The sequence below is a fragment of the Anolis sagrei genome, chromosome 4, assembly GCF_037176765.1.
Source record: "Anolis sagrei isolate rAnoSag1 chromosome 4, rAnoSag1.mat, whole genome shotgun sequence".
Lineage (NCBI taxonomy): Eukaryota > Metazoa > Chordata > Lepidosauria > Squamata > Dactyloidae > Anolis > Anolis sagrei.
Genome location: NC_090024.1, coordinates 178,648,239 through 179,176,915, shown reverse-complemented (window position 1 = coordinate 179,176,915; position 528,677 = coordinate 178,648,239). Strand labels below are relative to the sequence as shown.

Here is a 528,677-nt window from a genome sequence, read left to right as displayed (position 1 = left end):
TCACATACAGGGAGAAAAAAGGGATATACAATACATAAATAAATAAATATAGAATTAAAATAGAAAACAAGACCATAACATACTGCCCCCAGTTGCCCTTGCACTGGAAATGTCTTTAACAAGCACACCTATTGAGCTCAACTTTTCGCACAGTTGGTAACAGAAAGAAATTCTGTGGAGAGGAGAGGGTTATTGGATAAAACTGGTTAAGCAAGAATGGCTGTGTGTGGGCCTGTTTTTTTAAAGCAGTGTCAGAGTGCTGAGTGCTATACAATTGGAGCACTCTCATTCCACTTCAGTGGATTTGTTATTGGGGGGGGGGGGGGCTTTCAGAGTTCTCAGCCTGAGCGCTTTAGTGCTCCACCAAGCTACAAATGAATGAGCTCCAGGAAGGCTCTCCTGTGCATATTGGAATTACCATGGATATCATGTTCTCTTGCATACTATGTTTTCCGTGGTAAGGATGTCCCAGGCCTTAGGATGCATGGGAGAGTTTTGATTCCACTTGCAGGTTGTACTACAACCCTAGTCAATACACTTCGCCAACAGAAACCCTCCTTCCCTAAACTGTGAGATTTTAGAAGAGGTGGGACTCCAGTTTACACCTGTGTTCCTCCGATTCACCAAATTTCAAGCCTTGAGTGCCCCAGGCCTCAAATCAGAAAGGACTGTGTGAGCCAACCCGATTTTGTTGCCTATATGATGGCCCACTCAAGAACCATACTAAACCAACCAGATTATCTTGGCTCTCGATCAGTAGTTCCCAACCTTTCGTCCTCTGGATGTTTTGGCCTTTAGCTCCCACAAGTCCTAACAGTTGGTAAGTTGGCTGGGATCTCTGGGAGCTGATTTCCAAAACAATTGGAGGACCAAAGGTTGGAAACCACTGCTCTAAATAAATCAACTGCACTAGGATAACCATTTTTCCTGACTCTTCCATACCACTCATTTTCTTCTGCCTGAAACAGACACCTCTCTGACTAATGCAAGCTCTGCTCCCTCCACACCACTGAATGGAGAATAACACCTGGACAATGTTCCCTTTTTTGGTTATTTCACATAAATAACTTCAGAGGAAACAATTTGGCTTAGACACAGTACTTTGGGATATACATGCAAAGCTATGCAAAGACAATATATTTCAAGTATTACAGACTATGATGTGTATGGTGCAATCCGTCTAATATAAAAACTCCAGGGATTGGCAGATAGTGGAAATGGGTGAGTGGGTAAAAGAAATGGATGCATACAGTTTGAGTTTGCTTATTGACAATGAAGTGATGGCAGTGTCCAGGTTAATGAAGATGAATCTACACCACCTTTATAGGGGACTGCATTTACTATCTGATTTCAGGCACTGTCTTTCTGGGAAAGTGTGATTTCTGGGGAGAGAAGGAAGGGGCAGAACCAAGCACTCAGATTATCTGACATGGTTGCTGAACATTCGTTTAATTTTTACCTTTTGGGAAACAGCGACCTGACACAAATCAGTAGGATGGGAGAGAGCAATGTCTGTGATCTAAGAGCAATTTTTAAAAGGCCAACCAATTGCTGTAAGGCAGGTTTCTTAAGTCAATTTCAACATTTCTCAGTGCTTTTCCAGTAGGTATTTTCCCTTGGGAGAAACCTAAAATAAGTGGAAAACTAATAATCTTAGAAAGCACATTCACATAGGACTTACTATATAGCCAGATTCTATAGTAATGCATATAGAATTTGTAGCAACATATATTTAAGGAATGGTTTTATGTCTGTCGAAAGCTTTTTACTGATACTTGAAAAATGTGTTAAAATTGTTGTAAAATTGCTGCCATATCTTAAAGTTCTTAGAAACTGCAAAGCGCCATTAACTGAAGCATAACCCTTTTCCACCCTATTCCCCCTCTTGCCCCAAATGTTATAAAGATCCACAAATATATTACATCTCAGGTTAAAGAAAAAGGTAAAGTGAAATCAGGGCACACGAGTTGTCAAAATTTGTCTAGCTATATAGGTACAACAAAACCAGAAAAGAACAATACTATAATTTACCATTGTTTTGGATTGGCATTTCATGGTTAGCATTCTGTAATAAACAGGTGCTCATATCAATGTTACCCCATCAACATTATTTTAATATGAGAATGGTTTGGATCATGACTGTGACTCCCAGCATCCCTCACTATTGGCTATGCTAGCTGGTGTTGCTGGGAATTGTAGTCCACCCTCCATAGGGCTACATGATACCCATGTCTGTTCTGGAGGCCTGTTAGTACACTTCTTTCAAGAACTATCTGCAGCTTTGGTTTGATGCTCTATATATAGGAATAGTAGCATTTTTTTTCATGTCAGAAGCGACTTGAGAAACTGCAAGTTGCTTCTGGTGTGGGATAATTGGCCATCTGCAAGGACGTTGCCTGGATGTTTTGATGTTTTATCATCCTTATGGGAGGCTTCTCTCATGTCCCTGTAATGGGGGAGTAGCAAAATAATCTACTGAAACCACCGTTCCCTTTCTTAATGCCTTATCCTTGCACTAGAGGGCAGCATTGTCATACATGAAAAAGGGCTAATGTCAAAGTTTAATTCTTTGGTGTATAGGCTGAATTTTGGAGATTTTAGTTCACTCAGGCACCACTAATATATTACTATTGTTATTTTAATTATTTCAAACCCACCCACCCTGCACAAGATTGGGACCCAAAGTGGCTCACAAATCTTTTAGAAAACTCAATTAAAACATACAAAAACTGAATATTGAAATAAGACAAGTTACAATATTTAAATACATTTCTTAAAATTTATTAGAAGCAGCTCAGCTAAAATAGTACAGCACCCTCTTACCTGTTCTTTAACACTTTCTCTTTTAAAAGCTTGTCTGAATAAAAAGATTTTAGCCTGCCAGAGCCCAGAAGCCACCACCAAGAAGGCCCTCTCTTGCTTCCACACCGCCAATTTGTACAATAGAGATGGAGCTGTGAGAAGGGCTTCCTCTGATCATCTCAGAATCTGGGCCAGCACATACAGAGAAATATGTTCTACCAGATAGAGCCATATAAACCCACTCTTTGACCTGTGCCCAGAAACAGACTGATAGCCAGTGATCCCTGTAGCCAGCCCCAGTAAACAAGTTGTCTACAACTCTTTGGACTGGCTGATGCTTCCAAGCACTCTGCAAAGGAAGCCCAAGTAGAGTGCATTTCAATAATCCATTTGGCTTCAACCTGCATTAGCTGTTAGTAAGGGCAGCTGCCCACAGAAGATATGACAGTAATACAGTTATCAGTATCAGCCTGACTAAGAGCAGACTCATGATTACACCACCTGTTTATTATTATTATTATTATTATTATTATTATTATTATTATTATCCCCCCCCCCCCCCCCCTTGTCCTGAGCTTGCAGGTCTGTCACCTATAGTTCCTCCATTGTAGTCTGGATCGTTTCACATTCATCTCACAGATTCACATATGTACACATCTTGTTTTCCTCTCACTATCTGCCTCTTTAACTTTGAGACCCAAGTGAATGCGTACATGTACCAGATAACAGCAGTGAAGAATTTTCCCAGCATTTGGCAGCATGCAGCTTGTTTGTCTATCTGTGTCTGTAGATACTCAGCCAATTGCTAGCAGTGGGTCTAATTTGCCTTGCCATATCTGGATTGGGAGCTGCCTTGGGAGAAAAGCAGGTAGGAACTGGAGAGGAATTTGTTTTATTTATGTACTTTAATTTTTATCCCACCTTTCTCCTGATATAGGGACTCCAGCTGACTAAGAGCCAATATGACATAATACAATTAAAACAATGCAAATGCATTGGAATATGAATATACAAATAAAATATAATTTGTGTCATGGAATCAAAAATAAAAGCGCACTTAAAACTACACTTTGAAACTACTCAATCCCCCAAAACCCCACTCACCCCAGCACCAGCTCTAAATGTTTGATGGCAAAGGTACATTTTAAAATGCCTGAAAAAGGAAAGTGGGGATGGGGCCAATGCTGGTCTCCCTAGGGAGGATGCTCCACAGTCTGGGATCCGGCATTAAAGGTCCTCTCGTGTTCCCACCAAATGTGCTTGAGAGAGTAGCCCTCTCCATGATCATAAGAGTTCTAACCACCTCATACAGAGAAATAACGCAGTCCTTTAAATAACCTGAACCCAAGCCCTACAGGGTTTCATAGGTCAAAACCCATACTTTGTTGTTGTGTGCCTCCAAAATGCTGGGATAATTTTTGCTATAAATCAGTCAGTTTTCCTATTATGTAGAACATGTGTTTTTTTTATCTTTTTCAGTAGTATGGACCATTTGTTTACAACAGCACAGCAACAGAGATAGAAGACAAGGTGGAAAGTGGACTGCATAGAGATGAACTCAAGCTTGCCCCTGTTCCGTTCCTTATGTTCCCCTATCCTGCATTTGCATGGCCCTTTTCCTCCTAAGCAAACCCACAACATGCTTTCCCATTTCTGCCTATTTCTTTCTTTCCCATTTCTGCCTTTTTCTAGTTCTGCCTCTCATATTGGAACATACATTTACAGATATTGTATGTTCCATTGTCACAGTGACTCCCTCATATAATTGGCAGGATTGATAGGACTTGCAGTCTTCCATCAGCTGGAATGATGAAAGTTGCCCACTCTTGCTCTAGTAGACACAAACCAAAGCCACTGTGAGCCGTACTCTGGAACTTGTCATAGTCTCAAAGATCAAAAAGTCATTACAAATGAAAGAAACAATCAAATCAATAATTCAGATTAAAAGCCATAACTCTCCCGTCGCAGCAACTTTCCAAGTCATCATTTGGAATATATCAAGTGAGCAAATTATTCAAGCAAAACAGCCTGCCATTCCCAAAGCACCCAGAAAGAGTTCCCCCTTCCTATCTCCCCCTTATTTACTACATTAAAAAATAATAATAAAACATCCAAGCTGAATGTTCTGAAGAATCGTGCAAGTATTGGTTTCTCATGCTGTGTTATGAAGGACTTTTGCCTTCAGGCACAGACTAATAAACAGACAATAACACATGGGGCAAAATCCCATGCCACAGCTTATTTTCATAACTTTCATTTACTTTTCCTATAAATGTTTCATTTCTAAACCCTAGGAAGAGATGAGTACGAGCTGGCGGGCAGACAAGCTGGGGTCTTACGAAAGTATTGCTGGTTTATTTCTAATCAAAAATAGCAAAGTATGTCATTGCTTGTAAATTTGAGAGGGGCTGCATGAAGAAAGGAGAATGTGGGCAAATCACAACTTTAATTTCTTGGAAACTATGTCCCTCCTCACCAGAAAAAAACAAAACAAAACATTGGAGTCAGTGGGTCGGTATGCCATATTTCACCAATTCCCTCCCCACACTATCTTATTCTCTTTGAAAATTGGATGGGGGTAGATCATGCAATTTCATATCTTTTAAAAAAAATCTTCAAAAGCTTAGAGAAGAAAACTTAGGTTGGATACATACACAGAAAAGCCTCAAAGGGTTCTAAGTGGAGATAAAGAAGGAAAGACTATTGAGATGAAGCTTCTGCTTTCTGTTGCTCTCGTTTCTAAACTGAGATCCTGTCAACTGGCTTTTCTTTTCAAGATGGTCTGCAACATCCCTTTAGCCATGATGGCTTCCCCAAAGGGGCAGCTCCTTATCTCCCATATACTTATGCACACTCCAGATGAGAAAACAACCAGGGGGTCATAAGTTTATGCAAACTGCTATTAACTGTAACAAAGAAAAGCTGGAGCTTCTATGACAGAGGTATCAATGGGTAGAGTACATGCTTTTGGCGTCTTCAAGTAGGTTTGGGAAAGACCTCTCTCTCTCTTGTGCCCCAGACAGCAACTACTACACAAGGTACATAATAGCTATGGAGACCAAGTACCAGATGAAGTAGAGTCACTTCCTCTATTCCTTTTCACAGTAAAGCCCAGCTGATAAACTGCAAATGCCTAGTCATCACAGTACCAGACTAGAGAAACCTGAACTGATCCAGAAGTGGGGGACATGTATCTATGCTTTCATAATGGCAGCAAGGAGGCAATCATAATGATGGAGTGGCTTCCCTCCTTTATCCCAAAGAAGCCAAACAATATGATAGGGATGTGGTTAAACTCTTCCTATGATCATGACATTCCCCTTGTAAGTGACTGTGTCAAGCATGTTTGTGTGCATATGTCAGACCCCCTTTAATATCAATTTTGAATGCATTACATATTCATTGACAAGCTGGCACACGTTTATACTTTTCTGTACCTGTTCCTCTATTTTCTATAACTTCCACAAATTCCTTCCAGTTTCTCACTATAATTTGTGCCAGTGAAGCATTAAGATAATCCTTCCTGCTGTTGCATTCCTGAGTATTCAATAACATTCAAGGAACAATTTCAAGAATTTTATTATCCCTAGATTTATATTTCCTAAAGATGAGATACTTTAACATGACCAGTGTCTGATGAAAGTTATACAGATACTATAGCCTACCAAAAACATGAATGGGTCAGAGCAAATCAAGCCTGAGCATCTACTGGAAACCAAATGACTAAAATCTGGTCATATTCTGAAATGACATGACTCATTAGAAAACAAAAAAATAGAAAAAGAATGTGGTGACTTAACCGAACCAAAGGCTCATCATCTGAAAACGTTAGCTCTGAACATCCCAAGAGTGCATTGTCTTCTGGTTATATATATATATATAGGGGGGGGGCAGGAAGTCTTTATTAGAGAAAGCCTGCCTAAAAAAGACAACCTTAGAGAGGAATTTAAAACTTTAGACAGCTTCTGCTTCTCAATGTTTTTCAATTGGAGAGTGTTTCAAAGGAGGTGTGGATAGATCTAAACATAATTTAAGAAGAGCAGATGAGAGTAGGAGCTGAACACCAAGTTGTCTCTCAGTCTTACATGGAAGATTTGCAAGAGCGGTGGATGTGATGCAGATGTGAGTGGCAATTCCAGGAAAATACACTTCAGAAAGTTGGGTCTTGAGAGGAGGGAGAGTGGAGAAATCCTATTATAAGGAAAGATTTGCCCTTGGCCTCTACTAAGGCCTTAAATCTCCAGACTTAAATTTTGCAATACAGAAAACATTTGGTAGCCAAGACAGAGTTCAAAACTTCAAGCCCACAAAAATGGATTTTACACAGCAAGATTTAGGTAGCTGCACCTTCTTTTCATAGCTTTACTACCACTTATCATCTGTGTAGTTTACTAGTTTTTAAATAAAGCATTGCAAAGAACATGATTTGGAAGGTGTTGCCTCTTAGTGCACTCAATTCAGTTTAATTCCTACAGAGAATTTGTAGATAACTGAGTTATCTATGAGTTACTTGGAGGGTCAGCTAATGAAGGCACAGTGGATTTATATTCTTAATGCAATGCAACAGTACAAACCAAGTTATTCTAATGGTGTGAGAAGTACCTTGTATTTATATCTTAGTACCTTGACAAGAAGTTCTATGCCAGTTATTCATTTGATTATTCACAATTTGATTAAAAATGTTCTCTCTAGGACTCTCTAGGTCCTCCACTACAAATCTATGGTCAACAGCCTGAGTAGGACCACAAGAGGAAGCAAGGGGTTTAATCCTCTGTCAACAAATGTATATGTCAGTTTGGATGGTCTTGCTGATAGTATTCACCTCAGACAAGGCTGTGCAATATATAGCCCTCCAGCTATTGCCAGACTGCTGCTCATGTAATCCCTCATTGCTGGCCATGCTGAGCGCATGCCAGGGCTGATGATGGGAGTCATAGTTCAACAGCAGCTAAGGGATCGCATGTTCCCTATTCCCGATCAAGGCATTTATCCACCCTGTTATGCACCCTGGAAGCATGGAGGGTACCTTTTTAAAGGGAATGTTATTTGCAAGGCTCCTTCAATGTTCTATGTTTTTTTCTCATCCTGACATTCAGACACTTTATTTTCCATGGCATTCTGGACACTCTGTTCCCCTTCCTGGCTGTAGCTTTTCCTTGAAGCATTAGCCAAATGCCCAGGAGTGAAGCAGCCACATGCCATGGACATTAACTCTGAGCTGTGATGGAAGCTTTGCTGATCACATGTGGCAGCTTTTGGGAGCCTTTTCAAGCTTCTGTCACTCTTGGTTTCCAAAAGGCAGGGCTGGGTGCAGCAGCCACTCTCTGGGCCTGGGAACACAGAGGCATAATTACCAGTTGGGTAATGAGGACGGATGGAAGAAACCTCAGCTGGAGGCCTCTTTCCATCACCACCTCAATGACTGTGCTGTTGGGATACCAAATGATAAAATAGCAATATTCCATTCTGAAGACATCTGTAGTCAGGGAAAGACCCTGTCTATATTAAGAGACACTCTGATCTATCTTATCATGTACACTCCAGAGTCAAGGAAATCCATAATACCGTGTGAGATCAGCTCCATATCATACCATATACAATGAGTACATATGCTACAGGAGGAGCCGTGGTGGCGCAATGGGTTAAATCCTTGTGCTGGCTGAACTGCTGACCTGGAGGTTGGTTGTTTGGATCTGCAAGATGGGGTGTCAGCTCCAGCTCCTCAAGCGGGGACATGAGAGAAGCTTCTCACAGGGTGGTAAAACATCAGAGTATCCCCCGAGGAATGTCACTGCAGACAGCCAATTCTCTCACAACGACTTGCAGTTTCTCCAGTCTCTTCTGACATGAAAAAAAATTAAAAATGTTTTCAAAATTATATTTCCCAGACTCTCAGCATGGCCAGGAAATTTAGTCCAGCAAGGTTCGGGGAGTTATTCCAACAATACCTTCCCCAAGGCCTGTAAAAAGAAAGCAGATCAGCTGCTTGTGATGCTTATTTCATTTAATCCATGTCCACATTGCAAAATTACAGTACTTCGATACCACTTTAACCACTGTGGCAAGCTATTAAGAATTCTCAGCTAGATACTTTATATCATAGAATCATAGATCTAAGTATGCTACTAATCTCAAAATGACAAGTTTTTGTAGGATGTGGCCACAATAGTAAAAGTGATATCAAAGCAGCAAAGATCTTATATTGTTTGGGTCCAGGTTGTTTGAAGGAATATATATCCCTGTATGAGCCCATTAGAGCTCTAAGATCATCTGGAGGGACCCTTCTCTCCATCTTCTAGCTTCTCCGGCTCATTTGATGGGAACAAGGGGGAGGGCCTCTTTGGTAGCTGATCCCAGACCCTGAAAGCCCCAGGATGACCATCTCCTGGGTTTCCCTTTGGTGGCAAGTCAAAATAGTTTTGTGCCACGAGGAATTTACAAACTGACATGGTCAGGATGTTAATGCTGCTGCTGCTGTTGTTTATCTATTATTTGCCTCTCCTCTCAGCTTGAGATGGGGCACAACACAGTTACAACACGTCACCATAAATTCATACAATAAAATGCATATATTAAAACACATTACTATAAAACACAAATATGAACTACATGCGTGATGTTTTGAAGTTTTTGTCCATATAGAGTTTTTAATGTATTTAAAATATTTAAAGTTTAATTTCTACATTGTTCATTTTTAATATTTTATGTTTATATGTTTATTATGACTTTTGTACTGTTTTTAACTTGTTTTAAGTATATGTTAGCTGTCTCCAGTCCCACTATGGAGAGAAAGGCAGGATATAAATGATTAGCAACAACAGCCCAGCCTGTCTGTTATGATTCGTAGTCCCATGGTGACAGCATGAACCCCATACTTTTTTTAAAGGCAAGGAATCCTCACAGAGATTTTGCCAGTTCCTTCCTCTGAAATATAACCTACAGCATCTCTTATGCATTGGCAGTCTCCCATCCAAACACTGACCTGACTGCTTAGTTCCAGGATTACTGGATCTAGGAGCCCCAGGTGGCGCAATGGGTTAAACCCTTGTGCCGGCAGGTCTGCTGACTGAAAGGTTGGCAGTTTGAATCTGAGGAGCAGGGTGATCTCCTGTCTGTCAGCTCCAGCTTCCCATGTGGGGACATGAAAGAAGCCTCCCACAGGGCAATGTCCTTGCAAAAGGCCAATTCTCTCACATCAGAAGTGATTTACAGTTTCTCAAGTCGCTCCTGACACGGAATAAAATCCCTCTGGATCTGATGTCTTTAGAGTATAGAACTGGTGTAATATATGGTGAAAAGGTGAGAGGTCAATTTGTACATAGGAAGCAAGCTATTGGACCATATAGCTTGCCTGCCACAAGAGAGAACAACCTTTTTGGTCCTGTGTGATTTTCCTTTGGGTATCAAGGGCTGCATTTTGTGCTGTGCTAAAGAACAGTCTGAACAAAACAGAAACCTGTCTTAGAAAAGCTTGCCATTAACATAGTCCTAATGGCAAAATTCCTCCTCTCAAATATTGAGATACTAATTCTGAGAATTTTTACCAACCACAATCAAGAGTCACAATTGGATCCTATTTGAAACCTGGTTGCTCCTTAGTAGATCCAAAGGGATAAGCATTGCCTAAAACACTATTTTAGGGGAGAGCACTGCATCTCCTTAAATAAAAATGATTGGAAACTTTGATCTACTTGTGACCTCCATCCATGTTTCTTGAGCTATGTTTTTTCTTAAACCATAACAACATTATGATGGGGGAGAAAGTGCTAAAATTCTCGACAAAATGGGAGAGGGGGAGCCATATAAATAAGGGATTATCTCATCATTTTGACATACAGAAGTGAAGTCATTTGGAAAGCCTGAGACACTAGATGGCATACTATTCCATGTCATCTACAAAACCAATAAACTGACATTTCAAGCTCAAAGTCTAATAAAAAACAACAACAGCCATCCCATATAACAGGCAACAGTGAAATGTGCAGAAGTGATCATTGTTTATATTTAAAAAGTCTAAAGTAGCTATTTTAAACCTGTTGTGTTTATTTTAATTAACTGATTTCGTTTTACTTTTAAACAGTAAAGTTTTACTTTGAACCAAGATGTGCATCTTGAAGCAGGTCCCTGCGAATCAGAGGTGAATAGAAAATAAAGTGAAAACTACTGGTAAATACATCCAATGATTTGCACTGCATCGGCAAGCGTTAACTCTCAGTGGCTTACCAACAGCAAAACAAAGAAATAACACTTTTTGTGTCTAAATTAATTTTTTGATATCAAGGAAGTTGGAGAAAAGTGTAGTTGATTTGAGTTGCTTTGAATTTTCCGGGAAGCATTCTCTCCTGACAGTTCACCCACATCTATGGCAGGCATCCTCAGAGGTTGAGGGGTCTGTTGGAAACTAGACAAGTGAGGTTTATATATCTGTGGGATGTCCAGGGTGAGAGAAAGAACTCTTGTCTGATTGAGGTAAGTATGAAGGTTGCAAATGGCCACCTCAACTAGCATATAATGCAAAGTCTGACGAAACTATCAATATATCGTTATATTTATCGGTTTCAGGGGAAACCAATCAATATAACCATCATCCAAGTTTATGCTCCAATTGCAGAGGCAGAAGAAGAAGAAATGGAAAGATACCATGTTGGCGTCCAAGAGGAAACTGTTTACACATCAAAACAGGACTACTTGTTAATCATAGGAGAGTGAGGTGCAAAATTAGGAAACAGCAGAATCCAAGATTTTAGGAAAATTTGGGCTAGGGTCAAGAGATGAAGCACCAGAATAGTTGGCTTAATTTTATAAGGCCAACGGTTTATTCACCCGTGTTGGGACAACCTTCCATCTGGAAATCGACATCCTCATTGTGAAAGAACATGCAGTTCAAGAAAAGGTCTCTGTAATCACCTATGGACCCACTGCCAAGACCCTACACTTGGAAGGTAATCACACTTGGCCACGAGGGATCGCCTATGATGATAACCTTGATACTGAGACAGACCATTTACTCTAACTAGCCTGTTATTGCCTACTTGTTTCATTATTTAAAAGAGCTTTACCATTTCAATCCAATACCTTGACAGTAGTTTTCACATAACTTAAAATGAGCAGTCCCGCAAATATTTATGTCAATCTCCTGATTTGTATGCAGTGGGAATGGCATCATTCATGTCAAGGAGGCATGTACCAGCAGGCTAAGGGGAACCTCTGAATGAAAGGAATGCCCATACAATCCAATAAGGATGAAGTATACTCATTAGCCACAGAACAGTGACTGATTATTTGCTTCAATCATTCCTGGAGAATTCCGGTATGTGGAATAATGAAATGGAGTATCTTGGGACAGATCCGGACAGGTCTTTATCCCAGGACAATCCACGTTTTAAAAACACTGATCTTCCTGGGGCCTGTTCACACACCCCTCCCAAAAAATGCACACTTTCTGGAGTGGGTGAGAACATCTGGAGGCCTACCCCCCTCCCCTGAAGCAACCAGACCCCTTTGAAAAGTAAAGAAAACTTACCCGGCCTCCATTACACTCTTGAAGCAGCTGTCCCAGTGCATAGAAATGACATGCCAGGAGAGTGGGGATGGGGGGGGGGAAGCGATTTTCCTCCCCCCCCCTCTCCTGGCGCGTCATTTCTACTCATTCAGAGAGCTGCTCCAAGGCAAGTTTTCTTTACTTTTCAAAAGGCTTTGGGGGAGGGGGGTATTCCCACAGTTTTCCAGACTAAATTAGTCTGCAGTTGAGACACTGGAAATAGTGGGTTTACCCCACACCTTCTAAGAAGGCGTGGAATAAATCCACTACCTAATTAATTTGCTACAAACCAAGGTTTTCCTGGTTTGTAGGGAATTAATCGGGACTGTCCAGAATGTTGTCTTCTTTATTACAGGAGTTACTGCAATAAAGGTACTGTCTGGATGGACCCTTGGAAGAAACCACAAACAGATGGTTGGCATGCTGAAAAGAAGTACTCTATGTTTGATTATTTAATTACAGGTCCCATTTGTGCTAAGTCTTAGCAAACTCTAAAATTTCACATATGAAAACTGGGACATCTGGGGTAAAATAATATTATAATGTGATAAAGATGGCTGAAGTTATTAATGAGGAAAAACAAACAAGTTAGAAGAGTCTGCAGCAGTATGCTTTTCAATTGCTCTACAGGGAAAGGTAAGAGTCTGCCCCCTTCTGTCCATTTTCTTCTGCTGAGTTAAATCAATGTGAATTGCTTTTGCACTTTGAAAAGTTTGTAGCAACTGAAATACCAGTAAGCCTAGGGTGAAGGGGAAAGGTGGGGCATTTTAAAAGCAGCTGGAAAAGTAGGATGGCAGAGGATTTATCAGGACTGTTTATGGGTGCGTACCAGTTGCCTTGGGGATCCTAGCAACCAGTATGTGACTTGGATAAAACAGCTCCTGCTGGTGTTAAACTTAACATGCTGTCCAGCAGGTTTCCTTTTGTAAACAAACCCAAGGACACTCTACAGCCAGCATCTCATTCTCTCCATCTGCACCTTCTGGCCTGGTAACCTGGAGGATCCAAAGTGCACAGACTCTTGGAGCTGGGAGCCTGACACCAAAGACTCTTTTCTAGCCATGAGTCTGTTTGTTGTGAATCCAAGCGCTAGGATGTGAAGCTCAACCAAACACCGCAAGGGTCCAAAATACGGATATGTGGAATAGCAACAGTGGACAGCCTGGTCCTCTCTTCCAGCATCACTCAAAGACTGGGCTTCTGTTTCTTGCCGCTTAAGCGGTTTATATTAGACCCTGAGGAAGTTGGTCGGGGTGGGTTGGTGGAGTGGGGAGAATAACATTTTTCCTGCAAAAGACGAGGGCTGCATTAAACATCAATGTCCTTGTACTTCTTTCACTGGGATCCAAATGTCGCTTTCATGAACCTGGCAAGTTTTATTTCATTTTTTGAAAAAAGTTTAGACATCCTTCAATAATTTCAGTCCTTTGAAACTCACTAAATCTTGTCAGGAGGCCATTGCGTTTTCTTTTTATTTCCTGGAGTCCCTCCACCTCTCCTTTGGCCGCCTTGCCAAGCCCTCAAGCTCTTGCATTTTTCACAGCAGGGCCAAAGCCTGGAGACACTTTCAAGGCAATTCCTCCTCCACTCCTGGCAGAGGGATATTCGTTTGGAAGTTTTCATTAATTAGGCCCTGATGCCCTTTCACCCCCCACTCCCCAAAGCCCTTTGTGCCTCTCTAGTGCTGCCACTGCTGCTGCTGCTGCTGCTGAAAACGGTGCAAAGTCAGCACATTCCTCACAGCGCTTGTTTCACAAGGGCTTCAGGCAGAAGCCCCCCCCCCCCCCCCCGCCTTCCAAAATCCACAGCATCTGGACATTCCTCAAGGACCTCGAGGGCTGAAACACCTTTCAAAAAGTAATCCACTGTGTGTACATTTAGGAAATACAGAACTCTTAAAAACAGTCTGCTCTCCCTAGTCTTCCCTCCAACCTAGTGCTGAGTCGCACGTATCAACTCTCCAAGATTGCTTTTGACATAGATGTATTTCCTTTTGGAAGAGAATGGGCTTCAGTTGTGGCTCTTTGACTTTTAATTTTTTTTAAAAAAAACATTAAAACTTATCAAAACAAACAACTTTAAAAACACAAGGTATAAAAAATAAACAACTGAATAGGAGTATATTGTCTATATCAGGGGTTCTCAAAACTTTAAAGCCACAAAATCCTTCATGAAAGAAAAGACTCAAGAAAATTTTGGACACAGGGGCCACACTGCATTTTAAAATTTGACAGTTTGTAAGTTGGAACAGGCATATTTTAAGTGTAACTCCAGCCAAAGATATTGATATAGATAGGTTAGCTTTGGATAGCATAGGGAAAGGCTAACACCCCTGTACTGTTCAGAAGATTTCACCTCACTTTCTGTCCCTGTGATGATTGGATTTTGGAAAATTTGGCTTGTTGTGGAAACAGGGATTGGTGGCAAGGCTTCAGTGGAGACACTTTTTCCCCATGATAACTCTTTCGGCAGTAAATTTCCCTTCCAAGGGGTATATTTCTCTTTCTTTCTGTTGTCTGAGCCCTGTTCTTAACTATGAATCTGTGTCAGTTGGATGTCTGTAACTTGGAGGCTACTCATACATGGATTTCAGACCATGGGGAAAGAAGGATCCTCACCACCCAGTATCCTAAATTTATATATTTAAGTGAATGCAGACAGAAAAACATGTGATGCAGTGTAGGACAACTATATTGTTGTCCTTCAGTTTCTTGGCTGTTGGGCTATGCTGTGGGGAAAATGCATTGAAGGTGCTGTCAGGTAGATATTTCTTACGGGATATATTGTGATATAATGTGGAACTCATTTCTTAAGGAATGAAGAGTCATTATATGGGAAGAAGGAAATCTGGGAGAAATCAAGGTATCAGCTACAGGTGAAAAACACATTCCAGATTCCAGGTCTAATCCCTGGAGAACTACAGACAACAATGGACTGGATGTCAGTAAACAAATTGAAGCTTATTACTACTGTTATAATAATCATGGTGATGCTAGAAAATACTGGATTTTTAAGTCATATATTCATTCAGTTATATCCCCTCCTTTGTAATTTTTTAAAAACATGTTCCTGCTTGCCTTTATTAGTTCTTGATGTCCCCGCATGGGGAGCTGGAGCTGACAGAGGGAGCTCATCTGCACTCTCGCCGGATTTGAACCTATGATCTGTCGGTCTTCAGTCCTGCCAGCACAACTGCACCACTGGGACATGAGAAGCCTCCCACAAGGATGGTAAAACATCAAAACATCCAGGCGTCCCCTGGGCAACATCCTTGCAGACAGCCAAGTCTCTCACATCAGAAGCGACTTCCAGTTTCTCAATAATAATAATAATAATAATAATACTTTATTTATACCCCGCTACCATCTCCCCAAGGGACTCGGTGCGCCTTACATGAGGCTGAGCCCACAATACAACAGTACAAGCAATACAAGCAGTAACAAATACAATACAAAGCAATTAAAATAAATCTCATACACAAATAGCAAGTCACTCCTGACATGAAAAACAAAATTAGTTCTTGATGCCTCTTGTGTTCTTCAAAAATTCCAAGTTCTGACTATTTTCATCTCACCGTTTGTACATCTTTTAAGTCTCTTTGAAGATGCCCTAAGGATTAAAGAATATGAACTCACTCACTCAAGGAAAATGCACAGATGTGTTATAGCAGCCTGTGTTATTTGCACAAGTTATGTTTACCCACAACTGTATAGTTTCGCTGTCCGGTGGAAAAAATTCCTGTGGTTGCCCTTGGACAAATAGTTTGAGAAAGAAATTCTCATTCCCAGTGGTAAAATCAAATAGCAACATTAAAACAAATGCCAACTATATTCAGTTCACTAAACCGAGGCAGCTGAAGCTCATGAATTTAATGCACATCAAAGACAACAGTTGACTGTATCAGTCTCAGTCCTTTTATATGCTCTGTTTGTATCTTCCAGGCCTCTTTGCAATTGTGGTTCAGGCTTTCCCCTGGAATAGCAGAATGGACTGTTTTTGTCAAAGTGAAGCAAATGCCATTAGACTGCTCAGGAAACTGTGCGCGAATCCATTGGGATTGCTTTAGTTTAGCAAAGCGAAGAGGTGTAAGATTTCAATCTATGTTGGGCTGGGTTTGTGTTTCTTTTTCCACAGCTCTGTGTCAGCTCCCTGGCCCTGCCAGAATCCAGATACAAACACATGCATATCCTGCTCTCCGTTTTCAGGTACATTTACTTGGAACCGAACTGCTACGGAGCTGTTTTCCTATTTCCAGAGGGCTGTTCAGCAGAAGGATAAGTTGTTCCGTGCGGGAACATACCGGGACATGTATAAAACCCGTCCGCACCTTTGGTCAAGCAAATTCTTGCTCTCTTGATACCTGTACCCTTACCACAAAAACAATGGCTGGAGTCCACGATCCTTTTACTGCCGATGTGGCCTGAAATACTAGACCTGTTGAATCTAGTGAAACAACTCCTGAGGAAAAAGCTTAAAAAAGCAAGCTGTGTTTACACTGTTCTTTCACCTAGGCGGGTTCAGAGAACAGAAGGCAAAAGGAAAATGTTTTGAGAAGATTATTTCCCTTACAATACCCCAAGACTTTGAAAACCACTGCCATTGGATCAACTGTTTCATGGCTTCTGAGAGCCGCAGAAAAGTCTTGGTTTGTGTTAGAAATGCTAGATATCATGTTGTCCTTGAAATGTAGATGTCTCCCTTTGAGACCCTGCTCTGTGGTCTCAGGTATGTGAAAGGAGTGCCAGATTGGCAACCAAGTGGTGGGCACGTGTGTGGGATTTGGGTACAGGTGGCCTGGCCAAATCACTTACTACGTCAACAGAGGAAAATGTTTCCAGATCCTATCTCTCTTCTTCTACTGACCTGTGGTTGAGGGACTCCTTCTGTTTGGAACCAACTACTTTTTCAACCAGAGTTTATTTTATATACTGCTTGACTAAGCTGTAGGGATATTTGATTTTATAGAGTATGACCCTTGTATCCACAGGAGATCAGTTCCAAGACACACATACATGGATACTAGGCCTGTGCGGTTTCGTTCGTTAATTTGTTATTTCGTTATTAATTCGTTATTTTTACCACATCCGACGCGATTTCAAAACACATTTTCAAACCCGGAAGGGTTTAAAAATATCGAAACAGCAGCCCCATATATTTTACGAGCTTCAGCTCGTGTTGTTAATGGGATGGAGGCTGCTGAGTGCTGCTGGTGCCTGGGAGCCAATCCGGTGCTCCCAAGCACCCCAGCAGTGCACCGCCCCTGCCTGTTGGGCGCCCGGCCCGCACGCGCTCACCCTTACAACCGGCCTCCGAGCGCCATCCAATCGGCTCCGGCTCCTGCGCCCTCCTCCTCCTCCTGGCACTTCCTGCAACACAGCTGGGAGGAGGAGGAGGAGGAGGAGGAGGGCGCAGGAGCCGGAGCCGATTGGATGGCGCGCGGAGGCCGGTTGTAAGGGTGAGCGCGCGCGCGCCATCCAATCGGCTCCGGCTCCTGCGCCCTCCTCCTCCTCCTCCTGGCACTTCCTGCAACACAGCTGGGAGGAGGAGGAGGAGGAGGAGGAGGAGGGCGCAGGAGCCGGAGCCGATTGGATGGCGCGCGCGCGCTCACCCTTACAACCGGCCTCCGCGCGCCATCCAATCGGCTCCGGCTCCTGCGCCCTCCTCCTCCTCCTCCTCCTCCTGGCACTTCCTGCAACACAGCTGGGAGGAGGAGGAGGAGGAGGAGGAGGGCGCAGGAGCCGGAGCCGATTGGATGGCGCGCGGAGGCCGGTTGTGTGAGTTTTCAGGGCTGTATGAGTGTATGACCATGTTCCAGAAGCATTCTCTCCTGACATTTTGCCCACATTTATGGCAGGCATCCTCAGAGGTCTGTTGGAAACTAGGCAAATGGAGTTTATCTATGGAATGTCCAGGGTGGGAGAAATGAAAGCCATTCAATGCTAATCAAGGTGACCATTACTGCAACATTCACACTTACAAAATGTTTTGTAAATATTTACGAAATTTCGTAAATAACAAAACATTTTTTTGGAAAGTTTTGTAAATATTTTAAATATCGAAACAAAAAAACACCCCAATTACAAATCGATTTTAGAAACAAATTTTTTCTTGATCAAACAGGCCTAATGGATACCTGGGTAATAGCAAACCCCATGTTTTGACTGTGAAACGTACCACAGAATAGCACTGAAGGAGCGAGAAGCCCACCAACAATTGGGGGGGGGGGGGTTAGAGTGTGGATAAGTGAAACTGTGGATATTGAATCTGTGGATGAAGGGGTTGTGCTGTATTGTGTATTGTTCAGCAGGTATATTCAAATTTATAGCAGAAACAAAGGAAATTCCTCTGGGCAAAAGGGGCAAAAGGGCAAAAGGGACAATTTATATCATGATATGGGAAGTACCTATGCAGTAAGCTGTTACTTATTACAAGTTTAGGTTATTTACACATAATTTATTTGGATGATAATATCCTATGCATTTTGCTGGCAGGAAGCAGCCAGGCTTTGAAGCTGCAAGGACATTCAATCATAATCAAGACGGCCAATTGCAACATTCACACTTGCCTCCAGCAGACAAGAGTTATTTTTCCCACCCTGGACATTCCACAGATCTATAAACCCCACTTGCTTCGTTTCTAACAGACCTCACAACCTCAGAAGATGCCTGCCATAGGTGTGGGAGAAATGTCAGGAAAGAATGCTTCTGGAACATGGCCAGACAGCCTGGAAAACTCTCAGCAACCCAATAATTCCGACTGTGAAAGCTTTGACAACATATTTTGCTTTTGTTTATAAGTAATCTGGGGACTTTCAGATGAAATTCTCATCAAATAAGACCTGAAATAGTTGTATAAGTCCTAAGAATGACCCCTGGTTGTGCGTGATTTATAGCCTGCCAGGGCTCAGTAATTGTTTGCTGGACTTTTGAATAATTTTTTGTTATTATTGGTTGTTCTTCACTCTTACAATAATTATTTGATCCTACAGCTGGAATTTGTTTACTTGCATTACGTCTTGGTCTTTATGTTGCACATTTGTACAATGTTTTATATTGTCATTTCTTGCCTTGCCACATATGAACAGTAACCTTTGGCAGTATTGCAAGTTATTTTCCATTTTGTGCATTCTAATATTCTATTCTATTTAACTCTTTCTGTATTTTAAACTCCCCTTTGTTCATAATTGTTGTAAGTATCATATATTTTCTTCATTTCTCTATTTCTCTATTTATGTTTGCTATAAATATCCTATTTATTGTTGTACTCAAATTAACCCATCAAGCTGTGCTCTCCTCATTCTCATTGTTTTGCTGTGAAATTTTCTCTGCCAGCTTGAGGCTCTCGGTTCAGGGCAGTAAACGTATAGAAAAGGACATTTTAAACATCACCCTGTTCTGTTGATCGGGAGTAGGCCCTGGCCTGATTACTTCCAAAAGAGCAAATAAGTCTTCCTTGCACTCTTCTTTGCACTCATGAATTTAGAGTTTCATGGTGTTAGTGTTGTAGGATCAGCCAGAGGCTGGTGGATTAACTGATGATTTAGAGAGGATTGTGAGCTTTCCTGTGGCACAAAGTGATGGGCCTTCAAGTCTGGGAAATTCAAGTCTAGAAAATGATGGTCCTCCCTGTGAGAAAACTGGCTTGGAAAGTCAGAGCCGCAAAGGCATTCAGGGGAGTCAGAAGCTGCAACAGTAGATAAGGAATTGAGTGAAGAGCTGAGTGATAAGGAGGGCTCCTGGGAGAAAACACCTGTAGTTATCGAGATCAACAAAAGGCTTCATTTACAGATCAGAGCGGAAAATAGATTGTATTGTTCAGAGAGATTACATGGGAAAGTTGTGGAGAAAATTCATGGGAAACGGAATGATTTAATGGGTGTCTATTAAACAACAAGTTGTTTACCTTAAGATCAGTTCAGGCAACATAGTGTTAGAGTGAGAAGTTAAGTCTGAGTTCTCTGGTTCTTGGTTCAAGTCACATCTTGGTTTTGGATTTAAATATCCTGGTAGTTTTCTATGCTCCTGTATCCCTGTTCAAGTTTTTATTAGTTATACCTTCTTGCTTGTGGATTTATGTTGTATCTGTGATTTCTGCCTGTTCCTGGACTTGGTCACCTTTGGAGCTTTACGAGACATTTGGATTACTGTTTGGTTATCACCAGGGGCTAAACCTTTTTGGATTACATATCTTCTTTTCTTATTCCTTATTTTTATATACCTTTTATGTGTTTTTACAATAAATGGCTTATATTCCTGGACTCTTGTGTGGTGTGGTGGTCATAGGTGTTTCAAGGCCTGGAATGCAACAGTTAGATCTAAAACAATCAGTATAGATAAACAAGTCTTAACACTATGCTCTTGTTCAGAAGAATCCCCGTACCACCGTTTCTCCATTGAGAACAATGCTGTGTAATGTGAAAGCAGTGAAAAGTTGGGATGCATTATTTTACAGACCAAATAGCTAGAGAGAGTGGAAGCCCTCCTAAACCTTTCAAGTGTATCCCTATGACATTCAGAAGTTATGACATGAAAACAGGTGCAGGTAACAATAAAAATATGTTAAAATGAAATTTATTAACAGGATAGAATAAAATAAATCAAACAATAAAATTAAATAATTCTCCAGTTTTCTTTATAGTTCACCTTTTAAAAATATAGCCACATGAACATTATCTTAATATACAGATTTTATATGGTGTTTGCAAAATATATAGTCATTTGACATAATATAATCATTTCTAGCAAGTAGTTCTTCCTTAGGTTGCTGTGAATTTTCCGGACTGTATGGCCATGTTCCAGAAGCATTCTCTCCTGAAAATTTGCCCACATCTATGGCAGGCATCCTCAGAGGTTGTGAGGTCTGTTGGAAACTAGTCACGTGAGGTTTATATATTTGTGTGGAATGTCCAGAGTGGGAGAATGAACTCTTGTCTGTTTGAGGCAAGTGTGAATATTGCAGTTGTCTCCCTTGATTAGCATTGAATGGCCTTGCAGCTTCAAAGTCTGGCTGCTTCTTGCCTGGGGGACTCCTTTGTTGGGAGGTGTTAGCTGGCCCTTCCTTATATATTGTTCTTTTCAATGTTTTTGCCTGCTAATGTGAAAAACAAATCAAAGAACTGTTTCACAAAATTCCAACAAAATGCAAAAATCCACTGCAGTTCTGGGAAGTACAAGTTTGGTGCATTTACAGCAAAATATGAATCAAAGTAATTTCCCATTCCCTACTGCTGTTGTTGTTGTTGTTGTTATTATTATTATTATTATTATTATTGTCTGTATCAGTATCAGTATCGTTATTGTTATTGTTATGACTATCATTGTGTTTTTTAGATTTTAATTTTATCTCATGAGCAAAATGCAAACAAGGCCATCAGGCAGCTAGGACTTCACTCCTTCCAATAGACACTGCTTTCAATAAACTCTAGGCCCGTTTGAATCTGCTGATCAGGTAAGCTTTTGATCAGGCAAACAATTATTAAATTGATCAGAGACTGCTACCTAGCTCAGCACTATTTATTTTTGTAAATATGTTGTCATACGGCAAGGGCTCAGAGCCTTTCTACAGCCAGGGGATGAATTCCAGATTTGGGAAGCGAGAGGAGGTGGGGTTGTGTTCACATTCCAACTTGCAACTACTGTGGACTTGTTCCCACCAAGCAGCACACAATACATGCCTCGGTCCCGCCTGCCTCCTGATGAGTAAGCCCCAGGGGACAGCTCTCCTGCCTGAAAAGCACGCGTCAGGTCCAGGGTTCCTGCCTGCAAACCACAACTCATTTCTACAAAGTTTAATATAATTAAATCAACTGTTATTGCCAATTCAAGTGGAGATTCCACCTGAAAAATGCTCTGAGAATCAAGGTATTAAAAAGTTACTTTTTAGACTACATTGCTGCCACTATAACTACCCTTAGCAGTAGTATTCTAGGAAGTGCAATCTACAAAGTAAGATTTCTGACCTCTGTTAATAGTTACCCATTTCCCATGGAAAGACATCACCTGTACTTAGCTGTTTGCCCAAACGAAAAATATATTGGTCTTTCCTCTTGCAGACATTTGGGAGTGGCCTTTCAGTTTCCTCTGAAATATAGCTTCCAGTGCAGTATTTCTCAGCCTGGGGGTCGAGACTCCTGTGTGGGTCGCGAGGGGGGTTTCAGTGGGATCACCAAAGACCATCAAAAAACACATATTTCTGATGGTCTTAGGAACCCCTTTGGCAGAGAAGGCTGAAGATCTCTCCTCCTGTTCTTCTCTTCCTTTTTTGATGTTGGTGAACTACAACTCCCATAATTCAAAAACAGCCCCCCCCTCGACCCCCCCCTTCAACCCCACCATTGTGAGCTGGGTTCAGAGTGCTCTTTGATTGTAGGTTAACTATAAATCCCAGCACCTACAACTTCTATATATCAAGGTCTATTTCCCCCAAACTCCCCCAGAGTTCACATCTGGACATGTTGAGTATTTGTGCCAAGTTTGGTCCAGATCCATCACTGTGAGTACAGTGCTCTCTGAATGTAGGGGAACTACAGCTCCAAAATTCAAGGTCAGTGCCCACCAATCCCTTCCAGTATTTTCTCTCAGTCATGGGAGTTCTGTGTGCCAAGTTTGGTTCAATTGCATCATTGGTAGAGTTCAGAATGCTCTTTGATTGTAGGTAAACTATAAATCCCAGCAACCACAACTCCCAAATGACAAAATCATTCCCCACTCCCAACCCCACCAGTATTCAAATGTGGGCGTATTGGGTATTTGTGCCAGATTCTATCCAGTGAATGAAAATACATCCTGCATATCAGATATTTACATTACAATTGATATCAGTAGCAAAATTACAGCTATGAAGTAGCAATGAAAATAATTTTATGGCTGGGGATCACCACAACATGAGGAACTTTATTAAGCGGTTGCAACATTAGGAAGGTTGAGAACCACTGCTCCAGCGCCTGGTAGTTGTTGGTGGTCACACATCCAAGTCTGAACCAAGGCTGACCCTACTTAGCTCCCATGGTCAAACAGGATCTGGTGCCTTCAGGATTCCAAAATCATTAAGTTGGAAGGGATTGTTATTTCATATGTTACAACTGTCCCAATTTGGCAGGGAGATTTCCAATTAATTCTATGTTGTCCCACTTTTTCATCTGATTTTGAAATATCCACATTTTTGTCTCTTCCTTCCCCCCTTGTCCTCAGCTTGCTTCAGTTGCTGAATTCAAAGTACCAATGTCTTTTGCACTTGGGCATAAAGAATGGAGCACAATCCTGTCCTTTAAATTCAAGCAAAAGCTAACAGCTACAGGCTCTCCTCACTTACGTTATGGGCTCTTCCTCCTTCATGACATTTACCTTCTTGACCACATTCTGATTTTGCTCAGCCATATGTGTCCTTGTTTTCATTTGTGATGCACTGTAGGGTATGACACTCTGTTCTTGCAACTGCACCTTAAACTAAAAAATGGCTCTCAACCTTTGGTCCTCCAGATGTTCAAGACTTCAGTTCCCAAAATTCTTGATAGTTAGAAAAGCTAGCCATGGATTCTGATAGTTGACATTCAAACACCTGGGGACCCACAGGTTGGAACCATTGCCTTAAAACAGTGATTCCCAACCTGTGGGTCCCCAGGTGTTTTGGCCTACAACTCCCAGAAATCCCAGCCAATTTACCAGCTGGGTTGTTGTAGGTTTTTTGGGCTATATGGGCATGTTCTAGAACAGGGGTCCTCAAACTAAGGCCTGGGGGCTGGATACAGCCCTCCAAAGTCATTCACCCGGCCCTTGCTCAGGGTCAACCTGTCTGAAATTACTTGAAAGCACACAACAACAATCCTATCTCGTCAGTCAAAAGCAGGCTCACGCTTCCCATTGAAATACTAATATGTTTATATTTGTTAAAATTGTGCTTCATTTTAATTATTGTGTTGTTTTTAAGTGTTTTTGGCACTACAAGTAAGATAAGCGAAGTGTACATAGGAATTCATTCATGTTTTTTCAAATTATAATCTGGCCCTCCAATAGTTTGAGGGACTGTGACATGGCCCTCTGTTTAAAAAGTTTGAGGACCCTTGTTCTAGAAGCATTCTCTCCTGGTGTTTCGCCTGTATCTATGGCAAGCATCCTCAGAGGTTGTGACCTCACAACCCCTGAGGATGCTTGCCATAGATGCAGGCGAAACACCAAGAGAGAATGCTTCTAGAAAATGGCCATATTGCCCAAAAAACCCACAACAACCCAGTGATTCCAGCCATGAAAGCCTTCGACAGTTCGTAGTTTACCAGCTGTTAGGATTTCTGAGAACTGTCCAAAACATCTGGGGACCCACAGACTGAGGGCCACTGCCTTAAAGGGAATCCCTTGTCTTGCCACAGTAGTTCTTTTACTTTATAAATTATTACACATTCTCAAATATATTACAATGTATTAATATAATTAGAAATCCAAATGATCAAGAAATACCACATATTGGATGCATTGGCTCCAGTAGCCTTCCCACTGTTCAAGAAACAAAGATCTGGCTACTGGAGAGCCCTTTTCCTTCTTCCCCTGAACACCTCTATCTGGCCCATAGTATAGATTGCAACCATACAAAGTAAATATTATGAGCGGAATGCAGTTCTGTGGGGAGAGGAGTGTGCATTGCTACAGTTAGGCTGGGCCTGGAGTTGCCTTGACTTGAGTGGGTCTTGCCACTCTGAACACAGCGAGCCCCTTGGCCTTCCAGCATCCCCCAAATGCCTCTGACATAGGCTTGATAGAGAGGCTTACACCTGAACCATGTCGGTCTTGCAGGGCTGCCTTGGCAGGGAAGACTGGGAACTGGGCGCTGCTCCACGGCCAACTGGAACACAAACTGCTTATATTGCCATTTTGCCTGGGGCAAAGGCCTGTGTTTTAACTAAACGGCAAATAGGGTTTTGGCAGGAGGCGGCGCTGCCAATTAATTCCAGATGTCCCCAGTGACGTGGGGAGATGTGTGTGTGCTTTTCTTCTCTCGTTGCCTTTGCTCAGCAGCTGTGGCCTGACATTGCTTCCACTCCAAAGCCAACATCCGCCTGGAGGAGCTTTTTGGTATCTCATTCCTCGCCTTGGTTATTTGCGGCACAGACGTCCCATAGTCCTGCAGTTCCTCTTCGCCTTCCTCCCTCTTCTTTCTCCGCCTTCCACATCACTTTCTGCCAATCCTTCGCTCCTGGCGTTACTGCAGGTCTCATTTCCTGCTTGCTTGAGTGAGAGTCAACACTATTCAGGACGTGAACTGGAGGCTGTGCGGAGCTTTTACTGGCCCACCCTGAGGAGGCTCCATGTCCGCACCCATTGCGTGTCGGGCAGCTTTATGTATACAGGTGCAATGCCTTCCCAGTTTGCTGAGTACCTGCCAAGAGCACTGGGGAAAGGGCACCAACAATTCGCCTTCTGTTCAGGAGAGAAGAAAGAGTGGCTGCAAACCAAAGATCAGTTGATGGGATTAGACCGAGCTGGAAAGGCAGCGGCTTCCTTTGGCTCTCATTGATCAAGCTGAAGGCCTCACCACATTACAGAAAAATAAATCCACTTAAAATCCGGTTTCTGCCTCCTGCAGAATTTTGGGGTTTGTAGTTTTGGAAGGATCTATTAACAGCTTTACTAAACTACAAACCACAGAATTCTGCAGGAGGCAGAAACCGGATTTTAAGTGGATTTTTTCTCTAGTGTGATGAATCAATAAGAGAAGGAATTGGCACTTTTTAAGGGAGGAGGATTTCTGTAGTGTGTGTGTGGAGTTTATCCATATCTGGTGGGCACTCTACTCAAGTCCTATGAAATTTTCTTTTAAAAAAATGCTGTCATGGCATTACTGCAACCAGTTTTGAACAAACCAATGAGTAATCTAGATTCTAAAATCCAGAGAACATATCAGCTGAAGGGCAAAGAGGAGAAAGAAGAACAGAAACCTCAGGAGCTGTTTCTAAGTTTTTTGTGCCAATGTGTTCTCCAAACTGCATGCAAGGAAGAGAGAGAATTGGCTGAGAATGTAAGCAATAGCAAAAATTGAGATGATATCCCACGGGTCCCCAAATTTGAAGAAGAAATCAGATTGTAGGATTAAGTGCTGGTGATATTTTATTAGAAAAACTGGTTGTATCATGTAGAATTAGTTATTCAAAAATTGACAGATGTAGACCAGTGGTTCTTAACCTGTGGGCCGCAGACCACCAGTGTGCCGCGAGGATGAAAATCTGGCACATGAGCCTCCTTCCTCTATATTTTATTTTATTTTATTTTAGCTCATTTTGTGCCTCCTGCCACTCCTTCCCTGTTACTGACCATGGCATATGTTCTGTATCAGAGCTGATGTGGTCTATTCAATGCAATTTTCTGAACCGGCACTCCAAACTGAATCTAAAGTTGACCAAAACCTGATTCATAACTCTTTTGGTACTAATGTTGCAGAGTGTTTTCTGATCAAAGTAGTCCCTGGTCAAGTGGCCCCAGTCAAGTGGTCCCTGATTATAGTGGTCCCTGGTCAAAGTGGTCCCTGGTCAAAGTGGTCCCTGGTCAAGTGGTCCCCGGTCAAGTGGTCCCTGGTCAAAGTGGTCCCTGGTCAAAGTGGTCCCTGGTCAAGTGGTCCCTGGTCAAAGTGGTCCCTGATCAAAAGGGCCCTAGTCAAAGTAGTCCATGATTAAAGTGGTCCCTGGTCAAGTGGGCCCTGGTCAAAGTGGGCTCCAGTCAAAGTGGGCCAGGGTCAAAATGGGCCCCGGTCAAAGTGGCCCCTGGTCAAGTGGTCGCTGGTCAAAGTGTTCCCTGGTCTAAAAAGATTGGAAACCACTGATATAGACAAAAGTGTGCATCCAGTTTCATATCTAATATGATAAACATTTTGAGAAATTGTGGCATCACAAACAGCTTTTGGATTGCTACTTTTTAAAAGTGGTGAGAGCTGTTCAGGAGTGGAATATGCACCCTTTGGAGGTTTTTGAAACAGAGGCTGGATGGCCATTTGTCAGGGGTGCTTTGATTCTGTGCTCTGGCATGGAAGGGGGTTGGGCTGGATGGCTCTTGTGGATAGTTTTTGGTTTCTTCTACACCCCATGCTGCAGCTATTTCTAATATACTAATATGACCACCCCATATTCTCTGCACACACCTTCAGTCCTTTAGTCACTTCTGTGCCTGGTTTCATTGAACAGAGTAAGGAACCAGCATCTTAGTTTAGATTTTACAAGGTGAGGACTGTCCTGCAAATATGTTGTGTTTGTCATTGCTCTCATCCATAGCTTCATGCCTCAGTACAAGCGGCACACACAGACAGGCCAGAATCTGTGAATGACTGGATCTGACACCTCTGCGGCCCACCCACACTCCTCCCAATTGGCAAAGGACTCTTGGCTGTGCGATCCAGCCTTCTGGCTGCTGTGATGTTTGCAGCATCTTAGCAGAGCCAAGGAGGACTTGTCTTTCCTAAAAAGATAGGGCATGGATGAGGGATAAAGGCAAATATTCAGAAAAAATGCAACATTCACTTTTCCTCTCCTTTTCTGTCACTGAATCCCTGTATCTCCAATTTGCTAACCATATTGATGCAAAGTGCAGAGGTTTTGTGTTATACCAGAATCTTCACTAGAAAAAGCGGAGCAAAGAGAGAGGTTCACAACATTCTTCTTGTCAATTGCTAAAGCTTTTCAGTCATATTGCTCCTCCCTCATTTGTCTTCAGAATCAAAAAATGGGGAATCAGACATCCCCTGTTGTCCATTCTGTTTTGGTATTAAGTCTGGTTGAGTTCCTGCTATACTTGTCTTTTCTCCATCAACAACTTGGAACATGCTGAACAAACTGCGCTCTGGCACCATGAGATGCAGAGTCAATCTTAAGAAATGGGGCTATAAAGTGGAGCCCATGACATGCAAGTGTGGAGAAGACGAAGCACAGACCACTTACTACAATGCAGTCTGAGCCCTGACACATGCACAATGGAGGATCTCCTTACAGTGACACCAGAGGCATGCCAAATGACCAGCTTCTGTTCAAAGGAAATTTAGCATAATTCCAAGTTTTTAACTTTGTGGTTTTTTATACATTATAACTGTATTCTCAGTTGCTTCTGACATGATAAATAAATAAATAAAGTAGGATATAACATTAATTAATTAACTAGTTGGTGAAAAGATTAGCTGCCAAATGTTCTAGCTGAGTAGCTGTGCACCATAACCAGTGATATACCAGAAAATGTGCCAGTTCCTACTCTTAAGGTCCCTTTTGCATCACCCACCTGTACCACTTTAAGTGCCATGGCTGAATCTTATGGAGTCCTGGGCCCTGTAATTTGTGAAGTCTCAAGCGTTCTCAGGATGTGAATTCTAATGGCTCTTCCCTCATCTGCAAGGCCCAGGAGTCTGTAGAATAGAAACATGACGGCTAAAGTGGAATTATAGTGCTACTGCTGTAGATGTGAAAGTGGCAGTGCAGGTAGTACATCCAGCCCTGCAAAGTACCACGGTTTTTTATTCCCAGGGCCAATGCCAGTTTCCCATGTCTCCCACAACTTCCCTCCGTTTGCTTGCAATCCTCACTGTAGTTGAGGATGTAGTTTCCCCATTATTATTTTTGTTTGTCAGGAGTGACTTGAGAAGTCGCTTCTGGCGTGAGAGAATTGGCCGTCTGCAAGGACGTTGCCCAGGGGACGCCCGGATGTTTGATGTTTCACCATCCTTGTGAAAGGTTTCTCTCATGTCGCTGCAAAAGGAGCTGGAGCTGATAGAGGGAGCTCATCCATGCTCTCCCTGGATTCGAACCTGCGACCTGTCGGTCTTCAGTCCTGCCAGCACAGGGGTTTAACCCACTGTGCCACCGGGGCTCTGCATTGTGACTCTATGTGTGTATTTGTGCTTACACACTTGGATGGATGGGCCACTGTGAATCAGCTCAGCTTTCTCCATTTTTTGATTCTGTATGCTTAAAGTGGGGGAATTGTATTGTCAAAGGCACAATCTCTGAGGATGCCTGCCATAGATGCAGGTGAAACATCAGGAGAGAATGCTTCTAGAACATGGGCATATAGCCCCAAAAACCTACAACAACCCAGTGGGGGAATGGCCATGAGGACTGTCTGGGCTGGGTTGCAGCTCTCCAAAATGAACTACCACGCTGTTAGCACAAAGGAGTTTGCCTTTCTTTTCTTCACATTCAAGTTCCATATCACAGAAAGTGATGGGATTTTTTTTGTCATCATTGCCTTTAATAAATAAAAGCCAGTTTTCTTTCTGGCGATGGATAAAAAGGTGACAGGCAGTCTCCCTGGATGCTGTTACAGCTTCCCCAAAATAGCTGCGGCTCTCAGCTAAACGAATCCTGCTAGACGACTCAGGGAAAGTGTGTCAGCTGTGGCTGAATCTGGTGCTCAGGAAAAGTGGCTCTCCCGTCTCCTGGGCCATGGGTTGCTCCCTGGCTTGGCTATTTTTGAAGCAGGGAAGGCTCCTGTCTGCGAAGGGGATACATAGGCCCTGAACTCTGCATATGTTGCTCTTGCTTTTATTTGACCATAAGCACAGCAAACCAAGCCATGCTTTGTTTCAAAGGGCCCATGCTTTGTTTCACTGATCTTTCTTTGTTCATGTTGCCATAGCCACCTTTTAGATTTTCTGTAGGATGTGAAGAGTTATACATGGTTAATTTAGCACAATGGTGTGTGTTTGACTGGGTCAGATATTTCTGATGCATTCAAAGAAATGATCTCCATCATCCCTTGGTATAATTCCAGCCAGTGCTGATGATAGTAGGGGATTTAGGGAGTCTGCGCTCCCCCAAAAGTCATTTTACTTCACTCTGAGCTGGACTATCTTCAGCTCTGGCATTGGCAACCGGCATAAAACCACCTGTCTCCAATTGGGATTTATCAAGTCCTCTAACATGATCTAACCCACAGGCTGTGAGAGCAGCTGGAGTTTATTTCTAGTGCACAAATAGTATGATTGAGATGGTTTTCAATAAATATAAATATGGGCCATGGTTTTGTATCATCTCACCTTAAAGACTTTACTTGTGTAGCTATGTAGTTTTTCCCAGCCCAGTCCCTCCTCCATCCTCACTTACTGGACAGCAGTTGGTACAAGCAACAATGGTCTGTTCCCAAGTTGACTGGAAGGCAGCTGATTGACATTTTCACTCTCTCCCGTGAGCAATTGAAGCAGGATCTCTGTTGCAATTGCCCCTCACACCAGAAATAGCTCATGGTGGATGGAAGCTTTAATCAGATGCTTCTTAGCCAACAAATCCTTTTGGCTGCTGTTCAATAATGAGGACTGGGTTTTTTAAAAACATATTTCCTAAACTAGAAGAAAGCCCCTTGTGGCGCAGCAGGTTGAACCACTGAGCTGCTGAGCTTGCTGACCGAAAGGTTGGCGGTTCGAATCCAGGGAGTGGGGTGAGCTCCTACTGCCAACCAAGCAGAAAACATGCAAATGTGAGTAGATCAATAGGTGCCGCTCTGGCGGGAAGGTAACGACACTCTATGCAGTCATGCCAGCCACATGACCTTGGAGGTGTCTATGGACAACACCAGCTCTTCAGCTTAGAATGGAGATGAGCACCACCCCACAGAGTTGGACACAACTAGACTTAATGTCAAGGGGAAACTACCTTTACCTGAACTAGTGAATATGGGGGGAATTTGAATATGAACCAGTCACAGATGTATAATTCTAGGTTACATATTGTTAATTCCAACCATTAAGAATATAGTGAAAATATGAAAGGATTGCAGAATTGAGTATGTATGAGGCTATCTTTGGCAAAAGTATGATAGCTGGGACCCTATGCTATGCTACTTGTGCAACGCGGGTCAGAATTAATGAAGGAAAGACGTGCGCAATGCAGGTCAGAATTAATGAAGGGAAGGGGGGACAGAAAGGGGGGGACAACAAACAGCCAAGCATAGTGTTTAAGGTGAGTGAAGTAATGTTAGAGTTATTTATTGTTAAATGATAAACAACTTCTTACAAAGACAATAAATGGGATATAAATGTTTCCTCTACCCCTTTCTGGCGAACAATGTTCCCACAACTCTGATACAGCTGCGTCTCACTCACTGCATTGTCTCGTGCATGTGTTTCCCTCATTAATTCAGACTCGCACTGCACAACCAGCATAGGGTCCCAGGTATCATACTTTTGCCCTATCTTCTATAAGTCACCTTCTTCTTCCTTTGTCTTTGATTTCTTAAAATTGTTTCCTCGGTTCTTTGTCTGCTTTGCTGCTTTACCTCTCACACTATTGACTGAGCTGTTTTGACAGGGGAAGTAGGAACTGGAAATTAGAAGTGTCCCAGGTTCAATTCTAAGAGTCCTTCCTAGCATTTAAGATTTGATGAAGTTCTTCTCCAGATTCTATCTTCAGGGGATGGAAATTAATCATGCAAAGCCATGCATGCTCACTGTGAAGTTCAGTAGGACTTGCTATCAAGTATGTGTTGCACTGGAGAACAGCACCCCACAGTTAAATATTGCTAGACTTCATAATTCTGAGGTCAGCAACTTGTGACCCTCCAAATGTTTGTCAGATTGACATCCCCATCACCCCCCAGATTTGGGTATGCCAGTGAAGACAGATGGACTTTGCTGCATAACATATTTGCATTTCCCTGGTATAAGCCATCAAATAAGGCCTAGGGAGGGCTGTTTCTGAGACTCTAAGCAGGGAGGGGAGGGCAGGTGTGATGAACGGATGGCAGCATGGTGTGTATGTGTGGGTGAGGGAGAGCATGTGAGGCTGGAGGGAGGCTTGTGTCAGTGATTCGCTTCAAGACGTGGGGGTTCTCTGTGGGAAGTTTGGCCCAATTCTTTCGTTGGTGGGGTTCATAATGCTCTTTGAGTGTAGGTGAACTATAAATCCCAGCAACTACAGCGCCCAAATGTCAAGATCTATTTTCCCCAAATGAAAATACATCATGCATATCAGATATTTACATTATGATTCGTAACAGTAGCAAAATTACAGTTATGAAGTAGCAATGAAAATAATGTTATAGTTGGGGATCACCACAACATGAGGAACTGTATTAAGGGGTCACAGCATTAGGAAGGTTGAGAAACACTGTTCTAGGATATGACTTCTGTCATTGCTTCCCATTTGACTCATTTCTTAGGAAGGAGCAATGACTATAGGCTCTCCCGCATGTGAACTGCAAAGGTCTATCACTTCTGGAACCATACACAAATCTACTTGTGCAGCTATAATCATGATTTTGTTGATGTTGCTGGCCTTCAAGTCATTTCCAATTGAGGATGATCTTAAGGCAAACCTATCATGGAGTTTTCTGGGGCTGACACTGTGTGACTCACCTAATGTCACACCGTGGGTTTCCATGGCTGAATGGAAATTCAAACCCTGGTATCCAGAATTATAGTCCAACACTCAAATCATTATTCCATGGTGGCTCATAGCTTCTGACATTTGTGCTTTTGAAGTTTATGAGTCCTAAAAGGAGATGTCAGAGCAATATGTCACCTAGAAACTCTTTTATTTCCTTGGAAGTTGCATGTGGAAAAGTTGGTGGCATGAGAAGTTTTTCATGTGGCCTTAAGTGTGTTTCTCGCCAATTATTTATTGATGAATAATGGAACTTCTGAAGTGGCATCTTAGTCTTATGTAATACCATCAGCAGAGTGCTGGCTACAGGGTTGCTGGCACACCACACGCAATGGATCTGCTCATTCTTCATCCTTTACTTCCTTTTTCTGACTGTCAGTGTGGTTCCCATGTGAAATGAGCAAAACACAGTTTTCGTAGCTGGTTTCACAGAAGTAAAAGAGCTGCACTCCCTGCCCCCATTTGTTATAGAATCAAAGGCATTATTAATACAGGCGTTTTTCATAAGGTACGTGTGTGATCAGAATACTCACGCTCACAAGATGTTTGTGACATTGGCCTGCTGTTTAGTAATTTATTACTTTATGATCATATTACAAATGATGAACTGAGTCCAGGAGAAACTGGCCTGCACATGTTCCATCTTTAGGTCAAGTTTCCTTTTTAAAACAAAGATTGACATGCCCCTTGAAATACAAGTTCAATACATTAATATCATAAATAACAACTGAAACTATTAATCAATTCTATAGGACCAATAGGAGCAACGCTTTTGTGTTATCCTGAATGATTTTTCGGTGAGAAACAGTCAGTGTTTAATGGCCTCCTTGTGATTAATAAAAGGACAGACATGAACTGCGTTGTGGCCAGACCTTATCACAGGTCAAAAGAGTTTTTGTGATGGAATGAAAATAACACGTAGTTCACGTATTTACCAATCCACAAACTGTCTTGCTAGAGAAAAGATATGCCATGCAGATGATCAGTTAAGAATAAGATGTTTACTCTTTGTTATACAGAGCAACATATATACAGTCATGTGAACATTGACTCACACAACACCTTTTGTAAGAGATTCAAATGGACCTTGGCTGCTAGAAGGCTCTCCTTCTAGCAGCCAAGAAGCAAAAAATACTGTCTTGGCAAGCTCCTGCATAGAAAACGTAAACATGTAACAGTTGCCAAAATTCCCAGGCTCAGCTAGCTTCTGGGTGTGGCTCAACCAATCAGATTCATGTTTTGCATTTTTCAGTTAACACACTCACCAACTGATTTTTACATGCTCCAACAGTTTCCCTTATTCCATGGAATTTAGCAATTGCTAGAATGTGTTGGTTCTATTTCCAAAGATTGACATGCCCCTTGAAATACAAGTTCAATACATTATTAATATTAATGTTAATTCCAGTCTATTTGCTCTGTGATTTTTAAAATAACACTGGATTTCTTGAGAAGTCTCTGTAGTATTATTATTTCTGGGGAAAATGTTAAATTTGATAATAAAAGAGTTTTATCCAAACAAAAGAGTTTTATTTTTATTGAAGCTTAAATCCCTAAAGAGTTAATTCCAGTCTATTTGCTCCCTCTTGTTAAACTTTAATTGGTTGTGATAATATTGAATATCTTCAAGTCTAGGAAATATCTCCAAAGGCATTTGTATTGACCATGCAGCAAAACACAACAAACTCCAAACTCCATGCAAGTGCAATACTGTTATTGACCAAAATGATAAATACATTATTGTTGGTATTACATGTCATTATTGTTTTTTCGTGTCTCAAGTGATTTGAGAAATTGCAAGTTGCTTCTGGTGTGATAGAATTGGCCGTCTGCAAGGACGTTGCCCAAGGGACATCCAGATGTTTTGATGTTTTACCATCCTTGTTGGAGGCTTCTCTTATGTCCCTGCATGGGGAGCTGCAGCTGACAGAGGGAGCTCATCTGCATTCTCCCTGGATTCGAACCTTTGACCTGTTGGTCTTCAGTCCTGCCAGCATAAGAGTTTAACCCATTGTGCCACCGGGAGCTCCTATGTCACTAAATAAGTGCAATGATATAGCATTGGAAAAGGGGTACAGAATTAGTGCCCCCAGATTATGTTTCACTCCAAATACCCCCTCTGTGAAGTTGTCTAGATGTACATCTTCTCTGTCAAATTGCTGATTTGGAACTACTCATTAGGCTTTAAGGAGGAAAGTGTTTCAAATTTTATTGTTGGAGCTCACAGCAGTCTGTTGAATGATTTTTTTTTTGTCCTTTAAGTCTGACTTCAGGTTGAGTTTGACTTTCTATGCCTGCTCTATAATGCACGAAGCCCTTCAAGCCTGCATATGTTTCAAGCTGCTTGGACTTTGTGAAATGCCAAGGCCTTAGAGATTCCAAGAAGTCGAGTGGAAAACACACCAGGCCTTTGCTCTTTCTGTGGGAGGACATCAGAAGCAGGAGTCATTTTAGAGCGCGACAGCATGGAAATTTCCAAACATAGCCCTCCCTCCCCGTTCCCATTTCCCCTGCAGTGCTTTCATAACTCAGCTGTCAAAGCCCAGAACATTATTAGCCAATTAGTGACTGACACATTTCCTGTAATGCTACCTCATTAGTCAGTCCCTGGAACTGGTACAAACGACCCAGCTAAAATTGTACCAAATTCCTAGGTATTTGAGGGCAGGGGAACACTGGAAAGTATGGGACAGCCAAGGGGTTTTTCCCCTTCCTGGGTGACACCAAAATATTTCAGATCTTCTGTTTAGTACTGAGGGGGAGTTATCCTTTTGGAGACTGCTGATGATATTTTAATGCCTGGTTTATGCTCCCGGAAAGCCAGATTTATAAATGCCAAGGGCCAACAAAATGGAGACATTATTTGGGTCAAGACGGTTCAGTCTTTTTTCATGTTCCCTCTATAGAGGTTTATAAGCCAGTCTACAAGAAAGCTGCAGATTTGACACCACGTTGCTCTCATACAGGTAACCTAATTCCTCTCCTGTTGTGCATCCAAATAAAGTAGGGGAAATTGAGAGCATCTTCAGCTTCGTGCAAGGTTAAAAACGATCACCTCTAAAAAGGGAAATGAATGAATCAGTGAATGGATATATTTATATACTTCCAGTTTCCAAGAATAAATTATTTTCGTCTCTATTAAATACAAGATTCTGTGCATTGTGTTGATGATTTTTATGTAAAAGATGTAAAAATACCGAACTGGGCCACCCAGTGTCAAGCTATTAGTCGTAAGTGTCCATATTCTTACTTTTCCACCTAGGAATGAGTGCCAAGCATTGTTTTTGTTCCTAATAATAATAATAATCATCATCATCATCATCATCATCTTTATTTATATTCCGCTCTATTTCCCTGGAGGGACTAGATCCCTGGCGGATTTCAAACCTAAAAGGCAAACATTCAATGCCTGAATACAACAATATATTTATACTAAGAAAATTTAGCAACCCAACATATAAACATGAATTATGACTTAACAACTAAAATTAGATAAAGAACACAGCCTGATATAACAGACATAAGACAAAGCATCAATCATCGAACAGAAGCAACAATTTCTCAGTTCCTTGGGGCAAATAGATTGATCATTGATCAAGATATCTACTGAACTGGTGGGGCAAGCAGGGCACGGATACGGATGGTAGCTATTAATCAGATGTGTAATAGTAGTATTACCAACTATTTCTCCTTGTTGTAAGCCAATGCGCAAAGGTACATCATCAGCTGTTTCTTGAAAGCGGGGAGGAAGGGGGCCATCTTTAACTCCTTAAGCAGGGAGTTCCAGAGGTGGGGGGCAGCCACAGAGAAGGCCCTTTCTCTCATTCCCACCAGCCATGCTTGGGATGGGGATGGAACTGAGAAGAGGGCCTCCTCTCATGACTGCAATGTCTGAATTGGCCTGTAGTGGGAGATGCGGTTTGTCAAATAGTCTGGACCCTAGACTTGCAAAGAGAAAATAGGCGCAAACTAAAAAAATCCTTGAGATGAAAAGTAAGGCTCTTCATGCTGATTTTAGTCTCTGGGGCATATTTTATTTACTTACAACTTATGTTGAGTTTACAGACAGTTTCCTAGGTCTCTCAGTTAAGCCCCTTCTTATGTTCCACTCCTGCTTGGCCTCAAGTATAACCGAATCCAGACATCCAACAGCAGTAGGAAGAGACAAACCTTTCTGAATTTGGTACTGGGCTTGAGATGCAATTATTATTATTATTATTATTATTATTATTATTATTATTATTAACACAAGATGAGTCCACAGCAGACAAGATCACTCTGCTGGCTGTTGTATTGGGTTACACGTCGTTGTCGGACACTTCCCAAGTGTCTAGGACTGTGTGATGTATCAATGAATAATGCTGGCAGATGGTAATTTTGTCAGCGCCGATTGTGTTTAAGTGCAGGCCAAGGTCTTTAGGTACTGCACCCAGTGTGCCAATCACCACTGGGACTGCCTTTACTGGCTTGTGCCAGAGTCTTAGCAGTTCAATCTTTATTATTATTATTATTATTAATAATAATAATAATAATAATAATAATAATCTTTATTTATATTCTGCCTTATCTCCCCAGAGGGACTCAGGGTCCATTCCAAACATAAAAGTTAAACATTCAATGCCCGAATACAACAATACATACATTTATTTCAATTTATATCCTGACTTTGTATGTCGTTGTAAAAATATTAAGTAATTTTCAGCATAAGCTGTACACCCCTTGTATCTGTGTGGGATATGTATTTGAATTTACCAAAGAAACAAGAAACTGAGGATAACTGCAAACCCTATTGAAATGAATAAATTCCACTGGAAGGAATCCTCTCCATGAATTTGCTAGGTCCTCCAACACTACTGCATGGTAACCTGCAGTGAAAGCATAACATACTTTGGCAGGAAATTACCTTCTGTTACTTAATATATATGTTAAGTGAGAGCTGAGAAGCATAATTTAAGTGGACCTTTGTTATCATAGACCCAGTGGCTCATTTTGTACTATTTATTTCCGTGTAGACATGGAGTGGGTACTGACAAAGGAAAAGCATAGCAACTGGGCAATTTCAAAGTTGGATGCTGGGCATTCATCAAGGGTTTGGGGCAATGGCACCAGGAACTGTACATGATTTTAAAAAGTTAAAGGTTTCCCCTCAACATTAAGTCTAGGTGAGTCTGACTCTGGGGGGTGATGCTCATCTCCATTTCTAAGCCGAAGAGCCAGGGTTGTCCATTCACATCTCCAAGGTCATGTGTCAAGCATGACTGCATGGAACGCTGCTACCTTCCTGCTGAAGTGGTACCTATTGATCTACTCACACTTGCATGCTTTCGGACTGCTAGACTGGCAAAAGGTGGAGCTAACACCTTGTCCCACGGATTCGAACCGCTGACCTTCTAGTCAGCAACTTCTGTAGCTTAGTGGTTTAACCGGCTGTGCCACCATGGCCCCTGTGCATGATACCTGACTTGAATTTGTGTTTTCTGTTCCAAGTTTACACTGCACCATAAGAGATTTTACAGGTCTCTTCTCTAATCATTCAGCTTTCGCTTTTTAGAAGCGAGATACAATGAAAAGAGAGCAGAGCATATTTTATAATATTTTCTCATTTAATAAGAAAATAAGAAGGAAATAATAAGAAGGAAAGCTGCACTCTTGCTTTACGTGTGCTGCGAGTATAAACCAGGCATGGGCAAACTTCTAGGTGTTTTGGACCTCTAGGTGTTTTGGACTTCAACTAGGCTGTTAGGAATTGTGGGAGTTGGAGTTCAAACACCCGAGGGCCAAAGTTTGCACATGCCTGGTATAAACCAATTAGATGAAAGGCCTTAATGGCAGCTGACACTGCCCTGACTGTGGAGCGAGAAAATAAGAGTGAGGTATAAATACTCTAAGTCAGTGGTTCCCAAGAATGAAAATATGGTGTGTGACCTCACAATTACTTCACCGTTGCCTCAAAACCATGTAGCAATGAGAGTGACTTATCTCTCAAACTAAACCCTCTTATAGTGCTGAGCAGGCCAGTAGCCAGGATTTCATTTCGGGGGGGGGGGGGGCTGAAATTTTTTGGGGGGGGGCTGAGTTTCGGGGGGGGGGGGTGAGTCTGAGTGAAAGAGGGTCTAGCCTAGCAAACCTTTTGTATCATTACCCCAATACCCCCCTGCATATGGGATATATTGAGTATGGTGATCAGATCATGATATGAATAAACATAACAGTTTAAATAATGCACCAGTAAGGCCTTTTCGCGAACCACCATGAGAATTTCGGGGGGGGGGGGGCTGAAGCCCCTTGAGCCCCCCCCCCCCCCCCCCCGGCTACATGCCTGGCGCTGAGGCAATGCGGATGTCGGGAGGGAAGAGGCTGACTATTCACAAAAGATTACTAGTACCACATCAGCTCTAGATTATTAAATATGGTTTTCTGTAGGTGAACAGATGGAGACTACTGGGTGGCATATGTTCTGTATCAGAAACTAGAGCTGATATGGTCTTGTTTCTGATACAGCACCCCAAATAACCAAACCTAATCTAAAGTTGACTAAAAACTGATTCGTAACTGTTTTGGTACTAAAGTTCTAGAATGGTCCCTGGTCAAAGTGGTCCCTGGTCAAAAAAAGCTAGGAACCACTGAACTAGGTAAAAGGAAATCAGTAAATAAATGGACCGCGGGAAGTCACCCTTTTTCAGCTTTAGAGGAAAGCCAGAGCAAACCCCTTCTTGGCAAATTATGTGGAGAAAACCCTATCATAGGTTTGCTTTAAGGTTGCCATGAATCAGATATGACATGAAAGTACACAAGAAACCATTGATTGTTAATGGAAGCAGGTTTGCACATTACAAAAATCCAGATTTCAACAAACCCAAACACAGTTTTTTCAGGGTAGAACAATTTCAGCTATGACTTTATTTTAACTATCACTTGTAGCTCCCATCTCATTTAATTTTTATCTGTTGCTATAAGAAGCTTGTGTGTCCCTTGATATGTGGCGCTGCCTTTATTTGTGAATTATAAATATCACACTCTGGCTTGCCTTTTATGCTCTCCATCTTCTCCCTAAACTCCTATGTGTGACAACAGAAATTATCATTGTCATTGGTAGATGGTACAGAGCCACTGGAGTCATTCTGTACAAAATGAGTACTTTTGACACAGGATCAGCAAACAAGATCATATGCTTTGTAGTGTGATGGAATAGTCTAATGACTTCATTCTTAATTTCTAAATTATTCCCAATGTTTAAGTTAACAAGGTTTAGCCCAGGCATGGGCAAACTTTGGCCCTCCAGGTGTTTTGGACTTCAACTCCCACAATTCCTAACGAGAATTGAAGTCCAAAACACCTGGAGGGCCAGTTTGCCCACGCCTGGTTTAGACTCATTAATATTTTGGCAAAAGGAACAGTGATTTTTTAAGGTTTTCCATTGAATTGGAATTCTTATTAATAAACCGGGAGAACTTTGCATATAACAGGAACTCTAGAACCATAGAGTTGGCAGTCTAACTCCCTGCCAAGAAGCAGGAAAATTGCATTCAAAGCACCCCTGACAGATGGCCATACAGCCTCTGTTTTAAAGCGTCCAAGGAAGGAACTTCCACACAGTTCAGAGAGTTCCACTGCTGAACAGCTCTCACAGTTCTTCCTCATGTTCAGCTGTAATCCCCTTTCCTATAGTTTGAAGCCATTGTTCTATGTCCTGGTCTCCAGGGCAGCAGAAAACAAGCTTTCTACCTCCTCCCTATGACTTCCCCTCATGTATTTATCCATGGCCTTCATCATGTCTCCTTTCAGCCTTCTCTTCTGCAGGCTAAACATGCCCAGCTCTTTAAGCCGCTCCTCATAGGGCTTGTTCTCCAGACCCTTGATCATTTCTGTCGCCCTCCTCTGGATACATTCCAACTTGTCAACATCTCCCTTCAGTTGTGGTTCCCAGAATTGGACACAGTATTTCAGACTTTTTTTGAAGAAACCATAAGCAGACTGTGTATGGTTTCTTTAAAATGTAAGAATTTATTTCGAAATGAACACAACAAATGAAAATTCCACCAATTATCGTTAATGACAACGGATTACTTTGTTTGAATTAAGGATTTATGAAGCCAATTACATTTTAAAGACTAATGTCTCCAGCTTTAGCGAGTTGGTGATGCAGCCTGCTGCGTTTCTTCTATGCGTCTCTTTCATGACGCAGAAGGGAAGACAGTGGTCTCTACTTCTCACACAGTCATATGCTCCTCTTCTTATATTATGATAATTCCTTTATTATAAGTAAATTGGCAAACAGTCAACACTCCAATTTTGCGAGGTTTGTATTCATAATTTTGATTGTTCTCACTTGCTCTGCACAGGACCTAAAACAAGTTCTCCTGAGGTACTTCCAGTCTTCTAGTGAGATTGTATGGTCAACTTGCTAAAGCACTGTTATTACTAAAAAAATTGCTTAAGCAGAGCTGTGACTGCCTTTTCTTTCAGAGGTCAAGACCAGGGCAGGATGGGAATTGAAACCCTGGTCTCCTAGGGTGCATCTATACTGTGGAATTAATGCAGTTTGATCCCACTTGAGCTGTTTTTTATTTATTTACTTACTTACCATATTTTCTACCCCGCCCCTCTCACCCCTTAGGGGACTCAGAGTGGCTCAAATATATAGGCAGTGGTTCGATGCCACATGAATACACATCAAGTAAAATAAACATATACATTAAAACAATATTTGGGCTATTTGAGGTGCTGATTCAAAAACTGCATTGGATAGACCACATCAGCTCTAGTTTCTGATACCGAACATATGCCATCCAGTAGGCACCATCTGCTTGAACCCCATGGCCCACGGAAAACCATATTTAATAAGCCTTGGCACTATAAGAATTTGCGAGACCAATCACTCTTGTTGCAACAGTGTAGTAACAGCGAGTCCGCGGACTATACTTTAGTTCTTGCAGACCCCTGGTGGTCCACGAACCACAAGTTGAGAACCACCGATCAATATTGTTGAATTCATGCAGTTTGAGCTGTTGTGGCCCTATGCTACGGAATCCTAGGAAATGTAGTTTGGGCGAGGCCCCAGCACTGTTTGTTCGAGAAGGCTCTTCTATATAAAACTACAATCACCATTGCTCCATAATCAAAAAACAGGGTCAAACCATCTAAGTTGTAATGTAGAGGCACCCTTTTTTGTGCCAGGAAGCCTAGGTTGTTTGACTGTGCCTTTAATTAAACAGTTTCCTAGATAATTTTGGCTCCAGCTTTGACCCAAGAACTAGGCCTTGCACTTTACTACTGTCCCCTGTCCATATAGTGTTCTACTGTTTAATGACATTCTACTCCTAATTTTGTCACCTGACTTTTGCACTTTATCCATCAGCCCTGTCCTTGCAACGGATTGCACCAGCCCGCCCATCCGAGCCCAGTAAATGTTTACTATATCAGGCTACTAGTTGTTGCTAGATGGTTGTTTTTATACTGTGTTATGATGGTGTTTTGCTTTATATTGTTTTATGGATTTTATTGTGTTATTTTAAACTATGTTGATTGGGCATGTCCCTATGTAAGCCGCCCTGAGTCCCTTTGGGGTGGGATACAAAAATAAAGTTGTTGTTATTTTACTAACACAAAAACACAGTATGTCACAGCAAACGAGATATGGATGCTGGATTTCATATTACAAAATCACAAACTGAATACTTCGCAAGCATCTAGCACTGTGTTTATGCATGTTGTTGTTATTGGACATTACTCATTTGAGCCATGGGGTTCATCTACACCAGTGGTTCTCAACCTGGGGTCCCCAGGTGTTTTTGGCCCACAACTGCCAGAAATCCCAGCCAGTTTACCAGCTGTTAGGATTTCTGGGAGTTGAAGGCTAAAAACATCTGGGGACCCCAGGTTGAGAACCACTGATCTACACTGTAGAATGAATGCAATTTAACACCATTTTCACTGCCATATGCCTATACTATGGAATTACAGCAGACTCTCAGTTAACCAGCATATTGGATAAATGTAGCTTCTGTTTGCTTGAGAGTTACTATGATCCTGCTATTAAAAACAACAATAACCTTTATTTATATCCTGCCACATCTCCCCATGGGAACTCAGGGTGGCTTACAGCATGAAAAGGCAAATATTCAATGACATAAGGTAAAGGTTTCCCCTGGCATTTAGTTGAGTTGTGTATTACTCTGGGGTGTGGCACTCATCTCCATGTCTAGGCCAAAGACCCAGCATTGTCTGTAGACACCTCCAAGGTCATGTGACCAGCATGACTTTCCCACAGAAGCAGTACCTATTGATCTACTCACATGTGCATGTTTTCGAGCTGTTAAATTGACAGAAATTGGGGCTAACGATGGGAGCTCACGTGGTCAGCAAGTTCAGCAGCTCAGCGGTTTAACCCATTGTGTCCAATGCTATACAATACAATAAATTAAGCTATACAAATAAATGCTGTGGATGCACTCCTCTAGAGTCGAAGTGCGGGAAGGAGAAAAGGGTCTCTTCTTGCCTCTGCTCTTCATTTTCCAAGGCAGTCCTTATGGCAGGCATGAGCAAACTTGGGCCTTCTGGATGTTTTGGACTCCAACTCCCACCATTCCTAACAGCCTCAGGCCCTTTCCTTTGCCCCCTCAGCCGCTTAATTGCATTAGATAGACCACATCAGCTCTAGTTTGCTATCCAGTAGTTGCCATTTGCTAGCCCACAGAAAACCTGGCCTGCCTTATGAGCTGCCCATCTTCTCCTTCTTCTTCCCTTCCTCTGGTCCTCCTCCTCAGCCCTGCGTGGCTCGAGCTGTTACCATGGCTTCCTGCTCGGCCGCCTCCCCGCCTCTTGCTAGCGATTGGCTCCCGTCTTCGCCTATCACCGCCGGCCTTCTGCTTCGGCCAATCGGAAGCGGGGAGAGCCTTGTTCACACGGAAACCAGTCCAGCCCTTGCTGTTCAAAGAGACGCCCGCTTTCCAAGGGGGGGAGGGGGGAGGAGGAGTGGGGCTGGAGATGGGCAGGAGAAGCGGGTTGGTCGCCGGAGGCGGCGCGTGCCGGGGAATGCCGGGTTGCTAAGCAGTTTGCAACAGGCTCTGCTTTTCTTTCCTCTCCCCTTGAAAGAAAAAAAGGGCCTGGTTTTGTGCTGTGTCAGCTCTTTCTCCTTCCCTTCCTCCCAATTGGAGAGAGAGATTGAGGAAAGGAGGGAGCCCACAATCCTTTATTTTCTCCCCACCCCCTTCTCACCCCATTTAGAGTCTGGATTCTTGCTGGGATGGGGGAACTCTGTAAATATAAACTCTTGGGAAGGATTGCCATGCAAAAGAGAAATCCTAGGGTGCTTTCTGCAGCCTGCAGCTTGGAAAAGTCTTCTCTCTTTTGCAACAAATTCACAGACCCCACCCCCCTCTGAGGATGCCTGCCAATAGATGCAGGCGAAACGTCAGGAGAGAATGCTTCTGGAACATGGCCATACAGCCCGGAAAACACAACAACAAACCAGTGATTCCAGCCAAGAAATCCTTCGACAATACACTTCACAAGTTGCATCTGTTTGGCGAATGGGCTTATTAACGAAAGACCCTCCTCATAAATGCACAGCAGAGTAACTGAGCAGCAACAGCAGCGTGACCCAGCACCAGTAGCCCAAAGTGACAAAAGGAACAAGAACACACAGACCAATGGGTTGTTGTAGGTTTTTTCTGGCTATATGGCTATGTTCTGGAGGCATTCTCTCCTGACGTTTCGCCTGCATCACAAATTCACAGACCTCACAACCTCTGAGGATGCCTGCCATAGATGCAGGCGAAATGTCAGGAGAGAATGCTTCTGGAACATGGCCATACAGCCTGAAAAAACCTACAACAATCCAGTGATTCCAGCCATGAAAGCCTTTGACAATACACACAGACCAATGTTATCTCTTCCATAGGAGGCTTTTCTTTGTAGTAAAATAATATAGTTGCACTATTTACAATAATAAGGTTTCCATAACACAAACAAATACACAGCTTTACATAGGGCAGCCTTCACACTGCAGTTTTCTCACACAAGGCTTTTCTCACACTGAGGTGTACTTCACACTCCTCAGGAGGACTCTAGTTTTGGCCCACTATCTCTTAACAGGCTTTGGCCTACTCATTCTCCTCAGGACAACACTAGCTTTGGCCCACTGACTCTAACAGGCTTCGGCCTACTCAGTCTCCTCAGGATGACACTAGCTTTGGCCCACTGACTCTAACAGGCTTCAGCCTACTCGCTGTCCTGAGGACGACACTAGCTTTGGCCCACTAACTCTAACAGGCTTCGGCCTACTCACTCTCCTCAGGACAACACTAGCTTTGGCCCACTAACTCTAACAGGCTTCAGCCTACTCACTCTCCTCAGGACAACACTAGCTTTGGCCCACTGACTCTAACAGGCTTTGGCCTACTCACTCTCCTCAGAATGACACAAGCTTTGGCCAACTAACTCTTAACGGGCTTCGACATACTCACTCTTCTCAGGACGACAATAGGTTTGGCCCACTGACTCTTAAAAGGCTTCAGCCTACTCACTTTTCTTAGGACGAAACTAGCTTTTGCCCACTGACTCTTAACAGGCTTCAGCCTACTCACTCTCCTACAGGACAACACTAGCTTTGGCCCACTAACTCTAACAGGCTTCAGCCTACTCACTCTCCTCAGGACAACACTAGCTTTGGCCCACTGACTCTAACAGGCTTTGGCCTACTCATTCTCCTCAGGACAACACTAGCTTTGGCCCACTGACTCTAATAGGCTTCGGCCTACTCACTCTCCACAGGACGACACTAGCTTTGGCCCACTGACTCTAACAGGCTTCGGCCTACTCATTCTCTTCAGGACAACACTAGCTTTGGCCCACTGACTCTAATAGGCTTCGGCCTACTCACTCTCCACAGGATGACACTAGCTTTGGCCCACTGACTTTTTATAATACACTTTATTTATATCCCACTCTATCTCAGAGAGGATTACGACATACACAGATAGGGAAACATTCAGTGCCTTTAATACAGTGGAATAACAATGACAACAAATACACAGAACAAAGGTTAAGGCTTCCCCTTTCATCTCCGGCATTCTGGAGGCAGTGCTCAACTCTGGCCATGGGGAGGTGCTCTTGTTCCATTTCCAAGATGAGGAGCCTTTTGTCCATAGGTACTTCCTGACTGTGTTGCCGGCATGGCTGTATGAGCACCTTTATTACTTTCCTGCTAAAATGGTTGTCAGAAAAATTAAAAATTAATGGAGTATTTATTACAAAAGTGTTAGTCAAACACTGAAAGAGTTAGTAGGCTGAAGCCTATTAGAGTCAGTTGGCAAAGCTAATGTCATCCTGAGGAGTGTGAGGTACACCTCTGTGTGAGAGAAGCCTTGTGTGAGAAAACTCCAGTATGAAGGCTGCTGTGTGTAAAGCTACTTTGTATTTGTTTATTAGTGTTATGGAAACTTCATTCTTGTAAATAGTACAACCATATTATTTTACTATAAAGAAACCCTATGGAAGTGATAGCATTGTCTCTGTGTTTTTTGTTCTTTTTATCACTTTGGGCTACTGGTGCTGGGTTACTGTGCTACTGATAAGTTACTCTGCTACACATTTATGAGTCAAAGTGGTGTCAAACTGCACTAATTCTACACTGTAGATGCACCGTTAATGAATTCTGGTCTATGCTATTTGACTGTGATTTTTGCAAAATATGTGCCTACATATATGTGCGTGCCCCTCATAGTTAGGCAATTCTGTCAGGTGGAAAGAGTCAGCTGTAAATGAGAGAGACAGGCTCTCAGGATGTGTGGGTTTACTCTGCAAATTACTCCAATTATTGGCCAATTTAAAGAAGACAACCTTTAAAAAAACATCCTGAGATTCAGTCTTGTTTTTGCATCTGATGCATTGGCTGTTTCCAGTTCTCGCTTCATCTGCCCAGCGCCTAGCTTGATGATACTTTCTATCCCACAAATCCATAACTACTTACATTACAACTGAATTGTTTCTTTATCTACTTTGTTTTGTTAACATTTCACCTCATGGAAACATTATGGCTTTCCTTATTTACTATTCAGAAGCGGGATTCTTTGGAGTTCATATCAGGTCAGGAGCAAAAAAAGAAACATCTGCCTAATAAACGAGGTCGTATCCCTCGCAAAGGCGGGCACAGACCATTGCTCTTAATTACGTTATAATCTAATCTTCCCCAGCCAATGGATGCTGCTTGCTTTTGATGTGCCATCTAGTCCAGATCATGCCTCTTTTTTCCCTTTTTAGGTCTGTGCTTGGCTCATTCTAGCTGGGAGGAAAGCAAGATTAATGAAATTGAAGAGGTCAGTTTAGGTTTTCTTTCGGTTCTCCAAACAAATTGTCTCAATCGAATAGGATGCTTCTTCCCTCTCTGTTGGCATGTTCCCAAGTGATGCCAAGAAACGCCTTTTAATATGGGCTGTGCCACTGACATAGCAAAAGGTGATTTTAAAATCAAATATTTGACCTCATCAGTATGCCTTTTTCATGTGATGTACAAACTGGATTTAGGGAAATATATATCAAGTTTTGGGATTTTGTGAGTCCTTTCTCTGACAGTGGCGTCTGTGAACATATTTAGTTGCTAGAAGACCTAATGTGTCTCAACGTGGCAATTTGTTTTTCTGATTTCACTTTACACTCTTAAAATTAATCTCTAAGTGTATGTGTTCATTGGATGAAAACTATTAAGTGGATTGTTTATTAAATCCCACTTCAAATTGTTTTCATGTTATTGTTCCAACACTAAGGGCCTGTGATGCTAAACATTCTTACTAGAGAATGAGCACTGAATTAAGTGGAACTAACTTCTCAATAAGCAAGCACACAGGATCCCACTGTTAGCGACTTGAACAATAAGTGTGGAAATGTGGCCTTTTGACAATTGAGTTCATCAACCATCTTCCTTCACCATTGGCTGTTCTGTTTAGTTACAAATAATGTTTCTTATTTCTTATTATTTGTTCCCAGCTTGAAAAAGGAGGTTCTCAGCAGTTATAAAACCCAACCAGGAAGTGAGAATCAGTAGAAAGTTTCTCCCAGATTTCAAATGTCCTGAAGTGTCAAACCAGAATGATTTTGCACCAAAAATGGGGATTTGCACAGAAACCTGTTATCTGCACAGAAAAGCATTTCCGCATGTATTTTCTGCACATAATAGTTTCTCAACCCGACTTTGATATATTCGAATATGGGAGGATGCTGTGCTGGAATGTTCATTGTCTCCCACAATGGTGAGAAAACTAATATAATTGTTCATTCTTACATGCAAGGATGAAATAGTTGAGAGTTTATACCTCTAATTCTGTCTATGGCTGATGGTTATTACTCCAGTCTAGTTTGCACTGTTATTGTCTCTTCCCAAATCTTTAACCCTGACATGGTGTTTATCTATTCAAGTCACTTGTTGACTATGGCAAACACATTAATTTTGTAAGATTTTTCCTCGGCAAGGAATGCTCAGATGTGTTTTTCCCTCTGAAATATAGCTTACAGCACCTGATATTTGTTGGCAGTCCCCCATCCAATTAGCAACCACAGCTAGTCCTCCTTAGCTTCTGAGATCAGATGAGATCTGGTGCCTTTAGTGTAGTTAGGCATAAATCTGACATTATGTAGAGACTAATAACTTTGGTAAATGGAAGACAATGAAATTATTGTTGGCTGGAATTCTTAAATGTTCAGTTGGTTGGAATAAAGCATAGGAAGGGACGTGAAAGCACAACCCAATGCTTGCGGTAATGCTGGCAAATAAGCCATGCATGTAACTTTAACTCAAGATTTGGACAGTCTAGTTCTTTTTTCAACATGTTATGTCATTCCCATCCAAAAGGTATTCCCATTCCATTTTTTCAGAGCATAATAAGATATTTTTTGTGGTGATTCCTAGCAAAAGGATTTGTATATCAGGTAAGTTCAGGAAATGGCTCATCAAAAGTAGCAACTGGTGTTTGGCGTCAGGAAATCAGTACAGGAGCACAAAGAGAATTAGCTTAAGACTTCTTTCCATGGAAAGTAGTTTGTCCATGCAGGTCATTAGAGCTGCGTGCAAACACAATAAAGAAAAGCCACCCGGGCAATATCTAAGTCCTGTTTATCAGTAGGACACTTAATCCAGTAAGAGAAATTCAGCTCACTTGGGTGGGGTACCATTCCTGTGGAAAAACAAGGTCTGCTAGGAGGGTGAGGAAAGTCTGCGTGAGGATCTGAATTCAATTTTAGAGACATTCTCTAGAGATACATGCCTGTGGTGGGATAGGCTAAAGACAAGAGGAAGCATATTTTAGCTTTTAAAGCTCTTATTGCCAGTAACTAAACCTTAGGAGAGATTTCTAAGAGTCTAACAAACCTGATCAGGAGGGCTTTGAACAGTTATGTGGGGGAGGAAGGCAGTATTTTTGAGGGCAGGAACTCATCAAGTGCTGGAGGTCATAGCTGGAATGTTGCAGAGAGACCTGGATGAATATTAATTGCAAGAGCCCAACAGCGGGAAGGGGAAAACCTTAAATAAACAACCAGGGGATTTAATTCATGGACTTAGACAGACAAAACCCATAGGATACTCACCAATGACCCCTCTTCACCCTAGAGAGAAATGACTAGCGGGGTGGCATGTGATTTTTACTAATGTCTTGAATGATGGAAGAGAGGGCATACTTATCAAATTTGCAGGTGACACCAAATTAGGACAGGATCAGAATTCAAAATGGCCTTAACAGTTTGAAGACCTGGGCCAAAACTAACACAATGGATTTCAATGGGGAAATGTAAGTTATTACACTGGGGGTGGGATAGAAGCAGAGATATAAGATGGATGGCATGGCTTGACAACAGTACATGCAAAATGGAGATAGGGGTCTTGGTAGACCAAGTTGAACATGAGTCAACTAGCTTCTTATAAGAGATACAAACACTCACTTATAATAATGCAATGTATGGGGAAACAGTATACCTCATGAAAATATTTCATTTATATATTTAAAAATACATGATTTATTTTCTCCTGATGTTTCACCCACATCTATGGCAGGCATCCTCAGAGGTTGTGAGGTCTGTTGGAAACTAGGTAAGTGGGGTTTCCAACAGACCTCACAACCTATGAGTATGCCTGCCATAAATGTGGGTGAACCGTCAGGCGATAATGCTTCTGGAACATGGCCATACAGCTTGGAAAACTCACAGCAACCTAGTGATTCTGGCCATGAAAGCTTTCAACAACACGTGATTTATTGCTTATTTCACATAGACTCAAAGGCTTCTCATTATGTTCTCGTGGCACACCTATACACTACAATTGGAAAGTTTGGAAAGCTCTATGTTTTTAGACCCTTGCGGCTGCCAAGTCAGTGAAGACTAAGTTGGATGATCTGATTTGGCAGAAATCAGTTTTCTGTAGGAGCAAAATTGACCAAGAAAGAGTAAATTATTTCACAAAGCAATTCACCCTGATAAATTTACTTTTATTTTGATACAGACCAACAGCAGTGGATTTGGACTGGATGTTGGGACGCCACACCATAATGTCTATGCATTTATTTATACGCATGGTGCTACACAGACACTAAGGACAGTTTTGACCAGTTATAGAGCTGCAGCTGATTTATCTAGACCAGTTTCTGAGGTGGAGAGGGGAGGCATGTGGGTTGATGCCAGCCAGCCAGCCATAAATGGTGACCTTAGAAGAAGTTGCTGGCATATCTTCCACGGAAGCTCCCACAAGGAAGATGTCGAGGCAGAAAGGCTCGTTTTGTGTATGCTGGGCCACTCTTTCTCATGTACTGTTTACCCAACAGACTTCAAGTTTGACAATTTCTCATTAAGCTGATTTCGACTCAGTATCACTGGAGCAAGCTCTTAATTACTTGCACTTTCATCTGTGCCCACTGACGGAATGGAGATGCCAGGAGGGGCCTTCATTTGCATATATTGATTAGAGCTAACCAAAGCTCTATTGTGTCTGCCCATCATGTTTAGGAAATGTTAATTCACTGTCTGCAGCGGCTGCTGCCCAGATTCTAATAAAGGAATGGCAGGAGTGCCTTCAATATGAGGGGTTCTTGCTAGCAGACAGGGTGGAGGACTCCTTTTCCTCTGAGATAGAATCGGTGAGGATCCTTTTGCCAAACTCATGCTGGTTCTGCAGTATCCTGCTCTTTACCTAATGCCAAAAGCCGAAAATAGTTTTCCTTTCACTTTTTCAGCAGGAAGGCTATTTCCTCTCATTATGAGTATAGCGTTTATCTTGCAATTAGGAATGCTGGAGGAATTTCTTCCATCTGGAGTCCAAAGCGAACTTGCCTGATCTTCATCTCCTGGATTATTATGTGTGGATTGGAATGTAGTTCTCTGGAATCTGCCCTTGGAACACATTTTATGAGGTTTTTTTGAAGGCTGCCTTGAAAAGAAAAAGAAAGAAAGCAAGCTTCTAAAACAAGCTGTAATCTCTCTGTGTGGTTAGAAAATCCAGCATCTCAGCACCCTCCCCCTCATAGTCTTAGGAGGGATATTGTCACATGGCATCATTCCCAGAGGTACTTGCAGTCCCATTCTGAATGCACATGGCAGGAGCTGGTGTTTCAAGTCATGCGGAGCATCGCATTTTTTCAAAAGATAAAAAGCAGCTCTCAGACTACTGCATGGATGGTTTAAAATAAGAATTTCATGCAGATTTAACATCAAACATTAAGCCAGAAATGGAATGGAATTGATCTAATAATTAACACTGTAAAGGGGGACATATATTGACTTCTGATGCATCTGTCCACCTCTGCTTGCTGTGTTAGAAGGATGCAAGAAGACCTGTGTAGATCCATTAGAAAGAAGCAGCTGGGTGCTTGGGGAGGAGGGATAACGTGTTATTCCAAACTCACAAGCATCTGTCTAGGTTAGAGGCTGTCACTTCCTACAGCTGTTGTCTGAGATTGAGGCATATGGGATTGCTAAGTGCAAAGGAAGCAAATCAAGATTTGAAATGTAGCACCGGAGGCAAGTTCTGCAGATACCATGCAGTGCCAAAATGATAACTAAATGGATCCTAGAGCATGTCTTAATTCTGCCTATAAGTCAAAATGACCTCAAATGAGGCTATTGTGCTTTGGACATATTGTAAGACGACATGTTACAGTAGAAACGGAGGTAATAATTGGTAAAGTGAGAGGTAGCAGGAAAAGAGGAACACATTATAAGTTGATAGTCTCAGGGCACATCCACACTTATCACTTAAGTCAGTTTCAAAGTGGTTGCACTGTGCAGATGATTCCATAGGACACCTTGGAACCACTTTGAGGCCCGGATGGTAATGACACAAACTTCAGAGCACTGATATCCATTAAGTGCTTTCTTTTGTGTGCTTTTATAAACATTTGTTATCTAGCCAGTGCAGTTTGACACAAGCTTGGAACTACATTAAATGATTGCGTAGATAAGACCTTGGTCAAAGAAGCCATAACCTTGAGTTCAGTGGAGGACCTTCTAATAGTAACACCAGAGGCACTCCAAGTGGCCAGCTACTGGTCAAAAGACATTTAATATAATGCCGAGTTTTAAAATTTTGTGTTTTTTTTTAATGCATTGCAAATGTATCCTTGGTTCATTCCTGATACGATAAATAAATAAATAAATAAATAAATAAATAAATACCTTGAGTTAGTGGGATTTGAGCACAGCTGTTGACAGCAGAGTGACTTGGAGGTCTCTCTTTCATATGTGGTCATGAATCCAAGCTTTCTGCTAGAGAGCTTTAATGTTGGGATTCAGAGAGCGCAACAGAGAATTATAAGTATCCCACCAAAGAGCAAATCACAGGCTCCCATAGTTTGCACCCATGGCAGTTAAATTGATATCAAACTGGTATAAATGCCATGGTGTAAGTAACACCACCACTGGAAATGTGGGCAAGAGGCAATCCATGATCTGTTTTGTGATCAGTCTTTTATCTAGCAGATTGCACACCCCCACCAATACCAGCTCTGAAAACTTGTCAAAGCCAATTCGCCTGCTAGCTTTGGCTTCTTCAACAGGATTGCTCTAATGTTCCATCACATCTGTGCAGTTTCACTACCCAGAATTTGGAGTGGGACCTTCAAGGACCATTTCAGGACTGGGAATGAAAGAGGCCAGAGTTTCATGGAGTGTACATGCTTTGCATGAAGATTCCAGCATTGAACCTCCGCATCTTCAGTTAAAATGATAGCAAACTGTGGGAAAGACCTCTGCCTGGGACTGTGGTGAGACCAGCTGTCAATCAAAGGAGGGAATACTGTGCAAGAAGGACAAATTATTTGACCTGATATATGGCAGCATTGTGTGTATTCATATGGAACAAAATACTCCCCTAGCTCTGTTTGGCTAGATTCCTCTCCACCACACGCTTCTATAAAGCCTGATTCTCTATCCCCTGCTGTTACAGGTGACCCAGAAATAAACTTTTAGCTGCTCAGCATTCCGTGGCTGTGGGGAGCGCGTGTGTGGCAACAGAAACAGAAACAGGGAAAGCTGGCCTAAAACAACAAGGGGAATGGGGCTGCGAAGGTGTTTGTGGCTCAGACCAGATCAAAGTTCAGGATGAGGTTTCTGTGTATTCAGGCACAGGAAGGCCAGGGGTTATGATGATGAAGCAAATCTGTCAGGTATTCATAAAGGGGACCCTGGGTTAGAATATTCAAGCAGCTCATTTATGTATTGCGCACAGTTCAAATTTTGTAGATATTCTTCCAGCAGGTTTAATGCCAGGAGCTAAATCATTGGCAGCTGGATACTTACTTTAGTGTTTCTTCCTTTGGGCAGATGTTAAAGAAATCCAATAAAGTGTCACTTGAAAAGGATGGCCAGATTAGATGGTCACCCCAAATATAAGCTATCTCAGCCATCATTTTGCTACAAACATTGGGCACTGCTTCACAAGCAAATAAGTCAATCCAGAGAACTGTGCTGCCAAGAGGAGGGGGGGGGGGGAGTAAAAGGTGAGTTAAGGATAAAACCGGAGACAATTTCACTTTTAGTTGTGGCATCTTTGCCATGTGATGCCTTTTCTAATCTTGAGAAGGTCAATAGAGGAATGATGGTCAAGTGGTGAAGGACTGGATGTTGCTGTTTTGTTTTCAGTCTCAAGGGAAATAATCTCAAAATGAATAAATAATAGGATTTTGCTAAAGTCAGCACAAGGATTTAGTTGAGACATTTTAACCATGAAGTTGTGATCCTTTTACTGATTTTAAGAGTGAGAAGGCTGGAGAAAAGCATCCAAAAGGAAAAAAGAAAGAAAGAAAGAAAAAAGAAAAGAAAAATCTACAAAGTTCTGTAGCTGTGTAGGTCCCTTCCTAATGCTGAATTCTACATTTGTACATTGAGACAAAATAAGGTGTGGGTAGAAAACATAGACTACTGATGATCGTGGATGAGAAAAAAGGAGCAATTACTCATAGTCTCCCAGAGTTGTCTAAAAGTTTGTGGCCATGGTCTTCATGTCTCTAATCATATAATGGGCTGCATTGACTTGACAAAAGTACATGAACAGGGAATTAAAAGGTTACATGTTTTCTGGCTGGAGCTCCAAATAAGACAATGGGTTCAATATTACATACAGACTCCCATGGATTTCTATGGGAAATGTAAGCATATGTAGTTGGCCTTCTGCATTCATGGATTCGGCATCCATGGATTCAATCTTCCACAACTTGAAAATATTTTTAAAATCCAAATGCAACCTTTGATTCTACCATTATATGTAAGGGATATCATCTTATTCCATCATTGAATATAACTAGTCTTCAGTACCCATTGTGATGTCAATCTAAAGCAGGAAGGAATATCACATGGTTTACGAGCCATGCAAGTCCCCTAGGGCCTATCTCAGAGAGATCTTGGATACTTCTTGTTGAAGGAAAAACAGCCCAGAATGAGAACCAGCACTTCTGGAAGTCTTTAGGAGGGATTGCCTAGGGCATGTCTTGTTTGCCTCATCCCTCCAACTCAAAGACTATTTTTTAAAAAGAGAATATGAAATGGACTTCTGGTTGCAACTGATTTCATGGGAATGTGTGTGATGTGGCAGGGCCTTGGAGCAGAAAATTGACCACTGAACTCCTGGAGTTTGCTTAACTCTCATTTTTAATATGGTAATTATAAACAGATATTGTCCAGTGTAGATATTACACGCTGTTGATTATTTCTCAGTTTGATGATGGTAGACTTTAACAAACTTTAATTAGGAGTCACTTGAGGACTTCCATTTGTGAGATATGCTCTTGGGTTTGATAGTTTTATCAGTACAGAATTTTTGCCAATATATTTCACTATTTCTTATATAATGCCACACAAATGTTTTGTTCTACAATATCAGAAAAAATATAGTGTTTGTCATTATGACTGCCAATCTATTATAGATGTGAGCTGATTAATCATCTTCTAATTGTTAATTACATTTAAGTAGAATTGTGTATAGTAAAAGCATCAATATTGATTAGATTCCTCACTGAGAAGTTTCAAGGGCAGCCATAATTTTCTGTAAGTGTAGCAAACAAAAACCACCACTTGTTAAATAGAAAGAATTTAACCTCTTTTTTTATCCAGTCAGGAAGCTTTGAGTACACAGCGTTTCTTTGAAAGAAGGGACAGAATTAAAATGGGCTAAAAGTAGAATTAATTTTTCATTACTAACATGTCTTTCTGATCTTGGTCAAAGATCATCTTGCCTTCATGAAACACAATGCTACCACTGTGCTGTGCCAGATTCACTTTGTCATCTGAGCCACTTTCTTCCTTTAGAGATACCTCTTTAAAGATTATTCCTACTGACAACAGGAGCTGGTGTGATGAATAAAACTTGAAGAACAGCAGGCTGATGAATGCAACCTTAACATGGCAAGGAGCAAAGTTGCTTAGCTTGCTATGACAGTGTAGGAGGATGTGGATGTGTACCTTTGACACCGGAAATCCCTCTGTAGACATACACCCCCCTCTTTTGAAACTTTGCAACTATGGAACTGCTCTTCAAGATGTTGGCAGAGGGACATGTTGCTTCCTTGTTCAAAGTGTGTGCATAGGTTGAGGACAGAGCTTGGAAAAGTAAGGGGTTGACTAGAAACAGTGTTTCCCAAACTCTGCTCTTCCAGGTGTTTTGGACTTTAGTCCCCAGAATCCCTGATCATTAGCCAAGGCAGCTGACTTTTTGGGAGTTGAAGACCAAACCTTCTGGAGGACTAAGTTTGGGAATCACTGGAGAGGATTCTGAGGGCTTTGACCTAACCTATGGTTTTTCCCATCTGTGGATGGGGAAGAAGGAAAGCCATTGGTAGTTTTCTGAGCATGACAAGACTATAGAAAGTTCCTCCATTCTTAGATCAACATGATGCTATAATATAAATTCTCACTTCCTATAATCAGAGTATAATTCCACACAAGAGATCTTGGCAATGAAGTTGCAACACAGAGCTGAAGCCTTGGGTTCAATAATCATGTTGTGACCAATATTCTGCATACCTCTGAAGGCTGCACCATTCCAATGCTTTTTTTTTTTTTTTTTTGCTGGGGGTGGGAAGACTAGGTTTTTCTCTGGCTCTTTGGTGTGAGCAATTTATTAGAAAAATGGCCAGGATTCATTTGGGGATTTGCATGTGCATAAACACCATAATTACAGTGCCACACAGTGAACCCCTCTCTAGTCCCTTAATCCCTATTTACAGGGAAGCAGCTAGTGCAATTGATGGAAATCTGTTCCTGTTGATCAGGAAGCATCTGACTGATGTTCTCATCAGCAGGACCCCTGTCACAGTTACCTTTCATGCTGCACCATCAGCCAGATGTTTCCTCACCCCGCTTCCAATTGATCACAGCAGTTGCTTCCTAGTATACTGAGATTGGGAGTGGGGGGTGAGGGAGGGGATTTCACATCCCCCTAAACTAGGAGCTGCATAGGGATTGTGAATATGAAGCAGTCACAAGTATGGGTTGCACATTCATAACTGCCCAACAGGATTCTTGCCAACGACAGTATTACGAACTGTACTGCTTAGTTTTATGAACTCACTGGTTGTTAAAAATCATGTTAAAGGTGGTTATATTTCAAAAGAAGAAAATGGGATTTTGCCAACTCTACTGAGCCCCGTGTATTATTCCCTTTATTTATATCTCATCTTTTACCCAGAACCAAAACTTAAGGCAGCTTACAAATTACAGCAGATGCAATGTGGATGAAAATATTATAATTAAAATATGATTGAACTATCAATAATGTTAAAACAACATGAGCATATACAAAAAGAATGAAAAGCAGTTAAGATGGTACAGTACTCCACTAAACTCTTTTCTTGTAAACCAAACAATTCTTGAAAGTATGTTGGAATTTAAAAAAACCTCTTTGCTTTTAAATAGGACAGCAAAGGGAAGGGACATTTGAGCTTCCTTAAGAAGTGAGTTCTAGGTGGCATAGATAGGAAGCCAATCTCCCACATTTTCAACAGAGTACCTCCAAGTCTCATCACAACAAAACTGACCTGGATACCCTTAAACCTTTTTATGGTATTAGAAATGAGTGTGGGATATAGATAATCTAACCTCATCCAATATATAATCCCTCTCTGGAACTGGGAGGCCAGCCCACTCTTAGTCTTTCTGAAAAATCAGCAAAGGCAAGGGTTTAAATTACATGCAGTGGCACTCACCTCTTCAAAGTTCCTGTCCACAGCTATATCCTCATGTTGGGCAAATGTAAGTATCCATTAACAGTGGAAAAGTGGGAGTTGACATTAAATCCACTGGGGCTACATCTACTGTAGTATCTCTTATCTTGACCGAGGCTGTGTAAAGCTTCTGGCCACTCAAAATAGCTCTTTTGCAGATTCCATGGTGTTAGGATTGTTTTTTGCCTTCCTCCCTTTTTTGCCCACATTATCATAGAATAGGATTTAGCCTGTTAAGAGTCAGTCGGGTTTTCTGGTACTGTTACTTTATTAATTACCATCTAATTTTATAGATCACTGGCAATTCAAAACTAGGGGTTTGGGTTTGGTTCCACTTTGTGTCTGCTGCCCTGACTAGTTCATTTCCCAAGCCAGAGATCAAGAAGGGCTTCAACAGAATCACCTGGTGACAAGACAGGAAACTCGCCAGCCATCTAGATCCATCAGCCTCTTGGGGAAGATGACCTTACCCAAGCACCCAATAAATCCAAGTTCCATCAGGTAGAACTTCAGAACGTTTCTCTACTCCCCGATCACCGTCCTCCTCTGCATAGAGGTCTAAAGTGTGTCTTGCAGATAACCATTTGGGACAGTTGGATGGTTATCATGACAGACATGAAATCATGAGCCATAGGATTATATCAGTATGAATGTGGAAGTCCCCTGGTACAATAAGCCAAATGGATACCAACATCATACCTAAGACCATACTAATTAGGTCAAAATGGGAAGCTGTTAAGAAATGGGATGGGCAGTTCACCAACAAATGCCTTATTCTATGCTGGGCATCCCATTTCAAATATGGACACTTGAACTGAGCAGACAATCTGAACCCTATATCTCTGTTCTCCTTCCATCTTGGTGGGTGGTGCAGAAAGAACCATGATGGGGAAACTTGAGTGATTCTCACCCACCCTACAGCCAAGCATGCTGGTCTGGCTTTATCCTGTTGGGAGAAACAAGCAAAATCGTCCTAGATGGCTATTATTTTCCTATTCATTGACTTGGCATTCAATAACAGCATTTTCAATTTGGGAGACCAGATGCCAAGGATAAACTGGGAGGCAGTTTGGATGCACCCCATGTATACTTCTCTATGATTTTGATGGTGGGGATTTGTATAAAGGAACAAATATACTTTAGGCCAAAATTATCCATATTGCTCAAGATTCTTGGTTGGAAGAAATATTGCAAAGTGGAACTATGAAACATCTCCCCCTCTCATCCTCTCGCCAAGTAACCCAAGTAATGGCTGGTGGGTAAGCCACAGTTTAAGGGATCATGATAAAGACTTGAAGCCACAAAGGCTTAAACATAGCTGGGGGTAAAGGAAGAGGAACTGTGTTAGCAGTCAGAACAATTGACAAGGTTGAAATCTATCCCCCTATATTACTGTTTTGTCTACGGTGAGAGCTGTTCAGCAGTGGAACTCTCTGCCCTGGAGTGTGGTGTAGGCTCAGGCTTTTGAGGCTTTTAAATAGAGGCTGGATGGCCCACAAGGTCTATTCCAACTCTATGGTGCTAAGTTAGCATTGAATTGGGATTTGGCACTTTAGCTAATGGACAAAACCACCACCCTGGCAACCAGATTTTTAAGATGTGTGGCCATCCAAAGTTACCAAAGTTTAAATAAACTGAAAATAAGCAACAAAAATAAGGGAAAAAATAAGCATCAAGTTTCCAAACAGACTTCATACCAGCTAGGCTGTATTTCTGAATTTATTAGAAACAGCGGTCAGTACATCCTTCTAAAACATTACATTTAAATGTGCTTTATTGCAATCTTTTATTGCATTTTTATTCTAAAGCAAAGTAGGCCAGAATGCTTAGTGTCTGGGATTCCAAAGCTCAACCATCTATTTAAAAAATAGAAACATACAGTAAGATCATAGCACATTTGGTGACAAGTACAATGTTGCATTACTCATCTAGAAACTACAATATGACTAACATACAACTGTTTTCTTCATGAAGCAGTTTCTCTTTAAAAGTTAAACTACATGAAGTTGACTATACCATAAAATGACAGAAGAACAGGTTTTACATACCAACAAGACTACCAAAGTTACATGCTGGAATTCATATTAAAAAGAACAAAAACAAAAACAATCCCGATTGCTTCATGAGAAGCAAATCTTTGACAAATAGCATCCCTTAAAAGGAAAACCAAAATGGATTTCAAGAATGCAATGTTCATGTGCGGGATGTACAAAGGAGCGCACAGTCCTGGCATGTCTCAATACAAGAGGACGTTTACCCACTCATTCTTACAGAGATACAAACATTATACTCGCCTTACACAGTGATTAATGCTACGGCTCTCCTTTGCACATTCATTGTAGATGGGGCTTCCACCAATTTGAAAATGTGCAACAGTTACTGTATCTCAAAAGAAATGGAGCTTCTATAAAATGTTAACAACTTTGCTTTGAATAAATTTTCATGTTTTATTTGGATCAAATAAGTAAAACACTAAAAAAAAGAAATAAAAAGTACATCAAGAAAATTAGTGATAGACTCCATGTTGGGAGGGGGGCAACCAAAGAATGATCCCAGCTTTCCATCATGGGGTGAGTAAAGTAAGTGCAAATAGTGAAATGGGACTTTCAGAGGGCTAGAGCCACGTATGGCTAATGCATATAAGGACATGTGTATGTGAATTTAGTTTCCATATATCTATATACATACAGTACATATACACACACACAGCGAGAAAGGGAGCAGGGGGAAGCGATTGGTTGCAGACCAGTACAATCCCATGGTGCTGTAAACTGGCAAAACTTATAAAGTTATCAATAGACCAAGTCAAACGTCTTTGCAATCAGTCACTCAAAGACCAAACACTCTGCACTTTAAAAGATTTACTTGAACAGCTGGCTGGCATCTTTAAGGGTGCAACCAACAGACTTATGATGAAGAGGGAGAGGAGCATGTTGACTCCTGAAAAATATCTCGAAATAGTAGTTTGTGTAGCAAATGTCTGCACCCTACCTAGGAGAATAAAAAAGGTGGCCCGAGATGTAGACTGGAGAAAGTGCAATCTTCTCATGGATATAGGCAAGATATCAAGCAGTATGAAAAAACAGAATGGACTTCAAAGAACAAGACTTATCACTACATGTTATACTTATTGTATTAGTGAGTTGCTGAGTCCTACCAAACACAAAAGATGTGTCTGTCTCAATCACTGCATAGAGCTCTTCAAGCTAAGATCTAAGTCAGTAGGACATCTGTATTTGGGATGTGATAAGATCAAAGCATGTTGTGAATCGTAGAAAAAAATCTGCATTAAAATCTACAGAGCCAGCCCCATATGCCAGTGCTTAAAACTTTGTATCTTTTAGAAGTCACAGACTAATCTCAATCCTCATGCACCCTTTGGAACGAAACAGATCTGTGGTATTCCCAAGAATTCCCTCCCTGGAGAAGTTTTCTGCCAGCAGAACATCAGATCTGCAGAACTTTCACTATTTTTTATAGTCAAGTCTAAAAACATATTCTGATAGGGAAAGTTTTTCTCTCAGGACCAAATTAGATAAACTGGATTCTCCATGATCAGATCTCCCCTGTAGTGTTTTTAGTTCAAAGCATTTGCATGGTCCCTAAATTATACAAGAGAAAGGGTGGTTGGAGAGGAGTTGCTGGAACATCTATCCTAGTTTCATCCCATTCTTAATCACACCACTGAATCAGTATTTACTGCAGTAGGAAGCAAGAGACAACACACAACTGTGCATCTGTTCTCCTCTACGAGGTAAATAGCATGTGCAGCAGGGGTCAAGAGTATAATGCAAGAAAAAAGCATTTCCTCTCACAAAACTGATTCCTAAATCTAACTGAAACCTTTTTACTGCTTTGAACTGAAAACATTACATAGAGAAGAACTTACTTTGATCTTTCAGCAGTCCTGTATCCTTTGGATTTTAGTACACTTGTCAAACCATTTTTTCCTATTTTCTTTTTTTAAAAAACGACTGTAATTTCCCTTTCTCGTACAATTTGGGCCCAAAATTTTGCTTTGTGATAAAGTCAAGAGGGGGATTGTCTGAGATTTAGGGTTTACGTGATATGCGGTGACCAGGTATGTGTCTAGAGAACTGAATCCATTGATAGATGTTATTAATGTACCACCACCCGGCATTCCTCCCTGTGGCTTGTGACTACATGGACACCAACTATTTAATGGAATGAAAATATATTAAATGGCTTTTCCCTTTAGTTGTTGCATCACATGAAAGGGCTCTACTGCATTCACTGTAGGTTTTTGGAGCTCCTTCAGTTAAGACACCATAATATGGAGGGATGGAATTGACCCCCCTCCCTTTTCCAAACTATTAAGGTGTTCCTGCTGTTGCTTTTAGAGTTTCCTCTCGATTTTGACTTCAGTGTGGGATATTTGGGGGGGGGGGCAACATGGGCAGAGAGAGGAATGTGTAGAAGCCATGCCCAGTTTGACAGCCACAATGGCTGTAGCTACAAGTAAGTGAAACTAGCACAAACATATTAGGACAGCAAATAAATAGCATAGCAGCAGGTGGATGCCATGGACAGACATAGCTTCTATCAACTGGATAATTAGTGGATTTTCCAACACTGGTTCTGACTTTGGTGAAATAGGGCTGCTATTGAGATAAGAAATTAATTTCCTCACTTTTGAGGCTGGGAAGTGAGGAGAGTAAGAATGAATAAAGGGGGTAAGAATGACAAAAGAAGAACTAGTCCTTAAAAATGTAACTTTACCTATCAACATATCACATGGTGGTATTTTAAAAGAGTTCATTTTTGGAATAGGGAGGTGGGAGGTGAGTTTTAGAAAAGAAACATATCTGAAAATGTGGTTAAATCCTGGAGGTTTCAAGATACTAAAGCCAAAGGTCTGACTGCTTCCAGCTGCAAATACTTTAAAGGACAAGTCAACATTAAATGTAAATCTTTACTTCGGGAATATTTAAAAAAATTCTCAAACCACAAAGCAGATCTTTTGGGGTTCATGTTAACAAATTTAAAAAGTGAATAAAAACAAAAAATGAACATACACTGAAATGCTTGCCCAGTTCTGCCCTTTTTGTCTCAATTTTTTCTGTATTCGTCTGCGCGCACCACAGAATATTCACTACCACTTTAGATTTGTATTCCCTGTTTTAGTATGAATCAAAAATGCTACCACCACACATACACATACACCCACATGCACTCACTCACATATTGTTCAAGTACCAAAAAGAGGATTTTCTACATTAGCAAATGTGATCGTAAAACAGGAAAATTGCTACGTGAACAGAAATAGCATTAAGTCAGTGTAAATGTTGTCAAGGCTTTCCACAGCAAGCAAACAACAGCATAATTAGATCCAAACCACCCAAGCCCTTAAATATAGCATGACATGTGACCACATTTCAATTGTTTTTAGAAAAAGATGTCTAAGAAACCTAGTAAGTCTAAATCTTTGCTTCTACAGACTTAGTCTGCCTGTGCTGAGACAGACAAAAAATTAGCTCCTATCCCAGTTCCTGAGCTTCCACAGCTTGGTGTTAGACTGTTATATATAAAATAATTTGGTGTGGTTTTCATTTATTCTTAAACTTACTGAAACACCAACAGTTGTTAAGTGAAAAGTGCTGGGTTTGAGGGATTGTGCATGCCAATTTATGGAAAGATAGGGCTGAAAATGGATTTGGAAGATGGGCTGTGGGGTAAACAAACTATTTGGAGCCCTCACTGCTTTTTGTTTGAGGCCAGGACCCTAAGGTCTACACAATCAGCGCTCTGTCTGTGGAAAGGTTTTAAAAACGTTTGCATCCTGCTCACAGCAGCTCCAACTGCTTGGCAGGTTATTTCCGAGACTCAGGGGGTTTAACTTGTGGTTTCTGATGCAGTGCAAGGAACCAATAATTGGGGGGGGGGGGGGGGGCTGAGCAATAAAGTCTCACATACATAACCAGGAACTGGTTATGTAAGTAATATGGAATTTTTGATTTGCAGGCTAGAAATAAACCCGTGGATGCTGGATTCATTCATATTCCAATAAATAAATTGTTTAAGGTACTGCTTTGTGCAAAATGGGAATAGAGAAAACAATACTGTATGCCTCCTGCATCTATTCTTCCAGGAACATTTCATCAAGTGTGTGTGTGTTTGTTCTTATGGAACAAACTGGCAAAGAAACTAGGCAGCAAAAGGACTGGCAGTTCAATCACTTTTCATTCTTAGCAGATATATTGTGCATCACAACAAGGAAAACAACTGCAAAAGGAGAAGCAGTGTTCCACTTGGAGAAAGAAAAAGTACTGAATAACTTGCAGTTCTTGAAAATACACTTAAGATAACCTGACTATTAGAAGACACTCTTACTCCACACAACCACTTATCAAGTAACACTGGTGGGGATATTCACCTAGATGAGCCACATAGATAAATATGTTCCACAGCTCTCGTATTAAAAATAAAATACAACCATTTGCCACCAAAACAAGCCTAACTCAGTTGGCTTTGAGAATATAGTGAGCTTTCTTGTACTTTGGCCCTACATATTCATCCATTTAATTTCTGCAGTTTTCTCTTGTGCATTTGTTTTAGCTTCAAATATAGTTATTGATACTAGCAAGACAATAACAATAAAAGGTGATTTGAACAATGAAAACTATGATGCAGTCACTTGAGATCAGCTAAAAGTGAAAAGGGGAAGAAAGCTGAATGAGGACGGTAGTAAAAAAAACTTGCCAGTATTTCAGTTGCCTTCAAAATGATTTTTCACTTGCCAAGTATGTCCATCTAACACAAGAGGCAAGCAGGAGCATGTGAACACCAGATGGATAACACCAACAGCTGTTACCTTTTTACCTAAACCAAGTGGAAAGAGAAGCGAACCAAAAGGAAGCTGTATATAAATTTAATTTGTGTGCTGTATTGATCTAAGTATGTCAGCATAAGCTCATTTTTTAAAAAAGTACAGGAAGGAAGCTTTTGAAAGAAAAGTGTACACAAAGTTAGCTGGGAAATGTAAATGAAAGGTATAAAGAAAGCATTTATTTATTAATTTATTAATATTTAAAACAAAAAAGGAAATGAGAGGACAAGATCCTATTTGAAGCTGGCAAAACATAAAGTTCACATTGTGTACTTACACCAAGGTTCCCAGATGTCAAAGGCAAAAGGGGAGGCCAGTGCCGAAGGAGGTGGGCAAAGGAATCCAGCTGATGGTGGCAGGAGGGAGCTGGAGGGTCAAGCTGTGCCTTGGCACTCTCTGACAACAATTGCTCAATCTGTCAAAATTGTTGTGTGCGGAGGTACTGGATACATCCTTACATACCATCAGAAAAAAAGTTCCTTTGGCACATGTCCTGGCTACACCAGTATAAGTTACGTTAAGAATTCTGTTCAAATTGTTTATATGGACAAAAAAGACTGATGTTATCTGAAGCAGCGGGAATTGTGTCATGATGCCTAATGCTACCAATGAGTATTTCATTGGCTATATGTTAAGCTGAACAACTTACAATTGTTCCTGCAGAAAAGGCCATTAAATTTTAGGCTAAATTGTGTGAAAGGAAATCTAGGTAATGTGCAGATATCAGATTAAAATGTGCAAGTTGGTCCGGTCCCTGGAAGGTCTTCCTGCTGTAAAATCCAGAGCAATACTTAAATAACAAAGATATTGCTGGTGGATGGGGAGGGAGTGGGGGATCTAGTTATGGGGAGAGGGGGCTGTAGAAAGCGGCAGCACATGCCATCATTTAGTATCTTTTCCCAAAAGAGGTTTTGGGGTCGTGTGATATCCACCATTCCAATTCAAAAGGCGCTTCTGCAGTAAGCTGCTCATCTTAAGTGGTGGAAGATTAGTGCAAAACAGAAGTGTTTTGGGGACATGTCCAGCACACTAGTTTGGCCCCTCCAACTGCTGATTAGTGCTCAAGATTCATCATTTTTCCTGTTCAGCAATTCCATATTTTGCTTAATACTTCTATGTTCCTCTATAGTGCATTCTGCTTTGTGTAAACATTAGTCTAACAGTCTCGGGGTTCAAGGTGGCACTGAAGGTACGGTTAACCAGAAATGATCCATGTCCCAACTCCCTGGCATGCACTTCAAATATTACACCAGAGAAAACAAAAAAAGGAAAGATTTCATGCTGAATTTGCTTAATTTCCTCCCTTTTGTGTAAGGAAGTTTTCTAGCTCAAGTATCGTCTTTAGTAATGACAACAAAGATTCAACAAGGGTAGTGACAAAAAAAGTCAAAATAGTATTGTACCAGCTCTACCTCTCACAGTCTAATGGATCCAGTTCTCACTCTGCTATAATTTCATTATTGGATGTTACATATAGTCCAGATGAATCTGACATGGCTAATGAAGACCAAGCAAAGCTGTTTACATACTGATAAATTCTACCACTTTATATCTCAACTAGTCTCACAGAACTCAAATGCCCAAATATTCTGCCTCATTGTAAACCAACAATGAATTCTAAGGGTAAGTAGACAACCAGTGCATTGGAATTAATGATTTAGCATGCAATCCAAATATGTTACAAGTATAGTTTTGAAGTCAGTTTCAATAAAGTGGACTGCACTTAATTTCTGCGGTTGTAGGGCTTTTGTTTGTTTTTTGGTTTAGCAAGCCGCTGAGAAGTAATCCATTGCACTTTTAGTTTTTTTAAAGAACAAAACAAAATGTTTTCAAACAGAATATTAATTGTTCAGCATAAGCATGTCAAGAGCCAGCTTCATTCTGGTTTACATTCCAAAGCTTAATATGTTTTTAAAAACAAAATCTGACATCCTGGGAAGAAAGAAAATGTAGTTTCAAAGTAACATGGGGAAAGTGGTGCAGTTACAACAGGTCAGAGTTTTGAAAACTACACAAGAAAGTTTTAGCTTTTACATTTTTTTATCTTCAAGTTTTGGCAAGTGTGCGATTGCAAATGCAATTTATTTCTGGTAAGTGCTCAATCCAGCAATGAGAGAAGTTTTGGTGGGTTCAGTTTGGTTTCTTTTATTTGAAGACCTGTAGTGCTGTCGAAACCAAACTTTGTTATTGTTGATAAAATATAAAGCAACATTTCTTTGAGGATATTCCTTTTAAATATGAACCTGAAACTCTCCCCATAATTCCTTTGGTCTCCTCTCATCAAATACCATGCTACATCAAGATGAGCCCTCATTTTTAAAAGTTTGTCTGACTTGCAGCAAGGCTGCTAAAATTAACAGGAAAAGTTTCTGCTGCACAGAACTTTCCCCCATTTCCTGGCGCATAATAAGACTGAACAACAATTACCAAGACCTCAGAAAAACAAAATCCAAGTAGAAGTTCCGCTGATGGCACCTGGCAAAAATACTTCTCTCCACAGTTTTGCTTCTTGTTGTTTTGTATGCATTTTGAGAGTTTCCTTGTTCCTTAAAGGGAGAACAAGAGACAGTGTTTCCTTATATAAAAACACCTCCGATCTTCAGGTAGCACCAGGGCACCTACCCCAAAGCTGTTATCTTGTTGCTGCTAGGTCTCCAATTCACATTCATCAAATCACTTCTTGTGCAAAACAAGCAGTCTAAGGAGAAAGAATGCCCTCTGGGTTCTAGTAAAAACGGTAGAAAAGAAATCCAAGATAACCAACACTTCACCTATATTTCACCCTCCTGAAATTTATCTGCAGAGGGAGGACATCTGTGCGTAGACAGGATACGCCAGCCGGACATTGAGGGAGTCGTTGTGTTGGACAAGGGAGGTATGCTGGTAATGGAGGACTAATTCTTTGAGGGTACTATAAAGGTTGTAGGGCTCTGCAAATCCATAACCTCTAGGAGTGCTGTAAATCACACAGTGTTTAACTTCGCCATCAGCTCTGTAAAGGAAAAATAAAGGGAGTCAACTTAAGAGGGTTATAGTCAAGGAAATACTGAATTATCACAATGAACAAAAAACAAACAAACACTGTAAGCAGTCATGCACAGGTAATGATTTCTAGATTTGAAATAGCTTACTGTCTTATTAATGGCCTTCCATCATACAGTCAAGTCTATATTTTAGGAAGCCTTTGGGTATTAATAGAGTTTGCACTCTTCCGAAAGTTTTTATATAGTATCTTTTGTTCTTTGTTCTGTTATTTTGTCTTATGATATTTTCACAATCTCTACTGATTAGCCAGTCTGAAGAAAGGCATAGTATAAACTTTTGGATTTTTTTACAGATGAATAAATCCCGCTCTAAATTTTAAGAAATAATTTCAAACCCTATTAAATTTATTTTTGCAGGAAGGATGCACCACCATATTCTTATTCTGACACAAGAAGTGCCACTTGTTACATAATTTTAATATATAGGCGCATTTCTGGATGATGGGACTATAGTGGAGGAAAGTCTTGCTGATCTACTCATCTTAAAAACAAATTTCCCTGTGCCTGATAAAGTAGTAAACCAAGAATCACTACTTACACCACAGAACAAGCATAACAGCCTTTCTTGCTACTTTCTCGAATTAAAAATGCCCCATCAGGTTTTCCACAAAGCAAATCTTCTGCTTGAATACGATTGAGATCACCTACAAACCAGGTCTTTTCATCATAATGTGGCAGGTTTTCGTCCTCTTCATTCGTAAAGTATGTACTAGAAGAGACACCAAATTGAATTTCAGTATTTCTCTGAGCATTAAAATATAGAATTTCTGAATGAATTCAAAAGCAAAGAAACATTATCACTCCTAACATCCATTAGAAGACAAAGCCCTAGAGCAAGGGTGACAAAAGTGTGTCTTGCATCCATCCCTCAGGACTATTTGTTGGCTCTACAAGCCAATCTTTGGCCCAAAATATCTTCTGCGAGTATGGGGAATTTTGCAAAGTTTTTGAAGTCCCTGGGCCATTTTAGTCATAGGGGAGGCCTGAAAAAAAGGCATGTCCAGGACATACAACAGCCTGGGGTAAGGAGTACTGAAAAATCCCCCCCCCCCCCCCCCCGAGGGCATATAGAGATTAAAATTTTCTGTGAGGAATGCACTCCTCTAACACATCTTGGGGAGTCAATGTGACTCCCTAACCCTGTCAGTACCTTACCACAATCATAAGATTCAGGAACACAAGGTAAGTGTACACATGAAAATACTTCAATGATCTTAGACCCCTTCATGCATTAAGAACAGCAATACATTAATAACAACAACAACAACAACAACAACAACAACAACAACAACAACAACAACAACACTATACCACCAAATCATTCAAATGCACCCAGTTCCCATCAGTGTCCAGCTGTCACTATTTATATGTCACTGATGGCATTTTTTTTAAAGCAATAGGTGCCAATTATTTTTTCTGAATGACTCCTTTGGTAGTTTACATAGCCATGAAAAATACATGTTAATTTAATGTAAGTTATGTTATGGTTGGTTGGTCTGTTTGAAACCAATCCATGATAATTAGCTTAAGGAAAAAGTACATGTCTATAAGGCAGCTACATTAATGTACTACAAAGATTATACTCTTGTTGTGCATTTTTATACAGTTTGATAATTAATTCTATGAAGTGATACAAAATTCAGACCACTGTTGCAAAAACACTTACTCATCAATGTTTTCATTTTTGATTCCCAGCCATTCATTTATTCGTTTCTGCCTCACTCCTTTATGATTAAGCCAACTGATAATGAGATACAAGGCACATTATTAATACAATCTAAAAGGGTCATTTACAAGAAGACAATCAAAGATTCCCCAAACACCTTGAACTATAATCCTGTTTTTACATCCTGAAAAATATATATCTAACATTACAAAAAAGCATACCCAGTTGTGCATTGTTACACACTGCTTGCTAGCTTCAAAAAATCGACTATGGCTCTACCAGGGTCTCTACATAAGGTTACATTCCATTTTTAATATATACCCCACCCAAATGTGACAATAGTCCATTTGATCAATGATACCTGAGCTATGGAGAATATTAAGGCCAAAAGATATGGCTTAGTTCTCTGTTCTGGCTTGATTTGTTCAACACTGTGAATTTTTTACAGTTTGCCCTTCATTTCTTTCAAAATGAAATAAAATATTTACTTGGAACTAGAATGGGGCAATACTGAGCACACTGTGCAATTATTGTGCTGAATAGGCTAACCAGATGTTAAAATTCTTCCATATCAAGAAGTCCTGTTTACTTACACAAGGTACTGATCTCTGATTTTGCGTAGCTGGATAAGATCAGGTTTGATACTGTTCATTTTCTTGTCAATTTCCCGGTTGTCCAGGGCTTGCTTCTTCAAATCCTGTTCCAGTCGTAGCTTACTGTCATGAATCTCCCCCAGGCGTGATTTTAATTTTTCATAATTCATCATAATCCTGTAAAGCAATGTATGATGTTTTAAAAGTCACGTATACTATGCACCTAAATAAAATTACAAGCCCTCATTTTAAAATATACATGGAGTTCATCTATAGCTACTTAGCACATAACTATTATGATAGCCATTGTGCAGAACAGAGTCCACTAAAAGAAGACAATCCAAGATTCCCCAAACACCTTGAACTATAATCCTGTTTTTACATCCTGAAAAATATATATCTAACATTACAAAAAAGCATACCCAGTTGTGCATTGTTACACACTGCTTGCTAGCTTCAAAAAATCGACTATGGCTCTACCAGGGTCTCTACATAAGGTTACATTCCATTTTTAATATATACCCCACCCAAATGTGACAATAGTCCATTTGATCAATGATACCTGAGCTATGGAGAATATTAAGGCCAAAAGACATGGCTTAGTTCTCTGTTTTGGCTTGATTTGTTCAACACTGTGAATATACTATGCACCTACTATTTGCCCACAGCATTTTCTATAAAAGTATTATAGAACTCTATTGCATTCTCAATTAAAATTTAAAACATCAAACCAAAAACAAAGAATTATGACTTTGGAAAAATAAATATCAGGTTTGGCAAAGGAGAATCCAGAAAGTACAACCTTAAGACTAGTGCAGACTGCCACTCTGTTCCACTGTATTATATTTAAATGGGAAGAAACCAAAACTTTCCTACCTATCTATAACAATTCTAGCTGGAGTTAACTATATTTCAGCAAATTGGAGGGATAAGAATAAAAAAGCTGAATATTTCCCAGGCTAACTGTGCTTTCATCTTCAGAGGTATATAATAAGTAGTCATGGCAAATACTAGGCAAACTACTTGTGGAACACTCCTCGGTTTTATTAATAAAAGCCCACAGTATTAACATCTTGCTCTTTATTATTACACCTTTTAATCTTTCAGGTCTGGCTGCATCAAACTGTTTTTTTTCTAGTTTTTTTTGTACAGGCCCTGCTGGTTTAATATTAGTGTAGACTTGTTTGTTTGTTTTTTATTGGTAGTATTCCTTACCAATATTTTTTAAAACACATCAAGAGTTCCTTTTGTCTTTTACACAGTCATTACAATAAACAGCCAACATTGTTAAGCTATTTAAAAGTAGTATTTATTTGAAAATTTAAAGAGCATGTTTCTTGCTGGACCAGTTCAAAGTTCATCTATATAGCTAGGTATAAGTAGAGTTAACTAACAGAACGGATCCCAGCGGTTCTAAATTGTAGGCAGGTACAGTCAAATTGACAATAAAATAATACCAAATTGAAGCATGGTAAAGAGTGGACTATAGCATAAACAATGAAGAGAACCAGTGGTGTAGTGGTTTCAGTGTTGGACTAGGCTCGGCCATAGAAACCCAGCCTCAAAAGAAGGCAGAATTAAACCTCCTCTAAGCAACTCCTACCAAGAAAATCTTGGGATAGATTTGCCTTTAGGTCATCATAAGCTGGAAATGACTTGAAAACATACAATGGCAGGGCTAAAAAAATGGTTAACGTTGATTCTGAAATAAAATTTTGGAAATAGAATGCTATAACAAATTCTCCACTATTCTTATAAAAACAAGATACACAAAACAAAGCCAACAGAGACAGTATCACCCAAGATTCTTATTAGATAAGGGTGGCCAACGGCATTAGAGCATCTGGCCATCTACTATTTGTCCACAGCATTTTCTATAAAAGTATTTCAACCATATCTCATTTAGTTATCATGTTTAGTTGCCCTGCCCAATATCATTCCCAACTCTATCCAAATTCTATTAACCCTTTTCAGATGAGGTTTGTCTGAATTTCTGAAGGGTCAGAACCATGTCTTTCTAATGATTTCATATTATTGCCTTCACAGAAGCAATATTTCTTTAGCTAATAAAGACTTCTTAAATATTAAAACAATCAAAGAAAATCTATCTAGATTCAAAAGATCACCGGGACGTATTTGCATATTTTCCTGTCAAGTTCCTCCAGTGTGTGGCTGCTACTGCTATGCTACTTGTATTTTCAAATTGAATATTATTTATCAAACTAGTTAAAAATATATATTTTAACACTCTGTCTCATTCAAACTTCAGGAAACTTAACAACCAATTCTAATAACTGAAAAGAGACATGCAATGTCATGCTGGGCCAGGGAATGTCAGCAGATACAGTGATTTGGCAGACCTACCTTTCAATTTCTTTTTCATTCCCTTCTCTTCGAAAACGTTCAATGTACTCCTTGCTATATTGCTCTTGGGTGTGACATTGTTCTTCAAATATTTTAATTGTTTCATTAAATGCTTCTATTGCTGTTCGCTTCATTTGAATTTCCTGCACAGAAGAAACAGTTTTAAAGTTCATCATTAACCATTGACAGTATTTTCTTCTGCATTCTATATATATATTGTTATCTATATAAACAAAGAATATTCATTTTGAGTTCTTAATATTTAAAATATGATTCAATAATGAAAAGTGTTGATTCCAAAACTGAGAAAATTAAATTAATCGACAAAGAGTCATTATCTGGCATTTCAACTTCCCTTTTCACCTCACAAACGGTGAGATTTTGTGCAAAATTAGGTCCCTGCAGCAATATAAGTTACAAGGGAGATACTATTTAACTCTTGTAATAACATTTCTGGTTATCTTCATACTGATGCTATTCTTTGTGCTTCAAACAGCATACATGGCTCTGGTTCTGTTCAGACTGAACACTAAATTGCATCAAGGAATTTTAATACAGTTAACACCTAGTCAAAGCAACTTTCTCCAAGTCAAAGAAACAAAAGGATTATTTTCTACTCAGTCCTCTACTGGTCTACCATTCAGGGGAGTCCTGATGCTTTCTTCTGAGACATCACAAAACAGGCTTCTTGCTGGAGTGACATCTAGTACTATACACACAATTCTCTTCAGCCAGACCTTGGTCAGTGCAGCAACACATCCCAAAACCTGCAATGACCTTTGATATAGTGCAGGAACAGTGAGCAGAAAGAGTATTCCTAAACCCTTCCTCTAGCTGCTTTAATTATGCAAACACTCTCACGTATAATTTTTGCCCTATCCTCTCTTGACATTGTTTTTCTAGTATGGTAGATGGGTACTTGCTTGCTTTCCAATTATGTGCTGGGTAAAGCTGTCTAATTAGTTTGGGCCAAAGACATTTATGAGTCAACTTGCAACATACCTGTGATGTTCTGGTGTATTCTTCATATAATCTGTCATATTCTTTGCTTTTCTCTTGATATTGAGTGTGGTACTCCTGAAGCTTTTTCCCTACAGCATCAATATTATCTTCTTTTACCAACTGATCCTGCAGATGTCAAGGAAGAAAAAAATACACTGTTCTGTATGAGAGCTTCAAGCACTGATTGGTCTGCGGAAGATAGATATTATTAAACTTTATTAAGCTTTCTATCCACAACATTTATGTGCTTCCACTGGGGCCATATTTGCACCAACACATTTTCTCTAGCATTATACCAATTACTTGAGAAATATGTAGGAATATTAGACATTAAGTTAGTTCTTGGACCTTTGTGTGCACCAGTATTTGAAGCTAGTTACACAGCATTACCCTCTTGACATCAATTGCTTAATCTGAAAGATATATTTTAGAAAGAACATGACAGCCTTTGAATACTCTTAATTTTCTCCAAGAAATACACATACTGAGAGAGTTCTGAAGATACTGAAATGAAGTAAGAACAATTAATATAGCAAGAGTCAGAATTTGTGGGAAGCGAGAAGTAGTAAGATAACGATCAACGCCAAGGCATGTCTACCTAGTGTAAATAGAGATTTTAAAACAAGATGTAGAGGATGAAACCCAAGCTGGATTCAAGACAATTCCTGAACACACCTGATGCTACAAGTGTCTAGTATTATGATAATTTTACAGTAGTTTTACATTATTTTTAATACTGAAGCATAAACTTGCTTATTTTATATGGCCAGTGAATGATCATAACAAAGTTAAATTTAAAAGAACATATCTAAATTAGGGATATCATGTCTGTTTTATCTGGAAATCTTTGTTTGAGATTAGTGCTCCCATTCAAACTCTTGTCTCTATAAAAATAGTTTATGAAACCACTGTAAACAACTGCATATTCTGTGGAAACGTTACCTGCTGGTATCTAGATATAGGGTACATCAGCTTCACATCAAGTTTAGGATTATATTGGGCAAGAGACTCATGGTGATAGTGGTTAATTAGCTCCACAACAGAATTAAACGTCAATGGATCAGAAAAACCATATTTTCCATCTCGATGGTAAATTTTTATTAATTTATTGTTGCCACCTTTCCTATAAAAGAGATAATTTTAAAAAGTTATATCACAATCTGTTACATACGATATGTCAATACACAAAGTCAAACCAACTCTTGCACACATTTTCACTCTTGTATGCCATCTAATATTATAAAATGAGAATTGGAATATTCCCATTAGAATATTTTCCACATGCTGCATTCACAAGCTTCACTGTTTTTTAAGAAGTAGAATTTCCTCAAAGGTGCATGGAACTGCATGACCTTTTTCTAGTACTGAGGAATTTTATAAAGGCATCATTTGACCTTTTAATCTGTTCATGTGATCCTGCTACTTTGGTATTACTCACAGGTATACTACAGAACCTCTTGCCAAAGATCTAGTTGGTCTCTGATATGCCTCTAAATTAGGTAGCATGTTTTGTTGTCAAAAGCATAGCACTTCTGGGTTTATTCCCTCAAAATGTGTAAGAACCAGAAGACATTTAAATGTTTTCTCTTTCCAGGTTTTATGGCTTTGCACCATACATTTTCAAAAACAGTACTTCCAGAACAAACTAAACAATGCAATAGGATTTTCTACAACTTTCAAATGTGTGGCTCAAAACACAGATAAGAACCAAACATATTAACTGGCTGCTAAGACCATATTTTATCCCAGCGCAATAATTCCATATTCCTGTGGTCTTCACAACAGAAAGCCAACAGCATCAACTCACATTTAATTGAATGTAGTTGATGCTAATTCTTTTTGAGGAAAAGAAAGCACTGCTTTTGTAATTCATTACAGCAAGTCCAAAACTAATCATGCCTGACCCCAGAAGGTCATGAACAGGATTTCAACAAGAACAAAAGTTCCAGGACGAAGAAAGATGCAGCTATCATTCACATTCAATGAGCTATAATATCTACACCAGATTATCATTCGGTGCCAATTACAATTTTCTAATTATTTACCTTAGTGTCAACGTATAGTCTCCTTGTTTCTTTGTTGATGCATCTCGAACCAGGAAAGTTCCATCTGGCATGTCTCGTAGTTTGTCATTCACTTCTTCCCTGGAAGAATGAAAGGCAGATAAAAACATATTACTAACGTTACTTTACCTTGCTCTTAGGAACACTATTAATTGCAAAAGTGTACCAAACGTTCCGCTCTGTTTTGCTTCTTAAATGATCATGCATATGCTCTTTAAACTGTTACTTTCTAGACGTGTTTGCATAAAAAATAGAACTTACCAACTTTTAGGGTTGGCTTAGGTAAGTTTGCATTTTAAATAAATCCCAAGCAGCTTCACTTAGAAATCTGTTTCTAATGTCTGATGCTAGTGTCTGGGCAGTGACATTAACACTATGATCAGCAGAAACTATGGGGCTGCTTCAAACCAGCCTAATTTCCTACAGTTTTTTAAAAAATTGTCAAAAAAGGAGGCCAATTCAAGTCATTTACACCAAGCTTTCAGTTTTGTGTAATTCCATGTATTTCCCATACAAGAATTGGTTCTTATAGACATTTAACGTGCACCATTTTACAACTAACTAGACTAGCACTGCATGGAGCACAATTTTCATCCTCTGGACTAAAAGCTTTTTATGTTTAGAGACAGAAAAGCAATTATGAAATCAAGGATTTCTGTCTGACTCTTCTGTATGTGTGCAAGGACAAAATGTAGAAGCACTTCTTTGAACACAGAGAATGCTCATGGAGCAATTTTGACAGTTTATGTGTAAAAAAGCCTTTCCCCATGAGATACAAACAAAGTAAGAATGTTGCCTTGTTGATAGAATGAAAACACTTATAACTGGTACAATCGACATAATTGTCGACACCTGTACACCTAGTATGGTTGTAAAAAACCACACAGTAATAGATGTACAACGATGGGGCAAGGGGGGGAGGATTATGCTGTTTTGGTCTTCGATTCACAGAGTCCAAAACCTTTAATTCCCTCACACTCCTATGCTAGTCTCAGAGTTGGTATAGTTAATCTTCTACCTGCCTTTGCTAGCCGAAGATAAACAAACACATAGAACTATCCAGATGCAAACGGGATGCAAAGAGGTCATATGTCCCCTCTCCATTGGCCTTTCTAGCTGGCAGGGCACAGGATGCAGTAGCAGCTCCGGCACATATCCTATCCTTGCTACCTCTACAGAGTTGCTCTGAACATAACCTTTTGTATCAAAATTATAATGGTTGACCTCATGTATTTTTGTCTCTGATGTTCTTTTTTTCATGAAAAGGTAGAATATCAGACTGATTTAATTTATTTAGGTAATTCAATTTATGTCGAGCCCTTCATTAGAATCTCCAGAAAGACAATTGATAGAAGGGCAGGACTCCGTGCCTGAAAATACTATCCAATTCAGATTTCACTTGGGTTATTTCACAAGCTAAGTATAACTTCAATTCAATTTGTGTTTTTTAAACAAAATAAGGAGAAAACTGATTTATTTCTTTAAAAGATATTTCTCAATCCTAGTCTCACTGTGAGGACTCCCATAAATGTTGTTATTGTTGTTTATGTTCAAACATGTTATTTAACTTCAAACTCATTTTCTTCACAACGCTGCCCAAATTAGCACACATTTGTAATACATACATATGTAGGGAAGCCAAAAATTCAGCCAATTCAGCACATTTTTTTTACCTTGAGATGTCTCCCCAGTACCATTCTGCATCCTGTAGTGATAAGATGCAATTCTCTTTTAGTCCATTTGTATTAACTGGAGTTATTGGTTTGGAGGGCTTTGGAGGAAGAGCTGAAAAAGAAATTTGGCTGATTTAATTTTCTGACTTTATACAGCAACTTTAAATATTTGGTATTAACTTAAGTTAAAGCAAACTATAGCATTAAAGATCTGTCAGAACTGAAGAAAAACACATTTAGGCTCAAAGCTGATTTTTGATTACTCATAAAAACTATTTCAGTGAGACATTAATTTATATACATGCTATAAAAATAGTTCCACTATCCTGCATATATTTCTGAGCACATACACCTCTCAAATTTAACTGGGATTTTGGACTGGTTCAGACAGGCACCTGGTTCAGATACAAACTCAGCCCTGAGTGTACAAGAGCTTTCAGGTAGCTTTAGTAGTTTTAAACTCCCAACTGTTTCTACCACGAGCTATAAAGCTCTGTTACTATCTTTTCAACACTTTCAAGAAGGGCCAGGCTCCTTCAGAGAAGGAACAACTCCCTGAATGTGAATTCCTAGGTGAGTTAATGGCGATAACGTTGCCATTGACTCGGGTTGACTGGTTACAACCACCAGTTGCTCTCACTGCTGCTATAAACCATCAGTATAGGTAGATGCACAGACTCTCAAGTGAGCTAGTTCATAAGAGCCGCCGCAAACTAGCCTCCTGCGGGAGCAAACTGTGCCAGCACGTCCCTGACGTCATGAGACTGCGCCTCTCTCTCCGCCCCTTTCTCTGCCTCTTTCTCCGTGCCAGAGTGGTTTTTCCTTTGCTAGGGCAGCATTGCCAGCGTACTCTCGTTGTTGGCAGAAGGTAGTTGTTTTAAAAATCATGTAACCATCACAGAGATCTGAGCCATGTTATGCAGGATTATGGGATTATGAGTTTGATGCTGGTTAGTTATCTGGGCCCACAGCAACTATGCAAAGTGAGGAAATATTTTGGTAAGCCTGAATAACAGATGACAAAGAAAGTAAAGTTGGAGAGAACAGCATGCAAGTTCTTGCTTTTCCTTTACTGCTCTTGTTAAGAAATGGGACTACAAAGTGGGCTCCACAACATGTGAGTATGGAAAAGAGCAAACCACAGACCACTTACTAAAATGCAGTCTGAGCCCTGCCACATGCACAATTGACGACCTTCTTACAGCCACACCAGAAGTACTCGAAGTGGCCAGCTTCTGGAGTTTAGTACAATACCAAGCTTTTAACTTTGTTTGCGGTTTTTGTATGCATTATAACTGTATTCTCAATTTGCTTCTGACACAATAAATAAAAAGCAGAACAATGCATCTCAAGATCTCTCGAGGACAAAATCACCCAAATTACCACATGTCAAGTAGAGCAGCTGATCACACAATGTGATACATGAAGCAACCTGTGCATGGAAATGGATTGGAGGCAGGGAGCAACAAAAAATCTTATCACCTTGTCAGTAAAATTTCCTGATCTCTAGTTTAAACAAAATATTTAACCTGAATAAATCAACTGCTTAAAGATCTTTCTGCATTTTTCACCTAAAATGCCTACCACACCAAGGCTGTAAACACCATACACAAATTTCAATTTCAAATGCTTCTTTTGAACACTCTAAACATAAAGATTCACTGTTTTCATAAGCAAGCGACCCTTGCTGAATAAAGCCATTTTAAAAATCTAAAACTTTGTCCTAATAATTCAGACACTGGGTTGCTGACTAAACATCATTGAGTTGGTAATACTCATTCTATTCTATAAAATATTCAAGTAGGTATACAGAAGTATGGAGAGCAATGCCAATGCACCGCGAAATTATAACTAGACAGATACAAATAAACCAGGAATTATATTCCTTTCCCCAAATATCCGTTTTCAGTTCTGGAGGAACAGCACCCATGAGACATCTGAAGGCCAAGCCTGCCAATCATGGTACTACCTTAAACCATAACATAATCTTTGAACCCAACAAAGTGACCGAAAGGGGCTGCTGGAAAGCACTACGCCAAGTTGCTTATCAACACTTTTGAAATGAACTGAGCTATTTGGAAATCAAATCCTGATTCTCTGTCTCCCCCCCCCCCCCACAGTACCTTATTTCTATCTCATCCAATCAAATGAGGCTGACAGATTCTAATATAAAAGGGTAGGTGGCAGGTGATCCAAGTTCCACCCTTTGATCCCAGGATAGGCTATGTCCATATTTTATTCTTAAAATGCCTAATTTATTTTCTATTGTGGCAAAAGTGTACAGGAAGAACATTATAATGAATTTCCAATTTAATCTATCTCTGTAACCACAAACGAAAAAGCCTGCTAGCTGATTTCTCAAAACATCAGTAAAGAGGCACCATGATTCATAGTTTTGCTCCAGACTGCTTCTATAGTTTTCTTAGAAAAAGGAGCATTCACTGAGAATTTACTTTACACTGAGAGATACTGTATATCCACAAAATAAAAATATTTAAGAAAAAGGCACTTCACATGTGATCACATGGTTATAATTATGTATGATTAATCTGCTAAACATGTCTCTTCCAATATTTGGACATTGTTGCAGGTTGTTGTATTTGGACAGGTTGTTGCAGATATGCATTCTCTGATGTTTTGTTTGCTCTGGTAAATAACTTTTACTATACTGGAAGGTAGATGAAGGAGTGTGCACTAGCTCTTATATTTGGAAACTTTCTTTCACACCACCTGTTCTGCTTTGATATAATTATCCTTTAATAATGAAGCACTGAGGAATGTTAGGGATTGTTGTGTGGTTCAACCTTGTCCCTCGTGTTTTTAAATGGGAGCTACATAAAACTATTGGAAATATTAGCTAGAGGTTAACACAGCATGATGTGCCCGAATAAATGCACAAACCAAATCCAGATAAGACATAAACAAAGCAAAGGATCTGAATTATCTAGCACTTGCTACAGTTCACCTGTAGAGTATGGGGTTGTTCTTCCCTTGAAGCACCAGACATATAGTTGATGGGTACCCATCTACATTAGCTGCAGCCATCAATGATGACTTTGTCTTTGTCATATATGTTTTCATGGCTTCAAGGCTGGACCTATGGCCACATGTTCTACATGATCCTGCCCTAGACAGTTCAGAAACTGGGGATAAAATATAGCACGCTGCACCAGAGTAAGTAAAAAACACATCAATTTTGTTTCTATGCACATTCAACTCTGGGCCCATTTATTTTACAGAAAACCATTCAGTAAGAAACTTTTAGTTTCTACTCAGTAGGTTCACCAACAGCTAGACAAAGAGACATAGAGAGGGAAGACTTTCCACTAGTTACACTGTCACTTCGGTGCCCCCATTAAAAGCCACTTTTTTTCCCTTTCAGAAAGACAATTGCATTATTCTTTTCATTTCAGCAGGCTAAGTTTTTAATAACTATGACACACTTTGCTGAACAACAAAACTCCTGTCTTCTCATTGATCTGCATAATATGTGAAAAAATCTGAGGAGAAAACTGAAATGTTGCTGGGCATTTTCAGAGTGTTAGGGTTACAAACTGCTGCAAGCAAAATTGTGAAAACCAACCTACTCTTCTATATGAGGGGCAGGATGCATGGATTCTTTGAAATATCACATGATGTTGCCCCTCGGGCTTTGCAACTCTTCATCTCAGCTGGATGCACAAGCAATACAGATGGCAACCTCAAACTCTCTGCTTTGATAAACAGGACACATAGCAATTTCAGTCTACATATGCACACACATCCCAGGTGTACAAGACGATTAAAGATCTAAAGCAGCAATATTAATAAAAGGCCCCAGAATAAATGGGCTTTGCAAAGAAATCTATAGCTCAGAAAAAAATTCCTTGGGACAGAAATTCCTCAAACCTGGGGGTAGTGAGAATATTCTGCTTCTAGTAACAATTCAATATCCCTAGTCAGCAGCTGGATAAGGACTCTCAGTGAAGATCTAAAATCACAAGTAGGCTCCTACAAGACTAGGCTCTCTCTTCTCACATCATAAAGGGATTGAAGCCTAGGAATTTTTACTTTGTTCTGGTTTTACTTGGATTTTAATATTCATTCTTTTGGCTTTCTTGTTCTGATATTATGTTGTTCTGTTGCTATGGCTAGCTTTAATTTTTTATGAACTGATTTGGAAATGCTTAGTATTTGAAGACTGGAATATACATTTATATATGTATAAATATGAAACAGCACATTAATTAGGCCCAGAACACCACCGGCAGCCCTTGCAAATTAAGGAGGAATTTGTTTAATACATTTGATATCACCACAAACAAGTAAGCTATGGTGATGTACATTAGTTTTTACAGAGAACACTGTAGTAGTTAACCCTTGAGGTTGCGAAGACTTGGATAACAGTTGCAAACCTTTGGATCTTTCCAATGAGATGCAGTTGTCTAAGAAATGTGACTAATGGACATATTCTTGCCACGTGCTTTTAAAAAGAACAGTACAGATTCAGGTTAGCACCATGACTTTGTATCTATTTCCATATCAATGTAAGTATACTATCAATATCAAGTACACTGCGTAATCCTAAAACATCAGGCCTCCCAGTAAATATCACTTCATCTTATGTGGGTTCAGTTTCTGCTTGCTAATCTACACCAACTTGATTGTAGCTTCTAAAACTGATTTGGAAGATTTACTTTTGAAAAACGGACCCCAAAGCAATATCAACAGTTTACTGATGACACCCATAGCTCCTTACAATCTGTCATAGCACTTCTATACATTTCATTAAACAACACAGATAATTTTGATCCTGTGGAATCCTCCACCTATCAGAGGGTAAAGCTAGCACCTCTTAAGATCCAGGTGTCTTTGGTTTATTATGTTCCTATTTTTGACAAAGATATTTCAAGCTGCAGAAATTCTGATTTTAGAGTACACAAAAGTTTAGACCTATAGTATAGGGCTCCCTTGGTAGCCCAGTGGGTTAAACTCTGCAGTTGCTGAACTTGCTGACCAAAAGGTCAGTAGTTCGAAACTGGAGAGTGAGGTGAGCTCCTGATGTTAGTCCCAGCTCCTGCCGACCTAGCAGTTTGAAAGCATGCAGATGTGAGTAGATCAACAGGTACTGCTTCTGCGGAAAGATAACGGTGCTTCATGCAGCCATGCTGGCCACATGACCTATGAGGTGTCTATGGACAACACCGGCTCTTTGGCTTAGAAATGGAGATGAGACCCCCCCCCCCCCAGAGTTGATACAACTAGACTTAATGTCAGGGGAAACCTTTACCTTTTTATAGGGGGTCAAGTTTTTTTTTAAAAAAATGTTTGGTATGTGCACACCTGTCTAAATATCCCATCCCTAACAGTGTAATGGAAGTGCATGGTTTCAAATCCAGCTCCCTATTCATACTTTTATATTGTTCACCATAACAGACTGAAGATGAAAATAAATCATGCAGACATCTAACAGTGGTATATTTGTTAAGTTTGCACTACCCAGACTTTGAGTTAAATTGCCTGTCCTGCTTTTAACTGAAAACCTTTTTGACTCTAACTCAGTGGTTCTTAACTTATAGGTCCCCAGATATTTTGACTCCCAGAAATCCTAACAGCTGGTAAACTGGTTGGAATTTATGGGAATTGTAGGCCAAAACACCTGGGGACCCACAGGGTGAGGACCACTGTCTTAACTGAAAATACAGGTAGAAGATGGATTTTCTAGTGACTTTCCTCTAAGCATTGGAGAGAGGACTAGTTCAAGCAGAAGACTTGAAGCTGAAGGTACTTTCTACCCTGCTTAAAATCCCTTTCTAAAAAGCTCCGCTTAACTGTCACAGAGAAAACAAAAACAATAGAGAATTCTGGTGGACTTTTCAGAAGAGAGATTTTATTCTTTCTGGTGGTATCTCACCTAATATTGAGGTTCTAGTTGAGGGAAGGAAGGAGACTAAAATTTGAGAACCATTGGATAACTCACTGAAAATCTAGGTTTCTTTTAATATGTTTCTCTAGTTGTTTCTACTAAAAGGATATTGGAGAGAGTGGGAATATTGCAAGGGGAAAGGTACTACTTTAGGATAAAAAAATCCTAATTTAAGGAAAATATCCTGATGGAAAAAATGGACAAAATACAAAATTTATATAAAAGCAATAGCAGCAACCCCCCCCCCCCGCAACAACCCCCATTCTTTGCTATACTGAAAGAGCTCCCTTAAAGTCTATCATACTATTAATGGAAAGATAGAATAGTCACATGAAAAGGCCTCAAAACCAGGCACTAGGTTCTTAAGTTTACAAGACGCATGTACCCTTTGATATGATTTGTACAACTAATGTAACCTGACAGGTCTATGGTCAATTAGTATCTGTCTGAAGCAAAGTGCAGATGCTAAAATAATTTAGATTCTTCATCCCATAAAGCACTACAGCTGATATATTTAATTTGCTGAACTAACAAGTCTCTTTGGTCTCTTACTTACAGTGATAATGCAGATACTACCAACATTGGAGTACTATGTCAGCAAAGCAGCAAGTTACCGAATTGTACAAGTGATGATATTAAAACAGGGCTGATGGAACAGCAACATAAATATACAAAGGATAATTGCTGGCACAGGCACTAGAAAATAACCTCTCAAATGTAATTTTACAGCCACCAAATATAATATGGCCCAACATATTACAGTGGCAAGAGGACAAAGAAAGCAGTAATTGCTGATTTTTTGTATATGATAGGGTACTATGCAAAATGTGGATGTCCCCCAATTTTATGTGAAACAAGGACTGAAATAAAAAAAAATTCAGAGAAATTAAGTGACGGTAAATTAATAGGCAACTTTCATCCTTCAATTCTTTTCTGACCATGAAATAATAGCTTCTATGCCGGCTTTAACAAAATATGGTCCTTAGCATGTCCCTGCAGAGTTAACTTTAAAAACAGAGCATTAGCTATTTCCAACGAGATCTTCATTACCAGAAAAACTACCCACCCTTTTATTAACTGGAATTGTACTGATGCCAAAATCAATCCTAAAAAAGCCTGAAATCTCAATGTTATTTCTTCACTGAAGCACACGTAGTTTGTAATAGCAAAAACCCAAAGCCATGCTTAGTTCTTTCCATCCAAGATTAATAAATGTGTGATTCAATAGGACGTTTCCTCTTCTGTATCTGAGCATAAGCATGATTGGATCCAGATTTTAATAGCTAGCTGGCATGCACTGCTAAGGTAGACAATTTCTAACAAAGTCAAAGGCAAACATCATCTCTCACACTGGAATGATTTCTTGAAAGCCTGTTTATTAGTAACTCTACTCCCACTCCTAAAACAGAATCTCCAACCAACCTGCTGCATTGAGAGTTCAGCTGACTCTGATTGGGATTTGGGAAACTGAACTCTGAAAGGAAACAGCATTTCAGCCAATGGCAGCCCAGTAGCTGAGATCATACGTTGGTGACGTCAGTACATAGACTGTATCTGTGGAGTTTCTAGCAGGTAGTTTTAGTACAACTGCTCAGCTTTTGAAAATCATTTCCCTTTTCTGCATGCATACATTTGGCTTTCAAATTCCAGACCTTTCTTGTAAAAACATTTGCATTTTAGTCCTATATGTGTATACTCAGACATAAGATCTTCTGAGTTAAACAGGCTTTATTGTCAGAAAATGTTTATAGACATGCAGCTTTATACAAAAACTAACAAGGCAATATAAGGAAACACATTTATTTCTCATTCTCAACAAGATAGTGAAAACTATCTTTTGGGCAAGTTTTTGAGTTTCCACATCTTCAATTTGTAAGGTATAAAACAGATATTTAAGGCAGAGTTATAGTTTATGCAGCCTGGTAAAGCTCTGATAGAATTTTACTAACCACATGTAATTTCATACTTAAGTTTAGCAAGTCATAAGGTATCAAGTGTAGATTCTTTTTAATAACACTGACCTCTAGTATAGTCATGCATACATATATAGTAGTGCTTATTTTTGAGTTTCGATTCCCCCCTTCTTGTTGTTCATTCATTCAGTCGTCTCCGACTCTTCATGACCTCATGGACCAGCCCACGCCAGAGCTCCCTGTCGGCCGTCACGGTCAAGGTCAGTCCAGTCACTTCAAGGATGCCATCCATCCATCTTGCCCTTGGTCGGCCCCTCTTCCTTTTACCTTCCACTTTCCCCAGCATAATTGTCTTCTCTAGGATTTCCTGTCTCCTCATGATGTGGCCAAAGTACTTCAACTTTGTCTCTAGTATCCTTCCCTCCAATGAGCAGTCGGGCTTTATTTCCTGGAGGATGGACTGGTTGAATCTTCTCGCAGTCCAAGGCACTCTCAGAATTTTCCTCCAACACCACAGTTCAAAAGCATCTATCTTCCTTCGCTCAGCCTTCCCTAAGGTCCAGCTCTCACATCCGTAGGTTACGACAGGGAATACCATGGCTTTGACTATGCAGATCTTTGTTGCCAGTGTGATGTCTCTACTCTTTACTATTTTATCGAGATTGGACATTGCTCTCCTCCCAAGAAGTAAGCGTCTTCTGATTTCCTGGCCACAGTCTGCATCTGCAGTAATCTTTGCACCTAGAAATACAAAGTCTGTCACGGCCTCCACATTTTCTCCCTCTATTTCCCAGTTGTCAATCATTTTTGTTGCCATAATCTTGGTTTTTTTGATGTTTAGCTGCAACCCAGCTTTTGCGCTTTCTTCTTTCACCTTGATTAGAAGGCTCCTCAGCTCCTCCTCGCTTTCGGCCAGAGTGGTGTCATCTGCATATCTGAGGTTGTTAATGTTTCTTCCAGCAATTTTCACCCCAGCTTGGCATTCATCAAGCCCCGCACATCGCATGATGTGTTCTGCATACAAGTTAAAAAGATTCCCCCCTAACTAAGTAGAAAACAGCAGTGTTATAGCTTATATGTCTGTATCAGTTATCAGTGTTATGTCTGTTTTTTCAGATGTGCAATGTAAAATCAAATTATATATATGACCTGTGTAGACAGCATATCTGCCAGTGGTTTTGAGTATGCTATAGGAAATAGCCAGAACTAAACAGTTAAATTATTAATCAGGTATCACTTAATTTAATATTTGCATTTCAAAGACAGAGATCCTTTAAAGTTATTACAGCATTCTCCAACAAACTGAGCATCTCTTATGTGGCCATCTGAGCCCACATGGGTGGCTAAGACCTTTGCCTTATCATGGTTTAATGTACACAAACTTTGTTTCATACACAAAATTATTAAAATATTGCATACAGTTATAGACTATGTATAAGTTGTACATAAAAGTTCTGATCAAACAAAAGAAGTTCTGATCATAACCTATTATACACACAGAGAGAGGATTCAGCAGTTTTGAGGTAATCAAAAGTGGTCACAAGCACACATGCCACCTAAATTCCCATCGAGCTATATAACAGACAATTATCTAAAAAGCATCAGGCTGTCATAGGGAAGGACTAACAGAAAGGCCAAAAGTGGTACTAATTCTGCCCAAAGTCTGCCCCTTTTAATTGTATATTCTATCTATAATTTTCAAGTGTCACAAAATTCCGAGTGCTGCACTGTGCAGGCGCAGAGATACCAAATGTACGATTCACAGTGACTACGACAGGAAAATAAAAGATAAGCACTGAAATGTGACTATCAAGTTGTATGGTTTACATTACCAGAGAACCGAAAGAAGTCATTACCATGTGATATTTGTTCTAATTAAGTAAAGGATACAATTCTAAAAGCATTGCAATGCTTTGGAAAATGTCCTCCAACAACCGTATTTATTCATAGGAACAGAACCAAAGTCTTTCAAATTATTCTATTCATAGTTGTCCCACTTATCTGATTTAATATTTTCTATAAGGATAACCATTTTAGTCCATTACTAGCTTCTGATGGAATGCCAAAGACAAACAAATTGAGTGTTGCATAGGCCTTTGTGTATTTAATGAAACTGACTGCAGTCCAGAAAAACATAGTATAACAAATTTGTCTTTGAAATACTTCAAGACTCATTGTTGAATTAATCAGCTTTACTTGTTTTATGTGATTATCCACATTCAGTTAGCATCTCTAATTCATTTCAGGTGAGTAGCTTTGATTTAGGGGTGGGTAGGTATGTATTCCTTTTCTAAAAGGAAGTAGTCACATCAGTGGGACACAGATAAACAAGTCTCCCCTGCTGGATTAGGGCAGATGTATTTGGGGAGAGGGAAACACTTGCAAAAAAATCCTAATACTATATGTTTAGAAATAAGCTCTATTTTCAATAAATATCACTTTCAGGTAAATATGTATAGGTTTTGGCATCAAATCAGACTTGTCAGTATTCCAAATCACTAGATTAAGCTGCCATTCATTGTCATGGCTTCTTCCCTCAATAAAGAAAACTGTCAGAACACCAGGACCCTCTATTCTTTATGCCGTTAGGTATAATTCAGCAAGTGATTTCTGAACTTGGTCAGTAAATGTCTGTGGAGGAATGTTTAAACCTCTAGAAGCCAGAGATTTAATAGACACATGATGGAAGAATAAAGGAACCTTGTATTAGTATTAAGCTAAAAAACGAAGAGATCGAGTGCTTGTACTTGTGGACAGAATCTAGCAATTATCAGATCTCACTTTCCAACAGGGAGGCATAACTTGGTTGAGAACATAGCTAGGTTTTATCCTCCTACTCTTCTGAAACAAAGCCATTTTCTTCTTTCCATTGCTCTTTGTAACTGAAAGTGTATTCGAAGGAGATGATTCAGCTCAATCCTTATAGGTCAAGACCACTGCTCTATTCTTCTGCAGGAAGTACCCTCAGGAAACAAATCTGATAAGAACCGTAGCAAGCAAAATGAAGAATGCTGATTTTACATTTGTTACTGCTGTATACTCTGTGGTAGAAAATGACCTCAAGACCCATTAGGCTAAACATTTTTTAGAACATCCATGACAATCAGAATATACTTTAGGTATCAATTAAAATCTACCCTCCATTGCTACTTAACAATCTTGTAATTTGTTTTTATGTAAAGTAGAAAGTCCTTGGAGAATGAGATAGAAGAGATGCCAGAGTACCTAGAATAATACTAATTAGTCTCTACTGTCTGTTTGTCTCCAAGGAAAGAAGTAATTTGGATGCTAGATAGAGATCTGTGTCTTTAGTTTAAACTAGATTCCACAAGCTTTTTAAAAACAAACTTCATGGCATGTTAGAAATATTTATAAACTGCACCCTTCAGAGTGTGGTGGACTATTTAGTTGGGTAAAATGGTATGCAGAATAATTCACATCATTATCTCTGAACATCAATGCTGTATTCAAACAGAGATCCTTCCACAACAGCAGTCAATTTAAAAATAGTACATTAGGAGCTACAATACAAAATCTATATATTGTGTAGTTTGGTCTGTAGAATACCAAATCTATATATTGTGTAGTTTGGCCTGTAGCATAAGTGGAAGCCCTACTGTTGATTTTACAGTCTCCCATTATTTATAACCTTCCCAATAGAACCAAACCCAGGAGTAGGCGGTTCTTCTCATTTGTGATATAAGACAAATGCACAGACTAATTATTAATTATCTTTTTGGCAATAACAAGACCAATCCCTACCCACACATGGGTATGAATTGGCTTTTTAAAAAGTAACTAAATTATCCTAGTGTTCTATCCTGGGTGTCCATAATCTCAAATATAATAATGGTACAAGCAACTAAAATAAACAGTAAAACAATGACGTTAACACACTACTATAGTGAGTGAATATCTGAACCTTGTCCATAGCATGGTAAGAAAACAGTTGATAAAGTATCAGTGCTGGGTACCCTAAATAAGGAAAGGGTGGGGTGAGAAAGCTCACCATGTGGTGGAAAGGACTGATCCAGATCCTGTTGGCAAGACCATCTTTATACACTCTCGCATTTTGCAAACATAAAATCTAGTCAATACCAAAAATGTACAAAAATGAACAGGCATTTTATTAGAAAATAATGGATGAGTCTGAAACACACTAAACCCATCATGTGTGTTTAGTGCCCTACACCAACTTTTCAAATGTGCATACTGAACTTTGGGGTTCACCATAATGAAACCTACCAGAAGGATGAATTCCATATTAAATTTGGTACTCTAAAGTCATTTTTGATTCATGTCGACCCTAAGGTGAACCTATCATGGGGGTTGTTTGTAAGAGTTTTTCAGAGGGAGTTTGCTCTTGCTTTCCTGTTGAGAGTGTGAGACTTCAGGAAGGTCACCCAATAGGTTTCCATGAGTGGAGATTCAAATTTTTATCTCTCAGAGTCCTACTCCAGCATTCCCTAAACTACATCATACTGGATCCCAATAAATGTGATACAGGCTCTGAACTGTTGTTTTAGTCCAAAAAACTAAGGTGGCTACTTCGGGGGGAGGGGGCATTCTACTGTAGCTGTCTTAAGGAACTGAGCAATCTGCAATTCTGTATTTTACAGTTACACCAGATTTGGGTGCACTGAAAGGGGTCTTATCAAAAGAACATTTTCAAGAATTTTGTTAACTTAAGAGTTATCCAGAGGCTCCTGTTTCAATCATTTCTCAAAATCACCAACAACCCATCACCTTCTTTTTCTACATATATTATTCCTTCTACTTGTTTGATTTTCTGGAAACACATATACAAAGCCCAATTCCCAAAGAGTCAGTATAGTATGGCAGTGCTATCAGAGTTTCATCTCCTAGCCTTCAATGGCTGAGCAAAGTATTGTCGCACTATTTCCAGCCAGTCTCCTTTCTTTCTGCAGTACCTGGCCACCAGAAGTAGAGTGTCACAGACTGCAAAGAGTGCTAGATATTAATAGACTGCAAAGAGTGCTGTGCATACTGTGTCTTCTGTCCGCTTTGCTGCCCCCTCCCAACTGGCATAGGCAGAGAACAACAGCACTGCAGCAGTTTTTCTCAATGTGCTGAGAGTGGCACAGTACTATTATGACTTCATCTTCTTGATTTAAAGGGTTAATGGAGTAAAGGCAACAGTTACTAGCCTGTGCTATGCAGGCAAATTGATACTTTCCAGTAACGTGCTGCTAGAAAATATAGCCTCTATCCTCTTGTACCTAACATTTTAACATATAGTGTGCTTTTACATTGGCATTTGTGTAGTGATCCTAAGTTTCTCAGTAGAATGCTAGTACAAAATCATACCTACAGTATTTCTTCTAGCAGAATATTTCTCAAGCAGAAGGTGACAGAGAAACACTACTGTGCACATCATACCTGAAGGACTCCTGCTTTCTAATGGTGACAGTGATCAATTACTTGATACCAGAAATTTCCAGTTAACACAGTTTATGTCCAAGCACAATTTATATGAACAGTAAAGGATTTTTCTGCTTTGTAAATTTATGCTCTTCAACCAGAGGAAAAAATTGGACAAACTAATATATTTTTTATTTATACTTCCCAAACAATTCTATGTTATTCCGAACTATGTTATCTCCAGAATGTATTTTACTCTCCCATATTAAAGAAATTATCTTTTCTTCTAACACACAACATATATCAGCCAACCTTGGCTCTCATTAGGTGAAATCCCAGTCTCCGGCAGGGTGAGAAGGGTGGAATATAAATGTTTTAAATAAACAAACAAACAAATAATCTGGTCAGTTCAAGACAATGTGAATATTTTGCATTAATAAAAATGCTATGCATGTAATAAAATATCTCAAAAATACTTGAATCTCAAGTAAGATCTTTCACAAAAGAATGAGCCAGTGACATATGAAGCCACCTTAGTATGGACTTCTTCTGGGGTCCTCTGTTTTCTATAAAGCATGAGCCCATTTTAAAAGTTTAACCCTCAGGAGTTCTATAGCAATAAATGATACAACTGTATGTGCACCCATGCATACGTGCATAAAAACAAAGAAGCATTTCACTGCATCATCTGAATAGACTAACTTCATTCCACAGATACCCTACAGCTACAGTAGGATTCTCATTTTAACACTTTGTGGGACAAGATGTAAAATGTGATTGTAATATATTGCTGTTTAACTAATTACAGAGGTATATATGAGACCAAAGCCCTTCCTGTATACCTTAAATTAGTGGTTCCCAATCTTTTTTTGACTAGGGGCCACTTGACCAGGAACCACTTTGACCATGGACCACTCTCAAACATTAGTATCAAAAGATTACAAATCAGTTTTTGATCAACTTTAGATTTGGTTTGGTTATTTGGGTTGCTGATTCTGAAAATTCCATTGGATAGACCACATCAGCTCCAGTTTCTGATACAGAACATATGCCACCCAGTAGTTGCCATCTGCTCCCCCACAGAAAACCATATTTTGATGTGATAGTAGTAATCCTTTGTGGGAAGTCAGCTTCTCCCCTCCCAACATCTTCATTGCCTCAACACTATAAGAGAGTTTCATGAGACCAGTCGCTCTTGTTGCCGCATGGTTTTAAGGCAACGGTGTAGTAATGGTGAGGACATGAACCATATTTTTGTTCTTATGGCCCACTGGTGGTCCATGGACCACAGGCTGGGAACCACTGTCCTAAAGGCACCAGATCCTGTCTGACCCTGGAAGCTAAGCAAGACCACCCCCAATTGGTACTTGGATGGGAGACTGCCAACAAAAACTAGGTACTGTAAGCTATGTTTTAGGGGGAAAAAACTGGCAGAACCACCTCTGGTTATTTCTTGGCAAAGAAAACCCTAAGAAAATTCATGGCTAGGTAGACTAGGCAATTCGAATATATGCACAGAAATATTAGGTGAAGTGGGTTGTGATGTCTGACCATAAGGAAAAGTTTCACTAAGCTCCATACTTTCCTTTAATTTCAACTGCAACAGAAGGGATATAGTAAAATATGCAATTAGAATCTACAATACCTTCTCAAATGTCAACATACAAAAATGACCTGATATGGGGCTGATCAGAGGGTGCCTTCAAAAATCTGCATCGACTTGTGTTTGTATTTCCTTCAGAACTCTTTAGTTGCATTCTTCAATATTTAGTTAATTAATTTTAAGGAATACATTCATTATTAATTTCCATATTTTTCTAGTACCTAACTAGATTAATGCCAAGGTCAGGATCACCCATAAAGATTATAAGGCACACTTCACCTGATTTCAGATTAATCAGATATTCTCTAAATCAGTGCTACTTGGCGCCCCTATTAAAGCAGCTCTACTGGCTGCCGATAAGTTTCCAGTCCCAATTCAAGGTGCAGGTTTTGACTTACAAAGCCCTAAAGAGTTTAGGCCCTGCCTATCTTTGTGATTACATCTCCCCCTATGAACTGGTGCAGGCTCTAAGATCTGCCGGGGAGGTCCTCCTCTCGCTTCTACCTCTGTCACAGGCAAGGTTGGTGGGGACGAGGGAGAGGGCCTTCTCGGTGGTAGTCTGCTGACTTTGGAACACCCTCCTCAGGGATATTAGGCAAGCCCCCTCAATGTCCTCCTTTTGTAGGAAACTTTAAACCTGGATGTTCCAGCAAGCTTTTGAGAACGACTAGTCCTTAGGCCCAGTCCCTAGGTTCCCATATAGTACTCTGTTCTGCACTTCATCCACTTTTCCGGCCCTATGACATGCGGTTTGCACAATCTTTCACCCAGTATTTTTTATAGTTGTTCATGTCTTTTTTTAGTATTCTTGGCCATTGGTATTGCTGAACCTTGCCTGATAGAGCTCTGATGAAATCGTTTTTGTATTTTTATTTTAATGTGTTTTATCAGGGGTTTTTTTGTATTTTATTATGTAAATTTTCTGCTTTTTTGTTTATTATGTTACAGTTAGGTTGTTCTATATTGTCTAATGTGTTTTGTTTTGATGTAAATTGTTTCTATGGTTTTCTTTCTGGCATTGAATTGTTGCCATATTTGTTGGAAACTGCCCCGAGTCCCTTTGGGGAGATAGGGTGGTTTATAAATAAAGTTTTATTACTTTATTATTATTATTATTATTATTATTGCTCAAAATGATGGTCTGTGGACTGCTGGTGGTCTACAAAATATCAGTTGCCTGTCCACAGAAAATTATCAGGAAACAATGCAAATAAATTGCATAGCAAAAATATGCTGCCTAATCTAACACATTAGAGTAACAGCGCGCCATGCAGTCATGCTGGCCACCTGTCCTTGGAAGTGTCTACGGACAACGCCGGCTCTTCGGCTTAGAAATGGAGATGAGCACCACACCCCAGAGTCGGACACGACTGGACTTCATGTCAGGGGAAAACCTTTACTTTTAAGCTAACACATTAGAGAAAAAATATGGTCTACAACATGATAGCTACTATTAAAATAAAAATCACTGCTTTAAATGATTAATTGACACTCTATAGGCAGCATGTAACAACATAGGACTATTCTATATGGCCACTGATAATCATTATAAAGTAGGGATAAGGAATGCATGGACTTTCCTATGTGGCTCAGCAATAGCTCGCTTCCCAATGCTGACTGATGCAAGCTTTAAGCTAGTGTCCAACATTATTTGGAACGCCTCAGATTCTCCATCCACTGGAAAGCATCAGCATTCATACAGAAAAGCTTGCAGCTTGAAATATTTACCTATGCATACACAACAGGAAGAAATTAGAGATGCCCCCCAAAGTAGCCCTGCATCAGGCAAAATGACAAAAGTATCTCACACACATTCTGGACCCAAAACTACAACTTCTAAATAATTACTCCCTTTATGTACAGTGTGGTTATAAACACATACAACCCTAAAAACACAAACAATTGATAATCCTCATACTATGGTTTGAGAGAAAAAAAACAGATAACAAGAATCTAATAAAATGAGCTGTGCTAAAAGTACTTCTTGATTTAAAGGGAAAAGAGTAGAACAATTCAAACAGATTCAAATCTAGAGAAATACAAAACCTGTAATCACACAAATATACATTTCAGAGTCACAGCCAATCTGACCTGGAATTCTTTCTTTATCCCAAATACAATGGTTAGGCTCCTCTAAATGAACGGACTATCTAGAGAACATCTGAGATAATTTCCTAATCTTTTACTATGAGCTACCTATTCCATTGCCCCCATATCCGTCCTCTAGCCTCTGATAGCATAGAGTAGATTCCCCTCCACCTAAAAAGTCTTAACACAGAAAGCAGCCTTCACTTTTTGGTGCCTTTAGGTCTGCCAGATAAGACAAATTAGTGCATGAGGGCTACCTGTGTGCGCACACTCTTTAAATTCTTCTTTTTCTGCCCTTGTGGTAGTTTCAGCACTGCTTCCTTAAGCATCCATGTGTACATCTTCACATTTAGTACTTTGAAGAGCACCTTGCTAGTAAGAGGAAAACTGACCAGTGGAAGAGTGTAGGAAAAACTGTGAAGATACTGGGTTAACCTTCAAAAACCTTACAGTGTGGGTTTGTGCATGCATACCGTTTCTTTTAAATTAGTATGGTCTAAAACAAAATTATAATGCCCTAACATTTTGCTGAAAAAAATGTTTTCCCCCCAGCTGACTGGAAAACTTGCTGCATTTGCCAACTTTGAGGGTTATAGCCATAAAACAAATAACTTGTTGAGGATTGTATTCTGACATCTAAGGAAATCCTATCAGCTAGATACCTTGTTACTATTTGTATTGCTTCTGAGATCAGAGGCCAAAACGGTGAAGATCACTGAGCCTAAAGCCTGCTGCATAGAACCTCTTCTTGTGCGTCCCTGGGGATATCTGTCTCAAAGATACACTGAGGCTACATAAAGTATAGGATAACTGAGGGCACATCTACACTAACCACTTAAGTCAGTTTCAAACTAGCACTGAAGAAAGTGGTTTCGCTGTGAAGATGATTACAAAGCAAATCCTAGACAAATTTGAGGCCTGGGTGATGATTACATAAACCACAGAGAATGACGTGCATTAAGGGCTTTCTTTCACATGCTTTTCTGAATGTTTGTTGTCCAGTTACTACAGTCTGAAGCCACCTTTCAAACAGCATTAAATGATCAGTGTTGATAGGGCCAAAGTTAGATATTATTGTGGCAAAATCTGGAAAAGCAGCAGGGCTGTATCAATCTACTAAGAATCCAGTCCGAATTCTGAAGGGAACTGCACTATCACTAAGCAGTTCTCATATTCAGAACTCCCCGACTTCTCCCACATGAGACGAATACCAGGCAGCAATTACTTTTGATTCTGATTTTGTTTCTATTCTAGTACAACACACTTAAGTGTGACTTAAAGTAGAACTTTTCCTTAAACTGGTATACAGAAAGTAACAAAACTACACACAACCTTTCAGAAGAGACAATTCAACACTTATCTTTCATATCCCTGCATTCAGCCATTTTGTCAAATGTGGCTTCCTAATTGACAGCTAATTTTCACATATTGAATAAGGTTTTTTCCACACAAGTGTTTTTGATGTCAGAAAACTATTACATAGCAGATTATAGTTTGTTTACAATCTATGGTTGTCTTGAGCCCAAGTTCAAGGAAATACATTTCGTAATTCACTAGACAGTCAAAAGGCAACTGCTGCAAAGTCAACACTCTTTGTAGGATCCATTTCAATGTCTAGTTCAACATAATATAATTGACCAAAACGAAGCTAGCAACTGAAGTTAAAAGGCCGAGACTAAGGTTTATAGCGCATATTGTTTTAGTGCAGAAGCATATTTTAAATAGTTTATCATTAACTATCATTTCCAGAATTTGAACCCCCTACATTCAATTTTGGAATGTGGAATTAAGTGAACTTGTTTGACTTAGTAACTTTGGCCAGGGTGGCATAAAAAGTGTATATTGCAATACAACCTTAGTAGGCCAGAATGCTTTACTGAGAGATATCTAAATCTGAAGCATAATCAAATTTCAAAAGGAAAACATACGCTTATAAAAACCAATATAAATAGAGATGGTGCCCACTTAACAAGCCTTCTGTCATTACACTTAAGTTTCTGTAAATTAAGTCATATTCTCAATTTGAAAAAAGAAAAATCTGTTTCAAGTAATAATTGCAAAAATGCAAACATAAAAAGAAGTTTCTTTCTATCTGTATGCAAACCCAAAGCCTATGCTATCATTTTAAAAAAAATAAATACAATTAGTTTCTACTTCATCTTTACAGATCATTTCCATCAAAAAATTATTACTACAAGACAGCTGCTTAAAAGCTTACACTAAAGCTCACATTTAAATTCACTACAAAGGCTAAATAACTAAGTCAAGACAGCCCGTTACATAATGTTTTGAATTGGAATGTTAGAACACCACTGTCTTGGATAGAACTGCTGCAAATTGTGTCTGTTCATTAAAGTGTTTTCAATGTTATTGTTGATTACAGCTTGCCAAATATTGCAAAGTTTGGATAAAAATTATACAAAACTGACTTTGATATTTATACCTTCTGATATATAGTTTCTTATATACATTGATTAGGTTCCTAACTACACATTTTTTATACTTTGCAGTTGTGCTTCACTGCCACTGGCGATGATGCAATCAACTAATGTGCAGAACCACAAACCACAATAATGGCTCCAACGCATTATGCCAATAATCCCTTATTAAATGCTACCAAAATAAGACGAGATGTTCGTGATAATTTTGGTAGCTCCAATCTCACACATAAAGGGTCAATATGTGTTGGAAAGGGAAAATACTGAAGGTGAGTGCCAAGGTCCTTCCACACAGCCCTATATCCCAGAATATCAAGGCATAAAATCCCACAATATCAGCTTTGAACTGGGTTATCTGAGTTCACACTCAGATAATGTGGGATTTTCTTCCTTGATATTCTGGGATATAGGGCTGTGTGGAAGGGTCTTCAGACTACAGCTCTATATATAGGTTCCAGGTTCAATCCCTACACTTCAAGGTTCATCTAGGAAAGCTTGAAGCCCAGAGTTAGGATGACCAATGCTCAGACTCTGTATAAGGCAGTTTTCTACTGATATAGTAGTATAGAGCACAGGCTTCTTAATTTGCAATTTTGCAGCTAGATATTGTATTTGACCTTATACAGTATTATGGACACTGATCTAACATGAATAAACACAGGGTTATCAGTAAAGATGGCTCTATATTACTTCCAGAATTAGAGGCAGTGTGTCTCTGAACACCAGGTACTAGCAAACATGATAAGAAGAATAGTGCACTCCTATCATGCTTGTGGACTTCCCATAGACATCTGGTTGATCTCTTTGTGGACAAGATGGTTTACTCTTAGGATTTAAGACCTTATTGGTAAGCTACCCAAACACAACATTCAATAACTGTCATACTGAGCCCTATTGGGATAAAAATTGTATTCCAGTTCTCTTCTTTAGATTTACTGCAAGACTAATTATATATTTTCATAACTGAAATAATATTGCATAGAGGTATAACTTTGAATCACACTGAACTTTTCCATTTCTTCAGAGTCAAGATTTACCATCACTATTTTAAGAACCATGCACTTCAGTAGGGAATAACTGTATTTTTCCCTCTTTTAAAGCACTGATGTTCCAACATACCGGTATTACAATAACAAAACGCTAGGACCTTACACCTTGCCTTAGAACACTACAGTTTGCAGCACCTCAGTGGTCAACCTCAAACCATTTATTTTAGCAACCCACTGAGAATAGGTCTACTGTATCAAAATCAGCTGTATTAAATTAACTCATTGGGATACATGGGTAATCACGATATGCCATAATGTAAAGTGGGACACTCTTGCTTATAATGAAAGCATCAAAACAACTGCGACAAGGCCTGTATCAACTGAATGCTGCATCCATAGACAAAACAGTTCTGTAATAAAATGCAGTTTTAAAATTTGCTGGAAATAAAATCAAGCTTACTCATGTACAATAACTAGATTTCCTTAATTTGATTATTTAAAAATTTAATGTGTCAACTTGATTTTAATATAAACACTCATTCTTAGAAATACGTACAATGGTTACATTTGAATGTGTCTTTCCTCTACATCCTGCAATTTACATCTGGTCAGATAAAAGATTTAGAAGTAAGGATTTCCAAGTCTTACTTCATATTGAATGAACCTGCCAATACTAATTTACTTAGGAAAGTGTATTCAAAAACTGAGGGAACATTTGGGAAGCCATCTTCTCTGACCGTGTTCACCTTTTAAGTTATATGTCAACTTACGGCAACCCCATGAATTCATGGGGTTTTCTTAGGCAAATAATAGTCAGAGATTTTAATAGCTTCCTACTCTGAAATATAACCTATTCATTGGCGGTCTCTCATTCAAGTACTAACTCGGCCTGATCCTGCTTATTTCTAAGATCAGACAGGATCTGGTACCTTTAGGCTACTGAAGTTGTCCACTTTCTCTAAAGGTTTTCAAATACAGAATATAGTGTTTCTGGCTGGTTTGAATTGTCTGCAAGATCTTGACAAACTCCTCTGGTGTTGTACACTTTTCTGAGAGAATTATAGAATGAAACAAATGATGGAAAATTTTGGAAACTTGTAAATACTCCATGATCTATCTGGATCTGTTTTATTTTTAAAATATACACAAATAAAAATGGCTGTCATTACATTCGCTAACAGATCCAGATAGATTTAAAGGACCAATATCTAAGCACTAATAACCGCGTATTCTTTTGAGGAACCCGAGGATCACTATGCAAGAATGAAATCCGCTGAAAATGTCAGAAAAATTCCTAAAAAAGGAAAATACAGAAATTTATATCCACAAGATATGAAAGATACTCAAAGGATCAATCAATGGGAAACAAATGACAAAAGGAAATTATGACTTTGGAGGGACGATGAGCTTACAACTCAGGGAGACCTGGAAGCACTTCACCCCCTTCCTGCCCCTGCCCCCCTTTTTTCCTCTTTCCTCTCCCCTTCTTGTTTCTTAGTACCCACAATGTTCCTTTTCCTACTGTCCTTAACCATATTGTTCCCACACTTTTTATGTAAACAATATACTATCAGTCTACATTGCATTTTTTTCTTTTGTTTCTTTATCCTGCTCCCACTCTGCTGGAGCAATTTTGATTCTCAATAAAAACAATTATAAAAAAAGAAAATGTCAGCTTGGTCCATTTTTTTTTTACAATGGGCTAAGTTTCCATCCCTCATGGTTGTAGAGAAACAAAACCCCAAATGTATGACAAAACATAAACATTAATGTGTGTGCATTTCTTTCTTCTTACTACTACTATCAGCTTGTAACAGAGTTTATAATTAATATAATTTTGCTTAAAACGAATAGGCCTTTTTATGTCACCTTCGATTGGGCAGTAGCCCAACAGTTAACAAAATATTATCAACCCTTGAAAATATTTAATTTTTGTGCACACCTATATAAAGCAGAACCATGCAGGGCTGCTGTATTTGAATAATTCATTTCAAGTACAGAATTTTGTCATTTTTCTTGGATGCTTGAAACATAACCCTGATCATATTTCACCCCACTTCCAATTAAGACTGAAAATTCAAGAGCAAATCTTACATTTGCTTTTTGTTAGAGTGCTAAGATATATTTATTATATTGTTTATTTATACCTCACTTTTTTCTTCACAAAGGAGACTCAAAGCAGCTTACATTAAAAGCATTTCCATACAATATTTGCAATTTATATTAAGCTATGTATCAACTTATTAAAATGAACTACTCTTATTCAAAAAGTGAACATTTAAACGTTGAAGAGTTTAATCAATAAGGAAGTAAAAATCTCAATAGTTATACAAAATCATTGTGCTTAAATTTGGAATAGTTGGTTACCATATTTTACCACAAATTACCTGTAACACTCAAAAGATTCACTGATGGTCACGGTATATAGGAGACACCAAGAACTAGTTACAACATAAAATATTATAACAGTACTACTCAAAATCTATCAGTCTACAGTCTGAGAAGTTGGATTACTGTATTTTGCCACAAATTATCTGTAATGTTCAAGATGATAAACAAAAAAAAAATCTTGACAGATAGGAGACTGAAAAATGGGTCATACATACTTTAGAAAATTACAGGAATTTTACAAATCCTAAAGATTTCAATGGTCCTTAGATGCTGCTTTCTAGCCTAACAGGCAGTACAATTATAGTTTTGAAGTATACAGAAAACAATGTTAAAAGACGCATGCTAGAAAAGACATAGGACTGAACTTTAGGGAAATGCTGAAGCTGCAGCTTAATAAACTTTGACAGAATGTCTTAAAATGCTGGTTTCAATATGCATTCATTTTCTTAGCAAGTTACTGAAAGCTTTTTAAAGGAAGTTTAGGAGAAGCATTGTGTTGTTAATGTCTAAGAATTCACGGTATTGCATCTAGATGAGCAGGATGATCTCCAAGCTTAATTTTATCGTTTTGATTCAAACGGAACAGCTTAAAAACATTAGGTTATAAAGGATCACATCTCTGAAAGGCTGCAGAACTCTGAAATATTGTAATACTTTCTCTCTCTTTCTCTCTCTCTCTCTCTCTCTCTATATATATATATGGAGAAATTATTTCTTTATATTTTGGGAGAAATTATGTCTTTGTATTTTGGGAGGAAAAACTCAACATAATTAACACAATTTTCAAATGAAATTTCACATACACACAGTTTCTCTTCTGCATACTAAAATGATGTCATCAAGAAGGCTCACGAGCATGAGGCAATCTCACACTCTCACAACCATAATTCTGAATGGATCCAGCTTCCACCAGTGATTCAACTGATCTCTGGCTTGGCTATCATCTTAGTCCTCCTGAGACACAAAAGAAGTACTATGCCAGACCAAAGTGAGGACAATACCTCTCAACCACTGGAAATAATGTCGATATTATTCTTTAGATTGTGTTTTTGATATACGTATGTATGGCATCAAATTGCTGCCTGTTGTAAGGCTGCCTTGAAGTCCCCTCCGGGGTGAGAAAGGCAGGATATAAATATGGCAAATAAATAAATAATAAATAGATTAGACTTGTAAGTCTCTGGGATCCTTGGTTTGCAATCCTTCGCAGTTCTCACTTGGTTGTAAACCCAACTGAAGTCAGTGATATTTCCAAGTAGAGCAGCATAGGATTGTGATGCAAGAGTTTTGTCCCACAAACCCAGTGCAGAACCCAAAGCTTTAAAAATAAGATTTTGTTAAAAAGTACACTATGCTTTGTTAAAAAACAAAAACACTGATTGTATATGAGGTTGGGAACGTAGATACACGCAATAAACTTTGAACAGCAGAAGGAAAAGAAACAAAAGGTTTGCTTGGAACTGAAAGGGTGCGTTGCTTCTACAGCTGCAATCTGAAAAATCGAAGCATTTGATTTGCTCAACAAACTGAAGAACTGGGGTGAGAAAAAAAAATCTAAAAGTTTACACGTTTGTTTTAAAGTACAGTTTTCAGCTTCTTTGGCAGCTAAAATGAAGCTGTTCTACTGGAAAAGAAACAATCAATGTCTGCTACAGATGCATGGAGCTACAAAACCATTATGATCTAAGATCGGCCCCTTCTCTGTTAGGAAGGTTAAGACTGGTTATTCGAGCAGGCATTCCAAAAGGCAGTGTAACAAATATTGGAACATGAAAGGACTGGATGATGAGATTGGATCTTGATTTTAACTAAGAGATGTAGTATTGACTTTGTAATGTTTGTATATGGATGCTATGGTTTTTAATTGTTTTAATCTGTTTTATGATGTTCAAGCATTGAATTTTGCTACTTGAGTCGCCTGAGGGCTGAGAAAAGCAGTATATAAATGAAGTAACTAAATAAAATAAATAAATAAACCAAGCATGGGCAAACTTGGGCCTTCCAGGTGTTTGGGACTGCAACTCCCACCATTCCTAACAGCCTCAGGCCCCTTCCTTTTCCCCCTCAGCCGCTTAAGCGGCTGAGGGGGAAAAGGAAAGGGCCTGAGGCTGTTAGGAATCGTGGGAGTTGAAATCCCAAACACCTGGAAGGCCCAAGTTTGCCCATGCCTGACCTAAGCACAATGAAGGTCCTGTGGGTGTCCTGCCTTACTTACCTGGAGGGTCCATTTCGATATAGAATATCAATTCGGTGGAATATGGCATCATCACCTCCCTCCAATCCGTGTCATCACGATCCATATCCCACACCGTATTGTACATTGTGGCCAAGAGGAGGTGGGCAATCTCTGGGCTCCCTCTTTGGTCAGCTTCCTTCTTCTTTACACAAAAACACGACAAATACGACACACACCACCAAGTCAAGCGTTCTTAGAGCGTACCAAAAATATAATAATCAAAACACAAAAGGAGGTGTGTTTGGGGGGTGGGTGTGAAACTTTTCCTTCAATGGTTCAGGAAAACCACTCCCCCCTTTCTCTCAGGAAGCTTCTGAATCCTTTCTTCGGATCGAGGGAAAGGAATAACTTTTTCTTCCAGTCCAAACGAAGCCAAAGGAGATGGAGGAAGAGAAGAATAATAAAAAATATTCCTTCTCAAAGTGGAGAAGAAGGAAATCAAGGAGTTTGGAGGTTTCTGTGTCCTGCTTTGTTCCCAGAAAGTTTGTCAAGGGAGGTCTGAGGGAAAGGAAGCCTGTGGAGAGGAGAAGGGGTTGTTTCCTCTCCTTCTGAAGAAGAATAAAACAATAATACTACTAAGAATAGTCCTTCTTTTGCCCCAAGAGAGGGCTGAGGGGGAAAGGTCTGGCTTTCGGGCCACTCAGGGCGCAGCGCGGCTCCTCCTCCGCCGGCCCAGCGGCTCTGTGACTGCCTTCCTGCTCCCTTCCTCGGCGGCTGCTCTTACTCGGCGGCTCCCAGCCCCGCTCGCCTTCATTTTAAAGAGGCTCTGAGGGCCCCAACCGTCACCAACCGCCTCTTTGCCGGGGAAGAGGCTCCGCCCACTACGGAGGCGGGGAAGGCCCAGCCTGCGAGAGAAGCTCCGCCCCCTTTTGGGTTAACCCTTTCGCGCCCGGGAAGGATTTCCCCCCCAACCTGAAGCGCTGGGAGTGGGATTTTTTTATATATATTTTTTTTATTTCGTCTCAGGAGCGACTTGAGAAACTGCAAGTGAGAGAATTGGCCGTCTGCAGGGAATGTTTTGATGTTTACCATCCTTCTCTCGCAAAAAAAAAAGCCAATGGGATGTTGGCCTGCATCAATAGGAGCATAGTGCCTAGATCCAGGGAAGTAATGCTACCCCTCTATTCCGCCTTGGTTAGACCATACCTGGAATATTGTGTCCAATTCTGGGCACCACAATTCAAGAGAGAATGTGTCCAGAGGAGGGCGACTAAAATGATCAAGGATCTGGAGAACAAGCCCTATGAGGAGCGGCTTGAGGAGCTGGGCATGTTTAGCCTGAAGAAGAGAAGGCTGAGAGGAGATATGATAGCCATGTATAAATATGTGAGAGGAAGTCACAGGGAGGAGGGAGCAAGCTTGTTTTCTGCTTCCTTGGAGACTAGGACGCGGGACAATGGTTTCAAACTACAAGAAAGGAGATTCCATCTGAACATGAGGAAGAACTTCCTGACTGTGAGAGCCGTTCAGCAGTGGAACTCTCTAACCCAGAGTGTGGTGGAGGTTCCTTCTTTGGAGGTTTTTAAACAGAGGCTTAGATGGCATCTGTCAGAGGTGCTTTGAATGCAATATTCCTGCTTCTTGGCAGGGGGTTGGACTGGATGGCCCATGAGGTCTCTTCCAACTCTATGATTCTCATATCCCTGCATAGGGAGTTGGAGCTGACAGAGGGAGCTCATCCGCACTCTCCCCGGATTCGAACCTCTGACCTATCGGTCATCAGTCCAACCGGCACATTGCGCCACGGGGGGCTCTGGGAGTGGGATAAGCTGATGCTTAACTTTCCCTCTCGGACCACTTTTCATACATAATGACCTGCGGTAGGGACAGGTTGCAAGAAGAGGGGGGAATCTCTCCAGCTGGCGGATGCCCAGGTTGCTCCCTGCACCAGAGGGACATCTGGCAATCTCTTTGCCCTTTGCATCCCACAGAAGATGATGCCCAGAAAGAAAGTATGGACTTGCTGGCTGGCATGCCTCAGTCTTGACGCTTAGGAGAGTAAGTGGCTGGCTCTTTTTTTAAAACAACCTGCTTCCCTACGTCTTGTTTTGCTTTGCGGGGGGGGGGGGGGGGGTTGCATGTGCTGGGACTGTGGATGTTTGTGATGGATGCTGTGCGGGAGAAAGGTAGATGCATTGCTCTTCCATGTATAAATATGTGAGGGGAAGTCATTGGGAGGAGGGAGCAAGCTTGTTTTTTGCTGCCCTGGAGACTGGGACGCGGAGCAATGGTTTCAAACTACAAGAAAGGAGATTACATCTGAACTTCCCATCGGTGAGAGCTGTTCAGCAGTGGAAGTATCTGCCCCGGAGTGTGGTGGAAGCTTTTAAACAGAGGCTGGATGGCTGTCTGTCAGGGATGCTTTGAATGCGATTTTCCTGCTTCTTGGCAGGGGGTTGGACTGGATGGCCCATGAGGTCTCTTCCAACTCTATGATTCTAGGATCTGAATGAACACTCTTTTCTGAATGTGCACGAGGGGCATTGTGCATCGATCGAGCACAGTATGTGTAATTAATAATGAAGGCTTTTTCAAATACTCCAAATATTCATGATCCAAGCTGTAGCTAGCAGAACCATCAACTCCAAAGCATCCCCACTAACTCGTTGCAGGATCATTCCAAATTTAAAGAGCCCAACCATATATTTCAGGTAGTTTATGGATAGCAGAACTGTGGTTAAAAAGGTAAAGGTTTCCCGTTGACATTAAGACTAGTTGTGTCTGACTCTGGGGGTGATGCTCATCTCAATTTCTAAGCCAAAGAGCCGGCTTTGTACGTAGACACCTCCAAGGTCATGTGGCCAGAATGACTGCCTGGAGCACCATTACCTTCCTGCCGAAGTGGTACCTATTGATCTACTCACATTTGCACGTTTTATAACTGCTAGGTTGGCAGAAGCTGGGGCTAACAGCAGGAGCTAACCCTGCTCCCCAGATTTGAACTGCCAACCTTTCAGTCAGCAAGTTCAGCAGTTCAGCCCACCTGGAGCTTCCCAGTACTGTGGTTACTGGATGTGAAATGTCGACAGGGTACCAGAGTCAAAAGTATCCAAACTAAATTTGTTCCTGTTCTTTAGTGCTGTGCATCAGTGGAGATGCACAGCAAATCCCACTGCATGAATATGAGTTGGACTGATGTTTGGAAAGGCGGGAAATAAACAATAAAACTCCTTTAGGATAAACTGGATCTTATGCCTTACCTGTATAATATGGGAATGACAAGGGTGGTGGCATTGTGGCAAACTGTGGCCCCCACATGATAAGATCACGGTCTGCCCATGACTAATTATGGTTTCAGGGATACTTTGGTTACACTCAATTATAGTAATTTACCCCAGAGTTATCCTGTTAAAGTCAATGGCCTGAATCCTATTGTTAGACTCAACTACGGTAAACCCACTTAAGGAGAAGGATTTATATAAGCGTTGACTCACCGTGCAACCCATTGATTCAACGGGTCTGCTCCAGTTGGGACTATGAATAGGATTCAGGCCAACATGGAGTTTACAGCAAATATGGAGATTACAGCAATAGTAACTTGTGGGAAACAGTTATTTTCTGTGCATGTAATGTGGTGTATGGCTGAGCTTCGATGATTGATTTGAAGTCTGTGTCAATGAAGCTCCACCAGAACCATGTTGACTTAGGAATAAAATCTATTTACCTTTTAATATATGGCTAAAGGATTCCAGCAACCATATGGCTGTGGACATTGCAGATTATATGAGATAGTGTTTGTGTTTCTGTGTGCTGTGTATTATCAAAGGCAGTTTGTATAGTCTGTCAGCGAGGCATTTTAGGGTTTAAAGCTGACTTCTTAAAGTGTAAATAACATACCAACTTCTCATATATTTTGTGTGTGTGTGTATGATGCAACCTATTAGAATAGGACTTGGCTTTATAGGTGAAATCTGGGGAAAAAAAACAAGCTGATGGTTCCCTTTTAGTCCATCACTGATGTTAAAGTGGCCGGCTGCAGAGTCTCCTTGCAGCCACGTCCAAAATAATACAAAATCTAGCATATTCATCTTAAATGACTGCTCACAGAGATAAGATTATTCTACAGAAAGTACAAATATCTACCAAATGATGTTCAAGAAAGTCTTGTAGAAGCTATCAGTTTCCATATATTGTATTATGAATGTACATTTGGAACCAGAATGCCACAACTATACCATATTTTAAGGAGCATACATTACTCATGTGCGTGGTCATTCACAGTGATATTTTTGGCTAATACCCAAGCAATGCAGGTATACAGAAGATATATAAAAAAACTGGCACATGCTTGGTCATATCTAATAAATCAACACCTGTCTATTTATGCTAGATGTTCATGTGATTGTGCTGTGTCTTCACAGCTTCTATACGAGGTTTTTCACAGGCAATGTCACTGCCTCATCCAAGGCATTTTAAGGGGGGGTATAGATGTCATCGGTTCTCCATGACTTTATTTTCCTCCTGGAAAGAAAAAAAGTCTCCTAAGAGAATAGCTGCATGTTGTGTGTGGAGTCCTAGCAATTGGTGCCGTATCTCTAGATGCATCCAAAATCTTAGGCTTATCTTCTGTTGTCTCTGTGTAATATTACTACTGTATTATTAGAGCCTCTCTGTTTTCTAATGACAAATGGAGGATTAACATAGTCCAATCTGTATTTGTATGGAGGTTGTGCTTAAACCTTCCTGTGGCCTCTTGGAGGGAACCTGGCTTTATTTCGCAGGTTTGAAAATGAAGAAATAAATGTCTTGCTGTGGGTTTTCCGAACTGTATGGCCATGTTCCAGAAGCAGTCTCTCCTGACGTTTCACCCACATCTATGGCAGGCATCCTCAGAGGTTGAGGGGTCTGTTGGAAACTAGGCAAGTGAGGTTTATATATCTGTGGAATGTCCAGAGTAGGAGAAAGAACTCTTGTCTGTTGGAGGCAAGTGTGAATGTTGCAAACGGCAACCCCAACTAGCATTTAATGGCCTTTCGGCTTCAAAACCTGGCTGCTTCCTGCCTGGGGGAATACTTTTTAAGGACATGTTAGGTAAAGGTAAAGGTTTTCCCCTGACATTAAGTGCAGTCATGTCTGACTCTGGGGGTTGGTGGTTATCTCCATTTCTAAGTCATAGAGCCAATCATGTGATTGTGCTGTGTCTTCACAGCTTCTATACGAGGTTTTTCACAGGCAATGTCACTGCCTCATCCAAGGCATTTTAAGGGGGGGTATAGATGTCATCGGTTCTCCATGACTTTATTTTCCTCCTGGAAAGAAAAAAAGTCTCCTAAGAGAATAGCTGCATGTTGTGTGTGGAGTCCTAGCAATTGGTGCCGTATCTCTAGATGCATCCAAAATCTTAGGCTTATCTTCTGTTGTCTCTGTGTAATATTACTACTGTATTATTAGAGCCTCTCTGTTTTCTAATGACAAATGGAGGATTAACATAGTCCAATCTGTATTTGTATGGAGGTTGTGCTTAAACCTTCCTGTGGCCTCTTGGAGGGAACCTGGCTTTATTTCGCAGGTTTGAAAATGAAGAAATAAATGTCTTGCTGTGGGTTTTCCGAACTGTATGGCCATGTTCCAGAAGCAGTCTCTCCTGACGTTTCACCCACATCTATGGCAGGCATCCTCAGAGGTTGAGGGGTCTGTTGGAAACTAGGCAAGTGAGGTTTATATATCTGTGGAATGTCCAGAGTAGGAGAAAGAACTCTTGTCTGTTGGAGGCAAGTGTGAATGTTGCAAACGGCAACCCCAACTAGCATTTAATGGCCTTTCGGCTTCAAAACCTGGCTGCTTCCTGCCTGGGGGAATACTTTTTAAGGACATGTTAGGTAAAGGTAAAGGTTTTCCCCTGACATTAAGTGCAGTCATGTCTGACTCTGGGGGTTGGTGGTTATCTCCATTTCTAAGCCATAGAGCCAGCGTTTTCCATAGACCCCTCCAAGGTCATTTGGCAGGCATGACTGCATGGAGCGCCATTAACTTTCGCCTATTGATCTACTCACATTTGCATGTTTTGCAACTGCTAGGTTGGCAGAAGTTGGGGCTAACAGCGAGAGCTCATGTTTGCTGGCCCTGATTGTTTCCTGCCTGGAATTCCCATTTTATAGGAGTTGCCCAGTTTCCAACAGACCTCACAACCTCTGAGGATGCCTGCCATAGATGTGGGCGAAACTTCAGAGGAGAATACAGCCTGGAAAACTCACAACAATCCAGTGATTCCAGCCATGAAAGCCTTGGACAACAAAGACATAAGTGAAGATGATAACTCCTTCCTGGGACCAGCATTTTCCCTATCCTTCAGTGTTATAACCTATTTGGGACACTGTGGATACTGGGTTTTCAGAACGTGCTGTTCATCTGCAAGCCTGAGATACTAAAAAATCTGCAATTGTCCATCTGAATGGCTGAGATAGTGAAACCTTTCCTTTATGACGGTTCAGTGCACACAAACTTGGCTTGATGCACACAATTATTGTAAAATATTGTACAAAAGTGCCTTCAGGCTATAACAGGCCAGGGCAAACTTGGGCCTTCCCTCCAGGGGTTTTGGACTCCAACTCCCACCATTCCTCACAGCCTCAGGCCCTTTCCTTTTCCCCCTCAGCCGCTTAAGCTGAGGGGGGAAAGGAAGGGGCCTGAGGCTGTGAGGAATGGTGGGAGTTGGAGTCCAAAACCCCTGGAGGGAAGGCCCAAATTTGAGAGAAGTCCTACGTTTCCCCAGGCCTGCACTAAAGCCACGGTTTTGGGATGTGCTCCTGAACTTTTGAGGGCTGTGCGGGAAGAGTTTCCAGAGTTTTTATGCTGAAGGCTGTATAAACAGAGTTTTTGCTGTCCTTTTCCTCCTCTCCCTTATTCATGCAAAGCTTCCTCCTTTTCCCTCTCCTTCTTCTGGGGGAAAGAGGTTGCCTCTTCCTTCCACCTCTGGCTCGCGGCCAGCATGGACGCCAGTTCGGCGCGAGGGACGGGAGGGGAGGGGGACCAAAAGAGCGAGCGAGTGAGCGAGCGAAGGAGCGCGGATTAGTTAGCCCAGTTTGTGAGAGCCGCTTTGCTTGTCTTTTGTCTGGGAAGAAGCATCGGGCTTCTGGATTGGCTGAGAGACCCGCGGCCGGCTGGGCCAATCACAAAGCTGGAAAGCCGGTCGGGCGGGTGGGGATTGGTTGGAGGCCTCAGTTACTAAGCGGGACGAAGGAAGGGGGGGATTTGACGAGAGGGAGGGAGAAATGAAGGAGCTTGGGTCCCCACGTCTGTTCTTCCCCATCAGTTCTTCCTCAATGGTGTTTCAACGTGACTCAAAAGTCACACAAGCAAGCCTGTGTGAAACGGCAGACATGAAATCTAGAGACCTGTCGGGTCTCGTGTAGATCCAAGATCTCCCTGCCTCACATAATGTGGCTACTACAGGCTGGCACAGTTTTCAAAACCCACGATTTCAAGCTCTAATCTTGAGGGTATGTAATGGGAGTAGTAGTTTGCTGAGGCAAGAGCATTCTGAAAGAGAAAGCCATAATAATAACAATAATAATAATTTTTGGTCGTGTCAGGAGCGACCAGAGAAACTGCAAGTCGCTTCTGGTGTGAGAGAATTGGCCATCTGCAAGGACGTTGCCCAGGGGACGCCCGGATGATTTGATGTTTTATCATCCTTGTGGGAGGCTTCTCTCATGTCCCCATATGAGGAGCTGGAGCTGATAGAGGAAACTCACCCGCCTCTCCCCAGATTCGAACCTGCGACCTGTCGGTCTTCAGTCCTGCTGGCACAGGGGTTTAACCCACTGCGCCACCGGGGGCTCCATAATAATAATAATAATAATTATTATTATTATTTATACCCCGCCACCATCTCCCCAAGGGACTTGGAGCGGCTTACATGAGGCCAAGCTCAACAACACATCACAACAGAAAAGCAATAACAACAATACAAAGCAATACAAAATAGTATATAAGCTAAAGGTAAATGTTTCCCCTCGACATTAAGTCTAGTTGTGTCCAACTCTGAGGGTTGGTGCTCATCTCCATTTCTAAGCCGAAGAGCCGGCGTTGTCCATAGACACCTTCAAAGTAATGTGGACGGCATGACTGCATGGAGCGCCGTTACCTTCCCGCCTATTGATCTACTCAGATTTGCATTTTTTCAAATTGCTAGGTTGGCAGAAGCTGGGGCTGATAGCGGAAGCTCACACTGCTCGGATTCAAACCTGCTACCTTTCAGTCAACAAGTTTAGCAGCTCAGTGGCTTAACTCACTGCTTCACCAGGGCTCCTAGAGAAAGCTATAAAACTTTGTAAAGCTACAACTCACAGGATGTCATAGTATTGAGTGATTAAAAAGGTATCAAACTGTATTAATTCTGCAGTGTGTTTAGATGATCCCTCGTAGCCCAAGGATGATGGTCCTCCAAGTCTGGTTCCTTGGCGGTGGCTTTGTAGGTGGCTGTAGAGTGCTATTCTTGATCCGCATGTTCTCCCACAGTGAGAACATCAGTTTCCAGGTGCAAGGCCGTCCCAGTCAGGGTTGGCTTGACACACCTTCCTCTTGGCACGTTTGTCCCTTTCGCCCTCCATTCGTGCCTCTTCGAATTCTGCAGCACTGCTGGTTACAGCTGACCTCCAGTTAGAGCGCTCAAGGGTCAGGGCTTCCCAGATCCTGGCGTCTATGCCACAGTTTTTAAGGTTGGCTTTAAGCCCATCTTTAAATCTCTTTTTCTGTCTACCAATGTTACATTTCCCATTCTTGAATTGGGAGTATATTAACTACTTTCGGAGACGGTGATCTGGCATTCGGACAATGTGGCCAGTCCAACGGAGTTAATGGCAAAGGAGCATCGCTTCGATGCTGATGGTCTTTGCTTCTTCCAGCTCACTGACATTTGTCCGCCTGTCTTCCCAAGAGACTTGCAGGATTTTTTGGAGGCAATGTTGATGGAATCGTTCCAGGAGTTGCGTATGACGTCTGTAGACAGTCCATGTTTTGCAAGCGTATAACAGGGTTGGGAGGACAATAGCTTTATAAACAAGCACTTTGGTCTCCCTACGGATGTCCCGATCCTCAAACACTCTCTGTTTCATTTGGGAAAGTGCTGCACTCGTAGAGCTCAGGCAGTGTTGTATTTCGGTGTCAGTGTTGACCAGGCATGGCTAAACTTGGGCCCTCCGGATGTTTTGGACTTCAACGTCCACCATTTCCTAACATCCTCAGGCCCTCCCCCCCCCCCCCCCATGCCTGGTGTAGCTGCTATATGCCTGGAAAGAATGTTGTAGTTAAGAGATCAAGAGATTGTGAAATACAGGTCGAGTGTCTCCTTATCTGAAATGCTTGGAAACAAAAGTGTTCCATGTTTTGGATTTTTTCCTCCCAGGATTTTGCAATACTTGCGTACACATCATGAGATATTTCTTGAAATGGCACTCAAGCCAAATTATGACATTCATTATGTTCCATGTATACTTTATACACATAGCTTGAAGGTACACCACCTTTTTAATAATTCTGTGCAGCAAGCAAAGTGTGTGTGCACTGACTGATCAGAAAGCAAAGGTGTCACTGTTCTAGCCACTCATATTGACAATTTGGAGTATTTCAGATTTTCTGGAAAAGCAATAAAAGCAATAAAAATAGTGAGGGAATAAAAGTGATGACATTATTTGAAAAATGGTTAACAATTCTTAAGAGAAAGGGAACCCTAAATACCTGCTATGAAGGTTTAGAAGATAATCTGAATTGTGGGATAGTTCATGGTTGTGTGTTTTATGCTTCTTCCAAGACTCTTGTTGGTTTACAGCGACCCCATTACTTTTTTGGGGGTTTTTCAGGGGTAGTTTTGTCAGATCCTCCCTCTGAAATATAGCCGACAGCACTGGTATTTATTGGTGGTCTAACGGTGACGCAAAGGGTTAAACCCTTATGCCGGCAGGACTGAAGACTGACAAGTTGGAGGTTTGATTCTGGGGAAAGCACGGATGAGTTTCCTCTGTCAGCTCCAGCTCATCATGCGGGGATATGAGAGAAGCCTCCCACAAGGATGGTGAAACATCAAAACATCCGTGTGTGTCCTGGGCAACGTCCTTGCAGACGGCCAATTCCCTCACACAAGAAGTGACTTGCAGTTTCTCAAGTCGTTCGTCACACACACACACACAAATTCAAGGCTGACCCTCCTTAGCTTCCAAGATCAGATGGGATCTGATACCTTAATCTACTCAGAGGTAAATCTGATTGAATTTTGTCAAAGTAGAACTTGAGATTTTGTTAAAGAAGAAAATATTTCCAGGGAAGCATTCTTGGGACAATTTGTAGCTTGACGCAGCATTTTATCTCTTCTACAACCCTTGCTACAACCCACCCAAAAAAAACAAAAAACTAGTATAATGTAGAAGTTACGCAGCAATCAAATAAGATAGTAGTACTGCTATGGTATTTCAGCTGCATGTTTGACACTACTCTTTTCCAGTACATTAGATGAACCGAAAGAAAGCTCAGTCTCGGGGAGAAAAAAAGAAATTATTTAAGCAAAGAAAATGAGTTTTCTATAATTTTTAAAAAATACAGCATGGATTGTAGGCAGATATTACTGGACATTTACTGATGCTGAAAGCGGAGGGGAGTAGGCATCTTATTGATGTTAGGATTATCAATCTTCAGATACAAGTTCAAAAGATTCATGCAAACCTCGTATAGGGATGGTTCTATCCTATTGCATTGAATGACATACAAAATATACTTCTTTTTCTTTTTCTTTTTTTTAAAGCACATATTCTCTTCTCCAATGAATGCTTTTTTTTACTGCAAAAAAATAAACATTCATGATGTAACCCTTCCTCTATGATGTCTGTGCACATCTTGAGACGGAGCTTAATTAAGAGATGTTGTAAAACGTAGCATCAGAAGCAGCTCCGAGAGAGACAGATTTGCTTCTTTAAACAAGGGTAGTTTATTGCTCCAAAACCATATAATTTTGCCCACCAGAGCTTTTGTTCGAAATAGACATGCAGATAATACAAAATCCATGCTAGTCAACCAGCCTCATTGCTAACCAGGTTGACGTGAGGTTTCGGCGAATGCTGCGAGTGGATAAAAACTGTGTCAGATAATTAGAAGTCCACCGTCACTTTACAGAAGTATGGCAACAGAGAATTTGAAGTTTACTGCTGCTGCTTGAATAATCTCGATAGCAAGTAATTGAAAGAAATCTGCTGCTACAGTAACCAGACTCCTTCAGGGAGAGGGAGCTGCATAAAAGCACAGAGCTTTCATTCAAGTAATTCGCTCTAGATAAATTAATTTTATATCCCTATTCACTCTCTGATTAATCCGTGATAGGCAGATAGGCTTCCTTCTTTTTTATACTTTAAATAAAAACTCTTAGAAACTACTTCAGTATGTTTCTATTCATCATCATCTGACAGAAACAGTGACTCCCCGAAGATGTTCAGGAGAGCATTGATCAGATACCTTCTTTAAAACATGAACATTGACTATAGGGCACGTATGGGTAAAACTGTCAAGTTGCATCCTTAATGCCTCTGTATCATATGCTTTATTGTGCTGGAATAGCTCATTATATTCATCCCTCATAGACATTCAAATAAATTTTAAGCTATCTGAGTCTGTTGTCACAGAGTTACGATGGATAAATGCAGGTAAAAATATGGATTTTTTTTTTGCCTTATTCTGATTTGGATACTGGATACAGGGAAGTAAGTCAATGTGCATTTTTTCTCATTACTTAATCTGGAATGAAAATGTAGCCTGGGCATTTTTTCTCCAACCCTTTCATTTCGGCGTGCACATATACTACCGTACTTTTACTTGGTATACGGCATCTATTTCAGGCTTGTCAAATCATCGGCAACCTAGTTGCATAACACATTCCTCAAGTCAGTCTAGAATTGTTTGTTTGTTAAAATTGTGTATTAATATCTTACCAGGGCATCCAAAATAACGTACAATAAAATGTATTAAACCACAATTGAAAAACAGATTAAAAGCTATGTTAAAATCAAAGCACAGAAGCTTTGATGTGTGTGTGTGTGTGTGTGGGGGGGGGGGGTCAATTATTATGGATTTAGGATTATTGTAAAAGCTTTTTTGTTTTTTAAATTATAGTTGTAACCACCATTAATGCTATTTTGGTGGAATGACAGCTTTATATATGTTTTAATTATGAAGATAAACTTCAGATTCTTCCCTTGAATTCTCCATACTTTCATGAATCTTTTGCTCAAACATTTTGTTCTTATCCCCTTTTTAAAGTTAGGTTCCATATCATTATTGTTTACATGTTATCAATCAGTACAGTAGATTGATGCAGTCAAGGAAGCTACAACCCGAGTTTTCAAAACCCGATAATCAGGATTCTTGAAAGTCTTTCATTCATTAGGTGGCTGGCCATAAGTCAAATCCAACTTGAAAGCAATGAACAACAACAAGAAATGGACTAGATTTTGCTATTAAAACCATCTTTTCTTTTAAAAATATAATTAGATATAGAAACAGTGATATTTTCCAACTGGAGGGCAGAATGATCCCAAATATTGTTCTTGATAGTGAGTCATTGGAGACCTTCTGTTGAAATCCTGTTGCAGTGTTTTCCCTGTACTAGCCCTGAATATCTCCATTACATTTAAACCAGGTCACCTTTGCTGTGCTCATAATTATTTTCTCCCTTCTTAAAGCAGTTAAGGGCTATGTTGCCTATACTACTAACAACAGCTGCAGGATTTATTCCCATGTTAGAAAGTAGAGGGTTTACTTCATTGTTTGTTGTAGGAGTTGGAAACGTTTGTCATTCCAGACGTCTTGGATCTCAACTCTCAGAAGCCCAAGCTAGCATGGCCAAGTGATTATAGTATTGTAAATTAAATTATAGAATTATAGATCAAACATTTGGAAGGTCAAAATTTTCCCTGCCTTCAAAGAATCCCAAGAGATAAGATAAAGGATCCTTTGAAATTATGAATATAACTCATTATATAGAAAGGGCATGAGTGCCCTCATGCTAAAAATCTTCAGTTGTGAGAACAGATAAGAAAGTTTTATATATAGGGTGGACTAAAATGTCACAAAAGGGTTTCAATATTTAATAACTCCTTTATTTTTTATTTACAATACCATATATATACAGGATATAAAATTGATTTGCATTACATTTCAATGCCCCCCCCCCAAGTCATTAAAACACCAGATACCTTTGTGACTTTTGGCCCATCCTGTACATACTAATTGCAATTAAAGGGAGAAAAGTATGATTCAGGGGCTTTCTTGTAATTTAAATATTGCCAATTTTGACAATATGCATGTATCCCGTATACATGTATCCTGGCTAACTTTATGTAATGTTTAACTATCTTGCTTTAACAGAGAATATTTTTGAGGTTATTACACAAAGTCCAAACATCATCTTAACTGGTTTTCTTTGTTGCGTGTCACCTCAGGAGTCCTGGTGGACTAAGAGCAATAAAGAAATACTTGTAATAAACAAGTAAAATAAATGCCTTGTTTCATCTTATCCCAAACAGTGCCTTGCTGTCGATCTTTGGCCTTTTATAATAAAGATAACAATATGATGATGATCCTAAAAGACTTGAAACCCACACAACTCTGCCTGTTCCCTAATGTAACAAAGGTTCTTGTTGTCTGGTGCTATCAACTCTTTTTCATTTCCTTGCATCTGACAATTTGTACTTTGAGGCAGGATTAAATATTAAAGACCTGAGTGTTTTCATGTGTTTTGGAAAAAGCCAGGAGAACTTCCAGCAGAATATGCTGAACATAGGAAAGCCATTTGATCCAATCTGCTGGGTTTCTTCTTGGCAGTGCGCTAAAAACTTGCTAAGTAGCGACCTGATTTAAGCTCAAGCAGGCCCCTAGATAGAGTTTGTGTGCATGAGGTGAATTAACTCTCCCCCGGAGCAAAGCTTTGAAAGCTACATTTAAGAAGAATAACTATGATAACCTACTGAAGGCATCCATAACTGAGCAGTGGTAGAATGATGCTCTGGGATCCAGAGCACCATTCCACTATTGTGTAGTTATGGACAGCTTTAGTAACTGGTGAAGAACAGGAGGGCTCTTATTCCAAACCCAGATTATGTAATAGGTTATCGAGGGAAGGTATGCGCTGCATAATGGGGAGGGCACAGAAGGTCAGGAATCATTTCTAGATCAAGCTCTTTTAAAGCAGTGGTTCTCCACCTTCCGACTGCCGTGATGCCTAAATATCATGTTGTGGTGACCCCCAACCATAACATTATTTTTATTGCTACTTCATAACTGTAATTTTGCTACTGTTATGAATTGTAATGTAAATGTCTGACATGCAGGATGTATTTTCATTCACTGGAGCAAATTTGGCACAAGTACTCAATACGCCCAAATTTGAATACTGGTGGGGTTGGGGTGGGGGGTTGATTTTGTCATTTGGGAGTTGTAGTTGCTGGATTTATAATTAACTCCACCAATTATGGAATTGAACCAAACTTGGCATACAGAGCTCCCACAACCAACATACAATACTGGAAGGGTTTGGTGGGCATTGACTTTGAGTTTTGGAGCTGTATTTCACCTACATCCAGAGAGCACTGTGGACTCAAACAATGATGGATCTGGACCAAACTTGGCATGGATATTCAATATGGCCATATGTGAACACTGGTAGAATTGAGGAAAACAGGCCTTGACATTTGGGAGTTGTAGTTGCTGGGATTTATAGTTCACCTAAATCAAAGAGCATTCTGAACCCCATCAACAATAAAATTAGGCCAAACTTCCCACCACACAGAATCCCCATGACCAACAGAAAAAACTGTTGTTTTCTGATGATCTTTGGCGACTCCTCTGACAACGCCTCATGACCCTCCCCCCCAGGGGTCCCAACTCCCAGGTTGAGAAACACCGCTTTAAAGGAAATCATGTCCTGGTCTGCAATCAGGTTTGGAAAGTGGGTAGGCAATTTGGGTAATTGAGGACAAACTGAAAAAGCACCCCTTCATCCGTTACCACATCTGTGAATACGCCTTACATCTTGCTTATTGAGCCCATAAGTAATACATTTTGTTCAATTCATCCAGTATTTTGACTACTTTAAAAAAAGAGATGGAAGGTACAATTAATGCCTGTAATCAAGCACTCTACACAAAAATCTGCTGAGCTTCTCTGTGCCTACATATGTGTGTGTACATAATTTGCAGCTTCTTAACATGCAATCCTTCCATACATAGAGTGAGGCCCTACAACCTTTTCCTCTCCCCATTCCACCCACTGCCTATCAAACTTCCTGCTGTCTGAAAAACTCGGCACAAGCTGCCTCACATTCACTCTTATGCTGCAGTAAAAATGTATATATATATATATATATAGATGTAACAAAACTCTGACCCAAGCAACCAAACCGTTTTACACATCAGAAGGTAAAGCAAAACTCCCTCAGGATCTGACCAACTGATCTGATCTCAGATAACTTTCCTTCCTGTGTACAAATATGGCTAGCTGACCCCGAATGAGAAAAGTAAACCTGTCTATAAAACATCCTCAGTGGAAAAAAAAATTCAAAGCAGTATAGCTCTTTTCAATTACATTTTTTTTTTGCAGTGGAGGTACTAAAATTGGTTTGCAGAGGAAGGTACTAGAAATTATTATGGAGGATAAGGTGGACAGAAGTAGAGTGAATGTTGGAGGCAATAACTTATGCCTTCAAGTCTGAACTATTTAGAAAAGGCACAAAAGCTCAGAAGGGGGCCCATTCAAGGTCTGCATTTCCAGGTGCACCTCCCCAATGGTGCTGTCACTGGCAAGAAATTATTACTTGGGCAATAGTTCCTCACATTTGTCACAACTTTTCAAGAGAAAGATTCAGAGGGATCCTATTTTACATCCTTCATTTCCGCTTGCAGATTGAAATATAGATGGTATTGCAACTTATTCATTCAGATCTGAGCTTCACGTGGAATGTTACCATGTTCTGTTAGCCATCCAGCACAGACAGAACTGCATTTACACAATGAAGATACTTGTATCTTTTGTGATTGCTGATAGTATAATAACATTGGAAACTAAACCAAATGAAAGCTATTCTTAGTCAAAACAGATGCTAATTCTGCAAACTTACACATGTCTACTCAAAAACAAACATGTGCTTAGAAGGGGATGTATTCCCAGGTGAGTGAATGTAGGAATGAGTATAAATGCTTTAAAGCCGGTTCAGTTAATATAGTAGAAGGGAAGGAAACTAGAATGAGTGCTTGATGACTCATATTCCTCCCCCCCCCCATGTTAGTTTTCCTTCTCTTTATTCGTTCAGTCGCTTCCGACTCTTTGTGACCTCATGGACCAGCCCACACCAGAGCTCCCTGTTGGCCGTCACCACCCCCAGCTCCTTCAGAGTCAAGCCAGTCACTTCAAGGATACCATCCATCCATATTGCCATTGGTCGGCCCCTCTTTCTTTTTCCTTCCATTTTTCCCAAGCACCTTGTCTTTTCTAAGCTTTCCTGTATTCCCATTTTTTTTTGTTGTGTCAGGAGCAACTTGAGAAATTGAAAGTCACTTCTGGTGTGAGAGAATTGGTCATCTGCAAGGACGTTGCCCAGGGGACGCCTGGATGTTTTTGATGTGTTACCATTCTTTTGGGAGGCTTCTCTCATGTCCTCACAAGAGGAGCTGGAGCTGACAGAGGGAGCTCATCCACGCTCTCCCCGGATTCGAACCTGTGACCTGTTGGTCTTTAGTCCTGCCGGCATAGGGGTTTAACCCACTGCGCCACCAGGGGCTCTGTCTTCTCATGATGTGGCCAAAGTACTTCATCTTTGCCTCTAATATCTTTCCCTAATATAATATAAGGTCCTATGGAACTGTCAAATTGGATAGGAAGAACACGATCTGGTCTAAATTAGACTTCATTCATTTGAATTAGAATGGGAAAAGTGTGCCCTGCACTACTTACACTAGCTATATGTTTGCCCTTGGGTGCAGTAGAGGAAGGTGACATGTCACCGGCATCCAAAGAAGGTTCATTTACTAGTTCAGTCAGATTCTCTATGTAGAATGGTTAGATGTGTGTAATTGAAAACAAAACAAAAACAAACCTATTGTCTAAGCAAGTTTATGAAAGCGGCCACTTGTTTGTGGAACCTTATCATGAGATATTTTTAAAAAGGTACCTATTCTGGAACAGGATGGATTTTCACAGTAACAGATTTGCTCTGTTTTTAAAATCCAGGGTCATAGTTGTAGTCCTTGGAAGAGAGGGCTCGCAGGCCCAGAAGTTACTAAGTATAGCTCTTCCCTTGCCATGCCCACAGTTCGCTCCATCCACACCTCGTCTCATGTTCCCAATTGTAGCCAATTAGGTTGTCTCTCATCCCTGATTGTACTTGCAAAGTCCCTGACTCTCAGCATGTGTCTCTGATTAACTCATTTAACAGGGAAGAGATCTTTGCTCAGCTATTTTTCTCTTTTCTGCCCAGCAAAATGACCAGGATAGGCAGAAACGGCTGCAGAAGTGGAAACGAGTATGGTGAGAGCAAAATTTGGCACAAAGAGCAGAAAAGGTTCACTTCACTTTTGTCCTCTATTTCTATAACCGGACATACTTTGTCTCTGTAAGATAGTTGTTCCCAACCCCCTTTCCTTCACCGAGATATGCCCCCCTATTTGGTTTGAATCGCTTTAGGATATCTATCTCAATATATATATGGCTTACTTGTCCTAATGTATCTCCCTCTATGATCCACCTCGGAGTTTATGATAATCAGGGGAGGCCCTGTTCTTGATCCTGCCACCCTGCAAGCACGGTTGGCGGGGACGAGAGACAGGGCCTTCTTGGTGGTAGCCCCCCGTTTATGGAACACACTCCCCAGTGAAATCAGGGTGACTCCTCTCCTTTAGAAAAAAGCTCAAATCATGGCTTTGGAGCCAAGCATTCGGGCAGCTGACCCAGCAGTAACTGCAACGACTCATGAAAACTGACAATAGTTAGACCTCGGACTGGAACTCTGGACTCTGATTTGGATTTGGGCTTTGTTGTGTTTTAATGTTTTAATGCTTTAATATTTTAATGTATATTTATAATTTGGTTGTTTATCTAATGTTAATTTGTTTTGTATTGTGATTGTTTGTTGTTGTTGTTGGCATCTAATGGTTGCCAGTTGTAAGCCACCCCGAGTTCCCCCTCATGGGGTTGAGAAGGACAGGATATAAATGTTTGAAATAAATAAATATTGCTGTTCTAGAAATTGCATTCCGTAAAGTTAATTTTAAACTTTTAACATCTTTAAGATTCTTTTCTCAAAGACACCTTTTAATACATACAGGGAACTATAGTTTTTATTATATATTGCTTTAATTACATTGACCACAGAAAGAAAGTCCTTCCTGTGAGCCGCATTTGAGGGTGGGCTGTTTCTCTTTGCACTTCATTTACGGATGACAACCCAGTTTCAGGGCCCAGGGTTTGAAAACCCCCACTCATAATTCAAATAGGATGATATACATGCTTGTGTATAATGCTGCATTGGGATATCATGATTTTGAAGTTATTTGTGGGATGGACCGCGCTCATTTCGGTCAAGGCAGAATGTGGCTCAAGGCAGTATTCATTATGTAACTATGGCCTCCATAAAAAAAACAAAAACCCCATATTCCGTCCAAATGAAGAAGATTTTCTAGGATCCTAAGGGAGGTTGTCAGACTGAAGTTTTCTGCCTGGGTCAGGAACGCTGTTGAGGCAGCTTCATTCCCCCCAGAGGTGTGGGAACAGGGGAGTACTCTTTGAATCCCCTTGACAGATCTGTAATCTTGTCATCATCTTTGCCAGTGAGAAAGGCACGTGACTACAAACCAAGGCGTATGGGGTGGGGAGGATGCGTGTGAAGCAGAGGAAAGGAAGGAGAGGCCTGGAAGGCATGAAAAATTTAAAAAGGCCACATTATTTCTTAATAAGTTGAACTAAACACTCAGAGGCAGACACCACAAACAAATCTTTGTTGGGGGTATCATTTTCCTCCCGATAGCGCGCAGGCAATTTGTGCCTCCGAAATGACCCATTTTACCATAATGCACGGTTGCTTGGCTACATACATTCGCTCTCCTTGTACATTTTCTCAGATGGAAACATGGCTATGTTTGCTTGCAAGATGCTAACCCCCCCCCCCCCCCCCCGCTTCCCTTTCCTAAGGGATACAGACAGGACAAGAGCAACCTCTTAACATCAGGTGAAAATTGCAGCTGCTGTATGAAGTTTTATTTCTTTTATTTAGAGGAGAAAACACGGAAACCTGACCCCATCTTAACTGGTAAACCCCTGGTGGGAAATGAGAAAGGAGAGCGAACACAGCTAAAACTTAGTAATGGGTAGTGTTTGTTGAAGCTTATACCTGGAACATATAGCACAATAGAGGAGTGATTCTGAGCAAGAACAGAATGGTTTGTTTTTAATCAGTGATGCACTACATCAGGCATGAGCAAAGTTCGGCCGTCCAGGTGTTTTGGACTTCAACTCCCACAATTCCTAACAGCTGGTAGGCTGTTAGGAATTGTGGGAGTTGAAGTCCAAAACACCTGGAGGGCCAACGTTTGCCCGTGCCAGCACTACATCCATCTCCAGTCATATGGGGGAATGGAAAGAGCATCAGTTTGCTAGATTGCTTCACAGACAGGTTTAAGATCTAACATCTTTCATTTTAAAATTTAAATCCTTGTATCTGTGGAACCGAGCTACACAATTTCACTTATCCACGGTTTCACTTATTCACTTAGGACCACTTATACATATTATATCCCCTTCTCAGTGCCTCTGTTGTTCGTCCCATTAGAATAATAGGGGAAACTATTATCCACAGTTTCATATATCCATGCAAAATCTGGAAACACATTCCCCACCAATATGGGGACTGTACTGTACTTTAAACAAGCAATATTGCAGGTTTATGTTTAGTTGTCATTAAAATAAAAAAGAGACGTTTTTGCCTCCAAAATGGCTCATTAAAGCAAAAAACAATCAAACAAAACAAACCACATCCCACTGCATACTTTGTTTTTTGCTTTTTTTCAGGGGCAAATGGAATAGGTAGGACACATTATTGTGAAATGCAGGTATAATAAAAATATGATTCATTCAACTAAGTTTAACAGGTTTTCATATACAGTTAAAAAGTCCTATCACTGTTGCTAAAAATGTTTTGTTTCTAATCATTGTCCCATTCTGGCTGGATACTGCTATCAAGTGATAATATCTCTGAATCCTTTATAAATTGGATGTTGGTGCCTCCTTCTCCTCTCAGATCATTTCAGCAGACCAAAGTTTATTTGGGAACATGATATTCTTGACAAATCTTTCACTCTTACAAAGTCAAAATCAGGGCTAAAGTGCTGATCTACGGAACCTGTTTTACTTGTGGAAAACTTAATCAGAGTTAGAGTGAGATGTGGAGACCAAGGATTTCTTTGATCACACCCTTTGCATATAAATCTAGGAGATGCAGGCTCAAGTTCTAGATCAGTGGTTCTCAACCTGTGGGTCCTCAGATGTTTTGGCTTCAACTCCCAGAAATCCTAACAGCTGTTAAACTGGCTGGGATTTCTGGGAGTTGTAGGCCAAAACACCTGGGGACCCACAGGCTGAGAACCACTGTTCTAGATGAATTTTTAAAGTCCCAGATTCATTTGAAAAGTTCAGACAAGTGGCAACCTCCCATCTAACCTTTAGACATCTCCATGTTAACTCTTACAGATGAGCCTTTCAAACATTTGCCATCTGTGGAGAAATCAACTTTTCTCCCTAATGCGTTTACCTATCTAAGGTAAGTGGCACACTGTTAGCAGTGCAGATGTGTCTACTTGACTGAGGGAGGAACTCTACCCCTAGCAACTCCTGGCATTTCAAAAAAGAAGAGCTGTCTCGTGCCTTCAGGTCTATAGTTTTAGAGGATTATAGAACCACAAAAAGTTAGCTTTGGCTTTACCCTGCACAAAGAAATCGTAAGCTGTTTATTGTTGCGGTGGGTGGGCGTGTGGGGAGGGAGCAAGGTAAATACTGGAATGCTGATTAATGGGCCAACATACCAGTTGAAGGTTTAATAATAATAATAATCTCTAGGCCAAGAAGCTGCCATAAAATAAAAACCCGAATTGTTCCTATGCAAATCATAGCAACTGGGTTAACACATCACTTTCCTTCTCCCCCTTCCTTGCAAGTGTAATATCACTACAAAAGCTGCCAGCTCCTGAAGAAGAAATCTTTATTACTCATACCTCTAGTCAAACAAAAATTTAAACAACTAAAATGTTGGCTTTGTAATAATTTGAAGGCAAGCAATTGGTTCCTAAAATACTTCAATAGTTAAATTAATTAGCCCAAAAGACTGGAAAATGAAAGAAAACAATCCAAACATAAAATAGAGCTCACAAATTCTAAAGTGATATTAAAACACCAAAAATAGATATATTCATGCAGTTCTACATTTTTATATCAGTTGTAATGACTATAGCCAGATTTGGAGATAGGTGGAGCTCCCAGTCATGCATACATACCTGTGTACAGGAGATGTAACAGAATAATTTTGGATACTGCATTTAGAGTTGGATGCTACTGATCAGAGTTCATGAAGTCTAAATGCATCACAAAACTGCATAATTGGTTGTGCCAAATTTGTTCCCAGTCCAAAGCAAGAAGTTGTATCTTGGACAAGTTTTGGCTTTACAAAATTATTGTACAATTTTAGAGGACTGTTAAGACATTCTGGACACCCTATTTTAGCATTTTTTTTGGCAGGAAAATGTTGACTTCATCTTAGATTGATTGTGAATTGCTGAACATCATGTAGTGCAGTGGTTCTCAACCTGGGGTTCCCAGATGTTTTGGCCTACAACTCCCAGAAATCCCAGCCAGTTTACCAGTTGTTAGGATTTCTGGGAGTTGAAGGCCAAAAACATCTGGGGACCCCAGGTTGAGAACCACTGATCTAGTGGGTTTCCATAACTGAACAGGGATCTGAACCCTGGTCTTCCAAGATCCCAACGGAACCTGCAATCTGCCATGCCATATGAAGGCCGAAACCTGGAATTGAAGTGTATTTTTCTAGCAAGACAGTTGTTGCTCTGGGGCTTACCCTTCAGTAGACAAGCAGGTTTGCAGTGTGTCTTAAGCACTTGGCACAGAAACATCCTCAGTAGTTACATACTAGAACACAAAATTCTGGCTTTCAAAACTACAATAACAATATTCATACTGAAGGCAATAGAACCACCAATAAATATTGGTCATTAAGACTAGCAGAACTTCCATTCACTGGGTGTTTTTGAGGTTTAGGTGATAGACACTACCATTTTGTTTTGCTTATGAAACTCCCTAATAAGGAAGAATGGACGTTGACTGTCAAAGATTGCTATGCTTGATGGATCATAATAAAGGGTCCACACAATACACATGCCCTTGTTTAAAGATAAGGTTCCAGAGAAGTTAAAATAGGTTTCACTGAGTATTATTAGCAGCAACATAGGAGACATAAAAGGCAGAGCTGTGAAACATGGAAGCTATGGTACTTGTGAAAAATCAGTTCCACCAGTCAGATAAATCATAGGAGAAGATTGATTCTTTCACTGGTGAACAGTGGTTCATTATTTACCTGTGATTCTAAATATTTCTGAAAGTTAAAATGTGTATTACCATGACATAATCAAACATTCTTTAATATATTCCCAATTGGTACTGAATCTATTGAAAATGAGATAATCTGAGGACTGGTTTTAGACTTCATGCATTCATTAGCCACATGGCATGTATGTGTCATATTTGGCAATGTAATAGTAGACATTGCCAAATATGACACTTCTTTATACCTATAGAGAAATGGATTCCATCCTTTAAAATGTTATTGTTCCATCCAGGAATTATTTGGCCTACATAAATGCATCTGTAGTTCTTCTATCACTTTTGTTTCTGGAGTATAGTATTGGTTAATGCTTTTGACACTGGTGTAACAGCCAGCAGTTACCGTGAAAAATGGGTGGCAAAATCTGGCCTTAAGAGACCTCAGCCTGTCTTGGGCAGAGAATCAGCTTCATTATTTTTACAAGGTGTGACTCCACATCTCTGCAGTGTTATATAAAATCAAACAATGTCAGCCAGGAAGTGCTATGTTTCCATTTGTGGTTTGTTGAAATGAGGAAGTAAAGGGACATAGGCAAACTGGTCTAAATGCCAGGAAAAGCAAGGGAGGGAAGGGACAGCCACCATGAGCAACAGTGATGGGATTGTTTCATAGCATATGAGGAAAAAAAAGCTTTACATTAATTTGGGTGTGGAAAGACAAGGGCTACGAAACAGGCTGGAGCACATCTCGTGGGAGAGTCATTTTTACTGGATATGGAAAGAAAGAAAAGATGAAGAAAAGAACTATTGCATTAGTAGTGTGAGAATGAATCAATGGTTTTCAAGAGTTCACCAACAAGCTACAAGAGCAGCAACAGCAAAAGTTGAGTCTTGCACTACCTTCAGATCCATTACTTAGGCTGGATAAGCGACCTTCAGAATCCCTGGCAGATTCTCCCTAAATGTTACATAGAAATTCAGAATGGCAGATTCATTCCAGTCTGAAGTTACTTGTAACTTGGCTTTATAAATAGATGTTCAACCTTTATTGTCTCTGGTTGCTTCTGGATACAATTTAATCAGCTACCAAGTTTGCAAAATTTGTGTTTTTTAAAATCTGTTTGTTTGTTTTGTTCTGTTAGAAATGTAATACAATGTTCTGGTTGCGGATGACACGATAAATAAATAAATAAACCTTTATTGTATTATAATTACATTTCAGTTTATTGATATAGTTATCAATGAACTGAAATGATCAAGTTAAGTAGCAGCAGCTCTCTATTCTTCTTTGGTCAGACCTCATCAGGAATACTGTGTCCAGTTTTGGGCACCACAATTCACAATAGTTATTGACAAGTTGGAACGTGTCCAGAAAAGAGTGACCAAGATGATCAGAGGTCTGTATACGAAACCGTATATCCCACAAGCAAGGCTGTACTCTGTATTGTGTCCCATGAATGCTCAATATTTCTTCTTCATCTGGTATTCTTGTACAAAGTTATGCATCACATTAAACTAGTAGAAGCATTTCCTGTTATTTACTACAGTTTGAATGACATTTTCTTCTTTTCCCCATGTGTGGAAAATAATTTGCACCAGTGTTTTTTGACTTCATTTAGACAGCTTGCTAGCTTTCTTCACTTGGTACAGTTCACAGACCTAGAAATCAGGAACTTTACCATCATGTTCCAGATCTCACCACTTTTAATGCTTAATATTGAGCATTTGAGTATAAATAGAAACTGTCTTAGTATGAAACTCTGGGAATAGACTGTGGATATGTATGAAAACTTCACTGTGTTATCCCATAATAGTAAAAAAAAAAGGAAGGAAGGAAGGAGGCAAGTCTGTTGGTATAAATACAATTTGAAGGGTGCAAAGAGAACCTATAAGAATCTCTTATGAGTGCACAAAGACCTACAGACTCTGTTTTTTTGCCAGCCTCTGGTGAAAGATGGTAAGCAGCCAACCTCCACACCAGCTCCTGAACAAATTATGTTTGGAAATACAGAGGTATTCTATCCCACAGCCTTCAATATGTGGTGGCTATACTATGTTTAAAGGCCATCTACAAGCACATACAATTCTACAGTATTGACAGTCAAAGAAGGAAGAGTGAGAACCCCCCACTGTTAAGCTGGATAAGTTGTTAAGCTCTACAAACAGAGGTGAGGAATCATGGCCTTCCGAATGACCCATAACTCCCATTAGTCCCAGCAAGACACACAGTCCATGGTGATGAATGGCTGGAATTGCAGTGCAATATTTTAAAGCAGCATTTCTCAACCTGGGGGTCGGGACCCCAGTGGGGGTCGCGAGGGGGGTGTCAGAGGGGTCAACAATGATCATCAGAAAACAGAGTATTTATGTTGGTCATGGAGGTTCTGTGTGAGAAGTTTGGCCCAGTTCTATCATTGGTAGGGTTCCGAATGCTCTTTGATTGTAGGTTAACTATAAATCCCAGCAACTACAGCTCCCAAATGTCAAGATCTATTTTCCCCAAACTCCACCAGTGTTCACATTTGGGAATATTGAGTATTCATGTCAAGTTTGGTCCAGATACCTTATTGTTTGACTCCACAGTGCTCCCTGGATGTAGGTGAACTACAACTCCAAAACTCAAGGTCAATGCCCACCAAACCCTTCCAATATTTTCTGTTGGTCATGGGAGTTTTGTGTGCCAAGTTTGGTTTCATTCCATCATTGGTGGAGTTCAGAATGCTCTTTGATTGTAGGTGAACTATAAATCTCAGCAACTACAGCTCCCAAATGACAAAATCAATCCCCACTCCTAACGCCACTACTATTCAAATGTGGGCATATCAGGTATTTGTGCCAAATTTGTTCCAGTGAATGAAAATATATCTTGCATATCAGGTATTTACATTACGATTAATAACAGTAGGAAAATTAAAGTTATGAAGTAGCAACAAAAATAATTTTATGGTTGGGGGTTACGTAGCAACATGAAGAACTGTATTAAGGGGTTGGGGCATTAGGAAGATTGAGAACCACTGTTTTAAAGGGACTGTCCAAGGTTCTGAACGTTATGCTCACTATTTTCAACATCTTACGCAGCACCTTTTACATTCAGACTAAATCACAGAATGGATTCACCATCCCACTGATAAGGGATCTACCAACTGCTACTGCTAAACCAGGAGGAAGAGCTGTTTTCCACCTTGTCTCAAAAAGTTTAAAATATTTCATCCAAAAGCAACAGTCTGAAGATGTATTTTTGGTAGTCTTCATCATTGTTTTTAAAAAAGCTACAAATCATGCCAATACAAATGGGTTGTCACCTGGAAGCCTCACCTACCTCAATGGGAGAAGGAACATACTAATGCAATAAATAAACTGTTCAAAAGGCTTTAAAAGTTAGGGCTTGGACTTTGGCATTTCCTTGATTTGCAGAGTCAGGGCTGTAATCACCAGGTCAAAACCTTCACAACAGCTTCGCAAAAGTGCCAATAAAATATGTGTGGCAGGGAAAAAATATACATTCATTAACTGGATTAATGTTTGGCAACTCTTGACTTAATCCAGCTAATGAGTGTGTTAATGTCAGTGCTAGCACCAGAGTTAATTCCTTTGGAGCAGCTCAGATCAAAGTTATCCTCTTTGTTCCATACAGGGATCAAGCAGAGGAAAGGGACAGGCGGGTTTTTTCCTTGAAGCAAATGCCCCCAAAGCCAGGTGAGCAGATCTTGACTAGGTCTTATAATGAGCTTCCTGGGAGACCTTGGAAAAGTTGCTCTGCTTCTTTGACCTTCCTTTGTAAAGAAAAGAGGCTGCTGCTTTCCTGTCATGGCTAGCAACAGGTTAGTTTAAGTAGAAATCTGAGGGGCAGTCAGCAAGATCTGAAAGTCCATTCAGTGTATAAAATGCCTTTATCAGATCCAAGGGTGGTGGTGTTATTTTAAAAAGGCAAAACAGGGGATTCCATGTATGGATAGTCACAATTCACATGCAAATATTTTCTAATGGTATATGTGACTGCGATGTCAGGGGACAACTAGGGTGGCAAAGCTAGAAGTTTTCTAGTTGCCATGGGCTTTACCCACTTTGCCATCACTGGTGTGTGAAAAGCCTTGGATGAGCAAAAAATGACTTGAAAGATTAGAAAATGACTAATTTTTCGATATGCTTTTAAGTGGTGGCACAGACCAAGGGTGAGGTTTCATAGCTGTTCTGTGGAAACAGATAGATGGATTGTTTTGGTTTTTTTTTAAGTTGTCTACATTTTATCAACCCTATTATAAATCTATTAGCAACCCTAATATAAATCTAATTGGCAATTTTGGTCAGATGGGGTTTGCCTTCCTCTGAGGCTGAAAAAGCATGATTTGTCCATGGTAACCCAGTTGTTTCCACGGCTGAGTGAGGATCTGAATCCTGGATCCAGAGTCATAGTCAAAACCTTATACCACTACATGACACTGATATCAAGTGACATACAATTAAAACACTTTAAAAAATCTAAAAAAATGCATAACAATCAAAATAATTTAAACAGGTGGAGGCTCCTTCTTTGGAGGCTTTTAAGCAGAAGCTGGGTGGCCATCTGTTAGGGATGCTTTGAATAGGATTTTCCTGCTTCTTGGCAGGGGGTTTATTTATTTATTTATTTGGGGTTCTTTTACCCCGCCCTTCTCACCCCATCACTGGATGCCCCAAGAGGTCTCTTCAGAGGCAGCCCTAGGTAATTTTCAACGGTAAGCAAACAGTATTTCGCCCCCCCCCAACCAATCACTGATATATATTTTCCTTTCGTCATGGGAGTTCAGAATGCTCTTTGATTGTAGGTGAACTCTACATCCCAGTAACTACAACTCGCATATGTCAAGGTCTATTTCCCCCCAAGAGCGTCCCTGGGCAACATCAACTATACTGGAAATGCTTACTTTGCGTAATGGGTTGAGCCGCCTCTGGGTCTCTTCCAACTCTATGATTCTATGATTCTAGGTAGAAAGCATATTAAAGAATCTGACAATTTAAAAGCAAGGTGGTTTAAAACTAGTTCAGGCAAGTTTAAGCAATTTAAAACTAGTTACAAAGAATTTCCAAAGACTTTTATAAAATACCATCCTTTAACTTTGTGTTGGAATAACATCAATGTAGGTGCCAATCCGGCCTCCAAGTGGAGGATATTCCAAAACTAGGGTGTCACAAGAAAGAAGTTCAATCATTGGTGAGGAACATAGAATGGTCCCTCCAGCAAATGTCAGTTCTCAGTCAGACTTCACTTCTTCTCTTTCATCATTCTTTTTAAAAACTATGTTGTTAAACACATTTCATTCTTGCACAAATTATCATTGGAGAGCAAAAATACAGCCTAACCCTCAAAGGATGAATTATTGTGATAATTGTGGATGAACTGACAACCCTTCCCAGACTCTTCTACCTGAAATTGCTGTGGTCTGAGTCATTCTACGTAAAAAGAAGGCAAACTTTAGTCTGAGCATTGTGAAGCAACTATATCAAAGCACACGTGGGACAGAATACTACCCCCACACAGCACACCGCTTTGGAGTACAACCCTTAATTATACAAATGGACTCTTAAGCCATTTCTCAAACCATATAATGCTTCTTATGATTTTATCTCTTAAGATCATGGATTCATGAAAAGTCACCAGGGATACTGTAGATGTTTGAAATGACTATAATTATTTAGGGCTACAACATGCCGGGAATGTGTTCTATGGAAACCTGTCCTGTGATACTATCATGCTAGTGTGGTGCAAATTGTAGAGTAGGATTTTCCCACACCTAGTATGGTGATGGCCTCCAGTTGATTTGAACTTCTGCTTACAGAAGCCTGATACAAGGGCAATTGAAAGTGTATGAGCATTTTATTTCTTGCACATTTGGAGGGCCAAAGATGCCTCAACTCTACTCCTGCAGTGCCAGGATTCAGTTGACCTAAAGATGAGACACTCAGAGCTGAAAGGGGCAGTACACGAAGCTATCTTTTACTGAGTTCTAATCACTGGTTGATGTATCCCAATAGCAATATTAACTGGCAGCAGCTCTTCATCACTACATAGTTATAGTGCAATGGCCCACAATTAACTGCCATGTCAACATCTTATGGCAGTGTTTCTCAACCTGGGGATCAGGATCCCTGGGTGGGTCGTGAGGGGTGCCAAAGACCACCAGAAAACACAGTATTTTCTGTTGTTCGTGGGGGTTCTGTGTGGGAAGTTTGGCCCAATTCTATTATTGGTAGGGTTCCGAATGCTCTTTGATTGTAGGTTAACTATAAATCCCAGAAACTACAACTCCCAAATGTCAAGGTCTATTTTCCCCAAACTCTACCAGGGTTCACATTTGGGCATATTGTGTATTCATGCCAAGTTTGGTCCAGATACATCATTGTTTGAGTCCACAGTGCTCTCTGGATGTAGGTGAACTACAACTTCAAAAGTAAAGGTCAATGGGAGTTCTGCATGCCAAGTTTGGTTCAATGCCATCGTTGGTTGAGTTCAGAATCCTCTTTGATTGTAGGTGAACTATAAATCCCAGCAACTACGACTCCCAAATGACAAAATCAATGCCCCACCCCCACCTGTATTAAAATGTGGGTTTATCGGGTATTTGTGTCAAATTTGGTCCAGTGAATTAAAATATATCATGCATATCAGATATTTACATTACAATTCATCACAGTAGCAAAATTACACTTCTGAAGTAGCAACAAAAATAATGTTATGGTTGGGGGTCACCACAACATGAGGAACTGTATTACAGGATTGCAGTATTAGGAAGGTTGAGAAACACTGTCTTATAGGATCCTGGGATTTGCAGTTTTGGGAGAGATATCCTCAAGAATGGCCTGAGTACCCCAAGACACCAGATTTTGTGTGATCTTGGAAATCAAGCAATGTCAGCTCTACTTAGTATAGTTGGATGAGAAACTGTGAATTATTATCAGGTTCTGTATGCTGGAAGAAACAGGCAAAACCTCTGAGTTTTTATTGCCTAAGCAAACCCTATGAAATTGCTAAATTGTCACAAATTGAGAGGTTACTTGTTCATACATTTAGAATTCTAAACCAGAAAACTCCAGTTTAGGATTCCACAGAATGCAGCCATGGCACTTAAAATAAAACTATAGTGCTATAGTTTTATAGTGCGAAAGGGCCCAGAGTTTGCAGGCAGGAAGTTTTTCTCAGTCCAAAATGACAAGCAACAAACATATAAACCTCCAAACAAAGCATGTGCTCTATCCATAAGAGTAGGTCTCCTACTGTAGGCACTGGTATCTATAGTGGAATGTGGAGGACAAGAAAATGATGTGTAGGACCAGGAAAGCATTTTAAGATCTGGCTGCTGCTGTTGTGGCTGACTGGTTAGGGAACTGTCCTGTATTTCTCACAGTATGGGTTTTGGGCCCTAGAACTCCCACTCTTTTACACCCAATTTTTGGGGATGGCTAGGCATGCAAAATATGAGCTTCACCATGTTTCCCATTTCCCCTGATGGAGCTGAACCATGCACTCCTGCTCCCCAGTTCCACAACCCTATAGTGAGTGGCAAGAATGTGCTGTTTCAACATCTGTCCGTGGATCCTTCCTTTGGCTGTTTGCTCCCACAAGAAGCACTTTGAGACAGAGGACTCCCCTTTAAAAATAGGATATATCACAATGCTCTTTGAAAGCAAATCCTGCGGGTGTGAGAGTGAGGCCAGAGTAGGCAGATTGCTGCACTATCAATTATTTTCCAACAGCACTTAAATGTTGCATCATACAGTTGACAAGTTTCATTTAACTTAATTTGAAATAGATTCAGAACAAACTAATTTGGGTGTCATTTGACTTGGGTGCAAAAATGAGCTGGATGTAAGAAATCAGTTTCAAGAAAGGCCTCTTTACCCAAACATACTTTGAGGAGGAAGTGTCAGCAGGAAGGTCTCGCGGACATGAGAGAAAATATGCCTTGAGAAATAAGTCCTGAGTGTTCCCATTGTCACTGGGTAGCAGCTTTCAGAGTGCACTAAGATCTACTCTTTTTAATTGACTCCCAGTAGCAATATGAGGTTGCCTTCCACCAGCCACGCCACAAGTTTGAATCTCGGAAAGGAAGTTCAGTAGCAAGAAGATCCAGCACTGGTTTAAGCTCATGATTAACTGGACCCATTCCTTAGAGGAGACCAGACCTGATTTCTTACGTGTTTGTTGGAGGGATGAAAAGTCTGGAATTGCTTTTTTATTCTCTCCCTAAAAATACTCAGTGCCATATCTAGCAATTAGAATCCTGGTGTTTCCTGCTGTGGCAGCTTTATGCTTTCATTTTGAGAGATGAAAATAAACATTGAACTTCCAAGTTCTCTCTTCACCGAAAGAAAAAAGCACAGGGGCAGGAGAGAATTAGAAATACAAAATGTAGGGGATTTTGTTTCATATACTTTCAAAGCATTATGGGCATACAAAGGAAAAACAGTAAATGGAATTAAATTTTTTGTAGAAATTGTAATTGCAGACTTCATAGTGAAGGATAATACACATATAACCTACTTGACTCATACAAAACATATAGATGCCATTTTAGAAAGTAATTTCCCATTTTTGTTTGTCAGCATATAATGCAATGCACAACAAATGCCATAAAGCAATGGCTGTAACTTATTTTTAACCATTCTCCCTGAAGATGAAATAGTGTTTCTAGCCTGTCTTCCTACTGCTATCCACAGTATTATTGATCTGCTATCTTTAAATCTTAATGGCATTTCCATGTCCTTTCTGTCTGGCTTCCATTTCCCTCTAACATGTTAACTCCAGCAGCTCTGGGATTTTTTGTTTGCTTGTTTAGACAATATTGTTGCCTTTTAATCTAAGCATCTCTGAAATCATATTTGGTCCATATATTTACCCAATTGTAAGCTCATAAAATGTGTGGACAGAGGTACCTCCATTATCATATCAATTTGTGCACTTTTAACCTCCAGTTATTCATTCTTATTCTTTTTGGACCAGTTACAGGGCCTTCTCATTGCATAACATGTCATTCTTGTGAAAATGCTCCCAAGCTTCTCGCTTAGTCATTCTGGCCTAAAGCAGATACTGTACTTATTAATCTACATTTAATTCAAAGAAAGCCATACCAGACAGGATTCATTCAAGATGAACCTTCTGCAGTGGTCTCAAGGCTTGCAGAGTTATTTGCGTGGCCAAGGCACTCTATTGTGAAATTACTCAATTTCCACTTCCTACCATTTTGACTCAAAATTGCAACATCACATCAGAGTAGTAACGTGTTTTGCAATCAGAATAAATCAAATAATTAACTGCAATTGTAGGAAATGTTGAAAAATTTTGAAGAATACTTTCCAGTTCCTCAGACAGAAACTAGAAAGTATCACTCAGTTTCCAATATGAAATACTGTATATATTCATATTTGTCCATTGATAGGTTATTTAGGTGATCTCTCAGAGATTCCTCATATTTGCAACCAGCTTCCAAGGTGTTCTTTCCCAATCATTTCACCTATCCAATCTTACATGAGCTTAGAAAAGTGGACTTCAGAGGTACCACAAAAGAGAGAGTGAATTGTTACCTCAACCACTGAATTCAGCTCCAATTCTTATTTCACAGGGGGAAGCTCCTGATTACATCCAGGAGTGCAGCTTGTCCTGCCTTGGGGAGTGTCAAGGTGCAGTTAGTATGGATCAGCATCAGAAGCAAGGTCTGGAACAGAGCTTAGAAACGAACTAGCTATTTGCAAATATAGTAACTAGCTGCTTGGAATTAATTTCTTCTCCTGATATGAAAAATGTGACTATATTTACAACTTTAACTTAAAAAGGCGTATTTTCACTCCTTTTGTAGTACAAATGTAGGGGTGTAGTCTTACTAAGTCAGTGGTTCCTAACCTTTTTTTGACCAGGGACCACTTGACCAGGGACCACTCTCAAACAGTATCAAAAGGGCTGTGAATCAGTTTTTGGTCAACTTTAGATTTGGTTATTTGAAGTACTTAAAATTGCATTAGATAGACCACAACAGCTCTAGTTTGCTATCCAGTAGTTGCCATTTGCTAGCCCACAGAAAACCATATTTAATAAGCCTCAGCACTATAAGAGGGTTTTATGAGACCAGTCGCTCTTGTTGCAATGGTGTAGTAACGGTGAGACCGTGGACCACAGGCATGTAGCCGGGGGGGGGGGGGGGGCTTGAGGGGCTTGAGGGGCTTCAGCCCCCCCCCCCCAAATTCTCATGGTGGTTCGCGAAAAGGCCTTACTGGTGCATTATTTAAACTGTTATGTTTATTCATATCATGATCTGATCACCATACTCAATATATCCCATATGCATGGGGGTATTGGGGTAATGATACAAAAGGTTTGCTAGACTAGACCCTCTTTCACTCAGACTCAACCCCCCCCCCCCGAAACTCAGCCCCCCCGAAACCCCCCTGAAAAAAATTCAGCCCCCCCCCCCCAAACGAAATACTGGCTACAGGCCTGGCGGACCATATTTTAGTTCTTGCGGACCACTGGTGGTCCATGGACCACAGGTTGGGAACCACTGTACTAAGTGGTAGAAAAGGATGTCATGTGGATCAAATGCTAGATTGTGTTTTTTGTATTTGGTTGTAGGTGCTGAGATTATTGTGAGTAGCCAGGAGGAGAGGGCTATGTACCACAGGTCAGCAAGTTAGCATTCAGGCGTTGTTGTTGTTGTTTTAAAAAACAATAAACAACTAAGCAGATGTATCATTTTTAGTTAGTACTTTTCAGAAAAAGGGAACTAAGTACCACTTTTAATCAAAGGTCAGCTTTTTCAGAGGTAAAGTAGAATGCAGTAGGAAAAGAAGAAGACTGTATTACTCAATCAAGGAAAACATCTCCCTGAATCTGCAAGAGCTGAGTAGGGGGTTGATAGGGAGATATGGAGGTGTCTCATTCATGGGTCACCATAAGATGAACAGCAGTTTTTAGCCACACTGGCAGGTCATTATTAATAAGTAGGGATGCCAAGTAAAAACAAGAGGGCTCCTGTAGCTTTCATGTTTGTGTAGAAAGGGAAATTTCTGTAGATGTTCCTTGTTACCGGGTTGTGTGACAGGCTACGCCTTTGAAGGTATAAGAGCTGTTGCCAGCTTTCAGTCTGCCAACCACACTCAAAGTAAGGTGAAACTTGAGAGGAGCAAGATGCTCCCCATGAGTAGAGAATTCCTCAGGATATGCAAGCTTAAAATCATCCTGGTGTAGACAGCTGTAGGTAGGTATCCAGTTATGTTTTGTAGTTGACTGGGCCTGTAATTTGGTGCCTGCATTTCCAAATTCTGGGTGGCCACTTGATTTCTACCTCTGAATCAAAGCTAAGCTGTAGACTTCTTGAGGAGTTGATGTAACTAGGATCTCCTTGGTTCATTGATTGATATGGTTTGGTCTTGCTTACAATGAAGCCATGGAGGAAACAATAGATGTTAAGACCTTGGCAGCTGAGGAACAAGTCTCAGGCATATAACTCTGCAAATCAATTTATGTTTACTCAGAAGTAAGGCCCACTGAGTTTAATGGGAACTTACTGCTAGGTAAGTGTAAATAAGATTGCTGTCTAACTGAGCAATAGGCCTTGCTTGGTAGCTGTTTGGCTAGCAACTACAGTGATAAGAGGACGGAGAACATTCTTATCTGATGTTCATTGGCTGGCGAAACCACGGCAATTATATGAAATGATGTGGATGTTGAGAACAATGAGGGTGGGGAAAGACTGTGTTCAAAAAAGATGCACTGGGATTGGGTGTGCCAGCCAGATTTTTTTTCATGTCAGGAGCGACTTGAGAAGCTGCAAGTTGCTTTTGGTGTGAGAGAATTGGCTGTCTGCAAGGATGTTGCCCAGAGAATGCCTGGATATTTTGATGTTTTACCATTCTTGTGGGAGGCTTCTTTCATGTCCTCGAACGGGGAGCTGGAGCTGACAGAGGGAGCTCATTTGTGCTCTCCCTGATTAGAACCTCTGACCTGTTGGTCTTCAGTCCTGCCGGCACAAAAGCCCAGGGGCTCCAATTTTGCCAACCAAATAAAGTACCCAGATGGGCAAAATTGGAAAGGACTGTGAAAAAGTTTATCAAAAATCATTGTAAATGGCAAAGGACAAGAGCTAGATGTTCCTATAATAAAATAAGATGATAATTGGGAAGAATGGAATCACCATCTCTGAGTGATATATAGCTTAAGTGACCCATCATAATAGACCCCACCCGTGAAAAAGCCATGCAGTGGACAGAAAGCCACGTTTTCTTTTATGCTTATTTGCTTTCCTTCTTCTCTCCTGAATCATCACTGAAATGAAAGATTTGGTGATTATGGACTTGGATTCAGTTAAGCTTATACTGTGTATTTGAAATTTTGGCTGAAGGTAGGATTCAGGAAAGACTTTCTAAAATATTATTTTGACAGTTGGAAAGCTTTTTGGACTCAGTCTTAGGCTTCGAACTAAACTCAACCCAGATCTACTGAGTTCAATCCAACAATTACTGTCTATTCAAAGCTTTCTTAATAGTTTTCAGCATTTTTAATCTTTTAAGTATAATTTTCTATTTTTGACTTTTTAAAGTATTCTTTACCTTTTTTAAAGCATTGTCATTTTAACCTTTCTTGCAGTTTTTTTAAAGACGATTTGTTTTTGTCCCTTATCTCTTATACATTTAATAATTTAAATGATAAATATAATCTCTTAAGTGCCTTAGAGAACTGTAGCTTTATCTTAGCTTTTGAAATTTAAGTAACAGGCAGGAGATAAGTAGAAACTATAATATTTTGCATATTTTAGCTTCAACAGTTTAAAATCAAATACGCTGGAGGATGGAGTTAAGTGGGTGTCATTTCGTGTAGCTGTCTAGACTTGTAGTCCAACCAGCTGTTTTACTTTTTCTATTTTTGTAGTGTCAGCTTAATCAACTCTGTGACTTTTTAAAAATACAGTATGTCACATATTTATGTCACAGTTCTTTTCACTGCCACAAGTATAACTGTAGAAGCTTTTCAAACTTTGTTCTTATTGCCAACTATAGATTTCCACAGTTTTCCTCTCCAAAATGGACAAGATCACCATGCTGACTGTTATATTTTGCATTTCCTACAGCAGGGAATCCTGTTATTTTCATCTGTGAAGTTTGAAAGTACAGTGGAGTCTCTCTTATCCAACATAAACGGGCCAGCAGAATATTGGATAAGCAAAAATATTGGATAATAAAAAGGAATTAAGGAAAAGCCTATAAATGTCAAACTGCATTATAATTTTACAAATTAATCACCAAAACATCATGCTTTACAACAAATCAAGGGAAAAAGTAACGTTATGTAGTAATTACCGTATTTACGAATTTAGCACCAAAACAGAGAAGGGTTCTTTCTTTCCCCAACATTATTACATAGGTAAATATACACTCCACTTCTCTTACTTGTGGATCTGGCTGGGAGGCAGATTACGTAGGATAATACAAAACGTTGGATAAGTGGAGGTTTGAGAAGCAATACTCTACTGCAGATGGAACTAGTGAAAAAGACTGGTAATGCTCTTATGGCAAGTGGAGAAATAAGTTACACCTATCTAGTGCTCTCATGTACCAATCCTTGTTGTTATTGTTTGCCTTCAAATCAACTTATGGTAACTCTATTCAGGCCGTAGCCAGAAATGGGGGGGGGGGGGTTGGACCCCAACCCCCCCCCCCCCCAGCTACAGGCCTGGTGCTTGCAGTTCTGGAGGGACTCTTAATTTTTTTGCATCTCATAGACTTAGCATGGGGTTCTTCAAGAGTCTGAAGCTGAGTCTGGGTCAGGATTCATCCCAGGGACTCAAGAGGATCAGGTCAACAATGACAGGGGCAACGGTCTTTCTCTGACGCTGGCTTTGCCCAGAGCAAACCCCTTCGTGCCAGGCAGGCCAAGAGGAGCTGGACAAGGAGCCGGGCCCTGTAACCAGTGAAAATTCATGAGTAAACTACGTTATTTTTTACCTGAAAAATTTTAGGGGGGGGGGTGTTGAACCCCCCCCCCCCCCGTGGCTACAGGCCTGACTCTATCCTAGAGTTTCGTGGACAAGAAATACTCATAGGAGCTATCCCACTGCCTTCATCTGAGACTGAAAGACTGTGACTTGGCTAAGTGGCAATTTCCAGCACTCAAAACAATACCCCACACTGGCATCAATTCTTAGTTCTTTTTTAATCAATTGACTATTACGTTAGACTATTGTGAGCATGGCAATCTTGTTCTGCTTCCTTTTTATAGTGAAATTTTGCTCTCATATGGAGGACTTGCATCATAAAGTTTTAGTTGTTGCTTACATTTATACCCTGCTTTCTCTCAGTGACGGTGAGGCAGCATCAATGATTCCCCTGTACAAATATTGATAATAACCTTGCAAGAGATGAGTTAAAGCTGAGGGAGCCCAATGGCTAAGTGTGGACTTTACCCTGTATATCTCTATTAACAACCGCACCATTGAGCAACATAAGCCTTCTCTTCAATTACTTTTCTCTTTAGTAACTTTCCCGATGATCATGCAAACCTTTTGTTTCTGATTTTTTTTCAGCCTTCCCAGATTAAAGGCTAAATAAATTGCCTCCAATCTGCCATGTTACCTTTCTATCTTGCACTGGAAGTGCAGCACATGAGAGAAATACGGAAAGATAATGGGAGCAAAAAATCATCTCATAAAAATGAATTAAGTCCTACACTTGCAACATTATTGGGACCAACATTAATGAAAAGTGGATAACAGCAGCTCAGTAGGTTTTCTGTTTCTCACATCACCTGCCCCCCCCCCCCCCCAATTCCATGTAAACCCTTATTAAACTTGGGACCTTTGTCTGTGATTTTGAAGGACAAGGGATGGAGGAAAGAAAGCTTCACAAGTCCTGTGCTCTAGCAGAGCTGGCGTCACTAAAAATCTTCAGACAACATTCTCCTTTTATCTGTGGCACATGCAAAGAGAAAGGAAGCTTGCCAGGTCCAATACATCAAATGCAGACAGCTGTAGAGAGGAGAATTGTTAAAAGGGACTGGTTTGTGCAGCTATTTATGTAGGTACTACTCTCACTGTGAATGTGTTCCACAGGCTGGCTGGTAGGAAAAGTGAACTTGCCCTGCCATGCCAGAGGAGCAGCTTTTGAACATTGCTGAGTCTTCAAAACAAATCCATGACTTGGCTTCTACTGAAGCAGCAGAAAGAGGCACACAGCAAAAAATGTGCTGGTCATGATCAGCAGTTCCCAGTGGCTCCTCCAGAGCAAAGTATGAGTTTGAGAAATAGAAGCCAGAGGTAAAGTCAAAGAAAAATCAAGTGGAGGGTCTCCTTTTGCAAAGTTACCAAGGGGCAATTCCTGATTGGCCAAGTGAACACTTCCACTTGACTGGCCTATCCTAGATTTGCTCTCTAGAGTCTACCTTGTCCAAAGCATGGATATACAGTAGAGTCTCGCTTATCCAACCTTCGCTCATCCAATGTTCTGTATTATCCAACACAGTCTGCTTCCCGCCGGAATAATGTCCAGGGTGGGAGAAAGAAAGAACCCTTGTATGTTTTGGTGCTAAATTCGTAAATACAGTAATTACTACATAACATTACTGTGTATTGAACTGCTTTTTCAACAAATAGATAGATATGATTTTGAATTTGCAAAATCATAACGTAATTTGACTTTTAATAGGTTTTTCCTTAATCCCTTCTTATTATTCAACATTTTTGCTTATCCAATGTTCTGCCGGCCTGTTTATGTTGAATTAACGAGACTCTACTGTACATCACAGAAGGGGGGGGGGGGCAAACTAAGGATAAGGGGAAGGGGGGGGATCGTATAATAATTATAAAGAAATCAAACATGCATAAGTAGATAAAAGGTGTGTGATAGAGTTATATGTTGTATAAGTTGTAATGGAAATTTAAAAATAATGATGATAAATATGCTTACAGATGTTTTTGATTTTTTTCTTTTACTCTTAGATTGAATATAATATGACATACTCTTTTGTCTAAGAAATTGTAAAAAGAGGGAAGAATGTATGCTTATACATTTTGCTTGACAATTTTATAAATAAAATGTAAAAACTGAAAAAAAGAAAAATTCTTATGATACAAAAAAGTTTTTTAAAAACAAAAAAAACAAACTTTAATGAAATCAACGCAGTTTAAAATATTGCTTAAAATTAACCAACAATGAGATGAAAACTAATGTGCAGCATTTATGGAAAGGGTGTGTAGGCACATATTTGACACTTTCTGGGCTGTGACTGCTCTCTCCCCCAAATCCCAGTTATCCCAGTTGTCTGCACAGTTCATTATGCTAAACAGCAAAATACTTACAAATAAACTGAGCAGTGGTTTAATAACAATATGAGAGAATTAACATTTGTGTGCATGCTGAACATCATGTGAATTATGCTTCCTGGTTCATTGTTCCATCCTCCTGAAACTTTTATTATTTCAAATATAAGGTACACATTTTTAATCAGAGCAGACTTTGAATTATCTTACATTATTATGGCTCAAGTGGACGGAAGAGATCAATTTATCTGCAGAGATGAGATGGAGGAAGTCAGAGAGAAGGTTCTGAAGCACCTAGTTATTGTAAGATTAAGATGATTTTAAGATTATATATAATAAGGATGGATTGTCATGAATTCTGCAATTCTTTACTAATCACATGAGGCCTGAGGCCATTACAGGGATGTTATGACCAATTTTTGGTTCTGCGCTGCTATGGAGTTTTTGAACATCTAGAGGAATATACATGCTATGAAGACAAATAAACATAAGACTTGGAGGAGCACCGCAAGGCAAGAGAAAACTGAAGAAGCCACAGCAGCCCTGAAGAAAGATGGAAAACTACTGCCCTTGGTTATCACTTTTATCTAAAATAGATAATAGTAACCCGTGTGCACTTAAAAGAACTGATTAAAAACACCAGGTTGTATCTATTGGTGGCTTAGTCTTAGTAGTTTAGCAAAAAAAATTGCATTGGTTTTCAATGCTCTATACACACATCAGTTTCCCTCAAGGCTACACCTGAAAATTGGGGGAACATCCAGAAGAGAAGATGTGGTGCTCAGGGCTGTAATAAATAAAGAGAATAAGAGAAAACGAGGTGCCTTTTCTGGGATGAATGTTGTTGTTGTTCATTCGTTCAGTCGTTTCCAACCCTTCGTGACCTCATGGACCAGCCCACGCCAGAGCTCACTGTCGGCTGTCATCACCAGCAGCTCTTTCAAGGTCAAGCCAATCACTTCAAGGGTGCCATCCATCCATCTTGTCCATGGTCGGCCCCTCTTCCTTTTTCCTTCCATTTTCCCCAGCATAATTGTCTTCCCTAAGCTTTCCTTTCTTCTCATGATGTGGCCAAAGTACTTCACCTTTGCCTCTACTATCCTTCCCTCCAATGAGCAGGAGGGCTTTATTTCCTGGAGTATGGACTGGTTGGATCTTCTCGCAGTTCCAGGCACTCTCAGAACTTTCCTCCAGAACCACAGTTCAAAAGCAGCTATCTTCCTTCGCTCAGCCTTCCCTATGGTCCAGCTCTCACATCCGTAGGTGACTAAGGGGAATACCATTGCTTTGACTATGCCAGTGTGATGTCTCTACTCTTCACTATTTTATCAAGATTGGACATTGCTCTCTTCCCAAGAAGTAAACGTCTCCTGATTTCTTGGCTGCAGTCTGCGTCTGCAGTCATATTTGCACCTAGAAATACAAAGTCTGTTACTGCCTCCACGTTTTCTCTATTTCCCAGTTGTCATTCATTTTTGTTGCCATAATCTTGGTTCTTTTGACTGATTAAAAACACCAGGTTATAGCTGCAGCCCAGCTTTTACGCCTTCTTCTTTCACCTTCATTAGAAGGCTCCTCAGCTCCTCCTCACTTTTGGCCATCAAAGTGGTGTCATCTGCATATTTAAGGTTGTTAATGTTTCTTCCAGCAATTTTTACCCCAGCCTTGCATTTGTCAAGCCCTGCACATTGCATGATGTGTTCTGCATACAAGTTGAATAGGTTTGGTGAGAGTATACTGGGGTGAATAGACTATTATTATAAGCAAATATATACATAGGTAGGGAGATTGATTGTTGTGTACATTCCTGTCATTTTCTGATTTATGGTGACGTTGACGAGACTTTGCCTTCCCTCTCCTCCAAAGCTGAGAGAGTGTGACTTGTCCAAGGTCACTCAATGGGCTTCTATGGCTGAGCAGGTAGAAGAGGACACCTTTGACACTTCACAATGAGAATAATGCCAATGACGAAGCATGTCAGTTTCAGGTTTTAGTCTGAACTTTAAACGTGCTGCTCAGGGTGCTGAAACCCATTCCTCTGAATGTTTCTGAGCTTTGCGTGGCTACCTTAAATTTCAACCGATTCACTATGGACCTCCTCATATGACCCTTTTGAGCCATGTCATTTTGCTAGCAGTCGCCGGCAAAAGGGAAGTTGAGTGCAACCTTCCTCCTTCCCCGATCCTTCCTGGGGACAGGACAGGGCGTGTTGGCTCCTTGTCTCCATCAGATGGGAGAAAGGGATACAGGCATTGCCCCACTGCCCTTTCTCCCATCATACGGGGAAAAGGGGAGGAAAGTACACTACCCAAAACACACTTTCTTCACTATTGTGGTGGAGGCAGTGCCTTTTAGCGCTTCCCCTCCACTGTGGGACGAATGTGGGTGCGGCCTGCCGTGAGTCATGTGATAGCACACGGCAGGCCCTGTCCAAACCGTGATTAAAAGCTGCAAAACAGGGCTAAAATGTGAAGAGGTCCAAAGAGCAGATACATAATTATACACATGATGATGGAAGTCACTTCTGTCTTTCTTTGCTCAGTCTTCCCTATGGTCCAGCTCTCACATCTGTAGGTGGGTTTCCATGGCCGAGCCATTGAGGATTTGGAGCAAACATCTAGAATCCCATAATTTGGCAGAATGGCTCCCAAAGTAGCCAAATTAGCTTTGAAACATTTTGAAGTAAAAGAACACACATGGTAATACACTTTCCTTTCTTGCTTGGTAGCAGTCTATTATATCTGGGGTCTACTTTCCTATTGGGAGAAGATCCTCTTTGGAGTTGAAAAGCCATGATACCCATGCAACATAGGTTGCTATTAGATTTGTATAGCTGCTATCATGTGATAATTGCAGAAATAACTTAAGAGGACCCAGAGTTGGCATGGGCTACCTCAAGGAAGATTTTAACCTTCATTTCCGAAACTGGAAAAGTTACTGTTGTTGTCTTATGGTTTCCAGAATCTTTCAGCAGTCAAGCCAGTTAGCTGAGAGCAAATCTTTATTACACTGTTAATTGCAGTCACTCATATCACAGAATTGCAGCCTGTCAACATATATTGCTGGAATCAGGGATATGTTTGCAAATCAGCGTAGGGCTAACAGTTCTTGAATTACAAAGAACAAGGAATGGCAGGCTTCAGGGAGATTTCACAGAGAGCACACGCAGACAAAGGAAGCATGGCCCAATTGTTTCGGTGGGATATGGCTAGTTTTCCGCCTACAGTACTTCAAACAAGCCTCACAAATTTACAGTAAATTGCAGCTGTGCCCTGTATTTCTCTCCTGCCAACATAAAAATACTTGCTCTGTCTTAACAATGGTCAAGTGAGTCATGTTGGCTTTGTTCCTAAACAGCACAGGGGTTCAAGTTAAGAGATGGGTCATTTAGACTCAGCCACAATGCCTCTTGCTAAATCGCTTTGCCCTCCTTCAGGTGCCTTGGTGGGGAGAACACAATCTCTTTACATATACACATACTACTACAAAACTGTTTTTTATAACAGTCTAACAGCACTTGATAGAAATAGTCATATGCAAAACCTATTTAGGAATGAATATCACACATGGGGAAAGGGGAAAATGCCCATATATCCTATTCCCACAGTTGCTCCACTTTTTTTCTGTGGCAATGTAGAAAGTCTGTGCCGCTAAGTTGCAATGAGAACCCTTGCTAGTGGCTGATACTGACTGACATTTCACTTTTCCAATTAAATGGGAAAATTTATATGTTGTGTACCGCAGAAGTGACAGGTACCTGCATATATTTGAATGCTTGAGTTTCTTTGTCATGAAATATGCAAGTCTGAATCAGGAAATGATTTTGCATTTATGTCCTTTCTATGTACATGTCGACATTTCCCATTGACAGCACTAGCATGACTTATAAACTTGGTACTTTTTACACCCCCAAAATTAATAGGACAGTTTCCAATTTAGAACAGTAAACTATGGGTGGGGAACCTGTGACTCTCCATTAATTTTTGGACTGCAACACCTCTTTATGACAAAATGTCTCTAGAAATTAGAAAAACGCTTTGATTTGACTGATTGCATGCAGCTTTTCACAGTGTTTTAAAATACTGATTACAACTGTTATTTATTTCTTAATAGCATATAAAGAAGATGCTGCTGATTGAAGTCAACAAATACAAAGGAAAAAAAAAACCCTCCTGAGAGTCCATGAGTTATGGATACTCAAATGGCCTCTTTTCTGACTGTTAAAGAGGGGAATTTCCTCAACTAGCCTCTCAATGAAGACTGATTCACCTATTTGTCTTCTGTGACCTCTTCCTTGGACATTTGCTGTTATGTAGGTCTGGAGAACAAGCCCTATGAAGAGAGGCTTAAAGAGCTGGGCATGTTTAGCCTTCAAAAGAGATGAAGACCATGGATAAATTTGTGAAGGGAAGTCATAGGGAGGAGGGAGCAAGCTTGTTTTCTGTTGCCCTGGATGCAAAAGAATGGCTTCAAACTCCAGGAAAGATGATTCCACCTGAACATTAGGAAGAACTTCCTGACCGTGAGAGAGCTGTTCAGCAGTGGAACTCTCTGCCTTGGAATGTGGCGGAGGCTCCTTCTTTGGAGGCTTTTAAGTAGAGGCTGGATGGCCATATGTCGGGGGTGCTTTGAATGCGATTTTCCTGCTTCTTGGCAGGGGGTTGGACTGGATGGCCCTCAAGGTCTGTTCCAACTCGACGATTCTATAATTAAATGTACCAGTTTCTGAGGAACTTGAGTGGGAAACACCTGTGGTCCTTGTGTCCTGCTTGTGGATGTCCCATAGGCATCAGAATGCTAGACTAGAGAGGCTTTTGACCTGATCCACCACAGCTCATATACTTTGTGTTCTTATATATTTAACTACATTTTGTGTATCTGTATCCAGTTCTACTGCTGTGGTTTCAGATTGCCTCCAAACATGCTCAACATTCTTGATACTTCCAGTCCTTTTTTATTGAACTGTTGTTTTAAATAGGTTTTCCCATCTGAAATGAAATACTGCCATTGTGGGGCTCTCTTGGCACTTTTCCACTCACATATATGTTGAATTTGATAGCTCCTCAATTAGTCTCTCTGTGAAGATTAACGACACTTACGTCATGCACTGGATGCTAGGCACTGCCCAGAATTAAATCAGGTTTGTCTCCTCTCTGGCCAACTCCATGACAAACCCTTCTAAGGGATAATCTTTCATTATATCTCAAATTTTCATCTCCTACAATCTGAGAGGACATTTACTCAATGTAAGGGTAGTAGAAGTCACTCGTTATTATATTTTCTCCTTTGGCTGCCTCCCTGATTTGTGGCATTGCTTGACTTTAAAAAAGAGTTTGGATGAATTTCTCGGGAAGCCCAAGTCCTTGTGTAGTCATTCTGAGAACAAAAAACATTGCAGAACGTTATCGCACATATCATTTGGAAAGTAATTGAGTCGGATCCCGGAATGAATTAGAAGCTGCTTGTATGAGTAAAATTATTAATAATGAAACTCTACACTCGGCAAGGTAGAACAGAATAATATCAACTTGAATGCAACATCAAACTAGGCCCTGCCTAATGTCTTTTGTGCTTGAAAATACAGTTGATATATGGTATGAAGTCTCTTTGCTCAGAGTAGAAGGGGAAAAAAACATTTTACAAATGGGTATCTCAGTACTTGCCATCAATTTCTGAACATATCAACACTGCCAAATATCATCAATGGTTTTTCAATGAGGCATGTTCATGGGCAAAGATGCATTTGGAGTTTCTTGCAGGGTAGTGTAACTCTGAGAATTATATAAATTTATTTATTTATTTATCTTGTCAAGAGTGAACAAGTTGTATTGTATTAAAAACAAAACAAAACAAAACCACAACGTTTGCAAACTTGGTGTCATACTAAATGTCCTTTGACCAGTAGCTGGCCACTTGGAGTGCCTCTGGTGTTGCTATAAGAAGGTCCTCCATTGTGCACGTGGCGGAGCCCAGACTGCATTGTAATAGGTGGTCTGTGGTTTGCTCTTCTCCACATTCGATTGTTGTGGATTCCACTTTGTAGCCCCATTTCTTAAGGTTGGCTCTGCACCTCGTGGTACCAGAGCACAGTCTGTTCAGTGCCTCCCAAGTTGCCCAGTTTTCTGTATGCCCAGAAGGGAGTCTCTCATTTGGTATCAGCCATTGATTGAGGTTCTGGTTATATAAATAACCAATCCTCATATCACAATATTAGATCTTTGAAAGCTAACTCTATTTACACTTTTTCCACAACTGTTTTTTTTTTTTTTTAGGTAAACTAAATAATGCTGCAAGACACTAAGAATCCCTGATGGCCATAAAAACCTCCCACTTTGACCTAAAACCTTGCCAAGGGCAGTGGTTGGGCCAGCTGACAGTCTCATGGTGCACTTAGAAGGGTAGGAAAGAAGCTTTTTCTGGCAACGAAAGATTGCTTCTTGGTTGTCACAAGGATGTCTTTCTAATCCTGTTCCTTTTTTTTTGCAGGGGATACCATGGCAACACATGGTATTTCCAATTGCAGAACGACTAATATAGTCCAATGGAAGTCACATGCATATGAAAGGTGAGCAGCTGATCTCATCCTGGCTGATCTGACTTGAGTCAAGGAGCATGTGTCATAGCATTTTTTAGGAGAGTGGGCTGAATGTATCCATTTGGTACATCCAGTCTGTATAAGTCACATGGTATATAACCTGCCATCTTTTAAATAGGAGAGAAATGATGTAAAATGTCATGATTACACGGGGATTGGTCATGCACGTATGCTTCTGGCTTCATATATTTTATTGCGTATTGTCCGGGTGACGTATTCCAAAACAGCTAGAAAGAAAAATAAGATCTTATGTAATGTTTGCATTTTATATATGTTTCACAATTTTTAAAAGTGATCCTATCAGTGGATATATATATTTTTTAGATCAGAGAAGGTCATTCAAGGAAACTGGGCACATTCTGTGTATTCATGTGCATATAATGTATGCAGTCTGGCATGGAAGGATATGACCAAAGGAATTGAAGGTTTAGCTCAATTTAAGTAATTCTGTAGCCTCCATAACTCCAGAAGGATCTTTACAAATGCATGACCAATGTCTATATAAGGTTCACTAGTCAGAAGGAAGCTTGACATAAGAATTCAATTCTTATTTTGTCCTTTCTCCTCCAGTTTGTACCACGATGATGATCTCCATCTTGAGAAAACACAACTTTGGGGTCTGACAGCAACCATTGTATAATGCCCAATTAATAATGTTTTTAGCTAGTGAGATAAATCATAATATATCACATTTCAGGACACTTTGTATGTATGTGTGAACATATTTTCCTGCAAAACTACATGCCCCTCTTCCCCAAAATGCAATATTTTTTGGTAAATACTATAAGACCCTTGTATCTATGGGGATACATTCCAGGCCAGACAGCAGTTATGTCAAACTGTGGGCATGGCCAAACATCACTGAATTTTCCCATTTCCATTTCCAGCACATCAAAGTTGCATTGGAGGACCTAGAAAAATCCTAGAGAGACAATTTTATCCCAGGCATCATTAAGAGAAATCATGGATATGGGTTCTGTAGTTATGGGGATCTTACTGTATACATAAAATACTGATATTGTTACTGAGAGTGAAATATGATGGCCTTTTTGCTCTCATACAAGGATTAAAAGGGTGGTTGCCATTTGTCTTTGAGGAAGACACCCTTCCTTGTCAAGGTCAAAAAAATTACAAATATTCTTTACATCTTTGCATCTTTCTGGCTAAAGGTTAAATTAAAATAAAATAAAACCTTCAAATAGGAAGGTTGAGGAAACAGAGTAAAGCCATTATTAGCAAGAAAAAATTAGAACAGTTGTCCTAATTATTCTTAATAGTAGTATTAACGTAGTATTTATACCCTGCTTTTTCTCTGACAAAGGAGACTAAAGTAGCTAACATTAAAAAACCATAACAATGTGTGAATTAATACCTACCACATATAAACATTAAAATAGAATTAAACATAGAAATATTAAACCTACATAAAAGGTAAAGGTAAAGGTTTCCCCTGATATTAAGTCTAGTTATGTCCAACTCTGGGGGTGGTGCTCATCTCCATTTCTAAGCCGAAGAGCTGGCGTTGTCCGTAGACACCTCCAAGGTCATGTGGTCAGCATGACTGCATGGTGAGCTGTTACCTTCCTGCAGAAGCGGTACCTATTGTTCTACTCACATTTGCATGTTTTCGAACTGCTAGATTGGCAGAAGCTGGGGCTTACAGTCAGAGCTCACCCTGCTCCCAGGATCTGAACTGCCATAGTCCAAATAAAACAATTAAACAGAAATATGTGTTAAAATATCTGGGAGAATAAAAGGGTCTCCAAATTGATTTGCTGTGTCTGCTTCTAGTGATGGCCTTCCACAACTGAAGCAACACCACCAGTTTCCTTCTCTATGAGCTATTTTTTGTACTTTGCTAGATAGGATCATTCTGAAAAGGATCTCTGGAAAAAGCGACAGAAATACAGAAAATGGAGGTCCTTCAGGTGGCTTGGCTTCAAATTATTTAATGCCTTAAAGGTTAAAAGCAGCCCATGGAATCAGGCTTATAAATCAATTTTTTCATGTCAGGAGCGACTTGAGAAACTGCAAGTTGCTTCTGACCATCTGCAAAGCCATTGCTCAGGAGACGCCCGGATGTTTTACCATCCTGTTGTAGGCTTCTCTCATGTCCCCGCATGAGAAGCTGGAGCTGACAGACAGGTGCTCACCCCGCTCCCCAGATTCGAACCGCTAACCTTTCGGTCAGCAGTCCTGTCAGCACAAGGGTTTAACCTATTGCGTCACCAGGGGTTCCTATAAATCAATGGGGAAACAACAGCAGATGAAAAAGTACTGGTGTGATATGGTCACAATAACCAGCTAGTAACCTTGCTATCCTGTTTTGGATCAGCTCAAGATTTTCCAAAGGCAGGCTCACATATAACAGATGGCAGCAATTCCAGTGGTAGATTACCAGATAGCCGTAGCAAGACTGTCTCTGTCCAGAGAGGGTCGCACATGGTATTCCAGCTTTAGTTGATAAAGGCTGCTTTGAGCCACTGAAGACACCTGAGCCTCCGGTGACAATGATGGATTGGAGGTACCCCCAAACTTCAGATGTCATTCTTTAGCAGGAGTGACCTACTGCTGGCAAGAGACACCAGCTGTTAACATTACTTGTATCTTCTCTAAATTGCCTCACTTTATATTGAGGCCATTCCCATGTCCTTGCCATGTGTCAGAACATCCATGAGTTCCTGTATCAGAAAAAAGGCAGGATAAAAATAATCAATCAATCTTCTATCTCATCTAGATTAGATGAAACAGGGGAAGAACTGGGATCCATCAGGCTGTTGTTGGCATCTCAACCCACATTTTTGAATAGCCCCTACCAGCAGTTGTATATACATGCTGATTAGATTTAGGGCAAAACAGTGCCTATTGAACTTAAACATATTCTTCCAAAGGGGAAAGCAGTAACCTGGCACTTCCTTCTAGAACCAGCAAGTCCATACATTAGCTACTTGTTAGCCACAGAACTAGATTCAAGCTTTCGTTGTTACACACCTTTGGACCAGGATCCTTCGCAGATGGCACTTCATTATACATTCCCAGTTGATCCTGAGAGATCTTCACAAAAGGCCTTATTAAACTTTCATGGAATGCCGGCATGTCACATTTAAAAGTGGGTCTCCTTGGTAGATTCCCCATCTTGTCTAAGACGAAAAGATTGTATCCTGGGTTGGGCACAAAGGGCTGGTTTTGGGGCAGATGCTGCTGCCATATTCACCCTAGATCACCCCTTTTCTGCCTCTAGATGCAGGCATTCAACATTTTAAAAGGCTGCTGTTACATAATAAATATCTTCCAATTTCTTCTAAAACCAGAAATTGACATCCGGACTTTTTTATTTTTGTTTCTGTTTACACTTTGATGTGTTTTTGGCTGCCCATGCAGCTCCTGGAGAGTCCGGGTGGCAGAACAACAGCCCTGGGCTTATCAAAGTTGCTTATCCCTACTGTATTACGGTTTGCTTAACACCTACTGAAAACATGCCAGTTGTTGATAATTGCTCGCAACTTCTGTGGTTTCAATTATTTATTATGATTTTAAAATTCTTTCCTACTTTTTCTGTTGCATTAGAGATGTATTTTAATGTAAACCACTTAGGGTTTTTATTATATCAAGTGGGAAATAAATAAAAGAAGTCCACTGTGACACGGACCACGAGAAGATCCATGCAGTCCATACTTCAGGAATTAAGGCCCGACTGCTCATTGGAGGGAATGATATTAGAGACAAAGTTGAAGTACTTTGGCCACATAATGAGAAGACAGGAAAGCTTAGAGAAGACAATGATGCTGGGGAAAATGTAAGGAAAAAGGAAGAGGGGCTGACCAAGGGTAAGATGGATGGATGATATCCTTGGAGTGACTGGCTTGACTCTGAAGAAGCTGGGGGTGGTGATGGCCAACAGGGAGCTCTGGCATGAGCTGCTCCATGAGGTCATGAAGAGTCGGAAGCAACTGAACGAATAAACAACAACACTGTGACATAGTACCTGCGGCTCCCATCCCAAATAATCTATTCAGAAGTCTACCACGGTTGATGGTATGGAAAGCTGCTATGAAGTCCATTTGAAACACCAAGCTCACCTCACCTCCATAGCACCTGCAGGAATTATCAAAACAGAGGAAAGGCAGTCCTAAAGCTGAAATGGAACTACAAAATCAGTTTCATCCAAGAGTGAGCAAAGTTGGGTAGCAATCTCCAATGAAACACTTGTCCAGGTAATTGGGGAGGTGGGCTAGCAAACATCTTAGATTTCACATCTCCTAGGACCACATTAAGTTTCTTTTCTCCCTAGAAGCAGTATTTTCCTGCTTTTTCCGAGAGACTGGAACCACTCACTCACTCAAGGATAAATTTACAACCTCTTAGCCAGATATCCCCTCCCTATTATAGTAATATAAAACAGGTAGAAATGGAGCCATTAGTGGTCAGCCAAATCTGTCCAAATGACAGTGCCAATTCTATCAGAAAGATTGTGTGATGTGATTTTAGGCATTAAATCACCATAGGAGGTCCATGGGATGAGTTGACTGAATATATCCTTATGTGGCCCACCCGGAAAACAAAAAAAAATACACCATCCTGGACCAGATCTGGACCTAGGATGATTTGCTTTTTATCAGTTGCCCTGGTCTGACCACCAAACATCTGAACTGCAGATGAGAAGAGCTGAAAGGCATTTGTAGAAGGAACAAGCAACATACCCACATAAATTATGCTGGGAAAGCTGCTTTATGGGACTACAGTTTCCACAATCTGCTAGGTAAAATGGCTACTATCCATGTTGTTTAGAGAATTCTATAGTTCCCCCCAAAGCGTCCTCTCAAAAGAGCTCCATTTGTGGCTCTTCTGTGTTACACCATTTCTTATTTTTAAGAGAACATTTGTTCCGTTCTTGCTCGACTCCGAAAACGTTAAAGCTGGAACATGAGAAGATTCCTGAAAATTCTACAAGGAAAGTTTACTTTGGCTGCCACAATCAATACTTTGGCCCCATCTGGAAAACTTCCCATTTATTTTCATTTTAGCATATCATATCATAGAATAAATAAATAGGACTAGAGATACAAAATAGTTGATTACAAATGAATGCACATACAACAAATCATTACCCCTTCCAGTTTAGAATACAGACAAGAAGAGCTATCTTGTGTACAAATACTCAAAAGTAAATTTCAGTTTCTAAGAAAGGGAAGAAGCAGCTTTTCTCTTCAAAAGTGAAATGTCACTGTGTTGAACTTGATTTGCAGTTTTCACAATAGATGTACGTTGAATCCCATTAGAACAGTGGTTCTCAACTTGTGGGTCCCCAGATGTTTTAGCCTTCAACTTCCAGAAATCCTAACAGCTGGACAACCGGCTGGGATTTCTGGGAGTTGTAGACCAAAACACCTGGGGACCCAGAGGTTGAGAACCACTGAACTAGAGTAACATGTCCTCTTCTGAGCTGCCGCTTAGAATTGCTTCCGTGGTCAACTGCACTGAGTCCAATCACGTAGGATATTTACAAGTGTTGTATATCACCATAAAGGCTATGTGAGGAAAAGTTGCTTAAGTTACTAATTGTTACAAAACTATATTTCAAATGCATCCTTGATTAACATCACACACAGAGCTAAATTACTGCTCCTTGTGTGCCCTATTCTGCTAGAACCAGTGTTTATGATTTTCTTTTCTTAATTCTGGATTAGCATTTTCAAATCACTCTATTCAGCATTACACTGGAAAGCACACACTGACAGTGTGTTGCCACTGTAATGGGTCTTACAAGCAGGACAGATAAACACTTGTATTGTAGATTAATAGCTAATAGATAGGGACAGAGACAACAAAGTGATCAAATGGCAAATGCTCAGGAGGATGTAACCATGGTTACTACCTTGATGGGAACAAAATTTGGCTCTATTTTATTACAATTCCCACAATCTTTTATCCAGCATAAACTCTGGAGACCAAGGTTTGAATCCCAACTTAGCCTTGGAAATCCACTGGATGAACCTTGGGTTTTTTTTTCTTTTTGTGTCAGGAATGACTTGAAAAACTGCAAGTCGCTTCTGGTGTGAGAGAATTTGCCATTTGCAAGTATGTTGCCCAGGGGATGCCTGGATATTTTGATGTTTTACCATCCTTGTGGGAAGCTTTTCTCATGCCCCGCATGGGGAACTGGAGCTGACAGAGGGAGCTCATCCATTCTCTCTCCGGATTCAAACCTCTGACCTGTTGGTCTTCTGCCATACTGGCACAAGGGTTTAACCCATTGTGCCACCGGGGCTCCTAGGTAAATCCCACAGGAAGACGATGACAAATGCCCTCTGAAAAAATCTTGCCTAAACCCCACACATAAAGCCTTAGGGTTGTCATAAATTGGAAACCACTTGAAGGCACAAAACAACAATGCACAAGTAATTTGGAAAGCTCTGGATGGGAAACTGCCTGGAGTTATGTGTAACAAACTCTAAGCTTCTTGGAGATGATGTAATAAATTGTAATATCTATAGCTATCTATAGTTATAACTATCTGCATCAGGACCCTGGGTTTTTAAGGTGAGGAGGCTGCTCCAGATTGACAGAAAGGTCATTATGGATTTTGTGTACTTGAATGTATGTTTTTACAAACAGTAAAAACAAAAATATACTGAATAATAATATTACCAACAATATGACTGAAATGAAGAAAATGACAAAATAGCAAATACGACATCAACTTATTTACAAGTTAAAATTAATACATAGATTTTCATGGAAAAGAGAAAGGTTTAAAATCTTATTGAATACAAAGATGGCTTTGAACTAAGACACTTTTGGTTAGGGGGGCTCAACTACATGGGAGCTTTGGTAGTACTTGGTATTTGATTATTTGGGCTGGGGGTATCATGCCTCCATATTCCACACAATCACATTATGAAATAACCCATGAATGCAAAATTGTTATATGTGAAGATCTTCCAGTGCTTCTAGTATATTTTTTGCAATACATGGAATACATCAAGCACTTGATTTTTCAAACAAAGAAGTCCTGGCACTCGCAGGACGAGAGGAAAATCCATAACAATCTGCCTGTTCAGTTACCCACCTACACAATGGAAAGGTCTTTTAAACCCTTCTCTGTTCCCAAAGCTAAAACTGAACTCAGAACAACGCAGAGATGGAGATCTCAGACTGAATGGCAGCAATAGCCGGTCAAACCCACTGGTGCTGGCAGCTGATTCGGAGACACATTGTTTGGCCGAGATCATTTGCATTGAGCCGAGTTTCCGTTCATTGTTTCAGGAGGAGGAATACAATGAGGTGTGTGACAGCAGAGGATCAGCTGAGTTACATATTAGCTGCATTCAGTGCGCTTAACTGATGTTTAGCTTAAAGACCATGTGAGGTTCTTCTCATGCTCTTCTGATTAATGAAATGAGGTCTTGGAACGCCTGCCTGGATAATTTAGCCTCCGCTGCTCATGGAGAGCTCATAAAAGAAAGGACTACGAATGCCCAGATTTATGTTTTCCTAACTGGTTTATTCTTCTTATATAACCCTAACTATTGTTATTCTTTTTTCTTAGCAAAAGGTATATACAAAAGTTCTTTTATTGTGACATTGTTATTTGTAAGCTACACAAAGATTAATACTTTTTCACAGAAAAGTAGGATGGAAAAATCCAAGTCAGTCTGTCTGTATGCCAAATGATTAATTGATCATTTGCTTTCCTAAAACCATACATTTATAGTATTCAAAACAACAACAACAACAAAAAGCAAGAGGCATCCTGCTTACAGTACCCTATTGAACAATTGGGAGTATTTGTATTTCTAGGTGCGAAGATTACTGCAGACGCAGACTGTAGCCAGGAAAGCAGAAGATGTTTACTTCTTGGGAGGAGAGCAATGACCAATCTTGATAAAATAGTGAAGAGTAGAGACATCACATTGGCAACGAAGATCCACATAGTTAAATTAATGGTATTTCTGTAGCAACCTACGGATGTGAGAGCTGGACCATAGGGAAGGCTGAACGAAGGAAGAGCGATGCTTTTGAACTGTGGTGGTGGAGGAAAGTTCTGAGAGTGCCTTGGACCGTGAGATGATCCAACCAGTCCATACTCCAGGAAATAATGACCGGCTGCTCAATGAAGGTAAGGATATTAGAGGCAAAGATTAAGTACTCTGGCCACATAATGAGAAGACAGGGAAGAGTTCAGGCAGCATAGGTTGCAAACTATATGACAAGTTGGGTTGTTGTGAGTTTTCTGGACTGTATGGCCATGTTCCAGAAGCATTCTCTCCTGACATTTAGCCTGCATCTATGGCAGGCATCCTCAGAGGTTGTGAGGACTGTTAGAAACTAGGAAACTAAGATATATAAACCCCATTTTCCTAGTTTCCAACAGACATCACAACCTCTGAGGATGCCTGCCATAGATGCAAGCAAGACACAAGGAGATAATGCTTCTGGAACATGGCCATACAGTCCAGAAAACTCATAGCAACCCAGTGATTCCAGCCATGAAAGCCTTCGAGAATATGAGATGTGCCTTCGGGCTATTATCCTCACCATCCACTTAATAAAAGTGCTTTAAAATAGTGTGAATGTACCTTTTGTTTCTTCATTTGATGCCATGTTCCAAATTATCTTTATGGGAAGTATGTAGGACATAGATCAAAACATTAGCTTCAGGCAAAGGGCCCTTCCACGCTGCCCTATATTCCAGAATATCAAGGCAGGAAATCCCACATTATCTGAGTGTGGACTCAGAAAACCCAGTCCTAAGCAAATATTATAGGATTTTCTGCCTTGGTATTCTGGGATGTAGAGCTGTGTGGAAGGGCCCTTACAGAGTAGGAGGAGGAACTATGAGGAGAGAGATTTTGGGACATTTTTTATTGTAGCTGGGAAAAGTGGGATATCCGACAGGACCATCTCTGCCAAACCAAGATAGTATGCCCTATGCCACCAGCAAAACAAACCAAATTTTTATTTTAAAAATAAAGTCCATGGGAAGCACACATGCTGCTTTAAAGTCAAAGCATGTGAGGGGGTGTGTGAGGAGGAAAAGCAAGCAGGACATGCAGCAGCAGCAAAACCACTTTCTTTCCCGCCTGAAGCACCACAGGATCAGATCTGTGGTGAGAATTGGGGTTACAAAGGGGCAGTCTACAGCCGTCTATGGCAGGGCGGGTTGCAAGGGGGGGGGGGGTTTCAGAGGGGTCGCCAAAGACCATCAGTTTGGTCCAGATCCATCATTGTTTGAGTCCACAGTGCTCTCTGGATGTAGGCGAACTACAACTGCAAAACTCAAGGCCAAAACTCCCCAAATCCTTCCAGTATTTCCTGTTGCTCATGGATGTATGTGTGCAAAGTTTGGCTCAATTCCTTTGTTGGTGGATGTTGGAATGCTCTTTGATTGTGGGTGAAAGATAAATCCCAGCACCTACAACTACCAAATGACAAAATCAATCCTTCCCAACCCCACCAGTATTCAAATTTGGGGGTATCGGGTGTTTGTGTCCAGTGAATGAAAATACATCCTGCATATCATGTTCCAGGACCACCTGCAATAAGTGAAAATCCACAAAATACGGATGCCATATTAATTTTAATATTTTTACATTATTTTATATATTATTTTCTTGCCCGTGCTTCCTTACCCGCCTCCTGGCCCATCCCAAGGGCACCTGCCTGCCTCCCTGGCCTCCGCAGAACCTCCGGAATCATGCAGGCAGCAGCAGGCCAAGGAGACAGGCCTTCCCCACCACACCTTAGGCTGCCACACTTCTGGGGTCTTTGGAAGCCAGGGAAGCAGGCCTTCCCCACCGCACTTCCGAGGTCTCTGTCCTCCCTGGCCTCCACTGGATGTAAATATTTAATATATGTTATTATTTATTAATATTTTCTAAAACCTGCGAAATAGTGAGTCTGCTAAAAGCGAACTATGAGGTAGCAAGGGAACACTGTATTTACATTACAATTCATAACAGTAGCAAAATTACAGTTATGAAGTAGCAAAAAAAATTGTCACCACAACATGAGGAAGTGTATTAAGGGGTCACGGCATTAGGAAGGTTGAGAAACACTGGTCTACAGGTCCAAATGACTTTTAGTATAAATTCGGTTGTGAACCAGAGCAGTTAAAGTAGGGTCCAACTGCATCAATAGTACAGTGTAGATCAGGCATTGGCAAACTTGGGCTCTCCAGATGTTTTGGACTTCAATTCCCACCATTCCTAACAGCCTCAGGCCCCTTCCTTTTCCCCCTCAGCCACTTTAGTGGAAAAGGAAAAGGAAAGGAAGTGGCCTGAGGCTGTTAGGAATGATGGGAATTGAAGTCCAAAACACCTGTAGAGAGGGCCCAAGTTTGCCCATGCCCAATGCAGATGCACAGGAGTCTTTCTTCCTACACAGCCCAGGAGCTAAATCTTGACCTTCCTGTCTACCAAACCCTATACTGCTCTGTGGTTGAGCCTCAAGAGCTCCCGCATGTGATCCCAAGCCAGCAGGAACACAGCAGGGAAATGTGTTTCAGCCCTTTTCTGGTCTGGTGAGTCACAGCAGGGAGAAGGGAAGAGAAGGAAAAGGAAAAACCAACAAACAAATGAAACCTTGACACCCCTCTTTATGCCAGGCTCGGTATGAGAAGAATCCACATCCTGACCGGATCCTTGCTGCAAACTTGGGAGTTTCCTTGCCCAGCAAGAAGGAAAAGAGACCCCTCGACCTCTGAGAATGCCTGCCATAAATGCGGGTGAAACGTCAGGAGAGAATGGTTATGGAACATGGTTATACAGCCCAGGAAATTCACAACAATCCAGAAATGTTGTATTGTCGAAGACTTTCATGGCCAGAATCACTGGGTTGCTATAGGTTTTTTGGGCTGTATGCCCATGTTCCAGAAGCATTCTCTCCTGGTGTTTCGCCTGCATCTATGGCAGGCATCCTCAGAGGTTGTGAAGTCTGTTGGAAACTAGGAAAGTTAATGTCCAGATTGGGAGAAAGAACTCTTGTCTGTTGGAGGTAGATGTGAATGTTTCAATAGGCCACCTTGATTAGCATTTAATGGCCTAACAGTTTTCAAGGTGCAACTTCTTACTGCTTGGAGGGAATCCTTTGTTCAGAGGTGATTAGCTGTCCCTGGTTTTGAAAGTTTGTCTGAGCTCCCCTGGTTTTGAAAGTTGTTCTTTATTTACTGTTCTGATTTTAGAGTTATTTTTAATAAGTTTAGATTTTCCCCCTGACATTAAGTCCAGTCGTGTCCAATTCTGGGGTGTGGTGCTCATCTCCATTTCTAAGCCGAAGAGCCGCCATTGTCTGTAGACACCTCCAAGGTCATGTGGCCAGCATGACTGCATGGAGCGCCGTTATCTTCCCGCTGGAGCGGTTATTTTTAATACTGGCAGACAAATTTTGTTAATTTTCATGGTTTCCTCCTTTCTGTTGAAATTGTCCACATGCTTAAGGATTTCAATGGCTTCTCTGTGTAGTCTGACATGGTGGTTGTTAGAGTGGTTCCAGCATTTCTCTGTTCTCTGATAATATGCTGTTATTTATTTATTATGAAAAGCATTGCATAAATTAGTATTAAACTGATAAAAATAGAAGGAGCGCAGGCGGCTAAATATCTTTTGACCAAAAACGGGCAACAGCAATGGCATGGTTGGTAGCCTCCAACAATTCTTCCTCTGTACATGAGGCAGGGCATAGTGGACAAACATACAGATGCAGACTTGTCTGTTGTGCTCCACAATCACACAAGGTGTGGGATTCTTTTAGGTAGTACCATTTTGCCAGGTTGTCTTTGATCTGCCCACTCAACTTCTGAGTCTCTTCAGGGACTTCCAGGTTGCCCATTCTTGGTTTGCCCCTGGAGGAAGACCCTCATGGGGGGGGGGTGTCAACTAGTTGGGATTTCCTGGTTTAGCTGCCCAAAGGGATATTGTTGCTGGGGGGAGGGGGGATGCCAAGAGGAGTGGTAGTTCTCATAAAGCTTTTCCTTCATTTGAGTCTACTAGGAGGAGGCTGGAAGCCATGCAGTGGATGGCTTTCACAGTGTTCAACCTTATTTCTCTCACATTTAGCAGCAACTTCCCGTCGCACATCAGAGGAGGCAATGCCAGCTAGCTTGTAGAGTTTATCAACAAGTGTAGGTTTAAGACATCCTGTGATTATTCTGCATGTTTCATTCAATGCTATGTTCACCTGCTTTGCATGGGCAGACTTATGCCAAACAGGTCAGGGACAGGGTACCTGGATTTTAGTAAGGCCTTAGACAAGGTCCCCCATGACCTTCTGGCAAACAAACTAGTCCAAAGTGGGCTAGACAAAACTACCGTTAGGTGGATCTGTAATTGGTTAAGTGGACAAACCCAGAGGGTGCTCACCAATGCTTCCTCTTCATCTTGGAAAGAAGTGACAAGTGGAGTGCCGCAGGGCTCCGTCCTGGGCCCGGTCCTGTTCAACATCTTTATTAATGACTTAGATGAAGGGCTTGAAGGCATGATCATCAAGTTTGCAGACGACACCAAATTGGGAGGGATAGCCAATACTCCAGAGGACAGGAGCAGGATTCAAAATTATCTTGACAGATTAGAACAGGGGTCCTCAAACTAAGGTCCAGGGGCCGAATGCAGCCCTCCAAGGTCATTTACCCGGCCCTCGCTCAGGGTCAACCTAAGTCTGAAATGACTTGAAAGTACATAAAAACAACATCAACAATCCTATCTCATCAGCCAAAAGCAGGCCCACATTTCCCATTGAATACTAATAAGTTTATATTTGTAATATTGCTCCTCATTTTAATTATTGCATTGTTTTTAAAGTGTTTTTTACACTAAAAATAAGATATATGCAGCGTGCATATGAATTCATGCTTTTTTCAAATTATAATCCGGCCCTCCAACAGTTTATAATCCAGCCCTCCAATAGTGACCTAGCCCTCTGTTTAAAAAGTTTGGGGACCCCTGGATTAGAGAGATGGGCCAAAACTAACAAAATGAAGTTCAACAGTGACTAATGCAAGATACTCCACTATGGCAGAAAAAAATGAAATGCAACGATACATAATGGGGGACATGTGGCTCAAGAGCAGTACGTGTGAAAAAGATCTTGGGTTCCTCATGGTCAACAAGTTAAACATGAGCCAACAATGTGATGCGGCAGCAAAAAAAGCCAGTGGGATTTTTGCCTGCATCAATAGGAGTCTAGTGTCTAGATCCAGGGAAGTCATGCTACCCCTCTATTCTGCCTTAGTTAGACCACACCTGGAATATTGTGTCCAATTCTGGGCACCACAATTCAAGAGAGATATTGACAAGCTGGAATGTGTCCAGAGGAGGGTGACTAAAATGATCAAGGGTTTGGAGAACAAGCCCTATGAGGAGCAGCTTAAAGAGCTGGGCATGTTTAGCCTGAAGAAGAGAAGGCTGAGAGGAGACATGATAGCCATGTATAAATATATGAGAGAAAGTCATAGGGAGGAGAGAGCAAGCTTGTTTTCGGCTGCCCTGGAGACTAGGACGCGGAACAATGGCTTCAAACTACAAGAAAGAAGATTCGATCTGAAGGTGATAGTATGATAGCTGGGTCTGGAAGCTCCACGCGTTATGCACATCCACAAGGTGGTTGTGAATAAGGGAAGGGGGAGCGGCACCCTGAGAGTGGGAATATAGTTCAATTTGGTGGAAGGATAGAAAGGAGGGGAGGGTTAGGATAAAGTTTAGGGTAAGGATTAGGATTAGGGTTAGAATTAGGCTTAGAGGTTAGGTTTAGGGTTAGGGTAAGATTTAGGGTTTGGGTTAGGCTTAGGGTTTGGGCTAGGATTTGGGTTAAGGGTTAGGCTTAGGGTAAGGTTTAGGGTTTGGGTTTTACCATTAAAGAATTCTTACATTCCTTCTATAATATCTGTGTTCCGTTCTGCGTTGAAGCAAACAGCGCTCCCGAAGGAGCGAAGCGGAATAAGTGTAAGTCTCAGAGCTTCTGGACCCAGCTTTCATACTATTACCTATCTGAACATTAGGAAGAACTTCCTGACTGTGAGAGCCGTTCAGCAGTGGAACTCTGAGTATGGTGGAGGCTCCTTCTTTGGAAGCTTTTAAACAGAGGCTGGATGGCCATCAGTCGGGGGTGCTTTGAATGCAATTTCCCTGTTTCTTGGCAGGGGGTTGGAATAGATGACCCATGAAGTCTTCCCCAACTCTATGATTCTATAAGTAATCATGGCTCCGTCTCTTTGGGGCTGAATTCTATGAAAAGCAAACCCACACCTCCCATTTAAATACTAGTAAGTTTATATTGGTTAAAATTGGTTTTCATTTTAAATATTGTATTGTTCTTTTATGGGGTTTTTTTTTTTGCACTACAAACAAGATATTTGCAGTGTGTATAGGCTGTTAAACAGAGGCTGGATGGCCATCTGCCGGGGGTGCTTTGAATGCAATTTCCCTGCTTCTTGGCAGGGGGTTGGACTGGATGGCCCATGAGGTCTCTTCCAAATTTATGATTAAGACATGGCTTTTCCTTAAACATTTGAATCGTATGTTGTGCCAAGGTTGGTCCATGAGGTGCTCTGTTATGGTTGACTGAGTCTGCAGTGCCTTTCATGTTCCTTGAGTCGTGCCTGGGCAATGCTGCGCTTGGTGGTCCCTATGTAATGCTACCCCTCTATACTGCTTTGGTTAGACCACACCTGTAATATTGTGTCCAAGATACTCCACTATGGCAGGAAAAACGAAATGTAAAGATACAGAATGGGGGATGCCTGGCTTGAGAGCAGTACGTGTGAAAAAGATCTTGGAGTCCTCGTGGACAACAAGTTAAACATGAGCCAACAATGTGATGTGGCGGCAAAAAAAGCCAATGGGATTTTGGCCTGCATCAATAGGAGCATAGTGTCTAGATCTAGGGAAGTAATGCTACCCCTCTATTCTGCTTTGGTTAGACCACACCTGGAATATTGTGTCCAATTCTGGGCACCACAATTCAAGAGAGATATTGACAAGCTGGAATGTGTCCAGAGGAGGGTGACTAAAATGATCAAGGGTCTGGAGAACAAGCCCTATGAGGAGTGGCTTAAGGAGCTGGGCATGTTTAGCTTGAAGAAGAGAAGGAAGAGAGGAGATATGATAGCCATGTATAAATATGTGAAAGGAAGCCACAGGGAGGAGGGAGCAAGCTTGTTTTCTGCTTCCTTGCAGACTAGGACGTGAAACAATGGCTTCAAACTACAAGAAAGGAGATTCCATCTGAACATGAGGAAGAACTTCCTGACTGTGAGAGCCGTTCAGCAGTGGAACTTTGAGTATGGTGGAGGCTCCTTCTTTGGAAGCTTTTAAACAGAGGCTGGATGGCCATCTGTCAGGGGTGATTTGAATGCAATATTCCTGCTTCTTGGCAGGGGGTTGGACTGGATGGACACGAGGTCTCTTCCAACTCTTTGATTTGATTCTATGATTCTATATAGAAAGAGGCATTCCTTCTCACCAAGCCTTCGCTTTTTATATATTTTCAACCTTGAGAAGATAGATAGATAGAGGGAGAGGGAGAGGGAGAGGGGATGACGCTTGCTTTTGACTCCTTTCCAAGAAGGCTGTCTTCTCTCTATTGATGGGAATTGCGCTCTTATCGGAGGAGTCGGTTTCAGCGAGGCGCTCGCTCCATTAGCGCCGATCTACCGCGGGGAATCGAGCTGCTTCTGCTTCTGCTGCTGCTGCTTGTGCTGGCTGCCCATCTCCTTGGCGGCGTTTGCCGGCGCTGGCGCTTTCCCTGCTGCCGCTTTGCTGCTGCCAAGGCGGTGATGTCATCCTCGACTGCAATGCGACCTCCCCTCCTGGCCTTGTGCAAAACTCCCTTAATGAGGCGTCGGTGCTCCTGGCTGCTTCCTCCCCTCTTTGGCAGGCCGGCCGGCCCGCGAAGGGCGTGCGGCACACAGATCCGTCTTTGCAGGCATTCATCTGGATTGTTGCAGCCTGACCCAAAGTACCCCGCTCCCCTCCGAGGAGACTGATTGAAATTCAAGGGGAGAGGGAGAAAGGAGGAGGGGAAGGAGGAGGAGAAGAAGAAGAAAACGCCAGCAGAACAATTTGTCCTTAACTAAACACCGCCTTTCCCTCCCCCCTTCTCTCTCCTCTCCCCCCTCATCCACTCTTTCTCTCTCCCCCCCCCCCCCCCCTCAACTGCAATCTATGCTGGGTGAGTTGGTTTCCAAGCTCTCCTTCTGGCAAGGAGAAAAGATGGGGAGCCTGGGTTCCTATCTCAGCATTAGCTCAATCTCATGGTTACATTAGATTTCAGAAAAACATCTACTTCTGTTTTATTGACTACTAGCCATCCCCTGTCATGCGTTGCTGTGGCCCACATGGGGGTTCTGTGTGGGAAGTTTGGCCAATTCTATCGTTGGTGGGGTTCAGAATGCTCTGTGACGGTAGGTGAACTATAAATCCCAGCATCTACAACTTCCAAATGTCAATATTCTGTTTTCCCCAAACTCCACCAGTGTTCACATTTGGGCCTTCTAATCAAGGTGAAAGAAGAAAGTGCAAAAGCTGGGTTGCAGTTAAACATCAAAAACCAAGATTCTGGCAACAAGAATGATTGATAACTGGCAAGTAGAGGGAGAAAACGTGGAGGCAGTGACAGACTTTGTATTTCTAGGTGCAAAGATTACCGAAGTTGCAGACTGCAACCGGGAAATCAGGAGATGCTTACATCTTGGGAGGAGAGCAATGACCAATCTCGATAAAATAGTGAAGAGTAGAGACATCACACTGGCAACCAAGATCCGCATAGTTAAAGCAATGGTATTCGCCGTAGTCACCTACGGATGTGAGAGCTGGACCATAAGGAAGGCTGAGCAAAGGAAGATAGATGCTTTTGAACTGTGGTGCTGGAGGAAAGGTCTGAGAGTGCCTTGGAACGCGAGAAGATCCAACCAGTCCATCCTCCAGGAAATAAAGCCCGACTGCTCATTGGAGGGAAGGATACTAGAGACAAAGATGAAGTATTTTGGCCACATCATGAGGAGACAGTTATGCTGGGGAAAATGGAAGGAAAAAGGAAGAGGGGCTGACCAAGGGCAAGATGGATGGATGGTATCCTTGAAGTGACTGGCTTGACCTTGAAGGAGCTGGAGGCGGCTCTGTCACATACACAATGGAGGACCTTCTCACAGCGACATCAGAGGCACTCAAAGTGGCCAGCTTCTGGTCAAAGGAACGTTAGTTGAATGCCAAGTTTTTAACTTTGTTTATGGTTTTTTAAAAATGCATTATAACTGTATTTTCAATTTGCTTTTGACATGATAATTAAAATAAATCCATATACCAGTCTGCATCCAATTCCTTCTTTGGATGGCTGATCTTGTAAGATCCAGTCTTATATGAGGAAAATTTGCACTGTTTGAGGATTTCTAAACATCCCCCCCCCAAAAAAAGGCAAAATGATGACAAAATAGATGTATAAAATGATGCATTGTGTACACAAGATGAAATATCCCTTGCCTCTTAATACTGGTGCCTTGGGTCATCTTTTGAAGCTTCATAGAGAGGTTCTACAAGAGTGTTTCAAAATGATGAGCCCAATTCCAAAGTGGTATATTTCACAATGGCAACATGTAACAATTACACAAAAAGGTACAAACTGTTATCAAGTCTTACCATTTAGAGTCAGAAACAAATCTAACCCCCCCCCCCCCCCACAAATGAAGAATATCTCATTAGGCTTTATGTTTTGGGGTTGCCATCTTGCAAGTGACAGAGGCCAGGGGCTGTTTGTGGGCTGGGAAAAGCATCTAGCACAAGCACGGGCAAACTTCAGCCCTCCAGGTGTTTTAGATTTTAAGTCCCACAATTCCTGACAGCTGGTAGGCTGTTAGGAGTTGTGGGAGTTGAAGTCTGAAACACCTGGAGGGCCGAAGTTTGCCCATGCTTGATCTAGCGGAAATCCTTTGAATCTCTGTACCTCAAACTTTCAAGTGGCAAGAGTTTCATTCATGGTTGCAGAGATATAGTGATTTCAAATCCTGACCATCTTTTTGAAAAAATCCACTGCTGCATCCTATGGAGTCCTGGGGTTTGTAGTTTATTGAGGTACTTGAGCTCTGGTTGAGAATTCTAATTAGCCCCTCCCTAAACTACAAATTCCAGGATTCCATAGATGCAGCCATGATAAAGGGGGGGGGGGGGAACTGTACTGTGAAAGGAGCCAAAGTGAAGGCCATTGATGGAGACAGCACCACAAGGAGATAAATTCATGGGAATAAGGCTCTCAATAGCTGTAAGGCATGATGGTTGCATAGTTCCTCCAGTACGTCTCCATATGTAGGTGCTGAAAAACACGAATGGAAAACTATTATTTCACTCCTCTCCTGTTTGCAGATGCATGGGCATTGGATTGGCCACTTCATGAAAAGAATGCTGGATTAGTAAGAACTCTGATTTGATCCACCAACCACACTTCTAATGGCCTTACTTGTGACTTTTACTTCATACACACAACAATTCTGTAAGCCTAAGGATGTGTATTTCATGGCTCAAGAATTGTGATATGAGTTAAATATGTGTTACTATCAGTTCTGATAGATGTGCCCTTGGATTGCAGCCCAAGTCCTTCCCAATGTTCACCCACAACTGTGACTCAGTTCTGTAGATGGTTTTTAAACAATTCTTTAAGTTACTTGTGAGGCTATTTGATCCATCCTGTCCTGCATGTGAAAGCACTGAAGGTCCTCTCAGATTATCATTGTAATCACTGGAAGTCCTGTAGAGTTTAATATGTGTGTATTTGTGCCTCCAAGTTTCTGTTGATTTACCGTGACTCCCATGAATTACATAAGGTTTTTTTTTTTTTAAGGCAAGGAAGACTCAGAGGTGGTTTTTCCAGTTTCTTTTTCGAAATACAACCTACAGCACCTGGTATTGGGAAATGGTTAATGTCTTCAGGGCTGGGAAATGTCACTTCCTAAGGGTAGATGACAGTGAAGCATAAATAACTTCATACCCATTACAAACATGATGGGGAATAGGGAACTCATCTATGCGATACCAGCAAAATTTCCACCAATTTATCAGTGATTGTGTTGTTCTAGCCTCCAGGCATGATTGCAAAAAGATAGCAATAGTCCACTTTTGAATCCCTAAGAGCTTACTGTTTTCTCATGTATGAGTCAACTGAATGGAAAAAGCATGAGGGAAAAGGGGGACAATGTAAGTCAGTGTGTGGACAGCAATCTCCTTATAATACCAGCATACAGCTTGACAGTGTATTTGCAAAGCTGGTGACTGGTGTTGGGGGTCACATGATTTGCAATAAAATCATGAGAACAGATGCCTATGTGTGTTTGGCAAGTTCACAGTATCTGCTAAGACACTTTATAATTGACTAATCACTAAGTGTTACGAAATCTGTGAAGCTAGTGTACTCCTCTACCATCTCCTATCATCGGTGTGCTAGTCTCCATGTAAGACACAAAAGTGAAACATAGCCTGCGGGGCAGCCTTGCAATCTACATGAGCTAGGTGAGATTGCAGTGGGTGGAAGTAGGACATGAATACACCGGGTACTGAAAAATTAAATAATCCCAAAGGTGATGTTTGCAGGCTATAGAACTGAAATGTATTAAAGTAAGGGACACTCATGGTCGAAATAAGGCTTGCCATAAGATACTAGTCATTCAGTAATTATGTGGGATGGTAGAGGCAGCTCGGTGGAGTGGCTATGAGTCTTACCTGGCACAGAACAGTAAGTAAAGTGTGGATCAGGGGTCCTCAAACTTTTTAAACAGAGGGCCGGGTCACAGTCCCTCAAACTATTGGAGGGCCCGATTATAATTTGAAAAAAACATGAATGAATTCCTATGCACTCTGCACATATCTTATTTGTAGTGCAAAAAACACATACAATACAATAATTAAAATGAAGAACAATTTTAACAAATATAAACATTAGTATTTCAATGGGAGGTGTGGGCCTGCTTTTGGCTGATGAGATAGGATTGTTGTTGTTGTTGTTGTTGTTGTGTGCTTTCAAGTCATGTCTGACAGGTTGACCCTGAGCGAGGGCCGGGTGAACGACCTTGGAGGGCCGTATTCGGCCCCTGGGCCTTAATTTGAGGACCTCTGATATGGATGGTCAGAGGAAAAGTATTGTTTAAAGAAAACATGTGTTAAAGGATAGCAAAGGCCTCGGCAGTAGTTAGCATATGGACAGCAGATCAAATAGGTACATCTGATTACACTCCTCCTCCCAGTTGCATTATATTTCTATTTAAATTGAGAAATTTCTTTAAATTCCTTTAAATGTTCATCTACTAAGCATACCTTTTATGCAAATCACTTTTTTCTTCTAGGTCTTGGTCATACCTACAGCATGTAAATCCCTTGTTAAAACAACTTCACTGGCCAGTATGTTTCCAGATACAATTCAAAGTGGGAATTGTGACCTATAAAACCCTATATGACTAGCAGACTATTTGAAAGACCACATCTACTGATATAAACCTGCCAGAGCCTTAAGATCTTGAAGGGAAGGCTTTCTTTTAGTCCGAACACATCATAGGCTAGCTTGGTGAGACTTCTCAATGCGTGCTTCTATCCTCTTCAACTTCTAAAGGAAAGTTCGGTTTCCTTTCACTGACAGGGAAAGATATTTTTTATTTAAGCAAGGTTTTAATGCATGGGGGCATTTTATTGGGGATGTTTTACATATATTTTTAACTTTTGTATGTTTTTAACTGAGTTCAATCAGTATAACAAAGGGATTTTAATTGTTTTAAAATTGTATTGTAATTGTTTTTAATTTATTGGTTTTGGAAACTGCCTTGGGTGCCTTTGGGAGTAAAGCAGCATATGAATAAACTAAACTAAAACAAAATCTTCCCTTCATGAAGCTATCTGACATTGAACCTTAAAACTATGTGGCAGATGTATGTTATTACTGCAAATTGTCTTTTCTACTTGGAATCAGATAGATAAATCTTCCATGAAATTTCTAACATTGTAGAGCTGCATGTTGATCAATGAAATCTTGGAATTTCAGCACAACTAAACTTTTCACTGATGGAGCTACGGTGGAGCAATGGGTTAAACCCTTGTGCCAGCTGAACTGCTGACCTGAAGGTCAGTGTTTTGAATCCGTGAGATGGGGTGAGCGTCCATCTATCAGGCCCAGTTTCCCATGCGGGGACATGAGAGAAGCCTTCCACATGATGGTAACACATCCAGGCACCCCCTGGGAAACGTCTCTGCAGACGGCCAATTCTCTCACACCAGAAGCGACTTGCAGTTTCTCAAGCCGCTTCTGATATGATTTAAAAAGTTTTATGATTTCTTTCATTTGGCCAATTCAAGCTTAAGTTCTCTTTAACTTCTGTGCTTATTTTATATACCGAGCAGAATAGGGAGAGAGGGAATGTGTGTGTACAACAATCGTTCTCAATTTATGTCATGTTGCAATCAGCAGTATATGTGTGTAACAAATTGGCAACCAGCCCCAGGCACTGAAATGCTTCATACAACACGCCTTTAAACAGGATGACCTCTGAAGGCAGTGCAGCTGGAAGCATACATTGTGACCAAAGATGCCCAAAGCAGGCACTGGAAGCATAACTTGGCTAAGTCAGCAGTGTTGATGTATGACTCTTGAGCAGCCAAGAGCACCCCATGCTTGCAATGACATCACCTACCTATGGCTCATAAGAAAAGCTACTATCAGTAGCTACAGTACATCCACAGAACAGTCTAGCTGTCCTGTGCCACTAGCACTGATGTATTAGGATGTATTTCTACCACTACTCACTCCCCTTGATCACTAGCTAATTCACTTCTGCTTTCCTCTGTCCTATGCTTTTGTAACATGATACTTGCAGCAGACCCACTGAAAGATAAAAACAGAAGAAAGAAACTGCTGGATGTGATGAGAATGATTTTCTTTCCCTCTCTTCCCTACTCTTGCCACACCACCCACTCTACCTTCGCATCACCCATTTGCATAAACTATTAAGCAGCCAGCTAAATAGATGTGGCCTCTTTAGGCTGCAATCCAGTGCTGAGATGAGCTAAGCACACAGCACTTACTCTTCCATGTAATCAATTCCAGTGCAGCACATTCATTATTGTTGCCTTTAGCATTAATATGTCTCATAAAGCAAATGCTCCAATGTGTTGCCCAGGACACAAGAGCTTGTTTGCTGCCCCAATGCTCCCCCCTCTTTTGTATTATTAAAAAAGGCAGCAGCTCTAATGAATGTCTCCGCTTCCATGGATTTAGTATTTAGCCACTGATCTTCATATGTCAGAGCTCAGCTGTGGACACCAATCAAGGTGAGCCAGGAACTGTAAGACAAATCAGCAGCGAGGACTAAAGATTATGTCAAAACCAATGAATAAACCTGTGGGGAGGACTGAGGTACAACCCAGACATCAGAACAAAAAGGGTGAGCCAGAAATAGAGCTTGGAGAAGTTACTATTCGGGGCTACAACTTTCAGACTCCCCTACACAGAATGGTCCTAGTGGTAATCCTAAAAACACTAGACCTCAGGACCAAAGAAGAACGAAGAAGTTGATAAAGGAACAAGCCATTAACCCTCCATGTTTGGTCTATGGGTTCCTTGTGTCCCGAAGATACTTAGAATCTGAATCATAGCATCATAGAACTGGAAGAGACCACACTGTTTATTTGTGCTGCTTAATTTATTGGTGTATTTTTATGGCATTGAATGTTTGCCTTTTTATGTTGTGAGCCGGCCTGGGTCCCCATGGGGAGATTGGGCAGAATATGAATAAAGTTTTACTTACTTACACACAGGCCATCCAATCCAACTCCCTGCCACTCTTCACTGAGAGTCCTCCATCTCCAATTCAACATCACACCAAAAACACTGGATTTTCCCAGATTCCCGCATCTCCTGAAACCATATCTACAGCTTCCATAACTCCATACTTCTATGTCAGACATATCAGGTTATTGAGTAATAACTTGTCCATACCTGGTGGGCTATCTAGGTGCTAATGCCCTCTACTGGCTGGAACATGTGATTTACTCTACCTATACATCGAAATTTCCAAATCTGATGTGCTCTGGTGCACATTTTATGAAAACTCTACTGTGTAACAACAATACCTTCATCAGTGGAAATGTTAACATTACATTTAAGGAGATTGAAGATTGGCACACTGGGGAGTGCTCAGGAACACAATCAACTCATGACTGCCACACACATGCTGTTCCTGTTGAAACATGAGCCACTTGTGGTATTCCCATTGCTCCTGCTTCAACTAAAGTGGAGGCCTGATTAACTGTACTTCAGACATGGCCTGAGTTATGAGGCATTCATCTAAACATGTTAACTACGGTTATGGTCAATCAATCAAGGAGGTAAATCATGAAAACAAGAGGGGATGATTGGAATAAGTAAATTAAAGCAGTGCAGATGTCTAAATATGGCTCCATTTCAGCACTAAAATCAGATTTTTTTTATTACACTAGCTTACTAAAATTCAAAGGCCCAATACCCAGTGATACCTTGGTTGTTGAAAAGGCAAGGAATAAACATTTCATCTTCTAAAACCTCAGGATTTTGGATAGTCTACCTTTAGACAACAAGACTCCCATCTCTCATTCTGTCTTAAGGTGTTGCAAGACTTTATTTCAGAAAATATAGCTGGTTTTTGTAATAGTTGTTTGCTGTGACAGTTTATCTCAAAGTGGTGCTCTTAGTCTTTGTATACTGGTTTCAGGTTGGATGACTGGCATATTCATATTTCAAGAAAAGTAATAATGCAAGGCATAGCTGCTCAGAAGCAAATCCTATTGACTCACTGCTGTGTACTTATAGGATTGTAGCCAAAGTGTAATAATACAAAGAATGGCTTTCAGCCAAATCAGAAGCTATGGATTCCAAGTCAGCAGGTATCTTGACATTTCTCAACTCAGTGCTGTGCTGCTTGACAGGAAGGCACAGAGAAGAGGGGGGGAGGTCTCAAATTCATCAAGAACAGGATCCCTTCTTTCAATAGTGGACCTTCCTCTGATGGGTGGATCAGTTCATGGGCTGCTGCCAGAGGCAGGGCTGTTACAATAGTGTAAGTGTACACAGACAAGAAATGGGTGCTCAGTTACTCCCATGCTGGGAGGGGGACACTGGTGAAGACTAAAGCTGTGGACCCATCACAGAAACTGCACCTGGATTCAAGGGCCATCTATTCATCATTTCCACTTTTAGATGGGTAGTTTCTCATAGAATAGTGTCTTTAACTGATCATTCTTATTACGCCTGTCCACTTGTGTTTCAGCTCCAACTTCACAGTGTGAAGAAATCCACAGGGAGGGAAAACATCTTTAGGCAATGTCGGACTCTAGCTCTCTTCAGCCACACTTGGTAGGGTCTGTCTCAAGAATTATGGGACAAGAAGGGATTCAGCTACTGTTAATATGAAATATGTTTATTTCGAGAAATATCTGTGTTGATTCTATTCTTTGCTTTTGAATGCAATACCAAGCAAGCAATGGTCAGAGTAAGATTGGCTTGTGCGCCAGCTGCGCCCGTACCTTGGGAAGTCTGACTTGACCACGGTAGTCCACGCTCTGGTTACATCCCGTCTAGACTACTGCAATGCTCTCTACGTGGGGTTGCCTTTGAAGACGGCCCGGAAGCTCCAACTGGTCCAACGTGCGGCAGCCATGATACTAACAGGAGCGGAACGCAGGGAGCATACAACCCCCCTGCTGTACCAGCTCCACTGGCTGCCGATCTGCTACCGGGCTCAATTCAAGGTGCTGGCACTGGCCTATAAAGCCCTAAATGGTTCCGGCCCAAGATACCTAATGGACCGCCTCTCGGCCTATGAGCCCACAAGGACTTTGAGATCTTCCGGGGAGGCCCTGCTCTCAATTCCGCCTGCGTTACAGGCATGGCTGGCGGGGACGAGAGATAGGGCCTTCTTGGTGGTGGCGCCTCGGCTATGGAACACCCTTCCTGTGGACATCAGGCTAGCCCCCTCCCTGTTGATATTCCGCAGGAAATTAAAGACCTGGCTGTTTAAGAAGGCATTTGAACAAGAAGTGCAATAATTGGTAATTTGACCAAAGGAATGGAACAACGGAAATGATATCGGAGTATGGATTGACGATGAGACGACACGGAATGGCTTTTGTAGTAATGTTGATGTTTGATTAAGATGTTTTTGATAATGATGAATTGTGGATTATTTTTGCACTATGTCTTGTATTGTGCACCTGTTTTCTATGTTGTACACCGCAATGAGTCGCCCCTGGGCTGAGAATTGCGGTATATAAGCGAAGTAAATAAATAAATAAATAAATAAATAAATAAATAAGGTGGTTGGGAATCATCTTAATATTGAATTGCATGCTATTGGCTGTATTGCTTAGGGTTCGATAATGTTGTTAGAGTTCAGTAACATCTAAAGAGCTTCATTATTCTCAGCCATCCAGTAAAATAATGTGTTGCTTTAAAAATGGTAATAAAATTATATGCTTTGAAGATGGGATATCCAGTACACCTATACAGGCTTGGCTCATGACTGTCCTGTGGTTCCCAAAACGATAAGGGAATGTGGGCCACAGGAGAATATGGTTCTCTGGGGAATAAAATGGTTGCCCACCTTCTCTTCTTTCAAGCTAGCAGCACAATCTAATCCATTCCAACTCACAAGTGAGTATCATGGAAAGCACACTTAGGGCAGTTCTACACAGACACTATTATCCAGTTTGGAAGTGGATTAAATAGACCAGTTTAGCTGTGCAGTGCCTACACAAACAGTTCAAGAGTGGGACAATGGCCAAAGTTTCTGCTGTGTGTGGTTCGGAACCAAACCCAGGAATGGCAGCATCTGCAGCTAGACAGCCACTGGAAAATGCAGGATTTTTTCTTAACTATTCTGCTGAGATGCACTGATGCGCATATCCATACCCATTTGGGATCACCGCTGGATTATCGCAGGACACAGGAAATGAGAACAAAGGGGTGGAAAGTAAGAGTTTCTATGGAAATAATGTTTCATCTCCTGGGGGAGAATTTTTTTAACCATCTGGTCAGCTTTAGCTGTTTTTTGGCATTTTAAAAAGTACATCCATGCGAGAGGTGTCCTGAGAAGGGCTCTGAATTTTCCTGTTTTGGTTTCAAGCCATATGCAATGTATTAGCTTTTTTTGGATTTTCTGTCAGATTTTTAAAAACATGCTGTTATAGGCTTGATGTGCACTACAGCACACATTGGGGTATTCTTTTTGTGGACAATTCGCTCTTGACCTGGCTTCAAATTGCATTATAGTGTCTGTGAAGAACTGCCTTTACTCCTTGGGTAACTGAATATAGCAACATATCCCAAATCTCCCAAAACCTATGCTGGATGATGTAATCCAAATGGTTCACTCCTCAAATGGTTTTCTCAGCCTTTTTGTCCTTCATTTTCTAGGAGGCAGATCTATACAGAATGGCAAAGGATATTTTTCCAGCACCTGATGTGTTTGAAGTCCATTTTCTCAATCTGAAGAAATCAATGTCTGCATCAGCTGATGAATGTATCGGTTTTGCCTCTCCAAGGACAAGCCTTTTCAAACAAGATGGTGTATTTTAGCCGGCCTTCTGCAACTACGTCATTTTAATTAAAAGTATACTGAGGAGCTATTCATACTGGGGGCACACAAAAGGTTTCAACAACATGCCCTGGAGCAGTTCAAACTAAATAAAGTCGAGGTGGGCCATGGAGGGCACGCGGCTTACCTTTGATGGAGCCAAATAGATTTCTTCCAGCAGAGTTTTGTTCTTTGGGAAGAATATTTGATGGGGCATTACATTTGGACCACAAAGTACAGAGAGACAAGTCACTGGAGAAGAGGAGGAGAGAAGCCTTTCGCAGAGAACTCAGATAGGAGAATGGATATTAGCTTCAAAGAGAACAGCTTCTTCCTTAGCCAAAGTAAGTCTGGACCAGGACACAGGCTCCAGGCTGATATAGCCACCCTTGTTTCCATCTGCATTATTCCATTTGATAGCTCAGAGAGAAGAAAACAAATGTAGGATAGATCAAAGGGGGGTGGGTAAAATAATTAAATGAATGCTAAGAATATTTTATTTATTTATTTATTTATTTATTTAGTACACTTGTATACCGCTAATATCTCAGCCTAAAACGGCGACTCATTGCGGTTTACAACATTTAAAAACAACAATATTCCAATTAAAAATATAAAACACATACATATACAATACACAGTATTGGGCCACCAATACAGACCAATGCATCTCTTAAATTAAAATCATAATCCAATTTCGTTGTCTGTGATTGCCAGTCCTTGATCAGAGATTTCATCGCATCGGATTAGCCGAATGCTTGCTCAAACATCCATGTCTTGAGTTTTTTTCCGAAATACTATCAGCGAGGAGGCTGATCTTATCTCTATAGGGAGGGCATTCCAAAGCCGCGGGGCCACCACAGAAAAGGCCCTGTCTCTCGTTCCCGCCAGCCGCACCTGTGAAGCAGGCGGGATGGAGAGAAGGGCCTCTCCCGAAGATCTTAGGGTCCTGGTGGGCTGATAGGCCGAGATACGTTCGGATAGATATGTTGGGCCAGAACCGTTTAGGGCTTTAAAGGCCAATGCCAGCACTTTGAATTGGGCCCGGTAGCTAATCGGCAGCCAGTGGAGCTGGTACAGCAGAGGAGTTGTATGCTCCCTGCGCCCTGCTCCTGTTAGTACCATGGCTGCCGCCCGTTGGACTAGTTGGAGCTTCCGAGCCGTCTTCAAAGGCAACCCCACGTAGAGAGCGTTGCAGTAATCAAGGCGGGATGTAATTTTTTTAATTTTTTTTAATTTTTTTAAATAAATTTTGAATGAACCAAGGGCTATTCCCAATGAAATTCTGAAGGAACTGGTTTTCCTTCTCCTGTAGCAGAGGTCAAGATAAGGACATAACATTTCAGCCATCACTTGAGGAAGTAACTGAACCACTTTCTTGCTTTAAAAGCAGTTAGTGATGGTAAGAACTGTTTCATAGTGGAATATGTTGCCTTGGAGTGTGATGGAGTGTCCTCCTTTAAACAGAGGCTAGATGGTCACCTGTTTTGGGTGCTTTGATTATATATTCCATCCTGTGTGGTATTAGCTTGGACTGGATAGTCCTTGTGATTGCTTCCAACTCCAGGATGCTATTATTTAGGTTAGGTTAGGCTGAATTTATCCCTAGCATGGTGGGACCATTGGGCCACCTTGAAGCAACAATGATACTGCAAATCCATTACACACTGATTAGAAATATACATGAACATAAATAAATCAGACAGATAATGTCAATTTGTAGATTATTTTTCATTTCTGTATGGAACGTACATTTTCACGAGAGCAGGAAATTAGAGGGAGCAGACAATCATTATTTAATGACAGCAGAAGCTGAGTTTCAGATGCATATCTAGGCAAATTCTGCCAAGCATAGCATACATTTTTTCCTCATATGAAATGAATGCTGTCTTGGCATATACCTCCCCTCTGAGAGTCAAAGATAAGAGAAAGCTGTGCAGGTCAACTCAAACATGAATCATTGATAAAAATCTATATAATACAACACAGTGCCATGGATTACTGTATATGTACAGAGGAGAGAGCAATGGCATCCTAACCTTTGCTATAGCACCCCACAACAGGGGATTTTTTGGGGGGGGGGGCATTAAAGGGAACATGGATAATTTATGGAAGTAATAGATTGAAGGAACTGGGGACACAGGAGCTTGAATCAGTGCCGTGTTACCAGTAGGGGAGCATTAATTCTTCTCTAGATTATAGCTGGAACCTTCAATAGTAAGCTCCTGCTGTTAGCCCCAGCTTCTGCCAACCTAGCAGTTTGTAAACATGCAAATGTGAGTAGATCAATAGTTACTGCTCCGGCGGGAAGGTAATGGCACTCCATGCAGTCATGCTGACCACATGACCTTGGAAATGTCTACGGACACTGCTGGCTATTCGACTTGGAAATGGAAATGAGCACCACTGCCCAGAGTCAGACACAACTAGACAATGTCAAAGGGAAACCTTTACCTTTTTTGTTTATAGTCTTTAATTTTGTTACATCGAGACCTACTCTGAATTAGACTTGCCTAGAACTTTGTTATGCTGTACATGCCACCAAACTTCCTATGTAACTTGTGTATATATGGCAAGTCGGTTCACAAGGGCCCTTTGCAAGCTAGGAAGAGCTGTATGGTATTTATTTAATGTTTGTTCATTCGTTCAGTCATTTCTGACTCTTTGTGTCCTCATGGACCAGTCCATGCCAGAGCTCCCTGTCGGCAGTCATCATCCCCAGCTCCTTCAAAGTCAAGCCAGTCACTTCAAGGATGCCATCCATCCATCCATCTTGCCCTTAGTTAGCCCCTCTTCCTATTTCCTTCCATTTTCCCCAGCATAATTTCCTTCTCTAAGCTTTCCTTTCTTCTCATGATGTGGCCAAAGTACTTCACCTTTGCCTCTACTATCCTTCCCTCCAATGAGCAGTCGGGCTTTATTTCCTGAAGTATGGACTGGTTGGATCTTCTCGCAGTCCAAGGTACTCTCAGAACTTTCCTCCAGCACCACAATTCAAAAGCATCTATCTTCCTTCACTCAGCCTTCCCTACGGTCCAGCTCTCACATCCATAGGTGACTACAGGGAATACCATTGCTTTAACTATGCAGATCTTGGTTGCCAGTCTGATGTCTCTACTCTTTACTATTTTATCGAGATTGGACATTGCTCTCCTCCCAAGAAGTAAGCGTCTCCTGATTTCCTGTCTGCAGTCTGCATCTGCAGTAATCTTTTCACCTAGAAATACAAAGTCTGTCACTGCCTCCACATTTTCTCCCTCTACTTGCCAGTTATCAATAATTCTTGTTGTCATAATCTTGGTTTTTTTTATGTTTAGCTGCAGCCCAGCTTTTGTGCTTTCTTTTTTCACCTTGATTAGAAGGCTCCTCAGCTTCTCCTCGCTTTCGGCCATCAAAGTGGTATCATCTGCATATCTAAGGTTGTTAATGTTTCTTCCAGCAATTTGTTTAATATGTCTGGTGAAAATATGAGATTTTATGCACATTTCTTAATATTTTGGGCAGCAAGAACCTGAGGTTTAAAAAATTAAAATAGAGGAATAAGAAATTTTCCAACTAAGTCCCCCTGCTCTATAGAGAGCTCTCTAGGAATTTCTAAATCCCCAAGGATGAATCTGTGGTCATTTTTGGTGGAAGCATAGCACAGAATCACCTGGAAGAGCTAGAAAATTCCTTAAGAGGATATATTTTGTTGGATACTGGTAGCTAAAACTACAGTTACTGGTCCCGTGGGTATGGGGGTTGTACTTTACTATGAACAATATGTGCAATTTGACTATGGATTGTCTTTAGACTATGACTCTGGATGACGTGATTCATTGAAATGCATTTTTATTATGCTTATGATGTTTTAATGTGTAACTTATGTCTCAACTGATGTGGTATGTTCTAAGGCACTATGGGGGTGCGATTGTAAGCCGCATTGAGTCCCCCTTGGGGTAGAAAAAGGCAGGATATAAATAGGGTAAATAAATAAATAAACAAACAATATAGTACAATATTGGAAAGGTTGTTTCCTTTCAAAACTGGACTGCAGGTGGTCACGACTAGAAAGGTGTCAGCAACAACCCATTTTTGAAGGGAAAAAAAAGAGACTATATTACAAGTAGCACAGATTAACAAACAAACAACAGTGAAAAACAAGCAGCTGCTGAATGGAGGAGATTAATTATCTTGCATATTAGTCCCAGGGAGACTGATTAGTGAGCAGGTAGAAATAACTGATGGCTCAGTTCAGCAACTGATTACTCTGGGCAACAGTTTATCATATACTTATCACACTGCCATGGTTTACTCCCTGGAACATAATTCCACATGTGTGGGAACTCACTGAGGTGACTCTGGGAAAAGGTAAGGAGTCAGTGGGCTTTAGTGGTTAGTCAACGTGGTTTGGTGATTAGGGTCTTCAGTTTATACCCCACTGCTGTCTATATACATTGTGGGACTTTCACTTATGTTTTAACAGTGTCTATGACAAAGGGAGAGCTATCTTTGGGAGTACCAAATGTGGAGTTTTGACCCTTTATGTGAGTGGTCCACCCTGATCTCAACACCGTCTGTAGCAAGTGCAGAGTTTTTCATTCAATTAATCCTACTAGTGCCATCAACTGTGAGACCAAATGTGTGTGTTGGGGTTACACTTAATCTACCAATTTTGAAGATTTCTGCTGTGTTCATACTCCGCGTGAGGGTGTGCCCTCATTTCTGCCCCTCTTGTATGACACCAACTGTTAGGTCAGTCTAAATAGGTGTTTCCCAAACTCTGGTCTTCCAGATGGTTTGGACTTCAGCTTCCAGAATCCCAGACAGCTGAGGATTCTGGGAGTGGGTCTTAAACATCTGGAAGACTAGAATTTGGCAATCACTGGTCTAAATGCTGTCAAGATGCCTACTTCTATCTCCAACAGGACCCCACCTTTTGGCTTTCCATGCTGCCGCCACAGACACCTTGATTGAAACCAAGCTCTCAGAGTGATAGTTTCCACTAAAGACAAAACTGTGTTTACATAATGAAACATAAAACAACAGATTATTTACATATGGCATTTAAAACTCCATACTCTGTTCTCTTAAGCTAAATCAGTTCCATACCAAACACGCAACTCAAACTCATTTCTCTCATTCCAACCGTAGTTTACCTGGACCCCTCTTAAACACTTATTCTTACTGAATTCTTCTGAAACCTCAGGATAACTAACTTTCACTCAAACTCCCATTTACTAACAATTCCAAGCAAATCTCCTCAAACATCCCACTAATCAGCATCCACTTGATTGTTCCATTCTTTTCCTGTTCCCAACAGCTACTTACATCATACTCACACAATCAATCAAGCAACATTTTGAAAATACAAACCCATGAGATCACATTGGGAAATGCATAGTGTAGTTCCACTAAATCATGAAACTCACTGGGTGGCCTGTGTTAGCCTGACCTACTTCAGAGGGTTGTTGCAAAAGAAAGCCATGTAAGCTAATTGGAGGGAAGGCAAGATGTTCATGTAACCGATCCAATACATTATATAATGTGAGTAGCACTCTGCACATGCTCAAAAGCATTCCACATGCAGTCATTCAGCAGCTAGGTTTCAGAGAAAGTTCCAGCTCAGCTGGTATATCAGGTTTCAACCTATGCACAGAACCAACTGTGAATGAGTAGCTTCTAATCTTTGAATCAGGTCATGTTTCATGTTCCCTAATCATTGCACTTATAATATCAACTGTGTGGACAAGATGTTAGAATATGTCTAATTATTGCTAACACTGGATCATAGCAACTCAAGAACATGACTGCATGGAAGACTGATGTCCTTCCATTCCATTCCGTATGACATCATCCCCTTAAAAGGGAGAGGTATTAGCAAATTAAGAAAAATACATTTTTACAAAAAGACATTTTTTATAATAACAATAATTAAAAAAACCTGGTGGGAGACACGAGAATACCTGTAAGCAATATTTTAATCGTGCTTACTTTCTTAGATCTTGAGTCCAATAGGATCACAAAGTATCTTTTAGAAGTTTGAGAAACATTTCCCTGAAATGTGTGTAACCTGAGTATCTCTTGTACTATGGGCACATTTGTATTAAATATTGTTAACCTGGAACATAGAACAGAAGAGAGTTTCAAGCGGGGTGACCACTCATTTATTGCTTTGCCCAAAAGAAATGGGTTGCAAAAAAGAAAGACAAATACGGAATAGAATTTGCATACATTATAAAGGAGACCACATTTAAACAAATCAAGAGAGTAAAAATAGAAATACAATACATCTCACATTACGGGGAAAACTAGGTGATTTGGGGCAATCCAGATACAGGTCTAGACAGGCAGTCCCCAAGATACGAACAAGATAGGTTCTGTAGATTTGTTCTTAAGTTGAACTCGTATGTAAGCAGGAACTGTCAGGCCATCAAATGCTAATCAAGGTGGCCAATTGAAACATTCACACTTAGCTCCAACAGACAAGAATTCTCTCTCCCTCCCTGGACTTTCCACAGATATATAAATCCAATTTTCCTATTTTCCAACAGACCTCACAACCTCTGAGGATGCCTGCCACAGATGCAGGCAAAACGTCAGGAGAGAATGCTTATAGAACATGGGCATACAGCCCAAAAAACACACAACAACCTAACCTTAAGTAGGAACAGGTACATTTTTAAAGTGTAACTTCATTCTCTCTCTCTCTCTCTCTCTCTCTCTCTCTCTCTCACACACACACACACACACACAAGCATTATTTGAGTAGCAAAGGGAAGGGCGAACATCCTTGTGGTGTTTGTTTTGCTCTCTGTGTTTCTCTTAAGAAGATTTCACCTCACTTTCTGTCCCTGTGATAATTGAATTTAGAAGAATTTGACTTGTTGTGGAAACAAGAATTGGCGATAAAACTTCAGCAGGAACATCTTTTCCCCATGAAAACACTTCCAGAAATAAATTTCCCTTCCGAGTGGTAGATTTCCCTCACTTTCTGTTGTTTTGCCCACGTTAAGTATTACCATTAGTCGGATGTTTGTAACTTGGGGGCTGCTAAATCTTGAGTGTTCCGTGGGAGCTCAGTAGCACCCAATACTAAGCATTGTACCTCCATTTTAGCTAGTTGGGACTATGAGTCTCCATTTTAATTTCCTACAGTGTTGTAGAGTGACAATCCATCCGGGTTCTCCAAGGTATTATGCGATATTCAAGTGGAAGCTCCTGACTACTGAAATTATCATATCAAGGTGTCTATCTTGCCTGTCTTCACCTCCTACCTGGAATAGGTGTGATCTCACACCCTTCTACTGTCCTAGTTTGAGAAGGACAATCCCAATTCTCTGACATCCCACTTGCTACCTTTAAATGTTTTCGTTTCTCTCCTCCTCCCACTTTCCCCCTTCATCCTTGGCTTAAATGGCTGTAAACCAGTGGTTTCCAACCTGTGGTCCATGGACCACTAGTGGTCCGCAAGAACTAAAATATGATCAGTGGCCTCAACATTAGTACATCGTTGCAACAAAAGCAACTGGTCTCACAAAACCCTCTTATAGGGCCAAGGGTTATTAAATATGGTTTTCTGTGGGTGAGCAGATGGCAACTACTAGATGGCATATGTTTTGTATCAGAAACTAGAGCTGATGTGGTCTATCCAATGCAATTTTATGAATCAGCACCCCAAATAACCAAACTGAATCTAAAGTTGTCCAAAAACTGATTTGTAACCCTTTTGAAACTAAGGTTGGAAAGTGATCCCTGGTCAAAGTGATCCCAGATCAAAAAAAGGTTGGGTACCACTGTGTAAACTTACTGCAAAGATAATTCCCATGCAATTAATTCAGCAGGGGAAAGAGGCATGGAGAGGAGGGGGACAGGGTCTTGTCCTTCTCAGTAGACTCATGCAAAAACAAACTGCAGCAGCTTCTCCTACCTTGTCTTTCCTCACTCTTTAATAACTTTTGTCATCTTGACCTCATTCTGAGGTTGTTTGGCCATACATGTCACACCTTGAGGCTGTGAAATGTCATGGTTGTGATGGGATTATTACCTCAACATACTGCGGGATGCCAGGAATGGAACATGTGAATTAGGCCCATTATATATATATATATAAAATATTAGTTCTAAAACTTGAAATAGCTAAGAGATTTATAAGATTATAAAGATTCCCTTCAGCAGAGTCAACTGCGTTACAGGAATGCAGTGTATTCTCAATTCCCAATTCTCCTCTGCTGTTGAATGCTTTTAAAGCCCTTGCAATAGGAACAAAGTGGGAACAGGACACAGCTGGACAAGGCTGGGCTGGTCCAATTGTCTGCCAGCTGGGAATGCATGAAAAAGCAGAGCTGGCATTTCTCTTTCAGATCTTGACATTAATATGGTGAGGAATGGTTTTGTTTTAAAGAGAAATGGAAATATGTTTTCTTTTAAAGAGAAATGGAAATATGTTTTCCCTTTGGATGTTTTGGACGTGAACAGAATTTTTTTGGGGCAAATAGGTGTTTCATCAAATGTTTTGGCCAATTCCTGGAATTGTTAAAAAGCAGAGACAATGGGAGAAATCCACAAACAAAAGGTTCTGCTCAGCTGCCAAAGCAGGAGATTATTATTATGATTATTATTGAATAAATTAAAAGCAGCATTTCACTATAAGGACTCATTGCAGCAGTGAAAATTCCTTTAGAAAATTTAGGCTGGGGAAAACCTTGATTTAAAAAAGCCAGGCAGGTTGAAGTCGTGATTTAAAGTACAGAAGTGTTGCAAAACGATGATGAAATGCACCCCTGCCTGCACTTTCCTCATTACTCATTACATTAAAATATGATGTTTTAATTTTGATGTTTTAACTAATGCTTAAGTGTGATTTTATTCCTATTGTTGTTGACATCTAATGGTTGCCGGTTGTGAGTCCCTCTGAGTCCCCCTTCGGGGGGTGAGAAGGAAGGGATATAAATGTCTGAAATAAATAATAAATAAAGACTCCAAAATTCCTCCTGGAGGCTTTCTTACTATACTTTGGCAAGAAGTTTAACACAGAAAAAAAACACCTTCTGAGAAAAAGTGTGTCTCTGTGTGTGTAAAATGGGAAGGAAAGTATGGGGCAGAGGACCTCCTCCTTTCTCTGTTTGTACTTCTAATTCTTCAGACTCCCTGAACTTAGGACCCATTTACACTGACCATTCAATGCAGTTTGAGGCTAGCTAGCTTTAAACTGCAACAACAAACTCCTACAAAGGTGTGTGAAAGAAAGTTCTTAATGCACACCCATGCTCATCATCCAGGGCTCCAACTGGTTCCAGTACTTCCTATATAATCATCTGCATTGCAAAACCACTTTCTTCAATTCTTTTTTGAAACTGCATTAAACGAACAGTGTAGATGGAGTCTTAGGGCCCTTCCAGACAGCCCTATATCCCAGAATATCAAGGCAGAAAATCCCACAATATCTGCATTGAACTGGGTTATCTGAGTCCAGACTCAGATAATGTGGGATTTTCTGCCTTGATATTCTGGGATATAGGGCTGTCTGGAAGGGCCCTGAGTGTGGACTCAGATAACCCAGTTCAAATAAGATATTGTGGGATTTTCTGCCTTGATATTCTGGGATATAGGGTGGTGTGGAAGGGCCCTTAGTGTCCTTGCTGGATGAAGAACAGTTCCGGGATGGGCCTCCTGCAAATACACCCCACCCCCAGTTTAGCCCCATAAAGAAGCAAGTGGACATGCTTGGATTTCAGGTATGGAGTGGATCCTGTTGACAGCCCCACTGCTGTTTTCTTTTCCCATTTGACTCATTTTTGGGAAAGAAGGAGAAAGAAAGAAAGGAACAAGCTGTGAAGGAGAAAAGCCAAAGACAGGCCATTAAAAACCATGTTGCAGAAGACTGGCGAGAAACATCACATAAACTGTGACTTTCACATGACTTTTTGACTCAGTGAAACATGACAATTTTTTTCTGCACCTATACAATCTGAACTAGTAAAGTGTAGGGGAATTAAAACAATGCCTTCCCACCTTACTACTTACTCTGTATCTTTCAAGGTCTAAGACCCATTCTGATGTCTAAACAACATACCTAGTGGCTTTAACTTCAGCCTCCCCTTTTATGTTTATTGCTAACTCTGTATCATTTTAGTTGTTCCCTACTGAATCCTTTTCCAGTTTGCTTGCATTCTTTAAAATATGCTGACCTAAACTGGCCACTTTCCAGCTAGCCACTGCTGAGCCGAGGACTAATTTTTACCTTCTGCGCCTTGAATCGCATTATAGGCAAGTTCATCTGAGAGGTGTTTCTAAGGGATATTAGCAGGCTGACTAATCAGACAAATGACTGGAGAGGTGTCATTGCCCACTGACAATTTGCCTGCCCTGCCAAAACGGAATTCATTTCCAACTCAGTTAAGTTCTCCAGCAAGGGGGGCATGTCATCTGGAAAGCCACAGATTCAATGACAAATGCCTTGGGTGGGCAGGGAAGGTGTGTGTGGGAGGACCTATTTTTTGACAAGAGCTCTTCTGATCCTTGGGAATATGTCACTCCGGGTTCATTTTAACTGCTGCAGCTTTGCGATTGTGGAGGTGGATAAGACATGCTCACCAGGTGGTCCTGAATATGCAGGATTGACAAAGGCCACAAGTTCACATAGTTGAAGAAATGGAGAGGAGGCGGTATTGCTGGCAATAAATACATGGTAAAGGTTAGGTTTGGCAGATTTTACAAGTTGGATTTTTATATTGTCAAGTTTATTAATTTATATTTTACTTTCCCCTTTGTATGGTGCCAAACTAAAGCTCAAGTGACATGTACTGCAAAAGGTTTGCTAGACGTTAAACAACCCATCCAACTCAAACAGTTAAAAGCCTAACAGTTGTGTACCCCGACATCCAAGCAGAGGTTGTCTTTGGATCACATATTAAATCTCCTGTGTGGGTTGAAGTCTGTTGGGAGTGTGTTCGGATCTCTTCCAGTAATCAAAAGGCAGGGCTAGATAGAAATTCATAACTCCTTATCAGTAGACATTTGCACTAAGCTGCCCATCACACCTTCCAATTTCCCTAAGGCCAAAGCTTCCTGCAAACAGGCTTTGCTTTGATCTCATTAGGTTCCCTGCATAATTCTCATAAAGGAAGAGCAACTGCTTCTTAATGTGTAGCCTTTCCAGTGCTTTACTTCCGAGCCCAAAGCCACAAATCTTCTCCCCACCCAAGAAGCTATCTACGGGTACATATTCTCACAGAGCATCACAATGAGGTCACTCTGCTAACTCACTTCAGTGCATTCAATGCAAAGTTTACATTGCATTCCCCTATTCTTTGTGTAGACTTGCTAAGCTTCAAGCAATGCTACACCTTCAAGAAAAGAATGCAAAAGAAATGAAATGGGGGTGAAAAAAAAATCTTACAATCATATCTTTTCAGAATGTTTGGAAGTAAACTTATTTTATCCAGGTTTGATAATGCATTCCTATGGCTACAGGCACACTGTGAACCACAGTAGATGAATGACAGAGCCTACTAATTATAGTTAATGATGGCCTTAAAAGATATATATATGCGTGTGTATGTGCATCTAGCTGAGTTGGAGGGTATAATAAACTGAGCTCATAATAATTACTATAGTGGAGTCAGAGGGGCAGGGCAATCTAGAAGATCTTTGTAAAACTGTAAGCACTGGGGATACAGCAAGGAAAATAAGCAAACCAAGCAGATGAATACATTGTGCCAGAAGGCACATTAATCACCAGGGAAAACCTTCCAAATATGCATTTCTGAGTATTAGGAAATAGGAAAGGGCTGTGACTTCCCATTTCTTCCCTCACATTGAATGATTAAAACCAACCTAGCGGAATGGGAGAAGTTGTTTGTAGCCCCCATTTGTATCAATTGCAGTGATTACAAAAGGGGAGAATGTGCATGAAGACAAACAAACACTTTCTTCTGCTGAATAGATAGATACTGATCGCAAAACAATTTGTTACTGGATCCAAAAAATCATAATACGTGCTGACCTGTTACACTGAAATTTCTACTCTGGTTTCATCACGTACGAAACTACTACATATTTTCTGAGAATATCCAGAAAAGCTAACTTAATAAAGCAACAATTCCCGTTATTTAAATGAGAAGTTAATTCCTTCAGGCATGCATTCTCACCATTCAGCAACTGAAAAATGTAGTCCTGCCTTTATGTATGGAAAAGCCATCATGGTCAGAAACCACGGTACTTTCCCAAACCTACAAATGCAGTATGTTTCAAAGGAAGGAGTCTTTCTACTTCATCACACTAGAGCAGGGGTCCTCAAACTAAGGCCTGGGGGCCAGATAAGGCCCTCCAAGGTCATTTACCCTGCCCTCGCTCAGGGTCAACCTAAATCTGAAATGACTTGAAAGCACACAACAACAACAATCCTATCTCATCAGCCAAAAGCAGGCCCACACTTCCCATTGAAATACGAATAAGTTTATATTTGTTTAAACTGCTCTTCATTTTAATTATTGTATTGTATGTGTTTTTTGCACTACAAATAAGATATGTGCAGAGTGCATAAGAATTCATTCATGTTTTTTTCAAACTATAATCCGGCCCTCCAACAGTTTGAGGGACTGTGACCTGGCCCTCTGTTTAAAAAGTATGAGAACCCCTGCACTAGAGAATGAATCTACTTTAAATCCACTTTCTCCCTCCTGCAGAATTCTTGGGTTTGTAGTTTAGTGAGGCTGTTAAAGGCTCCTCCTTAAACTATAAACCTCAGAATTCTGCAGGAGGCAGCAACTGGATTTAAAGCGGGTTCATTCTCTAGTGTGATGAGGCCCTATGGTGCTCCTAGCATACAGTACAGTACCCAGTAAAACCACTGGTGATCAGAAACTTCAGTCTCCAACAGTACGGGACATCCGTAGGGATACCAAGGTGCTTCTTTATTGTCCTCCCAACCCTGTTATATGCCTGTGAAACAGAACAGGGACTGTCTACAGGCATCACACTCAACTCCTGGAATGATTCCATCAGCGTTGCCTCTGAAAAATCCTGCAAATATCTTGGGAAGACAGGCAGGCAAATGTCAGCATGCTGGAAGAAGCAAAGACCACCAGCATTGAAGCGATGCTAGTACGCCATCAACTCTGCTGGACTGGACACGTTATCCAAATGCCTGATCACTATCTCCCAAAGCAGATACTATACTCCCAACTCAATGGAAAATGGAATGTTGGTGGATAAAAAAAAAGAGATTTAAAGATGGGCTTAAAGCTAACCTTAAAATCTGTGGCATAGACACTGCAAACTGGGAAGCCCTGGCCCTTGAGCATTCTAACTGGAGGTCAGCTGTGACCAGTAGTGCTGCGGAATTCAAAGAGGCATGACTAGAGGGTGAAAGGGAGAAACGTGCCAAGAGGAAGGTATGTCAAACCAACCGTGACCGAGAACGCCTTCCACCTGGCAACCAATGCCCTCATTATAGAAGAACATGGGATTAAGAATAGGGCTCCACAGACACCTGCATACCCACTACCAAGTCACAACATCTGGAGGGCTATCATACTCGGAGAATGAGGGATTGCCTAAGTAAAGTAAGCAAGTAAGTAATGTTAAATACCTACAGCTTGCAGGGGTAGATGTGTGGTGGAACAACATCCTTGAAAGGGAATTGACAATATGTTCTGAGTGATGATCCCACCATGTGGAATATCATGCTGAACCATTACCAAGCTTTACAGATCCAGTGAAATAAATAGAGTTATTTGTGTGACCTTCGAAATAGGAACCATACCTTTTATTGTAATTAGAATAGCTAGATGCAGAAGAGGGAAGTGGGTGTATGAGATTCCTACATTTACAGAAGGGGCAGGAGGCTTCTTTTGTGTGGCACCACCTGGCCATGGAAACCCATCAAGTGACCTTGCACAAGTCAAACTGTCTCATTCTCAGGGGGAGGCAAAGAAAGCTCTCCCTCTTAGCTAATCTTGGCAAGAAAACCTTGTGATAGGTTTGCCCAAGGATCCCCATGAGTCAGAAATGTCCTAAAGGCATAGAAAAAACAACATTTTCCTATACTGTAACTGATCACTTGTGCAAAACTGTTTCCATTAGAACCAGAACAGCAACTCACAGCTACCCGGCTGATGATCCAAATATATTTTTGGAGCCCCCGTTGACGCAATGGGTAAACCTCTTGTGCCAGCAGGACTACTGACCAAAAGGTCAGCAATTCAAATCCAGGGAGTGGAGTGAGCTCCCATCTGTCAGTTCCAGCATCTCATGTGGGGACATGAGAGAAGCCTCCCATATCCAGGTGTCCCCTGAGCAACACCATTGCAGATGGCCAATTCTCTCACACCAGAAATGACTTGCAGTTTCTCAAGTCGCTCCAGACACGAGAAAAAAAATCCAAATGTTTTGAATTTTAATATATGAAGAGACAGAATAAGCAGCTGCTCCCTTCATTATCCAGACAGGGAAATAAGAGCTGCTGCCCCAGTATTAGGCAAAGCAGAGCTTTCTATTCTGCTGAAGGGTTAACTTTGTCTTAATACCATAGAAAAAGTCTCAAGTCCTAAAAAGAGCCGGCTGCTGGTCCCTTCCCCCCCCCTCCTTTTTTTCCTCCTGAATCAACTCAATACTATTTGACAGCAGGAATCTGGGCAGGTTAATGAAGCAGCAACAGGCTAGGAGGATCTCAGAGCAAAAATTCATCTCAGCCAATTGCAGAATAGATTATCCTTTGCCTGAGTGCATTATGATGACATCACCCCATCGCTGCACTGCAAGCTGATCAGTCACCCAACTCAGTTATTTCCATTTCTAGGCAGCCCCTGACGGGATTATTCATCAACAATCTATCTTGACTCTGCTCTTAATATACATTCGATATGGGTTTAGGATGTACCTTTTCACAGAGGGTTTTTAAAAAATAAAAGCTGTGACTTTATTGCTTTCTGTAAAAGCTCAGACCTTCTAGAAACAAATTCAGACTGGCATGTTCGGAGAGATCATTGTCAGCTAATCTAGAATGACACTTTCTTGATGGTCAAGGCAAACAGACTGCTAAAAACAACATTGAGGAGTAATAGATAGATACACCTGTGCCCATTTTAGATGATGTCCAAGTATTTTAAGAAGGGCTTTTGTGCTGACCTTGTCATGCAAATGCATTTTCCTAAGGCAGATGAATTGTCAGAAAATAATGTTTTTTTTAAATAGTCACATAATGAGAATGGCCTTGCAAAAATGATGCTGCACAACAAAGGACATTTGCAAGAAGAATTCTTTTATATCATTATTTCAAGACTTGGCAGCTCATAATATCATTATCATCATCTTCTTCTTCTTTATCCCAACTTTCTCCCCATAGAGACTCAAGGTGGCTAACATGAGGCAATACAACAGAATTTAAAAGCAAGACACATATTGTTAATATTAAATATTTTTAAAAAATGTGTCATGAGTGTAAAAGTTTAAATACAATTAAAATACAGTAAAATAAAATTAAAAATTACTTTAAAAATATTAGTGTCCCCCCTTCGCAAATTCCACTCCCTGCATCCCTAGCAGCCTGCCCCCCATTTGCCCCTTGTTTATGGGTTCTCATATCTTGGACCCTTTTTCTTGGTCCTCAGAGGAAAAGGGCGAATCTCAAAGTGAGAGCACTGCCTCGAACATTTATAGATTTTACTCATTTGCTTTTCATTAGAATGGCAGACTCTCTGCAATTGTGGTTGTTCTTTAATGTGTCATGCTAAATCAGGTGGTGGCACAATGAGTTAAACCCTTGCGCCAGCTGAACGGCTGACCTGAAGGTCAGCAGTTTGAATCCATGAGACAGGGTGAGCTCCTATCTGTCAGCTCCAGCTTCCCATGCAAGGACATGAGAGAAGCCTTACACAGGATGGTAAAACATCAGAGCATCCCCTGGGCAACATCCCTGTAGACGGCCAATTCTCTCACACCAGAAGTGATTTGCAGTTTCTGAAGTCACTTCTGACACAATAAAAAAAGCATCGGCAAACTTTATCCTTTCAGGTGTTTTGGACTTCAACTCCCAGCCGGTAGGCTGTTAGGATTTGTGGGAGTTGAAGTCTAAAACACCTGGAGGGCCAAAATTTGCACATGCCTGTGCTAAATGATATCCCAAAGCGGTTTCCCCTTGTTACATCAATAGGGCTCACTCCCAGTGACATGACATTATCCCAAATTTTCAGGTTTTGCCCCAAAACCTCATGACCTGGGATAACCCTGACCTTGGAAACCCTATTTATTATCATGGTAATAATAAGAATAAATATTGCAATGGGATGATTTCAAAAAATGGTGTTGGTCCTTTACTGCGTGTCCTTCAAAGTGATGTGAGGTTGGTGGTTGGTAGAAAGAGTGTAAACACCTAGTAAACACCTAGTGTACGAAACAAACACAGTTTGGGCTGTCCTCGTGTAAGCTCTCTCCTTGAGCTTGTAAACTGAGCTGCTAATGGATAGCTTTTTCCTTCAACAGAGAAGTTATTTTTCATGCTGTATTTTAGAGGGTTTTTTTTGTATTATCTTATATTTTAATATTCTTTTACCAAGGCACACATTGCATGATTCCAGTTATCATGGTGATAATAGGGCATTTTTTGGTATGTCATCAGTAAATAACTGTCTTGGAAAGCTCAAATTTCTCTGCTCTTGACACATGCCATGTGGATGAAATGAAAACCAGTTAAAAGTAAAGTAAAACTCACCCAGTTTGAAGTCTGGATGGTGATTACATGAACCACAGAGCACTAATACTCATTAAGGGATTTCTTTCACATGCTTTTGTGGGAATTTGTTGTCTAGCCACTGCAATTTGAAGCTAGCTTTGAACTGCATTAAATGGTTGGCTTGGAGTGGCGATCCAGACCTTTCATTATGGTCCGGACCTTTCCAGGTGTCAAATCCCGGTTTACTACAGTTTAATTCGAGTTTACCTGTGGGTTATGGGCATATGTGGAAGCTCCCTCAGGCTGGCCCGATCCCTTTTGGGTTTCCCAGCAAGCAGCTGAGATGGTGCTCTTTGACATCGTCTTTGAAATTGCTCTGATTTTATATAATGTTAAAGAACTATTTGTGGTCAGTGTTTGGAAAATTGGGTCTTCAAAACAGTTTACACATGTATTTTATCAACTAGAACCAGTGTGGTGTGGTGGTTTGAGTACTGGGCTAAGGCCCAATCTACACTGCCACATCATGTAGTGTAGGTTAGGCCTTATACACACTCCATTACATTCCAATGAGAGGTTGGGAGACTTCTCACTGGGAGATCACAATTCAAATTCACAGGGTTTTTTAATGTCAGGAGCGACTTGAGAAACTGTAAGTTGCTTCTGTTGTGAGAGAATTGGCTGTCTGCAAGGACATTGCCCAGGGGACGCCCAGATGTTTGATGTTTTACCATCCTTGTGGGAGGCTTCTCTCATGTCCCTGCATGGGGAGCTGGAGCTGACAGAGGGAGCTCATCCATGCTCTCCCCAGATTCGAACATCCGACCTGTCAGTCTTCAGTCCTGCTGGCACAAGGGTTTAACCCATTACACCACTGGGGGCTCCAACTCACAGAGGAAGGAAAGAGCGATCCCTCTCTGAGCAAATCCCTGTAATGGCACATTTAGGATTGCCATAAATCAGAAATTACTAAAAGGAACACAACAACAAATTTTGTCCATTAAGCCCTACTCAGGTGGTCCTGGCAGACTGAAAGGTGACACACAAAAGATCAAGGCTGGAAAAATATACAAATAAAGGCAACTTTATGTGTATCTGTAGAACAGAACAGGTCAGGGAACCATAGGAGGCCTGGCTTGTCATGTACAAGCAACATGCTGGTGCATGTTGCTTAATTATCCTTCTTGCAGCAGGTGGGGGAATTTGCGCTCCTGTTGCTTTATTGCTGGCATAGGCATAATGCAACACATGTATTGCAAATGCTTACGCTTGTTCTTGGAGTCCTTGAGTTTTTCATGTCTCCAACATTTTTAAGGAACTATTGCTGCTCCAGGAATGTTTTATTTTCCATGGGGTAGAAATAAACATAAGCATAATAATGTGTGTGAAAAGAGTGGCATTTTGGGGAGACAGGCAGGAGGGAGCGCTACCTGTATCAGTCCCATTGGCTCTAAACTAGAACCCAGCCTCTATGAAATTGCCCATCCTGGTTGATTGTCATCTGGCCATGGGAAATTTCCTTTTGTTGAGACGGTTCCTCCCAAGAGACTAGAGAAGGAGAGAACTAGCAATAAATCCTGGGTTCTTATCTGATCTGTTGGGAAACAAATCAGGAGTGAAACTGTCATCTGCCAGATGATTCAATAAACCAAAGCTCTCTTTGCAAGAAGGCGAGACTGAGCATCATGCACCACGAGCAAGGTATTCATTTCCACTGGCAGCATTATTGTGGATTTGTGGCTTATCATGTCATGCAAATGCATCCTCTATGTCTTCCAAAACAATCCAGAGATGAAGATGTTGGGGGTATAAATTCTCATTGGTAACAGAATCAATTTTTGTCCTTTTGCCCACTCCTTCTACTTGGATTTGAATGGCAAATGCTGGTGTGTTGCAGTGGGTTGAATGCTGGATCAGGACTCCAGAAAGCCAATGTTCCAATTCTCACTTGGCCATGGAAACCCACAGCATGGTCTTGGGCACACAGCAGCATCAGTGGATAATAATAACAAACCTCTGGACAGATTTTGCCAAAAAATATGATGATAAGTTTACAATGAAAACAAATGAAGGCACAAAACAATAGTTTGGATGGCAAAAGGTATTTTGGAGTCTATGCATATGTAATAAATAAACCAAACAAAACATACACACAGTATATCTTGGAGAGTTTGAGATGACCCAAAGGACCTCTCTCCCCATTCTCATAAGCTACTCCCAAACATGCCCCTTCATGTTTCAAGGATGTTCTATAAAGGCTCAATTTATATTGACACATGCTTTTAAAAAGCCTGACACTATCTTTGGTGAGAGGACATAAAACCCCTTATCTCTCATTACGCTGATTAGCAATAAGGATAATGGGAAGCCAAAATGACGGTCTGTGTGCCATGTTTAGCTCACAGGCCATAGGTTATCCTATCCTATATCAAGAACAAGAGGAAGAAAAAGTAAGAGTAAAGTTATTTTTAATAGGTGTACAGAAATGAAACGATTTTATCTATATAGTAGGCCCACCACATTTGTGGTTTTGACTTTTCACTGATTTGACTAAAACATCCTCTCTAGGAATCTATAGGCCCTCCAGTGTGATCCTGTTGTTGTTGTTGTTGTTGTTGTTGTTGTTGTTGTTGTTATTATTATTATATTTCTTTATACCCCGCTTTACCTCCCCAAAGTGGACTGAAAGATAACCCTGTAGTCATCTTCCCTGTATCACTTTGGAGAGTGCTGGAGGAGTCAGACAATTCTATGGCCGGCAGATGTCCACCATAAAGTTGTACTGCAGGACCTGGATATTTCTAGAGAGGTGCTCTTTCAGATTAAAAAATTAACAATTTCTTTATTTGATTTTTTAATTTCATGGGAGTCTTGTAACCCTAACTCTAGCGAATGTAGAGAGCTGACCGTATAGCTTTTCTCACTCATGCCAGACTAGCTAGAGCTACTGGGGCGGGTAGGGGAAGAGTCATCCCTTGTACAAAAGCATTCAAGGCACAAAAGCCCGGTCCCTCCTTTGCATCTGTTCATTCAACTTTAAATGATGACTTGGAGAGCCTGGCATTTGCAGCGCTGGCCTTGCTCTTAGTGTCCTGCTTTGACTCCCCCACAGGCATTAGGCATCATGCCAGCATGTGATCCACCTCTCTCCCAGGGATTAAGCTCCTTTTTCAAACTTGCATTTACCTAACTTACAACAAGCCAGCCAGACTCCTCTTGCCTAGCTGTAGATAGAGAAAGAAAGGAAAGCAGGGGAGGGGAGAGAAAGCCACAACCCTAATCAGCTGAGCTGGTCACGTAGCAAACGTTCCAAGTATGGCTTGGCTATGTTGGGAGCGGAGAAGAGAGAGTGCCTAGCAAAGGGGAAATCTGTGACTTTTCTAGAGGTCCAATTGGCTGTCGAGAGGAAAGGGTTAAATGCTCCTTACGTCCACCACCTGCCCATCACATGCTCAGGTCCTGAAGAGCCTGTTGCTCATGTCAGTTTTTTAATTTTACTGATTGCTCCCATAGCTTATGTGTTTGCAGGTGGGGCGGAGAATCTGCTGGAAGGCATTGCTCCCGCCTGAATAACTTTTTCTTGTGCAATCATAGAATAAGCAAAGGTCATATCAATCTGTACTTATTAGGGATGGCAGATCACAGGGCCTGGCCCTAAGTCCCCAGGTTTTTTTGTTGACTTATCTCTGGGCAAGACGAACAGGCTTTGGGCAAATGTCCAGCCCATTTAGTAGAGTGGCAGCTTTCTATAATGTGTAAAACTGATTAGTTTCTGCACCATGCAAAGACTCTCCATGTAGGGAGGACTATGGTGTATCTACACTGTAGAATTAATGCTTAGGTTGTCCTGCGATGGGCTAATCTCTTGCTTTCTGTGACTCTTCTCTGAGAAGAGAATGGTTCTTTTTTCTTTCTTTTTAAAAATAAGAGTTGAGGTGCAGTATTTATTTATTTGTTTATTTACCCTATTTATATCCTGCCTTTCTCTACCTAAGGGGACTCAAGGCAGCTTTACATATAGGCAACTATTCAATGCCTTTGGACAACATATAGTTAAAATACATTTGAGTTAAAATATAAAATTAAAATTAATGCACATTAGAACATATAAAAACATTGCATTCACTATTCAAATCACATCATTCACAATCGTAATCCGGTGCTGTTCCAACAATCATTGCAAATATTCCATAGCTGTTATTGCACTATAGTTAATCTCCAAAGGTTGGATCCCAAAGCCTTCTGAAGGCCGGGAGAGAGGGTGCTGCTCTAATATCACTGGGAAGGGAATTCCATAGACGAGGGGTCACCACTGAGAAGACCCTGTCTCTCGTCTCCATCAGTCGCACCTGCAAAGGTGGCAGGACCAAGAGCAGGGCCTCCCCAGATGATCTTAATTTTCAAGATGGTTCATAAGAGGAGATATGTTCGGACAGGTAACTCACTCTGGCCCATGTATAAATAAACATAGTTTTTGGGGGTTGATTTTTTTTAAATGTCAAGATATTTACATGAATATATAGAGTAGGGTAGATTAAATATAGCACAGGCTTCATTGTCCTAAGTCAGTGAGAAGGAACAATTCCCTTATTTCACATTGATTATTAATTTCCAAATAGAGTAACATGTTATCTGTGTACATATGTTTATGTGTATTTGAATGACAAGTTATGAGCAGTTATGAATAGGAGCCCCCGGTGGTGCAGTGGGTTAAACCCTTGCGCTGGCAGGACTGAAGACCGACAGGTCGCAGGTTCAAATCCAGGGAGAGCAAGGATGAGCTCCCTCTATCAGCTCCAGCTCCCCATGCAGGGACATGAGAGAAGCCTCCCACAAGGATAATAAAACCTCAAAACATTCGGACGTCCCTGGGCAACGTCCTTGCAGACTGCCAATTCTCTCAAATCAGAATGATTTGCAGTTTCTCAAGTCGCGCATGACACGACAAAAAAAATATGAATTTAATGCATAATACTTAATGACACCACTGGGAGCTATATCCCTGGGTCTCGGGTTTTGGCACAGAAATCTTAGGGCCTGGAATAGACCTGGACTAGCAACCCTCATAGTTATTGTTATTATTTAGACTGGATTAGAGCATAGGTTACCCTAGGTATCCTAATCAAATTTTTCTAGGATCTTTAAACCAAGATGCATCATTTTTTACCATGTCAGGAGCGACTTGAAAAACTGCAAGTCACTTCTGGTATGAGAGAATTTACTATCTGCAAGAGCATTGCTCAGGTGACGCCCGGATGCTTTACCATCCTGTGGGAGGCTTCTCTCATGTCCCCACAAGAGAAGATGGAGCTGAGACACAGGAGCTCACCCCGCTCCCCAGATTTGAACTGCCAACCTTTCAGTCAACAGTCCTGCCAGCACAAGGGTTTAACCCAGTGTTTCTCAACCTGGGGAGGGGGTTCGTGGGGGGTGTCAGAGGGGCCGCCAAAGACCATCAGAAAACACAGTATTTTCTGTTGATCATCGGAGTTCTGTGTCAGAAGTTTGGCCCAATTCTATGGTTGGGGGTTACCACAACATGAGGAATTGTATTAAAGGGTTGCAGCATTAAGAAGGTTGATGACCACTGGTTTAACCCATTGGGCCACTGGGGGCCACTGGGGGCTCCATGCATCACCAGATGCATTATAGGACATATCGTATTACCTATACACACACAAAGTGCTAATGTGAGAACCAGTGTTTGAAAATAAACCTACCACTTGGAGCACTGCACTTTGAGATGGCAGACCTTTGTTTGTCAATTAAATCTGAAAATCCAAGAGAGAGGGATCTACTGCCACCTCCTTATCCAAAAGCGCATGATTCTTGCATTAGGACTACTGTAAGAGCAGTATCCACACTCAAATATACATGCTGCCACCACACTGCATTTAAATGTGTTTTTTAAAATACAAAAACACCCTTAATTAATTACCCAATTTATATCCTGCTTTTTGTTGCAAACGAGACTCAGGGCAGTTTATGATTAAGAACATATACAGTTAAACACACATATAAGTTTACACATGCAGTTAAAATGTAAAATTTAAAAGCACAATTTAAAAACAGACTAATAAAAGACAAGACAGCACCCACCCAGTTATTTGAATAGCAAGCAAGGTCAATTGCCAAAGGTCCGCTTGAGTGAAAAAGACAGATAGAGATCCAATGCAACCACTCTTGGCAGAGAATCCCAAAGCCCCAAGGCTAAGTGATACGCCTTATATTTAGAGTTTAGGAACAAAACAGTGAGAATAAAATTCTACTAAGAATCACCTTAAGGTTATGTTTCTGGGCATCTGGGTTTCTGGGCATCTTGCTGTGGAATCTATTTTTAAGGGATATACCTTGCAATTCCTGCTGTTTTCAAACTTTTCTGGTGTTTATCCTTTCTTAGATATTTCCATGTACTGTAAGAACAAAGGTTTTAACACAATTTAACACAATTCAAGTCTGCGCAAAACTGAGGGCATGCCCTTGTGGTTACTTAGCTGGGAGTAAGCACCATGTAGGTATGCATAGGAATGGACTATCATTTCATTGTGGGTTGCCCTGCAACAGAAGCTGGTTTTGTAAGGAGCTCTGCTTACCTCTTGTAGCTTATCTCATGCAGAGCTTATCTTAATTGCTTACTTTTTTTTTTTTGCTTATGAACAAAAAAAATCACTGTGTAGATAAGATTAAAATGCAGTAGGTAGTAGATGGAGATTAATAGAGACAGGTTTTCCCTGTCTCAGCTGTGAAGCTAAACCTTTACCAGAAGTAACTTGTAGTTTAAGGGGCATTCAGTTTAAGTAACTAACTATCTCAGAGGGAGACCCACCTTTGTGCCTCCAAACTGTAGGCCAGTGGTTCTCAACCTGTGGGTCCCTTGGTGTTTTGGCTTACAACTCCCAGAAATCACAGTCAGTTTACCAGCTGTTAGGATTTTTGGGAGTTGAAGGCCAAAACATCTGGGGACCCACAGATTCAGAACCACTGCTGTGAGCCCTTAGAGTGGATAAAATGTAAGTTTAAATCTAGTGAAAGCTTGTGAGATTTTCACATTGTTCAAACCACATTGTCCTAACCAAAGAACAGAATTAGGAGGTATGTTTAGGAGGGGTGTTGCCATCCCAATTTCTGCTTTCTATAACTAAATCCCCCAGTGGCGCAATGGGTTAAACCCTTGTGCTGGCAGGACTGGTTTGAATTCAGGGAGAGCACGGATGAGCTCCCTCTGACAGCTCCAGCTCCCCATGCGGGAACATGAGAGAAGCCTCCCACAAGGATGGCAAAACATAAAAAAAAAACATTCGGGCATCCCGTGGACAACGTCCTTGCAGACAGTCAATTCTCTCACACCAGAAGTGATTTACAGCTTCTCAAGTTGCTCCTGGCACCAAAAACAAAAAAAACCCCAAAAACTAAAGAGAGGATGCTTAAAAAAAACAAAACCCAGTAACAATCAGATAATAATTGTTTCACAATACATTGCCTGTGTTTTTTTTATTTCAGAAGTTAAATAATTACATGCTCTCACTTCCTAACAGCATAGTATATAAAATGTTCTGTGTTAAGTCCTGGTGTCCTCTGAGTCACCAATTCACAGATTTTCTTCCAGCATTCATATTTATCTTTTCGATTCTTGACTTTTTTGTTCTTATTTGGTACAGCTTTGCACATAGTGGCTATATTTTGTTATCTCGAAGAAGCTGATATAGAAGTTGGCCTTTAGTTTCTGTGATGCTTACTCAGAACCCATGAATACAGATATAAATAAGCATGCCAAAAAGTCCTTGCAGGCGAAGGCTTTCATGGCCAGAATCATTGGGTTATTGTGAGGCTTCTGGGCTGTATGGCCATGTTCCAGAAGCATTCTATCCTGATTTTCTCCTGCATCTATGGCAAGTATCCTCATCCTCTGATGTGGGTGAAACGTCAGGAGAGAATACTTCTGGAGCAGGCCATACAGCCCGGAAACCTCACAGCAATCCAGCCCCTGCAGGATTCCCTTTCTTATTCAACAGCAATAGCATTCCAGGGATGTTGCAATGGAGGGAGGGGGAAATGAGACACTGCCCCTCCAAATAAGAGTCCCCATCCAATGAAACTTTCCTCTTGTACTTGTTGTGTTCATTTCCCTTTGGTAACTTCCCCAGCTTCTTTTAATTGAATTCTTAACTTTATTTCTAATTCCCAAGAGAAGTTGTAAGTTGACGCAATGCTATAAAAAAAATGGGGATTGACGGGAAATTTCAGGAAGAGAATTCTGTCATTTTAGCAATGCTACCATTTCCCCCCTACTCTTTCAAACCTTGATCTGCCCCAGATTTGAAATTTTCCTAGAGTACAAACAGCTCTGATAAAAGTGGATCTCTGCTCTCATCAGTTTCTGCCCGATAACGACGGCTCAACAAAATACTCCACAAGAACATGGTCTTGCCACTTGATGTGCCAACATTTGCCTTCCTAAGCAGCTAAATTACAGGCTGGATTGTAATGATCCAGAGCCATTTAATTAGCAGGAGGGAAAACTATCTAGCCCTTTATTAAAGCATGGCTGTGTATTTTCAAGATACTACTGTGCTCCCAGGAAGTTCTTGGGTTCTTCTGCAACAGCAAATATGCTTCCCCTATTTTGCTGAGTTCTCCAGGGAGCATTAAGGATTAGTGGAGGGATTAGTGGGACTTTGTTAAGAAGAGATTGTATAAAAAGTAATCGCCTCCTTGCTCTTAAAAGGAGAGAGAGAGCATCCCAGGAGAATGGCTTCATTGGGGTGAACCCATCGTTTTCTTCTATGAGATTTGAACTCAAAAACATCCATCACCGCATGCCTGCACCGGACATTCCTTGCAGCTGTCTTCATATATGATGTACTTATAGCAAAGCCATATATATCACAATGAGTCTTTCCTTGATTGCCTACCTGTTTGTGCTCTGTCTGCATGGGATTCTCATATCTGTACTATGAAACTTCTCAGGAATGGAAGAATAGCATATGTAGGCACTATGACCCTGGACACCAGTTTCAAATCCCTGCTTGGCTATGGAAACCCACTGGATGACCTCAGGCCAGTGACTGAATGACCTCAGACCTGAACTAACTGTATCAAGAAAAGTCCATGATAAGTTCACCTTAGGGTAAGCATAAGCAACAACTTTAAGGCACATAACAACATGTCTACATTACTTGAAAATATCCTTGTTCTACCCTTGTGGAATATTAGAAATTGTTGGTAATTGCCTGAGCAGAGTTTGATATTATTTTGAGACTTCAGAAAGGAAAATATAAGACCCTATATTTGCTAAAGAAACACATTTGGCTTTCCAAAGCATACCAAAGAATTCCATACCCTGATCTAGCAAAGATAGTCCTGACTAATGTCTTCTGTTGGACCTGGAATTGGGTCGGATTGGCAGGGTCATCAATCAACGTGGAGGTTGATCGATCCCTAGATCAGATCCATTTAGGTGCCAATCCCATTTGTTGTTATTGTTTTATTCATTCTGCTGCTTCTGACTCTTTGTGACCTCATGGACCAGCCCACACCAGAGCTCCCTGTAGGCCATCACCACCCCCAGCTCTTTCAGAATCAAGCTAGACACTTCAAGGGTACCATCCATCCATCTTGCCCTTTCCAGTTTTCCCTGGCTCATAGATCTTACATTCCAGGTTCCTATGGTATGTTGATCTTTAGAGCATCAGATTTATTGTTCACCTCCAGCACCATCAGCTGCTAGCCTTCCTTTTGGCTTTGAGCTAGTTGCTTCATCACATCTGGGGCTAGTTGAACTTATCATCTGCTCTTCCCCAGTAGCATTTTGACCATCTTCCAACGTAGGAGTCCCATCTTCTGATGGCATACCGATATATCTCTGGTTGTACTGATCCATTTAGTTTTCTTGGCTAGAATACTGGAGTGGGTTGCCATTACCTTCTCCAGGATCGCATTTGGTCTGATGTCTCTGCCATGACTGTACCATCTTGGGTGTCCCTTCATGGTTTCACTCATGGCATCATTGAGGTGCTCAAGCTCCAGCACCATGACAAGATGTAATCAAATAAAGTTGTGGCCTATTTCATTCCATTTGATGGCATCTGTCTAGTTTGTGGTTTTATCATTCGGAATGGAACTAGCCCCTGTATAAACAAGCGACTGTAGAACTAATATCCATGGTTTCACTTATCTGCACCTGGGGAGAAAACAGTCTCTCTAGGAAATTGCTATGTCCTCCATATCACTCTATGGTATGCTTCCCTCAGAAGTTACCATGGGATTCCCTAAGAACCTCTTAGCTCTTCAATGCTACTCTGTGGTTCACTGGGACTGGAAGTGAGCTAATTGAATGGTTTTGAAGTTCTATCTGCAGAAGGGGGATCTTACTGTACAGAGTGGATGGTTAGTGTAGCCTTCTGGAGACCACACACTGGCTGGATCTTTATAATGCATGGATCTCATGTTTTCCAAATCCCTGTAATGCATGGCTGGGTACTTCAGGAGAAGGCTTGAATTAAGATCACTTCCTATTTAGCATGTTCAGTTTCAAAAGACAAATATGGAAACATTTTGCTATGTGGGAGCTCCCTTCCCTTTGTCTACAGCTGCCTATACATACTGGTTGGCCTCTCACTTGCTTTTCCCATTTGCTTGCAGTAAAGGGGGTGGGGGTTGGGATTTACAAGCAGCCCATTCTGCTTTAAAACAGTTCCTGGCAGCCCCGCGTTCTTTTATCATCCACAAATAGTTCTGATTTCCTTGTGGAGCACAGCCCAGTGAGAGAGAACAAGAGGCCATGGTGAGGTCTTTTACATTATGTTTTGCTTTTCAGCCAACTTTGTGTGCCTGACACATTTGGATCCATGCACCCACACGCATGTGAGACATCCCTGAGTCATTTAGCTGTCCCTTTCCAAGACGGTGGTGGGAGGTTTTCACCTCCCAGCAGGATCAAAATGGTGTTGAGAAGAATTCCCTGCCCCTTCCTGCACGGCTTAATTGGGAGGAATACTCTCCAAGGGAAATAAGTCACGGTTTTTTCTTTCTCTCTTATCAGTCCTGATTCAATGTCAGGAACTGTTTAGGAAGTCACTTTTGAAAAACTCTGATTGTAAAAATAGCAATGTGGATTTGAAGATACTAAACTTAGCCACCAACCAGGGGAATTTTTGCCTAGGGGGAAATGGATTGATGTGGGACTTGATTTTCTGAGGGTTGTTCCCTCCAACCTCAGGTGAAGCAATCCTAATTGGGTTCTTGTTGATGTGCCTAGTTTGTTACAGGGCTTAAACTCATCCTCTGACATGTCAATACTGAAGTTTCCTATGAGACTGCCTGCAAAGTGGCCTGTGACCTGATACAGGCCAGAGAAAGACCCAGTCCTCAAAAGGAGGTGTTCTGTTGCCGTGGAGGAAGGGCATTTTGATTGCATTTCTTTTATTGCCTTTGCTCTCTCATAGACAGAAGTGTGTGGCCTAACTTTTCCAACTTAATGGCTTCTCCCTCAAGACTACTTTAAGGAAACACATTAAACAACATTTACACATGTAACTTTTTGCTGGATGATTAATCCAGGAGGCTCTGAAAGCTGGCTTGGTGTGTTTTGGGTTTTTGGCATGGTTTAACAAAGATATCATCAAGACATGGACTTTGGATTTTTCCTTGGATTTTATTTTGTGGTCAAAATACGCCCCATCTACACTGTCCTATAATCCAATTTTTGAATCCAGATGATCAACTTTGAACTGGATTATATGAGTCTACATTGCCATATAATCCAGTTCAAAGCAGATCATTTAGATTAAGAAACTGGATTATAGGGCAGTGTAGATTCTTTCTTTCTGTAATAACCCAGACAGTTAGCCATTACTGGTGACTGTGAAGTCATAAGCATCAAGACTCTCAGTTCATTGACCCTGGCCCAGCAAAGAGACTTTGGTTTCAAAAGATATGGGTCTCATTCCATCTGAAGTGGTGAGTAACTTAAATTTAATGGTTGTCGGTAGGATTCAAGTTATAAGCACCTAAACCAGAGTTAGGACCATCCCTTCTGCCAAGGACAATAAACCACATACTTTTATCCCTGTGCATCTATTCTTAATTTTTGTAGGGGGAACAGAACTCTCTATTTAAAGTGTGTGTCTTTGAAAGGGAAGCATAATATATTTCACAACCATCCAAAATGATAGAGCCTTGAACATACAGAGGATTCAAGTATGGTAGTCAGCTTGTATTCATCAATAAATATCCTAAAAGCACCAGATCCCATATTATCTTTGAAGCTTGGTAGGGTGGATATGTCCATGAAAAGTTCGTGTCCTCTCCCACCATGGGCTATATTCACCCATAGCAAATCCAAATGCCTCCATTTTGTTCTTCAGTTCCTTGCAAAATGGCAATAGAAAATATCAACATGTCATTGTTTTGTTGCCATTTTGAGAGGAACAATAGGGGGAAACAGATGCATTCTGGGGTAGTGTGGGGCTTGAGGGTACATATGGGTACTTTCACACATTTGGAGTCTTTCTGCATGGTTTGAGGGGGAAATTGCCTTAAAAAAATCACCTTTTTTTGGAAAAAAAGGAGTGTGTGAGATCCTTCGGGGGCCACAAAAGTGGGATCTAAGGGCCATGTATAGCCCATGGGCTGCTCTGTATCCCTCAATGAGGTAGAGAGGGCAGGGTATAAAACAAAGTGATAAGAATAAAGTAAATAAATTTGCTCACTGGTTGGGATACATTATTTAGTACTATCTTATATAAATGAAGGATAAGAAGAGAAAGGGTGAAGAAGTGAATGCTAATATCATTTAATTTCTTTGTGAAACCAGAATCTGGTGCATCCCTGGTCCAAAAGGTGTGAATGGTCAGAGACTGGAATAGTTCAGTTCTTGTGGGTTTTTTCGGGCTATATGGCCATGTTCTAGAGGCATTTCTCCTGACGTTTCGCCTGCATCTATGGCAGGCATCCTCACCCTCTGAGGATGCCTGCCATAGATGCAGGCGAAACGTCAGGAGAAATGCCTCTAGAACATGGCCATATAGCCCGAAAAAACCCACAAGAACTGAGTGATTCCGGCCATGAAAGCCTTCGACAATACACTGGAATAGTTGCTCTGACAATTTCTCTATAGCAGAGACGGGCAGCCTTTTTGTCAAGGACCACAATTCCTAAGGGCTCTGTTTGGGGCCAAATAACATGATATAGTTTAGATGTAGCAGGCAACAACCTGTACAGAGTAATGGGAACAATTGGAGATTTTATTTTTATTTTAAAAGTGTGCGCGCATGTCATGTTTCTGACAGACTTTGCATTTCTAGGTGCAACGATTACTGCAGACACAAACTGCAGCCAGGAAATCAGAAGATGCTTACTTCTTGGGAGTGTCTGGCTTGACCTTGAAGGAGCTGGGGGTGGTGACGGCCAACAGGGAGCTTTGGCGTGGGCTAGTCCATGAGGTCACGAAGAGTCGGAAGTGACTGAATGAATAAACAACAACAACAATGTCATGTTTCCTGCTGACTTTATTACCTCATGAATTTCATAAGTTTTTTTTTAAGGCAAGGAATACTCAGAGGAAATTTTGCCAGTTCCTTCCTCTGAAATACAACTTGCAGCATCTGGTATTCATTGGCAGTCTTTTATCCAAGTACTAACCAGGGCTTAGTTTCCAAAAAAAGTCAGGATCTTGTACCTTTTGGGGCATTTAGGTCCACATAGGAATGTAATATTTTGTAAAATATTTACTTTTAAAATATCAGTTGTTGGGGAGTCAATTCAAGAGGTGGAGTATTTTTCGACATTTAAGGGTAAGCTGGTGGGGTCATTTTTATAAAACAGTTATTAAAAAGTAACTAAAAAGTAACATGTTAGGATGTATGTTCTTTTTCTGTGAGTGTTAAAATAATATGCAATAAATGTTTCTTTCCCTCTCTCCTTTTTAAAGGAACATGCTACAGTTGCTATATTTTATATGCTGCCTTTCCCCTGAAACTAGGAGTCAAAAAGGCTTGCAGAAATCATAGCAAAGGTTAAAATGCATAAAATAAGGCATAGGTTACAACACATAAAAAGGTAATTTTAAAATGCTAATAAACTACATAACATATTAAAGTCATTTAAAGCAAACCAATTAAAAAGTAAAAGGTAAAACAACATACCATTTAAAGGCTCTGCAGTCATTTTCTAAAAGCTGAGTGATCGGAATAGAAAGTGGAGTCCCCGATGGCGCAATGGGTTAAACCCTTGTGCTGGCAAGAACTGCTGACTGACAAGTCAGCAGTTTGGATCCGGGGAGAGTGGGTTGAGCTCCCTCTGTCAGCTCCAGCTCCCCATGCGGGAACATGAGCGAAACCTCCCACAAGGATGGTAAAACATCAAACATCTGGGTGTCCCCTGGGCAACATCCTTGCAGATGGCCAATTCTCTCACACCAGAAGTGACTTGTAGTGACTTGACACCAAAAAACAAAACAAAACAAACAAAAAAGCAAGCAAACAAACTTGCAAATGGAAGGGCAAGTTCCAAAGCCTTAAAGCAGCTTTCAAGAAAGCCTTCATAAGATATGTTTGTGAAAGTGAAATGATGTTTTTTAAAATGACTTTCCAAATTGGTTTTTCAGTATATAAAATGCTGCATGATTTGTATATGATTTATCCTAACAATGTCCCTATGGGATGGTGTCATTCTTGCTATCTCCATTTTTATAAATGGATGGCCTGAGAGGAAAATCTCATTGTGGAGAGAAAAAGTGGGATATAAATAAACATAACAACAACAACAACAAATGGTTTGTCTGTATAACCCTGGACCGTAATGTGGATGGTATAGAAAATGGATATAGGGTGCATTTACATAGTAGAATGGATGCAGTTTGAGACCACTTTAACTGTCATTACTCAAAAAGTACTGGTGCATGACAAACAACAAATCCCATGATTCCACAGCACTGAAGCTGTGTTAAACTGCATTAACTTTACAATCTAATGCACTCCTCTTCCAAGATCTGTGCCCTCCCCGGCTCTGTTACAGTTAACTCCCTAGACTGCTAAATAAAAACTTCAAACATGAATTTACTTGACAGTGGTAGGAATCGCAATCCAAAAATGGCAAAGTGCAGATCATTGGTCTCAGAATCACATGGATCTATTTAAGCCGGGTGGGTTCACAGCATGTGAACCATATGATTATGTTTATCCTAGGTCAGACCACTGGTTTATCTAGCCTATTAAAGCATTCTTTGTCTAGCTGAGGCTCTCCAAGATTTCAGACATTTGAAGGGTCATTCCTATCACTTGCTATTACCTCACTACTTTAATTAAAGAACCTGGGACTTTCTACATGCAAAGCACGTGCACAGCTATCGAGCTAAAGTGCATATAAAGACCTCCAGAAGGTTAAATAAACACCTATGTTCAATGAAAAGTAAGACTGCGATTATCCCACAAGAACCGTTATGTGGCTGGTTCTGGCTCCTCTAAGATGTGATCCATACATTTGCTATCTAAAGCCACTGAAACAATGACTGGGATTTTTCACTCATGTAAGCATCTTCCAGATGAATAATAAATTCCAACAAACCCTCTGTATCCCCCTATGTTTGTTTGTTTTTTAAATATCACACCTTTCACCTTATATGGGAGTCAACAGGTTTGATTCTGTCCTTATTAAATTTTCCTTTAGACCTCAAGTTTATAGCACTAAAGCAGCTTAAAACTTCAGCTGAGCATTTAGAGAAGGGGTCCCCAAACAAAGGCCCGCAGGTCAGATGCAACCCTCCAAGGTCATTTCCCCAGCCCCCACCCTAAACTTTAGGGTCATTCTAACTCTGAAACAACTTGCAGGCACACAACAACAGTTCGAATTAACTTGACTATCTCATCAGCCAAAAGCAGACCTACACCTTCCAATTCTATGATTCTGATAGTCTGGCGCAATGGTATTCCCTATAGGAACATATGGATGTGAAAGCTGGACCATAAGGAAAGCTGAATGAAGGAAGATAGTTGCATTTGAACTGTGGTGTTGGAGGAAAATTCTGGGAGTATCTCGGACCGCAAGAAGATAAAACCAGTCCATATTCCAGGAAATAATGCCTGACTGCTCACTGGAGGGAAGGATATTAGAAGCAAAGATGAAGTACTTTGGCCACATCATGAGAAGACAGGAAAGCTTGGAGAAGACAATGATGCTGTAGAAAATTGAAGGAAGAGGGGCCAACCAAGGGCAAGATGGATGGATGGTATCCTTGAAGTTACTGGCTTGACTTTGAAGGAGCTGGGGGTGGCCATGGCCAACAGGGAGCTCTAGCGTGGGCTGGTCCATGAGGTCACAAAGAGTCAGAAATGACTGAATGAATAAACAGCAAATAGTTTGGCCTCCCAACAGTCTGAAGGACCATGAACTGACCCTCTGTTTCAAAAGTTTGAGGGCCCTTGGTTTAGTTTGATCCTGGATACAAGAGAAATCTTTGGGGAGTTTTATAATACAACCTTCTTCTCTCAGCCATAGCTCCCATGTGTTTTCTCTGCTGTATCGAGGGCCATGCTGAAATACATCAGAACAGGGGTGGATACCATCTCATCCTTGTCTACTTCTCTTTCACTTCATTTCTTTTCCAGAGCAGTATCTGTAGACACCACCCATTTCCTCATTGCTTCTTTCCATAGCAGCAGCAAGGAAACTGTGTTCAGATTAGTGCTAGATTATTGTCCAGGGAAGGTTGGTCTGGTGTATGTGCTGTGAGCATAAATTGCTGTTATTTCTAGACATATCATCAGTGCACAAGATACTGCAAGTGCAACAGTGCAGCCTGCCGCATATCTGTCATGTCCCATGCCAGATTTGTGTCAGCACATTCCAACTCCATGGAACTCCACAAAGTTTCAAGAGGATGGAGGTTATCAAAAGCACTGCCAACAAAGTACATTCACTAACTATCTGAAGTCCCCATAAGGGGTCTATGGAACATTTAACTAAAACACTTTATGAAAATGTCATTTTTCCAACCCAATGCACTGTTAGATGATATGCAGAGAGTACCTAGATCCAGCTGGCAAATTTGCTAGCTAATGGAATTTGGTGTTGCTTCTCAGAACAGTTCTGATTTTGCTCGAGAACAGCAATAAAGAAATGCTCTTGGTTAAAGAAGGACTCATCCATCCTGTCTGACAACCTTTTGGATTAAATACATGTCATCATTACTGTGATGAAAATAACCCTAGCCCCATAATGCCTCAAGTCAAACAGAAATAGACACAATAAAAATAATGTAATATGAATCCTGTTTTGTGCATGGTAGTTGTGAACCCTAAGTATTAAACCACAGGTATTCTAGTCATAACTAGCCTGTGCCTTTAATCTGAGCTCTAACATATTGTATGGCAAATCTAGCCACTTATTTGACATAAATAATCCCCTGGCAATTAACTCAGTTCCACTGATTGTGATTGTAACCTTTGCCCAGGAAGAAAGGACATTTTATTCCCTCCAAGTTACTTTAAACAAAAAGAAGTCAAACAGAATTAGATGTCTAGGGTCAATATTTGATTACACTTAAGTGATTATAAATAATATATCTAAGTTGCAGCTCCATGCTTCTTTTTTTATGTCAGGAACAACGTGAGAAACTGCAAGTCGCTTCTCGTGTGAAAGAATTGGCTGTCTGCAAGGACGTTGCCCAGGGAACGCCCAGATGTTTGATGTTTTACCATCCTTGTGGGTGGCCTCTCTCATGTCCCTGCATGGAGAGCTGGAGCTGACAGAGGGAGCTCATCCGTGCTCTCCCCAAAGTTGAACCCCTGACCTGTTGGTTTTCAGTCCTGCCAGCATAAGGGTTTAACTCATTGTGCCACTGTAACTCATGTTACATTTAGATTTTTGTATCAGACAAAAATAACAGTACATTTGAACCTTGACTTCCATAAGTATAATTTCATGGATTTGATTATTCATGAGTTTGCCATCAATAATTAAATTGATTTCTTTTTTAAAAATGGCCTATTGCAGGAAATTGCAGATAACTTGTGTAGGCAAGAAAATGTAAGAGAAAAAAACAAGCAAATCACAAATACATAACACATATACACTGTACTTTGTGTCTCTTTTTGTTTGTGTTAAATACAGTCAACAGTACTAAGAGTTAAGTTTTGAGGACTGAAAGATATTTTTTCATTTGTTGTTCTTTCATGAGAATCCTTCGCTTCTAATCCTAACAAACATGGAGGGCCAACTGTATTGTAAGGAGGAGGCTGACAGAAACAGAACAAATCTTCTGTCTCAAGTGAATGTGTATTATCTGGCTCTGCATATTTGGATATTGGGAAATAGCTTTGCTTCTGCACCCACATATACTCCTGTGGATGTGAGGCATTTCTTTACCCAACGGTACATTGGAATTCTCATTTGGGAGTCAAAATACTCCTCATTAAGGTACTCAGAGAAAGGTGAGTTTCCCTTCTCCCCTTTGAAAACCATTTCCATCCTAGTTTTTTCTTTCATATCTGCTCCACAGCCGCAGGGAACTTTCAACTGTTCCTTCCCTCTTTACAAATCAGCTAGCAGAGGAACAATGCCAAATTGCCTCCAGAAAACAAACTCAGGAAACCAGCAGACCCACTCACAGCAAACAAGTTCCAATATTCTAGATAACAGCAGTTCAGCTTATTAGAAACTGTGAGAAATACTCATGGGTAGCTGAGTTTTAAAAAGACCAGCACATATGGGTGTACGTGGCTCTTAAGAGAGCCTTGAAGAGTGAGAAGTGAATGATAATGCTCAGATTTGGCAATTGTGAAGGGATATTATTCACATATCTGAATTCTTGATTTCACAAAGTGAGGCATACACACACACACACACACACACACACAAGCAGAAATAACAAAATCTACTAGTGGTGCAAATAGAGAAAATTCTTTTTAAGCAGTTTTCTGCTGCTTGGAGCTCCTCTGTGTTTCTGCCAAGAGACACAAGCCCAATTAAGGCATCTCATGTTGCTAGTTTTCTTTTGGTGGATAATTCAATTGCTCCTCCCTAAGTCGGAGTATATGTATGTGTATGTGTGTGTACGCACATATCTCACTTTCCGGAATCAAGAATTCAGATATGTAAATAATAATATATCGCACAAACACTCACACACATATAGTTTTATCCCATATTCATAAGGCATGAAAAAAAATCTGATAATTTAAGATATTCATGCAGATTGAATAAGATTTTGGCTACCTGCATGAAAAGAATGTAAGACTGTAAGAAAAGTCTGGATGACTAAACCAAAGCCTAGTTAGTCCATCAACATATGTTCCTTCAGTTCCTAATTAATGTTCATAGGAAGTCCAAAGAATGACAGTGCAAAAAGTTGCCCTTACTCATGTAGGAAATATCAACGTGCTGATCTTGAGATAGTTCCTTCTCGGTGTCCTGAATCTTCCATCATTTGGGTTTCTTGAAGGACCCCCAGATTCCAGCATTTTAACACAGGGATTAAAAAACATCTTCCCTATCAATTTTCTCTACACCCAGATGAAATGCCCCAAACACTAAAATCTAGTCCTTTGATAATTTTGGACATCCTTTTTTACATTATCTTTGGTTGTCAAATATTCCAAATCGAGGTTGTTGTGTGTTTTCCAGGTTGTATGGTTATGCTCAAGAAGCATTCTCTCCTGACGTTTCACCTGGATCTATGGCAGGCATCCTCAGAGGTTGTGAGGTCTGTTGGAAACTAGGAAAATGGGGTTTACATATCTGTGGAAGGTCTAGGATGGGAGAAAGAACTCTTGCCAGTTGGAGGTAGGTGTAAATTTAGCAATTGGCCACCTTGATTAGCATTTAATGGCCTAGTAGTTTTCAAGGTTTGGCTTCTTACTGCTTGGGGGAATCCTTTGTTGGGAGGTGAATAGTTGGCCCTGATTCTTTCTTGTCTGGAATTCCCTTGTTTTTGAGTGTTATTCTTGATTTACTGTTATTATTTTAGAGTTTTTTTTTTTAAAAAAAATACTGGTAGCCACATTTTGTTCATTTTCATGGTTTCTTCCTTCCTGTTGAAATTGTCCACATACTTGTGGATTTCAATGGCTTCTCTGTGTAGTCTGGCATGGTAGTAGTTAGAGTGGTCCAGCATTTCTGTGTTCTCAAATAATATGCTGTGTCCAGGTTGGTTCATCAGGTGCTCTGGCTGGCTTCTCTGGCTGAAGTAGTCTGCAGTGCCTTTCATGCTCCTTGATTCATGTTTGGGCAATGCTGCATTTGGTGGTCCCTAGACTCCTGCAAGGTGAGAGGATCCCTCTTGTCCTTTGCTGAACCTAGAATTTGTTGGATTTTCTTAGTGGGTCTGAAGACTCTACACCTATTTACACAATATATTGGTATATTGGTACTGAGGCATTATAATATAATCTCTCTTATTATTTCTTTCCTAATAATCCTAACAAAGATTTTGCCTTCTTCACGGTTATGGTCCAATGGCACCCACTAAATCCATTACTTTGAAGGGAACCAAAAAGTAATGTAACCTTAGACATCCTACAGCGAACTGGAACAGTTTCTTAGACAGAAATAGGCTTGCAATGTTGGGCATACAACCCTCCTCCAAAAATTTTCAGGAAAGTAAATTTTTCAATCAGAGCAGGCTGACATAAGCTACTCTACTTGCTGGCAGAATAAATCAGAGGAAGATTTATAACTATACATTATGCTCTGTAAATTATGGATTGAAATGTGCTCCAGAGGTGTGAGCTCATCTTTTACTTCTATGATAATCTAAAACTACTTGGTTTCAAGAATGATTTAAGTGTCTGTGGGAGAATAATGATGAACCCTTTCTCCCAATGGTATCTCAACCCAATCTAAGATGGGTTACATCAGGTACTGCCATAATATTTTTAGAACATATTGTAGACATGGAACTTCTTATTAGACTGTGTGCATTCTTTGAGAACACACAGACATCCTGCATGACATGAAGACTACAACAATATAGAAGAGGAAGGGAAAAACTTCTTGGGATTGCATGTCTTAGCCTGTGACAGCATTTTCTTCCATCCTTTATAACACTGCTTTCAGAAGCAGATAATGTATATTTATTTGCCAGATATGTTCGTCTCAGATGCTCACTTCTGAATCATATGTTGTAGTCTTCATGTCAGCTGGAAAATGGTAAGCCCCTAACAGATGCACCTCAGTGTCCTCTGAAATGCCTGTCAGTATCTGTGTGAACCTAAGTGATGGTGTGCTGCATCTACCTTCACAGGAAAAATGAGATGCCACCTACTTCCCTGCCATTCTTCATCTCTATATTGAGCTACAGATCCATTTTTATGTCACAGAGTCACTACAGTTACTGTTAGAAAATGCATTGGCGAGGGGCTCCTAGATGGGAGGGATTATCTAGAGCCATTACAGTCTGTTTTTAGGATTGGTTATGAGACTGCTTTGGTCACCTTGATGTATGGACTATGGGGAGAACTGGACAGGAGATGTTTGTCACTGTCAGTTCTCCTGGATTTCTCAGCAGCTTTCAGTACCATCAACCATGGCATCCTTTTGAGTCTCTTCTCTCTGGGATGGGGCTTGGAGGTCCTATTCTACAACCGCTCCATTCTTTCCTGAAGGGATGCTTTCAGAAGATGGTGCTGTGGGTTTTCTGCTTGACTCATTGGCCACTGACTGGTGGGTTCGGTCTTGCCCACATGATATTTAGGATCTACATGAAACTCCTAGAAGAGGTTGTCTGGAGTTTTGGGGTCAGTTGTCACCAATATACTGATGACACCCAGCTCAACTATGCCTTTCTACCAAACTTCAAGTAAGCTGTTTCTGTGCTAAACTGATGTCTCAAATGGATTGGATAAGGGCAAAACAAGCTGAAACAACCCAGACATGATACAGGTGCTTCTGGACAGTTGAAAGACAGAAATTCAGTCTATGCTAATGGGTTTCAGCACCCCCCAAAATGGAGTTTTGCAAAATAGGAATACTCAAGGATTCAGCTCTGAGCCTGGAGGTTCAGATTTCAGCATTGACCAGGAGTGTTTTCACACAGTTAAAGCTAGTGTACTGACTGTGGTTGTTCCTGCAGGCATTACATCTGCCCACGGTGGTACACCCTTTGGTAAATTCAGTTTGTTTTTCTTAAAAATAAAATTTTATTGTTTTATAGTGTATATAAGAAACAAAACAAATGAACAAAAGAAAAAAAGAAAAAAAGAAAAAGAAGACAAAAATATGCAAAAGGGTGTAAATTCAGTGCTCGCTAAACCTATGAAAAATCAGACATGGCTGTACAGTTAATTATACCTTAACATTTCTTAAACATCTATCCCACACCGATACATTCAGTTTGGATTAATGCAAATGAGCTCTACATAGTGTTGTCTTTCAAATTAAGATCTTCTGGGGAGGCCCTGCTCTCGGTCACACTACCGTCACAGGTGCATTTGGTGGGGACGAGAGACAGGGCCTTCTCGGTGACAGTCCCCCCCCCCCCCAGCTATAGAACTCCCTTCCTGGCAATATGAGATCAGCCCCCTCCCTCCTGTCCTTCAGAAGGATGGTAAAGACTTGGCTGTGGGACCAAGCCTTTGAGGCAGTGCAATGAGGCAATAATAGAATGGTGTCCTGAGATGGTTTTAAACAATTGATTTTAAAGTCAATATAAGTGATTTTAATCTTGTAGGTTTTTTCGGGCTATAGGGCCATGTTCTAGAGGCATTTCTCCTGACGTTTCGCCTGCATCTATGGCAAGCATCCTCAGAGGTAGTGAGGATGTTTGTGTATATTTGGGATTTGTGTCTCAGCATTGAATGTTTGCTGTATATGTGTTATGCTCCACCCTGAACACAACACATATACAGGGCAGAATATAAATGTTTTAAATAAATAAACAAACAAACAAATAAATAAATGTCAGTTGTCCCAAAGAGGTGCAGCCAGATTGTTAACTGGGGCTTGCTACAGGGAGAACACAACTCACTTGTAGCAAGAGCTTCACTGGCTGCCACTCCATTTCCAGACACAATTTAAAGTGCTGGTTTTGAACCCATATGGCTTGGGTCCTGGTTATTCAGAGGACTGTGTCTCCCTTTTTTATATGAGGCCATTAAAGCTCTAAGATCATCTGAAGAGGCCTTTCACTCTATCGCATCACCTTCACAACCTTGTTTGTTGGGAACAAAGGACTGAACCTTCTTGGTGGCAGCTCCCAGTCTTTGGAACTCCCTCTTTAGAGAGGCCCTGTTTTTGCTATGCTTCCTTTGAGAGCTCAAACATTTTCATGTTTTAACAAATTATTATTTGTTTTTCAATCTTATGTTCATATTTTTATTCTGATTATTCTATTGTTTTAATATTTACTGTTTTAAATATATTGTTGGCCATCTTGAGTACTATAACCAAGAGAAAGATGGGATATAAATGAAAATAATAATATTAATAAGGTTAGAATGTAAGGAAATTGATGTGAACGCGAGTCATGTTCATGTATTTTCAATACACATTAGCATTATCAAAAGTCTGGTGTATCAGTAATGGCCTTTCCTTAACAGTCACCATTTTCCCTTCATTGAGAAAAGAGGAATACATCTGTTCAATGATCTCCTCTGTTTGAAATTAGAAGGATTAGCTGACCTTAGCAACAAACATTATGGAAAAGACAAGTTTTTCTTCCAACCTTTTTCTATCCACGCTTTTCATCAGGACTGCTGTGTTTAAAAGGAATTGGCTGATGTTCTGCATACTTCTCATCTTTTGTTATCTGGCAAATAGATTTAGTACAAAATCTTCCCGGAATGAAAGGTTCTTCATTATGGTGAGTCAGGAAATCCTTCAACATATCTTTCACACATCTTCTCACTAGATGCATGAGAAGGAAACATTAAGATTCCAGGGCAACGGAGACTACTAACTCTGACAAATCATAGGAAAATGGTGTTAAGAGAGCTAGATTTCCTCTGTTATGGCAAAGCATGTCATACCATTTGGAACATCAGTATTACATTTGCATTGTAGATGTCACTGTAAAAAGTCAAGTAGATCTTCAACAATGGAGATGAACTTTCAAATTCTTCTGTCTTTCTTTGAGTTGGTCTTCACAGCATCCAGTGAAGAAAATACCACCTCTGCTGGATAGCCAACATAAAATGTGAGGCCATTCACTTATGGACATGTCTGGGCATTTTAGTTCACTGACAAATGCAGACTGCATTTGGATTCTTGAGAAAGTATTACATATACCATGTATATATTAAAATCTAGTTACCCGAATGGCTTGCATATGGTGCAAACAACATGCACAACATTCTAAGCATCTTGGTAGGAAGGAATACTATTTACACAGGGAAATGTTGAATAGTAGACATTTAAAGCCAGGAGTCATATTACATGAGCCCAGCCAAGGTTTCTTCCCCTCGTGGGGGAAGTGTTGTACATGCCTGGCTGGAACAAGGAGAAGAGTTCAACTCATCAGGAACAATGAAGGAAGAACAGGAAATAATAAGTTCAGGTTGAAGTATCTTTAGATTGGCTCTACAAAAGAATGGGTGGGATACAAAATTAATCACCCAAGAACACTAGGAAACAATCTCCTTTGGCGATGGTTATATATGATCATAAAGTATGTGGATATGGCTGTATATTGAGTGTATTTTCGCAGATCCCCATTAGATTTGTGAGCCGTATCCACTTTTAATCAGCTCAGTTCTGCGCGCACACATACTGACACAACATTTTCATGAGCTGCAGCTCACTCTTCCTTAAAAATGTGTGCACAACATATATGAAACTACATATCTTCCATTTTATAAGAATTTTAAAAGATGTGGCTATGTTATTTTGATGCAGCAACAATAATACGGTCCTTTGGTGATACAAAAATTAATATGTTCAGGCCTGTAGCCGGGGGGGGGGGGGGGGGGTTAGGGGTTCAATCCCCCCCTCCGAAATTTTTCAGGTTAAAAAGAAAAACCTGGTTTACTCATGAATTTTAACTGATTAACCAAATCCCCATGTTAAGTCTATGACACGCAAAAAATTAAGAGTCCCTCCAGAACTGCAAGTACTATCTCAAGCAAATATTGACAATTTATTCACACTGTCATTACTTGCAGCAATATTATTTATTTATTTATTTATTTACTTTGCTTATATACCGCTGTATCTCAAGCCCGAAGGCGACTCACGGCGGTTCACAAACAGTAAAAACAGTAGAAACAGCAGTGGTTCCATACAACATATAACAATTGACTTAACACATTATCCATAAATTACCAATAAGCAATTACAATGCACAATTATTACAAAAAACAACCGCAGCCAATCTTCTCATCATCCAAGCGTAGTCCAGGTTCATCGTCCATTGTTCCATTCCTATGTTCCATTACCAAATTGCACTAAATTACTCAAACGCCTGCACAAACATCCAGGTCTTCACCTTTTTGCGGAATACCATTAGAGATGGTGCTAGTCTAATGTCCGTAGGAAGGGCGTTCCACAGCCGAGGAGCCACCACCGAGAAGGCCCTATCTCTCGTCCCCGCCAGCCGAGAAGCAGGCGGGATCGAGAGCAGGGTCTCCCCGGAAGATCTCAAACTCCTGGTGGGTTCATAGGCAGAGATGCGGTCAGATAGGTAGCTTGGGCCAGAACCGTTTAGGGCTTTAAAGGCCAACGCCAGCACTTTGAATTCAGCCCGGTAGCAGATCGGTAGCCAGTGGAGTTGGCGCAACAGGGGGGTTGTATGCTCCCTGCGCCCCGCTCCTGTTAAAATCATGGCTGCCGAGCGTTGGACTAGTTGGAGCTTCCGAGCTGTCTTCAAAGGCAACCCCACGTAGAGAGCGTTGCAGTAGTCTAAACGGGATGTAACCAGAGCGTGGACTACCGTGGCCAAGTCAGACTTCCCAAGGTATGGGCGCAGCTGGCGCACAAGCTTTAGCTGTGCAAATGCTCCCCTGGTCACCGCCGAAACCTGGGGTTCCAGGCTCAGTGATGAGTCCAGGGTCACACCCAAGCTGCGAACCTGCATCTTCAGGGGGAGTGCGGCCCCATCCAACACAGGCTGTAACCCTATGCCCTGTTCGGCCTTGCGACTGACCAGGAGTACCTCTGTCTTGTCTGGATTCAATTTCAATTTGTTCGCCCTCATCCAGACCGTCACAGCGGCCAGGCACCGGTTCAGGACCTGGACAGCCTCCTTAGTAGCAGGTGGAAAGGAGTGACAGAGTTGGACATCATCCGCGTACAGATGACACCGTACCCCGAAACTCCGGATGATCTCCCCCAGCGGCTTCATGTAGATGTTAAACAACATGGGAGACAATATTGAGCCCTGAGGAACCCCACAAGACAATGGTTGTGGGGTTGAACAGGTGTCCCCCAACAACACCTTCTGAGATCGACCCTCCAGGAATGACCGGAGCCACTGCAAAACAGTACCTCCAAGACCCATCCCTGCGAGGCGTCCCAGAAGGATACCGTGGTCGACGGTATCGAAGGCCGCTGAGAGGTCAAGCAGCACCACTAGGCGCAGATCATCCACTAAGGCGACCAAGGCTGTCTCGGTACCATGTCCCGGCCTAAAGCCAGACTGTGCCGGGTCTAGATAATCCGTGTCTACCAAGAATACCTGGAGTTGTGAGGCCACCACACGTTCCAAGACTTTGCCCAAGAAGGGGAGATTGGAAACTGGCCGATAGTTGTCGAATTTAGTGGGGTCCAGTGATGGTTTCTTCAACAATAGCCAATGTAGCGAAGCAACCAAATTGGGGGGGGGGGGAGGGGTGTTGAATGCTCTCATTAAGGAGGCCAGACTTGGTGGAGGTGGTTGACAGGGGCGGAGCTGCAGGCTATTGAAGGCTGCTCTGCCCCCTGCTGTGCTCTTTGCTTCGGTGTGACCCTACCCCCCCCCCAAATTTTCAACCCCCTCCCCAAATTTTCAACTCTCCCCAAATTTTTTTTCTGGCTACGGCCCTGAATATGTTTATGAAGATTTGTGTCATAAAAATTAGAGCCTTTAATATGCCACCAGATATTATTTTATAGGAACACTGTAGGTATCTGCTCAGTTCTGAAAGCATACAGTAGTTTTGGAAGATAATGTGATAGAGGCGGCTTAAATCTAGGGGATTTTCACTAGTCTAGAGTTGAATCATATCATTCTTTTGGGTATTCCCTAATATTATTTTTCATATGAGAAATGTATATGGAAGTTTAGCTGATGTCTTCTGTTTAAATAAAGGGAAGATTCTACGATGCATTAACCCGTAGGAATTGTCTAACATACGACCCTGAGCAATTCATTTACCATATATATTCGAGTATAAGCCAACCCAAATATAAGCCAAGGCACCCAATTTTACCACAAAAACTGGAAAACTTATTGATGCGAGTAGAAGCCTAGGGTGGGAAATGCAGCAGTTACTGGTAAATTTCAAAATAAAAATATATACCAATAAAATTACATCCTCTCTCAGCACAGAGATCCAGCAAAGGTTGCGGTGTCAAAAGAGGAGGAGGCACACAGCTGGTAGAAGCCCTGCAAAGGGCTTCTTTCAGCTCCATGCCTTCCTGAATGGACCCTCACTACAGTATAAGCCGAGGGGGCCTTTTTCAGCACAAAAAAGGTGCTGAAAAACTAGGCTTATACTAGAGTATATACAGTAATTTGTGTCATATACTGTATTAAATTCTCCTGGAAACAGTCACACAGCCTCGTCTGCTAAAATAATGTATGCTCAATAGAATAGAGCATTGGGAATAAGTGAACTACATTCTTTCACCAGAAACACACTATATGAACTTGTATATCTCTTGTTCTCTACTGTAGCATACAGTAATGTTGATAATCTTTACCTATAATTATTTTGAAAGAATAAATAGAAAATAATAGGTCGGAAGTCGTTAAGGTTTTTCCCATTTCTACAATCCTTTGCTGTGAACTGCCTTCATGGTCAATGCTGCTTGGTTGGCTTGGCACCTTAGCTGGGAGACTTAGGGCACATCTAGACTAGAATTAATGCAGTTTGACGCTACTTTAAGTGTCATGATTCAATTGTATGGAATCCGGTTATTTGTAGTTTGGCAAGGCACTGGCAATCTTTGGCAGAGAAGGATCTTTGTAAAACTACACCTCCTATGATTCAACAGCATTGAGCCATAGCAACTAAAATGATGTCAAATTGCATTAATTCTATGATCTAGATGTAGCCATGACCTCAGGTAAGACAGCCTAGATTCTTTTTTGTGGCAAAGAAAGAATGGCATGAGATCATGAGGATACTAAAGGAGAACCTAATACATAAAATAATATTCTGATTTCATGTTTGCATGGTTGACTTTGCCTATTAAAATATAATATTCAAATATGGAAAATATAAAGTCAACATTCCATTCCAGGGCACTAAAAAGAACCCCTGTAACACTGAAGGACAATACCAGTATACCCTTGAGCTGATCCTTCTGATAATCCCAGGACAAATCCTTATATATGTCATAATTCAACAATTGAAAAGTATGCCAAGTAAAGTATAGAGAAGGCAAAGTCCTCATGTCCTTAAAGAAAGACAGATTTGTATTTTGGCATGAAAACAATTGATTGTAGAACCCTAAAACAATTTGAACATATATTGAACTGATAATGCAGAGAGCAACTGTGCTGGAGTTTCATCATGTTGGAGTTTCAATGAGCACAGCTGGCACACAATGACCCAAAATACCATCTCTGCTGTGTGCCAAGAAAGTGATGAAGAGATGGGTCTAAAATAAGTCTGCAAGTGTTGCAATACACTTCTCTTGGTTTAGTGGGAAGAATGTTATAAAACAGGAAATCCCTGTGGTTAAAGCTACTTTAGGCAACTTGGACTGGACTGTAAGAGTCATCGAAGACTCCTGGATAGGAAAAAAGTCCTTGATCTGAGCACACATTGTGTGGCTGTTCAGAAAATAAGTACATCTCCATGTGTAAAACTGCACATGTCGCACTCTGCAGAAATTGATACATTCAAGAAAAGATCACCAGACAACCATGTGCGAAAGCATCCAGATGACCTTTTGTTTATTTATTTTTAATAAAGGGTTTATTTTAGACGGTTGTCTCTTATTTCAAAACCACATGGTCCTACAGACTGTAAGCGGTTAGCCTTTGCCATATCTTCCAACTTGTCCTAAATGAAAACAGAGACACAATTATAACATCTCTGTTCTCATAGCAAAGATCACTGCCCAACGAGGTCCATGCCCAAAATACAGAGGCGTGGGAACAGCACCTGGCAGAGTCAGGCAAATGCCAGGGCCAAAATGCCTTGGAGGTCCATTTCTCTTTAAAAGAAAAGAAAAGATCAAAAATTGTTCCATACCTCAATATTTCAGGGATGAAAATTGGGATGCATGTGATCGAAGAGTATCAAATTTTGGTCAAGACGGCAAAAGCTATTAATGAGGAAAAACCCACAAACTAGAGAAGGCTGAAGCAGATTGCTTTTGCCTGAGGGAAAGGGAAGGACTTTGTCCCCTCCTCACCTATTCCTCAGCTGAGTTGTGTGCAAATCTATTTTTTGCATTTTACACCAACTGAAATGTGCTGATGACAAAAGAGGAAAGTGAGAGTAGGAGGGGAAAATCTAGGACATTTTGAAAGCAAACGAAAAAGTAGGATGACTGAGGATTAATCAGGACTGTCCCTGCCAATTCGGGATAATTGGAGGGATATGCTCTTCTCCCTTCGGTGTGAACCATTATCCCTTAACTTTACACGTTCTTAGGAAAAAATATATAATCATCTACAATATGTTATGCTTCACAGCTTGCAGAGTGGGAAATGGCAGGCTGTGCACCGCATGGTGCATTTTATATATTTAAGAATTTGTACATGCCACGCTCTTTCGAAAGAACAGAGGGTTTAAAAATTTGCTCTACCCACTAAATTAACGGTGCTTATCAGAGACACAAAGCTGGCTGCATGAACACATCTGTTGGATTAAAAAAATGCAAGACTCTCACAAAAAGTATTAATTAGAGAGAGTGGGTGCATGCATGTATTGTGTAAACAAGTTATAACATGCCAAACTCACACAGCACACCACACAGGCCAAATAACAATACCACGAAGGAAAATGATTAAGGATTGCAATAAAGATCAACTGATGCCAGTGCAGTCTATGATAACAATCAATGACATTTAAACACAAGATGCTCAAAAGAGAGTTGTATCACTTGCATTATGAATATAAGCATGTACACTGCCGAGAAAGTAAAACCTGTGTTCCCAGTTTCAGGTCCTGTTCCAATTAGCATTCATATATCTGTCTGACTTCGATGTGGGAAGCTCAAAGGCAATGTGGTACCATTTTTAGATGACACTGGGAAGCGGACTATTGTGAAGATCCTTGACCCTTAAGGGAGAGGACTTCCCAAGAAGTCCAGTGCTTGAATTTTGAATTGGGATCAAGTAATGTCGTAAAGTGAAAATATGGATAGTGTGTGTGCGTGTCTGCAAAGGAGGATCTCTTGGGGGGTATGGTCCTCTTTAGCATAAGGATCTAATTGAAAGGAGAATCTTTCCCATATGCAGACCATATGATGAAATGTGTCAGTGGGTGGCTCCCATGTTAGTGATGAAGTAATTCCCAATTTTTAATCTGAACTTTAAATGAGCTGGCCATGGTTCTGAACTGTATTCCTATAAAATTATACAGTTCCTTTGGAATAAAACCCAGAGTGGTTTAACCACCTCATTCACATGGGAACTTAAATTGCCATTATCACCCACTGAGTCCTGAATAGGCTTCAGGCAGTTCAGCCTTGACACATCCATAGGCCTAAGCTCGAGGATCTTCTGGAAACATTGTGTAGACCTGGCCTTCGTTGACTGTTTTTAGAGTGCATGTCTTTTGTTCAGACAGAAAATTAAATTCTGTAGTTTTCTGTATAGAAAATAATATTTGTGCATAGAAAATGTGCAAAAACAACACAAAAATATCATTTTCTATGCATAAAATAGTATTTTATGTACAGGAAGCTTATTTTCTTTTTAGAAAATTAGGTTTTCTGTGTAAAAAGCCCCATGTGCATTTTAGTTGTACAGAATATATCCTGAACATTGTACAGTTTGAAATGAAATAGGATAAAATGGGATAAAATTATTTGCTCCTGCCTATGGAAATGTTTTTTTTAATGAAGATTTGCATTTCTGATCTTATATGATGAGCTTGCTTTCTGTATGTATTGTGATGGTTTGAACCTTGGACTGCTTCTTGACTCCGGATTCTGGACTCACTGGTTTCAACTGGTTTGTGCTAGCACAAATCTGGCACTGCCTTTTGCCTTTGTCTGGATTGGCTTCACTGGCTTTAGCTGCTTTGTGCTAGTATGAGTCTGGCATTGCCTTTTGACCTATGCACATACCTGTGTCATTCCCTTGCATACTAGCCTTTATCCATGAAGTTCTTGACTAGGCATCCCGAGCCCAACTCTTTTGGTATTTTTAGCCACAAGATTGGGGTGCAATCTAGTATGAGAGGAGGCCTATGGGGATGACACCATGAGTTACCACATGGGGTGAAATAAATTCTAGTGACACAACTAGTAGAAATCACCGAATATCTCAAAATGTCCCTGTACTGTTACATCTGGAAAAAAAACCTTTAGGTTCTGTATAGGTAAAACTTCCAATTGTAGTCTAAATGAAGTAGTCTAAATGAAGGTTTTACTCCCTTCATTGGGAGTAAAATCTTCAAATAATAAGTCTCAGCCCATTAGTTCACTCTTGTTAAAATTTCCCCAGTTTTGGTAAAATTTAGTATTTCTACTTCTCAAGTGGAAAACATTTCCATATACTGTTCAACACAGAGACAGAAGAATGTAGGGCTAGTTTGAAAATACATTAATATGGAAACATCTTGAGCTCTTTGTGCAATGGAATAGTTCTACTGAATACTGAAATCTTCACTGTTATTGGTCTTCTGTGATGAACAGAACAATAAAATAATTCATCTAGTTGCTTTTAGTAGTGACCTGATCCTCCCCCTCCCCCTCCACCAAGTGATGTAGTTTTGACTTTGGAGTAGTGATGCCACCTGCTAAATGAATGACTGCAGCTCAGCACAAGTTCATTATAACTTCAGCAGGAGTTATACTTCCATAAATGAACCAGTTTTATTCATTAGCACTGAAATGCTTTTTCTGCTACACATTTTTTTAAAAAATTGAAATATTCATGAAATAGTACTTAAATAAAAGTATTTTACTCATGATTAGTATCAGCCAAAAACTGGAGGCCTCGCTCAAGTTGCTCAAGTTGCTCAATGGGTGAATGATTTCTTAATGTGTGTTGGTCGGTATGGCCTCTCAAAGGCCCTTTTCAGGGCCCAAATGAAATCATTAAAATGCACAACACTTAAATAAATAAGAAAATGCATAATTTTTACAGTGTGTGAAATTATTATTACATTTGTACACGACCAATGGTCTGGAGACACCTGTTTGAAATTTATCTAGTGAAATCTCTGGATCTGCAACTCCCACACCATATGCTTTAAGAACATGTAGATTCTGAAACACATTGAGATTTTTATTATAAAAAATCATTCATGCACGAAATATCTTCAGACATGTCGATGGTTTCACCTGCAGATTTTATAGGGTGCTCCCTAGATTTTTTTCCCTATCATGATATGTTGCCACTTTATCCCACACTAAATTTCCCCTGTTTTCTCCCCATTTACTAACACTGGCATAATGGAGTCCCATCGAGGTCTTCTCATGATGAACAGCCACTTCCAAATCCATCTTGCCAGCATGCGAAAACAGAAAGAAAAATCAATTTTCAGGAGTTGAGTGTTCCCCTGACTCCTGATTGAAGACAGCGTCAGGAGGCAGACGAAAGTCGAAAAAGGATGGGGAAACGTTGTAGGATGGCTGGCCATCCCAAAGATGGACCTTGACGGGGTAGGTCACATTTACTTCCACTTTCCCCCCTTCCCTTCTGGCCATGGGATAAGGGCCCTAGTCTAATTCCTCTTTAAAGCTGCCTAAATTTGCAGATACTACAACTTCTTGTGCTAGCAAATTCTAGAGTTTTACTATGTGCTGTGTGCAGGAGCACTCCTCTTCTGTCTGTTTTGAATTTATGGTCTGGGGTAATAATAATAATAATAACAACAACAACAACAATGACAACAACAACAACAACAACAACTTTATTCTTATATCCCACCTCCATCTCCCCAGAGGGACTTGGGGTGGCTTACATGGGGACGAAACCCAATATAAACAAAGGTTTCAGAGCACACAATTAAAAACATATAATAGTCAACTCATATATTAAAAACAGTAAAACCAATAAAATATAAAACATCATAAACATGAACCACGTAACAAACAATCAATAGCTGAAAAAGAACAATGAGTCTTAACAAGAATGAATGTTACTAAGAATGAGTGAGGACAACAAGAATGATGTCTTCTGCAGATTTTATTGGGTGCTCCCCAGTGCTTAAATAATCTGACACAAAACATGGAACCATTTTTATGGACATGAAATACTACTGGTCTGTGGTTTTGCTGCTTTCCTTGTTCTTGGGGTATATCTACAGTGTAGAATTAATGCAGTCTGACATCGCTTTAGCTGCTATGGTTCCTTGCAATAAAATCATAGGGATAGTTGTTTCACAAAGTCTTTAGTTTTCTCTGTCAAAAAGACAGCCTCACCAAAATACAACTCTATAGCACTGAACTAAAGCAGTGTAAAACTGCATTAATTCTACACTATATAGACACGCTTACCAGGTTAAAATCAGAGGAGGTATTGGGGTTTTTTGACATTGAGGACAACGATATACATATTATTCTTGGATTCTGGGATGTCTTCTGGATTTTTAGACCCTGTGAATTTCCACTACTGTTGGTTCTGCCAGTTCAGCTTTTGATGACCCCAATGAGGTTCTGGTACAGTGTTTTTCAACCTTCCTAATGCAGTTACCTCTTAATACAGTTCCTCATGTTGTGGTGACCCCCCAACCATACAATTATTTTCATTGCTCCTTCATAACAGTCATTTTGCTACAGTTATGAATCGTAATGTAAATATCTGATATGCAGGATGTATTTTCATTCACTGGACGAAATTTGGCACAAATACACAAAATGCCTAAATCTCAGTACTGGTGGGGTTGTGGGGGGATTGATTTTTGTCATTTTGGGAGTTGTAGTTGCTACAATCAAAGAGCGTTCTGAACTTCACCAGTGATGGAATTAAACCAAACTTGGTACACAGAACTCCCATACCAAGAGGAAATACTGGAAGGGTTTGGTGGGAATTGACCTTGAGTTTTGGAGTTGTAGTTCACCAGAGAGCACTGTGGACTCAAACAATGATGTATCTAGACCAGACTTGGCATGAATACTCAATATGCCCAAATGTGAACACTGATGGAGTTTGGGGGAAACTGATCTTGACATTTAGGAGTTGTAGTTGCTGGGATTTATAGTTCACCTACAATCAAAGAGCATTCTGAACCCCACTAACAATAGAATTGGGCCAAACGTTCCACACAGAACCTCAATGAACTCAAGAAAATACTGTGTTTTCTGATGGTCTTTGCTGACCCCTCTGACACTCCCTGGAGACCCCCCCCCCCAGGGTCCCGACCCCCAGGTTGAGAAACACTATTCTAGTATTACGAGAGTGAGGATGATGTCTTCCTCTAGCCACTTTCTCCATGCCATGCAAAATTTCCCACTTCTCTGTCATACACCTTCACATCTCTTTACAACCTTTACAAGTTTTGTTACCACTTCAACCAGAAAATTACTGGAAACATGGAGGGAGCCTCCTATCCCACTGACAACAAACTAACTAAAAATACCCCACACCCAACACTGGAATTTCATCCTTTCTCCAACCTCCCTTTTCTGTTGTGCCCTTGGGGAAAATAACTGGCTGTCTAGCCAATGGGGTTAGCACAAATTATTTCTGTGCAAGATACACTCGAAGAGGGAAACAAAGAGCCACTCATACATGCTGCTTGATACTAATCTTACCCTTTTCCCCAGAGGGTATTCCACACCCTGGGCAGTGACACCCAGTTCTCTTGTACTCATGAATGCTCATAAAGTGCTCTGGAGATGAAAGTGCTATATGTGTGGTAATCACTATTAACAACCAATAATTTATCCTTCAGAGGCTCCCTTGCAGCATTTTCCCAGGCAAAGGTAGGGTTGGCTATCAGTCACAGCAGGGGCACTGCTAGAACAGAAACTCTGGTTGCGTTGCCACCCACTGATTCTGTGAAATGAAACAACGAGAAGGAAAGGTGTCCTGTCACAGGTGAGTTTTACACAACAAGGTTAGGGAGAAATGAATGTACACAGTCCAGGGGTGTATCAACCATGGGGAGAGGGGATGGAGGATATGAAGGCATTGCTCTGCACAAAAAAGAGTCTTGCTCTTCTAATGCAATTTTCCTTTAGTCCCAAAATTTCTAGCATTGCATAGAGTGAGGCATTGAAAAATTATCCACATCTGTAGTGCGTATTTGCAGTATTTGCATTCCGAAGTAACTTTGCTCACCCCCTTTCTCTGCAAGCCTAAATAGTAGTTTTAAATGTTCAAATGAAGTTTTAGGTTACTGCAAGGCTTGCAATTGGGGGAGTAAAAGCACATTTCAAGGAAAGGACAGGACTGAATGTTATCATATTTATGTAGCGTTCTAATACAAAACATTCCTGCAGCTTTTTCAGGGCAACTTATGGGATACCACAATCCAATATTTACTTATATTAGGCAAAACTGCTATAAGTTTCAATAAATGATGAAATTGTTTTAAAATATTAAAACATGAATAAATAAACTCCATTTTTTTTTACAAAGGTAGCATTTTAGTATTTCTTAGTCTTGCTGCCTTGTTGGTTTTTTCACAAATATTTATTTATTTATTTATTTGCTTTATTTCTATACCGCATTTTTCAGCCTAATTAGGAGAATCAATGCGGTTTACACAATACAGGTGATCACAACAATATCCTAAGCAATTAAAACACATCATACACAACAGACAAAATCAACAATCATTATCATATCATAATGCCTCGATAACAAATCAGAATCCGTTCTCATAATCCTTGTACCATTCCTATGTTCAATTTTACCGTCTTCCTGTGTTCGGTTGCACTGTTTAGCCAAACGCTTGTTCGTAGAGCCAAGTCTTAATCTTCCTCCGGAACACCAACAGCGAAGGGGCCTGTCTGATGTCTACAGGTAAGGCATTCCATAGCCGAGGGGCCACCACCGAGAAGGCCCTGTCCCTCGTCCCCGCCAACCGTGCCTGTGACGCAGGCGGGACCGAGAGCAGGGCCTCCCTGGACGATCTTAATGTCCTAGTCGGTTCATAGGTGGAGATGCGTTCAGAGAGGTAAATGGGGCCGGAACCGTTTAGGGCTTTATAAAGCCTTGTTTATACATGTTTACATGTACTATTATACTATTTTTAATATACGATTTAATTGATGATTCTCCACAATAATTGTAATTGGTTTAAAATGTTTTTAATGTTTAATATTTATTTATATCTTAATTCTGGATTTTATTATGCTTTGTGTGATTTTTGTCTTGTATTTTGTGCTAAATGTACTTTGATTTGTATTATATTATGTTGTGAGCTGCCTTGTGTCCCGTTAAGGAGAAAAGTGGGATATAAATAAAGATTAGGAGCCCCTGGTGGCACAATGGATTAAACACTTATGCCAGCAGGACTTAAGACTGACTGGTCGGAGGTTCGAATCTGGGGACAGCGAAGATGAGCTCCCTTTGTCAGCTCCAGCTCTCTATGTAGGGACATGAGAGAAGCCGCCCACAAGAATGGTAAAATATCAAAGCATCTGGGTGTCCCCTGGGCAATGTCTTGGAGATGGACAATTCTCTCACTTCAGAAGCGACTTGCAGTTTCTCAAGTTGCTCCTGTCATAAAAAATACAGTAAATAAAGATTTACTATTACTACTACTACTACTACTACTACTCATTTACAGCTTTTGGATATAATTTGTTACAGCCACTTATTGATCACTAATTACCTACAATTAATACATATTTCCAGTTACTGAGGTATAGCAAGATTATATTATGATTTTGGCTTAATAGTGGACAACTTCAATTCTTTTGCAAATGTAACTGGATTTTTAAAAGATATTTTATGAACACAAAGGTGTGCCAAACTAAGGAGCAGAGGAAATATTTCACATGGCTGAAGTGCTGCCTCCTACTCCATTGTGGGTGTGAAGGTGATGACAACAAGGAGAGCAGATTAAAAATATGTGGGTTTCACATCACAATAAGCAGTTAAAAGCAAACAGTTGTCTTTAAAGTAAATAAAAAGCATCTTTTTTACTTTGGAGCAATAAGAAGCCCCCAGTGGCGCAAACTCTTGTGCCTGCAGGACTGAAGACCGACAGGAGGTTCGAATTCGGGGAGAGCGTGAATGAGCTCTCAATGTCAGCTCCAGCTCCCCATGTGGGGACCTGAGGGAAGCCTCCCACAAGGATGGTAAAACATTTTAAAAAATCCAGGCATCCCTGGGCAATATCCTTGCAGACGGCCAATTCTCTCACACTAGAAGTGACTTGCAGTTTCTCAAGTCACTCCTGACATGAAAAACAAAGGTTTGGAGCAATGAAAAAGTAAAAAATAACATTTACAAATCCTCATCAGTAATAGCAACTCATAGTTCAAAGACCTTGGAATTGTAATGGGAACTAGTTGCTTTTAAAAAGTATATTTGCAAACTGGTTTTTAGGAGCTTTTTTTTTTTTTTTTGCAATCATTAACTTTGCCACTATGGACCAGTAATAGCTCATTGGTTGGCATATTTTAGATGTGCAGGAATACTTTCCTACCGAAATATACAGTCCCATCTTATGAACTTGCCCATAGATCATCACCCATCTGTCTCTTTTCATATGGCTTTTTCTGTACACACTGGTTGGAAAATTAAACTCGTGACAAACTAGAGTAGAGAATTCTTGCTTGCATTATTCCACATATGAAAATCCTTTGGAAGATCATTTGCCTGAAATCACTACAATTGGGAGAATTTAGTTAATTTCTTTTCTACATATGTTCTATATAGCACTTTGGATCCCTAGAAAAAAAAAAGAGGAATAGGCAATTAGGATACAATTCAAGGTCTACAACTAAGCAGTTGATTAACTTTATCCAAACAATTAGCAATAGGATACACACGGATAAGTTGATCATTTGCAATCAACCTAAGTTGCAGATTGTGTATATTGTCTTGGGAACACTGATGGGGTGTTATATGTGTGCTATATTTGCGTATGTGACATCCTCAGTTGTTCAGTGATTATTAGGTTGAATGTCATTTCTTTTGTTCACTGGTCTGTACTTGAGTCTTCTTCCCTGCATTCTTTTCTGCCTCCTTTGTACAGATTTGGAAGACATCTCTTCTATCAGTTATGATCATTCCCACATGTGAGTGTACATTAGGAATGTAAATCTTCAACTAGTCCATCTTTGCAGGTGAGCACCAATAATTACAATAGTTTCTACCAACGTCAAGAGAAAAATGAATATTATTTATTTATTTATTTCCTATGTTTTTACCCTGTTCTATCTCACCCCGAAGGGGACTCAGAGCGGCTTCCAAATTGGCAAAATTCAATGCCATACAAACATTTAAATAGTAAAAAAATTAAAAATCAAACCAAATCATATCAATACATTGAAATCAACTATTTAAAACACACAAGATCTGAAATCATAACCCAGGAGCTATTCCCATCGTGTTACAATTGCTTCATAGCTGCCTATTGCACTGATTGCTCCCTGAAAGCTTGGTCCCATAGCCAGGCTTTGAGTTTCTTTCTAAAGGTCAGGAGGGAGGAAGCAGATCTAATTTCACTGGGAAGGGAGTTCAACAGCTGAAGGGTCACTACTGAGAAGGACCTGTCTCTTGTCCCCACCAGCTGCACTTGTGAAGGAGGTGGGACCGAGAGCAGGGCCTCCCTTGAAGATCTTAACTCCAAGGTGGTTCATAGTGAGAGATACCTTCAGACAGGTAGGCTGGGCCAGAACCACTTAGGGCTTTATAGGCTAAAGTCAGCACTTTGAATTGGGCTCGGTAGCAGACAGGCAGCCAATGGAGCTGGCGTAATGGGGGGGGGGGGGTTACGCTGCTCCAGTGAGCAATCTGGCAGCTGCCCTTTGGACTACTTGAAGCTTCTGAACAGCCTTCAAAGGAGCCCCATGTAGAGTGCGCTGCAGTAGTCCATTCAAGATTAAACAAGAGCATATTATTCCTTCACAACACTCCTGTATTCAAATGTCTTAAAGTGTGTCATAGAAATTATTCTATGGAAAAGCACTCTCTTTTCTTTCTTTTGCAGGACACCCCCTACCTTTTTTTTGTACCAAATGGTATTCTCCAAAAAGGAAGCTCACTTTCTGTGTAAAAAAACCCCCAGAAAATGAAGGTATTTTGTTTGAGGGGAGTGGGCGCAGATACAACTATTTTTCTTCTCTGCAGAATAATTCCTTTGTAACACTTTGGGACATTTGACTACTTGCTCTATTCCTTTTCCCAGCGGGGTTTCCAGACTGTCGGAAAAGCCATTTTTCAAGCAGGCGATGAATAATTACAAATATTCTTTCCATCCCTAGTGCACATCTCTCATTTTAACATTGGGAAAATAATGTTTTTGCCTGGCAATGTGGAAGGGAGGGGGAGGCTAGCCTCTATGGAGGAATTCTGCAAGAAGCAGAGGTCTAACTCAGAGTGGCTGCTCTTTTCGTGAATACTATGGAGCCCAGCTCTTTAGAAAAGACACACTGGTTCCTTCTTGGGCAAACTTAGCAGCTGCTGCCCCTCAGCTCAAAGGGTTTCCCATGCAAATAAGCCATGTTTGCAAACTCAGGGGTATTAACGCTGCTTAGAGGGCCTGTAATCCAAGCATCTATGACACGGAAACCCCTAATTGAGCTTCGCTGAGTAGGGTGAGTTAAGGCAACAAGGCAACTGCAATTATCATAAGATCATTCGTATGCTTCAAGTGAACAAGCGAGTAAAAAGAGGTAGATATAAATTTTGCTGGAGTTGTCCCCCTTTCTTCTTTTGTCTTCCACAAAGGTTATACATATAGAGGTAATAATGAATGCTGGTTAACTATGAAGGTGACAAGACATCCCTAACTATACTCAGATCTACTAAACAAGGATGAGAACAGGATAAACGAAGTGAAACAAGGAGAAGGAGCAGGCACTACATCATCCATGGTGACCTTGCTAGCTGAGCAGTGATCAGCACAGTCCCCGTGTGCATACTCTCCAACTGTCCCAATTTAGCAAGGACAGTCCTAATTAATCCTTTGTCACCATACTTTTTCCACTGCTTTTATAATGTCCCATCTCAAGGTACAAAAGGAGTTTGCACTCAATTAACTCAAGGGGGGGGGGATAGGAAGGGGCAGAATCTTGCCTTTCTCAGTAGGTTCAAGCAAAAGCAAACTGCAGAAGCCACTCCTAATTTGGGAGGGAATGCATGTGTGGCTGACCTGAGATATCAGACATAAAACCTTCATATGTATATATATACACATCATATGTATATATATATACCTCTCTCTCTCTCTCTCTCTCTCTCTCTATATATATATATATATATAGAGAGAGAGAGGTGTATATATACCACTCTGATGGCCGAAAGCGAGGAGGAGCTGAGGAGCCTTCTAATCAAGGTCAAAGAAGAAAGCGCAAAAGCCGGGTTGCAGCTAAACATAAAAAAACCCCAAGATTATAGCAACAAGAATGATTGACAACTGGAAAATAGAGGGAGAAAATGTGGAGGCCGTGACAGACTTTGTATTTCTAGGCGCAAAGATTACTGCAGATGCAGACTGTGGCCAGGAAATCAGAAGACGCTTACTTCTTGGGAGGAGAGCAATGTCCAATCTCGATAAAATAGTAAAAAGTAGAGACATCACACTGGCAATAAAGATCAGCCTAGTCAAAGCCATGGTATTCCCTGTAGTCACCTACGGATGTGAGAGCTGGACCTTAGGGAAGGCTGAGCGAAGGAAGATAGATGCTATTGAACTGTGGTGTTGGAGGAAAGTGCTAGAGTGCCTTGGACTGCGAGAAGATCCAACCAGTCCATCCTCCAGGAAATAAAGCCTGACTGCTCATTGGAGAGAAGGATACTAGAGACAAAGCTGAAGTACTTTGGCCACATCATGAGGAGACAGCAAAGCCTGTAGAAGACAATTATGCTGGGGAAGGTGGAAGGTAAAAGAAAGAGGGGCCGACCAAGGGCAAGATGGATGGATGGCATCCTTGAAGTGACTGGACTGACCTTGAAGGAGCTGGGGGTGGTGACGGCCGACAGGGAGCTCTGGCATGGGCTGGTCCATGAGGTCACGAAGAGTCGGAGATGACTGAACGAATGAACAACAACAACAATTCACACTCCTTGGTAGAGAAGACTAAACACCTTGCTCCCATAATCTCATAGCACTGAGCCCTGGTAGTAAAAGTAGTGTCAAGTTGCATTAATTCCACAGTGTAGATGCACCCTCTGACCCTCTTGTCACAGAGCTCTGCTTCTACAACAAATTTTAAATCCCAGGATTTTATAAGTCAGAGCTATAGCAGTTAAATGCTATCAAACCGCTACAATTCTGCAGTGTGCATGGCTTCTTAATTCTCACTTCTGCTGTCTAGACTACCGGGCTCTCTTATCCAGAGCTTGTTGTTCATAAAACAACAACATAAAACAGTATAAAACAACCATTAAACAATCAAACAACCAATAGCTTAACATAGTAAACAATTTCTGAGCTCGGGTGGGCAGGCTGGTACAAATCAGTTGCAAGGACAGGGCTGATGGATAAAGCGCAGAAGCCAGATGACAAATTAGGAGTAGAAGAGCAATATGAAATAGAACACTATAACTATGGGCAAGGAACAGTACTAAAATGCAAGGGCTAGATCTTGGGTTATATAGCTGGGGGGCTAAAATTATCTGGGGAACTCTTCAGCACTGAAATGAATTCTACATAACTTTCAAAGAACCAGAGGAGGAGATGGAAAGTCCAGTGGCTGTATCACATTCAGAAGACTTAAAAAGCATAGCTAACTACCCAGTGGGACCTTGCTGTGCATATATATAAACATCTCATCTCCAGGTGAACATCTGTCAACTCTGTTTCCATCTGTAACTCAGTCTTTCCAAAGAAAAAGAATGTCCTCTCATTTTCCTGTGACTTGTCTTCTCCTAAGGACTTTCTCTAAGTCCCATCCCAGGCCTCCAGAATGATGGCTCGTTGGAGGCAGAGAAGTGAAACCTGGCATTCCTGCAAGACGCCCGATCTCCAGCCCTGCTCACAAGCCTGCCAACTGTATGGCTTTGGCAGGATCCTGGAAACAGGAATGGGGCAGGATAAAATTCTAATCTGAGTGGCAGCAGGTCAGTCGAGTAGCTCCAGTTTGGGTGGTGCCCCAGTTCAGCAGAAAGAGTAGCTAAGAACATGGCTCAACGGTGTGCCAGGGTTGAGGATTAATCCCCTATAGAGCCATGTGCAGAAGCAACAACAATAATTTTGAAATCTTCCAAGTAACTCATTCTCCAAACTCCAATTGCTTCTGCCATGTTTTACTCATCCACATTCCTCACGTGACAGGGCATCATAGAATGTAGGTATCTAATCACAAAATCAACCCTATAAGAACCAGAACCTAAAGTCCAAAAACTATTATATGAAAAAAATGTGATGTTTTGCTAATCTGGACCTCCAAAACCTGCTGTTTGCAAATATAGCATTGCTATTATTGGAAACAGGCCAAGAACCTGAATTTGTGGTTTAATTCTGAAGATAATGCCACTGGCAAACAATTAATAATACTAAATACATCAATTGCATTAGGAGCTTAAAAACACAAACCCTTCATTTACCCCTAGGGTAATGTAAGGCCAAGACACCATCTTTGCAGTTATGCTTCTAAGATTGCACCCTCAATTTATTTGGCTCTAACAAACAGTATGTTTGTTTATTAAGGAGCAATGGGTGCTCCTTAATTGTGCCAGCAGGATTGAAGACCGACAGGTCAGAGGTTCGAATATAGGGAGAGCACAGATGAGCTCCCTCTGTCAGCTCCAGCTCCCCATGTGGGGACATGAGAGAAGCCTCCCACAAAGATGGTAAAACATCAAAACATCTGGGCATCCCCTGGCCAACATCCTTGCAGACAGACAATTCTCTCACACCAGAAACAACGTGCAGTTTCTCTAGTTGGTCCTGACACGGAAAAAAACCCCTAAAAAATCCAGTAAGTCTAACACCAATTGCTAGCTGTTTTGGAACAATTTCCCTGCAAGGTATGTATGAAACTCTTCCCTTCATCTTAACAAGTGATGAAAAAGAACTTCCTTCCTTTCCACAGTCCATTGACCAAGGCAATAAGACCTTTTATAGCTGCATTCTCCCCCTTTACAAAGAGAAATCTTCTCTTTCCTGAACTGTGAAGGACATCTCAAATGTGACTGCCCCAGCCTACATCCAACCAATACTGAAGAGCTCATTAGCTAGAAAGAAACCCACAGCTAACGCCCAGTTATAAATAAAAGATCCCCGGCCAAGATAAAAGGAAGGTGAAAAACAAAGGCAGTGTCAGTTGAAATGTTTAGCTTCCACTGCTTGCCTTTTTCTTGGTCTTTTTGCCAACCTGTTTGCTTTCACAATGCAAAGTGAGGTCCAGGTTTCAGTTTTGAGTGGAAAATGAGAAGCACCAAGTCTCACTGTTTGATGTTTTCACCTCAGGGTTTTTTTTTTTTTGCAACATTAATGCTTCCCAGCATTATAAACAGCTAGGCTTGCCTTGTTTCTTAAGCCTGAATTTATGCTTGATTTTCTGTATATTTCAACAAGTTTACCCATACAACTTTTTCTTGTTAACTTGCTTTTTTTGTAGTCTGAATAGCTAAGTCTTCTTCAGAGGAAGCTTTCAGGGACTCCCATGGACAATACTTTGACATACTATATTAGTCTATAGATCTGAGTAACTAGTAATACTGTGCATAATGTAAAACTTCATGCTTGGTTATAAAGATTCTGCCAATGTATAAAATTCATTTGGTTGGGAAGGCACAAAAATGAGCTCCATGCTCTCTAAATCACAACACAGATCTTTTGAGATGGCTTCAAAAGGTGAGTCAAAATACTGGGGAAATGTGAGAGTAAGTAATACTTCCACTGTGCCTTCGACTAATTCCCCAAATAATTATGGCCCCCAATTTTGAATCATAATTAGATCTTGCACTTTACCACTGTTTCCCTTCTAAAGACACAGTTGTTGTTCTTATATTACCCCCCCCCCCCCCCCCGGTTCTTAACCTTGTCATCCATCCTTAGCACTTTATTCATTAACCCAATCCTTTGCAAATTATTTGTATCAGCCGCCAACTGAAGCTCAGAACTATGCACTGCTCAGACATTGAAAGTTGTTAGATGTTCGCCATGTATAATATTGTGTGTGTTGAAATGTTTTTATGAATTTTGTTGTTATTTATTTATTTATTTATTTCAGGTATTTCTATCCTGTCCTTCTCACCGCCGAAGAGGGACTAAGGACGGCTTACAGCAGGCAGTCATTAGATGCCAAAAAAACAATACATTAATACATTATATTTTAAGTACGTTGAATCTTGGGCTTGCCCCATATGAGCTGCCCCGAGTCCCTTCAGGGAGATGGAGGCAGGGTACAAAAATAAAGTTATTAATTAATTGATTAATTAATTGCAACCAGAAGGTGAGCAACAACTAATTCCAATCTACCATCACTGCACACAAGGGATGTAGCAAAGTGGCACAGCAGGCTTAATTTTCTTTATAAAAATATGTATATGAAGTAGGCTTACTCACAAGGACCAAAAGTTTCTTAACGTCTCATGGTAGGAAGCTCTGTAGCACGTGCTCTTTAAAGATGGAGGAAAGACAGAGCAGGAATCTCATACAATTGTTCACTTTCTATTTCCTGTCTATGGACTCAAGAGAAAGCAGCAATGCCTTGTCATTTGTGTCATGCCTTTGTGATACCACATCACTACTCCTTTCCATAACTTCATCTGAGAAGGCAACGAGTCTTTCTCAAAAAGTGGTATGCAAGCTCCAAGGGAAATCTGATAAAAAGGTTTTCCCTTGACATTAAGTCTAGTCATGTCCGACTCTGGAGGGTGGTGCTCATCTCCAATTCTAAGCCGAAGAGCTGGCGTTGTCCATAGATGCCTCCAAGATCATGTGGCGGGCATAGAGTGCTGTTACCTTCCCACCGAAGCAGTACCTATTGATCTACTCATATTTGCATGTTTTTGAACTGCTAGGTTGGCAGAAGCTGGGGCTAACAGTGGCTTGCTCTCCAGATTCAAGCCGCCAGCTCGTTGGTCAGCAAGTTCAGCAGCTCAGCGGTTTAACCCACTTTGCCACTGGGGGCTCGGGAACTCTGATACCATGGATATAAGAAACAGCAGTATAAAGTGGTTTCATATTGCACACTTTCCTATTCATCCCTTGCCTCCTTGTCATTAGATAATTTGTTTAGCTCTCAGCAGAAGTATTTGTCAGGAACAATTTGCCAATGGATTGGCTGACCGTCCAGTTGGGGAGGTTGTTGAACGCACTTGATTAAACTAGGTGGATTTGGATTTTCAAACATATGGAACAATGGCAAAGGCTCACCTGCCTTCAATAAGTTTTTACTGATTGTAGTAATCACAAAAAGATTACTTCAGAAGAGACTGCTGAATGGCCCATGCTAGCTATCTCGGTGGCTGGCCATGGGATCATAGATTTGAGGGCCACAGTTTTTGTTAAAGAAATTACACCATCAAAGTTCTACTGGAATCTGAAGATTGCCACTTAACCTATCTATTGCCACCAGCCATTGATTTCAGGAACAACATCCAGATTTCAAAAAGGGAAATATGATATTTTACATGTGCAGGACCTAATAGCTCAAAATTCAAAATAATCTTATCAAATTAGAGAGCTGGGCCAAAACTGACAAAATGAAATTTAACATGGAAAAATGTAAGGTACTACATTTAGGCAGAAAAAAAAATGAAATGCACAGATATGGGATGAGTGACAGCTGGCTTGATAATGATACATGTGAAAGGGATCTAGGAGTCTTAGTAGACTACAAGCTGAACATGACTCAGGAACATGATGCAGCAGATAGTAATTCCAATGAGATTCTAGGCTGCATCAATAGGAGGACAGTATCTAGACTGAGGGAAGTCCTAGTCAGACCTCACCTGGAATCCAGTTCTCAGTACCATAGACCAAGGGAGATGTTGACAAGCTGGAACATATCCAGAGAAGTGGAATTCTCTGCTCCAGAGTGTGGTGGAGGCTCCTTTTTTGGAAACTTTTAAGCAGAAACCAGATGGCCATCTGTCAGGGGTGGTTTGAATGTGATTTTCCTGCTTCTTGGCAGGGACTGGATAGCCTACGAGGTCTCTTCCAACTCTACGATTCTATGAAAAGTTTAACTATATCATGTAATAAGAAATAAAAGAATAAATTTGCAATATTCTGAATGGTAAGCCTGGGTGACTGAAAAGTCGCAGGTTAGAATGCGGGAAGTGGCGTGAGCTTCTGCTTTCAGCCTCAGCTTCTGCCAACCTATCAGTTCGAAAACGTGCAAATGTGAGTAGATCATTAGGTACCGGGCAGGAAGGTAATGGCGCTCCATGCAGTCATGCCGGCCACATGACCTTGGAAGTGTTTATGGACAACATCTGCTCTTTGGCTTAGAAATGGAAATGAGCACCAACCCCCAGAGTCAGACATGACTGGACTTAATGTCAGGGGAAAACCTTTACTTTACTAAGCCTAGTGCGGTCTGCAGTCCCCCATTTTTGTTGGATATACCACTTTTTGGCAAAGTAAATGGATAAACAAGATCTTTCAAACAGAAACCCACTGTGCAAAGTGCTGTTTGGTTGGCCCTTATTGCCATCATAAAGCCACCTCTTTGCTTCCTCCCTCACCTGCTGTGCAAACAGTTGATTGACTATCCCTTACCATAAGTAAGCAGCTACTTTTCGGTGTTCTGAACAAATGAACAACCTTGCACAAAAACAAAATGTTATACATATATCAGGCTCTATTTATCTATGCTGAAAGCCTGCCCAAAGCACTGAAAACAAAGGTTAAATATGGAGCCAGGCAAATCGATGATTATATGAGTTTACTTAAGGGAAGCAGTGCTTGCCTGGAGCACAATGGTTCACTGTTTCCTGCAGGTAGATGCATTATTTGTATTTCCTCTGCTTTTACTGCAAAAATATGATTCCTCTTAAAATTACCTAGAAAAGAATCTTTTTCTTCCTAACAAAACCACATGTGAACACACATGCAGTTTCCCCCTATGTTTTCTTTTCACAAACAGCAGCTATGTAATTTGTAGAAGATCATCCACACGGGGCCATTTCCTAACCCTTCCTCTTTCCAATGCTTTTTATGTTAAGGTTACTTCCCTGCACTAGTTTTTCTCCTCCCCCAGAGAGGAAAAGATGTGTGTACTGTGACCTTTTCTCCTATGACTGCCAGAAAAGCACCCCTCCCTCATTTTTAGCAGAAAAAAACCTCCAGGAGGGAAACAATTAAGAACGATCTCCCTGCGGCACAGAATTTTCTCCTGCAAATTGGGCTGTAGAAGCTGTTTGTCATGAAAAGAAAAGAAAACATCAAAAGAAAACTGCACACAAGTAAGCATCACTTATAGTGTGGTCCAAAAATAAAATATGAGTGTATGACTTCATCCTCAAGCACATGCTCAGTGTCTAGTGATGAAGTCACCTGCTACAGAAGAAGGATGTTACAGCCTCGCCATTGATCACAATCACTGGGTCTGTGGTAGCTATTTAAAACTGCCAGATATATGTCCTCTCTTGCTGGAACTTTGCCCACGACAGGTTGAATTTCTACAGCGATTACCTCAGGCATCGGCTGGGCTTTTGACATGCCATGGCATGTTACTCTAAACGTGGGTTAGTGTTTAGAGGTCAGACGAATCTGCCTTTACACTCCAACACAAACTTTCTGCATGTTCTGCTGACATTCAACATTTAGGTTTGGGCTGTGTTATGTCATATATGGGTTAGAAATAAAAAAACAAATAACTTCTGTTGTTGCTGTTGTTGCTGTTGCTGCTGTTGCTGCTGCTGTTGTTGTTGTGTGCCTTCAAGATGTTTTCAGCTTAAGGCAACTCTAAGACAAACCTATACCAGGGTTTTCTGGGTCTGAGGGTGTGTGATTCACAGTGGATTTTCATGGCCGAATGGTGAGTTGAACCCTGTTGTCCAGAGTTGTAATCCAGTGCTCAAACCACTATATATAGCTTGGGAGTGATTCTGGACTCATCACTGAGCCTGAAACTCCAGGTTTCAGCAGTGACCAGGGGAGCTTTTGCACAACTAAAGCTTGTGTGTCAGTTGCGCCCTGTACCTTGGCCATGGTAGCCTATGCTCTGGTTACATCCCATATAGGCTACTGCAATGCGCTCTACTGGGGTTGCCTTGAAGACTGTTTGGAAGCTTCAGTTGGTCCAATGGGTGGCAGCCAGATTACTCACTGGAGCAGAGTACAAGAGGCATGCAAACCACCTGTTACACCAGCTCCACTGGCTGCCAGTCGGCTACCAAGCACAATTCAAGGTGCTGGCTTTAACCTATAAAGATCTTACCAGCTTACCTGTCCGAACATATCTCCCTCTATGAACCATCTCAAAGGTTAAGATCATCTGGGGAGACCCTGCTCTCAGTTCCACCTCCCTTGCAAGTGTGATTGGTGGGGGCGAGAGACAGGGCCTGCCTTCTCAGTGGTGGCTCCTCTGCTTTGGAACTCCCTCCTCAATGAAATTAGATAAGTGCCCTCCCTGGTCTTCAGAAGAAAAGCAAATACTTGGCTGTGACACCAAGCTTTTGGGCAGTAAGCAGTACAAGGAATGATCAGGGATTATGCGCAATAGATATGATATTTGGAACAGCCTGGACTATAATTGTTTGATTGTGCGATTTTAATGTTTATATTAATATGTTTTTAATTCCACATTTTAATGTTAAATGATGTCGTGTTTTATGATTTAATTGATAATTATATATTATTGTTATGTTAGGTTTCTGCATGTGAGGCATTAATTTTTGCCATAATTATGTTGGAAAGCACTTTGAGTCCCCACTGGGGTGAGAAAAGCTGTATACAAGTAAAGTAAATAAATAAATACATAAATATAACATTGGTTATCAACAACCTGTTGTTACAGACTATTTTTGGCAAATCCCAGCATCAGAAATTTTTATTTTCCCCTTTGAAGGGGTTTCTTTTTAACAGACATATTAGAAGAAAATGTCTTCTCTCAATTGTTTCCTTTGAAAGAATACTTTGTATTATAGGGCTCCAGTGCATCAGTGAAATGGCAGCTGTGCACTGCAGCATTGTAACTCTTAAGATTTTTTTAATTAAGAAAATTTGCCCATTGCAACATAGGGTCACCTCAACAAACCATGCCTTTCCCATTAAAATAAATTCTGCTTTAAAATAAATAGCTTCAACAGCCTTAGAAAAGAATGGAATAAGTGAACACAGAGGCCAAAACTACTATCAAAACATGGATATATATCACAAAAACTTGCACTTTTTTAGACCTAACTGGGAGAGCCAAGGTATCTTACTTCATATTTTATTTAGATTTATGCATTTTCAGAATATGTAACTGGCATTTCTGACCTATGGAGCAGGTAGGGCATATTATAAACAGAAGAATATTAAGTTAAGAAGCTTCATTGTAGAAGTAGCCCCCATCTTTCACTAAGGGAGTGTTAATCATACACCACACAGTTCCAGACAATGTACCCTTCTTCCTTCTACAAACCATGTCTCTACTGCCAGGATAAATACTGCATCATCATGCGCTGCTTTGCATTTCTTTTTTGCTCACTGCAATCCAGAGCAAAGCATGGAAATAAAACCAACTGTGACTTGATGGAGCAAATTAAGGCATGAGCACGCGTTGGCCATGAAGCTCTCTCAGATCTGATTCAAAGTGTTTTTTGGAACCTTAGGAAGGTTTGCCAAGTGGTTAGGGCATGCATGAGCTCTCTCTCTCTCTTCAGTTATGTCTCTGGAGTATTACAAGGTAAACGTTTCAGCATTAGCAACTCCATTGCTTTGGGAGTAACGGCCTGTTTATATTTCCATCTCTTTCCCAAAGCCTACTGAGCACTTCCTGAGATCAGAGGCAGGGCAATGGGTGAGGTATGTGTGCGTGAGCGCCTATGATCTCAGGCCAAGGTTTTGGCCACTGCCCCAGGAAGTCAACAGAGGGCAGTTGGACAGGCCGATAAAGAGAGCGGCAGCTGCGGAGGGAAGAAAGCATCAAAGCTGCTTAATGTCATTACACCCCACATCTGCGGTTCCACAGCTTTGCTGGGTTTTTTTTTAAAGCAATCATTAATCTAGCTACCTTCTTGTATGGGAAGAGTCTATGAGAAGAAACAGCTCCTCTGTCCATTGCAACATAGCTCTTCCAGTGCAAGAATATTGCTACCCTTTTGCAAAACCTTCAAACCCTTTCAGGATTATAAAGCCAGAGAACTAGGAATAGGGCTACCTGTTACCTAGTCACTTCTAAACTGGTTGAGCTATTTTTTAATGTGTCCATATTTTTTCAAAGTATAATCATGAAGGGAAGGCTGTAGCCATATTTAAAGGTGAATATTTTAGCTCATGCCATACCCATCAGCCATCCCAGTTTGGCAGGGGCTGTCTTAATTAATTTCTCATCCTATTCTCTCAGCTGGTTTTAAATAGCCCCACTTTTTTCCTCCATTCCTCGCGACTGCAAATGGCTCTCATATGTCCCAACAGATTTTGATCTCTTGCCTGCTTGTCAGCCATTTAGATCAGAGCTTTTTGTGCTGATGCAGAATCTATACAAGAGAACCAACTGTGTAATGGCAGTAGGTAAAGGTAAGATTTTCCCCTGACATTAAGTCCAGTCGTGTACAATTCTGGGGTGTAGTATTCATCTCCATTTCTAAGCCAAAGAGCTGGCGTTATCTGTAGACACCTAAAAGGTCATGACTGCATGGAGCACTGTTACCTTCCCACCGGAGCAGTACCTATTGATCTACTCACATTTGCATGTTTTCAAACTGTTAGGTTGGCAGAAGCTGGGGCTGACAGCAGAATCTCACACCGCTCCCCGGATTTGAACCTGTGACCTTTCGGTCAACATGGCAGAAGAATGTCAATATTTACAGGGACTACAGTGCCAAATAGCATGGTACAATGGTTTGAGTTTTGGATTTATATTTTTCTGATCATTTCACATCAGGGATGGGACTGTCTTGCATACTATGCCTGACCTGTAAGATATTGCCTTCACTTAGCCCTGACCTGCAAAGTTTTGTTGTTAGCTGACCATTGTTGTTAGGAAGAATGCTGGTTAATAATAATCTTGGGTGACAAAGTTTCATAAACAGGAGCAATTGATAAGATGATGTGGAGGGGGAGATATATTTTTGAATTAAATCTCCACTGAAATTTCTGGGAAATGATGCTTCTCCAAGTCAGTGGAAGGACTAGACATGTGGGGGTAGGGTGGGTGAGTAAGTGAGTGAATAACAGCATTGTTGGAGCTTGGATGGGGGGGGGGGGAGGAATTTGGAGAGAGAGTTAGAAGGAGGAAGAGCCTTTTGCTGGAACATGGCGTGAGGCTTTGATGGTTTGCCCAGTTTTGCTCTCTGGGGCATCCTGTCTTCCCGGCCTACACTTTTGCTTTGCATATAGATTTGTAAATAGAGAAAATATTAGAAAGGCATACTTTGTAAAGCCCCTATGCCTCCAGGTTTTTCCTCTCCAAAGCAGACTAAACAGGTATTTCTTCCCCAGGAAATTATTGGTGCTTGAAAAAGCCACCATCTTTAAGTTAACTTATTCGGTTCTGTGCAGATTTTTCCAGATTCTGGCTCAACCTCATAGTTTGCATTGAGAGTCAAAGTAGCAGCTCTATCCAGATGATGTGTGCGTGTGTGACAGAGAAACTTGGCTACTGTCTTGCATCATGACATGAAGTATGCTTTCTGTTGTTTGCTTTGTTTTCTGTTTGCTTCATGTGCAACAGCAAAAGATCCTGCCCCAGAATCTCTGAAGGGCATTTGAACTGAAATGCCCTATGACTACCTGTCGGTACATGCAAAGTGAACACTTCCTTAAGGCTATTAGTTACTTTTAGGACAGTCTAAGACTAACTGCTGCCTTCAAAAGATGCAAAAAAAATGACAGACTAGAATTCTGTTGGTGAATTATGATGGCATTAATTACCAACTCCACAATAACAAAAATCCCTCAAATCCACATTTGAAGCCTTGCCACAAAGCTATTTCCATGGTATTGGAGAGCTGGGGAATCAGCACAGATGCATCAAGCTGGAAACACTGCAAATATGTCATCTACAAGGATCTCTTGAAGATTCCCAGAAGTGTCTGCAGATGCCTGTTGTAGCATGTCCCAGCTACAGAAAATATCCAGATGCATCCACACATCATTGCTCTCTTTCCAACAATGCAGAAAAGACCATTTTGCAGGGACTGCTTCAAAATGGGTTTTGTAGAGAGGAGACATAGGATCTTATCTGATGGCTATTGGTAAAGCAGGGGACAGTGGGGGAAATCATGGAGTTATGGAGGTAATGTCATGTTCCTTACTGCTGGGGTCCATAGTATTCCACAATGTTTCCCCGCTGTCCCCTGCTTCCTCTTTGGAGCCTCTGGTTTTTTTCTATGTGGAGTCGGGTGTACATCTAACTTCTCTGGGCTGCTCTGTTGCAACGCTGCTGGGTGGAGCTCCACAGAATCCTGCTGGAAGCAGCCCTGCATCATGTGATGGGCTCTGGGGGACTCCATGCCAGCAGCTGAACGAAGTGGGAAGAAGACACTTCTTTCCCTGGATATGATGAGGTCTATAGCCACATTTTGCCTCTTTGTTTCCTGAAACAAGGTTCTAACCAATGTCAAATGGAAATGGCTTTGACAGCAATACAGACAGTCTTCAAGTTATGAACAAGACAGGTTCTGTAGGCTTGCTCTTAAGTTGAAACAGGTAGATTTTAATTATAAGTCCTGACTCCTGAAAATGAAGTCTTACCATCTTTGCACACTGGCAAGATGGATTTCCATGAGCAGCCACCAGAAGAGGGTGTGCATCATGGGATGGCCTCAGCGGGACTCCGTTTTGGAAGCGTACAAAGACGGTTAGAAAACAGGGTGAAATCATGGTAGGATAATGTTTGTAAAAGAAAAAATGGGGATTTTGGTATCTGTTCCATCAACAGTGCACATCAGTCATATGCAATGTGAATTCAGAGGTACAATTGGGTTGCATCAAGACGTATTGTCAAAAGTCGCTAAAGCATTTAATGGGGAGATACAAATGCTGTGTGCATCCAATGCTGTGTACATCTGCTCTGGAGACTAGGACCCGGAGAAATGGATGCAAAGTGGATGCAAAATGGATGCAAAAAGAGATTCCACCTAAAGGTTTGGAAGAACTTTCTGACAGTAAGAGCTGTTCAGCAGTGGAATATGCTGCCTTAGAGTGTGGTGGAGTCTCCTCCTCTGGATTTTTTAAAGCATCTGTTGAGGGTGCTTTGATTTTATGTTCCTGCATGGCAGAGGGTTGGATTGGATGGTCCTTGTGGTCTATACCAACTCTATGATTCTATGAGTAATTGCTATTGAATTACAGGGGGTTCCTAAAAGTAAGTTATATATGCTTGCAACCATAGTTTCATTTTATCTGCTTCTTATTAATCTTATTCCCACAATCTCCTGCCCAACCTGTCACCCCCCCCCCCCCCCCCCGCCCCCGGTATTGTTTTGCAAGCATACTAATGTATATATTTCATCTCTGGGTTGTGTCATTTCCACACACTACACAGCATCTGTTATACTACTGCTATTAGACCAAGAGTGAACCGAAATAATGGTGGTGGGTGCACTTTAATTTCCACTATCAAAAAACTTGCCCTAGCCAATTGCCAATTGCGCCAAATAAATCTCAGGTATTTCATTTAGTTGAATGGTGGATCCCAAACAAATGCTAAGTTGTAACTCCTTGTGTTCTTCCTTTAAAACCAGCATGGTCAAACTATGCACTCCAGCAACCCTTGCTAGCATATTGATAAAAAATGATGGGAGTTGTAGTGCAGCAAATATGAGATCTACATGATTCCTTCCTGATAGATAGCAGTGAGTAATGCTGTGAGTTGCTGTTGAAGAATATCAAGTGGATGACACTTTGCATATCTCTGCTTTAAAATACATTTTGGTTACCTTGTCTGATGAATTCTTAACCTCCTTCATGACTGCCTAAAATAAAGAGCATCGGATTGAGGCTTGTGGGCTGAAACTATCCTATAACAATATTTTATCTGGCTCTACCAGCTGTACCAATTTTAACTGTGATGTGGTAAAAATACAACTCAGGGTTTCACTCACAAAGAAAATATTTCCCCCCCCCCTTGAAAGTTGTGTGAAAGTAAAATTTAATGTAACATTTCACAGATGTACACTGTAATGTACATCTATATTTGGGTTTTGATGTAATTCTTGGAGCCTCCAGCTATCTGGAAAAGCAATATGGCACAGTATGTACTCTTTTCATATACATTTTTATTGGGATGCTATTCTGCATATGTTTGACAAAAGAAAAACATATCCCTTGCTTTCCTCTTGGAATGTGTATTCCAACTATGCTTATAATACTGATTTAGGACTACCAAGCTCCCCCCCCCCCCCCCCGAAACATTCTTGTATTTAACATTTATATGGAAGGTATAACTCCTCAAGGTGGGAAAAGCTGTACTAATTAGTGTGGATATTTGAAAAGATGTGTTCCGCTTAAAAAGAGTGAAGACCCACATATCATTTTACTCTGTGGAATTATCTGCTTCATCCTTATAGTCTTGATATGTTGTGATTTTCTAAAACAATATGTTGTTGTTGTTTTTCAATGGGTCACTTCCAACTCTTCATGACCTCATGTGGATCAGCCCATGCCAGAGCTCCCTATCAGCTGTCACCACCCCCAACTCCTTCAAGGTCAAGCCAGTCACTTCAAGGATACCATCCATCCACCTTGTCCTTGGTCGGCCCCTCTTCCCCTTTCCATTTTCCTCAGCATTATTATCTACTCCAAGCTTTCATGTCTTCTCATTATGTGGCTGAAGCACTTCAGCTACGCCTCTAATATCCTTCCCTCCAATGAGCAGTTGGACATTATTTCCTAGGGTATGGACTGGTTGGATCTTCTTGCAGTCCAAGGCACTCTCAGAATTTTCCTCCAGCAGCACAGTTCAAAAGCTTCCTTCGCCCAGTGTTCCTTATGGTCCAGCTCTCACATCTATAGGTTGATATGGGAAATACCATTGCCAGTGTGATGTCTCTACTCTTCACTATTTTATCGAGATTGGACATTTCTCTCTTCCCAAGAAGTAAGCATCTCCTGATTTCCTGGCTGCAGTCTGTGTCTGCAGTAATCTTTGCACCTAGAAATACAAGGTCTGTCAGTTATCAATCAATCTGGTTGCCATAATCTTGGAATTTTGATGTTTAACTGCAATCCAGCTTTTGCACTTTTTTCTTTCAACTTTTCTTTTTCTTGCCATAACTGAGTAACATGGTGAATCCTTTCAAAACTGCATATTTTCAATGGGTCACCTAATTCAGCCACCCATACCTTTATCTGAAAGCCTGAGTAAAAGACGATTCATTAATAAGTAAGCTACAGATATGTTCCAGTAGTTGGTATAGACAAAGAAAGCTTTAAGCAGTTAAAGGTTTGGTTAAGACCACATGTGACCTCATTATCCATTAATTATGGCGAGAATCATAGAGTTGGAAGAGACCTCGTGGGCCATCCAGTCCAATCCCCTGCCAAGAAGCAGGAAAATCGCATTCAAAGCACCCCCGACAGATTGCCATCCAGCCTATATGTTCTCTAAATGTATGTATGTTCTCTAAATGTCCCAATTTGACCAAATCATTGACAATTAATTTATTGTCACTCCATTTTTTTAGCCTTTAAAATGCCCCAGTCCTCCTCCCACTTGCCTCAGCTTACCTCAATGTCTAAAACTGTGTTCAAAATGAAAAAGTAGTTTGCACTCAACAGGAGGAGAGGAAGGGACTGAGTCTTGTTCTTCCCAATAGACTAAGGCAAAAGCAAACTGCAGTTTGTGGGATCCTCCTCATTAATACCTTTTGCCATCTTGACCACACTCTGAGGTTGCCTGGACACATGCATCCTGTTTGTCATCTGTGAAATGTCGGAGAGTGTGGAGATGGACCCACATGATAAATATGGATTAGACAGAGCCTTTATTTGCATCAAAGAAAGCTTCATTGTATTTTTCCAGGAAGAGGGCAGAGGAGAGCACTCCTGGTGGGAAAAACCATGGGGGTTTCCTGCTGCAAGGAAGGTTGTGAAACCCATACTGACCGAAAGCTGCCTCTTTGGAGAGCAGGAACCCACATCAGTCACGGTTCCCCTCCCATCCCACAGCCTCCTTTCTTCCCTGGTTTTGCTGAATTCAAATTAATGTGAAACAGCAGCTGTTGTATGTTTTGAAGCTGATGGGAAGCTGGTGCCCATTACATCACAGGGTCTCTTCTGGGAAGTGGGATGTGTGCACATGAGCGTAGGAATTGTGTGGGCACAATTCAGCTAGCTGGCATCTTGCAAGAATCTTGTGAGAAATGGGGGTGGCTCCAGGTTCATCATTTTTAGCACAGCTGTCTTTTCCTAAGATGATGTGCCCTTTAACGCCAATTTCAACGGAAGGAATACGAGGACATTTCTACCTGCTCAGGGAATCCCTTGTTTCACTCTAAAGGCAGTAAGTGTTCAAACATTTCAATTTTTCATCTTCATACCTTTAAAAAATACATTCCTGGCTGAAATGGTGGTGCAATAGAATATTATGGCAACGAAGGTGTTTGAAAAAGCAGAACTGGAACTCTCCTCACTTAGTTTTCTTAATAAACTACATCATTATAGAATTAGAGCAAATACAAAGGAAACTCCATCATTCCAAGCCAGGATTTCTATACAATGTTTAATCTCCTATGTTTCTTTCCCACTGCAGATCTTCTTACCATTTTAACTAGGCCTTCCTTTTAAAAGCAACCCCTTTCCTTTGTAATATTAATTCTTGATTTATATTAAATATTGATTTATATGTAACATTAATTCTTGAATGACAGGAAAATGCTTTTAAACAGAGGCTAGATGGCCATCTGTTGGGGGTGCTTTGAATGCGATTTTCCTGCTTCTTGGCAGGGGGTTGGTCTGGATTGCCCACGGGGTCTCTTCCAACTCTATGATTCTATGATTCTATAAGTTTTCCCATGCCTGTACTACACTCTGTGTAATGATAGAGCCAGTCCCTGTATTTTGGACAACAGTATGGCTCTCATATCTGTGGCAGATACCTTCCTAAAATTCAGGAAAACGTGGACAATAGCAAACCCTATTGAAATGAATGGCTTCTGCTAGAAGTACTTGAGTACCTAGAAAATTGCTGGACTGGATAATTTTGTCTCATACAGGTAGATAAAACCACAGATGCAGGTGTTGTACTTTCTATCTAAATTTTGAACTCGTGCTTGGTCTCTGAAATGGGTGGTGACGACAAGGGTACTCTAGCCCCCAATACTATATTGATGGGATTGAGTTCCCTGTGAAAATATTTGGCAAAATTGGGCTGCAAAGACTCCTTAGGAGTAGAATCTCTCTAGAAATGATCAATCAGAGGTAAACTACATGATCAAACACCAAGAAACATTACGACTGCTGTTATCATTCAGCCTTCCTGCAAATAGTAAAGGTTGCCTGACCCTTATCGTATGCACAGTTACTTGGAAGTCAATAACACTAAACATGTAGGGTGTTTGTCAATACATCTTGTATACATCTCTATGTATTAGGACTCTAGTGTCAATGATAATGCAGAGGGAAAGTAATTTGTCCTCCCACTGCAAGTAGGCAAAATTAATAATGGTCTGCTTGGTAATGTTGAACTCCCCCCTTAAAACACTTCTGGGAATCCTGAGTTTGTGTTAATCCAGAACAGCAACTGTGCTTAGCCCTGAAAGCCGTGAAAAAGTGCAAAGCTCCACTGCATCCCAGGATCCCACAGAATATGCTCCATCTCTCTCCGCTCTCTATATGCACATGTTTCCTTCCCCCTTCCTTCATCTTCCTCCATGCTTTATCCTACCAGCCAAGTGTTGTTGGATCAGGGGAAAAAGCGTTCTGCCATATCATGCAGCTGGCTCCCGCTTGCCGATTCAGATGCTAAATGCTGGGGATAAAGAGCTTGTGGAAAGATAATAAAGCAAAGGGGAGTAAATTAAAGTAGCTCTAAATAGCACCAGGAGAAAGGATGATGTCACCCACATTTACATAAGCTGGTATTTCTATCCATTCTTCCACACAGAGATTCTGCTCTTCCTTTGCCCTGCGTTGGAAGTGGTTCAGACCTAAGCAATCAATTTAATCTGAAGGTGGCACATTACTGATTTTGTTCGTGTATCAAATTTATATGTGTGTGGTATCTGTATGAACTGAACATTTTTTATGCAGAGTTCAACCAGTGGCAAAGTGACCATCTCAGCAGGTTTTCCTTAGCCACACCTTAACCTGTTGGGAAAAATCTGATGTTTTGGAATTGTGTGCTGTCACTACAAAGATGAGTTCAGTTGTGAAATATTCATGCAGCAAGGAGAGTCAGCATGGTGTAGTAGTGGTTTGAGAATTACACTGTTACTTGTAGACTAAGGGTTGATTTGCTGTTCAGCCATGGAAACCTACTGAATAACATTGGGTAAGTCACACACTCTCAGCCCCAGAAAACCCCAGTGATAGGGCCACTAGAAATCAGAAATGACTTGAAGGCACAGAACAACAAGGCAGTCACAATTCATTCACACTGGATTTACAGAATCATTCAAGATTGTCAGCAGACAGTATGAATGGGCTAAGAATGATGTGAAAACAGTGAATAGTAGAGAATTCTTCAGATGAAAACAGAAGTTACATTAAGACAAAGGGGTCAGGCATCAAGTTATGGGCAAGCCCACAACTTCAATACGACTACAAGAAATGATATAATCACATCCAAAACAAACAACATCCAACAAATGGGGGAAGGGGACACTGAGGCAACCAGACTAATTCCTGTTCCATCATGGCAGTAAGAAACAGGGGCCTTATAGCATCTGGTAACACCTGCCAGAATTGCAGATTAGCTCCACCACCAAGGAGCCCTAGGGATCCCCCTTCACATTTTAGGTAGCATCCGATGACCCCTTTGATACCTGACCTTTGTGAAAATGAAGTTATGATATATACTTCCTGTGACCCAACACTACAGAAGGATGACACTACAGAGGTGTGGTCCCATTTGAAGTGGTGGTGTACTGAAGATCTAGCTAGAAATTGCCATCTAGACATAAGGTTGGTGCTGGTTCCCACTCACTGCAAAATTCCCTCCTCCATCAATATCCAACTAAGTAGCAATGCATAACACTTCCATAAGGAGATATGTTGACAGCCTATGTTATACCAAGCTGTGTTTCACTAGATCAGATTAGAGCTTGAATAATCTGTAGGATTCTTGATAATTGCAGTAAAAGTAATCATTCCAAGCTCCAGGTCAGACTGTTGCTTCACTTATAGTCCAATGTTGTGTATTCTAGCTGACATCAGCTCCACAAGGTAACACTGAGAGCATTTCTTTCCCTGTCACACCTGCCACCGGATGCTTTTAACTGGTGATCTAAGGAGCTGAACATGGTTTCCTCTCTGCCATGAAAGGCAGTTGTCCTATCACTTAGCTAAGCAGAAAATTTTACCTGTCTATGAAAAGAAAGTAGGGAGGGTGCCAGTCTAAGTACTCTGGAAAGGTAGCCACAGAATCAGTGGGCAACTGCTGAGAAGATATACCTGCATGGAACAGACAGAAGGATCTCCCCAGCATATCTCAAAGTATGGGATGGTTTGTAACAGAAAATATCAGCTGTGATCCTTCCCTTCTTTTGCAATCCTTCTAAAGTCTTGTGACATTGCTCATTATAACTACCATTTCATCAATAGAGCTCTGAGGCTGGAAAACAGTGACCTGCTCAAGGCAGTAACAGCGAAAGGTTGGAATGCACCGACGTTGACTTATTTATTGCATGTGGTCAAATGCAGGAGGCATTAAGTAACCCAAAACAATGTTCTTTCCCCTGCTCTCTAAAAGAGGATGCACAAATCTGTGTTGAGAAGAAGGCCAGTTTACTCTTGTGTCAAAGCAAGATGATGTTCTCATTTCCCCTTGTATCAGCTCTTAAGTCCTGTTTATATAGTATTTGCACAGAGGTCTCTGTGTTATTGCGAAGTATTTTTAACTGTTTTACATGGGTATAATTACAAGGCAAGGCTAAATGTGGGATGAGGATGCATGTGGGGAATAGGACAGGATATGGTAAAGTGGCCAAGGGCTCCACTTCTCCAACTAATATTAACACCACAAGCTTTATATAGCACTTCTTATGTCCGTTCATGGTTTTGAAAGAACTTTAAAAATATGGGTTGAAGCCTCATACCACTAAGATGTGATAGAATTAGAAGAATAATTTTGATGTGCAGAAGGTTAAAGGAGCAACGAAAGGCCACATAATTAGTCAGCAGCAGACCTAGAAACAATTAACCCAACCTAGCTCATAGCCCATCTGTATTATTATTAAACTTTATTTGTACCCCACTAGCATCTCCTGAAGGACTCGATGCGGCTCACAAAGGCCAAGGCCTCAATACACAACATAACAATATATAACAATATTAAATGTCAGAACTGGGACCAATAACCTGGGACAAAGGAATATTTTGTTATATAGGTATACATGCAAGCATGCATATTATAGTGAGTTCTAATCTGAGATCTGGGAACAAAATTAGGGTTGGATCAAGTTTTCATATTGGCATGGTCTATGTGGTACAATTCAGAGATGCCTGGACCTGTGCAACAACTTCCCTATTATAGAGGAGACAGTATGAAGTCTATCTAACATTGATGTGGGCTACAGACTGCACAGATCCCTCAGGTTGTTTTTCTACCTTCCCTAATGGAATCCTATGCTCTAACACATTTCCAAACAATTTGGACGGGGGGGGGGGGGGGGCAATATTTTTGCTATTAGATGCCTCCAGGAGTTTAGGTTTTTGCACAGAACAAGTGGGGCTCTCCTTTTCAACTCCCAAATTCAAACCAGTAGTAGATATATAATCACCTCTTGTTTGCCCCCCCCCCCCATACACTTTTGGGCTATTTTCTGACCTGGTGCAGTGCACAGAGCCGTTGAAGGTATACATTTGGCCACAGACTTGGAAAACACCCTAGGCTCAATCCCTGGCTTCTCAAGGTACAGATAGGAAAGACTCTCCTCCGAAACCTTGTAGGCCACCACTAGTCTGCATGGACAACACCAGTCATGGACAAACTTTTTTGTCTTCGGGCCACATTGTGGACTGAGCAGGGGCCAGGAGGGAAGGGGGTCAGGCACACGCTGGGAGGGGGAGGGGCCGAAACAGGGCAGGGCCAGAGAGGGCAGGATAGGGTCTGGGTCATCTTCAGGTTGTCCTCCTAGCATAACGATGGGGTTGGTCACCCTATCCCAATGTTGGGAGGAAGGCGGAACACACAGTGACTGCCGCAACCCTCCCCTCCAATCCCCCTCCCTATCCTCCTTCTTATGCAGGGGGGAGGGGGAGACAGGCAGTGGTTGAGAGTGCTCCAGGGGGTTCTCAGCTGCCATGTGCCTTCTTTGAGCTGTCCTCCCAGCATAAGGATCTGGCCGCTCACACTGTCCTTATGCCAGGAGGAACTGAAAGCTGAAAGCGCTCCAGAGGGCTCTAAGCTGCTATGTGCCTTCTGCCCCCATCTTTTTGGCATAAGGATGCAGTGGGTCACTAAGAGGACAGGAAAAATGAGGAGGGCCTGAGGTAAGCACCCAGGGGGCCACATCCAGCACCCGGACCTTAGTTTGCCCATGCCTGGACTACACTGAGCTGGGTAGGCCAATAGGCCAACAGTTCAGCACCAATTCAGCGGCGCATTCATACAAAGTGACTGACTTCTCTATATGGCTTCCTTTTCAAAGTCCTCAGAGAAAAGCTCTTTCTCACAAGCAATACCATTTTATTTCTGTTGTGTTCCCAATGAATTTTTCTGCATCTAACTTTCAATAGGAAAGAAACATTTGTTCCATTTTTTGTTTCACTTTTGTGTGTGTTTATTTTTGCACTGTCTTCATCCTAGTCTAAATAGACCCCTAAAACATACACATACTTTGTTTCCAAACTGAGCATATTTTCCTGCAGATATATTCTTCTGATGAAGTTCATTTAAAATCTTGTGCTGCCTCTCAACCATTTTGAGTACATCGGAAAAGCAAGGCAGAGGGAAACTATGATTTCCTAACTCATGGCCGAATTAAAGAGAAAAAAATGCATACTGACATTGCGTAAATGAAGGGGGGGAGAGCTCCGAGAAGAGCAATAAATGTAAGCTGGAGGGTGGCAGAGGTTGATATATGAAGATTTACCAGAAGAAACACATGTGCTCATTACATGCCAAAAAGATGACTAAAGCAGGGGGAAGAGAGAAATCTCTTGGAAGACAATTAGCAAATGGCACTCTCTGTTTCGTGCTCTACTTGCCCTGCCATGAAGTTCTGGCCAAGAATATTTTTTCGTCATGTAATCGAAGGGGAAAGGGAGGTCTAGGAGCAGCTATGGATATTTTGCTGCCTGGGGCAGACAAGATGCTCTCCTACCAACTATGGACAGAAGCCAACTGCCATTTGAATCTTACTGCTGACAGGATAGCCTCCTCCACTACTCCTGGGGCAGCAGGCAAGTTAAGGGGGCACAGGTCAGGCCCTATGGCACACACACATGCACATGCAGCTCTGTCCTCAAATCGCCACTCCTTGCTCCTTAACTCTTCATGCCTGAGGCAGTTCCCTCATTCAGACTAATGGGCTGACCCTGAGGACAGATTCACTCCAGAGGTACAGTGGCTTATATATATTAATGCATATGATGTGGTAGCTAGGAAATGAAAATAGATTTTTTTAAAAGCCATGAAGGCAAATGGAGAAAGGCAAATGTTTTAGGAAACAGCATACACCAAAGATGTTTCCACAATACACAATTATATCTATTTGATATCAACTGAATTGCCATGGCTGTATTGGGGAGCTGCAGGATTTGTAATTCAGTGAGGTACCAAGATAGCAAATATCTTGGTTGTATTCTTTTGGAATATGGTCAGAAATTTCAATGGATCCAAAAGGCTACAACCAGATTGTTGATCAAAGGTGATTACAAAGCACATATAATCCCACTGCTGCAACAGTTTAATTGACTACCTAAAACACAGCCATAACAAATGAATGAATAGTTCTAATGAGAAACATTTATAATTAATTCTATTTCTAATTACAAAAACAGAACAACATGACATTACATTTTGATTGCTAAAAGGAGAGAAACAAATCATACGTATAGGCATCTACAAAACAGTATTTTAGAAATGTTCAATGTTCAATGTTGGTGGACAGGAAAAGAGATGTAAAGATGGGCTTAAAGCTCATCTTAAAAACTGTGGCATAGATACTGAGAACTGGAAAGCCCTGGCCCTTGAGTGCTCTAACTGGAGATCATCTGTGACCAGCAGTGCTATGGAATTTGGAATTTGAAGAGGCATGAATGGAGGGTGAAAGGGAGAAACGTGCCAAGAGGAAGGCGCATCAAATCAACCCTGATCGGGACTGCCTTCCACCTGGCAAATGATGTCCTCACTACAATGATGTCCTCACTGTGGAGCCCTATTCTTGTTGCAGATCAAGAATAGGGCTCCACAGTCACCTACTTATCCACAGCCAAGACAATCATACTTGGGCAATGAGGTATCGGTACAAGCCTCATCACACTAGAGCATGAATCCACTTTAAATCCAGTTGCTGGCTCCTGCAGCATTCTGAGGTTTTAGTTTAGTGAGGTCCAGGACCTGCCTGCTGAGCATTTTAAAGTCTCCCACCTAAACTATAAGCCCCAGAATGCTACAATAGACAGAAACCAGATTTAAAGTGGATCCATGCTCTAATCATATGCAATGAAGTCCTAAGTAAGTATTTTAGAAATGTATATGGGTCCATCTTTATAGCAGTGCAGCCTTTTTACAACAAGCTTCTGGAATAACTTGGAATGATCATAAACACTTAGGGAATAAGGATATCAGGATGCTTCTGAGTAAACTATTACGCAGACCAAAAATATGAAATTAATATGAGAAGGGACCCCAGGAAACAGACTGGCTAAGAGGCAGACTACCCAAAAGCAAGGTATGAGCTGGGGAAAACAGTGTGGAATATGCAATGAATTGAGAAATAGGAACGCGAGAGAACAGCAAGTGAAGAAAAAGCCAACTTGTGGGGGGAAAGAGACCAAGATGAGGAGGAGCTGAATTTAACATTATGTAATAGTCATTTCAGGTGCGGGTGTGATTCATGCAATCTTCAATATATTGGATTGCAACACTCAGTTTTGGTTAAGCTGGGCAAGAGTGCTGGGAGTGCAGTCTAGCAACATTTGGAGTTAATATAGGCACATCCCATATCTGTAGCAAAACAGAGCCAATGTCCAAAGCTCTTTTCCCTAACAACTAAGCCCTTAACTCTAAGCAAACTGTACAAGGCTAGAGGAAAACCTTTCAGTGTTCCAGACACCGCAAAGCTACAGGGATGTCTTAAATAAGTGAGGATTGAACCTAGAATCAAACTGTCCAGGTAAATTCACACACCACATTAATAAACTCTAACTTAACCTCATGAAGACAACTTCTTAAACTAGTTAAAAATGGACCAAAACCTCTGATTTAAGTAATGCTAGCACTAGGAACTTCTCATGGTTCAATGCTGAGTCAACAAGATAAATTGTAGACTTTTTGCTAGACAGTTGGAATTAGTCAGAGCTGGCTCAGAAATTTTCGCTGCCCCTGGCCAAGTAGGATTGAACAAATTAAGTCAATCCAAGCACAAGCCGAGAATGTCCCAGAATCTATGATGTTGCAGAGGATTATGGGAATAACTTTGAGGCCTGTTTTTCCTGGAAGAGACACATATAAATATTTGAAATAAGTCAATGACATCAAATACTCTTTAGTTTACCAAGGGAACAACCATGCCAGTAGCAGTGTGAGCCAACTTATGTTCTACTTTCAGCTTGACCATGCCCTTTGAAAGGTGCCATCTCAGGAAGCAGCCTAGTTCCACACTTTTGGCCTCCTGTGAAATCATTTATAAAGTTTCCAGAAGCAAAGTTTACAGCTATGGTTGATTTGAGGGCTCATCCACAGTGCCATCTACTGTAACACTAACCATCAAAATAGTGGCTGCATTCTTCCCTCCCTTCATTATAAGTTAATAATATGCACACAAACAGAATGAACAAGAATAAGCAACTCATATATATCACATATTCAACCAAATACCACCACTAGTAACATAATATTACCTGCTACTCATTTTCCTGCTTTTGCAAATAGAGATAACCACATATTGTTCATGATTAATGTCTGCTATACACACAGAAAGAAATTCTGTCTTACTGTATTGCTTAATTATTTCCAAGCAATTTAGTTCCATCTTGCTAAATTCACCTGTTTGAATTAATTTGACTGAGGAAAAATACTCATCAGAAATTTGCAGGCTAAGGAACTTTATTTGGTGTTATCTGAAGGCTACACTTCTACTGATAAACCTCTTTTTAGAACAAGATTTAAAGCAATAAGGGCACTTTAGGGTATAGTGAGCTCATGAGGGAAAATCCTTAGCCCCATCATCTGCCTCAAGAACCATCTCTTCATAACCTTGGTGATCAGATGATAAATGCAAACAGGATCAGGAGCCATTCCTCCTGCCAATAAACCTCATGTGAGCAAACACTGAACTGGAAAATACGGCAACAAAACTTCCTTTCCCATTCTCTGTTGGTGTGCTGGACTCTTCCCAAAGTCAACCCTCACCAAAGGCGTTCCTGTAACATCACCTCAGTGATTCCCCGAAGAGCAATTAAACCATCCCCAGCTGCCAGCAGTGCTGCCGATCAAGCTAACAACCATGGACAAAGACAAGAAGGTGAAACAAACGTGGATCTCCCATCCTTGCCTGAGGCAGGCTGATCACCTCCTGGAGTGTTGGAAAAAAGGAGGGCACCAGAGCCGAAAAACAAGCATGGGACTGACAGTGGGGCGGTGGACTCTCCTTCTTCTGGATCATCACAAGCTGGAGAGGACGAAGCATCCTTGCAAAACCACAGACCATGTCTGGCTCAAGAGACTTTAGCAAATCTGACAATTGCAAGGCAAGTGGTCAGTCCAGTGTGAAAGAAAGGAGACCTTCCCCTTCTTTCTATGGCAACTGCAGATACAATATGGGCAGCCAGTATTGTGTTGCTGTCAATCATTGTGTTGATGGCCAAGATGCAATTGTGGCTTTGCAATGTGCACATTGAAACAGTTAAGGAAACCACACACACACACAGGAATGTTTGTACTTTTCCTCATCCTCTGAAACACAAACTTCAATTCATGAAGGGATGTTCAAAAGTGCCCTCTATGGGTTTCTGAAGTCCTAGACCCCATAGGGAAGACTGGAAGCAGTTAGCTCATGACTAGTACAATTCCCGTGCTTGTTTAACTGTTTAAGTTTTCCAATTCAACTCATCCTTCCCCACAGTCTTTTTGGTCCTTTCTGTAATTGTGTAATTGTGAGCTGCCATGCTGCAGCACACTCTCAGCTTTATCTACAGTTGCATGGTGTTTATTTGAGATGGGAATCATATGCAGCTCCACATATTGTTGGGCTGCAGTGTCCAGGCTTCTACTACATTGGCTAATGCTGGCTAGGTCTGCTGGGACCTGAAATCTACTCGGGACGGCATATGATTCTCACTCCTGGGTTAACTCAGGGACTCGACAGTTCCCTGCAACAGGTATTTTGGACAACTATTCCTTACTACTAACCATGGTGAATAGAAATAATAGGATGCTATTGCACCACAACTGCCTGTCCCAAAGGCTTTTGGAACTTTTCATTATTTGGTTCTAGTGTCTTGACCCAGACAGTTGAACACACTAGAAATTGCACTGATAAAGCAAACAATATGTATTTAAAAACCTTTTAGAAATCTATTCTGATTGACTTCTACTTGTAAGACATATTTTATAATACAGTAGTTGATTTCAGACCCATTTTCTTTGACTTCATTCATTTAGAGGCATATCTATTCTTGGTTTTGAAAAGATTTTGAGTGCATTTTACTATAGCTAAGCTAAAACTGTGTGCATGTGTGCTTTCTTGGAACAGTTTCCCTTCCTTTCACTATATTTGAGGGAGCTGGAAACAAAAGAGCCCTCCACCCTCCTTATACATTCAGAATGTGGACAGTGCTGAGTCTCATTGCCTTTACACTGAATTGGGTTTCTGGCATAATCCCCTAGTCAAATAAGATTGCCTCGTTGACTACTTGTTTTGAAAAAAATGAGGCCCATGGAACCAAAATGATGATATTACGATGTCTCATAACTGACTCTACCTTGGGGCTAATTCTGAATGAACAAATACCACTTTGAACTGGCTTCATGATATTGTCACATAGGCAGCTATAACTACAAGTGGTATCATAACTGAAGCGATGTGATCCTCAATAGGCTGAGATCACACAGTCAACAAGGACTGATCTAATAAAGAATGACTTGTGTAACAGCTGATTAGAGCTGCCAACAAAACAGCAATGAAAATGTTAATGAAGCAAGGTTAGGAAATATTTCAGAAGCCTTGTTTGTACAACCACAATGACTATACCTACAAAAATTGATACAGAACTCTGGTTTATGAACTTCTAGATTCCACGTTAAATGCAATAGAAGCTGATTCTGCACTACTTTCCTGTATATCTTGTTGCCTAAAATTAGTATATCCCATGAATACAAATAATCATGACTACTGTTTAGCCGGTATTGCACCACCTGACATCCGCCGGGAAGCAGCGGCCAATAATGAAAGGACCAAGGCAATGACATCTCCAGCCCATCCCCTGTTCAGATATCAGTCAATACAACAACACCGTAAATAAAGAAATAGTTTTCTAAGATCTACAGAGATACTCATAGGAACAGCTTAGCGAGAGTCCAAAAGTGATAGGCTAAAACCCGGAACCTCAACCCATGGCTGATACCGAATGAGAGAATCCCCCCTGGGCAAACAGAAGACTGGATGACTTGGAAGGTGCTGAACAGCCTGCACTCTGGCACCATGAGATGCAGAGCCAATCTCAAGAAACGGGGCCACAAAATGGAGTCCACGATATGCAAGTGTGGCAAAAAAGCAAACCACAAACCACCTACTACAATGCAACCTGAGTCCTGCCACATGCATAATGGAAGACCTTCTTATAGCAACACCAGAGGCCAGCTACAGGTCAAAGCAGGCCCGTAGCCAGGATTTCATTTCGGGGGGGGGGGGGGGGCTAAAAAATTTTCAGGGGGGGTTTCGGGGGGGGGGGCTAAAAATTTTCAGGGGGGGGGTTCGGGGGGGCTGAGTTTCGGGGGGGGGCTGAGTCTGAGTGAAAGAGGGTCTAGCCTAGCAAACCTTTTGTATCATTACCCCAATACCCCCATACATATGGGATATATTGAGAATGGTGATCAAATCATGATATTAATAAACATAACAGTTTAAATAATGCACCAGTAAGGCCTTTTCGCGAACCACCATGAAAATTTCGGGGGGGGGGGGCTGAAGCCCCCCGAGCCCCCCCCCCCTGGCTACATGCCTGGGTCAAAGGACATTTAGTATGTCAAGTTTTTTAAACTTTGTGTTTTTAAAATACATTAATACATTCAGTTCACTTCTGATACAATAAATGAATCATGAAAGCAACCCAATGAAATCCATCTGAACACTGTCCAAGCAGCTAAAGAAATCTCCTCACTCCAAACGGTATCCAGACCACCGACTTTCTTTGTTGATACTTGAAAATTCAACTGATACATCACACAGACTGCCCTTAGGAGCACAGTAAATTAAACATAAGTTGCAGGCACTCACATGACAAAGTCCAGTCCTTACTTTGCTTATTACTGACCACAAAGCCAACATACAATCAGACAAGTATCCTCATTCCATTGTCTTTTAGATGGCAAGGTTTTCAGTAATTTCCTACCTGGTGCTGGCTGGGCCTCAGACACTCCACCAGCTACAATGAGAGCTTCGATAATCTTCACATGGTGCTCAGGATTCATCTCCATGCTAGAAAGATAATGACAGAACTTAATGCAAGCTTATCTAGGCTACCTGTATGTGCAGGATAGTTAGAAGAAGCAAATGGACACCTGAAATCATGGACAAGATATGACATAGTCAGCCACCACATTTCCGCATTATTTTGGAATTTTCAAGGACAGCAGCATATTGCAGTTGCTTCATAGATGACAACAGGAGCACCACGATCACCAGCGACACTCCTAAATCTAATGTTAACTATGGTTTAGTACTTAAATAATTAAAAAGGTTAATACTGGTGACCACAGTCCTGTGCTTGTTTGTCTCCATACTGTTCTGTTTTTTTGTTAATGTTGATTTTTTAAACTACATGTATTATCTATACAAACTACTTTACATTTTATAATAATGTCTTTGTCATCTAAGTCATGTAACACAAAAGGAATGGATCAGGAAAATAAGACAGTTCAGGTAACAATTCTCGCTCAAGATGAAATAATGAGTTGTGACTGCACGTAACCAAGAAAAGAGAGAGAGAAAGAGAGAGAGAGAGAGAGATGGCTTATCATGATATAAACACACCAGTGTCCTGCAGCCGCTGCAATAACTGTCTTCTGCCTCTTCTGAAATATGTACGAGGAAGTTGGAAGGTTTTATTTATTTATTTGTTATCAGTCATGTGTCACTGTGGTTCCCTTTAGTTATGAATTGCTTGATGGAGGTTAATGAAACTGGCTTGTTTTAAGAAACGATTGTTAAAGTTCATCACAGTTTGGTTGATTTGATAAGAAACTGACCTGCACTATATCTAAAATGGAAGCAGATATTTCTGATATCCTCATACTAAGCCAGTGTAGAATAAGAGGATGGAACATGCCAGGTTAAGGGGAGACTGGCCATGGTTCAGCCTGTGGGTCTCCTGATGTTTTGGCCTTCAACTCCCAGAAATCCTAACAGCTGGTAAACTGACTGACATTTCTGGGAGTTGTAGGCCAAAACGCCTGGGGACCCACAGGTTGAGAACCACTGGTTTAGTTGGCAGCCCTAAACTATGGCTTGGGGTTAGATCTGAATCTGGCCAAATTAGAGATATGGGAAAAAGCAACAGGCGATGTTACATTACTTAGTTAATATTTACATTCCAAATGGGTCAGTAGGTATACAATGGCCTATTGAATACCTTTAACAAAAGCACAGCAAGTTTTGAATCAGGGCAAATGATAAAGGACTTAGTTTCACCATTTAAAATGTAAATGGCTTTCACACAAGACCTTTTTCAGAAGAAGAAGATGCAATTTGAAATGATTTAGTCTCTTTCCTTTTCTCTCCACACACAGAACAAAATCATAATTTTATTATTATAAGGCCAGTTTTTAAAAATGGAGTTCTAGGCAGCCCAATTCATTCAAGAAGAAAAGGAAGGTGAAGAGAAAACAACTAAGAAGAACCCACTTGTCTTCATATTTCTGGCAAATGGTGAAGTCAGGTACATGTCCCAGAAGTATTACCTTGATAAGGACGGTTTAAAAAGCACGTCACAAAAGGCTTCTCCAAGTAACCTAGGTGTAAGGTGACTCTTGGTGTTGTTCTGGCACACTTTACAGAAATGCCTGGTCAGATGTTGCAAAAGGAGTCTGTTCCACTGAGGAAGGCAGGAAGATTCCAGCACCATCTTTACTTGTTGACCATGTTCTTCCAGAGTCTGTGTTTCTGTGGGAGAGAAGAATGTTTATGTATGGGTAAAAGTTGAAGGTGACTTTGGTGTGTCTACTTGTAATTACACATCTCAATATGCAACATGGGAGTCCTCAATCCCCAGTCCTTTACTCTACATTGCTTTTGTTTGTCCAGCCATCTTTTTCAAAAAGCTTCCAAGAATGCAGAAATCATTTTGCCAGCGTACTTCAGGGGTTAGAAATGTATTATGAGTGAAAAATGTATACTTAACTAGGGAAATAATTTTTCACTTTCTTGTCAAAGGTAGTGAGCAATTTCATCAATTTTCTTCTTGCTGCAGTAAAGTCTGAAAACCACAATTTTCAAAGGCTATTTGTGATCCAGGACCTCTTCTGTGCAAAATTTGTCCGTGGTTATTTTGTGCAGGAAAAAAAAAACATTTTCTGCATGGAAAATAATATTTTAATGCAGAAATAATCATTGTTGCAAAAAATTATGCAGTTTCCTTTATAAATCAACCATGTAAATTTTTTACAAAGACTAAATCCCCAATTACATTGTTTGTATAGAAAACAACATGAAATATATTTTTAAAAAGAAAATGTTTTTTGTGCACAAAAAGGGCACATTTTGTGCACAAAAGAGGGCACACCATGGGCACATTTTGTATGGTTTATGCCTGCACTGCAAAGATTCTTATCAGTCCAAGATTCTTCCCATCCATTTTTTTCAATCCACAAAAAACACAAATATGTTTTTCAACCATTTTTTGGAATATTGTCAAATATTATTTCCATTCGCAATACTTGGAATAAAGGTTACCATCTAACATCCTGCTTGAATGTTCTCCTTTCAGTTCACTTGCAGAACATTACTACTGGATAGAGATGCCCACTAATATGCATTTTCCTCTGATACACATGATGCATCAACACATCAGTTTCAATTTTTCATGTACATCATGGAAACATGTATAATAATAATAATAATAATAATAATAATAATAATAATAATAATAATTTATTTGTTACCCGCTCTATCTCCCCGAAGGGACTCAGGGTGGTTTCCAACAAAAGTGGCAAACATTCAATGCCATAAAAACAGACAAACAACAAATCAATTAACACAATAAATAAAATACAACAATATAAACTTATAGTAATTAACCAATAATAACTAAAAGTTGGAACTTAAACAAACATAATATGTCACATTGCACACATCTACACTGCCGACTGGATGCACTTGAACCCCTATGGAATCCTGGGAATATAATGCAACCAAGAGAAATTCTGATATTGTGCAACATATACTCACTTTGATTTCTGTTTCTTGCATGATTATTAATATCATTTAATTAAAAATGAATTAGTAATACGAATACAAAAGTTATCCTTGCTGTTTTATGTACCTCCAAGTTGATTCATATTTATGGTGACATTATTATACAATTTTCTTGGTGAGATTTGTTCAAAGGGGATTTGCCTTTGCTATCCTCTGAACTTGAGGATGTGTGACTTGCCCAAGGTCTCCCAGTGGATTTCTATGGCCACATGGGGATTTGAACCCTGGCTTCTCAGTGTGCTAGTCTAATGCTTAAACCACTACTTTACATTGATTTCCTCCTTTTGCAGCAAAACACTAAATTATATAACTAATCATTTGCTGTTGTAAAGACGACAGATTCAGGATGCACTTACACTGTAGTTCGACACTACTTTAACTGCCATGGCTCAATGCTATGGAATAAGGAGATTTGGAGATTATTGAGAATGAATATCCTTCGGCAAAGAAAGCCAAAAATTGTGTGAGACTAAAACTTACATGATTTCACAGCATTGAGCCATGGTGGTTATTGTGGTATCAAATTGCATCAATTCTACAGTCTAGAGGCACACGAAGTTCACCATTCAAAATCCGGAAATGAATGCTTTGATTTTTTTTAACTTGCCCTTTTGAGTTGTCTGGTTTTAAAAGACCTCACATAGACAGCTATAGCTATTACAGTATATTGTGGCTTATCTCTACAAATGGCAAATGCAAAACTGCCAGGTACTTGAAAATCTTAGTGTTTATTCTATTGGTCTAAGACTTAGCCAAACTCAGATGGAGTTCCACATTGCTCAGCCTGGTTCATCTCCCCACATTTCTGCCAGTTAATTTAAATATATGACAAACATCAATTTAGTTCGTGTCATGGACCTCCTGTTCATCCTTTTCATAACTTCTGTCTTGCTCAAGGAGCAATTGCCTTACCCATTACAACTCATCCTGCTACAACCATGGGAACAGTTAAAGCTATTAAACAAAGTAGCAGAAGGAAGCCTCTTCTCTTGGGACCACAGACGCGACAAAGTTTGGAGACAACAGTATGGGGAAGCATCCAAGTTTACCCCCAGAGTGGAACAGATGGCCCTCCTTAGGTCTTCCCTGGGAATTTCTAAATAACCCTTGCAAAGTTCAGGATACTAGCATTTAAAGGATGGGTGGAAGATACATAGACAGACAGACAGACAAGCAGCTTCCCAGTAGAAACTGTGGCAATTTGGTTTAAAATCCCACCAATGTAGGCTTTTACTATGAAAAAAAAACTTTTTGCAATGAAGTGAATTTCCTGGTGGACACAAATAGTTCTTTTTGCAGCTATTGCTTTCTGGTTTTAATGTAGGATATTATGCTTGATCTTGTGGTAACTCCAAATGCATCTATTTTTGATATGCACAAAATTTAGTTGATGGCTATATATGGTGCTAAAGCTGAGATGGCCACCATCTGTGTCCTTGGAGGCCAATCTGTTCTGTCGGCTGAGGTCCAGGTCCAGGTCCCGGAAAGCCATTTTGTTGCACAACATGACCCTTTCACTTGTGGTCATTTGCTCTATATTAAAATACTGGAGCAGCTAGAGGAGCAAGTCTTCTGCTCAGGCAAGATGAGTATGATATTAAATATAAAATCCAAAGTGCTGCGGTAGTAAAATTTGGGTTCTTTTTCTACTTTACAACTTTGGTAAGAGGTGTACTTTTTCCTAAAAGCAGCATGATTAAAACATTTATCAAAACATATGATTTTTTTTCCGTGTCAGGAGTGACTTGAGAAATTGCAAGTTGCTTCTGGTGTGAGAGAATTGGCAAGGATGTTGCCCAGGGTATGCCCGGATGTTTTACAATCCTGTAGGAGGCTTCTCTCATGTCTCTGCATGAGAAGATGGAGCTGACAGACGGGAATTCACCCCGCTCCCTGGATTCAAACTGCCAAACCTTTTGGTCATCAGTCTTGCCGGCAAAAGGGTTTAACCCATTGTGCCACCGGGGTCTCCAAAACATATATTAGGCAACATGATTCATTGGAAAAGATGACAATCCTGAGAAAAGTGGAAGGCAATTGAAAAAAAGGAAGGCTGTATTACAATTATATTGATTAAATCAAGGAAGCCACACACCGCCTTGTGCTTGCAAAGCATGAGCAGAACAATTGATGTCTCTTGGAGGTCTCCCATGCATAGTGCTGACATACAGGGAAGTTTTATGTGTGTGTGTTGTGTGCCTTCAAGTCATTCCAACATATAGAGTCCTCCTCATGAGTTTTTCTGGGCAAGATTTGTTCTGAGGGGGTTTGCCAATGTCCTCTTCTGGGGATGAGAGAGTATGATTTACCTAAGGTCACTAACAGCCCTTCCACACAGACTCAGATAACCCAGTTCAAAGGAGATATTGTGGGATTTTATGCCTTATTGATATTCTGGGATATAGGGCTGTGTGGAAGGGCCCTATGTGGATTTCCATGGCTGGTCACAGAGTTGAACCCGGTTCCAAGACCCCTTCCACACAGCTGTATCAAATCCCACATTATCTGCTTTGAACTGGGTTATTTGGCAGTGTGGACTCAGATATTCCAATTGAAAGCACATATTGTGGATTATCTGCTTCAATATTCTGGGTTATATGACTGTGTGGAAGGGCTCCTAGTCCAATGCCCAAATCATTACACCACACTGTTTCCTTGTTGAAATTGACTTGATGGCGAACTATTACCCAAGTTTGGTGAGGACTGGGAAATTGCTTTCTATTTAGCATTTCAGCCCAAAGTTTATCATCCCACTGCTAAAGTGGCTGGTTCCTGAGAACAGAATTTCTTTGTGGTTAATTAAGAAAATCCTTTGTTGTATTTCTGAAGGGCCTTTTCACAAACGAGCCAGATTGCTTTCAGTCTTCTGAATGTGGTCTGAATGCTACTCTCCTTGGGTTACTCCTGGCACCTGTTCTGGAAAAAAGAAAAGAAAAGAAAACCCTTATCTCGGAAAAGTTTACTCCGCCACCACCACCATGGGCTCTACCACATCTGCAACATGAGAAGCTGATGATAATAATTAGCCAGCAGGAGTTGATGGTGTGGTGCTGCAGCTCGTTAACGAGGCTGTGGGGATGCGAAATGGGCCGGGCCATGCATTGTTAATGAGGCAATGGGGAAGGACTCCTGACCCAAGGGCCCATCAAACAAGACTGCTGGGAGAGGGTGAGAGGCAGCCCAACTCCAGGAGACAGAGCTGCAATTAAGAGCAGGCAGACAAAGAGGGAATCAAATCAAAGATAAATGTGGCTGGGAGCCGAGGAGTGCATTGGCTCCAGCCCCAGAAAAATCTGGGTCATTACAGCTCCCTAAATGCCCATGAGGGAGCATGAAGGGTATTTGCAGTGTGATGATGAAGTAAAGGCTTTGAACCGCATTGGGATAAGGAAGGACCAAATGTCACGCTGTTCCCTCCCCCAAAGCTTAGATCTTTCCGGGTATAATGCTGTAATGCAAACCGCTCAGTGCCTTCCACAGTTCAAATTGCATTGTCTTACTAGTAACACCAGTCTCTTTTTATAGCACAAATCACACCTAGTGTACATATGATGGTATGCCAAGGTATAGGTTAGCTATACTTTCAAGTCCCCATGAAAAGATGTGTGTAATGCTTCCCTCTAGTGGATATAAACAGAGGTATTGTACTATGTGTCCTTGCCCTTTAGTTTTTGCCCTCCTATATTTCATAGTTGAATGCAAACTGGGAAACATGTGGTCAAGTAACATCAAAAAAGCTAAAAAATGATGCAGCAGTTCATTTTTGCTGAATCTACAATCAAGAGCAAGGTTTCACCCCTCATCATCCCCTTGCTGGTTTTGTACCTTGATCTCAGGCCCATTTACACTGCCATATAATGCAGTTTGAAACTTCATTATATGGTCCGTGTAGACTCATAGTTCAATGCAGCTATCTGCATTATAGGAGTCTACATTGACAATAATATAAGGCACTTTCAAAACACCTTATATAGCAGCATAGATTCTGAGTTTGCAGAATTCAAGCAAGTTGAAGACATAAGAGCAGAGAGTAACTGGGACATTTTAAAATCTGCTGAAAAGGCAGAGGATTACTTGAGACTGCCTTCTGACAAATCAGGACAGTTGGGGGGGGGGTTGCTAATTATTTACTCAAGGAATCATCATTAGTGAGTTTTCTGGATCTCTACATAAAGTTTTTAATGTTCATCTAAAAGAACTGGCGCAACTTTGCTATTTTTCCCCAGAAGGCTACCCTTCAAGAAAAACTGACAAACATTTCTATAAAGACACCACTAGAAACTTCACACAACTACTTCTCCATGAAGGGAGACACTGCCTGGTAGCACCACTGAAGGAAATGAGTTTCCCATCAGCTTTGTGTTGTATTAGATAGAATCTCAGTATCACAACATTGACATTGTTTTTTTCCCACTGTTACCATGTATTCCCCAAATTCAAATTACAATTAGTAATTTGGATATAATTACAGTATATTCACAAATTCAGCAATCCACAGCTTGATAACATATTTTTAAAAAATGCAAAAAGTAAACCTTGCTGTTTTATATAAGTGGAACCATTTAACTTTGTTGTTGTGTCTAATGGAATCTACAGGAAGTCCTGGAACCAAATCCCAGCAGATGCCAAGGGGCCACAGTATTATAACCAGACTAATAAAAATGAATAAATAAATAGATAAGAAAAATAAAAAACAATATTCTTTAAAAATATGTGCTTTTGTAACACCTATGACTGTATTGCAGTGTTTCTCAAACTGTGTTCCTCCAGGTGTTTTGGACTTCAGCTCCCAGAAATCCCAGTCAGATTTCCTGATGTTAGGAATGGTGGGAGCTGAAGTCCAAAACATCTGGAGGAGCATAGTTTGAGAAACTCTGCTATAGTGAATCTGCCATATTCACAGGTAACTCAAAGTTATTGAACAGCAACACTGTGGGCATACATATTCTAGCATTTCTGTGTTCATGTTGCCACAATTTACTAAAACTGGGTGCAACAATCCATGGTCACTGGCTATTACAGATTCAAATCCTGTTGGATGGGGAATCCCTAAGAAAGCAATTGTACTTGTTGGTTGAGTTCATAAGGAGAGGGAAGATGGAGTAGGAAAGTGTACAGTTGTCCAATTTTATATCTGTATAATGTTTACACATATGTATTGAGATTTAAAGTGCAACTGAATTAGAAGTATTCAATTACAGTTGGCCCCAAAGAACCCAGAAAGAGGTACAAAATTGGCTCTCAACCAGAACAGGGCCTAAAGTAGAAGGAGTTTACTCTTTAGCCCTGCCAACAGTAGCGTGGTCACATTCAGAAGGAGACGGAGAGCTGGAGCTGGAAAAGAGCAAACACTTTGGCTTTCACGAGCCAAGGTTTCCTTCATTACATTTTAGAACTTTAAAGATGACTATACAAAACATTTGCTAACATTTCAGGAGCCAAAAGGACTCAATTTTTGCTGCAAGGTATCAAGGTTTTTTCACATTACCTGATTAGAACACTTTAATTTTAATCTCAATTGCTACCTTTGATAGAAAGCTGGGATTTGTAGTTTCGTGAGACACCCAAGCTCTCTGGAGAGTAACTACAAATCCCAGGATGCCATAGGGCAGTGCCATGATAATTAAAGTGATACCAAATTGCTACTATTGTGTAGTATTAAAGAGACCAAAAATGGCTATTCCTGCAGGTATTAATTTAAGTTGGATCAGTTTGATAGCCAACAGATGTATCCTATTTACTCAAATCTAATGCTTACGTTTTTTGGCTAAATTACCTCACCAAAATTAGGGCACACATTAGATTTGCATAATATGGTAAAGTGCTGAGCCAAAGCAAAAGGGAAGCTGCTTCAGGAGCACCTGGAGCACCTATTTGAGGGATGTCATCTCTAATTTAATTGCCAGAATGCTATGCAATTCTGTGATTTGTAGTTTGATAAGGCATCAAGCTTTTTTGCTAATAAGGCTCAAGACTTTGTAAAACTGCAACCCCCGTGATTCTATAGCAGGGATGGGCAAAATTGGGCCCTCCAGGTGTTTTGGACTTCAACACTTAAGTGGCTGAGTGGGAAAAGGAAAGGGCCGGAGGCTGTTAGGAATTGTGGGAGCTGAAGTCCAAAAACACCTGAGGGCCCAAGTTTGCCCATGCCTGTTCTATGATATTGAACCATGGAAATTAAAGTGGATTCATTCTACAGCAGAGATGAATTCCAAGCCTTTCTTTTTCATGGCTGGAACCTTTGTCGTTCCAACACAATTATTTTAAAGAAGGAATTCTAAGCAGGCAGCAACTGTAATGCACACCTTTTTTGGCTAAGTCACAAAGAGTGCACTTTTTGCCACTGTGCTTTACATTTAGTAGCAAATACTTTGTTGGTTTCATGGTTTTGCAAACTGATGTTAAAGTTAAAGAAATTGTATTTCCTGTAGCAACCTATGGATGTGAGAGCTGGACCATAAGGAAGGCTGAGCGAAGGAAGATAGACGCTTTTGAACTGTGGTGTTGGAGGAAAATTCTTAGAGTGCCTTGGACCACGAGAAGATCAAACCAATCCACCCTCCAGGAAATAATGCCTGGCTGCTCACTGGAGGGAAGGATATTAGAGGCAAAGATGAAGAACTTTGGTCACATCATGCGAAGGCAGGAAAGCTTGGAGAAGATAATGATGCTGGGGAAAACGGAAAGAAAAAGAAAGAGGGGCTGACCAAGGGCAAGATGGAGGGATGTTATCCTTGAAGTGATTGGCTTGACCTTGAAGGAGTTGGGAGTGGTGACGGCTGACAGAGAGCTCTTGCATGGCTGGTCCATGAGGTCACGATGAGTCGGAAGTGACTGAACGAATAAACAACAACAATGGACAAAGAAACATTATCTGTATACATTTCATCTACCCACATGGATATAAGAGAGAGAATGCGGTGGGAACAGGATTTCTCTTCCTGCTCAGGTGCTGGAATGATTACTGTTTACAGTAGAATGGCTGAATAGGACAATATGATATTAAGTGCTTCATGTCAAAAGATTTATGGGTATCTGTGATGAGGATACCCACAGCATTTCTCTCTATTAAAATATTGTGTTGGGACTCTTGTACCATTTTCTCTTCTTTTTTTCCAGACTTGGTTTAACTTTTATTTTTTCCTAACTCTAGTTTTCCCCTGTAATTTGGGTCCATGCAATGAATTGTTTGAACATGCAGCATCAGCAATTGCATTTCTGACCCCAATGGGCTGTAGAGCTTTTTAGAAACATTTTTTGTTCATGTATGCTTCAGTGATCCGAATTCCAAATAATAAATCTCTGTCTGTCTAATGCAGTTGAACCTCCTTTAATTCCACATGCTTGAAACATGTATATTTTAAACCTGTCTAGATAAGAGCTGGACTTTTTAAAATTCTACATGCTTGAATCACATATTTTCTAAATCTGCATAAGAAATTAAGATTTTTCCAAATCTCTAGAAGGAGGAAAAAGAAAGTCTGATCTCATGGATTAAAATTTCTGCCTATTCTTTTTCATCCCACAGTCTTGGAAGCTGCCAAATGATTATACTGTGTAAAGAAAGCTGTCTTATATTCCAGTTTTATTCCCCAATATTAATCACAGCAACCTAGTTTTTTTGATAGCTCAGACTCCAGGACTTTTTGTGTGCCCTGCTCCCGAACTAGTTTTGCTAGACATGTTGGGATTGAACTGCGAATCTTAACACGATAGAGAGGCCTGCTCTAACTTTGCTTGCCCATATACATTGTGGCACCATAATATTGCTCAGCATCGGCTGATAACTACATGGCTTTGGCTACTCAGAGTTTTATTTATTTTTTTGCTTGAATATTGTCAGCAATCTTTGGTAATATATCTGCTATAATATGTGAAGGGAATTGGATACCCAGAGGAGAAAAGGAACCCACAGATCCAAAGTGCCAGATTGAAGAATCAAGAGCACAAAACATCTATGAAGTTGTTATAATGTATTTTGTTGCCTGGGGCAAGGGCAATATGGTGCTTCCCACCATTTTGTATACATTTTCCCCCCAGAAATTGAATCTCTACCCAGTACTAGTGATAGGGCAACACTTTCTATTGTCCCTGAAGTCAGCAGAGTAACTTTGGGAACACAGAAAAAAACATGATGCTGCTCCCTACCTCCCAGTGTTTGCCATTTGAGGCAACTGCTTCACTCTGTCTCATTGGAGGGGACAAAATGTATAAATACTTCTCCACATTTGGTGCTGCATCTACTGGAACTAGCTGCAAAGCCAAGACTGCATTTAAATAGAGACACAAAATTTGCTCAAAGATTTATTCAGACTAATCTACTTAATTCCTCAGCAGTTTTCAAACAGATACAATAGTCCCTTTGTGGACTTTATCATTAACAGATTCCTTGTGTGTTACCTCTGCTTTATGAAAAATTATCCTATCTGTGTCTACTAGTAAGTATAAGTAACACCACTGGCTTTAGTGGGACTTTCTTCTAGGTAAATATTATCTCTCCAACCCTCCCTTCACTTTGGTGTGAAAGGATGGGCGAGGAGAGGGGCTGCATTTTCTTCTAGTGGCCAAACAGTATTAAGAACCTATTGAGATCCCTTGGCACTCACCCTCTCATCAAACAATAGATGTGTGAAGTAGTTATAGCAGAGACCTATAGCTCCCCACAAAATGTTGCATTGGAAGGTCTGGGGCCTGGCTCATTAGAAGAAGCAATGACCACAAAGGATCTCTCTACAAGCCAGCAGGACCTCAGCACCTCTGGACTGCCCAAAGAAGCGTCATTTTTAAACTCCCCCCCCCCCCAATTTATCTTTGCTGGGGAACATGCATTGTTTACTCGCCCTTTTCTGCTCCTCCAGGTGAAGTCCAAAACACTTGGAGGAGCGGAATTTGGGAAACACTGGTCTAAAGCATGATGCCTATTGGCACAGGTTTAATTCATGGGAGCAGGATTCAGGAGTCAGCAAACATCGTATCTATCAGCAGAGCACAGGGCATGCATGTATCAACAAACAAGGCTGAAATTCATTTTCAGCTTTGTATTAATCAAACTCGGGAGTTACACGATGACATTGTGGGCATCCAAAATAGCTGATAGGACAACCTGGAATGGCCCTTCTAGAAGGAGCCAAAATGAGGCGATGAGGCGCTATATGACTTAGGTCCAGGTTGTTTGAAGGACTACATATCTCTCTTTGAACCTGTTAAAAATCTATGATCATCTGGGGAGGGCCTTCTCTCTGTCTCACCAGCCGCTCAAATGCTCTTGGTAGGAACAAGGGAGAGGGCCTTTTCAGTGGCTGCTCTCAGACTGTGGAACTTCATCCCAAGAGAGACCAGGATGGCCCCATCCCTGCTTGCCTTTCTCAGGCAAGTTAAGACTTTTTTGCCATCAGCCATTTGGGGGAGGGTAAGGGGCATGCTCCTGGGGAAGTTGTGGGTGGGATTTTGAGAGAATTGTGAGTTTTAAATGTAATTTTGATGTATTAATTGTACTTTAATTGTATTTTAACTTTATATACACATTAATATTTAATTGTTCTTTAATTGTTGTATTTGTTTTATTTACATTCAGGATAGATTACTGCAATGCAGTCTACGTGGGGTTGCCCTTGAAGATTGTTTGGTAGCTTCAAATAGTCCAATGAAAGGCAGCCAGGTTAATAATTTGGGCAGCATACAGAGAGATAAGATCAGCCCTCTCCCTCCTGTCCTTCAGAAAGATAGTTTAAACCTGGCTGTGGGATCAAGTCTTTGGGGCAGTGCAATAAGGCAATAATAATAAAAAAAACCCCACTCTGCTGACCGGAGCCAGCATGGCATTTTGAGATGGCCTTAAACAATTGATTTTAAAGTAGATATAACTGATTTTAGTGTCTGAGTATATTTATAGTTATTTTATCGCCCGGCATGGAATGCTTGTTGTATATATGTTGTGCTCCACCCTGAGTCTCTTTGGGGTCAGGAGGGTGGAATATAAATGTTTCAAATAATAAATAAATATTTTTTTATTAGATTGTGTGGTTGTTAGGTGTTTTGAGTCCCTATAGGGAGAAAGGCAGGATACAAACGGAGAAGATTATGATGGTGATAACAGCAATAACAACAACTTTCTGGTCTGAAATGTGTTCTGACTTATTAGCCAACAGTACTGATATATTGCAGAAAAAATGGAAGAGATTTTATTCTGATTTTATTCTTTAAAGTAAAGGTTCAGGTTGGTGAGAATGTGTGTGTGAGATTCTTCTATTTCTTTTTCTGCCCTTTTTGTTATTATTTATTAATTCTTTAATTTCACTGAGACAGGATAAAAGTTGGTCAATCTCCAGTTATAACCCAATAATTATTGGGTGTAAGAACATATAGTTGTGGAGGACGGATGGCCTTGCCACCTCTGCTAATCTGTACATGAAAACAGAATCGTACACACACACACCAGTTTGTGGTCTCCATGATACCATGCTGGGTAGTAATTAATCTCAGAAAAGCTGCTTCAATAGAATAAATACATCCCAGCAGCACTCATAGGCAGTTCTTCTAAACACTAGGGGTTGGGAGGGGGGAGCTGAAATCTACTCGGCCACATTTCTCCAGCAAATAGGATCTTGGCAAATCCACTTAGTAGTGGAGAAAGCAAAGCCCTTGGCCTAGCTGTGTAGCTGCTGTTCTGCATCGCTCTCTGCGCCACTCACCCACTTCCACCTCCCCTTCCTTTTCTCTCCAGGACTGGCAAAGCCTTTCTTTGATGTCTGACTGGCACCCTCAGCCCCACCCCACTCTTCATTAGAGCATTAGCAACACTCTGCATGCCTGACCTTTCCTCTAGCAAAGGATTCAAGGAGCTTCTTTGATTTAAAGGGGCCAAGGAAAAGAAAAATCCCTAGCAGCAATACATATTCCCCCATTGCACCTTTAAGATGCTATAGGCACCTTCATGTACAAAATATGTTGAGAGTCTTGCCATCTTGAAGATGTCTCTTGCTGGGATATGCCCAGTTTACATGGAACCTCAGGTGGGAGGCTACTGGGAAGGAGCTTGAATCATAACACTCCCTGGAGCCAGTATGCAAACAGCGTGAGAAATCTGAAATAACGAACATACATACAATAGCTAAGGAAGGTCTAAATCTCCTTCCAACACCCCCCCCCCCCCGCTAATTACAACATAACATACATTTTAAAAATAAAACCACATGCAAATGTTACCCAGCTTCCTAAAATTTTGGTCTCCTTTCCCTGCTGTGAGCATTTTCTTTTGGCACACTTTCAACAAAGTGGGTATTTGCATGTCTTTGCTTTTATTTATTTTTTTGCTTTGCTCCAAGTTTCAAAGAAGAAAAGGGGGGGGGGGGTAGGAGAACTTTGTGAGGTGGAAGGAGAGCTGAGATTGGTAAAAGTATGATAGCTGGGACACAATGCTATGCTAGTTGCGTAATGTGGCTATGAACTGAGGAAGGGAAGAGGTGCGTGAGACAGCGGAGAGAGTGAGAGACACAACTGTGTCAGAATCCTGGGAACATTGTTCACCAGAAAGAGGGAGAGGAAACATTTCTACCCTGTTTACCATCTTTGGAAGCTGTTGTTTATCATTTAACGGTAAATAACTCTAACATTACTTCACTCGCCTTAAGCAGTATGCTTGGCTGTTTGTTGTCCCCCCTTTCTGTTCCCCCCCTTTCTTACCTGCATTGAGCATGTCTTCCCTTCATTAATTCTGCCCCACATTGCGCAACCAGCATAGGGTTCCAACTATCATACTTTTGCCCTGAGATTCATGGATCAAACTTGCAGGTCCCTCATTCACTGGCCCCATGTTAGACCAAGTAAAATGCACTTACCTTGAACCCGCTGTGAGCAGTCCATACAATGTATGGCTGATTCTGCTGCTTCCAGTCATACATCTAACACAAGAAGAAGCTTCCAGGAAACTCTGGAGTGACTGCTGGTGTTTTTGATGTGTAGATTGTTGGATATAGGGGCGATCCAGTGCCCACATGTCAAAAATATCCATTGCTGTTTTGCTAGTCAGAAGCAGCTCCCCAGCAGCGACATCGCTTCTAGTGATAACATGAGAAATGACGTCACCAAAAAGTCTCTGCCAGGGAGTTGCTTTTGGCTGGTGAGACAGTAGCAGCAGCCATCAGGAGGACATGGTGTCAGTGTCAATGCTTGTCAACCCTGCCAGCTGTGTTAACTGCAGAAAGGCTTCAGGTCTCCTCCACATCAGTATATGTGGACTCCCCATGGTGTAGCTGGGACAGCTCTGGCACATATTATTCTGGAGTATTTTGCCTTGTGTAAACATAGCTGGGATTTGAGAGCAGTTAACAACAAAGGCAGGAGTCAAAGTGTCTACAGCAGTGGTTCTCAAACTGTGGGTCTCCAGATGTTTCGACCTTCAACTTGCAGAAATCCTAACAGTTGGAAAACTGGCTGGGATTTCTGGGAGTTGTAGGACGAAACACCTGGGGACCTACAGGTTGAGAACTACTGGTCTACAGGAAATACATATTAGTTTTCAGAACTGGATGAAAAGTTGAAAGCAGACTCTTTTCCAAACTTGCCTTTTTCTGGCTCCATCTAACCCTTTATATATGTATGTTTTGTAAATTTTGCTCATGTTTGTTCTCTCCATAGGGACTAAAGACTTGTGTCTTTGGCAGAATAAGTATATATTCTTGCACATCTGATCAAGCAGTCAATTGCTCTCTACATCTTTAGGATGTGTGACTGGAGAATTTCTCCTTTGAATAATAGAATTCTTCCAACAGGAAACCACTTTATATCTAGTCAGATTATGTAGTCATCAAATCCTAATATGGTCAGCTTTAACTGGCAGTGACTCTATTGGGTTTCTGGCAAAATTCTTCCCCACCACTGCTATTTGTCCATTTTAGCTGGAGATACCATGCACAATCTCCTGTATGCAAACCTTAAATATGGTCTTTGGCCATGAGTTATAGTCCTTCCCCATCTAATCTCTACAAAAGATTTATGAGGAACAATTTTAATTGCCATTGCAATGCAGACAATACTTTTTCTGGTGTTTTTTAATTTTTAAAACTATGTTTTAGATGTGCTACATGATTTACTCCTTTTATATTGCAATTGGAGACAACTTTATCTCTCATTTGTGTAAGGAAAGTGTGATATAAATTGAATAAATAAAGAGCCATCAACTTCACAGAAGGACAGAGTAATCTGAATCTCGAAATAATATGCAATAAATAATGGTGCTACTAAGTGATATCATGTTAATTTTGGATTATAATGTGAGCAACACCATTGCTTTTAAAAAGCAATGTAAGAAGTGTAGGGAGAACAATTCTGAGCCCATTATTTGGAATACCATAGCCATTTTATTTTGATATGGGACAAGTTGTATGTGCTCTGCATACCTAAAACTAATCTTCTGCCCTCTGCTGCAGCAGAAGACACCGGTTTATTACTAGCGCTGAAGTATAATTCAGCAGCCACTCAGGTCAACTACCATATATACTCATGTACAAGTTGACTTCAGGTATAAGATGAGGGCAGGTTTTCAGGCCAAAAATATGAATTTTTATATGATATGTGGATAAATTGAGAGTCATTCCATAGAGAAGGGAAAGCACCAATGCTGCCTCACCACAATTCCCTCTCCCAGGCATTCAAAAAGACCAGAAGAGGTGTCATGGCAGAGAATTGGAGAGGGCTAATGGCTCTTTTAGCTTTTCCTGGGGTGGAACACATTCCTACCTTGTGTTATCTCTGCTGTCTCCACTTGGACGTATCTCTTTCTCAATTTTAACTATGGGGGGCGGCGTAAGTACTGTGTGGAGTACATGCCAGAGTATCCACCACAGACCTCACTGATGCCAAATTTTCCTTGTTCTGGAAGGGTAGCATTCTTGCAATGCTGTACTCTTTTTTCAAAAGAATCTATGGCCAGACAAGAAAGATCCCGCTGTTGAAGTTTACAGAAATAGTTAATTATATATCTGGGTGGGAAAATGCACTACTTTTGAAAGTGATGGATGCTGATGAAACAGAGGCAAATAAAAGGAGAAGTAGTACATTTTTGGACACTCAGAGGTGTATCTTGTCTTTTCTTGGAAGCTGAGCAGAGTCAAGTATGGTTAGTGCTTGGAAGAAAAACCACCAGGGAATTCAAGAAGCTTTTGGCTATATTTCAGAGAAAGGAAACAGCAATTCTCCCGTGAATAAATGTTGGCAAGAATATCCTACAATAGTCAGCTTGAAGGCAAATAACAACAGAAAATAAATGGCTTTAATGCACCTTGTAGAAAAACTTGTGTTATTTTGTCTATTATCTACTGTCCAAAATCCATTAGAGTAAAAAAAAAAAGGGGGGGAAAGACCATTCTGAAGGAGATGGAGAAGACAAGAACACTCAGCCTACTGAAACGCATGCAGAGAGAATTATCCTTCATTCATACTTCTTTAGGCTAGATGGAACATTGGTCTGATCTTATATGATGGGTTCCTTTGTTCCTGATTATAGTGAAGTTGTTCAGGATCTTGAAAGCTCAAATCATCATTCTGAATTTGACTCGAAACCAGTGAAAATAGTACAGAATTGGTGCTATTTGGCTGCTACTATCAGTGGCTACTAGTCATGATGGCTGTACTTCCAATATCGAAGTCATTGTGCTTCTCAATACAGTACAGGTTTATTGCTCTGTGCCTTCGGGTCATTTCTGACCTATGGAGATCCTAAGCAGTCTCATTACAGAGTTTATTCAATGGGGAATTTGCCACCGCCTTACTCTGAGGTTATTTATTTATTGTATCAGAAGCGAGCCAAGGGTACAGTTGGAATGTATTTTTAAAACTTGGCATTATATTAATGCCATTTGGATTGCCAGCTCTGAGGTTGAGAAAGTATAACTTGCTCAAGGTCATGCAGTGGATTTCTATGGCTAAGAAGGGATTTGAATCTGGTCTCTCAAGGTTCAAGGTTCAACCCTGCTGATGGGTTTCTTGTTGGGGTTTGACTACTGTGAAAACAGTATGCTAGACTAATCCCAAAGCAGTTGCTCTACTCCGAACTCAAGAACAGAAAACGGAATGTTGGTGGGCAGGAAAAGAGATTTAAAGATGGGCTCAAAGCAAACCTTAAAAACTCTGGCATATACAGTGAGAACTGGGAAGCCCTGGCCCTTGAGCGGTCTAGCTGGAGGTCAGCTGTGACCAGCAGTGCTGTAGAATTTCAAGAGGCACAAATGGAAGGCGAAAGACAGAAACGTGCCAAAAGGAAGGCGTGTCAAGCCAACCCTGACCAGGACTGCCTTCCACCTGGAAACCAATGCCCTCACTGAGGGAGAACATGCAGATCAAGAATAGGGCTCCACAGTCACCTACGTACCTACCGCCAGTATACCAATCTTGGAAGAGAATCCTACTCGGACAATGAGGAATCACCTAAGTAAGTAAAGTAAGTAAGCTAGACTAAATAGGTCTTGGATCTGATCCAGCTGAGCTCTTCTTATCCTCTTGTGTGGTAAAGTCCAGATGAAAGCTGATTTTGGGGCCAATTAAATTTTCAAATTCTTTTCAAGGACAACTCCATATATAGCACATTAAACTAGTGAAGTTGGGAGACATTCCCACAGTAACCAGGTATGTCTTCTTCAGTACTGAGGACCTCTATAGGAGATTCATCAAATAGAAAAACACCAGTGCAACTGGCATTCTCCCAAAAGTCAACTTTTAAATGCTTCTGTAAGGAACACTATTTTGGACTCTTTGCTACAAGCATTGGCATTATCCTTGCATTCCAAACTGAGCAGAGATCATACAGCTACCATGGAATTTTAGGAACGCTCTGGCTGAGAGGTGTAGGGAAAGCAGAAAAGGAGCAGGGAGAGCTGGCTCTGCTTTGAAGTAATTTAATGAGCAAGCCCAACTAATTGCTTTCTAATTAAGATTTTTTTCTTTCTCGTACAGAAGACACCCTTTGATTTCCACTGGAGTGCTCAGGACAAAATATGCAGTGCTGCACGCCCTTCAAAGGCAAATTCAGAATGAGGTTTCTGGAAAAGAAATACTGAGTGATAAAATTAAGTATGGGAAAGTTTGGGATACAGCAGAACTGTTTCTAATGAAGGAGAAGATAACCACCAGCCATGCTAACAAGGGAGGTCAGTGGAAAAGAGAAGCAGATGTGAGATACTTATGCAGAGCTTGAAAAAGTTACTTTCTGGACAACTTCCTAACTTCTTTAGCCAATATGGTTTGCAACCAAGCTCATAGTTATTATTGGAAAAATAATTTTTCTAAACTCTATCTTGTAAGTATGGAAAATCCAAAGAATACTATCTATTAATGTAGTGCTAATCAAAGTGGTTGTTCCTGGACCAGAGTTTGCAAGACACTGGCTACTGATTTGTTGTGAGTTTCCAAAAAAAATAAATGTATCAGTGATATTGGCCTCTGATACATAGTGAAACAATTGTTTCCTGAATCAGATATATTAAAGAAGAGAGGAAACAGAAAAGAGGCTATGAAATAACAACCCTATATGGTTCTGGCCCAGTTTACATGTCCAAACGTATCTCATTCTATGATCCACCTCTGAGTTCATGATTGTCAGGGGAGGCCCTGCTCTTGATCCTACCACCCTTGCAAGTGCGATTGATGGGGACGAGAGACAGGGCCTTCTCAGTGGTGGCCCCCTGTCTATGGAACACACTCCTCAGTGAAATCAGGGCGACTCACCTTTAGGAAAAAGCTTAAATATTGGCTTTGGGACCAAGCATTCGGGCAGCTGACTGAGCAGCAACTGCAATGACCTATGAGAACTGTCAATGAATAGACCTTGGACTAGAACTCTGGATTACGATTTGGATTTGGGGGCTTAGACTCAGTTGTGTTTTAATGGTCAATATTTTAATGTGTTTTTATAATCTTGTTGGTTTACTTAATGTTAATTGTTTGTACTGTGATTTTTTGTTTGTCGGCATCTAATGATTGCCAGTTGTAAGCTGCCTTGAGTCCCCCTTTGGGGGTTGAGAAGGACAGGATTTAAATGTTCAAAATACAATACAATACAATACAATACAATAATATTGGAGGCAGGAACATGTGTACGTGTTTCTTAAGTTTTCTTACATGTTGAGAATGTTTCCAACTGTAAATTCAATTTAAATTTTGCTTCAGGATTACGTGAAAATTCATGTTATCCTCTTCAGGAATTTGCTAGGTCATCCAGGGCAACTCTAGGGTAACTTCTAGTGGAATCATGCCATAGAAGTGCCTGCAGGAGCCAGAAAATTCTTAGAGAGGACATATTTTTAGATATAGATAGGTACTGGTCTTATTGATACATGGGTTGTACAGTATGCCCTCTTCTGCAAGGAATTTTCCTAATATTTTCCTAATTTTCCTAATATAAAAAATTCAAGTCACTAATATTAACGTGCATTCAGAAAAAGTGCATTTTTATAAACACATTTTCCTAATGCACATTAATATAAAAATTTTGATCAGTCAGCTTCGTTATATAATTGAAAGAAAGGCAAAGATCACTCAGGGGCTAACACCGGGGGCTCCACTTAGACATCTATATTGGTCATCAAATGATGCCCTAGGTATCTTGCTCTGAGACAAAGAAACCTATAGAAACAAGGATCCAGAAAGGATAGTTATGAGGATCCCTCCAGCAATTCTTTGGGAAGACGTACTATAGAATTATATTTGATAAAGTGAAAGCTAAACTGGAATTGCCAATGGAATTTTTTGTGTAGATTTAAACTCAAAATCCCCCTAATTATGCTGAGTGGTGTGCATGAATGAGGGGCATAGGAACCACTTCCTGGCTGTGGCTCAGTCCACCACAGCTTCCCTCCTTATGTGGTTTTCTCCTCATAGACCAAGTTTTCTCACATGAATGAAGTCTTGGAGAAAGGGACCATGAGAAATCAAGTGACAAGTGTTTGCATGTTTGTTCAGCACTTTTAACGTCTCCCTCTTTGAGTGTTCAAATCATTCCCCATCTCCTCTTTTTTGCTGACTGAGGCAGATCCACCTTAAATTGCATAGAACTTCTGCATGTGTAGTTGGTCTCAAGGATCTGCCTCTTTAGAAATAGTCATGAGAGAACATGCCATAAACAGTGTCCATTCTGGGAAAGAGGTTTTGATTGAACGACTAGAATGTTAATTTTCCAGACCACAGAGGTTGAGCTCAGCACTGGGCCAAAGGGTGAAACAAGATCCTATGATGCCACTCCCTCCAGCATAAGGGGAATCCCTGCCTTGCCTGCCATTCTTGAGTTACCCAAATTGGCTGAGCCACAATGAGAGGAGAGCAGCTTGAGGCTTGCCTGCCTGAGATCACTCAGTATTTTTCTCTTCCTTCCATGAAAGCTTCACTATTGACATGGCATGATACTAAGCTCTTTCAAGTAATTTTTGAGCAAAACATTTCTACCACTCAAGGGAAATTTCATAATGTTCAGGAGGTAAAGTTAGCAAGGAAATTGTGGTGTGCCTTCAAGTCGTTCCCAACCTATTGTGACCCTAAGCTGACATTATTATAGGATTTTTTGGGCAAGATTTGATTCCGAAGAGGTTTGCCATTGCCTTATTGCGAGCCCCAAGAAGTATGACGTGCCCACGTACACCAATTGGGTTTCACTGCCAAGTGAGGATTCGAACACTGTCATAGTTTAAGTTCAAAGTACACTCATTTTGCTTCTAGTCAGCTAATATGCATAGTTTTTTTAAAAAAAGCTGTCTACAAATTTGGGTTTGGCTTTATTTGCTATTTTATTTATTTACTTTATTCTTATCCTAACTTTCTCTCAATATACGGAACTCCCGACAGCTAACAATAAATATGGTGCAATGTGAATTAAAACAATATAAATGCATTAAAATATAAATGTAAAAAATTAGAAAAAATAAACCCTTTATGTATTATAACCATCAAATCTTAAAATAGTAAAAAACATTGAAGCTTCATACCCAGGTCAAAATCCTAATAATACCATCCCTATCATCCTGTTTTAGTACTGAGTGGCAGCTGAGCAAAGGTAACTCTATAAATCCCCTCTTATTTTACTGTCAGCCCCCTTTTAGATTGGCAATCCATGATCACTGTGTTGTTATAGGACGTGTCTGTGTATGTTTGTGCATCTTAACCTGCCAGTGGACAGGTTGAAGCAGCAGAACTAAGAACAGTGCTATAATCGGCCTAGCTGCCTATGACAGTGATACTGTGTCTGGGGCATTGTGAAAAATTCATTTGGCAATACCCCAGTTGTCCATTGTGGACTCAGATTTTATTTTTAATGAAGGGCTACCTCAGGTACCAGCCATTGCCCAAGCACAGCAGGTGGCAACTGCTGTTCTCTAGGTAATATGGCAAACACTCCATTAATCCTTTGCTACATTGGCTTTGTTACATTCCAATGGTTTCAGTCATGGAGATGTCCATATGCTAACTTGAACCATTGCCAGTTTTGGCTTATTAAGGAGCTACCACATTACAAAAATAATATTTCTACATGGTGAATGATTATAGGAATATTTTACAGATAATGTTTCACCACGTTTGCCCTCAAGCATTAACCTACTAATATAAACTCATATTTAAAAAGATGCTTCTAATGTGTAGGTCAGAAGATCAATGAAAGAAGACCGGTAAAGAGATAAACCAGTAGTCCAGCCTGAACTAATATGATAGCTTGTCCCAAATCAAAGTATGATATTGTAAAGGTACTTTTTATATGATACTACCAGAATCCCCCAATCATTCCAGGAATTGCTGTCCAAAAATTAATGTTCTAAGCTCTAGTCTAGAAATACCATATGATGGATAGAAAGGAAATGTCTACACAGCAGAGTTTGAAAGAAGTAAACTCTCTGAATGCTCTGAAAGCAATATGAAGTAGAATCACAGGAACTGTGTGGCGTTTCAGTAGGTTTGTGTGTTGGGGGAAAGGATGTAGTTTCTTTCAAAGCTGAATCACAGATGGGCACCAAAGTTACTCACTGTTGGAAATGCAGAAATACTATCATGATTGCACAGACAACTATGTGCCTATTGGGGGCATTTAGAAGTAGTGACAAATAGTGATTGTTCCCAGGAGTGTACCCTCTTCGTCTTGTCTGATCCATTGCGTCCTTGACTACAAGCTGATATTTTCAGGGCCTGCTTTGTTTCCTCTCACTCCTTTCTGCAATTTTTCTTAGGTAATTGTACCCAGCAGACTTTATTGTTCTTTATCAGACATGCAGTTTCCTTAATGAATGCTTTCTCTTCACTTGAGACAGTCTTTGATAACAATTCCAAGTAGCTGGCTTCCACACAGCTATGAAAAAAAATCTAAACCTTGTTCCCAAATGCACATATAATAAGAAAGAACCCAAACCAAGAACCCAAACCAAGTTGAACTACTAAGGGAGAAACAGGTTCCTTCTGTTATAGCAAGTGTTTATTTTTTAATTTTTATTGCATTATAGTGATAAGAGTATGGTTGGGATGGTGGAAATGAGGGTATGGATAGAACGGAAAGAGGGGAAGAAAATATAGAAATAAAAATGTTTTAGCTGTTTCTAAAAAGGACTTTACCTCTGGAAGAAAGGGAAAAAATGGGAAAAAGAGAAGAGGAGGCAAATTTTAAAAAGATTAAAAAGAAAAAAAGAAAAAGAAGAAAAAACAAACAAACAAAAAACTCAAAAATAATTGAGGATTTTGTTTTCTGTCACTTCCAATTCTTCCATCTAGGTTGAATATCATTTGTGATGAGAGGAAAAAAGAAATAGTTTTAGTCCACCCCATCTTTATATTTTTATATTAATTGTTTCTGTTTTCAAAAAAAAATCTTCAATGGGGTTCAATCTTTTGGTGTCTTTGGTTTGCCTTGATGTATTTTCAGATAGTATGTTAACCTGTCCATGTTCATTATGTCTAAGATATTTTGCGATCCACTCTTCTTTGGTTGGGTCTTCTTGTCTTCCACTTTCTTGCATATGTTATTCTAACTGATGTAGTCAAGTAGCTAAATAAAATCTTTTGATTCTTATCGAATTTTGTGTCTATCATTCCTAGCAGGACGTGTTTGTTTTCCATTCAGATTCACATCTTGCTCACACAAGTATCATGATGGCTATTGAAGCTGGAACTGTTATTCTTTATACAAGGAGTTTTTGGTCATATTATCTCCCACAATTTAAGGGTGTGTGTGTGCTGTATATGGTATGACCCCTCTATCTGTGGGACTGGTATCTGAAGTTTCATTTACCCACAACTGACAAATATGTCCTTCCAGATGTTTCCTAGGTTCTTCAGCATAACTCTGTAGTATGGTTCTGCCAGAAGCTGACCATTAAGTCATCATGGGATGACAGGAAAGCTTAGGGAAGACAATGATGCTGGTGAAATTTTAAGGAAAAAGAAAGAGGTGCTGAACAAGGGCAAGATGGATGGATGGTATCCTTGAAGTGACTGGCTTGACTCTGAAGGAGCTGAGGGTGGTGACAGCTGACAGGGAGCTCTGGCGTGGGTTGGTCCATGAGGTTACAAAGAGTCGGAAGCAACTGAATGAATAAACAACGTAGGACCTAGTGATGCCTACAGAGGTGTCCTGTCAAGACATTTCATAGGTCCTCCAGAATCACTCTGTGGTATCCTTCTACCAAACATCTTTTATTTAATATGGTTTGCTGTTATCTTTGATTTTCACTGATCATGCTATATCCGGAAATGTACCCTTCATAGCTTAAGTGATCATACTGCACTTATATCAGGGGATAAATATTTTCATATATCTCACTCCTACAGTTAAGATTGCCATACTTCTCAGTTCACTGAGTTTTATCTGGATTCTAGGTGTGCTGACCTGGGCTTGTTGGGACTGTCAAGTGGTCCATGTTCTAAATGTTCTTTCCTTCTTTCATTTTGAAAGCAAGTGTGTCAGCCACATGGAAGCTGAGATACAGGGAAAATGCAGAGCTACTCTTCTGTCAAATTGCTCTGCAAGAAATAAATCTACCCAAGCCTTTCAGGAACCTATTTAGAATAATTTGCATAACATGCAAATTAGAAACCTGAATTTGAGGAAGTAGAACATGACTATCCTAGTTACAATAAAGTTCATGGCTCTAGTGGAGCGGGGAGGTGTTATCCAAATTTTAGCAAAGGCATACACTAAAACCTTTGGAGGTCATAATTCAGGTTTCAAAGGAACATGTTTTGGCTGAATCAAGCTGAAAGAATTTTGACTTTGAAAAACTCTGGGAATGCAATAGGAAAACAATGGCTATCTGTAGTATGAAACAAACTGCAATGACAAGAGACAGTTGCAGTATAGCATTAGTCCATGAAATGATGAGATTGCCACTGCCCTTCTTTCAGGAAATATATGCTTCATTTTTGTTCCTCCTCCAGGGGAAAGGAATTGTTATCAAATGAGGAACACACAAAGAATATGGTGAGGATGTACCTCTTCTAGCAGAAGAAGCAGTAGATAAGTTGGCCCTAATAACCCATAGTCCGAAGATATAGTTTTTGTGCCTCTCTAGCCTTCAAATAGGCCCATCCAGTCCAAATGGCTCCAGTTAGCCAATCACAGTCTGTAAAAAGTTCTTGGGATGGGACTAACCAATGTTAGATCAAAGAATTGGGGAAAGAGGATAACCAAAAAACGTTGGAAAAATTCTCTAATCTCATTTGGGTATGTTTCCCTCAGCCCCTCCTCATCTCTTTTTTAGTGGATAAAATGGAACTTGTTATCATAGCTGGTCTTAGTATATTTTCAGTGATTATAACAAATCTCTAAGGACAAGAGCATTGCTACTTTTATTAGTGGAGGAAACATCTAAGAACATTCATGCTTTCTTTGAGTTTTTTACCCTGTTCTTGTGAGGGAGATCTAGACATAAAAATGGGCTTCCACATATATAGGCATTCCCTGCTTTTCAGAAACTTATTTTTAAAATTAAGTTTTATTGAATTTTCCACAGTCAACTAAAAGTAAAACAAAACAAACAAGCAAATATGAACTCTAAAATAAGAACCCTATAACGCCCTGCTCCATAATTCTCCCCCCTGCATTCCTGTAAACACATAATTAAAAATAAAACACACACAAAACATTAAAAACACAACTGATTTTGCCCCCACCTCAAGCAAAGGCAACTATCACACTACTGCATATATTTCTTGCTCTACTTAATTGCATCTCATTTCCTCTTTACTTATTTCACCAATTCAACTCTTTCCACAAACAAAATCAGTTATTGACTTATTTTAAATTTTTCCAGAGTTCTCCATTAGTTTATCACAATATTGAAGCCTCAATATTTTTCTTGTAAGTCAAGCCATCCTTAAGGTAACATTATTTTAACATGTTTCTTCCATTGAAATGGGCTTTCAAATGGGTCCACATTTGAAAGCTGCAAATTTCCCTTCTTGTTTAGGTTTTGGTAAATCTTGTAGATCCTCCTCCCTGTAATATTGTATAGGATTCTTTATTTTTTCTTATTCTTAACATGGATTTGTATCCACTTTCTCTGCATACACAGCCTGTTTATGGAAACCTTGTTATTCAATGTTGGCTCTTCTTTGCGAGCTATTATTTCATTAATCAATCTGGTAAGCTAATTTTTATTTTTGTTTTTTTTTCTGTTTGTTTTCTGGCTGTTTAGCTTTATACATTATATTCTAAAGATCTTGCTTGATTTTGTCTTCTGTTTGAAAAAGCTGTTTTTTACATCCCACTAGCATTTCCAAGACCTCTAGCTGTGTCATCATGGGGCAACAAAAGTAGGGACTGGAAGGAGTTAATTACAGACTGTAGTCGCTGTTGAAAATAGCTTGGTCTTGTGCAGATGGTGGATTTTTTCTTTGTAGCAGCACATGTCATAAACCATTCACTTATTGCAACTTGTTTATCTCCTCTTGGAATGCTAGCTAATAATGACTGTCCTTTACACTTCAGATTATCTTAGCCTTGGGGTTTGTCCAAAAGCATGGTCCAAATACTGATAAACCATTTTCAATTTGGTGCTAGCTGTCTTTTGTCGCTTCCAACAACCCAAACTAGAGGAGTTCCAACATCAAAGGGAAAGGAGGGGGAGGCAATCTTCTCCAGCTAATGAGCTGATTCTAAAATCTTCAGATCAGATTTAAGCCAATATAGGTGAGAAGTATGGAACTTGCTTTAATTTAAGCAGGTTCCCAATAGTCACGCTTCATTAAAGTTGATTTATAATGTCTATGGAAGTCCATTTTATCTGGAGTTCCTCATCTTATAGCTGGGCAATCTTCACAGAGGGGTGACCACAATCTCCATCTGTGACTGGGGCCAGCAGATCACTTAAGACAGATGGCTCATATGGATAGTCCTCTGACATCTTTTATACCTAAAACATATTTTCTGATAGCTTTGATGCCCCCAAACCAGTTTTTTCTGTATGAATTATTTCCCCTTCCACAATGAGAGGTGGTGAGGGAGACCTTTTCACTCCAGGCCACCCCCCTCCCAGTCCCCTTTTCAACCATTTTGAACTGATATGTTGCCTGGTCTTTCATTATTATTTTTAAAATAAAGCTGCTTTAAAATACAGTAAAAAAAAAAACTGTATCTGGGAAGGAAATTATGTTTCCAGACTTTGTGTGGACAATATCAAACCCCATTGAAGTGAAGAACTTCTGGGCCAAGAATATCATAGAGCTATGTTACAGGACCTAGAAAGTGCCTAGAGAAGACATGTGAATAAATGAAACTATAGATATGGATTCCACTGATACAGAAGTCTTACTATAAAGCCAAATTAAAATTCAACCCATTTAAATAAACCTGAAATAAAACAAAACATGTTTTTCAATAATTTCTGGCTTTTGACTGTGCTTTGGTTCCTGAGCTGGCAAATGAGAAGGGAACGCTTCTATGACTGTGTACAAAACTCGGCTTCTTGTCCTATGAATGCATATGGGTGCTAGCCAGTATGGTGTTGACAATCCTACATCCAGTGCTTAGTAACTCACAAATGGTTTCTGTTGCTAGATCAGACCCATCTACAAGCTAGTGCTTGGCACTATCAATTCTGAAAGTGACAGTCACCAGTTTAGAAGGGATGAAGGAAAAGATCCAGGCTTCCCCAACTTTTCCCACAGGCAACTGGCATTGGCAAAAGTAACAGCATCAGCCATCTGTTTGGTGGGCACATGCTTTTTCCATTAGAGCAGTGTGGGTTAGTAGCTCTTCTACTAGTTTGACAGACAATATGTATGCATATCTAGAAGATGGTTACAAATAATATAAGCAAACTAAATGGTAACCTACCTAGGTTTTTTTAAGGCTATGTAGGAATGTTATTAATCATATTGGGTCTGAGTTAACACAAGACAGATGAAGGCAGGGATGCTCAAGTGGCTGTATGCCTATAGTCCTCTTTAAAATAAAAAAGTGCATATGTCTTACAAGGGCTTTGAAACCAAGTAGCTGAGATTCTCTGCTTGATAACGGAGAAATCAAAGCCTTCCCTTCCAAGTTTTGTTCTTTTAACTTTCATACTTTCAAGAATTTGGCTAGTTGGTTCCAACAAGTAATTCCAGTAAAATCTAAATCTAAGCATGGAAACATATTTATACATATGGCCAAAAGAGGAGAGCCAAGGAGTGAGTGAGTGAGAGAGAGATACTCCACAGGAACAGAGAAGGGCTTCCAATATGCTGGGCTAAAAACTTTTTTCAAAAAGGCCCCAGAGATTTTTCTATGCCCATATAAAGCCAAGAAAGGACTCGTTTACAATAGAAACCTACCAGGCAGCTCAGCCAAAATATTACAATAACACTTTCTTTCTAGGCCAGTATCACAGGGACTTGGCAGTCACTTGGGCTTCTGGCCTGGAGTAATATGCACGATGTAAGCTTATATCCTTTTCAGTGCTTGAGGCAGCTCCATGTCTCCTGATGTGCCCTGTCTGCTAAGAATAGGAGGAATGTGAACTGGAATTTGGACAGGGCTCTTAACAGTTTCCAGTCTCCTTCTGTAATTTCTTCCAAGGCCATAACCCTCTCCAGCTGTCTTTGGCACAAGAACTGACTGATCTTAGGTTGAGCATTGGCTGCTACCACTAGGGCTCCCAGATTTCAGGTCCAAGCTTCTCTTCTCCTATTCTCAGGGCAAGGCAGAGGAATCTCAGCATAAGAGCACTGTCTTGGAAACACAAACACACACACTTGGTATTGTTTTTAATTTTATTGGAGTGCTCTGTGGTTGATGCTTAATTTTTCATGCTTCATGACATCAACGGGGTCTGATCCTTGTCACAATACTAAGTCCATTGCAAGGTATCTCCAGGTCGTATGTTTTGTCCCCAGAATCTCCATCAGATCTAGCTACCATTATCTTGGACATGCTCAACCACTTTAGCAAACCATTTGCAACAGGTATAGGTGAGTCCCATGTCATGCTATCCATCCCGCAACAAAAGAGACACAGCTCTAACTAGCAACAAACCTTATGCACTCCATTTGATATTCCTGCTTTTATTCTTGGGAGCACAGGCATTGTATTAATCTTGAACTGACAAAGTAGAACTAGAGGCATATGTAACCTCCACCTTGCTATTTTAATTTTGCCATTTAATTTTTTTGTAAAGGGCATGAATGATGCAATACATTGTAACTGAGTCAATGCAGGAAAGTGGGGGGTCAAACTGAATAATAGCTTGCCAAGCCCATCTCCTTTGTTCTTAGAACACATGTAAAAAGTCATCTAATACGCACCTGAAAGGAAATCTTGCAAAACAGGAACATTTGGCACATTTTAAAGGAACTCGTTGGCAGTGGCATCTAGAGCACTGAATGCTGCCATTCCAGTCTGGTAGCCAAGGAAAGGCAACTAAATGCTGATTTCTTGTCATACTGGTTAAAAAAATAGAGGGTGCAGGCAATTTCAACTAGGAAAATAAGGCCTAGAGGGAAAAAGGGTGAAGTAGACCTTCTACAGTTTAAACTTTTCTTGTTTGTTTAGCAGGGCTTTTTTGTTATCAGTGCTACTATTTTTTTTTAAATGAACTATGCACATGACTTTATACCACATCCAGGCTGGACCTTAAGATATGGTCCTCCACATAGAATGTGTCCAGAGGAGGGCGACTAAAATGATCAAGGGTCTGGAGAACAAGCCCTATGAGGAGCGGCTTAGGGAACTGGGCATGTTTAGCCTGAAGAAGAGAAGGCTGAGAGGAGATATGATAGCCATGTATAAATATGTGAGAGGAAGCCACAGGGAGGAGGGAGCAAGCTTGTTTTCTGCTTCCTTGGAGACTAGGACGCGGAACAATGGCTTCAAACTACAAGAGAGGAGATTCCATCTGAACATTAGGAAGAACTTCCTGACTGTGAGAGCTGTTCAGCAGTGGAACTCTCTGCCCCGGAGTGTGGTGGAGGCTCCTTCTTTGGAAGCTTTTAAGCAGAGGCTGGATGGCCATTTGTCAGGGGTGATTTGAATGCAATATTCCTGCTTCTTGGCAGGGGGTTGGACTGGATGGCCCATGAGGTCTCTTCCAACTCTTTGATTCTATGATTCTATGATTCTATGATTCTATGATAATGTACAGTTGAATCAGGCACAGTTCATCAGTGTGCCAGATATCTACAGCGATGTATATATGCAGTTCAATTGGTACCTGCAGCCATCTAAAAATAGCCCCAACCAAAGCTGGACTGCTTCTATGACAGTAGTTCTCAACCTGTGGGTGCCCAGATGTTTTGGCCTTCAACTCTCAGAAATCTAACAGCTGGTAAACTGGCTGGGATTTCTGAAAATTGTAGGCCAAAACACCTGCGGACCCATAGGTCGAGAACCACTGTTCTATGTGGGGATCCATACCTTCTTTCTCTGCAGGCTTCGTGAGTGCTGTCAAGATTGGCTCTATAATGATGTAAGTGTCTCTGACAGATGATTTTGGGTATTATGAACACACAGCTGATTGTTAAGTTATCTACAGTAATTGACTATTATTTGTATTGCTATGAAGGGAAGAGGCACCTGTCTCAGGTATCAAAATAGCTTGACCAGGTGTTGACTTGGGAGAAGATAATTTGGCTTCTTGGGAGAAGAGTGCCATTTTCGTCTGTGTCTTGGTCAGAGATATGTTTAGGCTAATCCTAGTTCTCAAGGAGGAGGAGAGAAATCTCCAGACACTCTGTATGTATCTCTCTGCCACTAGTTTTCACAAGACGATTGATTAGTGTTACTGGAGTTTGAGGCCTTCTAGCAATCCACAATTACATTTTTTTTAAAGATTACAACTTTCGAAACCCTCAGTCATGTACCAAGCTCAGCAGAAGATCTTCATCTTCTGGACCAGAGTCTCCACCTGTCTTACATTCCCTGTAGGAATTCCTAATTGAGGTGGTCATATAAGACTATTTCAACATCACATGTGAGAGTGAATGATTTCCAAAAATTTTCTTCTTGCTGTTGAGAAAACAAATACTTCTGTATTAATCTCCTCAGATATTTGCACATCTCAAAATGTTTTAGAAAACTATTAAGCACACAAATACACTTTTTTTTACATTTGCATGAGAATTGTGGACTTTTTGCTCTAATTTGTATCCCTCGGGTGGTGACATCTAGGTTGTTTTTTTAAAAAAGATAATTGTTTTTTCTGTACAAAGGACAAAAATACAACTTCATGGGAGGGATGTGCTATATTTCTGTGTGTCTGATTGAAGGTTCTTGTGTGCAGAATATGGCAATCTGGTGACAGTCACAAAAATAATATGAATTTTTGTGCAAAAAAAGAAAAGAAACCCATTGATCAGGCAAAGATTCCTAAGGCATTTCTGTGCAGAATAATTTCCTGAAAAGACTTCAAGATATGCAAATTCTGGGCAATAACTGTGCAGAATTCTTGCTAGTGTGTTATTCCTCCTGACTGGATTTCCTGAGTATTAGAAAACGCATTTTTTTTAGCCAGGAAACGGATAATAGTATATTCCTTCTATGCCTAACTCCGAGACTGTTAACAATGTCTACTTCCTCTGGAATGTCTGGTGCTATCCTTGGATCTCCTCAGACCCAAGTTGCCTGAGATTCAGAGACATCCTAAACATTTCCAAAACTGGAATTTTCACCATGGAAGCATCTCTTACCGAAGGCATTTACAGAACATTATTGCAGCCAAGGATGGGAAGCACTAAAATGTTGCTGTAAGAACACAATGGACTCAGCCTCAGAAACATATTCATTCAAACATACATAATTATATCACCAGTACCAGACTGCAGATCTTTAAAAAAGAAAAAAGAAAAGGATTGAGTCAAATGCTTCCAGTCATGTGATCAGGTCTGTTTCGCAAGATTTCCCCAAAATGATTACAAAACTGAATTCTTGAATAGTCCACAATCGAATTCCTCTAAAATATGGTAAGAAACATGGAATAGACATTTACCTTGAACTATGAAGAGCAATTCACTATATATTGCTGGGTGGATCACAGGGCAAGGGAGTTCCTTCAGGTAGCACCTAAGCATTGCAGCTAATGTCTGCCCATCAAATGAGTCCAATTCAACTGATGCCATGTCTGAATAGAGAAAAGAACAAGAAAAAGAACAAGAAGAAGGTGTAGTTATCTCTGAAAGTCATCAGTGAGCCAGGGAAAAATTTAATTCATTTTCAAGGACAAAATCATTGCTTGTATTTAAGGAACTTAGCTTTGAAAGAAGATTTCAGATTGTTACGTTAGAAAACAGATTTCACTAAATCACACACCACTTTTTTTGACCATGGACCACTTTGACCAGGGACCACTTTCCAACATTAGTATCAAAAGGGTTATGAATCAGTTTTTGATCAGCTCTAGTTTCGGCTTGGTTATTTGGGATGCTGATTCAGAAAATTGCATTGGATAGACCACATCAGCTTTAGTTTCTGATATAGAACATATGCCACCCAGTATATTTTCTGCTTGCCCACAGAAAACTGTATTTAATAATCTAGAGCTGATGTGGTCTATCCAATGCAATTTTTTGAATTGGCACCACAAATAACCCCAGGAACAGGCCTAAAACCGAAGACACCAAGGTCCCCCCTGCTAGCAGGTGCCACATGGAACGGCTCTGCTCAGGGGGAGGGAGGTGGAAGAGAAGCGGCAGTCAGGAGGCTTGTTGTTGCGACTTTTTGTGGGTAGTCAGCTTCTCCCCTCTTGAAATCCCCATTGTCTAAGAACTGTAAGACAGTTTTGCGAGACCAGTCACTCTTGTTGCAAAGGTGAAGCTGCAGGCCATTTTTTAGTTCTTGGGGACCACTGGTGGTCCATGGACTGGCCCAGAGGCATAGAAAGAAAATAATCTCTCAGACCTGGCCTCAGTTTATTCTTTTAGGGAGATTAGGAACGTATTCAACTCCACATATAGATTATCCTGCAGGCTAATTAGTGACAATTCATTAACTCTTTTTAGAAACAAAATAATCCAGAAGTGCATACTGCTATGGCACAGTATTCTATTGACTTCAATGCCTAAGTTTTGGAATTAGGCTAAGCACACAAACATACATTTGTAAGTAAAGTAGAAAGGTGATATTGCATTTGGAAAACTCTCATAATGTATTCCTTATACCTGAGTCAATATAGAATAGAGAACCACATGGAACAAAAGGCAAATAGCTAAACCTATTACTGATTTCCATCAGTCTCCCCACTTGCTGCCAAAGAAAGAAAGAAAGAAAGAAAGAAAAAGAAAGCAAGCAAGCAAGCCAGCCAGTCTGCCTGGCTTTTTTTTTTTTTTTTTTTGCCTGACTTCTCAACATGTAGTCACTCATAAGTTTCCAGTGGTTAATTATAAACTTTTTTCTTTGGGTAGAACTAAGATCCCATCCCACCCCAATTAAAGGTATCACAAAACACTAAAATGCTTTATGACCCTCACATACAAAAGAAAATGGACTCATTTTGAAGATGACAAAATATTTATGATGGGTAGTTTTGGGGTCATATATTTTAAAAAGGATTACATCAACATAAGATTGTCTCTTTTTCCTTAGAAAAGAGCCTATAATTTGGCTAAAAATAAGAACTGACAATTAGAAATGGTAAGCGACCACAAACCAAGGGGACACCTAATTATATTCCCTGTGTCCTACATGTCACCCCTTGGAAAAGAGACGTGTGACGCAAAAGGCGGCCTCAAGGCTGCTAGTTCCATGGAACAGTTTATGTGTCCAAGCAATTGCCCCAAAAGAGGGATTTCCATTCCCAGGGAACACATGACAGAGGTTTAGGGATCTCCAAGCACAATGGCACACAGTCCTGAAGTGGCGGGGGGGGGGGGGGGGAGGTGGAAGTATGAGAAATGTGACCCATATCCTGACTGCCATAGTTTAGCCAGCCAGGCTCCCTGTCTTTAATGCATCCAAGAATTTTATAGGCGATTTTCTTCTTAGAATATGAAATAAAGCTCTAGGAAACAGGGTTTTCAACATGTAGCATTTTGTAATTTCAGAAATACGAGTTTTGTTTCTTTTCACCAGTCTGGTAATAAAGTTTGCTTTTCCACTAGATTTTTAAAAAGCGTCCCTCTGTTATGCTTGTTTGCATGTCATCTGATACTGATGCCTAAAAATAAACCTATTTTTCTATTCCACCAGATTCCTGTGCCTATGGATTGAAGTCCTCTGTGCCCACACATATTTAAACGCTCTGCTGTGCTCACTCTACTGGAAACCAGAAAAGTTTTAAATTTTTAATATGAGAACTGTGTGTCTGTGCCTTCACATCGCCTGTCGACTTATGGTGACCCGTGCATTTCATAGGGTTTTCTTAGGAAAGGATAAGAGGTGGTTTTGCCAGTTCCTTCCTCTGAAAAACAGCTTACACAAGCTGGTATTTATTGGCGGCCTCTCTTCCAAGTACTAACCAAACTGAGCTTACATAGCTTCTAAGATCAGACAGGATCTAGTTCTTTTAGGTTATTTGGGTACCCAAAAATGCTGGAAATATAGCTGTATATGTAACAGTGTTTGAATAAGATGCCAGTGAAGCATTGCTCCTATTTATAAAAAAATATTTTATTTATCGTATCAGGAACAAACCAAATAGTTGCATTGTATTTAAAAAAGAAAACCAAAAAACCCCACAAAGTTTGCAAGCTTGGTTGTTGACTAAATGTCCTTTGACCGGTATCTGGCCACTTGGAGTGCCTCTGGTGTTGCCACAAGGAGGTCCTCCATTGTGCATGTAGCAGGACTCAGGTTGCATTGCAGCAGGTGGTCAGTGGTTTGCTCTCCTCCACACTACATGTTGTGGACTCCACTTTGTAGCCCCATTTATTTTTTTAATATAATTTTTATTGAGTATTTTATAGAATTACAGAGAAAGTGGGGGAATAAAAAGGTTGGCTCTGCATCTCATGTTGCCAGAATGCAGTCTATTCAGCATCTTCCAAGTCACCCAGTCTGCTGTGTGCCCAGGAGTGAGTCTCTCATTTGGTATCAGCCATTGATTGAGATTCTGGTTTGAGCCTGCCACTTTTGGACTCTCGCTTGCTGAGGTATTCCAGCGAGTGTCTCTGTAGATCTTAGAAAACTATTTCTTGATTTAAGTCATTGGCGTGCTGGCTGATACCCAAACAGAGGATGGGCCGGAGATGTCACTGCTTTGGTCCTTTCACTATTGGCTGCTATTTCCCGGCAGATGTCAGGTAGTGCAATACTGGCTAAACAGTGGTGTAGGGCGCAGACACCCCATGATAATGTGGCATGTCTCATTAAGAGCCACATCCACTGTTTTAGCATAGTGAGATGTGTTATTTTAATAAGGAAATCTCTTTAGTGAGCAACTCATCTGTTTATCACTCATTATATCATCAATGGATGCTTAGATAGAAGTTTAGGATTAACCTCTTGTGATGCCACAGGAAGCAGAGCCTCATGATTTTGTAAGGATTATGCCACAAGAAGAAGCTCCTGGTGATACATTAAACATCAACCATAGTTGCAAGAAATATTTAAAAAATTCAAAAAGAGGTCTAAAAGTGAGGGACATACACACATAGAGGGAGAGGGAGGGCTAGCTAGTTTTCAAGACAGTACTCTCACCCTAAGATTCCTCCCATCCTAACAACTGGAGGAAAGGGTACAGGTCCTGAGATCTGGCAATCATAGTTGTAATTTAAAAAAAAGGTAAGAAAAGAAAAGGAAGAAAGGGAACTCCTAAGCTCTACTCATGACCCTATCATAGTGCAATTTTTTTCCAGCCAAGCACCATAGCAATGAACATGTCACCATGGAAAGTATTACATTTCCTCTGGTACCATGTGTTGTACTTTGGATACTCAGAAAACAGGATATCCCTGTGACAGAAGTACTACCATGAGTGAGACATGTGAATTGCATATTTCAAATGGAAAACACATTGTGTGCATTTACTATGCAGAAATGGTTTTCAGGAATCAATTATAATGGCTGTTTCTTGCTGGGAAGCTGTGTATGCCTGGATTACACACTGTCCTTCTGCAACTTCAAACAGCATTGGAAGGGGGTAGGGAGACCACTCTACTGTAGCTTCTCAATATTTCTCCTTTAAGTCTGAGTCTATCATGAGTAGATTCAGATGAACAACTGCTCTCTAAGAATAGTGTGGTTTTGTAGCAAAGGGCAAAAGCACAGTTCCCACTGAGTTTTGCTCACCAGAGACTTCAAATGAATTTCAGAATCTCCTCCCTTTGTGCAATGATATTCCAAATTTATTCATATTAATTGCCCACCATTTATTGGCTGTAGCTACACTTGTTCAATAGAATACACTCCTAAAACCAAAATGTCTATCACAACCAATTGTAGAACCAGAGGTGCGGCCACTTTGGTTCAATAATTAAAAGGAAGACTTATAACTTGGTAGATCTAGATTGAAATCTCCACAGTCACAACATGAAATCTTAACTAAAGTGGAGAAGGATCATAATAGGCTTTCAGAAAAGAAAGGCAGGGCTCCTGCTAAACTAGAGTGGGAAAAAGCAGGCTATTGCCCATAGCATCATCTATAGCAGTGGTTCTCAACCTGAGGGTCCCCAGATGTTTTGACCTTCAACTCCCAAAAATCGTAAAAGCTGGTAAACTGGTTGGGATTTCTGGGAGTTGTAGGCCAAAACACCTGGGGTTCCACAGGATGAGAACCACTGATCTACAGGATGAGGTCCCAGGTTTACATACATCCTAAGTAAGCTACAGTTCAAAGTATGGGTTGGCATTATGTCGTACAGATTTTAATGCGTCGTGATGTTTTGTTAATGTTTATTGCTTTGCTTTATGAGTTCATTTATTTTGCTTTATTGTTGTTGTTGTTTTGTTGATGTATTTGGACTCGGCCTCTTGTAAGCTGTACAGAGTCCTTCGGGAGGTGGTAGCGGGGTATAAATAAAGGTTTATTATTATTACTAGCTTGGGGACCCGGCGTTGCCCGGGTTATTAGAGAAAGTGGGTAATGGCGGTTCTGTATGCCAAGTTTGGTCTTTATTGGTCTTTGGATTACGGCTGCATTATTTTCAGGAAGTGAGTGAAGGTACTTGAAGTCCCATCATCCATGGGCCATCCTCCTACAAACAGCAGCAGGATATAGAGTGGGTCATGGGTGCTCTGTGTGCCAAGTTTGGTCTTTATCAGTTATTAGATGAGGGTGGCAGTGGTGTCAGTAAGTGAGTGAAGGTACTGCAAGTCCCATCATCCAAAGTCCATCCCCTTTCAAACTGCAGCAGAATGTAGAGTGGATCATGGGGGCTGTGTGTGCCAAGTGTGGTCTTGATTGGTCATTAGAAGAGGGTTGCAGCAATTTTTGGAAGAGAGTGGAGCTACTTGAAGTCCCATCATCCATGGTCTGTCCTCCTCCAAACTGCAGCAAGATGTAGAGTGGGTCATTGGAGCTCGATGTGGCAAGTTTAGTCTTGAGTAGTCATTGGCGAGGGTCTCAGTGGTCTCAGGAAGTGAGCAAAGGTACTGCAAGTCCCATCATCTATCTCCAAATTTTTCCAAACAACACCAGGACGTAACGTGGGTCATGAGAGGTCTATGTGCCAAGTTTGGTGTTGATCCGTCATTGGATAAGGTTTGCAGAGGTCTCAGAATGTGAGTGAAGGTACTGGAAGTTCCATCATCCATGGTCCACCCTTCTCCAAAACTGCAGCAGGATGTAGAGTGGGTCATGGGGGCTCTGTGTGCCAACGTTGGTCTTGATTGGCCTTTAGATGAGTTTTGCAGCAGTCTTGGGCAGTGGAGGTGCTTGAAGTCCCATCATCCATGGTCTGTCGTCCCCCAAACTGCTCCAGGATGTAGAGTGGGTCATTGAAGCTCCGTGTGCCAAGTTTAGTCTTGATTAGTCATTGGCGAGGGTCTCAGTGGTCTCAGGAAGTGAGTGAAGTGACTGCAAGTCCCATCATCCACTGTCAAATTCTTCCAAATCGCACCAGGATGTAGAGTGGGTCATGCAGGCTCTCTGTGTAAATTGTGGTCTTGATCTATCATCGTTGGCAGTTGTAATGGTCTTAGGAAGGGAGTGCAGGTATTGGAAGTCCCATCGTCCATGGTGCAGCCTCCTTCAAACTGCACTTGGATGTAGAATGCGTCATGGAGACTCAGTGTGCCAAGTTTGGTATTTATTGGTAATTGGATGAGGGTTGCAGTGGTCTGAAGAATTGAGCAATGGTACTGCAAGTCCCATAATCCACGGTCCATTCCCGGGCAAACCACACCAGGACGTAAAGTGGGCCATGAGTGGTCTATGTGCGAAGTTTGGTCCTGATCAGTCATTGGATAAGGTTAACAGCGGTCCCAGAATGTGAGTGGTGGTACTGCAAGTCCCATCATCCATGGTTCATAGTCCTCCAAACTGCAGTAGGATGTAGAGTGGGTGATGGGGGCTCTGTGTGCCTATTTCGGTCTGTATTGGGAGTGTTCTGACCCAGCCCCCGGCCTTTCCTTTCCTCTCTTTCCTTTCCTTTCCTCTCTTTCTCATCTCGGAATGTTGGATTTGAGGCTGACCAATCAGAGACCATATGGAAATTTCCTTCTGTCATGCCCCGTTTCTGCCATGAACCCTCTTCTCCACCAGGGGCTCCTATTGAAGCTGCCCAATCAGAGACCATATGCAAATAGCTCCACAGCGGCAGCCAATCAGAACGCTGCCACATACACCGCCCTCCACAATTTCTCTGTCCGATACAAACACTCTTCTTTATTATATAGATAGATTATTATTATTATTATTATTACATGGGCTGCATGTGGCCCTCAAAGCTGTTTTTGGGGTGCACTCCTGTAGTCCACCAATCCCTCTTCAGTCTCCTACACCTTGCAAATCCCAATAGTTTCCACTTCTGGATGCTTCCATTGTATGAAACGTTAAAAGCTCTTCAACACCCCCCCCCCCCCAAAGTATAATAAAACCTAAACTGGAAGTTTCTTTTCTTTATGACATTTATGGGGCTGGTTAACACCATGAGCAAAATCAAAAGGTTATGAGACACAATAACAACCGCTCCTAATTTGCCACCTAATTTGCAAGAGTGGTGATGTGGTTTGAGTGGTGGACTGGGATGCTAGAAGACCAGGGTTCAAATCTCCACATTTTCTAAACTTCCATGGAAGGCAACTGCAGATTTCCTCTGAACCAATCTTGCCAAGAAATCCCCATAATAGGTTCACCATAGGGTTGCAAAAGCAAGAATACTTCTACCCTTCTGTTAGTTAGCTGATAGGAAGTTTTGCAGTTAAAGTGAAGAGCAGGACTCCCACTGCAATGCAATGCAATACACACACACACACACACACACACACACCATATCTACACACACACACATTCTCAGTAACAGCCATAATTCATTGGGACATCATATGACATCTCAAAAACTGACAGAGTCTGGTTTTATGATTGGCAACGAAGTCACACTGCCTGTTTCAAGTAAAACTTCCAATTTGGGGTGGGGATGGGGTGAGGTTCACTAAAACTAAAAAAAGGGGAGAGCGATCATAACTTCACAAAACTATGGCAGACACCTCCAAATTTGACAGCATTTTTGTTGTTGTCCCATTTGCAGTGCCCAGATTTAAGAAACCAATTTGACATTCCAAATGAGTCCTAGTGGGGAGGGGGCTTTCTCAGAGCAAAATAAAGAGCCTTAATAGTTTTAAAAGGCTAGAAAATCGGAGGCAGCTCTCGGAGGCTCTGCTGCTAACAGTCCTGAGGCGTTAAAGTGTCAGAATATTGGAAAGAGCTCAGGCACTTCTGTTAAGATTCAAGTTTTTTTAAAAGAGGAGGAAAATAGAAGAGGAATTGTTGGGGCGCTGTTGTAAGATTCCTGAAGTTATAAGAAAAGAGGAGAAAAAAAGGATGCCTTATGGACCTTGTTTGGTGGATTGTACATGGACCTGGATAAGGCTATTGCACAATTTTTACTAAAATATGTATAAACTACAAGGGATCTACAAATATAATAAGGAATGAAATGAAATGGAATGGAATGCAATAGGATGGGCCACAGGAAGAAAAATAAAAGATTATATTTCCTTATAACGATTTCCTCTCTCAAATTACAGGCAGCCCCCAAGTTACAAATAGGCTTGTTCTTAAGTAGAATTTGTTTGTAAGTCAGAACAGGTACATTTTTTCAGTGTAACTCCAGAGAGAGAGAGAGAGAGAGAGAGAGCACTGTGGAGTTTGTTTTGCTGTCTGTTCCCCTGTTCAGAAGATTTCACCTTACTTTCTGTCCCTGTGATCACTGGATTTTGAGAAAGGATTGGTGAGAAAGCGTCAGTGGAGACCCCTTTTCACCATGACACTTTTTCCAGGAGTGATTTTCTCTTTCTAGGGGTAGATTTCTCTCACTTCCTGTTATCTCACCCCCCTTCTTAACTATGGGTCATTTGTAAGTCTGATGCTTGTAACTTTGGAGCTGCCTGTACTCCACTTTGATGATACTTGCTTTTTGCAAATGTAGATTACTTCTCAATAAAGAAAAATAAACTTTGGTGATATGCTTTACCTCTGAGCAGACATGCATAGGACTTAGTTGTGGTTACTGTGGCTTACTTCTGAGCAGACTTGCAGAGATCCATTTTATGATGTTCAGGGCCGAAGTAGCATTTTCATGTCAGTGCCACAATCATTTCAGACAGCCATGAAAAAGGGAGGCAAGCAAAAAGTGTGAAAAGACATTGTTTTACCCCACATTCAAATAGATTTTTTTAATGTGCGGGAGATCAAACTAGTGTTCTGGTCCTTCTGCCAAGTGTATCATGCATACACTAAGCTTCTTGTTTTGTTTTTCTCAGACAACTTGTGCGTAGTTCTGGGAAATCAACTCAAATATAAAACCATATTGTTTCATCTGTGCCATACTTGGCCAGGGCAGTATCCCCAACATGTCTCTACTACCAGTTTTCTCACGGGCCATCAAGCACATAAAGGCTGCCAAGGGTTGCTATTTTCCCAAAGGCATTGCAATGAGGTTTGTGGTCACTCTTGTGGTCACCCTTGACTATGAGATAGTGTCTCCAGCTGCTGGGCTAGAGGTTTCCTTTTGGGAAATTCAGTGTGCTTTTCCTCCTCCGCCTCTCCCTCTTTCTTATTCTGCAAGCTATGTACACTGCCAAGCACTGAGCTGAAGAAGCAGGTGGAAGGTGGACCTGCACAAGCATTGGAAAATAAGCAACCTGCTGGATTTCCCCCCACGTTTCAGCATGGAACACAGATCCTACTGCCCAAGTTTTACTTTGGCAGTCCTTAAGGGACACAAGCAAATTAGTCCCATACTAAAAAGATACAATTTACACTAAGGGCAAGGTGGGTTGTTGTCCTCAGCTTTCCTCTGACCTCAGTACTTCCCTGTACTTTCCAGCCAGGCATTCCAGCTTGTTAAACTACAACCAAACTGCCTGAAGGAAATAGGCAGTCTCCTTTCTAAAGGAATCCATGGCAGCCACAGAAATGAATTGTGAGAATCATAGTTAGAGACCTGTCTTCATTTCTATCTCTGGAGAACAACATACAGGAATAGAGAAAGGAAGTTGAAAGGGTAAGGGGAAAATATAAGGCTCAGCCCTGGACAGGCAAAAACTATTTTTAATTTTTTTCTGAGGTGTCTTTTTAAAAAGTTATGTTTAAGAGAAAACTGAGTTGCATGAAAAAAGAAAAAAGAAAGAAGGACCAAACAGTACCCATAACTAACCTTCACCTGTGTGTGCCACGTTTCCTACATTACAATTCATTGTTAAATCCTTGCCAGCACCTCATTATTCTATTGAGATTTGATCAGTTTACAGTGGTCAAACTGTGGGCCCTTCCACACAACCATATAACCCAGAATATCATGGCAGAAAATCTCACAATATATGCTTTGAACTGGATTATCTGAGTCCACACTGCCATATATTCCAGTTTAAAGCAGGGAATGTGGGGTTTTATTCAGCTGTGTGGAAGGGGGCTTAGTGACTGAGGAATATGTGGTTTCTCTTGCTTTAATTCACTGGGAGCTTTCGGTCTTCATAAGGTTACCAAAAATATCAGCACTGCACTATGTTTTGTTGAGAAAAGGGATACTACACCTAACAGATGAAAGAGTAGTAAATACCAGTGGATTGCATATCAAGGTCTTGAAATTTGGCATTCTGCCCTTTTTGGAACTGCTACCTTTTAGAAGGGGGAAGGAAAACTTTTGCTCCAGTTATGCTGGGCAGAATTAACCATTGGCTATACTGAATAAGGATTATGGGATTGGCATACCAATGACATCTAGGTATGCAGTGGTTTTCTCCACCACTGCTCTTAGATCTTTCAGTCTTCATTCTGCAGCAAATAAGGTTCTACTAATGCATACCCTCCAACATTTCAAAGGTGAAAACTGAGGCATGTGCAGCCAACAACATCAGCGTGTGGTCAAGATGGTTATGGTCATGAATGAGGATGAACATGCAAACTAGGAGAAGCTGCAGTAGTTTACTTTTGTCTGAGTCTATGGGAGAGGGCAGCACTTCCTCTCTTCCACCCCACTAACTGGGTGCAAACTATTTTTGCGCTTTGAACTCAGTTTGCAGCAACTGAAGACAAACAGGGAAAATGGGAGGAGGAGAGAGAAACTTGGACATTTTAAAAGCAGATGAAAAAGTGGGGTGCCAAATTGGGACAGTTGTGGTGCTTCTGAATGCTGGTTCTTAAAAGTGGATTAGGATTAAGATGTGTTGAGCCTTTGAAGAATCAGCTTTATATAAAACTTGAAAATTAGTAAATCTGGGGATATTTTTAATATACACAGGTTGAAAACATTGAAAGACTGTCCATAATCTGAGATGTACATTGTAGTTTACTTTGCATCTGGCTCCCTGATATCTGCTTATCTGCATTCAGTCGAAAACTCAGCAGACATACATCATTTCTTTAGCTGTTGATGCAAACGTTTAACAGGTGTACCTCAAACCATAAAGCATCTCCCCTTGTAGGAGATCCAAGACCCATCCTTAGGAGATCTAGCTGTTTACAGATCACATCTACTGTTTCCTGTTTCAGAATGGATGTTTTTGCTCTGGAAACTCTGTAAAGGATCTTGTTTTTTGCATTCAGAACAGGGCAGTCCTTGTTGATCTAAAGAACCCTTTTTTGATTTCAATATTTGATTTGGAGTGCTTCTCTTCTTTTTACTTTAGCCAAAAAATGATAATGAGAAAACAACTCCTGTTATTTTTCTGTTAATCCCCTTTCATGTACATCCCACTTGTAGCTGGGGAGGGGAGGGGGTTAATTATGGGATCTCTATTTTTCTTTGTCCCTGGACAAGAGTGGGAGGAGGAAGAAATGTTGCCTTTCTTTGCTCTGCACAGTAATTTTGACCAGGTCTCCTGATGCGGACATAATGGGTGGCAATTATTTATCTTCCTCCCCTGGGTCGTCATTTTGTACATAATTTCCCCTTTTCTCATCTGAATTTACACTTGAAATAATTACCATAGATTGCCTGAAACAGCTCTGGATCACTGATCATCAAGTTACAAGTGATACGACTACTGAAAGCCAAATAATCTTTCAATATCCCATCAGAGAATATCAGAAACACTATTTTCTTCATTTTATTTCTCTTCCTCTCCTTCCAAAGACTATTGTTGGATGCATGAAATAAAGACCAAGAGGACCTACCTGTTAGACATAATAGGGTAGACTGGAATGTCTGATCTATTTTGCCCCATCCAAAATCATTGGTCCACAGGACATCTCTTGAACTGTCTCAAGAAACTAGTTAATTTGGGCACGGCTTTTGTTATCTAGTCACATAAAGGGGAATTCCTTGGAGTGAACCAAGTAGAATATAATCAACTCATTCCTCCTTCTAGAATTAAATGAAAATATTGTTTTGTAGTTGTTATTGTTTTATTCTTCTTTCTGATCACACCAGGAAATCCATTTTTCACACAAACAAAAGCCGAATAGGAGAAGCTCACATGGCACTCTCCACAACAGCTACTAAGACGCATTTTAAAAGCTGACTTTGAGAATCATGGGACTAGAACCAGATTTCTTCCTGCCCACCAATTTTATGGTTCTATTGTGTGTGGCCCTGAACTTTCTGCAGTTTGGAGTGGATTCACTTAGATCACAAGCCATTGGACCCAAGCTGACCCAGACAAAATGAGCAGATGGACCTCCTGGGTTGTCTTCGCTCCCTGGAGATCTTTATTCAATCCTTGACCTTAAGGTTGTGTTTGCCAGTAACCACTGGTTTGTAGCAAGCAAAAGACAAAGGGTAGCATTCATAGTGTGCCAGCACGGATGACCAATGAAGTCATTTTGGTACAGAAGGTATTTTGTTCTGCCGGTCTCTGCAGTGGTGTGACTTTCAGATTGAGTGACCTGACGGGGCCCTGGGTTCAGTGTCGCTGGAACCAGACTTAGAGAGACAGCATGATGAGTCATATTTTCATCTGATTCTATTGACATCTAGGCTCAGAAGTCAAAATAAAAGAATCACTACTGAGATCATTTTTTCTGGGCAGAGGGCCTTTGAGGTTTGCTCTATGCTCCCATTTCTTTGAAGGACATTAGGTCATTAGGTATGTTTCATCCCAGTGGGAACTCAGGGCAAAATGCTCCTCTTCAGATCTTCCAGTAGAATACTGCCTGCCATCACTTTACCACACGTCAACACTTGCTGGAATTATGACGGAAGTCTTCTCTTCTTGAGACATCTGTTCTTAGAGACAGCTGTGCATTTCAAAGGAGAAAAATATGATATTTGCATTCAGAAGCAGGATTTGGTTTTGGTACCATAAAACTGTGGCAAAATATGAGCTCTGTGTGCTGGAGTCCTAGGTTCAAAGCCCTAGAATCTCCAGCTGGTAATGGAAAATGCCACTGTCAGTAGGCAATACTAGAGGTTAGGTGGACAAATAGCTCAAGCCGATAAAAGACAACTTCTTATGTTCCTAATTAATTTGAATGAAACTCTCTTCAGAATTTATATTTCACTAATACTGGGGAAGGAATGATTGGAGGCAAGGTCTCTGACACAGACGTAACTCCTGCTGCAGTGAAATCTGCCCTCTTTGATTATTAACCCTTCAAGCCTACAGCTTACTTATTTCTGAGGGGGCTTCTTATCCCAGCTGTGACACCAGGTCCTTGTAGTTGAATGAGAACAGACATTCAAATAGGAGAGCTTTTTGTCTGTTGGACTCTCCAGAAGCAGCAGGAGCAAGAGAGAATTCTCCATTAGCCTGAGAAATACCAAGGCTAATAAGAAATTGACCAGTCCATCTCAAGCACGATGTGGGTGGACAGTTCAGGATGCATGCTGACAAAAGATGTTTCTTTCTATTTTAAGGGAGAAGTACTTCTGGAGATACAACATTGCTCAGCCTGCTCCCATTGTCCTCCCCACTCCCCAACCCCGAAGAGCAACCTAATCCTCAGGCAGGAACCACCATGATTGTGGGGGAAGTGGCACAATGGTGGTTCATCTAGTACACCAGCAGAGAGTTCGCCACTGGGTCCTGGCTTTAATGAGAATTGACTAGATGGGGTGAAACAGCAGCAATCTGCTTCTGAACTAGGTAAAGCTGCTCATAATTGCTCCAAGCCTCGGGCTATTAGCCCTGGGGACCCCCCTCCCTCAACTAATTGGATCATTTGCATATTTCTTCATAACAAGGCTTTGGGGGAAGTATTTCAAAGGCAAAGACTTGATTTTTTAAATATTATTTCCATTTCATTCTAAAGCAAGCAATCTCACTTTTTCAAGTAGCAATACATGCACTGTATACAGCTGATAGGAAGCGAAAAATAGACAAAAAACCAAAACAAAACCCCAAAACCAAGAATTCTGTGTTTATTCACACTTGTGGACAGATTCTGGAAATGTTACCTTTTTGAAGGATCCATCCTAGAATCTCCAACAGTAGCTATGTTGCTTGAGGACTCTGGGACATTTAGTCTGAAAAAGTAATTTTTCCAAGCTCTGCTTGTAGTTCACTGCACCACAAACTATGAATCCATTACTGAGAAGTGTTTCAAATATCATGTATTTTCTGTATGGAATGTACATTCATATAAAATCAGGAATGAACTTTATATGTAGACTGAGACATGTAACTAGTGTGTGCCAGTGTTTCAAATCACGATCAAGTAAATTGCCCAGTTGTAAACTCATTCTGAAACAGTCAAATGAGTGCTTATCTACAATTTTTTTACTTGAAAACAATATCTGTATAGGAAACGTGACTGGCCTGAGACCTTTTGGATGTCAAGTGAAAGACAGGATGGGTCCCCTTTCTGTCCAATGTATAGAATCCAGCCACATCCATTGTTGAATCTTAAATTAACACTGGTGATCAGGAGAAACTCAAGACATATTGTCGCTTGAGGCAACAGCAAATTGGCATGTGGAAGTGCTAACTAGATTGGCAGTTGCATCTTTCTCCACCACTAGCACTGAAATAACATCCTCAATCATACTTGAAGGTAGCAGTCTAAATAGTGGGTGCAGGGTAAACCATGTGTCCTCCATTCTGCTCCTACTTCCTGGTAACCACCTTTCAAAGTGACTGCTCACTCTGCCTCACAATAGAGGCAGCCTTTCTGGCAATGGCTTCTATCACATTAGCACGTGACTGGCTTTGCAAAGGACTGGCTTTGCATAGGAGTGTAAAGCAAACATGAGGTGTGTACAGCCTTGCTGTTCCTGGCCTTGCTTTGCACAAAAACATCAGAGACTATAGTAAGACACCCAAATCTATTGGACTCACAGTTTCATTTGCCTACATGTGACAAAATAATTTCTCTCTAGGCATTTGAACCTCCACTCCAGAAGTCCTTCATTTCATTAGGGTTCACTATTATCTGCAATTTCATGTATCCACACTAAGGATCTCATTGCATGGATGAGGTCCTATGAGACAATTCACTACCCTCTGTGGTGAATCAATGGGGCAGTGGGGCAATTCCAGTGGTCGATGCCCCACCTCACCCACGGTTGACACTTCCCCATCCCATGTGGGGGAGCATCACCATGTGGCTTCTCCGGCACTGGAAGCCTTCCATGTTCCAAGGGAAGCTTCCTGCCACTCTGCAAGTCACCATGTATTGTGTTATGGGTGACATGGGGCTCTGAGGAGGAAGCATCCCGGCTGCGTACTAGGATGCTAAGTTCACCACGTGTGATGAGATGGTAAGTCTCGGGATGCATTCCCAGATACGAGGAAGACCATATATGTTTCCATTTCTACTTTGCACAATTCTGTCTGTAAAGTACAACCCTAAATGCAGTCTTTGTTTAGTTTGTCATAATCTTCTGTCTACCACTGGTCATTGTCATGAACTAACAAATCATCACTGGCCATTATATTATGTCTGAACTGAGCCAAAGGGGTGTTTTTTTAAAAATCACCCAATAGATATAAAAATACTGTAACAACAACAACAACAACAATATTTGAGTGCCACATTCATCAAATGACCCCTCAACCACCCACAAACATTTTGTGGTCTCAGAGGTAGTTCCCGCTAGTAGAGCTCCTGCACAGTTTTCCAAGTGGAGTGGAAACGTTGACCTTGGAGGCTTCCTCTCCCCTCCATTCAATTACTGGCCTTGGCTGTCCACAGGTCTCCTGCAGATATCAGGTTGAGATTATAGCTATCTATAATAAGTTAATGATGTTTTGGCCCTAAGCCACTTGTCTCCTGTGGTTCTCCAGATGTCACAGGAAGGCAGTCTATAACTGTAGGTTTTCATTAAATAGGCACCATCCCTTCCCAAAATGACAGAGGGAGAAATTTGGTTGCCGCTGGTGGTTTCCTCCGCCCCAAAAGGGCTGTTTTAGGCTGCAATAAAATTTTACAAACATGAAACAAAATATCCTCTGTTCTGATTATCCAAACTAACTAAAACCTCCCAGCTGTCCTACTATCTGGCTTGCAAGAGTTTTGTTTCTCTGGTCTCCATCCAAGAATGAGCATTCAGCCTTGAGGGAGATGGCCAAGTGCCACCGCTTTTACTGCTGTTTTAAAGGGCAGAAGTGAAAAGGCGCCTGCTCCAGCCCCCTCCATTTCAAGTCTGAAATTGGCCACTGGGTCACACAACAAGGCCAACATAATGCAATGGATACTTCACCTTCTCCTTTGATAAGGAAAACATTTCTCTCAATCAGCAAGTTAGTATTTTGTTGTTGCCTTACCCACACTGGGACACCTTCAGAGACCATTCAAACCTTGAACAAGCAGGTCAAGCCCAAAATAGTATTTATATACAATAGTGGTTATATGGGTTTAGAAAAACAACACCTGCACGAGTAGACAATGTATATTCCAGTTTAACTTTTCTGTCTCTGCTTTTCTGGGTCTGATTATGAAAGAAGATCTGCACAAAAGTTTGAAAGAGAAAGATTCAAACCATGCTGGAATAGAAAAGCAGTTAATAGAGCAGAATAAAGATGTCTTGGTGTGTGCCATTTTTCTTCCTATTTAAATCATCAACAGACGCTCTTTGATGTTTGAAACACTCACTGTCAAACCAGTATAGTCAGGTTTACTTGATCCTACAACGTCAAAAATTACCAGGAGGGATATTAGATAATATCATTTCCTAGATTAATTACTTTTTAAGGAAAACAAATTTATTCATCTTTGGATTTCTGCCCCCAATGGATGTTTAGAATCAAGGTGGGGTTTTTTTTGGGGGGGGGAAGGGGAGGGGAAGAATAATATAGTTAACCAGCTATGTTGATGCAACTTTCAGAATGAGGTTGAGACAGAAACTCAATATTTACAGAGATTCTCACCTCTGACATTTTCCACTGATCATAATTTTAAGTGAAAGATCTAGAAGCTGACTTGTCAACATGCTCAACATCCATTAGTCAGACATCAACACCAGTCAGACCAAATTAGCAACACTAGCTTCAGACCTTATAGTACAGGGTTCCTGTTGGACCAAACCTCAAAACCATACTGGCTCTGACTGCAGGTTTTGAACAAACATTATTTTATTAAAATCATTACATTTTAGAAACAAAGACACACATTCTCAGGGTCCTCTTAGTATTCATGTCAAATTTCAGATGTCTAGATTTTACAGTCTTTGATGCATGGTTGAGACATGGAAGGTAGACACTCGATTCCATTCTCTCTGTCTCATTATAGTTAGTGTTAGAAAACTGTCAAAGTCCAAATTGAGCAGCAGCATATTTGGGTCAAGTGGCTAGTGGCTAGACGTATAACTGGTGTAATCTCACAATCACTTGAGTATATAATGATGCTTGGAACCATTCAGTCAATACTGAGATAACATTAACTCTTCACATGGATAGAGAGGCCCACACTTTCCACTGTAGTAGTGTGTTAAATGAGGGTCAAGTTTATTTTTTGACATGTAATAATAAGTGCTTCAGTATGTGTTGTATGCAGAATGGATTTGTTAGAACAATTTCATACAGAGCTTGGAAACTTATTTTAAAAATTAATGAATTGCATTACATGCTGAAGACCCACATAATAGTTATTATGGCTACTTAAAAGTAACAAAAACTAACTTTAATTGTTGTGTTAAAACATGATTTTTTTAAGTTTCTGGTTCAAAACACACTCTCCTTGCATCCACCTCATTGTTTAATCCACCTCTATACCTACAACAAGAGATCACATAACTGTGGCAGCAGCTGGCACAGTATGAACCAGTAGTTAAATCAGTTGATATCATTTAACCATAGGATTGCTAGTTCAGGATTGACCCAGGCCCTGAAGTTTCTGAGCCCAAACCCGAGACCTAGGGACAGCCCCTGGTAATGTCATTGAGAGTAATGCATGAAATTCTAACTACTGCACAAAACATGTCATTCAAATACACACATCCCACAGACACACCATATTTTCATGGCTGGAAATTAAAACCAATCACTTCTTCACATTAATTAAATACTAATGAGCCATCCACTTAAGAAATGGCAGCCTACTGTGTTCATCACATGACTTAGGCTTCAAGTGTAGGGTAGAGATATTTTGGCGTTTAAAGGGGGTTGCAAAGGGTTATTTTTCAGATAATTGCTAAACTGGTTGGCAAATGACTTTTTTTTTAAAAAAAAATATCCTGATAGAGATGGGCAAAACGGCCAATTCTGTCATGCAATGGTTTTTGTCATTCTCAGCTTTAAAATGATACAATTATGTAATTTGTGGGAGGAGCCAAAATGCCCCTTTGAGAAAAAGCTCCACCATTACCTTTTGCTCATGGAGGAGGGAAGATCGGCAGTATGTTGTATTCCTTTCTGTCTCATTCACTTTCTGGGGGATTTCTTCCTTCCTTCCTTCCTTCTGTGTGTTGTACGTTGTATTTAAATTGATGTCATGCATTTTAATGTGTTATTTTTTTAACTTTGTTGATTGGGCTTGGCCCCATGTAAGTCACCCCGAATCCCTTCGAGGAGATGGAGGCAGGGTATAAAAATAAAGTTGTTGTTGTTGTTGTTGTTATTGTTGTTGTTGTTGTTGTTATTATTATTATTATTATTACCACATGTTACCTCCTCCTGTCCTTCTTTCCCTCCTTCCTCCTTCCAACTTGGGAAAGGAGAGAGAAAGAGAACAAGAGAGAGGAGGAAGATCACCAGAATGATGACAAAGAGAGAGCCCCCAGATGCCTCCCTCTCATCTCATCTCCTCTCCTCTCCTCTCCTCTCCTCTCCTCTCCTCTCCTCTCCTCTCCTCTCCTCTCCTCTCCTCTCCTCTCCTCTCCTCTCCTCTCCTCTCCTCTCCTCTCCCCTCCCTCCCTTCCTTCCTTCCTTCCTCCAACACAGGCAAGAGGGGAAGAGAGAAGAGGATTACCAGAATGGAGGCAAAGGAAGAGCCCCCGGGCACCTTCTTCCCTCCACTTTCTCCTTTGGTTGACCTCAAGGGCATCTAGTCCAACCCCCTTCTTTCTGCCATGTAGCAAAAGCACAATCAAAGCACCCTGACAGATAGCTATCCTGTCTAATAATAATAATAATAATAATAATAATAATAATAATAATAATAATGAAAATATGTTCCTAGCATGCCTGTTTAATTGTGTAGTAGTTGTTGTGCTTCAGAAACTTCATCTTTGTGTCCACAAACTACAAGATATTCAATCATTGAGAAGCTAGAGCAAAATGTACTGTAGCAAGATGTCTCTCCTGCAAAAACAAAAGTTTTGCAGTTTAATAAACTTTTCCTATGTGTTTATGGTAGAACAAATTAGGAAATTACATTTATAACCCAGGAACAAAAACCATAGTCCAGGAGAGGAGGTGTTTCTTTTCAAAAAGAAAATGAGGGAGGGACAGTGGGCGGGAACAACTCTCTACAATGTGATGGCAAATCAACTAAGAACTTCTGAATAAAATGGATAATTTGCTAGTGTGTAATGGGGGTAGGAAAATCATCCATTTAATTTCCAAAAGGAGTATGCCTGAGCTGTATGGTAAACCTACTCATCCAAACACTTGACATATTCAATGGGATGAAGTCTCTAGCTAAAAGGGCTGTTCTCAGATCAGGGTGAAATGATGTTCCTTCTCAGGGAAATGGAATAAAGCTCATAATCTAGCCTGTTTGATTCTAGCCAGAACTTGGATACAGAGCAGAGGGTTATACCTGGCATCACAATGACTCAAAGGGATGAAGGAAGCTAAGTAAATTCATAGACACCAAGAGTCTTTTCAAGATTCAGCTATAAATAAATGGAAACTCACATATTGTAGGAACTTGCTATTTGAGCTACAGATTTGTACACAGGTCTTTCCTCTTGCCCAGAATCCAGTCCACCAAAACGGAAGAATTAGCACCCTTGTCTCCTGCTTGGTGATGATTCCTAAATAATGGAGATTGGCAACTCAGCCACCATATTGGTTGCACTGTCACGTGCCTTTTTTTCTTGGGAATTAATTTTTAAAATGTATGAATTAAGTAAGTAGTCATTTGAAGCTGTAGTTTCACTTAGGATATGTGTACTGGCTTTGGTGACAAAGCATTAGAACTTGTCCAAACAATAGTTTTCTGTATTACTGTTTTTGCTCTACAGTTCTACACCAAAATGTTAGAAATCTTGTGCACATTTCCAGTAGAGTAGGGATCAGAACTTCCCTCCCCACAAATTAATTTGGAGGTATCCATAAGTTGGTTGAATAAGAACTATCACTTAACACATCCTCTGTTCTAGAAAAACCTTATGTTACTAGTTGTCTTGTCTCAGGAGAAATGCAATCCTTCACATCACGGAACTTGGAAGGAGTGGGTCAAAAGAGAGGCAAAAATCCCACGCACATATACAAAGAGATGAAAAGGGCAGCACTCTTTCCTGAGCAGCTCAAAATAGCTAAGAGTAGTAGGAGGAGATAAGCCCTAAACACAGATGAATTTGATTTGATTACACTCTCCATGCGACAGATTCCAGAGAGTTGGCTTGGCCGCCTTGTATGGGATTTAAGGGCGGCTTTGTTTAAAGCTGACTCCAGCTCTTTGGCTATGACCTATGGTGACTGAAAATCAAATCAAACTGGCCCAGCTTTTCTTCTAGTAAAACATTTTGTGCCTTCAAAGAGGAAGGCCGGACCATCCTCCACAAATTGGGACAAATGGGCTTTGTTGCATAGCATTTAACATGTGTGGCTTCCCAGAAAAGATCCAAGGCCCTTCACTGGCATTGCTTGCCCTCATATTAGGATTGTCACAAGTTGGATTTCTTAAAGTTGAGCCTCACTCTCAAACTATTCTGAAATGTTTAACTCACATTTCCCCGAGTTTTTAAAAAAGTTCCATACTTACCCAGAAGTTTGAATACGGATAATGATATCTCCAGACATCCCAGCTTATACTTCAGAAATAACCACAGGACTCCTCTTTGACAAATCAGATGTACTGATGAAGCATTCATAATCTATGAAATGCCTATGTGCCTAGTGCAATCCATGCTGGTCTTCCACTTAGAGTGATGGTTCTCCACCACTGATCCATAATAATTTTACCAAATGCAGTTATAGTGCTTTATAGTTGCTATTTGATGTTGAAATCATGCTCAGAAGTCTGTACAATATCCTTATAGGGTAGATATGCATTCTTCTCTTCATTGGGCAGACAGGGAATAGAGGACAGCTGGACTAGACAGTTGGTGAATTAGGTCCCTCCAATGAGATAGTGAATTAAGATCAGAACTTGGTAAATTTATATACTATAATATAACTCCCAGATTCCCCAACAAACATGATCTTTTGGTTTGAGGTTTTGAGGATTCCACAGGTTTCCATCCTGGTCCTGGTCCTGCTCAACGACTTCATTAATGACTTAGATGAAGGGTTAGAAGGCATGATCATCAGGTTTGCAGATGACACCAAATTGGGAGGGATAGCCTTCAGAAGACAGGAGCAGAATTCAAAATGATCTTAAGAGATCTTAAAAACTAACAAAATGAAGTTCAACAGGGACAAATGCAAAATACTCCACTTAGGCAGAAAAAATTAAATGCAAAGATACAGAATGGGGGAAAAAGACCTTGGAGTCCTCTTGGACAACAAGTTAAACACGAGGCAACAATGTTATGCTGCATCTTAAAAAGCAAATGGGATTTTGGTCTGCATAAATAGGAGTCTAGTGTCTAGATCCAGGGAAGTCATGCTACCTGTCTATTCTGCCTTGGACAGACCACACCTGGAATACTGTGTCCAATTCTGGGCACCACAATTTAAGGGAGATGTTGACAAGCTGGAATGTGTCCAGGGGAGAGTGACTAAAATGATCAGGGGTCTGGAGAACAAACTCTATGAGAAGCGACTTAAAGAGCTGGGCATGAGGGGAAGCCACAGGGAGGAGGGAGCAAGCTTGGTTTCTGCTGTCCTGGAGACCAGGACGTGGAACAATGGTTTCAAATTACAGGAAAGGAGATTTCACCTGAACATTAGGAAGAACTCTCTGCCCCAGAGTCTGCCCCTTCTCTGGAAGCTTTTAAACAGAGGCTGACTGTCCATCTGTCCACTTTGAATGTGATTTTCCTGCTTCTGGGCAGGGGGTTGGACTGGATGGCCCATGAGGTCTCTTCCAACTCTATGATTCTAGGAGTTGCAATTCAAAAGAAAGTGACCTTTCTAAGTTCGGACTGACTCAAACATTAAGCCAATGACTTTGTGGCTTAGAACAGTGGTTCCCAAACTGGTAAACTGGCAGGAATTTCTGGAGTTGAAGTCCAAACCAGCTGGAGGACCAAAGGCTGAGAACCACTGACTTAGAGTTTTAAAGTGAATCTACTCCATGTCCAGAATGAGCTGTATATTTTGCACGGTTGAGTTTCTGCTACATATTATGAAGAGAGGCCAAGGTCAACATCTGATATTTTCAGGTGGCCTGGAACCCTTCATTTCAAATTATCCACAACGTCCTAGACTCCCAGCACAGCATATCTTTGGAGCATTAAACACAGTACCTCAATGAAAGGAAACCCATTTTTCTGGAGTTCTGTCAAACACAGAATTAGCCCTGTTGTTGGAGAAAAGATGTATCTTTCATGCAGATACACTCCACACTTTTAGTTGCAACAAGATAGATAAAGTTGCCACATGGGCATTTCATTACATCACTATTTCTCTGAATACTTGCATAGAGTGGGCTCAAGAAATACTCTGGACTGGAGACATAAAGCAGGGCTCCAAATAACAGGTGCTGTAGAATATATGTTAGAAGAAGGAACTGCAAAACCACCTTACCTAAAAAAATAAAAAAAAAACCCTCTGTGAAACCATTGCGTTGCCATCAGTTGACAGAAAACCTGAAGTCATATAGACACACAGAGCTAAGCTGTATTTTGAGAGATGGAATTTGTTTTCAGCTTACTTATCTTAACTCTGTTCCCCGGTCATTTATAGGTTTTAGCACTACATGAAAAATGGGGAATCTTGCAGCAGGGTTTCTGTGCCTTAAAAACTAACTAGCAGAAATGAAACATACAAAATCTTAATGCCAAGAAAAGCCATGCAAGTTGCATTTCCATGTAAACCCAAATCATATTATGAATACAAGTACTCCCTGAGTTACAAACATCCAAAATTCATTTCTGAAGAAGCTACCATGGTAAAAAGGTGTCTCATGTGAAGTTTTCAAAATCCAATTATCACAGGGACACAAAGCAACAAAATCCAGCCAGAGAGTTCTAGTTTTATACCAGACTACAAGCCCCAGGATTCCATAGGATGTAGCCATGGCAGTTAAAGTGGAATCATAGTCCTATAATTGTGTAGTGTGAAAGGGCACATTTGAATATAGATGTTATTCAAGACACCCTGACTGCCGTTTTTTTAAAAATGCCATGTAACAAGATGCACACAGAAAGATTACTATACTTCAATGCAAAGCAAAAATCTGAAAGTTAAAATTTGTTGACCTATTTGTTCTGCTTAGCTCTATTAGTTCCAGCCCAACAATTCCTGACTTCCCCATATTGCAGTGGGCCCAGAATGCTGCCTGGGGCCAGTTACAGGGACCATATAACTCCCTTGCTAAAATAGCTACACTGGCTAACAATTTGTTTCCAGGAACAATTCAAAGTGCTGTTTATGACCTATAAAGCCTTATATGGTTCTGGACCAGACTATTTGAACCTATACAAACCTCCTAAAACCCCAAAATCTACAGGGAAAAGCTTTCACTCTACCAAGATCATAGGTTTACAAGTTGTGCACAATGTTAACTGCCTAAGTTCCTATTAAACCAGAATGGAATGAATTTTGGCTTATTAGGTGTTTCATATATGCCAACTATTTTATATGAACACAGGATCTAACTGAATAAGGTCAGAAGAGCCAGAAAGCTCCCTCTTTAGGGGTTCTGCCTGATAACTCAGGCTTCTCACACATCACAGACTCGTTGCCATTTCTGCCTGGTCTTTCCAAAGGGCCAATGTCAGGACTCGGAGCTTGTGCTGAATAAAGTCTGACAAATGGAACAGGAAAACAGGCATCTCCAATGCTATTTCCTTTGCTTCATGGGATGAATGGGGGCAGTGAGCCATGGAATTCAGCTGACTCAAGCCAGACAGGAAATGGTATTAAACTCTCCCCTGCAATATGAAATAAAACAGGGGCCAAGGCAGGGATGGTGTTGCGTGACTCAAGTAAAATAGGGGTGGCTTGTGAGCCTTCGACGTTACTTTCAGTAACCTGGGAGGATGTTTAGTTACAGAAAGTGGCAAAGGAGCAGAAACAGCTGCAGAGTGGGGGGAATATCTCCGAAGACAGCAGTATGACGTGACAGACGCCCACATTTGGATTTTGTTGCTTTCCAGCTACGCTCCCATTATTAAGTATACTCCTAATATCCTTTCCATTGCTCAGAGACAAATCTGCTTAAAGACAGAGCAGTCTGAAGTCAGGTTCCATGATTCATAGAACTGCCTTCCTGGCCTCAAAGCAGTTCCAGACCTGTCAATCTAATCATACGCACAGCAAAACTGTTCCTTTCAAACCAGTTTCAAACTGCATTATGTAGATGTACCCTTCGTTCTCCTAAGTGACAAAGGAACCTTATGTTTTGTGCAAAATGCTTAATGTTTTAATTTTATTATTAAAATGTGTCATTTTAAACATTTATAAGACTTTCTTTTTCTGCTTCTGAACAAATCTTGTCTAGAAAACCCCCTGATAAATTCATAAATTGGAAATGACTTGAAGGCACAAATAACAATTTCGCTCCTTCTACACTGCAATATAATCCAGATTATCAAAGCAGCTAAACCACACTATCTGCTTTGAATTGGATTATCTTTTTTTTTGTCGTGTCAGGAGCAAGTCGCTTCTGGTGTGAGAGAATTGGCCGTCTGCAAGGACGTTGCCCAGGGGACGCTTGGATGATTTGATGTTTTTATCATCCTTGTGGGAGGCTTCTCTCATGTCCCCTCATGAAGAGCTGGAGCTGATAGAGGGAGCTCATCTGCCTCTCCCCGGATTCGAACCTGCGACCTGTCGGTCTTCAGTCCTGCCGGCACAGGGGTTTAACCCACTGCGCCACCGGGGGCTCCATTGGATTATCTGAGTCTACACTGCCAGATAATCCAGTTCAAAGCAGATAATCAGATAATCTGCATTTTTATGGCAGTGTAAAAGGAGCCTTTGGACCTCATTACACTAGAGAATGGATCCACTTTAAATCTGGTTGCTGCCTCCTGCAGAATTCTGGGGTTTGTAGTTTAGGGAGGAGCCTTTAACAGTCCCACTAAACCACAAACCCCAGAATTCTGTAGGAGGCAGAAACTGGATTTAAAGTGAATTCATTCTCTAGTGAGATGAAGTACTTAGTCACAAGGGTGGGATTAGAAGATCTGGAGGTGTTTGGGTCTTTGTTTGAAAGTGAGATATTATGCAACCTTTTCACCAAGCAATCTGAAACCAAGGACCTGATTCGACTCCCGAAGTTTAATAAAAACAGGAAATTAAGCGGAAGGCCTATTGATATAATTGAAAAATTCCTAATTTTTCATGAATTGCATCTTGACATAGATTATCTGTACTATGCCACATCTTTGGTAACACTGGGGCTCAAACTAACGTCATCCTACTTGAACTGGGAGAAGGCAAATGTCACCTCACTTCCTGAGATGGTAGTAGGCCCGGCTGAAAGGCCGCTGCTGGGAACAAGATAGAGAAAGCATGAGTCATGAGTGGTGCTTCTTGGCCCCATTGTGTCTGGGAAATGAGTTCAAAGCACTCTCATCTATTTACCATTCTCTCATCACCACTAAATATAACAGATGAGCGCATTACCACGATAGACTTGGACTTTATTTACATGGCAGGTATAAATAAATGCTGGCCACTAGACACAGGATGCACAGTGAACTAACTCTAGCAAGCAGTTTTAGTGTGTAAGCAACAACAACAGGAAAAACAACTGTTTCTACTACTACAACAACAAAACCTTCCATGCTCAATTTCCATTATGTAGTCCAAAAACATACACAGGATACAAACTTATAGCAGCCACATACAGATCCATCCCTGCTTTGAGCATTTTGGGTAGCCTGTCAATGATGTAATTTTGCTCTGAGTTCATCACAAAAACTAACCTCTTTCACTGAATAGTTTTTCATCTAAAAAGTATTCTCCTAATTCCTCCATAATCTTGTTCCTTGCATCCAAATCTGTGATATAATTTCTTTTGAGATTCTGCCTCTGCCTTCATGAATGCAAAACCGGAAATGCATAAAGTAGATAAGGAAGGTATCTGTGCAGAAAACAGTAAAATCTTTCCCCCTTATTCTGAAATCATAAATCCTGCCACAACTGTTATCATCAGTTGTACGAGCTGCCACAGGAAAGACATTCTGCTATAAAAGCTAAATCTCCTTCCCTGTTTTATAACTTCCTTTGTTCTGATAGTACTTGCACTGATGACCCACACTTCTCTTTAGAGCAATTATGATGACTTCCCACACACCTCTTTGGGAGGTATTCACCTCAAGTCTACAGTTGCAGCTGATAGATGAAGAAAGGTTCACTGTTGGAAAAAAAAGTCTGTGTCATTCACGGGGGTAATGGTAGCAGGAACATATATACTTCTGTTGGAGACAAATTCTGTATTTGGAGAACAGATTAAAAAGGAAACATTTTTGGAATGTTGGACTAATAATAATAATAATAATAATAATAATAATAATAAGTCAACTTTATTCTTGTACCCTTCCTCCATCTCCCCAAAGGGACTCGGGGCAGTTTACATATGGCAAAAAGTGCCCAAAAAGAGCATAAAAAACATACAATACAATACAATACAGTAAAACTTATTGCATATGAAAACAACAATTTAAAACTCAGAACAACGCCCAGTAGCCGTTGGTGACACCTACTGTAAGACATGGTCAGACTGTAAACAAAACAAGGGAACTGGATAGTGCAAGTTGTAGCCAAGGAACAAGCACATGGGATGAAGTGCAATGCTGTGTCATTGATTGTGGACCATTGGGGCTAGACGTTCTCAAAGGATTGCTTTAACATCCAAGTCTTCAGATCCCTATGGAAGGAAGACAGTGTGGGGGCCTGCCTAATCTCCCTGGAGAGGGTGTTCCAAAGCTTTGGGGGGGGGCACCACTGAGAAGGCCCTCTCCCTCGTCCCCACCAACTGTGATGGTGGTGAGACCGAGAGGAGGGCCTCCCCGGCAGATCTTAAGGCTCATGCAGGTACATAGGGCGGGATGCGGTCACAAAGATAGAGTAGATATTTTAAGAAATGATTTATTTTTAAAAAGTACATGAAGAACAGATAGATGTTCAATCTTTAATGTATTGATTTTTTTTAAAAAATAGAGACACAGTTGAACAGTTCAAACTTTGCACTGAATGTGAGGATGAGGATAAGAATGTGTGTGGGGGTGGGTGGATGGGGGAAATGTGCGATGTACAATACATGATGCATAACCAAAATGCAAAAAATAGGCTGCATAACCACAAGAAAAATGGTAGAATCCACAACCACAATGCACAACATACAACTTGCAAAGGCAGACTAAATCCCACAAATGCAGACAAAATCCCAGAATGGATTCACTGCCTCAATGAAATGGGAACTCATAACCAACATAGATGGATAAGTGTGACAAGATGTCATAAACACCATCCAAGATGTGCCTGTGTATAGTCATGGGACATCTGTTGAATAGTACTGGCACTGTATCTGAAAAATTGGTTTAGGCTGTCAGTAGCAAAGGTGATCAAAGTCACAATTCCCTAAAAACAGGTTGTTTGTGACCTATGATCAGCCACACAAAAAAAAAAAAGAGAAGAGAAAAAGTTCCAAAGAACGAAGCTCTACAGTTTCTAGCTATAACAAAGTAAAGTAAAGACAAGCAATACTGCTAAAGCCCTTTTCAGGCTATTAGGCATTACAAGTTTGCATGCTTATATAAAATCTCCATCCAAGGATCTAGTTGCTTTATGAGATGTCAATGCACCAGCTTTATAACTGGTGGGAAGAAGTTATGAAGTTGTCCTTCTGTAGGGATCTTAAGACTTGAATGATTAAACAAGACTTTGAGATGTCTAGCCCTAATGGTCTGCAATCAATGACACAGCACTGCTCTTCATCCCATGCCATTGTTCCTTAGCTACAATTTGCACTATTCCATTACCCTGTCTTGTCTACAGTCTGGCCATGTCTTAATATAGTTGTCACCATAGGTTATTGGGTGTTGTTCTGGGTTTTCAATTGTTATTTTATAGGTAAATGGTTTACTTTATTGTATTGTGCTGTGTGTTTATTTTATGCTCTGTTTTAGGCACTTTGTGCCATATGTAAGTCCCGAGTCCCTTCAGGGAGATGGAAGTGGTGTACAAGAATAAAGTTATCACTATTATTATTCATGAATATAGGCTCCATGCAATAACAAAGTATGTGAAAATCTGTCAATTTCACTTTTGTTGTGATTCTCAGAATCCCTCTCTGCATTTTTTTCCAGTTATTTTTGGTGGCTCCCATTTCAGGAGGTGCTAACTATCACATGTCAACTGTCATGGCTCAAAGCTATGGAATCTTGGAAGTTGTAGTTTGGTGATGCTCTAGCACTCTTTGGCAAACAAGACTAAATAATTTGTAAAACTACAGCTCCAGCATTGAGCCATGGCAGATAAAGTGATGTCTAACTCCTTTAGTTCTACAGTGTAGATGTACCCATAGACTGAATTTCAAAGACACCATCCATGATACTGAAGTTAAGATGAAATCACAGAGGAGATTCACCCCTCCATTGAAAGAGAGGTCATCAACTTCCTCCAAATTCTATTTTAGGTTCCAAGATAGGCCTTTTTTTACTTCTCTGCATGGCAATGTATGCTCCCCCCCCCTCACAATTTTTCTTATGAGTATAACCTCCTTTCTGCCTACTTTTCAAATACATTTTAGTCATACCCATTTACTCGTTTGGGAGAGGGGAAGAGATGAAAACATTGACACTTTGCTATCCCCCCCCCCCCCGAAATGGAAAGATGCATATTCTAATAAAACACACACAGAATGTGAGAAATATGATGAAAACAATTGGCTGAGTTCCACACCATTTAAAACAGGCAGTCTAACATCTCCATCAATAATTCTACTCAGTTTGATCTCACAAAGGTAAACCCAAGCTTTCTAGCAGCTCAGAAATGGGACTGGGGTCTGAATGAATGCAAAACCTTTAAGTTGGAGTCTGGCTTTCATGTCCTTGTGGATGAAAGAATTGTGAATGCAAGAACATTGAAAATGGCTTTACAAAAATAGCCTAGCTCAAAGATAACTGTGTCCCACCAGACAGGCTAGTATAGCAGTGCCATCTGGGATGGTGCAAGGTGACTGCTCCAACCTCCAGAGAAGATGGCTTTTGTTGAGGATGGTTGCCTAAACAGCACTGAAGATCAGCACTAAAACACTTATAGCAATGACATAATGCAAAGGTTAAAGATAAACTTTTAGGGAACTTTGTCCAAGCTAGCATGATACATTAAGTTAGGAAGGATCTGAAAGCAAAATTGCATACAGCAGGTGTGGTATAGCTCCAACAATGACAACAAGGTTTGGAAAGAGATTTCCAAAGATACTCAAAGAGTGAAAAAATTCATGCGTTAATAATCCAAATATCAGTAAAGAGAAATGATGTTTTTGTCAGAAGTCACTATACAATGCAAAAGCACCACCACACAATGTCATACCCTATTAGGAGGAGACACTTTGTGTTAGGTGTAATATAAGGCTCCATCTCATTGGTGAATTCCACATAAAACATCAAGTATAGCCTAAGAAAACATCCATTGTATCATCGGGCAATCAGCACATCCTTTACAACCTATCACCATGGTTCTATCGCAGCCTTTTTCTGCCTGGCCACAGTGGCTATTAGAAAAACCAATAGGAATATCCCCTTACGGCTCAAAAGACAATGGCCTGCCAGAACCTTTCTTAATCCTTAAAGAGCCATGACCTATTTCTTACGTGTTCAAGCCTGTTTCTGGGCAGATTGCTAAATACTGCAAGATGCAGGTCAATGTATGCACAAAGAGAAAGCAGATCCATCGACTGGACCAATAACTGTCCTGACTGGCTACTTCTCATAAAAAAAAAATCAATGTCGAGTTCAATGAAGTACTAATAAGACCCCGGGCTTTTGTAGTATTTTCAGTGGGTAAAACAAATCAAATTGTTATTCAAGCTAACTATGGATCTCAGACAGGATTAAATGGGATTTGAGACTTCGTTTTGTAATTAATTCTCTTTGTTGACATCGAGGGATAAGCCACTGCATCATTCATATATATGTGAAAAACTGATAATCTTGTGGGGCAAAGGGGGAAACTAAAGAAACATTACTATGTTTTAATGGCACATACACTACACTAATAAACAACAAAAAAAGAAAAGAAAAAGATAACAAATACCCAAATCCCATACTTGGCAATCACTATTCTATCTCTCCCCCTCCACTCTCCACCCCCAATCAACAAATTAAAAATGGACTGCATGCCAACATTGGCATCTATATAACACTACAGAAAATTTCTAACTACTACTTAAGTAGTAGTTAGATCCAGCAAAGGATCACCGCCTTGTCGGGGCGCTGGAGCTTGAGCACCTCAATGATGTCATGAGCGAAACCGTGAAGGGCCACCCAAGATGGGACGGTTGTGGCAGAGAGGTCAGACCAAGCGTGATCCCTGGGGAAGGCAATGGCAAACCACTCCAGTATCCTTGCCAAGAAAACTAAATGGACCAGTACAACCAGAGATATGTCAGTATGCCATTGGAAGATGGGACTCCCAGGTCGGAAGATGGCCAAAATGCTACTGGGGAGGAGCAGAGGATAAGTTCAACTAGCCCCAGATGTGATGACGCAGCTAGCTCAAAGCCGAAAGGAAGGCTAGCGGCCGACGGTACTAGAGGTGAACGACGAATCCGATGTTCTAAAGATCAACACACCATAGGAACCTGGAATGTAAGATCTATGAGCCAGGGCAAATTGGATGTTGTTATTGGTGAGATGTCAAGACTAAAGATAGACATTCTGGGGGTCAGCGAACTGAAATGGACTGGAATGGGCCACTTCACATCAGATGACCACCAGATCTACTACTGCGGACAAGAGGAACATCGAAGAAATGGAGTAGCCTTCATAATTAATAAGAAATTCGCTAAAGCGGTGCTTGGATACAACCCAAAAAATGACAGAATGATCTCAATTCGAGTGCAAGGAAAGCCTTTCAACATCACAGTGATCCAAATATACGCCCCAACCACAGCTGCTGAAGAAGCAGAAGTAGATCAGTTCTATGAGGATCTGCAGGACCTACTGGATAATACACCAAAAAGAGACATTATTTTCATTACAGGAGACTGGAATGCCAAGGTGGGAAGTCAAATGACAACTGGGATCACAGGCAAGCATGGTCTGGGAGAACAAAATGAAGCGGGACGCAGGCTGATAGAATTCTGCCAGGAAAACTCGCTGTGTATAACGAATACTCTCTTCCAACAACCTAAAAGACGGCTTTATACATGGACCTCACCAGATGGTCAACACCGAAATCAGATTGACTACATCCTTTGCAGCCAAAGGTGGCGGACATCCATCCAGTCGGTGAAAACAAGACCTGGGGCTGACTGTAGCTCAGATCACGAACTTCTTATTGCCCAATTTAGAATAAAACTAAAGAGATCAGGGAAAATACACAGACCAGTTAGATATGATCTCACTAACATTCCTAGCGAATATACAGTGGAAGTGAAGAACAGATTTGAAGGACTAGATTTAGTAAACAGAGTCCCAGAAGAACTATGGACAGAAGTCCGCGACATTGTTCAGGAGGCGGCAACAAAGTACGTTCCAAAGAAAAAGAAAACCAAGAAGGCAAAATGGTTGTCTGCTGAGACACTGGAAGTAGCCCAAGAAAGGAGGAAAGCAAAAGGAAACAGTGAAAAGGGGAGATATGCCCAGTTAAATGCGCAATTCCAGAGGTTAGCCAGAAGAGATAAGGAACTATTTTTAAATAAGCAATGCATGGAAGTGGAAGGAGACAACAGAATAGGAAGGACAAGAGACCTCTTCCAGAAAATTAGAAACATTGGAGGTAAATTTCAGCCAAAAATTGGTATGATAAGAAACAAAGATGGCAGGGAACTAACAGAAGCTGAAGAGATCAAGAGAAGGTGGCGAGACTATACAGAAGATCTGTATAGGAAGGATAATAATATCGAGGATAGCTTTGACGGTGTGGTGAATGAATTAGAACCAGATATCCTGAGGAGTGAGGTTGAATGGGCCTTAAGAAGCATTGCTAACAACAAGGCAGCAGGAGATGATGGGATCCCAGCTGAACTGTTTAAAATCTTAAAAGATGATGCTGTCAAGGTGATGCATGCCATTTGCCAGCAAATATGGAAAACACAAGAATGGCCATCAGACTGGAAAAAATCAACTTATATCCCCATACCAAAAAAGGGAAATGCGAAAGACTGCTCAAACTTCCGTACAGTGGCCCTTATTTCTCATGCCAGTAAGGTAATGCTCAAGATCCTGCAAGGAAGACTCCAGCAATACATGGAGCGAGAGCTGCCAGATGTTCAAGCTGGGTTTAGAAAAGGCAGAGGAACGAGAGACCAGATTGCCAATATCCGCTGGATAATGGAGAAAGGCAGGGAGTTTCAGAAAAACATCTACTTCTGCTTCATTGACTACTCTAAAGCCTTTGACTGTGTGGATCATAATAAATTGTGGCAAGTTCTTGGTGGGATGGGCATACCAAGCCACCTTGTCTCTCTCCTGAGGAATCTGTACAAGGACCAAGTAGCAACAGTCAGGACTGACCACGGAACAACAGACTGGTTCAAGATTGGGAAAGGCGCACAGCAAGGCTACATCCTCTCACCCAACCTTTTTAACTTGTATGCAGAACACATCATGCGATGTGCGGGGCTGGATGAATGCAAAGCTGGGGTGAAAATTGCTGGAAGAAACATTAACAACCTCAGATATGCAGATGACACCACTCTGATGGCCGAAAGCGAGGAGGAGCTGAGGAGCCTTCTAATCAAGGTGAAAGAAGAAAGCGCAAAAGCCGGGTTGCAGCTAAACATCAAAAAAACCAAGATTATGGCAACAAGAATGATTGACAACTGGGAAATAGAGGGAGAAACCATGGAGGCCGTGACAGACTTTGTATTTCTAGGTGCAAAGATTACTGCAGATGCAGACTGTGGCCAGGAAATCAGAAGACGCTTACTTCTTGGGAGGAGAGCAATGTCCAGTCTCGATAAAATAGTGAAGAGTAGAGACATCAGACTGGCAACAAAGATCCGCCTAGTCAAAGCCATGGTATTCCCTGTAGTAACCTACGGATGTGAGAGCTGGACCTTAGGGAAGGCTGAGCGAAGGAAGATCGATGCTTTTGAGCTGTGGTGTTGGAGGAAAGTGCTGAGAGTGCCTTGGACTGCGAGAAGATCCAACCAGTCCATCCTCCAGGAAATAAAGCCCAACTGCTCACTGGAGGGAAAGATACTAGAGACAAAGTTGAAGTACTTTGGCCACATCATGAGGAGACAGGAAAGCCTAGAGAAGACAATTATGCTGGGGAAAGTGGAAGGCAAAAGGAAGAGGGGCCGACCAAGGGCAAGATGGATGGATGGCATCCTTGAAGTGACTGGACTGACCTTGAGGGAGCTGGGGGTGGTAACGGCCGACAGGGAGCTCTGGCGTAGGCTGGTCCATGAGGTCACGAAGAGTCGGAGACGACTGAACGAATAAACAACAACTACTTAAGTAACATTTGAACTTCTGTTGAGAAAAGCAAATAATCAAACTCAATCCTTAGATCTCAGAAGTGTTGTTATTCCTTCTTTATAATAATAATAACTTTATTTATATCCCACCCCATCCTCCTAAAGGGACTCGGGGCGGCTTACAAGGCAACAACAGTGCAAAACAGAACACATAAATTATACAACAAAAATTAGCCAAAATAATTAAAAAAAACACTGAGTAACATAAAATAACAACAGACAGGGATTAACATAGAAGAATTCAATCAAAATGAAATAACCAATAAAACACAACAATAAATTGTAATTAAAAGCAAACTGTACAAACCGAGTTGAAAGTCCCAGCCACAAAACGGGTAAAAAATAACAGCATCAAAATGTCAGTGTAAAACTTCATTCTATTTAGTTCATCCAGTTTAGATGATACATTAACCATTGTCAAAGGCCTGCTTGAACAGCCATGTCTTCAGCTCCCTTCGAAAGGATTAATTTGTGGAGGCTGGCATGATTTCCTGGGAAGGGTGTTCTAAAGCCGGGGGGGGGGGGGGGCACAGCCCGGCTTTTTGATCTTTCTTCTTTATGTATGACAAAAATGGTCTGCAACCTTTCAAATAATTGTCCAAAGATTTCACCTTGACCAGAATGGAAAATGTGTCCATTGCTACCATTACAAAAGTCTTCAAAATACATTATTCTCTTGTTGGGAGGTCATTACTATGCAGTTTTGGGCATATAGCAGTCTTGCTGCTAAGTTCATATAATGCAACATTTTGTCATGCAATGGTTCTCAACCTGTGGGTCCCCAGGTGTTTTGGCTTACAACTCCCAGAAATCCTAGCCAGGTTACCAGCTGTTGGGATTTCTGGGAGTTGAAGGCTAAAACATCTGGGGATTCACAGGTTGAGAACCACTGTTATAGGGGGAAGAATGATAGAAGATTAATTTCCCCTTTCCTTTCCACAATCCTCCCTTTAACTAGGAAAAAGAAGCAAGGCCCTATACATGCAACCAAAGCATTAAGTCAACAAGCTAGCCCCATTCTTGTGAGATTTGAGATACTGCACAGTCTCCAAGTTATTTTCTCTCACTCACTAGCCCACTCCCTGTCTCATCTACTCCTCATTGAACAATTTGCTGCCCTTTCATGACACTTAAGAATGTATCTTTACTTCTTGTGTGCACCTTCAAGTTATTTCAGACTAAATACCATGAGATCTTGTTGGCAATATTTGTTCAGAGTGGGGTTGCTTTGCCTTCCTGTGAGGCCGACAGATAGGTTTCTATGACTGAGCAAGGATTCAAAACTTCTGGTCCAACACTCCAAGCACCATGCCACATCAGATATCATGTCTACACTACAGATTTAATACAGTTGAATATCATTTACATTGTTAATTAACTACTATGTCTCCAAAAAGTGGAATTCTGGGGTCTATAGTTGCATTTCTCCATTAGCAACTAACTTCAATGAACTATAACATGACAACTGTCTAACAGAGAATACAACTGTGAATTTCAGAACTCCATCAGATGATACTCAGTGACTCAGTATCTGTCACTTCCTCCTTTCATGAAAATACGGAATGCATAGGGTTCTTTACTTCCAAGAGATGAAAATGACCAGGAGGCTCAGGTGTTCCTCAGTATCTACTACTAGAAACCGTTGCATTACTTTGCATTACAGTAGAGCTGACCCTGTGTGGTAGCAATGCTTCAATAGAGGGATTTATCTGACGTGCTGTTTTGAACCCTGTCATTATCTCTCCACAATCCTCTGTTTACATACACTAGGGAAAAACCATTTTAAAATTTAAATATCTTTCCTACAAGCCTTGCAGATCTAAGAATAAGATAAGCTATGCATCCTCTTAAAGATGTTTTTGAAGGGGAACTACATGAGCTCTGCAACCTTTTTGTTCACAAGATATATTTAAATTTCCAAGCTGATTTTTTGGTTGCACTCCTTGTTCTCTTCCTCCGCAAAAGCGGGGGAGGGGGGGATCACATTGCATTTGTGCTTTGTCATGTCACATGGGTCCAGCCCATGTGTGTAGGAGTGTGCAGATGTACCTACTCACTTTCTCTCCCTCCCTTTATCTCCCTCTCTTTGGAGATAAGAGCAATGAAATTAGCTGCTGGATTTGCTCCAACCATTAATTCTTCTCTGGTCCACATATCACAGTTACAGTACCAATTATAATTTCACTCTCCCTCTCCAACAACACTGGAGACAAGCAAGTGCATTTAGCAGCCTGCCTCACATGGCGCTTGGCTGCTTGTGGGATTGTTCACACCCACAAAGTCAGCTTTTAAACATTTCCTTCTAGTGAATATTTGAAATGTTGACATTTCTCTCCTGCAGCTCTTGTCCAGTGGGGCCAGATCTACCAAGAAATAAACTGAGGTGAAAGCTTCAGGTGACAGTTGTTCTGGATGCAGTAGTTGTAACTTCTTGGGACTCTTTCGCTTTATACAATTAGCACTATCCAGCCACGTAACTTCACTGCCATGGCTGCATCCTATGGCATCCTGGATTTTGTAGTTTTCCTCTCAAACTGCAAATTGCAGAATTCCAGAGTATGGAACTAGGGGAGTTTCTTTGGAATCATAACGCTGTAAGTGTATAGTGTGAAAAGGTTTTTTTTCCTGCAGTCCCTTCTTTCACTTGGCTTGAGATCTCAAGGTGTATTGAGGGGCACACTCATTCCAGTGAAATAAGATTGAATGGTAACATTTAAATGGCTTCAGGATCTGGGAAAGGTTTGTATATACTTTTTTTCTTTAACACATGCAAAAAAATGGATGGGATTTTCCTTTCTATACAGGACTTCAAGTTTAATATTAGCCAAAATTTGTATATTATAAAAAAACCCAATTTCCCCCTGATATCTTTCTTTAATTAATCCCTCTACCCCCAAAGTACAAGATGAGGGGAAAGGCAAAGTGGAGGATAGTTCCCCTCTCTTTAAGTACATATGCATACACATTCATATGCTCATACCTCATTGCCTGATTTAAGATCCAATGAAGGATTCAGTCTTTTACCTGCCTAAAACAAAAAAGTCAATGAGAAGTTACATAATGTATGTACAAAGTGCATACATACATACCTCCGTGATCATCTGAGTTTAAAGACTGGCACTGTGTATCTGCGCTACAATGATTTCAACAGAAGGCATCCACCAGTGTCATCCAAGTATGCACCCCATACATGTATTACCAGTGAATCTTTCATCCTGAGTTCTCCACTTTGTTGTTGTTTATTTGCTCAGTTGCATCTAACTCTTCGAGACTTTATGGACCAGCCCATGCCAGAGCTCCCTGTCACCTGTGACCACCCCCAGCTCCTTCAAGGTCAAACCAGCAACTTCAAGGATAACATCCATCCATCTTGCCCTTGGTCGGCCCCTCTTCCTTTTTCCTTCCATTTTCCCCAGCATCATTATCTTCTCCCAGCTTTCCTGTCTTCTTGTTATGGGCCAAAGTACTTCATCTTTGCCTCTAATATCCTTCCCTATACTAAACATATATTATTAGAACCAACTTTCATTTGGGATTCTGAAACATATTTATTTATTTCCTATATTTATACCCCGCTCTTCTCACCCCTGGGGGGGGCGGGCTCAGGGCGGTCTCACAACAAGGACCATAAGATGCCATCACCATACATAAGCCACTGACATATCTATATCTAAATACCTGTCAAGGTAACCCCTCCCTGCCATGCTGTAGAATGAAGCAGTAACTTCAAATCACATCTTGAGAGAAGAATGATATAGAAAAAGGCAAGTGTCAGTGTCTAAATGGCATGCCAAAGGTTTTTTTTTTTTTCAAATGTTAGCCTCAGAAGGAGGTGGATGTCATTGGAGGTCTGTTTCAAGAACAACATATTTTGAGACTGAACTATTCCATTGTAGGTCTGCAGTGCAAATGTATGCCAGCTTTAACAAAACAGTGAGATGGAACTAAACTGCAGAAGAGGATATCCATCCATAGGAAAGCCTCATGGGTTCCAATAAGACAGTCCCGGGTTATATGAGTATAGAGTTGTTGCTTTAATGCATATCCTCGAACTATCCCAGTTTGGCAGGAACAGTCTGCCAGTCTACCATCTTACCTCTCTCTCCTGGAGCTCCCGGTGGCACAGTGGGTTAAACCCTTGTGCCGGCTGAACTGGTCGACCAACCAGGTCACGGTTTGAATCTGGGGGAGCAGGGTAAGCCCCTGCCTGTTGAATTCTAGCTTCCCATGCGAGGACATGGGAGAAGCCTCCAACAGGATGGTAAAACATCAAACATCCAGGCATCCCCTGGGCAATGTCCTTGCAGACGGCCAATTCTCTCACACCAGAAGTGACTTGCAGTCTTCTGACATGAAAAAAACTCTGTCTCCTACTTCTTAAATGCCTCTGTTTTTCTTTTCTCCTTCCGTTTTCTCCATTCATCCTCAGCTTACTTAAATTACTGTAAACTGAGTTTTGCATTCAATTAATTCAGCAGAAGGGAGGGGAAAGGAAGTGGAAGAGTCTCCCCAAACCCAATATACAAATTTAAAACTCCTTTAAAAAGTAAATTGTACGTGTTTCTCACTAATAACTTTTCTCTTTGTGTTGCCTGGTAATACTACATTCAACTGTGAAATACAATTAACATATCTTCTGCTAAATCTTACTTTACAACTTCTTCCATATTCTTGATATGATCGAGCAGGGATGGGACAACAGAAATGGGTGCGGAGGGCTAATTTTCCATCCTGCAGTGAGCCACATTGCCTCATTTTCATCCAGAAATGAAAACAGAAGTGAGTCCATGTTTCAAATTCCAGTTTGAGTAGGGCCTTGTTTTGGGTTTTGGTGGGTTGGGATGGTGGGGATATAAATTGTTTCAAGGCAGGCAGTTTGCCATTTTCCAGCTATTTCTGCCTGAGAAATTGCCCATTTTTAATAGCCTGGGTGTGAGTGATGGTTGGATGCAGCTGCAGGCCATACTTTCCTCACCCATGAAATATCAACATAGGTAGTTTCATATTAAACTCACTTAAATGAGTTTAACACTGTGACTACAAATCTAAATGGCTTCTTCTTTTCTGACACTCACTTGCCCTAGCATCATATTGTTGTACGAAGGGATCATATATATTTTTAAATGGAAAAAATTGCAGTGAGCATCTGTAACTATCTACATGTCCAGGTGTGTGCCTGCAATGAATGGCCTTAAGAATATATAGAAAGCTAAATGCTACAGCAACTGATGTCTGCTGCAGTGGGCTTTGGCATGCTGGTGTTGACATGGATATTGATGCCAGGCCTGGTTGTTCCTACCCTCATTACCAGCCACCTTCTGGGAGGTCATCTAGAAGGTCCTGGCTTTGAAATCACTTCAAAAAGGTAATTTTAATGAAATTATTACGAGCAACGAGTTATCCGACGCGACTCTATCCATGCCTAGTATGTATATATGCAGGAGCCCCCAGTGGCGCAGTGGGTTAACGCACTGAGCCGCTGAACTTGTTGACCGAAAGGTCGCAGGTTCGAATCTGGGGAGCGGTGTGAGCTCCTGTTGTCAGCCCCAGCTTCTGCCAACCTAGCAGTTCGAAAACATGCAAATGTGATTAGATCAATAGGTACCACTCCAGCAGGAAGGTAACAACGCTCCATGCAGTCATGCTGGCTAAATGACCTTGGAGGTGTCTATGGACAACGACAGCTCTTTGGCTTAGAAATTGAGATGAGCATCAACCCCCAGAGTTGGACATGACTGAACTTAATGTCAGGGAAAAACCTTTACCTTTACTGTGTATATATACAACCAGCCCTCCATATTCACAGATTCTATATCTGCAGGCTTAAAAATATTTTAAATCCAAAAACCAAACACTGATTTTGCCATCTTATACAAGAGCACCCATGGACTTTGGTATCCACAGAAGGTTCTGGTTCCAATATACATACAGTAAACCACTATTTACATTTTCAGCTCCCCCTCCCCTTTTTGAAGCACAGTAATCTATGAACAGGCTGAGCATGAAACATTGTCATCTTTTGCATTTCTTAGCTTCTATTTCTAGCTGGAAACTGCAACCGGTGCCCCTGGGACTCCAATAATTCCTAGCAGGTGTGGGACAAAAGCAGCAGTGTTCACGCTAAATACCACTTGTTCCTTAAGGCATTTTTCTCCTTTCACGTGAATGTTACAATCCCTGTGGGAGATGTGATTGTGCACTACCCTAGATCAGAGCACCTGACAGGGAACCCAGCCCTGTAGCCCCAGCCAACTAGATTGACTGGATGGTACCAGTGATGGGAAAATACACTGTTTCTCCCATTAAAGAGTCTCACCAGGGGTAAACTGTGGATTCCGTAGGTTGGGGAATATTCTGTGGATCTACACCATAGAATTAATGCAATTGGCACCACTTTAACTGCCATGGCTCAAGATTATGGAATTATAGGAGCTTTAGTTTGGTCAAGCAACAGTATTATTTGGCAAAGAGGGCTAAAGTTCTTCTAAAACTACAACTTTCATGATTCCATAGCACTGAGCCATGACAGTTGAAGTGGTGTCAAACTGCATGAATTCTATTGTGTAGATGCACCTGTGGTTTGGGCTTTACTGTAGACCAGTGGTTCTCAACCTGTGGTCCTCAGGTATTTTGGTCTATAACTCCCAGAAATCCCAGCTAGTTTGCCAGCTGTTAGGATTCCTAGGAGTTGAAGGCCAAAACATCTGGGGACCCACAGGTTGAGAACCGCTGCTGTAGACTTTCATGGAGCTGTCCAAGGTGCTGAACTTGATGGAGGACAGGGTTCAGGATCACAGAACTCCTACTGATTCTCGCCTTCCCGTCCTCCCTATAGTCAGAAGGAGCTCAGAACTGATGTCAACTTGAGCATTCCTTATGGGATGAGAAGCCAGCTTTTATGATAAGACTGAAGAGAGTCATCAGGGCTCTGGGACCTGCCCTTGGTTTGTAATACAGCATGTCCATCGACTGAAGAAAATGGCAAGCAACTTGTAGAAGAGCCTCCAAAGTGGGGGCTAATTAGCACTGCTGGGAAATGGTGTGAAAATAAGTGGAATCTGCAGAGCACTTGGAGAGTCAACAAAATATCAATGCACTGAAGGGGGGAGGGTAAACCTCAAACAAAGAAAAACAACAAACAAAATCCTTTTATTTATCCCAGTGAAATCAACAGGCTCCAAAGTAAAAAAACCAAAAAAACAACCTGAGCTCTTCTCTCAGATCTATATCCACCAGTGTTTGAAAATTTATTCTGATCAAATCGAATGTGACATGCCTTTAGCAGAAATAAAAGGAGATTCTGCAGGCAGGTTTTTTTTAAATATTTTGTTTAATCTTAGCTTGGCATTCAGATGAGCTGTTGAATTCTCTGTTCAGGCAGAGCCCTGAGAGGCTGCTTAGGTAGATCTAAGCCCTCATCCCAAAATATCATCTGTTGCCTAGCGCTCTGATTGGCCAGATGAAGAAGGAACTTATTGGTGGAGAATGCAGGAGGAGGGGAAGGAGTTAAGAGAGCCCAGTGAATAAGACGGATGCCTATTCTTGGAGTATCTATGCCCAAGATATATGCATGCTTGTATACAGGGGCTGATGTGTAAATGAGCACATGCATACTGATAGATATCCAGGCCTGTGCAAATGAGTGCATCAATGCCCATTAGAGATCAGAGGCAATTAAAATAATAATAATGCATGCACCGTTTCAAGTATATATGTTTATCCATACACATACACAGAGAGTTACTGCTTACTATATGCACGTGAAGGCATGAGGCTGCCCATCTATACCTATTTACTTATATAAGGTTACCCTTCTATGGGTTGTTGTAGGTTTTTCGTGCTGTATGGCCATGTTCTAGAAGCATTCTCTCCTGACATTTCGTCTGCATCTATGGCAAGCATCCTCAGAGGTTCTGAGGTCTGCCTTGCCATAGATGCAGGCAAACATCAGGAGAGAATGCTTCTAGAACACGGCCATATAGCCTGAAAAACCTACAGCAACCCAGTGATTCCAGCCACGAAAGCCTTTGACAATACATTACCCTTCCATATCTGTGCACAGTGTTCCTCTTTCAAGAGAGTCCGCTTTAAGGAATGGGTTGTGCCACGCTTTACTCTGGTACATTGCAAGTCAAGAGAAAGGATGACATAGAGTGGCTTTGAAGAGCTCTACAAATCAGTGCCTGTAATTCGAATTTCTATAATACAGCTCTCCACAGCAAACATAATTTTATAGGTGCTACAAGGAACAGTATAAAATGAAGCAAAGCCATGTTAAGCATGCCTGATGAAGCAACACACTAATAAGCCAGCACTACAAGATCCAGAAATTGAAATCAAGCTAGAAGAGAAGTTTCTTTATTCCATTTCTGGAATGGCAGCCCAGATCTGCTTGAGTGCCCTAGAGATCAGTCTGCCCACAGATAATTCTGCTGCTGTCCATCCAACCATCCTCAAATGCTCCTATCCATTTTGTGTAACCTCTTTTGACTCTGGAATTCACATCTAGATCTCACTTGATTGCATTCACATCCCAGGTATATGAATGCAATGAAGCCAGGCAGCAGATCTAGTCATTTCTTGAAAATGACTATCCTGCCTAAGAATTCATTGTTATAGCATCTGAGGGGCCACATGTTTTCTGGGGGGCCAAATGCTCTGCAATGTCCCAGAGATCGGTAAATGGGATCTCCTCTCTTTTGGGAAATTTCTGGATTCTATTTGCTTCGAAGCTGCTGAACTGATCACATTTCTTTCAGAAGAAGAGTGGTGATGGACAGAAGCTATTGTATTTTGTTATCAGACTTCATCGTCATTAGCTGAGGGATCCTCCTGTGTTGGAATTTAGAGTTGTAATGTCTTGGGGTGAGGTGGGGGCTTTCTACACCGCAGTCTCTGTCTGAGTCTCCCCTTCCTGATTCTCACAAGATTCCTCTCTACTGGGATTGAGAAGCAGCATCAGATGCCTGATAAATGGGTCTTTCAGTTGAAAGGGAGCTGAAAAGTAAATTACTGTAATAGAAAACGGCTTAAGTAGCAGTGTACGGTTCAACTGCTTTTACTGCAAAATCCATAGCGTTAATTGCTTATTGACTCTTCAGCCTGGTGACATCACCATTAGCCAACCAGCATCTTCCATGCAAATGAAATGGAGGGGTGGGAGGGAGAGAAATTAGAAAAAAAGCTCAGTGGCTTTACACAAGTCATGTATGGGTCTAAGATCAGTGCTGCAGAAGGTGGCAGACAGGAGGGGCTGGTTGGAAGAGTATTAATTCTCTCTCTCTCAAACAGTCAAGATAAGGAAAGGAAATGCACATGGAGGGCTCCTAGATCAAAGTTCCCTGGCTTATTTTCTTAACTTTGGGGGCTGGAGGAAGTCAAGAGTTTGATCTCTGGGAAGTCAAAGGGGGATTTCTATACTGACACCAGCCTTTTGATCAGGGCAGAATGTGGGTCTCAGAAATACAGGATACAAGCTTTCAAGACTTGAGGATCACATTAAACATCAAGGGTGGAAAATCCCCACATACTACAAAGCATGGATTCTATCAGGTGCACAGTGGGCAGAATGGTAGTGCTGTAACACTAGGGCAGGTGCCAGCCATCGGGGAGTATGGAGCTTCAGTTTGACTCAAGCTCGAGCTATGAACTGGCAAAGTGCAATGGTCACTTTGGATAAACCAGAACAAAGAAGGAAAAAATATCATGCTTTTCCTAATCTGAAGACCATAACCAAAATTCCTTGCCTTTCTACCATCCCCTTATGACACATTTTGCTTTGCAGAATCAGTGCCACCTGCCCTGTGTATAAGAACGTCATCAGATGGGCAGGGGGAAAGTGGGGGACAGAGGAGGGAACCATTCTCCTTTGCTCCCTACTGCCTTTCCCCAATTTCTGGCACGGCCTCCCATCCCACATTGTTTCTTTTTGTTTCCCCACTTCCTCCCCGCTTTTTTCCAATTAAGAGTCAGGTAGCACTCAACTTCTGAAAATGGGCTCTTCTCTCCATTTTCAGGTGCTGGCAACACAGGTTCCCATGGGCAGCCACCAGACATGGATATGCATCATGGGATGGCCTCTATGGGACTACGTGTTACCAGTGTCTGAAAACGGAGAGAAGATGCAGAGAAGATGCTGTCTGATAAGGTCCTAAATCACTGACAAGACAACAGCATGACACACAATAGATGCCAGGGATAGCTGCCACTGCTATTGAAAGAAAGGGCACAGGATGGGGAAAGCAGGGAGAAAATGCCCAGTGGACCGGAAGTGGCACTACTCCCCCATAATGATTGACCCCTGGTCTCCCTTTTCCCTGTGCATTCTTCTATAAGTTGGTTTTTGCAACTTGCATCTCTTTGACAATGCTGCTATTTCCAGGGGGAGGGGGCAGGGCTTGTGCCTATCTTTTCCTTTCTTCCACTGCAAATGACAACTTTCAAATCCTACTCTGTCACTTAGAAACTGACTAGGTGACCCAGGGCGAAACACTTTCTCTCAGTATCTATGGCAAATACCTGAACACATCTTGCCAAGAAAACCCTATCAAGAGGGTCAGCATGTGTTGGAATTGATTTGAAGGTGTACAACAACAATAACAACACAAATAATAACAATAGTAGAGTAGATCAGAAAGAATTTTGTGTCTGAATAGAAAAGCGGAGTACAAGTAAAGAATCATCTGGATAACTTGTGAATTGGGATGGCCATAGTGAAAACAGGAGAGGGTTCTTTTTATCTATGTAAAACAGTGGTTCCTAACCTTGTTTTGATCAGGACCCACTTGAGCAGGGACCATTTGAGCAGGGACCACTTTGACCAGGGACCACTCTCCAACATTAGTACCAGAAGGGTTACGAAATAGTTTTTGGTCAACTTTAGATTTGGTTTGATTATTTAGGGTGCTGATGCATGAGATAGACCACATCAGCGCTAGTTTCTGACACAGAACATATGCCATCCAGTAGTCGCCATCTGCTCACCCACAGAAAATCATATTTAATCATCTAGAGATGATGTGGTAGTAGTAATCATTCATGGGTAGTCATCCTCTCCCCCTCCTGACATCTCCATTGCCTCAGCACTATAAGAGGGTTTCATGAGACCAGTTGTTCTTGTTGCCGCATGGTTTTGAGGCAACTGTGTAGTAATGGTGAGACTGTGGACCATATTTTCCTTTTTGTGGACCACTGGTGGTCCATGGATCACAGGTTGGGAACCACTGGGGTAAAAGAAGATTTCAGCTGGTATTGCTCATGACCTGCTTGCATGAGCAGCAAGGCTGGCTAAAATTCCCTCTACTACAAAATAATTAAAGGTACAGGAGCTCTCCCAAGATTTCTATCTAAAAACCTATACTCTTTGTTTCAAGGAGCAAAATGGATTGGGGCTTATCAAAACTGGAGAAAGCTCTTTGGTGTGGCACAATTGTGTAGATGAGGCAATTTCAGCAGTTGTGCCTTCTCACTCAATCAGGTAACAAACAACACTTACTAAGTTTCCCTTTTCACAATGATCGTAACAAACCTGATCCAGTTTTTACCTTGACAAACCTACAATCCAAGTACAAATGGCCAAGATTACCCATAACTAGTGATGGTGGACCCTAACATAACAATGTCTAGTGACATAATAGGTCCAAAGCTGTGTGAATAGCAGGGGAGGGTTTTGGGGTGGGGGCTGCCACTGATTTTCATGCCCCGGGGCTCAGGAAAGGGCAAGATGTCCTTCTCATTTCCAAAGCAATAGTGTCCCAAGGGTTGATGTCACCCCCTCCCCCCGCCCAAGATGCCACTGCTGCAAATGAGTGCAAAGTGGAAAGTTTGTGACAGGTCAAATGACTTTTCAGGACTTTTTCAACCAACATCTCTGGTGATGCTGCACTTTGTAATAGTCTTCTGCACTTGACTGAGCAGCTCACTTACAGCAAAGACAATGAGAAATCATAGACCAAAGAGCATTTAAATGAAAACCAATTGCAGCAAGATTTTATCTTTCCAGGGAACATATTTCAGGGTGGAGAAAAGTGTCACAAAGATAGATTCATTTAGCTGCTGGATGCCACAGTAGTAGAAATTAAGCACCAGAAACAGAAGGAAATGGAAATAAGAAAAATGTTTAAATAATGCTAAGCATTTACTATATTGAAAATGGTTTCTTAACTGTACGAGTGGTTCTCAATAACAATATAATAAATTAAATAACACAAAAATCACCCTCTGTGTTAAGATTTAAGTCCTCCAGCAATTTCTTTTCCTCAGCAAATATGAACAAACTGAAATACTTCTCAATTTCATTGCTGGGATGACTCAGCATAAGAGTCATAAATAAATCCATTAAGATCCATCGCCATACTCCTTTGACATCTCTTTGGTTCACAATCCTTCAATCTGCAAAGATTTGGATGAGTTACTTTGTACTGGTTTCACTTATCCCAACACTGAGCAACTAAACATGATTGGTTTGCAAGATTTCCTCAGCCTGGTATCCTCCACATGTGTTTGACTACAACTTCCATAATTCACAGCTAGCATGTTTGGGAAAGATGGAACATCCAATCATATATGGAAGCCACGAGGTTGGGTAGGCTTCCAATTGCATTTGTCATGTTATACAATGACAACAGCTTTAGCAGATAGATAAGATAGTTACTTCATCTGGAGTGTATCCATGTCGATTTTTAACATATGTAAGTCTGCAACGACATATTGGAGAGATGAAGCAATCATTATATTTTGAGCATATTTCCCCATCAATGGGATTTTATCAATGTTTTTGAAAAATAGATCTTTTAATGTATCCTAAATTTTCCCCTTTCTCCCATTTTTAAATAAAAAGTTGTCAAATGAATTCTGAAACTGTGCTCAAGTGAACAAGTGCCTAATGACATAATTAAAATATACCTAGTAATATTCTTTCTTCTAATAGGTGTCATTTTGCCTTTGTGTCAGTTCCCCGAGATCTTTTTAATGAATGCTAAAACACTGTTCGGATTATCCTTTAAAATGTTCTGAAGTGACTGCATAGTAATGCTGAAGTAAAGGAGACATTAAATAATCTGATTTTAAAATTAGATTGGGATTTAAAAACACCAAAAATGCCCAGAAGTTTGCCTTCCTCACTCATACTAGTAACATCACACATGCTCCTCCAGACAACACATAGTAAAATCTGTGCATGCATATACTCTCGTCTTTCCACCTATGTGAGTTTAATTTCTGAAGATTTTATTATTCATTGTTTTGATTAATATGTTCTCTCTAGGAATATCTAAGTCCTTCAGGGTGATACCATGGTTAACTCCCACCAGAATGTAACTCTAGAGTTGCCTGGAAGACACAGAAATCTCAGAGATAACACTCCTTTAGGAATTTATAGCTCTTTCAGTACAATTCTGTGGTAACCATTGTATTGTCAAAGGCTTTCATGGCCGGAATCATTGGGTTGCTATAGGTTGACCATAAGGCTCGAAAAACCTACAACATAGCCACACAGCCCGAAAAACCTACAACAACAATGTGGTAACCTTTTCCTTGGAAGTTCAAGGGATTCTCAGAGGGGTGTTGTCTCAAGTTAAAAATAGTATTTTGTGGATTTAGGGGTCCTGTACCCCTAAGCCCTACAAAAGTGAAGGGCCTTCTCTAGATATATTTGAACAGACATGCATAAACAAACACACAAGTATGCAAACACTCTTGGCTGTTTCAGAGACAATGCCCAAGAGGCTGTTGATCAATACTGCTAGCTTTCACTTCCATACTACAGTACTGGTTAGATACATAAGGCTTTTCGAAACACAGTTTTCCCACATCTTCTTTCCCTACCCCCAGGGAAAAGAAATGTGCAACAGACTCAAAAAGGCTTACTTGAATTTCACTCACTGAGGTCAGCACAAGATTATAGACTGTGGCATAGTTTTTACATCCAAATGGAACTTGAGAGCATCTTATTAAATTGCTTGGGGGAGGCACTGTATATATAGCCAGCCTACTGGTGAAGTCCATCCTTGCCATGCCCCCAAGAGGCAGAGTTGAACATGGTTTATAGGAGAGCTTCACAGTATGTTCTCAGGAACTTTCCCATAAACATTTTCAGGCAAAGGAGCAGCAAGGGGAAAGGGGGAAAAGCTGGATGGATGAGGAGCACTTTTTTTGAGGGCCAGAGACGGCAAATTTTCAGAAACTTCATTTCCTCTCAATCTCCCAATTTCTGATTTAAATTGTTTGTTTCCCCGTAGCTGCAAAAACAATCTTATAGCTCCATGAAGAATGATCTCATTCCACAATGCATCTCAGAAAGGATACAATATGTAGTACCCTTTGAAATATGTGTTGTGGGATAAGGTAGTCACCAACAGGAGATGTTTTGCTGACTTCCCATAGGAAAGTACCATAGTTGAAAAGGAAAAAAGACAGTTTGAAAAGATGCAGCAGCCTCTGATCAGAGCTCTGAATGTTATTCAAAAACCACAGTATGTTACTTATTCATTTACTTTCATGAGTGATACATTATTAATTTATAATGCTTGCTACTCACAAGCTACAAATAACACAAAAATAATCACAAGAATGTATCCCCAAAAAAGGGTTCTCTCCCCATGTATTCAATATGACAAGGCAAAGGAAAAGATAAACTTCAGTTTTAGAACACACTCTCTTTAAAAAAGAAGCCATGCCCAAATTTGGGCTCAACTTCCAGAACCAATAGTGAGCAAAGGCACTAAAGAGATCTGCATAATGACTAGCCAAGTTGCCTACGGTGCCATGAGAGCTAAATTATGATTGGCTTAAGTTGCCTATGATACCCTCCCCATCATTTTTTCAGGAACATAAAAAAAATTGGAGAGGCTGTATGGATCCAGAGGCGACACGAAGAGGCACCAACCAGTAATAAGTGAGGACTTTACATGAGCTCTTGATAATTTGTGCTAGTTTGGAAGAGCCTGTTGTTTGAACCTCAACTCCCGGAATCCTAATACTTGCCCAGGATGGCTAGGAGTGATGGGATTTGAATAAAAAAAATGTTTCTAGATGGATACAGGCTCCCTGTTTTTGACATGCTATGAAATTTGTTGCAATTTAGGGGTTTTATTTAGTGACATAATTTTTTTTGTCGTGCCAGGAGCGACTTGAGAAACTGCAAGTCGCTTCTGGTGTGAGAGAATTGGCCGTCTGCAAGGATGTTGCCCAGGGGATGCCCAGATGAATTGATTTTTTAATCATCCTTGTGGGAAGCTTCTCTCTTGTCCCCACATGAGGAGCTGGAGCTGATAGAGGGAGCTCATCTGCCTTTCCCCGGATTCAAACCTGCAATCTGTCGGTCTTCAGTCGTGCTGGCACAGGGGTTTAACCCACTGCACCACCGGGGGCTCTCAGTGACATAATGTTTATTTATATTAAGCAAAAGTGGGAAAATTTTTCTAAGAAGACATAGAACACACATGAAAAGTGGTGGGAAAGTGGTTGAACAGCTAACTAAAATGCATTTTTGACAAGGTCTATTTTGTATTTTTGTATTGGTGGATGCTAGTATCTGTGTCAGTGAGGCAATGAATCTACTTTGGGTTTAAGCCTGGATGTTAGAGGAGTATTCAAGGATCTGAATGAATTTTGGTGACTGACATGGAAGCCACCACTGTACTTGCATGTCCATATATTTTACTATTTATAGGGCAAAAAATATCTTGGAGTGAGAGTGGATGATACTGGGGGAACAGTGTGAATGGCTAGTTTGATTCATTCTTCTGCATTGTGGTCCCTTTCTGACAAAGCAAAAGACAACATATAATTTCCCTTCATGTCTCTGCTTGTGCTTGTTTAACAAAATCAGCTCAAGCACCACAAAGAACTGAACTGACTGTAGTCCCTGGACTCCATTGCTGTTCTTACTTGAATTGCACTCAAAGAGGTTGCTATCATATTATATACGATGCTGTGAGCTTACTTCTGCATCCAAATGGAACCTGAGAGCATCTTATTAAATTGCTTATGTCTGGAAAATTGGTCTGCTTATCTCCAAGTGGGGAAGAGAGACAGTATTTATAGACAACATGCTGATGAAGTCTGTCCTTGTTGTGCCCCCAAGAGGCAGAGATGAACAGGGCTTTCAACCTCCAGCATCCAATCTAATTTTACACTTCATCTCTGCTTGCCAGCTTCTGGAAGCCATTACTCACTCATTAAAACTTTCATTTCCTCCTGCAAGTTCCATCTGATATTCTGCTAGTTCCTCTACATCACTGCAAGGGCTCAAATGCCTCTGGAACCATGTCATAGGATGCCGAGCCATTCACCCCTTGGTTGCAAGGTCAGATGCCATCTGCTAGAGTAATGACACACACAAGCTCCCAAACTATTCACTAAAGAGGTGAGGAGGGATATCACTGTTATTCCTGAAACCAGCACAAACACACACAATTATAGTTTTGATTCAGATCACAAAATATTACTTTATTTGTTGAACTAAGGGGATCATCAGAGGTGCTGTATCAGGCTTTGCTGGTGGAAAGGAAAATTGGAAAGGCACATATGACAAAGAAGAGAAAACGTTCAGTAGAAAGAAAACAGAATATTTGAATCAAGCTTCACGTACTCCACATCCTACACTTATGTCTTCTGAATTCTTTAAAGTCCTTAAACCAATCATAAGGTTAATAGCAGTCAAGAGTCCCCGAATTTCACAAAGGCTAATACACTGCATGCTAACATAAATTTCTGATATGATTATGGACTTCAACTCAGTGGAGGCTGGTGGCTCTCACAGTAATTTAGCAATGAATCACTTCTGGGTTTTGGTTGAAAGGACCTGTCCAAGCTGCCAAACTCTTATCTCCAACATAGGCTAAGCACCTTGGAGAGCTCCTCTAAACCCAGACTGAAATCCAGAGCTGATTCATGGCCTTCTGGACATCAGAGCCATGAGTTTCCAGATTTTTATTCTTGTCTGACAGGACTAGTAACAGTAGCAATTGAATGTTGGTACAAATAGACTTTTCATGGTCAGTTGATGATGTAAACTATTTCTCATGTTTTTCTTCTTCTGAGTTCAATATATTTTAGAAAGCTCTAGAAAGAAGAAATCAAATGGGAGGTATACAACTAGGACTGAAATGAAAAATTCACAGAAGATAGTGACATTTTTGAAAATGTACTTTGTTGCTTGCTCCCTGAAAAAGAAGGCAATTTTTTAATGAATACAGTCATCATCACTGGCAATCACTCATGTTCGAGTATGATTGTCTTCAAAGTGTGGTGTCTTGGTGGTGAGTCTGTAGGTGACTGTAGAGCGACCTATTCTTGATATGCATGTTCTTCCACAGTGAGGAAATTGATTTCCAGGTGGAAAGTGGTCCCAGTCAGGGTTAGCTTGACACACATTCCTCTTGACACGTTTCTCCCTTCACCCTCCATTCGTGCCTCTTCAAATTCCACAGCACTGTTGGTCACAGCTGACCTCCAGTTAGAACATTCAAAGGCCAGAGTTTCCCAGTTCTTGGTGTCTATGCCACAGTTTTTAAGGTTGGTTTTAAGCCCATTTTTCAATCTCTTTTCTTGTCCACCAACATTCAATTTTCCGTTCTTGAGTTGGGAGTATAGTAACTGCTTTGGGAGACAGTGATCAGGCATTCAGACAGCATGGCTAGTACAGTGAAGTTGATGGTGAAGGATCATCACTTCAATTCTGGTAGTCTTTGCTTCTTCCAGTGTACTGACATTTGTCCACCTGTCTTTCCAAGAGATTTGCAGGACTTTTCAGAGGCAAGACTGATGGAATTGTTCCAGGAGTTGAGTGTGATGTCTGTAGATGGTCCATGTGGCTAGCGTCAGTAAGAAAGGGGAAGAACCTGAAATATTTTGCAGCTCAGCCAGGTTGTGGGAGCCCAGCTTGTCCAAACACTTTTATGCTATTTCTGGAGCACACACACGGCCTTTATCCTTTAGCAATTTGTAAAGTATTTGGCTTGGTTGATCATGATTCCAACTGGATAGAGATGCATTCTTGTGTTAACACTTTTGATCTTCTTGAATCACTGCAACCAATCAGAAATCCAGATAGGGGATCTGCCTGACTATTGCAGATAGTGATTGAACAAAGAGATATGGGATTCCTTCTTTCACAGCATTAAAATTCATACATTGACACAACCAGGGATCATATGTACATTATCTAAAGTGGTGTAACTAGAGGTTAGACAATGCCTTTTGGTAAAAGAGGATTCTAACTGGAAATCCAGAGACTTTCACCTATCCGTGCATTTTTAGCAATGCAGGATTCAGTGGCTATTTCCTTCTATTGCTATCACATTCCACCTCTCAACCATGAATGCCAGGCTCACAACTAGCTATTGTTGAAAAGGTGGAACACACATACTGTTTATCAGAGTGTGTGACATCTTTATTTAATTCCTCTACCATACAGCCCCTTGGATGTGAAATTGTTCTGCAACTACACACATATCATTATCAGCCACAAGTGTAAACATCTTTTCTAGTTCCATTGCAAGATAGGACCTAGGGAATCAAACCAATGCCCTGCTGAAGACAGAGAGAACTTGAGTAATTATTATAATCCATATTCCAGAGAGACAGTAAGGAGCCTCCTTCACAAAAGGGCTCAGAAATATATCCCAGGCAGTTTGGCTCACACCAGGGCCCAACTATGTACCATTAACGTCTCCCAAAATGCTAGTTACAGGGGATTATTATCAAATTACAATAACTAAAATTATCAAAGTTTCTCAGATGCCAAGATTTTCCAAGTAGGGCTGAGGGATCCAAATTATTATAGAATTTACAGCACACATAATTTTCATGCCGATTTATAGCTCAAAACCACTTTGCTGGTTCGTGAATTCTAGATGAGTCATCTTGTATGGGCTTGGGCCGGAAGGAAAAAAACTGGCAATGAAGCTGAAAGAAAACAACTTCTCTCATTTTCATATTAAAACCATTGTCTCCCCGTGTCCATCTACACCCTCTCCACTTTTTAGCAACAGTGGTCATTTGGAATGAGGCAACAAAGAACCAGCACATGTTTAATTCAAATGGTAGACATCTCAAATGACACTTTGCTTGCAGTAGTAAAGAGCTAACAAATTAAAATTATGTTTGCAAAGTGCTTTGTTCTATGTTCAGTATTGTTCCTCACTCCCCAAGGATAGACTACCTGTAGAACTGCACTTCTGGTAAACTTAGTGATCCCTTTTCCCTCTTAAGAAAAGAAAAAAAAGATATACCCTGGGGAGGAGACAGATACAAAGCCAATTATTTCCTCATGACAGCAAACCCATTCTGTAAAGAAAATCTCACTTTTAGTTGACATCATTGCAATTACCAATGTTAATTGGCTGCCAATAAGTTTCTGGTTTCAATTCAAGGTGCAGGTTATCAGCTTCAAAGCCCCAAACAGTTCGGGACCTGCCTATCTTTGAGATCGCACCTTCCCTGATGAACCTGCGCAAGCTCTAAGATTTTCTAGGGAAGCCCTTCTCTCGCTTCCACCTCCATCACAAGGGCAGTTGGTGGGGACAAGGGAGAGGGCCTTCTCAGTGGTGGCCTCTCAGCTCTGGAACTCTCTTCCCAGAGATTAGACTGGTGGCCACCTGTCCACCTTTCTCAAAGACCTAAAAATGTGGATGTTCCACTGTGCATTTGACTAAACAGTTTAACGCTAATTCTGCCCTCTCAACCATAATTTAATAATTGGCCCCAGCACTTTACTACTGTCCCCTGTATACAGTGTTCTGACTGACATTGCCCTTCCAGACATAATTTATCATCTGGCTCCTGCGCTTTTTCCATCTGCCCTGTCCTTACAACTTTATTGCACAAGCCCCTGCTCACTCATTGTTTTAGTATTTGATTATTCTGACACACTATTGGCTGTTGTTGATGATATTTTATGTTGTTTATGATGCTACTTTTATAAATTTTAATTGTGTTATGCTTTTATGTTTTAATCTATGTTTGACTGGGCTAATCTCCATGTAAACTGCCCCCAGTCCCTTTGGGGAGATGGTGGCAGGACACAAAAATAAAGTTATATTATTATTATATTAACAGTAAGCCAAAATTAATACTCAGTTCTAAGTAAACACGATGAAACAAGTTATTACTAAGAACATTTTCTACATGAATATGTAGAAATTGTTCTTAGTAATAACTTGTTTCATCGTGTTTACTTAGAACTGAGTATTAAGTTCTAAGTACTTAATTAAGTTCTAAGTACTCTGGGTCTACCCTAGTTGGATTTAAGATTAGGATTAAGCTGTTTTGAGCCCCAGGGCTAGGAGAAAGATGGAAATAGATAGATAGTGGACATGTGCAAAAAATTCTGAAGTCTTGGAATTTGGAAGAAATTCAGAAGTTTTGTAAGCTGGAAGTCATATCTGATGTGTTTGAGTGACCCACACCAAATACTTTAGAATCAAAAGTTACCCCATACTTTTTCGTTTTCGTTTTGTAAATCTCAGAAGGCGCCCTATCAAAATCAGCTTGATTTTCATGGCAAGCAAGCAAGCAACCATGCAAAGTTGAAAAAAAATTCCCATTCCTCTATAAATCACCATTAGAAGTGGGAAAGGAAGGAGAAGTGTTTTCTGGGAACAACACAGAACTCTGGGAAATGTAGTTTAGGAAGGGAGGGATAACCAATACTCCAGGGGACAGGAGCAGGATTCAAAACGATCTTGACAGATTAGAGAGATGGGCCAAAACTAACAAAATGAAGTTCAACAGTGACAAATGCAAGATACTCCACTTTGGCAGGAAAAACTAAATGCAAAGATACAAAATGGGGGACGCCTGGCTCGAGAGCAGTACGTGTGAAAAAGATCTTGGAGTCCTCGTGGACAATAAGTTAAACATGAGCCAACAATGTGATGTGGCGGCAAAAAAAGTCAATGGGATTTTGCCCTGCATCAATAGGAGCATAGTGTCTAGATCTAGGGAAGTAATGCTACCCCTCTATTCCGCTCTGGTTAGACCACACCTGGAATATTGTGTCCAATTCTGGGCACCACAATTAAGAGAGATATTGACAAGCTGGAATGTGTCCAGAGGAGAGCGACTAAAATGATCAAGGGTCTGGAGAACATGCCCTATGAGGAGTGGCTTAAGGAGCTGGGCATGTTTAGCCTGAAGAAGAGAAGGCTGAGAGGAAATATGATAGCCATGTATAAATATGTGAGAGGAAGCCACAGGGAGGAGGGAGCAAGCTTGTTTTCTGCTTCCTTGGAGACTAGGACACGGAACAGTGGCTTCAAACTACAAGAGAGGAGATTCCATCTGAACACGAGGAAGAACTTCCTGACTGTGAGAGCCGTTCAGCAGTGGAACTCTCTGCCCCGGAGTGTGGTGGAGGCTCCTTCTTTGGAAGCTTTTAAACAGAGGCTAGATGGCCATCTGTCAGGGGTGATTTGAATGCAATATTCCTGCTTCTTGGCAGGGGGTTGGACTGGATGGCCCATGAGGTCTCTTCCAACTCTTTGATTCCATGATTCTATGATTCTATGCCAGAGAATTCAAAAGCATCTGCCCTAAACTACATTTCCCAGAATGCATCAGCAACTGAAAGCACCAATCAGGATAGTGGAAAGAGAGATTTGTCCTTCCCTAACAGCAGTGAGCTACAAAAAGTAGGACTGACTCATACTTCTCTAGAAAGTAAACAAATCTCTGTGTTGGGAAGAAATCTGTGTTGGGAAGAAATCTCTAAATGGGTTCCCTCCATCTCACTAGGGGAGTTTGGATGGTGCCCTTCTGCCTGGAAGAAGGGGGTTGTTTTAGACCTGGGGTCCACAAACCTTTTAAACAGAGGGCCAGGTCACAGTCCCTCAAACTGTTGGAGGGCCGGATTATAATTTGAAAAAAAAAAAGAATGAATTCCTATGCACACTGCACATATCTTATTTGTAGTGCAAAAACTACAAAACAATACAATAATTAAAATGAAGAACAATTTCAACAAATATAAATTTATTAGTATTTCAATGGGAAATGTGGGCCTGTTTTTGGCTGATGAGATAGGATTGTTGCTATTGTTGTTGTTGTGTTGTGTACTTTCAAGTCGTTACAAACTTAGGTTGACCCTAAGCGAGGGCCGGCTAAATGACCTTGGAGGGTCACATTCAGCCCCCAGGCCTTAGTTTGAGGACCCCTGTTCTAGACCCTTGATGGTGTATTTACTATGATTTCTGTTCCTGTGTTATAAATGCCAGTTCCTAATTGGTTCTATCATAGAAACATGGGGAATGTTTATTAAACAGTAAAAAACTTCATTTTGTGGGAGGAACATTGTGCTACAGCACATTTAACAATAGTATCTTGTGTCTCCACCAATTTAATGAAGTTTGTACCACAAACAAACAAAGTTCCTGGAGTAGAACAACTACTTTCAAAGTAAGGACTACACCATTAAACCAGAAACAACACTTTCAAACCAGGAACAGATTTTATTTATTATTGTAAAAATGTTGTTTATAAAAACTTCTAAAATTCACCAAAATCTATGGATAAGTGAACGTTTTGAAATTTGGTGTGCTGACAGTGGTAAAAGTGTTCTAGCATTGTAGTAAGTTTCAATAGCTGTAAAAATGAAGGAGAAAGGAGCCCCTAAAGTTTCCCCAATTATAGTAATTATGCGCAATTACTATAACAAAATAGTAACAAAATGTCATTACCTTTGCTATAGTAACGAATTTTTCAGTAATGACACTTTGGAAGCACTTTAGAAACGAAGTGCCAGAGGAGCCCCCTCCCATTTTGTAATGATTTTTGAAACATTTTAATTGATCACACATATTAATCAAGAGAAAGAGAAATTGAGAGAAAGAGCTAAGGTCTGGAATATCTACTGGTTCCAGGATTTCCTATGTAATCCTATGTACAGTGAAACATCTTTCTTCAATACCAGTTTGTAGATGGGGCCTATCTCCAGTACCTGTGGGAAATTTTGCAATAATATATATCAACAAATTCTATTTTGTAACTATTTTGAATAAATAATTTGTGCACCTAGTACAAAGTGCCAAATGTGAAACTATCCATACACAAGATGTTGCTCCCCTCCTACTGAGAAAGAAGTGTGTGTGTGCGTGTGTGTGTGTCAGAGAGAAAGGGGGGGGGGGGGGAGAATGTGTCAGTCATTTGGGGGCACTGTTTTGCCCATGCAATGCCTACAGGTTGATCAGAAGTGAAATTTTGATGACTAGAAAAGGACGTCTATAATTTTGGATCCAATTTGACCATGGAAAATTCATATTGCCTCTCACAGCAAGTGCTCGCACACAATTCACCTTCTCTGAATCCATTTCATTTCCTTACTTAACAAGGTCAAAATTCATTGGATTCATCCATGCCGACTTTAATTATTTCAGTTGCCTTGCATATCAAAGTAGAAATCAGCTACACAAATTGGACAAAACTGAACTGAAACAGATTCAGCTTCATCAAAGAAGCAAACTGGGGCTCAATTCCAACATGATATCTTTGCAATTTAACAGATTCTTGTGGCTACATTATTTTGAAAGCATTTGTGAAAATAACTTTCACTATCTGAAGACCGCAAATTGTCCGTGATACTACCACTAGGGCTCACATAATCCCCTTCAAGCAGGTTGCGTGCATGACATTTTTGGACAAAAGATTTCTATAACCATCTAGTGGCAGAAATTACCCCATGAACAACCTCAGAGGCTTCTAAACATTGTGTGATTTGAACACAGTTCTTTATTTTCCCTTGAGGGTAGTGTTGGCAAGTGCCAACCAATCACCTAGATGCCCAAATGATTTTCATATGCATAGAATCATAGAATAATAGAGTAGGAAGAGACCACATAGGCCATCTAGTCCAACCCCCTGCCATGCAGGAAAAGCACAATCAAAGTATACCTGACAGATGGCCATCCAGCCTCTGTTTAAATGTTTCTAAGCAAGAAGCTTCCATCACACTCCGAGGCAGAGAGTTCCAGGAAGTTCTTCCTAATGTTCAGGTAGAATCTCCTTTCCTGTGAATTGAACCAATTGCTCCTAGTTATTAAGGAGGAATAACACACAAGGTACAAGAGGTTGTCCTAGTTTCCTTTTTCCTAAGCCTTCTGGGAAAGGCAATACTTTCCTCCATGCTCATTTCCCATTTCTCTGTTGAGGAGTTGAGTGCAAAGTACTTTTGCACTTGGCAATCAGTTTTTAGCAACCAAAGCAAGGTGAGGACAAAGCAGAGAAACTGGACTGAGGAGATAAAAATTGGAAAAATTTAAAAACAACTGAAAAAGTGGGACAAATCAGGACTGTCATGATTTGGAGGGTATCTGTGCGTGATGGTCCTCCACAGGCATGTAGCCGGGGGGGGGGGGGGGGCTTGGGGGGCTTCAGCCTCCCCCCAAATTCTCATGATGGTCCGCAAGAAGGCCTTACTGGTACATTATTTAAACTGTTATGTTTATTCATATCATGATCTGATCACCATGCTCAATATACCCCATATGCATGGGGGTATTGGGGTAACGATACAAAAGGTTTGCTAGGGTAGACCCTCTTTCACTCAGACTCAGCCCCCCCGAACCAAACTCAGCCCCCCCCCCCCCCGAAACAAAATCCTGGCTACGGGCCTGGTCCTCCAAGTATAGTATACGACTTCAGCCACAATATAGCTACAGTGCTTTACACTAGCTACAGTTTCTGAGCATATTTAAAATGTTAGTTCCACATGGACCATGTCATTCAAATGAGATGTGACTGAGGCATATGTCCCAAAAGCTACTCCAGACACATTGATTGTATTCACATGCAACAATAAACAAGAATTTCGGAATTATGCTGGCTTATTATAAATAAGGTGTATACTCTTCTTTGTTTAAATGGTTCATTTCTTCATCATTCATTTAGAAGGGAGGAGCAAAGCAGGAAGGAATTGCGTACATGCTGTGCATTTAGTTTGTTTGAGATGAGTATTTTCATTATCATTCTTTTGTATATGTGTCTGAGTCTTTGTGGAGTTTTGGATCATGCTTGTACCTCCAAAATTGTTAGGACAAAAAGCTGGATGAAAAAAGTATCAAAGTTGGTTTAAGTATTACTATTGTTACTGTGTGCCTTCAAACTGTTTATGGAGACCCTAAAGCAAAATTATCACAGCAGGTTTTCTTGGCAAGACTTGCTCAGAGAAGATTCATCTTTGACTTTGTGACTTGCCCAAGATTACCCAGTGGGTTCCCATGGTAGAGTGTGGGTTTGAACCCTGGTCTCCAGAGTTCAATACTCAAACCACTATACTGTGCTGGCTAGATTTGTTTAAGAAAAACAGTGTGTCAGTATGGTAGTCCTTCAAATGAATGTTCAAATTTAAGTGGATATCTTTATGTAACAATTGCTTCATTGTTATGCTAGTTTTGAGCTGTGGTCCCTAAGAAGCACAGAGTGCCTCCTTAATTTAGGGAGTAGGAGATACATTTGAGTGCCTTCTAAAATCTTAGTGGCAGGCCTTTAACCAAAGACACATCTCAGGGTGTATCTACATTGTAGAATTAATGCAGTTTGACATCACTTTAACTGCCATGCTCAATGCTATGAAATCATGGGAATTGTAGTTTGGTGAGACACCAGCACTCTTTTTTTAGAAAAGGCTCTTGTAAAACTACAACTCTGAGTCTTCAGCATTGAGCCAAGGCAGTTAAAGTGGTGTCAAACAGCATTAATTCTACAGTGCAAATACACCTTGAGACAGAGGCTTCCAAGAGTACCAATCTAGCGTGGAAAGTCCTGTGTGGTTTGGCTTGGTTTGCGGATGAGATAAGACACTTTGTCTCTTCTTGAATGTGAGAACGTTTTCGCTGCCGCTGCGTGCCTCACTGCAGACAATGAGGTATCTTGGGACTCGGTTTCTTGGTTCTGCTGAGAATGGATGAGCTCATGTTTCTTTATATAGATATCCCGTCAGATTCCTCTCCATAGCAACCCGTCCTGGCGTGACAGCCTCTGGGTTGGTGCTGTCAGAGAATCTGGCTGCTTGAGAGTCTGACATTGCATCCTCCCCATGGCTGCAAAACAGCATTTGCTCAAAGGCAACAGAGCACAGATGAACCAGCCCAGGTAAGAGAGGGATGCAGTGGCCAGAGCAGGCTGCTCTGGAGCATCACAGTTCCACTTACACCATCAGACAGGGACAGACTTGGCTGCTACGCTGCCTGGTGCCAGAGTGCCATCTGGTGGTCCATAATATTCAGGACAGTTTCCTGAGTACATTACATCACCACCTTCCTATTCTCGCTTCACTCTATAGACTCAATATTTTCAAAAGTGAAAACTCTCAGAATCCCCTGGAATATTGGGAGCTGTCATCTTTGAAAAAACAACCTGTCCAAGTTCTCTCTTTTGTTGACAAATTTAGCAGAAATGAAAAGCGCAGGAGGGGGATAGTTAGAAGGTTTTTATTTTGCTTTGCTTTATTGAAAAAGGCTATAAGGAATAAATACTTGATGGAAGAAGATCATGATGTTGCAAGGAGCAAAAAGTGCTGCAGGATATGTGAACTCTGCTTTTTATCCATGATGGGGCATGAAAGATACCATTTTTTATTATTTATATGCTGCCCTCCTCCAAGAATGAGATCCAAAGAGGCTCCCAAAAAATTGGAAGCTGCTGAAAGCATAATAAATCATGAATGTGAAGTACAGTGCAACCTCTGTATCTGCAGTACTAGTTAAATGCAGTTTTGTTTATCTAGTGTATATCCAACAAAACATGTCCTCCTTAGGCATTTTGATATGTCTATGATATTCTTTGGTCGGAAGTCTCATAGTTCAAGAGTTTCCTATTATCTATAGTTTCATGAATCCATGACCATATCCCCTGGGGATGGAGGGAGAGCACTGTACTGAGTATCCCTTATATGGAAAATTAAAATTCAAAATATATAAAAATCCAAAATTCTCCACATGGGTCACTGAGATAATGACACTTTTGCTTCCTGATGGTTCAGTGCACACATACTTTGCTTAATAATAATAATAATAATAATAATAATAATAATAATAATAATAACAACAACAACAACTTTATTTGTACCCTGCTACCATCTCCCCAAGGGACTCGATGCGGCTTACATGAGGCCAAGCCCACAACACATCAATAAACAAAGGTGATAACAAATAATCAATACAAAACAGTTAAAATAAAATAAGATAAAACTCAAAAACAAAAAAATACACAATAAGCAATTATCTAAAATACTGTGTACAAAATTATTGTCTAGTTATATCTATAGAATGTGTATGAAAAATAAATTTAATTTAGTTTTCAGACTTGAGTTTGACTTCCAGGATACCTCACTTTGTCTGTATATGCACATATTAATAATGCTTGTTATTCCAAAATTCTAAAAAATCCAAAACATTTCTGGTCCCAAAGCATTTTGTATAAGGGATAGTCAACCTGTATTGTTGTTATGTCCAATGAGTTACCTTCTTTTTGCTGGCAATATGGGGTATTGCAAAGTCACAGTTTTAAAACAATACAACCAGGATCAAAATGCTGCTTTCCAACTTGCATGAACTCTGTAAAAGCCATAGCAAACTCTTTTTCAGCTAGCAAAGCCCACCTGTCTAAACAGTTCACTGTGTTTTAAAGCCAAGGCTGGGCAATGTGTAGAGACCTCCAGAGGTTGTCTCCCACCAGCCCAAGCCAACGCAGGCAGTGGCAAGGAATGCTTGGAGTTGTACTCCATCAACATCTGGTGGGCTGAAGTTTGTTGATTCCCCTTTAACATAAACACAACTTTGACCCATCTTCACAATCCAGATGCCCAACTCATTGAACATCTTTTCCAGCTCCAATTACTGATTTTAGGGTAAAATGATTAACTATCTGGATTCATACTCTTATTCTAGCCATTCAACAAGCAATTTCCTGGTTATTCCCAACAGCTCAAAAAACATTACGAAACATAGTCCTGTCTTACCTGTCAGAAGAGACTGTTTTATTTGAGAATCCCAGAAAGATCCAGGAGGGGCTTGGTAAAGAGCTTCATTATCTAAGCCTGCAAATGCAACATAAATAAAGAGGAGGGGCTAGTCAGGTGCTCTTTGAATGAACAATAAATAGTATATAAGTAATACAAGAGGTCTTCTGCTTTTTTAGGGCTTAAGGAAACAGGGTCATCACAAAAAATCATGAATAAGTGCTTTCGTTCAACCTGCGAGAACACCTCTTCAGGAATTTCTAGGTCTTCTGATACGACCCTGTGGTTATCTTTCATCAAAAGTTTTGGTAACATGCATTAAGGCACACATTATAAAGGGAGCATGACATTCCTCACCTAAACTCTCTTTCTCACACAAACAACAGGATGGAAATAAAAACCCTCTGTGTAGGATTCAGGGACACATAACAAAACAGAGATAAAGACTTTTATATCTGTAGTAATAGTTCATTCACTGTATAAATGCTGATCATTCTGTAGCCAAAGTATCATTAACGTATGAGATGGTGGAACCTGAAGACTTCTTAGGTTTGTGGACGTTTGAGAAACAGTCATTCCCCAGCCCATACTTTTTCTTCCCCTCCCTCCACAGTGGGCTATCCAGATCTGTGGGCTCCAGAACTGAGATTTCAACTGATCAAAGATTGCTATGCTCCATATTACTAAATGGTGTTGACATGAATACAGAAGTGCTGAAGAGTACATGTTGTTGTTACTCCCATTTAACAATATGGACAATTATCATGTGTTTTGTTTTCATTTCTGTGGGGGATCCCAGATTTGAACCCTGTAGATACAGTGGGCCACTCTTTGTGTGTGAATGGTCTGTACACACACACACACAATGGAACCTCCGTATCAGTTGGGTTGGGGGGGGGGGGGCTCCAGTAGATATCAAAAAAATGAAGATTACACCACACACACACACACACACACACAAAGGGGAAAAGACTCCCCATATTCCAATGATGACTGAATGTGCTGAGGAGGCATTGAATGTTTGTTGAGCTTTGCTGTAGGAAGGAAAGTGAGGATGGAATTGAATATCGTAAGAAATGGTGCAGCTGCCTAGAACCCCCAAAAGGAGCAACACTGTGCCAGAACATTTTGTTGTACTACTCAGTTGTCATTGCTAATTCTTTTCCTTTATGAAGCAAATTATCTGAAGAACTGCAACTATAGTTACAAAAATAACACTATTACACAAAATTTGAAAGATGTTCTGTTTCTGGTTTGAAAGTGCTATTTCCTGTTTAATTGTGTGGTACTTGCTTTGAAAGCAGTTGTTATACTCCTGAAACTTCATTTTTTGTGGCTGCCACAAACTATGTTGAATTGGTTGTGACTCTTGGAGATATTCATCGAAAAACTACATCAAAAGGTGCTGCAGGATATCACTCAAAAGTTTTTTTGCAATGTAATTTTTTTCTATGTTTTTATGACAGAACCAATTAGGAAATGACATTTATAACCCATAGTGTAATTATTACATAGTGTAATTGACAGTCTGGTGTCTGGAAGACCAGAAACATTAAAAAGGCCAATAACTGAAAATGGAAAAGTAAAATATTAGTTATAGAAGGAGTGTATGCACAAAGAAAACAATCTTAAAATATTTTTGGAATTCATGATGAATATAATTATATGTATATAACAGACTATGTGCCTATGGGTGGTTCGTTTTTTAAATCTTTTCCTGAAATAAATAATTTGATTTAAAAAAGAATGGGAATGGTACCCACCACAGGGTGGAGACAAAAGCTTGATACATGGGAAAAGATCAAGGGCAGACTCTAATCGAGAGAAAGCTGCAGTGTAATTCTCCTCAAAAGCCTGACAATGCTTTCACAAGTAAAAGTATTTTGTAGTTGCCACAACTGTCCATTCAAATAAAAGGTGGCTGCCTGTTAACTTGCCACATCAATATTTATGGATAGTGATGTTTTCAAACTGGGGCATCAAAATGTTACTTGTAAATACTAGGTGACATTTTTTGCCAAATGAAGCAACACTTTTAATAATTTATGATAATCTTCAAAATCCAAAAATGGCATTAAACCATCAAGCCATCTGAAAAGAAGCAAGTGACTACTGCTAGAGATTTCTTGTAGAGTGGGCTGCTTCATGCATGGGTGGCCATGACAAAAAGAGTATCAGTGACAATTCACTGTTAACTTCACAAAAAACAGCACAGTTGGCTTATACTTTTCCTTTGGCTCATTCTTTGGCTCATACTTTTTGGCTCAAACTTTACTAGGCATTGGGGCTCACTCAAGATATTTTGTTTCCGGAGCATTGATTATGGGATTGCATCCACCAACAGCAATGTATTGTCAAAGGCTTCCATGGCTGGAATCACAACCTCTGAGGATGCTTGCTACAGATGCAGGTGAAATGTCAGGAGAGAATGCTTCTAGAACATGGCCATACAGCCCGAAAAACCTACAACAACTCCTACACATCCTTGATTTTAGGAAGAACCCATTCAATGAAGCATTTTGAACTCAAAGCAGTTTTCATGAGATGAGAATGATGCCATCTCCTTTATTTGTTTTGCAATTAGCATGGCTCTCCAGAAATCTTGTCCACCAGATCTCTCATTGTGAGAAGTCCCCTCCCTTGGAGAAGATGGATGACTTCCCTGAACAGCCTACTCATTGGATCTGTCACTTGAAGGCAGAGATAGATAGTTAGGCTGTGGCCCACAATTCTATTCTCCAGAACCACAAAGTGGTTGTGGACAGCATTTCTGACATGCAATTTTAAACCAGGGATCCTCCCAAAATGGCAAAATATTGACTTGTTTGTTATAGAGATGCAACACCATTCTTAAACTTCCCTATATTTTTCTATTCTTCCATTAAAGGTGTCCAAGTTCATGGTGATCAATACGTGTAGTAGAAATGACTATGACTTAGAGCAGTGATTCTCAACCTGTGGGTCCCCAGATGTTTTGGCCTTCAACTCCCAGAAATCCCAACAGCTGGTAAACTGGCTGGGATTTCTGGGAGTTGTAGACCAAAACATCTGGGAACCCACAGATTGAGAACCACTGACTTAGATAGAAAAATTATTGCCTTCTGTTTGTCTGCTGGATGGCTCTCATGTAAAAGAAACAGGAAGGGGAGAGTCCTGCAGACTGGTACTTTTATTTTCTCAGTATCTCACTTTAGTAAAGTCATCCCTTTATGTTAAGTATCAGATATACACCCTGTGTACTGGATAGATAAAGATATTCAGTTAGAATATATACTTGTCTGATGCTTAGAATGCAAAATGATGGGACAGCAAAATGGGAGGCATAATACCAGCAGAACGTTGCTCATTACCTTCTTTCTCTAAAGCGTCCACAAGCCTCATGACAACCAGTGGTGCTTGTTCTGGGATATTTATCTGATCAACAAGCTCCTTCTGCCCAGGGGACCCTGTTAAGAACAAAGAGGCAAAGATATAAGTTTAGTTCCCATTTTCTTCATTGCAGTTTATTCACAACTCTGACCCAGAAGCAGTACAGTCCCTCACTTGCCAGAGATGCTTGGTGCTATTCAGCCAGGCATCAGTATCTCTGGAAAAAAATAAAATAAATTTTGATGCATATTTAAGAGTCCTAAACCAGATGTGGTAAGACTTATACATGGAATTTGAAAAGATGTGTTACACGTAGAAACAAATTGCAGAGACATGCCAGTCAAAGAGGATGAGATAAATAAAAAAAGCATATAGTTTAATTATAGGTATAGTGTGAACAAGGAATGAAAAGAGGTATAATTACATAAGAGTCAAGCATCTGCTCCTCAATGCTAGCACATTTTTTCTGTCTAGAGGAGACTTTTCAGGGGAGAAAAGTGGTTCTCCAAAAGTTCAACACAGTTCAGTTGAAGCAAGGAAAAGCTACCATTGCCTAGCACCAGTTACCATTATCTTGCACAGATATAATCACCTCTTGTGAGGCATCATTTTCGTTATTAAAGTACAGCTCAATAAACATGCGATTCCAATCAATCCCAGAACAGTTCTGCATTTTTCTTTTATAAAGTGTACTATAGCTTACTTTTGCAAAATGAAATTGGGAGAAAGCAGAATTTGAGTCAAATTGCTGTGCTTTTAAAAAATTCGTTACAAAATCTTGCATTCAGCAAATTATAGATTAGTCTAGAACAGAGGTTGCCAACCTTTTTTTTTTTTTTGTCCAGGGACAACTCTCCAACATTAGTACAAAAAGTGTTATGAATCAGTTTTTGGTAGATTCGATTTGGTTGTTTGGGGTGCTGATTCAGAAAATTGCATTGGATAGACAACATCAGCTCTAGTTTCTGATACAAAACATATGCCATCCACTAGTTGCCATCTGTCTGCCCACAGAAAACCATATTTAATATTTAATAATCTAGAGTTGATGTGGTCTATCCAATGCAATTTTCTGAATCAGCATGTCAAATAACCCCAGGAACAGGCCTAAAAATGAAGACATCAAGACATCCCCGCTTCCAAGCGCCACATGTAATGGCTCCACTCAGAGGGAGTGAGGAGGAGAAGCAGCAGTCAGAAGGCTTGTTGACGTGCCTTTTCTGGGTAGTCAGCCTATCCCCTCCTGACATCCCCCCTTGCCTTGGCATTATAAGAGGGTTTCGCGAGACCAGTTGCTCTTATTGCAACAGTGAAGTAACGGTGAGGCTGTGGAGCCTATTTTAATTCTTGGAGATCACTGGTTGGGAATCACTGGTCTAGAACCATGTCATGCTTAACTTAGTAAACAAATATGGTATTCTCATATAAGGTATTCTAATCATGTTGGCTATTGAGGTTTTCTGGAGCTGAGATCTTTAATTTGTCCCATGTCACATAGTGGGTTTTCATGGCTAAGTGGGGAATTGAACCCTTGTCTCCAGAGTGTAGTCCAACATCACAACAGCACTTTTTAGAGCCTCATAATGTACTTGTCCTCTCATGGGGAGAAGCACATTAGAAGACTTTAAAATGTTTATTATTGAACTTCCTCTCCCCAATTCACTTTAATTTTACAGAGACAGAAATTTCACATACAGAGTATCAGGATGGACTGCTCCTTAAACCTTGCTTTTGTATTATTAACGTTGGTTCTACAGATGTTACTGGTGGGACTTTCCAAAATGTGGGAATTAGTAAGGTATCATCATCACTTGCTTGTGATGTCATTTGAACATACCGTTTTATTGGTGTTTCAAGAGTGTTTTGTCTTCTTGAGTCAGGCCTGGGGAACATCTTATCCTACATACATTAGTGGACTGGAATTTTAATGAGGCCTCATCTCTGGCAATATAGCTAGGATTAATAGGAACCTTGGTCCATCAACATATGGAAAGCCTCATGGTTCCTAGTTCTAACTTAAAGCCATTCACCAGCAAGATAAAGTGAATGCAGACACAGGCTTCTATCAGATTTAATATGTGCCTAAACAAGTTGAAATGCTCCATCCTCCTGATTTCTGGAACACAGAGCAACTTCCTCTTCTGAATTTGAAACATAGCTGTGGTCAAAGTACATGAATCCCAGCCAGTAGGTAGCTGCAACATGCAAGAAATCGGGCCAGTGTCAATCCCTCATCACCATCAGCTATTGCTTCATTGATATGGGAGAACTAGCCTTCACAGGTGTATGAGCCTAGCCAAAGGGCTTAATCTGACAGAACATGGCCTTCATCAAACTACCCTTAAACCCTAAAAGATCATGTGCTGAAACTGAAACTGGGTTGAACTGGAATCATTGGAAAACATTAATACAGTGGTACATATATTTATGTCAGCCTCATATGCATTTACATGTACACTTCGCAATAGTTTTCCATGTGCCTTAGGGAATTGTTAGCTTAGATTTGGATATGTCCATTTTATTATGTTGTTGGAAATAACTCCCTCTCATGAAACCGCCTGTCAAAATTGGGTCAAGTTTGTTTGTATTCTTTAGTTTCATTGACTGTTTTCTCCTCCCTCCCACTGTGGGCTAAATGGACAGAGATGCCTCTCTTCACACCTTTTCCAGGAACAGCTGGATAAGCAGGGAAGCTGCCAAGAGCACTTTGCCTCCAGAGTAAGGAAGAGGCAGCAGCTGAAGGGAGATATTTGCCTGGAAGTCTGTCGCAGGAGGTCCAGGCACAGTGGCTGAAACCAAGACTGTTTAGACATGAAAACACCTTTCTGCTGCTCTTCTTTACAGAACATGGAATTTTAATTTTTTTTTCTGGATCGCACATAGAAAGAGTGTCATTTTTTGCACATTTAGTACTGCATATATCCAACTTTGCCTAACAGAAATCAAAGACATAGCCACGTTAGTCTGGAGTATCAATGTGCAAACGGATGTCATCACAAGTTAGAGAATGAGACAACAAAGATCGTAACATACGTTTTCGTAGAACAAGTTGTCCTTCTCAGATGTAGGAGTAAGGTAGACCAAGGATGCATCTAGAATCAATGTAGTGTGATATCACTTTAACTGTCATGGCTCAATGCTATGGAATCTTGAGATTTGTAGTTTGAGAGGTACCAGCACTCTTTGGCAGATATATTTATTTATTGTGTCAGAAGCAAGTTGAGGGTACAGTTAAAATGCGTTTAAAAACACAAAGTAAAATAAAGAACTTGGTATTATGCTAAATGTTCTTTGACCAGAAGTGGCCACTTGGAGTGCCCCTGGTGTCGCTATGAGAAGGTCCTTCATTGTGCATGTGACAGGGCTCAGGTTGGATGGTAGTAGGTGGTCTATGGTGGCAGGCCTCTTCTCTGCACTTACATGTTGTGGACTCCACTTTGTAGCCCCATTTCTTAAGGTTAAGTTTGTATCTTGTGGTGTCAGAGTGCAGTCTGTTGAGCACCTTCTTTGACCAGAAGTGGCCACTTGGAGTGCCCCTGGTGAGAGTTTCTCATCTGGTCTCAGCCACTGATTGAGGTGCTGGATTTTAGCCTGCCACTTTTGGACTCTTGCTTGCTGAAGAGTACCAGCAAGTATCTCTGTAGATCTTAGGAAGCATTTTCCTAAGATGTTGGCATGCTTAAAGTTAACTTTAATTTTATCTTTGGCAGATAAAGTTAAAGATCTTACAAAATTCTGACTCCCAGGATTCCATAGCATTGAGCCGTGGCCATTAAAGTGGTATCAAATAGCATTCATCCTACAATGTAGTGTGTAATGTGGATGGACTCCTAGAGGAATGAAATAAAGTAGACCATGTATTTGTTACTCTTCTGGGCTAGTGGGTGTTCATGCCCCAGTTACAGTGATGTCAAACTGCATTAATTCTACAGTGTATATGCACCCTTAGTTTACTCTCTTAGATGCATGGAGTCTTCACTAACACTACTAACCTCATTAGTAATAAAGTTTGTACCATGAAATTTGCTCTCTCAGTCTCTAAGGTGCTACAACATTCCTTTGCCTTTGCTTGTTAGAATTTCCATGCTTAGCAATCAGACACTTTTTAGGCTACTAATTAGGCTACTATAGTGTGCTCTCTATGGGGGATGCTTTAGAGAGAAGATGAAACTTTATCAGGATGAAGAATTTTGCTTTCATCTTCATTGGGGCCAGAGAACAAAAATACACATGTTACACTAATACCATACTAGCAGCACTGCTTACGAGGACATTTCCAGACCTAAATGCTGGGCTTCATATTTTAATGTACTCAATGTTTTGAGGGCTGCCTCCACCCATATGCTTTGCCTATGCTTTAAGACTAGCAAATGCTTTACTCATTGACCTGCCTTAAAATCACTAAGACTAGGACTTGGGGATATGGACAGGGTCATAATATTTGAGGCTTCGACATTATAGAACTTCCTCGTATGGGATGCGTGAATCAAACATAGCATTTCTAAATGCATCAAAAAGTCACTTGGTTCAAATAGCTTTTGATCAATGTGTTTGCACTGCCATGTTGCTGTCTGGTTAACATGGTTCTGCATTTTCTTTCTACATTTGTTGCATTATTTTAATGTAGAGCAGGCATGGGCAAACTTGGGTCCTGTAGGGTTTTGGACTTCAAATCCCACAATTTCTATCAATTTACTGGCTGTTAGGAATTGTGGGAGTTGAAGTCCAAAACACCTGGAGGACCCAAATTTGCCCATGCCTGATGTAGAGGATGGGCAACATGCACAGGGGCTGGGACCAATTTTCCCACTTCTGATTCCTTCCTCATTGGCCACACTATTTATAACAGTGCTGCCAAATACCTTTATTTCCATTGATTTCTCCCCCAAAGCAGCAAGAAAGTTATGTTGCAATACTTATGTTGCAATACTTTCACCATTTAAAGACCCCAAATAAAAACAGAGGTATTGGGAATGCCGTGGAGATGAGTTTGCATGTTTCGAGGAGTTCCCCTTGAAATTTCCTTGTTAGAAATATAATATAGTACTCAAAAATTCTTTGAATTTTAAAAAACAAAGGTAGGGTTGAGTACTGATGGGATTTCTGTGATTGCAAAAGGAGGGGGTGGTCTGGGGGCTGCATACCGTTTGTGGGCCATGCTTAGACTGCTTTTGTTTGAATGTAGTATAGATATAATAATGTTTTAACTTTTAAAGTTTGATTACCTTACTGTGGTTTTCTTTTTTACTTTTGTTTTATTTCCTGTCTAGGAAGGACCTGCCCTTCCCAATGTAATAATAATAATAAAAATTGAATAATAAAATAGAGCAAAAGAATATTAAGAAGGTCAGACAGTAATATAACTCTTTTGCATCCTTATCTGCAAATAAGCTAAAGGTAATACAGTAGGAAGAGAGAGCAAAAACACATTGGGTTGGGTTTAAGTCCCTCATTGACTATCCCTTTCTGCTTGTTGTTTCTCTGATCCATATCTGAGATGTCAGGAATTTGTATTGCTGGATACACTTTTGCATAGACACAGTTTCCACAAATAATACAATGTATCAATTAACTATCTTTTTTTCTAGTTGTTGGCACTTATTTGAGAATCGCTGATACTGCATGGATAGAGAAAACAACATTGGGGATATCTCTGTGGAACATTTCAATGCATCTGAAGGCTTGAAGGGATCTGCCTTTATGATGGCTACTTTCTGGTGGGGAATAAAAAGATAAAGGGATGTGCTGCTGTGGAAAATGTGTACATGAGAAAGAAAAAAGAGAGACCACCTGAAGCCTTTTTGACTCTTAATGCATCCCGATCCCACATGGTATTTGATATAAAGTGACAATGCCATCAAAGACAATAACTCTCAAGCATGTCCTTCTCTCCTAACATCTTTCAATAACAGAGATGAAGCACCAATTATGTTCTTAGGAGCATTCCTACCACAAAGGCTTACTGCTTGTCATTGGCACTGTGTGAATCTGAAGTTTTCACAGGAACAAAAGCTTCCTGTGGTATGATATAGTTTAGAATGAGAGGTGAAGGGGAGGACAGATTGTGTGATATGCTGTAACATAAACAAAGACTTCTTCTGCTACCTTAGAAACACTAACACATTTTATTTGGCATAACCTTCCATGGTCTCAATCCCAATGTACACAACTAATTGGTCTGGAATTTGCAAAAAATTATGCTAAAAAATGTATTCGTGTTTAGGATGTCACAAGACTCTTTGTTGTTTCTGGTGATTGCATGCTAAGGCAGAATGTGAATTTCAGCAAATTCTGCTGAGCTCCTAATGCCAGTTCTTTCTTCTGAAATCTCCCATACAGAACCTGTTATTCTTTGGTAGTCTTCCATTGAAGTACTGGAGCCCCTGTGGTGCAATGGGTTAAGCCCTTGTGCGGGCAGGACTGCTGACCAAAAGGTTGGAGATTCAGCTCAGAGGAGTGGGATGGGCTCCTGTCTGTTGGCTACAGCTTCTCATGCTGAGACATGAGAGAAACTTCCCATAGGATGGTAAAAACATTTGAGTGTCCCCTGGGCAACATCCTTAAGGCAGCAGGAGACGACGGGATCCCAGCTGAACTGTTTAAAATCTTAAAAGATGATGCTGTCAAGGTGATGCATGCCATATGCCAGCAAATATGGAAAACACAAGAATGGCCATCAGACTGGAAAAAATCAACTTACATCCCCATACCAAAAAAGGGAAATGCAAAAGACTGCTCCAACTTCCGTACAGTGGCCCTTATTTCTCATGCCAGTAAGGTAATGCTCAAGATCCTGCAAGGAAGACTCCAGCAATACATGGAGCGAGAGTTGCCAGATGTTCAAGCTGGGTTTAGAAAAGGCAGAGGAACGAGAGACCAGATTGCCAATATCCGCTGGATAATGGAGAAAGGCAGGGAGTTTCAGAAAAACATCTACTTCTGCTTCATTGACTATTCTAAAGCCTTTGACTGTGTGGATCATAATAAATTGTGGCAAGTTCTTGGCGGGATGGGCATACCAAGCCACCTTGTCTCTCTCCTGAGGAATCTGTACAAGGACCAAGGAGCAACAGTCAGAACTGACCACGGGACAACAGACTGGTTCAAGATTGGGAAAGGCGTCCGGCAAGGCTGCATCCTCTCACCCAACCTTTTTAACTTGTATGCAGAACACATCATGCGATGTGCGGGGCTGGATGAATGCAAAGCTGGGGTGAAAATTGCTGGAAGAAACATTAACAACCTCAGATATGCAGATGACACCACTCTGATGGCCGAAAGCGAGGAGGAGCTGAGGAGCCTTCTAATCAAGGTGAAAGAAGAAAGCACAAAAGCCGGGTTGCAGCTGAATGTCAAAAAAACCAAGATTATGGCAACAAGAATGATTGACAACTGGGAAATAGAGGGAGAAAATGTGGAGGCCGTGACAGATTTTGTATTTCTAGGTGCGAAGATTACTGCAGATGCAGACTGTGGCCAGGAAATCAGAAGACGCTTACTTCTTGGGAGGAGAGCAATGTCCAGTCTCGATAAAATAGTGAAGAGTAGAGACATCAGACTGGCAACAAAGATCCGCCTAGTCCAAGCCATGGTATTCCCTGTAGTCACATACGGATGTGAGAGCTGGACCATAGGGAAGGCTGAGCGAAGGAAGATCGATGCTTTTGAGCTGTGGTGCTGGAGGAAAGTGCTGAGAGTGCCTTGGACTGCGAGAAGATCCAACCAGTCCATCCTCCAGGAAATAAAGCCCGGCTGCTCACTGGAAGGAAGGATACTAGAGACAAAGTTGAAGTACTTTGGCCACATCATGAGGAGACAGCAAAGCCTAGAGAAGACAATTATGCTGGGGAAAGTGGAAGGTAAAAGGAAGAGGGGCCGACCAAGGGCAAGATGGATGGATGGCATCCTTGAAGTGACTGGACTGACCTTGAAGGAGCTGGGGGTGGTGACGGCCAACAGGGAGCTCTGGCGTGGGCTGGTCCACGAGGTCACGAAGAGTCGGAGACGACTGAACGAATTAACAACAAAACAACATCCTTGTAGACAGCCAATTCTCTCACACCAGAAATGACTTGTAGTTTTTCAAGTCGCTCCTGACACACACACAAATCCAAGTACTAATTGGGGCTGACTCTACTTAACTTCCAAGATCAGACAGAACATAGTGTCTTTATGATATTTAGAAGAATCAATTATTTTTTAATGAGATGGATTATCAGAGTGGTTTTTTATTGCTTATTAATCTATGTCCCTTCAAGTTACCTATGATAACCCTATGACTAGAGTACTCAGAAGTCCTATTGGCTCCCTCTGAATATAGCCTGTACCAATGGATATTCTCTTTCAAGTATTGACCAGCCCTAGTCTCACTCAGCTTCCTAGATCAGATAGGATATGCTGTCTCTGGGATATTTACATACATACATACACACACACACACATTTTATTACTATTACAAAATGGGTAGAAATAGTTGAGAAACTATCCATTTATCTATCCTGCATTTACTACTATTGAATTTAGACACTAAATACAACTGGAGTTTAAAAGTTATGTTATCAATTACTGATGCCATAGAGTCACTGGAGTATTCTTGTGTAACTTGAGAGAAAATGAGAGCTCAGCAAGCTATTGACTTCTAGCTATATAATTCAATGTATTTGAGGTCATTTGACTGCAGTTTACCACTGAGAATTATTTTATCCCAATATGGATTTCTTAATGACATCTGAGAAAGCATTTTGGGATTTCCTAAGATTCACAGAGGACACATAACTACCAAGCATGCATTTTAACTACCAATTCTACACATTTGACTGGCAGGAGATGTTCGACTAGCAGTAATCAAAATTGAAAGTGATGTTGCTAAGAGAATCATAAAAACCATGCAGGCATATATGCTGCCATGTGGCACAGATCCCTAGATGCCACTGAAGAATCATTAAATAGCTACTGTTAGACACAACAGTAACTCACACTTGAATTGCTATGACTTCAATTTCCCTCCTGGTACTTGAAAATTCTTTCATTTTTTTTATTAACTCCAGATACCAGAAAGCAAAGTAGTTGCAAACAACAACAATAATTGTCATCAAGTCAGTTTCAACTTATTCATAATCCCATGACTTTTTGTGCGTGTCAGGATCAACTTGAGAAACTGCAAGTCGCTTCAGGTGGGAGAGAATTGGCCATCTGCAAGGACATTGCTCAGGGGACACACAGCAGTGGGAGGCTTCTCTCATGTCCCCACAAGGGAAGCTGGAACTGACAGACAGGAGCTCACCCTGCTCCCTAGATTCAAACTGCTGACCTTTCAGTCAGCCGTCCTGCTGGCACAAGAGTTTAAGCCATTGTACCACAGGGGCTCCATCCCATGACTGAAAGACCGTAAAAGGCTTTGGTCATCTACAAGTTCGCACAGGTCTTGCAAACTAAGGATCATTGTTTCCTTTACTCAATCAATCTATCTGTAAGGTGGTCTTCCTCATTTCGATTCATTTTAAATTTAGCAAGCATTGTCTTCTTTTTTCCAGTGATCAGTATTATCCCATGATATAGCCAATGTGAAATAGCCTCAGTTTGACCATTATGACAGCAACCAAAAATGTCTAAATTGGAGTGGAAATTTTGTAGCCTTTCAGATGCTGCTGGACTATAACTACCAGAACTCCTATTCAGCATAGCCAGTTGCAAGGAATGTCGAGAGATTCAATCCAACAATATCTGAAGGGATGCTTGATTTCCACTTCTAATCTAGAAGATTAGGGATAGGCAACTGTGGCTCTCCAGATGTTTTTGATACCTTCCTTTAGGATAGAAGATATTTTTGGGCCTAAAGCTCCCAACACCCTGAGTCAGTTTATGATGTGGGCTTATGAGAATGATAGTCCAAAAACATCTGGAGAGTCACAGTTGCTTATCCTTGTCTCATTGAAGGAAGATTAACAAGACATTCACTCAATTAACCGTCTTCCTCACCAGGAGTCCTCCAAATGGGTTGCACTAAAATTCTCCAGCAACAAACACAAGTAGTCACATGTTTAAAAGCCACGGACGGAGGCAGGAGCCCAGAAAGACACAATTCTTAAAGTGCCTGAATTGTTTGTTGTAGTTGTGTCCAACAATTTTGGAAATACATTAGCTTTCCACTTTTCTGAGGTTAGATGTGTAAGACACAAAAATGAGAAAAATGCAAATAAAATACACCCACTGTTTGTTGACCATAGAATCATGCTAGGGGACCTAAAAAGCCTAGATAAGTTTTTTTCTGTAAGGATCTCTAGGTCCTTCAGCATGGCTCTATAGTCAACTCTGAGTGGGAATTGACTATATAGAGTCACACTGGAGAATCTAGAGATTCCCGGAGAGGACATATTAATCAAATCAGTGAATAATCAAATTTGCAAAAATTAAACCCACAAATGTGGAGTTGAATTAGCTATCGCAATATAATGCACTGTATTTCCATATTTTCCACCTCTAATATATATAGTGCATTATATTGTGATAGCCAACTGTATAATTCTTTCTTTAAGAGCTTCTAGAAGTATAAGAGAACACATCAAAATATGTTAAAATATAACATCAAAAGTATTTTGAAGCAGGAGTACATGCAACACAACAAACTGCAGGCATATTTCCAGCTCTAATGCATATAGTGCATTATATTGTAATAGCTACCGTAATTCATTTTTCTACAAATAATCTGTTTTATTTATTCAATCCAGACACTTTAAAAGAGTAGGATACCCCCCCCCCTTTTCTTTTCTTTTTTTTTTTACTATTAATCACGTTTCTAACTCTATTTCTACTCAAGGTAAGCCAACTAAAAGCTTCTTCTCTAGAAACTGCGCTGGACTCATGCAAACACAAGAACCTTGAAACTCTGAACATATATTTCTCTGGAAAAAGGGGAAAATATAACTGACTAATTGCTTACAACATGCTTTCACATTTAGTTTTTTTCCTCTGCTGGAAGAGGCTGAACCTGGGCTGTTCCATAGCCTTCTAATGATTATAGGTGTGCAAAGATAGCAACAATTCTTAAAAGGTAAGTTGCTGTTCTTCATTATTTCTGAGGAACCTTTCTAGATTCTCGTAAAAAGTGTATAGCTGTACCACCAAAACCTTTTGGGATTAGGCTTTTAGGTTTCAAAATCCTGAAAAATACTTTAACTGAAAGTTGTTACTTTAAACCAGTGGTTCTCAAACTCTCCTTCTCCAAATGTTTTGGACTTCAGCTCCCAGAAATCCCAGTCAGCTTACCAGCTGTTAGGAATTGTGGGGGCTGAAGCCCAAAACATCTGGAGGAGCACAAATTAAGAAACTCTGCTATAAACAATTGCCTTTCATTCCATACACAGTGGGTCCTTGATATCTGCACAGGTTTTGGTCCCAGCATCCCTTGTGGATACTGAAATCTGTCTGTGCTTTTATCCCATTATATACAATGGCAGTATAAAGTGGTATTTCTTTATGCATTTTGGATTGGGACAGATATTTAAAAGCTGTGGATAGTTGAATATGCGGAGGCAGAATGCATGGATACGGAGAGCTGTGTAATTGCTCACTCATGCTGCTTCACTGGTCTTTGAATCTGACCTTTTGACATAAGACCCTGGCTCCAACCACCATAAAAACTGTAGTCTAAAATAAGATTCTGGCAATCAGATGCAATGAAAAGTATCAATTCTTCCAATAATTTTTGCTATAAAGGACCCACTGATCTCAGCAGAACAGACAGGGGTCATCAATGATGGTTCTACCAAGTTGGAACAAACCCCTCAGTCTGCTGAATATAATATTTTGGCTTAACTTCCCAGGGAGCATCAAAATCTCCTGATCTCTGCAGTACACTACTGCCCTATTAAGCCTCCCTGCAATGTTATGCAAGTCAATTAAAACATAGCCCCAAAACTTTTCATTCAGTAATTAAATAGTGCATATTAAATGCAGCATGCTTCTCAGAGCAGATGCCTCTGTGGCTACAGTGGAACCGGAGAACACATGTTCTCTATCCAGTAGGAATTATTTTCAGCCTTTCATCCACAGAAATGACGTTTATCAAAACTTAAACTTATTCCCACACCTTGAGTGTTCCTCCGTTTCCTGTGTTTGCCATTCTTCAGGCAGATTTGTCCATGCCTTGTATACCTTTCTTCCTGTGGTACCTTGATAGTAGATTTTGCAGGTTCAATTGGTATTGATCCCAATTGGCTGTTGTTGTTTATTCATTCAGTTGCTTCTGACTCTTTGTGACCTCATGGACCAGCCCATGCCAGAGCTCCCTGTTGACCGTGGCCACCCCCAGTTCCTTCAAAGTCAAGCCAATCACTTCAAGCATACTATCCATCTATCTTGCCATTGGTCTGCCCCTCTTCCTTTTTCCTTCCATTTTCCTCAGCTTGTCTTCTCCAAGCTTTCCTGTCTTCTAATTATGTGGCCACAGTACTTCATCTTTGCCTCTAATATCCATCCCTCCAGTGATTACCAATTTAATATCAATTGGTATTGATTCACTTTGGTGCCAAGTTAAAATATGAGTTTTTACATAACCCTTCAGGATCAAATAATTTTCAAATTGGTACCTATACATGTTTAAGTATTCTTTTGGACTGTTTAAACCAGGGGTCCCCAAAGTAAGGCCCATGGGCCACATGTGACCCTTTAAGGCCATTTGCCTGAACCCAACCCTAAACTTTAGACCAGTGGTTCCCAACCTTTGGTCCTCCAGGTGTTTGGGACTTCAACTCCCAGAAATCCCAGCCAGCTTACCAAGCTATTAGGAACTGTGGGAGCTGGAGTCCAAAACACCTGAATAACCAACGTTGGGAACTACTGCTTTAGACTTAGTCTGAGACGACTTAACAACACACATCCTAATTAACTTGACTATCTCATCAGCTGAAAGCAGGCTCACAAATCCTATTGAAATATTGGTGATTTTATGTTGGTTAAAACTATTCTTCATTTTAAATATTATATTGTTCTTTCATGTTTTTTTTTTGCATTGCAAATAAGATATATGCAGTGTGCAAGGAATTCTTTTTTTTTTTCAAACTATAGTCCAGCTTCCAACAGTCTGGTGGACTGTGAACTGGGCCTTTGCTTAAAAAGTTTGAGGACTCATGGTTTAAATTATGTCTTCCTGTCAAAACTGTATGAATAGTTTTAGATTGTTTGAACTTGTTTTCTTCTATGCCCTCTTGAGAGAACTTATGATATTTATGCTGTATGAATATTTCAATGCATGAATATGTCCAAAACATCTGGAGGGCGCGAGGTTGAGGGAGGGTGTTCTAATTATCAAAAAAGAGCCAGGGTAAAAGAAGGGAGAAATAGATGGGTGAAATGAGCTGAATTTTCCCTCCCAGGAATGGCCTTATTATTCAGAAGAGTGAGGCAGCCCCCTCAGTCAGCAGATTTCTGGGCATTGTGAAAAGAGAACACATAGTTATTTGTTTGCATTTCTGCTGAAGAGTTGCTTGAAGGATTTTCTGTCTCCTTTGCCAAAATACGTGTCTATGCACCTTAGTTTAGGATATGCGAGATGACGTTACCACTTCGCCTACAACAGCAAAATGCCTTGGACTTGTTATGTTCCTCTTTCTCAAGCCATCCTCTCTATAACTCAATAGTCAACCCCCTTTCTTACAAGTCATAGAATCTTGAGTTTACAAGGGACATCCAGTCTAACACCCTGCCATGCAGGAATAAACCATCAAACCATTCCCAATAAATAGCCATCCAGTTTCTGTTTAAAGCCTCCAAAGAAGGAGACTCCACCATACTTCGAGGCAGTTTATTCTACAGTTAAATAGCAATTACCACCAGAAAGTATTCCGAATGTTTAGGTGGAATCTCATTTCCTGTGTTTGGCTTCAATCCATTGCTCTGTTTTCTGGAGCGGAAAACAAATTTCTTCCATCTTCAATATGTCATCTTTTAAAATATTTAAACATGGCTATCATGTCCCCTTTCAACTTTTTCCTCTCCAGACTACACATACCCAGTTCCCTAAGTGACTTCTCATAGGGCTTGGCCTCCAGACCTGTGATTATTTTGGTCACTTTCTCTGGACATCTTCCAGTTTGTCAATAGCCTTCTTGAATTGTGGTGCTTCCAGGTGAGGTCTGACCAACGCAGAATAAAGTGGTACTATTACATCCCTCAATCTAGACCAGTGGTTCTCAACCTATGGGTTCCCAGATGTTTTGGCCTTCAACTCCCAGAAATCCTAACAGTTGGTAAACTGGCTGGGATTTCTAGGAGTTGTAAGCCAAAACATCTGGGGACCCACAGGTTGAGAACCGCTGATCTAGACACTATTCTCCTATTGATGCAATCTAGAATGGCATTTACTTTTTAAGTTAAGTACTGGTACTAGAAGTACAGCCCTTTGAGAGGAAAGCAGCTCTGTTCTGTCTCATGATAAGGTTGATTTTGACTAAAATTTAAGCAGGCGAATGCATATTAAAAATTATCCTCAAGCAGGACATTAACAATACACAAGGGCCTTTCCACACAATTGCTGTTTTAGTTTATGGTTTGTTTGTTCTTTGACACACAGTCCACCTGGGCTTCACATTGAGGAAATTACGTTCTTGAGGCACAGATATCACACTTATGTAACCTATGTTATTCCTGCCTCATAATCTGAGATAATCTTAGTATATGTGCCTTCAAGTCATTTTATGTTATAACAACCGCATCAATTTCAAAGGCAGGGAATTATTAGAGGTGGTGTGGCAAGTTCTTTCCACTGAAATATCACCTACAGCATCAGGTATTTGTTGACAGTCCCCATCCAGGAACTAACCAGGACTGACTATGCTTAGCTTACAAAATCAGTTGGTATCTAGTGTCTTTAGGGTATTTCAGCCTGATACATTCTCATAAATATAATTTTATAATATCATAATTAAAATCTATAATTACTGAGGATATTTTAATGGAAATGTGCTCTATGTCTGGTTAAACACTATCTATCACTTCACTTGTATAAAAATGGTGAAAATGTTCTGGGAATATTGATTATGAGTCACATCACAATCCCTTGATAGATACTTTCTTTGTGGGGCTGCTTAACCTCATATGTTGTTGATCTTTTCTTTGACAAAACTGGAGAGAGTGTGACCACAGAAGATGAACCAAACATTGCTTATAAATGATTTTTATCCTGTCTGCATTTGCTTCTTAATATTTTAGGAGAAAAATAACAAAGAATCCAATGAACAGAGGACTTGTATGGATCAAGGAGTGCAAAATCTGTTGATAAAGAAACAAGAGTAGTGGGATGAGGAAAAACAAAGAAGTAGAAACCTGGAAGCAGGGCAAATGTCATATGGAAAGGAAAACCTATTCATCCAGATGTCCTTTCAGCTACCAAAATGTCCATCTGACTACCACATGTCCTACTGTTACAATAGCTCCTTTGAAATCTTTTAAAAAAGCAAGAATCCCAAACCCAGCAAGGCAGTGTCCATTCTAGGGAGGCACAAATAATAATGAAACCACTTCAGTGTGTGATTCTTTAGTTTTGGATGCACTTGTAAGGAGCCACTTCTTCCATAACTAAAATAGCATCTAGGCTGTTAGCAACATTTATCTATTTATAGCATCCTTCCATTTTTCTCAAGAATATGCAACCAATTGTGTGGTCCAATGTGAAAAGTGGGTCAGATGCATTCAACTCTTGAGTAAGATATGGTAGAACTACAATTACAACCACACATCTCTAGGGAACTATAGTGGTTCATATATTCCAACAGCTCTTGGGAGTCTACATGTTGGGGCCATGTATATATGGAATGGGAACTTATGATGGTACTGTCATAGCAACAGGCTTTCCAGTTATCTCCACATTGTATTAGAAGTAGTGGGGTTAATGGCAGCTACAACTTGAAGCACTGCTTTAGGAAAAAGTGAAAAATGCCTCAGTGTTGAAAGGAGGAGACAGCTTAACTAGTTCTCATTCAGCTGATAAGCAAATTCATCAAAAACATGCTTTATCATTAGCTGGATAGGACTGACAGGACTTTCAGTCTCTGTGTTACTTGCTTCAGAAACTACACATCCTAGCACTAATGCTGAACTAAATGTTCCCGTTCTTATTTTCAGCTTAAAAGCAAAGATTTCAGCAGTAGATTACATCTTCATTGTGAAGACATTTATGTAATTATACGGGGCTATTCTTTCCCGACTCTCTTCCCTACAGTCCACTGTTACTTCAGCACCACTCTTTCCTGTTTTATTTTGCCTGAATCAGTGTTGGCTGAATCTGCTCTGGGTTTTAGTCCAGACGGGAAGATCTAATGCACTGTACCTATTTGGGAGATAAATTTCAGCACCCTTCAAATGTGAATTATCATTCTATTGACACTGGAGTCATCAACTAGGAGTCGTCCACTCTGGTCAACTCAATTGCATGCTTCCTATGATGCCATCAATCAGGACCTTCTAATGAAATTTTCTTTTAGCTCCAAACATCTCTGATTACAGAAAATGAGACACTGAATATTGTTAACACCCAGAACTCTTACTTTGGTTATGTTCACATTCCCTTGGTATTTTTGCCTGCCCCTTATCTTTGTGAATTTCTAAATTTTCAATCAATATTTCAAGTTATCACAATGCTAGAAATTTGGGGAGTGAAAGAAAATTTTATTTGTGGAATTAAAATACTTATGGGCAGGCAAATAAAAAGTTAAATCTTTGCACAAAACTATGAAGTCGCTCCTCTGATCCAATGGTTTTCTTCTGTTGGGACAACCTCAAGAACACTCTAATAATAATAATAATAATAATAATAATAATAATAATAATAATCCCACTTTTTCCCTCCGCAGGGAGACTCAAAGCAGCTTGAAGAATATATGTTTTTCAATCCGTTCACAGAAATGCCAAAGTAAGTGCTAAAGGGAAAGGGGCTTTCCAGTGTGACAACACCCATATCATCTCAACAGAACTATAAAGAAAAATTAAATTTAGAATTATAGTCCATGTTTCCATTAATTCCTCTGGGGAAAAAGGAGCTCAAGCTATATACGCACATTTACTGCTATTAGAAAGCCATTCATCTCAAGTTAAGTGCTGATCTCATAGACAACACTCTTTCCTAGTGTAGATTACATGGAACAGCAAATATTGTAAACTGTAAATAACTTTGATGTTTTAGCAGGAAGTCAGTTGTCCCCTTTTTATCGTATTATTTATTTGAAACAATATTGACTCTTTTGTAGCAACAATGAGCTCCACTTAATGAAAACTGGAGTCAGATATGACAATGCACTCCAATTTATTCTTAAAGGATTTTCAGCAAAATCTAGAGATTCATCCTGTGCTTTAACCTCAGCCCAGCATTAATAGATTTGTGAGAAAATTTTCCAAATCTATTTTACACAATAAATACGTTTTATTTATTTATTAATAAGGCACACAAGCTAGGCAAATAAGTGAGAACATTTGTTTCTGGCACTGGGCCTTAATTTGTATACATCTTTCTTACAATAAAGCCAAATACACTTTTCCTGTCCACTGGGATGAACAGCAAAGTTCTGCCAGTTTCAAACAAAAGCCAATACCCCTTAAAGTTGTAAGAAGTAGCAACCTCAGCATGCCAATAATCAGAGTAATTGCTTGTTTCCAGGTTTGTAAGGGGTTTTGACATAGTATTTATTCACATAATGCCTTGTTTGTTGGTCTGATCCTCACCATCTCACTTCTTGCATCAGTTAGCCTACAGTTAGTCTGTTTGTTCATCTTGCATTTTGTAATTTGCACTTTTCTATTTCTTTTCCTCTATATTTAAAAACTAGACATTGCAGAGCTTCTCACAATGAGATGGTAGATCTGTAGGTTAGGTTGTTGCACATTTGCTTCTTGCAAATAGTAAATACTCTGCTTGTGAGATAAAATATGATCTCTCACATTTCACAATAGATGTTACCAAAAAAACCTCTCCTGTCCTCTATCATTGTACCAGTTCTACAGTTTCTGGCAGGTATTTCACAATGAAGGATCAGTCACAAAAAAGGAGCTCTCCTTTTATTTTATGGTTTGCTTCAAGTCATTTCTGACTCCTGGCAATCCCAAGTTTAATAAATTATAGGTTTTTCTTGGCAAAATTTGTTCAGAGGGTGTTGCCTTTGCCTTCCCGTGAAGCTGAGAGAGTGTGAGTTGCTTATGTGTTTCCTTTGCCGGAAAGGAACTGAACTCTGGTCTCCAGTGCTCCCGTGTAATCCATTGCTAAAACCTATACTATGATGGCTCTTCTTGTCCACCCATTAAGAATGGAAGACCTTCGGAAAGACCTCAGAGAAAGGTCCTCAGAGGGAAAGACATCAGAGGGAGGTACACATCTGTTGTTGCTTCTATTGTTCTGCAGAAGAAGAAAAAAGGATCACCTGCTTGGCTGGAACCCCCAGTGGCACAATGGGTTAGACCCTTTTGTTGGCAGGACTGGTGACTGATAGGTCAGCAGTTTAAATCCAGGGAGAGTGGGTTGAGCTCCCATCTGTCAGCTCCAGCTCCCCATGTGGGGACATGAGAGAAGCCTCGAACAAGGATGGTAAAACATCAAACATCTGGGCATTCCCTGGGCAACGTCCTTGCAGACGGCCAATCCTCTCACACCAGAAGCAACTTGCAGTTTCTCAAGTTGCTCCTGACACGAAAGAAAACCAAATTTGCTTGGCTTTTCTGTCTAAGGCCAGGCTTTGTTGTTGGCTAATCAAGGAATCTACAGTATAGAGCAGGGGTCCCCAAACTACGGCCCGCGGGCCGTATGCGGCCTGCCGAGGGCATTTCTCTGGCCCGCGCGGCCTGACCTGGCCTGGCCACGCCCACCCGGCGCCGCTCCGCCCATCGCAGGAACCCTCTGCTCCGGCCCTTATGCTCGTGTGGGAGGCAGAAGCCTTTTGTAGTTTACCTGCCTCCTTGGAGATCAGAGCGATTTTTGATTTTAGGTGAACTATAAATCCCAGCAACTACAACTCCCAAATGACAAAATCATTTTTTTTGAGTGAAGGATATACATTGGGTTGTTAGGTGTCTAAAATTGGTGTTAATTCGTCCAGTGGTTTTTGAGTTCTGTTAATCCCACAAACAAACATTACATTTTTATTTATATAGAAGTGTGGGTCTTTGTTTTTTGATTTTTTGGGGGGGGGGGGGGTTGCACTGCAAATAATATATGTGCAGAGTGCATAGGAATTCATTCATGTTTTTGTTCAAATTATAATCCGGCCCCCCAACAGTTTGCGGGACTGTGACCCGGCCCTCTGTTCAAAAAGTTTGGGGACCCCTGGTATAGAGGTTTGTGTTCATGTCACATTTAGCCACTCCCCCACTTTGTTTCCTGGCTAACAAGCTGACCTGGAACATGCATTCAAAGCAAATAGACAGCCAGATCTTTCCCTTAATGATGTCTTATTAATGAGAAAGAACTGCTTTCTCTGACTGCAACCTAAGGAACTGTGCTCTCTTTGATATGATGGAATTGGCAAATGCTGCAAGCAGCATCAAAACTTTTTGCTACAAGTGATCGGCTTGCAGAATTCATGCCAACATGACAGCTTGGGGACCTTCATTTTCTATCTAGACAAATTCCTAGTCCTTTATTGGCTGATTTCCACTCACCAGGGCATGGGAATTGGTGGGGAAGGAATGTGCTGCCCAGATAGCATTTTAACAAATGGGTCCACTTAGATTTGGATTAGAAAACAGCATTCTCTGAATACTACAAAATCCTTTTTGGCAGTCTCACATTTCTCATGGGATGAGGTCCAATGGGCAATGAATCTATTAGAAGTCCATGCCAGGTGTGAAAAACACCCACTTCTGCCACAGTAACACCGACATTCAACTGATATATACTCCTAATATAATAGCATCTTTATGCAATGTACATATGCAGCAAGACCATTCTTAAATAAGGCAAGAAGGAGTTTTTTTAAAAGTGCGTGTAACTTATGAAAGCAAACAGTTTATGGCTGATGACACAGGACGAGGACATAAAGTAGTTGGGAATACACTGAAGGATGATACAGGTTGAGTATTCCTTATCTGAAATACTTGGGATCAGAACTGTTTTGGATTTCGGATTTTTGTTCTTTTGGTTTTTTATTTTTGTTGTTGCAATACTTGTAATTGAATACAAGTACCTATTGAGATATTTTGAAGATGGAATCCAAGTCAAAACACCAAATTTGTTGATGCATCATAAAGACATTGCTTGAAGGTAATTCATACAATATTTTAAATAATGTTGTGCATGAAACAAAGTTTGTGTACAGTGTGTACATTGAACCATCAAAAGCAAAAATGTCACTATTTGGCACCTATGTGGACAATTTTGGATGATTTGGGGATTTGGAATTTTGAATATGGCATGTTCAACCTGTATTAGCTAATTTTGACATTCACCATAGGTGATAAATCAACACACGATGATAGGAATACTCCATCAATGGCACCATTACCACAGCTGTTCAACTATTTCTGATACAATCATTTCATTCTGCTACAGTTCCCGTATCCCATATCATGTTGGGCAAGTTTCCTATCCCTAGGCAGGATGAAGTTACTCTCCTGCTGATGTCTGGACAAAGAGGGCATTATGGTGTACAGGAGCAACATTCCTTTTACTCCATTCCTTAGTTTTTATTTTGTATATTAAATTTTGTTTTAAATGCAGAATTTTACTGTTTGGTGGGTTGCAATTATGCAATTATAGCAGCACCTTCTATTTGGAAGAAACATCAAAACTGTGCAATTATATAATTGTATCATAAGGAAAAATAACGCATTTAAAACAGGTATGGGCAAACTTTTTTGCCTTGGGGCAGCCAGGCCAGGGAGGACCGGACTAGGAGGGAGGGAGGGAGAGAAGGTGGGCTCGGGTGGGAGGGGCAGGGACAAGTCATCCTCAAGCCATTATCCCGGAAGGACGGTGAGACACGCAGCGACTGCCCTGATCTTCCCCAATCCTCCTCCTTATTCTTGGGCTGCCCTCTCAGCATAAGGCCAGGGCAATCTGCCCCATCCTTATGCCGAGAGGAGGGAGATGCAGGTGGTGGCCGAGAGGGCTCCAGAGCCCCTTCAGTCACTACCTGCCTTCCTGGGACCGTCCTCCCATCCTTAAGCCAAGAGGATGGCCTGAGGAAGACACGAAGCAGCTCAGAGTGCACAGGAGTGCTCCCAGGCACCATGTGTCTTCCCTCCCCATCTTTTTAGCATAAGGACACCGTAAGCCACAGGGAAAATTAGGAGGACCTGACATAAGTGCCCAGAGGGTTGTGTCTGGCCTGAGGACCTTAGTTTCTCCATGCCTGATTTAGAAACTACGTTTTGGTGTGATCATGCACTAAGTGACTGTAGCAATCTGCTACTCTACTACTTTAGAGTGAAGTTTACACCCATACCCTTTTCTCTTGCAAAATCTCTTCAGATTAAATTGTTATCAAGAAGTCAGGTCCTCCAAAAATATGAAATATAAAATTTATAAATCTATAGATACGGCTCTATTTGACATACAGCAAGCACGCATGCCTGTGCTCTGCAGTAATCTTTTTTAAAAATTGACTTTGGAATGTTTTCTAACACCCTGTGGATCCCAGGAAACAATCCTTTAAAAACTCCATAATCCTTTTACAATGGACTGGGAGACATGAGGGGAGCACATAACAAAACTTTCATTAAAAGCCTTGAGTCCCTTTTCTTGTTTCCCCTGATATGATCAGCATTATCAGAGTGAACGATCCATCTCCCATGCCTCAAGCCAGCCTCACTCTCACAACACCCATTGAAATGCTCATCATCTTAAGCGCCAATTGAGTATTTTGGACTAACCCCATGGTGTTCACCAGAGTCCAATCATTAAGCCCATCATGAACCCACTGGTGATTGCCACACTGCATTTCTTTCTGATCACACCCCTCTCAGAGGCTGATTAATAAACAGATTGACACTTCAAATACTCCAATGACAAAACTGAATGTGCAGAATCTAGACCTTCAAATAAGATTTTCAGTGCTTGAGTAACAAATTACCTACTTCGCTATAAATTGTGAGGAGTGGATATTATATGCAAAGTTAACACTGAGCCTTGTTACAGATTGAAGTCAACTTCAGACTTCAATGGCTACAAAACACACTAAGCCAAATCATGCTACTGTTTGAATTAAAGGGCTTAAAGTGCATCAAGAAAACCTGGGGGAAAGTCTGAGCTAAACTCCTTCATGTGTTTCAGGAAGTCCTAAATCTAAACCAGATCACATAATGAAATCAGCCCCGCAGAATGCAAAACACATTGTAGAAACCCGCTTATGCAAGAGTTTGTTTTAAAGTTTGGAATGAGAAGTAACAAATTTACAGATCACTTCCTGTTAAGAAAAAGGCCTCTGTTGTCGTTGTTGTTTGGTGGCAATCCCAAAGTAAACCTATCATTAGGTTTTCCTGCCATGATTTTGTTATGTGATTTCAGTTCTGCTAGAACCATGGATTCAGGGCCCGGAGTGCCAAGCTGCCAGAGGATCAGATAAGACACAGGCAGGCTGAAGGCAATGCAGAGGCTTTAGTCTCAATGGCTAGAGAGGATGTCAGCAGGGACCCCCCTGAAAGAACTGATATTCTGCAATAGTGAACCCAGAGCATTTTTATTTCATTTTGACAGCTATATATTCAAGAAATCTGCACTGACTCCAGAAACTGTCCAGCTAGTATCTGTATCCTGAGTCACTCAGGACTCAGTCCAACATCATTGCTGGTTGGCTCTTGTGGTGGCGGGAAATTGACTGCATGGAGCACCATTACCTTCCCGCTGAAGCAGTACCTATTTATCTACTCACATTTGCATGTTTTTGAACTGCTAGGTTGGCAGAAGCTGGGGCTAACAACAGGAGCTCACCCTGCTTCCTGGATTCAAACCACTGACTTTCCAATCAGCAAGCTATTCAGCTTAGAGGTTTAATCTGCTGCACCACCACGGCCCCAAAAAGGTTAAAGACCTTTAAAAACTACAGCTCCCAGGATTCCATAGCACTGAACCATGACAGTTAAAGTGATGCCAAATTGCATGAACTAACAGTGTAGTTGCAACCTTAGTTTTTAAGGTGTCACAAGACCCTGTTATCCCTTCCACCAAATATATACTATGGGGGCACAGCTGAGATATATTTTGAACCTGCTGTCTCAAAGGCAAATGTGCCTGCCTTCTGGTCTAACAGCCTGCAGCAGCACTCTGCTATGAAGCAGGGTAGACATACATGCATACATACATACATATATCCATCACTTCTCACTTCATTATGGCTTTCCCAGTGGCCTCAAGGATCTCTGCTGAACTTTACCAAAAGAAGAGGATACACCACTGGGCTTTCTCTTAATCAACAGCAGGCCTTTCTTTATGCACATCATCTGAAGAGATGAAACATTTCTAAATGTCAAGAGTACTTTTGTTTCTTCATAGAAATAAACTCCAGAAATGGCTTCATAATCCTCTTCCCAATGAGCCCCATCCCAGAATAAACACTCTGTTCCCAGCCATCAGCACACACAGCCACATGTCTGGCTAGCCAGACCGACTTGCTCGTATGTAAATGATTACCTTGCACAAAAAACTAGCTGGAAATCTGGCCCAAGATGTTCCCAACCCCAGCCTAAATTCTCCAGTGGTTTGCACACAGCATGCTCTGGGGGAACATGTCACTCTCAAACCACACAGTTTATAAATTGTACAACCCCATAGCTTCCCAGAGAGCTCTGCTTTGTAAAACCTGCATTTTACGTTTTTAATGGGGATGTTTGGTGGCAGTGGAGGGACGGGGGATGGGACACAAGTATTTCTTTCCTTTTCAGTGGAGTGATGATGCACTGATACTGAGAGCAGAGCTTGAGAAAGTCCTATGAACGTCAGTGCTCAGCTTGAGGCCAGCCAATGAGAGAGCACAGCTCCCAGTTTGGTTGCTGTGCAAAGACACAGTTAGGAAATGCTGCCACAATTCCGGGAAGCTATTACAATCTGAGAGCCAGCATGGTGTCGTGCTTTAAGCGTTGGACTACAACTCCAGAGGCCAGGATTTGAATCCCTGCAGGGCCATGGAAACGGACTGGGTGACCTTGGGCAAGTCATACTTGCCCCATGAGAAGGCAAAGGCAAATCTCCTCTGAACAACTTGTTTTACCTTGTGTAAGGTTTGCCTTAAATATGTCGGAAATAGCGCAGTCACACAACAACAATAACTATAATGTGGGGGCTCACTTGGAAACCATATTATAAATACACCGACTTACCCCTCAGGTGTTTGGAAGGTGTTGGAGGCAGGGGCCGGAGCTTTGGGGTAGGGGCCATGATCCTCACGGGGCCCAGGTATTCTACATAGGTGCCTGGGAAATCTCCGTGCTCCTTGGTACGTTCATTAAAGCCATTCAGCCAGCCTTTGGGGGTCCTCTCTTCACCTTCTTTGTAGTCCACACACATAAACCCAGCTTTGTTGACTGTCAGCAAATCTCCTGGAGAGAGAGCCAGGTCTTCTTCCCGATGCTTCTTATATTCATAGAGAGCTCGATACTGCAGCCCATCCGCTGAAGCCATGGCAAGAAAATCCCAAGGCTCCTGAGTTATCTACCAAACTTGCCAGCTCTGCACATTCACACGGGCATGGAAAAGGAGGAGAGCAGAGAGCTGAAATTGCACTGGTCCTTCCTCAATGTCTCCCAGTTTCAACTTATTCTTGTGTAATGGGATATATATCTATATCTATATATACACTAAACCCGGAAAGGTAAACAGTCTGCCAAAACTCAAGCCATCAATCTGTCATGATCAACTTTGCAAGGCCCAGCCCAACTGTACTTGCTGAGCAAAAGTACATGATGAAGCTGGTAGCCAGTCTCTCTCTTCTCCCTTCTGTTTCAGCTTCCAGGTTTTTAGCACCAGATCTGTCAGAAGTTTCCTTTGCTGCAAAAGTAAGACAGTAGCATTAATACTTCCCTATTGAGGCTTTTTTTCACGTCAGGAATGACTTGAGAAACTGCAAGTTGCTTCTGGTGTGAGAGAACTGGCCATCTGCAAGGACATTGCCCAGGGGATGCACAGATGCCATCCTGTGGGAGGCTTCTCTCATGTCCACGCATGAGAAGCTGGAGCTGACAGACGGGAGCTCACCCTGCTCCCCAGATTCAAACTGTTGACCTTTCAGTCAGCAGTCCTGCTGGCACAAGGGTTTAACCTTATGGAGGCATGATTGCCAGATTTTCAACTTCCCTCTGCAAGTGTGCCTTTCTGTGCAGAATAGCAGCAACTGAGATGTTTCCCATTCCCTAGTGTATAAAGCTGTACCCCGTGTGTCAGCCCATGGAGGGTCTTGGAATCACACACAAAAAAAAGTCTCCTCAGAAGAATTGCCATTTGGCAAACCCATAATGATCCAAATAATCTCTGATGCTGTTCTTGGTCCAAATAATTTCTCATGCCTTTCTTGACCACAAGGGTTTTGAAAGAACAACCCACAATTATATCAGGGCAGGGGAATATTGAAGGGGAAAGCCAGATGACCCATTCAACATACTCATGTATTCCAAAGCATCCTAGCCAGCACAGCATCGCCATGAGATTAACATGCAGCCCAAGAGTCCATGTGGACAAGCCACTACAGGACCATCTTACAGTTTTGGAAAGAACTTCCTGACAGTAAGAACTATTGTACAGTGGAAATCACTGTCCCAAAGTAGAGGTTCCTGCTTTGGAGGCTTTTAAACAGAGACTGGATGGCCATCTATCTGGGAGTGCTTTGATTGTGCTTTTCCTGCATGCCCGGGAGTTGGACTAGATGGCCCTTGTCAGGCATGTAGCGGAGGGGGGGGGGGGGTTTGAGGGGCTTCAGCCCCCCCCCCCCTGAAATTCTCATGGTGGTTCGCGAAAAGGCCTTACTGGTGCATTATTTAAACTGTTATGTTTATTCATATCATGATCTGATCACCATACTCAATATATCCTATATGCATGGGGGTATTGGGGTAATGATACAAAAGGTTTGCTAGGCTAGACCCTCTTTCACTCAGACTCAGCCCCCCCCGAAACTCAGCCCCCTCGAACCCCCCCCCTGAAATTTTTTTGCCCCCCCCCCCGAAACAAAATCCTGGCTACGGGCCTAGCCCTTGTGGTCTCTTCCAACTCTTAAGATTCTATTTTTTCGTGTTGGGAGTGACTTGAGAAACTGCAAGTCACTTCTGCTGTGAGAGAATTGGCTGTCTACAAGGACGTTGCCCAGGGGACACTCAAATGTTTTTACCATCCTATGGGAAGTTTCTCTCATGTCTCAGCATGAGAAGCTGTAGCCAACAGACAGGAGCCCATCCCACTCCGTCTGCAAAGACGTTGCCCACGGGACGCTCAGATGTTTGACCATCCTTGTGGGAAGCTTCTCTCATGTCCCCGCATGAGAAGCTGGAGCTGACAGATGGGAGCTCACCTCGCTCCCTGGCTTCAAACCACCAACCTTTCAGTCTGCAGTCCTGCTGGCACAAGGGTTTAACCCATTGTGCCACTGGGGGTTCTATGACTTTATGGGACTCATCACACGAGAGCAGGCATCCTCAAACTGCGGCCCTCTGCCTTTTTAAGCCTCCAACTCCCAGAAGCCCTAAGGAGCTGGTTTAATTGTCAGGAATTCTGGGAGTTGAAGGCCCAAACAGTTGGAGGGCCACAGTTTGAGGATGCCTGCATTAGAGAATGAATCCACTTTAAATCCAGTTTCTGCCTCCTGCAAAAATCTGAGGTTTGTAGTTTAGTGAGGCTGTTAAAGGCTCGTCCCTAAAGCTTACACTTGAAACTGGAATGGGAGTGGCTCGGTGAGCTTTTGGTGTCCGATGGTACTGGATTTTGGGATCCCCCACAGATACCAAATTCGTGGATACTTATGTTCCATTATATCCAGTGGCACAGTAAAATGGCATTGATCAACATTATATACATTGATCAACTCAGTCTTCAGTCAACCCAGCAGCCTGCGCTATCCTAGCCCCAGCACTCAGGACATGCTCAGAGAATCACTCACCACAGAAGGCGCTCTCTTCTTCCCAGGCGCTGGATTCCAAACCTCGGCGCTGCAGCAAGTTGCATCGAGAGAAAAAGTAAGGGAAAGGACCTTCCACAGATATATAAACCCAGTTTTCCTAGTTTCCAACAGACCTCACAACCTCTGAGGATGCTTGCTACAGATGCAGGCGAAACGTCAGGAGAGAATGCTTCTGGAAGATGGCCATACAGCCCGAGAAAACCTACAACAACCAAGGGAAAGGATTTCTTTGTCCTGCTCTCTTGTAGGGAAATGTTACCGAAAGACTCCCGTCAGTAGACTTCCTGGAGAGCGACACCTGCATGGCCTTGATCCCCCGCTGCAACCCAGAGTAAAGAGGGTGGAGGAAAGGCGCGCAGCCTTCCTCTCCGTCCCTTTAGGCAGCGGAGGTCCCGTTTGCAACCAAGGCAGTGGGATGGGAAGATAAGGAGCGCCTGGGAAGGGAAGGAGGAGAAGAAAGGGGAGAGGCTGAAAGTTGCCACGGTCCAGCTGTCTCTATCCCTTTCCCAGGCAGTGGGCAGTGGGTGCCATCCTCCCTCCCCCCGCGCCTCCTTTCTCGACTTTCTCCACTCCCCTTCCACTGCTGTGTGGGATTGAGAGGGTGATGTCAGACTCAGCAGGCACTCCTCCTCCTCCTCCTCCTTCTGGCTGCCTGGACTATCGCTCTCTGCAGAGGGAGAAGCAGAGCAGGCTGGCAAGGCAAAAGCGGCGGGGAAAGGAGGCAACCAGGGCTGGCAGGTTCAGAAGAGGTTTGGGACAGATGGAGGAGGCAGAGAAAGGGAGAACAGAGCCGGCAAGAAGGGCACCTCGTCCTATACAACAGTCTTTGATGGAAAGTACCACCAGCATCAGATGGAAAGATGGCATCGTGGGCTGCTTCCTGTTGGCAAAGCCGCTTTGCCCAGGAGCCTGGAAGAGGGGACTGGGGGTCCTTCCCCACAGCCCCATATCCCAGAATATCAAGGCAGAAAATTCCACAATATTGAATATTGCTTTGAACTGGGTTATCTGACTCCACACTCAGATAATGTGGGATTTTCTGCCTTGATATTCTGGAATAAACAGCTGAAGACATACCTTTGCTTAGGAGGAGGAGGAATAGTAGTTGGTAATACTACCATTATACCCCTGATTAATAGTTGCCATCCGTATCCGTGCCCTGCTCACCTCACCAGCTCAATAGATATCTTGAGCAATGATTCATCAATTTGCCCCAAGGAAATGGGAAATTATTGCTTCCATTTTTATTATTATTTATTTTTTATTTACTGCATATCTAAATTGCTTTTCTCACTCCTGGGGGACTCAAAGCAGTGTACAGCATAATAACTGGCAAAAATTCAGTGCATCACATACGAATAAAACAATATATTACATATATCAAAACAATAACATATAATTGTAAATTAAAATCATTAAAATCGCCAGACATGATCGGTTGCCAGTTGGTATAGTTTTCAATTATCAGTCTTGTAGGCAATGCAATTATAACAAAATTTTGTGATGGGGACCAGAGCCACCAAGGCAGCCCAACACAATCAGCAAGGAATTGATAGAAAAGCCTCAGAGAGTAGTTTAGCTAATCCAGGTAGTAGTCCTCACACAGATGTTAACAGGTGAAGTTTGATGTTTTGACTCATGTCTGTTATAACAGGCTGTACTTTTTATTTAATTTTAGTTTGTTAAGTAAGAATTCGTATTTATATGTTGGGTTGTATAAATTTTGTTAGTATGGATGTATTGTTGTTGTATTCGAGCATTGAATGTTTGCCTTTTATGTTTGGAATGTGCCCTGAGTCCCTTTGGGGAGATAGAGCGGAAAATAAATAGTTTTATTATTATTATTATAAAGGGCTGTGTGGAAGGGGGCTCAGTGGAAAGAAACAATGATGGCATCTAGACTTTTTCTAGGTAAAGGTAAAGGTTTTCCCCTGACATTAAGTCCAGTCGTGTCCGACTCTGGGAGTTCATCATCTCCATTTCTAAGCCAAAGAGCCGGTGTTTCCCGTAGACACCTCCAAGATCATGTGGCCAGTATGACTGTATGGAGTGCTTTTACCTTCCCTCTGGAGCAGAACCTATTGATCTACTCACATTTGCATGTTTTCGAACTGCTAGGCTAACAGCAGGAGCTCACGCCACTCCCCACATTCGAACCTGTGAGCTTTTGATCAGCAAGTTCAGCAGCTCAGCGGTTTAACCTACTGTGCCACTGGGGGCTCCCCATGTTTTAGAGTCCACCCTTCTGTGTGTCTCTGCTTGAACTGTTTCAAGATGTATGTATGTATGTATGTATGTGTGTATGTATGTATGTGGAAGGTCCATATCATCAGACAAGTCGGTATTTTTATTCAGTTCGATTACTTGCCACAGGTATGTTTTCACAAGCCCAAAAGGTGACATTAAAGCGAGCACCATGCCATCACTGAGTCCTATGAAAGCAGCAGGAAAAGGATGCTGGTTTATGAGGCTGGGGAAAACTTGGTGGTCCAAGTTTGCCCAATTTTTTGAGGAAGAGGGCTAGTTGGGTGAGGGCTTGATGTGGCTCTGCTGGTGCAGAACTCTGGTGCAGTACTTGAGAGCAGTACGTGCAAAAAAGATCTTGGAGTCTTTGTGGACAACAAGTTAAACATGAGCCAACAATGTCATGCGGCAGCAAAAAAAGCCAATGAGATTTTGGCCTGCATCAATAGGAGTATAGTGTCTAGATCCAGGGAAGTCATGCTAGTCCTCTATTCTGTCTTGGTCAGAACACATCTGGAATACTGTGTCCAATTCTGGGTACCGAAATTGAAGGGAGATGTTGACAAGCGGGAATGTGTCCAGAGGAGGGTGACTACAAAAATCAAGGGTCTGGAGAACAAGCCCTATGAGGAGCGGCTTCAAGAGCTGGGCATGTTTAGCCTTCAGAAGAGAAGGCAGAAAGGAGACACGATTGCCATGTATAAATATGTGAGGGGATGTCATAGGAAGGATGGAACAAATTTGTTTTCTGCTGCCCTGGAGACCAGGATGCAGAACAATAGCTTCAAACTACAAGAAACGAGATTCCACCTGAACATGAGGAAGAACTTCCTGCCTGTGAGAGCTGTTCAGCAGTGGAACTCTCTGCCCTGGAGTATGGTGGAGGCTCCTTCTTTGGAGGCTTTTAAGCAGAGGCTGGATGCCCATCTGTCGGGGGTGTTTTGATTGCGCTTCCTTCCCTACAAGGCTAACCCATTGAGCATTTGTTGCCCCCAAGCATGCTTCTCTTTTTTTGTTCTTTGTGTGTCCTATGTTGACGCCATATTTAAATATTTTGATGTATACTAAAGTATTAAATTAAGGGCTTTTTTTAAAAAAAGAAAAGAATAATTGCTTTTCAAGTTATTTTTTTTAAAAAAGAATGCCTTAATTAATATGCATCTGTGTTGCATCCTATATAACATTGCTGCTACCCTATCCTTCCCTACACTATTTGTCTTCGTTTGTAGGACCCTTGTAAAAATACAATAGTTTTCCTAAATTTTCATATCCAAGTAAAATTCACCAAGAAACCTGTTCTATTCACAGGGTGAAGGTTAAAACAAAGGCAGCCATTCAGCTCCAAGCAACCGGCACTTGTGTTTCTGCCAACTTAACTTTCACTATGTGAATCAGAACAAGCTGTAGAATAATACTAATTCCCTAGAAAATAAGGAGGGGGCACCCTGTCTGGCTGTAGGCAAAGAGAGCTTTGTGCAATGACATTTTATATTTTGCAGCATGTCGTTCTATAATGGGCACACAGATTGGTTTGTCACCATGTTTGTGACTCTCTATTGCTTGTGGAGCATTATGGATGGGAGGATGGGTTTTGCTTCAGAGATGACAAAAAACACAAGCTAACATGAATATTAAAACTTAGTGATATAAGAGTATGCAGTCGCCCATGGCATGCCCTGTGTACCTCTCTCTGCCCTTTCTCTTGCCCGGCACGGCTTACATAACTGTCCAGCGAAAAGTGACTCAACAGAAACAGGGTTTAATTGGTTCCAGTGCACAATAGGACAGATGTGGCATGTCTTTTAAAGTCTTCTGAGCTCATGCAGAATATATCTCCCTCAATGCTGAATAGCTTCTGAGTCCACAGACAGGCAGGTTATTTATTTAGGGCATTTATATTGCCTCAAATCCCACCAAAGCCCCTGAAGTAATGTAATACAAATAAAATTACAGCAATACATTGAAAATAGATTAAAACTTTTCAAACAGACACACTCCTCAAAAATAATCTAAAAGCAGACAGTTAGAATAGCAGGAGAAGTTTGAAGGACCAAACATCAGCCCTGTCTAAGGGAAGCTCTGAAGAGATAAGGGGCCCTTCCAACAGCCCTATATCCCAGAATATCAAAGCAGAAAATCCCACAATATCTGCTTTGAAGTGGGGTTTTATTCTGCTGTGTGGAAGGGGCTGAAGTCAATCTGACTTCAGGGAGTTCCACAGTCTGGGTGCTGCTACTGAGAAAGACCTGCCACGAGTGACTTTTTATTGGTCTTATTTTATACATCTTTTAACCTTTCTTTGGCTTTATTTTATTTCAAAATGTACCATATGATTTTAATTGGTTTACATTATTTAATAGATGTTTTTAAATGTTTGCTTTGTAAGCCACAGTGGGTCTTTTTCTGAGATAATAGTAATTATTATTATTATTATTATTATTATTATAATTTCTTATTACTTGCCTCTCCTCATAGCTCAAAGTGAGTCACAACACAGTTAAAAACACATCATTAAAAACCTAGTTATATATATATATATATATATATATATATATATATATATATATAATCTGTACAATACACATATTAAGATGCACAGAATAAAGTTTAAAATATAGGAGACAAGGGACATGACTTTAAGATTCATAGTTAAAAATTGACTGGGAAGGCCTGTTGGGAGATATATGTCTTCAATTATCTCTTAAATTCTGACATCTGATTTAGCTGTTGAATCTCTTCTGGCAGGTAATTTCCACAGAAAGATGGCATGGAAGTTAAATAAATAATAATTGTAATACATAATGATAATGTATTACACTGAGGAATTGCAACTTCATTCCATATAGTTTCAATGATGATACTATAGAATCACAGGAGTTGCGGTTTTACAAGCTCTTTAGCCTTCTTTGCCAAAGAGTACTGATATGTCAACAAATTACAAATCCAAGATTCCATAGCACTGAGCAATGGCAGTTAAAGTGGTGTCAAACTGCATTAAGTTTGCAGTGTGAATGCACCCTAGGTTTGAGTCTAGACTTCTCCAAGGTACAAAACCCTTTCCCCAAAACATATTCAGCATCTTTGATAGTTCCTTTAAGGCTATCCAAAGCCAGGGGTAGATTATCTGCCCACAGCCACTGCCTTCCTGAAATCTGTAAGCACCAACAATGCCCAGAAAAATGATGTGATTTCTGTTTTGGTAATTATTTATTTATTGGTGCCATGGTAGCACAGCAGCTAAAGTTAAAGCTGCTAGCTGCAGAAAAGGTTGCTGACTGGAGGGTCAACAGTTTGAAGCCACGAGTCAGGGTGAGCTCTCGACTGTCAGTCCTAGCTTCTGCCAACCTAGCAGTTTGAAAGCATGCAATGTGAGTAGATCAATAGGTACCGCCTCGGCAGGAAGATAAAAGGGCGCCCCCATGCAGACATGCCAGCAAAAAGATTGGAGATATCTATGGACAGCCGGCTCTGTTGGCATGGAAAATAGAACAACAGGAGCTCCCCAATGCCAGAAGTTGAGCAATGCCTCCAGATGCTGGAGATAGAAAAAGGGGGAAGACCTTTACCTTATCTGTGCATTGTATGTTGTTGTTCGTGTAAAAAGACATTGAATGTTTGCCTCATATGTGTTCTGTAATCCGCTCTTAGTCCCTCTGGGGAGATAAAGTTGTAATGTTTTTGTCATTGCTTATGTTTTAATTTTGCTTTGTATTGTATTGTTATTGTTTGCTGTTGTTGTGTTGAGGCCTTGGCCTCTGTAAGCCGCATCGAGTCCTTCGGGAGATGCTAGCGGGGTACAAATAAAGTTTAATAATAATAATAATAATAAAGTGGAATATAAATAATGTGTATTATTATTATTATTATTATTATTATTATTATTATTATTATTGACCCAATGATGTGGGGAGGGGTGCATATGACTTTGAATATTAATAGATAATATATGAAGTTGATCTTATAACCAGCACGCCTAGAGGAATTGTAGTTTTGTTCCCTTCTCCCCTTGCCTTGAGATAATTGGGTATATTGACCTTTACAGCACTTTGTCTGATTTGTAGAGAGCCCTTTTTTTCCTCTTTAGTGGCAAGGAGATGCTAAAGTTGCCACTTATTTATTACTGTTCTCCACTACAGCTGAGTGTACCACTATTGGATGAAATTACCCAGAGGTCTGGCTTGATAATTAAACTTCTGAGGAACATTCGATGTATCATAGCAACCACATGTATCACAATCCCAGAGCAGGTATTCATAATCGCAGAGGTGCATTTTATTTCTAGCAATCCCATTCTCCTTAAGGGAGAAAAGTTAGGGATGGGACTGTTAATTATTTAGCCAGGTGAGTAAGCAGTGTTGATAGCCCATTTACACCACTGTTTTTTCTGTTGTGGTTGCACAGAGCAGCGATCCCAAAATCTAATTCAAAGTAATTTCAACAAAGAAAAGCTTTCTCTAACAGAAAAGATGGGGATGGAAAATGCATTGATCTACAGGAAAATTAATATAGGCTTGAGGAATTTATAGGTCCCATGATACCATTGAACTCCAGTTGCTATCTGCCCTAGCCAGCCTGGCAAATGGTGTGGCATGATAGGAGCAGAAGGTCATCCGCATCTGGAAAGATGAATGCTCTCAATCCTTAACAGACTCATAAAATCATAGAGTTGGAGGACACCATAAAGGCCATCCTATCCAGCCCCCTGTGATTCAGGAACACACAACCAAATCACTCCCAACAGATGGCCATCCACCCGCACCCAATGAGGTAGTCACTTCCACTGTTTTTTTTTTTATGTCAGGAGTGACTTGGGAAACTGTAAGTCGCTTTTGGTGTGAGAGAATTGGCCATCTGTAAGGACTTTGTTCAGGGGACACCTGGACGTTTTACCATCCTGTGGGAGGCTTCTCTCATGTCCCCGCATGAGAAGCTAAAGCTGACAGATGGGAGCTCATCCTGCTCCCCGGATTCGAACCGCCAACCTTTCAGTCAGCAGTCTTGCTGGCACAAGGGTTTAATCCATTGCGCCACCGGGGGCTCCTTTCTTCCACTGTTGAACAGCCCTTACTGACAGAAATTTTGTCAAATGTTTAGGTCGAATCTCTTTTTCTGCAGTATAAAACGGTGTCCTAGTCCTTGGAGCAGCAGAAAACAAACTGCCTTCATCTTTAATGTGACATCCTTACAAATATTTAAATGTGGCTGTCATGCCCCCTCTTAACCTTCTCTTTTCCAAGCTAAGCAAACCTAGCTCCCTAAGCTGATCCTCATAGTCATACTCTTCTGGGCTTTGAACATAGTTTTCACATAGCATGGGAAGTGCAGCAAAAGCATTGATATGCCCTGACATTCATGGCTCTTTTTCCAAAATGAATTTTATTGTAATTTTTAATACCAACTTAATATTTGTATTAAACATAAACAAAACAATACACACACACACACACACACACTGAACATGAGAGGCAAATAAGACATACTGATAAAAACTACTTCCAATATATATTCATGAAATTATGTTCACAGGTAGAAATTAATAATTTACTTGACAAATATCACATTACTGGTGGCCATCTACTGATTGCTGTAATGTGTTTATACCGCCATTTTTGTAATGTACTTTGTTTCTTCCTGTTCTGAATCAGTAATTCTTTATTTTTATAAAATCTAGCAATATCTGCTATGTTCCTTGCAAAGGTGACTAATGGAGCTGTAAAAGCCTTTAGATTTCTTTCTGCAGATGGTGAAGGAAGCCACTGTGGTGAAGTGGTGAGATGCTCCACCATAGTAGCAGCACCATCCACCGTGTTCCTAAGGTGTGTCGAGGAAGTCTGTGGTTTTGCATATTCCTCTAAACAGGCTCCAAATCATTCAAGACCTTGTGTTCCCAGGCAATTGTGAGATTCCACAGGGAAGGGAGGAATGCCCAAAGGGTCTGTGCGATGCAACACCTAAGGTCTAGTAACACTGCAAATTTTAATCTATGATTCCATTTTAACTACCATGATTCCATTTTATAAATCAGGAAATCCCAATAGGATGACCCCCCATGCAGGTCTGCCTCTAGGGGCAAACCAAGAATGAGCAACTTGGAAGTCCCTGAGCAGACTCAGAAGTGGAGTGGGCAGCTCAAAAGACAACCTGACAAAATGGCACTACCTAAAAGACTGTGGAGCAGAACAAACAACTCCACACCTGTATGCTTGTCCACAATGTCCTGCCTCATGCACAGAGGAAGAATTCTTTAAAGCTACAGAAAATGCAGTCGTTGTTGCCCATTTTTGGTCAAAAAATGTTTAGGTGCTTGTGCTCCTTCTATTTTTATCAGTTTTATACTTATTTATGCAATGCTTTTGATACAAAATAAATAAATAAATAAATCTTATTAGAATCTCAATTTGGGGAGGGATACTATGAATTCATATATATGTATGCTAATGTCACCAGATCCTCCCTGATCTTGGATGCAAACTATTATCAGCTCTGATTAATACTTGGATGGGAAACTGCAAATGAATACCTGGTGCTCTAGCTATATTTCAGAGGGGGGAATTGACAAAACACTTTAGAGTATTCTTTGCCTAAGAAAACCCTATGAAATTCATGGGGTCAACATAAGTTGACGAGCAACTTGAAGGCACGCACACATACATTGAATCTTCATCAAAAGAGCTCCACAAATTACGAACCGTGGCAATTAATGTGGAATATGGCATTATAATTGTGTAGTATAAGTGGGCCCCTGGGAGAGTTGCTAATCTGGCTATATATACAGATGGAATTTAAACATTCATATAGCTCTTTGTATTGCCAGTGGGTTATTCATTATCTCTCATGAATAAGAACAGTCAAGCATTAAGGAACACTGGACTTCATTCAGACACAGCCAACTTCATCTAGTGACTAAACCTACAGTGACACCATCTTGACACTATCCAGACCAGTGGCTCTCAACATGTGAGTCCCCAGATGTTGTGGCCTTCAACTCCCAGAAATCCTAACAGCTGGTAAACTGGCTGGGATTTCTGGGAGTTGTAGGCCAAAATACCTGGGCACCCACAGGTTGAGAACCACTAATCCACATCTTCTCACAATGAGACTGGGGATGGGACTATGTCAAGTAATCCTGCCTCTGATGCCACTTATAACACAAACATATACTGCACATGGTAGACTGCAGTATGCCAGAAAGCCCCTAAGATGCAGTTGGACACAGGACTGGGGACTTTGCAGAAGGTGGTACTGGATACCCACTTACCCCTGTGCAGATCAAGAATAGGGCTCCACAGCCATCTACGGACCCACAAGAATTCTGATCCTGGAAGACTATCCTATTCAGCCAACGAGGGATTGCCTAAGTAAGTAGTAGTAAGTAAGAAGAAGTAAGTAAGTACCCCTGTGTATGCCATCAACAGGATGCCATCCATTAGCTCCTGGTTGTTGCATAACTGATCTAAGATGGGGGTTACTGGAAAAAGTTTCAGTGCTCACTTCCATATTTTACCATACGCTTATTTAATGAAATAATAGTTACTTTTTAAAATAAGTTGTTTCTGCATCCAGTGGGATCCCTGGAAGTTTAATAACAAGGAATGATTTACCTGTCTGAATGTATTTTCCTCTATGAACCATGCAGAGATTAAGATCTTCTGGGGAGGCCCTGCTCTCGGTCCCACCTCCTTTGCAGGTGTAATGGGCGGGAATGAGAGACAGGGACTTCTCAGTGGTGGTCCTTTGGTTGTGGAACTCCCCAGTGATATTAGATCAGCTTCCTCCCTCTTGGCCTTCAAAAAGAAAATGAAAATGAGGCTTTGGGACCAAGCCTTCAGTTAATAATTGTAGTACAATAAATGGATGCGGAATGTGTGCAATGACTACTGGAAAGGCTCTGGATTACAATTGTGGATGACGTGGTTTTAATAGTTAGTGTAATGTTTTGATGTTTTAATTTGCGGTTTTAATGTAAATGATTATTTTAATTGTATGTTTTTATGGCATTTAATTGTTGCCTATGAGTGAAGCTGCTTTTGAGTCCCCTTCAGGGTGAGAAGGGTGGGGTACAAATAGGGTAAATAAATAAATGGAATTTACAAATGCACATGGCTCTCAGTATCCACACATTCCTCTGATCCCAATGTTTGTTCAGTGTACAGGTTGAGTATTCCTTATTTCAAATGCTTGAGACTTGATTTTGGAACATGAATTTGCATACAACACAATGAGAGGATCATTTATTATGTGTATCCAATTGTGAGTGCTGATGTTGAACAAATTGACACATTTCTATATTGGCATTAAATGTTTTGGTAGTGTTGTCCTTGTGACTTCCTCTTAGTTTTCTCAGAATCTGCCATATGAATAAAATTGGAGAGTAGCTCTCTAACCTCTAAAAGAGTCATGATGCCATCCATAAACATGCATTTTTTCTCTTCAGAGTGGTGCTTGGCTTTCAGCAAAAATTAGTACCCAAGCAACCTGGGTAAGAAAATCTCTAATCATGGTTTGACCAAGAAATACTATTCCAGAGTGTCAAATATCATTCTAGTGATAGATCCACCCTCTTTCTTATCCAAATAAATTCCTGGTAGTCAAAAGAAATTGTTTTCAAGCAGCGTGAATTATAGAAAGAAAATAATGTCTCTTGGACAAATATTTGCATTTCCCTTGGTTCTTTAAAACACAGGTGTGCCTGTCCCTATAGACTTACAATGGCTTCCATTTTATCATATCTGGAAAGTTTAGTTGGTGTTTTTAAATACTCAGGCTGCACATTATAGTAGCTGAGGGCCATTTTGTAGTACAGGTACTGCTACTTTTTCCAGAAATAGGGTCTTAGAAACTCTTTTGTCATGGGACATGAATTCTTTAAAAATCTGTCATAGAGTGGGGGCATACACTTAAATAGGACTAAGTGGCGCAGCTGGTTGTGAGTCTGTTGCATTAAAATCACTACTGATCGAGACGTCATGAGTTCTAAGCCAGCCCCGGTCGGAGCGAGCTTCCAGCCATTTGTCTAGCTTGCTGTCAACCTTTGCAGCCCGAAAGACAGTTGCATCTGTCATGTAGGAAGTTTGGGCACCGCTTATGCAGGGAGGATAATTTAACAAATTTACGACACCATAAAATTCTCCAGCAGCATGCAAAAGAATGAGGAAGTACTCCATCGGTGTCATGAAGCTGGAAAGTTAAATAGCCTCTGTGTCTCTGCCTATATATGTTGTGTGTCTATGGCATTGAATGTTTGCCATGTATATGTGCATTGTGATCTGCCCTGAGTCCCCTGCGGGGTGAGAAGTATGGAATATAAATGCTGTAAATAAATAAATAAATAAATTAGTGGACAGGGTCAAGAGTAATTCCAGTCAATTCAAATATTTGTTGTCAAAGGCTTTCATGACTGGAATCACTGGGTTGCTATGAGTTTTCCAGACTGTAGGGCCATGTTCCAGAAGCGTTCTCTCCTGACATTTCACTCACATCTATGACAGGCATCCTTAGAGGTTGATGGTTCGTAGACCACTAAGATCGTCTGGAGGGGCCCTGCTCTCGGTCCCACCGCCTGCACAAGCACGGCTGGTGGGGATGAGGGACAGGGCCTTCTCGATGGTGGCCCCTCGACTTTGGAACTCCCTGCCATTAGAGATCAGAACTGCCCCCTCCCTCATGACGTTCAGGAAACTAACAAAGACCTGGTTGTGGAACGCGGCATTTGACAACTGATTTAATTCTTTGCCCACATGAAAGGAGGATGATGAATGGGATTGTGATGGTGTCGTACGATTTGGCCCTTTTAACTGTGATGATAATGTTTTAATGTGTATAGTGCTGATATTTTAATCGTGTTATGAAGTGGCATTGTGTTGTTATTGTATATTCTTTGTATGTTAACACATGTTGTGAACCGGTCCGAATCCCTCTTTGAAGGTGAGAGGGTCGGTATATAAAACCTCGAAATAAATAAATAAATAAATAGAGGTTGTGAGGTTCACAACTCCTGGGTATGTCTGCCATAGATGTGGGTAAAACATCAGGAGAGAATGCTTCTGGAACATGGCCATACAGCCCTGAAAACTCACAGCAACCCAATTCAACTATTGTTTCTCCAAGCATACAAAGCACAGCCTAGTTAATAGTTACTGATATGTTAGGATTCTAGTGGATCAACAAATAGCATCTTTTTAATAGCTTGTTTATATGTAACGTCTACTCATGTCACCCTCTGATGCAGTTTTGAGTTCAGTGAGTGACTGAAGAAAATAGAAATACCTTTACAGTAGAGATTATAGGACAAATTCTACCCCCCCCCCCCAAAAAAAACCCCCTCTACAATCAGTCACAGGAATAAGCCATGAACCTTATTTGGCAGTGACGAAATTCCATATGGTTGCAAATGGGCTTCACAAACATGATAGATTTTGAGGTGCTATGAAAGGGCGCCATTTTCAAAGACTGATGTGATCCAGAGCTAAACTGTTTCCACTATTTGCTGATTTGCTTCACTCATGTTCCTGAAATGACTGGACCAATAAGCCAGTTTCATAATCTTGATGGATAAATCAATCAATCATTTTCTGCTTGAAATACTATTAAAAGCAGTTTACTCATGTCTGACTCTGGAAGTTGGTGCTCATCTCCATTTCTAAGCCAAAGAGCCAGCGTTGTCCATAGCCACCTCCAAGGTCATGTGGCCAGCATGACTGCATGGAGCACCGCTACCTTCCTGCTGGAGCGGTACCTATTGATCTACTCACACTTGCATGTTTTTGAACAGATAGGTTGGCAGAAGCTGGGGCTGACAGCAGATGCTCACACTGCTCCCCGGATTTGAACCTGTGACCTTTCGGTTACCAAGTTTAGAAACTCAGTGGTTTAACCCACTGCGCCACCGGGTGCTCCCAGGGCTTTAAATAACAGATCAACATTCCCTTTAACGATATCTTAATCTTTAGACTTTCAAGGCATTTATATTACAGAATAATAAGCATGTAGCTTCATCTCTTTTCATAAAGTAAAACAATGAACTTATGCATTTAAATACTTCTTGGGGAATTTAATCACATCACAGACATTCCAGACTAGGCACATATTCTTATTTGCATACTTTAGGTGGATTGCTTCTAGAGGCATTACACAGTTCATGCCTATTATGAGTATTACCACTTATAAGGAGTTTTTCTCATACTGATGATAGGGCACATGGTACTTGTGCTATATATTAAAGGTTCACAATATTTGTAGTACCTGAACACCCCATATTTGAACATGTTTATTGCAGTATTAGGGGCATTATTGTCATGACCAGGAGCTTATCTGGTTTGATTTGGCATTTTCTGTTTGGAATGTGTTAATCTGACCTCTTGACTTGAAGAGGTCAAGTTGAGCTTCTCTTCCTGAGGAATGCTTCACAGGCTTCAGGGGTTATTTGTGAAGGCCCTCTGAAATGAGAAGCTGAGAATCTCTGGATAAAAGGGACCTGGAAGATATACTCTTTGGTAGCAGTAACAGTGTACTTTGGTACTCTTGCTCTGGGTCTTGGCTGTTACTCCTGAGTTAGGCTACTGGATCCAAACCACATTCCTATAATCCTTTAAAAGAATCTGCTGTATTCTGAAACCTTGGTTTGGATCTTGTTATATCTTGAAACTTTGAATCTGAACTCTTTACTGACTTCCTGACTTGATTTATGGATTTGAATTCAGGTTTGCACCTTCAGTTTAACCTTGATCATCTGCCTTGACTTTGGGACTCTGACTACTGACTGTATTTTTGGAACTTGGGACTTTGATTTGTGTTACGTTACAACTGTGCACTGTATTTCTGTTTTGTTAGCCAAACCCTGGAAAGACTCAATGTTTTGTTCTTTGTTAAGTAAATCTGGTTTTGGCACATCTGGGGTTTGTTTGGTTAAACTCTGCCCTCGTTATTGGGTGAGAGTCCTGTAATACAACAATGATGATCATTCTTTTAGAGAGCACTAGCTGTGCCCTGCCACGCGTTGCTGTGGCCTATAGTAAAACTTCTCAAAGTTGAGGTAGATATCTGAACTATTATGAAAGAGAGGTCCCTACCTATTCCTTCCCCCTTTTCCTCCCCCTTTCTCTCCTTTCTTCCTTCTCTACCTCTTTCTTTCTTTCCTTCTTTCACTACTTGGTTTCATCCTTCTCTCTTTCCTTCATTCCCTCCCCCTTTCTTCCTTTGCCTTTCTTCCCTCCCTGTTTGCTTCCTTCTTTCACTTTTTATTTCCTTTTATTTCACCACCATCATAACAATAACAATAATGCAATGCATTGCCTCCGGGACCTGACACCTCTCCCATTCCCCCTAAAAGGGTCTCAGAGGAACAATAGCATAATAATAATAATAGAAATAACAACCTTTACCCGCCACGTGTTGCTGTGGCCAATCTTCCCTCTTTCTCTCCTTCTTTCCCTCCTTCCTTCCTTCCTTCCTTCCTTCCTTCCTTCCTTCCCATCTTTCCTTCTCCTCTTCTTTCTCTATCTCTTTCCTTCCTTCCCCCTTTTTCTTTCTCTTCTGCTGTCTCTCTTTTCTTTCCTTCCATCTTTCCTTTTCTTTCCTTTTCTTCTTCCTCTAACTTTCCTTCCTTCCCCCTTTTTCTTTACCTCCCTTTCTCTTTCTTCCTTCTTTCCTTCCTTCCTGTCTTTCCTAGATTTTGACAGGGTGGGAAGGGGCAGGGTGGGGTTTGGAGGTGGCGTGAAGTAAAAGGAGGTAAGATTGGGGCAGGGGAGTGATGGAGCGTGGGGTTGCGTGTGTGTGTGCGGCAGCGGGGGGAGTGATGGAGCGTGGGGTTGTGTGTGCGTGTGCGGTGGCGGGGAGAGTGGGGTTGCGTGTGTGTGTGCGGCGGTGGGGGGAGTGGGGTTGCATGTGTGTGCGGCGGTGGGGGAGTGATGGAGTGTGGGGTTGCGTGTGTGTGTGTGGCGGCGGGGGGAGTGGAGTTGCGTGTGTGTATGCAGCGGCGGGGGGAGTGATGGAGCGTGGGGTTGCGTGTGTGTGTGCGGCAGGGGGTGTGTGTGTGTGGGAAGTGGCGCGGCGGGGCTTGGAGTGGGCATGGTTTCCGCAGAGGGAACGTTGGCCGGAAGGCCATGTGCGCGCGCCAGAGAACTTGCGGCTGGGCGCCAATGCGCATGCTCAGTTGTTTTGCCGTTTTGTGAGTGTGTTGTTGTGTTGTTTTTCATTTTGAGTAGATATGTTTGTACCTTGTGGGTTGTGTTATGGGCATGGGAATTTTGGTTAAGTTTCGTTGGGGTTTTTTTGAGTTTTGTTCTTTTGCCGTTTTGTGAGTGTGTTGCTGTGTTGTTTTCCATTTTGAGTAGATATGTTTGTACCTTGTGGGTTGTGTTATGGGCACGGGGATTTTAGTTAAGTTTCGTTGGGGGATTTTTGAGTTTTGTTGTTTTGCCGTTTTGTGAGTGTGTTGTTGTGTTGTTTTTCATTTTGAGTAGATATGTTTGTACCTTGTGGGTTGTGTTATGGGCACGGGGATTTTGGTTAAGTTTCGTTGGGGGATTTTTGAGTTTTGTTGTTTTGCCGTTTTTTGAGTGTGTTGTTGTGTTGTTTTTCATTTTGAGTAGATATGTTTGTACCTTGTGGGTTGTGTTATGGGCACGGGGATTTTAGTTAAGTTTTGTTGGGGGATTTTTGAGTTTTGTTGTTTTGCCGTTTTGTGAGTGTGTTGTTGTGTTGTTTTTCATTTTGAGTAGGTATGTTTGTACCTTGTGGGTTGTGTTATGGGCACGGGGATTTTGGTTAAGTTTCGTTGGGGGATTTTTGAGTTTTGTTGTTTTGCCGTTTTGTGAGTGTGTTGTTGTGTTGTTTTTCATTTTGAGTAGATATGTTTGTACCTTGTGGGTTGTGTTATGGGCATGGGAATTTTGGTTAAGTTTCGTTGGCGGGTTTTTTGAGTTTTGTTTCCTCGTTGGATGCCCCTAACAAATTTATATATATAGATAGTCATTCTGACTGTTTCCTAGCAGTTCAATCAGATTATATATACTTATCACCTCATCGCATGGGGCTTTTGCCCTGTCATAGGACACTTTCAACACGGAGCCAGTGTGGAGCCTGCCAAAGCCCATCACATGATATAAGGGGGGAGGGGGGGCTTCATGATGAAATCAAGTTGGGAGGAAGAATAAAGTTCCATGATGTCACCTGAAGACATAAATGACTTTAAGGCACATAATAACAACATTAAATCCACAATATTTTTATTCATTCTGGGTTACAGACAGCTAGCATCTTGTTGTGGCATGATCCAATAGAGTGACACTTTCCTGATGCCATCTCCCAGCTTTTCTAGTTACAGCAAACAGATGTTTAGCTGGATCTCACCCAATGGAAGAATATAATCATTGCTTTGGGAAGCCAATGACACTTGGATTGGGTCCCTGACACTGTTCTATGGAAGTTTTTTCTCTTGGAAAAATTAATATTTGATTCCCCCCCCCCCCCCCCCAGGAAAAACCATGCTGGAGTTTAATATATTTCAAGAATCCATCTGGATAGAATTTCTTGTCTCTTGTTTTGGTTGGCTGGCTCTAAGCCCAGACACAAATTTCAGTCCTGTATATTTAATATGTTCCTGTCTGTTAAATAGAGAAGTAACTCTTTAACTCTTGATTTCTAACATATTTTAAATTTGAAGTTCACCAAGCAGAACACAAGAGGATAAATTACCAGGAAATCATAACCACTTTCCTGTTACATGTTAGTATTCTTACCATGCATTAATGTTGGTTTATAATTGTCCTAAAATGCTATGAAAAAAGATTTGGATTTTCAAATGTCACTTTGATGCAAACATACACTTAAAATTTGGGGATGTAGTTGGTTTTGTCTATTTTTCTCTCTCCAGAATTCCTTAGACATGCTCAAAGAATCCTGGAAACTGTGATCCTGACAGGTAATTTTTCCAAACTCTGTATGTACTTCTTGAAACTTGGTTTTCAGATTAATTAAAATAACACAACCCTTCAGAAAGTCAGAGGCTGGTGCTGGATAAATGTTGAACAAGAGTCAGATCAAGCTGTACTACAAGCAATTTCTGCTTTGATTTTTATGTCTTAGTAATAAAGTGTTGCTTCTGTCACTGCCCTTGTCCTCATAAAGATGTCACAGGTTCATCACAAAGCTGTTTAGCAGAAAATCCATGGCTCTGTGAATTCAATTCATATTCTACAAGATAAGGAGATGGTTAAGTTTCATATTTAAAAGGTGCAGAAAGTAATCCAGCTGGAGCACCTTTCACTCATTAGATTCACCAGCCAAGAACTATTTATTACACCTATGGATTTTTCCATTAGGGAATACTATATTTGAACTCAAATTGCATTCAGCTCCAGCAGGGAATAGACACCTGGTTTAGGGCAGGGAAAGGGAAAAATTGCACTACCACCACAAGAAATTTTGTTTGTGAATGGACTTGAGAGGAGAGTATAGTTGGAATATCTGCTTTACACCAAATGTTACTGGCATAAGAAAATTACTTTGCCCTGCTTTCTAGCCTTGGGGTAAATGTTAGGAAGAAATGGTCTGGAGAAAAAGTTTAAAATTCACCTTCAGCAGTGGTTCTCTAAATCTAGAACAGGGTCCTATGGGTTTCCTGGGAAGCAAATGAAAATCAAAGGATGTATGAAGGGTGTTCATTAAAGATTTTCCCAGATCTACTTCTATTTAACACAAGACACTGAAACTGCACTTGTGTAATGATATGTCTCTATAGGTTACGTGTCAATTTACAACTCAGAGCTGATAACGGTCTTGATTTTGCAGGTGCTGAAGTGGTGTGAGGTTTGATAATGAACCCTGTGGAATACAGAGCAGTCATCAAATTCCTTTACTTGAAAGGCCGCACACCAAAGGAGATGTTCGATGAGATGAAAGAGGTTTATGGTGATGATTCCCCATCATATAGTGTAGTCAAAAACTGGCATCATCAATTCAAGTGTGGTCGGATTTCGGTGGAAAAAGCTCCAATTCCAAGGTAACACCACTCTGTTATTGATGAACACACGCCCCCGGTGGCGCAGTGGGTTAAACCCCTGTTCTGGCAGGACTGAAGACCGACAGGTCGCAGGTTCAAATGCAGGGACAGCGCGGATGAGCTCCCTCTATCAGCTCCAGCTCCTCACGTGGGGACATGAAAGAAGCCTCCCACAAGGATATTAAAACATCCAGGTGTCCTCTGAGCAACATCCTTCCAGATGGCCAATTCTCTCACACCAGAAGTGACTTGCAGTTTCTCAAGTTGCTCTTGACATGACCAAAAAAAAACCAACAAAAAAACAAAACAAAACAAAACCATCCAGCAAGTGGAGGTTGCCATTTTGAAAAACACTGCGTAACCATTCGCCACCTAATGTCAAGATTAGTGTGGAGTCCGTGGAAAAAAAAATAATCCAAGAATCCACCTTCACGTGTATAAGGTATTCGCTCGCTAGGTCCCCCGGCTGCTCACACCTTTCCAGAAGCAAGAATGAGTTGAATGCTCTCACGCTCTATTGACAATGTGCCATGGAAACCAGGATGAATTTTTCAACAGACTGATCACACAGAGTGAAAGCTGGGTCCATTATTATGATCCTGTGACTAAAGTCCAGTTGATGCAAAGGAAGCATTATGACTCACCACCTCCAAAGAAGGCACATGGCCAATTCTCGGCAGGCAATTCTCACAGTATTTTGGAACTAGCATGGAGTAGTATTGATGGATTTCCTAGCAAAAGATACTATGATCATTGGGGCATACTATGTTTCAGTGCTGCAGAAATTGTGGGAGGTCATCAAAACCAAGAGACGTGGCATGCTCACCAAAGGTGTCCACCTTTTGCAAGACAATGCACCAGTTCACAACTCTCATGTTGCCCAAATGGAAGCATGCACCTGTGGCTTTGAAATTCTACTGCATCTCCCTTATTCACCCGACCTCACACCATTGGACTTCCACCTCTTTCCAACAATGAAGTTATTTTTGATGGTCAATCATTTTTCAGATGATGAGACACTGATTCCCGAAGTCTTAATATGGCTTTGGAGCAACCTGCAATTGAGGTGTTTACAGTTGCTTAAAAAGATGGCAGAATGTGTGTCTCTAGGTGACACCTATGTAGAGAAAGAGTAATAACTGTGCCAAGTTTCATTGCTCTCAGTCCACAGGAAGTGGCTCAGGGGAATCTTTAACGCGATTTGGAACTTACTCTATTCAAAATGCACACAGTCATTTTGTACAGAAAATGCTGTTCCCTGCATAGAAAATGCTGTTCCCCCCTCCTCCTTTTCTACATACAACAACCATATGTGTGAACATTCCTATGAGCTCATGATTCTTCATATCAGGGTCTCTTGGTACTTGAGAAGCATTCAGAATGGCTGCCATGGTAGCCAGTTCCTCAAAAGCCAAACTGATGAGGCAAAAACAAACAAACAAACAAACATAATTTCCCTTAGAACCCTTGCAAAAGATGGGATCTAGCTTCCAAACACAAAAACCCTCTTCCATGATGGCTATTCAGGGTTTTGCTGAAGCCACACACCATTTTTGTTATTTATGAACACTTTTAGGCAAGATAACAAGTGTTGGAAGCTAGTGCATCTCTTTGCAGAGGTTCAGTTATCTATTTATTTTGCTTTTGAATCAGGGGGAACAGACTGCCTTGCAGTGCCAACAGGTATTCGCTCGCTGGGTCCCCCTGGGTGCCCATGGACATCACATTGAGGACCGCAGGAATAGATCATCGTAAGACTAGGTTTTTGAGGAATGTGCAAAATGTTGGCTTATATTGGATTGTATGTGTACTGCCAGTGTTCAGGTAACTAATATCATGTGTTTTGCCTTACTGAAAATCAAGTCTCACTTTCCCAGAATTTTTATTGAAAACGGGCTGCAAATATTTTTCTTCTTTAACAATAATCGTGTTGGATTAATACTGTTCTGTTTTTTTTTATTCTAGGCCAATCAGAAAGAGAGATTTTATGTTGGCTATTCTCCTTGCCTGATTTGTGTTCCAGACTGTGGAACCCAGTGTTCTCCTTTGTTTATTAACCACCAAGTTTGGATTGATGTGGCATGAATGTACAGAAAAGCAACTATAAATCACAGTGGAGTCGGTCATATTGCAGATAATTGATGTGCTAGTTAACACCCTCCCTGGTTATTTGCAGCAGCTTCTCAGTATTTCTATTCAAATACTGCAATATCAGGCATCAGAAGAGGCAGGCTGAAGCAGCTTGAAAATACCTGGAAAGCCACGAGGTCATATAGCAGCAGCATGAAGGATTTTACTCCTGCATGGTCCCTTTTTCTGGGGACTTCATAAGGTCTGTTCATGCATACTCTATACCACACTCCCCAACTGTCCCAATTTGTCAGGGAGTGCTAAATCTGTTAGTGAACTTTCTAGGGTGCTTTTCAAATACTCCAGTATCTCCCTCTCTCCCACTTCATTTTTCCGTCTTTGTTGTCAGGTTACTTCAGTTGCTTCAAATGGCTTCTGCAGTTTAAAGTCAATTTGTACTCAATTAGCTCAACAGAAATAAATGAGATCACACTTTACTGTTACAGATGTGCCAGTTTTTGTTTGAAAACTGTTGAAGGGTATGCTGTACTCAAAAGGTATAAAACAGTGTTTTCCAGTCTCTGCCTTTTGTAGAATGCCTCCTACAAAACTGCAACACTATCGACATCCACAGAGAATTTTAGAGTGTTCAGCTAAATTTAGTTGTTTGTCAGGTGATGGTTATGATGTACCTGAAATGCCAGCCAACATTAGCAGGAGATTGACACTCAAAGCCAGACTTGGCAGGACATAAATCTCTTTCACTCATACTTGAGCTCTCTCTCTCACATGCACATATACACAAACATGCCCAGTTGCCATTTTTCATTTAATATTTTACTTTTGGACTAAGTTCTCAGTGCAGTAACAATAAAGCCATGTTTATTCCCTATAAATGCATCTGGAAGATGGGCTGGAATGCCCATAAATCAGTTTAGAAGTGCCACCATCGTTTTCCTGCAGTGAGAAAAAAATTGAGAGGGGGGGAAAGAAGCATGAGGCATCTATTGTAAACATTCCTAAAGTAATTTGCCACTCTGGAGTTTTTTTTTCTTTTGTAGGCTCCCAAATAAGCTATGTTATTTTGGCACATAAAATAAAATCCCACAAGCATCTCTCCTCAATTCTGGCAATAAAATAATAAACAATGAGCAATTTTTGACCTTAAATGACACCTAGAATTTCTGAATTGAGTTCCACAGTGGAGCTCTCTGTCTCAGAGTGTGATGGAAATTCTTTCCTTGGAAGCTTTTAAACAGAAGCCGGATGGCCATCTGTCAGGGATACTTTGATTGTGCTTTTCCTGCATGGTAGGAGATTGGACTAGATGGCCCGTGTGGTCTCTTCCAACTCTTTTATTCTATGCTTCTATGATTCTATGCCACCCCAAATTTTATAATGGTATTTGTCACTCCCCCAAGTGCTAAACAACTGCTGTCAGAAGCAAATTATTTTCTAACATTCCACAATTGAAAACAAATGCACATCCTGATCAAAGGGACTTTAAACTTGGATCTGTTTGGGAGGGTGACATTGCCCTTGGGAACAGTAGTTTATCAAGGCCCAGAGTGAACATACAAAAGGCTAAAGGGAGGGTTGGACAAACACAAGTATGAAGCAGCAAGGGGACAATAATCTCAAATAAAAAGCTAAGGGGCGTGTCCCACGGGCTTAGATGTCTTTACACTAATGCCCAGAGCATGGGAAATAAATAAGATGAGCTGGAACTCTTGGCACAACAAAACAGTTGAGATGTAATATGCATAACTGAGACCTGGTGGGAGGAGTCTTATAATTGGAATGTAACAATGGAGGGGTGGATCTGAATTAGTTAAGTTACTGAACCCAAAGGGTGTTCACAATTGGTTCCACTTCATCCTGGAAAGAAGTGACTAGTAGAGTGCTGCAGGGTTTGGTCCTGGATCCAGTACTGTTCAAAATCTTTATTAATTACCCGGATAAAGGTTTAAAGGGCATGCTTAACAAGCTTGCAGATGACAGGATCAGAATTCAAAATGACCTTAACATATTAGAGAGTTGGGCCGACACTATCAAAATGATTTTCAACAAGGTCAAGCTTATTTTCTGATGACCAGGAAATTAGGACTCGGAGCAATGGGTTCAAATTACAGGAACATTAGAAAGAACTTCCTGATGGCACGAGCTGTTCAACAGTGGAACTCTCTGCCTTGGAGTGTGGTGGAAGCTCTTTCCTTAGAAAGTTTTAAACAGAGGCTGGATGGTCATCTGTCAGGGATACTTTGACTGTGCTTTCCTGCATGGCAGGGAGTTGGACTAGATGACCCATGTGGTCTTTTCCAATTCTATGATTCTATAATTCCATAATTCTATGTTCAGTTTAGATGGTAAAAATGACCCAATAATATGAACACACCAGCTAGGTGATGCTGAGCCTATTGGGAAGGCCAAGACTTCACACACACTTCACCGAGTTTAATAGAGTGGAAACTATTTTTACACTTTGAACTTTTTGGAAAGGCATGACCTTTAGAGATCATAACTTTTTGGAAAACTAGCATCTCCATAAACTTTTGTAGAAAATGGCATTCACATCAATTTGAAAATCATGAGCCAAACAACTCATTTGAGTAAAATCTTCTCTCCAGTGGTATATATCCATATGTGTTTATGCAAGGCAATTTGGCTTTCCAGCTGTTAGACTCATAACCTAGTTGCCTCTGATCTGTTAGGAAGAGATTGTGCCAATGTACAAAATATAGCAGTTCATCAGAAGTGTTCTTTTCAGTGGTCAAAAACATCTACTCTCCCATAAAACATCTTGTTTCTATATAATTCTCTCAAGAGACAAACATGTAACATATTTGGTTTACTCATAGCCTTCATGCATTCAGTGTACAGGTACATAACTTGTCAACCCAGTTACAGAGGAAGTGGTTTCTCTGTGTAGATAACACAGGGCATCTTTCTTATAATCAACAGCAACATGAGTTTGCTCTTAGCAGTCCAAGGTTTCATGGCATCTTTGTGTTCTAAAATGGAGTCTGAGATCTCAGCATGATCTGATCATGTGGTCTGTATCCCCTCCCACAACCTCAAGAAACATAGAGTAAAAGAAAAGCTGCATACAAAACAAGCCACCTATTAGTGGAGGCTTGAAGGTGGTTGCTATTTCCAAGAGAACTTCATCTGAAACAACTAACATAAGACACAGGGGTGGAGGGGGTCTGGAGCATTTTTAAAACTGCTGAAAAAGTAGGATGGCAAAGTATTAATCAGGATTAGGCCATTGGCGTAGATGAATCCAGGTGTACTATCTTCAGGCACTGTAGTACACATATCTATATCCAGCTTGGTCAATCAAGAAGGGTTTGTTTTGATGAGCACTGATAACTGTATCCTCGAGTTGCCTTTTGGTTCTGAATTTAAGGTTCCTGACTTTCTGCTTACCTCAGACTACTGTGTGGAGAATGGGCATTTTATTAACATGAAATAAACTCAATAGTCAAGACACCAAAATGGAGTTAATAACTGTGATGGAAAATTTGTCAAATATGACCTTGATCCTGGCCTCTTGCAGATTCAAATCTCTTGAGTTTTTTCAACATTCTGAATGCTTCCAGATGAGAAACTGTAGCCACAGCTTGGAAGAATTCCCACTTTTCATATTGCAAATCCCAGAATGCCACCTAGCTATACCATGGCTGTGCTCAAGCAATATAGTAGCTTTTATAAGCTCAACATTACCAATCGAAATGATATTGTAAAACTAATCAGTGTTTTGATCCTCAGCAGATTCTTTTTTGATAAAGCAAAGGTACAGGAAGAGTGGACTATCAAAAATGGAAGAACGTGGAAATATTATTTCATTGAGTTACCATTCCCCGAATCCTTCATCCAGCATGGCTAGTCCAAAAAAGTATTGCTGTGAAATTCCCATTTGGAACCCTATAAAATTACATGGCTGCAGCATGGTGTTTGATTGTGTAATAAAATCCTCATCTGGTAGAATCTTTTTTCTTTTTTGGCCAGAAAATGCAAACTAGCTGCCCTCCATCTTCTCTTAATGTATCTCCCTGTTCCAGCTACTCATTGTTGAAAAATGTGGATGTTTCTCTCCTTGGCTAAGCTCTGTTTTAATATCCTCTTTCCTTTGAATTCTCCTAATTAACATTTGTACTGGATCCATTTTCCTCTGGCTGAATTTTCATCACAGAAATGCCGACATTCAGGACTAGTGGGAACACATTAGATCTATTCATTTTGTGCCTGTGTTTTCAAAACAGTGTCTCTGTTTCTGTCTGGAGTGTCTTCTGATGAATCCATTGTTCTCTGTGCCCTCACTTTTCCTCAGAGACTACTCAAAAATGAAAAGAACTCTTCTTTAAAATGAGGAAAGAAAAGAAAAAGTGTATTGTCAAAGGCTTTCATGGCCAGAATCGCTGGGTTATTGTAAGTTTTTCAGGTTGTATGGCCATGTTTTAGAAGCATTCTCTTGTGACGTTTCGCCTGCATCTGTGGCAAGCATCCTCAGAGGTTGTGCTTGGAAAGGTTTCTCCCCGTAGAGATGTTCAATGTATTGTTGAAGGCTTTCATGGCTGGAATCACTGGGTTGCTGTAGGGTTTTTGGGTTGTATGGCCATGTTCTAGAACCATTCTCTCCTGATGTTTTGCCTACACAACAACCCAGCGATTGCAGCCATGAAAGCCTTTGGCAATACATTGAACATCTCTATGGGGAGAAACTTTTCCAGGCACAATATCTGAGGATGCTTGCCACAGATGCAGGTGAAATGTCAGGAGAGAATGCTTCTAGAACATGGCCATACAACCCAAAAAATCTACAACAACCCAAAGAAAAAGCAATTTTGTGTAAAAGGAAAAAAATAAGAATCATATTAATCTAATTCTAGCTGATGGGTAGAGGGGAAAGCCTACTCCCATGTAGTGATTAAATAGTTTCTATATGTTTATCTTCCAGCTCTATTCCTACATTTTCAATGGAATCATTGCTTTTTTGCTTTTGATCCAAGGATAATTCCATCCTTTGATCTACTCAAGTAAACTTCTGGTTGTATGATATCAAAATGGTGCACAAAAATCTTAATAAGTCTCTATTAGAAACTGGCTATTGTTTAGATAGTCATTTCAGCTTACATGAAATTTACATTTAATCAACAGGAAATACAAATATTTTTTTAACAAGATGACTGTCCTACAAGCCTCTGGTTGGCTTTTATATATTTTTATTTTACAGTCCAGCTCAGCAATTGGATTTTTTGCTCAGCAAATGTTTTCTCAGACTAAGGCCAGCAAAAGATAAACTAAAATCCAAATATCCTTCCAAAGTCCAGTGAAACTTGGTTGATGTCAGAGTTCCAAAAACCACAGATGGCTAGCTGCCTCTTCCTGGGAAACATTAAAGGAAAGCTAACATGATAATATGCAATAGGAAAACAAATGGGTTGTTTTCCACCTGAGTACAGTTTTTCCTCCATTCGTAATATAAAAGAGACTGTTCTTTCCTAAAGGAAGACTGAGTTCATCATGATGGGTTGACTCAAAACATCCTTGGGTTTCTACAGTATCAGCCAGTATTGACTGATAAATCAAAACTTCCATTGTTATCCTAACTGACACAGGTGACAACTATGTGTTATTTTCTTTACTTTAAAATAAATGCAGGGAGATCAACTGAGGTTAATATCCTCACAAAGGAATACGGGCTTTAGTCCATGAGCCTGATATAGATTGGTTACATTTCTTCTTAGAACTTGAAATTCTAGGTTTTCCTGTCCCTGTGTAATTGATATGACATAAATTTCTTTGTGTAGGCTGATATATCAAAAACAGACCTCATGGTCTGCTGGTCTGTCCATTTCTGCTCCTTGGAAAACAGTTGCAAAACTGATTAGATTCAATGTGGTGTCTTTATTTACCATGGTCCCGGTAGAGGAACCATCAAACTAATCAACCAGAAGTTCCCAGAAGACATCACAGCTCTGTTTCACCATTGCCTCACCACCAGCTACTTTCAGTGGGAGAATGAATTCTATGAACAGAAAGATGGAGTAGCTATAGGGAGACCTCTTAGCCCAGTCATAGCAAATTTATACATGGAACACTTTGAAAACCAAACCCTGGAAATAGCAACAAAAAGCCCACTATATGGTTCAGATACGTGGATGACACCTTTACTATTTGGAGCCATGGAGAAGAAGAACTAAGCAAGTTCCTGAACCACCTTATCAGCATCCACCCAATCATCCAATTCACCACGGAAAAAGAAAATGAAGGAAAACTGCCATTTCTAGATGTCCTAGTCATCGGACACCAGATCAACAATTGGGCCACACAGTTTACAGACAACCTACACACACAGATAGATCATAGAATCATAGAATCATAGAATCAAAGAGTTGGAAGAGACCTCATGGGCCATCCAGTCCAACCCCCTGCCAAGAAGCAGGAATATTGCATTCAAATCACCCCTGACAGATGGCCATCCAGCCTCTGCTTAAAAGCCTCCAAAGAAGGAGCCTCCACCACACTCTGGGGCAGAGAGTTCCACTGCTGAACGGCTCTCACAGTCAGGAAGTTCTTCCTCATGTTCAGATGGAATCTCCTCTCTTGTAGTTTGAAGCCATTGTTCCGCGTCCTAGTCTCCAGGGAAGCAGAAAACAAGCTTGCTCCCTCCTCCCTGTGGCTTCCTCTCACATATTTATACATGGCTATCATATCCCCTCTCAGCCTTCTCTTCTTCAGGCTAAACATGCCCAGCTCCTTAAGCCCCTCCTCATAGGGCTTGTTCTCCAGACCTTTTATCATTTTAGTCGCTCTCCTCTGGACACATTCCAGCTTGTCAATATCTCTCTTGAATTGTGGTCCCCAGAACTGGACACAATATTCCAGATGTGGTCTAACCAAAACAGAATAGAGGGGTAGAATTACTTCCCTAGATCTAGACACTATGCTCCTATTGATGCAGGCCAAAATCCCATTGGCTTTTTTTGCCGCCACATCACATTGTTGGCTCATGTTTAACTTGTTGTCCACGAGGACTCCAAGATCTTTTTCACACGTACTGCTCTCGAGCCAGGCGTCACCCATTCTGTATCTTTGCATTTCGTTTTTCCTGCCAAAGTGGAGTATCTTGCATTTGTCACTGTTGAACTTCATTTTGTTAGTTTTGGCCCATCTCTCTAATCTGTCAAGATCGTTTTGAATTCTGCTCCTGTCCTCTGGAGTATTGGCTATCCCTCCCAATTTGGTGTCGTCTGCAAACTTGATGATCATGCCTTCTAGCCCTTCATCTAAGTCATTAATAAAGATGTTGAACAGGACCGGGCCCAGGACGGAACCCTGCGGCACTCCGCTCGTCACTTCTTTCCAGGATGAAGAGGAAGCATTGGTGAGCACCCTCTGGGTTCGTCCATTTAACCAATTACAGATCCACCTCACCGTAGTTTTGCCTAGCCCACATTGGACTAGTTTCCTTGCCAGAAGGTCATGCGGGACCTTGTCGAAGGCCTTACTGAAATCCAGGTACGCTACATCCACGGCATTTCCAGCATCTACCCAGCTTGTAACTCTATTGAAAAAAGAGATCAGATTAGTCTGGCATGACTTGTTTTTGATAAATCCATGTTGACTATTAGCAATGACCGCATTTGTTTCTAAGTGTTTGCAGACCACTTCCTTAACAATCTTTTCCAGATACCTATATAAAAACTCCAATCATCACCCAAGTCAGAAAAGAAGCACCAGTAAAGCTCTGGCAGACTGTGCAAAAAGAATCTGTGAACCCCACCTCCTCCATGTTGAGTTGAACCACCTAAACTAGGCTTTACAGGCCAATAGATACTCCACCTCAGACATCAGAAGAGCTGCAAGACCGAGAACAAGCCACAAGAATAAAGACAAAAGGTCCACCCAGAGGAAAAGTGTTCTTGCCATACATGACTGCATAGGGAAGCTGAGGAGGAAACACAACATACAGACTATCTACAGACTCACTAAGAAAATCCAACAAATGCTATGTTCAGCAAAGGACAAGAGGGATCCTCTCACCTCTGCAGGAGTCTACCATATACCATGCAGCTGTGGACAAGTCTACATAGGGACCACCAAACGCAGCATTGCCCAAGCACGAAGCAAGGAACATGAAAGGCACTGCAGACTACTTCAACCAGAGAAGTCAGCCATAGCAGAGCACCTGATGAACCAACCTGGACACAGCATATTATTTGAGAACACAGAAATGCTGGACCACTCTAACAACCACCATGTCCGACTACACAGAGAAACCATTGAAATCCATAAGCATATGGACAATTTCAACGGAAAGGAGGAAACCATGAAAATGAACAAAATCTGGCTACCGGTATTAAAAAACCCTCTAAAATTATCATAGTAAAACAACACTCAAATACAGGGCAACTCCAGAGAGGAAACAATCAGGGACAGCTAATTATCTCTCAAAACATTGCCCCAGACACTAACAAGCCACACCTAAAAACTGTCAGGCCATCAAATGCTAATCAAGGTGGCCAATTGAAACATTCACACTTACTTCCAACAGACAAGAGTTCTTTCTCCCACTCTGGACATTCCAAAGAGATATATAAACCCAATTTTCCTAGTTTCCAACAGACCTCACAACCTCTGAGGATGATTGCCATAGATGCAGGCAAAATGTCAGGAGAAAATGCTTCTAAAACATGACTATACAGCCCGAAAAACCTACAACAACCCAGTGATTCTGGCCATGAAAGCCTTTGACAATACAGTTGCAAAAGTGCTGATTGTTGAACTGCCCATAGCCAGGCTTTGTTTACTCTGATTGTCTGACAAATGGCTGGCCTAGAACAAGGAATAGGAAACTCACCAAGGCTAATAGTTTCCCACGCAACGGGCACATTCCATCTCTTTATAAAGAAAATGCTCTTCATTTGCATATCTCAGCTGAAAATGCAATTGACATGATAGGGAAAATCTCCAGATTATTGCTGTTGAGAACTATTTAGTCACAATAAAATACCTTTGTGAGCTGTGACATTTTTATTAAGTCAGATCTGGCCTTGGTGGTACATGCCCAATTACTGTAATGTGTTGTATGTGGGACTGCCTGTGACAAATTCTCAGAAACGTCAACTGATCCAAAGAGTGGCAGCCAGGTTCCTACTCCCTTGGCTGCCAGCTCATTTCCAGGCTGGTTTCAACCTATAAACTCCCATATGGATTGTGTCCAGGTTCTTTGAAACATGTAAGCAGGATATCTTTTTATGGTGCTGCGTTACTTTTAAAAAAGTTTATAGATGTTTCAAATGTTTTCAAATTGTTTTATTTACTTAAAAATATTGTGAATTTTAATTATTTGGAGGCCTCCTTGGAGTCTATTCTGGGAGAAAGGCAGCATACAAATAAATTGTAATAAATAATAATTATTCTGTGCATTACTTTTTGAATAGGATTCTATATTGGAATCTGTTTGGCTTTTCAGTCGCATTGTCTGTTACTATCCCAAATTCTATCATGCTCAGATCTATATTTGAGCCAAGCATATTGCATTTAATTCAATTGTGTATTTATTGTCATCATCACCAGCAGACAGACAGCTGTGCTTTTAAATCAGTTTATGACTGTATTGATCTCAAAGCCCAATAACCAGCAGTTGTTCTCAGAAAACAAAGTGATGTATCACTTGGTGACAATAAATCTCACCAAGGTCTGGGCTTCATTTGATTTTGATTGGGATCACAGGGAAAAGTAAAGTGATAAAGTCCCTTACTTCCGGCTATACTGAGTCAGCCTGAGTTATTGGAATGGACAATGGAACCTGAACAAATTAAGGAATGTATGATAAAATGGGCAAATAATATAGTTCAATCAATTAAGCTAGAAAAAATGGGAGAAGTGCTGGAACCAAAAAATAAAATATACATATGCCTCAGATCTAAAGGAAAATTGACATGGATTTATCAAAAACAAGTCATGCCAGACTAATCTGATCTCTTTCTTCGATAGAGCTACAAGCTGGGTAGATGCGGGGAATGCCGTGGATGTAGCGTACCTGGATTTCAGTAAGGCCTTCGACAAGGTCCCCCATGACCTTCTGGCAAGGAAACTAGTCCAATGTGGGCTAGGCAAAACTACGGTGAGGTGGATCTGTAATTGGTTAAGTGGACGAACACAGAGAGTGCTCACTAATGCTTCCTCTTCATCTTGGAAAGAAGTGACAAGTGGAGTGCCGCAGGGTTCCGTCCTGGGCCCGGTCCTGTTCAACATCTTTATTAACGACTTAGATGAAGGGCTAGAAGGCATGATCATCAAGTTTGCAGACGACACCAAATTGGGAGGGATAGCCAATAGTCCAGAGGACAGGAGCAGAATTCAAAACGATCTTGACAGATTAGAGAGATGGGCCAAAACTAACAAAATGAAGTTCAACAGTGACAAATGCAAGATACTCCACTTTGGCAGAAAAAATGAAATGCAAAGATACAGAATGGGAGACACTTGGCTCGAGAGCAGTATGTGTGAAAAAGATCTTGGAGTCCTCGTGGACAACAAGTTAAACATGAGCCAACAATGTGATGTGGCGGCAAAAAAAGCCAATGGGATTTTGGCCTGCATCAATAGGAGCATAGTGTCTAGATCTAAGGAAGTGATGCTACCCCTCTATTCTGCTTTGGTTAGACCACATCTGGAATATTGTGTCCAATTCTGGGCACCACAATTCAAGAGAGATATTGACAAGCTGGAATGTGTCCAGAGGAGGGCGACTAAAATGATCAAGGGTCTGGAGAACAAGCCCTATGAGGAGCAGCTTAGGGAACTGGGCATGTTTAGCCTGAAGAAGAGAAGGCTGAGAGGAGATATGATAGCCATGTATAAATATGTGAGAGGAAGCCACAGGGAGGAGGGAGCAAGCTTGTTTTCTGCTTTCTTGGAGACTAGGACACGGAACAATGGCTTCAAACTACAAGAGAGGAGATTCCATCTGAACATGAGGAAGAACTTCCTGACTGTGAGAGCCGTTCAGCAGTGGAACTCTCTGCCCCGGAGTGTGGGGGAGGCTCCTTCTTTGGAAGCTTTTAAGCAGAGGCTGGATGGCCATTTGTCAGGGGTGATTTGAATGCAATATTCCTGCTTCTTGGCAGGGGGTTGGACTGGATGGCCCATGAGGTCTCTTCCAACTCTTTGATTCTATGATTCTATGGCATAAAATGATGCACCAATGTACATTACACTGCAGAAACTAGCAAAATTCCACCGAAAGATGCAAGATAAATGCTGGAAATGTGGAAAACAAACAGGAACATTCCATCATATGTGGTATTATTGCAAGCATGCCAAAAAACATTGGAGGGAAATACGAGGAAAAAATACAGAAAATACTGGATGTAAAACTGGAAGTAAAACCCGAATATTTCCTCTGGGAATTATAGATTCCAATATAGATAAGAACAGAGATAGACTATTCTATTACTTGACGACAACAGCTAGAATCGTGTTTGTGAGAAAATGTAGCTCAAAAGAAATCCCTGCTATACAGGCCCGTAACCAGGATTATGATGGGGGGGGGGGGGGAGCTGAGTCTGAGTGAAAAAGGGTCTACGCTAGCAAACCTTTTGTATCGTTACCCCAATACCCCCCATGCATATGGGATATATTGAGTATGGTGATCAGATCATGATATGAATAAACATAACAGTTTAAATAATGCACCAGTAAGGCCTTCTCGCGGATCACCATGAGAATTTCGGGGGGGGGGGGGAGGGGGCTTGAGGGGCTTCAGGCTACATGCCTGCTGCTATAGAAGAATGGGTGTCCAAAATAATAGATATTATGAACATGGATAAATTGACCCAATTACGATTTAAATACTCCAAGAAAAAGTACGGTCTTGTCACTATTGTGTAAATACGTGAGATGAGAAAATACGGAGTTGATAATAAAACCAAAATTAGAAGGAGAAGAGCATATACTTAGTAGTTAAAAGAAGAAAAGGGGATGAAAGAGAAAGGGAAATTAAATGAAATAACATAACCACAATGGAGAAGACTGGAAGTCCTAACTTTCTATCCTGTACCCTATCCTTAACTTCCAGCTCCCATAGCTAAATCGAGGTATCTATATCTATATCTATAGATATATGTAAATACGTTTTTCCCCCCGCTACTCTCTTGCATTAGCCCCTCCTTCATCCTACATCCTAATTCCTATTCTTCTTATTTTATCACTATGTGTATAAAAGACACAATAAAATATTTTTAAAATATTGTGGCGCAGCTGGCTGAGTGTCAGCTGCATTAAGATCACTCTGACCAAAAGGTCATGAGTTCGAAGCCAGCCCGGGCTGGAGTGGGTGTCCAGCCATTGTGTAGCCCGTTGTCGACCTTTGCAACCCAAAAGACAGTTGCATCTGTCAAGTAGGAAATAAGGCACCACCTTGTGTGGGAGGCTAAATTTAACTAATTTATGAGGCCATAAAGAAAGAAGACTCCGGGGAATGTGGAATGCGGACAGGGGCGGCCCGTCCATTACGCGAAGTAAGCGGTGGCGGAATACTTTTTTTGCCAGGGGGCGCTGTTCTGTCCTTAGGCCACGCCTCCTCCTGCAGGCCCCATGCGCCCTCCACAGCGTGTAAGAGAGAAGGGAAGGGAAGAGAGGAGAGAAAGAGCCTAGCTGCAGGCCTCCTTGCACCTGGAGGGCTTCCCTCTCACCTAATGGGCAGGGCCTGCGTTTCTCCATTAGCAGCAGGCTGTGCCTCCCCCCACCCCGGCCCTCCGTGCTTGACTCTCCTACACATGTGTCGAGACCTCCTGGCGCCATGCGGCTGCCTTCCCTCCCTCCCTTCCTGCGTGCATGCTCCCAAGGCCTCTTCTCCCACTCGCTCTTCTTGGGCCCTCCAGCCAGGAAGGGAAGGCAGCCGCAAGGAGCCTGGAGGCCTCGCCACATGTGCAGGAGAAAGAGAGAAGCACGGAGGGTCCTGGGAGGGAGGGAGAGAGAGAGAGAGAGAGAGAGAGGATTGAGGGCGGGAGGCACAGCCTTCTAATGGAGAAGCGCAGGCCCCGCCCACTAGGCGAGAGGGAAGCCCTCCCTCCACGTGCTGCCAGGAGGGAAGTAGCCAGCCAGCCAGCCAGGCTCTTTCTCTTTCCCTTTCCTTCCCTGCAGCTGAGCTTGGACCCCTCTCAGGGCAGCAAGGAGGCCTCCTCAAAAGGTACTGCAAATGTCATCTTTTGTACATGCCTCCCCCAAACCCCTCTAGTATTTGGTAATGGAAGTCCTATATGCCAAGTTTGGTTCAATTCTATTGTTGGTGGAGCTCAGAATGTTCTTTGGTGCTTGGTAAACTGCAATTCCCAATGTCAGGGTCTATTTTTCCCAACCCCCTCTCCAGTATTTTCTGTTAGTCATGGAAGTCCTGTATGCCAAGTTTGATCAGTTCTATTGGTGGAGTTCAGAATGCTCTTTGGTGCTTGGTGAAGCATTCTCACCTGATGTTTCACCCACATCTATGGCAGGCATCCTCAAGAGGCTGTGAGGTCTGTTTGTAACTAGGCAAGTGGGGTTTGTATATCTGGAATGTCCAGGGTGGGAAAAAGAACTCATGTCTGCTTGAGGTAAGTGTGAATGTTGCAATTGGTCATCTTGATGAGCATTTAATGGCCTTGCAGCTTCGAAGCCGAGCTAGTTGCTGCCCAGGAATCCTTTGTTGGGAGCGGTTAACTGGCCCTAATTGCTTCATGTCAGGAATTCCCCCCCCCCTTTTTTTTAGTGTTGCTCTTTATTTATTGTTCTGATTTTAGAGGGTTATTTTAGAGGGTACTGGTAGCCAGATTTTGTTCCTCTGAGGTTGCCTGCCATAGATGTGGGGAAAATGTCAGGAGAGAATGCTTCTGGAACATGGCCATACAGCCCAGAAAACTCACAGCAACTCAGTGATTCTGGCCATGAAAGCCTTCCACAACACATTATTATGTTTATTTATACCCTGCTTTTTCTCTCCCCACGAAGACTCAAGTTGGCTTAGATTAAAAACATTTCAGTACAGTTTAAAATCCACAAATATGCAAACATTAAAATGGAATTAAATATCATTGGTATTTTAAAAATTCAGTTAAAATCCATAAAAAACATATCCAAAACTAAAAACTGCAGCAGACCCTGACTTGATCTTTAAAACCTTTTAAAGCCTGCATTAGATTACCAAATGTAATGTCCCTTTATACACACTGCTTTATATTAATTTCCCCAGTATTCCTTTATCTGATTTGTCATTTGTATCTGGCCACTTGGAGTGCTTCTGGTGTTGCCGCAAGAAGGTCCTCCCTTGTGCATGTGGCAGGGCTCATGGTTCATTGCAGCAGGTGGTCAGTGGTTTGCTCTTCTCCACACTCGCACGTCGAGGATTCCACTCTCGCTTGCTGAGGTGTTCCAGCTGATACCCAAACAGGGGATGAGCTGGAGATGTCTCTGCCTTGGTCCTTTCACTATTGGCCGCCACTTCCCGGCGGATGTCAGGTGGCGCAATACCGGCTAGACAGTGTAATTTTTCCAGTGGTGTAGGGCGTAAACACCCTGTGATAATGCGGCATAGGGCCTGTCTGGAAGGGCTCCATGGCTTCACATGCCACCTGTTTCTCCAAGGCCAAAGCAGTGGCAGTTGGATGGAAGGAGGGCTCTTCATCTGCTTCTGGGTCAAACACATGCAAGAGCAAACTTCAGCCCTCCAGGTGTTTCGGACTTCAACTCCCACAATACCTAACAGCCAGTCTAGCAGTTTGTAATGTAATACAGGTTGAGTATCCCTGATCCAAAGTGCTTTGAACTAGAAGTGTGTAAATCACTTTGAGTCCTCCTGAGGGTGAGAAAAGCAGTATACAAATACTGTAAATAAATAAATAAAATGTTTGGGATCATGGGATAGCTGTTTACATACACAATGACACATTTCAAAGATAGCACCCAAGATGAAACACAAAAGAGGCATGCACGAGGCCTCTTTTTCCTCGTGCCCGGCAATGCTGCTGCGCATCCCTCTCTCGGCATTAGGAAATGTGCGCTCTGCATCTCCCTCCTTCTCCATGCACTTCCTAACGCTGGGAGAAGGATGCACACTGGCGTTGTTGTCTCCCTTGGCCTGCAAGGAGGAGGAGGAGAGGAGGACAACGTGCGCACTTGTGAGGGAAGGATGGAGGGAGAGCATGCTCCCTGCATGAGGGCTCTTTTTCCATGCGCCTGGTAATGCCGGCGCGTGTCCCTCTCCCGGAGTTGCAAAGCGTGTGGGGGAAGAGAATGCAAAGCGCATACCCAGGAGCCGATGGAGCACAGGGCCTCTTCTCCTGTGTGAAGAGGGGCAGCATTGCAAGTGCCTCTCCAGGCAGCTGTGCCATCACCCCTCTCAGGGCGGCAAGGAGGTTTCTTCATGAATGGAAGTGACTGAAGGTACTGCAAATCTAAATTATTGTACATGCTCCCCCAAAACCCCTCCAGTATCAGAGTCTATTTTCCCCAAATCCCTTCAGTATTTTGTGTTGGAACTACATCAACACTGACAAAGAAACAACAAGAAATACTATTTACCCACAAGCATTAAGAAATTACATATATTAGAAACCAACTTTCTTATTACTTTCTTTTCAAGATCACTAGACTGGATCACAGCAACGCGTGGCAGGGGATGAGTAGTGTGTGTGTGTGTGTGTATGTATGGCTGGCATGGGCCAACTTCAGCCCTCCATGTGTTTTGGACTTCAATTCCCACAATTCCAAACAGCCAGTAGGAAGTCCTAAATACCTGGAGGGCCAAAATTTGTCCATGCCCCCATAGATAGGTAGATAGATAGATAGATAGATAGATAGATAGATAGATAGAGATTGGTTTTGGGGGAGGGGGGGCGCCAAAATACTGTTTGCTTACCATTGAAAATTACCTAGGGCCGCCTCTGAATGCGGAAGAACTTCATCGGTGTCGTTGATGGACGATGAAAAGCAGCAGCTCCCCTGGCGGCCAGAAAAAAAAAAGTTAAATAGCCTTTGTCTGTTAAATGTTGTTTGTCAAACTGGCATTGAATGTTTGCCATATATGTGTTTACTGTAATCCGCCCTGAGTCCCCTGCGGGGTGAGAAGGGCGGAATATAAGAACTGTAAATAAATAAATAAATAAATAACAATATTCTGTGACAGAGTTTGCCATAAGTTGGAAACATCCTCATGGCACACAGTAACAACCACCTTCCATTATGGTCCTGAATAATACCAGGCTCTTGTAATTACTCCAGAGGGAAAAAGCAAAAGCCATAGCTGCTAGTCTTATCCTTCCACCCCCACTTTAAAAATATTTTATTTATTTTGATAACAACTACAGAACAAACACAATATGATACATAAAAAAGAGAAAGAAGCATACAAACAACAAACAGAACAATAGCCTAACGCACAGTGGGATAATTATGCCCTCCAAATACCCTCATACTGAAACATATTACAAATTGATTCCTGCCACCACCAGCAACCAAAGACTACTTCTACTGAAAAATCAAACAATAAAACTCAGATTTCAAATTCCACAAGTGTTGTTTTTCCTTCTTTCCTATTGATGTAAAATAAAATAAAAAATCTGGTACCCAAAATCAGCTACTTTTAAAAAAGGTTTCTGCCAGTTTGATGGTCAGTGCCATCTGCTGGGAATGAATAGAAAGTTCCCATCAAGGTTACTTTTTGAGGATTTTTGTCTTGCAAATCAGTTTAGAGATCTATCAATAATTCATAACAATATTGTCTGTTAGTGACATGTTAATGAATTTAAACCACACAATTTACAAAATGAATTAACATAGTCAATTAATGAATAGTGGGAGCTGCAATCCAACAGCATGAGAGGAATGTATCATTTCCATCCCTGGTTTTGGACAGTTGATAAAATATTAATTCACACACATCCCTTAGCAACTTGGTGACCTCCAGTTGTGTATGTACTTGCTGTACTGTACATCATAACATTGGTTTAGGGAAGAAAATCTGCACAATTAAACGAAGTACTGGCAATGCAATATAGAAAGTACTTCCTTGTAGCATATGATGTAGACGTGTTCTGTAGTTACCTTTTTCTAGTTGGATATATTGCAATGTTACTTTAGAAAATTATTGATATTTATAGCCATACATGTTTTAGATGATATTCTGTAAACAGAAAATTTAACTGATAACCAGTGTGATTGATTCCTTCGTGTCAAAAGACTTACAACCAAAACTAAACATTTACCATCTGTCATTTAGTAGCCAAAAGTGCTTAAGCTTTACATTAATAATATATGCATTTTATAGATATCAAGTAATTTTTTTTCCGTGTCAGGAGCAACTTGAGAAACTTCAAGTTGTTTCTGGTATGAGAGAATTGGCTATCTGCAAGGACGTTACCCAGATGTTTTGATGTTTTACAACCCTTGTGGGAGGCTTCTCTCATGTCCCTGCATGGGGAGCTCAAAAGAGGGAGCTCATCCACACTCTCTTTGGATTCGAACCTCCGACCTGTCAGTCTTCAGTCCTGCCAGCACAAGGGTTTAACCCATTGACCACTGCAGGCTCCTAGTAGATGTCTATTTGGAAATATAATTATCTTATATTATTACATACGTTCAGTCCACATTCGCACCTTATGTGTTCTTCCTTTTCTTTCTTCTTTTAAACCTATTATTATTAATTGTTTTAAATTGATTTTATTGTAAGCTGCCCCGAAATCTTTGATTGTAAGGTGGGATGTAAATATTTTAACAACATAAATATAAATAGAAAACATCTGCTTAGTACATGGATATAGTGCACAAGGTTGCTGGAGGGGTCAGAGTGAAGTTGTAGTCCATGATTCTTTGTTGTTTTATTTTAGAAGACTGTTTATTGAATTGCCACTCATAACCCTTTGAAAATTGTTTTAACACTATAAGCCCTGAACCTGACAATGAGGGCTAATCCAGTAACACAAATTTTGGGTTGAATTTCTCAGGGAACAATAAAACCTTCTTTTGTGGTGATGGGCTTCCTATAGGTGATAACTTTGTCAATTTTAATACAGTGCAATTAAAGGCAATCCAGGTTAACAACTCAACACTATCAGCAGGTCTGTGAATATAATTGGAGACTTAGAATCATAGAATCATTGAAGTGGAAGAGACCTCATGGGCCATCCAATCAAACCCCCTAGCAAGAAGCAGGAAAATCGCATTCAAAGCACCCCTGACAGATGGCCATCCAGCCTCTGTCCAAAAGCTTTCAAAAAAGGAGCCTCCACCACACTCTGGGCAGAGAGTTCCACTACTGAACAGATCTCACAGTTAGGAAGTTATTCTTAATGTTCATGCGAAATCTGCTTTCCTGTAGTTTGAAGCCATCCTAGTCTCCAGGGCAGCAGAAACTATGACTTTCCCCCACATATTTATACATAGCTATCATGTGTCCTCTCAGCCTTCTCTTCTGCAGGCTAAATGTATCTCCCTCTATGAACCATTAAGGAGGCTAAGATCTTCTGGGGAGGCCCTGTTCTTAGTCCCACCTGCTTCGAAAGTGCGGTTGGTGGAGACGAGAGACAGGGCCTTCTTAATGGTGACTCCCTGACTCTGGAACTCTCTCGCCAGTGAGATTAGATATGCGCCCTCCCTCCTGGTCTTTAGAAAAAGAACAAAGACATGGTTATGGAACCAAGCTTTTGACTGGTAATGCAATAAAATAAGCAAATATGGAATATGTGCAATCGACATTTGGAATGGCCCAGCCTAAAGTTGGATAATGTGATTTTAATGTTTTTATTAGGTGTTTTAATTTTTATATTTCATGTTTTAAATGCCCTTTTATCTTATCTTATGGTGAATTGTCCTATTGATTCCATGCTAGTTATATGTTGTTGATTGAGTTTTGGTTATGTATGTAAGACATTGGATTTTTCCATTGTGTAAACCGCTTTGAGTCCCTTCCAGGGGTGAGAAAAGCGGTACATAAATACTATAAATAAATAAATAAATAAATAAATAAGCATGCCCAGCTCTTTAATCTGCTCCTCATAGGGCTTGTTTCTAGACCCTTGATCATTTTAGTCACCCTTCTCCGGACACATTCCAGCTTGTCAACATCTCCCTTAAATTGCGAGGACTTCAAGATCTTTTTCACATGTACTGCTATCAAGTCAGACATCCCTCATTCTGTATCTTTGCATTTCATTTTTTTCTGGTTTTGTCTCTGTTGAACTTCACTTTGTTTGTTTTGGCCCATCTCTCTAATCTGTTAGGATCATTTTGAATTCTGCTCCTGTCCTCTGGAGTATTGGCTATCCCAATTTGGTGTTGTCTGCAAACTTGATGATCATGCCTTCTAACCCTTCAGCTAAGTCATTAATAAAGATGTTAAACAGAACCAGGCCCAGGATGGGACCCTGCGGCACTCTGCTCGTCACTTCTTTCCAGGATGAAGAGGAAGCATTGGTGAGATTCACCCTCTGGTTCATTCATTTAACCAATTACAGATCCATCTAACCATAGTTTTGTCTAGTCTACATTTGACTAGTTTGTTTATCAGAAGGTCACGAGAACCTTGTTGAAGGCTTTACTGAAATCCAGATACGCTACATCCACGGCATTCCCTGCATCTACCCAGCTTGTAACTCTAACGAAAAAAGAGATCAGATTAATCTGGCATGACTTGTTTTTGATAAATCCATGTTGACTATTAGCAATGACTTGAAGCAATAACTTTGCCAAAAATATCTCGGAAGTCTTTCCAACAATAAGGAAATGTTTATGTCACAAAAGAAATCCATAACAGTGCAAGTGAAGTTGTGCAGCTACTTCGAATAATAATAAAAAGAAGCGGATGGTGCAAAACAGGGAAGAAACGGCTTTGCTTTTTGGAAGTTGAATGCCACAACTTGGAAACAGGGACATGAAGAAGAGTGATATCCACAACAGGTCTACAACACTCAGATTCTCCCAATCTTACTACAGATTTATTGCATCACTGATAACACCAGAACAAAGAACTTTCAGGATATTGCCCCATGCATTAAAAGGTATGGCCAAACAATTCTGCAGGAGGCTGCCACAGGATTTCAGATGGGATACATACTCTTTGCCTATTTATTTATTTACTCCCCCCCCCCCCCGCTCTATTTCACCCTGAGGGGGACTCAGAGTGGCCTCAAATTTTGGCAGATATTCAATGCCACAATTATACACAAATCAAACAATACGTAACAAAATTAACCATTAAAATCAAATAAAGATATAAAATACAAATTAACACCAATTAAGACATATTGGAAATTTCCAGTGTCAAGACCTTGTGTCTAACAGCAACCAGACGGAGAGCCTTCACAGCAGTGGCACCATCACTCTGGAATACTCTGCCACCTGAAGTCCGTGCCTTGCAGGATTTATCAGCTTTCTGCAGGGCATGTAAGACATATCTATTTCGACGGGCCTTTGATCTCTGATTGTTTTTAAATTGTTTTAAATTGTTTTTTAATTGTGTTCGATTTTAGCCTGTTCTTGTAATCCGCTCCGAGCCCCAGGGGAGTGGCGGCATATAAGTTCAAATAATAAATAAATAAATAAGTAAAATATAAAAAACCCTTTCACACACATATACACATATTTAAAGCATAGCACCAGTCTCAAAATTGTCCTCCAGGTTGTTCTTTATGCCAGTTCTGTAAGTCTATTTCACTTTAATTTTTCTACTTGAAACACTTGCTTCCACAGCCAGGATTTACTTTTTTGAAAAATCCAGGAAGGAGGAGATAAATACTCTTTAGGCATTTATCTCAGCCACCCACGTGGGCAGTTTTAGAGACACACCTGCTTGCTCATGTGTGGACACACAGAGATAGATGCCACTGCATGAGTTAATAGGAAAGCAAACATTGCTCAGTGGTATCACTAGGGTTGATATCACTTACTGCTGTGATACACTTATCATTTCTGATGAAACTGAAACTATAGTATAATAAGTAAATGGCAAGAAAAACCAGAACTATAATGCCGGATTGTGTTTTAGAGGCTGGAGAAAGAGGCAGTTTTCTTGGAAAGTTTGTTTTTGACCATTAGTAGCTACCTGTGTCAGAAGGCATGTGTTGGTAGGTGAGTAGCTGAATCCCCACCCCATCCTGGTCCCATCATGGTAGCTGCCTGACCTGCAAAAGTTTAGTTATCTCATTTGTTATATTTTTCTAAGTCACTCTTCTAAGCTTCTAAAATTCCCAAAAAGAGAGGGAGAATCCCCTGCCTTCATTACTCCCTCAAAAATGGTGTTGTAGAAATAATCATGTATCAAGGTTGCCAGGGATAATATGGTATTCCACTTGTGATGCTCAAAAATTACTTCTTTTCCATCCAAAGGTATTAGAAAAACAGCTGCAGAATTGGCTTTCATGCTTGGTGTTTCAGATACAACAGCCCACATCAGTAGGAAATTCACAACCTTTGATCCAGAAATAATAAATCTGGATCATTTGATGAGAAATAGTGGTGGTGGAGGGGGGGGGGGTTGGTAAAATTTTCGGCTGTCTTTATTGAAGGGTGCTATCATCAAGAAAAGATTTCTCAGAAATGCATCTACTATTTTTCAAGGATATTAAACAAGCATATAACTAAACAGAAAGCAAAAGCAAGGGTAGAAGTCCAGCAGTGGTTTAAAGGGACGTAGCATTGGCAAAAGTAATCTACCCACTGGCAAAACAAGAGGTATCTTCTACCACTGGAAGAGATGAGCTGGCTCAGCTGGGTGGGTGAGTAGCGGGATTCCCATGTAGCTACAGTAGTTGCTTGAGACCGTTTGGAAGTTAACCTATCATGTTCCTAATCTTAATAGCTTTAAAATCTGTAATTGAATGGCAAGAAAGTTGACTATGTAGGCATCCTGTCTAATGTTTTACTCTTTCATAAAGAGTAAAGCAGCAGCCTCACTATAAAAACTTATACCATTTTTTTAAAATAAAAAGGACATATAGAATATTTATTAAAATAAGAGTTATAAATAATTGTATCTTATAGAAAAACAATATTGTATTAGAGAAATAATGAGAGCTTGAATATATGAAAAAGTATAGTTGTAATCACTGTGGAGAAGATTTTATTGTGGAGACGATCTTCTGTTAACTTTATGGAGAAATACATAGGTCAAATCAATATTTTCATTTGGTATTTAGGTGTTACATAAATGTATTATTAGTTGTTTCTGGTTGTTAACCTTGCATATCATGAATTTTTAACTGCCTGGGCCAAACCCAATCCAAGTTGGCTACTCGTTGTCATTGAAAATGTAGCTTACTAGAACTACCTCATCACAAGTGCCTTTTCCCAAAATAAGTGCAGCCAATGGAATGCTTGCTGAAACACAAGAATAATGTCTCAAATAACACTATGTAACACAATTTTTGTTCCTGGGTTATAAATGTCATTTCCTAATTGGTTCTATCATTAAATGTTTATTAAACTGCAAAAACTGTTTTTGTGAGACATCCTGCAGCACATTTTGCTAGATTTCCAATGAATATTTCATAGAGCCTCAACCAACTCAACATAGTTTGTGGCAGCCACAAAAAACAAGTTTCTGGAGTATGACAACTTTCAAAGTAACTACCGCACAATTAAAAAGTATGAGTATGACAACACTTTCAAACCAGAAAAGTATTTTAATTTTTTTTTGTTACATGGGTGCATGGATACCAGGATGTCTATGGAAATTGAAGGGTTTGTATACCTCCACTTTATGGTATTTGGAAATCTGAACAAACAGAGAAGAGGTTTGGGCAGATATCCGTGGCTATAGTTTAGGAAGGTTTTGAGAATATAAAGATGTAAATGGACACATACAACACAAAGTGATAGCTTTGAAGTTTGAGATTTTCCAGAGAAGGAGTTAATGCTCTGAGATTTGTGTGTGTGTGATTTCCCTACACAGATGAAGTCTCTTGGGGCTGAGACAGGAAATCATGAACTTGGCAAAAGTATAATCTGGCAGAAACATGGGATACATTTAAATTCAGAGAGAGAGAGAGAGCCATTGAGAGCAAAACACACACATCAGGAGGGAACAGATAAGTATGAACATCTGGATCAAGATGAGAAGAGAACAAGTGGCTTAACCAAGGAAAACCTGCAGTTACATGATGTTGGGTTTGAAACTGAATTATATGGCCAATGTAGGCTCATATAATGCAGTCATCTACACTGACCATATAAAATAGTTTCAAACTGAATTATATGGCAGTGTAGATAGGGCCTGAGAGAAAGACTGACAAAAATGCTGTGTGTGCCTTTTCTACCTGAGAGGTTCTCTGGATGGTAAGGTTTGCATGTTTTAAACACAGCTATCATGACCGATCTATTCCTTCAATCTGTTCCAGGCTCTTACGTTTTTGAATAATTTGTGCTTATAGAACTGGCACAAAATAACTGTACTGTTGATTTCAGTGGGTGGTTGGAAAAATCTGATCCAATGATTGCTGAAGGTCCTTCCAGACAGGCCCTATATCCCAGGATCTGATCCCAGGTTTTCTGCTTTAAACTGCATTATATGACTCCGCACTGTCACATGATCTGGGATAAACAGAAAACCTAGAATCAGATCCTGGGATATAGGGCCTGTCTGGAAGGGCCCTAAGAGGCAAGTGTTGTAGGTCTGGATAGAGACCTTGACTTTTTTTAAATACACAGCTATCCATATAACATTTGTCTCGTGTTATTGGGAATACATATAGGAAGAGTATTTTTTTCAGGGGGCTTGCAAGGTTGTTAAGGATTTCCTGCCTTGCCACAATTCAAAATGCTGGCTTTAGCCTTTAAAGCCCTAAACGGTTCTGGCCCGATCTACCTATCCGAACGCATCTCCTCCTATGAACCAGTTAGGACATTAAGATCGTCTGGGGAGGCCCTGCTCTCGGTCCCGCCGGCTTCACAAGCACGCCTGGCGGGGACGAGAGACAGGGCCTTCTCAGTGGTGGCCTCTCGGCTGTGGAACACCCTTCCTGCAGATATCAGATCGGCCCCCTCCTTATTGGCATTCCAGAGAAAAGTGTAGATATGGCTGTTTGAACAGGCATTTGACTAAGCAGTGCAATTGATTGATTAGCAAAACATGGAATAATGGATAATGAGACTGGATTCTGATTCTATTGATGAGATCTGATGGATTTGTTATATTGATGTATTGATATTTACTGTTTAATTAATTTGTTATGTTATTGCTTTTAAATGCCCAATGATCTTGTATTGTGTATACTGAAACTGTTGCTGTGAACCGCTCTGAGTCGCCTAAGAGCTGAGAAGAGCGGTATACAAATGAGGTAAACAAATAAATAAATAAATATATTGGGTCTCAAGCATCCTGTAGATTTGATCTCCAAATAATAGAAGCTACTGAAACTTTGATACTGCTACCTTTGAAATGCTCCATCCACATGATCCTTCAAGGCAATAATCAGCCTAATTCAAAATCCACCTGGAGCCCTGTTTATGGCCATGAGCTCTGCAAATAGCCTGTTAGTCTTCTTTTCCATCCGTCCTTCTCTGTTATTCTCCTGACATTAAAAAAAACCCCATTCTTATTTACTTTAAAGAAAGGGATATGTAACCAGGCTATTTAGAATTCCTATAATACATGGCCATTCTGGTTGAAGCTTATGACACTGCAGCCTAATATCTCTGCAGAGAATCAAGAATGACCAACTGTCTTCTTTTCCACAGAGATGGGTTTTTTTGTAGGTTCGAAGAAAGCTGCAGAGCCACACTTTGACGTTGAAAAACATCTATGGCAAAGCTGGGAAATTGAAAGGAAGAAAGAACACTTTACAGTGCAAGGTGCTTTGATTCACTTTGGAGTGACCATAAAATCTGTTTTCTTCCATTAGTTAGTTTGAATGAAAGGTGCAAAGAGAAAAAAGAATCTTTGGCATTTGGGAGAAATAATTCAATAGTTTCATCTTTGCAGTTTTCTGCTGCTATATGCATATTTCCAAGGACCTTATCACACACCTCTCCTAAAATGGCTTCTGCCATGGTAAACCTATCTTGCCTGAGATGGGTGCACCTGCCTAGTCCCTTTTCTTATTGCCCAAAGTATTTTTGAATGTGCTTGAAAAAGCTCAAAGTGCATTGGCATTGCTGCAGCTACAGGGAAGTGACTCCTCCCAATTTGTGCTGCCCCCATCTTCATACTTCTCTGCTTTTTTTTGTTTTGCTTTGCTTTTTTAAATGTAAGAACTGCATAACTTTGAGAGGTCAGAGATTCAAAGCTATGCACCTTTGAGCTTTCATGTTTTCACAGTATTGAAGCACAAGTCATACACAACTTCAAGTAATTTTTTTAAAAAACATTTTTTTTCAGTTTTAATGCTTTTTGTATTGATTTTATTCAGCAAATGAGAGGTGTACTTTGAACTTTTTAAGCTTCTATAATAAGGTAAAAGTATGCATGAGTGGGAAGTTTTGTAAAATGTTACCTTGCCAGAAAAAGAAATGTTCAATTAATAGCACAGATTTATATTAGAGGTTTGGTGAGACAAGGACCATTGTAATTCTTTTATTTATTTTTTTAAAGGAAATCACTAGGGGAGAAAAGATTATGTTTTTGCTTTGCAACAAAGAATGACAGCCAACAATGGATTTCATAGCTCTCAAAACTGATAGCTAAAGCACATTGCCTTTACTGCATTATAGAACCCACTTTCTAAAACTCTTTGAAAGCACATTCAGAAGCTATTTGGCTAATCGCATCTCCTCTTATAATCCAACTTGGACAATGCGGTTAGCGGAGGAGGCCCTACTCTTGGTCCCACCCCCATCCCAAGAACAACTGGAGGGAATGAGAGAGGGAGAGCCTTCTTCGTGATTGCACCTACCTCCTGAACTCCCTCCCCACAGAAATAAAGACAACCCCTTCCCTTCTGTCTTTCAACAAACAACTGAAAACTTACCTTTGCTCATCAGCACATGGAGAGGAGGATTAGATGAGGATATACCACTACTATACCTCTGAGTGAGAGTTGTTATTGCACTTGGGCTTGTAGACCCTGCCAGCCCAGCTAATATAACCTCTGACTGGCCATATAACCAATTTAACTATTTTAGTGGACTATTGTCTGCTTTTGTAAATTGATGTGGATGTTTGATGTTCTTGTTTTAGGTTAAATATAATTTATCTGATAGGTTACATTTTATTTAACTTTTGGTGTTATGTTATAATGTGTTTTTATATGTTGGGTTATTTTGCATTATTATGTTTGTATTTGTTGTTGTATTGAGGTATTGAATGTTTGCCTTTTTGTTTGTTGGAATCTTTGTTGAATCCCCCCGAGGAGATAGGATGGAATATAAATAAAGTCTTATTAAAAGATGGGAAAAAACCATTTTCATTTAATGCAAGTTTCACACAACTTGAAGATTGATTTGGGGTGAGTTTAGGATGAGGTTGTGCAGTTCTGAATGTTTCCATTTGTATCTAGGGAGACTCCAATGTAGCTTACAGACTTGTGTGATTATCTCCTAAGTGTTCTGGAGACTTGTTTTCCTCAACTCTTGGTGTTCACATATGAGTAAACACCAGTCATGTCCATGTATTATGTATCTACGCAATCAACTTTCCGCATGGTTTGGACTGGATGGCCCTTGTGGTCTCTCCCAAGTCTGCGATTCTATAATTTTGTAACTAACAATAGTTTGAATTTTATTTTTAAAAATTCAAAAAGCAAACACAGTTTCACTACATAACTGTATGTAAAAGGACTTGATCATCTATCAGTTTTGGTATCCACAGTGTCCTGGGACCAAACCACAGTGTCTACTGTGGATCTTCTGTGTGCTTATGAAAAAAGAGGAAAGTCATGACAGAATATTCACACATAGCCACTAGAGAGCAGTACAGAATAAAGAACGGTGCTCTATAGTAAGACTCCTGTAATTTTTGCCTTTTTGAAAACACAGCCCTTGCCCTTAAAGAGATTTGATTGGCTTGAGGATGGGGTGTTTCTTATAGGCTGACTGGGCAATTTAAAAGGTAGACTTCTTGCTCACTGCAAAGTCATAAGGATTACCATTCACCTTGTTTCTGGCGTAGGTTGTTGCCCTTACAGGTGAGCCTTTTGTGTTTGTGGTGGTTGCTTGTAAAGATCCTATCTCTGTCAAAGGAAAGTTTTGATATTTGTTAAGTTCTTTTAAAAGTTCTATATTATTTACAAGATAGATAAATTTATTATAGTACGAACTTCCAGGGATTATAACCTACTTCATTTGATGTGCTGAAACCAGGCTTTTGACTTAAGTTTGTTACAGGAAAAGACACAAGTTGTTCTTTTTACTTTACATAAAAGTTTGTTAAGGGTAATTTGTTTTTAATTAATTCCTCCATGAGATTTTCATTCAAATCTGGAGAGTGGTCTATAATAGAGAGATCAGCCCTTTCCTTGAAAATTATTTTGCCAGAACTGGATGAGATTTTTTCAAACACCAGTCATGCACCAGGTAAAGCACACAGCAATAAAAACCAGATTTCAATGCTAATGGTCTTAGATTCTCGGTTAACTGGAACTCAAGAGACCAGAACTTTCAAGCAACTGGCAAAACATTCCAAGAAATAATACTGCATTGACAAAGCTGTTTTTATAACAATACAACTGTGTTACATTAAGTTTGTTTTTATTAGCTTTTTTATAATTATATTCAAATATTAATATCAAGCCAAAATAGTTTATAGTATGGTATAGCATAGTATAGATTATAGTATTAGGCATATTTTTAATAGTAACTCTCAAAGCAATCAGAAATGGCATTTATCTGGCATCTACCAATCTACACAGGTGCTGATTCACTGAATCTAATGTAATCACAATGGTTAGGCTATGTATTTTGGCTAATTCTCTCAAAGAGATGTGTGCAGGGAGCAAACTTTTCTGGTTGCAAGTCTGTTTCAGACCCCTCTCACCAGCACATGTTTCTCCTTCCAATAGAGTTTCCACTGTTCCTCTGAATCAATGGCATTGACTATTTCCAGGTTTTATAACTATTGGGGGTAATTATTGAAGTCCTAATGGGATGATGGAGACAAACAGAAGTGTTTGAAATCAAGTTTATATTGCTGTATAGGAAAGGGGGGGGGGGGCATCACTGATTTGTTTGCTTACAAGGAATACTTGGTTGCAAATGGAATAGCATTTTAGTTTGTTTAGAGCAGTTTTTCTCAAACTGTGCTCCTCCAGGTATTTTGAACTTCATTTCCCAGAAATCCCAGCCATCATATAAGCTGTTGGGAATTGTGGGAGCTGAAGTCCAAAACATCTGGAGGAGCACCATTTGAGAAACTCTGGTTTAGAGCAGTGGTTCTCAACCTGTGGGTTCCTAGATGTTTTGGCCTTCATTCTCAGAAATCCTAACAGTTGGTAAACTGGCTACGATTTCTGGGAGTTGTAGGCCAAAACACCTGGGACCCACAGGCTGAGAACCAGTGGTTTAGAGGATTTGGGGGCTGCTACACAACGTATACCATCCCTCACTTCCTTAAGTTAGTATTTTGCTTCTGCTCTTATGGCATCAATGATCATATGGCCCAACAAACTGCATGTAGTACAAAGCATACATACTAAGAAGCAAACTAAATGGAGTTTCACAATGATTGTTTCTGATAAAATTGTGGAGGCTTCACTCATAAAGTCTACAATGTGAACTGGGCTCAGCTATGTGAAGTATCTTGAGTAGCAATTTAACATTCTTCTTAAATTCTTTACAGATACCAAGATGAGTTGTTTCAGTTTCTTGAAGGTCATGATGATTTTATTTAATCTAGCTATAGTGGTAAGTACTTATTTCTTTAGTATTGACCATGGAGTCAGCGAATGCCCTTGTAAAAGTATTACTGGTTTAGCATCCTATTCAGAGCACATTCCAATCTTTAGAGGTAACGTAGCTTTAGTAAAGACTCTGTGTTTGCATACTTTATGAAACTTTCTAGTTTAGGCTGCAATCCTAAATATAATCTTGGATTGCCTAAATTCAAGGATGGATCTTACTGGAATAGTTATATCTTTTTTTATAACCTGTTAAATTGGGACATATTATGTCAATGTGCTGTGTTTACAGTAAGATCTGTCTTTCTTTACCATTTTTTTGTAAACCCCTATAGAGCATTTAACTAAACACTCCCTAAGGAAATAACTTTGCTTACCAGAAATAGCATGTACATAATTTAGTTGGATAAAACTAGTTGGTGGAAGATCATCAGAGAGATCACAGGTTTTTGTTTTCTATTTCAGGGCAAATAGTAGTTTGTAAGGTTGCGGGGAAGCAAGCATGGAAAAGCTTTTAACACTTTCAACACAGTTTTGTATAGTCAAATTTGCTTAACAAAACCATAGGCCAGATGTTGTATTAGATAACCTGCAGATCCCTCGTGATTCTACGTTGTTGTTGTTGTTGGTGTTGCTGCTGTTGTTATAATTATATTTACTGATATCCCACTTTATCTCCCCTGAAGGGGACACAAAGAGGTTGCCACTAGTGCATGGAAATCCAGTTTATTACCCAAGGTCTTTGAACATGGTTGTTGTTATATGCTAAGAGCTTTGACTATCCTAGAATACATTATACACAATGAGCTCTGAGTGCTATAGAATCGAGCGAGTGTACCGAGTGATGCCTAGAAAAGCATTTTCTCTAGGCCTCCGGCATGATTTATGGTCAATTTCCCCTGAAAGTTTTTCTGGATGTTGACCATGGAATCACTCCAGAAGCCTAAGCGAACAGTTCTCTTGGCATCTCTAGGTCCTTCTGTATGATTCTATGGTATGTTTCAGCCAGAAGCCCAACCCACCACTTATTTCCGGTAGAAAAATAGAGATCAAAATAGAGAACAAAAAAGCATATTATACAGTGGATTTTGGAATGGATCCCTTGTGTAATATGCAGGACTACTGTATTAGTTTGTGTAGTATGTGGGCCTACTATGTATTTTAAATTAGTTTTGATGTTTTTATTGGTTTTAATTAACTGCTGTTGCCCATTTTTGGTCAAAAGATATTTAGCCACTTGTGCTCCTTCTATTTTTATCAGTTTTATACTAATTTATGCAATGCTTTTTATACTAAATAAATAAATAAATATTTTTAAAATAGTATTAGAATTCATTCTAGTGTAATGTTTTAGTTTTGAAATTGTATATTTTTTTTACTACCGTTCACCACTTTGAAGTTTTTAGAGAAAAAATAAATATTATATAAACAATGGTGATCCTAATACCAACAACAATGCTTTTCAAAGCATCAGCTGGGAGAAGTATGCTGTAGCTTCTTGTGTATCGTGTTCAGTGAAACTGAAGTCTGCCCACCTACACATATTACAGCTTTGGCTTCCCATGGATTACTTGTATACTTAATAACATGGAGCAGTCTGTTAATACTAGGGTTGACTTCTAGAGAATGTCCTCTGTGCTGCTGATTCCTCACTGGAGCTGCCACACCCATGGGATGAATGGGAGTGTCACAAGGTTCTGCTGGGTTTATTAACCCTGATGGCAGGTGTGCCTTCATGAAAATGCTGGCCAAAGCCACAACATAGCAGTGGGTAACATAAATACAATCATGATGCAAGCCTCATTGGAAAGTATATGTGTTCCTCTTCCTCCTCTCTTTCAAGACAGGCAGCGTGGGTTTTATGGTTTCTGTGGGTGTTGTATCTGGTTTCATGCTTGGCCTGCCAATATGGTTTCACAAGCAGCACATTAAAATGCTGTACTTACGGCTCCATGATAGTTCTCTCAAGGAAGTCTAGTTTGAATTTATTTCTTTGGCACAGATATGTCTTATAGAAGGAAAACTGAACAGATTACATATAGTTCTAAAAATATGCCATAAATTTAGATTAGTTGAACTGGAAAAGCAATTGAGTTGTTAATGACTATAAGATCAGTGCCAAAGAAATGGTCGGTAATCTGCAGCATTACTCCCCAGTTGTAACTCTTGTTATAGGTTACAACTGCTATAATCCTTGACCATTGGCTATGTGGCTTCTAGTTGGTAGCCATTGTAGTCCAAACACCTAAAGGATGCCAAGCCAGGAAGAATGATTATAGGATCTGAAACCTCCATGTACATAAATATGAATATAGTTGAGTCAATAGTTGATGACTGCAACGTATTTAACTGTGTTTCCTAGTCAACGCCCTTAAGCTTGGAGATCTCAGAGTTCTGTTTTAATGAGTTCTGGCTGTTAAAAATTAACATGATCACCAAAGGAAGACTGTTTACCCAAGGTGGGTTAATTAATTGTGTTTGCAATGTAATTGGGGGGAAGGGGGGGGGGGTCTCTGAAGGGCTGTATTCATATGATAGGGAATCCTACTCCCAGGTGGCTTTTCATTCATATGACCAGACCTTTCTATAAGCATAACTGTATTTTATACAGCTTAAGCATCCCATATTTCAAATGCTTGGGATTGAAGAACTTTGGATTTCAGAGCATAATGAATATTCTGGAGATGGATCCCAAGTCTAAACATTACATTCATTGATGTTTCATATAAACGTTATAAACATAGGTAATTTTATATGATATTTTGAAAATAATATGATTTATGAAACCAAAGCACAGATGTCACTATCTCAGCCTTCCATGTAGGCATTTTGCAATTTAATGTATTTCAGAATTCTGGAGAAGGGATGCTCAACCTATAGATTTAAGTCTTGTCCTTAATCATAAGATCTCAGGGTTATAAATTATTTAGGTTTTGAATGTTTTTGTACTGAAGGTGGGATGAAAGATGTTTCACATTCCTTACATGTGCAGGTGCACACAAAGTGAACACTTGAAGTGCATTCCAACTATCTTTAATTAGTTTGATAGGTATATATTTGAACTGGCATTGCTCTCCTGATCCTACATTGTTATGTTGTTTTCCAGATGTTGTTGGAGTATAGTTCCCAGCATTTGTCACCACTGGCTATGCTGCCTAGGGCTATTGGGAACTGTACCTGGGCAGTAGCCTGGCACAGCTCCTGCCCCGGTACAGATCAGTAAATCTCTGGCTATATTGCCGAAGGCTTTCATGGCCGGAATCACTAGGTTGTTGTAGTTTTTCGGGCTGCATGGCCATGTTCTAGAAGCATTCTCTCCTGACATTTCACCTGTAGCTATGGCAGGTATCCTCAGAGGTCATTTTGCCTGCATCTATGCCAGACCTCACAACCTCTGAGGTTGCCTGTCATAGATGCAGGTGAAACATCAGGAGAGAATGCTTCTAGAACATGGCCATACAGCCCATAAAACCTACAACAACCCAAATCTCTGGCTCTTTCCCATTTGTCAAGGATCCAAGGGTTGAACTCTACAACAGGGCTTTGTGTTTTCTTTTTTTGGGGGGGGGGGGGGGGTGGAATGAAAAATATGTAATTAAATACATGATTATTAGGCTTTTTAAAGGAAAATCTTGACTTGAAGAGTAGCATGTGATTGTAATTTATTTGCATAGCACAGACTTCAGCAACACATTATTATGGCTTGGAGATTCACTCCATGACATTGTTTCTCAAGAAGTAAATATGGCATTGGACAATGTGTTTCCACAAGGAGCTGAAACTCTTGGTTATTTCCTAAATCTGTTTACTTCCTTTAGTCCTTCATTTAATTTTATATATGTTGTTGTCAATTATAGAGCAATCTCCTTTGCATTTCTTTGACAACCAAACATACAGACAAACTGGATACTGTAAACTGGACAACACAGCAGAATTATTGCAATATCCATCTTGTCACACACAATATGGTTCTACCAACACCGAGATACCCAACAGGATTGTCACCTCTCAATTCTCAACCATAGTTCCACCTTTTCAATATGGTTATAACAATAAGAACATGATTAGCAGGATTCTCTTCTGTTTACAAGTGTTTACAAACTCATGGGGACAAAATACATCTATCTATTAAAAATAAACATTGAGTTAGAAAAATTATGTGTGTCATGACCTTGTTATTAGTTTATTTTATTGGTTGGGGCAGGAGCTTTTTCCCCCAAAATTGTAGCTATGCTGAATTTCTATGTTGTTTTCAAATGGAGGCAGCTAACACTTTTAAGAATCAGAAAGAACAGCCTCTTAAAAAGTATGTGGGGGCTGTCTTTAAAATAAATGTGGTGATTCCTTGTAGTTGAATGGAAAAAGAAAGAAGGTGAGAAAATGGCTCATGATATGGGAGACTGCCTCTTTCATGGTGCGTCTTTTTCCGGCTTGGCACCTGTATTTTTATATGGGCGATGCCTGCCTTGTTCTTTTGTTTGAGGGCAAACAAAGCTGGCACCTGTGGTCAAGGATAATTGCTTCGACCGTCTTTCTAATGTCCCCGGTGCCGTTGTTCACTTTTTAAAAAAATAATCACATGACTGGACTGAAACTCCAGGCAGCTTCTAATAAAACTTTTAAGTGAAATGAGAATTGGACCATTTCAATACCTTGTATCCTATTGGGAATCTTTCAGCTGTCATGACAATGTTTGGTGGTTTCATTCTAGTGCAGTGGTCCTCAGCTTGTGGGTCCCCAGATGTTTTGGCCTACAACTCCCAGAAATCCCAGCCAGTATACAAACTGTTAGGATTTTTAGGAGATGAAGGCCAAGACATCTGGGAACCCACAGGTTGAGAACCACTGTTCTAGTGAAATGTTGAATCTGTTTTAGATTTCAGTCTGAATTTTAATAGAAGTTTCAGAGATTCTGAACCTATTTTGTGGAAAGGATTTCCATATCCTGGATAACTTCTCCAAAGTTCAGCCAGAGCATTTTCAGTATTCTGTTGATAAGGGAGGCCACCAATTAATACTCGCGTTTCTTTATTGCAATTTTTTGGAAGCATCATGTTGGCCTAAGACAGAGGAAGACAAGGTCTCTCTGTGCATCTAATGATAGCGTTAACCAGAAAGTCTTGGCAAATCATGTAGCTCTGCAGATAGGTAATTTTTCACCTATCTGAAGAGCTACATGCTTTGCTGAAATCCCATCGTCCATAGAGCTCTTAAAATACACACTTTTGCCTTTTGTCTTTAACAATCTGCTTTGAAATGTGGAATAACATGTGTCTCTACAACCAAGAATGCAAGGTTATTTCTGTTTACATTAAAAACAGTTTAGTGATGCTTACCTCAAAAAGTGAATGGATATAGGATTACTCATAAGAGGAATCAATGGAAGATTTAGGATCTGACACTTTTACTTCCATATCTTTTTCTTGGTGCTGTCAAGTTGAACATTTTCTCTCCATACTCTCTCGCTAAACATGGAGGAAGTGATCTGCTTCTGTGGTTTGTCTCTAGTTTCTGTGATATTTGGACAGAGGGTTGTGCTGAGCAATTAGTGTTCTCCCTTCTTAAAACAAACTATTCCAAAATGATAATCTTTGAATCTAGCTAGCTACATATAATTCTCAACATGGCTACCATTGTTCAGTAATAGGACTGTTTACGTCAAAGGCAGTTTGCCAACATAAACATCTTGTATTCTGATCACCCCGGCCCATGAGTAATGTTGGTTCAGATAATGGGCAGTTCTTGTCAGTGGGACAATAAATCCACTTTGGGTTTTAATCCAAAAAGTATAGAAGCTTCCATTTTTGGAGGCACAATCCATAATCTTGAAGAGCTCCTTCAATTCAGATTAAAACTCAAAATGTGTTTATTGCCCTATTGACCTGGAAGCTACCATCCACCATTGGGAGGAACCACATTTTCTTCCTTAGAGGTAAAAAAGTCTAATATGACCAAACTGGGATTTCTTAGCAATGATACTTAATACTGAAATTTAGCTAGGGATGATACCAGCTTCCATTACAAAAGCCAGTTCAGGGTATGAGTGGATGCTGATCTTTTTTTAAATCAAATCACAAATAGGAAGAGGCCCTAACCTAGGGAATCAAGATATTACATGAAATTGAGTCATCAGTCTAGCTGTCTGTGAATTACTACCAAAATACATGTATGAAGAAAATGAGTTTGCTGGTCACCGTAAAGAAAAAAAAAAGATAGTTTTACCTTTAGATAATATGGGTAAAGTCAAATGGAGTGAGGTAATTGAGACATGACCTGGCTAAGATTTTAGTATGTACAGTAAAATTACCATAGGACTGAGAATAAGAGGTTGGAAGTAGGATTTCAACATCATTTATTTATTTTGTGGAAAATGAATAGTACCTAGTCTTTACAGATACAGTTTGAAGGAGTTCAGGTGTGCCATTCAGTTCTGAAACACATAAATGCTTACATTTCCTATCCCAGTCCATTGAGTACACTTAAATATGCTTCTGTGTTTTTCTCTCTTGCAACTCATACTTTTTTAAAAAATGCATCAGTCCCACATTTGCATGAAACATGGAAATCATGCTGTAGTTGTGAACTTCTGTAGAACTCCTCCAGAGCACCGATGTGTGCACTCCTTTATAAAATGCAAATAAGCATCAGACAAGGAGGAACATTTGTATCTTTCACCACACTTCTGTTTTATCTGCTTTGAACTCTAGAAACCAAACAGTACTGGGCTTCTATGTACTTTTCTACCCTTACAAAGTAGGACAGGGAATTCATTTTGGGATCAAGGTCAAATGTGACAATCTATTCAAGATGCTGAACCTATTTTGAATAACAGGGTTCATCTCCTGGATAATGTCTTTACAGCACAAACTAAATCATGGAATAGCTGTTTGTCCTGATATAATGGAAGACACTATATTTTAGATGCAGTAAAACATGTCTTAAAGTTCCCATACTTAAAATATATACACATAGCCTGGATATAATTTTATACTCTATTTTAAAATATTTTGGTGCACGACATAAAGTTTGTATACATTGAGCCAACAGAAAGCAAAGGTGTCGCTATAATCTTATGGACAATTTCAGATTTCTGGGTATGGGATGCTCAACCTATAACAGGCCTTCTCAGTTGTTTTAGAGCAGGCATGGGTACATTTCAGCCCTCCAGGTGTTTTGGACTTCAACTCCCATAATTCCTAACAGCCGAATTAGGGGGGTTGAAGTCCAAAACACCTGGAGGACCGAAGTTTGCTCATGCCTGTTTTAGAGCATAAGATTTAAAACAACTGAAGTCAGGTTTGCCTGTATTGATTTTCCCAAATGATTCATCTCCTGAAACTTTGGAGGAAAACATAATAGATACCCCCATGTGAACAATCTGAAAAATCACAATCAGTCAGATTCAGGATTCTTTGTGCTTCTATTATGATTTTTAAAATCCTGTATATACCTGTTAGTAAATTGATATAAAATAGCAGTCACAGCAGTAACAAAGGAATCATGTAGTTGACAATGGATGAATTTTGAATTATGACTTATGTTTTAATTAATGTTTACGTTTTTGTTGTTGCCATCTAATGGCTGCCAGTTGTAAGCTTCCTTAAGACCCCTCTCCGGGGGTGAGAAGGACAGGATATAAATGTCTGAAATAAATAAACAATAGTAATTTGTACAAATGTTGATGCCATTATTCTTAAAAGACCTGAATGATCTCCCTCTTGGTCTACACAGCTGACTTTAATAAACTCTCTTTACAGTTTCTGCTGCATCTCTCAAGAAGTTGCTATGTTATCCAAAGCGTATATATATAGAGAGGGGGGGGGGGGGGGAAGAGAGAGAGAGAGAGCGGGAGAGAGAGAGAGAGAGAGATTGGTTGGAGTTAAACTTAAAAATGTATCTGTTCCCACTTACATACATATTCAACTTTAGAACAAACCTAAAGAATGTATCTTGTTCATAACTTGGGAACTGCCTCTAATTATGTTTGTTTCTAATACCATTATTTGGAAATAATATCTTTTTCCTCCCTCTTTTTCCCCCACAGATTGGTGGAGGGGTACTATTGGGCATTGGAATCTGGGTCAGTGTTGACAGTACTTCCTTCCTCAAAATGTTTGGCCCTCTATCCTCCAGTGTCCTTCAGTTTGTGAATGTGGGCTACCTACTCATAGCCATTGGAGCTGTCCTGTTTCTGTTGGGCTTCTTGGGATGCTGTGGAGCTCAGAAAGAGAGCAAGTGCCTTCTGATTACGGTAATCAAAATGCAAAGCTGTTTGCACCTCTTTGTTTGATGTAAACATGCGCAGTTGTCTTCCTAGTGTATCACGGTGGAGAAGAATGATAGGGAAAGGACAACTGAATCAAATTACTCACTGTATATGAGTGTATGTTAGTATATTTATATCCTACATCTCCTTTGAAAAACTCAATCCAATGTAGATGGATTGTCTCCTCAAGCTTTTTGTCCTCCTTTGAGATAGGCTGAGAGATTGTGACCTATTGAGCTTCATGGCTAACTTGGGATTGGAAACTGAGTCTCCCAGCCCTAGTCCCAATACTCAAACCACTATGCATTTTTCAGATCCTATAATAGTGCCATATTGCTGCTCAAGACAAACACTAAGGCCTTTAACTAGCTTTGGAAGATGCTAATCCTGTTTCTCATTTGGATAACCTCCACACAAGGACAGATACAAGCTTGTTGGCTATATTTGGCCATTTTGTGGTAGACTGTGAAACTGTTGGTGCAGCATTGACTTGGAAACCTATGATTTGTTTTCCCAATTCTTAAGAAGCCCGTGTGACCAGGGGATCGCCTGTTTTCAATAGCATTGTGGCAATACCTAATGTCTCCCTGCCTCTTGTGTTAGTCCATTGAGGAATGAGGAAGTTATACTTATGTAAATTACTCCCAAATGGCCTTATATAGATCAGTTCAGTGTACAAGAAAGCAACTGGACAGAGATGTAAATATTTTTCAGTGCACTGAAATAGCAAAAGTCCAAGCAAAACAGATGCTGTGGAAGAAGAATAGGGGATGTAATTTTCCTGTAGAAAAAGTCTAGGCAGGAAAGCCACCCTGAGTCCCCCCCCCCCCCGGGGGGGGGGGTGTTGAGAAGGGCAGGATACAAATATCTGAAAGAAATAAAATAATAAATAAATACATAAATCCTTAGTGCAGTGGTTCTCAACCTGTGGGTCCCCAGGTGTTTTGGTCTCCAACTCCCAAAAATCCCAGCCAGTTTATCAGCTGTTAGATTTTTTGGGAGTTGAAGGCCAAAACATCTGGGGACCCACAGGTTGAGAACCACTGACTTAGTAGCACAGTTATGGAGAATCTCTCTGGTTTCCCTTTGGCATAATTGCAACAACTTGATGCAGACTTACAATCCTTTATTCTCCATTTGATATATATGACCAACTGTATCTGAACAATTCTTGTCTTAGATTTGTATCAATGCTCTCTCTTCTTTTCCTTAGTTCTTCTCAATTATCCTGATAATCTTCATTGTTGAAGTTGCTGCTGCAGTGGTGGCTTTGGTCTACACATCACTTGTAAGTAACATGAAGTACAATCAATTGTATAGATATGTGTGATGTAGCATGCTTCTACTGAAGACTTGTATGATATAATTACCTCACTCCCCTTGTGAAATGTATGTAATTGTAATTAATGCCACCTTTCATTTATAGCTCTCACTCTTCCATCTTTAGAATACACCCACTGAATGAAAAGGACTAGTTAATTCAGCACTTACATAAGGTTCTAGTCTACTCAAGATAAAACTAACAATTGGATTTAGCCCCAAGAGTCTAGTTTCAAAGCTGTAATTTGCAAACAGGAAAAGTTTGTATTCAAAACTAATTTACACTGCCATGTTCTTTGTGTGTCACATTTGGGAACATCAAATAATTTTGTTAGCCCAAGTAAATACTTTCTGTAATGTTATTGATTTAATGGGTTGGGGACTTTTAGTTCAGTAAAGAGGTAAAAGGTTTCCTTCAGGTCCTTTATCTTTTTAGAAATTAGTGACGGAGGAGCAGTGATGCTTTCTAAAAATATATGTATAGTTCATTTTTCTTTGCCTTTATTAAATTACCCAGGGTGGGTAATCATGTGCCCACCTCGTCATATATACACATCAAGCAAAGATATAAGGAAAGTCTTTAAAAAATGAAATAACCACAGTTATGTATGTTTCAATAATCCCCATTGAAAGGATTGTTTAGCTAAGACTAAAACATCAACCTTGGTTTTTCATCACTTAAGAAAGAGATGTGGCAACCTTAGCACTTTATGTGTTTTGAGCTTTGAATGTCATTACTGGCTCTTTTGGGCAGATCAGTGCATCCCAAATAAAAGGTGTTTTTACTAATCCATGAGAATAGGAATGGAGAAATGGTGGCTCACAGACCACATGCAACTTCTTTGGGCTGTTTTTGAGTTCTCTCCATATGCCCTATTTATGCTTCCCACCTCAGGTTAGGGAGAAAAGCAGGATAAAATGAAATAATAATAATAGTAAGTTTAAATCATTTGCTAAGGAGCTACATCTTGTAACTTAACCTATGTACTTTTTCTTCTTCCTGGTGCATAACTACCCAGCGAGATAGGACTGTACAGCATGTTTATACATGTCTGGTGAAAACATTGGACCATAAACATGTATTTTTCTCCTAGCCTGGCTCCAATGCAAAAAGTTTACCTGGTTGTGAATATTGTAGATAGAGACAAAGTGTGTGTGTAACTTTATGTGAACTCAGTGTAAAGATGCATAGGATTCCAGAATACATCTATGATATGTATTGAAATAATGGGAACATACATATGTGGTGGCAGTGTAAATATGTAAATAATTTCTAGGGAAAGATATTTAGAGAGATATAATGAACATTAAAATAGAAAGAAGTCCTAGTATAGCTTTATTATGAATATATAATAATCAATTGAAAAAAGAGGACAAAGATGCGATAACAAATTTATTAACAATTGCAAGACTGCCTATAGCAAAGAATTGGAAAAGGGAAATAAGTATACAGATAGAAGAGTGGTAGTAGGAAGTATGGAAACTGGCAATAAATGATAAGTCGACATGCAAATTAAAAGTTAAAAGAGGGATATGGAAACAAGGTGATTTTGATGATGTATGGAGAAAATTTATTGAAAGAGGGTTCAAAAAGAAAGGTGGAAAATTACTTCCACAAGATGAAATGAAATTTTGGACAGATGGTATATATAAAAGAAGTGGCTTGGGAGGAGGGGAACATGGTGGTGAGGATAAGAAACTATTTATAAGCATGAAAATAACAGTAGATGCAACGTGTTAATGTGTTGTAGATTGTACTGAATATTATGTGTAAAATAATATTAATAATATTCTACTGTAAAAAAAATGATGTGTATTTTTAAAAAAATAAGGGGGGGGGGGGAAGAAATAATGGAGTTGCTAAAGCCTTTGCTAAGAAATGTTAGACCCATGTTAGATCCTATCTTCCAAAAAAGATTTCATGAGATATGGCACGTTTTGTGAGTGTGCTTCAGTGTCCTTTGTCAGCAAAATGTGGGCCTGTTTCACTTCTTGATTTTCCTGGAAAATGCCACATTGCAGTCTGTGTAAGTTCCTCACAGGAAGAGCAGTTACCCATGAGAGAGCAGTGTAGTCTGAATAAGTGCATGTGTGTAGGCAAACCTTGCTCATGAATGTCACTGGAAAGATTACAGAGACAGCTCTGTTTGTTCCCGTGCTTGCTCCATGCTGTGGGAGTGGTCTGATTTTAACAAACAGAGCACACAGGTGACCTTGAGAATCTAATATTTTCATGGACAAGGCTATTGTGCAAATGGAACTGTGAAGTTGATAGATTCATACGGGTCTCTTGAGAATCTTGATTTCAACTGAAAGGGCATTTCAAGTGTGGAGCAAATATTAGAAGAATATAACAGTTTTTGAAATAGTGAAAACAGACACATAATCTTAAATGTCCTTAATTGACAATGAGAAATTCTGATATGTTCTTTTCCATAACTCCCTCCTGTGTTCCTTACTTCCAGGCAGAAACTATATTGCAAGGAACTGTGACACAGCTATTGAAAAACGAATATGGAAAAAGCACTGACATTACTACTGTATGGAATACCACAATGAAAGAAGTATGTTGGCCTATTGAATCGTTTGGGGCTATTTAAAATGATAAAGCAGCAATTTTGTTATGTTTTTGCAATGTTTTTGCAATGGTTTATACATTTAGGTTTCTACAGAAATGGCATTGTGATGCCCTACTATGCCAAGAGTGTGAATCTTATGCCCTCTGGATTTGATTGGACTGCAACTTCCAGCATCCCTCACACTGCTCAAGGATGATGGGAATTTCAGTTTAACAGCATCTGTACGATTCCAATTCTTTCTCTATCCATATTTGTCCCCATCACCAAAAGAAGCTGTTTTGCTACTCTTAAAGTTGCTGTTCAGTATTGAACTGAAACTTTTAAAGGAGGGTTTGAATCCTGCATGGAAGACATATAGGTGGGACACAGCCAATTTTCTGTAGGTACATTCCCACTTCTACCCTCAACCCCACTCTTGGGTGATGCAAACTCCAACCCCAACATAGTCATTTCCATGAGTGTGGGGATAAGTGGAGGGACAAGTAGCTAGTTTCCTTTGGCTGGATACACTATAATAGGCATCTGCAGAAACATCTAGTGATTCTTAGGAAGTCTGTGAAGATGACTTCCATATGGGAAAAACAGCTGGATATATCTCTATGATCTTATGCTCTCCACATAGAAATGGCTACACTTTGGGTGTGTATTCTGTCAATTAAAAGTAGTTTGTGGGTGGAGATATTGATCATTGTGTAATTGCTAAACATTTTCCATCTTCTGCAATGATCAGACAAGTGAGCTATGATAAGTTAGACTTAAGCTATCATAACTCACTAACAGAATGTCAACTGTTGTTTTTATTTTGATACTAAGTTCGAATGTAATTGTTATAGTTAGATGTCTTACACTAAGTCAACCTTTATGCAGCCTTAAATTAAGCCAGCCCATTTGTCCATGTAGCTCAATAATTTCAGCACTGATAGCAATAGCTCTCCAGAGTTTCAGGGACTTTCCCCATACATAGCAGGCCCTCATTTGCTGAGTTATAGATTGAATTGTATTGTAGCCCATGGAGTATCTGTTCTTTCATAGCTTTCCTGGAAGGATATTGGAATGCTATAGTAATTCTCCTTTTGCAAAGTAGGGTGGAAATGCTACATGATGTGTGCACACCTTCTTGACCATTTTCTCATTTTCCTCTCCAGCTGAAGTGCTGTGGTCTATCAAATTACACAGACTTTGATGGTTCCTACTACATGTCCCATCATGGCAATATTTACCCCTTATACTGCTGTAACAACACCAACAATTGTACTGAAGCTGAAGCTGTGAAAAGCATGGTGCCGGTAAGAAAACAAAGTCTGTCTCTTATTATTTATTGGGTGGCACTGAAAAGGGTTGGGAAATAAAGAATTATCAGTTGTATTGCCTTGCGAACTCTTGTATCCAGCCTGTGTTTTACAAAGGGATCTGTCTTCGGAGGAGTTAATAGTGCTTCTGTTGAAGTTGTACTTTTCCTGCTGGTCTAAAACAACTTCTAGGGACTCCCTTCTTCTGGGTGGGAAGGAAGTCAGGTGCAACTTCCTAAACTGAGTCTCCTAAATGCAGAAGGATTTTACAGTGAACCAGTGTCCCTTATGTGCTGTGATAAAAATACCCCAAAATGTATTTTGATCTTGCTAGTTAAGATCCACCCTGAGGAATTTGTTAAAGGATGGATATAGATATTCAAAATAAACTACTAATGGGTGGTTGTGAGTTTTCTGAGCTGTATGGCTATGTTCCTGAAGCATTCTCTCCTAACATTTTGCCTGCATCTATGGCAGGCATCTTCAGAGGTTGATGCCTGCCATAGATGTAAGTGAAATGTCAGGAGAAAATGCTTAGCGAACATGGCCCAGAAAACTCACAACAACCTAGTGATTCCAGCCATGAAAGCCTTCGATAATAAATTAAACTACTAATGCACTGCTTCTACTTTACACTATGGGATCTTCATGAGCTGTATTCTTCACAACTAAAAGAACAAATGGATGGAGGAACCGACTCACAGAACTAATAAAATAACAGTCACATATATGAGATAGAATATATTTTGACCCCCAGATCCACCTGTGGTTTCATGTATATGCTTCTGACAAATAATAATAATAATAATAATAATAATAATAATCATCATCATCATCATTGTCATCATCATCATTGTCATCATCATCATTGTCATCATCATAATCATCTTTATTTATACCCTGCTTTTCTTCTCGTGGGGACTCAAGGCAGCTAACTTTGGACTGCACCTGCCAATATCCTTAAGAGAATTTTTAGGGGTTTTAATATATTTGAAGAAGCTTTTCTAAACTCTGACCACACAGAACAAATTGAGTGCCCCTCATGTTCCTGGTCAGCGCATCATTTTGACCATGTTTGGGATGATGGGGCTATCTATATTTCAGCAATTGTGCACAATAACCTCACTAATACATGGAGATCTCTACAGTTCTCTATGCAGATAATACATTCCTTTTTTCTCCCATACTTCTCACCTGAGATCTGTCAATATGTGTTATACACACACACACACACAAGGATTGCCCATTTCTTGTAGAAATAACTTTTTCTTTTTTTCTTTTTTTTAAACCCACTTTAGGGCTGTTTCCCCAAGTTGATATCTGAAATACGTCAGAATGCTGGTGTTGTGGGTGGAGTAGCAGCTGGGATCTGTGCACTGGAGGTATGTTGTATCTTTAGAACTGATCCATTTTTGTTGCTGTGCCCTAATAACCATCAAAATATTCATGTGCAAACATCTATGATCAAGGATGGAATGCACCAGGATATTTTCACATGCCAGACAAGTAACCAGTTCTGCATCTTATAACTTCATCAACACTAAAAGATACCAATGCAATATTCCTGGCATTTTTTCTTGGTAGCATTCTTTTGGAATATTGAACCTTAGACTTACATTGATATGCCACTTTTTATGACTTAGTGGGGTCTTGAGTCTTGATTTCATCTTTCTTAGTCCCACTCGAACCATAATGTCACCTTTGTGTGAATGAGCCCTTCTATTTTAAGCTTATGAGAACATGAAGCAGGAGCTAATCTATTTACTTCCTACTAGATACCAGGTTCTTCTTGCAGTCTTGGGCAAAATTAATATGGTAGCTTTCTTCAAGGGAACACATGCACTCCCAAGATGTTTTTCCAGTGCTTGACTCCTCCAGATCCCCTTATTAGCCAAGAAAAAAGCTACCTTGAATGGCTGTTTGCCTTTCAAATAAGTTGAAGTCTAACCCATTTTTTTTCAGACCACAAGCTGACTTCCAGTCTCTTCTGTTTTCCCTTCCCCTTCCCCCTTCCCTTTCCCCCTTTCCTCTTTCCCCTCTTTCCCCCTTTCCTTCTTTCACAATCTGTGTGGCCCTTGAATGATCCCACTCTTGTGCTAGAGGATGAAGAATATATGATAATCCCAAGGTCCTTTTCACATGTCATACTGTTGAGTCAAGTGTTCCCGGGATGGCATTCATCTTTTCATAGGCCCCAAGGAGCTCTTGTATTTGACTCCCTATCTTGTCCCTCCAGGGACAGACAGATTAATTTTTTTAAAGTCCCATTGACCTCTGTGGACCTTAAAACATGTACACCAATTGTAAATTGGAAGTCAAAAATCTCTTTGTTTTCATTTTTTTTGTTTCTTTTCTCATTTCCTATAATTCTTTAGTTAATTGTTTTAGTAAAATTGTTGTAGGCCATAGGCACTGTGCATAAAGTACTTAATGGCAAAGGTAGCCCTAGTATCCCCCCCCCCCACACACACACCCATCCTATACTACTTCTTGTGAGTTTTTTTGTCCTAAATGCATAATTTTGCATTTTCTCTGTTGTATTTTCTCCTTTCATTTCAGTCCCTTTTTCTAGTTTAACAATATTCTTTTGAATTCTTTTCCTGTCTTTCAATGTGTTACCTACCCCTCCCTGTTTTGTATCCTCTACAATTTTGATAAGGATTATACAAAACTACCCAGGTTAATTCAGCGAGATTACATGGCTGCTGAGCAGAGATTTGAACCCTTGTCTCCCTGAGATCTAGTCCAAAACTCAGAACACAGTGTTGTCTTAGTTGTATATACTCATTTTGTTTTCCCATTTTCCTTCCTCTCCAGCTTGCAGCAATGGCCGTGGCAATGTACATCTACTGTCGCTTAGATGAGAAATGACTGGGTTAGAGTGCTGTGAGGTTACCTTGCCAAGAGGCAAGAGGATGCCATTCATAGCAGCCTTTTCTTAACCTGTGTCCACAACAAATTGAACATTTCTCGGGCATGAAGCGTGCCACATGATTTAACTGTACCAAACTGGAATCTGTAGTGTGTACAAAAATGAAGGGAAAGTGATTTGATAAGAATTGTTTTGGAATGTGAAGGGTTCTTATGTCCACAGCCAAGAAGATTGACTCAAAGACTGAAAAACAGAAAAACGGACAGCATTTCTGCTTTTAAAAACAATGCCCTTTGCCACTTTAAAATTTGAGAGATTTCCTGCTGGCTTTGATACTTCTCATCCAGAGAGACATGCGAGATCTCCGTAGGAGGGTAAACAGTCCGAAATGCTGCTCAAAGCTTTGAAAGGCTATAGTTCCATTCCTATGCAAAAGAATCCTGTCTCCATGTGGAGTCAGGGAATCAGCGCCACTTTCCCCCCTTAATACAAATACTGGCAAAACATAGAAGATAAACAAAGATCACAAGCTCTTGTTTTCTCCTGGGATTAATGTGCATGGCTGCAAAGGGTCATTGCATGGCAAATCCTATTCTGCCAGTTAGTATATGTAGTAACAAATTTCCCTATTTCTCCCCCCCCCCTCACCCCCCAATGCTCCTTTTGACTCTCCAGAGTCTGTACGGGTGTCTGGTTGAGCTGGCTCTATTGGAACAGAACCCCTTTTATTATGGATTGTATTGTATGTTGGCCTAGCCTTTTATTTTTTTACTCTTTGAGGATGCAATTTTATTATCGAATCATTGTTTGCACAGTCTTATCTATTACAATAAAAGCTTCTTTTAATTTTATCTTGTGAATATCCATGTCTTTCAGCACAGCAGAGAATGTTATTTTGTACTTCAGTAGAAGCTTTGCTACACCCAAGGGAACTTTAGTAGCTATTTGGAGAACAGATAGCCAAAAGGATTAAACTATATCTAAAACCACCATTCATTGTCTCTGCCAAAGAAGTTGCAGGAGACTCTTAGTTAACCAGAACTCAAGCAACTAGCAAAAATTGAAGAAATAATAATGTAAATTAAAATTAAAATACACATGCAATACAGTAAAACTATATTACATTGAGTAAGGCTTGTCTTTATTCATCTTAATTTGCTTTTAATATTAATATCAGATCTATACAGAATATATGGTATTCTGTATTGATCTGATATTAATAAAGTACGGGGTATAGTATTAGTTTAGCTTCTTTAACAGTAACTCTCAAGCAATCAGAAGTTACGTTTATTCGACATCTGCTATTCCCCATCAGTGCCGGTTAACTGAGAGTTTACTGTTTTAGGAAATGGCCCATCAAGAAGCAAATGGGAAGAACTGCATGGTTTTATGAAGCTGCGTGCTGAACGAAGGATCTAGAATGTTGTAATCCAAAATGTAATTTTTCAAATCTTTGGCTATTAAATACCACACAGCTATGGGCAACTTTGAATAGTCACCATGTTAGTGAGATTACTATTTTAAAAAACCAACTGGGGCCATAATAGATGGAGAGTTAACCAGTTAGGAATTAAATCTGTAGAATTTAACTTTGGAATTTACATTTTATCCATTTTTCTCACTTTGGGGACTGAATGTGTTCTCATGAGTGATGCTACAAAAACCATATTTCAATTTCCAGTGTCTGGATAATGAGAGCCACATTATGCGCTCATTAATTTTGGTTTTGATCATGGCTCTCTTCTCTTCTGTATTACATTAACATTCAAGAGTGGGACCCTGGAGAATAAAGTGGATTCTTGGGGCATCTTCACAAGTAATGCTAACTGGTCCCAATGCTTCTGGGAAAGCCAGCTGTATGTGAGATTCTATATGGAGGTCTTTTGACTGAGAAATAATTAGCACATTATGAATGCAACTAAGTGCTTATCTTTAAGATATCTGGGTACTTTCTATGTATAATTTATAATTTAAAATAGGTCAGGGGTGGGCAAAGTACAGCCTTACCCCAGCTCCTTTTGAAGCTTTCATTCCTATCTTGAGTTGGACGTTCCAATGTCAGAAAGAATATAATGAAAATGTGCTCACCAGTTTTCTGGTCCCTGCCGATGTTTAATATAGTCCAGATTCCATTCTCAACTCTTCTTTAGAAAAAAAAAAAGATGCTCATGGGAAAGATATTAGCCCTTCTAATGATTGTTAGAGTTTCATATGTATGCAGCACAGGGATGGTAAGTGTGGTGATGATGATGATGATGATGATGATGATGATGATGATGATGATGACAACTTTATTTGTATTCCTATCTCCCCAAGCGGACTCAGGGCAGATTCCAGTATAACAGTGGCAAATATTCAATGCTTACATAAAACACACAATACTAACATAAAATCCCAGAAAACCCCCACATATAAAAGTAACTTAACATCAAATTAAGACCTAACATGAGTAAATTAAACTTGAAGTTGTTTAACAGAGGAATGTGCTACTTCTGAATGTGGTGGTCTCCTTCTCTGAAGGTTTTTTTAAAGCAGAGGCTGAATCAGGAGTGTTTTGATTTGTATTGTCGAAGGTTTTCATGGTCAACATTCACACTTGCCTCCAACAGGCAAGAGTTCTTTCTCCCACCCTGGACCAGCCACAGATATATAAACCTCTGTTGCTTAGTTTCCAATATCCCTCACAACTCTGCCATAGATGTTGGTGAAACATCAGGAAAGAATGCTTCTGGAACATGGCCATACAGCCCAGAAAACACACAGCAACCCAGTGTTTTGATTGTGTATTACTGCATGGCAAAGGATTGGATTGGGTGGCCTTTGTGTCTCTTCCAACTTTATGATTCTATGGTTCTCATTTAACTCCCAGTGGCCATTGAGAGGCTGCCCCCCTGCATTGCATTTGAGGTCCCTCTGGGACATTAAGTCCAGAAGAGCATGGCCAGGGGCTATATATATAGAGAGAGGGGGGAGGCAGAGACAGAGAGAGGGGGGATTATGAGAGCTCCTCCCCCCCCCACCACCACTACACACAGTGGTACAGCGCAACATATTGGTATATATGTTCGACAACTATTGGCCTGTTTCCAATCTTCCCTTCTTGGGCAAAGTCCTGGAACGTGTGGTGGCTTCACAATTCCAGGTATTCTTGGACGACACGGATTATCTGGATTCGGCACAGTCTGGCTTTAGGCCGGGACATGGAACTGAAACTGTCTTGGTCGCCTTAGTAGATGATCTTCGCCGGAAACTAGACAGGGGGAGTGTGTCCCTGTTGGTTCTGCTGGACCTCTCAGCGGCCTTCGATACCGTCGACCACGGTATCCTTCTGGGACGCCTCGCAGAAATGGGCCTTGGAGGCACTGTTTTGCAGTGGCTCCGGTCCTTCCTAGAGGGCCGCTCTCAGAAGGTGTTATTGGGAGACACCTGTTCTACCCCACAACCATTGTCTTGTGGGGTTCCTCAGGGTTCAATACTGTCTCCCATGTTGTTCAACATCTACATGAAGCCACTGGGAGAGATCATCCGGAGTTTCGGGGTACTATGTCATTTGTACGCGGGTAATGTCCAACTCTGTCACTCCTTTCCACCTTCTTCTAAGGAGGCTGTTCAGGTCCTGACCCAGTGCTTGGCTGCTGTAACGGTCTGGATGAGGGCGAACAAATTGAAATTGAATCCAGGCAAGACAGAGGTACTCCTGGTCAGTCGTAAGGCCAAACAGGGTATAGGGTTACAGCCTGTGTTGGACAGGGTTACACTCCCCCTGAAGACACAGGTTCGCAGCTTGGGTGTGATCTTGGACTCATTGCTGAGCCTGGAACCCCAGATTTCAGCGGTGACCAGGGGAGCATTCACACAATTAAAACTTGTGCGCCAGCTGCGCCCGTACCTTGGGAAGTCTGACTTGGCCACAGTAGTCCACGCTCTGGTTACATCCCGTATAGACTACTGCAATGCTCTCTACGTGGGGTTGCCTCTGAAAACTGCTCGGAAGCTTCAATTGGTCCAACGATCGGCAGCCAGGTTGTTAACAGGAGCAGCACTCAGGGAGCATACAACTCCTCTGTTGCGCCAGCTCCACTGGCTGCCAATTTGCTACCGGGCACAATTCAAAGTGCTGGCTTTAGCCTTTAAAGCCCTAAACGGTTCTGGCCCAACCTATCTGTCCGAACGCATCTCCTCCTATGAACCAGTAAGGACGTTAAGATCGTCTGTGGAGGCCCTGCTCTCGGTCCTGCCGGCTTCACAAGCACGCCTGACGGGGACGAGAGACAGGGCCTTCTCAGTAGTGGCCCCCCGGCTGTGGAACACCCTTCCTACAGACATTAGATCGGCCCCCTCCTTATTGGCATTCAGGAAGAGAGTGAAGACCTGGCTCTTCAAACAGGCTTTCAACTAAGCAGTGCAGTTGATTGATTACTGGAATATGGATTAATGGACAACGAGATCGGATGCTGATTCTATTGATGAGACGTGATGGATTGTTGTTTTCCTGTATTGTTGTATTGATGTCCTGATGTTAATTAATGGATATTACTGTTTTAAATGACTACTGATTTTGTACTGTATTGTTGATACTGGTTGTTAACTGCTCTGAGTCGCCGTTGGCTGAGAAGAGCGGTATACAAGTGAAGTAAATATATATATATATATATATATATATATATATATATATATATATATAAAACCTGTTTCTTGTTGTATTTGCTATGTCTGAATTGTTACGTGATGTAAGAACTTGGGGAAATCTTAAGTCTGATATCACGAAACATATTATCTTAGGTGTTTAAGCATGAACACTAATCTGTGTATGTGTTTGAATTAGACACCCAGAGAAAACTTGATGGAGTGACACAGTGAAATTGTGATTAGTTTTAAAAATGAAATAAGACTCAGAGCTCATTTGCCACTTTATTTAGATGTGGGATTTGAAATTCAAATGAAGCTTAATAGCTTTTCATACAAATGCAGGGATAGAGATACTGACCATAGGGCAAATTTGAAAGTCCATATTGTGCCAATGACTGTAATAGATCAATCATAGCCTTTCTTTTCTCCCACTCTGTTTTTTAAGAGCTAGCAGACAAAATATAGTTTGTATTTTTATGCATCCTTGTTTTGACCATATCCAAGCATGGGGACACAATGAACACAAGCAAAATGTAGACTGGCTAACTATATGTACCATATTTAATTTCAGTTCTTTTTTGACCTATAGCAGCACTTCCTACAAAGGCTGTAGTTATGGTAATCTTTGCAAACTACAGCCTAGTTTTTATGGAGTTAGTAAACTTTTGTCTCGGCTATATAATGTTTAAGACTGCAGTTGAGAACTCACATGGTAAATATTGTTCTGTACAAAAACCAAAGCACCCTTTTCCTCAGATGAACCAAATGTCTGAGAGTAACAGGTTTGTTGTTGCTGTATGAATTCAAATAACCTCCAACGTATTCAGAGGAGGGCTTACCATTGCAGTGGAGTCATTAAGCGTATGAACCATACTGGGTGACACCAAAATTACTGTCTATCATTTTCTATGTGGTGTTTCCTTATATCCTTATAACTACAAAATAATTTCCATACTCCTGGCTTACATGTATTGTCTCAATATGCATACAAGGCTAAAGCTCAATGATCCTTTATCTTTTAAGCCTTCTAATGCATATGATCTCTGGTCATTATCTATTATAATGATGTTACAAATCATGTGATTTTGTCTGCACATGCTACAAGCACATGTCATTGTTTTTGTTGCTGATGGGGTTTTTAATTGGTTCTGTCAAATTTTCTGGTAGTTTCATTGTAATGTTGTGGTATATCTGGTACTGGAAGAGGCACATAGTGTGGAGTTACTGCACTAGGTGACACCAACTTTCGTGATGCCATTGTGCTGTTGTCTTCCTCTTAAACTGAAAAAACATGAAGCACCCAAGGTAATTCAGTGGGATTTCATGGCTGAGAAGGAATTCCAACCCGGGTTTCTCAGAGTCAAACAATCCACGGCACCATGTTGGTTCATATTTAGCCTTCCATTTTCCATTACTTGTTGCTTTCCCACATTTTTCTGGAGATACAATTCCACCATGGAAGTGTCCACTTGCATGGTGAACTCTGCTGAGTCTATAACAGTGGCTCTCAAAGTGTGCTCTCTGGAGTCCTTGGGGTTTTGCAAAGCCTACTAAGGGGCCGCATGCTTTCCTCCTCCTCCTCCTCCTCCTCCTCCTCCTCCTCCCTCCTCCTCTGCTCTAGTCAAGCCAGACTGTTGCACACACACACACCCCACCTGCCTCCTTGCTTGCCTTTGTGTAAAGGATTGTCTCTCTGCAGCCACCATTTGGGTCTGGCACCGTCTCCCCCCCCCCCTCTCTCTCTCATTTCCCTCACAGTGGTGTCCCGCCTCCTCCTCCTCCCCCCTCTTCATCCTCTTTCCTGCTCCTCCCCTCCCCCTGCCTCCCTTGCCACCAAAAGCCTTTTTCCCTTGGCCCTTTTGCTACCAAAAGCCATCTGTTGGGGGAGCTTTGATTGTGTTTTTCCTGCATGGCAGAAGGGGTTGAATTGGATATTCCCTGGGGCTTTCCACTGAAATACTGTTAAGTTTATGTTGGTTAAAATTGTTCTTCATTTTAAACATAGTATTGTTCTTTCTTTCCTTTTTTGGCACTGTATGAATTAGTTCACACAAACACTCTCCATCCATCTGCCACTGGCCTGGCCCATGCCTAATATATATACATACTATAATATATAATATATTATATATAAACATTTCTTGGGGCTCCACAAGAAACTTTTGCTTCAAAAAGTGTGAGAACCCCTGGTCTATCAGAACTGGTTATTTATGTCAATATGTTATACATGCATGGTTAGAAGACCTCGTGTAAACAAAGACACATCCTGTTAACTCCTCCATCGTGCTGTAGACTGTATTTCAGAGGAAGGAACTGGCAACAAGGCATGTACACACACATACACATAAACACAAACTGTGTTGTCACTACAAAAATAGTCTGCATTGCTTCTGGCAAACACTAAAATTAATTCACATCCAAGAAAAGGTGAGATTATCCAATGAAGTGAAAATGAGGTGACGTGTTGTCGAAGCAATGATGTGACAAGTGGGAGAATGGGGTGTTATGAGCATGTCATCTTGAATTAAATTATATTAAATTGCAAATTTATATTAGTTTGATCCCACTTTAAAAGTTATGGCTCCATCCTATGGGACTCTGGGATTTGTAATTTTGTGACATAGAATTCTCTATTGCACTCACCTGGACGATAGTTCAGAGCTTTCTCACGCAGAAATCTAGTTCCCTGATCACAAACTAGAAATTAAGATTTCCATAGAATGCAGCATGCAGTGGTATCAACATGCTATAATTGTGTAGTGTGGATACATCCCTTGATAACAAAATAGAACAACAACTTCATTTTTCAAGAATCAAAGTCCAAACCGGTATTCTTTTTTTTTTTTTTTTTTTTTTTGGTGTGTGTGTTGGTTATAAATTCCTATATCAAGGTGTGTATTCTAGTTGAAACTGCGTGGGTTCCTGTAAAAGTTGCTTTCCTTCTTATTCAAGAAAGCTGTTTTCACAACAAACAGAATTAGGTAATTCCAAAAGGGAGCTAGGCTCAAGGTCAGGCCACGTACTTCTTGGCTGTTTTGAAGTGGCCCCTTTTTGCTATGAAAATGTGTGAAAATCAGATAGGTTTTCCCCTCTGTGTGGTGGCTTCTGAAATTTCCAGAAAGCTTTCTTTATATGTTTGTAGAGTAGGAGAAAGGTCTGGTGCTTCATTTGGTGACTGTGACGTGCAAGAAACAGGAAGTATGTTTTGAAGGTATTGCTAGGGACAAGTTATACTATACATTCCTGTCAAGAAGAGTGTTCTTGGCAATCTTCTTGAGAAATGTGATGCAGAGATTGGTTGTGCACCTGAGCAAAAACAATAATGTTGTGCCTCAGGTCCCAACATGCCCTGGTAAATTGAAACTCTCTATGTGATTTGTGATCTGTACAGGTACACTTCAAGTTAACAAAGTCAGTATATTGTTGGACATTACTTCTTGAATAAAGAAATAGCATCAAAGGCAGAAATATCATGGAAAGAATAGCTAAGTTCCAACACCACAAGAGCAGTTCAATATGTTTCAGCAAAACTTTATTTTAAAATAACAATGTGCATATATGAAATGAAAAAAACTCTATCAGGTAAGACTTGCATAAGTAAACAAAAACATTCCCAACCCATAAAGAACATTTGAAGACTTCTTCCAAAATGCACTCAAGGACAATTTATTATTTAATCCGCTTCCGCTTTTCTTTTTCCCATTTTGCTGTTGAAATGTATATATTTGAGCTTTTCAAATGGTGGCGGAAGTTGATGAAATGGACCTATCTCCTCTTCCCTTATTTTGCTAGTTCTGTGGCTTAGGAAGAGTTTCTGGCATCAACTGCTGTTTACCTTGTCAGACTTAGGTAAGCACAACCAGCTACAATAAGACTGACTTAAGTAGAATCCCATTCTTTCTCAGGTCAAGCTTTATTGTATTGTTTACTGTAGAAATGCTGTTGCAAGTTTGTGTGTCTCCATGCTTCTGAATCTATATCAATGCTTACCAACCTGTGGCCTATGGACCACTAGTGTTCTGCAAGAACTAAATTATGGTCCACGGCCTCACCATTTCTACACTGTTGCAATGAGAGTGACTGATCTCGCAAAACCCTCTTATAGTGCTGAGGCTCATTAAATATGGTTTTCTGTGGGCAAGCAGATGGTGACTACAGATTGGCATATGTTCTGTATCAGAAATTAGAGCTGATGTGGTCTATCCAATGCAATTTTCTGAATCAGTACCCCAAACCGAATCTAAAATTGACCAAAAACTGATTCGTAATCCTTTTGGTATTAATGTTGGAGAGTGGTCCCTGGTCAAAGTGATCTCTGGTCAGAAAAAAGGTTGGGAACCATTGGTCTATATTAAATAAGCAATACCACTGAAAAAAGATGTGTTTGTCCCATCAAATTCATATGTCTCATTAAAATGTTAAGTAGTTATTTTATTCATTTTATGCATTTTTAAAAATGTTCATATATTTATATGGAGCTCCCAGTGGCGCAGTGGGTTAAAGCCCTGTGCTGGCAGGACTGAAGACCGACAGGTCGCAGGTTCAAATCCGGGGAGAGGCGGATGAGCTCCCTCTATCATCTCCAGCTCCTCATGCGGGGACATGAGAGAAGCCTCCCACAAGGATGATAAAACATCAAAATAATCTGGGTGTCCCCTGGGCAACGTCCTTGCAGACGGCCAATTCTCTCACAACAGGATGCTCCTGACACGACTATATATATATATATATATATATATATAAATTGTTACTCATAAATGACAAAAATCTTATAAATGTATGTTATCTTACAAACCTAAACAAAAAAAAATCTAACCTCAAAAAAGGTGGTATAAACGCCAAGATCTGGGAAAGCTCTGGCACTCAAGCATTGTAAGTGAAGGTCAGCTGTTATCAATACGGTTATGGATTTTGAAGAGGCATAAATACAAGGCAAAGGGAATAAATGTGCCAAGAGAAAGGCATGTCAAGCAAACTTTGGTTGTGACCACCGTCTATCCGTACGGAAATCAATGTCCTTAATATGAAAGACCATGTGGATCCAGAATAGCTCTTCACAGGCATTTGCTAGTCCACTGCCAAGACTCTACCTCTGGAAGACAATCATACTCAGCCGTAACTGATCACTTATATATATATATATTTAAAAAATGAATGAAAAGTTTTAATGAGATACATTGTTTCCCCATATATTTTGTTATTACAATTTATATGGGGAAATTTATCTGTATTTCTTATAAGGGGTTGCTAGTAAAACTGAATTACTGTTGCGAAATGATGCATGTCTAAATAGTATCACCTATATGAAATGTTTGGAAAACTCTATTCTAGACAGTCTGTTCTAGATGAGAATGAAAGAGAGGTGCTGGACTGACATAAAAATACTTTGTAAAAAGGAGCTTCTTAATTAGAGACTTTAAAAATGTTGTATATTGGGGGATGTGGTATCAGCCCCTGATATGTTCCTGAAATTACCATGGAAATAGAAAACCATGGATAATAGCAAACCATATTGAAATGAATGACTTCTCCTGGAAGTTACTATTACTCCAGAAGACCTATTTTTCACGCATTTCTACCCCGCCCTTCTCAACCCCCGAGGGGGAACCTAGAAAATTCCTAGAGAGGTATTCTGTCTATAAATGTGCTAGGCCCTCTAGAGTGAATGTATGACAACTTTGGCAGAAGCACACCATTCAATTGCCTGAGGGACATAGAAAATTTCTAGTAAAGACATATTTTGTCATCTACAGATAGATTCAGGTCATGTGGGGGTGGGCGTTTTACTGCATTTCTTGATCAGTGTTCACTGCATCACACAGTATGGACATAAACAATTGCCTTTGGGGTGATGACTGAATCCAAACTAGTCTTTCCTTCTACATTTTCTTCCCAAGTTGTAATCAGATAATTTCCACATTGCCATCTCCACCCATGTTTGACTGAAGTGCCAGCCATCATTGGTTGCGGTGCCTCAAATATTTTCCCCATGACTCAACAGCCCTTCAAAGGGAGACAGGTTTTACCAATGCCCTAAAAATCTGAGTCTTTACCTGTGGTTGCATCAGGAAAAATGTGGATTAGAGCCACCACTTTCGAAAAGCAAGCTTTGTGTTTATGTTTAATTCTTTTCAGCATTTGGCAACAGTAACTACTATTTAGGAGTAGGTCTTTTTCTTGCTTTATTATGAATAATGTTTCTATCACTATTATGCTGCATGCAGTAGGATAAATCAAATACATTACTGTATAGCATCTCTCAACGGCTTTAAGCTATGGAAAGTATATAAAGTATAATTGGAATAAGAAAGGTAAATTATACTTTTCATATAAGTGCTTGGGCGAATACTGAGAATGGATGTCACTTTTTTGGCCTGTTTCTTTGATGGGTGTTTTAGAAAACTTTGGATGGCTCCAGCTGGAAACTGGAGAATTGGTCAGGTAGTGTTTGGCTTGATTTACCACAGTGGGTTTTTGTGTGTGTCAGGAGTGAAACTGCAAGTCGCTTCTGGTGTGAGAAAATTGGCCGTCTGCAAGAATGTTGCCCAGGGGATGGCCAGATGTTTTGATGTTTTACCATGCTTATGGGAGGCTTCTCTCATGTCCCTGCATGAAAGCTGGAGCTGACAGAGGGAGCTTGCCCATGCTCTCTCTGGATTCGAATCTCTGATCTGTTGGTCTTCAGTCCTGCCAGCACAAGGGTTTAACCCATTGTGCCACTGGGGGCTCCACACCATAGTGGTTATTTGGTGTTATATAGCCTTCCTATTCCCTTTGGTGTTGTGGAAAGGACTTAGTAAATACTATGGGTGAACCTATTACACAGACATTATTTCAATATTGTTTTGAAACATAATTTTGGGTGTTCAGTGCATACTGAATTATACCAGTTAGTGGTTACACATAGCATGCTACCCACACACTAATTGTGGCTCCACTTGCTAATAGGAGCCAAACCTATAAATAACTTTTGTTGTCTGTTTGCTGAACCACAACGTTCAGGTACATTCTTGTTATGGCTCTTCTCTTCTTCCTAAATCAAGATGGAAGTTACAAGCCAACTACTGTCCTGGACGTGGTGATACAAGATATAATCCAGCTCGATCACTTGTCAAAGGCAGCTTTTGAAGCAAAAGCAAGTGTGCTTTTGGCATATGCATGAAAGGGCTGTGCAAATAGTTTAACCATGGACTGACTTATTTCCCTGTTGTATTTGTATCCAGTTCTTCCTCTAAATGTGCCTGACTTTCAGAGGGCTGGCTGTGTACTTTTTGCTAGAACAAACAGACCTATACTTTTGTTTTTCTTGAAAGACATTGCCTTTAAAGAAAAAAAAACAAGTGTATTGGACAGAAAGCTTTTGTAGCAGGTGTAACATGATGGAAAGTTTTAATACTTTTTATTGTTTATTTCAAAGCGTGATAACAAAGAAAGGAACTAAAAAGAAAAAAGAAACTAAAAAGAAAAAGAACTGGAGAAATTTGGGAGAACATTTTAGTTATTCATGTCAATGTAAGCTGGCCATTATAAATTATGGGTAGGGAAAATGGTTTTGAATGACTTCTAGAAATTATATCTATATTCCTTCTGGGGGCGTCTGAAAACTGGTAGTTATAGAAAATGTCTTCATGTTATCCTGCCCATATAAACCACCAGATTAACTGAACCTGAGTATGAATCTGGGATTCAGGAATATATTTATAATATATCCCCTTCCTCTTCTCTACTACTGAAAAACTGGAGACTTATTGCTTCCTTTTGTTAAATGTTTTATGTTTCTGATTGCCCAGTTTGTATTTCTAACCAGAAATAACAGATAGAAATGTGTGTTACTAATAGAAAGGTGGCAAATGACCTCTGTGGACTTTCTGTAATCCATTGTCAGTTTGTTAGGTATTCTGGAGATCAGAGGCCAAACTCACTCAAGCATCTTATCAATCACATCAGCTTCACTGTCCTGTGATCTCAATGTCTCTGGAAATCGTTGTGTTTGGCCATCCTCCTGGCTGTATATTGGAAATGTCCAGTTGGTACTATGGGACTTGCAATCCCAGATTTTTTCACACTAGAGAAATAAAATCCACTTAAAATCCAGTTTCTGCCTCCTGCAGAATTCTGGGGTTTGTAGTTTAGTGATGTTGTTAAAGACTCATTCCTAAACTACAAACTCCAGAATTCTGCAGGAGGCATAAACTGGATTTTAAGTGGATTTTATTTCTCTAGTGTGATGAGGCAATTAAAGAAGTACATATTTCTATCCCTCCTTTCTCAAGCGTTCTTCTTCGTGAGAAGTAGGAGGCAAGTGAAGACATGCTACCCACTTTCACCATCTCTATTGCATCATTATCAACTCTTCATAGAGGCTGTCTGGCTGTCTTACCACACATCTTAGAAACTTTCATAATAAGGGTTCTGCATGGTGAGTATGTACACAGGCGCAATCCTAATGCAGAGGGACATACTCAAAAACATGGAAGGCAGTGGAACATACAAGGAAATCATGATGGAAGACATGGAGCTGGATAAATGGTTCACTAAGGAATGGCCACTTTCGCATAAGGAAATTCTAACTTCACAAGGAGATGATCAATAAGGTCTGAGTCATCAGCTTCTTACTGTTCAGAATCCAATCTTTTCTGTATTATGCTAGTTCCAAGGCTTTTTCCTTTTTTGGGTGACAGCTTCTAGAATCTCTTCCATTTGCTAGCCCACTCATGTCAGATCTAAGACAGGGTCACGGGTATATAATGCAACGTTTTTTGTTGATGTCTTGTTTACATTTTTTAAAGTACTAGCTTGGGTACCCGGCAGGTTATTTGAAAAAGTCAATTTTTAATTGTACAAAGTACATAAGGTTGTGGATGAACTAAAACTGACATCATGCTCTTAGTTTGCAGGTGAACTATAAATCCCAGTACCTACAACTCCAAAATGATGAAACCAATTCCCCTCAAATCCCACCAGAATTCAAAATTGGGTATATGCATGCCAAGTATGGTCTAGATCCACCATCGTTTGGGTTCATAGTGCCCTCTGGATGTTGGTGAATTGCTATAAAACCCTCTAGTATTTTTTGTTGGTCATGGGGGTTAGTTCCACGTCCAACATTGGTGTTCAGAGTGCTCTTAGATTGCAGGTGAACTATATGGGAGGGGGGCTGAATTTTTTTCAGGGGGGTTCGGGGGGGGGGTGAGTTTCGGGGGGGGGGGGGAGGTGAGTCTGAGTGAAAGAGGGTCTAGCCTAGCAAACATTTTGTATCATTACCCCAATACCCCCATGCATATGGGATATATTGAGCATGGTGATCAGATCATGATATGAATAAACATAACAGTTTAAATAATGCACCAGTAAGGCCTTTTCGCGAACCACCATGAGAATTTCGGGGGAGGGGGGGCTGAAGCCCCTCAAGCCCCCCCCCCCCCCCCCCCCCGGCTACATGCCTGAATCAGGGCTTCTGGCATCCTCTCTGGATAAAGCTCAGATCTAAGTTGTTAAGCAGCAGAGATGGAAGTGTATCAAGTGCTATTTTTATACTGTTCTCTAGGCGCTGCTTGCTAGTGACCAGCAGCCAATGGTTCAGGTACTGGCACCAGTACAGGGGTGATCATTTTGTGTAATGATGCCATAGCATAGACCATTATGGGCATACATGACACTAGGTAAATAAACCAAGAGTAACAACAAAAACAACAATCCCCTGTAGAAAAAGGCTATAGTAAAGGAAGTGGAAAGAAACCAGTTTTTGGTAAACTGTCATTGAGGTGAACTTGATCCTTCTAGGTCAAGCATGGGCAAACTTTGGCCCGCCAGGGACTCCCAGAAATCCAATTCAACTCCCAGAAATCCCAGTCAGTTTACCAGCTGTTAGGAATTGTGGGAGTTGATATCCAAAACACCTGGAGGGTCAACATTTGTCCATGCCTGTTTTAGGTGTTCCAACTCTGTAATCAGCTGAATGAGATTTCCTAAATGCCACTTGCAATAATCCAGCCTTCTTTTTTCCTGTTTGTAAAGATGTTGGATGCAAAACCATCAACATTTCTCTTCTAGCTTGTTATTAGCTTAGGCAAACAGTTTTAAATGTAAGCAAGGCTCTCTTTTTTAACAGACTATTTTATTTTCTTAATGGTGTGTACTTTGGATCAGTAGCTGGACTAAACATTCTCCATCATGTACACACCCCTGTCTCTTGAAACATGAACCACAGTTTTCCCTGCTTTGTGATAGGCTGTCATCCACATCAGGACCAGATCATGCAATTTCTTCATTTCCTGCCTTCTTTATAATTGTTGGGGGCCTATCTCATTACATCACATTATGAGGAATCCTGGGATTTGTAGTTTAGGGGGGCATTTAGAGTTCTCATCCAGAGAGTCCTTGGGCCTCACAAAACTCCAAGCTTCAAAATAACATGGACTGTTGCCATGACAAAGTGGAACAGAACAATACCTAAAAATATACTCCTCAGAAGCTCCATGTAACCCCCCACTCCCATTTTAAACAAAAACAAACAAATGTATTTTAAAATAGAAGCTTTTCCTATAACTCTTGACATGCACACATGGAAACGTTAGGGGTTTTTATGACTTTTTGGTTGTGTTTGCACTGACAAGCAATACAGCAATGTTGACTAGCAGGTGGGAGCAATGATGTGATACCTATTAACTGTGGGTTTCCATGGAAAGGAAAGCTCACACAGAACTAGTGGTGTGTTTGCAGAATCACATGGCTGCAATTACCACTGTTGTCCTAAGCCTTTGCATTGTTGTTAATCACTTGCGCAAGAGATAAATGTCAATACAAATGCATCATGTTTCATGCTTAATGAAGACAACCCCCCCCCCAACCCTCCCCCCCTGAAATCTAAACAAAAAAAGGGAGCAGCAGCTAGGTAACAAAAAAAAAGCAAAGCCTTCCTTTTCTCTAATATCTTTAAAGGAAGTTATTTAATATTATGGTTTTATGTTACAAAGATGAACAACAAGGTAATATTTGCATAGGCAGGGGCAAGCAGCCAAAGGAAAGCAGCAAAAGGACGAATTACAGTGTGTGCTGGAGGAAAGAGTTGACATTCTACTGGTTTTATTTCAGCACAGTTAATTAATAACTCTAAGCAGTTCCATGCTTAAGCCATTTCTAACCTTGCTATGGCCATCACTTCAAACTTTGTGAATAGATTTATAAGCCATAGTTTCTTTCTCTGACCCTAAGAAAGTTAGTCAAATCTGTCAAATTACTTGGCTTTGCTGGTCGGGACTTGCTTGTCCCATTGATTTCAAGCACACTTTAGGGTAATTAGATGACACTTGAAAGCTGTGGCTCATTGCTGCATCCTTGTTTTCTTGCTTTGCAAGGTATGCTGGCAGTGCCGGATTTACAATTAAAGGGTAAAGATTTCCCTTTGACATTAAGTCTAGTCGTGTCCAACTCTGGGAGGTGGTGCTCATCTCCATTTCTAAGCCGAAGAGCTGGCGTTGTCTGTAGATGTCTCCAAGGTCATGTGGCTGGCATGACTGCATGAAGTGCTGTTACCTTCCCTCTGGAGCGGTTCCTATTGATCTACTCACATTTGCATGTTTTCAAACTGCTAGGTTGTCAGAAACTGGGGCTGACAGTGGAAGCTCACACTGCTCCCCGGATTCAAACTACCGACCTTTTGATCAACAAGTTCAGCAGCTCAGAGGTTTAACCCAGTGTACCACCGGGGGTTCTGGATTTAACATAAGGTGTGCTTAAACACAGGGCCCCATTGGCCGTGGGGGGGGGGTCCCATCTCCCCCCCCCCCAAATCTTTTTAGGATGGATTTTGCTTATGTGGTGCAATTCCAAATTTGAAGGCATTCTGTTTTGGAGCAATTCCAGACATAATGATAAAGTTGATAGTCTATGGGAGTGTGCCCTGCATGACAGTCTTTTCCAATGAGTTGTGCTTTCTCAAGATGCACAACAGCATCAGTTAAATTATTTTGCTTCCCCTGGAAGTTCAGAGCTCATTAGCTCTCAAACCTATTTGTCTCTCTCTGGCAGTTCATAGTATTTGTAGTTCAGCATCCCTCAGCTGTTATTCTGGAATCTGAAATTCTTCAGATTTTGAAATGTATAGTGAAATAGTGACACCTTTGCTTTCCATTGGTTCAGTGCACACAGACTTTGTTTCATGCACAGCATTATTAAAATATTGTGAGTAAAATTACTTTGTGGCACCTATAACTGCATTAGAAAGAATAAAAACTGTGTTAAAGTGGAAGAAAAAGGTCCTGCACTTAACAGAATATTGTCATTTCCATCATGCTATCAGATGTGGCTTCCCGGAAGTACTAAAAAGTGTCAAGGGATTTGAACTGGGTAGCTCTGTACTTTACCCCTCCCATCCAGTTCAAGGTGTACAAGAAGTTTACACTATGATGGGGAACATAAAGCCTTGTTGAAGGTCAAGGAGACTCAGTAGCCTTCAAGATTCCAGGAAAGAAAGAAAAAAAGATCTGTAGTCACACCTTTGGAAGGCTCTTTTCTGTAGGAGTGTCTGACAATATTATATAGTGCCTTATAAAAACTAGGTAGATGCTCACATTGCTCAGAATCTTCCAACCAGTATGATCTGTGGTGATATTAAATGAGGGATTAATTGTAATCCAAAAAATTAATCTTGCAAAATTCTCTTACCTATATAACTCCATGCTTCATTTAGTTTGCAGCACTCAACCTCATAAGCAGGTCCCATTTGCTACTTGTAGTGATTGAATCAAATTATAGATCTGCTTCTGTCCAGTCTATTCAATTTCTTCATATTTTAATTTGGATTTATTTTTTTTCTCTTGCTCTTTTCTCTTGCAAGTTGAAATCACCATAAGACAATGGACTAGACCTTAATTCTCCCAATAATTCATAGTAGTGAAGAAGTTGCATGAGCTGATTAGAGCTCAAACATCATTTGAAAAGGCCCTTCTCTCTGTCTCACAGGAATAAAGAAGACTGCCTTCTTGGTGGTTGCTCCCAGACTTTGGAATTCCTTGTCTAAGGTGGGCAGAATAGCCTCATTCTTGCTTTCCTTCCATTAGTAAGTTAACACATTTTAATGCCATCAGGATTTTATTGTTGTGTGCGACCTAAGTGTCTGTTCTCCCTTGGTAAAGGCGGGGAGGTACTGGGATAAACAGGTGTATGTTGCACACAGAAAGAGAAGGCAGCTCCACATGCTGCTGCCACATCACTGACCTCATAAATCCCAGCACCTTTTCATCTTCCTGTCTGCTCCATGTGTCTGTTTCGGCTGGTGCCCCGTCCTTTTCCTGGCATTTTTGACCCAGAATACTGCCTTCTATTTGTTGAAACCATCCCTAGAGTTTCTTTTTTGTAAGATTTGTTCAGAGTGGGGTTGCCATTGTTTTCATCTGAGGCTGAGCATGACTTGCTGAAGATCATCCAGGGAATTTTCCTGATCAAATAGGGATTCGAATCCTGGCATCCAACATTTACCATAAATTATAGCCATATTGGCTCCCAATTGTCTTTTATACTATCTTTTTAAAAAGCCTAGTTTTTTTCTGTTCTCAAATGTGCACTTGCCCACACCATTATTCCATCACATGAAAACTCTAAAACGTTCCTCTATCCCACTGGTTCCCAACCTTTTTTGACCATGGCCCACTTTATCAGGGCCCACTTTGACCAAGGCCTACTTGACCAGGGCCCATTCAGCCAGGGTCCACTTTGACTAGGGCCCACTTGTTCAGGGCCCACTTTGACCAGGGCTCACTTGGCCAGGACCCATTTTGACCAGGGACCAGTTGACCAGGCCCCACTTTGACCAGAGGCCACTTGACCAGGGCCCATTTGACCAGGCCCTACTTTGACCAGGGACCATTTCAACCAGGGGCCACTCGTCCAGGGCCCACTTTGACGAGGGCCCACTTGACCAGGGGCCATTTTGATCAGGGACCACTCTCCAACATTAGTACCAAGAGGGTTGGGGCTGGTCAGCTCTGTGGGAAGGAACAGATATAAAATAAATAAAATAAAATAAATAATTTGAAGGAGGTTCATGGACTGTATTTTTGTTCTTGCGGTGCACTGCTGGGCCGTGGCCCACTGGATGGGAACCACTGCTCTATCTCAAACCATTGTGCGGGTACATAGAGTAATTCTTTTTCTAATTTTAAGTAACTGGGAGATATTAGGGAGATGTTGGTGCCTATGTACAATTCCGAAGCTTCCCACCAAGACAACAGTTCTTTTCAGCTTTTTAAAATAACTTTACCTTGGATACCTGTGACAGTTGAGGGTGGAGTGCTATGCGCTCACTCCAACTTGCTAATTTTAGTAACAGCTGAAACCTTTGATTGCACTCACTTCCTCTTGCCCAATGACAAGGATGTCCTGGATACTGGCCCTTCTCATGCCCTTCAGGCTTTACATTGCATAAGCAGAATCTCCCTTGTTAAACACATGACCTTCAGGCTCAGGCTGCATTGCAGCAGGTGGTCAGTGGTTTGCTTTTCTCCACACTCGCATGCCGAGGATTCCACTTTGTAGTCCCATTTCTGAAGGTTGGCTCTGCATCTCGTGGTGCGAGAGCGCAGTCTGTTCAGTGCCTGCCAATTCGCCCAGTCTTCTGTGTGCCCAGGAGGGAGTCTCTCATTGGGTATCAGCCATTGGTTGAGGTGCTGGGTTTGGGCCTGCCACTTTTGGACTTTTGCTTGCTGAGGTGTTCCAGCGAGTGTCTTTGTAGATCTTAGAAAACTATGTCTAGATTTAAGTCGTTGGCGTGCTGGCTGATACCCAAACAAGGAATGAGCTGGAGATGTCTCTGCCTTGGTCCTTTCACTATTGGCTGCTACTTCCCGGCGGATGTCAGGTGGTGCAATACTGGTTAAGCAGTGTAATTTCTCCAGTGGTGTAGGGCGCAGACACCCCGTGATAATGCGGCATGTCTCATTAAGAGCCACATCCACTGTTTTAGTGTGGTGAGATGTGTTCCACACTGGGCATGCATACTCAGCAGCAGAGTAGCACAGCGCAAGGGCAGATGTCTTCACTGTATCTGGTTATGATCCCCAGGTTGTGCCAGTCAGCTTTCGTATGATATTGTTTCTAGCACCCACTTTTTGCTTGATGTTCAGGCAGTGCTTCTTGTAGGTAAGAGCACGGTCCAGAGTGACTCCCAGGTATTTGGGTGCGCTGCAATGCTCCAGTGGGATTCCTTCCCAGGTGATCTTCAGAGCTTGGGATGCTTCTCTGTTCTTGAGATGAAAGGCACATGTCTGTGTTTTAGATGGGTTGGGGATCAGCTGGTTTTCCCTGTAATAGGCAGTAAGAGCACCTAGAGCTTCGGAAAGCTTCTGTTCTACCAACTCAAAGCTCCTTGCTTGAGCAGTAATGGCACGGTCATCAGCATAGATGAAACTCTCTGTCCCTTCTGGCAGTGGCTGGTCATTTGTGTAGATGTTGAACATGGATGGAGCAAGCACACTCCCCTGAGGCAGGCCGTTCTTCTGTTTCTGCCATCTGCTTCTCTGGCCCTGGAACTCAACAAAAAAGCTCCTGTTTTGTAGCAGGTTTCCTATGAGGCGGGTGAGGTGGTAGTCCTTTGTGATAGTGTACATTTTTCTCAGGAGGAGGCGGTGGTTCACAGTATCATAGGCTGCTGACAGGTCTATGAAGACAGCTCCTGTGATCTGCTGCCTTTCAAAGCCATCTTCTATGTGCTGAGTCAGGTTCAGCACTTGCGATGTGCAGCTTTTGCCTTTCCTGAAGCCAGCTTGCTGTGGAATCAGACATGGGTTTATTTTTTCTGTAATTCTATGCAAAATAAGTCTCTCCAGAACTTTGTAGAGGTGGCACAACAGGGAGATTGGTCTGTAGCTTTTTGGGTCATTACGGTCTTTGCCTGGCTTCAAGATGGCGATGACTCTTGCTTTCCTCCAGATTTTGGGGATCTGACAGGATGCAGTGCAGTTGTTCATCAGCCCCAGCAGCCAGCGCCTTGCTTTGGGACCAAAGTTCTTGATTTGTTCCATCCGTAGATCATCCAGGCCAGCTGCTTTGCCATTTTTACATTTATTGAGAGCCATGTCCAATTCAATAGGTGTAAAGGGTTCATGGAGGTTGTTGTTCTCAATCTCTTGTTGTCTGGCTATTGGTTTCTTTCCCACTTTGGTGGCAAGGTTGGGTTTCCCGTTCTTCAAGAGTTGGTGTGCTATCTGATCTGCCTTTATGTTGGCATGGGTATTAGTTTGTGAGGGGTCATTGCTCAGCCATCTCAGCAGCCTCTAGGCCTTCTGGCTGCTCCTGCCCATGTCGACCTCTGTGATCAGTTTGATCCACTGTTCTTTCTTGGCTTCAGAGATGGACGACACAATGCTCTGCGCTGCCTGAAGGGTCTGCTCACTAAATGGGTCTTCGTTGTGGAGCCTGTAATAGTTTTCCAACAAGGCAGCTGTTTCAGGGGTAATGCCCTGAAGGTAGTTGGTTCTGCAGCCTCTCGGTATAGAGGCCCGTGAACAGGTTTTCACGATTTCAATAAAGTGCTCGTATTCCTCAGGGATTGGTGCGGCCGATGTGATCATGTTATCTAACATGTCTGAGAATTTAGTCCAATCTGCCTTTCTGAAGTTGTATCTTCGTTTAAATCGAACTTCCTGAGGCCTTATTGTTGGGAACAGTTGGCATACTATTGGTCTGTGCTGTGTGTTTGGGATTGGTGGTCCCACTGATTTAGGGCATTGCTGTGCAATGCTGTCCCTCACAAATAGGAGGTCTGGGTTATAACCTCGGTGCCATCTCCCGCTGTTGTAGGATGGTGGGAGCTTGCTATCATGGATGAGTGATAGTTTGTGCAGTTCAGACCAGGAGAGGACAGCCTCTCCATTTTTATCTTCTTGGGCATAGCCCCATACGTGGCTATGGCTGTTAAAGTCACCAATTACTACCGCTCTTTGGTGCCTATCAAAATTCTCGGGGGAGGAGAAGCAGAACTCTTCATTTGGGGGTTTGTACACAGAGGTGATGGTGATGTTATTAAGCTCTACTGTTATAACCTCTATATTGTTTTCTTCAGTGTTGTGGGCACTGCTGACTTGGAGGCCTGGTTTGACAAAGACGGCGCTTCCATACTGCGCATGTGGTCTTTCAGCTACTAGGACCATTCCTGGAACTTTGGGTCGTTTCTGTTGTTCATCCCTGTGTGTTTCTTGGACACACAGCACATCACATTTCTTATCTCGGCACAGTTCATAGAGCAGTTGCTCTTTGGCAGCTGACATGCCTTCGATGTTGATCGAGATTATTATCATGGTTGGTCCTGAAAAGGACCGTTGGTTGTTTTGCTTGCTTGCTTGCATGCTGGTCGCTTCTGTGGCGAGAGAATCAGCCGTCTACGAAGACGTTGCCCAGGGGACGCCCGGATGTTTTGCAATCCTGCGAGGAGGCTTCTCTCATGTCCCACTCATGCTGGGTGTGTATGCTGATGATACCCAAATGTATTTCTCCATGCCTTCAAAAACAGTTTCAACTAACAATAGCACGCCTTCTCTGAATGAATACCTGGAAGAGGTAATGGGCTGGATGAATAAAAACAAACTGAAACTGAATCCAGACAAAACTGAGGTGTCAAGAGAAGATTTCGTTTTTCATTTACACATGCATGAGCCTTTGCACAACTAAGACCCATGCGCCAACTGCGACCATACCTCAGGAAGGCAGATCTGGCCAAGGTGGTCCACGCCTTAGTCACCTCTAGACTGGATTACTGCAATGCACTCTATGTGGGGATGCCCTTGAAAACGGCCCGGAAATTTCAGATGATCCAACGGGTGGCAGCCAGGTTCTTAACTGGGGCTCCTTACAGAGAGAGGTCATCCCTCCTGTTTAAGGAGCTCCACTGGCTGCCATTCATCTACCGGACCCAATTCAAGGTGCAGGTTCTTACCTACAAAGCCCTGAACGGTTTGGGACCCGCCTACCTGCGTGACCGCATCTTTGTATACGAACCCACATGATCCCTTCGATCATCTGGAGAGGCCCTGCTCGCAATCCCACCAGCATTGCAGGCACGATTGGTGGGGACGAGAGAGAGGGCCTTTTCGATGGTGGCCCCTCGACTCTGGAACTCACTCCCTAAAGACATCAGACAGGCTCCAACTTTGGCAGTCTTCAGGAGGAACTTGAAGATGTGGTTGTTCCAGTGTGCCTTCCCGGAATAATGACCCCATAGCACTTTGTCCTCCAAAGCATTTTACTTTCTTTAAGTCTGCTCGTATGCCCTTCCACAAACACCAGTATCACCTTCCGTTCTTGTCCCAGCATTATTTCCAATTTTAACTTATCATTTGGCCTTCCCACTGTTTTTAATTATGTGTTATTTTATTGATAATGTCTATCTTATTGTCTATGTGTTTTTAATTGCTTGTATTGTTGTTATTATTGCTTGTATTGTTGTGTTTGGACTCGGCCTCATGTAAGCTGCACCGAGTCCCTTGGGGAGATGGTAGCGGGGTACAAATAAAGTGTTATTTTATTATTATTACATAACAGTTTGAGTCCTTGTCAGTCTAGGATTTATTTTTTTTTAGAAAAAAAGTCCTTGGTGATATCGTGTATTAGGTGAATCAATATGTGTCCCTCCTCAATGAATTATGATAGCTTTCTAACTTCACTGGCTTTTTCATCAGGCAAAGATGCTAATGAGGTACAGCATTCATGCAGGGGCAGGAAAAGTGAGGCTGTTAAAGTCACTGAGTTTCTGCAAGTTGTTTTGATGTTACAAAGAGAATGGGAAGCAGACAAAATGTTCACTTCTACACTCCTCCGCAGCTTCCCAGGTGAAGCAGAGAATGATAAGAATAAATAAAATAAAGACATAATAGTTTAAATAAAGTTTTAAGGTGCAGTAAACTTTGACATAACATGAGCACTGATTTCAATTATTCCATCTGCAGAATGGGAATAATATTAAATGTTTGTCGCTGTATGTTGGTATCCGCCTTGAGTCCCCCTGCAGAATAAAGTTGTTGTTGTTGTTATTATTATTATTACCTACACTTCGTTTATTCCCAGTTTCTTAAAGCATACTTTGTTTTATTTTCTATTTAATTACGTATTTATTTACAATTTATCGGATTGTACACTTCTATCAGTTACATGTGAAATCACAGAATGTATGTGTGGCTGATGTGTTCATTGTTAACAAGTCAATTACAGTTGTGCATACTCTTTCCTTACATTGCTTAATTGAATTCCATTTAATTACGCTCTGATATTGTTCTGACGAGCTCTTAGGGGACCTGAATGTGAAGTAATTAAAGGAACTGATTCTTTAATTTTGGTTCACAAATTACAAATGCCCCATGAAAATTCCCCCATCAACTTTCTTCAGCCTCCTGCTGAGTTTTATTTAGTAATAGGAGGACAGACCCCTCATACTTACATAAAGAAGCCACAATAGGGCCCTTCACTGTGCTGGGTTTATGAGTAACCCAGAAAAAGTTACTAATTAAAAAGGCTATGGCTGCGAGCTGCAGGACCATAAACACAAAATTAACTATTTTTAAAAGCTCAAGAGAACAGGATTAATTGGGTTTGATGTTATGCTGTTCTTGGAAAGATAGGATTCTTGCCGTTTAGAAAATAAATGTTAAAGAGGGTGAGAAGAAATAGTGTGATGACAGGCAGGACCCTGTAGTCAGGTTTATCACATCAGAACAAAGCAGCATTTCTATATCTACCTCCATTTGTAAAAAAATTAAAAATAACCATCTATGTATTGTCGAAGGCTTTCATGGCTGGAATCACTAGGTTCTTGTAGGTTTTTTCGGGCTATAGGGCCATGTTCTAGAGGCATTTCTCCTGACGTTTCGCCTGCATCTATGGCAAGCATCCTCAGAGGTAGTGAGGTCTGTTGGAATTAGGACAATGGGTTTATATATCTGTGGAATGGCTGGGGTGGGGCAAAGAACTCTTCCTTGCTGAAACTAGGTGTGAATGTTTCAGCTGACCACCTTCATTAGCATTTGAAGGCCTGCCTGAGCCTGTGAAATCTCCTGTTGAGAGGTGTTAAGCTGTGTCAGGTTGTTTCCTCTCTGCTGTTTTGCTATTGTAATTTTAGAGTTTTTTAATACTGGTAGCCAGATTTTGTTCATTTTCATGGTCTCTTCCTTTCTGTTGAAATTGTCCACATGCTTGTGGATTTCAATGGCTTCTCTGTGTAGTCTGACATGGTGGTTGTTGGAGTGGTCCAGCATTTCTGTGTTCTCAAATAATATGCTGTGTCCAGGCTGGTTCATCAGGTGCTCTGCTATGGCTGACTTCTCTGGTTGAAGTAGTCTGCAGTGCCTTTCATGTTCCTTGATGCGTGTTTGGGCGCTGCGTTTGGTGGTCCCTATGTAGACTTGTCCACAGCTGCATGGTATACGGTAGACTCCTGTAGAGGTGAGAGGATCCCTCTTGTCCTTTGCTGAACGTAGCATTTGTTGGATTTTCTTGGTGGGTTTGTAGATTGTTTGTATGTTATGTTTCCTCATCAGCTTCCCTATGCGGTCAGTGGTTCCCTTGATGTATGGCAAGAACACTTTTCCTCTGGATGGATCTTCATCTTTACTCTCGTGGCTTGTTCTTGGTCTTGCAGCTCTTCTGATATCTGAGGTGGAGTGTCCATTGGCCTGGAGAGCCCAGCTGAGGTGGTTCAGTTCATCTTGGAGAAGGTGGGGTTCGCAGATTCTTTTTGCACGGTCTGCCAAGACTTTAATGGTGCTTCTTTTTTGACTTGGGTGATGGTTGGAGTTTTTATTTAGATATCTATCTCTGTGTGTGGGTTTTCTGTAGACGGTGTGACCCAATTGTTGATCTGGTTTGCGGATGAGTAGGACATCTAGAAAAGTCAGTCTTCCTTCATTTTCTTTTTCCATTGTGAATTGGATTTTTGGGTGGATGCTGTTAAGATGGAAGACTGCCTTTTCTAGATGTCCTAGTCATCCGCAAACCAGATCAACAATTGGGTCACACGCATCAAGGAACATGAAAGGCACTGCAGACTACTTCAACCAGAGAAGTCAGCCATAGCAGAGCACCTGATGAACCAGCCTGGACACAGCATATTATTTGAGAACACAGAAATGCTGGACCACTCTCACAACCACCATGTCAGACTATACAGAGAATCCATTGAAATCCACAAGCATGTGGACAATTTCAACAGAAAGGAAGAGACTATGAAAATGAACAAAATCTGGCTACCAGTATTAAAAAACTCTAAAATTACAATAGCAAAACAGCAGAGAGGAAACAACCTGGCACAGCTTAACACCTCTCAACAGGAGATTTCCCAGGCTCAGGCAGGCCTTCAAATGCTAATGAAGGTGGTCAGCTGAAACATTCACACCTAGTTTCAGCAAGGAAGAGTTCTTTGCCCCACCCCAGCCATTCCACAGATATATAAACCCATTGTCCTAATTCCAACAGACCTCACTACCTCAGAGGATGCTTGCCATAGATGCAGGCGAAACGTCAGGAGAAATGCCTCTAGAACATGGCCCTATAGCCCGAAAAAACCTACAAGAACCTAATAACCAGCTAATTGCGATGCAGAATTAATTGTGCACATTTGATGTTGCTTACTTTGCATATTTTATTATCCTGGTTAGAAGGGAGAAGTTGTCCTCCACAGTTCTATTTAATAATGGAAAAACTCCTTCTACACTGTCCTTATGTCCCAGGATCAGATCCCAGGTTATCTGCTTTGAATTGGATTATATGAGTCTCCACTTCTAGATAATCTGGGATAAAGAGATTATCTCAGATCAGATCCTGGGATAGGGCAGTGTAGAAGGGGCCTTAGATAACTACTTTAATATATCTTTATGCTAAGCAAAGGAGTTGGGACCAATCTGAGATTATTATTATTATTATTATTATTATTATTATTATTATTATTATTCTGCCCTATCTCCTCGGGGGACTCAGGGCAGATTCCAACATACAAAAAGGCAAATATTCAATGCCCCAATAAACCACTTAAGTGCCAACAAATAATCCAGAATAACCCCACATAAAAAGCAACATTAGAACCTAACATCAATAAATTAAACAAAACATAACCAACAAAATTATATAATGACATAAAACCTAAACAGTAAAATCATCTACATTAATTTACAGGAGCCAACCAAAATTCACTGTCATGTGATTAAGCAAAGCCTTCCCTGAGACTTCTCCATCAATATCAGCATTATTCCTCTTTGTAAAAATGTATTTTAATGTATTTTGATTTTAAACTCCTGGTTCATTTTTTTAGAAGCTGCATAAATATTGCTCCAAAGCAGCCTTTCCCAGTCTGGTGCCTTCTAGCTTGAATGAAAACGTTCCCAATCTGGCACCTTGAATTAAAATTCTCATTATTCCTAGTCACCTTAATCATTAGTCCTGTGCATCTGGAAGGAACCAGATTGGGAAAAACTGCTCTGGACTCTTAAGTCCATCTCAAGTCTAATAATTCACAAAAGGCTTGGATTTATCTGCAAAGTTGTTTGTTTGGTTGCATGCTGCAATTCACTTCTGGTTTGAGAGAATCAGCTGTCTACGAAGACGTTGCCCAGGGGATGCCCGGGGAGGCTTCTCTCATGTTCTCCTGCCACATTGCACAATGGAGGACCTTCTTACAATGACACCAGAGGCACTCAAAGAGGCCAGCTTCTGGTCAAAGGAAATTTAGTATAATGTCAAGTTTTTAACTTTGTCTGTAGTTTTTCTATACATTATAACTGTATTCTCAATTTGCTTCTATCACAATAATAAATAAATAATCCGCAAAGTTGACATTAATGAAAGCACTGATCGGTTCTCTTCTATGTGTTATATCACTTAATTAATCAAGTTTCCCGCCCACTTTTATGGTATTTGCTTATTATATTTTCCCTTCCTTTCAGAAAGCTCAAGGATAATTTATAGAGCTGGAAGCGGCCTCATGGGCCATTGCGTCCGACGCTCAGAGATTAGGGTGTGAGTTTCCTTGTGAAGGTACAGAGGCAGGGCAATCAAAGGTGGGCCAGAACTGTTTTATGGCCAACTGATTGTGAAAATGAGAACAAGCTGGTTAAAGAGCTCCAGAAATTGAGTACTATGAGAAACCACAGCTAGAATTGATTCTTTTTTTTCCTTTTTTTTGCATCTCATGAACTGGAAAAATGCACCAGCAATTACAACACTTTCCACCATTCCCACTAAAGGTGCCCTTGCCTATGGCATACACATCATGGCCTGAACATTTAAAGATGTTCATGACTACATGTAAAAGCTTCCTTAGGGTATGGTGCACTCAACACATCAGCATTTTGGCCTAAGTATGGGAATCACAAGGCTTTGCAGATGTTGTTGAACTACAGGACTGGGGAATTTCCATAATCGGTATGTTGCCTGGGGCTGCAGGGATTTGCAGTCCAAAACATTAGCAAGGTTATTATTATTATTATTATTATTATTAAACTTTATTTGTACCCTGCTAGCATCTCCCAAAGGGACTCGATGCGGCTTACAAAGGCCAAGGCCTCAACATAACAACAGCAAACAATAACAATACAGTACAAAGCAAATTAAAAACATAAGCAATAACAAAATATTACACCATTACGCAGTAAAAACCAGGGCTGGGCCAGTGATGGGTACAGGTTAAAAAGTGCTGGGTGTGACAGGAGGTATGTTAGGATTCTGGGCAAGTGCAATGTGCAGAGAGTCTTAAACTCTATAAAGTGCTTCTGGGACATAGTGCTGGGGGTTAGAGGATTACCATCCCTGGTCTTTCTTTGGTTTGAAATTAGTTAACTTTTACAGGCCTATTGCTGGTGCTTTCAGCAATCTCCCAACATGCAAAGACAAGTACATCTTCAAGATGTAGGAATGTATAGAATAACAACAACAACAGCAACAGCAACAACAACAACAATAATAATAAGACGCAGGGCCTGATTCTGGCAGCCCAAGAAAAAACCATCCGAACCAATGCCATCAAAGCCAGAATTGAAAAATCAACGACAGATCCCAAATGTAGACTCTGCAAGGAAGCAGATGAAACAAATCACATCCTCAGCTGCTGCAAGAAGATCGCACAGACAGACTACAAGCAGAGGCAGAACATCATTGCTCAGATGATTCATTGGAACCTGTGCCACAAATACTATCTGCCAGCGACAAAGAACTGGTGGGATCACAAGCTGGAAAAAGTTACAGAAAATGAACACGTCAAACTCCTCTGAGATTTCTGAATTCAGACAGATAGAGTTTTGGAGCACAATACTCCTGACCTCACAATGTCACTGATTACATAGTGTAATCCTTTAATTACACTATATAACAAAATTTGAAAAATGTTCTGTTCCTAGTTTGAAAATATTATTCCACATTTAATTGTGCGGTACTTTGAAAGTAGTTGTTATACTCCAGAAACAGTTTTTGTGGCTGCCATTTTAAACCTTTTGTTTATGCAGTTTAACCAACTTTTCCATGTTTTTGTGATAGAACCAATTAGGAAATGACATCTATAACCCAGGAACAAAAATCGTGTTACATAGTGTTATATTTATCCATAGCTTCTATATTCAATTATATTCCTTCCACTCCCCACCAATTTGACTGGTTCAAACACCCTTCCTTGAGAGGTTTACCAAACCTACTGTGTAAATGAGATGGCTCATCATGAAGACAATGATACCTGGTAAGTTAGAAGACAGTAGGGAAAAAAAGGAACACTGCATTCCAGATGGATAGACTCAATCAAGGAAGCCATGATCCTGAGTCTATAGGACCTGGCTGGGCTACTGATAATAGGGTGACTTGGAGCTCTCTCATTTATGGGTCTGAAATAAGTTTAAGGTGGCAGTTAACAAACACAAGTACCATTGGTTTAATAGATCAATAGGAATTAGTAATTCCTATTGATCTGTTGATCTATTGAGTGGGTGACTTGGAGGTTTCTCATTCATAGAGTCACTGTAAATTGAAGTCAACTTGACAACAAATGGAATTTGTGCCATGGTGAGATTTGAGTTGATAGTGTAGTATAATGGTTCTCAAACATTGGCCCTCCAGATGTTTTGGTTTTAATTTCACAGAATTAATTTGCTAAGCCAGCTGGAGTTTCTTGTACCACATTTTGAGAACCAGTTATATTGCATTTTCATTTTTTAAATGGTATTACCTGCCTTATACAAAAGTGATGTCTGTTTTAATGAGACTATGGTGGGACAACGGGTTAAACCATTGTGCTGCTGAACTTGCTGACCGGAAGGTTGGTGGTTCAAGTCTGTGGGATGGGGTGAGCTCCTGCTGCCAGCTCCAGCTTCTGCTAACCTAGCAGTTTGAAAACATGCAATTCTGAGTAGATCAATAGGTACCGCCTCAGTGGAAAGGTAATGGCGCTCCGTACAGTAATGCTGGCCACATGACCTAGGAGGTGACTACGGACAACACAGGCTCTTTGGCTTAGAAATGGAGATGAGCACCACCCCTTAGAGCTGGAAGGGAAAGCCTTTACCTTTATCTGTGTTAGGTTTTTCTAGGCATTGAATGTTTGCCTTTGTGTTTGTGTATGCTGGAATCTGCCGAGTCCCCTCCGGGAGATAGGGAAGAAATACAAATAAATTATTATTATTATTATTATTATTATTATTATTTCAAACAATAAATTGTCTGAATCAGATCTTGTCAACTGACAAATCCAGTTCATCAAAGCATAGCTTTGTCCCTATTACAGTAATTCAATCAATCATAAATCAGGGACAATCACCCTGGTCTCTTTTTACATTGCTGAAAATGGAATTCAGTATCAATTGTAGTTTCTGTGCCCTTGACCTTGCTAATGAGATTAGTAGCCATCTTATCCAGGCATCAGTTGTAAGCACTGTTAGGTGTTGAGTCATTTTTAAGCTGTTACATTTCTATTCTTTATCTTCTCTTTCACCTGCTGGGACTATTCTTTCCTTTCAACGTCTGTTTGCACTGCCATAATGCTTGAATTGAAAATATAAAACAGAAATAGCATTGATAAGCATTGTGAGAAATGGACACACCCTTTTGCAAACATGAAACTGAATGACATACAGGATGTTTTTTTGAAGCAAGGTAGAGTGCTTACCAATGAAAGTAGTGAATTCGCTTTTTAGAGTAGCTAGCTAGGATAGGATCCATTTGCTGATGTGACCAGTGATTCGAGGAGGGGAGATCCCCATCTTCCTCCAATAGCTACTGGCCAACTCTTTAGATCAGAGTTTCTTATTGCATGGGTGGCTCATCAAAGGCAAGGAGGAGAGAACATTTTGTGAGACTTGTAAGTGCCATGTAATGAATGACATCTTCAGAATATGCTGATGGAATGCTTTTCATCAGCAAATATACCCAATAGATTCTAAGTTCTTATATGTTTTGTCTTACCAAGGTGGTATAATATTTGAGTTTCTGATGAAAGGCTCCAATCTATGAAACCATATTTGTTCTAAATCTTATTTAAATCATTGAATTAGTGGGAAATACATAATGGTTAACTCAGTATTCAGCAATTGATTGAATGAATGTATGTTACTTGGGACTTGCAATCAAGTTAGGCCATCACAAAGAAAAGTATTTGCTCCTGACAGTTGTTATTGTGCTACAAATCTTTGTCTGAGGGATTCTTGTAAGTTTGACAGGCATTCATCATGACTTTTGTTGTGCTAATTCAAGTTAGGCTACAATGCTCTACTCTAAATTAAAAAGGCTGTTTGTAAGTTCACTGTAGAGAACTGTTATAGAAGGCATTTACACCTTCCTCCTATAATAAGGAAATAATATCAGGCAAATTATGTGTGGGCAGAAACGTAAGCAAGTGTAATAAAAAGACATCTAAAGACTGCAAACAACCAAATGATTTTCCATTTTATGTTCCCTTTATGGCATTTCCTGTCACTCATTGGATTACATAATGTAAATGAACTCTATGACAAATGTTGTCACCCCATGGGTACGTACTCACCTATGCAAGGAAACATTCATTCTACTCAAACTGTTCCAATCTTATCTAGCTCAAATAAAATAAGGACATTATGCATGCTCAAGAAAGCAGTTAAGTGCACATAAATTTCTTTGCTCAAAATCAGTAAAAACACAGCTACACTAGTGGTGGTTACATTATTCGTTAGTAGCAAAGCAGAAAGCAGTCTGGATGCCAGCCACAGATGCAAATGAAACATCAGGAGAAAGTGCTGCTAGCGTTCAGCCAAACATCCCAGAAATCACACATCACCCTAGTGATTCCAGCTGTGTCTTCTAATAATACTTGCGTGTGTGCCTTCTTGTACAATGACAAGGAACTTAGGCTAACTTAGGCTAAATGCTCTGAAGGTAGGTAAAGGTTTTCCCCTGACATTAAGTCCAGTCATGTCTGACTCTGGGGGTTGTTGCTCATCTCCATTTCTAAGCCGAAGAGCCGGCGTTGTCCATAGACACCTCCAAGGTCATGTGGCCGGCATGACTGCATGGAGCACTGGTACCAAAGTGTCAAGGTCAACACCCCTATCTCTAAGTATCTCCCGGATTCTTTTCCTCTGTTGCTCTTCCTCATAGTCTTGCTCGCGAGTAGTTTTCCTGCCTCTCCTAACACAACTAGTGTTACTATCGCTGCCAGCAGACTCTATCACAACACTAAGTCCTTTTCATATTGAAAGCTAAGCAGAATCAAGCCCTGGTTAGTATTTGGATGCGGAAACCACCAAAGAATATCAGGTGCTGGAGGAATGACAAAGCTTTTCCTCCCTTGCCTAAGAAAACCTTGTGGAATTCATGGGGTTGTCATAAGTCAGCAGGTGACATGAAGGCATACACACACACATTTTGTTCCTTTGTAATGTCTGGTTCCACTTATCATTTAATGCCACGTCACTACAAATGAAAAAGCTAACAGGAAAAGGTTGCTGGTAACTGGCAGGGAACAGGATTACAGCCTGTGCTACCACAAAATCAAATACTATATAGGATGAAACATCTGGACCAACTACCCAATTAAAACAAGGATGGGATATTTTAAGTTGCGATTCTATTCATCACAACTCACCCAACTCAACTTTGTTTATATATACTGACACATATTTGCATCACTGTATTGTTCACAGTGTATGTTTAAATAAAAATTCACATACCAAAAAACACTCTTTTGCCTCTATGATGCTGTAGAGGTCTAAAATAGCTCTACAATATCATCTTTTGTTTCTTTAAGAAAAAAATCTGATTTTTTAATTACTAGTTTTATACTTTCGTTTTTAGCAATTGAAGATGTGTGGAACTGCAAACTAAATTGCACAGTGAGACACGCTCAGAAGGAATTTGTAATTCTTCAAAGTATCTGGTTTTAATGTGACATTTCAAATCAAAAGATACTCTAAAACAGGGCTTTCCAAACTATATATTGCAATACATCAGTGTGTCAGCTGCAGTGTGTAGGTGTGTCATGCATATGTAATGAGAAACCTGAGTCTGTGTGACATAAGAAATAAATCAGATTTTTAAAAATATATTATTGGAAGGCTCTCATGAGATATATTGTGCTCCCATATATTCCATTATTACAATGTATGTATATGTCTGCACCTTTTAAAGGGGTTGGCTTAACCTCTGGCATGCTAGTAAAACTGAATAACTGGGCCACGAAATGATGCACATCTAAAAGTATGTCACCAACAAGTTTGGAAAGCTCTGGTTTAACCTCTGGTTTGCTAGTAAAACTGATTTACTCTCACAAAATGATGCATGTCTAAAAAGTTTGGAAGACATTTCACCAACATGAAATGTTTGGAAAGCTCTGCTCCAATGGATACCAAACAAGGTGCTTTAGGGAGAAGGGAAGGATGATGGAGCGATGTGTCAGGAATGTAGCACTGGAATGTATGGATTTTTGCATAAAATATGTTGGCCAACATGACATAGTTATAACAGCTTGACACCACTTTAACTCTTGCTGCTGCATCCAACATAATTCTGGGAGTTATAGTGTGTCAAAATACTTAGAATTCATGGCTATAAGATTGCCACACACTGCTCCAAACTACAGCACTGGAGGCTTCTGTCAGACAATAGTAATGTTGTTTAAGGAGCCTAAACAGCAACTCCAGGGATTTTGTAGCACAAATTGAAAAATGGTATTAGATTGCTAGGTGACACAGTTAAGTAAAGGTTTCCCCTTGCCATTAAGTCTAGTTGTGTCCGACTCTGGGGGGTGGTGCTCATCTCCGTTTCTAAGGCGAAGAGCCGGTGTTGCCCATAGATGCCTCCAAGGCCATGTGGCTGGCATGACTGCATGGAACACTGTTACTTTCCTGTAAAGGCGGTACCTATTGATCTACTCACATTTGCATGATTTAGAACTGATAGGTAGGCAGAAGCTGGGCCTAAGAGTGGGAGCTCACCCTGCTCCCTGGATTCGAACCGTCAACTTTTCGGTCAGCAAATTCGGCAGCTCAGCAGTTTAACTACTGGTGGGGGGGGGGGGGTTGTGTGACACAGGTACATTCTTAAAAGTATATGTGCTGCCACTGCAGCATTTAGATGGAGGAAAGAATATAACTTTTCCAATGGTTTGTGTCCCAAATACATAGTTATATGGCAGCTCCCTCTGCAAGGAAGCAATCTAGCCAAGAAGTATGTTGTACTGCAACATTTTAAACCACCACCAGCTAAACAAGCACTTGGATATTAAGCAGGAATAAATATCTTTTAGTAATTTTCCTATATTTATTGTACTGCTTGCAGAAGCAGCATTTCAAGTTTGATGTCATTTTATCCCATAGTCAGGGTTCACAGGATTACGTGGCTCTAAATCACTTACTTGAAATGAGGTTGTAAGGAGGAAGAGACCAAGAGAGCAAAATGACTTCATGGCTACACCCACGGATGAACCAAATCATGGTGAAATGCTTAACACAGTTAGGTAACAAAAATAATCCACCACTGAATACATAGACCTTTTCTTCTTTTGCTTGCACAATAGAATTCTCGATTGAGTTCTCTTTGGAATCACATGAAGGACTGAGGACCTCTAGTGGAGCCAAGTAACTGGCCTCTGATTTTTCTTGTCCACAGATGTTGCTTTCAAAGAATAGCTAAATATATGACGATAGGGGGAGAAATCACACTTTTACCTAATTTTCTTTGTGGCATTCTACTGTATAGTAATGAAAAATGTATTTTCTGTTTTAAATGCCATAAGAAAAAAGATTTGCATAGGAAAAAAAAAGATTTGCAAGAAATTCCACCACCTTTATTTGTGGCAAATACACATACACACAAATGGATTAAAAAACAAAAAAACAAAAAAACAGTCATCCCTACTCTCTTCCTAGCTACATGCAAAATGACTCCTCAGCCCAGGAAACTATGCTCTTCTTTCCTGATGTTTATAAAAAAATAAACCTACAGGAAGATGTTTTTTAAAAAGATAGGAACAGGCAGGGACCATGAATTTTAGAAGTCAGCTCCTAATTATGTCTTTTGAAAAGATGGCAGGGTTGGAAGAAGTCCGTGTTTTGGACATGCAGCCATGTTGGTTGGGGATTTTGGGTATCATAGTCCAAAATAACTCTGAATCTCTCGAGAACCCACAACACTAGAGAGCTAATATGGGATCATGTTCATCCTAATGAACTCTATAATATACACTTTGGATAAAAGAAATGACAAGCAATTGAGTAATATTATAAGTTTCCCTCAAATGCAGAGCATCTGTATGTCTGGAAAATGCGACCTGCTCTGAGGCAGAACTTCTCAGAAACCATTACTCTTTAAAAAAAATATGTAAAGTCAAATCCTATCAAGAACTGAATTGTTTTTGGATTAACCTTGTCCTTCTCAGAACCCACTTCAGCATAACTGCATTGATGGAACAGACAAAAGCAGAGCACCCAACATTTTGCTTCCAAGTGTAAGGAGCCACAAAGTGTTTTTCTGAAACAAATTGTAAGGAAAAAGTGACAGCTGTACTTCTATCACACATTATGGAGAAGAAATGACATCTTCTCCACAATGTGTGATAAAGTCAGTGGTGTGTGGCCTCTGGATTTATGTGTGAAGGATGAGAAACCATCTCAAGTAAAGGGGACGACATTGTCTTTTGAGTTTACAGTTGCAATGGAAACACTGATTTTATTTTCATTTGGTAGTACCTAATCCATTCTTCAGCACAATTTATTCATATGTAAAACATCTCTAAGATCCATAGCCTTGTTGCAACAACCTGGATTAAAATCATTTCCTTATGACATCCAACACAAAGTCCTGGGACTGAAGCATGGAGAAAAGCCTGATCAACAAGAAGTAAGACAATTTGAAAGGGATCTTTGCTTTGGAAGAGAGTTGGCTGACCTTGGTACCTTTTTTTTTTGAAGCCACAGCAGCTTAGTGTGCTGATTGTTGACTGTGTTGCCTACCCCTTTGCTACTGCTAACCCACTTGTGTTCCTAAGGACGCTAGGACACCACCAATCAATCCTGTATATCTAATTAACCTGGAGTTGGGAGAAGAGGTCAGGAAATACAAAGCCACAAAACCAACACAAATTATCTAATCACCAAAAAGGGGGGAAGGGGAAATTGTATCAATCAAGAATCTTACTGTCCCTTAGTGGGCAGTGTCCCCTTCCTTCATTGCTCACCAAATCACTCTATGGAAATATACATTCCAGATCCAAGGACATCTCTCATCTCATAAGGCACAGGAAGAGGAAACTACAATTCCCCCTTTTATACCTGAATTGCCACACTTCCATCCCTCTCCATTTTATCATTCTGGAATCCAGAAGAACCTTTTTCTTATGAAGCCACCTGCTCCAATGTCCCCAAGGGTACATTTGCACCTCCAGACCTTCCTTCTGACCAACAGGATTCAGTAATCTGACCCTTGAAAGAAGAGATCTGGCTTCAATCCAATTCAGAATAGGATCTGAATTGTGTCAAGCTCCACAGGGGAGGGCAGGAGGGAGCTCCCTTGCTAGCATGACCTGATTAGCAGTACAAACAATCAGTTGTGGGTGGCCACATGTAGAACAATTGTTTTCCCTGGTCTGGGTTTTCAAGCCTTGAGAAGCCAGGTCCTAAAGTACCAAATGGGAATAAGGCTTGGTCAGATTAGTTCATTTGAGCCTTAATGGAGCTGGCAAAGCTTCCTAGGCTAGAACTTGCTTGCTCAAGGCACTTTTTGTACTTCTGCCTAAACCCCTCCTGGCTCTTCTTATGACAAGCCACACTGCAGTTGCAGCAAATCAGCACCACCAAGCCTCACACCCAAGCCTCTACATGTGCTGCTGCTAGCCTGAAGTCTTTGCAAGAGTTTCAGTAAGAAAAGATGCCTTGGTTGGAAGTCAGAGAACCAAAAGAGAAACACAAAGGCTAGAAGTTTACTTTCTTGTATGACAATCCCTACCAACTGATGGATAATCCACAGTACTAATACAGGACTCCTCTTCCCGATTACACATATCAGGGCCAAGCCTCCACCTCTGGATCAAAAGGATTTTCCAAGTTCAGGTGATGTGTCCCAGGGTCACAATTTTCTTAGTTTAAATGCTGTCTCCACAGGAGTTCAAGGGCTTCGATTCCCATCATAACGCCACCTTGAAAACCACCAGAAATATGATGCTGGGCAGCATCCTTTAGGAGGATACTGGCCAACACAGAGTTAATAAATAATAATAAAAATATCCTGAAATAGTAACGTGGGAAGAGCTCCTAAAAGGAACCAATCCCTTGTAAATAGCTCCTCCTCTGGCCTAACCCCCAATTTGGGGAAAGGGTGGCCAAAATTAGTAAAGCATCAGTGTTAAAAATGAGACAATCAAGTTGGTGCGGTGGCATAGAAAAATACTGAAGGAGCCTGGGATGGTCTTCCCAGGGCAGCTTATCAGCACCCAGCAGGGAGAGAGGCCATGTTTATCTTGACCTTGGTTCTCAAGTCCATTCGTGAAAACAGCATACAGATCCCACAGAACGCCGTGGCTTCCTGTGCCTCTTTTCCCAGCAGGCGGCGAAGGCATAATGGACAATGCTCTAGGCTTGGCTTCACGTTTGCTCTGCTCCTGCTGCTATGGCTCCCACTGCTTCATCCTTAGCTTGAGGCTCCAAGTAAATTGGAATCACTGTAGAAGGTTTCTTAAATCTATGAGAAAAGAGGTAAGCAACAAGTCAGAGGTCTGGGATAACTGCCAGGATGCAGTTCACTAAAGATCCAGCCCAGTGGCGGCTGGAACAAAACATAGGAAGTTACAAAACATAGAATCATAGAGTTGGAAGAGACCTCATGGGCCATTCAGTCTAACCACCTGCCAAGAAGCAGGAAAATCCCAATTAAAACACCCCCGACAGATTGCCATCCAGCCTCTGCTTAAAAGCCTCCAAAGAAGGAGCTTCCACCACACTCCTGGGCAGAGAGTTCCACTGCTGAACAGCTCTCACAGTTAGGAAGTTCTTCCTAATGTTCAGGTGGAATCTTTTTTCCTGTAGTTTGAAGCCATTGTTCTGCGTCCTAGTCTCAAGGACAGCAGAAAACAAGCTTGCTCCCTCCTCCCTATGGCTTCCCCTCATATATTTATACATGTCTCCTCTCAGCCTTCACTTCTGCAGGCTAAACATGTCCAGCTCTTTAAGTCCCTCCCCACTGGACTTGTTCTCCAGACCCATGATCATTTTGGTCACTCTTCACTGGACAAATTCCAGCTTTTATTTATTTATTTCCAACATTTGTACCCTGTCCTTCTCAACCCCCAAAGGGGGACACAGGGCGGCTTATAATATGTCACAACATTACACATTAAATAAACCATTTGGTTAAAATTGATTTTAAAAACAGCTTGTCAACATCTCCCTTCAACTGGATACAGTATTCCTGGAGTGGTCTGACCAAGACAGAATAGAGGGGTAGCATGACTTCCCTGGATCTAGACACTATACTCTTATTTATGCAGGCCAAAGTCCCATTGGCTTTTTAAGATGCCACATGACATTGTTGGCCCATGTTTTACTTGCTGTCCATGAGGACTCCAAGATCTTTTTCACGCATACTGTTGTTGAGCCAGGTGTCCCCCATTCTGCAAGGGCATTTCATTTTTTCTGCAGAAGTGAAGTATCTTGCATTTGTCACTGTTGAACTTCATTTTTTTAGTTTTGGCCATCTCTCTAATCTGTTAAAATACAATCCTTGTACCCGTGGGGAAAATAATCCCATACCCCCTCATGGGTAACCAAAACTATGGATAAAACCAAATCCATATTGCTGGTGATGAAAAATGGCCCCATCACAAGAGGCTACTGGCTCATACTAGAATAACTGTGTTGGTGTATAGCTTCAGATATTACATGCTCTGGTGTACAGCAATATCCTATAAATGCATTTTTGTCAGATCCTCCACAACATTTGATTTGTTTAAAAATATATTAACTGGCACTAGAAAGCAACAGAGAACAGAAATAGTAGATGAATGTAAAGCCTGAACTATCTTGGTTTGTGGGCAGTAAGCCATGCTCCTTCTAGACTAGTGGTTCTCAACCTGTGGGTCCCCAGATGTTTTGGCCTTCAACTCCCAGAAATCCTAACAGCTAGTAAACTAGCTGTGATTTCTGGGAGTTGTAGGCCAAAACACCTGGGGACCCACAGGTTGAGAACCACTGTTCTAAACTAACCACATTGATCCTACTGTACAGCCAACTGATGAACAAACTGAAGTAATATCTGGAAAGAAGGTACTCCTAAGCTAGCTAGTACCACAATTTGATTTTTTTTTTGTATCAGGAGTGACTTGAGAAACTGCAGATCGCTTCTGGTGTGAGAGAACTGGCAGTCTGCAAGAACGTTGCCCAGAGAACGTCCAAATGTTTTGCTATCCTTGCAGGAAGCTTCTTTCATGTCCCCACATGAGAAGCTGGACTGGACAGATGGGAGCTCACCCCACTCCCTGGATGTGAACCACCGACCTTTCTGTCTGCAGTTCTGTCGGCACAAAGGGGTAACATATTGTGCCACCACAATTATTTGATGGACATAAGCAAATTATATACACGGTGGATTTCCCCCTAAAGGGCACTTACGAATATGGAGACGCAGGAACTCCTACCACCAGGAAATGGTTCTTCTTTCGAAAGAGCCGCCACAGGCCTTTGTGGTTCCCACGGACATCTAGATCCCAGATGTGGAGGCACTAGAACAAAGTGGAGAAACATGGCAGCAAGGAAGAATCAACCATGTGACTGAGTGCCAAAACCTTAGCAGACTACATGTTTATCCATACTGCACAACTGTAACATTTGGATACCACTTTGGTTTCCTTGGCATCAGTGCATGGCTTCTGGGATTTCTAGCTTGAAGAGGTATTTAGAGTCATCTCCTAGGGTGTACTAGGCACAGAATGTGAGCAGAAAATTTAAAGTATCGCATCAAATGATAAAGCCCCAGGCCCCCGATAGGACAGACGCATGGTATCGAAGTGCTAAATTGGTATTGTGTGGATATGTCATAGGTTACATCTAAATATTTTTCCACATTAGAATTATTGCACTTCCTTTCCAGCCTATGTTAGAAGCGGGAAGCCTCTTTGGAAGTTACCTTGGCAAGCTGAGTCCAGGTAGTGAAGTCTGCCTCCTGCTCCATTTTGATGTACATCACATAGATCTTTCCTTCAGTATCAGGTACAAAAGAATCTTCACAGGGGTTCTTGCTGTGATCCAAAACCTCTGCTTCACTGTTAGTGGTGGATGATAAAAATATATAATGGACAGAGAAAGTAAATGAATGTATATATTTGGGCTTGCTATGTAGGAGCACAGCCTTGAAAATAATTCCTTCTACCCTACTCTCCCCGTCTCCTTTTCCAAAACTTAATTACCATTAATTACCAGGAGACTTTGATTTAGTTTGTGGGAGTTACCTGAGGAGCCGATGGATTTCAATTTCATAGGCATCTTTCTTTAAGCTGTATGGAAGAGACAGTAAGTCAGAGATAGGAGATAGAGAGAGATACATTAAGGACAGGCAATATATGGCTTTCCAGATAATGACAGGTTGCAAATCTTATAATCCTTCATTTAATGGAAGGGAGATGCAAGAGGGAAAATGTGGAAGTCTATAGATAGAAAAATTCTGCATTTTGCCTTCCTGGTAGTAGTTTTGTGTATTAACATTCATGCCCTTATTCATTTGCCACTGCCTTTATATTATAACCACACAATGAAGTCATCAGGATGTTTTTCTTTCTTTCAGCCTTTCTGAAATACTGGAACTTAGGGTAAAAATATCTAAGCAAACTATTGAGTTATTCTTATTGTTTTTTCCCCCGATCATTCTGGAGTTACAGAGAGCGGAACAAGCAGAGGGGATGAATGCTAGTTTTTCACCTACCATGGCAGGAGCCCTCAGTGGCGCAATGGGTTAAGCCCTGCTGACCAAAACATTGACGGTTCGAATCCAGGGAGCAAGGTAAGTTCTCATATGTCAGCTTTGGCTTCTCATGCAGGGACATGAGATAAGCCTCCCACAGGATGGTAAAACATCAAACATCTGGGTGTCCCCTGGGTATCGTCCTTGCAGACGGCCAATTCTCTCACACCAGAAGAGACTTGCAGTTTCTCAAGTCACTGTTCACACACACACACACACACACACAAAGCCTACCATGGCAGAATGGAAATCAAGTGCCTAGATATACATCAATGGTTGTTGAGTTGCAGAAAGTACTATTATCTAGTTCTGTCCAGCATGTATACCAGCTAGGCTTGTGCATTTTGAATGAATCTCAAGCCGTTTCTGCTATCTGGGGGTGGGGTGGTTTTGTTTTCACACACTTCTCAAAAATGGGCAGGTGCCCAAATAGGCATTTTTGGCTCACAGCTGGAAAATGTGGCTAGATCTGGCCCATTGGTGACAATAGAGGGGCTCCATGAGCTTCCCTTTCTGTCATTTTCAGGGCTATCAGGATGACAATGGCCACACATGGAGGACACAGTTACCACTGCTGGCCCACCAAGTTTCATAATGTTTGGGTCATCCCCTGATTTTTAGGAATTTTCTAAATTTCTAGAAATACTCCTTTAAAAAAATCCCAAAAAGATATCTCCCACTGGTCTTGCCCTGTAACTTCTCCAGGAGCAGCAGTAGGGCACCATTCCAACTCCCAGTCCCACTAAATAAAGAATCAAGAAAATAAAGGAAAATCAAAAAGATTCAATGCTAGAAGCCAAGCTGAAAGCTAAAGCTGTGAGCGAGCAGCAAGCCAATCGGACTAAAGCACTTATCTCTAGAGCCAGGATGCAACTGAGCAATGGAGGAGGCGCTCACCCCATTAAATAGACTCAGCTTGAATAAGACACATCACAGCTTTCTTCTATTCTGATTGGCCCAGCAGGCAGGGCTCACAGGGAAACCCTGTGCAAGCATGCAGCAGCCTTTCCACATGTCACGAGCTCTGTCAAAAAAACCATGGCAGCAGAGCCCTTGCAGAGCCCTGAAGAAGCTGAAGAAAAATGGCCAAAACAAATCTTTGCACAAGTCTAATACCAGCACAACAATTTGTACAAAAGAATTCAGCCCCAAGAGGAGGATGAACACAAAGAAACGGAGATGAAAATCAAAAGTACGCTATCAGCTGAAGCGAAATACTCTATATTCACACAAATGAGAAGTTAGTGATCAAGATCAAGAGTCTGAACCAATAAATTAATATTCTACTTCCTATAAGTGCCTGGCTATCAGTCACAAGCAAAAATTTATTACTAGAGATGCACAACATCCACATACTGTGCTCACCTCTCCACATTTTTAAGCTGTACATTGGGAACAGTGTTGAACTTGTGCTTTTTGAAATAAGCTTCCTAGAAAAATATGAAAAAGAGGAAGAACATCTTTAGAAATCACAATTCAACTCTGGCTACAATTAATCCAAGTTTCCCTCTGCCCATGGAGCACAGTAGGGAGAAAGCTGGGGCTTATACTTAAAAGCACACATGCTTAAAGGAACAAGGATATAGGGAAAATACTCTTGCCACATTGGACAACAGCAGTCAAACTATTTGCTTTGTACATAGAGATGCCCACCCAAAGATGCAGCTTCTGCACACTAATCATTGCACCCACCATTACTTAGGAAGTAAACTACTACTGTTTTGATTATTAAAATTATTAGACTAGAGAAGCAAACCAAAAATTGGAAGTAGTAAACATATCAACCTCAGATGAGAAACAATAATAATAATAATAATAATAATAATAATAATAATAATAATGGGAGATACATTCGGACAGGTAAACTGGGCTGGAACCAAATGTAGAAAAAAGAAGGTAGTTGTGTATTCTAGGCAGAAGGAAAAGTGCTGGAATCCTCTTTATTTAGAATTAGTTGCACTACGCACATGGAAATAACCATTCATGTTGAGGCCAACAATGCCAAAGTGGTACGAACGAGATACATCTGGGATGAGGCACTCACGGCCTTTTCGTTGCTCTGGCATTCGCATCCACATGTCCCAGTCCCAGAGCTGAGGGGAAAAGAACAAACCAGAATGCAATGTATGAAGCACTTACTCAATAGTAAGTTGTTTCAGTCCAGTTGCTAGGACTGCCAGCATGAAACTAACTCCCAGGCACATCCAGCCAACATTTAAAGTGATGGATGTATAGGAGAAAGTCACTCTACACTTTCCCCATCTCTGTTAGAACCATGATGCCAGAAGGGATAATATGGAAGTCACTGAATGGCACCAATGTTGATAGCCTGCTCCAACATTTGGCAAAGAAATATGAGAGACAAACTGACATGATACTGACCTTCTCTGGTGTTGGCCATTTGGGTTCCAACTCATCTTTGTAGAGGGTCTTTCTCAGCACCCAACCTAAGCCTGGCATGGTCTCCACGCGATACAGGAGCGAAGGGTCCTCAGCTGTGTGCTCATAACCCTAATTTGTGCCAAAGAGAAGTATTTAAGAAATCTTCCTCAAAGGAAAACTTGTCATTAAGTCTGACATCCTAATTTTAAGTGGCAGAGAGGAAACCAATCTGCTGTGTACAGAATGAGAAGGGATGAGAGGAAAGAGAGAACCTGAGGTGAAGGCAAAGGTAACTCTGTCTCGTGCACACCAACCTGGTCATTCCAAGCAGAGATGCAGTACAAGCTGTCATCTTCCTCCAGCAAATAGACAGACTGGCTTAGGAAGCTAAAAGGGGGAAACAAGAAATAAGCCACAAGGATCCTGTTCAAGCCAGCCTTCAACAAAATGACAGAAGTGGTTCATGATTAGTGCCTTGTTATGAAAAAGTAAAACACATGGAGCAAAGCCTAGTGTCCACATTGATCCTAAAGATAGCTAGGCACATGGTCAAGAGAACATTTTATATGGCTTGTGCAAATGCTCACTTGGGTTTACGTTTGAATAAATGCAGTTTCCCTTTCAGAAATTATTCATCCTTAGTTGACTGATTTGTTTGCTGTGCTTTAAAATTCCTTCTAACAGACTTGCCTAAGGGAACTCTTCATCACACAGTATATTCCTTCCAATAGTCTTAGCTTCTTATAGCCAACTGCAGCATGCTGTCCAGTTTGATTGAACTAATCAGTCAGTAAAACCTGGCTAAACATTCTTGTTGGTCAGGCAAAACAAAGCCAGCAAAGGTTGGGTTTAAAATATGGGCTCAGCCAATACCCGAAGAAGTCAATGGAGATATCCAGGTCTTCTTCCAATACAACAGCAAGTGTGGCATCCTACAAAAAGGTGAAGAAAAAGAGAAGAAAGGAGATCAGTGAAATTAAGGGGCTCTCAGGTTCAGAGGCAACTCTGGATATAGGCAACTTTAGGAAACAGACGAAATAGCTGTATTTCTGTTCAGGACTCTTACTGTCTTGAACATACATGGGAAATCCCCCCCCCCCCCCACACACACACACACACACTTCCCAGCATAATAATGCATTTCTTAACTGCATTTTAAAACAGACAGGACATCACTGCACGTGTTTCTTCCTAGTCCTGAACTACTATTCATCCCGGCTTCTAATATAAACAACCAGAATATTTCCTCTAGTTAAAATAGTCCCAAAGGGATTACATTAAAGACCAAAATCAAATCAAACTCAAGTTCTCAGAGTCTGAGGGAAAGCTGTACTGAGAATCGGGAATAAACAAGAGCAATGCATACCGGATGCAAGTTGAATGTTGCAGTCAAACTCGCCTTGTAGTGCTGTAAGAATGGAAAATGCCATCTATTATTTCTTATAACGATATCTCATTTCCACCATGTTGGTGAGTAAGTGTTGCTACTGAACGGTTGGTTTATGTGCAAGTGTCTGCTTCCCACCTGTTTGGTTTGGCTCATGCAGAAGGGGCATAACAGCTAGACTTTGTGCCTCTTACATTTACAATGAATCAATGATTCTCCAGATATTGTTGGACTAGAAACCATATGAACCCAAGCAAGCACAACTAGTGGCAAGGGATTATGGGAAGTGAGCTATGGACCATAAGTTGTCCCCCTTTGAACTAAACCCACATTGGGTTAAAATAATAAAAACAAAAACTTTATGTTTGAGTTAGAGGTTGCACATAGTGGAGCTGCTTCACTGTTCCAAAACATGGTTATTTAAGGAAGTGGTTCCCAACCCATGGGCTGCGAGACCCAAAATAACGTCTGTGGCCCCAAAGTTGTTGTTAGCTCCCACAGCCACACATCAGCTGAAATGGGAAAGCAGCCCTTTGTAAGACCCTGTTTAGTCCCCCAAATTTATTATTATTATTATTATTATTAGCTCTCATTGCAAAACACAAGAGTTGTAATGGGAAAGCAGCCCTTTGTAAGACCCTGTCTAGTCCCCCAAAGTTGTTGTTGTTGCTGCTGCTGCTGCTGTTGTTATTATTATTAACGGCTTTTATTATTATTAAAGCTGTTAGGGACAGTTTCTTGGGTCTTGCACTCTGCTTTTTGTAATTTTTTTTCAACCTCAGCCCCCTCCCCTTCTTTTTTTTTACATGAGCGTTAACAAAATCCACAGATAATAATGGCCCAACTGATTTTTTTCTCTTGGTGTCTTCATTTTTATGCCTGTTCCTGGGGTTATTTGGGGTGCTGTTTCAGAAAATCTCATGGGATAGACCACATCAGCTCTAGATTATTAAATATGGTTTTATATGGGCGAACAGATGGTGACTACTGGAGGGCATATGTTCTGTATCAGAAACTGGAGCTGATGTGGTTTATCCAATGCAATTTTCTGAAATTGCACCCCAAATAACCAAACCGAATCTAAAGTTGACCAAAAACCGATTTATAACCCTTTTGATATTAATGTTGGAGAGTAGTCCCTGTTCAAAGTGGTCCCTGGTCAAAAAAAGGTTGGGAACCACTGCTTTAAGGGAACTAACTGTCATTTTTAATGGGCTCATAGTTAAACAGTATACGGAACCTGGCACTGTGACCATTACAATATACTGACATAACGAGCTAGAAACTAAAAGTCTAAATTGATACTGCTCTATAATAGAAGCTCTCGTACCAATTATGTACCACTACAAATGGCCAAAAAAAGATACTTTAATTTGAATTTGGCATTCCTTTACTACATATTTGGTGTATGAGTAATCCCACTTCAGTCCTCATGAAACCTAAACAAAGTTCAGTTTTGTCATTTGAAGCTTGATGATATAGTAATGCTATAACTGGAATTACAATTTTCTCACTTACTGTAATAGCTTATTGTTTTTGTTCTTCTACCAATGGGATTCAATCACATTTTAAAAGAAAGATAATGACACATTTCCAGAAAAAGTCCTCTCACCTGTGAAACTCTGGCATTTTTAATGCTGATAGGAGTGTGCTGAATTCCCTTCAGGCCAAATAATTCAACCACATCCATTGGCTCCTGGAAACGACAGACAGTACTTAAGATCAATACATACATATTAGCTTGTCTTCAAAGAAGAGCATTAATAATGGACTTTAGATACATTAAAATAAATGCTATCACAATGAACCTGAGGAACACCTGCTCACTGCCACTGAGTAAAAGTTCAAGTGATGACTTAAAGTGAAAGACAATTTTCTGATATTTCACTTGACTGTACTTAAATGGAAGAGCAACAGAAGGGTTACACTTTTTGCCTTGTGACGAGAAACATTTCATCTATTGTTAGAAACTTGGGCAAGTAACTGTCAGGGTTAGTTTAAGGTAACTATGAATCTGTTGAAGGCTGTATGTCACTTGAATGTCTCACTGGATATCTGTTACGGAATCTACCAGAGAGATTTTAAGAGACAGCTAGTATGACTAGGAAATAAATCATGGAGCTACAATGAAGGATGCCCATTTGGTTATCTGTCTTTCTTTGGAAGATTGGGGTCTATCTGAACTGTAGCTATCTAGTTACACAATGTGTACTTTCTACACATTTTGTAACGAGATCCATTTAAAATACTCCACAGTTCTTCAGAGACTAAGATGGCTGATTTTGCAGATTATGAAGTTTCTGCCTCTCTTGAGAATAAAGGAAATGTATGAAGCACAGAAAGGGTTATCCTCCATCCCTGTATCTTACCTCATAATATCCATCGATAAAGACAGTTATCATCTGAGGATTAACCCCTTGCGCCGAAAGAAGAGAGCGTAGCATTCTACAGGAGATGAAAGATCAACAGAATCACTCATCTAGCAACCATCTAAATTTATTAGTGTCACCATTACCAACATTCCTCTTTCCCCCCCTAAAGCAGTGGTTCTCAACCTGTGGGTCCCCATGTGTTTTTGCCAACAAATCCCAGAAATCCCAGCCAGTTTACCAGCTGTTAGGATTTCTGGGAGTTGAAGGCCAAAAACATCTGGAGACCCCAGGTTGAGAACCACTGCCCTAAAGGGTCATTTGTAGCAAATACTTTGGCCCTCTAGCCAAACTCTCACACACAAAGAGTCCCATGAGACTATGTGCTGTCAAACTATCAAAGGTTTGGAGGCTTTTCTTTATCAAAATTATGGGTTTTCCCAGAGGAATGGGGGTATTCTTTGTCCAAGAAAAGATTCTCATTTCTGGTGGTGGTGGTGGTGGTGGTTGTTGTTGTTGTTGTTGTTGTTATTATTATTATTATTATTATTATTATTTGATGCAGGAAACATTTAACTTAGTCATGCCAATAAAGAAGATCCCATCCAAGCACTGACCTGTACAAGTAGTTCGGTCTGTTCCCCGCAATGACAGCAACAGGCACGTCAAAAACCTTGTTGTCTTTGAGCTAAAAGTGGAAGGAAGTTCATAAGCCATTACATTCAAACCAAATTTCTATCCTTTTTCCATGTACCTAAGGTATTACTAATTTCCCATACTTTGGAACATTCATAGGAAGAATAAAAGGAAAAACTATGACCAAACATCACTGGTACTTTCAAGCATTTTATTTATTCAGTTACACTTATATTCTCTTTTTTTCACCTACTCACCTATCTTCTACTTTATCTATCCTCCTTAACATCCCCAGGATGCAGAGGGAGGGGCAAATGGCCTAAAAATATTCATTTCATTTTTTAAATTACCTGTCAATTTTTGTCTCTCATATTTGAGGTTCTTGTAAGTTAAGGATCGGGCTTTAGCACAGCACGTTAACTGCCAGCACATCATCCAAGTCAGGATGAGCTCCTGGCCTTTAGCCCAGCTTCTACCTACCTAGCAGTTTTGCAAACAGCAACGGGAGCAGATAGATAGGTACCGATTAAGCAGGGAGGTATTTAAGGCACCCATAAGGAAATGCCAGAAAAATGCCAATGATTCGATCAATGAGGAAGTTTGTGAACAAAGTTCTTCAGCAGGGAATGTGGAGCGACAGCACTCCCCAGTGGCTGGAACCGAGCACAGCTTCCAATATGCTGATGATGGGAAAGCATATATATACCTCTATCTATGTACAGCTGTCTGTCTTGTCAGTGTATAACAAGCAAACAAAGAAAGGCTGTATATGATAGAGGTATGCTGAGAACTGCTAGGACAGTACCCAGATAAACATATTAGATGTTTCCTCTCAAAATACAGGGTACTAATGTCACATTTTGGCAGTGTTGAAAAGAGACATGTGCCACTTGACACAGAACAGAGAACGTCCTTCTCATCACATATTCTGGGCATAACAACAACAACTTTATTTGTACCTCCCAAAAGGACACGTGGCGGCTTACAGAAGCACATCATAGTGCCATAAAACACATAATAGTACAGGTAAAATTACATCAGCAGATTAACAATAACAATATCAATTAATATAAAGTAGCACATTACAAAAAAAGAAAAGACCAATTCCAATTTAAAAATAATCAATAAAATACAGCAATAACTACAATGAAAATGAACAGTAATGAGATATGTGTTTCACATTATAATTTGCTGCCCTTACTTGACCCCCACAAACCCAATGACTAAGATGGCAGCTGTCTAACTGTAGAGCTGGCTCTATGTTTTGATAAACTTCCAAGAAAAGCTGAGATAATTCATAGCACAACCAAGGCTCATCATACATTGTCCAACTGATTGAGAAATTGATAAAAGTCTTTGGACATTCTCATCAATGCTCAACCCAGGAAGGGGGTTAAATTTACTCACTGGCTCAGGGTTGAACTCTATAGGTGTGGGGTCCTTACAGCTGCAGACACTGCCATAGCCTTCCACCTTGCTACAGAACTGTTTCCGTCGTCGATTCAATTCTGTATCTGGCCAGTGGCATTCTGCATCTGTGAGTACAATTGAGAGTGAGTCAGCTTGAAATATGAATGAACTCTGAAATGGATACCTCTCTACCATCCACATTCATGCCACTGACAGGTTGTAGTGAGAAACAGACTACCTTTGTTGAACAAAGTGCCAAAGAATGGGACAGAGCAGTGAATTTACCTGTTTCTTTTTGCAAAACTTCCCTCAAGATGAGAGGGAAACAGCAAACCAGGACATTGCTATGAGGAATTGGGAAGGCCGAATAAAGAAAGCTACAGTCATAAAGGCTCTATTGAATGTGCCCCTATTCTAGACCCAACCATTTTAGCAAGTCCATATCTGACAACAAAATGATCTCAATTTTGTCCATTGGCCCCCATTACAAATGAAGACTTCCTGTTCTTCCTACCCCAAGCATATGATCACAGAATTGGAAGAGACCACAAGGGCCATCCAGTCTAACCCCATTCTGCCACACAGGAACACACAATCAAAGCATCCCCGGACAGATAGCCATTCAGTCTTTGCTTAAAAACCTCCAGAGCAGGAGACTCCACTGGACTCCAAGGCAGAATATTCCACTGCCAAACAGTTGTTACTGTCAGGAAGTTATTCCTAATGTTTTGGTGGAATCTCTTTTCCTGCAATTTGAATCTATTGCTCTGTGTCTTTGTCTTTGGAGCAACAGAAAACAAACTAGCCCCTTCCTCAATGTGACATCCTTTCAGGTTCCCCAAACTCTGATACAATTGGACTCTCCCTAGAAGCCAAGATGACTAAACCAGATGACTTGGTTTAAGTTACTTTGATCACATCATGAAAAGACATAATGCATTAGAAAAGATAATAATGTTTGGGAAGGTAGAAGGAAAAGAGGAAAAGCACATTCCAGATGGATAGGTTCAGTCAACCTGCACAAGGCTGTTGATTACAGACTTGGAGATCATGGAGTCAACTTAAATCAAAGTTGACTTGTCAACAGTTCCAAGATGTCAAGATCTCCTGGGAAGAACCAGATATACCATACCTTCTACTGAGGTTAACTGGACTTCAGTTTTCAACAACACTGGCTCTCCCCATGAGGAAAGCATTGGGGACTTGGCATGTTTTTCACCAAATACTTCACCTGCAAGAGAAGATACTGCAATCAAAGCCAGGAGACAGCTGATTACCACTCAGTATTTGTTATTATCGTGCCCATCTACCATCAGGTAAAGTGTTGCTAGAGGAATCCTGCTGGAGCAATCACAATCAACAATGAAGTTGAGCCCACTTTAGTTTTTTCCCTCCTGGGCAATATGCATGTCAACTTCGTGAGGCCCTACTAGTATCAACAATACACCTCAGTAACCAAATGCCACAGAATATGAGGAACATCTGCTTTGAAAAGGGATGTATAGTAGAAGGGAAATGTTTGTAGGCAGAACTTCTCTCCTGTTTTTTCCCCTATTATTAACCATAATAGAGCCCTATCTTCTGTACCCTATGCTATGCTTAGGCATGCTAAAAAGATCTGGATACTATACTATATGGAAGTGAAGACAGAGAACCCAATGCAGAAAGTATGCCTTATCATCGTGTGTTTCCCATTTAAAAAGGCACCCTTCCCTGTATCTCCCCTGGAGACTTATGACAAGATTACATTCTGACCTCCTTTCTTCCCCACAAACGTCCACATGTCCCTCCAGCTGAGGGAAGCAGCATCCTGGCTCCCTAGGCTCTTCAGAAGACTCTTTGCTGTGTCTTTAAGGTGGAAGGAGCCCTCATCCTGGAAAAGGAAGAAAAACAATTGCTACTATATATGCAGGATCACCCTTCTAGTTTTTGCAAGGATCTTTTGTTACTTTGAGGAGCAGAAACAGTCTAAGAGAATCTTTTATTTTTGAACTGGTGACAAAGATAACAATTACACAGCATGTCCTGTTTCATTTATAAGTTCAAACAATTGTATTGAATAAGATTCCAGAATTTTACAGCCTAAAACAGTGGTTCCTGACCTTTTTTTGACCAGGGACCACTTGACCAGGGATGACTCTCCAACATTAGTACCAAAAGGGTTATGAATCAGTTTTTGGACAACTTTAGATTTGGTTTGGTTATTTGGGGTGCTGATTCAGAAAACTGCATTGGATAGATCAAACCAGGTCTAGTTTCTGATATAGAACATATGCCATCCAGTAGTCGCCAACTGCTCATCCACAGAAAACCATATTTAATAAGAGGGTTTCGCAAGACCAGTCATTCTCGTTGTAACAGTATAGTAATGGTGCGGCCGCAGACCATATTTTAGTTCTTGTGGACTAGTTCCACCGACCACAGGTTGAGAACCACTGGCCTAAAAAGCACATTACAGTTGCACATCATCCCCTCCAGAGTGCTTAATACAGTCGGACATTCAGTCAGTCACTTACTTTACTTGACTAAAGACCATTACAAATCCTATACTATCTTATAATATGTAATACACTTGGACAGAAATGAGCAACTTCTGGACCAAACAATATATGTGTGCCTGGCCTAATTTTATACAAGTGAAGAGGGAAAAACACATAGAGAAAAGGAGCATTGGGGGAAGAAAGAAAGGAGTCAAGGAGAGACAAAGTAATGGAAGGAGAATGGTAAAAGCTCTTTCTAAATGCTTTGTTCAGCTTCCTAGCAAGAGTCATCTGTTTTTCTGCCAGCAGCTTATATGAAAAAGAGCGAGAGAGAAGAAAAAGGAATAAAATGCACAAAGGGGGTTTGGGGGGAAAAGAGAAAAAGAATTCTCCTTGTATGCTTTTGCTCCTACTCAATAAAGGCACACTGTTCCTAGCAGACTGTGCTTAAAGTCTTTGTCACTGGAAAAAAGTTTCCCCACCTTTACATCAGAAAGTTAGTAAGGATGATTTTGCAATTAGAATCAGTTGAACTTGTTTCGATTGTAATTCCGATTGGCCTTATTCCAGCGTATCCACTGCTGAGAAATTATTCATTAATTATTATAATCCAATCTATACCAAAGATGTTTGTGTAAGAATATAGATAAAACCAATATGACCAGATTAAAACAATTCAAAACAATAAAATATTAACAGATGAATAGATCAACAAATTAAAACAGATTTAAGAGGTTTTGAAAACCCTGGCCATTTCAACTGAAGTAAATACAGTGTCATGACTTTACTTAGCATCTAAATGAAACTAGTGTTGGCGCCAAGAAGGTCTCCAAGGATAGCGCTTTCCACAATGAGGATCACATGGCTGAGGAGACCCTCGCCCACATATTCACATAGCACATCTACCTCACAGGTGAGATACAGAGGAGCCTCCTTTCTCACCCAAAAGGCCTCAATCTTTGGACATATAGGAAGCAGTAGAATGGGAGCAGCAGTCTAATAACAACGAAAGGGCCACAAGTCTCCCATTACTAAAACAGAACAAGCCTTCAGTGTCATTTCCTTTTTCATCTTCTGCTGCTGCTCTAGCCTAACACTGATCAAGTCAGCTATATAACTGAATGGCATCCCAATGTTCATAAACATCCTTTTTATTTGAGAACTAGTAGACACCAAGAATTTTGGCCTGAATTCAACTGCTTTTCTCAAATACAATGGACACATTGAATCAACTGCTGAATATGTGCACACATATGTTACTTGCTCTGGTTAAATGAGTCTACTTTTGTTAAGACAAGCAATTGGATTCAGGCCTATTTTTTCCTGCTTAAGAACTTCATGAAGGGGCTTGGCATTATGATCTGAAGGTTTTATATGCATAGGAAATTTGTGTCCCTAATATAAAATGGCAAAATCAAGGCTATACTTTGAAAGTATGCAAAAAATATTTATTTTCAAGCCATGGATGACTGAATTCATGGATATGGAGAACCAACTGTATATTGCACATGTCTTAACGAGAAAAGATGGAAGAATTAGGATTCCCAACTTCCACCTACCTTAATTGTGAAAATAAGTATTCGGCCTCTGGCTATCATGTTGAGGAAAAGGACCATGGCTTCATCTTCATGCGGTGAGTAGGTGTCAAAAACCCGCTTTGCCATCACATGGCCCTATTGAGTATACATTCAAAGAGAGTAAACTGCATTAGCTGTGAGTGAGCCCTGCTCAGATTCTAGGATATGTCACAAGCAATGCAAGCAGAGTATTAAAATAACCCCAACCTAACATAATAAAAATAGACACAGAAATTAGTAGAGCTTGTATGTACATAGCTTATGTGTAAAAGAAATTCTATGTATTTTTGTGTCATTTACTTTGTTATCTGCTTGGGTAGTTGGTATCAATACTGTTTAAAACTTGCTATTCTGTTTCAATCATTTGTTTAGATAAGATTTGTTTAGATATTTATTGTTTGAAATGCGTGCAGTAGATTATCATAACCTGGAAGCTCACAGCTAACTCTAGATATATTAGTTCATTCCTGGCTTCTGGAGATGGAGAAGCAGAATGACTTCTTTTGGCACATAAATATTGAGACTGCTTTCCAGTTCCAATCACTTACTGTAGCCTGATTCAACACAATCACGTGGATGCCTCTGCCTTGCTCTCGTGCTTCATCTTCTAAAACCTGTAAAATGACAAAAGGGACTGCAATATTACTCAATCTCTTTAGCAATCACCATCCCTTCTAGGAATTTCTCTCCTTAGGTAACAAAGTTCTATAACCCCAAGTACATCTAACACCACACTTTCAACAATATGGTACCACTCTAAACTGCTATGGTTCCATCCTCCTGTATCCTGGGTTTTTAAGATTGGAGAGATACTGAGAATGTTATCCTAGACAGCTCTAGCTATACCTTTAAACTACAGAGCTACCAAACTACACATTTCAGGATTCTGGAGGATGCTGTCATAACAGTTAAAGTACCAACACACTGCTATATGTGCAGAGTAGATATACTCCATCCAATGGAAACAGTACTGACTTTTTACCACTATTTACAAGCGTTATCCAGAAAGTAAGATTACAAGATATGTAGCTCTCACGGGGAATTTCCGCAGGAGAAGTTGTTATCACTGCAGTGTAGCGGGAAGCTGGCGGAAGCGAACGAGCAGTGCCAGTCAGTAGCTCATCGACTGGCATGAAGGTTTGAGATGAGCGTCCTCATTCTGTTTCCCTCATGTCTGTTTCCTTCATGACAATGCACGCCCGCACACTGCTCATGCAACAAAAGAGGTGTTGACTTCATTTGGTTGGGATGTTTTAAGCCACCTCTCTCACAGCCCTGATCTTGCACCCAGTGACTATCATCTGTTCACTAAATTTAAGGAACACTGGGGTGGAAAACATTTTCTGACGATAACAAGGTGAAAATCGAAGTGATGAACTGGCTGAAAAAGGCGGTGGGTGACTTCTGTGCGACCTCGTTGCACAGATGACGAAATGTATTGAACTGAATAGCAATCATGTGGACAAACAATGTAATACCTATGCTAAAATTTATTCATTATTTGTATTTAAAAAAATCTTGTAACCTTACTTTCTGGATATCCCTTGTACTTTGCTTATGGCAATAATTCAGCATGTAGTTGATACCTGCAGTTTACTTCTACTTCTCCCTCAAACACATTAGAAGCAGAGATGCAGGAACACCAAGTTAATTGAGAAACAGTTAAGTGCAACTATACAACAAAACATTTTAAGTGGCGCGGTGAACATAGTGAACATAGATGGATTAGCATCGAAGTATACACCCAGATTTGCAGAGCAGAAAGAGTGTTTTGCTGTAGCAAAATGTGAGAATTTACTGTTGCCCTGATTCTTCTATCTTTCCTTTGAGCTGTAGCATATGTACTCACCGTTGTGCCATCCACTGCCACATAGACTTTGGAGCGGCTTGAGTACACCTCTATATCCAGAACTTTCCTGTTATTAATAGGTCGGCGTGGGATCTCTGGGTTCTGCAGGCCTTCATCTAGGGCGAGAGAGACAATATAATGCACTTTGAATTCTCCCACATGAGCCTGTCTGCAGAAATTAATTTTCTTTGTGTCTCACTACTAAGAATGGTGGGATTACAAGGCCTTCTCTATGCCAAAATCTTGACTATGAAATTACCTTCAGAGAGATATTAGACTGCTCTATAACTGATGATTATTAGATGGACAGGAAAAATCTATTTGGTTTCTATAACATAAAACTAACATGCTTTTCACAACCTCTGAGGATGCCTGTTATAGATGTGGGTGAAACGTCAGAAGATAATGCTTCTGGAACGTGGCTATACAGCCCAGAAAACTCACAGCAAACCACTGCTTTTAGTTACATTGTTTTTAGTTTTACACCTCCAATTTTAATTTGGTTTAGTGTTTAAACTTTATTATGATGTCTACCTCATTGGAAGACCTTGGTGCCCTCTAAAAGTGGGATTATGTGAGCTTTAGCCCAGTGCACAGTTAGGATAACAAATTTGGTCTTAATGTATGCTGCTTAATATAGGCGAGACAGTGGCTGGACATTACACCACCATAATCATTAGCAAAATCAGCATTATAAACATAATTGTAGCAGTATGCAAACATATGGGACCCTTTCACTCCAACAATAGAAGAATAATTTCATTTTAAGTGCCACGATTCCATCCTATGGACTCCTGGTTTGCAGAAAAGGGAGGAGAATTTAGATTTCTCTCTTGTATATTAACCAAATTACAAATGTCAGAATTCTATAGGATGCAGCCTGGGCAGTTCAAGTGGAGTCACAGAGCTATAATTATGAAACATCCGCAGTCACAGTTCTTCACATCCTCACCATAATCCTGAGCAGACTCCTCCTCTTCATTAGCTGCTCTTCTAGTGTCCAAGATCAGCTTTATGTTCACTATGACGGTCACCAGTAAAAAGACCACAGCTCCCATCTGTAAGGAAAATATTTTCACACTATTAAATGAAAACAATGCCTTGTTAATCCCATACTCCAAGTTCTGATGTTTTGGAAAGGTGCGGAATTACATTACCAGGCAAAGAAGTAGCACTGACTAAGCACCAGAAGAAAACATTTCTACTATATCTGCCACTCAGCTCCTCACAGGCAAAATGTGATGTCCATTAACTCTGTTCACACCACAAGGCCTATCCTGGGGTGAACAATACGCAACCCCCTAGCTTAGTGGTGTCCAACCTTTGGTACTTCAGGTGTTTTGGACTTCAGCTCCCAGAATTCCTCACCATTGCATAAGCTGGCCATGGCTCCTGGGAGTTGGAGTCCCAAATGTCTGGAGGTCCAAAAGTTGGATGCCACTGGACTATCACTCCCTCCAATATTATCAGAGCCTGGCATTAAGGAAAATGGGAGTAGGGCTCCAACAACATCTACTGGGCTACATGCTCTTTGCCCCTGTCACAAATACTGGTGGGAAAGGATATCCCAATACATTTTGATGCCTGAAGTAAAGGACAAAATAGGACTGCTACCATTCCATGTAAGTTGATTGGGCTGAGAGCTAAATTCTGACCTCAACAATAGCAAGGAGAAAACAGTAGCAGGAAAACATATTTGGATATGTCATAGCTGACATATCCAATTTTCTATTACAAGTAACCAATGCTTTTTTATATTCCTTAGAAATTAAGTGCTGGGGTTTAGAGATGGTTATCAGATCAAAGTCAAGTGAAAAAAGGCATGGCATTCCTTCCACAATTTCATTATGTTACTATTATCAAGCAGGCATGCAATTCCAGGGTTTAGAAATATTCATTTCTTCGGCTCTACCTATAGCCCCCACACATAAATCCTTCAGTTAACTTGGCTGTAGCCTTAAATAATAGTTTTTTTCAAGACTGCATAAAAATGAACCAAATTTAGGATAACAGAAGCCTATCACAAAGAGGCCACAAAATGCAAACTTTAAAAAGTCAGGACACAAAACCTGCTTATGACATTCAATGGCCTGCTTTTCCAGATGGGAGTTTCTTCAATGAATTCCAAATTGCTATACTCCAGTTTTTAAAAAAGGATATATAGAAGACAAGGCAAAGTGCCTTGGGTACCAATGCTGAATACAAATCTGTCTGATAAACACATGGGGAATTTAAAAAAACCACAACAGCACATCTTTGACACCACTATTCACATGACTGCTTCCAAAGTAGGCAGCTTAAAATACAGTGTTCTGGGAAAAGATGTAGCAACATTGTACTATAGAGATCTGTGTATAGTATCAGTTGTCATTTTATAATACGACATCAGTCTGCGGCTGACATGACTTTCGGCTGGCATAAACTACAAGCTGATTTCAGGTCAGTGAAAACCAGCTGCTTGATAAAAATCTTCAGTCTCTTGTGTCTGCACAGATTGCAGTTAAATTACTTCAGGTGAAATGAGACGGTACGTTTTATTACCTATGGAACAATTGTTTATATAACTTGGAGAGCAGTTTTATGCACTCTAAGAAACTGCTGATATTTATATCATTTTTCTCTTCGGAAATAAAACCTCCTGAGGGCTGGCATAGTGGCTTGAGTCCTGGACTAAGACTCCTGAGACTAGGATCTGAATCTCTACTTGTCCATGGAAACCCACTAGGTGACCCTGGACCAGCCACATTTCTCTCAGCCTCAGGGAAAGACAAACCCCTTCTCAACAAACCTTGCAAAGGAAACTCCGTGGTATAAAGGTAAAAGTTTCCCCTTGACATGAAGTTGAGTCGAGTTCGACTCTGGGGGTGGTGCTCATCTCGATTTCTAAGCCAAAGAGCGGGCGTTGTCCATAGACGCCTCCAAGGTCATGTGGCTGTCATGACTGCATGGTGCGCTGTTACCTCCAGCCAAAGCAGTACCTATTGATCTATTCACATTTGAATGTTTTCAAACTGCTAGGTTGGCAGAAGCTGGAGCTAACAATAGGAGCTCATTCCATCCTGTAGATTCAAACTGCCAAACTTCCAGTCAGCAAGTTCTGCAGCTTAGCGGTTTAACCTGCTGTGCTACCACAACTCTTAACTCCATGGTAGGTTTGTCTTAATGCCACAACATACTGAAGACAACATGAAGTTGCACAGTAAGAATAAGTCTCTTGCTTTTATGCTAACTGACTTCTTGTGGTTGTGCTAGGATTTGACCAGGGATTGTGGACTTGCATTATTCCAGATGCTGCTGGGTTTCATTGCCCATCAGTGCAAAACAGGATAGCCAAGAGTGAGAAATCTATCATGGGAAATGAAGGCAATAAGAGCTGGAAGGTCATATATTCACCGGTTTTCAATCAATGGTTCAGGATCCAGCACTGACCCAATTAAAAATGCACATATCTTGAAATAAAGCTTGGTACTCTGTATGAAAAGAAAAAAGAGCACTCCATCCAGACCACATATGGGCAATAGTGGGGAGTACGATGTTCTCTCCTCTATAGCCCCCCCCCCCCCCAAAAAAAAAACTCTCTAGGAAGAGGAGCAGTGTTTTGCTATATTTCTGAACCACCACACTGAGCAGTGGTAGGCTCAGGAGGAGTTTCAAGAAAATTAGAAAATTATCAGAATGTATTTCCTGTTCTGAAAATGCCATCTATAACCTTAAAATGATAAGGAGATGTGGTCAAAATATTTTCAACACCCCAACTCCATAGCTCCGCTCACTCCTGATCTAGAGCACTGTTTCTCAAACTGTGGGTTCCTTCCATCCCCAAATGGGGTTCCCTTAGCTCAATGTTGAAGTCCTGAAATATTTGGCAACAGTAAAGGTTTTCTGAATGTCACCTAGTGACTGTATAGACATTTATATAAATCTATTCTGCAGTGTTTACAGTGGATTCTGAAGAAGATGCTTCAACTGTACTTCATAAAATCAGCCTGTTTAGGGAGCCTTGCAAATGCTGGTTTCCTATCTTTTACACACACTTCATATACCTGTATACCTGGGGTTGGGCCCCCTGTTTTTTTTGTTTTGGTTGCTTCTGGTGTGAGAGAATTGGCCATCTGCAAAGATACTGCCCAGGGAACGCCCGGATGTTGTGATGTGTTATCATCTTTCTGGGAGGCTGCTCTCATGTTCCCACAATGGGGAGCTGGAACTGATAGTGGGAGCTCATCCGCACACTACCCGGATTCGAACCTGCAACCTGTCAGTCTTCAGTCTTGCCAGCACAGGGGTTTAACCCACTGCGCCACCGGGGGCTCCTTGGGCCCCCTGGTGGCATAGCGGGTTAAACCACTGAGCTGCTGAACTTGCTGACTGAAAGACTGGAGGTTTGAATCTGAGGAGCGGAGTGAGCTCCCGCTGTTAGGCCCAGCTTCTGCCAACATAGAAATTTGAAAACATGCAAATGTGTGTAGATCAACAGGTGCTGCTTCTGCAGGAAGCTAATGGCACTCCATGCAGTCATGCCGGCCACATGGCCTTGGAGGTGTCTACGTACAATGCCAGCTCTTCAGCTTAGAAATTGAGATGAGCACCACCCCCCAGAGTCAGACACGACTGTCATGGGAAACCTAGAATATGAGAAAATAGCTCTTCCTTTCTGAAAAAACAAATCTTGAGGCCATTTTAACTAAAAGAAAAAGAAGAAAAAGAAGAAGGACATTTGGAGCCTATACTATTTACCTGTAACCATATCTAGAAAGATGGAATTTTTCCAGGTTTATGGGAGAAAGAGACAGATTACTAAGGTCTTATCTCTCTATGTCTCCCAGGCTGTTTTATCTTTTACAATGATATCAAAGCAAACAATAAACTATTACAGGTAATAAAACTAGCAGCCACTGATAGCCTTTCCCCCTCATGGGTTATCTAATACATTAATTACCTGCAAAGGATATGGTATAATGAAAATACCTGAGGGAATACAGAAAAGGGGGGGGGATGTTGCTATTAGTAATAGTATCACATAACTCCAGTAGTGAGTTTAAAACCCTAGCTGTTTTCTGAGCAGCAGAACAGAATTTGAAAGTGTTGAGTAACAGCTTGGGCTAAAAAAGGTTTCAGAGCGATGCAGTATTTGTTAAACACCATTAAGTTTAAGTGGAATCTCTTTGTAAAATGAATGTGCCTCAATTACGTACCACACCAGGCTGCTCCCCCATAGTAACTCAGTTCCTTGCAAATATCTAAATGCAACTGCTTTCAACAAAACATCAGGCCTTAGATTTCAAGAGGTTAGATAATGTAACAAAGCAAAGGCAACAATAGTACTCTAAACAAATCAAGAAGACTTGAAAAAGATGAGATGCATTATTACATGCCTTCAAGTTTCCTGACTTGTAGCAACCCTATCCTAAGTTTTTCTTGGCATTGCCATTGCTGTCCACTGAGGATGAGAGTCCGAGACTTGCCCAGCATAACCAAATGGGTTTCCATGGCAGAGCAGGACTCGAACTCTAGACTCTTGGAGTTCTAGTCTAACACCCAAGTCACTGAATCACACTGCCTCTTACATTAAAGCAGTGTTTTCCAACCTCTTTTTTTTTTTTTTTTGGACCACTTTGACCAGGGACCAGTCTCCAACTTTAGTACCAAAAGGGTCACAAATCAGTTTTAGATTCGGTTTGTTTATTTGGGTTACTGATTCAGAAAGTGGCATTGGATAGACCACATCAGCTCTAGTTTCTGATACAGAACATATGCCATCCAATAGTCAACATCTGCTCGCCAACAGAAAACCATATTTAATAATCTAGAGCTGATGTGGCAGTAGTAATCTTTTGTGGGTAGTCAGCCTCTCCCATCCCGACATCCCAGTTGCCTCGGCACTGTAAGAAGGTTTCGTGAGACCAGTCACTCTTGTTGCCACATGGTATCAAGGAAATGGTGTAGGAATGCTGAGGCTGCGGACCCTATCTTCATTCTTGTGGATCACTGGTGGTCCACAGATCACAGGTTAGGAAACACTGCATTAAAGATTAACAGCTATAATGTGACTTAAGCTTGCAGTCATCAGTACTAAGTACTGTAAGGTTCAGGTCCAGGCTATTTGGCAGAGACCAGAATGCAGCCTCTATGTTGTCTTTCTGGTGGCAGGCTAAACCCATTTTATTCAAGCAAGCTTTTAAACTATTTTTAAAACACAGGCCAGGAGAGCTACATGGTCTTAAGTCAATTGCTCTTAACAGCTGTTTATTTATTTATTTTTAAATGATATTTTAACTAAATTGTTTTAAACTTATAAAAGGTAAAGGTATTCCCCTGGCATTAAGTCCAGTTGTGTCTGACTCTGGGGGTGGGGTGCTCATCTTTATGTCTAAGCCGAAGAGCCGGCGTTGTCCGTAGCATGCCCCTCCAAGGTCATGTGGCCTGCATGACTGCATGGAGTGCCGTTACCTTCCTGCTGGAGCGGTACCTATTGATCTACTCACATTTGCGTGTTTTTGAACTGCTAGGTTGGCAGAAGCTGGGCCTAACAGCAGAAGCTCACTCCGCTGCTCCCCGGATTTGAGCCGGCAACCTTTCAGTCAGCAAGTTCAACAGCTCAGCGGTTTAACCCACTGTGCCAAAGGGGGGGGGGTCATGTTTAATTCTATTTTAGTATTTATCTTTTGTATGTTTTTAACTGTATAGTTTTCACTGTTTTGAGCTGCTCTGGGTCTCAATCTTGAGGGGGAAAAAACAAGATGCAAATTTAAGTAATGGTGCTCTAGAAATCAGAGTATCTTTAGTTGTCTCCCCATTAAGACTAACAAAACCCACACTAACTATATGATATATAATTGAAACACTTACGGTATGTAGTTTCCAGTTGGATAGACCCTAGAAAATCGAAACTTTGGCAAATAAATGATTTTATTCTTCGCATTGTACTTTAACATTAAGAAAGGTGAAAAAGTACAATACAAAGAATAAAAATAAAATATTTTTGTCAAAGTTCAAGCAATTCATGAAGTTCACTTTATTTTTTACATTGATTCAACAAATCCTTTGTTATAGCTTTCCAGATCTCACCAGACTGCTTTATCTCCTCCTCTTCCTAATATGCAGATAACTTGCCAAATGCTACAAGATATATTTTTAAAATGGCACTAAGATTTCTGAGATAGAAAAGGACATGCCTTTTGTTTCAGAGTTAGTGGGAGCAGGACTATTCCCAATCATTGTTTCCGTTACTTTATTATATTTGCAGGGAATGTCACATTGCCATATTGTGAAAGATAGTGCTTTAATGATCAATCCTCCAAGGATATAGGAATATAGGACAATATGGGTTTCTATGGGAACCTGAACATGAAGAGCCTTGTCTGTGTGCAATTAAAGTGTCAGCTTTCCTCACAACATTGACAGCTTTGTATTAAACTTGCTATTTTGAGATATAGGATCCACACAAGATATTGAAATCTATTTGTCATGTCTTGGTATTGTATTCCAATGTCAAGTATTTTTTGCAGGCAGGGAGCAGCTGCTTCTATTCTTTCCTTTTGTGGGATTCTGAATATAAAATGCTTGGGAAATTCATGATTAGTTTCTGAAATCATAATGTAATTTACAAACAAAATATATTTTAGAAGTTTAGAGTTTGGAAAGCCATTTCTGATTTCATTCTCTTCTACAATCTTGTTAATTCATTGGACGTGGGAGACTGCATGCAGGGGCAAGTTTTAAAAGTTTGAGCAAAGTTTTTAAGAGATTTGTTACAAGGAAGGTATGGGTGGGGAAGAAGATCTTCTTTTCCTTACGAATCAATGAGTCAATTCAGAACCAGCCTGAGGCCCCTTCCACACAGCTGAATAAAATACCAGATTTTCTGCTTTGAACTGGAATATATGGCAGTGTGGACTCAGATAACCCAGTTCAAAGCAGATGATGTGGGATTTTCTTCCTTGACATTTTGGTTTATATAACTGTGTGGGAGGGCCCTGAGACACATGGAGACATTAATCCACCCAGAATCACACAAAAACCGGGAACAGGGTTGCTGTTACCTTCCCAAAGTTCCACAGTTACAACAATTGCAATTGCTGCATAACCACCTACACAAAAACCTGGAAGGACAGATACCTCACCAGGCTCTCCATGTGCAATGAGATAAGGAGCATCTTTGCAAGGCCTTTACTTTCAGGAAAAATCGACAAATTGCTATTTTGCTCCAGGTCCAAAGACTTAGGTCCCTTCCACACAGCTTAGAAAAATCTCAAATTTTCTGCTTTGAACTGGAATATATGGCAGTGTGGACTCAGATAACCCAGTTCAAAACAGATATTGTGGGATTTTCTGCCTCAATATTCTGGGTTATATAGCTGTGTGGAAAGGAACTATAGGTGAATCTACAGTGTGGAATAAATGCAGTTTGACACCACTTTAACTATCATGGCTCATCCAGGGAGTCATAACTTTACAAGGTCTTTTCTGCCAAAGAGCAGTGATGCCTGACAAAACTACAAGTCCTAGGATTCCACAGCACTGAGCCATGGCAGTTAAAATTAGTGTCAAACTGCATTGGCTCTACAGTGTACACCAATTGTTCACAACTCTTTTTTTTAACCAGGGACCACTTTGACCAGGGACCACTCTCCAACATTAGTACCAAAACCACTGGTGTAGTGGCATTCTGGGGTTCCACACATTGACTGGAGAGCTCAAGCAAAGATGAATATGTCGTAGGTGCAAAGTCTGGTCACGAGACCATGGAGTTAAGGATTCCATTTGTCCTCTACTCAGGCCTGTAGCCGGGGGTGGGGGTGGGTGGGGAGGGTAGGGGTTCAAACCCCCCCCCCCAAATTTTTCAGGTTAAAAAAACCTGGTTTACTCATGAATTTTAACTGGTTAACCAAATCCTCGTGCTAAGTCTATGAGACGCAAAAAAATAAGAGTCCCTCCAGAACTGCAAGCACTATCTCAAGCAAATATTGACAATTTATTCACACTGTCATTACCTGCAGCAATAGCCAATGTAGCAAAGCAAGCAAGTTGGGGGGGGGGGGTGTTGAATGCTCTCATTAAAGAGGCCAGACTTGGTGGAGGTGGTTGACAGCGGCAGACCTGCAGGCTACTGAGGACTGCTCTGCCCCCTGCTGTGCTCTTTGTTTCAGTGTGAGCTAAGAGGCAGGTTTCAACCCCCCCTGAAATTTTCAACCCCCCCCCCCCAATTTTCAAACCCCCTCTGAATTTTTTTTCTTGCTACAGCCCTGCCTCTACCCCTGCTTCTGCCAGCCAGTGGATGTTACTAGCCATGCTCTGCACATATGTGCTTAATTGCATTTATGACCCACCATTCCTCCAATAATCTCTTTGTAGTATATAGGAATCTCCTCTCTCTTATTTAATCCTCACAACAGCCCTGTGAGATAAGCCAGGCTGGGAGAAAGAGGCCCAAGGTCACCCAATGAGCTTTATGGCTCTTTGAGGGTTTCAGTCAAAAAATTTTGGTGTAGCTTCTTCAGTACTCTAGTTTATCATTCCCAGCTACATCCAGGCATGGACTCCTGCTTGCTCTTTTCCTTTCTCCATGTTTACTGCAGTGATTATATTATATCACCTTCAATATCTAAGCCTCAACAAGCAAGAAGTTACGTGAATGTGAATACTGCTTTGCTTCCTGGAAGTGTTCATTTGTTTGCATTTCTGCCGCAATCTCCTGTTGCATAAACAGAGCTCTCCTACAAGCCATGCTACAGGGAACAGTGAGCCAATTAGTGCAGCTAAAAATATATGGGGGAAATAATTAAATAGAAACATCGCAAAGAAGCAGGAGGAGAATCTGTTTCAAAGAAGCCACATTTCCTTCCTTTTCCCTTTTGTTCTACCTTGCATTTGAAACCCTTTCGAAAATACAGGCGAAAGGAGAAACTGACAAGTGGAAAGAAAATATATACCATGTTGCAAATCTTCAAGGATTTTTTTGGTATTTGTTTTGAAAGGCATGAGGACTGTCACAGTTGACAACAGATTACTTCAATAGGCTTCACAATGTACTGTCTCTATCACAAGCACTTCTCTTCTGCTGAACATCAAGACTCAATGGCTAGAGAGAGATACATTTCAGTTGAATGAGCTGTATTTATTGATGTGGTAGTGGTGAATCAGCTATGAGATTTCTTCCCACAGGTGATATAATAGCTTTGCTGATTTTAGACACCAAGCAAAAATGTTTTCAATTGCAATTTTGAAATAATTTAACACCAAATAATAAGTATACTTCTATTTCTTACCTGGGACTCATTCACACTACAGAATGATGGCACCTTAATGATAATGATTCCATACAATAGAATGTGGGGAACTATAGTTCAAAAGGAACACTTAGGATTCCCAGCCAGAGAGCTCAAAAAGCCTCGCCAGACTACAAACACTGTGATACCAAAGGATGAAACTATAGCAATTAAAATGGAATCACAGCACTGCGATTGTGCAGGATGAATGAGTCCCTGTTCCACAACTATTTTTAGCTACTTTTAACAAGCTCAAAATCATAAGGACAAAAGTGCCAAACCTATGGAAACTGAGGAGCGGATGCATTCATCCTGGAGGATTGAACCCGACAATGAAGCAAATGCAGTTGGATCTCCACATTTGAGGATCTGACTTTTGCGTATTTGATTAAAATGTTCTTCATAAAAATCTCTAGATTTTCCAGTGCATCTTTCTCTGGAAGTTAACTACAGACTCATGCTGGAGGGCCTAGAGATTTCCAGTGAGAACACTTCTCTGGATATCTCTAAGTCATCTAGTTTGAGTCTATGCTCAACTTGCAGCGGTAGTTGACGATAACATTATGATGGAAGACCAAGATGTTCCTAGAGAGGTGCCCTTACAAGTAAAAATAAATAAATAAATGAAATTAGTTTAACAGGATGACACTAATGATCATATGTTTCAAATGGTTTTTATAATATTATGCTGAATGTTTTAATTGTATTTTTATGAATGTGTGGCATCAAATGGTTGCCAATCTGTAACCCACCTTGAGTTGCCTTAGGCCCGAGAAAGGCGGGCTAGGAATACTGTAAATAAATAAATTCTTCACTCACAACCTTTCACTTGTGGAAGGCTGACTGTACTAACTTGAAAAGTGTTTAAAATTGGGGGGGGGGGGGGGGATAAGTTAAGAGCTTTCGTGGCCAGAGTCACTAGGTTGTTGTGAGTTTTCCGGGCTGTATGGCCATGATCCAGAAGCATTCTCTCCTGACATTTTGCCCACATCTATGGCAGGCATCTTAAGAGGTTGAGGGGTCTGCTAGAAAGTAGGGAAGTGAGGTTTATATATCTGAGGAATGACCATGGTGGAAGAAAGAACTCTTGCCTGCTTGAGGCAAGTGTGAATGTTGCAAATGGCCACCTTGATTAGCATATAATGATGTGCAGCTTCAAAGCCTGGCTGGTTGCTGTCTGGGGAAATCCTTTGTTGGGAGGTGTTAGCTGACCCTGATTGATTCTTGTCTGGAATTTACAGTGTTGAGCATGTAGGAATGCCATTTGTCCTGGAACACAGGGAAAATCACGATGGAAGGGAGCAAAAACAATCCCAGTGAGTCTAGGCAGTGCAGTGTAACTTTGCTTCCAAGCAGCCCCAAGCTCAAATCCCATTTTAATCAGGACTGTTTGGCACTGATGGGTCAGTCTCCTGGGGCTGCAACCCTACACTTGCTTACCTGAGAAGAAATCGTACTGAACAAGACTTACTTCCAAGAAGACATTTACACGGGTTGCATTATCAGTCCCCACTCATTCATCAAACATATAGATGTCTATGAGATGAAATAGGTGGGGCCCGTAAAAGCATACCAAGCCCACACATTGGAAGTGAAGAATAGCCCTTTGTGAAATGCCTCTTTCTGAAGTGCATGCAACTGGCTTGCAGTCAAGGAAACTGAGCTAAATGGAGAAAACCCCTGAAACACTAGATAAATGATTCATAGAAAATCATTTGGAAGAGCTGATGCATTTGTCCATGGCAGCAAATAGATAAAAATATCCCATGGCATTTTGCTAACCCATACTTAGCATAACATGAGCTTTCATATACATGCACCCTTGTGTGAACAAAAGTTCAAATTACAATAAATTAGCTAGCTTGCAAAGTAACACAGGATTTTTTTTTCTAAAGGGAAACAATACATATCATATTTGTTCCTGTAGGTCAATTACACCAACAATCATGTTTTATCCTCACCTCCTGTTCATGCTACCAGTAGATATTTTCAGTTCCTTGAGTTCAGAGGAGCCGTAATTTAGTGCATCACATCAGTAAGCAAAATGTATTGTCAAAGGCTTTCATGGCCACAATCACTGGGATGCTGTAAGTTTTCCAGGCTGCATGGCTATGTTCCAGAAGCATTCTCTCCTGATGTTTCACCTGTATCTATGGCAGGCATCCTCAGAGGTTGAGAGGTCTGTTGGAACCTAGGCATTTCTGTGTTCTCAAAAATATGCTGTGTCTAGGTTGGTTCATCAAGTGCTCTGTTATGGCTGACTTCTTTGGTTAAAGTAGTCTGGTTGAACCAACCTGGATACAGTATATTATTTGAGAACACAGAAATTCTGAACCATTCTAACAACTACCATGTCAGACTACACAGAGAAGCCATTGAAATCCACAAGCATGTAGACAAGTTCAACAGAAATGAGGAAAACCATGAAAATGAACAAAATCTGGCTATCAGTATTAAAAAAACCTCTAAAATCAAAACAGTAAATAAAAAACAACACTAAAAAACGGGGGAATTCCAGACAAGAAACAATCAGGGGCAGCTAATGAACTCCCAGACAGGAAGCAGCCAGACCTTGAAGCAGCAAGGCCATTAAATGCAAATAAAGGTGCCCAATTGCAACATTCACACCTGCCTCAAACAGAAAAGAGTTCTTTCTCCCACCCTGGACATTCCACAGATATATTAACCCCACTTGCCTAGTTTTCAACAGACCTCACTACCTCTGAGGATGCCTACCATAGATGCTGGTGAAATATCAGGAGAGAACGCTTCTGGAACATGGCCGTACAGCAACCCAGTAAGCTAAATGTTTTATTTGCCACAAACTTTCCCATACTCTAATCCACTTCATCAGAGTTGATGAAGGGGGTTTGGCAAAGTCCCCAAAAGCTTATGGCAAATAGAAATTGCTAGCTTTTAAGAAACCATAGGATCTTTTGTTATTACTGCAAAATACTAATATGGCTCCTCCTCACACCAAATAATGCAGGGGCACTGAATCCTACAGTCTTTTCTAATTCCAAACAACCATTATATTTGTGGCCCATTCACACTATTGACTAATTGGGCAATCATTATAATAATATAATAACAACACTTGATTTATAACCTGCCCTCTCTTTCTGATGAGAATAATTCCACTTTAACTACATTGGTGACAGTTTGTAGCTTGGTGCAAAGCTCTGGCTAAGAATTCTGGATTCCCCTCTGAAAGAGAAGATCCTAGGACTCCATGGTTTGGAATCATTGCAGTTAAAGTGGGATAAAAGGTAAAGATCTCCCCTTGACATTAAGTCTGATCATATCTGGCTCTGCGGGGTGGTGTTCATCTCAATTTCTAAGCCAAAGAACCAGTGTTGTCCATAGACACCTCCTACGTCATGTGGCCGGCATGACTGTATGGAGCGCCGTTACCTTTTCAGCAAAGCAGTACCTACTGATCTACTAATATTTGCATGTTTATGGACTGCTAGGTTGGCAGAAACTGGGGCTAACAGTGGAAGCTCACCCCGCTCCCCAGATTCAAATTGCCAACCTTTGGCTCAGCAAGTTCAGCAGATCAGCGGTTTAACCCGCTGTGCCACTGGGGGCTCAAAATGGGATAATAAGGCTACAATTTCATAGGCCTGGCATCACACTCGTAACTTGAAAGCGTGGACAGGATGTGTTCTCACCTGACACAGTCTCCTTAGTGCCCTCTGGTTTGTCAGTTTGTACTTCCAGGCCAGGAACCAGCTGCGCTTCTTCCATGGCTTGGCTGGTGGGTTGGGTTTCCATTCATCCATCATAGTAGGCCAAAACGGACGGAAGCGGACAGCTGCAAGAACTTGCTCTCAGCATCTGCTCTTCTCTAGTTGCACACTACAAATATAACCTGGGAAGGGACAGAAAGCAGAAGGCACTCAGCTGCTGAAAGGCAGGGCTGCGCACATTCTAAAAGTCTGAAGATCCACTCCACTGTTAAAGAAGACCTCTGCAAATTGCTGAAGGGAAAATACAAGTGTGCACAATATAATATAATTTATTCTAGTTGCTGCACATAGAAGTTAGCAAGTTGTGGTAGTCTGGCAAGAGCAGAGTGGAAATGAAGAAAACATTCAGGTTCAGAAAAATGATGGAATATGGCAATGGAAGCAACAAGAGGGCCAAGGATTCGATTAATGCCCAAGGTCTACTTTGATGGTGTCCACCATGCTGGCCTCCAATGTGCAGAAAAACAAGAGTCCACATCTGGTGTAGATGCTAGGGATTCTGATAACGGAACAAACGATAGATCTGGGGATGGAATTGTGAAGTAGTCATTCAAATAAGTTTATCCTCAGAAAGGTTAGCAGTAAATTAGTCCTCAGTTTAGATCTGTCAATCATGCCCTACCCCTCCAATTTTCTTTGAAAATTGTGCATTAAGTGCATTTCTCAGAGGGGAGCCATAGCCATTTTCACAGTTCTCAAAGCAATTTAAGCCAAAAATAGTTTAAGAGCCATTGCATAGAACAAGAAATATGCATTATGAAAAAAAGAATGCAGGTTGTTTATGAAGTATCCCCAGCCCAGTAAAGAGGCCGAAACTATCCAATTGTACATTTCTCAGCCTAAACTATCACCTCAACAATTATACTAGAAAGAGAATTCTTGCCAACATTTCCCTTATTACTGCTATACATCAGTAGTTGTCACACTCTGGCTATCCATATGTTTATTATTATGACTATTATTATTATTATCCTTATTTCTATCCCATCTTTCTCACCACTGGGACTCAAAGTAGCTCACAATAATATGACACAATCTAAAAAATTAAAACAAAGCAAATACAAAAATGAAAAACCAAATAAATACCATAAATACTCGAGTGGAAGTCAACTTGAATATAAACCGAGGCACCTAATTTTACCACAAAGAAGTGGGAAAACGTATTGACTCACGTATAAGCTGAGGGTGGGAAATGCCACGGCTATTGGTACATTTCAAAATAGAAACCAATAAGATCACATTGAGGCATCAGTAGGTTAAATGTTTTTGAATATTTACATAAAACTGCAATTTAAGATAGGACTGTCCAACTCTGATAAAGCCATTATTCTAACCTTCTTCAATGTAAATGTGCTTATATATTCTTTCAGTAATAATAAAAAGAGTAAAATAATAAATGTAATAAAAATAATAAAGTAAAATAATGGAAATGTAATAATAATTGAGTAAAATAATAACTGCAATACTAATAGAATAAAATAATAAATGTAATAAAAATAATAGAGTAAAATAATGGAAAATGTAATATTAACAGTAATAATAGAGTAAAATAATATCTGCAATAATAATAGAATAATACAATGTAAATGTAATAACAATAGTGGAAAATAATAAATGCAGTAATAAATAGAGTAAAATAATAAATACAATAATAATAATAAATAGAGTAAAATAATGGAAATGTAATATTAACAGTAATAATAGATTAAAATAATTCATGTAATAACAACAATAATAATAATAGAGTAAAATAACAAATGTAATAAAAATAGTAACAGAATAAAATAATAACTTTGACTTGAGTATAAGCGGGGGAGGGGGAGTCAGTCTTTAAAAGGGGCTGAAAAACTTGGCTTATACCTGAATATATACGGTATATGAACATGTTTTGGTCTTCATCTCCCAGAAGTCTCAACCACGAAGGCTTCTAGGAACTAAACCGCACAAAGACAAAAATCTGAGGATCACCAATGTAGATCAGTGCTCTTCAAAGTGCTGCTTCTTAAATGATGCCACTCTCTATCTAAGCCATTGTCTGCTGCTTCTCTGGAGGAGTTTTCAGGGCAGAAATATGAGACCAGTTCCCGGGGGATAAAAATAATAATTGTCTGTCCTCCACATCAAATGCCCTGAGAATTGCTAGAGCTAGAAAGGTGAGTGATCCGAGTCAGTATAAAGAAGTACAAGCAGATGGAAGCATCACGTGTTTGCTGGCACCTAAGTCGATACAATCAGCTTATCCCAAGGAGACATTCACTGTTGTTGTTGTGTGCCGTCAAGTCATTTAAGACTTACAGCAACCCTAAGGTAGTGCTATCACAGCGTTATCTTGGCAGAATTTGCTCAGAGTAGGGTTGCCTTTGCCTTCCTCTGAGGGTCCTTCCAGACAGGCCCTATATCCTAGGATCTGGTCCCAGGATTTCTGTTTATCTCAGATTATCAGGCAGTGGGGACTCATGTAATCCAGGTTAAAGCAGAAAACCTGGGATCAGATCCTGGGATAGAGGGCCTGTCTGGAAGGGCCCTGAGTTTGTGCCTCACCCAAGGTCACTCAGTGGGTTTCCATGTCTGAACAAGCGGTCTCCCAGGGTCAAAAGGTGCATCGACACTGCAGACTGAATGAAATGTGTGGCCTAGTTTGACTACCATGGCTCAATGCTATGGAATTTATAGTGAGGCACCAACACCCATTTGGCAGAAAACGCTAAAGACCTTGTAATACTACAACTCCCATGATTCTATAGCATAGAACCTTGGCAGTTAAAGTGCCATCAAACTGCATTGATTCTACAGCAGCGTTTCTCAGCCTGGGGACGGGACTCCTGGGGGGGTTGTGACGGGGTGTCAGAGGGGTTGCCAAAGACCATCAGAAAACACAGTATTTTCTGTTGGTCATGTGGGTTCTGTGTGGGAAGTTTGGCCCAATTCTACCATTGGTGGGGTTCAGAACGCTCTTTGATTGTAGGTGAACTATAAATCCCAGCAACTACAACTCCCAAAGGTCAATGTTCCCCAAATTCCACCAGTGTTCACATATGGGTATTCTCAGCTGTGCCCCCCCCCCCTCCCCGCCTATGGAACACACTCCCAAAGGAGGTAAGATCTGCTCCCTCGCTCTTGACCTTTAGAAAAAAAATTAAAATCATGGTTCTGGGACCAGGCCTTCAGACAATAGATGTATGCAGCTTTTAGTGGGACAAGGACTGGAACGGCAACTCGACTGATGAAATTGTTTTATGGTTTTAATAACTGTTTGATATTTGATGATGTACTGTTTTTAATATGATTCATGTTTAAAGTGTGGTTTTACTATTGTAGTTTTAAGGCATTGAATTTTTGCCATTATCTATGTGTAAACCGCTTTGAGCCCCCCTAGGGGTGAGAAAAGCGGTATATAAATACTTAAAATAAATAAAATAAATAAAATATATCGAATATCTGTGCCAAATTTGGTCCAGACCTATCACTGTTTGAGTCCACAGTGCTCTCTGGAGGTAGGTGAACTACAACTCCAAAACTCAAGGTCAATGTCCACTAAAACAGTATTTTCTCTTCGTCATGGGAGTACTGTGTGCCAAGTTTGGTTCAACTGCATCATTGATGGAGTTAGAATGCTCTTTGATTGTAGGTTAAATACAAATCCCGACAACTACAACTCCCAAATGACAAAATCAATCCCTCCCAACCCCACTAGAATTCAAATTTGGGCGTATCGGGTATTTATAATAATAATAATTTAAAAAAACCTTTATTTATACCCCGCCACCATCTCCCCAAGGGATTCGGAGCAGCTTACATGAGGCCAAGCCCAACAACACATTCAAATGTGAATGAAAATAAATTTTGCATATCAGATATTTACAATTATGATTCATAACAGTAGCAAAATTACAGTAATGAAGTAGCCACGGAAATAATTTTATGGTTGGGGGTCACCACAACATGAGGAACTGTATTAAGGAGTCGCGGCATTAGGAAAGTTGACAAACACTGTTCTACAGCATATCAGTCCATAGGATTTTCTACCCATAACTTGAAACTGGAATGGGAACCGCAAGCAATTGCTGTCCTAAGTTTGTCGCTTAAGCCCATTTGGCTGGCCATAAGTCCTGTATAAAGCAACGCTTATGAAGCAACGGCTGGAATACAAATGGAAAGTGTATTTGTGTTCCCATCATCACCCATTTCCAACTCCTGCCACAAGTCTCAAGGGAGGGCAACAGTGTTACCTTCCTTGAACTAAATATAATTCAGGACATTTATGGGGAGAGAGCCTGCGAAAGACAGAGGACTTAAATATAAATCAGGGGCAGCAAACGTGGGAATAAGTGTCCCATATGCACCAATTCACTGCTAAGGGAGATTTAGGCAAACAGCATGGATTTACACCAGGCCTGGGCAAACTTGGGCCCTGCAGGTGTTTTGGACTTTAACTCCCACCATTCCTAACAGCCAGCTGTTAGGAATGGTGGGAGTTGAAGTCCCAAACACCTGCAGGGCCCAAGTTTGCCCAGGCCTGATCTACACTGTAGAATTAATCCAGTTCTGTACCACTTCAGCTGCCAAAGCTCAATGCAACAGAATCCTGGTAGCTGTAGCTTCCCAAGCTCTTTAGCCTTCTCTGCCAAAGAGTGCTGGTACCTCCCTGCACTGCAACTCGCAGGATTCCATTGCATAGGTGGTTAAAGCGGTATGGAACTGCATTCTTTCCACAGTGTGGAGAGGTGCGCCCCAAAGGAAACAGAAGGGAAGAAAGAGGTGGGAATTGTGACGATGCAGAGCGGATCATAGAGTCGTGCAAAGGAGGGATCAAGAGCTGTATCCCGCCCGCAGAGATCTCCTTGCCTCGGCCAAAGGGAGACCTTGATCTACTCACTGTCTGGCCAAGCAGAGAGCCCGGCTCCGTCCCGGCATCTCCTCCAAGCAAACGCCTTGATCTCTCTCTCTCTCTCTTTCTCTCTCTCTCTCACTCTTTCTCCTTCTCCAGCCCGCAACAGGGGGGACCCTTTCCTACCAGGCTGAAATTGACGTCCCTGCCTGCTTCCGGCGCGGGGAAGGCTGCTAGAAGACGCCCCTTAAAGGAGACGGCCGCTTAAGAAGACGCTTCGCCATTGAGACAGAAAGGAAGGCAAGGCCAGCGCGGAGCAAACATGCCGAGGAGCGAGATTGGCTGCCCAGGCTGTCCCTTGCCTCTTTGGTCCCGCCCCCTCCAGTAAGACAAATCAGGAGCTCTAGGGGAAGGATCAAGGCTTTCACTTTCATAGCTCAATGCTATGGGATTCCTGGGAGCTGCAGTTTGGGGGCGAGCACCAGTACTCTTTGGTAGGGAAGGCTAAAGACTTTGTCCCTATCTACATATCACAAATGTTGACTGGGCAATGCTTTTAACAAGGAGACGCTGATGATATATGCTTTTATTGGTTTTGTATGGTTTTATATTATACTAGCCATCCCCAGGAACTACACTTGGCGGACCATTATGCACGTGTGGATCATAATGACGTTTTCTAAGATCTACAGAGACACTCGCTGGAACACCACAGCAAGCGAGAGTCCAAAAGTGGCAGGCTCAAACTCAGAACCTCAACCAATGGCTGATACCAAATGAGAGACTCCCCCCTGGGCACACAGAGGACTGGGCGACTTGGAAGGTGCTGAACAGACTGCGCTCTGGCACCACAAGATGCAGAGCCAACCTTCAGAAATGGGGCTACAAAGTGGAATCCACGACATGCGAGTGTGGAGAGGAGCAAACCACCGACCACCTGCTGCAATGCAACCTGAGCTCTTTAGCCACGTGCACCATGGAGGACCTTCTTGCAGCAACATCAGAAGCACTCCAAGTGGCCAGATACTGGTCAAAGGACATTTAATCAACTACCAAACTCCCAAATTTTGTATTTTGTCTGTTTGTTTGCTTTGTTCTGTTAGAAATGTAATATAATTGACTGGCTGCCCTGACACGACAAATAAATAAAGCCATTCCCTGCCATGCGTTGCTGTGGCCCAGGCTATATATGTGTTATATGTGTGCGTGTATATATTTGTGTATATGTGTATATATGTATGGTTTTGTGCGTGCGTTGTAATGCATTTTTTTGGGTTTTTCAGCTGTGTTTTTCAGTTTTTTTATATGTGACGGTCACTCATTGGCTGAATAGATATATTGTATCCAAATTTGCTGTCAATTCTTCCAGTGGTTTTTTTTAGTTATGTTAATCCCACAAACAAATATTACATTTTTATTTATATAGATGCTAATGTTTTTAATTGTATTTTATGGTATTGTGGCATTGAATTGTTGCCAACTGTAAACTGCCTTGAGTCGCCTTCGGCCTGAGATGGGCAGTAAACAAATATTGTAAATAAATAAATAAACGGCCATTTATTCAACTCTTATTCAGACAATAACCCCCCTTCTAGGTATGCTTGAAGTGACTGGCTTGACTCTGAAGGAGCTGGGGGTGGTGACGGCTGACAGGGAGCTCTGGCGTGGGCTGGTTCATGAGGTCGCAAAGAGTTGGAAGCAATTGAATGAATAAACAACAAAGAAGGCCCCTTCCGCACAGCTGAATAAAATCCCACATTTTCTGCTTTAAACTGGAACTGCTTTGAATCTGTGTGGACTCAGATAACCCAGTTCAAAGCAGATACCTGCCTTGATATTCTGGGATATAGGGCTGTGTGAAGGGCCCCTCTGAAGTTAATTAATATGCAACTATGATGCGTAGCAATGGCTTCAAACTACAGGAAAGGAGATTCCATCTGAACATTAGGAAGAACTTTCTGACTGTGAGAGCTGTTCAGTAGTAGAACTTGAAACCAGGCAAAGACCGTCATGATCCAAAAAACTATAGACCAATCTCCTAGCTGTGCCATCTTTACAAAGTTCTCAAGAGACTTATTTTGCATAGAATGTCTGATTCCACAGCAAATGGGGCTTCAGGAAAGGCAAAAGCTGCACATCGCAAGTGTTGAATCTGACTCAGCACATAGAATATCGTTTTGAAAGGCAACAGATTACAGGAGCTGTCTTCATAGACCTGTCAGCAGCTTACGACACTGTAAATCATCGCCTCCTCCTGAGAAAAACTTATATCACAAAGGACTACCACCTCACCTGCTTCATAAGAAATCTGCTATAAAACAGGAGCTTTTTTTGTTGAATTCCAGGGGCAGAGAAGCAGATGGCAAAAACAAGAGAACTACCTGCCTCAGGGAAGCATGCTTGCACCTTCAATGTTTAACATTTACACAAATGATCAGCCACTGCCAGAGGACGCACTCATCTATGCTGATGAACACATCCTCCCCTCTCAATCAGGGAGCTTTGAAATGGTTGAACAGAAGCTCACTGAAGCTTTAGGTGCTCTTACTGCCTACTACAGGGAAAACCAGCTGATTCCTAATCCATCTAAAACACAGGCATGTAGTTTCCATCATAAGAACATACAAGCATCTCGAGTTCTGAGGATTACCTGGGAAGGAATACCACTGGAGCATTTCAGCACACCAAAATACTTGGGAGTCACAAGACCTACAAGAAGCACTGTTTGAATATCAAGCAAAAAGTGGGTGCTAGAAACAATATCATATGAATGCTGACTGGCACAACCTGGGGATCACAATCAGACACAGCGAAGACATCTGTCCTTGCTCTTTGTAATTCTGCTGCTGAATATGCATGCCCAGTGTGGAACACATCTCACCACACTAAAACAATGGATGTGGCTGGGTTGTTGTAGGTTTTTTCGGGCTATATGGCCATAGTCTAGAGGCATGGATGTGGCTCTTAATGAGACATGCCGCAATATCACAGGATGTCTATGTCCTACACCAATGGAAAAATTATAATGTGCAGCTGGGATTGCGCCACCTGACATCTGCCAATAATGAGAAGACCAAGGCAGTGACAGCTTCAGTCCATCCTCTGTTTGGATATCAGCCAGCATGCCAACATCTTAAATCGTCTTAAACCAAGATTTTTCTGCTTCTTGGCAGGAGGCTGGACTGGATGGCCCCCAAGGTCTCTTCCAGTTCTATGACTCTAAAAAGGCACCTTCAGTGTGTCCTATTAAAAACAGCCACTAGTGGTCTCCCTTTTCCCCAGAGCAACACTTGGAAACAATAAAGAGCAATAAAAGCTTGCACTTTAAAAACATCTTTCTTAATTTGGCAGTGTAGATGGGGGTCCATGTACAACACCTATGATTCCATACCATTGAGCCAAAGGAGTGAAAGAAGCATCAAAGCCATGTGACTTTGAAACATTATGCTTCCCACTTTGCATGTTAAGATATGAAATAAAATAAAACTACTGCCTAATTTGCTTTGCAACCTTGGTAGGAGGAGCAACATAAAATTGCCAAAAAGGTAGGGAAACAAATGAAAAAGCCACAGGTGCCTTATATTATGGCAGGAGACCCTTGACTAGGGCAGAATGGAACAAAGCCTGGATCTACACTACCATATAATCCAGATAATCCACTTTTGAACTGGAGCCTTTAGTGGTGCAATGGGTTAAACCCTTTTGTGGGCAGGACTGTTGACCGAAAGGTTGGCAGTTCCACTCCGGGGAGCAGGGTGAGCGTCTCACCCTGCTCCCCGGAGTGGAACTGCCAACCTTTCTCATACGGGGAAATGAGAGAAGCTTCCCACAGGATGGTAAAACATCCGTGCGTCCCCTGGGCAGCATCCTTACAGACGGCCAACTCTCTCACACCAGAAGTGACTGACAGTTTCTCAAGTTACTCCTGACATGAAGAAACTGCTTTGAACTGGATTATATGAATCTACACTGCCAGATAATCCAATAAAGCGGATAATCTGCATTTTATATGGCAATGTAGGCCCTTCCACACAGCTGTGTAAAATCCACATAGAACTACTTATATGGCAGTGTGGACTCTGATAGCTTCGAAGCTGCAAGGCCATTCAATGCTAATCAAGGTGGCCAATCACAACATTCACATTTGCCTCAGAGAGACAAGAGTTCTTTCTCCCATCCTGGTCATTCCACAGATATATAAACCTCACTTGCTTAGTTTCCAACAGACCCTTCAACCTCTGAAGGTGCCTGACATAGGTGTGGGTGAAACATCAGGAAAGAATGCTTCGGGAGCATGGCCATAAGCCCAGAAAATTAATATAACCTATTATAACAAGCAATTATATAAAACCAAGAGTAGCAATTATGTGAGCCTGGAGATGTTGAACTAGAATTCCCAACAGTCCTAGACAGCATAACCAAGGATGAACCATGCTAAAAAACCGATTCACTCCTTTGTCTAAATTGACCATGTACTGTTTGCTACGACACGCGTTGCCTTTAAGACAGGTCTTATTCTGCCATGGATTGTTGCCATTATGCAGAACGAGTAATGATTTTAAAATAATTGTTGGCTGGACAGAACTATTAGCTGTATGTGATTATACTCCTAAAGTACATTAAATTAAGAGAATCTTTGGCCCTCCAGAATGTTACTGCATTACAATTTCCATTAGACCTATCCAGTTGTAGCAAGGGATGATGGGACTTACAGCCCAGTAATATCTGCAGGACCACACTTTCCTCATCTCTGCAGCAGACATCAGGCCAAAATTAAAAATATAAACTATTTTATTGTCTCCCCCCGAAATTGTATTTCTATAGCAGGGCCTGGAATGAATGAGCTAGAAAAAATGATTTGTTATGAAT

The 528,677-nt window shown here is 40.8% G+C and overlaps 3 protein-coding genes and 1 long non-coding RNA gene across 7 annotated transcripts; 2 read left to right on the top strand and 2 right to left on the bottom strand.

The window, feature by feature from the left end:
- Positions 1–59,060: 59,060 nt before the first annotated feature.
- Positions 59,061–384,930, bottom strand: PIK3R3 (phosphoinositide-3-kinase regulatory subunit 3). Of its 2 annotated transcripts, XM_060773427.2 has the most exons (16): positions 384,347–384,930; positions 381,582–382,248; positions 357,272–357,367; positions 353,922–353,999; positions 292,106–292,237; positions 261,173–261,374; positions 259,606–259,691; positions 76,623–76,734; positions 74,932–75,030; positions 73,829–74,009; positions 72,887–73,012; positions 71,885–72,027; positions 69,521–69,697; positions 68,928–69,002; positions 67,800–67,970; positions 59,061–67,209 (listed from the first exon to the last, which is right to left on the bottom strand). In XM_060773427.2, the coding sequence occupies exons 2-16, from the start codon at positions 381,880–381,882 to the stop codon at positions 67,011–67,013; spliced, it is 2,178 nt and encodes a 725-aa protein (XP_060629410.2). In that variant the 5' UTR covers positions 381,883–382,248; positions 384,347–384,930; the 3' UTR covers positions 59,061–67,010. The 2 variants fall into 2 exon arrangements, with proteins under 2 accessions (XP_060629410.2, XP_060629411.1); XM_060773428.2 differs by lacking the exons at positions 259,606–259,691; positions 261,173–261,374; positions 292,106–292,237; ... (2 more) ...; positions 381,582–382,248; positions 384,347–384,930 and adding an exon at positions 101,547–102,361.
- On the top strand, positions 102,532–150,345 carry LOC137096983 (uncharacterized). Its single transcript, XR_010909870.1, has 3 exons — positions 102,532–103,565; positions 144,530–146,981; positions 147,582–150,345. It is a non-coding gene; the product is annotated as an uncharacterized lncRNA (long non-coding RNA).
- Positions 384,931–431,684: 46,754 nt separating the features above from the next.
- On the top strand, positions 431,685–450,666 carry TSPAN1 (tetraspanin 1). The gene is made up of 8 exons (XM_060773429.2): positions 431,685–431,782; positions 433,432–433,496; positions 441,534–441,740; positions 442,969–443,043; positions 445,541–445,639; positions 446,800–446,940; positions 448,242–448,325; positions 449,761–450,666. Exons 2-8 carry the CDS (start codon positions 433,440–433,442, stop codon positions 449,812–449,814), a joined length of 717 nt encoding a protein of 238 aa, XP_060629412.2. The 5' UTR covers positions 431,685–431,782; positions 433,432–433,439; the 3' UTR covers positions 449,815–450,666.
- A 34,024-nt stretch (positions 450,667–484,690) lies between these two features.
- Positions 484,691–524,109, bottom strand: POMGNT1 (protein O-linked mannose N-acetylglucosaminyltransferase 1 (beta 1,2-)). 3 transcript variants are annotated; one of them, XM_060773431.2, is made up of 23 exons: positions 523,857–524,109; positions 520,841–520,914; positions 518,903–519,102; positions 505,913–506,018; positions 504,961–505,076; positions 503,660–503,725; positions 503,094–503,207; positions 500,810–500,927; positions 500,187–500,285; positions 499,052–499,179; positions 497,626–497,696; positions 497,009–497,084; positions 496,252–496,335; positions 494,619–494,660; positions 494,126–494,184; positions 493,567–493,639; positions 493,253–493,381; positions 492,838–492,963; positions 492,236–492,300; positions 490,362–490,406; positions 490,040–490,175; positions 489,526–489,635; positions 484,691–487,600 (listed from the first exon to the last, which is right to left on the bottom strand). In XM_060773431.2, exons 3-23 carry the CDS (start codon positions 519,014–519,016, stop codon positions 487,504–487,506), a joined length of 1,974 nt encoding a protein of 657 aa, XP_060629414.1. In that variant the 5' UTR covers positions 519,017–519,102; positions 520,841–520,914; positions 523,857–524,109; the 3' UTR covers positions 484,691–487,503. The 3 variants fall into 3 exon arrangements, with proteins under 3 accessions (XP_060629414.1, XP_060629413.1, XP_060629415.1); XM_060773430.2 differs by lacking the exon at positions 520,841–520,914; XM_060773432.2 differs by lacking the exon at positions 520,841–520,914 and having other exon boundaries at positions 523,995–524,109.
- Between the last annotated feature and the right edge of the window lie 4,568 nt (positions 524,110–528,677).

Coding starts and splice junctions, on each gene's coding strand:
- PIK3R3 (XM_060773427.2), bottom strand. CDS start 381,882: ATGGCTTCAGCGGATGGGCTGCAGTATCGAGCTCTCTATGAATATAAG. Junction 67,971..68,927: donor AAAAATGAAAACATTGATGA/GTAAGTGTTTTT, acceptor TGTCTCTTCTAG/TACATACTTTACGAATGAAG. Junction 67,210..67,799: donor TGTTATGCTTGTTCTGTGGT/GTAAGTAGTGAT, acceptor TTTCCTTTACAG/AGCTGATGGCGAAGTTAAAC.
- TSPAN1 (XM_060773429.2), top strand. CDS start 433,440: ATGAGTTGTTTCAGTTTCTTGAAGGTCATGATGATTTTATTTAATCTA. Junction 443,044..445,540: donor CTTTGGTCTACACATCACTT/GTAAGTAACATG, acceptor CCTTACTTCCAG/GCAGAAACTATATTGCAAGG. Junction 448,326..449,760: donor CTGGGATCTGTGCACTGGAG/GTATGTTGTATC, acceptor CTTCCTCTCCAG/CTTGCAGCAATGGCCGTGGC.
- POMGNT1 (XM_060773431.2), bottom strand. CDS start 519,016: ATGATGGATGAATGGAAACCCAACCCACCAGCCAAGCCATGGAAGAAG. Junction 505,077..505,912: donor GGAGTCTGCTCAGGATTATG/GTGAGGATGTGA, acceptor CTCTCGCCCTAG/ATGAAGGCCTGCAGAACCCA. Junction 489,636..490,039: donor CCTGGACTCAGCTTGCCAAG/GTAACTTCCAAA, acceptor ACTTTGTTCTAG/TGCCTCCACATCTGGGATCT.